The 576716-nt window shown below is 43.5% G+C and overlaps 10 protein-coding genes and 4 long non-coding RNA genes across 39 annotated transcripts; 8 read left to right on the top strand and 6 right to left on the bottom strand.

Annotated features, from left to right (window-relative positions):
* The first annotated feature begins 121841 nt into the window (after positions 1-121841).
* Positions 121842-133348, top strand: ATF3 (activating transcription factor 3). 2 transcript variants are annotated; one of them, XM_038397067.2, is made up of 4 exons: positions 121842-122107; positions 126929-127172; positions 128500-128607; positions 130102-133348. In XM_038397067.2, the coding sequence occupies exons 2-4, from the start codon at positions 126933-126935 to the stop codon at positions 130297-130299; spliced, it is 546 nt and encodes a 181-aa protein (XP_038252995.1). In that variant the 5' UTR covers positions 121842-122107; positions 126929-126932; the 3' UTR covers positions 130300-133348. The 2 variants fall into 2 exon arrangements, with proteins under 2 accessions (XP_038252995.1, XP_038252999.1); XM_038397071.2 differs by lacking the exon at positions 121842-122107 and having other exon boundaries at positions 126927-127172.
* Positions 133349-175591: 42243 nt separating this feature from the next.
* On the bottom strand, positions 175592-182117 carry BATF3 (basic leucine zipper ATF-like transcription factor 3). Of its 2 annotated transcripts, none has more exons than XM_038396321.2 (3): positions 181288-181929; positions 178756-178860; positions 175592-176234 (listed from the first exon to the last, which is right to left on the bottom strand). In XM_038396321.2, exons 1-3 carry the CDS (start codon positions 181357-181359, stop codon positions 176049-176051), a joined length of 363 nt encoding a protein of 120 aa, XP_038252249.1. In that variant the 5' UTR covers positions 181360-181929; the 3' UTR covers positions 175592-176048. The 2 variants fall into 2 exon arrangements, with proteins under 2 accessions (XP_038252249.1, XP_043367711.1); XM_043511776.1 differs by lacking the exon at positions 175592-176234 and adding an exon at positions 176248-176819 and having other exon boundaries at positions 181288-182117.
* Positions 182118-202191: 20074 nt separating this feature from the next.
* Positions 202192-217612, bottom strand: NSL1 (NSL1 component of MIS12 kinetochore complex). Its single transcript, XM_038396329.2, has 6 exons — positions 217376-217612; positions 215773-215857; positions 210146-210276; positions 208532-208586; positions 204558-204625; positions 202192-203850 (listed from the first exon to the last, which is right to left on the bottom strand). Exons 1-6 carry the CDS (start codon positions 217610-217612, stop codon positions 203575-203577), a joined length of 852 nt encoding a protein of 283 aa, XP_038252257.1. The 3' UTR covers positions 202192-203574.
* On the top strand, positions 217596-232287 carry LOC119853356 (putative deoxyribonuclease TATDN3). 3 transcript variants are annotated; one of them, XM_038396331.2, is made up of 10 exons: positions 217596-217796; positions 220203-220235; positions 224023-224096; positions 224982-225066; positions 225722-225784; positions 228120-228229; positions 228628-228683; positions 229984-230096; positions 231592-231669; positions 232059-232287. In XM_038396331.2, the coding sequence occupies exons 1-10, from the start codon at positions 217737-217739 to the stop codon at positions 232200-232202; spliced, it is 816 nt and encodes a 271-aa protein (XP_038252259.1). In that variant the 5' UTR covers positions 217596-217736; the 3' UTR covers positions 232203-232287. The 3 variants fall into 3 exon arrangements, with proteins under 3 accessions (XP_038252259.1, XP_038252258.1, XP_043367710.1); XM_038396330.2 differs by having other exon boundaries at positions 231589-231669; XM_043511775.1 differs by lacking the exon at positions 231592-231669 and having other exon boundaries at positions 217672-217796.
* A 4117-nt stretch (positions 232288-236404) lies between these two features.
* On the bottom strand, positions 236405-238783 carry LOC122459507. Its single transcript, XR_006280250.1, has 3 exons — positions 238636-238783; positions 236821-236929; positions 236405-236651 (listed from the first exon to the last, which is right to left on the bottom strand). It is a non-coding gene; the product is annotated as an uncharacterized LOC122459507 (long non-coding RNA).
* Positions 238784-238790: 7 nt separating this feature from the next.
* Positions 238791-263169, top strand: LOC119853407 (putative deoxyribonuclease tatdn3-A). 8 transcript variants are annotated; one of them, XM_043511771.1, is made up of 11 exons: positions 238857-238987; positions 244019-244051; positions 245500-245573; positions 247596-247677; positions 247765-247827; positions 250660-250722; positions 251284-251393; positions 253732-253787; positions 254994-255013; positions 260322-260402; positions 262818-263169. In XM_043511771.1, exons 1-11 carry the CDS (start codon positions 238928-238930, stop codon positions 262959-262961), a joined length of 786 nt encoding a protein of 261 aa, XP_043367706.1. In that variant the 5' UTR covers positions 238857-238927; the 3' UTR covers positions 262962-263169. The 8 variants fall into 8 exon arrangements, with proteins under 8 accessions (XP_043367703.1, XP_043367704.1, XP_043367707.1 ...); XM_043511774.1 differs by having other exon boundaries at positions 260322-260407; XM_043511767.1 differs by having other exon boundaries at positions 254901-255013.
* Positions 263170-272586: 9417 nt separating this feature from the next.
* On the top strand, positions 272587-292376 carry FLVCR1 (FLVCR heme transporter 1). 3 transcript variants are annotated; one of them, XR_005292050.2, is made up of 11 exons: positions 272587-273375; positions 276313-276457; positions 282019-282159; positions 283153-283220; positions 283472-283575; positions 284587-284697; positions 286194-286299; positions 286547-286658; positions 289517-289584; positions 290569-290653; positions 291052-291189. XR_005292050.2 is itself a non-coding variant. In XM_038396339.2 (10 exons), the coding sequence occupies exons 1-10, from the start codon at positions 272602-272604 to the stop codon at positions 291106-291108; spliced, it is 1686 nt and encodes a 561-aa protein (XP_038252267.2). In that variant the 5' UTR covers positions 272587-272601; the 3' UTR covers positions 291109-292376. The 3 variants fall into 3 exon arrangements, 2 of the variants coding, with proteins under 2 accessions (XP_038252267.2, XP_043367701.1); XM_038396339.2 differs by lacking the exon at positions 290569-290653 and having other exon boundaries at positions 291052-292376; XM_043511766.1 differs by lacking the exons at positions 282019-282159; positions 290569-290653 and having other exon boundaries at positions 291052-292376.
* Positions 292377-327248: 34872 nt separating this feature from the next.
* On the top strand, positions 327249-335072 carry LOC122459443. The gene is made up of 8 exons (XM_043511489.1): positions 327249-327364; positions 328936-329039; positions 330225-330402; positions 330613-330708; positions 331967-332102; positions 332448-332542; positions 332709-332924; positions 334980-335072. Exons 3-8 carry the CDS (start codon positions 330301-330303, stop codon positions 335070-335072), a joined length of 738 nt encoding a protein of 245 aa, XP_043367424.1. The 5' UTR covers positions 327249-327364; positions 328936-329039; positions 330225-330300.
* Positions 335073-336215: 1143 nt separating this feature from the next.
* LOC122459506 lies at positions 336216-339844 on the top strand. Its single transcript, XR_006280249.1, has 3 exons — positions 336216-337458; positions 338898-339028; positions 339182-339844. It is a non-coding gene; the product is annotated as an uncharacterized LOC122459506 (long non-coding RNA).
* Positions 339845-343812: 3968 nt separating this feature from the next.
* On the top strand, positions 343813-411197 carry VASH2 (vasohibin 2). Of its 4 annotated transcripts, none has more exons than XR_006280246.1 (8): positions 343813-343937; positions 344612-345060; positions 360112-360200; positions 363523-363579; positions 380043-380117; positions 395673-396054; positions 397283-397542; positions 400569-400677. XR_006280246.1 is itself a non-coding variant. In XM_038394188.2 (8 exons), the coding sequence occupies exons 2-8, from the start codon at positions 344785-344787 to the stop codon at positions 407748-407750; spliced, it is 1068 nt and encodes a 355-aa protein (XP_038250116.1). In that variant the 5' UTR covers positions 343813-343937; positions 344612-344784; the 3' UTR covers positions 407751-411197. The 4 variants fall into 4 exon arrangements, 3 of the variants coding, with proteins under 3 accessions (XP_038250116.1, XP_038250118.1, XP_043367700.1); XM_038394188.2 differs by lacking the exon at positions 397283-397542 and adding an exon at positions 407678-411197 and having other exon boundaries at positions 400569-400684; XM_038394190.2 differs by lacking the exons at positions 344612-345060; positions 397283-397542 and adding an exon at positions 407678-411197 and having other exon boundaries at positions 400569-400684.
* On the bottom strand, positions 353359-365080 carry LOC122459505. Its single transcript, XR_006280247.1, has 3 exons — positions 364897-365080; positions 364171-364172; positions 353359-353392 (listed from the first exon to the last, which is right to left on the bottom strand). It is a non-coding gene; the product is annotated as an uncharacterized LOC122459505 (long non-coding RNA).
* A 4185-nt stretch (positions 411198-415382) lies between the features above and the next one.
* ANGEL2 (angel homolog 2) lies at positions 415383-445434 on the bottom strand. 5 transcript variants are annotated; one of them, XM_043511763.1, is made up of 12 exons: positions 445202-445427; positions 439849-439878; positions 439328-439441; positions 438721-438948; positions 438434-438669; positions 429986-430239; positions 427892-427961; positions 424796-425217; positions 420995-421121; positions 420365-420425; positions 418142-418305; positions 415383-415860 (listed from the first exon to the last, which is right to left on the bottom strand). In XM_043511763.1, exons 4-12 carry the CDS (start codon positions 438939-438941, stop codon positions 415706-415708), a joined length of 1710 nt encoding a protein of 569 aa, XP_043367698.1. In that variant the 5' UTR covers positions 438942-438948; positions 439328-439441; positions 439849-439878; positions 445202-445427; the 3' UTR covers positions 415383-415705. The 5 variants fall into 5 exon arrangements, with proteins under 5 accessions (XP_043367698.1, XP_043367696.1, XP_043367697.1 ...); XM_043511761.1 differs by having other exon boundaries at positions 438434-438948; positions 445202-445431; XM_043511762.1 differs by lacking the exon at positions 439328-439441 and having other exon boundaries at positions 438434-438948; positions 445202-445431.
* An 11720-nt stretch (positions 445435-457154) lies between these two features.
* RPS6KC1 (ribosomal protein S6 kinase C1) lies at positions 457155-573864 on the top strand. 6 transcript variants are annotated; one of them, XM_038396999.2, is made up of 17 exons: positions 457161-457298; positions 462572-462681; positions 469289-469324; positions 478883-479003; positions 486208-486323; positions 488578-488671; positions 498113-498172; positions 499021-499389; positions 511615-511736; positions 515705-515797; positions 531039-531086; positions 532642-532774; positions 551629-553212; positions 553484-553573; positions 568626-568708; positions 569742-569837; positions 572959-573864. In XM_038396999.2, exons 8-17 carry the CDS (start codon positions 499092-499094, stop codon positions 573067-573069), a joined length of 2658 nt encoding a protein of 885 aa, XP_038252927.1. In that variant the 5' UTR covers positions 457161-457298; positions 462572-462681; positions 469289-469324; positions 478883-479003; positions 486208-486323; positions 488578-488671; positions 498113-498172; positions 499021-499091; the 3' UTR covers positions 573070-573864. The 6 variants fall into 6 exon arrangements, 5 of the variants coding, with proteins under 5 accessions (XP_038252929.1, XP_038252927.1, XP_038252924.1 ...); XM_038396998.2 differs by lacking the exon at positions 457161-457298 and adding an exon at positions 457542-457689; XM_038397001.2 differs by lacking the exon at positions 462572-462681 and having other exon boundaries at positions 457155-457298.
* On the bottom strand, positions 480780-505489 carry LOC122459504. The gene is made up of 3 exons (XR_006280245.1): positions 505211-505489; positions 496841-496846; positions 480780-480790 (listed from the first exon to the last, which is right to left on the bottom strand). It is a non-coding gene; the product is annotated as an uncharacterized LOC122459504 (long non-coding RNA).
* Positions 573865-576716: the final 2852 nt, after the last annotated feature.

Below are 576716 nucleotides of genomic sequence, written 5' to 3'. Positions count from 1 at the left end.
TCTTCAATTTTGCTAGTAAAAAAGGGGGAGGAGAGATGGAAGAAAAGGATGGAAAAGAGGAAGGAAAATGGTTTCAATTTTTTTCATAGAAAGTTTTGGATATTTGTTAAAATTTTGAGGAAAATTAATTTTAATTTTTCCTATACAAAACATACAATTTTGACCAATTCTATCTCTTAGGATATATCTGTGAGGAGCTGGTTTAATTTTTTTCATGTGTATTTGCTGCTGGTTAAAGGTGCCAAATTAACAGCTCTGGAGAACAAAGTCTTTTATTTATCCACAGAACAGGTAGCACCCGTTTCTTCCACACTACACCACAATTCTCACCTGGAGGCCTGGGGGGGAAAAAAAAAAAAAGGTCCAATTCAGATCTGAATTTGATTTAGATCTCATTTACACCACTTTTACACCAATGTGACTCTACTGAATTCAAAAGACATACTTCTGAGCTACACTGATGCAGGCGAGAGAAGAATCAGGCCCAAAGAAATTGGAGCGAGACATCTTGCCAATTCAGTCCTTGGCCTCTCTACCAAAGCGGCCAGCCAGCAGTCCAGTTAATGCCAATGGTGGGGTAATTTTTGTGAAGTAGGAATGTTTCCAGTGGGAAATGGACTAACACCACACAATTAATTTCCTATTTATAGATTGCCACACCGTGATGAAATGGCAACAAGTTTAAGTCACTACCAACCTGAGCTGACTTCAACCAGCAACCTCAAGGTAGAAGGCTCCAATTCCCAAACCAGAACCTGACTTTTATGGGTATTTTTTTTTAAAACAAAAATGTAACTGATGCATTACCAGCAGTTATCATGCATGCCCAGCTGGACAGTGAACATTTATTTAAAGCTGCCACTTGTGGAAACAGGCACCAGTGATTTCAGTTTAAGTTCCCAAATTATATTCAGTTGCTGGCAGCAGATTATTCAGTATTAAACTCTCTAGTTTCAATTTTGCTGACTGCTGGAATCTAGAGGAGAATAGGGCTGATAGGAAATGCTCTCTGGTGAGCTGAAATATAGATAAATACATTTGTTCCCACTGTAGGTCAGTCACTATGGGTCCCTTTGGGAGTTGGTAGTTCCAGGAATGATATCACTGCAGGTCAAGTGGTCTGACAGCTGGTCTTTTCATAGTGGTGACCCATTTATCTTTCTGAGATTCACTTGTTCAGACTGAAAGACAACAGGATCTTCATTTTGCTTTTTTGAAACAACAGAGACATCCAGTGTCTGACTGGTTAAACTGCAGGTTTCTTATGTATAACGAGATATGTTACCATATTTGTGTGTATACCCCACATTCTTATGTATGTACATATGTATACTTTAAGACATCGGTTCTCAACTCTGGGGGTCCACAGGCCCCAGGAGACCATGAACAGGTTTCAACGGGTCCATCAAGCAGGACCAGCATTAGACTCGCTGGGGCCCAGGGTTAAAGCCCTGGAGCCCCGCTGCCTGGAGCCCTGCTGCTACGTTGCCTGGGGCTGAAGCCCCGAACCCTGCCAGTGGGGCTGAAGCCGAAGTCTGAGCAATTGAGCTTTGTGAGGCTCCCTGCAGCATGGGGCCCCAGACAATTGCCCTGCTTGCTACCCCCTAGCACCGGCCCTGGCTTTTATATGCAGAAACATAACTGCTGTGGCACATGTGGGCCGTGGAGTTTTTATAGCATGTTGTTGGGGTGGGGGTGTCTTGGAAAGAAAAAGGTTGAGAACCCCTGCTTTATGACATTAAAGCACCTGGGGAAGGATCATCTACTGGTTGAGGCACAGGATGAGGAGTCAGGAGATCTGAATTCTATTCTCATAGATTTTCTCTGTGACCTACAACAAGCGACATCACCTCTCCATGTCTCAGTTCCTATATCTGTTCCCCCCCACCCCAAGTTTAACTTCATGACCCAGTTTCTCAGCTGGTGTAAAAGGGTATCGTTCTATTAACTTAAATGGAGCTACACCAATTGATATCAGCTGAGGATCTCCTCCTAAATTTCCTGCCTTTCAGATATTTGAAGCTACTCGACTAGAACTTTAGATGTAAAAAGCACAGTTATCTCCATTTTAACCAAGTATTTCTGTCTGGGAATTATATTTATTATACAATCTTTAACGACATAAAATACCACAGAATAAATGTAGTAAATACTGAGATGGGCCCAATGATCTAATCTTTGTGTCAAAGTGAAAAAAAAAAAGGCTTTTAAATCTATCAATGTAAATCAATACCATGTAGAGCTTTTCTTAGAAGATCATTCCACATCCCTATTTGTTGTGCCATATCTAAATTACAGAATGTAAGCTTGTTGGGGCAGAGACTGCAGCTTTCTACATCTACGGAGAAGTGCCTGACATATCTTTGTGTAGTGACGATAATAAATAATAATACATATCTTTCTAATTAAAACATGTATCTGAAAAAAGTATGTTGGTAGAAAGGAGAGCACAAGTGACCTGAAAAGGGCTAATATTCAAAATCGGGACCAGTGTGTGAAGGATTTTTATATGAAATGTGGCACCTGGTACTGTTAAAAACAGTTCTGGCGCCTTTGTAAATTATATATATAGCATGACTGATATAAAGATTATGCACACAACATTGAGTACTAAAGTCAGAAATGAAAGTAAGCTGGTTTGGTCCGGTACGGCATACCGGTAAGAGTCAGTACACAGCCAACCGTACCGGTGGCAGCCAGGAGCCCCGGGGCTCCGGTGGTCATTTAAAGGGCCGGGGCTCCCATCTGCCACTACTGCGCCAGCAGCCGGAGCCCCTGGCCTTTAAATTACTGCCAGAGTCCTGGGGAGCCAGTGGCAGCCGGAAACCTTGGAGGTCCAGTGGCGATTTAAAGGGCCCAGGGCTTCGGCCCTTTAAATCACTGCTGGAGCCCCGGGAAGTGGCAGTGACCAGGAGCTCCGGGGTTCCAGCCCTTTAAATCGCCGCTGGAGCCCCAGGGTAATTCTAGTAGCTGCGGCGACCACGAGTCCCAGGCCCTTTAAATCGCTGCTGGCCGTGCTGAAGGGCTTGCTGGGGGAGTCTGTCCCCAGCCCCGCCCCTTCTGGTTGAGCCCCACCCCCACCTTGCTCAGGACCCCGGCCGCACTGCATAGCAGTAAGTCCCTTAAGTTAACTTTCACCCCTGACTAAAATAATAGTAGGTAGAGAATTAACACCCAATCCTGTACTCCTTGCACAGTTTTGGGGGTAACTAAGGAATGCCAGACCAGGGCCGTATGGGCAGATCTTCAGCTAATGTCTATTGGCACAGCTCTATTGAAATCAGTGGCACTAGGCTGATTTACATCTGCTGAGGACTCAGCCTTTAGTGTAGCGTATCCTTTGTCATGTCATGCAACATTTCTGTAATGACTGATAGAGGACAACTATTCACAGGAATAGAAACTGTAGCTGAGGGCTATAGCAGTCAGGGCTCCTGGATTCTGTTCTTCATTCTGCAATGGATTTTTGTATGTGATCTTGGACAAGTCACTTAGAACAACATTTTCAAACTTCGGTGCCTGAAGCTCCATATTTAGACATGTAAATATGAGGTCTGATTTTTGGAGGTCCTGAGTACTAGAGCGGAAAGATGGTTTTGGGGCTCAGGTACTGAAATAGGGCTCATGAAAGCAGGATTCTATTTCTAGGTATGTCACACTTCCTGTGTAATCTCGGGTAAATCACTTAATGTATCTCTGTCTCAGTTCCCCACCTGAGGATAATAATACTTCCTTTATCTGTCCTGTTTATTTAGATTGTAAGTATAGTATTTCAGGGCAGAGATTGTTTCTTACTCTGTGTGTGTACAGTGCCTAGCACAATGAGACACCAATCTCAGTTGGGGCCTCTAGGTACTACTGTAATGCAATAATAATTTGCAGTTCCCAGTGAAGCCAACTCGAGCAATAAGTGCTCACCACACCGAAAATCAAGTCATTTATTAAGTGCCTAAATATGAGGTTAGGTGTCTAAAACATCTAACTTTAGATACCTATGTTAAAATGTTCACCATAATCTCTCCAAGTATTAGTTTCCTCATCTATAATATGGATTTAATAATATTTATCTATCTCAGAGGAAGGAACATGATAAAGCTTGGTTAGTTAATACTGTAAAGCAATTAGGGCTCTTTGGCTAAAAGGCAGTTATTGAAATATCAAGAATTAATACATCACTTAAAACAAGCAGAATGAGCTGCAGTGAAAAGGAGTCTCTCACATGTCCAAGAAGCATTAAAAGGATATTGGGCCAGATTCTGGCCATGGAGTGCTCTGCACGAGTCAGGAGGGCTTGTGCAAAAGTGGCTTTGAGTATATTTATATTCCCCTGCTCTACACAGGGCCAGTCTCCTTTAGCTTAAACCAGCTCCCAATGGCCCAAAGGAGCCATTACATCAGCTGAGAATCAAAAGTGTATGGATGACCTGACCATACTCCCTTTTCCCCAGTCACAAGCCCTGCAACAGTAACAGGGCAGGGGGTTGATATAGAAACTACTCCGATCACTCTATGCTACCTGAGGATCTCCCTATGCTGGGGGAATCCTGCTGTGGTCAGTTAAATGATTTTACAGCAATTTTATGCTGTATGTTAAAACAGATTTGTGTCATGTCCACAGGAGGATCTGGCCTACTGCATTTGCCACTTAAAAAAAAGAGGAAATATGTTAATAGATATGTAACGTTTTTGGAAACTTAATTAACAAAATAAGTCAATTTAAACAGGCTAAAAACCACTAAAACAAAATGTCTGAATGGGAAAACAGAGGAAGACTACAGGAAAATATATACAGAGGACAAAAAAATTAGACACACTGTTAACACTTTATCAGTAGCAATGAATTTACAAAGAGAAGCTATATCACTTATATGTACAAAATACAGAACGATCATTCCTTTATCAATGGGACTAGACTCATTACAAATCTGGAAAGATTTATAGGGCAGCCACAGAGAGATACTGGTGAAACTGTGGGGATAGAGTTAATTCTTCCATATTTGGTGGGGATGCCACAAAAGAATGGGATCAGTGACTCCTCTTACATCTCAGTAGGAGTACCAGGTGGGGGAGGGGGGAGGATGACCAGACAGCAAATGTGAAAAATCAGGACAGGGGATAATAGGAGCCTATATAAGAAAAAGCCCCAAATATCGGGACTGTCCCTATAAAATCAGGACATCTGGTCACCCAGGGTGGGGGTGGGGTATATACAGAGTCAAAGGAAGTGAGCTGATTTCCCAATTTCTGATTGTTATGCTATGTGCTACAGTAGCATAACGAGGAAAAAAACAAACAAACAATCCGATGTGAAGTCCTGGGTGATAAGATATGAGACATACCATCATGGAAAAATTGACATATCTGAAACTACAGCAGAACCCTGGCTCCTTTCTTACAATAATCAAGCAAGAAAAAATCCATAACATACAAGCCAAAAGGCTTGGGGCCCGATTACAGTGGAATTACTCTTGACATACATTACAACAACACAAGAGGAGAATCAAGCTCTGTGCTCAGTTGTGGATTAGTGCACAGGCCCACAGGGGGCCCCCCCGACAGGAGTGCCAGAACTTCAGTAGAAGTGGGAGGCCAACAAGGCCCTGCCCCGCTTCGTACCCTTACCCCCGGTTCCTCCTCTTTCCCCTGAGGCCTCACCCCCTTGCGAGGCAGGAAGGCAGAGCCAGGCCTTGGTAAGAGCTGCCCAGAGAGCCCGGGCCACTGTGGAATGCCTGAAAGCAGCCCCCAGCCGTGTCCCTGACCCCTGGAGTGTGCCACTTAGGGCAAGTGGAGGATCCAGGGCTCCCCAGAGCAGCCCAGGCTCCTGGGCACTTCTTACAACTGCCTGGCTCCAGCTTCTGGCCTCGCCGGGATCAGGGTCTCAAGGGAAAGAGGAAAAGCAAAGGTGGGGCCACAGAGGGACTGGGCCTTGTGGCAAGAGGGGGGGCTAAGGCTCACCTCAGCCCCTCTACCGCAAAGAGGCTGGCACTGCCGTCAGGCATGGTGCTTCACAACAGGGGAGCTGATCACCTTATCAGCTGGCGCTACTCTATGTCTGCCTGAGGCTTGGAGTTTTGGGGGGCAATGTGTCCCTCTGCCCCAAACTACGCCCATGTTAAAAAATGAACAGGCATGAAATTTTTAAAATGGGATGTGGGGGGCCCAGGCCCGCTGACAGCAATTCAGGGCCCGAGGGCAGAACAGTCAATGGGTCCCCCATGCATGCACAAGCTGTGCCCACGCGGACGCAGTCCACAAGACATTTGGGTGGTGCTGTGCCCGTGCTGGCTGGTGCCCAGCGTGCTGCCGGCTGCGCTGCTGGGCGCGCTCTTCTGGCACGACCAGGGCTTCCACATGCCCGCCCGGTAGGATTGCCAACTGTTTAATCGCGCACACCCAAAGACTCTTGCCCCGCCCCCAGCCCCTTCCCTGAGACTACGTCCATGTCCCGCCCCTTCTCTGAGGCCCTGCTCACTCCATTCCCCGCTCCCTCCGTCGCTTGCTCTCCCCCACCTTCACTCATTTTCACCAGGCTGGGGCAGGGGGTTGGGGTGCAGGGTGCAGGCTCTGGGAGGGAGTTTGGATATGGGAGGGGTCGGGCTCTTGGAGAGGGTGTGGGAGGGGTGCAGAGTCTTGGGAGGAGTTTGTGGGGTGCAGGCTGTAGGCTGCAGCAGGGGGTTGGGGTGCAGGAGAGAGCCAGGGGATCAGTGCTTACCTCGGGTGGCTCCCAAAAGTGACCGGCACATCCCTCTGGGAGCTGCTCCTAGGTGGGGGGCCCAAGGGGTCTCCACGCGCTGGGCACCGCCCCTGCTGCTCCCACTGGCTCCAATGGGAGCTGCGGAGTTGGCGCTCAGGGCGGGGGCAGGTGCATAGAGACACCCCTCCCTCCCAGGAGCCACAGGGACGTGCCAGGAGAGGTGTGGAGCAAGAGTGGACAGGAAGCATGCCTTAGCCCTGCTGCACTGCCAGCGGTGGCAGTGGCCAAGGGCCTCCTGGCTCTTTTAAATCGCCTGGGCCCTTGGGCAATTGCCCCTTTTGTCCCCCCATTGGCATGCCTGGGGGACCCCAAATGTTTTTTGTGGCCAGGGCTCCAGTAAATCTTAATCCACCTCTACCTGTGCCAGAGATGCCGATTTTACAGTGTGCTGGGGGTGCTCGTCCCCCAGCTCTGTCCGAGGCCCCACCCCCACTTCACCCCTCCCCTAAGGCTCCACCCACACCTCGCCTCTTCCCACTCCGTTCCATCCCCTCTCCACCGAGCACACCACATCCTTGCTCTTCCCCCTCCCTAGCAGAGCCTCCTGTGCGCTGTGAAACAGCTGATTACGGCAGACAGGAGGTGCGGGGAGTGATGGGGAGGTGCTGATTGGCGGGGCCTGCCGGCAGACAGGAGGCACTGGGCAGAGGGGGAGGTTCTGATAGGGGGGCTGCTGGTGGGTGCTCAGCACCTACCATTTTTTCCCTATGGGTGCTCCATGGAATCAGCGCCTATGGCCTGTGCTGCTGCCTTCTACTAACAGACATTTCACCCCATGGCACATGAGACCATCCCTTCCAAGCCCTTTATAAATGTATTAACAACTGAAGGGTGTGGGGGGTGGGGAGAGACGGGGACACAGTCTAGTATATTTCTTCAAGTAACCAGGAAGTTTCCACTGTTAATGTTGCTGACTTTATTGATTTAGTTTGAATATTATGATTTATTCTACATTTGGGAAAAAATGTATTGACTATCAAATGCCTGTTGGGTCTGATTCCGATATCTGACATGATTGGAATTACTTCTGATTTATACTAGTGCAAGTCAGAGGATAATCAGGCCCCTGGAATTGGTAAGGTGATTTAAATTTGTTATTTGTTTAGTGATTTAATTAAATATATTACAATATAATAAGGACATCACCAAGTAAGTTTTAATACAGTGTTAAAAAAACAGACCTCTTCCTCATTAGTAAATAACCCCTAAAAAACAATGAGCCAAATTCTGCAATTAAAAAGCTACAGGATATAAACAATTATTTCAATGGAATTACTCTGGGTTTCTATTCATGTGAGAACAGAACTGGAATCAGTGATGTTCCCTAATGATTTGAGCTAAATTTTGATCTCACTTATGCCAATGTACAACCAGAGAAGCTAATATCAGAACCCTGGGGCCTCATCCAAACCCCATTGACAGCAATGGGAATCTTTCTAATTACTTCAGTGGGTTTTGGATTAGCTGCCTGTGACAGTCTGTACTCTTATGTTCACCACTTTTACAAAACTATAATGAATTTTGTACAAAGTACGCTTGTCAGGTATCGTTTGAAAACTCATAATTTGCTGAACATTATTGTCTCAATAAAATGTGTGGAAACATATGTAAAGTTATAAAATTCTACTGAATAAGATATATTCCAAGTTTAGAATAGCAGGCACAAACCAGTTTCTCAGAGACAAAAGTCAAACTGATGCCTCAGTCAGGTGTCAGCAAAATCAAATGGACTATCACCTAGTTAAGTGGCCATTCTTTGGCAGGAAAAATGGTGCGAGCAAAAAATTTACATGTTAGCAAAGAAACTGCTGGAAGTTTCCATCCCACAGACTTGCTGTCACCTGAATCCCAGTTGGAGATGATTCTCAAAGAAGAGGAAAAGGACGGAAGGGAGACCTCAAATCACCTCTCTCTCTCTCTCCTCGTTTCTACTCACAGCACCAACACTACTTGAAAGAAAAAGGAAGCATCATTCAACTAGGGGAGGGGTCCTGGCTGACAGCAATCCAGCCAGTATGCTGTAACATGGTGAGAGAAACCTTTTTGCTTTAAGTTTACTTATCTTGTTAAATTAGGTATTAATCTGCATTTTACCTTTTATTTCTTTGTAACCAATTCTGACTTTTATGTCTCATTACTTATAATCACTTAAAATCTGTCTTTCTGTAGTTAATAAATTTGTTTTATTTTTTTAATCTAAACCAGTGTGTTTGGACTGAGGTGTTTGGGAAATTTCATTTGAGATAACAGGATTTGTGCCTATCATTTTCTATTAATAAAATGACGGACTTTGTATGAGCTTGTATTGTCCAGAAGGAGAGAGCTGGCCAGTGCAAGATGCAGATTTCTGGGGACAAGTTTGGGACTGGGATTTTGCTGTTGTCACTCTGCAATATAATTTAGGAGTGGTTAGCTGTATCACTGTTGCAATATAGCTGGCAGTAATTTACATGCTGGAGGCTGTGAGTGAGCAGGCCAGGAATGGCTGTTCCCACAGCAAAGCAGTGTAAAAGGTACCCCAGGTTGGAGTACTGAGGACAGCTGTTCAACAGTCCAGACTGTACCCTGAGTAATGTCACAGTGCCTAGGCCTTTATTTATTTATTTATTTTCATTTGTCAAAGCATTGCTTTTCTTCTTGTGTTTTGAATGGATGAGCAAGGCAAGGAATATGGAAAATTATTAGACATGCCACAAACCTATTTTATAATCTGAAACCTTTTGAAAAGGCTCCCTGTGAGATATATTTTCAGATATATTTCAACTGGATTTCTCACCGGTGCAAACTGAAACTGTATAGTGAACTGAATTCCTTTTCATCTTCTTTCTCTCTCCCTCTCTCTGTGTGAACATTAGCAAATAGTCCGCAATATGAACAATGAGAGCGCTTCCTGTAAAGATTGCATGTTTAAATTGTTCTGTGCAGTTTATTTACATATTATTTTCACAACAGGAGAGAAAAATATGTATTGTTTACTTTGTCCTATTCCTATAGGCAGCCAAATAGTAATAGCTGGTTGTGAGTCATTTCCTGAACATAACCATTAGGCCACCAAACAAAGCATCTTTTAAATTATTTTTTTCTTTCAAGTATCTTTAATAAAATGAGGTGTAGTTGTAGCCATGTCAGTCCCAAAACATTAGTCAGTCCCAGCTGGTCCAATAAGAGATATTATCTCACCCACCTAGTCTCTTTAATAAAATGAGTCATTATTAATGATTTACACAAGTTATGATGACTTAATAAACTCATCCCAAACACTTCAGCAAAACATTTTTACTGTATCCACATAAAGGATAGAGAACATTTGCAAATAGAGGTTATTCTAAGGCCTTGATCCTGCATTGTGATTGGCATGGATACAGCAGTCCACCAACACAGATCCCAGTGCCGCATTGGGGCATCAGTGCTAAATATTTCAGGCTGAAAAAAGGAGCCTAAGAATGGAGAATCTAGATCTGGTAAGAGCTATTCTCTTTGGGGATCTGAGTGATACAAACAGAGAGGAGAATGCTCCTGTTTGCACAGAGGACCCATATCAGAAATGGGATTCTTCCAACCAGATTGGGCCCTGTTGGACAAGGAACTGTATAAGGATTGTCTTTAAAGATTGTACATTCTTTGGGGCAAGAATTTTGTCTCCAGTGGAAAGCACCTAGCACATTCTGGGTGCTAGCACAATAAACAGTATTATTTTTCTCTTCTATAGGGCTTGCCACCTGAGCTACTCAAAGCACTTTACAACTGTTAATAAATTGACCCTCAGAACACCCTGGTCAGATAAGGTACTATTATTACATTTTTCACATAGGAGACCTGAAGGAGAAGACGAAGTAAGTGACTTAACCATGGTTTCACAGGAACTCTGTGGTAGAGACAGAAAGATGACCCAGATCTCATGACTGCTAGTGGAGAATGGTCTCCCAAGACTGAACTATTCTTCTTTTCACATCTTCAAGGGGCAGAGTGAAAGGACAGCCAAACAAAACCTATAGCCCAAATCCTGAACTGAATCGGTTAGCTCTGTAACATGACCGCTCTTGCTTACAGCTTCTGCCTGCAAAGCTTTGTTACAAACACATTTCCTCTATGGAGAGCTTCTTGCTAAATGCTATTGTTACTATGCAGAACATTTTTGTAGGAAGAGTCTTCTGCATTAATACATAACATACATGAGGAAGAATGTATCTGAAAAGGTTTATTTGTATCTGATGGCAAAGCTGCACAGAAAAGAAGCTTGGTGCCACTAGAGGACAGTGTAATGCAAACAATGAAAGAGACTCTTGTGGCTTATATTGTGGTATACATGGTAGTTGACAGATACACATGGCACTGACTACTGTTTGAAAATCTAATACAAATAAGATGGTTCCATCTAATTGCAGGTCTCAGTGGAGTGAAGGGAAGTGGGCAGGTGGGAAGGAATGGATCAATTCTCTATGTAGAGTTATTGATTTACTGGGACACTCTATAGGGATGTCATTGCATAACCACTAGTGGGATAATGCACGTAGTGAAAAGGCTCAATAGTGCCATACAGGGATCTTACACTACTCTCCTCATCTTGTAATAGAGGAGAGAAACAGTTCACATGGCTTTAACGTTGCTGTCTGGTACAAATCCTAATGCTCTCTCATTTTTTCTGCCCTGACTCAGGCAAACTCTCATTAGCTTCAGCAGAAAAACTGCAAGTCCAAGTAAAGATTGAGTGAACTGAGGAAGGACTTAAGGGTTTGACCCACTGAGAGGCCATTAATGGAGCTAATGGGATCATGCAGAAAAACAGTCTCCCAATGAGATGGGGATGGATCAGGCAGTGGGATGGAACCAGGAGAGCTAGGTTCTTTTCCTGACTGCCACTGACCTGCTGTGTGGCCTTAGGTATGTTGCTTGACCTCCCTGTGCCTGTTTCCCCATCTATAAAATAGGGAAATATTCACTCATCTTTGTGAAGTACTCTGAGAAACATGGGTGGAAAGCCCTAGAGAGTGAAGTCTTATTACTAAGCTTGCAAAGAAAGGACAAAAGGGGAAAATGACACTCTTTATTCAAGAGAACTTTCTCTCTTTACATTTGCATCCACAGAAGGAAATTACAAGATGTGCATCAAAGGGTCAAGTACTGCCTCCACCTGTGGCCACATGAGGGTTCCCTGATGCTATTTTGCTTCCCAAGGAAGTGGCAGAACTTGAAGGATTCACATAGGAGACGCACATCTTCTGCATGGGATGGCATGCTGTAGTAAGGGGCCCTGAAACATAAACCCTTGTATCAGAGAGGCCTAAAGCCTGGTCTGAGGCCTAAAGCCTGAACCAAAGTACTTCCAGGCATTGCTAAGCAAAGCAGGGCTGTGAGCCAGAGGCAGGCCTAACTGCAGAACTTGGCAAGAAAAGGGCTCCTAGAAAGCATGTGCTAATGATATAAGTAGTAATAAGAGGAAGGTGTGCCAAGATGGCACCTGGACATCCCGATAGGAGGATACTTCACAGAGATAACAAGGAACAGTCAAGTGCATCACAAAGACAGGGTCAAAAGGACAGCATGATGGGCAGATCTGTTTGTTTGAACCAACATGATCAAAGGGGGAAACAGCACCCTAATGAGTCAAGGGGCTGTACCTCAATACGTCAGTAGGGATGAGTAATCTGTCCTGCAACTGTATAAAAATAGGTCCCAGAGTGCATAACTTTGTCCAGCCTAGGAGGCAGTTGAGTGTCCCACCACTGACTGAGCTGTGTCCATTGCCAGGGGGCACATATTCGTAGTATGTCCTGTAGAGTCTATAGGAAACTATTACTGTGCTTCGTTTGACAATAAACCTGGCCGGGTGCCTTTGTACCTTATGAGAGTCTGTGGTCTTTGGGGGTTCTCTCGGGGTCTGCTGTGTCAGCTATCTGCGCAGAGCTGGGGCAGCACACAGAGGGAACACGCACGCAGCCGACTGTTATTATCGAACCAGAGCAGAGCACCTCATCTGTAGCTAACGACAACACATGCCATTTTGCCGCAGCTCCTGGCAAGGCCACATTCAGGGGGAGAAGAAAGCGGGAGAGCAGGCAGTTGATGAGCTCAGAGGATCTGCTGTGGAACAGATCCTGCAGCAAAAGCGAATAAGAGGAATATAGGGAAACAACCTTCACAGAGCAGCTCTGCCAATGCTCAAGGCTCACAGACTCAAGAACTTTAAGGTCAGAAGGGACCGTTATGATTGTCTAGTCTGACCTCCTGCGTAACGCAGGCCACAGAATCTCACCCACCCACTCCTGTAACAAACCCCTGACCTATGTCTGAGCTACTGAAGTCCTCAAATCGTGGTTTGAAGACTTCAAGGTGCAGAGAATCCTCCAGCAAGTGACCCGTGCCCCACACTGCAGAGGAAGGCAAAAAAACCCCAGGGCATCTGTCAATCTGCCTTGGAGGAAAATTCCTTCCCGACCCCAAATATGGCAATCAGCTAAACCCTGAGCATGTGGGCAAGACTCACCAGCCAGATACCCAGGAAAGAATTCTCTGTAGGAACTCAGATCCCACCCTATCTAGTGTCCCATCACAGGCCACTGGGCATATTTACCGCTAATAGTCAAAGATCAATTAATCTCATCATACTATCCCCTCCAAAAACTTATCAAGCTTAGTCTTGAAGCCAGCTATGTCTTTTGCCTCCACTGCTCCCCTTGGAAGGCTATTCCAAAAGTTCACTCCTCTGATGGTTAGAAACCTTTCTCTAATTTCAAATCTAAACTTCCTGATGGACAGTTTACATCCATTTGTTCTTGTGTCCACATTGGTACTGAACTTAAACAATTCCTCTCCCTCCCTGGTATTTATCCCTTCGATATATTTATAGAGAGCAAACATATCTCCCCATAGCCATCTAATTAGGTCATGATTAGACCAAAGTTCTCCCCTACAACCATTTCTTCTATGAGGTTCTCACTACTCACCAAAACCAAATCTAAATCTAAAATGGCATCCCCTCTTGTTGGTTCAGCAACTGCTTGGTGAAGGAATCCATCAGCTAGCGCATCCAGGAAAATCTGAGCCCTATTATTATTACTAGCACTTGTCCTCCAGTCTATATCTGGGAAGTTAAAGTCTCCCATGATCACACAATTTCCATTAGTAATTACTTCATTGAAAACATTAAAGAGGTCTCTATCCTTATCCAAATCGGATCCCTGCAGTCAACAGCACATCCCAAGCACTATCCTAGGGGAGGCTCTGGTACCTTTCTTCCCCAATGTGATTTTTGCCCAGACAGACTCTGTCTTATCCGTTCCATCACTTCTTATTTCTTTACCGTCTACCTCATCATAGATATACAATGCTACTCCACCACCTTTGCCTTTATTTTTGTCTTTCCTAAACAGCACATACCCTTCAATACCTGTAGTCCAGTCATGACTACTATTCCACCATGTCTGTTATCCCTATAATATCTAGTTTCACTTCCTGCACGAATACTTTCTCCATTTTCCTACTTCCTCCATTTTGTTACCTAGGCTCCTCGCATTAGTGTACAAACATCTTAATTTTTGCTGTTTGGCTTCTCTCACATTCTTTACCTGATTAGGCACAGACATTCTACCACCAGTATCACCTATTAGACTGATATCTACACTACCCTTCCTCCTTTTGTCCATTCTCCTACCCACGGCTGTATCCTTTCTTACTTTGTTTTCTTCCCTCTCAATGTTAAAATCTGGCAGGGCGATTATCTGGACATCTCCCAACCATCTCCCCCAAATTCCTAGTTTAAAGCTCTCTTAATCAGTTGTGCCAGCCTCCATCCTAGAAGTCTATTTCCCTCTCTACCCAGGTGAAGTCCATCCCGAGAGAACAGTCTTCTGTCCATGAATGCTTCCCAGTGGCCATACATCCCAAAGCCCTCCTTATAGCACCACTGCCTGGGAAGAGAATTCCTCTCCTTGCCCCTTCCTTGTTCACTCAGGCAGCAATGAGGATTTAATTCTAAAACAAATGGTAGAAAAATGAACAGATTCCAGGACTGCCCAATATTGTAAGCAATAGTTATTCCTGGAGAGACATATTAACTATATTGGTTTGGAATTTCTTTTCTGTGTGTGAGATGGCAGGAAACAATTCTAAATGTATCCATTCAACATAACAAGGCCCAGTCATGGATCATGTGAACTGGAAATGAATTTTGAAATGCCATGTGGGTCTAAACTCATATTTTCCATAGATCTTGTTCTCTTTAATGGTTTATGCTTTTCACTAGCAGATTCTATATGTAGGCAAGTCTTGCTCACCAGCACTGTCATATTATTAAATTAAAACGTCAAGGTCAAAGGATAAAATTACATCCATAGTTAACAGAGATGATTCCAATCCAGAACCAGATGCTAATACAAACTTTTCCTTTCATGTTTGGGTTCAGATTCAGCCTACAGTTGAAAAAGGGACCAGCTGCAAAGTTGGGAACTGGATGCAGGAGCAAGCTTCCTAAAGTTCAGGGGTGTTTGGATCTGGGTTTCTACTTTGAGCCCATCTCTAATACTTCCACTGGTGTAATATCATTAAAAACTTAGCTTGTATCAAACTGTAAAGCCCTGATTCTTCTCTTAGTTACTTTTGTGTAAACCAGGAGTAACTTCATTAAAGTCCAATACTTGGCGCAAGTAAAAAAACCCCCAAAGATGCTTTATCTTGCATCCTGCTGCTTCTGCAGCCAGGGGCTGTACCAACAGCTGAGGACTGACCAGAGGTTGTGGCTCCCCAATCACAATCTACCTCAGGGACTGCAAGAGGTTTGGCACAGAGCTAGTTACACTGGCCCCACCCACCTAGCAATCCCCCAGTCTGTGGGAATCCCTAGAAGCCGGCTAAAATGCCTTTAAGGCTGCTTTGCACCACCAAAAAACAGCACTAGACAGTCTTAGTGGGGGCCAGAATCTGGCTGATAGCCACTGTTTATGCACCTTGCATTTTGGCATCATCATAGTGTGTTGGCTAAATATTCAAATTGTACCTACAAGTACATTCCTTTAACCCAGTTGCATCCTGCCCTTGGATGTATTATATATAGCTAAAGTGATTTTACTGAGCACAGGGGGAAGGGAACATACACAGAGGAAGACAGAAACAAGTGCACAAGAGAACAAATGTCCCTTATTTTTTCCCCTGAACAAAGCAGATGCTGATTTCAATGGAGTTGTGGGTGTTTAGCACCTCTTAGGAAGTAATCAACAACTTGAAGGATCCTATGTTGCATTCCTTAATAAAAAGTTGCAAACCTCAGGGTCGAACCTTACAATGTCATGTTTCTTTCCTTTTCCATTTTGGTCAGCTCACACTGCAGATCAATTTTGAAAATCTAGATATAGCCACAGGAAACCCAGAGTCTGCTAGAGAACAGCAACACTGCAAAGCACAGATACAAATTAAGGTAATTCCAAAGACATTCACAGCAAAATATCTGAAACTTGTTCAATCCCATCAACATTTATTCCTAGATTGCCTCTAGAAGAAAAGCAGAAATATATATATAAAAAGATTTTAGCAACACTTAGACAAAAGACCCCGCTGATGGTAATAAGAGAATAGAGTTATGTAGTGTCAGAGTTACACTGAACCCTTCTATTTAATCATGTTCCTGTTTGTTCTGTGCAATATTTATTTTTATTATTGAATATATTCGCTTAGAATTCCAATAATAGGTGCAGTCTGAGAAAAACAAGCTTAAAATACGACATGCACAGTTTGTGATGGAGACTTAGGGCATGATTTTCACACTTGGGGGACTAAATGTAGACACCTAAATCCACTGACCTCAATAGTGAATGCTGTGAATGCTCAGCATCTCCGAGACCCACACCCTTTCTTTAAGGTGCCTGTAAAGAGGCTAGGCCAGGGCTCGACCCTCTCTGGGGCAGCGGGGAGCCATTCCGGCTCACTACACACAATTGACTTTGGGGGAATTTGTCTGGCCACTGGAGTCTCCCTCGGCAGCCCTTGCTGTAACTGGAATGAGCACCGTAGGCCCGGGCCCTGAGTCAGAGTAGGGCACCAAATACTCAGTAGCTCAGGCCCTCAGGCAGGGGCTGAGCAACTAGCCCAATGTTAGCAGGCTAGGCCCTGGGTCAGGGCGGGGCCAGAAATAGTCAATAGCTCAGGTCCTCAGGCAGGGGCTGAGCAACACAGCATATGTGAATTAGCCCAGGCCTCCAAGGACCTAGAAGATGGGGAGACTGCCACCAACGAGCTGGGTGGCACAGGGGATGCAGGCCCACTCACTCCACTGTGTCCCAGCCTGGGGCCCTTGCAGCGGCCAACGACCCGCTGCTGGGTCAGTGGGGATCCTGACCGCAACACACTGACATGAGTTCTGGCAGGGTTACAGCCAGACAAAGGTCGGCTGTCCCCAGGCTACTTCCTAACTCGTCTCCTTCTGGTACCTGGATCGTGGTGGGGTTCTCCGGGGGGGGGGGTCCAGCACCATGGGTTCCTTGGGGCAGTGGACAAGCGGCAGGTCCGGCAACTCCCCTGGAGAGCGGGCGCAAGGCAGGGCAGGGCAGGCCAGTCTTGGCGTGGACCTGGGGCCGTGGGCTTTTACCAGTTGCAGGATAGGCTGGCTACATCTGGCCTCCCCGGCAGCTGGTCCTCTAGTGAGCTCTAAGGGTCCAACTTTATACTTCCGGGTTGCACCTTTCCACTTCCGGGTCGCCGCCTGTCCCTCTAAGGGGCGGGCTCAGAGCTTCCTGGCTCCACCCACTCTGGTGTCTGGAGGGGCTCGACCCTCTCCGGGGCAGTGGGGAGCCACAACGCCTTGCTACACAGATACCTCCCCTCTCAAGTCTGGCTCCCGCTCATCAGGGCCAGACACTTCCATCCCTCCTAGGCAGGACAGGAAGTCTGCGTTCGCATGGTCCTTACCAGCCCTATGCAGGATGGTGAAAGTGTAGGGCTGTAAGGTCAGATACCACCGCAGTAATGGATCGTTATTTTTCATTTTTGTTAACCATTGGAGGGGGGCATGGTCTGTGACCAATGTAAATGGAGCCCTGAGGAGATAATACTGCAGGGCATCACAGGCCCACTTCACGGCAAGTGCTTCCTTCTCAATCACGGCATAGTTCTTCTAGCGAGGGAACAGTTTTCGGCTGAGGTATAGGACTGGGTGGTCGTCTCCATCCATGTCCTTGGACAGGACAGCCCCGAGCCCCACCTCCGAGGCATTGGTGTGGAGGATAAACCCCCGGTCAAAGTCCGGACTGTATAGGATTGGCTCCTGGCAGAGACACGTCTGGAGTGTCCGGAAGGCGTCCTCACAGTCTTGGGACCATTGCACCCTGAGGGGACCATTCTTCGTCAAAAGTCCTGTTAAGGGGACTGTGATGGAAGCAAACTGTGGAATGATCCGCCGATAGTAGCCAGCGAGCCCCAGGAACTGTCGTACTTGGCATTTCGTAGTGGGAGGCAGACAGGCTGCCAGGCTTGCACTTTCCCCACAAGGGGCTTCACTCGTCCTCCCCCTATGGTGTACCCGAGGTACGTGGCCTCCTGCCACCCGATGCAACACTTTTTTAGGTTGGCTGTCAGTTCTGCCTGTTGCAGTGATTTCAGGACTGCTGCTATGCATTCCAGGTGGTCCTTCCAGTGGTGGCTGTATGTCATGACATCATCCAAATAGGCAGCTGCATAGGCTTGATGGGGTTGCAACAGGGGATCCATCAGTCACTGGAACGTCACCGGGGCCCTGTGGAGGCTGAAAGGGATCTGGGTAAACTGGTAGAGTCCCAAGGGGTCGCGAATGCCGTCTTCTCCTTAGAGGTGTAGTCGAACGAGATCTGCCAGTAACTTTTACTGAGGTCGAGGGTGGTAATGAACTGGGCCTCCCCCAGGCGGCCAAGCAGTTCATCTACACAGGGCATAGGGTAGGCATCAAACCGTGAGATGGCGTTCACCCGCTGGAAGTCTATACACAAGCGCCAGGTGCCGTCGGGCTTGGGCACCAAGACCACCGGACTATGCCATTCACTCTGCGACAGCTCAATGACTCTTAAGGCTAGCATGGCCTGTACCTCTTTCTTCACCTCTTGTCGCATTCGGTATGGCAGCGGCCTGGTCGTCTCCCAGATTACCTTCCCCGGCTCGGTCTGGATGGAATGATGGACCAGGGTCATGTAACCGGGTAGGGCCATAAAGGTTCTCCGGAATCCCTGTAGGAGACATTGGGCCTGCTTGCGCTGTTCCTCCATGAGGGTATCGCCAAGCTGGGGGCTGGCAGGGTCCTCGGTCAGGGGTGCGCGAGGACCCAACTCTGGCTCTGGCAGGCAAGGGTTAATCAGCAGACCCTCCCGCTCTCACCACTGTTTCAACAAATTCACATGACACTGTTGGGTCTTCTTGTGCCGGTCGGGCTGGTGGATCTCGTAGGTGACAGGCCCGACCTTCCGAGCCACTTCATAGAGTCCCTGCCAACGGGCCAGCAACTTTGACTCGCTCGATGGCAGGAGGAGCAGGACGCGATCCCCTGGTTCAAAGGCACACACCTGTGCGTCCTGGTTATAGGTTGTTCCTGTGTCTCCTGTGTGGCCTTCAAGTTCTTGTGAGCTAGGGCTCCAGCCTGAGGGAGGTACTCCTGCAGCTGGAGGACATACTTCAGGAGGCCCTGGGTTGGAGAAGGGGACTGCTCCCATGTTTCCCGCATGAGGTCCAATAGGCCCTGTAGCAGCTCAAATGGGGAGAACTTTGTCGACGATTGGGGTACCTCTCGGATGGCTAGCAGCAAGGGAGGGAGCAGCTGGTCCCACCGGCGTAGCTCCTCTGGGGTGGGAGGGGAAACTTTTGCAACATCTCCTTTAGGGTCTGATTGAACCGTTCCACCAACCTGTCCGTCTGCCTGTGATAGACGGAGGTGCGTAATTGTTTCACCCCTAGGAGCTTGCATACCTGCTGCAACAACCGGGAGGTGAAATTGGTGCCTTGGTCCGTTAAGATTTCCCGGGGTAGGCCCGGGTGAGCAAAGACCTTCACGAGTTCACCGGCGATGGTCCGGGCGGTGGTGTTCTGCAATGGCACGGCCTCCAGGAACTGGGTGGCGTAGTCAACGATGACTAAGACATACTGAAACCCTGAAACACTTTTTGGGAGCAGGCCCACCAGGTCCATGGCCACTCGCTTGAATGGCTTCTCCACTATGTGCATGGGAAATAGAGGGTCCCTAGGTATCGCGGGGGAGCGGCTAACTGGCACTCAGGGCAGAAGCTACAATAGTTCCTCACCTCCGGATGAACACCGGGCCAGAAGAACCGTGTCAAAATCCAGGCAAGGATCTTTTCATGGCCTAAGTGTCCGGCAGTGGGGATGTCGTGCGCAAGCGTCATCACAGCCTGTCAGTGACACCACGGTACCAGCAGCTGCGTTCATGGTTCCTTCGTACAGGGGTCGCGGTTGATCCGGTAAAGACGGTCCTGGCATAGCTTGAAGTGGGGCCACTGGATTGCACGCTGGGGGTCGACCATAGCCCCATCAACCGCTGCTAGCTGTTCATAGCCCTGGGTCAGGTTGGGGTTGGCTTTTTGGTCCTGGCAAAAATCAGTATGGAGTTGGGGATCGGCAGAGGGCCCCAGCAGGGGGCCGTCTGTTTCTTCGGTCCCTTCTCCGGGTTCCGGGGTCCCGTCCTCCTCCTCCAGTAGGGCCTCGGGACACTCTCCTTTCAGTGCCGGGGTCGAGTGGAGGATCTCCTTGAAGGCGGGCCAATCCCGCCCCAGGACCACCAGGTATGCAAGTCGAGGGGCCAGGCCGACAACGATTCGTTGGGTGACCCCGGCCACTGTCAATGGGATCCAGGCACTGGGGTAGGGCCGCACATCGCTGAGGATGCTTTGCAGCTGAATTGTTCCCAAGTGGGAGTCCGCCTGGGGTCCCAAAGCCTGGCGAATCAGCGTCTGCCCGCAGCCGGAGTCTATCAGGGCCTGGGTGGGATGGTCCCCGACAACTACTGGAACCATGATCTTGGGAGCCTGTGGTAGCCAGGCCCTGGTTTCCCCGCACAGACATGGCCGAAGCTGCAGTCCATTTCCGTGCAGTCCCGCTGCAAATGTCCATACTTCCCACATTGAAAGCAGGGCCCGAGTTCAGGACAACTGCCCTGGGTGGGGGCTCCCGGCGGGCTCCTGGGTGCACTCCGACTGGTCCCCGGGACTTTTAGCACAGTGATTGCAGACCTTCGTTGAGGGGGGAGCTCGGGCATCTGGCCTGAGGCCCTGAGCGAGCTCTTGCTGCTCAGTTGGGGTGCCCCCTTTTTTTTTTTTTTCGGTGTTAGTGCGCTCTGGCCTGGCGGATTGGCTCGGATGGCGGGCCCCACTGGTGTTTCAGCCACAAGGAAGTCTTCCATCAGCGTGACAGTGGCTGCTAACGTCGCTGGCCAATGGCAGAGCATCCAGGCCCATCCTCGGTTCTAGAATGACTTGTTCCGCGACCCCCTCTGCCGTCCTCCTCTCCGGCTGTAGCCACCGCTTGCATGTTTCCTTCAGGGCTTGGGCCACCAGCTGAGATCTGGTACCTGTGGGGTATGTCTGACTTCGGAACCGCTGCCAAAAGGTGTTGAGCTGACATCCAAGGCATCCAGGATCGCTGCTTTCACCTGGTTATAATCCCTTGCCTCATATGGGGCCAAAAGAATGGCCCATTGGTCAGGGGCCCACCCAGCAACCAGCGTCACCCGTTCAAACGTCACCAAGAAAGCCTCGGGGTCATCGTCAGGCCCCACCTTGGTTAGCCGGACTAGCGCGGTGGTGCGTGATGACCCGGCCGCATCTCCCGGCTGTTACTAACTAATAAATAACTAATAAAGCTGTTACTAACTGCTGCAGCTGGGCTCCTAGCTGCTGAATGAGCTGCTGCTGCTCCTGGAGCTGAGCCGTACGCTGCTGTTGCTGCTCCTGGAGCTGGAGCTGGAGCTGGGCAGCGACCTGCTGCTGCTGCTGGGTCTCTGTCAGGAGCTTAATTAGTCAATCCATCTCCAGGGCCCTGTCGGGGTGGCTTCCCCCTCAGACCCCTTCTCACAGGGGCCGAGGGATCATACCCGTCTTCTCCAACACGTGTAAAGGGGCTAGGCCGGGGCTCGACCCGCTCCGGGGCAGCAGGGAGCCACACCGGCTCGCTACACACAGTTGACTTTGGGGGAATTTGTCCAGCCACTGGAGTCTCCCTCGGCAGCCCTTGCGGTAACTGGATTGAGCACCGTAGGCCCGGACCCTGAGTCAGGGCACGGCACCAAATAGTCAGTAGCTCAGGCCCTCAGGTAGGGGCCGAGCAACACAGCATGTGTGAATTAGCCCAGGCCTCCAAGGACCTGGAAGAGGGGGAGATTGCCACCCACGAGCTGGGTGGCACAGGGGACGCAGCCAACGACCCGCTGCTGGGTCAGTGGGGATCCTGACCGCAACACACTGACATGGGTTCTGGCAGAGTTACAGAAGACTAGGGTCGGCTGTCCCCTGGCTACTTCCTAACTCCCCTCCTTCTGGTACCTGGGTCGTGGCAGTGTTCTCCGGAGGGTCCAGCACCATGGGTTCCTCGGGGCAGCGGACAAGCGGCAGGCCCAGTATAGCCTGGATAGCGGGCGCAGGGCAGGGCAGTCTTGGCGGGGACCTGGGGCTGCAGGGTTTTCCCAGTAGCAGGCTAGGCTGGCTACATCTGGCCTCCCCAGCAGCTGGTCCTCTAGTGAGCTCTGAGGGCCCAACTTTATACTTCCAGGTTGCACCTTTCCACTTCTGGGTCGCCGCCTGTCCCTCTGAGGGGGGGCTCAGAGCTTCCTAGCTCCTCCCACTCTGGTGTCTGGAGGGGCTCGACCCTCTCCGGGGCAGTGGGGAGCTGCACCACTTCGCTAAAGAGCCCAATAGCCCCAGTCCAGCAGAGCACTTAAGTAAGTGCGTATCTTTCAGCATGTGAGTATAGTCCCATTGCCATTAATTAAGCAAGTAGTATTTTGCTGGATGGGGACCTAATTATGAATTTGGCTTTTGAACTATAGACTCCAAGGTTTGAATGTTTTGGCTTTAGTGATCTAGGTGAAATAAAACTGGTTGTTTCAACTAAGATGTAGGCTCTGTAGGAAAACAGGGGTTTGCATCACAACTACTAGCATCATTATGGACATCTTGCACCTGCTCCTGCTCCAACTGAAAGTTGATGGGAGTTCTGCCATTGGCTTTAATGGGAGTGGGATCAGGCCCTTGCTGCTAGTCTCAGCAAAGAGGTCTGGTCTTGAAAAGGCTTGGAGACTAAGGATTAGGTCATGGTGGCCCTGAAGTGCTTTCTCACTCAGTGGGTTGTCCCTCCATATCTGAATTGAGGCATGTTGTCAGGGCATCAAAAGGCAAGCTGTTGTGTGCTGTCACTGTCTATGCTATACCTATCCTAGGGATAAAGAAAATACTTCAGTTTCCAGTGCTGAAAATCTGGCACCTTTTACTCAGCATGCAATTTTCTAAAAAAAAAAATTTTTTTTTAAAAGAGGAAAGAAAAAAGTTTCCCTAATTACTGCATTTTGTTCCCGAAACTGTCAACTGACTCATCACACTGTGCTGAGTCATGTGAGGTTGCCTAAATCCCATCACATTATATAATCTAGCGGCACTGCATGAGGCACTGCATATCTGTCATATTAGCAAAGCGGATGGTGCAGAGGGAGGCATTTTTAAAATGTGTTGGGATTCTGAAAAGTGCAGAACCCATAAAACATTCCTGCTAACTGACTGCTCCCCAGAACATTCCATGGCCAATGAATATAAGTAGACAGCAAAATACAAGGGACTCCTGAACGCATGTATTTGTAGCTAATGTACTGAACATACGTGTCTCCATTCTCCAGTATCAAGGGCCAATCATCTCCCATTGAAGGCAATGGCAAAACAGAAGTAGGATGGACAGTCCCCATCTTCCACCCTGATTTAGGACCTAATCCTATGAGGTGCTGAGAGCCAGTCAGGAAGTTATGAGCACCCTCACCTCTACTGATTTCTATCAGTGATGCTCCGCAACCTGTAGGATTGGGTCCTCATGCAACAAACAATCTCATAAATCCAGGGGGGTTGCACAGATTATAGATCAGGTCAGAATTTAACCAGAGAATTAGAAACTGACCAGATTCTCTGCTGAAGTTAAGGCTATAGAGGCACTTTAATTAGAACATAATTTGCAGAAATATGACATTGGTTCTTTTTGGCCATTTTGGAGTTTTGTGTTTGGAGGGGGTGTTCTCCATTTAAGAAACTGACCAGATGTAATTTTTGTAATCTGATAACTCAAGAAATGGTTTAATTTTTTAAAACTCAGACTTGCCGTGAGTTTAGTCCTCAGTGAGGATAGGGCCTTGATATGTTAGGAGAAATTAGAATTAAATTTTAGAATTAAAGATGATACAGTGGAACCTACACAAGAGACCACTCTTATTAAACCTCCTTTTTAGAGAGCCCCTTCCAAAGTACCCCCACACATAATGGGCCAAATTCATCCCTGGTGTTACTCCTTTGCTTTCAATTAAATAATACCATGGTGAATTTGGCCCACTGAAGATAAATCTGTTCCTTTTTCTTATCATATACAACTTAATAAGTATTAAACTAAGAAGGTTCTATAGTAATTCCTCTATGGAATTTAACAGAAAATGCTAACCTTTCTAGGGTATTTTTGAACCACCCTATTAAATTCTACCATAGGGATATAATTTTCTGCTAAATTCAATAGGTACTTTCCCTAAGACTGTATTAGAACACCACTTACATTAAACAATTGTTCTTCATCCCAAATGGATGCTTAAGTCAGATTTCACTGTGAAATGAGTTGGAAAGGACATAAGGAAAAGCACAATACCAAACCTTTCAGAACCAATGTAAGTACCTACCAGGCTCACACTGCCTGGCATGGGCATGGGCTTTCTTACTTTGATAAATCAATCCTGACTTCTTGCTTGACTTTGCTTCCTCAAAATGTCCATAAAAAAGAATAATTTTTAAAATTGGGAACCAACAAGTTGCGTGCATAATAAAATCACATCACATGATCTATTGCTGTAACCTTTATCCTTTCCATAACTCACACCCATCTTTTTTTTTTTTGGCCATCTCTCACTGTCCTTTGACCAACTAATAAAATCAATGAAGGTATAGCATTTGCCTTTAGCTAATAAAACCAGTGAGAGTAGAGAATGCTTAGATTTTCACTCTGTCAAGCCCTTAGACTCCTCACTGCAGGGATTTGTCTTTTTAAAGGGGTCAGGTATACCACTAGTGCGCTAAGAATTATACAAACCAATCTGGAGATATGCTTGTTAGAGAAAGAAGGGACACATTTTTAAAACGACAAAACACCGAAAAAACAACATCCCTTAAAATACAGGACAGGTGGTCACTTTAGGTGACATAGATGATGGATGCCTACTAGGGTGGTCTTGATCATGCGTACCAACTTCTGCTAGTGCTGGTGGGTGCTCGTGCCCCCCCGTTCCGCCCCATTCCAACCTCTTCCCCAAATCCCCGCCCTGGCTCTGCCTCCTCCCCTGAGCACGCCGCATTCCCGCTTCTCCCCCTTCCCTACCACCCACAGCTTGTTATGCTGCAAAACAGCTGTTTTGCAGCAGCAAGTGCTGGGAGGAGAAGCAGGCACGGCGCACTCAGGGGAGGAGGCAGAGGTGAGCTGGGGCAGGGGGGCAGGGTGTTTGGCTGCTGGTGGGTGCAGAGCACACACCAATTTTTCCCCATGGATGCTCCAGCCCCGGAGCTCTCACGGAGTTGGCACCTATGGTCTTGATACCTCATTTGATAGGGAGATGGAAGTCCATTGAAAGGAATATTATGAGGGAGGGTCTCTTCAGGGTGCAGTATTAGCAGGAATGCTGACTTTTAGGGGACAGGGTGTCAAAATGTTGGTGGACTGGTTTATGATTATTTACATTATGGTAAAAAGAAAAGGAGTACTTGTGGCACCTTAGAGACTAACAAATTTATTAGAGCATAAGCTTTCGTGAGCTACAGCTCACTTCATCGGATGCATTTCACGAAAGCTTATGCTCTAATAAATTTGTTAGTCTCTAAGGTGCCACAAGTACTCCTTTTCTTTTTGCGAATACAGACTAACACGGCTGCTACTCTGAAACCTACATTATGGTAGCATCTGGAAATGCATCAAGAATCAGCTCCCATTGTTCTAGTCACTGTACAGACAAGTAACAATTCCTGCCCCAGAGTATTCACAATCTTAACTTCAAACAGGACACAACAACTAGGTGAAATAAACAAACAGTGTGGTTGCCACAGGGGTTGGGAGTAAGAGGTAACAATAAAGCAGAGTTTAGCCGAAGAGCAGAAGTCATGGCTTCTTGTTTGCCTAACCATTTAATCATAACCTTCACTGCACTTTGACACCACTGCACTAAAGTGGCTGACCTGAAGATGCAGGTCCTTAATGCCAAAATTTCTTGTCAGTCTTAGGAGTCCTTTTATATCTCTCCCTTCATAACACTTCATCTGTTTTTATTGTTGTTAACAGCACAACAGAAATAGGTCAAAAACTGCACTGATGTACCAATTCTGATGCAAATTCTGAAAGACAAGGAACGACTAGCAAACACTTGAATGCTGCAACATGTGGGAAATCTATACCTACAGATGTAACACCGTGAAATACTTTGGTCTACAGTAAACCTTGATCACATGATCCAATACATCTGCACTGAGTCATGTGCTGGGGATTTCCCAGCTGTAGAGTCTCTCTCTCTCAAAACACACCATAGTTAAAAACAATCCAGTCACTATGTAATCAGCAGTCATGTGACAACATTTTTTTTCTCCCAAAAGACTGAAACAATAGAGTCTGGATTCAAAAGAATTGTGGCTCAACAAACTGCAGTTCCTGCTGGCTGCTCCTTCGATATTTATCACATTAACATAGTACAACCAAAAAGTAGGCCCATGGCCTTTAAATTAGAAGAAATGGTTCTTCCTACCTTCTTATTAGGGCAAAATATTTCTTTAGAAAAATGATCAAAACAAGCATTTTAGGGAGCACAAAATGTGTGTGTTAATTAAAGGAAGGATTGTTGTGTTTTAATTCTTTGGCTGTTCCGGTTTTTTATTTGTTTTTGTTGTTAAATGCTCCTCTCCTTCCTCATTTGCAAAGCAGGCTATAATATCACACAGTGGTGAGTGCAGCTTTGTTTCTCTGTTGGCAAACTATTTTTTAAAATCCTGTCATCATTTCTGTGCCCTGGATAACAGTGGGCGCTATGCATTTCCAATTCCCTCTAGGGTCTGTTTACTGTGATCACTCTTTAAACATTCTGTCTAATTAGCAAGCCTAAGTTGTAGACCAAGCTGGATGAGCAAGCATCTCAGAGAGGTGATTAAGAAAAAGCAGAAAGCCTACAGGGAGTGGAAGATGGGAGGAATCAGCAAGGAAAACTATCTTACTGAGATCAGAACATGTAGGGATAAAGTGAAAAAGGCTAAAAGTCAAGTAGAGCTGGACCATGCAAAGGGAATTAAAACCAATAGTAAAGGGTTCTATAGCCATATAAATAAGAAGAAAATGAAGGAAGAAGAAGTGGGACCACTAAACACTGAGGATGGAGTGGAGGTCAAGGATAATCTAGGCATGGCCCAATATCTAAACAAATACTTTGCCTCAATCTTTAATGAGGCTAATGAGGATCTTAGGGATAATGGTAGCATGACAAATGGGAATGAGGATATGGAGGTAGATATTACCATATCTGACGTAGAAGCGAAACTCGAACACCTTAATGGGACTAAATTGGGGGGCCCAGATAATCTTCATCCAAGAATATTAAAGGAATTGGCACACGAAATTGCATGTCCATTAGCAAGAATTTTTAATGAATCTGTAAACTCAGGGGTTGTACAGTATGACTGGAGAATTGCTAACATAGTTCCTGTTTTTAAGAAAGAAAAAAAAAAGTGATCCAGGTAATTACGGGCCTGTTAGTTTGACATCTGTAGTATGCAAGGTCTTGGAAAAATTTTGAAGGAAAAAGTAATTAAGGACATTGAGGTCAATGGTAAATGGGATAAAATACAACATGGTTTTACAAAAGGTAGATCGTGCCAAACCAACCTGATCTCCTTCTTTGAGAAAGTAACAGATTTTTTAGACAAAGGATCTAATTTACCTAGATTTTAGTAAGGCGTTTGATATGGTGGCACATGGGTAATTATTAGTTAAATTCGAAAAGATGGGGATCAATATGAAAATTGAAAGGTGGATAAGGAATTGGTTAAAGGGAGACTACAGCGGGTCATACTGAAATGCGAACTGTCAGGCTGGAGGGAGGTTACCAGTGGAGTTACTCAGGGTCAGTTTTGGGACCAATCTTATTTAATCTTTTTATTACTGACCTCAGCACAAAAAGTGGGAGTGTGCTAATAAAGTCTGCGGATGATACAAAGCTGGGAGGTATTGCCAATTTAGAGAAGGACCGGGATATCATACAGGAGGATCTGAATGACCTTGTAAACTGGACTAATAGTAATAGGATGAAATTTAATAGTGAGAAGTGTAAAGTCATGCATTTAAGAATTAATAATAAGAATTTTAGTAATAAGCTGGGGACGCATCAATTAGAAGTAATGGAAGAGGAGAAGGACCTCGGAGTAACGGTTGACCACAGGATGACTATGAGCTGCCAAAGTGATATGGCTGTGAAAAAAAGCTAATGTGGTCTTGGGATGCATCAGACAAGGTATTTCCAGTAGAGACAAGGAGGTTTTAGTACCGTTATACAAGGCATTGGTGAGACTTCATCTGGAATACTGTGTGCAGTTCTGGTCTCCCATGTTTAAGAAGGATGAATTCAAACTGGAACAGGTACAGAGAAGGGTTACTAGGATGATCCGAGGAATGGGAAACTTTTCTTAGGAAAGGAGACTCAAGGAGCTTGGCTTGTTTAGCTTAACAAAGAAGGCTGAGGGGAGATATGATTGCTCTCTATAAATATATCAGAGGAATAAATACCACAGAGGGAGAGGAATTATTTAAGCTTAGTACCAATATGGACACAAGAACAAATGGATATATACTGTCCATCAGGAGGTTTAGACTTGAAATTAGATGAAGGTTTCTAACCATCAGAGGAGTGACGTTCTGGAACAGCCTTCCAAGGGAAGCAGTGGGGGCAAAAGACCTATCTGGCTTTAAGATTAAACTCCATAAGTTTATAGAGGAGAAGGTATGATGGGATAACATGATTTTGGCAATTAATTGATCTTTAACTATTCATGGTAAATAGGCCCAATCGCCTGTGATGCAATGTTAGATGGGGTGGGATCTGAGTTACTACAGAGTACTACAGATTCCTGGGTATCTGGCTGGTGAATCTTGCCCATATGCTCAGGGTTTAGCTGATCACCATATTTGGATTCGGGAAGGAATTTTCCTCCAGAGCAGATTGGAAGAGGCCCTGGGGGTTTTTCACCTTCCTCTGCAGCATGGGGCATGGGTCACTTGCTGGAGGATTCTCTGCACCTTGAAGTCTTTAAACCATGATTTGAGTACTTCAATAGCTCAGACATAGGTGAGAGGTTTATTGCAGGAGTGGGTGGGTGAGATTCGGTGGCCTGCATGTTGCAGGAGGTCAGACTAGATGATCATAATGGTCCCTTCTGACCTTAATATCTATGAATCTAAGTGACGGAAACAAAACACATTCCAGAGGTACCCTTACAAAATACCTGGAGAACCAAGGAGTACTTGGTTGCAGAGTGGAGTGTTTGAGGTGACAGATCAGGTGACAAGGGATATATCTGGGGGGGAACAAAGAGAAGAACTGCTCCAGTGGCCCTAGCCTCTGAAAGTATTTGATTTAAAGCACTAAAGCAATGTGGTTATTTCTAAAACTACATCTTCTCAGTTTATTTACCCCCAAGCATATAGATGCAGAGCAAAACTGAATGCTCGTTGCAAACACATGCAGTGTGCTCTGCCCCATGAGTGCAATCAGGGCCGTCCCTACCCATATGCAAAGTATGCAGCTGCGTAGGGCATCAAATTTCCTAGTGCCCTACACAGCTGTGTGCTGCTCCAGCCCCTGCTCTGCTTCTTTCCCATGGACTCCACCCCTGCTCCGCCCCAGCCCCAACTCTTCCCACCCCTGCTCTGCCCCTACTCCACTCCTTCCCCAAAGCCTCTGTCCCTGCTCCACCCCACCCCAAAGAGGCCTGGGGACAGCCCCCCAGAGGCCTGGGGCCCCACCTGGGCTGCATAGGGCACCAAAACGGCTAGGGACAGCCCTGAGTGCAATCACTGTCCACTAACAGCTCAGTTTGGTGCCAAGAATTCCTTCAATGTCCCTCATGTCACCCTATGGGATTTTATTATTCCCCATCCTGGAACAAAATGGAGCATAATCTTGAGGAAAAAAAAAAAAAGACAGCAGAGCACTAAAACAGAATGCACAAGAATAAAAAAGGACATGTGGGACTTAACCCCATTATTAATGTGAAACCAGCCTAGGCACAGAGAACAGGCTAGATTTGCTTCTGGTTTTGGCTTTGTACGTTGGGGTGCAGGGCATGGTAGTGAAAAGTCCACAGTACTGGCAACCCAAATATTCAAAAATCATGAGTCAGGCTCACCAAAAATCATGAGTTTTTGGCTTTAAAATCAAAAGATTATGTAAAAATAATCAATTTGCTGTTCTTTTTATTTGTGTTCTGACTTCCTGGCCTTTAGGGTCCACTGGTGTCACATTTCTTCACAGCCATGAGGACTAAAAACTTACTTTTTCTTTAAGAACGAAGGCTGAAACTGTCACATATCCACTTGACTCCAGGAGCTGGGGTTTTAAAGAAAACAATAATTATCATGAGGCTCATGACAAAATCACGAGTTGGCAACACTGATGTCCACCCAGAGGGCATGTGCAGTGATATAAAGTGCTAGAAGCCTCACTTTTCCTGGGCATGGCTTTATGGCCCAGAAGGGTTGACACCACAGTGGCCAAGGAGGGAGTGCAGCCAGGTCAGGTAGCAGATGTGTTGAGTCAGTGCAAAAACACTGGGAAGCCTCCATCAGCAGGACTCTTATGATGCACCACCTGCAACTTAAGTCTTCCCTCCCCAGAAGAACCCCAGATGGTATTGCCAGCCTTCTCTTGTGAAGTGTGGTGCCCCTGCTCATGCAGGGAGTGTATTTTACTCCCCCCATGCACTGAAGTGAAATGACTCCTCTCTATTCATTTTGGCAATACTCTATATCATGTTATGCCAACAGTCACTGAAATTCAAAATTTGCACTTCCTCAGGCTTAGGATCAGGGTGTGGATTTTCATGTGGAAAAAAATGTCCATTCAGAAGTGCTATAAAAGAAGGAGAGGAGGGTTTAAAATGGGACAAAAGGCTTGAGCCTGCTCCCATTGACGTCAACAGGTGCTTTGCATTGACTTCCATCTAGGCAAGATGTGGGCCAAAGTGTGCACTCCAGCATGGAGGGTTTTTTTTATTTTTTAATTTATGATTACTTAACATCTTTGATGATTTCTTCAGCAGCAGCTGCTTGACTCTCAGTGTGGTAACAATGACATCCAGCCTCTCCATAAATAGCCGTGTCATATGCTGCTTCTTCCTTGTTTTATATATTTATAGACATCAAGACCAAATAAAGCCTCACACTAAGTTGCACATATACAGTGGTTTCCTTGTGACATATTTTTAGATCAGCTGCTCTAAAAACAATACTGTCCAAACCCACTGATCTTTTCCTGGATAGAGAGAAAGAGAAGTGCAAAAACTGCATTGTTAACAATATTACAGCCAACACAACGCTTGTCCATCAAATACATTATTATTCCCCTAAAAACAAATGGCTTAATCCTTTCCTAACATTGGTGCATGCACCCACATAAACATTGTCTCCCTTTGCATTACCTCTGAAACAAGACATGCACATATATGACAGTGTATCCTTGTGGTTAAAATGGGGGCTTTGGGGCCTGAGTGCCTGGCTCGGCCATTGACCTACTGTACAGTGTCACTTTGGAATAAGTCATTTAAATTCTGTGCCTCAGTTTATCCATCTCCCCATTAACATGAGGATAACCATTTCACATAGGGTTTGTGAGAATTTAAGATGACTTACAAAGGAAAAAGGCATATGTGCATGCCCCTTCCAAGCTTTCTCTATACATCATAAAGAAGCAAAAAAAAAGTTTAGTGACAAATGTTTTTCCCCTGGACTAAAGGTTATTTTGTCCCCCCCCCCCCCTTTTTTTTTTTTAACTTCAAGAAATATCAGAGGTATGAAGTCTGGCCTTCGGTGGATTTGCCAGAGCAAGGACAGGGAGAGGCCATGCCTTTCCCCTTTCCCCCATCCCCAGATGAATAACACTGGTACAGGGGATTTTTCCTCTTTGTATCTGCCCTCTTTGTATCTGCCCCCTTCCCTCCGAAAGGGTCATGTCAGATGTCTTCTAGAACAAGTAGCGGGAGGAGATGTGGCTGTGCATCCCTACACTCCATGGTTTTCCACTGACATAAGGTTCATGAGGGCTATGGCAGCGGGGGGACAGAAGTCATTTGAGCTTTTAGAGCTGTCCTAACCTGTACCACAGACCAGACTGGCCCCCAGCAACCCCTAAACAGGGGAAGTACAAGCCACCTCCTTCAGTGTGAATCCCCCACAAAGTTTGTTAGGTAGGTTGGAGCAAGTTCATAGACCTTTTTAACAACCTAAGATGGCAATTTTTAACTATCCCCTATGCCATTAAAACCCCTCTGATGGGATTTTGTTTTGCTCACCATGTAGTCAATGCACATCTTGCTGTTCAAAGTACTTGTGTAAAAATGAAAACATGTCCCATTTGGCTGAAGGGGGTCTTTATATCCAAATCTTGTTTTCAAAAGCTGACTAACCACATAACTAGTAATCACATTGAAGAGAAAAACCACTTGAAACATCTGCAGCTTATAATCATCACAATATCTGCACTGAGGACCCATTGTGTCAAAGAATATGTACAGGCATGTCTCACCAGCTCTGAGTGGGGGAAACACACAGCAGCAGTGTCATCACGTCAGATGAAATCATAGCACTAAATAAGAGCTTTACAATGTTAGAAAATAACTTACTTCACTATTTTCTTATCAGAGCCATTTTACATCAATGTGTTTTAACAACTATTTAAGTTGTTTTAGTTTATTAAGCAGCCTCCTAGGCAGCTATACCACCTTTGGCTGCAATTTTAAACTAAACTAATACTCAAACTAATCTGGGTCAGGCATGGTCAGTACGTAGATGGGAGACCTCCAAGGTACTTCTCAGGCACTGCTGGGAGTAGTACTGGTGCTTCAATAGATGGCACTCTTCTATGTGAGTCAGTACTGTACTAGATTAAATCCCCCAGTATGCTGTTAGAAGAGTGCCGTACTGCTGGAGGTTATAGACAGTTATAGTGGCATTTTCAGCAGAGGTAAGGATGGTAGAGATCTGGCTAAAGTCCACTTTGGGTACTAACTTTGGGAGGTATTGCCAATTCGGAGAAGGATCGGGATATTATACAGGAGGATCTGGATGACCTTGTAAACTGGAGTAATAGTAATAGGATGAAATTTAATAGTGAGAAGGGTAAGGTTATGCATTTAGGGATTAAGAACAAGAATTTTAGTTATAAGTTGGGGACGCATCAATTAGAAGTAACGGAAGAGGAGAAGGACCTTGGAGTATTGGTTGATCATAGGATGACTATGAGCTGCCAATGTGATATGGCTGTGAAAAAAGCTAATGCGGTTTTGGGATGCATCAGGAGAGGCATTTCCAGTAGGGATAAGGAGGTTTTAGTACCATTATACAAGGCACTGGTGAGACCTCACCTAGAATACTGTGTGCAGTTCTGGTCTCCCATGTTTAAAAAGGATGAATTCAAACTGGAGCAGGTACAGAAAAGGGCTACTAGGATGATCCGAGGAATGGAAAACTTGTCTTATGAAAGGAGACTTAAGGAGCTTGGCTTGTTTAGCCTAACTAAAGGAAGGTTGAGGGGAGATATGATTGCTCTCTATAAATATATCAGAGGGATAAATACAGGAGATGGAGAGGAATTATTTCAGCTCAGCACCAATGTGGACACAAGAACAAATGGGTATAAACTGGCCACCAGGAAGTTTAGACTTGAAATCAGACGAAGGTTTTTAACCATCAGAGGAGTGAAGTTTTGGAATAGCCTTCCAAGGGAAGCAGTGGGGGCAAAAGATCTATCTGGTTTTAAGATTCTACTTGATAAGTTTATGGAGGAGATGGTATGATGGGATAATGTGATTTTGGTAAATAATTGATATTTAAATATTCAGGGTAAATAGGACTAATCCCCTGAGATGGGATATTAGATGGATGGGATCTGAGTTACCCAGGAAAGAATTTTCTGTAGTATCTGGCTGGTGAATCTTGCCCATATGCTCAGGGTTTAGCTGATTGCCATATTTGGGGTTGGGAAGGAATTTTCCTCCAGGGCAGATTGGAGAGGCCCTGGAGGTTTTTCGCCTTCCTCTGTAGCATGGGGCATGGTTGACTTGAGGGAGGCTTCTCTGCTCCTTGAAGTCTTTAAACCATGATTTAAGGACTTCAATAGCTCAGACATGGGTGAGGTTTTTCATAGGAGTGGGTGGGTGAGATTCTGTGGCCTGCGCTGTGCAGGAGGTCGGACTAGATGATCAGAATGGTCCCTTCTGACCTTAGTATCTATGAATCTAACATTCTGCCAACCTAAAATTCTCCTTGAAGCTCCAACTCACCACACTATTCTTCACTTGCTGGTGGTGAGTACGTTACAGGGCACTGGATGTTTGGAGAATGTAAAGAAACTCCTGCCTGATAGCAAACACATCCCAGAGAATCCAAGCAGCTGGAGACAATGTTTTGAAGAGGTTTTTGGAGTTTTCCAAGAATAGGTTGGACAGACACCTGCCTCGGTGTGGGAGGGGCTGGACTGGATGGCCTCTTGAGATCCCTTCCAGCCCTACACTTCTATGCTTCTATGTAGTATTCCTAATCCTAAATGCTGTTTAAAGGCTAGGATAGAAGTGTAGGTATTTAGTGGTGGGTGAAGAAATTCTCCCCCCCCCCAACCCAGTATAAACACTTTGGAAAAGATTGATGAGCACACTGGGATTCTGGACAAAAGATGCTATAGGAACATGAGTACAATACAGAATAATGTTATGTTTTTCTGCTGGTAGCCAGACATTACTACAGAACCATCCCAATGGCCTGATTCTGCAATGCTTACTTCTACTACTGCAGAATCCCACAGCTGCTGGCTGGACTGGCTATGTGTGCAGCCTGCAGTTGGCACTCAAATGAGGCCCTAATGACCAACAGGCATCAGCTTTGCCAGGTGAACCTATTATTATTAGCATAACACTATAGTTGTGCATGGTTTTTTATACAGAAGTGAAAGAGAAAAATCCCTGCCCCCGAGATGCTTGCTATCTAAATTAGACATAATACAGGAAAGGAAGATAACAAAGGACAAGTGTAAGTGTGGGTTAAGGGAAGGACAAGGGTTACAAAAGGAAGAAGTTGAGATCTTTTTTATGCATACACCTCCTTAGTTTCTTTTTTATAAATTACTAACAGTACAATACAAGGGAACAAATTTGGGGAAGAGATCAGAGCTGGAAATCTAATTGAAAGAGGTGAATTTTGAGGAGGGATTTGAATTGAAAGAAAAGACTGAGGTTGCCTGATGCACAGGATCAGGAATGATTTCCCAACTATATGGGCAGCATGAGAAAAGGCACGGAGACAAGGGAATAATCAATAGGATTTTTGTCATTGACTTCAATGAGAGCACGATAAGGCCTTGAGCTAGCAAAAGGTGTAGGATGTAAAGAGGGGCAGAGTCTGGTGATAAATAGGATGTGGGTGGGATGGAGCTGTGCAGGACCCTGAAGTTGAGTCTATGTTTGAATGTGACGGAAGATAAGAAGTCAATGCAGGAAGCCTCCTCCCTTGGGCCAAGCCAGATTTATGTTAATCTTGACTAAACTGGAAATCACTCTGTGCGCCTTACAAATACCCTCACAATAAGGGTTTTGTGATCCATGTCATATAAATCTGTCATGATATTTTCCTTAGTACCATACACATCCCTAGGCTTCATAGGAGAAAGGCTTATGCTGTAAAGCACCAGCAAGACATTTCTAATTGGGATAACTGCAATCCCCTCAATGCAATAAATAGCTTTTTCCTAGTTCTTATTTATCTTGTTGAGTCTGATGTATCAGATGGAAGATCTGCCCCTCTAGAGCCATAACTAATATAAGGCCTGAGTCTGCTATGCTTACTCCCATTGATTAGCCTGTGTTAATAAGTAGTCATCTGGAAGCCACTGGGACTGCTTGCATTAGTACAGTAACTCCTCACTTAAAGTCGTCCAGGTTAACATTGTTTTGTTGTTATGTTGCTGATCAATTAGAGAACATGCTTGTTTAAAGTTGCGCAATGCTCCCTTATAATGTTGTTTGGGAGCTGTCTGCTTTGTCCACAGCTTGCAGAGAGAGAACAGCACATTGGAACTAGCTGGTGGGGGCTTGGAACCAGGATGGACCAGCAGCCCCCCATCAGCTCCCCTAAGTTCCCTGTGCCTAGCCACCCAGCAGGCTATCAATTGCTGGACAGTTCAGTTGTCCCTCCCCCCACAGCCATGTGCTGCTCCCATAGGCGCTGACTTCGTGGGTGCTCTAGCCCTGGAGCACCCACGGGGAAAAATTAGTGGGTGCTCTGCATCCAACAGCAGCCAAGCTCCCTGCCCCACGCCCCACCTCCTCCTCTTCCCCTGAGCATGCTGCGTCCCCGCTCCTCCGCCTACCTCCCAGTGGTTCCCGCCTTGCCACCGCCAAACAGCTGTTTGGCGGCGTGCTTGGAGGCAGGGGGAGGAGCGGGAACATGGCACGCTCAGGGGAGGAGGTGGGGAAGAGGCAGGGCCAGGGTGGGGATTTGGGGAAGGGGTTGGAATGGAGGTGGGGCAGCGGTGGAGTTGGGGCGGGGCTGGGGGCAGAGAGGGGTGAAGCACCCACCCATGGGGGCAGAAGTCAGAGCCTATGGCTGCTCCTGCCCTTGGAGCTGCTCCCGGGAGCTTCGTGCTTGCTGTGCAAGGGGGAGTGGAGGGAAGAGGGGCGCTAATGTCAGGATGTCCCCTTCCCCCCCCCACTCCTGTACCCTATCTCCAAGAGCAGTGGAGGACATGACAGGGCTCAGGAGGGAGCTTGCTGGCAGCAGCTGCTGTCTTAACTTGCTGATCTATTTCAAAAGGCAATGTACTTAGAGTGGGGGTCAGTACTTAAAGGGGCAACACCCATCTCTCTCTCTCTCTCTCACACACACACACACACACACACACACACACACACACACACACACGGTGTGTTTCTGTCTCTCTCTGCCATGCTGTCTCCCCTCCCTCCATTTGTGCTGCCTTGTAGAGCGTGAGGCTACATTAACAACAATGTGTTAACCCTTGAGGGCTCAGCCAAGTGCTAGTTCATCATTTAGCAGTAAGGTATTCCCTGGGAAATATCTCACCCTCTTCCATCCCCTGACTCCACCACCTCAACTAAGGTTCACAATTATCATTGTTGTGTACAGTATTAAATTGTGTGTTTAAAACTTATAGTGTGTGTGTGTGTGTGTGTGTGTGTATAAAAATAAAATAGTCTTTTGTCTGGCGAAAAAAATTCCCTGGAACCTAACTCCCCCATTTACGTTAATTCTTATGGGGAAATTGGATTCACTTAACATCATTTCACTTAAAGTAGCATATTTCAGGAACATAACTACATGTTAAGCGAGGAGTTACATGATATATTTAGCATGAGTAAAGGTTTAAGAATCAGGCCTACAAAGAAAATATCATTGCCAGTTAAATTATCCCTTCTAGTTTATCGGAGAAAATTATTTGCTGAACCCCAGAGTCACAATTTCTCCACAATTTCCATGTTTCATTCTGCATGGGACTCACTGCTGAGTTTGGGTCCTTGGATTCCAAAGACTCTGCCTTAATCCACCCCTCTGTGCAGTATAGTATGTATGATAGATCTCTAATGTGAGAGAGTGTCATACCTTGTGAAAAATGAACAAGATCGCCTTTATGACAGCACTGAGTGAAAACCACTTACAAAGAGAGCTTCCCAAATCTCATTACAAAGACATAAAGCAATCTGGGGACGGGAACAGTGGGCTTAAAAACACAAAACTTCTTTGAAACTAATTTACTAAGAAAAACAAGTTTGCTGCCAACTAACATTGTAGTCCTTGTCATTTATTATCACATGAACAAAGCTCTCAATGACTGACTCCTAGACCACTGCCAATTATTGTGACAACATACAGTATAATCATATTATATTTACAATATAATACATGTGAGTACCCTATGCAGCTTGGCAGGACTTCAGTCACCGCCTTTATTATGCTTAAAAATCCATTTATCAAAGTGAGATTGGTGTATAACATGCTTCTCTAATTATATGCTATACTGTATATAGAACAAGAACTAATACTGGAAGCGATTTCAAGCAAGACTTTTACCATTTAGAGATTCCAATGAGAACAAGGCAGCTGTGCTCAGAGGCACTGCAGAATTATGTGGTTGTCTATGTGGTTGTCATAAATATAAAGGGAAGGGTAACCACCTTTCTGTATACAGTGCTATAAAATCTCTCCTGGCCAGAGGCAAAACCCTTTCACCTGTAAAGGGTTAAGATCGCTGGCACCTGACCCAAAATGACCAATGAGGGGACAAGATACTTTCAGATCTGGAGGGGGGGAACAAAGGGTTCTGTCTGTCTGTGTGATGCCGGGAACAGATCAGAAATGCAAGCCTTCCAACTCCCGTTAAGTTAGTAAGTAAACTAGCTAGAAAATGTGTTAGATTTTCTTTTGGCTGGTAAAATAAGCTGTGCTGGAGGGAATGTATATTCCTGTTTTTTAGAGTAGCAGCCGTGTTAGTCTGTATTCGCAAAAAGAAAAGGAGTACTTGTGGCACCTTAGAGACTAACAAATTTATTAGAGCATAAGCTTTCGTGAGCTACAGCTCACTTCATCGGATGCATTTGGTGGAAAAAACAGAGGAGAGATTTATATACACACACACACAGAGAACATGAAACAATGGGTTTATCATACACACTGTAAGGAGAGTGATCACTTAAGATAAGCCATCACCCACAGCAGGGGGGGGAAAGGAGGAAAACCTTTCATGGTGACAAGCAGGTAGGCTAATTCCAGCAGTTATCAAGAATATCAAGAAATACCATGGGGAAATAGTTTTACTTTGTGTAATGACTCATCCATTCCCAGTCTCTATTCAAGCCTAAGTTAATTGTATCCAGTTTGCAAATTAATTCCAATTCAGCAGTCTCTCGTTGGAGTCTGTTTTTGAAGCTTTTTTGTTGAAGTATAGCCACTCTTAGGTCTGTGATCGAGTGACCAGAGAGATTGAAGTGTTCTCCAACTGGTTTTTGAATGTTATAATTCTTGACGTCTGATTTGTGTCCATTCATTCTTTTACGTAGAGACTGTCCAGTTTGGCCAATGTACATGGCAGAGGGGCATTGCTGGCACATAATGGCATATATCACATTGGTAGATGCGCAGGTGAACGAGCCTCTGATAGTGTGGCTGATGTGATTAGGCCCTATGATGGTATCCCCTGAATAGATATGTGGACAGAGTTGGCAACGGGCTTTGTTGCAAGGATAGGTTCCTGGGTTAGTGGTTCTGTTGTGTGGTGTGTGGTTGCTGGTGAGTATTTGATTCAGATTGGGGGGCTGTCTGTAAGCAAGGACTGGTCTGTCTCCCAAGATCTGAGAGAGCGATGGCTCGTCCTTCAGGATAGGTTGTAGATCCTTGATGATGCGTTGGAGAGGTTTTAGTTGGGGGCTGAAGGTGATGGCTAGTGGCGTTCTGTTGTTTTCTTTGTTGGGCCTGTCCTGTAGTAGGTGACTTCTGGGTACTCTTCTGGCTCTGTCAATCTGTTTCTTCACTTCAGCAGGTGGGTATTGTAGTTATAGGAATGCATGATAGAGATCTTGTAGGTGTTTATCTCTGTCTGAGGGGTTGGAGCAAATGCGGTTATATCGTAGCGCTTGGCTGTAGACAATGGATCGAGTGGTATGATCTGGATGAAAGCTAGAGGCATGTAGGTAGGAATAGCGGTCAGTAGGTTTCCGATATAGGGTGGTGTTTATGTGACCATCGCTTATTAGCACCGTAGTGTCCAGGAAGTGGATCTCTTGTGTGGACTGGTCCAGGCTGAGGTTGATGGTGGGATGGAAACTGTTGAAATCATGGTGGAATTCCTCAAGAGCTTCTTTTCCATGGGTCCAGATGATGAAGATGTCATCAATGTAGCGCAAGTAGAGAAGGGGCATTAGGGGTCGAGAGCTGAGAAAGCGTTGTTCTAAGTCAGCCATAAAAATGTTGGCATACTGTGGGGCCATGCGTGTACCCATCGCAGTGCCGCTGATTTGAAGGTATACATTGTCACCAAATGTGAAATAGTCATGGGCTGGATTATACAGTCATGGAATGGAGGGTTGACTCCCCATTGGAATTTACCACATTACGGAACTGCAAAGTGTGATCATTTATCATATCTTTCTGCGGGAGGAGTGAACAGAAATGAGCAAAAATGAACGGGACAGAAAATCCTTGATGGAAATAAGCAAAGAAAATTGAGGTTGAATATCAGGAAACATTTCCTAATGGTGATATGTTAGGTGAGGGACAGTCTCACAAGAGAAGTTATGGAAGCTCCATTATTTGGTAATTTAACATGGGGCTAGGCAAGACACTGGGGGGATATACAATAAAAAACAATCCTATATTGGATCCAATAAGTCTTTTACCTCTCTAATTTGCATGATTCTACCATTTGGAGAGTAGAGGAAGGAGAGGAACTGAAAATGCTGATCTTTGGTTTCAATGCATATGAGTGGAAGCTAAAAGAACAGGTTAATGGATTTGGGAATGGGAAAATGGGCATATTCAGCATAGATTAGGTACCATCAGAGGTACTGTGCACATATGTGTGTGCGCGCAGGTGGCATATAGGGCACCTCCAACTGCTTCATGATAAACAAGGAAGGATGTCATTTCGGTGTGTGGTACAGCCTAAAGCAATGCTCATTAAGGGCTGTGCTCCCACTCACAGCCTTAACAAACTGTTCGTTTGCACTTCATTTGTCAGCGAAACACTCAGTCTGAAGCCCAACACTATAATTACTCTCTCTCTCTAATCTAGAGTCCAGCACCCACAGCTCCTAGCACTAGATGAGAAAATACTTCCAAACGGAATGAGTACCAAACAATGGGAAGATACAATATCATCTGCATCATCCACATGAGCCATCTGTGGGTAGTGGGGCAGCTGAAAAGGGACTCTGATGTCTAAGAAGAGATCAAAGCAGCTCTTTCCTGTGATGGAACTTTCCAAACCCCCAGGTTACGTCATTGCTATCAGATAGAAAGGAGAGCTAACAGACTTGTTTTGCCTCAGTATTCAAGTCTGGATCTTATCATCTTAACCTTAGCATTCTAAGATTAAAATCAATGGTTAAACAGAATATTTCCTCTCGGTCAGACAGAGCCCTAAGGCTCAATATCCCCAGCTACCTCTGAAACTGGAGATGGGACTCGAGGTGTAAAGTGTGGATTCCGATTTGGAATTTCTCAAAGTCTCATGCTACTTCTCAAAGTTTGGGGTTTTCACATCTGGGGTTTTGGTTCAGCCCTTTGAATAGAGTCAGCTGAGACATTCAGATCTGGATATGCAAAAGCTTCCTCCAAACTGGGAGGATTTTCAGGCCAGTTTTGGTTCAGGCTTTATTCTGACTACTGGATCAAAACTCCAGACTCACATACTCATCCATGGGGCAGCAGGTTTATTGGTAAATCTGTATATTATCTTGTCCACCCAAGGGGCTCCAGATGGACTGTCCTTGGGGTCACAGCAGTTGTGGTAGTGGAAAGTGGGCTGACTGTGCGAGTTGATTTTGATGCGGATATTGACACACTCCTAGCTGTAACTGTGTGGGAGAATAGGACATCTTCAGTGTGATGATGTTTGTATCATGACATTTACATACCACATTGATAGGTATTTTAGAAATAGCCAAGAGAGATTAGATTACCTCTCCCTGCCATGTCATGACATTGACAAGGGGCCTAATCTATTATACTTCCTGTCAATATAATCTTCACTGAAGTCAACAGGAATTCTCTCTGCATGATGATGCTATGCCATGTCTTTTCCTCTAGGGGCAAAGGTGGAAACACTAGTAATGGGCAAACAGCCAGTTCACTATTTATTATTTATATTATTATAGCTCCAGTTATGGACCGGACCCCACTGTGCTAGGTGCTGTACAAACAATGGTCCCTTTCCCAAAGATCTTCCAATCTAAGTAATTGGCCTGACCATGGATTTTTCCTTCATTCAATATGACAACCAAATTGTTATTTAATTTCCTCCCTATGTTGTGCAGCTTGGTGAATTTATTGGGTTGGTGGGACATTCCACTGGTCTGGAGGAATCCTGCCCCTCTGTTACTACACAGGCGCTAGAGTTTGACAAAGTGGAACTCATGGCAGGCAGAATGCATCTCAGAAGACAAACATGGAGAGAGAACTGGCTCTTTCAAAATAGTCTGAAAACAATCTTGTATTGTTTTTTCATTTTTAAAATCTCATTGGTATTTTGACTATAATAAGCTTGGCACCATTTCAGTAGATCCTAGGGGCTCCATCTTTATTGACCACAGTAGGCTCTAGTGCTAGGATTAGATCCAAAAAAGTCTATGCTCAAGTCAGTCAAGTTCAACAAATGGCATAAAAAACAAATCCAACTTGCACTGCCCCTCCCTTCTTTTTGTATATTTACCCTAATCAGAATATGAATAGTTAAAATACATCAACAGTCAAGTTGTAGATGAAAAGACCCTCATATCTAGCTTTGCTTTGGTTTACTTGCCCTTGTGAGTATGATACGTAGTAATATTTAAGAACCTGTACTCAATAGTCTCTTCATTATCTTTATAGGTAAATAGCAAGAGAGAAAAATTGAGTTTGTGACTTTTTCTGCTTGTGTATGATGTAGAAGGAAGGCCTGAAAGATTTATTTTGCTTGTTCTTTACCTTAGAAATATCAATTTCTGACTTCGCTGTATTTTCTGGAGGACCCCCTGGGGGCCTGGAGATCTAGTGGGATTATGACATTGCTAGAACAAGAGACTGAGACTTGAGTAGTGGAGAAGAGAAGGGAAGAGATTTTTTACACAGACTGCTGAAAACTCTGTGTTTTGAAAAAAACACTTGGGAGAAAAACACTCTCTGCCAAAAATGTCAACATCTCTACCTGTTCACAGCTGAGACTGAGAAAGCTCCCACTTTGGTTCTCTAATCCTCCAGGAAGTCCTCCAGCTAAAACATAGACAAATACATTTTTAAAAAGTAATGGTGTAAGCTGCCTCTCCCCCCCCCAGTCCTCCTCCCCAAAATTACTCAGATCACATCATAAAAATGCAAAAAGGGCACAAACAATTATTTTCCTTTTCTGGTCAATTATAATTTCTAGCAGAATTGTCCATCTCAAGATATTTAAAACATTTATTTCCTACAAAGTAAGGTACTCCTCAATAGGCCTGTCTATGCTCGAGTTTTCAGCTGTTTTAATTTGAATTAATTGATGCCAATTAACAAATTTAAGTGTAAATGTTAATCTAGGTACAACACATACATTTGTTCCTGGTTTGTCCTAAGAACAGACAATTGTGGAGTGTCTAGATTAGCATTTACACTTGTGTTTATAACTTGAAAACCCTATTATTTCATAGAGACCTTTCAGAACAGTAAAGGCTGATTGCAAGAGAATAGGCTAAAAAACACTCCTTTTTGCAGAACTGTGACATTCCCCTCTGATGTTGTCTGAACCAGTGATCTGCTAGGCCACTCCAGTCCCTGACTCTGGGAGCCAGCCTTACCCTGCTCTTCTGTGAGAACTCCCATTCCTGGGCTGTTCATGCACAGCCTCTGGCATGTAAGCTGCTTCCAGCTACTTGCAAGCGAATGACACCAGCCACTATCTCCAGTCCCAGACACAACCCTGGGAACCTCTGTTTTGCAGTGTCCAGTTATGTCTGCTGGATGCTGCAAGCTTATATAAATTCATCAATTTAACAAATAAATTGATATGTACCAGGCTTGTTCTCCCGAGGAGAGTCTCTGACATACTGCAAACCAAATGCACTGCTTCAGGTAGAATAAACAAACAGATTTATTAACTATAAAGGCAGAGTTAAGTGGTTATAAATTGAAGCATAACAAGTCAGATTTGGTCAAATGAAATAAAAGCAAACTGCATTCTAAGCTGATCTTAACACTTTCAGTGTCCTTACAAACTTAGATGCTTCTCACCACAGGCTGGTAGCTCTTCAGCCAGGCTCTCCCCTTTGATCAGCTCTTCAGTCGCTTGCTGGTGGTAGTGTCTGTAGATGTAGGTGGGAGAGAGAGAGCAAGGCAAAATGTCTCTCCCTTTTATCATGTCCTTTCTTTCCTCCTGGCTTTGCCGCCCCCCCGCCTCCCCTTCAGAGTCAAGTGAGCATTACTTCATTGCAGTCTCAAACTGCCCAAAGAAAGGGGGTGACTCCCTCGAGAGTCTAACAGATTCTTTTGTTGCTGCCTAAGCCAGTGTCCATTGTTTTTGTGAGGCTAGACTGGGTTTGTCCCATCCATGCCCTTATGAGGTGTGAACTGCCTCTCTGTTCTTGGGGAGTTTTTGCATGGGCTTGCGTTAAGCCATGAGAATACATTTTCAGCCTCATAACTATATACTGAAATTATAACCTATAATTTTACTATACCATCACTGTAACAATTACTATAACTTCACTATAATAACCATGCTTAGTGCATTATGAGCCTTCCGAAGACACCCAACATGACACACTTGGCATTGGATATCACACAATCATTTTATAAAGATGAACATGGGGGTGCTGGGTGTTCCCTGAGGTACAGAGCGTCACAAGAACACAGCAACATTTGTGTAAATCCCCCAGAACTGCAGAATCCATAATATTACATAGTCCCTGCCACTGATCGGCAGTATTGGGAAAAACAGGCAGATTTAGTTAGGCAGACAGCAAATTTAAATGTGACCGTTACTTTTGTTGTTGAGACAAAGTGGGTGAGGTAATATCTTTAACTGGACCAACTTCTGCTGATGAAAGAAATAAGCTTTTGAGCTGCACAGAGCTCTTCTTGGGGTCTTGTTGTTGGGCTGTGAGTATAAAAAGGGATCCTGTTCAAGCTATTGGGCCAAAATGTAGATTTTTGAAACTCCCTCCATCCCCCATTTACAAAGCTTCTATTTTTTTTGTTTTAAAATGTCCATAGAAGCAGTTTATTTGAAATGACAAAAGTTTCCCTTCAGTGTTTGCAATTCAGCAGTTTTGTGTTAATTCATAAGGACTTGAAAGTGAAGCAGTGGGCCTTGCCTACTCAGGAAAGTTGAACCATTTTAACTTGAACCAGTTTTTACTCCCTGCATGGATGCTCTGGTTTCATTTTGAGAGGTTTATTTTGTTTTATCTTAATCCTAATTTGTTCCAAATAAACTGAAATAAACCTAAACCAAAATAAATCCACACAGGAAGGTTTGCACCAGTTTAATTAAATGCAATTAAAACCACATCTTTAGTTAAATTGGTGTGACTGTCTCACAGTAGACAAGGCCTGACTATAAACAAAAGCGAAACTGGTAAATCTCTTTTCATTGTCAATTTGAGTTTAATTTAAGACAAATGAAGTATAAAAAAGAGCTTTATTTGATAAAGTACATTAGATTGTTGATAACTCTTTCAGTATTAATACTAAACTGTTATTGGTAACATAAATGAACACTTTTTGTATCTGCCCATTCTCCCTTTGTCATCATTTTCTTTGCATGGAATCACTGTTCAAGCCTTAATGAAAAATCAAAGCCTCATAATTTGAATGTTTCAGAGTAGCAGCCGTGTTAGTCTGTATTCGCAAAAAGAAAAGGAGTACTTGTGGCACCTTAGAGACTAACAAATTTATTAGAGCATAAGCTTTCGTGAGCTACAGCTCACTTCATCGGATGCATTTGGTGGAAAAAACAGAGGAGAGATTTATATACACACACACAGAGAACATGAAACAATGGGTTTATCATACACACTGTAAGGAGAGTGATCACTTAAGATAAGCCATCACCAACAGCAGGGGGGGGAAAGGAGGAAAACCTTTCATGGTGACAAGCAGGTAGGCTAATTCCAGCAGTTAACAAGAATATCAGAGGAACAGTGGGGGGTTATCAACTCTGATAGTGTGGCTGATGCAACTACAGTACCCACCTGCTGAAGTGAAGAAACAGATTGACAGAGTCAGAAGAGTACCCAGAAGTCACCTACTACAGGACAGGCCCAACAAAGAAAACAACAGAACGCCACTAGCCATCACCTTCAGCCCCCAACTAAAACCTCTCCAACGCATCATCAAGGATCTACAACCTATCCTGAAGGACGAGCCATCGCTCTCTCAGATCTTGGGAGACAGACCAGTCCTTGCTTACAGACAGCCCCCCAATCTGAAGCAAATACTCACCAGCAACCACACACCACACAACAGAACCACTAACCCAGGAACCTATCCTTGCAACAAAGCCCGTTGCCAACTCTGTCCACATATCTATTCAGGGGATACCATCATAGGGCCTAATCACATCAGCCACACTATCAGAGGCTCGTTCACCTGCGCATCTACCAATGTGATATATGCCATCATGTGCCAGCAATGCCCCTCTGCCATGTACATTGGCCAAACTGGACAGTCTCTACGTAAAAGAATGAATGGACACAAATCAGACGTCAAGAATTATAACATTCAAAAACCAGTTGGAGAACACTTCAATCTCTCTGGTCACTCGATCACAGACCTAAGAGTGGCTATACTTCAACAAAAAAGCTTCAAAAACAGACTCCAACGAGAGACTGCTGAATTGGAATTAATTTGCAAACTGGATACAATTAACTTAGGCTTGAATAGAGACTGGGAATGGATGAGTCATTACACAAAGTAAAACTATTTCCCCATGGTATTTCTCCCTCCCACCCCACCCCCCACTGTTCCTCTGATATTCTTGTTAACTGCTGGAATTAGCCTACCTGCTTGTCACCATGAAAGGTTTTCCTCCTTTCCCCCCCCTGCTGTTGGTGATGGCTTATCTTAAGTGATCACTCTCCTTACAGTGTGTATGATAAACCCATTGTTTCATGTTCTCTGTGTGTGTGTATATAAATCTCTCCTCTGTTTTTTCCACCAAATGCATCCGATGAAGTGAGCTGTAGCTCACGAAAGCTTATGCTCTAATAAATTTGTTAGTCTCTAAGGTGCCACAAGTACTCAATTCCTGTTTTTGTGTCTTTTTGTAACTTAAGGTTTTGCCTAGAGGGATTCTCTATGTTTTGAATCTGATTACCCTGTAAGGTATTTACCATCTTGATTTTACAGAGGTGATTCTTTTAACTTTTCTTTAATTAAAATTCTTTTTAAGAACCTGATTGATTTTTCATTGTTCTTAAGATCCAAGGGTTTGTGTCTGTGTTAACCTGTACCAATTGGTGAGGATTATTATCAAGCCTTCCGCAGGTAAGGGGGTGTAGGGCTTGGGGGAATATTTTGGGGAAAGACGTCTCCAAGTGGTCTCTTTCTCTGTTTTGTTTAAAACGCTTGGTGGTGGCGGCATACTTTTCAAGGACAAGGCAAAGTTTGTATCTTGGGGAAGTTTTTTACCTAAGCTGGTAAGAATAAGCTTAGGGGGTCTTTCATGCAAGTCCCCACATCTGTATTCTAGAGTTCAGAGTGGGGAAGAAATCTTGACAGTGGTACATGCTCTCATTCTAGAGAGCAGGCCCCATCTTTCTCCCTTTTTGAAGTCAATTTCCATAGATTTCAGTGGGAGAAAAATCAAGCGCAATACGATCAGATAACAATAAAAGCCTGATTTATAAAGGTGCTTTAGTCTTGCTTACATTTTGCATCTTCAAATTACTATGGGTATAAATTAGGTCATTTAAACATCTGTCTGATTTGTGGATACCATCAGATAGTGAGGTTTCTAAATGACAATTTATATCTGCAAAATCACATTGTAGAACGTAAGAACGTGGCCCTAAAAGAGGCTCAGATTTTGAGCAAGCTAGTTACGAGGGCCCAGATCTACAAAGGGAATTAGGTGTTGCAATGCTCAGTGTCACAGCACTTCACATTTAAGTCTAGAAAATCACAGGAACAACACTGTGATCCACAAAACCCAAGTTAGGTGCCTAGGCTCCTTACACAATTCATGGAGAGAGACACGCATTTTAGAGTTCCATCCACAAAAGTCAGTACACTAGGTGGGGAGCCACCAAAGCTAGCCAAGGGAGATGCTGGGAACAGGTGTGCATCCTAAGCCCCACCCCCTCACAGAGATAGGCACCTAAGGCCAGGACTGCAAGGAAGTGCCTATCTTTGCTAGTGATCCATAACCAGGAACCCCTCTCCTGGAGTCAGGTCAGGTAGCTTAGGTGCCTAAGATGTTTCTTGTAAGAATGAGTAAGGGCTTGGCTCACTCCACACAAAATGTCTGAAGGAGATGGAGGTGTCAACCTTATAACTTAGATGCCTAAGTACCTTTATGGATCATGGCCTAGTAGATTCCGTTATCAGTTTATTCCTAAAATTGCTTACATTTGGAAATATATGCCCAGACTGGTAATTAACATGCAGCTTAGAACCATTCATCTTAGCCTTATCTAATTTAGAGAGGGACCGAAGGACAGGAAAAGAAGATTCCATTAATTCTCAATATGTTAGCTTTATTCTAAAGGTATGAAAGAAGGGTTTCAAAACCTGAACACATGGGTTAAAATACTGACTCCATTGTAATTAATGGCAAAACTTCCATTGACTTCAATGGAGCCAGGATTTCACCCATTCTTTCTAAGGCTGGGCTGCTGGTACTATAGAGCTCTAGAATATTGCTGGAACACTAGAGATAGAGTGCCTGATTCTGCTCTCCCTTACACCCATTTTACACTGATGTAACTCTACTGACTTCAGTGGGATTAGTTATAATTTGCCCCAGTGCTGATGAGAGCAGAATCTGGCCCAGAAGCTCTAGTATAAGTCAAAATAATATTTTGTATTTATAGAAAGCATTTGATTCATGAATCACAAAATACACTGCAAAGGTTAAAGTATTATCCCCATTTTAGAGATGAGCACAGAGAAAGTTAGAGGACTTCTTATAATATGTAATAGATTAGTTGAGCCTGAGCACTGCTTGTGATGTTTTTTCATTTAAATCTGTAGAAGAGGGAGAATTTGATCCACAAAAGCCAAAGTAAAAAGATGCCATTTCCTACCTCTTTCCTGCCTGAATTCCTAATGTCATGCAAGTGAGCATAAGGTTACCATGGCCACCTTTTGCCATGAGCATCAGAGTGAATGGAGCATATTTGAGTTTTGAGTTCTGTGGTGAAAACTGCTCCATTTATAATAGTTAATCATTTCCTGATGTATGCAGCTAATGGCAGGCATACACATCACAGAGGCCATCTCTATAAGACTTTATTCTTAAAATTGTCCACAAGTGCTACCACTAATGAGAGTGTTTATGTAGACAGACTATTGGTGTTTTAACAACTGTGTTGCCTAGCTCTGCTCTGAGCAGGTTAGATAACACAGGAACTCAAGTGTCAGCACTTCTGGCAGCTGTCTATATGAACACTAGCACAGGGGGAGTTGCACCAGTTGGAAACTTAGAAAAAGACTAGCACAGACACAGCTTGTGTAATACTATACAGCATAATTGGTCTACTTCCTATGAAAAGTGAACTGAACAAACATCACAAATGTAACACAACTGCCTTGCAAAGAGTGGCTGTTTCGTCCTGCTGTTTCTAATTACTTGGTCATCACCCACTATCACCATTATCAGGAGCATCAAGCCGACACTAATGGTACATTGTGACTCTGAAATGGTTTCACTTACTCGTTTGCTCTGAGCCCTACACTTCCAATGTTCAACCCACAGTACACAACTTCCTCCCAGTCCTGCCGTATGTGAGGTTGAGATGTAATCTCAGGGGCAGCAGGTGCTGTAGTTTTGTTCTGGGTTTGTACAGCATCTAGCACAATGTAGGCCTGATCCCTAGCTGGGGCTCTCAGGTGCAACTGCAATATAAATTAATTAATTAATTAATAATAGAAATTTGAAATGATGAGAAAATGTGTCCACTACGCAAGAAGAGAGAACCATCTGATCATACTGTAGACAAGCTGACAGCATTCCCTACTTTGGATATTTCCTATGGTATCTATCATATGTAAATAATTAAAATGTTCCATTGCCAGCATTATATTCTAGCCTCTGTTTTTCCAGGTGTTAAACTTCACATAATTGTCTTCTAGACACGTCCTTCTTCTCCATTTTCTGCAGACAGTGGCAACTCTATAATTTATTTCAATGGGGGTTCTCACAATACAGATAAAAATGTTTATTGCCCTTAAACTTTACAAGAAATTGTATCAGAAATGTAGGCAAGCCAGCAGAAGGAGGAATGACAAAGCTCTGCTTCATCCTGGAAAGCTGCTCTGTGCAATTCTGAGCTCATATTACCAGAACCAGAAATTCTACTGTCATTCTTCAGGCAAGATCAAATGTTTCACTGACAGAAACATAATCTTCTTCACTAACATCACAGATTGTTTATATTCCAGACTGACTGTAAATGTACAGTATTTCTGAAGTCACACACTACAAATAGTAATGTTTAGTACTTACTTGGCATCCTCAAAGTGCTGTGCAATGTTAACCAATTAATCCTCAGAACACCTCTGATAGACAGGTAGTTAGGAGACCTGCAGCCACAGAGCAAGTCAACTGGGATTAGAGCACAGCAGTGCCTGTTTCTCTGGTTTGTTTGTGGTCCATTAAGCTCTGCTGCCTCTCTAAGAAGGTTTCTTAGCAAGTTCAAAGTTATATGCAAAGGGATGCTGCTGACAGATATGTCATAATTCACAGAATAGAAAGTCCTCCCTGCGGTGGGAAAAGGAAACAGAAAAATTCAGACATGAAAGTGGGGAACCCAGACTGACACTACTTTAGAAACTCAGGTAGGCAGGTCAGGATGCAATTTAGAGGCAGAATACAGTTGTGTAGGAAGAGGAAGAAGTCACATTAAACTCTAATCAGAGAAGCATCAGGACATGATATGATTTAAACTAGGATTTGCTTTTCCCATTTCTGGGAAATATACGATGCAACCATCTTGTTTTTAATAAAATCTCTTTTTTGGCTGCAACTACAGGCTGCAGCTGTGCCAACACAGCACTAATGAATTTGTCTCTTTTCCACTATACCCAGGACAGCAAAAGCCTGGACCCTAAGAAATAAATCAGTCTATGGCAACATATTGTTTCTTTACAAGACTGTAAAAGTGGCAAAAGTTCACAATCTATTGGAGATAGTGTGACTGCTTAAGAAACTACTCTATACCCTAGAAGTAGCTGATATGCCAAGGAGGACAAAGGGTTGCCATGGTAAATATATGAGAGAGTTTGAAGGCACGCAAAACTGTGAGGATTTGTTAGCACTAAGGGTCTCCCGATCTTATCATGTATTTGGTCACTTCCATTCCTTTGTAGAACAGGTTAAAATTTTTCAAAAATTCAGAATTTTGACTTTTTTGTGAAAAATTGACACCATTTTTCAACTAGCTCTACTCTTTTGTTTTCATCTATTTGGAAAAATATTCAATTTTTAATGATATGCTGATCCAGGTGAAGAAACCACAAAATGGGCAGGTAACCGAAGCCCCTAAAGCATTAAATACGAACTAGTATTCCTTTAGAACATGTTAAAAATTGCTTTTCCCATTTCTGGGAAATATAGGGTGCAACCATCTTGTTTTTAATAAAATCTCTTTTTTAAATGTTTAGATATGATTTTTCTGAAATATTTTTATTCCTGAGGTGCTACTAGACTTAAGATAGTGTGACAAAGTTCCTGCTCTACCTTGGGGGGTCTTGCACTTATTGGCAGATTTGCTCACCTTGGAGCTTCACGACAGCCCTCAGCTTGGCCGTTTTTCTGAACCCACAGTCCACGTCGACTCCTCCTGTGTCTGACCATGAGTTGGGAGGATTTGGGGGGAACCTGGGCCCGCCCTCTACTCCAGGTTCCAGCCCAGGGCCCTGTGGAATGCAGCTGTCTAGGGTGCTTCCTGGAACAGCTGTGCGACAGCTACAACTTCCTGGGCTACTTCCCCATGGCCTCCTCCCAACACCTTCTTTATCCTCACCATAGGACCTTCCTCCTGGTGTCTGATAATGCTTGTACACCTCAGTCCTCCAACAGTCCATGTTCTCACTTTCAGCTCCTAGTGCTTCTTGCTCCCAGCTCCTCACACACACCACAAACTGAAGTGAGCTCCTTTTTAAAACCCAGATGCCCTGATTAGCCTGCCTTAATTGATTCTAGCAGCGTCTTGACTGGCTGCAGGTGTTTTAATCTGCCTGTCTTAATTGTCTCCAGAAAGTTCCTGATTGTTATGGAACCTTCCCTGTTACCTTACCCAGGGAAAAGGGACCTACTTAGCCTGGGGCTAATATATCTGCCTTCTATTACTCTCCTATAGCCATCTGGCCCGACCCTGTCACAATAGCTTTGCACTGTCCCTAGAGAACAGCAGTACTGTGCACTTATACAATGCAGCACCTTTTATCAGAGTATTTCAAGATGCTTTACCAAAGCTGGAGAAATTTTATCCCCATTTTGCAGTTGGGAAAACTGAGGCACACCAGCCCAAAGACACATAGCTCCAGATTCTGCCACCTTTACTCATGTTTAGCTGTACCTTACGCCACAGGCTGCCCCTTTGAAATGGGTGGCAAAATTTGGTCAGCAGGGACTCAGTGACAGAGTAAGGAAGAGAACCAAGATTCTGTGGCTCCTAGTCCCCTCTCGCTCACCCCTAGACTAACCTGCCTATCATAAGAGATTATAGGAGGATTGACTCCTCCTCCAGGAAGCTCCCAAATCATGTATCCTGCTGCCCTATGTTTGCTTTATGGGACAACTAAAATGAGTGTAATTTAATGTAATTTGTAGACTGCTCTGAGTTAGGTCAGGGCCATTTTGGCCCCGGTTGTCCCAGGATCAGCACAGTAGAAAGATGGCTTAATAACAACTTACCTCCTTGTTTTTCTCAGCTATGCCAAGTTTGAATTGGACATAGCTGAGGATCTGGCCCTTGTCCTCTGCAGGCTAATCAGCCACTACCAGACATTAGGGCACATGCATAAATACCAGACTTTATATACTCCCTATAGTTAGGCAACCTGATCCTCATGCAACAGTAATGGGTTTACAATGGCACCATAGTTCCAGGCCCAAACTGGGTAGGAGCCCATTACGGACACGTCTGGCCCTTCACCCAGCCAGCAGGTCCCGCTCACCTGTAGGGGGCTCACTACCCAGCAGCTGGGTTCCACCATGTGGGCTGGGCAGGGCTGCTGGCTGCAGGGCCAGTGGACATGGCCAGGCTGGAAAGACTCTCGGGAGTTGTGTCCTAGGAATCTGCCCCGCTCCGCAGTGTGGCTCCATCTCTGAATGGTCTCTGCTGCCCACCACCTGTGAGGCCATTCCCACCTCCCCGGGGCCAAGCTACCTGGGACCGGCGCAGAGGCCAGACCAGTCTTGGCCAGTGTGTATGGGGGCAGCGCAGGGGCCTCGGCCAGGCCCCACCAGGCAAGTGGGTCCTGAGGAGCTAGGGTGACCAGATGTCCCGATTTTATAGGGACAGTCCTGATTTTGGGGTCTTTTTCTTATATAGGCTCCTATTACCCCCACCCCCGTCCCGATTTTTCACACTTGCTGTCTGGTCACCCTATGAGAAGCCCAGCCCAGGAAGGCTCCACTCCTGCTCCAGCATCTTGACTGGCTGCCGTGCTGGAACGATCCCTGCCCCGGGACTGGAGCCGGCCATGCTGCTGGCTCAGCCTGGCAGAAACGCTCACCTCCTAGTGTGACCAGTGAGTGCGGCCAGGGCTTGGGGGAGTGGGTCTGTGGGGGGTCCCTGGACAGTAAGGGGTGGGGGAGGTTTGTGTGTTTTGGGGTGCTGGGCATAGGGAGATCGGGGGGGCACTGAGCAGGTCTGTGTAGGGTGTTGTGCAGTTATAGTGGGAGGGTGTAGTGGAGCACTGGGCAGTGGGGGGGGTCTATGGTCAGGGGGGCACTGGGCAGGGGTGGTGGTGTGAAATTGTGGTGGGAGGGTTATGGGGGTGGTCTCAGAGGGATGATGCTGGATTTAGGAGTCTGTGGGGGGGCTCTGAGCAGAAGGGTGCTGGGATTAGGGAGTTGGGGAGGCTCGGGGGGGGGGGGAACGGTGTCGCACATCACATGGTGCAGGCCCACTCCTGTGGGGAAGGGGCATGCTATCAGGGCTGGGTGGGCCAGTATGCATCTGGTGGCTGCCAGTTTGTAAACAGTGGCCTTGCGCTGGGCTGGGCAAAGCAGGGCCACCTTCACCACTTACATGCCCCATTGGCCCTGGCCAGCCCCTCCCTCCAGGGACCAACCCCCACCCCACCCCCAGTGCCATGCTCCATTGCCCCCATGGGGGCCCACAAATATGTTTGGCACTGGGCCCACAATAGGTTAATCCAGTGCTGCATGCACAGGAGATCAAATCCAATACACAGGCTACCTTAATTTGCTCTCTTTCAGAAACTATTGACTCTGAGATGACAAATTTTTTTGCCTCCTTTTCCTGGTTTTCAGAGGGCTAATATTTTTAGTTTTAAATTAAAAAACAACAAACTCGTTACTATTGTCCTCCTGAATTTAAACTGATAATACATTCTGAGATTTGAGTAATGTTTTAAAATGGATACTGTTTCTTTAAAGCTGACACATAATGAGATCTTGGAGGTTTGTCCTGGATTGCAGATCATTTTACTTCTCATAAACATGCTATCATTAGCTACTTTCAGGAGAATGAGTTATACTGATTGATTCAAATCAAACTTGTGACCTGGTGGCAGTATTAGATGTTGGCTATAAAACCTCACCTTTTCATTAATCTTTCATTGGACAGCGTGATCCGAGAAGTCAGCAACAGTCACACCATGCTCCTTCTCTCTGGTGATGCCACTCGAGAGGGCTCACTTATTGGATCAGAGCAATTATTACTACCCTTATAATACAGATCCTGAGAGCTTTATCAAATTTCCTCTTAGGTACCCATGCTTACAAAGAGTCATGTGTTGTTTCTTTGGTGAGGACATCACAGGATTACTATAAAATGCACTAAACTGAGGTCATTTGCAATTAAACACATGACTCCTGATTCCAAGATGATGCATTTTCATTTTCATTTACAGCACACTGTAAATGTCTTACAGAAAGCATAGCTACACGTAAATGATTGTGTTCTAAGAATTCCAAGTTCCAGTTAAATCACAAATAAATGCCAAGATTTATTCAGGGGAGGATTAAGGCAGAATACTTGGTATGTGGATAGCAGGTATCTTGGTATCATAGTTGGAGGGGCCCACATGAACAAGTGCCTCTGTAAACAGCAGGCAATGCAACAAAGAACAGATTGATGGCTACTAGCCAACTGATTGCTGCCAGGACAGGACTTAGGAGGTGCACCACAAACTTTGGGTGGGTCTCCGTCATCTCCTCTACATCACAACATGACATGACCTGGAGAAAAATGAGAGGCAGCAGCTGGAAGCTGTGAGACTCTGACTTGGCCAGCATACACTGCACATATTGCCAGCTGTTCCCACATTCTTTGGGTGCAGGGGGAGGAAAGGCCAAAGTTTTGGTGGATCTGAGTCCAGTATATGCCTAACCCTTTCCTGATTCATTTTTAAACCACAGAAAGCTTTCTCCCTCTTTCAGGCTGGTCTGATGGCTTTGCATAAAGCACCACCTTGTCTTTGAGGAAACCTGGGTTTGAGGTTAAACTTGGGATTGCAATGGGTTGGGATGCTTTGTGGTGGTAACTCCACGGGTCAATGGAAAGGGGCAGGTGCACTTGCTAGTGCATCTCCTAGACCTAGATGGCAGTACAGGTTGAAGTAACAGCTAAAGCAGGGATGGGCAAACTTTTTGGCCCGAGGGCCACATCAGGGTGTGAAACTATATGGAGGGCCGGGTAGGGAAGGCTGTGCCTCCCCAAACAGCCTGGCCCCTGCCTCCATCCGCCCCCTCCCACTTCCCGCCCCCTGACTGCCCCATTCAGAACCCTTGACCCATCCAACTCCCCCTGCTCCTTGTCCTCTGACCACCCCCTCCTGGGACCCCATGCCCCAAACTCTCCAAACCCCATCCCCATCCAACCCCCCCATCCCCTGACTGCCCCCCCAACCCCATCCACACCCCTACCCCCTGACAGCCTCCCCGGGACTCCCACGCCTACCAAACCGCCCCCTGCTGCTCCCTGTCCCCTGACCACCCTCCCCCCTCCCAGAACTTCCACCCCATCCAACTGCCCCCTGCTCCCTATCCCCTAACTGCCCCTCCGGGACCCCTTGCCCCTTATCCAATCCCCCCCGCCCCGCCTCCTTACCATGCAGCTCAGAGCAGCGGGAACTCGCAGCGCTGCCGCCCGGCCGGAGCCAGCCATGCTGCCCACATGGCAGCGTGGCTGTGGGGGAGAGGGAACAGCAAGGGAGGGGCCGAGGGCTAACCCCCCTGGCCAGGAGCTCAAGGGCCGGGCAGAATGGTCCCATGGTCCGGATGTGGCCCACGGGCCGAAGTTTGCCCACTTCTGAGCTAAAGAGAAGACTGCCATTTTGCTTGAATGCAGAGCTTGTGACACACAGTAGTTTAAAATAAGGGCAGGAATTTGTGAGCAGGTAAAATCATGGTCCAGACAAATCATTTTCATACAAGCTAAGCTGCTGATGTTGAAGCCTGATTTCCCACCAAGGCTTCAAGTCAACGAACTTAACACATACTGAAATACAACTTGCCTTGTCTACACTAGGATTTAGAATGTGCTAGCTAGCACATTCTAAGGGCATACTTTTAAATCTTACTTAAGATAAGTCCTTGGAAGACCCAGGCACATGGATCTGGAGCACTCTCAACCCTTAAATGAAGACTGTGTTGAACTTTTAACAAGAGTTTTTCTTCCTACTGTTTATAGGATGTTTGAATCAAATAGCTGCTAACAAAAAAAAATGCTTTAAAAAGTCAGAATTAAAATCACTTGCTTTCTCAATTAATCATATTTCACTTGCTTGGTATCTTTGATGTCATAATCTTCCTAGTTCTGCAGTCTTTCATAGACTCTTCTAGTTACAAGACCTAGGCTCTTCATAGTTTCTAGCAGACTCTTTACCTTTCTCTTCGAAAGGATAACCATATGGCACTCAGTTTATCTTCCTCAGAGAATAAAAGACAGAATTGATTAGAACTTGAATCGGTGACTTCAGGGATCCTATGAATTACATAACTGAGCTGTAGACCACTAAGCCACCCTCTCTGGCCACACACACCTATCATTAAATACAATACCACAATATGATCACTAAAAGAGAGACTGCCATTTAACTTTAGCTGCCATTTAAATAAAAGGCCTGGCAAAGCCCAGAATTCTCTTTCAACCATAAGGGAATTAAAAATTGCTCACCACAAAGTATATTCCTACACTCATCTGGCTTTTAAGGGGTTCCTACTGAACAACCCAGTCTGGATCAGGAACCTAAATTCTGTTGAAAATTAAACATTGCCATAGGGACATTGGGGAAGTGAAACATGGTGTTGACACGAGATAATTGCTCTATTATCTCATAGTGTGAGGTGATGAATGCCTTTCATTGCCCTGGAAATGACTGCTCACAGTAGCATGACCCATGGCAATATCTTGCCATTGGTGCAAAAGCCATCAGTCAGAATAACCAGTTACCACCATGACTGTGACTGGAGGGGTGGCCCAAGTTCACTTCAGCAGCATGAACCTTTTCCACATGGAAAAGGAGTAACATAAGACACTGTCTTTAGCACATGCCATAGAGAAGGCTAGCTCAGGCCTGGTCTACACTATGAGTTTATGTCCAATTTAGCAGCGTTAAATCGAATTAACCCTGCACCCGTCCACACAATGAAGCCATTTTTGTCAAACTAAAGGGCTCTTAAAATCGATTTCTGTACTTCTCCCCGATGAGGGGATTAGCACTGAAATCGACATCGCTGTTTTGAATTAGGGTTAGTGTGGATGCCATTTGACAGTACTGGCCTCCAGAAGTTATCCCACAGTGCTCCATTGTGACCACTCTGGACAGTACTCTGAACTCGGATGCACTGGCCAGGTGTACAGGAAAAGCCCCGGGAACTTCTGAATCTCATTTCCCGTTTGGCCAGGCGAGCTCATCAGCACAGGTGACCATGCAGAGCTCATCAGCACAGGTAACCATGCAGTCCCAGAATCGAAAAAGAGCTCCAGCATGGACCGAACGGGAGGTTCGAGATCTGATCGCTGTATGGGGAGACGAATCTGTGCTATCAGAACTATGTTCCAAAAGACGAAATGCCAAAACATTTCAAAAAATCTCCAATGCGATGATGCACAGAGGCTACAGCAGGGACGCAACACAGTGCCACGTGAAACTTTAAGGAGCTCAGACAAGCGTACCAGAAAACCAAAGAATCAAATGGATGCTCCGGGACAGAGCCCCAGACATGCCGCTTCTACGCTGAGCTGCATGCAATTCTAGGGGGGGCTGTCACCACTACCACACCCTGTCTGTAGACTCCGATGATGGGGTACTCTCTGTCATGCCTGAGGATTTTGCGGACGAGGAAGATGAGGAAGAGGAGGAAAAGCTTGAGGAGAGCCCACCGCACACCGTTCTCCCCGACAGCCAGGATCTTTTTATCACCCTGACTGAAATACCCTCCCAACTAAACCAAGCCGGAGATGGGACCTCTGGTAAGTGTACCTTTTTAAATATAATACGTTTTAAAAGCAAGCATTTTTTAATGATTAATTTGCCCTGAGGACTTGGGACGCAATCGTGGCAAGTACAGCTACTGGAAAAGTCTGTTAACGTGTCTGGGGATGGAGTGGAAATCCTCCAGGGACATCTCTATGAAGCTCTCCTGGAGGTACTCTAAAAGCCTTTGCAGAAGGTTTCTGGGGAGAGCAGCCTTATTCTGTCCTCCATGGTAGGACATTTTACTATGCCATGCTAGTAGCAAGTAATCTGGTATCATTGCATGACAAAGCCTGGCAGCGAATGGTCCCGGTATTTGCTGACATTCAAGCAACATCTGTTCTTTATCTCTCTGTGTTATCCTCAGTAGAGTGATATCGTTCATGGTAACCTGGTTGAAATACGGGAATAAAATTAAGGGGACATTCAGAGGTGGCCATTCCTACTGGGCTGTTTGCCTGTAGCTAAAAAGAAATCCTCCCCAGAGTTAGCCAAGTGGTGGTGGGGGGAGCACTGGCGCTGAGCTGTTCACGTTTGGCTAGCAGGGATCTTCCCTGATACCAGCCATGTAGTGGGAGAAGGGGTAAAGCGATCATCCCAGAGAATTGGATGGGGTGGGGTTAGTTTAGTTTCTGCTGCTGCATGTTAACATGAAAACCGCAGCACTAAATGGCCAACTCAACAGGCTTTGCTTGGTATGGGAAAGGAGGACGCTGCTGTTATGAAATTTGCAGAAGCTGAAAGACTATGGCTTACCATGGCCGCCTGCAAGCCGAATTCTGTTGCCCGGCACTGCATGTGTGATCTCTAACACCAAAGCCACAGGCACTCAATATAAGATGCAAAATGCGACCTTGTACCGAAATCACATATGCTATGTAATGTGAATAGTGTTGTTCACCGTGAAACAGTATAGCCATTGTTCTGTAAAATGTATCTTTTTAAATACTCCACTCCCTTTTTTTTCCTCCCGCAGCTGCAAATGTTTCAAGCCTTTCTCCTCCATCCCAAAGGCTATCTCAGATAAGGCGGTGAAAATGTTCCACACGCGCGATGAAATGTTCTCTGAGCTCATGCAGTTGTCCAGCACGGACAGAGCTCAGCAGAATGTGTGCAGCGACACAGTAGCACAGTACAGGAAAGCGGCCAATGAACATGAGGACAGGAGGGACAATCGAGATGAGAGGTGGCGGCAGGAAGATCAGAGGAGGCAGGATGCAATTCTGGGGCTACTGTGGGATCAAACGGACATGCTCCGGCATCTGGTGGAAGTTCAGAAATGGCAGCAGGATCACAGACTGCCGTGGCGGCCCCTGTTTAACCGCCCTCCTTCCTCCCCAAGTTCCATAGCCTCCTCACCCAGATGCCCAAGAACGCAGGGGGGAGGCTCCAGGCACGCAACTACTCCACCCCAATGGACAACCCAAGAACAGAAGGCTGTCATTCAACAAGTTTTGAAGTGTTCTTTTCCTTCCCTCCTACCCTCCTCCCACATCCTACCAGGGCTACCTTGTGAGTTATCTCCCTATTTTTATAATCAATTAATAAAGAATACATGGTTTTTAAAGATAGTGACTTTATTTCCTTTGCAAGCAAGCTGTAATTGAAGAGGGGAGGGTGGGTGGCTTACAGGGAATTAGAGTCAACCAAGGGGGCGGGTTTTCATCAAGGAGAAACAAACAGAAGTGTCACACGGTACCCTGGTCAGTCATGAAACTGGTTTTCAAAGCTTCTCTGATGTGCAGCACTTCCTGCTGTGCTCTTCTAATTGCCCTGGTGTCTAGTTGCGTGTATTCAGCAGCCAGGTGATTTACCTCAACCTCCCACACCGCCATAAATGTCTCTCCCTTACTCTCACAGAGATTGTGGAGCACACAGCAAGCAGCAATAACAATGGGAATACTGGTTTTGCTGAGATCTGAGCGAGCCAGTAAACAGCGTCAGCGACCCTTTAAACGTCCAAATGCACACTCTACCACCATTCTGCACTTGCTCAGCCTATAGTTGAACAGCTCCTTACTACTGTCCAGGGTGCCTGTGTATGGCTTCATGAGACAGGGCATTAAGGGGTACGCTGCATCCCCAAGGATAACTATAGGCATTTCAACATCCCCAACAGTTATTTTCTGGTCTGGGAAGTAAATCCCTTCCTGCAGCCGTTTAAACAGACCAGAGTTCCTGAAGACGCGAGTGTCATGAACCTTTCCCGGCCATCCCACGTTGATGTTGGTGAAATGTCCCTTGTGATCCACCAGTGCTTGCAGCACCATTGAAAAGTACCCCTTGTAGTTTATGTACTGGCTTCCCTGGTGGTCCGGTACCAAGATAGGGATATGTGGTCTGTCTATAGCCTCACACAGTTAGGGAATCCCATTGTAGCAAAGCCTTGTAGTTTATGTACTGGCTTCCCTGGTGGTCCGGTACCAAGATAGGGATATGTGGTCTGTCTATAGCCTCACACAGTTAGGGAATCCCATTGTAGCAAAGCCATCTACTATGACCTGTACATTTCCCAGAGACACTACCTTTGATAGCAGCAGCTCAATGATTGCATTGGCTACTTGCATCACAGCAACCCACACAGTAGATTTGCCCACTCCAAATTGATTATCGACTGACCGGTAGCTGTCTGGCGTTGCAAGCTTCCACAGGGCTATTGCCACTCGCTTCTCAACTGTGAGGGTTGCTCTCATCTTGGTATTCTGGTGCTTCAGGGCAGGGGAAAGCAAGTCACAAAGTTCCATGAAAGTGCCCTTACACATGCGAAAGTTTCAGAGCCACTGAGAATCATCCCAAACCTGCAACACTATGCGGTCCCATCACTCTGTGCTTGTTTCCCGGGCCAAGAATCGGCGTTCCACGGCATGAGCCTGCCCCATTAACACCATGATCTCCAAATTGCCGGGGACCATGGTTTTAGAGAAATCTGTGTCCATGTCCTCATCACGCTCGTCACCGCGCTACCGTCGCCTCCTCACTTGTTTTTTCAGGTTCTGGTTCTGCATAAACTGCACAATAATGCGCGAGGTGTTTACAATGGTCATAACTGCTGCAGTGAGCTGAACGGGCTCCATACTTGCCATGCTGTGGCATCTGCTCGGGCAATCCAGGGAAAAGGGCGCAAAATGATTGTCTGCTGTTGCTTTCAGAGGGAGGGTTGACTGACAACATTTACTCATAACCACCTGTGACAAATTTTTGGCCCCATCAGGCATTGGGAGCTCAGCCCAGAATTCCAACGGGCAGCGGGGACTGCGGAAACTGTGGGATAGCTACCCACAGTGCATCGCTCGGAATGTCAACTCTTGCCACGATACTGTGGACCCACACCACCAAATTAATGTGCTTAGTGTGGACGCATGCACTCGACTTTATACAATCTGTTCCCAAAAATCGACTTCTGTAAAATCGGAGTAATTTCGTAATGTATACAAGGTCTCAGACAATGCTGTCAAACCTGCAGCTGCAGCGGGTCCTCAGATTACAAATCTCCCCTTCATGGACAAGATTATATGCCAGCATGATGTTCACTGCTTATACTCCAGCAGCACTTGGTGTGGAATCTGAGCTGCTCTATGAGTAACAGAGCTTTGACATAACTTGAGCCTTCCTGAGGAACTGGGGGTCTCCTCATTTATCACAGTTTTGGCTGGGATAAATCACGAGTTCCAGTCTCCTCCTGTTTCATAGGGAAGCCTCTAGCCCAGGGGTTGGAAAACTTTTTGGCCTGAGGGCCACATTGGGGTTCCAAAACTCTATGGAGGGCCAGGTAAAGAAGGCTATGCCTCCCCAAACAGCCTGGCCCTGCCCCCTATCTGCCCCCCTCAGAACTCCCAACCCATCCAACCCCCCCTGCTCCTTGTCCCCTGACTGCCCCAACCCCTATTTACACCTCCACCCTAACAGTCCTCCCAGGACTCCCACGCCTATCCAACTCCTCCATTCCCCGTCCCCTGACCACAACCCCCCCGAACCACCGCCCCATCCAACTGCCCCCTGCTCCCTGTCCCCTGCCTTCCCCCCAGGATCTCCTGCCCCTTATCCAACCCCCCCCCACCGCTCCTTACCATCCGCTCAGAGCAGCAGGACTGGCAGCCATGCAGCCCAGCCAGAGCCAGCCACGCCGCCACGCTGCCTGGCAGGAGCTCGCAGCCACACCGCCCAGAGCACTGGCGGCACAGTGAGCTGAGGCTGCCAGGGAGAGGGGACAGCCTCCCCAGCTGGGAGCTCAAGGGCCAGGCAGGGTGGTCCCGAGGGCCAGATGTGGCCCATGGATCATAGTTTGCCCACCTCTGCTCTAGCCACTATTCCCTCAACTCCCTCCGCCAAAACATGCACCAGATGTGGACACATTACTTCTTCCTCACTCTTCCTAGGTGGATAGCAGAGCAGTTTGGGCCAGGCCAACGAAAGCAGCATACTGAATCTTGGACCTTGTAACCAGCAAAAGGAGGTGGAGTCCCAAATAAATTACTCTGATTTGCTGGAAACAGCATTTCACAGCTAAGTTTTATTAACAACTTTGGAGAGGTCAAACTATACTATCCTAAATTGTATGTTACAATTTATTATGGCCCTTTATACCAAGATAAGAAGAAGTTACTCACCTTGTGCAGTAACGATGGCTCTTTGAGATGTGTGTCCCTGTGGGCGCTCGATTTTAGGTGTCGGTGCATCCTTTTAGATAGCAGTGCTCAGTCAGCGTGTACATGCACAGCAGATGTCTTGCAGTGCCGTTGGCACCTCTTGTAGTGTGTGCACGCCCTGACCCTTTCAGTTCCTTCTCTACCGCAAAGCCTGATAGTAAAAACTCCAAAGTAGAGGGGAGGAGGGAAGATAGTGGAGCATCCACAGGGACACACATCTCGAAGAACCATCATTACTGCACAAGGTGAGTAACTTCTTCTTCTTCGAGTAGTGTCCCTGTGGGTGCTCCACTTTAGGTGTCAGAAGAGCATTGCTCCACTGTGGATGGTAGGTGCTTCTGAGTTACATATGCAGTGGTCGAGAGCATTGTAAGGCCAACTATGGTGTCTGACATAGCGCCTTGTGTACTGCTCGGAGCTCTAGAAGGTTGACGTGAAGTTGAGGTTCCGTCACTGACCACTTGCCCTGTATGATGTGGTGGTCTAAATGAGCGCCCCAACCTATCAGAGATGCATCTGTCGTGATAATGAGTGATGAAGGGTCCTGTTGAAAGGGGATCCCTGTGCAGACATTTTCTGGTTTTGTCCACCAGTGTAGTGACATGATGGCCTTTGGGGGCAATGTGACTCTTTTGGCTAGGCTGTGTTTGCTGGGCGTATACACGGTGCTCAGCCAACCCTGAAGACAACGCATATGGAGTCTTGCGTACCTTACGACAAACATCGTGGCTGCCATATGCCCCAGGAGCTGAAGGCAAGTCCTCACTGAGGTTTGTGGATTGGTGATGATTGTGGAAATGAGTGTGTTCATTGTCATGAACCTGTGGTTTGATAGTATTGCCTTGGCCTGAATGGAGTCGAGGTAGGCCCCGATGAACTCCAGGTGTTGTGTCGGGGTTAGAGTTGATTGCTTTGTATTTATCTGCAACCCTAACTTGTGGAATAGTTCAACGGTTGTTTGAAGTATGTGTGTTGCCTCTTCCCAGGTCGTACCTTTCAGTAGGCAGTCATCTAAGTACGGGAAGATCATTACTCCTCTGTGTCATAAGTGTGCTGCTACTACTGCAAGTGTTTTTGAAAAAACTCGAGGGGCAGTGGAAAGGCCAAAAGATAGTACTCAGTATTGGTAGTGGTTGGATCCTACAATGAATCTCAAGCATCATCTATGAGCCAGATGTATGGTAATATGAAAATATGCGTCTTGAGAGTCCAGAGCAGAAAATCAGTCCCCGCTGTCTAGTGCTGGTATGATTGTGGCCAATGTGACCATTTTAAACCTGTGGTTGTGTACAAATTTGTTGAACTTCTGAAGATCTCAGATGGGTCTCCATCCATCGCTTTTCTTTTTGGTGAGGAAATAGTTTGAGCAGAAACTCTTCCCTTTGTATTGATTTTGAACTCGTTCCATGGCACCCAACTGTAGGAGGTAGTCCATTTCCTGTTGTAGGAGGTGATTGTGAGAAGGGTCCCTGAAGAGGGAAGGGGAAAGAGGGAGGGTGGGCGGGATGGAGAGGAACGGGATGGCATAACCAGATCTTATGATCTCCAGTACCCATTGGTCTGTTGTTATAGCTGTTCAGGCATGGTAAAAAAATGGTAATAAGCGGTGGCCAAAAGTTTGGGAAGGTGTCCAATAGTGCTATAGTCTGGGGGAGGTCGTTCAGACCCTCGACCTAGACTTCAAAATTGAGGCTTGGTTGTTGATGGTTGAGAAGACGAGGCCTGATGTTGCGGGGCTCTATGTCTTTGAGGGCGTTGTTTATTCCGGTTATAGTCAAAATGCTGCTGTTGTTGGCGGTGGAAAGATGTGTCTCTTGTTCTTTGATATGGTGGGTATTGGCATCATTTATTAGGTGGGGACCCGGAGTGTATATGCTTAAGGTACGTAATGTGGCCCGAGAGTCTTTCATTGTATGTAAGACCTCATCTGTTTTAGAGGAAAAGAGTCTTTCGTGGTCAAAAGGAAGGTTCTCCACCTTCATTTGTAGTTCCTTCGGAATTCCCGATGCCTGCAGCCAGGATGGTCGTCACATCACCACTGCTGAGGCTGTTGTTCGTGCAGCTGTGTCTGCCACATCCATGGAGGCCTGTAAAGCCATGTGGGCTATTATCTGTCCCTCGGCCATGATGGCCTTGAGCTGGGGACGTTTCTCTTCAAGAAGATCCTCTAAAAGTTCCTGCAGTTTGCCATAGTTAGAGAAGTCATAATTTGCCAAGAGGGCAGAATAGTTGGCAACCCTGAATTGCAGTGTGGCTGAGGAGTATATTTTATGACCAAAGAGGTCTAGCCTTTTATGTTCCTTGTCTTGTAGTGTCGAGCATAACTGGGGTTGTTTGCTGTGGTGATTGGCAGCTTCCATCACTAGGGAGTTGGGTCATGGGTGGGAGAAAAGACAGTCTATCCCTTTAGCTGGGACGAAGTATTTTCTGTCAGCCCTTTTACTGGTAGGGGGGCTGATGCAAGTATCTGCCATAATGGTCTCTGCTAGCTCCATTATGGCTTAGTTGATGGGGATAGCAATCTTGGCTGAGGTAGATGGTTGAAGGATTTGAAGCAGCTTGTGCTGTTTCTCTTGCACCTCCTCTGGTGTGATCAGTTGGCTGGCCGCCTCTCTCTTAAAGAGTTCTTGAAACTGCTTTCAGTCATCAGATGTCGTTGGAGTTGATGGTATAATGGCCTCACCTGGTGAGGAGGATGAGTTATGGGCAGGTGAAGTGTCTTCCTGCTCAATCTCTGAAATCGCTTCTTCCTCCTCTATTCCCCCCTCGGGAACTTCAGATGTTTTCCTGACTGGTGAAAGAGGAGGTGATCTGATTTCCCGTCTGGCTGGGGTGGAAGATCTGGAGTATTGGGCTCTATATACAGCCCATGAATCCCATGGGCTGTATATACAACCCAATCCCACTGCATTGGGAAGGGTGGTTGTGGGCAAGGCCAGGGTTGCCCATATCATTGCTGCATCTGTCCATAGTGGTGAGGCTTGGTTCTGGCAGCCCCCCATGGAGGTCTCCTCTCTGTCAGTGAGGAGTGTTGAGAGGAGAAACGGCTGCCCTGTGCATCCCCTTCCTCATTGCTATATATGGACTGAGGGGTGGGAGATGCAGGAAGCTGCTCCGTTTTTTGGCCCGGAGATTGTTCGGTGCTGAGTAGGGGAGATTGTGGTATCGAGGAGACTGCTATGTCCCTCTGGAGCAAAAATTGTGTTGGAGCTGCTGTGGCCAGTGCCGTGTTTGTATTGCGGTCAGCTTTTATGGAGGTACTTGGTGCCATTTTAAGTCAGTATGTCGGTGGGATTTGGCAGAGGAACGCAAGGAGATAGTGCCGGAGGGGCCTGGGGTCTTGTAGGTGCTCTCTCTGGATGAGCTCAGCACCGAGGGCAAAGACCTCACTGGGGAACTTCTCTTTCTCTACGTGCCCTGTTTCAGGGAAGTCGCAGCTCATTTCCTTGAAGTTTTGGGAGGCTAAGCATTTCCCTTGTCAGAAATTTTACTTCTCTGTGACTCAGCTGATGTTTTTTCCTGAGATGGCTGGAGGGACTTTTCCACCAAAATCATTTTAAGGTGGAGATCTCTGTCTCGCCATGCCCTCACCTTTATATTGATACAGTGAGACCATTTCTGGGGGATATGAGTTTCCTACAAGCAATGGACACAAGATGTGTGGCCGTCAGAGACCGGCATTGCCTCACGGCAAGAGTTACACCCCTTAAAACAAGGTGAACCCGGCATTGTGTCCATTAATATTTCCCCAACTGGGAAAGGAGATGAAAAGAAAATATATAGAAACTAGTTAAAGGAAACTCTATTTCTACCACTAAGCTAAGAAACTAAAACCAAAATGAAAAAAGAGGGGGTTTTGGGGGGGGGGAGTTATTTCTTAATAACTGGCTAAGTAGAATCTAATTAAACTATCTAAGAGTAATACATAAACTGTTATCTTTTCTAGAGGCAGCAGTGCCACTGAGCTCCATCTGCAGCCAAGGACGATTGAGAAGGAACTGAAAGGGTTGGGTCATGCACGCGCTACAAGAGGTGCCCACGGCACCAGGAGACATCTACTGTGCATGTGCGCCCCAACTGAGCACTACTACCTAAAATCTCTAATCTCCAGCGCAGGGACGCAGCGACACCTATAGTCAAGCACTCACAGGGACACTATTTGAAGAAGAATCATTAAGTTCCTAAAATCTAGCACATATAAGATGAAGTCAAAGGAAGACATGGGTTGACTTGCTATACAGTTCTAGACTTTGCATTTGTAAAATCAAGCTAATCCTAATGTCATTCTCTTAGGATGAAGAAGTCTCTTGGGACTTGGTTCTAATCTGACATATGTGCATATCTTGAGAAATGGATTCTTCAAGCTGCCCAGAGATGGATACAGAATGGAATCCAGCATTAGCAGGGATGTATATTTACCATAGTATCAATTGACCAGCTGAAGTGAACAAAAGTTAATATCCCTATATACACAATAGTGTGAGGGAAAACATTTGACTGGAGAATGCAGTAGGTAGAAACCCAAACAAGGACTGTAGAGACAGAGAAGATGTTATAATTATCACAAACTCCCACTGCTTCATCTCCACACTCTGCTGCTCTCTGGCACCATCAAATTGATTCCCCTTTGATAAGACACCTTTGAAGAAACAGCTATGTCTTACATGACAAACTTGGCAGCATTAATGTGTCATTCATCTGTAGAAGATTAGAAATGAGTGAGAAAGGGAGGGAATGTTTTATCACCTGCAAGGCAATATGAAACGAAACAAGTTACAGTCATATGCTGGCACCCTAACAACATAAGTGTTCATATGTTAATAGACACACTGGAATCCAAAAGTTTATCATTATTTTTAAAAACATGCCTTTGGCAGAGCTTCCTGGTCCATTTATATTACAAAATTAAACAGAATTTAACACTCTGGTGCCAACAGCAGATTACAATAAACACCCCACACACATTGTAAAAATGTAGGCAAAACAGTTACATCCCAGCCTGTCACCTAAGCAATTCTAAACAAAACACCCCTCACAGCTAATCTGCCACAGGCAAAAGCCTGAGCCAACAGATGAATTTCCTCAGCATGGGAGGCATGTCTTGGCAGAATTTGGTGATAATAATACTTGCAGTAATGTTTATTCAATACATAACATAATGAAACTCACACGCATATAGTTACTTTCACCCAAAAACAATTTACTAACAAACTATCCTCAGGGATTACTTCGTCCATCATTGAAATGCAACAACCATGTGGCAAAAGGTAGCAGTTGTATAATAGAGCACACCAACATTACACAACAGTTCAGGACAGGAAGTACACTATCCAAATGAAAGGAATTTAGTTAGCTACCTAAACTAAAAACTGGACACTGAGAGTTAATAGCTGTGCTCTTGTGAAATGGACCTTTAATTAATACACAGAGTAGTGCTTCACTTTTACATCTCATCCATAAGACAGCACCTCCTACAGCAGTGTTACATTACACCATGCTAGAGGGAAAAGTGCCACCTACTTAACTATTAATACCAGTTCCTAGAGCAGAGATGTTCAGAGAATGTCTCTGATCCACATACTAACCCAACCTAATGCCCCTTACCTTGTGATATTTGATAGGATCAAAACACAAGCTGGCATGGAAGTAGTGAGCTAGTTCATTATAAACATAGTGATTGAAATCAGAGCATTTAATAATATTGATTGTGATGTTTGGGTGCCAAATAATATCTGCATGTCTGTGTTGTCACATATTCTTTTAATTCCTGCAGACCTGTCTTACAAGGAATGATTGTGCTGTCAATTTACTCACATTTTCCATCAATACTTTCTATTAGAAACTGATCATATACAACAGTATACAATGTTGTGGCATACAGAAACAGAAAGGAATTATATGATGCCTTGACTGAAACCAGTGATATTTACCATCATTTTATCAGTAAACCGATGCTTGAGATGTGGGTGTTATGGGAAGGGGGAACTATTTTCCTTTTGGAAGAAAGGACTAATATGGTGTTACTTTCCAATTTACACAGCTCCATAATTCCCTAACCAGAGTGTTAGAGGTTATATTCATTTATAACAGTCACAGTCATCATCAGAACAGAACACCACTAGCCATCACCTTCAGCCCCCAACTAAAACCTCTCCAACTCATCATCAAGGATCTACAACCTATCCTGAAGGACGACCCATCACTCTCACAGATCTTGGGAGACAGGCCAGTCCTTGCTTACAGACAGCCCCGCAACCTGAAGCAAATACTCACCAGCAACCACACACCACACAACAGAACCACTAACCCAGGAACCTATCCTTGCAACAAAGCCCGTTGCCAACTCTGTTCACATATCTATTCAGGGGACACCATCATAGAGCCTAATCACATCAGCCACACTATCAGAGGCTCGTTCACCTGCGCATCTACCAATGTGATATATGTCTTCATGTGCCAGCAATGCCCCTCTGCCATGTACATTGGTCAAACTGGACAGTCTCTACGTAAAAGAATAAATGGATACAAATCAAACATCAAGAATTATAACATTAAAAAACCAGTCGGAGAACACTTCAATCTCTCCGGTCACTCGATTACAGACCTAAGAGTGGCTATCCTTCAACAAAAAAACTTCAAAAACATACTCCAGCGAGAGACTGCTGAATTGGAATTAATTTGCAAACTGGATACAATTAACTTAGGCTTGAATAGAGACTGGGAGTGGATGAGTCATTACACAAAGTAAAACTATTTCCCCATGGTATTTCTCCCGCCCACCCCACCCCCCACTGTTCCTCAGACGTTCTTGTTAACTGCTGGAAATGGCCCACCTTGCTTGTCACCATGAAAGGTTTTCCTCCTTCCCCCTCCTCCTGCTGGTGATGGCTCATCTTAAGTGATCACTCTCCTTACAGTGTGTATAATAAAACCCATTGTTTCATGTTCTCTGTGTGTATATAAATCTCCCCACTGTATTTTCCACCAAATGCATCTGATGAAGTGAGCTCACGAAAGCTTATGCTCAAATAAATTTGTTAGTCTCTAAGGTGCCACAAGTACTCCTTTTCTTTTTGCGAATACAGACTAACACGGCTGCTACTCTGAAAACAGTCATCATCGTGATCAAACAGAGCCTGCTCTCTAACAGGCCTAATGGCTCTTCTCTTCACAGCAAATACTTTGGTGGAGTTAACCCTGTTTATGGGAAGAGTGTAAATTAGAACCAAGCTGCATCACGTTACAAAACTGCATTTCTGGAATATTTCCTTGGTTTCGGTTCATGTGAAGCAGCCCACATTGCTCCTCAAAGCTGGAAACAGCTTGCACAACAAGGTCTTTAGGAATCAGACAAACAATGAAACTATAATTAAATATAGTATAATAAAATGGCTGGAAGATTATGATGTGACAAGGTATAACCAGCACAGTTTCTCCAAAGGAAAATTGTCTCTCACTAATGTATTAGAATTCTTTGAATGTGGAAAAGTAGCAGATAAAGGAGAAGCGGTTGACAACTTAGTTGAACTTTCAAAATGGCTTTGATAAGATGTCTCACAAAAGGCTACTAAAGAAATTAAATAGTCCAGAGGTGAGAGCAAAGTCTTCTTATGCATCAAACAGCCTTCAACTACCTGAAGGGTGGTTCCAAAGAGGATGGAGCTCAGCTGTTCTCAGTGGTGGCAGATAACAGAACAAGAAGCAATGGTCTCAAGTTGCAGTGGGGGAGGTCTAGGTTGGATATTAGGAAACACTATTTCACTAGGAGGGTGTGAAGCACTGGAATGGGTTACCTAGGGAGGTGGTTGAATTTCCATCCTTAGAGTTTTTTAAGGCCCGGCTTGACAAAACCCTGGCTGGGATAATTTAGTTGGGGATTGGTCCTGCTTTGAGCAGGGTGTTGGACTAGATGACCTGCTGAGGTCCCTTCCAACCCTAATATTCTATGATTCTATAAACTAGAGGGTTACTACAAACACTTCATTGCTTCTATAGGCCAAGCTCACTGCACACACCAGGGGTTCCTGGCTGGTTGGAAGCCTGCCTTGTTTCCAGCAAAAAAAATTTCAAAAGCAACCTGTTCCCACAGAATGTTTCAATTCAGACAAATCAGCATTTTCTGATAGAAAAATATTGTTGGAAAATTTCCAATGAGCTGTACTCCTAATCCTGTGTGCTCCCCTTTCTGCCCTCCTCAACGCCAATTTGGGCTGTGTTCCCCTACCTCATCCTTCCCTGGCTAGGGCTCTGTGTGTCCCTCATTCCCCCCCCCCCAGCACCCAGAAGCCCCCTAGAGGGATTGAGATATAAGAGGCAAATCTGCCAATCACCTGATTTTAGTGGAAATCAGGCTTTTCCAATTTTTCAACTGTCACCAAAATCAATAGGGTTCTTCCCATTCATACTCAAAACATTCCCTGAAATTTTGGAATTGATTGGATGGAGTTTTCAACAGTTATTGTGTCAGAAACAGGAAATGCTGTTGAGTGTTCATTTCACAGCCAATTAACATTTATTCATAGATTCCAAAGCCAGAAGAGACCATTGTGATCATTTAGTTTGACCTCCTGTATAACACAGAAACATAAAGGCACAAGACCAGTCCAGGGTTTTGAGATTCTCTAGAATTAATAATTATGGCTGATTAAATGCCCTGAGGATGAAATGCATCCAGCAGCCCTGCAGCAGGCCTTGCAAACCATAGAAATCTTGTGGTATTTGTGTGTAAGGGCAGCCAGAGTAGTTGTGCTGGGGCAAACTCCTCACCCCTTTCCTTTGCAAAGGTGACACAGCCAAGTGTCAGATACCACCAATTTGGTCAATTTAATGTACCCTCTCTACCTCTCCCCCCATACATCATTTGAAAGATTATTATGTCTGCTTTAAGATGAGGTATGAGTTGGAGCTGTCAAGTGGTGCCATTACCATAGAAATGGGGATAAACAATGATACCATCAACACATTAAAATGACCACTTTGAAATATTTTCATTTGTTTCTCTAAGTTTAATGACTCTATGTATTATTTCAAGACATAAAATTTGATTTCTTTGTGAGCTCAAAGAATCACAATAAGAATCTAAAGGGTAAAACAAAATCTAATAAGTTTGTACAGGTATTGAAATGTAATAGCACCGGTGACATTTCTGGTCAGCATCATTGTATCATTTTGTTCATCATTATGATCCTGTCGAGAGTGTGTGGGTTATCATAGTTCTTACTGCCTTGACATGTACACAGTTCTGTGTGGGGAAGATTGTCCTAGCTACACATAGAGTTGATTGTTCAGTGACCCTTCCTTGTACAGGCACAAATAAGGTCTTGTAGATGTTCAGATACCATAGAGCCCTTAAAAATATAGGAAGTAGTTCATCATCCATATTTTTCAATCCATATTGCAATGGTGAGCCAATATCTGGTTTATCTATGTGCAAAGACATCCAAATCTTTGTTGCCAAGACGCTATTTTGACATGCTCTTCAAAATTGTCCTCCCATAGTGGGAGTTTGGCCAGGGACTTCTTCTTTTCGATGGCTAGATTGAGGCACAAGCAATGCAGGTCTCTTGGGTCTCCTTTTCTTTCTCATTCTGGTCATTACAGCACTGCAATCAACTTCCTTGTTGCAGAAATTGTGGATTGTCTGTCTCACACTCTCAATTTGGCAAGATCTCTGAAGCAGTAAGCTCCCTTTGTTTTGACAACATTAAGCACAATTTTTTCCCCAATACCAACTAGGGATGACACACAGTTACATCTGTTAATGAGTGCACAGCAGTAAGTATGTTGCAGAAGTCAGGTATGAGTCCATCAAAAATTGCATGCACAGGTATGAAGTGATGCTTGTCAGTTGTGCTGGTAATGGTGCCTGTTTCAATCCACATGTTATTTACTGTTTCAATCCACATGTTATCTACGTGTTCTATTTTTGGAAAGTATTGAACAGCAAGGACCAAATATATGTATCAGATGATCTAATTATTATGGTTCCTTTGACACCAAGAGACCCAAAAGTCATATTGACACATACAGCATGCAAAAACATTTTTGTGTCTGTCTCCTCTTGAATATTGTACATGTCTTGGGCTTCTTCAACACCTTTACTGATGACAGACTTTGCTACTTCATCCTCCAGAAAAGCCTCCAGCTAGAAGAAGTGTTTATGTTGGGTGTGCTCCTATGCTCTTAGGTGCATTTTGAACCATATACTCACAGAAGAATTTTACAAGTGACTGCCATGTTGGATCCCACATCCAGAAACTTTTTCCATGGTGGCACAAGGTGTCCACCAATCACCTAGTATTTCTTGCATCCAACTTTTAGGTGCTGTCCAACACTGTTCTTCTGCAATTTGCACAGTATTGTTGTTACATCTGCCAAAGCCTTCAATTACAGAGGTATCATTAAACTATTACAACTTATTCTTGATGGGGGCCACATCCTTAAATACATCTTTCCCAAAAGCCCTCTTCTGGCCATGATCATGAAATTGACCAAAATGGACCGTGAATTTGGTAGAGCCCTATGCATTATGAAATCCATTGCCCAACAAAACAGTGGAGGGGTCAAGACACAGCCCTGCCTGACACCAGATACTGTTATAAAAGGTGCCAAAATCCAATTTCCAAGATGTACACAGGCAGTGGTTCCACTATGCAGCTTGTTAATCAAGTCCAGCAGAGTGGTTGGAACACCTACGCTCTTTCAGGCCTTCCTTCACGCAACTCTGTCAAGTGAATCAAATGTAGCCTTAAGATTGACATATGCCACAAGCAGGGGCTTCTTGAACTCGCAATGTATCTCCAACAAGAACCAGAGGGCCAAAATGGTGTATCTAATGTAGACCTGTTCCTTGTAAAGCCTGATTGATGGCATGCTTCACTTCATCCAATGTTAGTGCGTTAGTACAAGCGTCTGGGTCCAAAACCACAGTGGCTGACAAATCATCCAGCTCTGAGCAAACGGCAACTGGAGGGTGGTTCAGGGTGCTGTGATAACGTTCCACCCAGAGTGAGAGGATGTCATCATCCAATTTACACAGAAGGCCTTGGCTGTAGTTCAAGATGCCGATCACAGTGACTACCTCTTGACCGCTGAGATTACGGATTGCGCGAAATGCCGGCTTTAAGTCCCCCCTGGCTGAGTTCAACATCATCTGTCACTAGGTTACAATAGATGAGCCTAGGAATTTAAATTAATAATTTTGCTAGACACTAAAAATCATGGTCTTAATAAAGACACTGGATTTATGGCTGATTACAACAATCTGTAAACCCCTAACTTCTCTTTTTTGTCCTATCACTGCAGAGGTGTTAAAGAGCCACTTCACCTTGAATGGTCTCTTAGAATATGTGTTAATTGCTTATGCTATACAATCTGTTCCATCATGAATTTAGGGCATGGCTACACTGGCTATTACACTGGCAACTCCCGCGGCAGTGCTTTGAAGTGCAAGTGTGGTCACGCGGGAGGGCTGGGAGAGAGCTCTCCCAGCGCTCCTGGTATTCCACCTCCACGAGGGGATTAGCTCCCAGCGTTTGGATCCTGTCTACACTAGCGCTTTAAAGCGCTCAGAATTGCTGCACTCAGGGGAGTGATTTTTCACGCCCCTGAGCCAGCAACTTAGAGTGCTATAAAATGTAAGTGTAAACAAGCCCTTAGCTGCAACACGCTGAGTATCTTTCCCAGACCTGAAGAAGAGCTCTGTGTAGCTTGAAAGCTTGTCTCTCACCAAAAGAAGTTGGTCCTATAAAAGATATTATGTCACACACCTCATTTCTCCAATATCCTGGGACCAACATGGCTACAACAACACTGCAAACAACATCAATGTCATTTGGTACTGGAAAGACATCTCAAGGTAGTCGACTTAAAAGATAACAGGAGAGATCTCAGACAATATTTATTTGTAGGTGACAAGAGTTTATTTTCTCAAGTAGTTTTTCAGGGCTACTCAATTCTGGATATCTTATATGTTTTTCAAATGCTGCACAATGCAAAAGAGATTCTGATTGCCCAGGCAGAGTAAGTAAGTTTACTTTCCCATGTTTCAGTGATATTTCTTGTGATGCTGGACTGTTTAAAGACCGTTCTTGAAATTCATAGATTCATAGATACTAAGGTCAGAAGGGACCATTATGATCATCTAGTCCGACCTCCTGCACAACTCAGGCCAAAGAATCTCACCCACCACTCCTGCGAAAAACCTCTCACCTATGTCTGAGCTATTGCAGTCCTCAAATCGTGGTTTAAAGACTTCAAGGAGAAGAGAATCCTCCAGCAAGTGACCCATGCCCCATGCTACAGAGGAAGGCGAAAAACCTCCAGGGCATCTTCCAATCTGCCCTGGCGGAAAATTCCTTCCAAACCCCAAATATGGCGATCAGCTAAACCCTGAGCATATGGGCAAGATTCACCAGCTAGATACCCAGGAAAGAAGAAAGTAGTAACTCAAATCTCACCCCATCTAACATCCCATCACAGGCCATTGGGCCTATTTACCATGAATAGTTAAAGATCAATTAATTACCCAAATCACGTTATCCCATCATACCATCTCCTCCATAAACTTATGGAGTTTAATCTTAAAGCCAGATAGGTCTTTTGCCCCCACTGCTTCCCTTGGAAGGCTGTTCCAGAACGTCACTCCTCTGATGGTTAGAAACCTTCGTCTAATTTCAAGTCTAAACTTCCCAATGATCAGTTTATATCCATTTGTTCTTGTGTCCACATTAGTACTCAGCTTAAATAATTCCTCTCCCTCTCCGGTATTTATCCCTTTGATATATTTATAGAGAGCAATCATATCTCCCCTCAACCTTCTTTTAGTTAGGCTAAACAAGCCAAGCTCCTTGAGTCTCCTTTCCTAAGAAAAGTTTTCCATTCCTCGGATCATCCTAGTAACCCTTCTCTGTACCTGTTCCAGTTTGAATTCATCCCTTCTTAAACATGGGAGACCAGAACTGCACACAGTATTCCAGATGAGATCTCACCAGTGCCTTGTATAACGGTACTAAAACCTCCTTGTCTCTACTGGAAATACCTCGTCCGATGCATCCCAAGACCGCATTAGCTTTTTTCACGGCCTTATCACATTGGCAGCTCATAGTCATCCTATGATCAACCAATACTCAAAGGTCCTTCTCCTCCTCCGTTACTTCTAATTGATGCGTCCCCAGCCTATAACTAAAATTCTTGTTCTTAATCCCTAAATGCATAACCTTACACTTCTCACTATTAAATTTCATCCTATTACTATTACTCCAGTTTACAAGGTCATCCAGATCCTCCTGTATGATATCCTGGTCCTTCTCTAAATTGGCAATACTCCCAGCTTTGTATCATCCGCAGACTTTATTAGCACACTCCCACTTTTTGTGCTGAGGTCAGTAATAAAAAGATTAAATAAGATTGGTCCCAAAACTGATCCCTGAGTAACTCCACTGGTAACCTCCGTCCAGACTGAGAGTTCACCTTTCAGTAGAACCCACTGTAGTCTCCCTGATAACCAATTCCTTATCCACCTTTCAATTTTCATATTGATCCCCATCTTTTCCAGTTTAGCTAATAATTCCCCATGTGGCACGGTATCAAACACCTAACTGAAATCTAGGTAAATTAGATCCACTACGTTTCCTTTGTCTAAAAAATCTGATACTTTCTCAAAGAAGGAGATCAGGTTGGTTTGGCACGATCTACCTTTTGTAAAATCATGTTGTATTTTGTCCCATTAACCATTGACTTCAATGTCCTTAACTACTTTCTCCTTCAAAATTTTTTCCAAGGTCCATTTTTTCCTGACCTTGCATACTACAGCTGTCAAACTAACAGGCCTGTAAGTTACCCGGATTACTTTTTTTTCCTTTCTTAAAAATAGGAACTATGTTAGCAATTCTCCAGTCATACTATACAACCCCTGAGTTTACAGATTCATTAAAAATTCTTACTAATGGGCTTGCAATTTCGTGTGCCAATTCCTTTAATATTCTTGGATGAAGATTATTTGGGCCCCCCAATTTAGTCCCATTAAGGTGTTCGAGTTTCGCTTCTACCTCAGATATGGTAATATCTACCTCCATATCCTCATTCCCATTTGTCATGCTACCATTATCCCTAAGATCCTCTTTAACCTTATTAAAGACTGAGGCAAAATATTTGTTTAGGTATTGGGCCATGCCTAGATTATCCTTGACCTCCACTCCATCCTCAGTGTTTAGCGGTCCCGCTTCTTCTTTCTTTGTTTTCTTCTTATTTATATGGCTATAGAACCTTTTATTATTGGTTTTAATTCCCTTTGCAAGGTCCAACTCTACTTGACTTTTAGCCTTTCTCATTTTATCCCTACATGTTCTGACCGCAATAAGGTAGCTTTCCTTGCTGATCCCTCCCAGCTTCCACTACCTGTATGCTTTCTACTTTTTCTTAATCACCTCTCTGAGATGCTTGCTCATCCAGCTTAGTCTACAACTCCTGCCTATGAATTTTTTCCCCTTTCTTTGGATGCAGGCTTCCGATAGCTTCTGCAGCTTTGATTTAAAGTAATCCCAGGCCTCCTCTGCCTTTAGATCCATAAATTTATTTTTCTGTACAAAGATAAGATAGCACAGTGGGAGGAATTCACTAGCTATGTTGGTGCAAGAGAGCTTCAGAGGGGCCATAAGATTCCTTCCCTCACACCTCCTTTCCAGAAATAAATCTGGAGCAAGAGGTCCTTTGCCTGAGCTGATATATGATATAGGTGTGTACAGGGTGGGTACATTAAACTCCAAAAATATGGACTTTTTAAAAGAATTCCCACATGCCTACCAAGGTAAATAGGCAAAGGCATGAGGGAATGCTGGACATGGATGAGGGGAAAGCCTCATGAATCTATGCTCAGACAGTGACCAGGAACCCTTGCATGAAGGGCATTATGGAACTGTCTTCAGGTTGAGGGGTGGATTTAGTCTCCCCCAGCCTTTACATTTGGCACCCAAATAAAGCTTAATTACTTGGCTTTATGCAGGTTTCTGGAATTCTACCCCCGTAGACCTTGATCCAGCAAATCCTTATGCAGCAGGGATCAACCTCCTTCCACATTTAATTACTTATTCTCAAAAGTTCAAGATAAAAAGGGGCAGGGAAGGGGTAGAGAATGTACCTGTCTGTGGAGATGAGTTTAAGTGCACTTCTCCTCAACCTATTAAGGCACCTAGCTACAAGCACTCTGCTTCTAGCAGCAGCGCCCTCAATAATACAGGATCTGTACTTCCTGTCCTATTTACCACTTTTTATCTTGCATGTACACAAGCAACATTCTGTATAGGTGAAGCGTGGGATCAAGCCCTTAGATTCTGAGCCAGCAAAGCATTTAAGCATGAGTAGTCCCACTGAAATCAGTGAATAAATGTGATATAGCATTTAGTGAAGAAAAAAGACACTGCATGAGAATTCTAATAAATGTTTATACCGCATATTTATAAAGATGGAAAAACTACAGTATTAATAGATGATAAATATATATACATACTGTACACATGAAGATAAATATTAGGATTGTTTATTTTAAAGCATACAGTATAATTTATAGTGATAGGAAATATTCTGAATAAATTTATAAAACTGGCTGTACATTCTATTGCAGAAATACAAATCTCTGCTATGTGAAAACAGCAGATTCACTTCACAAAGGTTTGTGCATATGTTTTTTTGAATGATCAAAAAGGGTTCATAATCCACAATCCCCCAATTTAGGGCTCAAGCAAACTCCATTCCATTTCATGAATTTTGTATAATTTCAACATCAGGGACTATGAACTCAGATTTCTAGACATCCCAAGGGGAGAACAGAGTTTCTGAACACCAAAGAATAAGCAACTGAATCAACTAGTTGTATACAAATGTTATTGTGTGTAAATATATTTCAAGCAAGATCTTTTATGAAAGCTTGTAATGTTCTGAACTTAGGAGATATGTATACAGAAGGGGTTCCCAAACTTGGTTCGCGGCTTGTTCAGGGTAAGGCCCTGGCGGGCCACAAGACGCTTTTTGTTTACCTGAGTGTCCGCAGGTACAGCGGCTCACAGCGGCTGCGATTCGCTATTCCCGGCCAATGGAAGCTGCGAAAAGCGGCATGGGCTGGGACACAGCTTCATGCAGCTCCCACTGGCCAGGAACAGCGAACTGCAGCCACTGAGAGCTGCGAGCCGCTGTACCTGCGGATGTTCAGGTAAACAAAGCATCTCGCGGCCCACCAAGGACTTACCATGAACAAGCCGCGAACCAAGTTTGGGAACCCCAGTATACAGGTTATGGTTATGAATATATGCATGTATAGAATATTGTAATTGTAACTATGGTGCAACTCCAGCGTCACTTCACAGCAGTTAGGGGAAGCAATCAGGCAGGGAGGGGCACCTCCCAGGCTAGTTGTTTACACAAAACTAACTCTAAGTACTTAGCTCTGTACAAACCAGGTAGACACAATGGCAGATAATTAAAGTTAATGGAAAGACTGAAACAAACAAACAAACAAAAAAACCCAGTCTTGGAAAACTTAAGGAAGGAGGAAGTTTCCCCTGCTCTATAGTGTAACCATTGATTACCATAGTCTGAAAGAAAGAAAAAAAAACTCTGCAAGCTCTGTTAAAAGGGAAGAGGGAATGAAGGCTTATCCAGAAACTGAGCACCAACATCTAAGCGGGGTGATCAGAAACACTGGATCGATCCCCTCTATGACAGACGGCTGTCAAGGTTCCTTCCCCACTCTGAACTCTAGGGTACAGATGTGGGGACCTGCATGAAAACCTCCTAAACTTACTTTTATCAGCTTAGGTTAAAACTTCCCCAAGGTACAAACTATTTTACCCTTTGCCCTTGGACTTCCACTGCAACCACCAAACGTTTGACTGGGTTTACTGGGAAAGCATTGTTTGGAAACGTCTTTCCCCCCAAAATCCTCACCAAAACCTTGCACCCCCCTGCCTGGGGAAGGCTTGATAAAAATCCTCACCAATTTGCATAGGTGACCACAGTTCCAAACCCTTGGATCTTAAGAACAATGAAAAAAGCATTCAATTTCTTACAAGAAGAATTTTAATATAAGAAAAGGTAAAAAGAATCACCTCTGTAAAATCAGGATGGTAAATACCTTACAGGGTAATTAGATTCAAAACATAGAGAATCCCTCTAGGTAAAACCGTAAGTTACAAGAAAGACACAAAGACAAGAATATTCATTCTATTCAGCACAGTCTAATTTCTCAGCCATTTAAAGAAATCATAATCTAACGCATATCTAGCTAGATTACTTACTAAATTCTAAGACTCCATTCCTGTTCTGTCCTGGCAAAAGCATCACACAGAAAGACAGGTTTCAGAGTAGCAGCCATGTTAGTCTGTATTCGCAAAAAGAAAAGGAGTACTTGTGGCACCTTAGAGACTAACAAATTTATTTGAGCATAAGTTTTCATGAGCTACAGCTCACTTCATCGGATGCATCCGATGAAGTGAGCTGTAGCTCATGAAAGCTATGCTCAAATAAATCTGTTAGTCTCTAAGGTGCCACAGACAGACACAGACCCTTTGTTTCTCCCTCCCTCCAGCTTTGAAAGTATCTTATCTCCTCATTGGTCATTTTGGTCAGGTGCCAGCGAGGTTATCCTAGCTTCTTAACCTTTCTTTACAGGTGAAAGGATTTTTCCTCTGGCCAGGAGGGATTTTAAAGGTGTTTATCCTTCCCTTTATATTTATGATAAGGGCATAGGAAACTGTTCAGACTAGGAAACTGTTCAGAGACAACAGGAAATTTGTATTAGAAAATGAAATTTAGCTAATATAGATGCGTAAAGCCCGAGTTTGCACCTTTATGTTTATTTTCTGCATAACTTGTATGTGTTTGCTTTTCCTTACTGTTTCATCTCTGAAACTATGATTTTTCTATTAAATAAACTTTTTGTTTATTTTAATCCCAAGAAGGTCTCTATTGCGCAAACTGTGTGGAGCGTGTGGGCCAAAGTGAACTGATAACTGGGGCCAGGTTTCACCCCTTCAGAGGTGACAAACCAGAGAGGAAAAGTCCAAGTGTCTGGTAGTTAAGTACTCGGGGAGACGGATTTGGGGGAATTTGAGAGCAGAATGGGTTGTTGAGATCATCCTGCAAGGAGTAACTAGGCTAGTGGAAGCCAGGTCTGAGACCTCTGAGCTTGTAGGCTGGCTACTGGTGTCAGAGTTCTGAGCCATAACAGAATAGCATCAACATACCCAAAGTTAGAAGGCAGGCAGTGACAGAACCCATTATGGTCTGGGTAATACCCAGAACATCACAGGGATTGTCTCTTGTACATGAATGTACAGTCCCTAACACTAGTCCCCTTCCTGACTGAGGCCTCTAGGAATGACAAATAAAGAAAAATAATTGTAATAAATTTGTAAAAAATAAATTGACTCATGAGCCTCATCTGAGTTTAATGTCTGTAACAAAACTTAAAACCAAGTTTGTTTTGTGTAGTTTTGGGTTTTGCCAAGAACTTCTGACAGAGCACATCTCCCTACTATGCAGTTTTTTCTGGAATGCAAATATATTCTTAATAACTGATTAAATCTGTGGTGTATTGTACTTCATGGAATTTCTCTGCAAGAGAATTTATGCAAGAGATTACTAACCAATTTCATGGCACTATGTAAGCAATTCACACATACCTCCTATGTAATCAACAATGTACTTTCTAACGTTTGTTGAATATACATTCTCTGGGGATTAATAATTACTTACCACAGTGAGTCACACAAAATCCCAATACTTGGGTTTTTTCCAAATAGTCTTACCAGCACACAAGGTTGAAAATTAAAGATTCATAATAAACGCCCTTGTTGTTTTTGTAACATGCTATTCAGCATTCCTAATCAGTTTTAACAAGATGTCAGTTACATATGCCAATTAGGGGCAAATGGCACTAATGGAAAATTTCCAATTAAAAATGTTACCTCACTGTTAAGAAATAACTCATTCCAATTTTATTAATTGTCCTCGATTTTAGATTCAAATGTTTTCATGTATGATTGTCTTTTGATGAAAATGTCATAGAGGTCAAACTGAAGACATTTTATAACAAGAAATAATTTGTTTTGTCAATGTTTAATTATAACCACAAATAATATAAAATAACCAAATACCATCAGTCATTGGCATTCAAAGTATTTATCTTTTAAAGTTGATATTTTGGTGGGGTTTTTTGCATATACATATATACATTTTTAACCACAAAACAGTATGCTAAGTGCTCACATAATTGTATGATATTATATTGTATTCTATCAGAAATTATATGTGATCATGTAATTAAAGATTGTATCGTAATAATTAATACATATGCACATTGAAAATATGGGATTAGAATGGAAACTGCATGTGAATTTAACTACAGACATTGCTGCCACTGCTACTGCAGTACAAAGGGCCTGATCCTGTAGTCACCATGCATGCAGAACTCCCATTGATCTTCCATTTCACATGGAGAGGCCCATAATGAAAATATATAAAGAGTAAAACTATGCTAATCTCACTTTGCTAATCCATAAACCAATTAATTCTCACACAAATTCTTCACTCAACTTCCTGGCAAAGATTTAAGACCAGAGTGTGAGGTCTTACGTCAATCTACACTACATGAATAACTGTGGTTCCATCAAGTTATCTAGAATTGTTCTAACATTTTATTACAGTATGAATGAACAGTATGTTTAAAGAATTGTTTTAAGAAATTGGGTTACATCCTAAATTAATGACACTCAAACAGAATATAATATGTTTCAGAGTAGCAGCCGTGGGCTGTAGCTCACGAAAGCTTATGCTCAAATAAATTTGTTAGTCTCTAAGGTGCCACAAGTACTCCTTTTCTTTTTGAGAACAGAATATGTTACTTTAAATTGGTTCCCCATTAGCCATTCTGTCCACTAGTTAAGGAATTTCCTGAGTAAGTGGTTTGTACTTTTTATAAACCTCAGTCAACTTTTTTTAATCCACTGATAATATTCATTCCAAGGAGGCTCAGACCACATAGCATTTGAGCAATATATATTTCTTTGCTATGATTAAAAAAAAAGGAAGCTATAATATTCTTGCCTATCCTACATGTTGAGAACAGTGAACACGTTTCAGTCTCAACACAAAATTTCCTGGCTTTTTAGATTTAAATCAGGCCCTGAAGATTGTTTCAGCATAGCCCATTTCAATTGTATATTTTGTAATGTCGAAGCTAATATTTATAGCTATCTGACTAAATCCATCTGCATAGAAAAAATCCTGCAATCCAATATATGCAGTGATATGTTACCATTAACTAGTAATTGAAAACTGCCACATTAGTCTCCATTAAGTTATATTTAAAATTATTTTAAAACCATTTTTGCACACTGTTTAGAACTCTTTAAAAGCTTGAACTGAAATTGATTTATGTTTTTTACCTGTAAGACATGTTCACACCCCTGTTAATTACATTTTTCCATACATAAAGAGCAACTATATATTTTTAGTCAGTATGGCTGAATGGCTTTTATTTTATAGATCAAGGGAAAAAATAAAACAAGAATGAAAAGAAATAAAGTTTCCATGGACTACATCTTCACTAGGAAGAAAGGTGTGCTCTTAACTAATTTGAGTTAAAATCCTAGGGAAGACAAGAAAGTTTGTAGTTTTCACAAGTTAGTAGGTCAAGTTAAAGATTATGAGGAGCTTAATCTTTAATTTGACCTACCTATTTATGTCAAAACTATAAACTACCTTGTCTTCACTTCAAGGTTTTACCTTGAGTTAATTAATGGGAGTCAGCTAACTTAAGAACACAACTTTACCTCCTAGTGAAGACAAGGCCCATGAGGGAAAACAGTGTGTGTACTCTATAACATGTTACATCAAGTCTTGCCTCAAAAAATGGCTGCTGTTCCTGCTCACAGGAAGATATCTCAGGGTATGTCTATACTTACCGAGGATCGACATAGTGAAGACCCACTAAATCGACAGCAGATGGCTCTCCCGTCGACTCTGGTACTCCACCGGAATGAGAAGCGTAAGGTAAGTCAACAGCAGAATTTCTCCTGTCGACCCAGCGCAGTATAGGCACCGCAGTAAGTCGATCAAAGCTACATCAACTCCAGCTACGTTATTCATGTAGCTGGAGTTGTGTAACTTAGGTTGACTTAACCCCATAATGTAGACCTGCCCTTAGACATTAACTTTTCATGGAAAACAAGCCTTATATCTTTTAATCCCTCACTCAAATGTGGTGATGCTTTTAACTTGAGTTGGCTGGCCATCACCGGGTATAGACTAACGCCTGAGTTCACACAACATGTCAGCTGCTAATGTAACCAGGGCTTTGGAGTGGAGCCTGGAGCTAAAGCGCAGAGCAGCTCCGGAGCAGTGGAGCTGCAGGTTTTTGCCTGGAGCTGGAGCGGAGCCGGAGCACAGCTCCAAAGCCCTGAATGTAACCACTCTGCAATGTGGATGCAGGCTTGCTCCACTCGAGTGCAGTGCCTTCCCACACTTGCCCCATCTGCCCAGAAAGGTCAGACAAATTCTTCCACAATTCATCAGGAAAGAATTCATAGAGCAGCTCAACTTATTTCATCACAACACACCATAAGATGTGCCCCCAGAAGTGCTGAGTGCAGCACCAGTGTGAATATAGCAGCCCAAGTGTTATTTCACAGTGTGGCTCCTCTCACTTGAACTAGGCCAGCTCAAGAGAAGTAACTCAGGTGTAGATAACTCAAGTTTACACAGACGTCTCCATAGTCCACAGAAAACAAATTCACAACAACCACATAGATCACGATTTGTTATTGTACAGTTGCTCATAATAATTGCAGGGCTGTCGACACCAAGCCAGATTCATGCCTCTCCTGGTGATAGGGCTGGTACAAGGACCTAGGAGATGTGGTTAGCACATTCAGGAGCTGTCAGGGTCCAACGTGATTCCTAGCACAGGTTACAGAAGCTATGAGGACTGCCCTAACTTGTACCCTAGCTGCAATGGTCTCTATGGATCACTGCAGGGGTACAGAACAGCTGGAGCATAAAGCATTCTGGTTACTCTTCCTCTCTTCTCCAGAATGTCTCCTGTGCTGAGGCCTCTTGTGGAGCCTGGGAGTGGGAAGGAAGTATTCAGAGCTAACTATGGCTGTCCTGCAGCTCAGGCAAAGGACCTCTTGTTCCAGATTTATTTCTGGAAAGGAGGTGTGAGGGAAGGAATCTTATGGCCCCTCTGAAGCTCTCTTGCACCAACATAGCTAGTGAATTCCTCCCACTGTGCTGGCTTATCTTTGTACAGAAAAATAAAGCATTCCAAGTATTTGCTTCTAATTCAGAAGATAAGTTAAATTCTAATCCTAACAACCTTACATGCCTCCATCAGTTCATCAGTTGTCTGGCATCTGCCAATAGGACCAGGCAGATAAAAATTGGCCCTAAATCTAAAATTACTAAAAATTTTCTCCATTATGGATATCACATTTTTCTTTGTTCTCATTGGCTGAAAAGAGAACCAGAAGAACAGTACAGATATGTGAAGCATTTACAAGGAACTCTCTCCTTCCTGGAACTTTAAACAATTGCCATTAATGTGTTTAGATTTCAGTGATTAAAACATCCTATATAAACATACCCCTATTAATAGATTCTTAGGAATAAGTAATATGAAACCGTGGACAACAGACATTAAAGGGAAAGCCCCTCTACAATCTATATCTATATATTTCTTCTTCTAGCCCAAGGCAGCATCAGTACTAATTGCTGATAACAGAAAATAATATAACTACCACTGACTGAATCGAATTCTGGCTACCCACAAAAATACCCCCAAATGGATGCACATATATGCTGCAAAAGCAACATTAATCCTATCAGAAATGGCTCGCTGCACAGACATCCTCATGTAGATCATTCTCAATAGAAGCACTAATAATCTTCATCCAGGGTGAGATGAAGTGCACATGGCATTGTCAGGGTAGGGGGGTGCACACTAATGTAGAGAAAATTTCCAAACCTTTCCAACACCCGTCTGTGGAGCTTGTTATGGAAGGCCTGCAAAGCAGCACTGATACAGGTTTCGGGAGACAGAAAATCTTGGAAGAAAGCTTCTGCCTCACCTTACATTGTCAGGCACTGTCTAAATGGACCAGAAAAACAAAATTTGTGCCTACATTTAATATTACTACACAATCATGTGAAATCTACACCAGATTTACATCTGAGAAACTGCATTGCTATTTACTATTTTTTGCTATTCATGTTTCTTAGCAGATTTCAAGAGCTAGTCCTATTGAAAAGTTCAGAACATTTTATTATTCCAGTGTGTTAGGGCATTTCTTGCTAGCCAAGAGGAAGTAGCACAAACAAACAACTGAATGATACTTTTGGAAAAAGCTGAGTCACAGTTCCATTTCACTACACAACATACTTTCCTTTGTGTCCTTCCACCTATGTTTTGCTGCAACCTTCGGCTGCCAACAGGTTGATAGTCATGTTCAAAAAACAAACAAATGATGAGTTAAGCAACTCTTGTAACACAGGTAACATGGATTTGAAAACATGATTTGGGGAAAGTTCCATGCATAGAAAATATTATTTTTCCTGCTCACTTTGTGTTGTAAGAGCTTCTTTGGTATATATTTTTTTTGTAATATTGTGGAGGATTTGGGGTTTCATCCTGAAAATAAATTGACTGCGATATTGTTGGAAGCTGACTAATAGTGTGAATAGTGAGCAATAGTGCTCCTTTATCTTGCATAGGTGGTTGTTATGAACTACAGAGAATTATCAATACACTTCAATTACAATTTAGATTAAACAATGCTTAACAAACTATCATGGGGCTTCATCCAAAGTCATTAGAAAGACTCTCATTGAACTCAGTGAGGTTTAAATCAGACCCACAGTGCAGAAAGCATACTCCCAAAAAGAGACTCAAGACCAACATCTTCAAATGGGATGACTAAAGTTAGTCACCTAAATCCATATTTAGGCTGTGAGTGGTCTGATTTTTCAAGGTGCTGAGCACTCACAGCTCTCATGGACTTCAATGGAAAGTGTAGCAACATTGAAAATCAGTCCATCTGTTAGTAGCCTTCGCAGCCACTGTCAGCTTCATTATTATTATTATTATTACCATTTATTTGTATTACTGTAGCATCTAGAAGCCCCAATCATGACTTTATGTAAAGAGGTTTAATTGACAGTGATGAAAACCCTTGTCAGTATTGGAAAGTCATCTACACTAGAGCTCCCGAAGTTACTAACATTTGTGCAGCTGAACTGTGTAGACAAAGCTTTATAGTATTTAGTTGCTAAATATGGATTTTGATATTTCATTTTAGGTATCAAGGTCTGAAAACATAGGCTCATGTAATTATTAGGCTTTTATGGTCAGACTAGACTCATTATTGGATTTATCTTAAAGGGACCATCAGGTTAAAAATTCTATTTTGCTCCCCTTTCCTCTCCCTAAAAGTCCCTTACCCATTTTAGCAGTAAATTAGACCAAGATTTTCAAAAGGGAGTAGTGATTTTGGGTGTCCAACTTGACCTTAACAGACACCTTAATGGAGCCTGATTTTCAGAAAAGACTTCTCAACATCTTTTGAAAATCAAGCTCCTTTATGGGTCTTCAGTGTGGAGCAACCACAAATCACTGTACCTGTAACCACTTGTCACTCTTCAAAATTTTGGTTTTAAATTATTAATAATTTAAGAATTCTTAGATTTATTTTACTTTTCAACAGTTAAATTGTTTGCCTTTTGCACTATCTTCAGTTTAGACAATTAAAATGAGTGAGTTAATTTCAATTTTGTTGAAAGACAGTTTCACTATGTGGTTCTCATATAGTAACACAATGCTGCAAAGTCTGAAGCCACTGGGAGTTTTGCTATTGATTTGACTGGGAGCAGGATTACCCCCACTTTGGGTCCAATTCTGCAAGATGCCGAAATCATGAAGTTGAGGGCACTCAGCACCTTGCAGAACTGTGCCCCTAGTTTATAGCTAAGCAAACTGAATGAAAGAACAGCAGTCACACACTGAGGAAACTGATATTCCACCCATTTCCACACTATCATTTTGTTCTCATTGCAAGGTACAGTATGTATGGAATATTTTCTTTTAATAAAAATTACATCCTCTCTAGAGGTCCGTAGATACCTTTTCTCCAAAGCATAAAATCAGTTTCCAGAGGGGTTGTGCTGCTGTAGTACTGTAGTATACACACCTGCTACAGCAACAGAAGGGAGTTTTCCATCCCAGTAATTAGAGGCAATAGCCATGTCGAGAGAATAATTCTTCCATTGATGTGGCAATGTCTATACTGGAGTTTAGGTTGGCTTAACTACATCTCGCAGGGGTGTGAATTTTTCATACTCATGCATGACATAGCTAGGTCAACTTAAGTTTTAAGGTGTCCTGCGTATGCCCCAGGTGTAGACCAGGCCTTAGTTGTTTCTTATCTCAGATCATTCGCTAAAGGGCTGTTTGTTGGTACCCTCTCTGATGTTTGATGAGTGTTGAAATTAAGGTTTCTGGGTGCTATAGAACTAAACACTGGAAATTGTTTTATTAAGAATGTGGAGACCCTGTTGTTTTTTAGGTTAGGATGATTTAAAGCTTCTTTTACATACAGGCTCATTCTAGTTTTTAATCTAGAGTTTTATATACAGCACTTAGCACTGTGCAAGATTCTGTTATGTTCTGTAACTGAATAGCAATTTGCTAAATAAAAATATGGCAATGATACCGAGTACTGTATCTATTATAATATACATTTACTCAACATAGACATTAGAAATGATTATTTTAAAACTGGTCAGTTAGTTTTCATAGTTCACCAAATGTATTACAAAAATATATTAACACCTGTTTCATATTTACCTCATTTTATGTTAAATGCACTGTGAATAGATAATCTCATTTTCTGAATAAAAACAGATCTTTGTGGCCAATAGCTACTCTAGCTCCTGCTGAAATCATGGGAACTTTTACTTTAATGGGAGCAGGACAGCCTCCACTAAGAGTGAGATTTTCAAAAGCCCCTACGTCACTTAAGTACTTTTGAAAATCCCACCCTGAATCATTAATTTTCACATAGTAGGGACCTGATCTTATTACCATGGACTTCTATGGGAGCAGGAGCAAGCCCCTGACAGGCTATTTATAAGCAAAACTAGTCCCTTAACAGATGTGAGAAAATAAATTTTTTCACCTCAAAATCTATGAATTGACAGTAGGTATGAAAAATTAGAGTCATAGCCCTCCCAACACTATCTGTATGTTATCACAGATGTGTTCTTGTTTGTAATACATGCAAAGGGCTGCATTTTCTGTTGGTCTGAAATTAGTGTTTGTGTTTTAAATAGAATGACAACAACAAAAGTAACTGAAGACCTTGTCAGGCTAACACGGAATTTCCTAACATTTATAAAGACTTCACAGCAGACAGTGGATACATCAACGTTCCAGCACAACTGACTTGCAAAAGGCAGCAGAGGACTATTTAGTACTTGCAACAAAAATTATTAAGACTAGACTGAGTCAGAGCAGTTATATAGTGAAAACAGTACGACATATGAGTGTTATGTGCAGTCTAACATAAGGTTTAAAATACATCTGTGTATAAAAATTTTAAAACCTATATTTGTTCAAGACTATAGAAATATCTTCTGAAGGAGTGGCACAATTAATATTTCTAAAAATTTACCAAACAACTAACTACTGGTTAAGCAGAGATGAACACAAACAGGTTTTAGCACAGAGATTAGATTCACCGATTTTCCAGGAAAATATTTACTAAAACTCAACCTTTTAAAACTGTTTTATTACAATATAAATAAATCAGAAAACTAAAAGGTTTCTATTTACAAGCACCTTGTACCTAAGATTCAAGAACAAATCAATATCTTTACGGGGAAAAAATCAAACTATACTAATAAATCTCCCAATCCCATCAAGGATTTGAAGTTAAAGAAAAGAATTATCATAGAAGAGCCCCAGAAGACCCTCTACATTCAACAATATAATATAAAAAAAGAAATATACACATTTTAATGTTTAAGTTCATAGAGAAATCACCAGAAAAAAAGGACAATTTGTGTATCAAAAGCTATTAAGAAAAAATAAATCAATTAAATGATTACAAACAAAACAAGAACATTCAAATATAATCTTAAAAAAAGAAGTGATTTCTCACAAGGAGGCAGGCAAAGAAATATATAAGCTTTAAACACTGATATTCACTTTTAAACATGATTTAGAGGCGTGTATTAAACATGTATTTTAGCAGCCAAAGCTCTGGCTTTTGATCACAGATCCATAAATATGAAAAAAAACATCACAAGAGAAAGCTAGCTTTGAACCTGATCTTGAACCAGTGAAGTCAATGTAAGCTTTGCTATTAACTTCAATGGGCACAGGTTCAAACTCTTTATTAGCAAATCAGCTTTTATCATTATTTATGTTACTTTTGGGTGCAGGGAGAAACAGGACACCTTTACAGGATCACATATCCTCCCGCACCTCAACCCTCTGCCCCATCCCGGAGTCCCCTCCCGCAGGCAAACTCCCTCCCAGAGCCACCCCCAACACCCCAATCCCCTCCCCTGTCCCAGCCCCCTCCTACACCCCAAACCCCTCATCCCCAGTCCCAATCCAGAGCCCACACCCCTAGCCGGAGCCCTCACCCCATGTGCCCCAACCCCCTCCCCAACCAGAGCCCACTTCTGCACCCCAAACCCACCACAGAGCCCACATCCCCAGCTGGAGCCCGCACTCCAAACCCCTCAGCCCCAGCCCAGAGCCCTCTGTTGCACCTCAAACCTCTCATCCCCAGCCCCACCCTAGAGCCTGCACACCCAGCCGGAGTCCTCATGGCCCCACATCCCAACCCGCCGCCTCAGCCCAGAGCCCTCTCCTGCATCCTGAACCTCTCATTTCTGGCCCCACCCAGAGTCCGTAGCCCCGTCCCAGAGCCCATACCCCATCACACTCTGAAACCCTCAGGCGCAGCCTGAAGCCCTCTTCCACACCCCAAACTCCTCATCCCCACCCCCACCCAAGAGCCTGCACCTCCAGCCCTCGCCCCCTCCCACACCCCAACCTCTTGCCCCAGCCCAGTGAAAGTGAGTAAGGAAGGGGGCGAGTGAGCGACAGAGGGAGGGGAGATGGAGCAAGCGGGGGTGGGGCCTTGGACAAGGGGTGGGGCAGAGGCAGGGCCTCGGGACTGGGCAGGGAGCAGGGCAGAGATGTTCGGTTTTGCGCGATTAGAAAGTTGGCAACTCTAAGATATTTTACTTCTGTATTTGGCGCTTGTGCGATCACTGCTGAAATACTGTGTCCAGTTCTGGTGTCCACAACTCAAGAAGGATATTAATAAATTGGAGAGGGTTCAGAGAAGAGGCCCAAGAATGATTATAGGATTAGTTTAAATGCTTTATAATGACAGACACAAGAAGTTCAATCGATCTAGTTTGACAAAGAGAAGGTTAAGGGGTGACTTGATTTATCACCTATAAGTACCTACATGAAGAACAGATACTGGATTATGGACTGCAATGAAGCCAAGAAAGGTATAACACTATCCAATGGCTGGGAATTTATGCTAGACAAATTCAGACTGGAAATAAGACATACATTTTTAACAGCAAGGGTAATTAACCATTAGAACAATTTACCAAGGGCCATGGTGGATTCTCCATCACTGGCAATTTTAAAATCAAGAGTGGATGTTTTTCTGAAAGATATGCTCTAGGTATTATTCTGAGAAAGTTCTATGGTCTCTGTTTTACAGATGGTCAGACTAGAGGAGCACAATGATCCCTTCTAGCCTTGGAATCTATGCATCTATTAGTGTATATTTTCAAAGTACCTGTGTTGTGCTTGCTGGGCATTTAATTAAATATGTGATCACCAGATCACAGATTTACTTCAAACTGTGTGCACCTTGAAGTTGTGTTCCAGAATGTGCTGTGCCCTATAGATGGTGTGAAACTAGAGCCCATCATGGCCCAGCTGGAAGGTAGACAGACCTGTTGAGCATCTTCTGCTACCACATTGAATGCTGGGATAAGATTTCAGAGGAGGGCTAGGCTGCCCAGTTGCAGAAGGGTCTGAATCTAAATAACTATACATAATGAGCAGTTAAGGAAAATAACATGGCTTTCACTTGCTGATAACTTTTTTACACATTTCCCCCAAACTTAACAAAGCATATTCCGGATGACACACAATCCGTGCTAAATTTGAAGTTTCTAATCACCACTGTTTAACTTTAGTGCATAAAATCATCTGAAACATTTAATACCTGAAGAAAATAATAAGCCTACATTCAATCAGTCCACTAGCAACATTAGGCCCAAGCAGTACCGGGTTTACAATGGCGTCACAGGTGCCCTAGCACCGGGCCCATACTCAACAGGGGCCTGTCAGCCGGCCGGGCACTGCGTTTCACTTGCGCTGCCAGCCGAGGGGCCACCGCAGGCTGGCTCCTCACCTCTCCAGCCCCTCCCCCATGCTCCTCTTGGCTGTCTGGCCAGCCCAGGTATCCCCGCCCCAACCCGTCCTCTCCACCCACTTGCTCCTCCGCTGGCTGAGCTGGGGGGCTTTTGGGGGTCACGTCCCACAGGGGTCTGCCTGCTCCGTTCCCCAGTGCGGCTCCAGCTCCGAGTGGTCTTGCTCTGCCCGCCACCTCCCGGGGCTGAGCCACCTGGGACCAGTGCAGGGGCCAGGTCATTCTCAGCCAGCATGGCGGGCATTCGTGTGGGCCCCAGGCAAGGCCCCTCCCACTCTGTGATGCTGGCTCAGCCCAGGCAAGACAAATAGGCCCCGCCCAGTGGGCTGGTGAGTGTGGCTGGGGGACAGGCAAGGTGGGGGGAATGGGTCTCTGGGGGCAGTGGGGGTCTGTGTGAGGTACTCCTGGGCTCCAGGGGGAATTAAAACAACCCAGGTCCCCCTTCTGCAGCATTCTTTGCTTCCCTGCAGAAAGTGAAGGAGGAACAGGGGTGTGTGATTGGAATGTTCTTGGCATAGTTTGGGGGCATTTCCCACCCAAATAGACGCGAGGCATTTCCCACCCAAATAGAGGCCACATGGCATGCAAGGTCACATGCCACTCCCCCTCCCCCCCCTTTCTGTGAACACAGAGCTGCTGTGCAGCCCAGCTGAAAAAAGAAGGTGCTGCTCAGCTCCCTGGACTTTGCAGCTGGACATCACCTTCTGGGTCCTAGTGATGGCTGAGCTCTCTTCTGTGTGCTGGGAACCATCCTTCATTTTGTACAACAGTGAGTGCCCGCAGGATAGGGCAGGGCAGGGGGAAAGAGGCAGTGGGGAAAGAAGGGGGTGGGATGGGAAGGAGATGGAGCAGTGGGGAAGGGGCATGGGATGGGGAAGAGAAGAGAATGGGGAAGCAGTGGAAACGGGCAGGGGAGAAGGAAGTGAGTGGGATGGGGAGGAGATGGAGTAGTGGGAAGCGGTATGGGATGGGAAAGAGAAGGGGATAGGAGAAGCGGGGGCCCAGCATGTGGATCCCCTTGGCAGCAGCTGGGGTTCTCTTGTTAAGCAGGCCCATCAAACCCTAACTCTGACAAGCCTCACCTCCCCTGCATCTGTACCACCCCGATGAGCCCCCCTGACACCCTCCCCATTGAGCCCCAACCACCTACACCTAGACCCCCATCCAAATGAATCCAACCTCCCCTGCACCCAGACCTCCCCCTACCCGCTGAGCTCCAACCACTTTTACTTGGTCCCCACTGCAGACTCTTATTGCCCCTGCACCTGGAACCTCCCTGTGCATCCAGATCCCCCACTGAGCTGCCTGCATCCAGACTGCCTCACACAGAACCCTCTTACCCCTCCCCCCCCAGAACTCTCTTACTCCCCACCACAGAACCCTCTTACCCCCATCTGGATCCCCCTACACTAAGTCCATCTGCACTTGGATCCTGCTGCCAGGCTGAGCCTCCCTGCCCACATCTGGTGTGCCTGGCACCAAAGGGACAGGGCCTCAGGGTGTTTCTGTGGCAGGCATGGCCCTTGTGCTGGGTCAGGGTCAGGTTCAGCCTCACTGCCAAGTCCCTGTCCCATTGGGGCGGGGGAGGCTGCAGGCTATTCTCCCACCTCCATGCAGCCAGTGGCCTGTGCTCCCCACTGCCATGGTGGAGCTTCCACATCTATTTACTGTAAAAAAAAAAATTGCAGAATTTTAAAATATTATGCACAGAATTTGACGCAGAATTCTGTCAGCAATATGGGGTGCTCTACAGCTGTGCAGGGGGACTGTGAAGGGGGTACTGGACAGTAGGGGATCTGTGGGTGGGATAGCTGGGCAGGGGGTATGGTGTGCAGGGTGCTGTGCAGTTGTGGTGGGAGGTCATCGGGAGGGGACTCTGGGCAGGGGGTGCTGGGCATAGTGGGTTCAGGAGCATTGGGCATAGGGATCTGTTGGGGAGGTCTCTGGGTGAGGGGGAGCTGGGCATAAGGGCAGGGCACTGGGCAGGCGGGCAGTGTGGAAGGGGCACGTTGGCAGCACAGGGCTGGGCAGGCCAGTGTGCATCTAGCAGTTGTGGGTTTGTAAACAGTGCCCTTGTGCTGGGCTGAGTGGGGCCACTCCCGCTGTCCTGCACCTCATTGCCCCCAACTGGCCCCTTGCTCTGCGGACCCGCCCCCATCACATGCCCTATTTCCGCAGTGGGGGCCCACAAATATGTTTGGTGCAGGGCCCACAAAAAGTTAATCCGGCCCTGGGCCCAAGTAAACATAAACACACCATTTCAGTGCAAACAAAATAAGACCTGCGGATGTGGAGGAAATGACACAGGAAGTTCCAGAACTGACAGAAAAAACAAGATTATCAAAGAGCTAGAGCGGCATCAGAAGGGCTTTTGTGGTTTGAAAGTGTTGGAAACCTGGATTGGGGGGGTGACGGAAGGTTCAAAAGGGAGAATGAAACTATGGGGCTTAATCTTTTTCTGAGCTTTGAAGATCACATTTAATGTAACCCTTCAAGTCATGCACCTGGAAAATAGCAGCGACAACAAAAATAATAATAACAAAAACTTTGCACTTGTATAATTCATTCGATCTCAGGATCTCCAGGTGCTTTACAGATATTAATGATTTAGGCAAGTCACTGAAAGAGCCAGGAAAAGAACCCCATACTCCTCAGTCCTGTACCTCAACACTTAGACCATGGTTCCTTTCCCTTTCTAGAACATTGGAGGAGGAAGATATAACTAGAAGTAATGAGATAATAAAAAAGAACTCATTAGACTGCATACCAGGAAAAATGTTGTGCCAGTGAGATCTCAGAATGTGGAATCATCTTGGAAGAGAAGTAAGGGACATCCCTCACTTAAAACAAGACTAGACAAAGCACTAAAAAGTGTACCATACTGTATAGGTATCAATGCTGGACTGACCCCAGGACAGGGATGGACAGGATGATGTAATAGGTCTTTCCATTTCTAATTTCTATAATATACTAGTTTAAAGCTAATCCCAAAACTATGATTATTAACAATAACCTTTAATTTACAGGCGCCTATGACAAAGTCTGTAAAAGCGAAGCCTTCTGAAATGTGGCTGACATTTAAAAATAAAAGCTTTAAAGGGTTTTCTTTTGACCAATTACATACCTTCAAAATACAATTCTCCATTGCCAGTTAGAGAAACAAGACTGTAAGAATATGCAAATTGAGCAAATTGATTTGTGAAGCTAATGCACTAAAAGCTGATTCTATGAAAAGTCATGTTTTGGTTAATTCCTTATGGCCCTACAATATGGAGATTTTAGTTCTGTAGGAAACAGAAAAAAACATACCACTAGGAGTAAAAGTAAATGAAATACCCAAACTCCTTCTCATCTGACACCCCTTTATCTATTTTAGCTATTTATATGGCTCCCATACCAATAGTAACTGACTACCTCAGAATCTTTCATGTGTTTACCCTCACAACACTTCTGTGCGGTAGGAAAGCACTATCATCTCCCTCTTTATAGATGGGGAACTGAGGCACAGAAAGAATAAATGACTTATCCAAGTAAGTCTGTGGCAGAATAAGAAATTGAACCTAGGTCTCCTAAGTCCCAGGCTTGCACCCTAACCATGACTAGACCATCCTCTCTTCTCTTAGAAGAAATAAAGCCCAAGGGCAGTGCCAATTTTGCTTATAATTGCATAAGGCAGAAGTATCATCACCTTGCCACAACCTATTGAATTAAATAATTGCTTTATCTTTGTCCATGAAGTCATGATGTCTAAGGGCCTTTGGTGATGTACAAAAGATGGAAGGAGACCACTGAAGACCACTTTCCATGAAGAATAAGCCATTGGCTATTGGCTCTTGAGTCTATATTTGAATAAGAAGTGCTCAGGTGTTAGGGTAAACTGTATTCACTAAAGGACATGTAAACCCTACATTATAGTAACTTTCTCATACATTTTTAACATCCAGATAGTCCCTATATTTACAAAAACTGCTATCATGCCTTTCCTTGAGTCTTGTCTCTGCTCATTTGATTCAAGTATAGTGGGATGAAAACTAACTGGTGTTTGTTCTAAGTTTCACCAATGACTGCTGTCCCTCACCTTGCATAACCTAATGATCTAATGGGATAATGGTATTCCAGGTGGTCACATTTTGTCTGGAATGAAAAAGCTGAATTATCAGAACCAGCTTAATGTTCAACTCTAGTTCCTGATATTTGAGCAAGTGGAACTCCTAGTTCTGATCGTGAAAGGGAGAAATAGGAACCAGAAAGAAAAAAATTTCTCTTACTAGAGACAAAGCTTTAATTTATCTTTAAGAAAAGCTCCTATATAAGAGCAGATCAAACAGAAATTAGAAGTGTCACAGACAGAAATCTCTCTCCTGGCCAAGTAGCTGGGGGCAGGAAAGCAGCAATTATAATGTGCCAACAAAATAGCAACTCCTCCAGACTGAACTAATTCAGGAATATTACACTTGGAAACAATAACCACTCCTGTCCCTACCTTCAGCCTTATAATTAAAGGAAACATAGGAAATGAGAAACACAGTTGTCTTTACTTCTTATGCTTGAAAACAAGAGATCCTGTGGAGCCTGAAAACACCTCTCTGTGGGCTGACAGAAAGATTACTCTTCCCAATTTACTCCAGAGACTCCTTCTAGCCTGTGATTTCTAAGCATGACACTGCATTATGCTGTCACTAAACCAACCAAATAAGGTAGAGTAATATAAACAAGGAGGCAATAGTCTAAGGGTTAGAATAGAAAATTGTGAGGCCAGAATTCCTGGATTCAATTACCAGCTTTGCTCCCCGGGGAACCATAGGCAAGTGACTGAACCTCTTACATGCCTCAGTTTTCAAATCCATACATTGGGTAGGCTAATGCTTATCTACTTGACAGAGGTGTTGAGAGAAATAACTCCTTGAGATCCTTTAATTAAAAATCCTATCTATATGAGACAGAAACAAACTAAGCATGATGAAATGAGTGTCACTCTTGGTAAATGATCCCCCAACCAAAAATGGCATGACTTTTTCATTCTACCTTGAATGGCAAATATCCAAGTGTTCATTGCTGCTTTGTCCATAAAGAACCCAGAAACTGTTGCTGAAATAAAAGGAACTCGGTTGTAGGGTTTCTTTTCCTTTTATCATAACAGAATTTCATTCTTTCAAATAAAATCCCACAGAAATTAGGATAAGCAATTTTGTAGACTTCCTTGAAGATGCTGGAAGCCAAATAAAAAGTGATGGCATTTAAAGGAGAAGCCTCCCACTCCTGTGGTAAAATTCTAAATTTAATCAAGTAAAGTTAACGCAGATAACTCATAGACATGACCACAAACAGAATTTAACACCTTCTCAGATTCCCACCAGAAAGAGATTTCCTTTTTAAAAAAAGAAAGAAAACCAATCAAACAAAGAAAAAAAGATTTCAACAATACCATTTTCTACGGTTGGAAGTGAATCTCTGTCCTTTCAAAATGCTTGGAAAATACTATTTTACAGATTCATAACACTTCAGTAAGATCTGTCTAGCCCCAGATTATTATCCCCGCTATAGTTTTTAAGTAGCAAAACAGGTTTGAACATACAGAACTTCTCATTATTTAAAGCTACGTCACTCATTTACCTCCATCCAACAGAAAAACCTGGGGTTGTCTCAGTGTCTATTCATGCTGACATCAGGAATGTGAAATCTTGAGCCTGAACTGATTAAGAAGTCTGTAGAGATTAAAAAGATAACCCCATAGCACTTCAGACCTCCTCAGAAGTTTTGTGTTGTTTCTGCCATTTGGGAGGGTCTTTGTCAAACACTCAAGAGGACTGTGGATCATAATGATTTATGGGTGATGATTTGGGGCTGAGGGAAATCTAGACAAAGCTGTGGATCCAAGTAAACAGAAACAGGCCTTGTCTACACTAGATGTTTTCCTCTCAAATTTCCCAATGTACCACTACTGATCTAGCACTCTCTTAGTAGCAGTGCTGGGCACTCTAGTGTGGTCGGTGGTATGGAGGCTACTGGCGTTTTGCGCATCTGCCATCCAAGCCTGCGATGTCACAGGGACTAAAATCCTAGCACCCAATCTACACTAGCTGTACTTGGACACTGAGGAGCCTGTGTGAATACTCGTCTGGGCCTGGCAGGAGGCCAAGGGGCTATTGTGTTGATGCCCTTGAAATTGGACACCATCTTTGTCAGAGGTCTGGAGTGGGGCAGGCGGTCCTGTACCAGCATCTGCAATGGGGCCCCAAGTCAGTGCCCTTGGGGAGGGGAAGCTCTGAGTCAGTGCTGGTGGGGTGGGTTGGGTCCCACATTGGTGCTTTTGAAGTGGGGAGGATGTTGGAGCTCTAGGGCTGTAGGGGCCCCTGTCAGTGCTCTCGGGAGGGTCCCATATCCATGTTCTTAAGGTAGGGGACCCATGTCCGTATTCCTGGGGTGAGGAGGCCCATGTTGGTGCTCGGGGGGGGGGGGAGGGCAGCAGTGTCAGAGCTCTTGCGGTGAGGGGGCCCGTGTTGGTGCTCAGGGTGGGGAAAATATCGGTGCTCTTGTAGGGTTGCCAATTTTGGCTGGACTTATTCCTGGAGATTTCATCACATGGCATAATCTTTCATTACAAAGTTATCTTTCATTCCTGGACACTCCAGGACAACCCTGGAAGGTTGGCATCTCTATCTCAGGGGGCTGTCGGTGCTCGGGGGGGGGGAGGGGAGGCGTGTCAGAGCTTTCGGGGTGAGGGGATGCCTGTGCTCGGGTGGGGGCTATCGGTGCTCTCGGGATGGGGGCACGGGCCCCTGCCTGCATGGCCGCGTGGAATGCGCTCGGAGTTGGGGGCCTTGGTGTCCTGGGGCGGGGGGGGGGGCCGCGCTGACCCCTCGGGCTGGGGCCCGTGTCGATGCCCGTGCGGCGGGGAGGGCCCGGGACCCTGCTCTTCTTCCCTCCCTACTCCTCCGTGCGTCGCCCTGCGTTGCTAGGTAACCGACAGTCCCTGCTAACAGCTCGAGGCAGCGAGCCGGCGACGCCTCCCGCACAGCCGCCCTCAGCGGCTCCCCGCGTTACGTCAGCCCCCAAGAGACGGCTATAAATAGTTCGGTCTACTGCGCATGTGCACGGGTGTTCGTGGCGGACGGCGAGTTAAGGAGAGCGGTTACCCTTGTGAGTCATCCCCTCCCCCCCCCGCTGCGAAGACTGGAATGGAGCATCCCTCGCCGGCCACCGTCCTCCGGCGTGGCTCGTAGCCGAACGGCCGTGGCCTGGCCTTGTTCCCCCGCCCTTCCCGTGCTATTTTTACTCCTTCGCTTCAGGTCCGCGCTGCTCAGTCAGCCGCCACCAGTTAAGGGCGGAAGGGACGCGATGACGTCATCCGTTTCCAGGAACGATGACATGTCAACTAGAATGTTCACTGGGGGGTTTCGATTCCTTAAAGGGGCAATGACCCGTTTTCTTCCCTCTCCCCTTAGTCAAGCCTTAGTCAAGTGGTGCGGTGGTTAGAGCAGGGGTGACTGGGAGGCACGGGGACGCAGTTTCTAATCTCAGTGCTACAGGGGCAGTTCGCTTTGCCCCTCCGTGCCTCAGTTTCCCCTGTACAATGAGAACCACATTTACTGGCCCTATGTGGGCAGGTTGGCGTGTTATAACCTCTCAGCCATAGCCCTACACTAGAACTTGTGCCAGAAGATGGGGAGGCAGCCAGAGTCAGGGGTGAAACACTGATATAGTTACCCAGTGCTGCGTCTGAGTCCTCGATTTGCCTACAGAGTGGGGGAGAGACAAACCCCCTCCCTCATAGTGGGGTCTTGCTTCCCAAGGGTCCCAGTAACACAGCTCCTCCAACCCCAATGCCTCCCTACTCTAGATAAGGTACTTATTCAGCCACTAACACCATAGTATGTGAGGGCCTCACTGTCTTAATTTATTTATCCTCACAACACCCTATTAGGTAGGGAAGTGCTATTATCTCATTTTACAGATGAGGGACTGAGGAACAAGCAGGCTAAGTGACTTGACTAAGCTCACACTAAGGTCACACAGAAAGTCTGTGGCAGAAGTAGGAAATGAGCCAAGGCATCCCAAGTCCTGGGCTAGTGCCCTAACCATCCCAACTTTCCAAACCCTACACTCTCTTGTTTCCCTCCCAAACAACCCCACATTTTCCCATTCTGTCCCCCTTCATTCCCTAACAGACCCAAGTCTTCCTTCTCTGGAAACATCCCTCTTCTGTTTGCTTCTCCAGCGTCTTCCTGTTCTTCTCCATCTTTTCCAATATCCTTCTGTCTCCCAGATCTCTATGCCCCTCTCAGTCCCACTCTCTGCCATTCAAGGTCACCCATCTCCCTTTCTCTGCCTTTCCTACATCTCTATTCCATCCCTCCAGCTCCCATCTTTTTTCTGCTATTCCCAGATCCCCTCTCCCCAAGTGCCTTCCCAAGTCTCTGCCTCCTCCCCTCAGTTTTCTCTCCAAGTGTCCCCTAAGTATTTGGCTCCCTCTTCTGGGCTCTGTTCTTTCTCACCAAGGCCCCTTTACTTAGTACCTGTTCCCTCATCTGCCCAAGATTCCCCCAGACTCCTCAGCTCTCCCACTTCACAGTCCTCCCCTGTAGCTATCCCAAGGTCCCTCCTCCCCAAGGTCCCTATTTGTACCTGACCTCAAGGTCTCTTCAACCATATTTATCCTCAGCTTCCTCACCTCCGACCCCTCCTGTTTCCAAAGTCCCTCACTGAGATTAGGGTAATGAGAGATAGTGAAACAGCTAGAGACAACAGACTGAGAAATAGACATGCAGACGGAGAGGGACAGACATATAGTGTATGAGGCCTAGCTAGATGAAAAGAAAGGGACAGACAGATGATTGATAGAGAATGACAGACCAATGATAGACAGACACAGGTGACAGCTAGATGGACAGACAAACAGATAACACTATTTTTTGTTCAAATACATAATTCCCCTGTAACATGATATGATTTTATTTATATGTTTAACTGACGGGGGCATCAGGAATTTGTTGTGACCAATTAGATAGTACATGAGATGGGGTCAGAGGCTGAGGGCTAATATGGCTTAATAAAATATGTAGGAACTGTGACTGCATGAAAACTCTTCTGGTGGTTTCAATACAATCCTTTTTATAAAAAACAGTTCTGGGAACACAATAAACATTCAGATAAACAGGAGTTTGGATAACTGTGAGGGGAAAGACAGCAGAAGGTGGAGTTACTGGGTATGTGCTTTGTGCTGGGGGATGTAAATGAGAATTGGTCAAGAGGGAGTTTTGGATTACAGCTGCCTTTTGTGGGCAGTTTGATTTTACGTCTTGCTTTTTTAATGTAGGTCATGCATCCAGGTGCTATGACCATGGACATATGAAAAAATCATTAAAATAGAAAAGTCCAGGGTAAATTAAGTTTTCAATGAATAAACATGGGCCATCTTCATCCCAAATTTCATTCCATGGATGTACTGGGATGATATCAGGGATGTATTTGTCCAGTTTTATTTGTAATCACTCTATTTGGGAGTCTAAACTAGCTAACAGACTGAATTTTATATGAGACTCTCTTCCCCTCTTCCACCTAACTGTGTGTAATGGACAAAAACAAGATGGGTTTAAATGGTTTACTACTAATTACCATTATTATTATTATTACTATTATTAATAATAACCATTTATTTATTAGAGTAGCTCCTAGAAGCCTCAGTCAGGAATCACAGCCCTATTCTGCTATGTGCTGTACAGATAGATTAGAGACAGTCCCAGCCCTAAAAGCTCTCAATCTAGATAGCATCCCTTTATGGATATTTGTGTGTGGGCATCTGTGTACGGACTAATTTAAAATTATAAATAAATAATGAACAAAATATAGATTGTATTTCTTTTGTAAATTAGTCTATTAAAATGTATTTAATGACTGTTCTTTAGTTGAAAAACAAATACCGAATATTACAAAAAAGTTTCCATTGAGGAAATAATAAATTGGTTCTACTGTGTCAAAGGCTGTAATAAATCAAACAAGAATAATTATAACTCAGAGCTCGGCTGGTTTCAAACTACAGGTATTGTCCATAGTAGGCTATCTTTGATTAGGGGATGTGCTGTGAAATAAAGCCCCTCACTCACTTTAAGGTCAAGATGATGCTGTAGCTTCATATTTAGATCATGGCTAGTAGATAAATCTAGGATGCAATTAGTCACCTATGACATGACTTCATAGTTCCATTTAATTTAGTAATGACAGTTGGTTCCAGAGGGGGCAAGTGAGATTTAGTTTATTAACAGAGTTTCTAGGATAAGTGAGCAGAAAGATTTTAAAGAGTTGATCTGAGAAGTTGGGATGTGAAGGGGAAATATTCTGAAAGGGACATAGAGTTTCTTAAGGATTTTAATACAGAGAAATGTAAGTCTTGTCTCATAATTTTCTCAACTAAGGCTGTATACATTAATATACTATATATTTAGTATATATTTACAATCAAACAATCTTATACATAATGTTTCTGTGAATTGCTTTTACTAGTTCTTAAAGTATTTTACTAGTACTGTCATTTCAGCTGTTATCTGTTGTCTAGTTTTTTAGCTCATTAGTTGTTTTATTTTGATTTATTTTAGCATAGTGGGTTCTATTGAAACAATGAAAAGCACCTATGTACTAAGAGTAAAACATGTATTATCTGAAAAAAGTGCATTCATTTATACTCAGATGATAAATTTTGTTCATTATCAGACTGTTAAAGTCTGGTCAATTTGTATAATAATTTATGTTTGAATTTATAAAATCCTGGTTAGACAAATACAAAATAATTAGTAACTGCCTATTGTATGCTACAGAAGAAATTCCACAGTTTAGAGTTGAGATGTCCAGTGTTTCACAAATTTAGAATCCTTTCTTTTTTAATACTGGACCAAGTCCTGTTCTGACACGTATTAATGGTGTTGTAAGTAAGTCAGAACAGAAGTTGGTGCAGTAACTTAACTTTTCAAGGACTTCCTAGGTCCTGATAATTGATGGCCCAAAAAATGAGCTAAAATAGTTTAACAGCTGCAAATTATATTTAAAAGATAAGAAATACCCAAAGAAATAAAATTCATAAGACATTAAAGATGATCAATTTTGAAATTTAATGATTAAAACGTCAAATTATATAAGTCAATCATTGCAGGTTAGCTAAATAAGCAATGGGAAAAGTTGTTTATGTTCAACAGATATCTGCCAAGCTGCCCTCATTACTTTTTATTTTTTCTAATAAAGAAAGATCAGGAGATATTTTTCTCTTAATAGTAACTTTATGTTCCAGTGAATCTGAATTTGATGGTCACTCATTCTCCTTTGTGTGTCATTATCATAACTTCACATGACTTCAGTTAAATGAAAGGATTTTTTCCCCTAAACCTCCTGTCTTACCCCTCCCATGCTGGCAGGAGTAGACAGTATTCAGAAACTGGCACCAAGGTGAGGCTCTGATACAAGGAGTTTGCTGTTTCTCTGTGACTCATTTGACATTAACATAATTATATTACAGAAGTTAAAGTGGTTTTCAAACTATGAGTAATGCACAATACTAGAGAGAGTGTTTACAAGACAGCAAGGCATATCAACTAGCTGAAGTAACCAGCTGCTGATAACTGCTGAAGTAAGTTAGGGAATTAAAAAGTCTTACAGTCAAATTATCCTTCTTTGGAATTCAGAGTCATGTACAGAAATGAGATAGGTAGTGTATTTTGAAGAAGGATACAGAACCGACATTATACTGTAATCAGGATCAGACTGAGACTGTGGATAGTTCACACAAGAATTCTTCCCTACATTTCTTCCCACTTGCATATTTATGGAAAAGTCGTGTTCAAATGATAGCGCTGATCTTTTCAAGAAGTGACTGTGTACACAGAGTTCATTTCAAAATGCAAGTGACAAGCATCCTGTCAGCAAAGACTAGAGAGGATCAAAAACCAAAAAAAAAAAAAAAAAATGAGGTCATCCCACAAATATTTTGAGTCTATAGCGAATGTGAATTGACTCAAAGGATGACAACAGATAACAATAAGATACATTTGTTGTGTTTGTTTGCCCTGATCATATATTTTTAAATAAGTACAAGCTTAGTTCTAGTACAGAAGAGAATCTTTGCTTTGTAATAAAAATATTTAACTGAAAGGTTTATGATGCTGAGCATATTATGAATAAATACTAAAATGGTGTCTGCTAAATAGATTAGATGTAAGGAAAAATTAAAAAATAGTGGTGCCTACTTCATTCAAATGTAATTCTGCTCTGTTTAAAAAGCTACAGACACCTCATAGAAATGTGAGAAAAAATTGTTGAAAAACAATCTTGACGATATTTTTTCCGTTGATTTTTTGTAACTTGGTTTTTATTACAATAGACATTTGAATGAAAGTGGGACACTTGCTGCTTAGAAGTTTATCTATGTTGCCTTGCTATTCCTCACATAGGGCCTGATTCTGTGAGGTGCTGAGCATCCCTTGAGAAGTGCTGAGCACCGTGAACTTCCTCTGACTTCAACAAGAAGTTGAGAGCACTCAGCACCTCCCAGGATTGGCTTATCCAACACAGTTGCTCCTGTGGAGAAGTAAGTTACAGAGAATTGTAATTTGCAGTAATCAGCAAACAGCTTTCTTGTAAAAGTGTCCATAGTAATAAAAAGAGGGAAGGGAGAGCAATACAGAAAATATGTATAGACTAGAAGTTTACCATGAGGCACCAGAGGGTCTCTAAACAATTTTAAAAAATCAGGAACTCCAATCTTCACCTAAGCCACTCCACTATGAAAAAGCTGCTCAGGACCCAACCAGACACTTAATAGGCTGACATTAATCTCCACTGGCCTCTTGCAAAGATGGAGCAGTACCAGAACTGGCAAAAAAGAAGCATATGGGAAGGAATAGTTGCAGAAAAAAACATTGCAATGGTGTCATCTGCTGATGATAATATTAACATGTTTCAGGGGACTGAGAGTCTGGACTCGTGGGTTTGCTGTTTCCTGCTCTGCCATTGATATGCTGTGTGGCGTTGGGCAAATCACTTCACTTCCATCTGCCTCAATTCCCCATCCCAGGTGTATTGTAAGGTTTATTGTATAAAGAGCGCATAGAGATCCTTGAATGACAGAAGTGAAAAGCATTATTATCAACATGCATGTACAGCGTCATTTGGTCGAGGAAAATTAAAACATTTCTTTCCAAAGCACAACCCTGCAGTCAGAAACCAACGCTGCTTTGCAGTAAATATATCCAGCAGATTTATAATTATTGATGCATCAAGTGATTTTCACAATTTCTATACTGTCATTTCATATGCTACACCACTGCACTGAAATATCAAATGAAACTGTCTTTACATTTTATTTCAGTTGATTAGGGCAAAAAACCCCAATGGAATTACATAAGCTCACCTATCAAATTGTTAGGAAATGTGTCCCACCCTTAGAATGGCAGGTTACTCTTCTATAGTTGAGATGATGTACACACTTTCATTATAAAAACTTGTTTAATTCTATATTATTATTATTATAATAGCTCTTCCCAGATCCAACCTTAAGAACAGTGGCTTTTTGAGGCCCAGCTGTCAAGTACTCCTGTGATTAACTCTGAAGAGTTCCTTGCAAGATCCTTCACTTCTAACCCCTGGTTCCTCGTACTGTACTTGATTCCAGTGGAATTTCCTTCCTACTCTAGCTCTCAAGGAAGTTGCACCAGTACTTTGTTTTATTTTTCTAGAGGTGGCTCTGTGCAGCGTCCATCTTGATGGCCTTTCTCTTTCCCATAAAATAATAATACTTAAATCCAAATTCTGCCATGACACATCCTGTGAAAATTCCACATATCTAATTTGTGTTCTTACTTGGGGGCTCTTAAAATTGTAAAGCTGTCCCCAAGTCAGCCTTCAAAATAATTTGGAGTAAAGCAGTGCATGTGTGACCAGGTGTGATTAATAAAACTAAACCATTGCAAATAAAGTCCCACCGCTTTTAAATCTTGTGAACTTTGCTGACTTTTTTCTTCTTTTTGTGTGAACTGAGTTAGTGAGCAAAATAGTCAGAGACAGTTTTTTGGTGTTAAATGTTGTGAGGGTGCTCGAGACCATGGGAGAATGAGTGAACAGATTCACCTGATTTAATTTAATTTTCTGATTGTAACAGTGTGAATTTACAGTTGGAGAATTGTCTACAGAGTGTATAGATCATATATAAGATGTCTCTTTTTAATATGCTAAAGTAAACATAAGACATAATTAGCCCTCCAACTTGCAAAAAGTGACTCAAAAAGTTTCCCTGGGATCCCTGCATCCATGGATCTGTCCTTGACTGAATGGAATGTGGGTGGGAGGGGAATACTGTCTTAGTGTCACCATGCTAGCACCTGGGAACCACATGGAAGCTCCTTCACTATATAGCTCCGTGCAAAAGAAGCTGCACAGGAAGTTGCAAGTATGGTCATTAGGGTCAGACCACAACCAAGGAGGAAGGACAGATGTGTTATGAACCTAATTCATCCCAGGTAACATGCAGGGAATCCTTAGGGAGACCAAAGATAGTTGCCCTCAGAAAAAGCCCTATCTACAAAATTTGTACTGACAAAGGGGTGTGTGATAGCCACAGCAGACACAGGAAGAATTTCTATATGGTGGGATCTGGCCTCCTGGATTCTGAGAGCTAGGCGTAGTGCAGAGGCATCTGTGTGGAGAGATCTGGTCTCTAGCAAATTCACGGATACCCACAGATTCTGGAGCTGAACCCCCAACCTGTTCTGTGGGAGGATGGAAAACTCTACAACAGAATGTCTTAATAGAACTCTGCAAAGGAACCTCAGAGTTTTCCTTCCTTAATCACCCCCATAGGTTTTTCTATGGGGTCAGATGATCTGGCCTAGCTGATGGATCTGAACATATTTTATGATATGTGGTCTACAGTGAGTACTGTATTACCATACTAGAGTTGGTTATACTCTAAGTTTTTTGGGTCATGAACTGTCTCTCACTAAGTGTGTGCACGCTGCTTAGCACAATGAGGCCCAAACTCAGTTACAGGCTGGAGGCACTACCATACTACCAAACCCCCCCCCCCCCCAAAAACAAACCAAACAATAAGAATATCTAATTATGTCCTTGATTTATGCCTTATTGTATGTTTGCTGGAAAATTGAGCCTCCAAGAATACACTATATCCATTTGTATATAAATGTTTAAAACTATAAAAAATAAAGTTTCAAAATATTCTTGGGACAAAGGCTTTATTAGATTCTAATGCATTTTTGTGATTTGTGTTTATACAGAACAATTTCTGTATAAACATTTTTCAAGCTGTTTGGTCAAATCGCTTTTGAATTTTGAAAAATTAGATGTTAAATCGAGTGATATATTCAGGCCTAATTCTGCAAACACTTAGGCATGTGCTTCATTCTGAGCTCATGAATAGTTCCTTTGGAACCACTGAGATTACTCACATGATTAAAGTTAAGCACATGTCTAAGTGTTTGCAGGGTCAGGATGTTAAAGTTTAGAATGCTGTCACCTATGAACAGTAAAAATATTAAAGAAATTCACAAGTTTTATGTGAATCACTATTTATTTTAAAGGACCCACTGTCACATAAAGTATGTGTCTTATCAAATTAAACATAGTGCAATATTCAGATAATGAGATTGCTCAAGTGGCTGAACCTTCTAGTAAAAGAGATATCTCTATGCAACAGGGGAAAACTTCTTGTCATTATTTGGAAGAAGGCTTTTAATAAAATTAATTCTTAATATTTTTTCACTGAAACAAAGTAATTGATCTATGGGCAGGCACCAAGAGCTTGAACCAAAGCCCACTTAACACAGAGGGAGTCTTTCCATTGACTTCAATGGGTGTTTGAACTGACTCTAAAAGGGTACCAGTTGCCTATGTATGGTACATCACCAAAAGTATCGCCCTAGTAATTTCATTTGCAGATAAGGGAGAGGAAGCACTGACCTGGGAGTCATGTCACAAACTTGCTGCAGGACCTTGGGCATGTCACATAATCTCTCTGTGCCTCAGCTTCTCTATCTACAAAGGGCTGAAGTGCTCAAGTGGCTGAACCTTCTAGTAAAAGAGATATCTCTATGCAACAGGGGAAAACTTCTTGTCATTATTTGGAAGAAGGCTTTTAATAAAATTAATTCTTAATATTTTTTCACTGAAACAAAGTAATTGATCTATGGGCAGGCACCAAGAGCTTGAACCAAAGCCCACTTAACACAGAGGGAGTCTTTCCATTGACTTCAATGGGTGTTTGAACTGACTCTAAAAGAGTACCAGTTGCCTATGCATGGTACATCACCAAAAGTATCGCCCTAGTAATTTCATTTGCAGATAAGGGAGAGGAAGCACTGACCTGGGAGTCATGTCACAAACTTGCTGCAGGACCTTGGGCATGTCACATAATCTCTCTGTGCCTCAGCTTCTCTATCTACAAAGGGGTAATACCTTTCTTACAAAGGTGTTGTGAGTCTTAATTCATCAATATTTATAAAGTGCTTTGAGAGCTTTGGATGGTAGGTGCTAAAGAAGTGCAAAAGTGTTATACAAACACAACAAAGTTCAACTCAGATGGAGAATTTTCATCCATCCACATGCCAGAAGGATGGGAAGATGTTTCTCCACAATGAGCTGTTATCAACTAGTAAAGTCCAAGAGAAGATTAACATTATTTGTATTCTTATTGCTTTATGTATGTAATGCTATAAATGTTCATGTTGCTTGACAGATACATAAAAGACAGCTGTCCTGAAAACTTACAATCTAGATCCTAATTCTGTGACACAACCCACAAATGAGACTCCTCATGAGTGTGGGTGTCTGTCCTAGTGGATCACATGGCAGGTGGTTGAAATACAACTTTTTGAGAGATGTTCACACACTCGAGCAGGGTAAGGAAGAGGAAATGTAAAATGGAGATTCTATAGGAATAAGATCATATAGTTGCTTTGATAGGTGGTAGTCTATGTTTCTGAGAGATTCTGGCCTTTTTTTGTTTTTTTTTACATATTAATCTAATTGTTATGCTAATATTAAATCTGATGTTTCCAGAAAGATTGAAAATTAAATTGAATGTTATACTTCAAAAGACCTAAATCCTTTGTTTGATGGGCAGTTACCAAATCATCCTCCTGAGCCATGAGCCAAGAGATTTTGAAAATAACAGTTTCTCTACTCTCCTTTTCTGTTTGCCAGCCTCTTCCCAGGATTCTACATGTTCTCTCTACTCCAAATAGGTCTCTAGAAAGGTCCCTATCCAGAACTGAGAAGAAGGGTCTTTGCAAACATTTCCAGTTAGTAAAAAAAAAAAAAAAATCTGTCAACATTTTCATAAAAGAAAAAAATGTATAAAGGTTAAACTTTGAGGTTCTTTTAGTACTATGTATTAACCCCACACACAGGAGATGTCTATTTTCCTATCAGACTGCAATACAAATTAGGCCCCAATCCTGCAAATATTTACTACCTGGTATGGTATTTACAGTACTATTACTAGTGGTTCCTTGTACTTCAATTAGAATACAATATAACTTTAATTTAATTTGGCCAGAGTACCCTCAAATGCAGTTACTAAAATTCTGGTCTGCCTTTATTAGAAGATTACCTCTGTTAAGCAATATTTTTTAAATTTTTGCTGATCACTTGAGCAGTAGCTTAAGACAGAATTTTACGGTCTGTGATCTGCATACATTATAAGTTCCTAATGGTCAACTGGAGCACTGATAAAACAGTATTATGAACTTATGAGTAAGGATCATAGACAGTTTTTATAAACAGACAAATTGGTTAGAAAACCACCCAGCTCGCTCTACTTCTCAGGAAAGATTTAATAGCTTACTGTTACAGCAAAGTTTCAGGTAACTGAGAATGCCTTATTTTTACAAAACGTACTACCATACATTTGTTGATCTACTGTAAGACCTGAGTCTGCTCCCAGTGAAGACAGTGGCATTAAAAATAATTAATAATATAATTAAAACTGAGCTTGACAAAACAAGCAAAGCCTATTTTATGCGGCAGTTGCCCTAATTAATTTCTTCGTTTTCTTCATTTACTTATTAATTTGCAAAATCCAGTGATAAGCAGTAGCTCTCCCCGTCAACAGAGGAAATTAAAAAAGTTCTTCTGCCATTACTTTTGACTTAAGTCTATTTCTGCTTACCTGGGGGCAATCCTTGTTTGCTGCAAGGGGAGTTACACCCACATAAGTAGCACAGAACTGGGCCATTTATTTTTTATATTTTTATATATTTTATATATTTGTATAGTCCCATAATTTATCATAGTTATAATGACTGACAGGGAGGGAGGGGATTTCTTGTCAGCAGACGATTACACCAGGAAATGCTTTTCTCATCAGTCTTTATTGCTTGTACATAATATATGTTAGGTATCCCTGCTGCTAGAGTGGGAGTCACTACAGAATGCAAAGCTTCCAATAGTACTTCAATCAGCAAACCCTCCATTTTCAGAAATATGTGCATTCATTTGTGCATGCAGTTACTGAGATTGTGTGTGCAAATAGCCAGGTACAGGTCTAACTAGACCTGTGTATACACATTTAATTGCATGTACACACAATTCTAAACAAGTCATTAGAAATTTTGGACGCATGAGAACTGCAAGATCAGGTCCTACGGACAACTTGTCTTAGAATCATAGAATCATAGAACTGTAAGGGACCTCGTGGGGTCTTCTAGTCCAGTCTTCTGCACTCATGGCAGAACTAAGTATTATCTAGGCCATTCCTGATAGGTGTTAGTCTAAACTGCTCTTAAAAATCTCCAATGATGGAGATTCTACAACCTCCGTAGGCTATTTATTTCAGTGCTTAACCACCCTGACAATTAGGAAGCTTTTCCTAACATCCAATTTAAACCGCCCTTGCTGCAATTTAAGCCCATTGCTTCTTGTCCTATCCTAAGAAGTTAAGAACAATTCTCCCTCCTCCTTGTAACAACCTTTTATGTACTTAAAAACAGTTATCATGACCCCTCTTGGGCATCTCTTTTCCAGATGAAACAAACCCAGTTTTTTCAATCTTCCCTCACAGATCATGTTTTCTAGACCTTTAATCATTTTTGTTGCTCTTCTCTTCTCCAATTTGTCCACATCTTTCCAGAAATGTAGCGCCCAGAACTGGACACAATACTCCAGCTGAGGCCTAATCAGCGTGGAGTAGAGCGGAAGAATTCCTTCTCGTGTCTTGCTTACAACACTTCTGCTAATACACCCCAGAATGATCACTTTTTTTGCAACAGTGTTACACTGTTGGCTCATATTTAGCTTGTGATCCACTATGACCTCCAGATCCCTTTCCGCAGTACTCCTTCCTAGGCAGTCATTTCCCATTTTGTATGTGTGCAACTGATTATTCCTTCCTAAGTGGAGTACTTTGCATTTGTCCTTATTAAATTGCATCTTATTTACTTCAGACCATTTCTCCAGTTTGTCCAGATCATTTTGAATTATAATCCTATCCTCCAAAGCACTTGCAACCCCTCCCAGCTTGGTATCCTCGGCAAACTTTGTAAGTGTACTCTCTATGCTATTATCTAAATCATTGATGAAGATATTGAACAGAATCAGACCCAGAACTCACCCCTGAGGGACCCCACTCGTTATGCCCTTCCAACATGACTGTGAACCACTGGTAACTACTCTCTGTGAATGGTTTTCCAACCAGTTTTGCACCCACCTTATAGTAGCTCCATCTATGTTGCATTTCCCTAGTTTGTTTATGAGAAGGTCATGTGAGACAGTATCAAAAGCTTTACTAAAGTCAAGATATACTGCTTCCCCCCATCCATAAGTCTTGTTACTCTCTCAAAGACTGTCAAATGCTATCAGGTTGGTTTGACACGGATTTTTTCTTGACAAAATCATGCTGACTGTTACTTATCACCTTATTATCTTCTAGATGTTTGCAAATTGTTTGCTTAATTATTTGCTCCATTATTCTTCCGGGTACAGAATATATACTTATGTATAATATTTATGTACATAGGATACAATTTCACTTACTTTTGAATAACTAGGTACGTCTCTTGTGTCCACTATTATTACAAAAAGTTTCCAGTGTTTATATAGATGGAAACATGATTTTTTTCTTTATGTCATAGAAAACAACTTTTAGCCTTGTTATTTACTTATTTATTTTAATTGATCAGCATCTGCCTCAAATTCCAGACATTTCACAATTTAAAAAAATATTTATTACAATATTACAAAAATCTGTAACTAACTGATCAGCCCATATGTACAATAAAGATAGACTCTCCAAAAATAATGATCCTGACACAAAATCAATATATCCCACCCCATTAACCACCCCATTCCCAAATGCCTGAGAAAAAAATATATGACCTAAATCACAGTGATAAGAAGACATATTTATAGAGGACTTTTTGAGCTATTTACTAAACAGTAAGACCCCCAATTCAGCAAAGCATTTAAGTGGACTGGGACAACTCATGAGCTGAAAGTCAAGCATGCAATTAAATGTTTTGCTGAATCTGGTCCTATATTAGTTAGTTAAAGTTTTGGGGTGTTACCGATCCTTTTCCAAATTCCATATCAAATGTTTACACATAAGAAAACTAAATCTAAAATAGAGTATAAGAACTTCAGGGACTGTCTCTTCCAGGTAAACTCTTTGGGGGAAGGATTGTCTTTTTGTTAGATCTGAGTACGGTGTGTAGCACGTGGGACCCTGATTCCTGCTTGGGAGCTCTAGATATTACTGCAATACAAATATTGAATAATAATGTGTTTGTGCAGCACCCAGCACAATGAGAGGCCCCCATCTGATTGGGCCTCTGGGTACTAAGTTACTAACACAATTAAAATGATATCTAACAATCAAATATTTAACTACATAACTTTTCATCTGTGGTACTCCAGATGTTTCACAGTGGAAAGTAAGGGTATGTCTATGCAGCAAAGAAAACCCACAGCTGGCCTGTGCCAGCTGACTCAGTCTCATGGGCTCAGGCTGTGGGGCTGTTTCACTGCTGTGTAGATTTCCAGGCTTGGGCTGGAGCCCAGACAGTAGGACCCTGCAGGGTGGCAGGGCCCCTGAGTTCAGGACTCAGCTGAAGCCCAGAAGTCTACACAGCAATGAAACGACCTCACAGCCTGAGCCCTGCGAGCCTGCATCGGCTACCATGGGCCAACCATGGGTTTTTCTTTGCTGCATAGTGTAGACATACCCTGAGTCTCATTATCCCTGTTTCACCATGGCAAAATGGAGGCATAGAGATGGGAAGTGACTTGCCCAAGGCCAAACAGCAGGTCAGTGGCAGGGGTAAGAACAGACCCCAGAAATTCTGACTCTCAGTGTTCAGTGCTGTCTGACTGCTACTACTCGTCAACATTAAAATATTTAGGGCCCATTCCTTGACCTATTGCATAGACCAAGCAACTGGCTATGACATGGGGGCTCTGCAGTGGGCAGTTAGGGTGCAGGGTGGTTGGAATCATCCTCCCACATTGAGGAGCTTTGCAGAGTCATTCCACAACCACTAATGCAACCTCAGAAGTCCCCCCACAGAAGCCCTCACAACAGGGGGGGAGGGATAGCTCAGTGGTTTGAGCATTAGCCTGCTTAACTCAGGGTTCAGAGTAGCAGTCATGTTAGACTATTCGCAAAAAGAAAAGGAGTACTTGTGGCACCTCCGAGACTAACAAATTTATTTGAGTATAAGCTTTCATGAGCTACAGCTCACTTCATCGTGAGTTCAGTCCTTGAGGGGGCCATTTAGGGATCTATCTGGGGCAAAAATTGGGGATTGGTCCTGCTTTGAGCAGGGGGTTGAACTAGATGACCTCATGAGGTCCCTTCCAACCCTGATATTCTATGATTCTATGTGCACTCTTTTCTCCTCCCCTCCCTGGTAAACTCCTGCCCCATCCCTGCCAATGTGTCTATTGTGATGCCCAGGGAGACCCTACAGCATGGCACGTTGAGGATCTGCATTGCCAGTGTGGGCTCCATAAACCCTGCTTCCTCCTGCCTATTCAGTAGACTTGCCCTCATTTTACCACTGTGTCCCCAGCTCCCTATGCCCATGGAGAGGGGTCAGGGTTAGCCCTGTTGTGCAGATGATAGCAGAATGCTTTTGCATTTGTAATTAAGGTCTTCCCATTTAAAAACTGCATCCAGTCATTTTTGTTTCATTTTTCTTATGCCTTGTCCTTTCATGTCTGGACACGTTATGGTACAATTAAAGCCACAAAACAAGTCAGCACTGTCAAGAAACTGAAAGTTAAGACTCACCCATTTGTCCCTGTTGCAGAAACTCTCACCTACTGTGGTGGAAAGGGCACTATTATCATCTGACTGAAAGATAAAATGTCAGCCTTGACTTTGAAATTGCTGGAGATTGTAAATCTGTGTTGGAGATTACTGTTATTTAAGATGAATATCTGTCGAGAAATGAACTTGTTTTAATGCTTAAAATATATATTTGTAATGACCAGAGCAGATTATAAAGTACACATTTACAGACAGGTAGGAATATATCCCATCATGGGTGTGACTGATACCATGATGAGCCATTTGTAATCTACATTGTGTAAAAATACACAAATTCTTTGTGTGTGGGAGAGAGTGCATGGGTGGTGGGTGTATTTTACCTGGTAGATTACAAATGTGTTGGATCCCTTATTATATCAGATCACTACAGCGAAACCTGGATCTCCAACAAGCAATTCCTATCTTAAAATACTCCTTTACAGTAAAGGCCCTAAGACACTTTGGTATGTAGTTAAGAACCATCTCTACTGCATCCAGCTCCCACTGAAGTCAATGGGAATCTTTCCATTTACTTCAATGACAGTTGAATCAGACATTTAGGTAGTTGATTAAATCAGGTTTCACTACTGATATTTTTGTACACATATAATCCCTGGGCCAAACTCAATCTGTGTTTATTACTGCTTCCACCAATTTAAACTATAATGTGGGACCCCATAACGGAAAATCTGCTGGGGATGAGGAGTTGTGACCGTAGCGAGTGAAGATACCTTTCTCTCCCTTGGGGGGAACAATGCTGAAGGGTTGTAACTGAGGACTTGATCCAACGGCAGCAGGTGTAGGCGGTGTAATTTATACTGGCCTGCATAAGCACCGGTGTATCTGGCTTCCTATTTTGCCTATTCAGTGGACACAATGGTTCTTTCGGAACTAGTATAGTTTATTTGGTCACTTTATGAGAAGTGGATCTTTTCCATGCTGGATCCTAGTAATTCCTGAGGAGATCATCAAATTAAATTTTCTTTGCTGATTACTGACTAGATAGACCATATCAGCTCCAAAGGAGTATTCAGAGTCCATTGTGATAATCCAGCTGCTATGCAAGCATGCAAAGTCCATGTGATAAAAACCTCAGGAAGGTTTCAAAGGAAGGAAACAATGAATTGATTCATTCAGCCAAAGAGCATGGCCATCAGCACTGTTTTTTCCCAAACACCCAAAAGCACTCATTCATATAATAATAATGGGCCAAAATCTGGTGTCTTTAAATTGAGTAAAACTCCCACTGAAGTCAATAAGAATTTTGGGCCACAATTTTTGTTTGGTCTACTAGTAATTAAGTCTCCTTGCATCCCTGTGAGGTAGGTAAGTACAGTATTATTATCGCCATCTCACAGATGAGCAAACTGAGGAACACAGGGTAAAATTATTTGTCAATACTCAGGGAGCTTGGAAACTCGAGAGGCAGGACTAAAAGGACCAAGGGAGAAAATAACAGGAAAAAGGGAACAGAAAGAAGAAAGAGGAATGACAGAGAGGTTAGGGGCATAAGTGGGAGAAAAGAGAGAAGTGAAAGGAGGGGAAATAGAGAAGAGATAAGAGGCAAAGAGAAAAGGAGAAGTTTCTATAGTCAGGAAATAGGGAGGAGTGTTATTGCTCAAACATAAGGCAAAACAGAGACCTGGAAAGGAGAGCATATATGAAAAGGAGATAAAATAAGACAGGACGGAGGAAAATGAAGTTGGAGGGAATAAAAAATAGAGATGGAAGTAGAGACAGTGAATAAAGAAACATAAACAGAGGGAGCAGGAGGAAAGCAAGAGAAGATGCCCACAAAACTGATGTGAACTAATCTTGTTTTTAAATATTTTACTGCTAATAATACAAATGGCAATAATCCCTTACTTATTACATGCTAAAGTTCCCCCTAAGGTGTACATACACAAATCCCATTGACTTCAGTAGGACTGTATGTAACACATTGGCAGTGTTTGTGTTGCATGACCCTTTAAGAGATGTCTATACTGCATTGTAAACCCAGGTCTGTGGGACCCAGGTTTGTGGACTTGGTGTTTCCAAGCCTGCACTTGAGCATCCACACTGCATATAAACCTGGGCTTACAATTACTGGACCCAGGTCTCACAGCAATGCTAATATGTTCATACTGCACCAGATACATCTTCTGATTCATGTCTTCAGCTTGAGACATGGTTTGGACCAGAATCACAGAACTCAGGCTTTGACTCATCCCCTTAGCAGGGGTCCTAGTGCTTGGGTCCTGAGTGCTTGCTGACCCAAGTCAGACTTATGTGCAGGGACGGAAGGGGGCTTAGGCTCAAACCTGAATCAGAGCCAGGGCTTAATGTGCAGTGTAGACATACCCTTCTTAATGGTTGCTACTGCTACTATTAGGAGTTATTACTTTCGGCCAAGCAGTAGAGAACTGTGATAGAGAGAAAAATGGACCCAGGTTTATGCTGCTGACAACACATGCATAAGCATCTGAGGTGAGAATTTGATGCCAATACAAATGCAAGAGCAAATATAGGAATCTTGCAATACAGCTTTGGAACAGAAATATACTGTATAGGAAAAATCATAGCAAAGTGATTGCTTGGCATGGAACTCTAGAATAGCTCTGCTGGCACAGTCAAAGAGCCCAGTTCTGTAATGGTTTTACATTGCTGTAAGTAACCCTGCTGAGTTCAACAGAGTTATTCCTCAGCTGCATGTGCAACTGAGAGGAAAATTAGGCCTGTTATGTTTATAGTAATACCAAAATTTAACAGCAGTAAAACCACAAAGGACTCAGGAAACCAAATTTCACCTAAGAAGTCACTAAGCAGGACAGAGACTTAGGAAAGTAAATTGTATATATTTATATTTCATGAAGCCTGTGATATTTACCAGAGCAAATCATAGGTAACCTCACAGCATAATGGAGTTACACCACTAGAAAACAAGTGAGAGATGAGAATTGGTCCCCTAGATTATATAGCTTTTCCCTGGCAGATATCCCACAGCTCCATAAATTTAATAGAAGGGGGAATACAGAAAGTTTTTGCTGCAGGGATTTAAGCCTTATTGCTTAGTTATATTACTGGAGGCCTATTTTTATTTTACAGACATACCCACTGGAAATGAAGAGATGTGGGGATGGAGGAGGCAGGATTTGGCCCAGAAGATGGTGAATGAAAGAATCCTTTTCTCTGTGCCAATTCAGGTTGGAGATTTTCTGAGAGTTCACAATAACAGAGCAGGTTATTATTTAGCCTGATTGTTCTTTGTAGAAATACCCAATGAGTAATACTGTAGGTGCTCTGGTGATCATATACTGCACCTAGATCAAGACATAGCTGTAATAATTAAAACTGACTTCATCTCACTGAAACTATTACTGTTTCAGTCAGATTCCTTCCTGCAGTTTCTGGTAACACTAGAGAGAGGAAATCTAAAAGGACCAGGGAATATTTAGATAGAGAAGGTGGAACATTTTTTTTTTGAAAAGTTGAAAGTAAAACTACCAAGTGTTTAAGCATCTTGTGTATCTATTGTTTACTTTTACTTCCTGACATTCTTGATAGCTATAATCATTTGTATTAAGTTGAATCTGGCCCCAATCCTACGTCCCTTGTTGAGGTCAATGGGAGTTTGACATTGATTGAAATGGGAGCAGGATGGGGCCCTGTATGTTAACAAAACTAAATGTAAAACTCTGGTTTCATTTTTATTATAGTTTCATTTTCTTTCTTACTAAGGAATGTCATGTCATGACATTTTACAGTGGACTAATTTTAAAACATGCACAGTTGCTACCTCCATGTTTATTCTCAGGGGAGGAGCTCTCTCATATCAAGGATTTGGTAAATAACACACCTATTTGACTGTCAACAGCATTTTTCATATTAAACAGTTCCTTGTCAATGATGATACTAGAAGTAATGAAGATACATGAAGCATAAGCATCTATCTGATTGGTATTATATTATATCTGTGAAACACTGTGATCATGAAGTAATTTTTAGTGACACTTAAAACAGGTTAACAATATTTATCTTTGTGAAGTGTTTCTAACCAATCTGAAAGATGAAGTAATGTATTTAACCTTTCTAATTGCCCCTATTTATTTGTGTGACTTTGCTCTATTTAATTAAAAATGCTCCAAATAAATTTCCATGGATAATACAAGTAGTTAAATAACCCTGGATAGTTGCTAAAACTCTCTGTCTGTATTATGGCAAGCACCTGGTTATGACCACTCAAGTTAATGTTGCAAAACAGCTTCCATTAATAACTCCCGTTTTCCAAAGTGCTCAGAACTTTCCACAACATTTACATTTTGGGATGAAATTCTCCATGTTTGCCTCTGCCTTTTTTTGTAAGTCTGAACAAAGTCCTTCCAGCTGTTTTCCGATGTGGCATGAGTGAAGAAAGTACCCCTTTGCTGTGTAAACAATTTAACGACAGGGCTACCCCAGAAAACAGAACTGAAGTTTGTCATAGACAAGTCCCCACAGTCCCCATTAAAGCATAATGTCTTTTTGCTTAGTGTTAGGATAATTGCTTTGGATTTACAAAGATAAAATCCTTTGAAGGGTGTGAGCTGGCTGAGATTTTTTCCCAGTGTCTGTAGGTGTGTACTTAACGAGAGATGACCACTATATGAGTGCACAGCTAGGTAGTGTGCAGCAATCAATGTTTTAGAACTTGCCAGGGGTCTAAAAACTGAACAGGTGTGGAATAAAGAACTTGCCGTTAGAATCTATAAACTGAACACACCACATAAGTGTAGAGCAAGGAACAAAGTGTGCCTACACACTGCAAAGATGATCTTCTAAATTGTGCAAGACAGATTTTCTTTCTCTGTTCCCAACCCTTTCTCCTTAAAAAAGTAGGAAATTAACAAAATGCTGTTGTTAATGAAGTGTTAAGTTTCTGAGATCAAGCATGCAAAAGTCATGACATTTCAAGATTTAAGGCTATTATCAGTCTTAGATTGCCCCCAGTGCACATATATAGCCCCTTATTAAATGAGGACCTTAAAGTAGTACTCTTGCTTATTAATGCATTGTATATATTTATAGATGTATATTATGATATGCATGTATACACTCAGTACACAAAGTGGCTGAGTCAACATGGCTTGAGTGCCTGAGTTTACAAGTGAAAGTTGTGTTCATGCTATTTTTATATGTATTATGTAAGTATTATATTATGTTGTGTATATGTGTGTGTGTGTGTGTGTTTGTGAATACTGAAGCACATTAAACAATCTGTCTCCCAGCTTTGTGTTGTGGCTGTTAGAATTTAATTCTTGTTGTTTAAGAAATTAGCGTGATGTGAAATGAAAAAAAGGAAAACGTTCTCCTCCCTTTAAGTCCTCCTCCTCCCCGAAGCCAGAAGGATATTGTAAGTTGCTTTGTTTAAGGAAAGATATTTTTAAGCTCCCTGCTGTGTCAGCAAAGGGGTCTTTAATATTTACGGGTAAAAATTAAAGTCAGCCCACGCAATTTGTACACTGAACGTTTAGGCGGCATCTGAAATTGGGGGAACTACATTTCAGTGACACGGGATCACATTTTCAGTTCCTTTGAAAACTTCATAGTCCTTCGAACATTATTGTAAATCGGGCTTTGCTTTTATTACTAAAAAGCCCCACTAACCTACGCACCCGATTCCTAGTAAAAGCCTGTAAAGGGACGGAATTCCAAGCGCCAGATCACGCCGAAAATATCTCAGGAAGCACATCTGCGCCGTGCGGGGGAAAGGGAATGGGGAAGTGATTTTTCTCTAGAAATCTTCTCAGTTTCCACCCGCGGATCGGCCAGGTTTCTGAGGGGAGGGATACGTTCCACAGTGAATTCGGTTCTCCGTTAGAAATGCCCCTTTCCCACCCCCACAGGCTACGGGCGGACCCGTCCCCGCCTCTCATCCCCTTCGCTAAATCTCCCGCGGAGACCAACTCTTGGGAGACCCACACCGGGGCGGGCTGGAGCATTTTTGGGTCAAGGCGCGAGCCTCACGCTGTTCCCCTTTGCACAGGGGCAGCCCGGTAAGGCTGACGCGCGTACACACACACAGTATCACACACATGGGGCTAGGGAGTCTCACCCTGTTGCCTCCCAAAAGGGCCGGCCCAGACGCCTGATGCACAATTACACATTCTCCCCCCTACCCAAATACAGGCTGACCTAATGGGGGCGGGGGGGGGGATGATTTTCCAGCCGTTTAAATAGCTACAGAAAAACGACAAAGCCTTTCCTAACAGGTCCCTTCAGCGAACCAGTTCTGCCCCCTCAGTCCACCGCCGCCCCCCGCCCCCCCATCCGTTGCTGCCCATCCCCGCTGCAGCAGGATGCCAGCGATCTGGAGTCATGCCGCTGGCTTGGGCAGCATTGGCTCATGAGGCTGACACGCAGCTGCAGGAGTTCACATCTGGCGGCTCGCCCAGGCGGCTGCAGCCCTGTTATGGAGCGTGTGTGCGGGCGAGCCAGCTCCCTGGCTCCTCCTCCTGGTGGGGCCGGGGGGAGGCCTTGCATCACCGCCCCCCGCTCGCTGCGCCCCCCCCCCCTTCCTTCGCTCGCTCGGCGGGGCTATTAATAGCATGACATCAGCCCGGGACTCGCCGCCAGAGTAAATACCAGCGCTGCTCACTGGGCTATATAAGGAGGGTGATGCAACCTCTCGCCGAGCCAGAGATTCAGGGACACACCGGGAAGCAGCCGCCGCCGCCCTCCTCCAAGCGGCAAACTCGGAACTGCCCGGCAGGGAGCCGCGCCGCTGCTCCCCGGCGCTGCCTCGCTCCTGCTCCTGCTCCCGCTCCGCCTCTCCCAGCCGCGGCCAGGCAGCGTGAGAGGCGGCGGGGGAAAGGTGAGTGAGTTCGGCAAGGGGCGCGGCGGGGGGCCGGGGACTCGGCTCGCCGGGGCTTTGCTAAGGAGCTGGACGGCGGGGCGGGGCGGGTCGGGGCGGCGGGGGGGGGACCTTCCTCCGCGCCCCGCTCGCGGGGCAGGGCAGGGCAGTTCGCGGAGCGCACAATTGAAAGCAAAAGTGCGCTCGGCAGAGCGAAGGTTTTGACTCCGAACTGGGGCCACGCACGAGAAAAAAGCCCCCCCCCCCCCTCCCGCCACCCCCATTTCTCCTGCTCCGGAGTCTCTGACCCGCGCCCGAGACACCCCCTTCCTCCCCCCCCCCATTGACACGGCTCAGCAGCCCGCTGGGACGGGGCAATCGCTGCTCGCCCGAGTCACCGCCGCTGCGGCTTAACCCGGGGCGCTCAGCCGCGCGTCTGACCCGCCGGGCGCTTTCTCACTGGGGCGGGGGGCTGCGCATCTGCCCCCCCACCCCTTCACCCGCGGGACCGGGTTGCTCCCCTCTGAGCGGCCCGGGTCGCTCTTGCTGCCCGATTCGTTGCTTCCTCTGGGGCTGGGGGTGGCGGTGCAGCCCGCAGGGCGGCGCATTGCTCGGCAGCAGGGAGCGCGCCTCTCCCGTGCCGCGGGGCGCCCGGCGCCCGCAAGCGGCTGCCCGAGTTGTGCTGTGATACGGTCGTTTAGACTAGAGAGAAAAGTTAGTAACCCAGCGCTCAGGGCACCTCCTGTTAAGGAGGGTCACCCGGCAATGGCTGTGTCTGGTGAGCCTGGGCCGGGCTACACAGAAGTGTTGTGAGGTTCCCAGATGGTGCTATCCTCCTTTATGTTATTGGGGGGGGGGGGAATGTTGACCTCTTTGCATGATTTGATTAGCGGACACACAGACGAGAAGCAATATCATCCTGCAAGGTGGGGAATAATTAGATGGTGGGGAAAGTCAGTCGCAGATAACAATAGTCCTTCCCCCCACCCCCCATGACTGACATGAACAAGATCAGTTGCTGACCTGTTGCCTAACTGAGCAGGGTTGGGTGACGACACCACAGTAAAACTGTTACACGGAACGAGTTTCCTGTGTGAAATCGATTTTCTTGGTAGTAACAACAGCAGAGAAGTTCGAAGCCAGCAGATAAGGAGGCAGATACGATCAGGGATATCAGAATCCTAAAGGTCAACTTGAGTGCACACAGGTTGTGAACTATAATTGCTCTTAATGCCGTTTCAGATTAACCTGTATGGCTCACAGGGTTTATTGCGTCAGCAGCAGAGGGAAATGAATTCATCTAAGGAAATACAATTCAATCCTTCATCTGCAGTTCAGCTAAAGGAAAGCTAGGGGTGAGGGTGACCTGAAGTGTTCATTTTTAATATTCGCATTAAACTGAAGGACACTTTAAATAACATAAAGGCTGAGTTTGGACATTGGAATGCAGAATGTGCCCTGACACATAAAATGTCAGAATGTGAGAGGTGAAAACTAAAAGTGGTGGGAAAAATATCATTACACAAACTGTGGAATGGGCTCTTCATCAGGAAACGTACTGTTTTTTCTTGATCATAAGCTTCTGATGGAGTAGCTTGCTCTTGCGTCAGGGATGAATTGAGCCCTCTGTGGTGCTATTCTGTGGGGTGTTCAGCACCTCCAATTCCCAATGACTTCAATGGGAGATGAAGGTGTTCAGCACCTCACCAGATTGGGATCCATGTAGTTGTATGGAATTGTAGTTAAACAGAAAGGTTTAGATGTGATTATTTTCTTGAGCTAATTATAGAGCAAACCAAAGTGTGTTAGGTGCTTTACAAACCGAGTAAACCAGGTCCTTGCCCCAAATAACTTACAGCCTAAGATAATGTACAGATGGATGACTGGAAAAAAAGGAGGCAAAACAAGTTTTTAACTCTTATTATACTAGTGTAATATAGGAAGTTGTATGTTTCATCTTGAAGAAAAAAATCTTTTTGAACAGAAGAAAATACCAACATTTCAATTTTATGTTGCTTTATCAAGTATACAAAAAGGTATCTATCTAGCACTCTCCGTACTTCTGTTGTAACTCTGATTTATAATTATTTGTATTATCATAGTGTCTGGAGCCCCAGGCATGGAGCACGACTCCACTGTGCTAGGCACTGTACAAACACAGAACAAAAAGACAGTCCCTGACCCAAAGAGTTTACAAAATTGGTTACAAAAAACAAGTGGAAATTAGCAGCAAACCCCACTAAAGCAAAACTGACCCAAAAAAGTACTCCCACAAACCTACCCACCCACAGACCTCAGCCCCTTCGAACCCTTCTCTTTCCTAAAGCCTGAGTAAGTCACGATTCCTTCCAGCATGTTTTGAAGGTCAACAGACTTGGGTTATTTCAGACCAAGGGGAGCCGCAAGTTCTAAAGTCACGGGTGCCCATAGAGAACACTCCCCCATCACTCTTAAATCAAGGAGACACCAGTAAAAGCAAACAGGGTTATCAAAGGGATTTTAGCAGAGTTTTGTTAGTGCTAGTGGATATCTGAAAATAACTCCTTAAATTACTAATGGAAATCCAGCATGGACAATATTTCTCAAGATATTTTCTGAGAAAGCTCTGAATATTCTTGGTTTCTTTTGGTGGTAATGCTGATTTTAATTAAAAGTTTATCCACATATTGTTTTAAAAAAACAGACCTACCACCAGCACTAAAAATTTATTAGCACAATTAATTATTTGGGGTGGGCTGTAGAAATGGCTTTGTTTAGATCTCTGATTGGAGTGAGTTAAACAAAATTACCCATATAGAATTAAGCTATCACCATGAGCAAAAACAATAGTGACAGCTAATGCACATGGCTAAGGCTTCCTCTATCCACAGACAATGATGGGTTCAATCCCATTGGAAAATAGAAAGAACCTATTTGAATGTGTTGGTGAAATGCTAAATGGTAAATGCTGCTGTTGGTTTGTCAGCTGGAAATTGGAGGGATGTTTCTAACTTGTTGGAGATGAGTATCCTCTAGCTCTCTGAGATTATAGGATTAATGGGTATCAATACTTAAGATGAGACTCATGAGCAGGGGCTTCCTGAAGTGAATAAATTTACATAAATTTCCCAGACATAAAGGTCTGTTGGAATAACAAATAGTTCCAGGGAATTTTCCCTTCTTTAATAAATGACGGTGAAATCCTGGACTCAGTGAAATCAATGGGAATTTTCCATTGACCTCAGTAGGGCCAGGATTTCATGTGGCGAGTTTGGGAACTCCTCAGTTCTTCTAGTTTTATTGAAAACGAGAGTTTTTGGAAAGCCTCCAAACCTGGGATTTGGTGGCCAGGGCAAGGGAATTCTACATATCGGTAGTTCACTAACCTTAGGATTTTATATTTACCCTTTACAAACATTTAGCTCTGGCCCAGATTCTGCTCTCAATTACCCAGTGTAAATCTAGAGTAAATTTCTGGATAACTGAGAGAGGAATCTGGCCTTTTGCTAGAGAACATAATCTTCACCCCCACCCAAAACTGCGAAGCTATAGCACTGACATAAAGGTGAGTGCACAAATCTAGGCTGACTACATAGAGCCTTCACTTATGTACACAGATGCCCTGAGGCAGTTGTCTGCTTACTTGCTAGGGAGTTAATTGCAACTGATTTTACTATAATTACCATAGGAATCAAGAACAGGTAATACTATAGTAACCCCATGACTACAAGACATGCAGTTGACTGCATGCTGTGAGGAAGAAGAAAAAGCAAGATGGTAAAATAATCTGAATTTTATCCAATTTTTTAAAAATAAGGGTCAGATCCTCCACTGGTGTCAACTGGCATAGTTCCATTGAACTTAATACAGCTACTGTACATCAATTTACAGTGATGGAGGATCTGGCCATAAATGTTTAATCATTTAAAAATACCTTAATTTTAAGGGTCTGCAAGGATACTTTCTGATTTCATAAGAGCAAAAGAATAAAATATACTTCACATTTTGCATTATTCCTTCCCTCCAACTCTACCTCTGGCTTGATACATCTGAGCATGTATAGCTCTTTATGCTTGTGCCAACTTTTATTACAAACTGCTTTTCAGGAATTTATCTTTTGATTTGAACAATTGTCGACCAGATTCTAATCTCACTCAGTCACACCCACGTAAATCTAGGCATCCAGTGTAGTTACTTTGGATTTACACAGGTGTAACTGAAGCCAAGATCTGGCCCATTCCTTCCAAGCTCGAATATAGAGGTACAGCTCTTAGTATGAGAGAACCATTAATTTTGTCTTTTTATAATTTTAAAATTTAAAATCTCTTCAATTGCCATTTTCCTTCTATGGGTCCTTCTCCTTTCCTCCCTCACACCCCAATACTATCATCACACACCCTGCCATGCTTGAAGGATTCACAATGCAGAAAGATCCTGAAAATGGACTTGCATAATAAGATAGAATCTAAAAAACATGCATCCATTTAAAAAATGATTAAATATAGATGCATTCACTTAGGACCTGAGCCTACACTGCTTGATTTCAATGGAAGTTTGGATTGCTCAAGGAATACATGATCAGTCCTTATAAAATAGACAGTAACCGTTCTCTTGCAACCATTATGAACTACAGTGTCAACTCACACACCTTTCCATGAGACTCTAAAATAAATCTATAAATGTGTGTGTATACATATCTTACACTATTTATGTGTATAAATTAGTGTGTCACCTCAACCTATGCAAAAAATATGCAGGGATTGGTTCATAGTTATGGAAAATACAGCTCTCTTTTGTCAAATCTGTTTGGCTTTTTAAGATTATTGAAAGACTATTCAATGTTTTTATTTTGTTCCTTTTCAGCAAAATGATGCTCCAAAACCCAAGCCAGGTATCTGCATCAGAAATCAGCGCCTCCGCAATTGTTCCCTGTTTGTCTCCTACAGCATCACTGGGGTTTGAGGATTTCACAAATCTAACCCCACTGGTGAAGGAAGAATTGAGATTTGCCATCCAAAATAAGTGCCTATCCCACAGGATGTCTTCCACATTGGATACAGTGACAGTGTTGGAAAGACCTGTTGAAATGTCTGTTCTGAAAGCAGAGGTATTTTTCCTTCGATGATGATTCCGTTTGATTGATTAGTGTTCTGATTTAGTGGACCACAAAATATACCAAAGACCAAGAATGATATAAACTCACACAGGCAGTCCTTAGGGGACTAAATCTGTCACTGTGTTCAGTGCTCTAGTGTTTCTTTATTTCTGTTTTCTTTAGATGCTACTGTGAAACACGATTTCACTTTTCTTTTCAGTTAGGGCCAGTTTATTTTTAGCCTGAGACAAGTAATAACTTCCCTTATTAATGGAAGGGAGTATCTCTAGAGGCTACTCTGGATCTGGCTTCACTACTGACTTGCTGTAGGGCCTGGAGCAAGTCACTGCAATTTAACCTTGATGTAGTTAGTTGAGGTCATCCGCAGGTGGGAGGTAAAGGGTTGACTTTCCTCAGCTCGCTACAGGGAAGTAAAATCAACCACTAGGATTTTATATCAAGGTCACTATCTCAATATAAAAAGATAGCTTAATTTTGGTCAATAGCCGTGAATTGGTTGTAAACCAGTTTTCTGGTTGTGAACCTACCAGGTGGCCAAAAGGAAAGCGCTAAGTTGTATAATAACACCCTCTTTTGAAGAAACAAGCTGTGCCATTCCTAGCCTTGTGGGGGGCCAGATTGTGAACTCATGCACATTGGTATAAATTTGAGTAACTCCACTGAAATCTATGGAGTTATACCAGTGTAAAATCCAAGTGAGATGAGACTCTGGTCCGTAGGGCCAAAGTTACTTTGGGTTTACACTGGAGTAACTGAGAGCAGAATTGAGTGCAAAGAGTGGAACTTCTTGTGAATTCCATACACAACCATTGATCCCACTCCAAACTCCTATTGGCATCAGAGGGCATTCAATGTGTAAAGATGGCTGGGTTGAGTACAGCTAGTAGATCTTAGACACTGGCATAGTACTGTGCTATCCAACCACCAGACTAGGGGCCTGATTCTACACATCATTATTACTCAGACAAAACTCCTCCTGACTTCAGGGAATTAAACATTAGTCAGTAGAATAAAATCTGAATATATTTTTAATTTAAAAATGTTGGCTTAAATAAATCTTCAGAATGTGACACATGGAGGATATCATTCTGATCTGTTAACACCAGGTTTACAGTGATGACCTCGGAGGAGTTACTCCTGATTTACACTGTTGTGAGATCAGAAGCATACTTCTAGGGTGTCGTCTGCTCTGTCTTGGTCACAAACCTATTACTGCTAACCTTTAGTGCTACCATTATTTTAAAAGTCAGCAATTATCAACATGATGATTCTGCATTTACTGCATCATGCTGAGTATGTGCATCTTGAATCTTGCTAGTTTTCACCCCAAGAAGATGAAAGGAAAAAGAGAAGAAGGGAAAGGAACAAAATTGCAGCTGCAAAATGCCGCAACAAAAAGAAGGAGAAAACAGAATGTTTGCAGAAAGTAAGTTACTGACTTTGACTGTTCTCACCCTATTTCCTCTTTCCATTATTTGAGCAAATAGGACAATGTCTTCGGGCTAAAGGTCAGGACTGGGACACAGGAGATGTGGACTCTGTTCCTGTCTCTGCTACAGGCTTCCTGTGTGATCTTGGACAAGTCATTTACCCTCTTTTCCCCAACTGTAAAATGGAGATATTTAGCCACCTCACTTGAGTGTTGGAAAGCTGAATTCACCAATGGGTTAAATTCATCTTTGTGAAGCAGACTGGCACAAGGCCTATGCAAAATCCTAGGGCACTGGGGTAAATTTCACCCAAATGCCTTTAGATCAAATTTGGTTAACAATGAAAGATAGATGAAAAATAATTGTAGAAGGAGAAGAGAAAATTGCTGCAATTTTAGTGAGTGATAATGTTATTTATGTGGATAATACTAATCTGAAAATGTAAATGGAACACACGAGGAATTGAAATTACATTTCACATAATGTATATTATAGATTCTAATAACTTTTATGCTTACTCCATGCACCAAAACTTGATTTCTCTATGAAATGGCTCTTCAGTTAGAAATGATCACTGATGTAGTAGCTTAACAGATTAAAGCTGCATCTCATTTGGTTTGTAATTTACACTCCTGATTGAACTTTTCAGAGAAGTAACTTTTACAGATCACAAGCTTATGTACTATTACTTATTGATACCATAAGCTTATGCCACTGCAAAACAGTAATGATGTCCTAAGAGTCCTATAGACAAGAGCATTTACACATGGTAGCACAGAGGACACAAGAATAGGCACATAGTATCCCTTACAGTGCTAATGTCTGTCTCCATTAGCAAGTTTGTGATTAGAAGCATTTAATATTTAGTGCATTACGTGTACTAAACAGTCTCTCAAAGGCCCCATATCAGTGACTGTCTCTTCAGAAAAGCGTGGGGAGCCCATTAACATAACTCCTTGTGTTGGTCAGAGGGGCTTATCAGAGAAAAGCAGGGTGCCGCTTCTTATCATCCTACACCAAAATGAACGGACTGCCTCCCCATGTTCTAAGTCCCTGCTGGCCTGGGAACAAGGAACCACGCTAGAATCAAGGATTCAGATCTTGGGGCACAGCTCACTGGAACTTCCACTTGGCCATTGGACTGGCCAAGTGAGTTCATAATGGCTTTGTGTGGGGGGTGGCGTGGCGGCAAGTAAGCTTCCTTTTGGCCAAAGCAATGTTTGGCAGGTAGCTCTATTGAATTTGGCTTTGTGACCACTGTCATATTTCTTTAAAGGGCAAAGAGGGCCATTGTCTGAATCAGTTCTATAGACTATTATATACTGGTCAGGTACAGCTGCATAATTATGACTAATTAAGAAGCAGGTAGTTTCTTTCTAACCCAACCATCATGCTTTGCTACCAATAAAGGGTGGCAACCATCACAATAACATTATGGTTAACTATGTAAAATACTCACTGCAATACTTGTGTCTGTGCTCTGTGGCTAGGAATCAGAAAAGTTGGAAACTATCAACGCAGAACTAAAGGCCCAGATTGAAGAGCTAAAGAATGAGAAGCAACATTTGATATACATGCTCAATCTCCATAGGCCCACTTGCATAGTTCGAGCACAGAATGGGAGGACACCTGAGGATGAAAGAAACCTCTTTATTCAACAGATCAAAGAAGGAACACTGCAGGGTTAAGGCAAACCAAGAGTTCTCATAGTGCATCTTTACACCAAAAAAACAGAAACCATGGAGGATTTGACTCTGTGTATCTGTAGGATCCTATTAGTCTAGAACCATTAGGCAGGGGAGATTGCTTTGTTAAGCAGGAAGGATCATGTTGGCTTAGCTGTGATTCTTCCTCTCCAAAGATTTGGTCCCGATCAAGTCAGTCATCTGCCTCAACTCTAGGTTTTAGTACTTGTCATACTTGCTGTTCCTAGAAGCTACAGACAACAGCTCCAGAAGTTTTAGGTCTCTGCTAGTGTACAGTGCCTGCACTCATGATGTTTTTGTTAGAACACTGACTTCCAATGATGCACATTGTACCGACAGCTGTGCTGGATGGACACTATCTTTCCTTGTTGCTGGTAGGGAAAGCACATTGAGAGTATTTTTAAAGTATTGCAGTTTCCAGAATGATGCTTTCTGGCAGAATGTGTCGCTATGTGATGGGACTGTAGTCTAACCTAATGCTGCAAAGACTTTAGTTTCAAACTAAACATTGTACTTTTTTTTTTTTTTCCACAACACTTGTGTGGATTTTTTTATGACTCAGCGACAGATTCTGAGAAATCTGATAGTTGTGACAAGTGTAAGTTTCTTGCCAAATGTCCATGTAACTAAGTTTGCAATTACTGAACTGGAACGTCCCTCACTGTTCTTCAGGAATTGCAATTTTGCCATGAAAAATAGGAAAGCACCTTGGCCTTTGCGCACCCAAAGTATAATATCTCATATGTGTGGTATTTCAAAGAACTTTATGGAAACAAAATTACACAGTAAAAATAGACTTGAAAAATATAATGATTCCCTGATGTCTTGGGTTTTGAGCATGCAATCTTTATTCAGGCAAAACTCCCATTTATCATTCATTCTGGGTGAAATTCACCCCTGTGCAGAGGGCAGGTGCAAGGGCTATACATCATGTAAGCCCTATTTTTACGCTATAACTGTAATTTAAATAATGCATCCACTTTGTGCTGGCCCTCTGCACATGGGTGAATTGCACTTTTTGGGAAGAGGGAACTAACCAGGAAGGGACTTCAATAACACTTTTGCTTGAGTAAGGTTTGCAGGATTGAACCCCAAGTTTGTGAATCACAGAAAATAGAAATGGAAAAGACTTATTACATTAGATCACATAGGGGCTGATTATGCACACCTTTACTCAAATTAGTAATCCTGTTCACACAAGTAGTCCCACAGGTAGCTCTTACTCATGGGAGCAATGGTTTGAAGTCTCTCACCCTGTCAGGATTATTTCTTATTGTCAGATGATTTATACAGGGGAAAGAATTCTGATTGTAGTAATTTTTCTTTCACATTTGAGTGGTAACTGCAACCAACCAAAATGCTGTTTAGAATCCAAGAATAGCCTAGAATTTGGTGATGTAGTGAGTAACTATTTTTTACTTTTTTAAAAATCTAACCAGAGATGTTTTGAACTATTAGTTGAGCTGCTGGACTAAAGAGCTAGAGTTATGAGTGTTTGTTTAAATTCTGATGTTTCTGTGAAATCCTCAGATTCTTTAATCCTATTAAGTATTATCATTACAGTTTTCTGTAAAAGAAAATATCCTTATTTATCACTAATATTCCTAAGAAGTTGAAATAATAAATATTGCAAACAAGACAAAACTGAAAACACAAGTGTTGTACTGTTTTTTTTATTTTTACTTTTTGGTGTCTAATATTATATATTTCTAAACTTCAACACTTCTATTTGGGACACCACTTTTAAAAAGTATAAGTGCCTGATCCTTGCCTCTCATGAGGTGTTGATCATCTTGCAGGATTGGGTTCAGAGAGTTCATATCTCAATCAGTGGTGTCTAATTGCTTAATGCATTTTAAATGAAGTAAACCATAAGAATGGAGCTTACAGTACATAATATTTTACACCAGTTCTGCAGTGTTAAAAATACAATTTCAATTTAAAGGCTAAACCAATAGATACCTCAACCATCAGCTTCTTACTTTGCAAGCCCCAGATTGGTAAACCAGATATCATACCAGATCCTTTTTTATTTTTATATTCTGCAACAGAACTTCTTAATACACTTTCCTAAGATCTGGATATATTGTAATGTCCTATATCATGTTTCAAATATGTACTTCAAGTACCTGAAAGGTGAATGGATAAAATACAACATATTGGGCCACATGCAGTCCTGGGGACCAAGTCTCTAGTGCAGATTATTTGGAACTTCCAATGACTTCAATGAGAGTTTCTCAGATCCTGTGGCTGGAGAACAGAGCCCCCTCATGCAACTCCACTGGCTTAACTGGAGTTACACAATGGATAAATTTGGCCCATTGTTTGTCTGACACAGGAAATACATAGAATGTTTTTCAATAACCTTGTCAAATGAATTTTCATTAGCATTTGACTTCTGTAATATAGAAGCAGTAGATCTAGGCATAATCCAGATACCATGGCTTTGTCCTTTGTGCATCAAATATCAGCAAAGGCTAAATAAAAAAAAGTTTGTCACTTATGCTGTTATAAGGTATTGGTACAGGGACTGGCTTCATTTACTGTTCAAGATAATCACAAAATTTGTGTCTCTTCTTTAGGAATTTTGTACAGTTGCTCTTAACTGTATTATGGTGACGCAGGCGTCCTGCATTTGCTGCTTGAGTTAAACACAAATGTTATTTACTAGCATGCCAAATGTTAATGTGGTATCACTACTTTTGTCAGAAGATATTCTGTTTTTATTTCTAACTCTTTGGTCATAGCTGCTTTGCACTCTGTGTGTGTGTGTGCGTGTGCGTGCACGCATGCGCATGTACCAGTGTATGTGCAAGTATAATTCATAAGTTATGGTACTAAAGTTAATTTGAATATACCCCAGAAAGCAATGTTTAAAAAAAAAATGTCTAGACATGAGCAATGCATTGCATGGGTTTAGTAAATGTCTACTTTATTCAGGAGAACCTTTAAAACAGCATTAAAAGCAATTTATTTTCTATTCTCAAGGTTATGTTTTGATACTTTAATAAAAAAATAATTAATGTACATTCGCTCATGTGTGACTTCATTCTAAGATTCATTCAAAGTCTGGAAACAATTTCTTTTCTTAGAAGAACATTAAGCTATTTTAAAAAATGTTTTCTAGGTTTACAACAAGTTTTTGGAAGTTGAAACTGGCATGGTTTACTGAACTCTGTATTCCTCCAGGTATAAACACTGTTTTGTTATTGTAGGATTGCCCTGGAATGCTAGACTGCTGGCTTTATACATAGCATAGTAATTGTATCATGGGACTCATAGCCAGAATTTATATGCTGTGAGGTGTTGGGCAAGTCACTTTAGCTCTCCATGGCTCAGTTTACTCATCTGCCAAATGGGGATCATGCATTTGTTAGAGGGCTGCTATAGATCTTCATATTTATAGATTGCTTTAGGATGATAAAATAGAATATGCTATATAAGTGCAAACTGTTAAACTGCAGGTTGGGGATTTGGGGATTTTGTTATTGGTTGTTTGTTTGGGAAAACATTAAGAATCATGGCTAAAATATGCAAGCTTGTATATTCAGAACTGAGCACCTACATCCATACTATAGTTTCTAAATAAGTGTCCTGGCACTTACAGGTGCTGACCAAAAATTTTAGCCTGATTACTTTGCAAATAAGCAAAACCCCCAACACAGTGGAAATTCCAGTAGATTGGAGTTATTTAAATATCAGTAGCCCCAGAATCCAGTAGACTAAGAGATCCATTGCAAAACCTAGTTGGCCATCTGAAACCAGTTTAAAATTTCAACTGGACTTTCTACTAGGAAAGACATTGGATAGATAGGTGGAATTAGTGGCTACCAATTTCAACAGCATCTTTTTTCTTTATAAATGGAACTTCCTTATCAATATATCCCTTTAAAAGACTTGCACCAGCCAACATGTATATATTGAGTCTCACCCATTTTCTTCTATCTGCTGTTATTTGGATTGCAATCATGCTTTAGCTAGTATGGTTTTGACTTCCTGTCTCATTTTATCTTTGGTAAATTTGTAAGCCACTTTCTTGCCTTCTGACTTGCCTTCAACACAAACTATTAATCACAGGTTTGTTTTAAAAAGACTCATCAACAGGGTAGGCATTGCTGATGTTAATTGTATTTGTCATATAATATTTATTTTCAAACATATGATCTGAAAAAATCTAATTGTGTACATCACTAGTGTATGTAACATTCTTATCACTATTACTCTTGTTCTTTCCCTATTCCCTCTGATAGTTTGTTACACCTGCTTGTTTTATTTTGTCTTCAATTAGGACCTGATCATGCAATTATATCCATGCAGATCACATTGCAGAATGGGGGATTTCCAAAAGTTGGATGGGGCTCACCATAACTGAGACCCACTAATGAGTGTATTTTGTTCTGGGTCTTTTCTATCCTCATAATCCATTTTTCCACACTTTGCCCAAGAAAGCAAGTTCAACAACACTGGGATTAATTTAATTAACTCACTGATTATTTAAGGGGAGAAGCTCCCATAAACTGAATAAAAATAACCATTAATTCCATGTTTTAGAACAGATTAATGAGCTATTTTAGACTTTAAGAGTATAGGTTGGCATTTTATAAGTTTTGTAGCTTTACCTATTAAAATCTTAACAAGATCATAGATTGCAGATGTTCTGGTCTTGATGTTTTTGTAGAAGAAAGATCTTATAGATGGTTACAAAACTCTTAGAAAGAAATCACCCACAAATGTAATTAGAGGAGGGAAAACACAATCCAAATTATGTTAAAATGAACAAAAGCAAAAACCAGAATAACTAGTTATGGTTATACTATGCTTTTTAAACGTTACTAATGGAGATCACCTAGTGGTGGTTGGCAGTAACTTCACATTTTCAAATCTTGTGAAATTGTTAAAAGGACTGCACAATTAGGCACCTCTCTGTCCTTTTCTCTCCCCCTTCCCCTCCCTGAATCCTGTAAATATTTATGTATGTGTTTAACTTTATTACTGGGAGTAGTCCCAAAATCAAAGGAATTACTTGTGGAAGTAAAGTTAAGCTAACGTACAAGTGTTTGCAGGACTGGGCCCTGAGATTGTAGTTGACAATGTGGACTGAGATTTGCTGCTACTTTATCTTATTTTATACAGCTGGTGGCAAGAGCTTGCAACTGACATTAACTAATATTGTCAAACACAATTCAGTAGAAAGGACCATATTACTAGCATTGGCCTCAATCCTGCAAATTGCCTAACTTCAGTGAAACTCGCATGTGGATTGGAGTGCAGCTCCCACTGGGACCGTGCTCTCTCTGGCTTGGGTAAACAGTGCTTTCCCATTGCGCCCACTCCTCCTTGGCTGGTGTAGTGGTAGATCTTCATCCTGTTTAAATCTACTTTAACCTAATCAGAACTGAGGCACAGAGAGAGAGTAAGTGACTTGCTCCAGGTCACAAAGAAATCCAGAAAGCCAGTGGTGGATTTAGTAGCAGAACCCTGAAGTCTTAACTCCCAGTCCCAGTATTGCCCCCTCTTGTGATTTTATCACAAGTGTTCTTCTTAAAGCTCCAGATCCTACAGGCATGCAATTAGGTGAGCATCTCAGTGCTCATGGTTGTAGAGAAAAGCTTGACAATGTGACCAGAGTTATCATAAAGGCTTAGAAATGACAAGACAAATAAAATGAACTCAAAATGTATTATATTTTTAAAATGTCATTATTTGTAAGTAAATATCATGATTTTTTGGGCCTTACTCATGATTTTAGAGTGCTTGGGGTTGTCCATGTTGCATTCCCTGCTCTAACAAGCTCTTTCTTGCATGACACATCCTTAGGATGCTGCTGTTAGAAAAATCAGTTATCTGTGGAGATTCTGAAAGAGTCTAAAGACTAGACTTCATAGCTAAGAGTGAGGGGGGGAAAGCTGGGTATTGTAAAAGATTTATACTTGTTGTTAAAGTAACATTCAAACATCATTCTGCTCTCTGCACCAACAGCAGTGAGAAAAGTGATTTCATTGTACATTTATCTTAGTACTTATTTTTATCTTATTTCCCATAGCAGCATTCAATTGCATTCTTGAGCCTCCTGTCTCTTTGTGCACTGACCCTCTGCTTCACTTCACTTTAGAGATTGTTATTTGAATTAACAGAATGTTTCAGTGTTTGCTTATGACCATCCCATCCCATTATGTTTAGAAGCCATTCCACAGGAAGTTTAAACAACATTAAGATTGCATAATTAAGCATTCAAAAGTCAGGAAATGTCAATGATTAATTTGCAAGCAGAAGCTTAACCTTGCCCCCCTCTGTATATCCCAAACAATAATTTTTAGTTACATGATCACTTATTATTTCTCAAATAATACAATAATTACACCATCTATACACATATGCAGTGTCTTGTAGACTTTTGTACTTCTCTATATGCCAGACTAATGAAGCCCATGAAAGTATATATATATACACAAGATGTGAAGCGAATAAGGCAAGGGCTTCTTACAAAAAGCAACTCATTGTCATGATATATGGAATCAAAGACATTCTTAAACGGGAGACATTTCGAAAAGAAAACTACAACTACAGACACAAACAGGCTTCCACATAACCTGTGTTCCAGCTTTGTCTTCCTGGTTTAGCAGGGACCACACCTCGTTGGAAACTGTATAGCACAGAGACATCTCATGGTTGAATAATATAATGCAAGTTAACATATCGTTGTATGTATTGTGGAGGTCATGCATACAATCCCAGGGCGATGGAGGAGAGTAAGGACTGCAGAGGTTAGTGCATTCAGTTCCTGCAAGCTCCTTGTGTGACTCTTAACTGATTCCCCTCCAGCTGAGCCAAAAGCTATGTCAATGTACTCCAGAGGAGACATATCCAGCCCTCCTTGGCCAGGATACCTCACTGTGATAGAGGCTGTTGAATGGGGATTGGAAATAGAAGATAAGGGTGTGAAAAAAGTCCTTCCTAACAATAAACTAAACTAAATATACATATCTCCAGCAAATGAACATTCAATTCCCTTGCAAAAAAAGGAGTTTCTTCTTTTCAGTTCCTCCTTCGCTCTTCCTCTTCTCCCCTCTCCGCACTGCAGCCAAACCCCCACATTCTCCCTACCACTTCCACAGTATCAGAAGGAGCAACTTTAATCATAGGCTACATAAATGGATGTCTATAGCACCAGGTCTAAAGGGGAACTGGATTACCATTGGAATAGTCACAGCCAGACCATCAGCACAGTTCCGAACATCTCTGTCTGTGGAGCTTCTGTGTACCCAGTATCCTCCCTGTCCCCAGAAATGTGTTATCCTTGCCAGGGGTGGCAGGTTTGTAGAAATTTTGGTGGTGCCCAGAACACCCAGAGCCCCCCCCTCCCAAATTCCACCCCCCACCCAAACTCTGTCCCCCACCTGTCTACGGCTCTGGGCGAGGTTTGGGTGGGGGGAGGAGGTCTAGGGTGCAGGCCCTGAGCTGGGGCAGGGGATTGAAGTGCAGGAGGGGTGCAGGTTCTGGAAGGGAGTTTGGGTGCAGAAGCAGTGAGAGGTTGGCTTTGGGAGGGAGTTTGGGTGGGGGAGGGGGTCTGGGGTGCAGGCTCTGGGATGGAGTTTGGGTGCTGGGTGCAGGCTCCGGGCTGGGGCAGGGAGTGGGGGTGCAGGAGAGGGTGAGAGCAGAAGGCGGGGCCGAGGGAGAGACCTGACCTCAAACGGTGCTGGAGCCGGGCCCCAGGCCAGGAATATTCCTGGTGCCCAGGCACCATGGGCCCATAGAACTCGCCGCCTATGATCCTTGCATCCTGTTTACCCATGAGCAGCAGGCTCCTCTGGGTCTCAGGTGAGCCCCAGAATCTGGATGCACTCGTTGCAGTGGTACCACTGCAGTCAATGGAAAGATTCTGGGATGCATTTGGGAATGAAAGGTTCCTGTCGCAGATAACTGGGCAGGAAACAGAGACAAATGTCTTATTGAAAAAATGTCACAGGTGACTGAGTGGGTAGAACAGGGAATGACTGGGATATGAGGTGGTACAATTTCCATCTTTGCCTAGGGACTCAAGGCACCTGCAACCATCCCTGAGCGGCAGAAGCATCAACATGATAAACCAGAGTTTGTCTGAAGCAAAAAGAGGACAGTTTGGCCACTACTATAGCTGGCCCCTTCACTCTGAAAGCTCACTGATGCTGAATGTGAGATAAGATTCTACTCTAGTATATCAGCTGGAAGCCTCTAGTTCTTTTCTTCCATAAGCACAAGCACATGAACAGTGAGCGGGCTGCTGGGAAGACATTCAGTTGAGTCTGGCATTCCTGACATTGCCTCAGATTCCTGCTCCCATGAGTAGCTAGGCAACTTTATGTGTGTCAATGAGAGTGATGTGGCTGTCCTACAGATAGAAAATAGAACCTGTTACTAAAGGAGCTCTCTACTACTACTAAAGGAGTGGGAAAGGCCTGTGTTCTCAGAGATGAACTTCAAAGATCCTAGACCGGAGGTGGACAAACTATGGCCCGCGGGACCGTCCTGCCCTGCCCCTGAGCTCTCAGCCGGGGAGGCTAGCCCCCAGCCCCTTCCACGCTGTTCCCCCTTCCTTGAAGCTACGCCACCACGCAGGCAGCAAGGCTTGCACCCGCTCACCTCCCAGGCTTTCCAATAAGCCTGTCCTGCTGCTCTGAGCAGCATGACAAGGGGGCAGGAGGTCCCCAGGGGCACACAGGGGCAGTCAGATGGGGCGGAGGTTCGAGGAGGGGAGCAGTCAGGATACAGGGAGCAGGGGGGGTGGATGGGGGTTGGGGGGGTCCTGTGGGGGGGGACAGGGAGCAGAGGGGGTTGGATAGGGGGTGAGGTCCTGGGGGGGATGGGAATCCCAGGAGAGGGTGGTCAAGGACAAGAAGTGGGTTGGGGGTCCTGGGGGGCCTGTCAAGGGGCAGGGGTGTGGATAGGGGTCAGGGCACTCAGGGGACAGGGAGCAGGGGGGGTTGGATAGGGGGTGGGGTCACGGGGAGGTGGTTAGAGGTGCAGGGTCCCGGGAGGGGGTGGTCAGGGGACAAGGAGCAGGGTGGGTTGGATGGGTCGGGTGTTCTGAGGGGGGCAGTCAGAGGGCGGGAAGTGGGAGGGGGCCAGGCAGTTTGGAGATGTCAAGAGTAACAAGAAGGGTTTCTTCAGGTATGTTGGCAACAAGAAGAAAGCCAAGGAAAGTGTGGGCCCCTTACTGAATGAGGGAGGCAAGCTAGTGACAGAGGATGTGGAAAAAGCTAATGTACTCAATGCTTTTTTTGCCTCTGTTTTCACTAACAAGGTCAGCTCCCAGACTGCTGTGCTGGGCATCACAAAATGGGGAAGAGATGGCCAGCCCTCTGTAGAGATAGAGGTGGTTAGGGACTATTTAGAAAAGCTGGACGTGCACAAGTCCATGGGGCCGGACGAATTGCATCCGAGAGTGCTGAGGGAATTGGCGGCTGTGATTGCAGAGCCCTTGGCCATTATCTTTGAAAACTCGTGGCGAACGGGGGAAGTCCCGGATGACTGGAAAAAGGCTAATGTAGTGCCCATCTTTAAAAAAGGGAAGAAGGAGGATCCTGGGAACTACAGGCCGGTCAGCCTCACCTCAGTCCCTGGAAAAATCATGGAGCAGGTCCTCAAAGAATCAATCCTGAAGCACTTAGAGGAGAGGAAAGTGATCAGGAACAGTCAGCATGGATTCACCAAGGGAAGGTCATGCCTGACTAATCTAATCGCCTTTTATGATGAGATTACTGGTTCTGTGGATGAAGGGAAAGCAGTGGATGTATTGTTTCTTGACTTTAGCAAAGCTTTTGACACGGTCTCCCACAGCATTCTTGTCAGCAAGTTAAGGAAGTATGGGCTGGATGAATGCACTATAAGGTGGGTAGAAAGCTGGCTAGATTGTCGGGCTCAACGGGTAGTGATCAATGGCTCCATGTCTAGTTGGCAGCCGGTGTCAAGTGGAGTGCCCCAGGGGTCGGTCCTGGGGCCCGTTTTGTTCAATATCTTCATAAATGATCTGGAGGATGGTGTGGATTGCACTCTCAGCAAATTTGCGGATGATACTAAACTGGGAGGAGTGGTAGATACGCTGGAGGGGAGGGATAGGATACAGAAGGACCTAGACAAATTGGAAGATTGGGCCAAAAGAAATCTAATGAGGTTCAATAAGGATAAGTGCAGGGTCCTGCACTTAGGATGGAAGAATCCAATGCACCGCTACAGACTAGGGACCGAATGGCTCAGCAGCAGTTCTGCGGAAAAGGACCTAGGGGTGACAGTGGACGAGAAGCTGGATATGAGTCAGCAGTGTGCCCTTGTTGCCAAGAAGGCCAATGGCATTTTGGGATGTATAAGTAGGGGCATAGCGAGCAGATCGAGGGACGTGATCGTTCCCCTCTATTCGACACTGGTGAGGCCTCATCTGGAGTACTGTGTCCAGTTTTGGGCCCCACACTACAAGAAGGATGTGGATAAATTGGAAAGAGTACAGCGAAGGGCAACAAAGATGATTAGGGGTCTAGAGCACATGACTTATGAGGAGAGGCTGAGGGAGCTGGGATTGTTTAGTCTGCAGAAGAGAAGAATGAGGGGGGATTTGATAGCTGCTTTCAACTACCTGAAAGGGGGTTTCAAAGAGGATGGCTCTAGACTGTTCTCAATGGTAGCAGATGACAGAACGAGGAGTAATGGTCTCAAGTTGCAATGGGGGAGGTTTAGATTGGATATTAGGAAAAACTTTTTCACTAAGAGGGTGGTGAAACACTGGAATGCGTTACCTAGGGAGGTGGTAGAATCTCCTTCCTTAGAGGTTTTTAAGGTCAGGCTTGACAAAGCCCTGGCTAGGATGATTTAACTGGGACTTGGTCCTGCTTTGAGCAGGGGGTTGGACTAGATGACCTTCTGGGGTCCCTTCCAACCCTGATATTCTATGATTCTATGATTCTATGAGAGGCACAGCCTTCCCTACCCAGCCCTCCACACCATTTCGCAACCCCGATGTGGCCCTCAGGCCAAAAAGTTTGCCCACCCCGTTCTAGACTTAGCTCTTTCTGTGGATGATTTATGTAGTCCCACTGGCAAAAATGTCCAGATCAGAGGGTCTAAAGTTAGGCTCCTAAATCCTATCTAGACCCCAATTCACTTAACCACATGCTTATGTCCATCCCTTTTCAGGAAATCACTTAAGCAAGTGTATAGCTTTAAGCATATGCTTAAATCCCATTAACTTCAATGGAATTTGAGCATGTAATTACAGGTAATAATGTGCTTAAGTGCTTTCTTAAATTGGAGCCTTAGGCACTTAAATAAAAGTGGTTTGATTTTCAAAAGTCCTGAGTACCCATGAATCCTAATGAAGACAATGGGAATTGCTGGGACTCTAAATTGTTGAAAATCCAGTCTGCTTTTATTTAAGTGCCACAGATCTCAAAATGTTTTATAAAAGTGGGCAAGTACCAGTATCCCATTTTACAGATGGGGTAACTGAGATACAGCCAGGTGACAAGACTACCCCGTACACTACATGTCTGATGAGCTCTTGAGACCTTCTGTCTGCATCATTACACGTGACATCAACACACTGAATTAAATTAAATTAAATTAAATTAAATTAAATTAAAAGAAAAAATATACATAATGCCACTAAAAATAGCCAGTTGTTGCCATTACTAGTTATTATTCTGGTAAGAATCTGTCCTATCTTTTTTAAAATTCTGAGTTGTACCTGCTATTGCTACTAATGTAACTGTGCCATTGCTTATTCTATTTTAAAGACAGTAAAATAATAATAAAAATGAAGAAACAAATGCTGTGCTCACTTCCTCCAAGGTCATGGAAAGCTGTAATCCAGTGGAATTGTTTCAGTTCGTCTGCACGAATTGAAGGACCAGTCACTAAAAGACCACATTGGTGATTCCACACCCTGTGTGTGCCATGAATATCTACAGACTCCAAAAGCATTGGAACCAGGCTCAGAAGCAGGACCATCAGCATCAAAAGCACAAGCCATTGTGTACATGAGTTCAGAAATTAAGAGACAGTCATAATCTAGTTGTCTGAGTACAGGACCAGACACCAGATGCTTCTTCATTCTAATCCAGTTCTAACATTGGCAGCCTTGGTCAAGTCACTTCTGTGCCTCAGTTTGTCCATCTATAAAATCAGACTACAGGAGGGTTGGCTAGTTAAAGTTTGTGAAGTTTTTTGGAGATGAAAATCTCTAAATAAGTGTTAATTATTGTTAAGAAACAGTATTAAACCGGCATCTGAATGCTAAGTAACAAGAACTGGGAAATTAGAAAGTATTTCTAATTTTAGATAGATGAGTACATGTATTATTAAAGGAACGGAAGGTGAGTATTATGCCCAGACTCCTTTAAAAATTATTTCTGTATAAAAGGACCCAATTAATTTTATTGGGTCACTCGTAACATCACCTAGGTTACCACAGCAGCATCTTTCATGGAAAGACAGATTACCCAAACTTTATGAAAATGTAATTCTCTTTCTCTAAGTCATGGTAATAAATCCACATTCATCGAGTAAAATGGACACTCACCGACTCACTGTGTGCTCTGTAATGTCAGGTTAATTGAACATTCAATATATGTAAATTGAAAAAACATTAAGTGTCATATTTTGATTTATTATCCCCAAGTGACTAACTATTCTGGGCAATTAACACAGAATTATTGCCAGAGATGTGAAATATTAGAATAATAACCCTTTTAAGAGACACACCTGTTAAATGTGCATGAGCTATCATGAATAATGTTAATCATTTAAAAATAACTCCAGGGACTTGTGCAATCAGATTTCAAATTAAAATATTAAAATAAAATTCCAAGTTTGGCGAGTGAGTCTGTGTTGTTTGTGCTGCACTACACTGTGCTAGTGAGCTAGATTCAATCTCTGAAAGTTGTTTCTTATTCTCCCAGCCCCCATGACAACAGTGGAGACAGGGGGCCAAATTCTGAAATGGGGTAAGCATACAAGTCCCCTGGAAGTCTCTGGGCCAAATTAAATGGTGACTAAATGGTGGGGTAAGTTATATGCTGGGCTTGATCCTGATGTCAGACTGGAGTAAATCAGGGGTAATTCCTAGGGTGGTTGGCAACCCTCCAGGATTGGCCTGGAGTCTCCAGGAATGAAAGATTAATCTTTAATTAAAGATTATGTTGTGTGATGACACCTCCAGGAATACGTCCAACCAAAATTGGCAAGCCTAGTAATTCCATTGACTTAAGTGGTCTTACTTGAGTATGAAAGACGGGAATCAGCCTGATGGTTATACATTGCTCATAAACACATGGAAAGGACAGAGTAACCTGCACAAATCTACCATTTGTTGGGGTGCAACATGAATGTAATTTATATGCCATGGGGCAGAAAGTGGAGATATAACAGGCAGTAATCAGGACCGGCTCTAGGCACCAGCAAAGAAAGCACGTGCTTGGGGCGGCACATTTCCAGGGGTGGCATTCAGAAAAATCCACCAATGTACAAAAAAAAAAAAAAATGAAGATCAAAAAAATCTCCAGTAGTGCAATAGGAGCGTGACGTGAAAAATATCGTGTCACGTTGTGACACGGTCACTCTTAATGTGAACATGCGTAAATGTGTAAATGTTAACAGTTATTGATTAATTAAATCAGGAATCACGATTACTTGTGTGTACTGTGTCACCCTATCAGCGCCATTCGCGCCAATTTCCGTGTCGCATCGGTGCCAGTGGTTATAGGGCTAAAATGCTGGGACAAAAACAAAAAATAATTTTTGCTTGGGGGGGCAAAAAACCTAGAGGCAGCCCTGGCAGTAATGGCGGGTGTCAATAAGTGATGTGGCTGCAGGTAGCACGTTGTCCTTATCTTCTTCCAAATACACTGTTCTGCCCTCCCCTGCAGGATGATCATACTTTCAAAGTCAAATCCAGGGACACTGTACCAGGGACATTACAAGGAACCGTTTTGGTGGCAGATGATGGTGAAGAGAAGAGGGGAAGTGGGAGGAGAATGGGGCACCCACCCCTCTGTCTTTCCAAAGGAATAACTGGGACACTTTTCAGTAAAGCAGTGTAGGAGAAAACAGTATTTATCCCTCTGTGACCCTTTACTGTTTGATACTGGTCCCTGCTCTCCCCTTGCGGTGTAGTGGTCTACTATCTCTCCCTGATACATACACCATTCCCCCCTGCACTCAACCCAGAACCTCCCCATTGTCCTCCATCTCAAACCCCATGCACACCATCCTATCCTCCCCACACTGGGGGAAAGAACCTCTAACCATTCCACCCCATCAGCGCTGCACCCTTATCCACATGCTCCATCACAACTTAGAGCACACCCACCACTCTGCAGGCTCAAGAAGCTCATTCCCACCCTCAGCCCTTTTCTCCCCCTGCCTCTACCTTCAGCCCATGGACACCAGGTCTTCACATGGCAGAGAGCCCCTGCAGAGAGGCCTGCATTCCCTCTTGTGTGCCTCCCATTCAGGGACCTGCAGTCAGTCACTATGAGGAGGGCCTGCTGCCCCTGAATGGTAGCCAGGCTGCTAGAGCCCCAACAGGAGTCCCCCTGTGGCAGCAAGTACTACTGCATGCTGCCTTGCTACACGGTGCCTATAGTGTGGCTAGCAGCATTATTGTTGCAGATTAGCCCCATTAGTGGCTAGTAACCAGCCACCTCCGCTTAAAGGAGACTGGCAGTAGAAGAGTCCTCACTAAACACACACTCTGTATATTACACTCCCCCATTAGCTGATGTCCCCTCTTTACCAATTTTCTTCCATTTTAGTATCTGTTAGGCTTGTTTTGCATACCCACTGCATACCAAATCAACTCAAGTTACTGCATTTTATCACATACACTCATTTTAGGACCAATTTCTCCCCATGAGTAACTCACACACTATTTAAGTCACGATTAAATGTGGCCCAACATGCTTAATAACATAATAATAATATAGTAATAAATATTATTATAATTTTCATTATTATCACAATAGCATCTAGAAACCCCAAATGAAATCAAGGCCCTATTGTACTAGACATTATACAAACACACACTGAGAGGCCACTACTCTGAAGAGCTAATAATCTAAGTAGAATAGAGAGACAAACAGTGGAAGAAAGGAATGTTACTATCCCCATTTTACACATGGGAACCACAGAGGGCCTTGTATTACTCTCTAGTGACCCACTGGGTGGGCTTATTGTACAAGAAGTAGTTTTCTTATTTTAGATAGGTGAAATCTGCTTGGAGGACAATTAAAGTATTCAATGAGTGTCATTTCGAAAATAAGTTTGATAACATTTTTTGGTTTTCAAAAATGTTTTGAAAAACAATTAATAAAAAGTCATGAAAATGGGTCTTTTCCATATCCTCTGAACTGAAAATAACTTTAAATATGTTTACTAAACTAGTTTTTAATTTTTTTGACTAGCTGATAGCTACATAATTGTTTTCTCACCAGACAGAGACAAACAAATCACTATGATCAAGGTCCTTGAGGGAGTTGGGACTGTATGTAGGAGAACGAATAAGATTCTGGGGTCTTGGAAACACATTCAATACTCTTCCTACCACCCTTTCTTCACCTCCCTGCTAAGAAAACAAATCAAGACAAAGTAATGCCCCTCAGACTTAAACAGGTTCCGGGTGAGGTTTTTTTAATGTGGAGATTCCAAGGCTTAACTGATCTTCCAGGGGCTTCTGCCATCTTCTCATTAAAATGTTCTAGACACAATCTTCTATAGGTAATGTTTTAGATGGATACATAAACAACAACTAGTGAACAAGAAATGCAGCTTCAAACTAAACACTGAGTCAGAAAACTAGCTTTTCATAAACTTGAGCTAGCCAGTTTCTTTTCACCACCATTATCATGAATCTCTGTTTGATTAATAAAATGAAAAAAGATGCTTTATTGTATCTGGGAAAGACAAGGACAGATTGTTACAAGCATCTCTGTCAGAGAGACCCAGTAACATTTATTAAAAGATTTGGGACCAGGATCTGAGTTTGGGACTGGTTTAGGTACTAATCTCCTGGGCTGGCAGAAATGGGAAGCATTGTAGTGGTAGTATCAAATATTCCTGTGTGAAATTCTTCAGAAGCAAAGGAAGAAATGCCATACAACGTTTTAAGTCAATGGACAGAAATTAATGACATGTCATAATCAGCAAATGACAATACAAACCATAGAAAAATATAAAAATGACATGGGGGAAAATATATCCTTTGGGGCTGGGAAACAAATGAACATTTACAGCCAGGAAGCAGATCATTCAGAAGAGGGGATTTCCCTGGTTTACCCTCACTTCAAATAAATCACTGGGCAATACACTCATCCTGTGGGAGGAGAGAGAGAGAGCATCTTGCATCTAGTGACCTTTCTGGCTGATTCAGGAGTGACATTGATAGACCTGAGAAACTACATGCCATCTTCTTCTATCAGACGGATAGCTATCCTGCATATGGATGAGGGTTGTGGGAATAAAGAAGGGAACACAAGAAATCCTTGGGATTCTGCTGGAGTATTGGAGAATATGTTGGGGAAAACACATTCTTGAATTAGTTCTTCTCATAGCTGGTATTAATGATAAGGGGCCAAATTCTACCCTCACTTACAATGGCTGACTTCGATAGGAGTGAAATTGATAGCAGATTTTTAACAGGCATATAATTGAGGGCAGAATTCGGTTCATGAACCTATGTCTTTTACTCATATTTAGTGGCTAATCTATTTCTGATATATAATTTGATTACTCGAAAATATATACTAATAACTGTGACTCTGAGAGTCTTTAATACACATATGTGCATGGGTCTCCCACTGACTTCAACAAGAGCTGTAAGCATTTATCTGAGAGTAGCATTTCATGAATCATGTAAAGCTGTGGAGATATTTTACCATTCCTACTGCGGTGAATAAGAAACACAGCAGACAACAGCTCAAATGCGGAGTTTCCGTTCAGCATCTCCTTCTATGAAATGTGGTATTTCAACCACACGCTTTTTACCAAACAGTCCTTAGATGAGCTCTTTTGAACTGTTCAAAAGCTGCAACCAGACACTTGCTTGGTGGATGGCAGGCAGCACAGAGCGGAACTGAAACAGAAACTCCCTAATGCACTTTGCTCACAGCAGCCTTCTCCCTTAAAAACTAAGTACTACCCTTCCCCAAACAATAGCACAATTCGTTGGAACAAATTCTTCACTGATTTTACATCCTGTGCATTTCCACTGACATCAACTTCATACAGCAAAGTCCAAGTACTTAATGTGCAGGAAGCAAAGAGGCAAAAATCATGAATGTAATATGCGAGTCATGATCCTTGCATATACAGGCTTCACAATATTGTAAAAATTAACTTTTTGTAACTCAAAAGTGTTTCCAAAAGTTATAAGCCAAATCAAGTAAATTGGAAAAGCATTTAAGAGTTTTCTATTTTTGTCTGACAACAATTTAATAACTTTGTCACCAGTCCTGCACTTTGATTGCCATAGGCTTTCAATGAGACTCTGTGCAGATACAAGGTTCAGACTGATCAGATTGTGGGACTGGGGCCTTTGTGTGTGTGTTTTGCTCTGGTTCGTCAGGAATAGGTACTTAGGTAAAAATAAGATTCTTTTATTGTAATTTCAAAACCCTAGACTTGAATTGAAACACTTTCACTTTTTTGTCAAGCTCAAGCACTTACATAGCAGTTGCCACTAGATGACACTATAACTCAGGATACCTTGTTTTGGGCTGTGCTCCTTGAAGTCACGTTTTTAATCATGATATAATGAGAACAAATGGAATGACACAGAAGTATTTTCCAAAACACAGAGAAGACATTTTTCGTCAACTACGTAATAGTTCTGTAACGTTGACCTTTACAGAGCTAACAGTATTAAGGTTCTAAAGGTTGCAATGAAAGTCATGTGAATTTTTGCTTAATGAAGTTAACAGAGTTGTGTTTAATCTACATAGATATGTCATATGTTTCAAATATGATGTATATGACTCTAGACAGTAATAACTGTAAAGGGACACTTTCATAATAGTTTATATATGAATCAATATGTGAGCTCACATGAAACCAATCTGAAAAATGTATACCACTCCTATAACATAAGTGTATAAACTACATATATTTTTATTACTCATGTAGGTCTGTCAGAATAGAAGAGATCTCTGTGGAACTAGTCATATTCCCTTTCTCCCTTATTCATGGCCATAATGAGGAAACAGGAGCAAGGGAATGAGATAAAAGGTCAAAAAAGGGGGGGGGTAATGTGGATAACATTATTTCCTTCTGCCCTGCTACTTAAAAACCACTCAAAGAGTTCTAAAGACAGGGGTGAAATGGGGAGGTGTTATGTCAGATGGAACATTGGGGCCTGAAGGTTCTGTGGCAGTTGGATGGAGATTTGAAGATTTTCTGGCTGGAATGCTGGGGCCTGAATGTTCCATGGCAGTTGAAGTGACAGCTGTGCAGTTCACCTGGAGTGAGGAAAGACACCTAGAATTCGGCTTTCCTCATCCAGTCAACTGGGGCCCCACTTGCCAGTCAGAAATCCCCATAGGAGAAACTGGGCTGATCTCAGTTCTCATCCTCCAGGGATGACTACTCAGGGGTGAGTAAACCTAATTCTCTGTTATGGCATGACTGGCGGCAATGCTCATTGAAATGCATCTAGTTTTATATGTATGCCACACTTCCACTGGTATAATGTTGGGTACATATGACCAAACCCTCGCCAGTCATGTTTTAAATGTTATTTATAATTCACTCTCTGCAGCTTCATTGTGATTTAGACTTATGGTCCCATTCTCAGTTACACCAATGCAATCACATTGAATTAAGTGGGGTTTTACATGTGTAATTAATGGCAGAACTTGATAGCATGTTTTCTTCTGACCAGGCTACAGAATAAGAGCCAACTTATGCCCTGACCTACAACCCATGAAGCCCTGTCCACATCAATGTGGATGCAAGGGGTGTAAATCAGGGCAGAATTTGGCACTTAGAGTAACTTCCAGTCACAATGAATGATTTGCAGATTTCGAAGACTTGATTAAAGGGATTTCCCCTTATTTCAGCAAGTCCGAGTTTGTAAATGAAAGCTCTTACCAGTGTTAACTAGATGGATAGCCCCTAATGATACTTCAGTGATCACATTTCATGACTAATAGAATATGTTCATTGGGATTTTCTCATGATTTTCAGCTATAACCAAAGATGTTAATGAATTATGACAATAAGATTGCAGGATCATACTGGTTGCAGGGGGACAAAACCTGTATGATCACTGAGTCTGCTCTACTGCAAGGGTAGGAAATAGTCTCATGAGCTATTTGAGTGATACCAAGGACTCTGAACCATAAATGAGCAGTATTGGTGGACCTAAACAGTGAGTGAAAAAGCTTTACAATGTCAGAAAGATACAGACAAGGAAGCTCTTACAGCATTGGTCAATTTAAAAAACATATATTTTAAATAAAAAAGAAAAAGGATAACGAGACAATTTTCAAAAAGTGCATATACAATTTAAGAGCTTAAGTTCCATTTTAAAAAGTGACATAGGCACTTAGGAGTCTAAAGGTATGTCTACACTACAAAATTAGGTTGAATTTATAGAAGTCGGTTTTGTAGAAAGCGTTTTTCTACAGTCGATTGTGTGTGCCCCCACACAAATGCTCTAAGTGCTGTGACAAAGCTCTGTCCTTGCCTCCGTGGATCCCACGTTTCCTGGCAGATTTTGCTAGCCTCAGAGGCTCACTGTGACCCTCCACGTAACCCTTCTTTCTCTAGAGACAAGGGTCACAGTCTACTGAGCCATTTTCATCATAAGCCAGTGAGGGAGGTGAGGAGAAATTATCCTTCCTTGCACAGTCTCTGTTGTCTCCCAGTCTCAGTGATTAAACAGGGGGCAAAGGTATGTGTGGGGGGGGAGCCTGGGCCCACCCTCTACTCCGGGCTCCAGCCCAGGGACCCTAATAGTATCAGCTAGGGTAGCTGACCTTTTAGAAACATGACATGTACAATTCCCTGGGCTACTTCCCCCACAGCAGCCCTCACTTCCTCAAGCTCCACTTCACCCTTACTTCAGGACCTCCTTCCTTGTGCCTGATATGGTGTGTACTACTCAGCCTCTCCAACAGCACAACTTCTTCCCACAGCTCCTGACATGCACCCGCACTTGACTGACTGGTAGGCTTTTAACTAGTTTCAGCCAGCCCCAATTGGTTTCAGGTGTCCCAATCAACATAGCATTCTCCCTGCCTTCTGGAAAGTTCTTAATTAGCCCCAGGTGTCTTAATTGACCTGGAGCAGCTGCCATTTCACTTAACCTGGTACCAGGGATTTGTTTAGCCTGGAGCTAATACATCTATCTCCCATTACTTTTCTATAGCCATCTGGCCTTGCCCTGTCACATATCCCCACCCTCTGCTCAACATCATAGAGTTGGGCAACTTGGGACGCCAGGCAGTATGCTCATGACAGACCATCAGCGTTGCCATGGTGGCATCCAACCCTGTGCCGTATGCGGAACTGGAATGGTTGGAGGGATAAGAACCACCTGGTGACCTTTGCATTCTTTTCCTTATTCCGCTGCATCCACTTGGAGGGGTGCATGGTCCGTCACAAGAGTAAATCGCCAGTCTAAGAGGTAATAACGCAGTGTCTCCATAGCCCATTTGACAGCAAGGCATTCTCTCTCAACTACTGCATATATCTGTTCTCTTGGGAGAAGCTTTCTGCTTAGGTAGAGGATCGGGTGTTCCTCTTCTCCCACCATTTGCGGCAGAACTGCTCCCAACCCCACCTTGGAAGCATCTGTTTGTAAAATAAATTCCCTGTTAAAGTCTGGGGCTATGAGTACGGGGTCATTACAGAGGGCCGTCCGAAGGTCTGTAAATGCCCCCTCTGCTGCGTCGGTCCACTTTACCATGTCTGGACCTCGGGCCTTCACCAGATCTGTTAGGGGACTTGCCCTAGTGGTGAAGTGGGGAATAAACCGTCGGTAGTAGCCTACCACACCTAGGAATGCACGAACCTGCTTCTTTTGGGTCAGCCGGGGCCAGTTTTGAATTGCCTCTAGCTTATTCGTTTGGGGCTTTACTATGCCCCTTCCCACAATATATCCTAGGTACCTAGCCTCTGCTAGCCCTATGGCGCATTTAGCGGGATTAGCAGTGAGGCCAGCCCGCCTTAAGGTGCGCTGTACTGCCTCAACTTTCTTCAAGTGGGTTCCCCAGTCTGGCATATGGATGATGAGATCATCTAGGTATGCAGCTGCATAACTAGTATGGGGGCGCAGCAGCTTATCCATGAGGTGCTGGAATGTGGCTGGGGCCCCATGTAGCCCAAAAGGGAGGACGGTGTACTGGAATAGCCCATCCGGGTGGAGAATGCTGTCTTTTCTTTAGCTTCTTTGGTCAGAGGAATCTGCCAGTACCCTTTCGTGAGATCCAGTGTAGTCAAGAATTGGGCACTACCCAGTTGGTCAACCAGTTCGTCGATGCGTGGTATGGGGTATGCATCAAACTGGGATATTTCATTCATTTAGCGAAAGTCATTACAGAATCTCATGGTATCGTCAGGTTTAGGCACTAGAACAATTGGACTGGACCACTGATTGTAAGATTCTTCAATAACCCTTAATTCTAACATTTTCTTTACTTCAGCCTTAATTTCCTCTCTTTTGGCTGTTGGGATTTGTTAGGGTCTCAATGTTACCTTGGCTCCGGGGATCGTGCGGATATGGTGATAGGTCTCAGTCGTCCACCCTGATTTTGTAATGAACACATCTCTGTTGTGATTAATCATGTTGACTGCCTCGATCTTTTGGATCGGCGTCAAGTCGGATGATATCCTCACTTGCTTGTGTAAATTATCCTCCTGGGGAAGGATCTCCTGCATGACTAAACATGCCTCTCGATTGTGCCAAGGTTTTAGAAGATCGATGTGGTAAATTTGCTCTGATTTCTGGCGACCTGGCTGCCGCAACTTATAGTTCACCTCTCCCACGGCTTCGTTTATTTCGTAGGGTCCCTGCCACTGGGCCAACAGTTTACTTTCTGCTGTGGGCACCAGTATCATCACCAGATCCCCTGGTTGGAACCGTCGAAGCTTCGCTTGGTGGTTATAATGGGTTCGTTGGGTCTCCTGTGCTCTCTCCAAGTGTTCCCGTACAATGGGCGTAACTCGGGCTATCCGATCTCTCATCTGCAGTACATGCTCAACTATGTTCCTTCCGGGATTTGACTCCTCTTCCCAGGCTTCTCTGGCTTTATCCAATATGCCCCGAGGGTGAAGCCCATATAGTAGTTCGAATGGAGAGAAACCCGTAGAGACATGCAGAACCTCCCGGATGGCGAACATGAGGTAAGGCAATAGCGTATCCCAATCTTTCCCATCCCGGCTCACCACTTTCCTGATCGTGGCCTTGAGGGTACTATTGAACCTTTCCACAAGGCCATCTGTTTGCTGGTGGTATACAAAGGTCCATAAGGCTTGTACATGGAGCAATGAACAGAGATCTTTCATCAACTTGGACATGAAAGGTGTCCCTTGATCAGTCAATATCTCCTTGGGTAGCCCAACCCAGGCAGAGATCTGTACTAGCTCCTTAGCTACTGTCTTGGAAGCTGTGTTGAGCAGGGGAACAGCTTCGGGGTACCGGGTTGCATAGTCTAGTACAACAAGCACATGTTGGCGGCCCCGAGCTGTCTTCTCTAGGGGCCCTACCAGATCCATGGCTATCCATTCAAATGGAACCTCTATTATTGGAAGAGGTGTCAAAGGAGCCCGCAGGTGCGGGCAAGGGCTATGTAACTGACACTCCAGACAAGAGGTGCAGGATCGCCGGACATCTTCATGTACTCCTGGCCAGAAGAACCTCCGCAGGATCCGTGCCTGGATTTTCTCTACTCCTAGGTGTCCTCCAAACAGGTGACTGTGGGCAAATCTCAATATGGCTTTTTGATGTTTTCGTGGCACCAGAAGTTGTTGTATCTCTTGCTCCTGCATTTGCAACACGCGGTACAGGAGATCTTTCTTCACTATAAAGTAAGGTCCGGGACTACGGACCTTCCCATCCATGGGTATCCCATCAATCTCGGCCACCTCTTTCCTGGCGTTATCATATCTGGGGTCCTCCCTCTGGTCCCGCCCAAAAGTCTCTCTCCCGGGACTAACCTGCCTAAGCTCCCAGGGGCAAGCTTCTGCTTCTTCCAATGGCTCGCTGCCGTCATGGCTGGGGACAGCTTCTGGCTCACCTTCTGTGGTGGAAGTTTCTCTGTTGGCTGCTCGCGTCCATCTGCCTACTAGGGAGGTCTTCTGGTCCTGGGTCAGGATCCAGGTTCCCAAGGCCTTCGCGGCCTTCCTCTTTTTTTTGTTTTCTGGGTCTTTTGGGGGGCTGAGAACAGATCCTGAGAAATCTCAGCGAACATTGGAGGTTGACATTCTCCCTGTGATGAGTCGCTGTCCTCTGGGTCCCCACTTCCCTCCAGCCTCTCCAGGGGGAGTAAATTATCAAACCCTGGATAGTCCCTCCCAATGACTACAGGATATGGGAGTTTACAGGATATGGGAGCCCAAGGTCACCTCAATGGGGTTTCCCTGAACCTCTATCTCCACTAGGATGGTGGGGTAATGGCTCACGGCCCCATGCACGCATGTCACTGCTACGTGTTTGGCTTGTAGCAGCTGACTATATTTTACCAGCTTACCCAATATGAGGGTGATAGCACTCCCAGTGTCCACAAGCGCTGTAGTCTCTGCTCCATTTATCCTCACTGGCCTGGTGTAATTATGCGAGGCTAATGCGACCCCCGCGAGGTGGATAAGGGAGCATGGGACCTCCCAATCCCCCAAGTTACATTGCATAGGCTCCTCGGTGCTGGGACACTGTGCTGCTATGTGTCCCCACTCCCCACATGCATAACATCTATAATTGCTTTTAATCACTCCCCTATCCTGGGGGTTAGGGGGTTTAGTCCCAGGGTTCCTCCCACTCAGGCCAATCCCTTCCTTCTGGGGTCCCCGCTGGCTTTCGGCCCCCCCCTTCTTCCACCTAGGACTCCCCAAGGGTTTGGCTGCCTAACCTTCCAGGGTTGGGGTCTGGTGCTTGCTTCGAAAGGGCCCTCCTTGGATAGTCGGGTCAGTTCCCTGGCTGTCATCCGTCTTTCTACCAGTGTGATCATCTCGTCATACGTGGACAGATCGTTCTGGCCTACCTATTTGTGGAGATCTGGCGGCAGTCCCCGCATGTAATGGTCTATGACCAGGGTCTCCAAAATCTCCTCCGGTCTGCACACCTCAGGCTGTAATCACTTCCGTGCGAGGTGTAAGAGGTCGAATAGCTGAGACCTCGGGGGTTTGTTCTCCTGGTATTTCCACTCATAGAACCTCTGGGCCCTTACCGCTGCCGTTACCCCTACTCGTGCTAGGATCTCTGCCTTCAGACGGGTATAGTCAGTGGCATCCGAGGCAGGCAAGTCAAAGTAGGCCTTCTGGGCCTCTCCACACAAAAAAGGGGAGAGAATGCTGGCCCACTGCTCCTGGGGCCACGCCTCACGCTGAGCAGTCCTTTCGAATGAGAGGAGATATGCCTCTACGTCATCTCCTGACGTCATCTTTGGCAGACAACCAGTGGCCCTCAGGGTTCGCGTCCTGTCAGACCCCCCGGGCCTGGGTGGTGAGGATCTTCAGCTGGTCCAACACCTCTCTCAAGAGAGCACGATCTTGGGTCGCCTGGCTCATCAATAATTGATTGGTTTCCTTCTGTAGCCGCATAGACTCCTGTTGTGCCATTGCCTGAACCCAGGTGGCCTCCTGCTGGGCTGCCGTGGCTTGTACCAGATCTCTTACCACCTTCTCCATTGTGGTATAAAGCAAACAAACAAAAACCAAAATAAAAAAAATCCAAAGCCCCAGTGCACTTTTTTTTTAAACCTCTTTCTTCCGCCACGCTGTGAACAAAGTTCCACTCCTGACACCAGTTGTGACAAAGCTCTGTCTTTGCCTCCGTGGGTCCCGCGTTTCCTGGCGGATTTCGCTAGCCTCAGAGGCTCACTGTGACCCTCCACGTAACCCTTCTTTCTCTAGAGACAAGGGTCACAGTCTACTGAGCCATTTTCATCATAAGCCAGTGAGGGAGGTGAGGAGAAATTATCCTTCCTTGCACAGTCTCTGTTGTCTCCCAATCTCAGTGATTAAACAGGGGGCAAAGGTGGGGGGAGGAGCCTCTACTCCGGGCTCCAGCCCAGGGACCCTAATAGTATCAGCTAGGGTAGCTGACCTTTTAGAAACATGACATGTACAATTCCCTGGGCTACTTCCCCCACAGCAGCCCTCACTTCCTCAAGCTCCACTTCACCCTTACTTCAGGACCTCCTTCCTTGTGCCTGATATGGTGTGTACTACTCAGCCTCTCCAACAGCACAACTTCTTCCCACAGCTCCTGACATGCACCCGCACTTGACTGACTGGTAGGCTTTTAACTAGTTTCAGCCAGCCCCTGATTGGCTTCAGGTGTCCCAATCAACATAGCATTCTCCCTGCCTTCTGGAAAGTTCTTAATTAGCCCCAGGTGTCTTAATTGACCTGGAGCAGCTGCCATTTCACTTAACCTGGTACCAGGGATTTGTTTAGCCTGGAGCTAATATATCTATCTCCCACTACTTTTCTATAGCCATCTGGCCTTGCCCCCTCACAGTGCATGTAGTCGGCGGAATGTGTCCACAGTACCGAGGCAACCATCGACTTCCGGAGCATTGCACTGTGGATAGCTATCCCACAGTTCCCACAGTCTCCGCCACCCATTTGAATTCTGGGTAGTAATCCCAGTGCCTGGTGGGGCTAAAACATTGTCGGGTGATTCTGGGTACATATCGTCAGGCCCCCCTTCCTTCCTCCTTCCGTGAAAGCAAGGACAGACGTTTTGTGCCTTTTTTCTTGAGTTACCTGTGCAGACACCATACCACGGCAAGCATGGAGCCCGCTCAGCTAACCGTCACCGTATGTCTCCTCGGTGCTGGCAGACGTGGCACTGCATTGCCACACAGCAGCAATTTATTGCCATTTGGCAGCAGACAGTGCAGTATGACTGGTAGCCGTCATTGACGTAGTCCTGGGTGCTCTTTTAAATGACCTTGATGAGGTCAGGAGCGCCTGGGCAAACATGGGAGTGACTCAGCCAGGTCATTTCTCTTTTAAGTTTCATCTCATGGCGATTGAGTCCTACCGGCAGTGCACTGTCTTTTAATCAGCAGCCAGCAGAAGACGATGGCCAGTAGTCATACTGCACCGTCTTCTGCCCAGCACCTAGGAGATGACGATGGCTAGCAGTTGTACTGCACAGTCTGCTGCCAGCAAGATGTATAAAGATAGATGAAGTGGATGAAAACAAGAAATAGACCAGATTTGTTTTGTATTCATTTTCTCCTCCCTCCCTCCGTGAAATCAAAGGCCTGCTAAACCCAGTTTTGAGTTCTGTCCTTGAGGTTTTGAGTTCTATCCTGGAGGGGGCCATTCAGTTTCTCGCAAAGCCACCCCCTTTGTTGATTTTAATTCCCTGTAAGCCATGTCGTCAGTCACCCCTTCCTCCATCAGGGCAACGGCAGACAATTGTTCCGTGCCTTTTTTCTGTGCAGACGCTATACCATGGCAAGCATGGAGCCCGCTCAGAACACTTTGATAATTAGGAGCACATTAAACACCACACGCATTATCCAGCAGTATATGCAGCACCAGAACCTGGCAAAGTGAAACCGGGCAAGTAAGCGACATCAGCGCGGTGACAAGAGTGATGAGGACATGGACACAGACTTCTCTCAAAGCACGAGTCCTGGCAATGTGGACATCATGGTGCTAATGGGGCAGGTTCATGCGGTGGAATGCCGATTCTGGGCCTGGGAAACAAGCACAGACTGGAGGGACTGCATAGTGTTGCAGGTCTGGGATGATTCCCAGTGGCTGCAAAACTTTCGCATGCGTAAGTGCACTTTCATGGAACTTTGTGACTTGCTTTCCCCTGCCCTGAGGTGCAAAAATACCAAGATAAGAGCAGCCCTCACAGTTGAGAAGCAAGTGGCAATAGTCCTGTGGAAGCTTGCAATGCCAGACAGCTACCGGTCAGTTGGGAATTAATTTGAAGTGGGGAAATCTACTGTGGGGGCTGCTGTGATGCAAGTAGCCAACGCAATCAAAGATCTGCTGATATCAAGGGTAGTGACCCTGGGAAATGTGCAGGTCATAGTGGATGGCTTTGCTGCAATGGGATTCCTTAACTGTGGTGGGGCCATAGACGGAACCCATATCCCTATCTTGGCACCGGAGCACCAAGCCGGCAAGTACGTAAACTGCAAGGGGTACTTTTCAATAGTGCTGCAAGCACTGGTGGATCACAAGGGATGTTTCACCAACATCAACGTGGGATGGCCGGGAAAGGTACATGATGCTCGCATCTTCAGGAACTCTGGTCTACCTCAAAAGCTGCAGGAAGGGACTTTATTCCCAGATGAGAAAATAACCACTGGGGATGTTGAAATGCTTATAGTTATCGTTGGGGACCCAGCCTACCCCTTAATGCCATGGTTCATGAGGCCATACACAGGCAGCCTGGACAGTAGTCAGGAGCTGTTCAACTACAGGCTGAGCAAGTGCAGAATGGTAGTAGAATGTGCATTTGGATGTTTAAAAGCGTGCTGGCACAGTTTACTGACTCGGTTAGACCTCAGCGAAACCAATATTCCCACTGTTATTACTGCTTGCTGTGCGCTCCACAATATCTGTGAGAGTAAGGGAAAGACGTTTATGGCGGGGTGGGAGGTTGAGGCAAATCGCCTGGCTGCTGGTTACGCACAGCCAGACACCAGAGCAGTTAGAAGAGCACAAGAGGGCGCGGTATGCATCAGAGAAGATTTGAAAACCAGTTTCATGACTGGCCAGGCTATGGTGTGAAAGTTTTGTTTATTTCTCCTTGATGAAACCCCCCACCCCTTGGTTCCCTCTACTTCCCTGTAAGCTAACCACGTCCCCTCCTCCCTTCAATCACCACTTGCAGAGGCAATAAAGTCATTGTTGCTTCACATTCATGCATTCTTTATTAAGTCATCACACAAATAGGGGGAAAACTAGGAAGGTAGCCCAGGATGGGTGGTGGAGGAAAGAAGCACCAGGAGGGGTGGTGGAGGAGGGAAGGACAAGGCCACACAGCACTTTAAAAGTTTAAATCTTTAAAACTTATTGAATGCCAGCCTTCTGTTACTTGGACAATCCTCTGGGGTGGAGTGGTTGGGTGGCCGGAGGCCCCCCCACCACGTTTTTGGGCATCTGGGTGAGGAGGCTATAGAACTTGGGGAGGAGGGAGTTTGGTTACACAGGGGCTGTAGCGGCGGTCTGTGCTCCTGCTGCCTTTTCTGCAGCTCAGTCATACACTGGAGCATATTACTTTGATCCTCCAGCAGCCTCAGCATTGAGTCCTGCCTCCTCTCATCACGCTGACACCACCTTTCAGCTTCAGCCCTCTCTTCAGTTCGCCACTTACTCTCTTCAGCCCGCCACCTCTCCTCCCGGTCATTTTGTGCTTTTCTGCACTCTGACATTGTCTGCCTCCACGCATTCGTCTGTGCTCTGTCAGTGTGAGAGGACAGCATGAGCTCAGAGAACATTTCATTGCGAGTGCGTTTTTTTCGCCTTCTGATCTTCGCTAGCCTCTGGGAAGAAGAAGATTCTGTGATCCTTGAAACACATGCAGCTAGTGGAGAAAAAAAAAAGGGACAGTGGTATTTAAAAAGACTCATTTTATAGAACAATGAGTACACTCTTTCACGGTAAACCGTGCTGTTAACATTACATACATAGCACATGTGCTTTCGTTCCAAGGTCGCATTTTGCCTCCCCCCAGCGCGTGACTAGCCCCTCCTCCCTCCCCCTCCTTGTGGCTAACAGCAGGGAACATTTCTGTTCAGCCACAGGCAAACAGCCCAGTAGGAACGGGCACCTCTGAATGTCCCCTTAAGAAAAGCACCCTATTTCAACCAGGTGACCATGAATGATATCACTCTCCTGAGGATAACACAGAGAGATAAAGAACAGATGTTGTTTGAAAGCCAGCAAACATACACTGCAATGCTTTGTTCTACAGTGATTCCCGAGTACATGCTACTGGCATGGAGTGGTAATGTGTCCTACCATGGTGGATGGAATAAGGCTGCCCTCCCCAGAAACCTTTTGCAAAGGCTTTGGGAGTACATCCAGGAGAGCCATGAATGCCAGGGCAAATTAATCATTAAACATGCTTGCTTTTAAACCACGTATAGTAATTTAAAAGGTACACTCACCAGAGGTCCCTTCTCCGCTTGGTGCGTCCAGGAGGCAGCTTTGGGGAGGTTCGGGGGGTACTGGCTCCAGGTCCAGGGTGAGAAACAGTTCCTGACTGTCGGGAAAACCGGTTTCTCTGCTTGCTTGCTGTGAGCTATCTACAACCTCCTCCTCATCATAGTCTTCCTCATCCCCAAAACCTGCTTTCGTGTTGCCTCCATCTCCATTGAAGGAGTCAAACAACACAGCTGGGGTAGTGGTGGCTGAACCCCCTAAAATGGCATGCAGCTCATCATAGAAGCAGCATGTTTTGGGCTCTGACTCGGAGTGGCTGTTCGTCTCTCTGGTTTTCTGGTAGGCTTGCCTCAGCTCCTTAAGTTTCACGCGGCACTGCTTCGGGTCCCTGTTATGGCCTCTGTCCTTCATGCCCTGGGAGATTTTCACAAATGTTTTGGCATTTCGAAAACTGGAACGTAGTTCTGATAGCACAGATTGCTCTCCCCATACAGCGATCAGATCCCATACCTCCCATTCAGTCCATGCTGGAGCTCTTTTGCAATTCTGGGACTCCATCATGGTCACCTCTGCTGATGAGCTCTGGATGGTCACCTCTGCTGATGAGCTCTGCATGGTCACCTGCAGCTTGCCACGCTGGCCAAATAGGAAATTGAAATTCGAAAGTTTGCGGGACTTTTGCTGTCTACCTGACCAGTGCATCTGAGTTGAGAGTGCTGTCCAGAGCGATCACAATGGAGCACTGTGGGATAGCTCACGGAGGCCAATACTGTCTAATTGTGTCCACAGTACCCCAAATTCGACCCAGCAAGGCCAGATTTCAGCGCTAATCCCCTTATTGGGGGTGGAGTAAGGAAATCGATTTTAAGAGCCCTTTAAGTCGAAAAAAAGGGCTTTGTTGTGTGGACGGGTGCAGGGTTAAATCTATTTAACGCTGTTAAATTCGACCTCAACTCCTAGTGTGGACCAGGACTTAGTCCTACTGACTTCCAATGAGTCTTAGGCTCCTGAATGCCTAAGTCACTTTTGAAAATGGGACTTAGCCACCTAAGTCATGTAGGCCTGTCAAAGCTGAGAGAAACACCACCTAAATCCCTTTAAAAAGCTGTTCCTTACATTCCTAAGTAACTTTTGCACTTTTAAAAATTTTACCTGAAAATCTTCCTCTCATCATTTGAAATGGCTATTATACTACACAAGATGCATTCTCTTTTTCAAAAAAATGGTTAAGTTCAAGCAATCTCATCCGACAACTTTGAGTATGCCACTCGTACAGGTATTACCACATCTGTAGCTAACACTGGTTGGTTCTCATTTACTGGGGAGCTCCTTAAATCAAGGTACCGAGGCCTAGATCCTCAAAGATATTTAGATGCCTAACTCTCATAAGAGTTTAGGAATCTAAATACCTTTGAGGACCTGGGCCTTCATAGTGAGGCCTATAAACTATGAATTGTATTTATTGTGTCTGCTCTGCATGAGTAATGAGTATTAACTGAACAAATTCCCAAAGTCCTGTCCCAGCACACAGTGGGTTCAGTGAAAATTCTGGAGTGATTCCTGGGCATGGTTTCTCCTTCCAGTGTTCCAAAATCCTGGTCAATAATCTGAAGGACAGGTCCCCAGGACATTAGCATTTGCTTAGATGTACAGCAGGGTTCTTAAGTGCCAGAAGAAAGAAAGATGCAGAATATAGGGGAAATGAAAAGTAAGCAAGGTTCAGGGCCAAGTGTTAAGGGTTCTTTATGGTAGCCTTTCTCTAGCACATGAAGCCCTCTGATGCTGTGAAAGAGGTTCTTTTCCTGCTATTGTGCATAATCCTGCTCTTTTTACAAAAACAGTTTGAAGAAATCACAAGTGTACGTTTGGCTCCAAAATAACCAAGTTTACTAATTTCAGAGTGATAGTCATGTTAGTCTGTATCAAAAAAAACGAGGAGTCCTTGTGGCACCTTTGAGACTAACAAATTTATTTGGGCATAAGCTTTCGTGGGCTAAAACCCACTTCATCAGATGCAAGGAGTAAAAAATACAGTAAACAGTATATATGTTACAGCACATGAAAAGATGGGAGTTTCCTTACCAAGTGGGGGGGTCAGTGCTAACGAGGCCAATTCAATTAAGGTGGAAGTGGCCTATTCTCAACAGTTGATTGCTTTTGTAGTGCTAACGAGGCCAATGCAATCAAGGTGGACGTCGCCCATTTCCAACCGTTGACAAGAAGGTGAGTATCAGCAGAGGGAAAATTACTTTTTGTAATGACCCATCCACTCTCAGTCTTTATTCAGGCCTAATTTGATGGTGTCCAGTTTGGAAATTAATTCCAGTTCTGCAGCTTCTCATTGAAGTCTGTTTTTGAAGTTTTATGGTTGAAGAATTGCCACTTTTAAGACTGTTATTAAGTGTCCAGGGAGATTGAAGTGGTCTCCTACTGGTTTTTGAATGTTACAATTCTTGATGTCTGATTTGTGTCCATTTATTCTTTTGCATAGAGACCGTCTGGTTTGGCCAATGTATATACACAAACCTGCAAAGCCTAATTACATACAGATTGCTGCTCTGACTGGTTTCTAGCAGTTTTTATTTATTTATTAAAGAGATACTGCCCTATTACTATATATTACACCAAGAAATCACCATTAAAACTTCAAACTCTGAGGCTAAAGATTAGGGCTAGGAGGCAGAAATGCAAAATAGTAGTAATATTTAAAGGCTTAAAGAGAAATCCACAAACACAACATAGAAATTTCATTTCATTACAAATTCACACATGATCCTGACAATTTACAATTTGCTTTTTGTTGCTCATATTGTTGGTATGTGCAAAGCTACTGGGAAATTAGAATTGATATATTAAGACTCACTTTTAGGATAAAGAATTAGCAATTTCATATTGATAAAAATCCAATTTTGTTTAAACTCTACACTGAATGATTGATAACTCACAAAATCCTGTCCTGAAATACACTTGGTCTTATGTAAAACCCGAGATGGATTTTTTTCAGGGCTGTCTCTACTTTGGTTGTTCCTAAGCCTTGACCAGAAAGGTAGAAAGGTTTATTCCAAGATACCACATATAAGTCAATAAAGTTCCAGAGAAATTATAAATATTAGTAATGTAGGGCTGAGAAATCATGTTATCATCTTAATCTGTGAAAGTGGTAATTTCAGGAAATCAGTGGTTGTAATTATGCCACCAACATCCAAATGTTTATGACCAGCAGTTCAGCTATTACTAATTGTGGTAACAATCAAATTGGGATATGTATGCAGAAATCATACATACATCTTGTAGTTTAAAAAACATAAATACATGTGTCTTGCTATTTAAAATACACTACAGGTCTCATGTCAAATGTTTATGTAAACATCTCAAAATGTTATTTTTTATGATTAGAGGATAATATGGTCCTTGATTTGTAATCTAAGAAGATCAACTTTCAAATCACATACACACAGATTAAATCAACTGTTATTATTCCTCATGAAAACTGAAGACTAAAAAGAAATCTGCCTGCATTGCACTAAATTGTGAAATGATAACCCAAGAGACTAGCCCATTAGTTGTTAATTGAATGACATGAGAGAGCAGCCCCAAACTTACCATTAATAGCATTCTGCCAGTTTTCTATACTCTGGAGGGTATTGGTAAGAGTTTCATTAAATGAACTGTCATCAATCCTAATACTCTTCTATCTGTATTTTATTACTTGGGCTTAAACTGGGTCTTCTGGAGGGAATGAATTACTGGCACTAGTAAGCAATAATGAGAAAGTAATGCATAGTATAAAAATAAGACAGACAAATTATATATCATATGGGGACCATTTAAAAATATATAGGAAAATATGTCATATTATAAAAGTGTTTGAAAAAGAGCAAATATCACATGGGATGCTATCTGAATTCCCTAAATGAAATCCCCTCATTTCTCAGATCAAGAGGATATCAGTGTAGGACCTTATCTTTTAATGAGCAGCCTGCAGACAGATTGCTGTGCCTGCACAGAGCCACGTTGACATCAATGGAGCTTTGCATGGGCACAGCAGTTTGTTTGAATGCTGCATATTACAGGATCAAACGCTTATTTTCGATACATATGGAAATATTTGTGCGTAAAACATGCTGGTGCAAAGTCTGTCTTTTGACATCAGTGTGGATGACTAGTGCCTCTTGGATTTCAGGGATGTTGCATAGGGTTTGTGAGAACAGAATTTGGTTCTAGAAATATATGGCACTGATATTATTACATTATATTTAAGAAAATATTTCAACAAGAAGAAAATGAAATAATAATGAATTGTTATAACGCACCTCAGGTAACCTAACCACTGTAAAAACAGGGACTGTGTATTGTATGGCACAGTAGGAAAACTAACAGGAACATATTTGATGGGCATGTTAATGATCAGAGAGAGAGAGAGAGATTTCAAAATCGTAACTGAATTATTAGAATCTACCAGTAAAACATATGGCTAACCATTTCAGAACATGGGACTACAGCTTAGGTGTTGTGGTTTTCTTCACAATAGCATAACAAGCATGAATAATGAAAGGGAAATTTGCCAAGAGTGGATCAATGCATGGACAAACCAGGAAAGCACTGCAAGTTAGGAAATCTCCCTGAAATTGCTCCAGCACAGTAGTTATTTGAGGATGCTTTCCTTACTAATACTACAATCAAAAAGTATTTATTTATTATTTGTATTATGGTAGTACCTAGAGACCAACCAAAATTGGGGCCCTGTTGTGTTAGGCACTTTTTTAACACAGAACAGTAGACAGTGCCTGCTCCAAAAAAATCACCAGACAAGACAGATGTAGGGTAAAGGAAAGAGTTATAGATAAAGCTTATACTTCAGGCATAGACACTAAAAAAATAATTAACGGGCTAAGAATTTTAATTGTCCATTTGGTAAGCATTTATTTATAATTAATAACACAAAATAATGTACCTCACAAAGGTGTTGCAAGGATGAGTTAGTACATAGTTCTTCTTAGCGTATGTGCAACATGCCTCAGATGGCATGTGACCAGGATTCATACTGAATTCGGTCCGTTGGTTGGAGCATTTGCTTCCCTGCCGGGCCCGGCCCAGGTACTGATGGGGCATGTGACTTGAACATGAATCCATACCCCCCAGTACATAATTAAACAGCACTTTGTAAACCTCTATACTAAAAATGCTAAGTATTATTATTTGTCATGATGCCAAAATATACAGATATAGGGCAGTGGTTTTCAAACTGTGGTCTGTGGACCGCTGGGGTCCACAGACTATGTCTAAGATTTCCAAAGGGGTCTGTACTTCTATTTGAACATTTTAAAGGGTCCGCAAATTAAAAAGGTTGAAAACCACTGATATAGGGGAAATATAGATGTTGCACATTGATTCAGAATTGACAATTTTTTAAAATATTAATTCAGTAGTTGAATTACAGCCCTAGAGTTTGAAACCCTTTATTTAATGGAACAGGTAAGTGGGCTGTCTAATGAAATTTTTATTAAGAGATCAAAGAAACAGTTTAGTGTTTAATAATAGCACAGTGTCCCTGTTTCTGGTAGCACACTGTACAATACAACAAAGCTACTAAAAGCCTGAATTTAGTGAATGGGTACGGGAGGTGCCATCCCAGTATGATATATTTTGTTAACAAAACAAAATGACAAACACACCATACACCATTTATGTCTAGCCTTAAATAGAAAAAATTAAACTTTTTAAAGTAACAAGATTTCTTCATAAAAATCTCATTTTCATTAACCCTAATAAAAATTACAAACATGAAATTTAAAAAATAATAATCGGTTACATGGAAACTCATCTAGAACTGTACATAGGTCCCTTGGAATTTTATAGTTATTTTCCATTTAAAGTTGGAAAATGGAAAAAAAAATGGAAACAAATAGTGGGATAAAATCAATCAGTGAAGAATATGGAAATTAGTTTAGCTGTAAATTTAGTGAAATATTGAAAACAATTATCAGGCAAAATTCAACAACTGGGGAAAGAATATGAGCTACAGAAAAGAAAAAATTATTGATTATTTAGTTTATTAACATAATGGTAAATATGTATATGACCTGTGTATATGCGTGTGTGTGTGTGTGTGTGTAAATGGCATCTACAAAAATCCATAACAAACTTAAGTAACCATTTTGTAACTATTATTATAATTCTCATGCTCCATTACCTTTATTCATATCCTACTCTTTGAATCATGTCTACAATTAGGTCCTGATCCTTCAAGCTGCTCTATATGGGCTGACCCCTATGCCTGTTCTGAGCCCCATTGATGTCAACAGAGCTCCAGGCAGGAGCAGGGGTCTGCCTGCATGGAGCAGTCTGCAATATCAAGGCCTTAGTATACATGCTCTCTGAGGCAGGTGCTATATATACTTTATTTGTCTGTAAAGCAGAACCTTTCCACATTTTGTGTACTGTAAAAATAATAAAGAGTAATAATGAATACCCTAAAATCACTACTATCACTATCATTACTATAAGAAGCCTTCTCCAAACTTTGTGCACTTTAGCCATTAGCCAAGTTCTCAAACACAGTTAATGGTCAATTCTCCTCTAGATAGGCATGGGTGATGGATAGGGCCCTTCCAAATTCACGGCCATTAAAAGTGCGTCACAGACCATGAAATCTGGTCTCCTCCCATGAAATCTCGTCTTTCGTGTGTTTTTACCCTATACTATACAGATTTCACAGGTGAGACCAGCGTTTCTCAAATTGGGGATCCTGACCAAAAAAAGAGTTGCAAGGGGGTTGGAAGGTTACTTTAGGGGGGTCACAGTATTGCCAACCTTACTTCTGCACTGCCTTCAGAGCTGGGCAGCGGCAGAGCGGCAGGGGTTGGCTGGGCACCCAGCTCTGAAGGCGGTGCCACACCAGCACAGTGCAGAAGTAAGGGTGGCAATACCATACCATGCCATCCTTACCCCTGCGCTGCTGCTAGTGGCGGCTCTGCCTTCAGAGCTGGGATCCCGGCCAGTATCCGCCACTCTCTAGCTGCACATCTCTGAAGGCAGCACTGCCATCAGCAATAGTGCAGAAGTAAGAGTAGCAGTACCGCAAACCCCGCTACAATAATCTTGTGACCTCCCCCTCCCCCCCTCCCCGATGACTCCTTTTTGGGTCAGGATCCCTACAATTACAACACTGTGAAATTTTAGATTGAAATAGCTGAGACCATGAAATTTATGATTTTTTTAAACCCTATGATCATGAAATTGACCAAAGTGGACTGTGAATTTGGAAGGGCCCTAGTGATGAAGCATAACTCCTCTACATATTGACAGAGCAAGTCCTGAGTCCATACTGGAACCTAGTGAATACATGGGATGACCAGAATTCACATGGGGAATTTTTTAGCACTACATAGCATGGTCATTTACAGTAAAAAAGAAAGAAAAAGAATATTCATCTCTAGAGATTCTTTACCCCACAAACCCAGTATTGCACTTGGAAATTACTGTCCCCTAAAACAGTTCTTACAAGTGAAGATGAAACTTTAACAGCTAAAAGGGAACTACTGACTCTTGTTTAGTATCAAATCCTGTTTTAGAGCTTTCTGCTCTTAAAGATACAGCATACTGTTTACATATCTAATCAATGAACTGGACATACGAGAAACTGAGGAAATTGCCTGCAGTCCTCTATAAGACTGTATGTCCCACAAGTGGAATGAAAACAACTGTTCATTTTGACTGTAAGCAACTAAACACAGTTTGAGAAATTCACAAATTCACAAAATTCTTGTGACTTTTTTTGGTTTGTTTGTTTGCTTTTGTTTTGCCTGTGAAACATTTTCTGACCAAGGAACGTAATTTATTCCACCATGGTTCAAATAATAAACATGTTAACAAAAAGAATCCCCACTCTCTTCTGTTTTCTCCTTAGACAGATTAAACTAACCGATTTAATTTAACAAGAGGTACTACCTCTCCCCACTCCTCAGCCCCAATCCTAGTTCCCCCATCAAAATGAGGGGAGTGGACAATGAGGGGAGAATTGTAGTTTGCAGGTCTTTTTTATGTGGTCTTGCTGTTTAAAAAACATTGCTGGTCTATGTCAAATACATTTATGAAAACCTTGCAAAATGTTATTTTTTATTATTAAAAAATCCAGGCACTTTGCTGATCCCAAGAAAGTCTCCTAAGACTGCAGCTTTAGAACTTCTGGACTCTGATGCCCATTTCATGAATCATCTGTTTTGAATATAAAAATTTACAGTGACAAAACTTAGACAACATCAGGTCAATGTGGCATGCAGGTAAATGAGAGAGTTCCCTCACAGTGAGAGACAGCTGAGAGGTTAGTATAGGGAAGATCTAATCCCAATGGAAATATCCTGTATAATATAAGAGGGGCGAGATCAAGAAGTTCTACAGAAATGTAATAAATTTATATAATTTAATAGATAATGAGATCACTTCTATACAATGTTTAAAGCAACCTACATGTATAGATCTCTATAGCAGGGCTGCCATTCTCTATTACACTCTATAGGATAGTTTAAAAATTCTACAGAGAAAAAACTTTTCCTATTAAATTCTGTAAGTCTTTTCCATAAGGAACCATCTGGGAAAGAGCAAATGAGTATCAGGCTCATTCCTGGGTAATCAAAGGGCTAACGTTTACTATGGTTTTTCTATTAAGTAGCACTCACTCCAAGTTAGTTTGTAACTATTCTTGAATTACAGCCTGAAGTTTGTTAGCAGGAGCCCTGAGACACTTCTGAAGCATTCATAGGTCTGATCCCTCTTCCACTGAAGTAAATGTAAACCCCACATTTTTGCACAGGATTAAACCCTAAATTCTCTCTCTCACACATACACACTGCTTAATTTGTGTGTGTGTGAATTCTCAGAGTTTTGTAAAATGTTTCTCCTATGGCTGTATTACAGTAACACAGGGTATACATACAGTAATCTGCTAACCTTCCTTCACGAGAATAACAGTCTGTGTAACAGTAAATCAAACCCACCAGTTCTCCTGCTTATCAGACATGCTTCCTTCCTGTGACGGGAATGATACCACTACACTGATGGGAAGAGGAGAGAAGGGATTTTTTTATGTTTGCTTTATTCATCACTTTCACTGAGGCGCTTAGGAAGAAATTCTAGACTGATTCACAAACGGAAACCCCAAGCGTGGTGCACTAGAGCTGGTGCCTTTGGACAGGAAGCAGTGTGGTTTTATAGGCTAAAGGTTATACCACTTCTAAATATTTCTACACTGAGTGGAGGTGCAAGTTCTCAGACTTCTTCCTTCAACACCCAAGTGACAAGCACCAACTGCACACGTTTACCTGCCATCACAGTGTACAACCTGGATGATAAAACTCTACTTTGTATAACGTCCTTCAGAATAACTGTGTTCCAAAATTACTGACAAAGTAATAGAGTTACAGAGGTATAGGACCAAAAAGTAATTAAGAGATACAAGCAGAGGCAAAAAGATTACATCTGAAATTCAATGGAGAGATACAGGTAGGCTTTCCAGATGACAGCAGCTGCAGAGGAGAACATTCTCACACCAGCAGGTGCTAGAGGAGGAGCAGAGAGTAGACCAGTGCTAGTCTATGAGAGATAGCAAGGAAGGGAGGAGAGAGAGAGAGAGAGAGAGAGAGAGAGAGACAGTCTGTGGGACAGGCTGCTGCAAGTCTATGGAGGGTTTATATAAAGAGGGCAGTTCTGAACTGGATACTGAAATGATTATGCAGCCAGTGGAGAATGAGAGTGATGTGGTTATGACTTTTTGTATATGTGACAGGATGGAGACAGTATTCTGTAAATGCAGAAGGGTGGAGAGGGTGGGGTTTTGGAAGCCATAAGAAGGGAATTGCAATAGTCAAGGCTCGAGAAGATGATGGCATGCATGAGGATTTCAGGACAGGGGGAGTCAAGAGAGTGTGCACAGGCAAAGCTACAGAGATAGAAGAGGCAAATTTGCTGAAAGAGGAGAGGTGAGAGGGGAAGCAAAGTTTGGAATCAAGAATAACACAAAGATTATAAACTCTGAACCCAAATAGAAGGTCTGAGTGAAGGAGGGAGATAGAAGAGGTAGAGATGGATTTAAGGATGCTCTTTTTCCCAAAAGAAGCCCTGCCGTCTTTGAAATATTTGAAAGAAAAGAAGTCGAAATGGAGCTCCAGGGTCAGCCTATCAAGGCAGGAAAGGAATGGACAGGGAGGAGTCATTAAAAGGAGCAACACTAGGATATTGTTATGTACAGTGGAGTATCATCAACAAGGCTCCTGATTCCAAGATTCCACAGCTACAGAATCCACCTTTCCCATCCACTGCAACAGAACTGTGCTTCAGAGTCCAGGTTTTAATTTTCAAAAATATATTCTTAGGGCTCCTGGTTATGAAGGTACCTTTGAAAACATGACGTGAGTGTAAATTGATATAGCCATGTCCCCCTGAGCCTGGAAGGGCCACCTTCTTTTTCTTACTGTTCATGACAGTTTATACTATACTAGACTCAAGTGTTTTATTTTATTTTCACCCAGCGGAGAAGTTCAGGTCAGAGAAATGTCACTGTGGGGAATATGTTATAGCTGCCTTCTGATTTACAAAAAATGTACTCACGAGGACATCAAACATTACAAGCAGTGATACATTTTTCCCACCCCCAACCTCCTCCTTTTCAACTGTGCACAGTGGGAAGTGCTGTCTAGGTGCAATTTTACAAAGCTACAGAGATGACTGAAGGATAGGTCTTTTTGCAGGGGAAGGCAATGCTCCGATACCACAGGGATGGGTGAGTTCAAGAACATAGTTAATTAGTTCACAGGCCACTGATGGTATGTCTACACAGCAATTACACACTTGTGGCTGACCAAGTGAGCTGACTCAGGCTGCCGGGTTGTAAAACTGTGGTGTAGATGTATGGGCTCAGCCTGGAGCCCAGGCTCTGGGACACTCCCCACTCATGGGGTACCAAAGCTCAGGGTCCAGCCTGAGCCCAAATGTCTACACTGCAATTTAGAGAGACAAGGTGAGTGAGGTAATATTTGTTATTGGCCTAACTTCTGCTGGTGAGAGACACAAGCTTTCAAGCCTCACAGAGCTCTTCTTCAGCTGCCCTGAAACCTGAGACCCATGAGCCCAAGTCAGCTGACACAGGCCAGCAGTGGGTGTTTAATGGCTGTGAAAAACTACCCTGATGGTATATTTCTCCTGACCCTTCAGCTTTCCTGTAGAGAGGGAATGCCCCCATTGATTTCAATGGGTTTATAATGATATAACTATGATTTGAATTTGGCCCATGATTTCTAAACGAAACTCCAGAAATTTAGATAAATGCAACAATGCTGGAGTTTGGCCAGAAAACTGGCCTTTGTTGATGTGGTGTGAAGAATGGTCTGCAACTGATATCAGAAACCATGCTCTTATAACTGACCCGATCATGTATGTTCCTGGCTTTGATTTGCCATGCTGCTCATGGGCCCTTCTGAACTGATATTGAATGGGCCAGAGTCAATGTGCAGTCAGCCTTCATGCCAACAAGAGGATCCCACATGTAGCTGTGGCCAAAGACTGACAATGTCACACATCACTGACATAGGGTTGCCAACCCTCCAGGATTGTCTTGGAGTCTCCACTAATTAAATATTAATCTTTAATTAAAGATTATGTCACATGATGAAACCTCCAGAAATATATCCAACCAAAATTGGCAACCCTACATTGACCACTGCCCTCTGACCAGATTTGATGGTGGTCTAAGGGCTCTGCACTTCACTGATGAGGCTGCTGCAAACTGCAAGTTCAGCATCCAATAAGAAGGTGATTGGGGTTCGTAGTACATCTTACACTCAGTGTCACTTTTGGTGATCACATTCCTTGCCTGTCAATATTAAAACAATTAATATATCAAGAACTTGAAAATGGAAATCAAAGAATTTAGTTCATTATGGAATACAGCGTGACTACCACAGCACTTTTCCTTGCTGAATTCTACACAATAAAAACTGATCTATTATATGCCCCCATCACCTTCTGGAGCAGTCAACAAGAAGCTGCGCTGAAATCGCATCTAGAAGGTTGTAAATATTCATATATATATATATATATATATATATATATATATATATATATATATATATATATAGAAGATCAGTGGAAGAAGTCGTTCCCTTTTTTTCCTCTTTAAATGTCTAGCTCAAGGTACAGAGTCAGCATCTATTATAATCAAATTAAAGGTTTCAGAGGGCCTGACTACTATTTTCTGTTGATTTTTCACCTTTTAAGGCTAAAATTGGTTTTCAGAGAGACTTCAGTCATTCTGTACATCACCAAAATTAATAGAAAGACAGCGCCGGATTGGGCCCAATTGGTTAATTGATAGAGTGTTTTTTAATTTTGGTAGACTTGATCATCATGCATTTTGCCTCTTCATTGTGATAAATAGAACATATAAGACTCACGACCATAACAGCCAAATCTGGACAGATGGCAAACTTCACTGTGCATTTGAAAACCACAATCAAACTCACATGGCAACCCTCACATGTATTGTACATCCATATACAACAAGGCTATGACTACATGGTAACCCTCATATATACCATACAATTGAAGACAACACAGCTCCCACTTAATACACATCCCTCACATATACTGTACATCAGAAAACAAAATAGCTCAAATTCACAGAGAACAAATCAAGTATTTTGGAAGTTTTCTAAAGCTAGGACGTGACTAGCTAGGACAGGACATTTTAGCACATACACAGATTTAGAATATATATTGCAATGGTGTGTTAGTCTGCTCCAAAGGGGGAGGTTTGGATTTGATCAAGACATTTTTGTTGCTTAGTTTACAAAGGAACCTTTTCCTTTGCGTTCTTCTTTCTTGTTCTATTGTAACAATATAATTATCCCAGCCTCTAGAATAAATTTCTATTTTTAAATACATTACAAACCTATACCTCCTGAACAATTCATTTGATTTTTGTAATCAGTGTAGCCCCAGTGTCGATCTTTTTATTTATCCCATGTGAGACTTTGCTTTATTAGCTCAGCTCCCTTCTTGCCAGGTGTGGACTCAAATGTCAAATTAACTATAAGCAGACAGCAATGTTGAATTTATTTGTGGAATGTTGCTCATTTTAACTAATTATTTTTAAGATGCCCAAAGGCCTTTGAATATTGGGCACCAAAAAGTTTGGTAAGTTACCACTCTATTATTAAATATGAGGATGATGCATCAATATCAATGTCAACAATATCATACACACTTTGGTGACAGGGCTGGAAAAATAGTCCATGTGGTCTGCCACTTACTGTGCCTTTTGGTCTTTACATAATGAACATAATAGTTCCAAGGAGACTGTAGTATCTCCATCACTGGAGGTTTTTAAGAACAGTTTGGACAAACACCTGTCAGGAACAGTCTAAGTATACTTGGCCGTGCTTCAGCACATGGGGTACTGTGGATGACCTGTTGAGGTCCCTTCCAGCCCTACATTTGTATGAGTCTATTAGTCTATTTCTGGATTCCATAGTAAATAAATGCCAAAGGAAGCCTACAATGTTCAATTATAATGTCCTTTTATAAACATCTCTGCTTTTTGACAGTGTATCAAAGAAAAACAATGAAGCAGCCATTACTACTTCATTGTTATTCAAATTAGCAGAAAAAATTCAATAAATGATGCCTTGAACTATTTTGGTGTGTGTGGCTGAGCAAGATCCATGGCCTGACTTTTTAATTTGGCTTTAAAATTAGAGTTCCTGCTAATTTAATTCTGGATGATTGCTGAACACAAGCCAGTGTTGCTGGGGAGCAAGAGTGGAGGTGGGGGCTTTACCTGGGCATAGGGTTACCATATTTCAAGTTCCCAACTAGAGGACATTGTTGGGGGGTAGGGAGGTAAAGGAGGAGCTGGAGGGGGATTTGGGGTGCTGGATGGAGTGTGTGTGTGTACTGGGAGGGGGTATTTGGAGGTGCTGGAGGGGTGTGTTTACTGGGAGGGGGATTTGGGGATGCTGGAGAGGATATTTGGGAGTGCTGGAGGGGTGTGTGTACTGGGAAGGGGATTTGGGTATGTTGGAGGGGTTTATGTGTACTGGGAGGGGGTACTTGGGGGAGCTGAAGGGGGTATTTTGGAATGCTGGAGGGGTGTGTATACTGGAAGGGGGTATTTGGGGGTGCTGGAGACGTGTATGTGTACTGGGATGGGGTGTGGGAGGGTGCTGGAGACGTGTGTGTACTGGGAGGGGGTATTTGGGGTTGCTGGAGGGGTGTGTGTACTGGTAGGGGGTATTTGGGGGTGCTGAAGGAGTGTGTGTTCTAGGAGGAGGTATTTGTGGGGTGCTGGAAGGGGTATATGGGGAGTGCATGTGTACTGGGAGTGGGTATTTGGGGGTGATAGAGGGGGGAGTGTACTGGGAGGGCTATCTAGGAAGTGTTGGAGGGGGTACCTGAGGCCTCACTGTCGAGGTGGGGGGCAGTGTCGTGCTCCCTCTCACAGTGGCAGGGAGGCTGGCCCAGGCCCGAGAGCAGCGCCAGCCTGTCAGGCAGCGCCTCCTTGTGCGCCTCTCCCCCTCTGTAGGGCAGGGAACCAAAGCCTGGCCCTGTCACCCCGCCCAGACAGGCTCTGCGGCCCCGCGGCGGGGCAGGTGGCCTGGCCGAGAGCCGCTCGGCGGCTCCGCTTACCTGGCAGGCTGGGCTAGGAAGGCAGGATCTGGCATCTGTGGATGCAGGGGAGGGACCAACTGGGGCGCGGAGATGGCTCTCTCTGAGCAGCAACGTCTGCTCCGCAACGAAAAATCCCGGACATTGCCTCTTATTTGAAAACTGTGCCCGGACGGAGGGTGGGCTACCAAAAAAGAGGCCATGCCTGGGAAAACCTGGGCATCAGGCAGCTTCAGCTCTAGGCCTCTGACTCCTCAGCAGCCAACTCCCTCCCAAGCAGTGCCCTGTCCTAGATACCTGTAATTCTGGTCAGACTGTACAAGGGATCCCCTGCTGGAAGGAGGCTCACATTGCAGCCAGCTGGCTGTTCAGCGGCTGAAAAGTCAGGCAGGTCTCCATCCTGTAGCCATGCTTTTATCTACCGACCATACCACCAACTTCCCTGTGGAGACAGGAGGCAGTACAGCAGTGATTTGAACGTAGGTCTCCCACATCCTGGGTGAGTGCTCTAACCACTGGGCTATTGGGCAAAATGGGGACACCACCACCATCTCCTCCGGCATCTTTTGTGCAGGTTTAGGCATGCTATCAGTACACCTATGGGATCAGGCCCCAATGGCAACATAGACAGGAGAATGCCTAGTTGATAAATCATGCTGGGGCTTAGGTGACGTTAAACACCGAGCTGCTGGATGGGGGCAGGATTGAGGCAGCTGTGCACACCTGTTGCCAAAATGTAGGCACCGTGGGGATTTGGTGAATGCTAGTGGCACCTAAGTGTTGGGCTTAGGCAACTAATGTGGCAGTTAGGCACCTAAGAGTCTCCCTGGTGAAACTAGCCCTAGATGTGTAATGGGGAAAAGGGCAACTAGTAAATTACAAAACATACAAACAAATCACAAAACAAAAAAAACCCAAAGGGAATTCCCCCAGTAGAATTCCACTGGCTACAATGGCTTTGCTCTTGGGATGAATCTGGACCCCAAACTGCCTGTTTTACATTTACTCCCTGGAAAATGGGCGCACACGTCATGCAAGAATGGGAATAAAACTCTTTGAGGATTGATGGTTTGAGGACCAGTGATTAGGGAACTGAAGATGATCTACACTCAGTTGTTACACAAGCTTCAGAAGGGAAGCCAATAAAGCTTTTCAAACATTCTGAAGCTGGTGATAAGCAAGTAATAAGGCACACTGAAAGCAGGGAGATTAGCATTAGACTCTGGATTTGACAAATGAGCAAATGTAAAAGTGTTCAAAAGGCATTGGATATCGAAGAAGGTGGGAGACACCATAAAGATAAAAAGAGCACATTGATTTTATTAGCCAAACCCCAGTGTAAACAAAAAATGAGCAGCCAGGATATTATATATATAATAACTATGGATGACAACTCAGAAATAATAGCCGGCATAGTGTGGGGTAAATCATATCCTAGCCTAGACTGCTATTTTTCTCCAGAGTTTCCATCCTGTAAAAGCAGATTGTATCATATTTTGCCATTTATGAACATGAAACAGTGTATTACAGGTTCTAGAAAATAAATTGTAGCTCAGTCTTGTTCTCCCCACACTGACCTTTTTGATATTCAGAGGATTTAGAGATGTAAAGGCCTATTAGATCAAGTCCATCCCTCTGCAAGAGGGAGGATATACCTGCATTGTGGTGAAAAAAAAAAGAAGCTGGATCTTTAAATCTCTCCCATTTACGTACAACAATAACCAGCATTTAAAGGCAATAAGGAGGAGCTCTCATCTTGGCAGGCAACTGGTGAGGGCATCAGGCCTGGGTATGGTCACAAAGTTCATGGAGCAGTGCAATAAAGGGCAGATCTTTTCATGGTCCTTCAACACCTCGCTCAGGTGTTTCATCTCATCTGTTAGTTTCCCAATCTCTCTTTTCAGGGAGGTATTTTCTTGTTCAAGGCACTCATATTCCTGGAATGAAAAAAGGAAGCCCACTGCTAATAAAAACATTCCTTTCGGTGCCTTCACCTGTTTTTAATCAAATGATAGCAGAATAAATTGTTGCTTCTGCTTATTTAATGTTTTGAAATCTAACATAAGAATCAAAATACTGAACTAGCCTAATAAATACAGATGCTTGTAACAATACGACTGTTACTATCCATGTTCTTACTGAGCTACTGTTGTGGGCCCAGATCCTGAGCTGTGGCCACGAAGCATGTAGTCCCACTCAGGAGGGGATTGCGAAGGTAGCATTTAGCCACCTTTGCATTCCCCTGATCCTGGGCTAATCTATTTTGTTCTGGTTCCCCCATCACAAACTGTTGTAGCCTACGGGTGCTCTAGGTTGTGCTTGCTGGCAATGGCCCAAAGGGACCATTCCGGGAACCAGGGATTGCAGGAGTGTGGGCTGTGACCAGAATACCCAGCTTCTTTCCCCAGCCATGCCCTCTGCATTGGTTGAAGAGATGGGTGGTTTAGGAGTTCCACACCATCCAAAGATCCTTCCACACAGGATACATCTTCTGCAGGCTGCAAAAGGCAGTTTTGTATTGCCTAAAAAAATGAAAAGTACCCAAGTTAGACTGGGCAGAGTCTTGGTCTGCTTTGGGAAACATGAGTAGTTGGGCAACTGCCAAAGTGCTAAATCTGTGCCTGGCATTTCTTCCCTTTCAGGTGTACAATGACTTGTGTGGCTGCGAAGCTCAGATTGGCCATGTAATGCCATGAAAGCTATTGAGCCCAAAGTCTGGCCCTGAGAGCAGCTAACTCAGCTCTACATTCTGCATTTATGTTTCAGAACGAAATTAAGCACTACTTTCTTTCTACATTATCTACTATATAAAATAATGATTACAAAATTGGAACACATCTGAGAGCCCCTCATTTTCTGCTATCACCTGCTGCTCTTCTGGGACTTGAGTAACTTGCTAGAGACCTTGTAATATAAACTGAACTGGTATATATGCTGGGGGAGAGGGTATTATTATTAATTTATTATTATTTGTATTAGTGTAGCACCTAGGAGTTCCACTCGTGGACCAGTACCCCCATTATGCTAGGTGCTGTACAGACACAGAACAATAACACAGTCCCTACCCCAAAGAGCTTACAATCTAAATATAAGACAAGAGACAACAGATGGATGCAGACAGATGAGGGAATACAGTGAGATGATAATGATCAGCATGAAAAGGCTGTGGGACCAGTGTTTCAGTGCAACTGCAGTTTTCTCTGGTTTTAACTTTCAACTGAATGTGGGTTAGCAGAGTTAACTTCCACAGAAGTTCATATCTAGATCAACACAGGCTGTCCAACCACCACGACCAGTGTGCTTATATTGCAAGAAAATAATCATTCATCCTATTTTCCTATCTGAAAATGCAAATATCCCACAATCCAGCAAGTGTAACAAACTGTTTCCCTCTGAAGTTATCTTTATTGTTCCCCCTTTAAAATGTGTTTAAATTTAATACTCACAAGAGCACTATGAAGAATTTAATATGCAGGCAGGTTCGGTGTTGGTTTCTAAACACAGCTCTGCCATTGCACCCACATCAATCCTGACCCACGCCCTTGTTATTCCAGTCCTGCTTCTTACCTGAGCAGAGACTGCATATGGGAATGAATTAACTGAACTGAATTATAGAAGAGTTTGGAGGCATTCTGTAGTAGACACCAGGAGAAGAAAAGCTCAGAAATTTGACATTTCATCTCTAGAAGTTGGTATCGTGGAATCCAGGTATGGTGACCCTATTACAAGTATTACCTGCACTTCACAGTGTTTTGCAAGAACAAAAGACATGAAAAATTGTCTTCTGTGGATAAATTTTATTTTCACAATGTAGAAGATAGAAATAATTCTGTGCTGAACTGGGACCTGAAAGTTGCATCACTTACATAAAGGCATTAGTAACATAGTAGTAAATATTTATAGTATGGTGGTGCCCAAAGCCCCAGTCGAGCCGGAAGCTCCATTTTCCTGGCTGCTGTACAAACACTGAAAAGAGACAATGCCTGCCCTGTTAGAGTTACAACTGAACAGACAGTAGGACTACCATATTATATTATTGACGCTTAGGGCTTGTTAATAGGATTTCAAAAAGGATCAGACATTTATATGCACAATGGAAACATCCACAGTTTAAGATAGGATAAAATATATATAAGGTGTCTAAACCCTCATATTTCAGTGACTTATTGGAGTTAGGAGAAGCTTCCCCTAGGGGAAGCTTATTCCTTAATTGTTCAGTATAAAGATCTAGCACCGTTGGCAAGTTCCAGAAGTTTCATTGTAGGCAAAATATTGGACTAGACAGCTCAACAGCATGGTCCACTATGGTAATTCATATGTTTTTACACCAAACCCATACTTCCTCATGCTGGATTATTACAAAAACCACTTCATATCCTGTTTAAGAAATGCATAGTATGGTTAAATTCCGCACACAACGCTCAAAAGACAACAGCAACATGTGAAGTACCCATTCACCTCATGGAGTTTGTCTGCTTTCTGTGTTTGTTTCTTCCGGCTTCTCTGGGCAGCGACTCTGTTTTTTTCTCTCCGTCTTATCTTCCTATCATCCTCTTCAGGACTCTGAAAAACCAACCAAACACACCTTGTTGCTGTTTTTTAAAAAAGTGCACTGAGATTCAAAAAACAAGGAAATAGCTTTTAGTGAAAATAAGCAAACAATCTGGTGTGCTTCATAATAATAATATTTCATTCTTACATAATCTTTTCCATCCACACATCTTAAAGTACTTTGCAAAGGTCAGTAAGTAGCATTATCTCCATTACACAGACAGGGAAACTGAGGGATGGAGAGATTTGTGGCCTGATTTTCAAAAGTGCTGAGCATTTGTAGCTCCTATTGACATCAGTGGGAGCTGGGGTTGTTGAGCAAGTCAGTGGCACAACCAGGACTAAAAAATAGAGAGGCCTGATTCTGCGGTACCCTGTGTCCAAGAGGCTAGAACTAGGGGTGCTGAAGGTGCAGCAGCACCCCCTGGCTTGAAGTAGTAATAACAACCAAATACATTCTTTCCACTTTCAGCACCCCCACTATAAAAATTATTCTAGTACCCCTGCCTGTATCTTGCCCTAACTCTACCAATCAGAATAATAGTGTTTATGTCCATTTAATCCAGTAGACCATGTGGTCTTCCAGAAACAACCTTGTTGATTACATAAATAGCATACAATACACATTCCACAGTATCTTTGAAATTTACACAATCACAGATGTTTTGGTTTTTTAGAAAGGAAAATTTCTTATATAAAATATCTTACTAAGAGATCCTATTTTGGATTAATGTTTTCTTGTATTGTTCACACACAAAATCCACTCACAACCTAGAAAATAACTTTCTGTTTTCATTTTGGAGTCTTGATCATGGTTTGTGGAGGCTTCAGGAGGCTTTCCATTATAAATCCAATGATTAACTCTCCCTTGCATACCTGAAAAATTCTCCATGTGGTCTGAAATTTCATTTGCTTCCTCTCAGGCTAGAGCAGAATTTTATATATATTAAAGGAATCAAGTAAATAAGCTTTCCTGGTAGCTAATAATGCCCAACAACAGTTTTCTGCAGATCTAAGTCACATTCGACTTAGAAGACAATAAGATTTTTATTGTCCAGAGAAAGAACATTCATCACTAAGTTGCAGCAAATTTTGCAGAAGAGTGAGCTGGGATTGGAGAGCAGGGGGAGGAGTTCCCCAAGCATGCTGCAAGCATTTCCCTACAGTTCTGTAATAGGACATGATCAATTGCCTTTCATCTTGGTTTAGAAAGAAGACACAGAGTTCATCCCAGCATGTCAATGACAGCGTTAAGGCTGCTAGCAGTGGTGGCTGCTGTTGCTCCTAGCAATGTTTACTCCAAAGTATGTAAAGTTAACCACTGTTTCCTCTCTTACAAGGAAGATTTATGATAAAGTCTGTGAACTGAACTAATTTCTGCAGTAACACTATGGAGTCACATCAGTGATGAATTCCATCCCATGTGTCAGACATGCTCAGGAGAGACATATGTCTGTGTGTGGTTTCATGAAAGAAAGGGCTACATGGGCAAGAGGCACGCCCGTGGTAATTACAGATCCATGGAAAGAGGGCATCTTGTTCTGTTCTATTCTGCATCTTCCCTAGGGGGTTAGAGATTACAGCACAGGCATGTCCAGGTAGGAGTTAGTGTCCCAAGACAAGCTCAGGACAACCAATACCAGCATCAATGAGATGCTGCTCTTCATCTTGGGAAGCAGGGAAGCTAGCCCTTTCTCTGCGGGTTGCCAACTCGCCAGGATTGTCCTCGAGTCTCCAGGAATTAAAGATTAATTAAATTAAATTAAGATTTAATTAAAGGTTATGTCATGTGATGAAACCTCCAGGAATATGTCCAGCTAAAACTGGCAGCCCTACAGTTCTGATCATCCTGTCTCCTACCTCTACATCCTGATCCTGGCTGCCATCCTGTGAATCTGCCCTGCCAAGAGGAGGAAAAAAGCCTTCTTTGCCTGCACCTCCCACCTGACTATGGTCACTGTGTTATAGGGGACTCAGCCTTATGTATTTGGGACCCAGTTCCAGCTGCGCCATAGATCAGGACATGGTCGTGTCAAAAGTGATCCCCATGCTGGACCCCGGATCTACAGCCTCAGGAACGTGGGGGTGAAGGATGCCACCTATGGTAGTGAGGAAAACATTTCCTCCTGTGATCTGATTTGCAGGGAGTCCATAAGAGAGAGAGAGAGGACCAGAGGCGAGTCGGTGCCAAATTGAAGGAAAGCACTCGGCGCTCACCAGGGGCATCAGCCACCTTTGTACAGGAGAGGGAAATGGGATGAGATGAGGGAAAGGCTGCTGTGAGATCCCGGCCCACGCCCTCCCGTGCTTCCCCACAGCCTGCTCCTGCCCGGCTGGCGTCCCGCCGCAAGCCCCGGCGGCTGTGCCCCTCGGACCCTGACTACCGCTGCCGCTGCCCGGCACCCTTCATCCTCCCCTTCCCCTTCCCCTGCCCGGTACCTGCGGCTGATTCCCATCGGAAGAGGCGCTTCTCTGCAGAACGCTGCCCGAAGCCGGGACACCGTGCGACATCCCGGGAGCTGCTGAGCGGCCGGGGCCGCGGCGGGAGCCCAAAGAGCAGCCACGCTCCCCGCACCCCGGCCCCTGCCAGCGCACTCCTGTCCCCAGCCTCGCTAGGGGGAAACTCCGGCCCGGGGCATCCCGGCAGCCTGCACCTGGCTGCAGCGGCTCGCACGCTCTCTGTGCTTCCCCAGCCCCCGGGGAGGAGCCGCCCCCTCTGCCCGGATCCGGCCGCTGCCGCAGCCTCCGGGAGGCAGAGCCTGGGAGTCCCGCACTCGCGGCGGCGGCGGCAGCAGCTCTCGCTTGTCAATTTCATGGAAGTCACGTGGCGCCCTTTGAAACTCAGGAGGGAACTAGCTGCAAAACCGCAAGGGTGGCTGCGTGGGGAAGCGAGAGGGGCTGCGGAGCACAGCCAGGCGGGGGGGGGGGCAGAGCTCCCTTCCCCCGCACGCCTCGGCGGGCCTCTGACAGCGATAGATACCCTAGCAGCGGCGCGGGGGAGGGGGCAATCTGGGAAAGAAGAACTGAAGGCTACCACCAGCAGCGGAAAGCGATTCCTTGGCGATGGGAGCCAAACTTCCCCACCCACTAACTACCTAGTAAAGAGAGAACATGTCAGAGGGGGCTGGACGGGAGGGTTTAGTTCAGCTCCTTAGAGAGAAAAACTCAGCCCCCGCTCTGAAGGGGGACAGGGATTGGGGGGGTTCAGATCCGGAGTTTGGACTTAGCCCCATTTCTACAATTACGTTTTTTAAGGACTAGGAGGGGGAGTGAAAAGAGGAAGAGGAAACAGGATCACAATCCTTAACACGCTCCCGCCTGCACAGCCATACATTGGATTAGGTTTCAGAGTAGCAGCTGTGTTAGTCTGTATTCGCAAAAAAGAAAAGGAGGACTTGTGGCACCTTAGAGACTAACGAATTTATTTGAGCATAAGCTTTGGTGAGCTACAGCTCACTTCATCGGATGCATTCGGTGGAAAATACAGTGGGGAGATGATTTATATACACAGAGAACATGAAACAATGGGTTTATCATACACACTGTCAGGAGAGTGATCACTTAAGATGAGCTATTACAAGGAGGGGGGAAGGAGGAAAACCTTTTGTGGTGATGATCAAGGTGGGCCATTTCCAGCAGTTAACAAGAACGTCTGAGGAACAGTAGGGGATGGGGTGGGGGGGGAAATAAGATAGGGAAATAGTTTTACTTTATGTAATGAGCCATCCACTCCCAGTCTCTATTCAAGCCTAAGTTAATTGTATCCAGTTTGCAAATGAATTCCAACTCAGCAGTCTCTCGTTGGAGTCTGTTTTTGAAGTTTTTTTGTTGAAGGATAGCCACTCTCAGGTCTGTAATCGTGAGATTGAAGTGTTCTCCGACTGATTTTTGAATGTTATAATTCTTGACGTCTGATTTGTGTCCATTTATTCTTTTACGTAGAGACTGTCCAGTTTGACCACAGTTTGACATTGGATTAGATGGATTCTCTAGGGGGACAGTGAAAACAACCATTTCCTGTATATAAAAAGGGTCTGTCCTGCCACCAGGACAGTGATGAGACCAGTATAAATGCTTAGCAAGAAGGATGAGTTTTAAATTCATAACTTTGCTAACTACTAAAAATCATGGCCTGAATAGACACACTGGATTTATGGCTTATTATAAGAATGTATAAGGCATTAACAACCCTCCCAGCTGCCTGCCTTCTCCCCACATTTCCTTCCCTCCCATGGGAGGGGTGTTAACAGGCCAATTCACTTTGAATGGGCCCTTGCAATGTGTTAACTACGTATGCTAAACAATCTGTCCAACTCTGGTATTTAGCTGTGACACTTTGAGTTAGGCCTTATCTACACTACAAAATTTTGTCCACAAAAGGCAGCTTTTGTCGACAAAACAGTGAGTGCGTACATCCTGCAATGCGACATTTGGTGGCAAAAATGCCATTTTGGCAACAAAATATAACCACCCCAACAAGAGGTTAAGGGTATCTCTATGCTGCCCGCATTACAGTGCGGCCGTGGCAGCGCTGGGACATGGGCAGCATAGACATGCTTTATTGCTGGGGGAAGAGCTCTCCCAGCAATAAAAAGTAACCACCCCAAATGAGGGATAGTAGCTTTATTGCCATGAGCGCGGCTCCCTGTGATAAAGCGCTGTCTATATTGGTGCTTTTCAGCACTAACACTTTTGTCGCTCAGGGGGTGCTTTTTCACACCCCTGAACAATTAAAGTTTTAGTGCTGAAAGTGGCAGTGTAGCCACCACGCTTGATTTTACCACTTTAACTGGCCTCCAGGAGGTGTCCCACAATGCCCATCGTGACCGTTCTGGTCAGCAGTTTGGACTCCGCTGCCCTGCAGCCTGGAAAACAACCATCCACCTCTCCCGCTTAGAAGCGCTGGAAATGTTTGAAATTCCATTTCCTGTTTGCTCGGCCTGGAGAGGTCTCATTGCATCTTCCCATGTGCCCATGGCAGGTTATCACAGCAAACGCTCTCTCGCTTGGACCACTGCAGAGCTGTTGGATCTGCTCAGTATATGGGGAGAGGAGGCTGTGCTGTCCCAGCTGTGCTTGAGCCATAGGAATTTTGATACCTACGGGCAGATTTCTCGAGGTTTGTGTGAAAAGGGCTATGATTAGGATGCACAGCAGTGCAGAGCCAAGATAAAGGAGACAAGGCAAGCGGACCATAAGGTGCGGGAGCCAAACCATCGCTCCAGTGCTGCACCTAAGACCTGCTCGTTCTATAAGTAGGTGGATGGTATCCTCAGTGGCGACCCCACCTCCATTGCCAAGAGCCCCGTGAATACTTCAGTGGGCCTAGACACTGGAAAGACAATCTACTCTGGAGAACGAAGTCATTGATGAAGAAGTGGAGTTCAGGGGCAGCAGGTTTGTATAATTTTTGGTGGTGTCCAGAATGGGTCCAAGTCCCGTCCCCCCTCCCATCTGCCTAAGGCTCTGGGAGGGAGTTTGGGTGCAGGGTGCGGGCTCTGGGCTGGGGCAAGGGGTTGAGGTGCAGGGGGCGGGCTCTGGGAATGAGTTTGAGTGCAGGGTCTGGGCTGGGGCAGGCGGTTGGGATGTGGGATGGGTAGGATGACCCGATACCAAGAGTGAAAAGTTGGGACAGGAGGTGGGGGGTAATTGGCACCTATATAAGACAATGCCACAAATATCAGGACAGTCCCTATAAAATCGGGACCTCTGGTCACCCGAAGGTGGGGTGCATAGGATTGGCTCTGGGAGGGAGTTTGGGTGTGGGGTCTGGGCTGGAGCAGGGGGTTGGGGTGCAGGAGAGGGTGTGGGGTGCGGGCTATGGGAGGGAGTTTAGGGCAGGGGTGCAGGAGAGGGTGAGGGGTGCAGTGCTTACCTCGGCAGCTCCCAAAAGTTACCTGCACCCCCCTCTGGTAGCAGCTCCTAGGCGGGGGGCTGGAGGAGTCTCCATGCACTGCTGCCCACAGGCACCGTCCCCGCAGCTCCCATTGGCTGCAGCTCAGGGCAGGGGCAGCGCGTGGAGACAAGCCCCCCACCCCCAGGAGCTGCAGGGATGTGCCGGCTGCTTCCGGAAGCAAAGCAGGTGGGTGAGCGAGCAGGTGGGCAGGAAGCTGCCTTAGCCCTGTTCCACTGCCAGTGGTGGCGGCAGGGGCCCTGGGCCCTTTTAAATTGCCCAGGGGCGGCAGGTGGGGCCAGCGGGGACGCTCCAGGGGAGGCACACGGGGGCAGCAGGTGGGGCCGGGGGAAGGGACCCAGCTGTGAACTTTGGTGGAGCCAGGGCCCCGTGCTCTCATATTGATGGAGCACAGGCGCCATGGGCCCATACAACTCGCCGCTCCTGGTGGAGTTAGATGATGATGTGGAACTCCCAGGGGGGTCTGCCGGTGAGGCAGGCAGCCAGGAACTGTTCACCACTCCAGAGGCATCTAGCCAGTCTCAGCAGTTGCTCTCCGGCGAGCAAGAAGCAGGAGAAGAGATGCCTGGTAAGTGGCTTGGTTTGTGTAGCGCGAAGGTAGGTTCAGGGTATAGAAATGTGGGAGGCTGGCTGTGGTTCTGTGAGCTGGACATTTCCCTGTGTAGCTAATCACTGCGGCGGAACAGGATTTTGATGAATGCTGAGATCTCATGGGCATCCTCCAGAGAGATCTCCAGGAAAGTTTCCTGAAAGTACTCAATAATCCGCTGCTGAGGGTTCCGTGGCAGAGCTGCTTTGTTCCTTCCCCTATTGTAGGAAACTTTCCCACACCATTTTGCAATCACTTGCGTAGGGACCAAAGCGGCACACAGACAAGCAGCATAGGAACCAGGGCGGAAGGCACAAGCGTTTCCCTGCTTACCCATAGCAGTGAGATATCTGCTATAATGACCCCTGCCTGTGGAAAAGTGTGGGAGAATTTTATAATTTTTTTCCCTAGTTGACTGCATCACAACCCTTGCAGAATGAGTGCTCTTTTCCCCATGTGGCGCACCGCCGCCCCCACTCACCATGCTGTGGGTGTTTGCAGAGATGTGTGCTTGCCAAGGATCAGTGAGAAAGTGAGTGCATGTTGCAAAAGGTGTATTTTACTGTAATGTTTCAATGCTGTGCGTGAATTTAACAATCATGCTTCTGTGCATTGTTCCTTGTGCTTTGGCAGATATGGCCTTCAGGAACAGCACCCACCCACCCACACACCGGCCGAGCATCTCTGCCGCATAAGGAAGTCCCCAAGTCAGAGTGAAGAAGACATGGTCTGGGAGGTCCTGCACTTCTCCTTGCGTTCCCTTTTCTCTGCTTTGGAGTGGTGGGAAGCCAAAAGGCAGGACAGAAAAGAAAATCAGGAGTTTGTTAAGGACGCTAGTGAGCAGATGATTAAAGTCATGGAGAAGCAAACGCAGATGCTGCAGTCCTTAATGCTGCAGCCTGAGCAGATCCGTGCCCGCTCTCCCCTGCCGCACATTCAGAACTCTTTTCCATGCCCTCCACCCCCAACTCCTCCCACACAGTCCTTTCCACTTGCTGGGACTTCTTGGTTTCGCCTTTGCTCCACCCCCTCGGACAATTTTCAGAGCTCTGTGTTGGTCCAACTTTAATTATGAAAGTCTGCCCTTCCCTGGGACCTCCTTTCCCACAAAGCATCTTTGTGTGTGTTGTTTCTTGTGCAATAAAAGCAAAGTTTTTGTAAGTTAACTCATCTTTATTTGTTTTCTACACACTGAGATAGCAGGCTCTACCAATACATACATGGGCAGTTTATTCATGTGCTTGCTTGACTGTAAGGCCCCAAATGTCACCATTGCTTCCTAGGAAAACTACATGTAACGTAACATTGCAGCACCAATCAGAGATATACGTTACTGGTTCTCATTTTCAAAGTGTTACCTCAAAGCCTCCTTTATTGAAATTCCTCCCCCCACCTCCACCCCCTTTGGGGTTCTCTGACAGCCCTGGTATCTGGCTGCTCAAAATCAGCAGCCAAGCAGTCTGCCTCAGCACTCCACCCCTGAGCAAACCTTTCACCCTTATCTTCACAAATATTATGCAATGTACAGCATGTGGCTGTGACTATGGGAACATTATCCTCATTAAGGCCTAACCTGCCACCAGTGCGGCTTTAATCTGGAAAAAGCACATTCCCCTGTCATCTGGCACCTACTCAGCCTGTTGTTGAACCACTCTACTGCTGTCCAGGTTTCCTGTGTAAGCTTTCACAAGTCACAGCTGGGTCTCCCAGGATCTCTATGACATTTCAACATCTCCCAATGTAATCTTCTGGTTTGGAAAGAAACTGCTTTCTATACAGGCTGGTGTTCTGAAGATGCATGTGTCATGCACCTTTCCAGACCACCCCTTGTTGATGTCAGTGAAACTCTCACGGTGATCCACAAGCGCCTGCAACACCATGGAGAAGCACCTCTTCCCATTAATGTACTCCGTCACAAGGTGGTCTGATGCCAAAATTAGAATGTGTGTGCCATCTATTGCCCCTCCACTGTTAGGGAAACCCATTTCTGCAAAGCCATCCACTGTTTCACACACATTTCCCAGAGTCATGGTCCTTTGTAGCAGGATGTGATTAATTGCCCTGCATATTTGCATTAACGCAGCACCAACAGTGGACTTCACCGTTGATTTGCGACCAACCAGTAGCAGTCTGAAGTCATCAGCTTCCACACAGCGATTGCCACACGCTTCTCTACTGAGAGGTTAGCTCTCATTCTTGTGTCCTTGCAATGCAGTGCTGGGGCGAGCTCCACACACAGTTCCAGGAAGGTGGCTTTCCACTGCTCGTCATCCCACACCTGCATGACTATATGATCCCACCATTCAGTGCTTGCTTCCTGAGCCAAAAAGCAATGGTGTACCCTATGCAGCTGTTCTGTGAATGACAAAAGCAATCTAAAGTTGCTCCTATCCACATCACACAGCATGTCAGGCAACTGGGAGTGTTCTTCAGTTAGGAACTTTGTGATTAACTGCAGTGCCATCTACAATGTCTTCATGACAGTTAGCAGGGCATATGCGAGATCCATCCCTTCTCACAAAGATGCTGGGGTGCACAGCAAAGAAGGGTCCTTGAAAAATACTACTAAAGAAAACCAGAAGCCCATGGAGTGCTGAGACAGAAAGCAATGCATCACGGGACATTGAGCTCAGTTCCAAGATGCGCCGCGATCCACTCTGCCTTCCCACACCACCTAGTGATAGAAGGTGTGAAGCTGGACTGTGGGATAGGTATCCAAAATGCATTGCTCACACTGTCAATGATAGTGCCCCAACTGTAGACGTGCTGTGCTGACAGAGGGAGCGAGTGTGAACATGACATTCTGATTTTTATTATGCCGACTTTTGAGTGTCAACGTCACTTTTTTCAACAAAAAGTAGTGTAGACAAGGCCTCAGTTTCCCAGACAAGAAGAAATTGAAAGCTTGTTTCTTGCACCAACAGAAGTTGGTCCAATAAAATATATTACCTCTTGCACCTTGTCTAGCTAGAAAGACAAAGATTATGTAGGGACAATTGATATCTTGCTATGCCTGGAAGCTACCTCTGGCCTCATCATTCATGAGGATTTCCTTTCATCAACACATGCATTGCTGTAGGTCCCTGAATGTTTTTCTTGAAAAATTATTAGTACAAGTCAAAAGTTCAAGAGGTTAAATTTAACATACCTTCATCATGACCTATATGAAACTTGATGATAATATGATACTACTACAGATGCAAAATGTTTCATGCTACTTAAAAGGAAGATATATTGGTTTTACATTCCAAACTCCTTCCTGAACATCTGAGTCAATAGTTTTGCTTCTCTTTTAAAAACAACCAGAAGAAAAATGTTTCTCTGTTTCCCCCAAATTCTTTTCCCCACAAAATACACTGTTCCAAAGCTCAGGATGGGCAATATTAATTTTTGCACTTCTGACAGGTTTGAGATCTGATATTCTGCAATCCCTCAAGGTTACATGGAAGCTTGGTATTACTGAAAGGGAAGATCCCCAGCTTTGCAAAGAGAAACCTACATTTGTTTCTATTTTCAGTAAGTTCAGAAATATATATAGAAAAGCTATTTTAGGGAACTTCTATAGTTTTCCAAAACGTCTGATTAATTTTCTCATTTACCAGAGAACAGTGCAGTTGGTTTCATGGTACCTAAGGCAGACTTGCTTTATGAGTGGAGGAATATGAAACAACTCAAATATTTCTAAAGTAGTTTTTCTAAACATGAGGGGTGGATACTGAAGATATGGTGACGCAATGTGGTATTACCTTTGTATGGACTGCTATTTGGGATAATCTGAATAATTCACTTGTGGCTTCACCCCTCGTGGGTAATACAGCCATTTCAACTTCATCCCAGCTAAACCTCCCACGTTATCACATATTCACTATGGGGGTGGAGAGGATTCCACTGACATCAGTGGACTTTGGATCAGACTCCCTATGCATAGTGGAATAAATTCATCCCTGGTGTAACAATACTGATGTCAGAAGTGGAGTGGACTTCAGTGCAGTTATACCAGAGATAAATGTGGGCCAAATACTATGCAGGTATTGTCTAGGGATCATGAAGTGAGACGTTTGAAAAGTCATTTTTCACATGCACTAGTCGTATTCCTTTATAAGAAGTACTTAGCACATTTTCATTTAGAGACCAATCTAGTCTGATTGCTGAAAACATGCAATCCTTTTGTTTCAAGATTAAAATGCTAATCCATGCTTATTATCCAACTAATATTTTAACAACATTATGGAGCACTAGTCCTTAACACTTAAATTTTTCTTTTCATCTTCAAATTATTTTTCAGACACTAACATATTGATTCTTCCCACATCTCTTTAAACTAGGCAATGGATATTTGTATAGGTTAAAATGTCTATGCACATCCAGTGCATATTTAGATGGAATATCTAAACATCTTACTAGTAGCACACATTATTTTGTTCAGCTATGAAAATCATAGCTTCAAGCCCAAGAAAAAACCCAATAGATGCTGTAGTTGTAAAGCCTCAGCTAATCTATCATAACAATCTAATTGGGTATGTTTACATTTTTAATTGGGTACGTCTACATTTTCTGGTATTTCCAGATTTTTTCATGTGATTCATACAATTTAAATTAATATGAAGTTATACAGCTCACAAATTAATGTAAAATATTAATTCAATTATATGGAATATAAAGCATTATATTCTAATGGTTAAAGGTAGAAGGCTAGAGGCTTGATCCAGGACTCATGGAAGTCAGAAGGAAGGCTGGTCAGTGGTTAGTGCATTAGCTTGGGACCCTAGAAACCCAGACAACTCCTTGCTCTGGGCAAGTCACTTTGATCCCACTTCTGAAGAGTATTTAGACACCTAACTAAATTGATTTTAATGGGAGTTAAATAGACTTTAGGAGAGAGAATTCCTGTGTTCTATTCCCAGCTCTTACTGTATTGCTCAGGCAAGCAGCTTAAACATCCCCTATCTCATTTTACCCAACTGCAAAATGGGTACTGCACCAACACATAGCTGCACCAACACAGAGCATCAAAGAACCTCAGTGGTGTCACAACATTTGAACCTCAGATGACTGATGCTAAAAGTACTGAGCTGCACTATCCAAATGCAAGGTGAACTAGAGCACATATGTCTACTTGAGCTGGGAATTACACAGCCCAGCTGCAGTGCAGACATAACCTTAATTGCGCTGAAGAATTTGGTTTGGTTAAATTTTGGGGGAAACTTTTATATTACACACCTAGTTGACACAAAAACAATTTCATTATTTGTTTCTCCCTGTGCACACACAAGTTCCATTGCCATCCCTGGAAGATACAAGTTCATAAGAGGAGAGTAGATGTATCTATAATTGAGAAATTACACACATTTGAGGCTGTATTTACACTGCAGCTAGGAAGTGTAATTCCCAGCCCAGGTAGACTTCCATGCACTAGCTATAGTTGACCTAGCACCTAAAATTATCAGAGTGGCCACAGTGGCACAAGTGATGGCTTGGGTTAGCCATTCAAGTACAACCCCATCTGTGATTCTAGGTATTTTGGAGGCTAGCAGCTGGAGCCACTCTGGCCACACTGCTACTTTTAACATGCTAACTCATGCAGAACTAGAACACATATGTCTACCTGAGCTGGGAATTACACATCCCAGCTGCAGTGCAGACATACCCTTAATTGCACTGAAGAATTTGATTTGGTTAAATTTGAAGGGAAACTTTTATATTACACATCTAGTACACTGTAAATGCTAGGAGGAGAATTTTTTTTGTTAATGTAGACATAGTCAATCCTCTTTCTTTAGGAGTTCTGGCTAAGCACACAAGAATCCTGCTGCTTCATAAGTCAGTTCAAAACTTTCATTGACTTACCTGAGAGTAGGATTGAGGCCCAAATCATAACAGAAAAGCCCCTGAATTATACAGTGCCCAACTATAATCCAGTTCAAGTATTTTAAATGGGGATTTAAAGCTGATTTTATTTTGTAATATTTCAAAAGCAAAAACTGAGAAATAAAGATCAGACAAGACCTTCAGATTTCACGTAAAATCATGCAACAGGGGAACAAACGAATTGTGGTTCTAAGAAGGAAAATAGAAAATATATTTTAATAATTGTGAAAATCATTGTAGTTCTTCAGAATGACATTTTAAAAGATTGTTCCACAATGGGGTGGGATATTCTGAATGCCAAGGATATGGAACACATTCATTCTCCCCTAGCTCTACTCAAATGGGCAGAGCTGTTCAGATCTTGCTTATGTACACATTGTACAGAGACTGTAGGCCAATAGCATATTTAATGGGCAGGATGGAGCTTTTAAATTTGGCTGATAGACTGAAGCAATGAACCACGTTCTACTGATGGAGACAAACTTTGTAGCAGATGTTTACTTGTTAAAAACGTATCCAGCCCTTTGTAAGCCAACATCAATATAAACACACGGCTAGATTAGCAAATGTAGGAAAAAATCTGAAATGTTGTGGGAAAGAGGTGTGTAATGTTATATGCAGACTGTCATAAAGGCAATTGGCAGCAGGATTGATTTCTCAGCACTGCCAATCTGCTGTTGTTTGCCAAAGATCTTTACAATTGGCCTCCAAAAAAGATGAGCCAGAGAACATTTGTTTGGTGGGCAGCGAAACACCACATGGATGGCGGTTCCTGATTTGACCTCCAGCGACCTGTTATGGAGCCTGACAGCAGTTAAGTTAAGGGGGGTGGTAAAATGGCTTAAACAGAAGTTTGGGGTTTTCTGCAGAAATTATTGGGTGAGGTTCTTTGGCTTGTATGATGCAGGAATTCAGTTTACATGATCATACTGCTCTGTTCTGGGACTTAAAATCCATGAATCTAAGATAATCAATATTGATGCCAACTGTCCTCCTGAGACTTTTGCTCAGCTATCAATATTTTACTATCTTTACTTGAGAATTACCAAACCCACTAGGAAGGCTACTTTATTGCATAAAGAGATGAGAGGGTTGACTTTAAAACAATTCTATTCTCACCATCTGCTCTGCATGGCAACGTTTTTTTCCTTAAAATTTTCAAGGACAACTGCTGCTCATGAAAGCAAGGGACTTGTAGTAGACATGAAACATGCTTGTTTCAAGCTAGTAGTGTTTATGCTTTACATACATAACTGTGTCAATGTACCTTCGCAGACATTGGCTATAATACTGCCAGCGTAGTCCTGGACTCCAACTTTGAGCAGAGAATATCAGTTATGACAGATTGCATGATGATTTTCTGAGCTGCAGGTACAAGAATGAGATCAAACACACTGAAGCATTATTATAGGTGCACTCTTTTTAGTACAGTATTGTCTTAAAACAGAGGACAAACTTATCCCCTCCTGTGAAGAAATCCACATAGGTTATTTGGGCAGAGAACCCTGAGGAGTTTCCAAGGGATTGTCCTGGGTGTGTGTGTGTGTGTAAGTGTAATTGGACTAATATATGTGGGTCTGCAGGGGAAAGTCCCATTTATTGAGGCTGCAGAGACACACTGGACTCCTGCCTCTACGGAGCTTTCCTGCTTCTCCACCAGCACATCTTTTCCAGCAGTTATGCTCTTGTTGATTTTGGTCCTCCCTAGGGGTTAGAGATGTAGTTGCAGCGGGGATCCAGCAAAAGTTAGCACTGCACTATATTAATACCCAATCTGTTATCAGAGACAATAGTGCTGAGGAGTGTGGTGTATTTAAAATTGAGTCAAAATTGCAAACTATCACTTTAAGTGTAAGTGGTTTCCTGATCCTGTCAGCAGCCTAGGGGACTCTGTAAGAAGTGTGCAATCTGCATCACTCTTGTGCAGCCAGTCTGCAGATAAATCAGCCTAGAGTACAGTGGGGTGAGCTGTGCCTCTCTGTTTTTGGGTTCTTATGAGTTAGGGTTCTGAGTTATGAGAAAAAGTAGTGTTATAGTACAAACATTCAGCAAGAGCATTTTGTGTGTTTATCTATCTAACTTCTGTGTATGTATGCTGTGAACAAGGCCATCCCTAGGGCGCTGCTGGAGCCCGGGGTGGAAGTGAAAGATTTGGCCAATTGCACCGGCTTGTGAGGGCCCCCAAAGTGCAGGGCCTGGAGTGGTTGCTCTGATTTGCCCCACCCAAGGGACGGCTCTGGCTGTGAACATAATAGGGAGAGAAGTTAGTCCCCTGCTACAGCCAACCCATACAAAATCTGGCAGACTAACAATCCTTTGGAGCTCTGACAATGGAGAGTTTCCAAGAGGTTCCAGAAGGTCAGACAATACTGCAAGAGACAATCCCCTTGAGAGATCAGGCTGCGTAAGGTCTCCATTCACAACAAAGGAAATGAAGGAGGTCAAAACTTCCTTCGCGGAGCAAGCTCCTGTTTAGTGCTTTAGGACTTGTTAAAAACATCTTTACTACATCTACAAAAATACATAAGGAATTGCTGCTGTGGATTGTTTTAGCAGAAGCCCACGTGCATGAGAAAACTTGTCAAAGAGAAAGGGAATCCAGAAAGCAAAGACTAGTCATTTGGGTTTGCAACACAACATACAAACTTTTATTGTGAAAGTTTAGCAGCAATTTGTTTACAAAGAGTTAACTTGCAAACTATTCACATTATAGTATTCAGAGAGAAACGCTGAAGTATTATAGGCAATACACATTTAATGGCTGATCTGGAGGGAGGCAGAATTAAGTTTGACATAATTCCATATTTTCAGACTTTAAATTTTTTTTTAAAAGTTTATAGTAATTTTAAAACAATTTAAAATTTTCTACCTTATTTCAAACTTCAAAATTCCAGTAAGATTTTTACACTTACATACACACACAATTTCTGCGTCTTAATAACCTTAACTTCACCTTAATGACATATTTGTTTTGCTATTTTTTAAAGAATGTTTTCAATGAAAAATACTGGTATTCCTGCCATATGAAAGTATTGTTAGGGCAGGAGAACACCAGATGGCATTGTTAATGGTCTTATAAATTCTTTTTCTAATGGATTTGTCTATAAAAGATCCATAATGTATTTGACCTAAAAGTACAGAAAGCATGTTACGGGAGAAACGGTTACTTACCGTAACTGTGGGTCTTTGAGATGTGATGCCGACGTGTACTCCACTTAGGGGTATGTGCACTCAGCACAACGAAGCTGGAGAATTTTGCTTACACTTAGGTGACTCACAAGGAATACCTACAGGAGGCGGGGCTCAGAGTCTATCTACACAGGGATGACAGGACTGCCCTCCCAAATTTTGCCTCAGCTCTGGAAGATGCAGTAATGGCATAGTGGGTTGTAAAAGTACATAAAGTACGTGGCAGCCTTGCAAATGTCCAATATTGAGACATCACTGAGGAACGCTATTGACATAGCTTGACCTCTTGTAGAATTAGCTTGCGCCTGCTTAGGTGGTGTGATTGAAGCTATTTTATATGCAGACTTGATACAGGACGTCATCCATTTAGCCATTGTTTGGGAAGAGACCACTTGCCCCTTCATAAGATCCACATATGACACAAACAGAGGAGGTAAAGCACAAAATGGTTTAGTCTTGTCCATATAAAAGGCTAGACAGTGCCTGATATCTAATGCATAAAGAAGCTGCTCCTCTGAAGATGAATGTGGCTTTGGGAAGACCATGAGTAAATATACCATCTGGTTCTAATGAAATTCAGACCACTTTAGATAAAAAATTTTGGGTGTGGCCATAAAGTCTCTTTGTTCTGGGAGAATTGCATATCAGGAGGCTCTGCCATCACAGCCTGCAATTCACAGATCTCCAGTGGATGTTATCGCAACCAGGAAGGCAGTTTTCTGACACAAAAGCAGAAAGGGACAAGATGACAGAGGCTTGAATGGAGGTCCCATTATGCCAACACTGTATTAAGGTCTCACAGAGGAACAGGGTCTCAGACCGAAGGATGGAGATGAAGAAGACTCTTGCTACCCTTTTAAGACTCTTGCTACCATGGCATTGGAAAAGACTGATCTTCCATCAATGGGGAGATGAAATGCTGACGTTTCTGGCAGATGCACCCTCAGTGAGCTAAGTGCAAGGCCCAAAGACTGAAGATGCAACTAGTACTCCAGGATTTGTCCTAAATAGTGGCCAGTGTTGGCTGAATTCCGCAGGCCGCTGACCACACCGAAAACTGCTTCCATTTTGCCAAATAGACAACTCTGGTAGAGAATTTTCTACTGTTGAATAGAACCTGTTGAACGGCCGCCAAACAACACTTTTCCTCCTCATTCAACTACGAAGCAGCCACGCAGCAAGATGCAAGGTGTGATTAGGATTCTGCTTGAGTAGGTCAGGAGGGAGAGGAAGGAACATGGGAGGCTGAATCAACAGTGCAAGAAGATCGGAGAACCAGCACTCCGTCGGCCATGCTGGGGGCAATGAGGATAAGTGTGGCCCGATACACTTTCAACTTGAGGATGACCCATGGAATGATCGGGATTGGAGGAAATGCATATAGAAGAGCCGATTGCCAGCTGAGATGGAAGATGTCAGTGAGGGAGCCCAGACCGAGGGCCCCTTGAGAGCAGAACAGATGGCATTTGTGTTGTCTCTTGCAGCAAACAGACTGATCGTCAGAATGGCCCAAGCTGCAATGACGACCCACAGGATGCTTGTCTTCAGGAACCACTCATGACTCAGGGAAAAATTCCTGCTGAGATAGTCCATGAGATGATTCTGGGCCCCAGGCAAGGGCTCAGCTATTGGAGTGATACTTTTGTCAATGCAGAACTGCCACAACCTGATCGCCTCTTGGCGGAGCACCCTGGTGTGCTCCCCCTTGCCTGTTCACATAATACATCACAGTGCTATTGTCAGTAAGTATGTGAACCACTCAGCCCCTAATAAAAAGGAGTGCTTGTGGCACCTTAGAGATTAACAAATTTATTAGAGCATAAGCTATCGTGAGCTACAGCTCGCTTCATCAGATGCATCCGATGAAGTGAGCTATAGCTCACGAAAGCTTATGCTCAAATAAATTTGTTAGTCTCTAAGGTGCCACAAGTACTCCTTTTCTTTTTGTGAATACAGACTAACAGGGCTGCTACTCTGAAATCAGCCCCTAATGTGGTTCAGAAAAGCATGACAAAAGCATTGTAGATGGCCTGAAGCACTAGCATTTTGATATGCAGTGAGGTTGCCTGCTCCGACCACAGACACTAAACTTTCAGGGACCCCAGATGTGCTCTTCAGCCTATCAGGGACAACAGACCTGGTTGGTAGGGGCAAGACAAAGGGAACACCCTGACATACAGTTTCCAGAAGCATCTACCATTGCAAGGAGTCTAGGAGCAACTGAGGATATGGACCAATCTGTCCACAGAGTGAAGAATTGGAGAATAAATTGTCCTAAGCCACATTTGAAAGGGTCGAAGATGCAACCTTGCAAATGGACCACCTGCGCGCAAGTACACACATGGCCCAAAAGCAGTATCAGATTAGCCACTGGGCCAATGGGGCCCATGCCTTGGAGCTCTGGCCAATTGGGGGCCCCTGGAAAAATGGGCGCCCTGCATCCTGCCCTGCCCGGCACTCCTGCTGGGGAGCGGGGTAGGGGAACGGGGCTTGCCCCTCCCCACCGGCACTCCTGCCAGGGAGCGGGGTTGGGGCATGGGGGCTTGCCCTGCTCCACCCAGCGCTCCTGCTGGGGACCAGAGGAAGCCCCCACACCCCGACCCCACTCCCAGGCAGGAGTGCTGGGCGGGCAAGGGAAGCCCCTGCATCCCACCCAGCTCCCCAGCAGGAGTGCTAGGCCGGGGGGGGCGCAAGCACCATGCCCAGACCCCATTCCCTCCGGCAGGAGTGCAGCGTGGGAGGGACTGCAGGCAGAAGGGGTGGAGAGGGGCCCCCACTTGCTCTAGCCCAGGGCCCCACAAACCCCTAATCTGCCTCTGCCAAAGAGCCTCAGGCATATATGAACTGTCATGGAATGCTGGACTGCATATCCAAGCAAAGGTGGTCAATCGTCTGAAAATGGTAGGTTGGCAAAAATACTCTCAAACCTGTAGAGTCTATTAGGTCCCCAATGAACTTGATTTTCTGAGTGGGAACCAACATTGACTTCCTGGTGTTTAGGATGAGATCCAGACACTCAAGTATGCACAGTGTAGCGCGTACGTGAGAAAGAACGAACTTCCTTTCTGGACCTGTCCCTTAGCAGCAAGTCATCCAGATATGAATACCCTTCTTTCTGAGGTATGTCATCACTACAACCATACACTTGTTAAAAACATGGAGGGGAGGGGGGGGAAGAGGGCAGAAGAGAGGCCAAAAGGAAGCACCGTGTACTGAAAATAGCACTCTGCCATGACAAACTGGAGGAGTTTTCTGTAGTTCAGCAAAATTGCTGCATGAAAATAGGCATTCTGAAAGTCCAGACCAGCATACCAGTCATTCTGAGACAACGTGGGGAATATAGTTGATAGGGTGACCATTCCAAAGTTCATGTACCTGATATAATTTATTGAGTCTGCGAAGGTTGAGAATGGGTCTTATCTTGCCTTTGGATTTGGGGATGAGTAGGTACTGGGAATAGAAGCCCTGGCCCCGGTTTTGCAGAGGAACTTCCTCCACCACTCCCAAAGCCAGTAGAGAATGGACATGCTCAAGGCGTAGTATCGTGTGAGAAAGGTTTCTGCTCAGGGATGGGGAGGAGGAGGAGTGGAGAGGAACTGGATAGCATAGCCTGAACTGACTGTGCTTAGGACTCAGCTGTTGGTTGTAAGGGAGTTCCAAACATCGTAAAAGCAAGCCATCCTGTCCTTGAACAGAGGAGGGGTACAGGGAGGGATGGCTGGGACCATTGCTCTGGACCAAGGAATCAAAATGGGCACTTGGGGGACATTCGGGGAGAGCATGTGGACTGTCTGAACCCTGGACCCATCTTCCTTCTCCTCTGGGCCCTATGCCCCTTTCTGGGGTAGTCCCACTGTCTTGGGAGAGGAAAAAGCTGCCCAAAGATGCATGGCGGACGTCATTGCATCTATTGTTGACCATCATAGTGGTGCCTTTGAAGTAACATACACCCCCATGGAACATAGGATAGCCCTGGAATCCCTGAAGGAGTACAGTCTCGTCAATCTTGTCCAAAAAAAGCACCCAGCCATTGAAGGGCAGATCTTCTACAGTCTGCTGCACATTGGGAGCAATGCCCGAATTCTGCAGCCAGGACTTCCTTTTAATGGTCACCATGGAGGCATAACTCCAGATGAAGTGACTGTGACATCCAGTGTGGATTGCAACAACATCTTTTCCACCAAGCAGCCTTCAGTGATCAACACCCAAAATTCCTCTGTGGAGGTTTCAGGCAGCCTGTCTGCAAACTTAGGCATAGCAGTCCATTTTACAGAGTTGTATTTGGACATGCCTGCTGGTTCACAATCTGTATTTGTGGGGAGGAGGAGGTGTAAATTTTCCTACCCATTAAGTCCATCTTTTACACTCCTTGTCCTTGGGAGTGGACTTTAATCCACCCATTATTCACTGTGGCTACTACCAGGGAATTTGGGACCCGTTGGGAGTAAAAGCTCTCTAATTTCTGCACCAAAACTAAGTAGCATTTCTTCATGTGCTTCACAATAGGTGGTATTGAAGCTGGTATGCTCCAAAGAACCTTTACAGGCTCTAGGAGCACATCATTTATAGGGAGGGCCACTCTCCCAGGAGCAGATGGCTGCAGGATATCTAACAACTTAGGGGTGTTCTGCAGGAACTCTGCCTAAATGCCCAGCACAGTCTTGGAGGTCACTAGGCATAAGGATAAGATATTCGTGGCCAGTAGGTGCTGGGCCAGGGCCCTCCTGTACCAACAGTGAGATGAGTGCCAATCCTGGTACCCATGGTGCTCCATAAACAGCCCCTGCTGAGGGCCAGGCAGTGGAGAACGGGAGGAGGAAGAGCCCAGCCTCAACGCCAAGGAGCTCTGAGTTTCTGGGGATAATGGTGGAGCCAGCCCTGAAGGGGCAAGTAACTGGTCTGACTCATCTGTCCCCCAAAAAGGAGTCCACTAGCACGGAGAGTGAAAATGGTACCGTCAGCACTGCTTACACCTCTGTTGTTCCCAGTTGTTCCCTCTGTTGTTCCCATTGCTGACCCCAAAGTCAGCATCTTCATCAAAATACGTGACGATGCCGAAGTGGAGTGTGGCGAGAGCCACCACAGTAACATCAGTGATGCCTAATGCAATGGTACCGAGGCAGTCCCTTGCACCAAGCCCAGCACCAGCTCTGCTTGCAGACTGTGGAAGGTGAACATTGGGGTGTGGTGCCGACAGACACAAAAGTTCAGCAGCCCAAAAAACAAATGCTGCTATAAACTACGTAGCCTTGGCAAAGTCCTGGACTAAAGGAGAGGTTGGGATGGAAAGGCAAAGGCTGTCTGCTGGTGTAAAAAAAGCCAGTGCCAGCATCACTCTCATGAGTACTGGACTCAATAGATTCCCTACTAACTCCATACAACTAGGAAATACACTAAACAATAGTTCTTAACCTCACAATTTTTCACTACGCAGAACTCCAACTTCAGCCACGAGTGGTAAGAAGGAACTGAGAGGGGATCGGGACAGTGCTGCCTCATATAGCCTGGGGAGGGGATATAGCCACAAGTCAGAAGCACCATCCCTCTATCAGTACTGCTACACAAATTTCTCCAGCTTTGGTACGCACACCTAAGCTGCATCTATTTAAAGAACTTTTAGTGTGCTCTAGCAGGACCCACACAATTAGTAGTATGATGTATATTCACACTCTGGCTTGCCACACACTACCTCGCCATGTAGACCAGCGGTTAGTGTGCAAGCAGTACATAGTCCTTGTAGAAATGTTGTATTGTTAATTTGATGGTATAGTTTTCTTTGGAGGGAAGCTATGGCAATCAGCAAGAGTTTGCTCTCTTTCTTAACCTCTCCAACTAGAGTAAATTCTTGGGGAAGTGTTGCTTCTTAGGAACTGGGTAGAGATTTCTGAAAAGGGAATTTACTTACATGCTCTGTGATCACCTCTGTTCAAGAACCAGTATATAAAATGTAAATAAAACAAATTACAACAAAAATAAACCCAGACTCTGCATCACTGATTTCTCCTCCAATGGGAGTGGATCTGCAGGCCCCCCCCCCTCTACTGCTGTTTGAGAGAGTGGCAACAAAGATATACAACATCTAAAATGAAAAATGTAATGGGTCAAAAATCCAGTTTATAATGGAAATGTGGTTGGAACTTATAACTATCAAGAACAGTCTTTCCTTTATGGAGTAGGTATCTCTTGCAGAATTCAGAGGCTATATTAAGAACTACCAGACGTCTCCTGATGCAATACCACTTTACCCTAAGTTAAAAATAAAAGTTTGACTGTTGTGACATTTCAGTAAATGCACGCTTCAGACACTTGCCTTGCAACACTGTTGATTTCTATGGAAAGTTCACTGAAGGGAAAAAGTATCTTAGAAAGAAAAATGAAGCACTTTGCATATTCAGACCAAGAAAGAAAGAACAAAACACTTGAGGCCATGCACAAGGAACACTGCAAAAGTATATGAAGGGTCACTCTTTGGTTCGCATTAAAAAGCTTTCCATATTTATAAACGGCAACATATTTACCATATAGTTCATTTTACCACAACATCCTCTCCAAAGAGAAGCCTTTCGGAACTTTCTGCCTCTGTCATGTCCTCTGCCTGTAAGTCTGGCCCATGGTTGTCATCGGCTATCCTGAACTTCATAGAGCATCCCTGTTCGGACACAGAGCCTATCCACAAGACTTAAAGTGATAAATTTTTGTTTCTTACCAAGTTTCCCTTTAACCACTTTTTCCCCTACCCCTCAGGTTTGTGTCTTCTTCCATACCACATCCTGTGTTTGGAATGTTCTTCCTGCTGCAGAACACCAAGCATCCATACTCACTTCATTCATGTCCCTCTTGAAATCCCACTTTTCATGGAACCATCAAACATTGTCAATATGATGCCATCTTTAGCTGCGTTTATAAAAGTCGCTCCAAGATGCCTCACTTAGGTTCTATTAAGGTGTTTACCTGATTTTTGATTTTTGGAATTGTTGTTCCTTGGGTCAGGGGTCAAGTCTGTTGATTTATACAAATCAAACACACTGTTGGTGCTTACCTACAACTGTTAAGGAAGAAGAGCCAAAGGCTCCCTGAAACCAACTAGAGACTTTCTTATGCCATTCTATTAACTTAGGAGATGCATAGATACTAGTGATATATGCCAGTACAAAATCCTAAAATAAATAGTACTTACATATCGGTCTTACAAGTAGAAAAGGAAGATTTTTATCTACAGGGTTGAGGGAAAAGGGGCAGAAGGAACGGAAAAGAATACATGTGGATCAATGATTGGGTGAAGGAATGGGGTGGTTGGGGTCTTCTCATCCCCACTAATAAAAAAAAAAGCACACAACTCTGCATAATGCAGGTGGATTGTATTCTTCTTTCCTATCTATATTCTAGATGCTAAAATATCCCAACACTCTTGCAATCCCAGTCCTGGACTTCTCAAATAGATACTTCCATCCACACTGAGTTATGCAGTGGTTTGGAGAGGACAAATAAGAACCAGAATGGGACCACTACCTAGGGTGTTATCAGGACTGTCCTGATGTTAGGGGCTTTGTCTTAGGATCCTATTTTACACCCTGTGCCCTGGTCCAAATTTTTCAGACTTGCTATCTGGTCACCTCCTAGTACCTAAGACAAAATCTGAACATAGCTTTCAAAGGTACTAATACCTTAGCCCACTAGAGTCACTACATATTCCCAGATTAGATAATTACTCTTGAACTGGTAAATAAACTAAATTGAGATTTCATATAGTATTTTTTAAACTACAGTTTTATTTGCTTTGTATAATACCACAAATGTTTATTTACAAATATACATGTCATAAAAACAATATTTATATACAAATGTTCAACATACAAATTCTCACCCTGTAAAGTTTATATGTATTAGTTACAGTATTTTAAACTAAAATTTGTCACACATTTTTTCTTAAAGATTTTCAGTCTCTGAAAGGTTATGTGGGCTTGTCCTTTCCCTCTTATTGAGTCTACTTGATCAGTGAAATTTCTCCAATAAAGAGTAATTAAAGTAATTCAGTATGAGAAAGCACTTTGCATGTTATAGAGATAAGGTTATATTGCAAGTGTAAGCCAGGAAAAAGTTATAATAGCAGCTTTGACTTCTGAAACAAACATCTGAAATATAAATTATTAAGGCATGCTGCTCAATTTAATACTCTACAATCTTCTAGTTATTGTTATAATATGAAGAAACTCAGATGTTGGACAGTTCAGCTTGATATTAATTTAATTTTACTCTACTTTGATTTAAAAAAGTCTAGACAAAAATACTTTACTTACAGATACACACACACACACACTGCTTGGAGATCCTCTAACATGAAGAAGTGTCCTCTAGGGATCCCAAAGTAGTTGCACTTAAACACTTGTAGTTAGGAGGACATGAAAATGCCGATATGTTATAGATTACAAGACCGAAAAGGCCTGGTTTTTGTTCAAAAACTATACCACAGATAAATACATACAAATTTTACTAAAATTCCATGTTTACATAAAAACATGGATTATAAAAAAAAAAATAAGACAAACCCACCCAAATTTAGAATAAAAATAATTGTACTAAAAAAAGACCAGTTTTGCAATTGCACACGAATTTCATAAATGAAAACTATTTCTGCTATACAGAGACTGACGTGTTTTAAAATTACTTTTCCTCAACAATTAAAGAAATCAACAGCTATCTAGCTCACTATATTTAAGGAGCAATACAATAGGTTCATCCTCCAATCCTTTTATACACATGCTTTATGCATGAATAATCCAATTGAACACAATAGGTCTACTCACATGCATAAAGTTATGCACTTGTGCAAGCAACTGAAGGATCAAGACCAGAGTTTATCCCTACAATAAAAGTATATAGAAAGAATTATAGGCTAATCTATAGAGTTTACTATTTTGAAGGACAGAGAAAAATTTGTGGGGATATGAGTGCACTCTGATGAACATCACTGCTAATGTACACATTTTCACATGACTAGGATGTAACAATAAAGAGAGAAAATATAGAAAAACATTAAAGGCTACACAGCCACTAAGAATTCTCTTGTTGAAAAACCTGTAACTATCAGAAAAGAACAGAGTTAAACTATACTGTGGAAATGGGGAGAGTAGATTTTCACGCTTGAAAGTAAGTGTAAGAAAAACTTTCATGTATTCAATGTAATTCTTCGTCGCAGTGGGTAGTATTTCAACTGTGGCGAATCTGTGGTTCTCTTTCTTTTCAGGATAGCATTAGAATTTTTACTGGCTGCAGCCTCTGCTGGTGTGACTTCCATTTGTGTTATAAAGCTTTGGATTTTACTTTCTTCCTTAGCCTCACAGCCAGCAAAGACTTCTTGGCGAAGCTTGCATAGTTCTAAGATGGGCTGCAAAGTTAATGCTTGGGAAAATCCCTCTGCTCTTTCTATCAACGCTGGTAGGGACTACAAAGAAAAAACAACAACAAAGCATCTCCAATCCCAAGTTACATAATTAAACTAACATTATTAATTATGGGTAGAAAAAAACATGTTAACTAGAATTTGACATCCATAAAAACCCCACCTAACACAATCTTTTGGAATTATAGTTGTGAGTTACCAACACTAACTCATAGAGCAATAATAGCAAGAGTCTGCATTAGCAGCTCATGTAAGGAAATTTCAGTGCAAGTTTAAATACTAAAGAGAAGAACATTTGAACAGTTTATCAGAATAAATAAGGTGGAAATACTACAGCTCATTTCAAATTTCTTACCAAAGTGATAAAATGCCATTTTGTAGATAGAGGCAGTACCATTCTTCTAAAATGATGGTTTAATGTTCCAAACACTGCAGTCCCAGAAATCTTTAAATCTTTCCAACACTGTGGATGTTCCAAATTACAAGACTACTTCTACAGGTCTTTCACTGACAGTCTTAAAGGAAACCTAGTCCAAAGCAAGGGTTCTACTGCACTTATGTCTGATAAAGATGTAGAGTCAGTAATTTTACAAATAGAGCTGGCAAATTTTTGAACAAAAGGGATATATTGGCTAGTCAGAATTTCTGCTTCATCAGGCTGCTTTACAGCATTGATGGAAAATGTTAAATGTTAGATGACAAAAATCACAATGAAAGATTTCCTCCCAACAGGCACACAGAAATCTTACCTTCATTGCTTCACTAATCTGCTTGGACGTGACCCCTGTTACCTGCCTAAGATTTGCCATGTGAGAAGCTGCAAAGAAACACAAACATCAAAAAATTGTATATTCCCCCAGAATCATGAAGTGACCCCCCCCCAAAAAAGGGGAGAGCAGGAGAATATCCCCAAGGAGAACTGTAAAAAAACCTCTAAAAATTATTAAATATCTGCTTTGTTGCTTTCTAAGGCATTTTGTGATTCAGTATTTTATATAACAGGGAATTGAAAGAATAAACTGCTTTGTAAATTTAGTGATCCCATTAATAATAGTTTGATAGGTTATTCAGTAGCAGGACAAAAAATAAGCAGCCCTCAGATTTCCCATCACTTAAAGACTGAGGCAATATATCAAGCCAGTACTGCCTCATGTCATATTGTACAACCCATTTTTCTCATTTAGCGTTTAGAGAAGAATATTGTTTCCACATTCAAAGGGCTGCCACAAGCCAGTCACAGCATTATTCACTTAGGAAAAATATACAACAAATGTTTACAAGTAATCTTCCCTCACTGACATCAATCCCAGGAGCTGTTATTTATGTACATTTGCAGATGTTGTAATTGAACTAATTTTGAACTGAACTAAAGATTTTTAAGGGCTATGGTTCTAGGGTCTTCGAATATGAGCCTACAAAATGAGAAATATTTTGCTATTTATTTACTGTTCTTCACTTATTACTTTTATCTGTTCACTTTTTATGTTACCTTATGAGAAATAACCAACATACCCCATGTTCTCAAAGTCTCCTTGACTGAAGCCTCTTAAATATTTTTTAAAAGACCAGAGTAGGCTAAGTAATGGTATGTATCTTAGGATTTCTTGATAAACATGTGTAAGTAAATGTGCTCCATGAAACCACAAGGAAGTCCAGAGGCACTCTCTATTGTTTCTTATCCACCGGTATAGATAGGCTGCTGTTTACCATACATACACCACAATACTTGTAAGCAACTTGTATAAAGTTAGACTTAGTAACTGAAAATATAGTATGGCCTTGCATAAATGTCTTTAAACTCACCTATAGCATAGGTCTTACTCTCTAAAAACCTGGATGTGGATGGTCATTTACCAACTTCCACCCCTAAAATTACGATTCTCTGTGCTAAGTTTCATATGTTGCCATTATTACTTCTACTCATTTATGTTGCCTAAAGGCCTCATCAAGGTGCAGACAGGAAAAGCAAGATACAAGGCTCCTGCCCCAGAGGTCTGCAACCTAATTTAGACACACACAGGAAACAATGACAACACAAGGTTGTGAAGGAAGGAAGACAGTTTCAAGGTTTTAAGATTGCATTATATTAGACAATAAGGTAGGGCAGAAGACAACAAACGTGAAGAGGTCAGTAATGGAAAGTTAGACAAAAGTAGCAGGTTTAAGGAAAGGTCTTGTTGTTGCGATACAACTGGAATTGCTGCCCTCAGAATTCAGAATGACAGTTATCCTTTTCCACTCAGCAAAACTGGAGTGATAAGTGTTACTCCAGAAAAATTAAGAACTCACTGTAAACAAAATGGGAATGTGTTCTATTAGAAAAATTTGGAAAGAAGAGAGAACTTTGGAAGAAATGAAGTTGCACAGTAGATGAAGAATGAAGGAAACATTTTCATTTTACCGTACTGTGGCAATAACAGGATGAGAGTCTCTATGCAAAATTAGTTCTTGTGATCACTCTGACAAGTAGGAAAATAAAAAATTTGGAATAATTTGCAAGCTAGAATAATAGACCTATCAAGCTCCTCATCAAACAGAGAGCAAAAGCAATCCTGGACTCTTGTCTGCTATAGCAGGAAAATGAGCACTCTGTCCTGGGAAGAGCATTACTAGTGGAGACCTAATCTGATTCCCTATCCAGGTGTCAGGCTGCATAATTCAGGAATGGCAAAAGATGTTCAAAAGGCAGGATTATTCACACCTTGGGAGGAAAAGTATTTGCACAGCAACCCTCTAACTAAAGAAAGAGCAGTGGACTATGAATGGACACTCATACAAAAGGCTGGTATATCTGCGATAGGAAATTTTGATGATAGGATACAGCGTGATGGAAGGCTGAACAAAGTAAGGACTCCCCCAAATTGTGAGGGAGAAGACAAAAGCAGTTACTTGAGACCCCTCTAGGTAATCAGGAACACTGGCACATTGAGTTCATTTAACATGTCACTATCGGTTAAAGGTTAGGTTTACATGGAGAGCATTATATTCCTCATTGTTCTAGGCTTTCCAAAACACAGGGAAATGAAAAAAGGATATGAAAGGTATTGAGTAATCTAAACATTTTTGGTTTCTAGCCACTGCACTTACTAAACTGGGATGCATTAACTTCCCAGCGACCATGCAAATACTAAGATTCAGCACAAACTACATGATTTTTATTAATAACTTGCTGTTGCTTTGTTTAAAAAGGGCAACAAAATAAAAACTGCCTATTGTTCAAAAAGTTAATCCATGCTTAAACCTGCAGATGTGGACACTAACCCCACCACTGAAAAAAACCCTCAACTATGAAGTGAAATTCTTTACAGCTCCTGCTGTCATCTTAGCTACAAAAGCTGGCATTTCTGAGAGCAATCTCCTCTCAGTTACAAAAAGGAAACATTGCCTAAAGTAAAGTCAGATCATCAATTTGAGAATTGAAAGCTTCTATCAAAACTTTACCTCAGTTCTAGTTAATGTTTCTATTTGTTTAAATATTTTTATATTGTGTGAATAACATTGTGCCGCCAAAGCACACTGAGGACCTTGTAACTACAGGGTATGATTTACTGCATTCAAAATGCTAGAAATAAACCAACACCCTTTTAAAATAGGGTAGTGAAGATAATCCAGCTTGTAAAAAGACAAGCCTTGAAAGACTCATCCTACTCATAGCCCTTAATGTTTTATTTGTTCTTAACTGTAAGTTCCTTAGGGCAGGGACAGTGTCCTGTTACGAAGTACTGTACCTAGTAAACTTAGGACACTGATTAAATAGTTAATTTCTGCTTTAACAGTTACAATTTATATATCATATGTGTCCCATTGATGTTGTACTTTTAAAAGGTGACTTGAGTGTTATAATTTTTAAGAAGAAAATCAACTCTGTGCCACTCAGTACTGAATAATAAAAGCATGTCCAAAAATGTGTACTTTATGCTTCTTTACCAGGTCAGCCAGTTCTTAGCAATTGCTTGCCTACTGACTGATGTTGAGAACCAAGTCATAGTCTCAAAAGACATGAATAGGAACACAGCAATTGCCATAAATAGATGAAGCCAGTGATTCATTGAGTTTGGTATCTTGTCTACAACAGTGGACAGAGGAAGATGCAAGAAACTCTGCCACGGTTATTAGATAATCTGACCCACAGAAAATATTTGCCAAATCCCCATCATTTGTTAGTGGCTGATTTTTGCTCAAAAGCACCGCTTGTAATAGCATGAAGGTTTAGGACAAGAGAACTAGATGTGTGCTAATAAAGCAATGTAGTAGTATGCTCAGCTACCACAAGCTTCTATGTCTGCACAGTTACATCCAGAATAGAAGTGTATTCAAATAACCAAGTTCTCACTTGTATAACTATTCCAATAGAATGAACTGGTTAAAAATCTTTGTCTGAAAGTCACACTTGAAAGAGAGCAATTTTATTGGTGTTTCTTTAAAAAAAATTGCATTTGGTGATTCCGCTAGGTCAGTGGATCTCAAAATTTTTTACTGGCGACCCCTTTCACACAGCAAGACTCTGAGTGCAACCCCCCTAATAAATTAAGCACACTTTTTAATACATTCAACACCACTATAAATGTTGGAGGCAAGCAGGGTTTGGGGTGGAGGTTGACAGCTCACAACCCCCCATGTAATAACCTCATGACCTTCTGAGGGGTCCCAACCCCCAGTTTGAGAACCCCTGTGCTAGGTAGTGTTATCTCTATACATTTGCATTGTCATGACAAACACTTACCTTGAGAAGGCTCAGATTTTATCTCTTGTTGCTTTACAACAGGCTGATAGAGCTTCTGCATAAACAAAAATAAATTTAGAATATTTTTCTCTCTGAAATATTTCCTTGGTTTAAAGTAGTGTCTTAATCTATGTCTTTCACAGTACCTAGCACAACAAGTTACTACTGTAATAAAAATGATTAGTGGGATTAGTGCTCTACATCCAATACTGAGAACTGCTAGAAACAGTGATCTAATTAGCTCTGTCAATCCATTTCTTATTTAAATGTACACAGTCACCATATTAAGCTTTATTTTGCCAAACTCTAAACTCAGTTGTTAGTGCAGAGGAAAGCAAGATTTTTAGCTGAAATCTAGATATATTGGGAGAAGCATTGCCATCTTCTACATGATTTAGGAAACAGAACTGCAGAGCAACTCTTAGAGAACCCTTCATGGAGCCTGGACAAACTTGGAACAGAGGGAACATTTATACAGAAAGCTATTAATATGGCCAATCAGTGTCGGTTTCCACTGTTCTAGCTTTGCACGTATTTGTGTATGAATAAGAACATTCTCCCTCAAAACTCAGGTTCTTCTGCTATTTGACCCTGCCATGAATCTTGTGATCTGACATCAAGCAGTTGTAGCAGAAATGAATGTAATAGTAGATTCAGCATTAGGATTTTACTTCAGGTTGAGTGATGAGCAAGGAAACAAACTTATTTCAATACCAACATCTTCAACAGTTAGTAAATGTTTTTAGTTTTTATAATACAAGGGAAAGGTGAATAACATTTATATTAAAGTCTGACCCATACAATATTTTCCCCACTACAAGTCACCTCTCAAAACTATGAGCAGACCAGGATAAGAGAGTCACTTCTTTGTGTCATTAGTCACTATTGGAACAAAATTCTTGTGGCTTACACACTTTGTTAACAAGTCTGGAAATACAGAAGGCAACAGTCCCAACTGAAGGAAGTATAAAACTTGCACTGCTCAAGCATTTTTAATGGATTGACTTGAAGAGCCTTAAAGGAGGCAGCATCCCTTTGGCAGATGTAGGAGATTGACACTTGTGCAGAGCAGGTGTAGCTGTTCTTCAGGAGGAGTGTTTTTTGGATAAAAGTGTAAGGAAGCCCTGGATCTCCATTGTTATGGGTTATTATATGAAGCCACTGCCTCGAGACACATATATTGAGACGGCGGTGGTAGTAGGAGTTGTGCTGCCCATGAGGACGCCTTACAGCCAAAGATGAGGAAAATATAAAAAACTATTGCTCAAAAGTGGTTGAAAGTGATGTATAGTGATGCCACATTTTAACAACTTCGTAATTTTTGCTGAAAAATTTAGATAGAACAGAATAATTTAATTAGGATTACTGATGGTCCTTTCAGATTTTGCAGTAACAAAAGTAAGAGGAGAGGTCTCTTTGGGGAAATTACTTTAGGACTACCGTAAATCATAATTAACATTAACTTTGTAACCTGAAAACATTAACTATTGCCAAAAAAACCCCAAAAAACTTAACAGTCTTGCTGCATATCTCAGCAAAGATTTAATAGTAGAGTACGATAAAGTCTTATTACTAAGACTTCATCTTTACAAAGTGCAAAATCGAGATACTTACCAACATTTCTTGCTCTGCTTTCATGGTTTTGATTACATGTACTAATATCTTTCTGGGACACTGCTTACGCTTCGTAGCTGTCTCTACTATAAGTTCATCAAACTGATCTTCGAGGATTTTGATGTCGGAACCTAAATTCACAAGAAAAACAAGGTGACACAGTACACACAGTTATTTTAAGTGTCTTTAAAAAAATACTAAAATTATTACAGGAAACTAAAGAAAAATAAAGCAAAATGTTGCTCAGTCCTTCCCCCTAACAGCAGGCATTGAAATTTCTCATGGCACTTAGTCTCCTTACTGTTATCCCCTGTTTCAGGGTAGCTGGCTCAATAGGTATTATTTGTACTGGAACAATGCTTAGAGAGCCCAATCAGGGATCAGGCCTCACTGCGCTAGGCACTGTACAAATGTAAAATGAAAAGATGAACTCTATCCCAAACTGCTTACAATCTAAGTAAATTTAGTTAGCTACAGAGGGTGGGGTCAGGTTTGTGTTTCATGTTTTTTGAAGAAGTTAGCATCCATCAGTCTAAATCACGTAAAGTGAACCTATATAAGGGATGCCCCATCCCCTCATAAATGTATACAATACAGCGAAGCCATGCTGGCAGTGTAAAGCTGCTAAAGGTACATGTGTTAAGTGCTCAGATTCCACACTGAATATAATATAGAAACTGATTCACAGACAGATATGACGTGGGACTGTCCAAACTTAACTGCTTTCTAGAACTCTAACACTGAAAGTCAGCTTAATATTATAACTGCATATAGACAAGATCTTACACATGATTATAATTTCCTGGATGCCTTGAATCCTTCTGAGAAGCTTCAGATTTATGAGAGCATTGGTTGTTGCTAAGAGATGGGCTACACATCTGGTAGTTTTATACTGTTATAACTATTTCGGTCAGGGGTGGGATTTTATTCCAAAGCAATTATAGCAAGGCAACCCCTAGTTATTCCCTTTTGTGAGTAAGATATACCAGTATAAGCTCCTTTATACCACTATAATTGCATCCACACTAGGGGGATTGTTCTGCTATAACTATACTAGTATAGTTAACGCAGCTCAACTTCTGTGAGTAGACAAGTCCTAAGAGGCTAGTTCTCATGAAAGAAAACAGCTCCCTTCAGCAAAGATAGCATACGTTGGAGCAACTAGCTATTAGAAGTGACTACTGATCCAAAGCCCATTAAACTCAATGGAAAAACTCCCACGGACTTCATTGAATCAGGATCTCAAGCTTGACAAGTATTTTGTCAGATCTACTAAACCCCATTACTTTGATATTTGTGGCAGCCCTTTCAAACATTTATTCAGCCTGAAGACACATGCTAGACTTCAGACAAATTTTGCACTCCTTGAGAATTATTACAAGGTGTGCTGTAAGTATACTGTGACTCAGAACAAAGGCTGGTTATTTTTAAGACAATGCTCTTCTTCCAGCAGTAATGGCAGCTATTCTTCACTACATTTTAAAAAAAATAATTACATTTTCTGAAGAGATGAAGGGTGGTAATCTTGACACTGAGCTATGCAATGAAATATATAAAAATTATATTTTACCTCTGTACTTATACAGACACCACACACTTATGAGTTGATCTTTCTGTAATACATAATTTTTTTTTTCTAAGAGCAAATTCTTAAAAGTATCAGACAAAATATGCAAGGCATTTTTCCTTTGGCTGTAAAGTAAGGAGAGAAGTATTATGTGAGTAGTGTTTGCAGTATTAGTGTCCAAAATAAGTTCTTAGCTTCTCAAATATTGCAATTGACAATTTTTAAAGCTAAATACTATTAGATTTGTCTGAGGTTTCAAACAAACTTTAACCAGCTGCCTATATTATTTAAAGTCATATCTTCTATCATTACAGACTATAAAAACTAGAGTTAGCCTAACCCCATTTCCTTCTGTTTTGTAACAGTTACATTCCTGTATTCTAGAATGCATGTGATCCAAAGGCTGAGTACATTTTAGATTTTAGTGTATTACAGAAAGATGGATATTCAGCACCCTCTACTGGTTAATCTGTGCGGCATCAGTGGATGTGGAAGAAATGTCAATAAGCAAAACAATAGAGTTGGGTGGGAAACTGTTTTCCCATCCCATGAAAATTTATGAGATTTCAAAACATTTCCTGTTCTGCACTGGGACAAAACCAAGTCCTTCCAAACATTTTCACAAAATAACCGACACCCCCCTCTCAGGAGAGTGCTCTGACTACCAGGCTGACGACTATTTGGGGTAGAGGAGGAAATTCCTCTTTCAATCTTTCCTGTTGGAACTGTTCTACTTTGGCTACATAAATCAGTTTGTCTTTGGTCCAATAAATATGTACTTATTTATACAAAGTGGAATAGCTCTAAATCCAACCCTGAAGTTTTGATTTGTTGAGAACAAACAACCAATGTTGTGCTCTAACTTTGTTTTCCCATCAAAATAAGTGGGTTATTTATACACACACACAAAATTCACAAGACTTATAAAATAAGAATTTTTGTAACAGATTTTGCACTACTGTAATGAAAATCAACAGTTTACATGTAAAAATAAATATTTCTCTTACAACTGTATTAACTGCAAACTTAAATGCTGACTTGAGCATTTCTGGCATGTTTCCACTGATATTCCAATAAGAAACTAGCACAGACATTAATTCAAAATGATCCAAAGTGGGTTACGGTGAATCTTCTCTACCTACTAGTAAGAATTTTCAGATTTCTTTTTTTTAAATTTAAACTTTTTTTGTTTGATTTTTTTTTTTAAAAGGGGAAAAAAGTCTTCCATAAAGAAAAATGTATTCCAATAAAAACTGATCCACATTACAATAGAAACAAAAATATCCTTCCATAAAGAAAGTTTCCAAGATGATGCAAACTTGAAAAATACTAGTTTTACAATGGTTTAAGTCAAGACTCTCTAAAACAGAATCCATTTCCTCAGATCCAAACTTTCAGCCAAGAGGAAGTGATTCTGGAACATAGCTTGCTGTTTCCTCAGCCTCGGCCATCAGTTGCAGCATTTATAGAGCTTGCTGACCAAGCAGCAGCTCAGGGAACTCTTCCTCCGCATTCAGGTCCATACCTGTGTTTTCAATTTCACTCAACCATGAAGTTGCATGTGAGGAAGAATACCTGACACTCAGTAACAGGTATATGCAACTGAACCATACTGACCCTGTTTTCTGTGAACACTAGAGGATACTAAGAATCCCCATTATTACAAATTAAAAGATATTAAAAGCAGTAACTGCATCTAATTGAGTGGACTAGGCCCTGAGGCCTCCTACTGGAGGCCTTGTGATCCTGCCACACCCCAACCCAGAAAAGGGCAGCAGAGAGGTCCTCCAAGCTGCCTAGAGTGGCTGTGTGGGAAGCAGCCACTCAGGGCCAAACAGGTCAGTATAAGAAGAACTGCAGAGCCAGAACAAGTTCAGTTCCTTGCTGGAGTTGTAGGAATGTGCATGGGTGGCTGACTGACAGAGCTATAGGACCTCGGATGAGGTAGTGCTGCCAGAAGTCAGGCAGAGTGAGAAGGAGCCCTTAGCTGATTGCGGGGACTCCATCAGAACAAGGTCCTGACGTAAGGGTGAAAACAGCACAGGGCTGTGGTGAAGTGGCTCAAGGAATCAGAGCAGCAGCATGACTTAGGTAGGGCAGGACTACACTACAGCCAGGATCGATGCTCTGAGATTGATCCACCGGTGGTCAATTTAGCGGGTCTAGTGAAGACCTGCCAAATTGACAGTAGATCCAATTGACCCCTGTACTCTACCCATGATGAGAAGAGTAAGGTAAGTCGATGGGAGAGTTGTGGTAACTTAAGGTACATTGACTCCAGCTATGTTATTCATGTAGCTGGAGTTGCGTAGCATAGGCTGATTTACCGCGGTAGTGTAGACATAGCCATAGATAAAGGGACACAGCAGATAGCTATCTACACGATCCCTGGGCTGGGACCTGGAGTAGTGGACAGGCCCGGTCCTCCCCCCACCCTCCCAACAGCCACTGGGGGAAGTGGCCTGGACAGCGAGGCACCCCAAAGGAGGGAACTGAACTATAGTGGCCCAGCTGGAGAGCTGTAGCCAGGAAGCCCCAAGAGGGTGAAGACACTGCCTCCAGGGAAGGAGCTCAGAGGCACTGCTCTTGTCCAGAGCAGGGACAAACTGAGAGACGTCAGAGGGCACTGAGAGAATCCCCTGTTGGACTTGTACCCCAAAAGGGGTTCATGTTGCTTTTATCTCACAGACAGAATATGTATGACTTGGTCGGAGGGCTGAGTCAGCAAAGACCCCACCACAAACGGAGAGAGTGTAGGCACATGCGCTCAGCCAGGGGGCGCTCACAAGAGGTGAGTGCAGCACAGTTACACTGAAAAATAAACATTTTTCCCATTCATCTATTCGTTACACCCACTTTTGTGTCTCGGGATATAATCAACGAGGCCAATCCCTGTGATGTAAACATACTTTTCTCACAAGAACTGGCTTGAGATACCACCAAAAAAACATCAATATAGTATAAGAAATTGCAGTAGTATTCCCTAACATCAATTTTGCTCCCCCAGGATGCACAAGGAATTTAGCTTGTCATTAATCTTTGGCTGGTGGTTTTTCGGGGGGGGGACTTTCATTACTTTGCATCCATTGGAAACTCTCAAACTTTGATACTAGTGACCCCCTTCACACAGCAAACCTCTAAGTGTGACCCCCTTATAAATTAACAATATTTTTTTGTATAATATTATAAATGCTGGAGGCAAAGCAGAGTTTGGGGTGGAGGCTGACAGCTTGCGACCCCCCCCCCATGTAATAACCTCATGACCCCCTGAGGGGTCCCAACCCTCAGTTTCAGAAACCTTGCTCTATTATATGTTAACTGTTACTGTATTTCTCTTACTGTCAGTCTGAGGGAGTTACAACATAGGCTAAGGTGCCATGATTTAAAAAAATTGCAAAGTAAAAAAAAATTGAGGATTTACTAGGAAGAACATTAGTTTCATTTTTTTGTTAAATCTGATTTCACATTAAAGCTTTAAAAATAACATCCCTTTCATTTGTCCTATTCAATTTAGATTCTAAAAATAAGAAGAAACAAGACTAAGTGAATGGGACTGTAACAAGTGATAATGTAAAATGAGGATTATTTTTTCAAACTAAATCTTATTTTGTAAATATTGCATTAGTCCTTTTGTTATGAACCCTTTTGCAGGATAATTACCCTGGACATTGGTTATATAAACTTCTTTACTTTGAAATGTGATTTACCTATTATTGATAAATCACCCATCATCTTGATAACTGAGTATCTAACAAAACTGAAGTGTTCCGAACAAACTGAGTTCTCTCCCCCACCTCATTTGTTTCCAGGTTGCAGGGATACAGAAATTTACATGTTCATGGATTATTTTTTCTCTTTTTATATAGGGAGGTTGTCTTAGGGGAAAGGTTTTATTGAAAAGGCATGTGTAACTCATTAATCTGAACACACAAGCTTGGGTTCAGTCTGATCTTTTCTCTCAGCATCACATATATTAGCAACAACAGGAGGAACAATTGCTTGATTAATATGCTAAGTGCTTAGACTAAAGTGAAGACATTATTAAAAACCAAACACACACCATTCTGAAGCTCAGCATCATCTGAAGTTTCCTGCCATTGGTGTCCATTAATGGTAATATTCTCTTGAACTGCTGTTTCAAAGTTCTGTAAAATTCAGATCAAAATGTTTGAAATATTATGCTTACTAGCCTAACAACGTAATATAACACAGCTAACAACTGAATTTAAAGAACTTGTTCAGCATTTTCATTCAGGCAAGGATTCTGTCCACCTTCCCTTGAGGGTTCCCCCCCCCCTTCTGTGACCCATGTGGTACCTCAACGCAAGTTTAAAACACATGAATGTGGTCTCTTTATTTAGGATGGTCATTTGTTCCACACATCCAGGAAGAGGGGACTGGCAAGAAAAAACTGAAAGAAAGTAGAAATATGAGATCATGCTGTAGCCCATCCCCCTGTCTGGCAAGAGTAGAAACTGCTGCAGAGTAAGGAGAAGCACTGGCCTCCTCTCCCAGACTTGGCACCAGGAGGAGTTAGTGAGGGTAAGGAGGGAAGCCATGCAGCTACCTTTTGTCTATAGGTTAGAAATTCTCAATTCTAAAGAGGATTACTTATCTTGTGGAGGTTGGGTACTGGGCCACTTCTTTGTGGTCTATGATGGTAGTTCTCAACCAGGGTCCATGACCTCCTGGTGGTCCATGAGCCCTTTCAGAAGGGCAGAGGGGCCCCCCACTGAAGCCAGGGTCACACCCCCCCCCACGGTGTTGAAGCTGGGAGCAGTGGGGGGCTGAAACTCGAGCTCCCCTCTCAACCCACCTTAAGTCAGAGCAGCAGGGAGCTGAAATCTCAAGCTCCACCCCCTCCTCTGCTGAGGCTGGGGGCAGCAAGGCTGAAGCCCTGAGCCCCTGGGCAGAGTGGAGGGGGCACAAGGGTGTTGCCCCCTCTCCCTCCAAAACTGTAGTTCCTTATCCAGAGTGGGGCAGTCCTCAGGCCAACTCGCCCCCACCTCCTCCTCTCCCTTAGCCCCCCTCAGGCCCCACCCTCTGGCCAGATCAGTGTTTTAGCCCTGAGAAAAGAAGACTGAAGGAGAACCTGATAAGTTTTCAAATACCTCAAGAGCTGTTCTAAAGAGGACTGAGAACAATTGTTCTCCAGGTCCACACAAGGCAGAGCAAAAAGGAATGGGCTTAATCTGCAGCAAGGAAGATTTAGGTTAAAGGGTAGGAAAAGCTTTTGAATGATAAGGGTAGTTAAACTCTGGAGCAGGCTTCCAAGGGAGGTTGTGGAATCCACTTCGTTGTCCAACATGTTCTGATAAGTCTCCCAACACCTGGCAGGGATGGTCTCGGCTAAGGTATGCCTGGCGCTGCCTCAGCCCAGGGGGCCGGACTGGGTGATCGCTGGAGGTCCCTTCCAGGGCTATAGGTCTATGAGTCTATGGCTGCTCTCACCCACTCCAGCCCCCCAGGCAGGAGGCGGCTCGCATAGAGGTGGACGTTTAAGGGCGGGGCCGTGGCCCGTGGCCCCTCGGGGGCATCTGCTCGCCTCGGGGCTTTGCCCCTGGGGGGGGCTCTAGTCTCTACGCCAGGGGGACGGGGCCCAGCCTCGCCCAGGCGAGCGGGCGCAGCGTGCGGCTCCCGTTCACCCCCGCGGCGACTCTTACCCACAGCGCGTCCCGCAGCGCCCGCTCCCGGCTCTCGGCCCCGAGCTCGCCGGGCTGCCCGTCCGCCAGCGCCCGCACGTAGGGGGCGCAGAGCCCCAGCACCTCGCCCACCCAGCGCTTCGAGCAGCAGCGGACGCGCGTTTCGCGGAGGGCCGGGGAAGGCGGCGGCGGCGGCGGCGGGTCCGGCCCCTTCGCCGCCGTCTCTAGCGCTCCTGGCCGGGCTGGGCTTGCCGCCATTTCCCGCTTTCCAAACCGCCGGAAGCGGAACCCGCCAGCCCGCCCTTCGTGGACCGGCGCCTCAGGTCACCTGTCCGGGCGGAAACCGGGCACCACTCAGCCGATCCGGCCTGGGGCGCTCGGGATGGGGGCTGCGGGGCCGCTGGATTGTCACTGCCACCTCGCGGCGCCGGACTTTGAGCGGGTGCGGAGCAGCCCGGGGGCGGCCATTGCTCACCCCCCTCGGGACCCTGCCCCTTGGTCACCCCCCTCCCGCCCTACGTCACCCCCCTGGGGACCCTGCCCCTTGGTCACCCCCCTCCCGCCCCTAAGACACCCCCCTCGGGACCCTGCCCCTTGGTCACCCCCTCCCCCCAGGTCACCCCCCTCCCGCCCCTACGTCACCCCCCTCGGGACCTGCCCCTTGGTCACCCCCCTCCCGCCCCTAAGACACCCCCCTCGGGACCCTGCCCCTTGGTCACCCCCCTCCCGCCCCTACGTCACCCCCCTGGGGACCCTGCCCCTTGGTCACCCCCTCCCCCCAGGTCACCCCCCTCCCGCCCCTACGTCACCCCCCTGGGGACCCTGCCCCTTGGTCACCCCCTCCCCCCCAGGTCACCCCCCTGGGGACCCTGCCCCTTGGTCACCCCCTCCCCCCCCGGTCACCCCCCTCCCGCCCCTACGTCACCCCCCTCGGGACCTGCCCCTTGGTCACCCCCTCTGTGCCCCACTCGACCCTGCCCCTTGGTCACCTCCCACCCCACTCCACCAGCACCTCCCCACCCCACGTCACCCCCCTCGGGACCCTGCCCCTTGGTCACCCCCCTCCCGCCCCTAAGTCACCCCCCTGGGAACTCTGCCCCTTGGTCACCCCCCCTTCCCCCCAGGTCACCCCCCTCCCGCTCCTACATCACCCCCCCTGGGGACCCTGCCCCTTGGTCACCCCCTCCCCCCCAGGTCACCCCCGTCCCGCTCCTACGTCACCCCCCCTGGGGACCCTGCCCCTTGGTCACCCCCTCTCCCCCAGTCACCCCCCTCCCGCTCCTACGTCACCCCCCTGGGGACCCTGCTCCTTGGTCACCCCCTCCCCCCCGGTCACCCCCCTCCCGCTCCTACGTCACCCCCCTGGGGACCCTGCTCCTTGGTCACCCCCTCCCCCCCGGTCACCCCCCTCCCGCTCCTACGTCACCCCCCTGGGGACCCTGCCCCTTGGTCACCCCCCTCCCGCCCCTAAGACACCACCCTCGGGACCTGCCCCTTGGTCACCCCCGCTGTGCCCCACTCGACCCTGCCCCTTGGTCATCTGCCACCTCACTCCACCAGCACCTCCCCACCCCTACGTCACCCCCCTCGGGACCCTGCCCCTTGGTCACCCCCCTCCCACCCCTAAATCACCCCCCTGGGGCCCCTGCCCCTTGGTCACCCCCCTCCCGCTCCTAGGTCACCGCCCTCGGGACCTGCCCCTTGGTCACCCCCCTCCCGCTCCTAGGTCACCGCCCTCGGGACCCTGCCCCTTGGTCACCCCCCTTCCGCCCCTACGGCACCCCCCTCGGGACCCTGCCCCTTGGTCACCTCCCTCCCCCCCAGGTCACCCCCCTCGGGACCCTGCCCCTTGGTCACCCCCCTCCATGCCCCACTCGACCCTGCCCCTTGGTCACCCCCCACCCCACTCCACCAGCACCTCCCCACCCCTAAGTCACCCCCCTCGGGACCCTGCCCCTTGGTTACCCCCTTCCTGCTCCTAGGTCACCCCTCTGGGGACCCTGCCCCTTAGTCACCCCCCTCCATGCTCCACTGGACCCTGCCCCTTGGTCACCCCCCTCCCGCCCTACGTCACCCCTCTCGGGACCCTGCCCCTTGGTCACTCCCCTCCGTGCCCCATCGTGATCCTGCCCCTTGGTCACCCCCCTCCCCACTCCACCAGCACCCCCCTTCCGCCCCTAGGTCACCCGCCTCCGTGCTCCACTGGACTCTGCCCTTTGGTCACCACCCTCCTGTCTACGTCACCCCCATTGGGACCCTGCCACTTGGTCACCCCCCTCCGTGCCCCATTGGGACCCTGCCTCTTGGTCACCCCCCTCCCCACTCCACCAGCAGCCCCCCCACCCCATCGGGACCCTCCCTCCCGCCACTTGGCACCTTCCCTTTGTACCCTATTGGGACCCTGCCCAATCAGCCCCCCTGTCCTGCCCCTTGATCACCCCCTGCCCCACTGGGACCCCCTTGATCACCCCTCCCCACCCCATCAGGTTCTAATCCCCCCAGCCTATCTACACTCTTAACCCCCCCATTTGGATTTCACCCCCTCCTGCTCCTTGCTCACCCCTTCCACCTTGCTCCCCATCCCCAGTGCTTTGCATCAGGGGCTCTTGTTTTGAGGTGTGAGGGGCTGCTCAGGGATTGCTGGGGCTGCTTTTCCTCCAAGTGGAAGGTTTGCATCTCATAGATGGGTGTTTTCCAGCCCTGTGGTATCATCCATGACTTTTCCACCGTAGCCCTTCAGCTCTCGCTCTATTTACAGAGCCCTTAAAAGAGTAGACACTTGTCATTTTAAAAAATTTGTTGCCCCCTCTGATTCAGGTTTCCAATGAAACATTATAATCTCTTTCAGGATATTGAGGACATATTGGAAGAAGCAAAGAAGGTGGGTAACTATACTGGCATTTTTCCATAGTTGCAAAGTGTTTGCTATTTACTAAACATGGGTCTTGCTCCTGTCAACACTTACACACATGCTTAAGTTTAGGCATATGAGTGGCCTCATTGAGGTCAATAAGGCTACTCACATTTTTAGAGTTATGCATGAGCTTGTGTGTTTGCAGGATCTGGGCCTTATACCAACATTGCACATTTCCTGTTAGCTGAGCACAAAATTTTATACTTTAAAATACGGGATGGCTAGCAACACAACATTTAGTTAAAGGTGGAATTTATAGGAAGCCTAATGAAGTCTGAATATTCAGCACTTCCAGACTATACCAGGGGTTCTCAAACTGGGGGTTGGGACCCCTCAGGGGGTCACGAGATTATTACATGGGGGGTGCGGCACGAGCTGTCAGCCTCCACCCCAAACCCTGCTTTGCATCCAGCATTTATAATGGTGTTAAATATATAAAAAAGTATTTTTAATTTATAAGGGGGGGTCACACTCAGAGGCTTGCTATTTGAAAGGCGTCACCAGTACAAAAGTTTGAGAACCACTGCTCTATAAAAACATGAAGTAATCTTCACAGTATTCATTATTATTCCCATTGTATAGATGGAGGAAACTGAGGTAGAGAAGTAAAGTGAGGGATTCAGCTTCACACTAGGAGTCCATGTCAGAGCTGAGATTAGAATTTGGGAGATCTTGATTTACAGACCTGTGCTTACATCACAGATCTCAAGTCATCTGTGACAGTGACCGCATTCTCCACCAAAACTGTGACAGATTTAAGTTACCAATCTGCCTGGGGTGTCAGGTGATCAGGCTGAGGCCACAGGATTTTTAGGGAGGAGATGACGGAGCACACGACGTAACTGCGTTTTAAAGCTTTATTGATAAAATAACAGCGGAGAGTGCTGGGGAGCGGGAGGAGCGTTCCCCATGTCACTCAGAGGAAGGAAGAAAGTGTTAGTGCCCCAAGCCCTAACCCACTTTAATACTCACACCCGCACTACCCGAGGCTGGCCAGGCCTGGGTGTAACGTAAGAAGAAGAGGGGGAGGGGTGGACGGGAGTTCTGTCCTGTGTGCACAGGTTGTCCAGAGTCCGCTGTGATCTCCAATTTGCTTTAGCTCTCGGGAGGGTTTTAAACCTTAGGGTCCTTTGGGGGCGTCTCGGTCAGGGACTTCTATTTCTGGTGCTTTTTGTGCCAGTTCAAACCGGCTTTTTGTGGTCTTCTCCGCTTTCCCAAAACACAGTGGCTCCAGGGACGCAAAGCTCTGCTCCCTCCCTTGTCGTCTCACCAGTGTTTTCCATTTCTGCAGCTTTGGTTCAGTGTATTTTTTCTTTTTTTATGGCTGGCTGTAGCTGAGTAAAATAATTTTTTGTCTACACTGTGACCTTGGACTGGGGCCAGCATCTTATTGTTGGATTAAGCTTGCTAGCTGCAGTGTTAAGTTAACCCATTTTTTGCCCTCTTTTTTTTTTCCCCTTTAACCTTTTGCAGCCTGCAAAAGAATTTTCCACTCCCCAGTCACACCTTTAGCCCTTCCCAAATTGCCCTGCAATGCTTGCAAAAGCATTAGCAATATACAATGCATATACAATGCCAATCTGCCTCCCTCGGGGGAACCCTGGAGTGTGACAACTGTGTTTATTTCATCTGACAAGAAGGACAAACTAGACAACAGCCTGGCTTAGGGACTATTAGTAATAAAGTAAAAGCCTCCACTGGCTGTGCTTTGTCCAAGAACGTTAGTGACTTGGGGACTGATCCTGCAAACTGCTGTGCACAGCCAGGCCACTGCACCCCCATAGAGCCCCACTGACTTCTCTACCATTCTTTGTGGGCCAACTCATGCCTGAATGGAGCCCTGTAATTGCATGTCTTTACCTCAAGGTTTCCCCCTCATGCCTGGATGATGGGTGGCAGGGATCTTCATTTCTAGCCCCCCAGTGATCACTTTCTTAGCCCCACCAGGGCCTGTCTGGCTGGGTCCTCTCCAGAACACTGAAAAATTCAATCCCCTTTTGGGGTAACAAGAAGTCCAACTAAGTCCAAATACATATTTACACTAATAATTCTTTGTACTTCTTAGGCTACACTGAAGTTCTCTGCCTTTTTGCCCCTATTTCTGGGCCCTACAGAGTTTCTCCTATGTTACATCTCCTTAGCAGGCTTTCCCCCCCACTGCCTTGCCTAGCTAGATACTCTGGCAACACCAGCACATCTCAGGAATCTCCCTGCTCTTTACAGGCCCTATCCAAGGGCCTCCTCTCACCCTCACGGGAGCCTGACCTACTTCCTGTAGGTCTTTTTCAGCTTGATTTCGCTAGAACGGAAACCCCTCTTCCTCCTCTCCAGACTGAGTTCCCAGATCTGTTTAAGGAGTCCTCTCTCTGATTCCCCTCCTTCCTTGCAGCTGGGGTTAGTCATAATTAAGTCTCCATCACACTTAGCTTGAGGATAGTTGTCTGGTTAGAGGCAAAGCTGAGCCCAACTTGCCTTAAAGGACCACCCAGTTTGTACCTGGCCCCAGTGAAGTTAACCGACTCTGGGCAGGTGCAGTGGTTTCTCTATGTGGAGTAGCTTGCAGGATCAAGCTCTAGTCTTTTGCAGACAAATAGTTGGGGTTATATTTTGAGAAAGACAAACCTTGTTGAATGCATTATGTTTTTCTGAAGCCATGACTTTGTATGTAGCATGTGGTTCTTACAGGAACTCTTTATGGTTAAGATGCTTTTGCTACCATTATATGGACAGGAAAATCAGCTGTCATTTCTGTTTCTTCATGGATCCTATAGAAAAATCCTTATTAGGAGGGCAGGGTTTCTAATTCACCTATTTTTTCTTATTTCATTGTCTTACTTATTAGTCAAAATTGAGTGTGTTTCATGTAATAATGGTTTTCTAATATCATTCATACAAATGTTGGTACAGGTTGCTTTAGTGCCAGTGTAGTAAACTGAAATCCTTTATCATAGAAGAGTTATAGTAGGAGCAGCAACCGTGCAAACTTCCCTGTGGTATGATGCTGGCATTTCTCATCCTGACTTTGGAGTTGCCAATTCTAGGAGCAATAGGGTACTTCAGTTTCCATGGCTATTCAGTCCTTGGTGCTGAGATTGCCATAAGGCTGTCACTAAGTAATAAATGTGTTGGTTTACCATTTGGCTATTACCTAGACCACCATGAAAGCCATCAGATAGAATAAACTTTCACTTACTACTGATCTAGCTCTTATTGACATTAACTGGAGTCTTTTCATTGACTTTACGGGCATGCTTTTGCTTCCATCTAGCTATATTTGAGATAGTGGTCTCAAGTTGAAATGTTATATAGTCCATTACCAAAACCCTGAGATGTCATGTTCCCCCCGTTTAACTTACATTAGATGTGCCAAAAAGCACAGGGCTCATTAATTTGTTTTGGACTCTTGAATACCTAACCTACCCTATTCTTTAAAAATACCCTGTTGTCTTTAAAAAATTCTGAATTCATGGACATTTTTGAAAACTATTCTGATGATTGTTTTCAGTACTTGTACAGTAGGTGGCACAGGGCTGATTTCTAGGAACACATGGAATTTAAACCTTCTCTCTCAAATCCCACCCCAGCACTAAGCTTTCTTGAGAAGGGTTCATTTTACATGAAATATCCCCACCTAATTTTTATCAATTAAATGCAGACTATGAGAGAGCCTGGAAGTTCTGTCAAGTGAGGAAGTTAACCTAGGATTTCCATTTGCTCCTCTATGCTACAGCGATTTTATTTCCTATTGTTTCAGGCTAAAGTTTTGGCCCTTGTGGCAGTTGCTGAACACTCAGGAGAATTTGAAAAAATTATCCAGCTTTCAGAAAGGTATTGTTTATTCCAACGACTTTGTCATCTTTGCATGTGATTAAAACAATAGTTATTTTTAAATGACTGCAGAGCAGTTAGATAAGGTCGGTGCTGTGGGATTCAAAACATCAAGGAAAGCATGTTCTATGGAAAGGGAGAAAAAGAAAACACAGTTTGCAACTGTACATGAGCAGTACCCATAGGACAGAGCAGGATTAAGGGCTGTTCATGGGATGTAGCAAGGCCTTATTTAGACTGCAAGTTCCTTGGGGCAGGGACTATCTTCTGCTTCTGTGTTTGAACTGTGCCTAACACAATGGGGTGCAGGTCTGTGACTGAAGCTCCTATATGCTTTTCTGTAGTTCCTTTCAACTGAGGATCTCAAAGTTTTTTATAAACTTTAATTAAACTTCACAACATCCTTGTGAAGGAGCTATTTTCCCACATTTTACAGAGGGGGGGAAATTGACACACACAGATGTTGAGGCTAAAATTTTCAGAGAGAATACTGATTTCAGTTGCTTCAATTTCTTCGTCAAACACTCATGGTCTGATTTTCATAGGTGCTCAGCACCCAAACCTTAGAAAATCGGGCACTATATGTGTCAAATTGGACATCCAAAAATCAGAGAGGACTTTTGAAAGCCTGGCTGTGACCTGCTCAGTGTCAGAGAGCAAGTCCAGTCAGAGGCAAAAACAGAACCCAGGTACTCTGACTTTCATTCTCTGGCACGAGGCATAAGATGTGCTGCTGCTCAAGTGGATTGCTGGTTATTGGAATGACAAGGAATGTACTGTAGCCTTAATTGATTAGTTAATAATTTTTTCTCTAGTTCTTTACAATAGTCATGATGTAGCATGCTTTGTGATCTTTCCCACTGTTAATGTATTTCTCATTTCTAGGTACCCAGGGTTTGTCTTCCCATGTCTGGGAGTTCATCCAGTTCAAGGTATTCCCCCAGAGGAACAATGCAGTGTTACTTTAAAGGTATAAATAAACTCTTAATTGCCACATGTCCAGATTGGGCCGAGCAGCAGGCATTCAGAATTGACTCATTTAACATTTAAAATAAATCCAACCTAAACTGTACATGTTGCTATAATACAGAAAACACTGTGGAGCAAATCCCGAGGTCCTTAGTCGTCTTTGATTCTGTTATTACTCAAGCAAAATGCTACTGAAGTCATTTGGCTCTCTGTTTTGCAGAGGGTTCCAGTGGAGTGGATGATCCGCTTACAATCAACATAATGAACATGCACATTTAGCTGTCCCTCCACTTCCATGGGGGATGGAAGACTAAAGAGAGATGTATACATCTGTGTCCATGCCCTGACCATATTTGGTGACTGTTTGCACTCAGACTAACAGCTGGCATGTTCAGGATATTAATAGATCTTGTCTTGAAGAGATAATTACATGTTCCAGTCATCTAAAAAATAAAGTTTAAGGCACAGTGGCCTTGCAGGATCTTAAAACCTGACAGCCTGTTCCTTCCCCCACCAACCTACTGTAGGAGCACGTTTCAAGGTACACAGCCAACAGATTACGTGGTTCTGTATCACAGTGGAACTGAATTCATCCTTCTCTTGCTTTGCAAGGATAGAGGGTTGTTTCTTTAATTTCTTTGTTTTTCTTCTTGCAGGACCTGGATGCTGCATTGCCACTTATAGAACTCTATAAAGATAGATTGTTGGCAGTTGGAGAGGTAAGTAGAAGTTCTGTGGTTTGTTTAAATCCTCTTTTTTTGCCAGCATAGGTCCTCTGAGTTACAAGCACTTAGCACATCATCAGTTCTATATAAACAAAAAGTAATTCTAATAATCTGAGCAGCTCTGGAGAACCTGACCCATCATTCCAGCATTGAAAATGTTTTCCTTCATATACTTCCCTGATGCAGCTCCCCGCTCCCCCACCTCCCAGCTTCTATTTACTCTGCAGTGCTAATTTTTCATCTGAACGGGAAATTTTTTTGTCTACCTCTGAATCTGCTATTAATGCCCTTCAAATAAATAAATTGGCAAAGGGAATTACCATTCACACAGCAGTAAGGGAACAGCTTGAAAAAAATAGAAGAAAATACAGTAATAGCATTTTTTATCATCGTTCTCCCCTGCCCCCAGTCTTTCCTGTTCCCCCCCCCTTTTTCTCTCAAGATTTTTCAATTGTACTTCTCATTTTTAGAGTTTCCTGACCCATTCTGCTCCTTGCAGCTGCCCTTTCCTACTAAGAATAACTCAAGATTTTGATTTCAACCAATAGGAAAGTGCCAATGGAACTTGACAGTAAAATTTGACTGAAAAGGAGGAGGTTTTAAAAGCTATTAGCTACTTTTTATTTTATATTTAGTTAATAGTGTGGACTTGGTATGAAATATCTTAAATATACATACTACCTTTCACTTGCAGCCCTGCCAACTTGTGTGGTAATCTTGAGAGCAAAGTGTTATCAAGGTGGGTCAGTTCTTGAATGGGAAATCTCCACTGACCATTTAGGGACTATGGAAAGCAGTGTCCGTGGTTCAGTTACTGATATCTTACCTGTGACTCAGTACTGAACTGAGGTATGGTGCAGGGACACTGCTGCTGAAGGTGCTGTTTTTAGGATGAGATATGAAACCAAGGTCCTGACGAACTTGGTTCATTAAAGATCCCATTGCACATTTCATCAGATTACAGGTGTCCACCTCAGTATCCTGGCCAAATTCCCACTGAGGTACTTACATTCTGCTTTCCTAATTTGCCTCAACAGTTTTGTTTGGCTGGGATTCTCCTCTACTTCCTGTCCTAAACTGTGGTGTGGTTTTATATGCTGTTGTGGTTTGAGGCTTGCTTAATTTATGTTAGTAAAGCTGTTATTACTTCCTCTCAGTGAATTCCACAGTGCTTCAAAAATCATATATGTAGGAATGTATTGAAATAAAACTAAAAGTGTCAATTTATTGACTATCAAAACACAGTGTAATAGGTAGGGAATTCATAGTGTTCACTTGAATCGCCACTGAAATTCAGGGTGGAATGCAGCAGAGCAATATTAGAGCACAGGTAATGCTACATGACAATTTATTACAGGACATGAAGGAGAATAGCTGTACAGTGGCTTGTGTGACAGGTGATTGGTCATATCTGAGCCTGCAGGAATTCGGCTCAGACACATGGTCATATCTCAAAACCACCACAACAAATGACAATCTTGCCTGCAGTCTTAGCAGAGAGAATTAAATAAGTATGAAGGATCCTCTTATACCTGGATGACCTTTGGTTTACCCTCTGACACTGTGCAGGGTTGAGTCACACTGACATGTCAGGTTTCAGAGTAGCAGCCGTGTTAGTCTGTATTCGCAAAAGAAAAGGAGTACTTGTGGCACCTTAGAGACTAACAAATTTATTTGAGCATAAGCTTTTGTGAGCTACAGCTCACTTCATCGGATGCATTTGAGCTGTAGCTCACAAAAGCTTATGCTCAAATAAATTTGTTAGTCTCTAAGGTGCCACAAGTACTCCTTTTCTTTTTACTGACATGTCAGTATAGGTAAATTTGTCATGCTGCACCTGTTCTGTAGATAAGTCAAGGACTTTGGCTGGTACAGCTGTGAACCTTTCACAAACTTAAAAATCAACTGCAAATATTTAATTCCAATACTATACAGCTGGCTGACTTCACTAGAAATGGGCTTGAGCTACAGGTTCAGATCTGAATCTGAACATCCCCTGGACTTCAGAGGACTCTGGGTATGGGGCTTTAGTTTGGAAATCATTGTTAAACAATGGTTATAGCTCCACAAAAATCATATATAGGTTAAAATGTTGAATAAAGTTCTTGGGTTTCTTAAACACTTTTAGAGTTGAAAATAAATTGAATATTGAAGCTAAGCTGATAACAGACCATTTGCTATAGAGCTCATTTTAATGGCAATCCCTCCCAAATGTATACATTTAAAATTGACTGGCAGGATTGAAAAACAGTTTCTTTACTGAACTGCAGACCAGTATGTAAAGGAATCAGGTTGGTGAAACTTTCTTATGTCTCCTCTTGTGCTGTAGGTTGGACTAGATTTCACTCCCAGATTTGCCAGCACAGATGAACAGAAGCAAGAACAAAGACAAGTCTTGACCAAACAGATTCAATTAGCGAAAAGACTGGATTTGCCTTTGTAGGTCTTGTTTATATTGACAGGTTATTGTGTTTCAGAGGAGACCTAAAATCAAATTCCTCCATATCTGTAGTTATTAAAGAGCCCACAGCACTTAGAAAAGTAAGGTATTGACTTTATTGTCTTGGCCAAATTACAACATGGTAGTTACATTCTGCCTACTTGGAATACTCCCTGTAGTTTCAATTGCATATAGTAGTCTTCTTCTCTTCTTGTCCGAGACTATTGCTACTGTATTTTCATGATGGCTGAAGTGATTTCTTTATATAAGTTTGTAAAGTTCTTAGGGAATCTTTCTTGGTGAATGGTGCTAAAAAAATTGCTGTCAAATCAGTTAATCTTATTTTAAAAAATACTCTGCTTAATTTCCTCATACTAGCTTTTCTTTTCTTCACTAGAAACGTCCATTCTCGTTCAGCTGGAAGACCAACCATTAACCTCCTAAAAGAACAAGGTACTTTTTTGGATCACTTCATGCTATTAAAAACTCAGGTTTTTTTCAGCAGCCTTTCTTTGGTTTTACCATATCTCCTTATCATGCATGTCAGTTTGCGTACACAAAGCCGGATGGGCACAGTTATGGAGGTCCTTCTCAAAGTACTGTAATTTTGATTTATGGGATTTACTGGTTTCAGAGTAGCAGCCGTGTTAGTCTGTATTTGCAAAAAGAAAAGGAGTACTTGTGGCACCTTAGAGACTAACAAATTTATTAGAGCATAAGCTTTCGTGAGCTACAGCCGATGAAGTGAGCTGTAGCTCACGAAAGCTTATGCTCTAATAAATTTGTTAGTCTCTAAGGTGCCACAAGTACTCCTTTTCTTTATGGGATTTACTGTTTGTTTGAAGAACTGTTCAGATTGCCTTAGCAACTAGCAGTTTGTCAGTTCAAATACACCTTCTGACAGATCCATATCCATGCTCAGCGTCTTCTCAGAACATCAAATTCTCCAGGTTGACATTGAAATTCTACTTTATTTTTAAAACATGGAAATTTTAAATACATCTCAACTAGTGTTACAGGCAGTTAACTGATACGATACTTCTACAGCTTAAGTCTTGGAGCTCATGAAGTGGAATCATGGCATTATTAAAACAGATTGATACAAAAATTAAGGCTCTGGTATCTCTTGTGTTTTGAACTAAGATCAAGTGTTGTATCAGTTTAATATCAGATACTCACACTCCTAGGGGATGGTATCCTGCACTGGGAGGGGAATGGACTAGTGTGATTTAATCATCTCCATTATTGCTCTATTTGCGTTACTTAATGGGGGGAAACCTGTGAAAATAAGAAAGGAAGGAAAGTGAATGTAATTTCTGTTTGCCTCTATTATGTTAGAATGATGATGTCCGCTCCTGACAGAAACACCTTGGTCCAACTGTGCTTTCCTCAGACTGCAATGCTTTCAAGAGAAAGAGATTAGAATTGTTCCCATGGTGCTATCTCCCTCCCTCCCCAGGCTGTCTCTGCTTGCAATCCCAATCATATCTCCCAACATGGCTCCTCTTGTAACTGGCTCTTCTCCACATCCCGCCCCTCCACCTGACCTATTCTATAAACTGTCTGATACCATAAGCACCAACTGTGCTGGCATCACAATTGTGGTGGCATCACAGGAGCAGTTCTGACTCTGCTCCTCTCCAGAGCACTGTAATCCTACAGTACAGTGAGACAATGGGTTCTAGAACTAGGAGGTGACATCATAGTCCTACCATGAATATAGTTACATCCTAATTGGTTTGGCTCTCTGTAGGCGCTGAAAGGGTGTTGCTCCATGCATTTGACGGGAGGCCATCTGTGGCGATGGAAGGAGTGAAGGCTGGATATTTCTTCTCTATTCCTCCTTCCATTATAAGAAGTGAACAGGTAAAGTTTGAAGGAGCTAGTCCTATCCCAGTATTTAGGAATTGCAGCCTGTAACCCTCAGTTTATCATAAAGAAAATATTACTTTCTGTTATGCTGATTTTTTGTTTTGTTTAAAAAAAACCCTATAACAGGAGTCGGCAACCTGTGGCACGCGTGCCAAAGGCGGCATGCGAGCTGATTTTAGTGGCACTCTGCTGCCAGCAAGGGTCCCAGCCGCCGGCCCCGCTCAGCCCGTTGCCAGCCTGGATGGACAGAATCCCAGGCTGGCAGTGAGCTAAGCGGGGCCAGGCGGCCGGAACCTCAGACTGGCAGTGGGCTGAGAGGCTCAACGCGCTGCCGCTCTTGGGTTCTGTCTGCCACCCGCGCTGCCCGACTGGGGTTCTGTCCGCCGGCCCCTGCCAGCCGGGGTCCCGGCCGCCGGCATTGCTCAGCCTGCTGCCAGCCCAGGATTCCGTCGGGGGGGCCCTGTAAATGTAAAATTTATTACTGGCACGCGAAACCTTAAATTAATGAAGACTTGGCACGCCACTTCTCAAAGGTTGCCGACTACTGCCCTATAATATGTAGTTTCACCCATGTTAACTTCTGGTGACCTTTTCTTTGGAAAGCTCTAGTGCTCCCTTGCTGTGGAGTAGGGACTCAGAATTTGGCAGGGGGAGACTTGCGTGCCAGGAATGAGCCTTATGCTGTTCCTGTGAAAATCCACCCTAATTTGGCCAAGTTATATGTCCATGACGAACTGCAGTTTGCACATGCTCAGCAGAGACTTTAGATTTTATTCTTCAGAGATCCCATCCACACTGGGCACACTCAAGCCCCAGCCAAGCAGGACTTTCCCTGCATAGCTGGAGGCTGTGCTGGGTTTGGTCACCTGAAATGAGAGCAGGGAGCCTGTCTCTCCTGTGCTCTAGTAACCCCTTACTGGGCCCAGGCAGTTGGAGGAGGAAGCAGCTGCCTGATTTGAATGCAGAAGGGACAAGAGCCAGACTAGGATGCGGGAATAGATTGGGACAAGAACCCTGGGGATGGGAGGTGGGACAAGATTGAGGGAGAAAAAAATAACATGCAAGCATGTAATTAAATATTGTATTGTAAGACATCTGCACAAGAGGATGAATTAGGGTTGCACAGGCAACTTTGATTCTGGTATCTGAGCTTTTGGGTGCTTTACTTTGCAACCCTAATGTAGGTTTTTTTTTTTTTTTTAAATGTGCAATAATATTACTTGATTTAATAGATAATAATGGGTGGAGTGCTTCAGTAAGGGTGGCATTGTGTATTTTATGGAGACTTTATTATAAAGTAGTTCATATATTCTTGACCATTTTTATTACTTCCTAATTGTGCAATTAGCAAAAATATATTTACAAGGTCCCCACGTGTATTACTGCCATGCCATTAACATGAAACATACTCCCTCTCTCTCTCTCTCTGCTTTTTTTCCTAGTTTGAGTGAATGAGCCATTTAATAGCTTTCTTGTTTCCTTTAAGAAGCAGAAGCTTGTGAAACAGTTGCCCTTAGAATGTATGTGCTTAGAAACCGACTCTCCTGCACTAGGTCCTGAAAAACAGGTAAATTGTTGGTTTTTTTAGATCTGCATTTCCAAAAACTGTAGCTTACTGAGGACAGTAACAGAGAGCAAAAATTAAATAGGCAGAGACAAGGAAGGAAAGACATCGTCAAATGAAATTGGAAAAAAGATAGCAGGTTGATAAGGCAGTGTGATACAAGGAGCCAGTTCCAAAATGCAGGGACTACACAGGAGAAGACTCTTGCCAATTGCAGGAATAGATTGAGAGGAGACTGGTGGAGGATGAACAAATATAACAGAGAAATTACATTTAAGGCCTTAACAATGGTATATTTGAAATTGTTTGCAACAACTGGTTCTGAAGACAAATTTAATCTGACACTGTCATTGCAGATTCTTTAATTTATTCTCTGTTTTTGTACATTGCAGGTGAGAAATGAACCAAAGAATATTCTCATTGCTGCAGAGTATATTGCCAAAATGAAAGGAATCCCAGTGGAAGAAGTTATACAAGTGACGACACAGAATGCACTGAAAGCGTTTCCCAAACTTCAGAAATGTCTCTTGAAATAGACCAAGAAATATTTAAAATTTGCAATTACATTATGTCCCAACAGCTAACATGTGCAATAAAAAAAAATCTGTCTGTCCTGCATAATTTTACTGTCAAATAATTCAGAAAATATACATGTTAATTAAATGAAAGTTATGAGTATGATGGATCTCTCTTGTATCTTCTTACACACTCATCCTTCTGATATCTGGTCCAGATATAGATTCATATTAGTTGACTAAATAAATATGGAAGAAGGGTCTCTCCCATATCGGTGAATTAATACTATGGCTGCCTGACTTAACTAAACACTAAGTAAAATCCTGGCCCTATTGAAGTCAATGGCCAAACTCCCATCAACTTCAACAGGCTCAGGATATCATCCCAATAGTCAGAGATATTATCTTCATAGTACCCTAATTGTTACTCCTAGGGCCCAGCTGAGTAAGGGGGCAGAATGTGGGTCTCTGTGGAGTGACTTTGTTAAAACAGGACAGCGAGAGAGAATCTGTTCTCCTATCCCAGTCAATGGCCTCTCTACACTTCTACACCAGAGCTGGACCTGACCTGAACCAAAACCCTGTATCCGAACGCTCCAAACTCTGGCAAGTTCAAATCTGCATCCCAGCGTTGTGGTCTGGGCCCATGTCTTCCATGTATCAAATGTTTGTATGTGTTTTAAAACCTAAGACTTGTCTACAGGGTGTGTCCGTTTCATAAGAACGGCCATACTGGGTCAGACCAAAGGTCCATCCAGCCCAGTATCCTGTCTGCCGACAATGGCCAATGCCAGGTGCCCCAGAGGGAGTGAACCTAACAGGTAATGATCAAGTGATCTCTCTCCTGCCATCCATCTCCACCCTCTGACAAACAGAGGCTAAGGACACAATTCCTTACCCATCCTGGCTAATAGCCATTAATGGACTTAATCTCCATGAATTTATCTAGTTCTCTTTAAACCTTGTTATAGTCCTAGCCTTCACAACCTCCTCAGGCAAGGAGTTCCACAGGTTGACTGTACGCTATGTGAAGAAAAATTTCCTTTTATTTGTTTTAAACCTGCTGCCCGTTAATTTCATTTGATGGCCCTTAGTTTTTATATTATGGGAACAAGTAAATAACTTTTCCTTATTCACTTTCTCCACACCACTCATGATTTTATATACCTCTATCATATCCCCCCTCAGTCTCCTCTTTTCCAAGCTGAAAAGTCCTAGCCTATTTAATCTCTCCTCATATGGGACCCATTCCAAACCCCTAATCATTTCAGTTGTCCTTCTCTGAACCTTTTCTAATGCCAATATATCTTTTTTTTAGATGAGGAAACCACATCTGTATGCCATTCAAGATGTGGGCGTACCATGGATTTATATAAGGGCAATAAGATATTCTCCATCTTATTACTTATCCCTTTTTTAACTGATTCCTAACATCCTGTTTGCTTTTTTGACTGCCGCTGCACCCTGTGTGGACGCCTTCAGAGAACTATCCACGATGACTCCCAAGATCTTTCTCCTGATTAGTTGTAGCTAAATTAGTCCCCCATCATATTGTATGTATAGTTGGTTATTTTTTCCAATGTGCATTACTTTACATTTATCCTCAAATTTCATTTGCCATTTTGTTGCCCAATCACTTAGTTTTGTGAGATCTTTTTGAAGTTCTTTACAGTCTGCTTTGGTCTTAACTATCCTGAGCAGTTTAGTATCGCCTGCAAATGTTGCCACCTCATTGTTTACCCCTTTCTCCAGATCATTTATGAATAAGTTGAATAGGATTGATCCTAGGATTGACCCTTGGGGAATACCACTAGTTACTCCTCTCCATTCTGAAAATTTACCTTTTATTCCTACCCTTTGTTCCCTGTCTTTTAACCAATTATCAATCCATGAAAGGATCTTCTCTCTTATCCCATGACAACTTAATATATGTAAGAGCCTTTGGTGAGGGACGTTGTCAAAGGCTTTCTGGAAATCTAAGTATACTATGTCCACTGGATCCCCCTTGTCCATGTTTGTTGACCCCCCTCAAAGAACTCTAATAGATTAGTAAGACATGATCTCCCTTTACAGAAACCATGTTGACTTTTTCCCAACAATTTATGTTCTTCTACATGTCTGACCATTTTATTCTTTACAATTGTTTCAACTAATTTGCCCGGTACGGACGTTAGACTTACCAGTCTGTAATTGCCGGGATCACCTCTAGAGCCCTTTTTAAATATTGGCGTTACATTAGCTATCTTCCAGTCAGTGGGTACAGAAACTGATTTAAAGGACAGGTTACAAACCATAGTTAATAGTTCCGCAATTTCACATTTGAGTTCTTTCAGAACTCTTGTGTGAATGCCATCTGGTCCCAGTGACTGGTTACTGTTAAGTTTCTCAATTAATTTGAAAACCTCCTCTAATGACACTTCAATCTGTGACAATGCCTCAGATTTGTCACCTACAAAGGACAGCTCAGGTTTGGGAATCTCCCTAACATCCTTAGCCATGAAGACTGAAGCAAAGAATTCATTTAGTTTCTCCACAATGACTTTATCGTCTTTAAGTGCTCCTTTTGTATCTCAATTGTCCAGTGGCCCCACTGGTTGTTTAGCAGGCTTCCTGCTTCTGATGTACTTACAAAACATTTTGTTATTACCTTTTGAGTTTTTGGCTAGCTGTTCTTCAAACTCCTTTTTGGCTTTTCTTATTACATTTTTACACTTAATTTGGCAGTGTTTATTCTCCTTTCTATTTACCTCACTAGGATTTGACTTCCACTTTTTAAAGGATGCCTTTTTATCTCTTACTGGTTCTTTGACATGGTTGTTAAGCCACGGTGGCTCTTTTTTCGTTCTTTTACTGTGTTTTTTAATTTGGGGTACACATTTAAGTTGGGCCTCTATTATGGTGTCTTTGAAAAGTGTCCATGCAGCTTGCAGGGATTTCACTCCAGTCACTGTACCTTTTTAATTTTTGTTTAACTAACCTCCTCATTTTTGCATAGTTCCCCTTTCTGAAATTAAATGCCACAGTGCTGGGCTGCTGAGGTGTTCTTCCCTCACAGGAATGTTAAATGTTGTTATATTATGGTTACTATTTTCAAGTGGTCCTGTTATAGTTATCTCTTGGACCAGATTCTACACTCCAGTCAGGACTAAATCAAGAATTGCCTCTCCTTCATATGAGACATTAACACTCAGTAGGGGACTTTTTTTAGCATATGCCAGCAGGGTCCACATGGGCCAGTTAACTTGTGACATGCTCATATGTGCATTAGAATTTACACCTAATGTGGACTATAGCATTCTGTAGACAAGTCAAATCTCGTCTCCCTTAATGGATACAGTTTTTTTAACTGCTGCTTTTTTTTTTTTTTTTTTATTCTGGAAGATCTCTTACAAAACACTGTTCTGAACTCCTGTTTGACATCCTTGGCTTTTTGTCAACCACCGGTGGATGTCTGACTGACAAATTGTAGTCAAGGTGCCAACAGAGTAAAGACAGCCTGTTGCCTTTGAAGTCCATAGGAGTTTTGCTGTTTGTTGTTCAATGGGAGAAGGATCGAGCCCTAAGTAAGATAAAATGTAAGCAGCCTATTTCCAGGTCACATGGAAGGTAACTGCTGTCCACCTTAAGTGCTTGTTTTCCCTCACATTTTCATCCCTATGATTATTTTTCTGCATCACCATTGGAGGAGGCTGGCTTTACTAGTTCCTCAGATAGTGGCAGTGTTAAGATAAGTTGCACCTAATTAAGTTAAGAAAATGTCTCAGTCTTTTTCTGTCTTCAGAAAACACCTGAATTTGAATCATTCATATATATATTGCAATGTGTATCATGGTTTTAAAAGACAGGAAATAGACGGAAGCACTGCAAATAGGTAAACATTTGGGTCTAAGTTGGAACCCTGATTAAGTATAATTAATGACAGAGCCACCTGCATGCACAGCTTCCACTGTATCATTATCAGGATTTTCTGGGCATGGATCAAGGGTAGTGTACAGCTCAAGATACATCTAGGGAACTTTGAAATGGGTGCACGCTACCCATCGCTGATCTGTCAACTTCCATTTTTTCTTCTGTTCAGATTATGGACTTAGACCTGCTTAAATGGTTAAGAGTAAACCCTCAACTTAAAAGTCAAGCCTTAGTGTGCAAATGTTTTATCTCCCATTATTACAAGTAATGCCTAAGATTATAACTTGAAAAGATTAGAGACATATTTTTTCCTCTTTTTCCAGTGTGTTTATTTTGTTAGTTGGACAGCATTCTATGGATAATCAATTTCCCTCATCTAGTCAGTTAGACTCCCGATCCCACAAACCAGTTCACACAGGTGCCTCTCCATGGTCTGCATGGAGCATCGTTGGCTTCAGTGGAGTCACATGCAGGTGCTGGGGTCTGCTATGGAGGCTCTTATTGCAGAATCAAGGCATTAGTCAGTTTCTTCTGCTATTTGTATGGGTCTTTCCCCTCTTGCTGAGTGGAAGAACATAGATTATCCTCTTTGTTGATATAGGTGACTGCAAAACCCCAGACTGACACAAGGCCTTGAGGGCAGGGGTTATACCTGCAACTGGTACAAATAAGATTTATTTATTTTTAAGTTGGCTACATTTAAGTTGAGGGTGCCCCATCAGGTACCTACAGACCATTGCCATTGAAACTGACCCTGGGCAATGGTGAGCCTCCTCAACTTCCACTGAACTCCGTGGAGGTCGAGGGCCTAACGATTGGGCCCTTTATTAATGGAGCATCTGAAAACAAGACTTTAGAAGTTATTTATAATTTTTTAACCATCCTTAATGGGATGAAATTTCATTTAACATTTTAAACAAACACATGCGCTGGAGGTAATTGTAAAAACAAACAACAACAACCCCCCCCCCCAGTCTTTGTATGTTTTCCTATAGATATAGCATGTGGGTGACGGTGGAGACCCACCATTTAATTCACCTTCTGTGCAGTGCTGCATGCACTAACACACATGATAAATATCCTAGATTTGATGTCATTACAGTCCAATGTTGCAAACAAATTTCAGTAAGTGAAGGAGTGGGCCCTATGTGTTCTCAGATAGCTAACTTCAGAATTTGTTACACTTACAATGACACAGGCAATATAGAAGAACTGGGAATAGAACATTGACAATAAACTAAAAATACGCTGTAAAGTCTGTTATCAGTGTCTAAGCAGAGAGCAATACAGAAAAACATCTTAGTTAAGGAATGGCAAATTGCATTTTAAAATTCATCCAGGTTGATTAGCTCGTGTTATTTTTAGTCATATAAAAAGGATTTTTAAAAATTTTATAACATTTTGAAGTATTTGCAAACTATAAGTAGTAAGCTGTGTCTACACACACAAGTTGTAATGATACAGTATAGTTAAAGTGATATAACGCCCCCTCAGTGTGCATGCAGCTATACCAGTATAAAAGTGCCTAATGTGTGTGGCAAGGGGAATAAACCATACTGGTAAAATGCACCTTGTATAACTGCAGCCACAATAAGGATTGCACCAATTAAACTATTCTGGTTAAAAAGAAAATTTACTCCAAGGGCCATGATATAAAAACTGTGTACAGCAGGCCTTACTCTAACAAGGAGTTTGAGGGGATGAGATAACTCAGTGGTTTGAGCATTAGCCTGCTAAACCCAGGGTTGTGAGTTCAATCCTTGAGGGGGCCATTTAAGGATGGGGGGGGCAAAAATTGGGGATTGGTCCTGCTTTGAGCAGGGGGTTGGACTAGAAGACCTCAAGGTCCCTTCCAAACCTGATATTCTAAAGAAAGATTTTATTTAAAAAAAAAATAAAAAAGGTAGAGTTAAATATAAACAAAGAATAAAACACTCAACACAATTAATGGTGTCACTGTAGGCAATACTGAAAACATAGCATGACATCAAATTACACATGCTGGGCCCTGATTCTGCAAAGGCTTCAGCATGTCTGTAAATATTCACCAGTGGTCTCACTAATGTCAATGGGCCTCCTCCCATGAGCACAGGTATGCACATGCTTAAGGGTTTGCAGGACTAAGGCTCAGGGGGTAGTCGTGTTAGTCTGTATCCACAAAAACAACAAGGAGTCTGGTGGCACCTTAAAGACTAACAGATTTATTTGGGCATAAGCTTTCGTGGGTAAAACACCACTTCTTCAGGCCTAAGGCTGTAATTATTAGACCCTATGAAACGCAGAAGAAATTGCTAATTCTACAACCGTGGGTATAAAAAAAGCACGTCATCTACTCAAAATCTTCAGCTTCTATCGTTTAACTGAGAAGATGACAACAAGATTCGCTGCTTCTGGACATTCCTGGCCTCATCGAAACTGAGTATTGTAAGAAACGTGATTTCTAAAATGCCAGTGTCCCTGTAGATACATTTTGCTTCAGTAAATGGTAAACGTTTGGAAAGAGACTCCAGGGTTCACTCTCCCCACCCCGGAAACTCAAACGTACCGTTTTTAAATACTCCTGTAGTGCAGAGCTGGGGCTGGAATTCCCTGCCTTGATGCTGCAAAACTGCACGCACGTGTGTGCAGAGGAAGAGCTTACCAGACTCAAGCTCCCTCTGCACCATAGCTAGGCGGCTGTGTGCCCGGGCTAGGCTGGGCTGCTTGTCATAGTGCAAGTGGGAGGGTTGTATTCGGTGCCCTGGGAAGAGCCATAGCCTCTTTCTGCTGCCTGTCAGAGTCGCAAGAGGAGGAGCCCAGGCCTTGCCTGCTCGGTGTGCCTTCAGCAGCCTTTGCATATGGAGAAGTGCTGGTTCATCGATTGCCATTGCCACCTCACAGCCGAGGAGTTCAGGCAGGTAGGACTGAAGACTGCAGGCAGCGGATGCACTCTGTACTCAGGCCCTATGCTGTGGGGCTGATGTTATTGGATTTGCAGCCCTGGGTATGCGAAATATTATTGCAACCACAGCTGTTTCCAGGCTAGTGATGGAATTCCCTCTACCTGCTTGTAGTCACTGAGCCTGGTGTATGCTCTGTAGAAGCTCCTGATCCTATTAGAGTCAGTGGCAGAACCCCCATTTATAGCACGGACGTGGTGGAAACACTTCAGGGAGCTTTTTGGTGGATTAGGAGCAGGGTTACTTTTGCTCTGCTCTGTAATTTACAAACTTGTTTGTGAGACAGGGTGGGTGAGGTAATACTTTTATTGGACTAACTTCCCTTGGTGAGCGAGACAAACTTTCAAGCTACACAGAGCTCTTCCTCAGGTCTTGCTTGTGTCATGACACTGTTGTGATCGCAAGACAATGACACTTTAGGACTCTGAAATAACTTGCAGGATGGTGCAGTTGCTTCTAGGAGGCTGTGTGGCCCTAATTAAATCCAGACAGTTCTGTAGAATGTGGGACATGTCGTGGGATAAACCCAAAAAGAGTCACCAAGGCTGGGGTAAGATAAGAAGGGTAGATATGCCTCTCTAGGTTAACATTAAATACAAACAGCTGCAACCAGACATTTGAAAACTTGTTACACAAGTGCAGTCTCCCAAGGTACATACAGTAGGACCTCAGAGTTACAAACACCTTGCCAATGGAGATTGTTCGTAACTCTGAACAAAACGTTATAGTTGGTCTTTCAAAAGTTTACAACTGAACATTGACTTAATACAGTTTTGAAACTTTACTACGCAGAAGAAAATTGCTGTTTTTAACTATCTTAATTTAAATGAAACAAGCACAGAAAGTTTCCTTACCTTGTCAATTTTTTTTTAAACTTTCCCTTTATATTTGTAGTAGTTTACATTTAACACAGTAGTGTGCAGTACTTGACTTTTTAAAGGCATTTGATCTCTGCTGCTGCCTGATTGCATACGTTTGGTTCCAAATGAGGTGTGTGGTTGACTGGTCTGTTCATAGGTCTGGTGTTCGTAACTCTGAGGTTTTACTCTGTGCCAGTACACAAGGTCTGATAACGAATGTAGCAGATGCAATTAGCTGTGCGTCTGATGAAGAACAAAATAACCTGCCAATCGTAATTCTCCCCAATGACCCGAATATTAAAAACTCTGTGTCATGGCATGAATGACCTGACACCCCCAAGGACAAAGTAAATACAAATGTGATGCATCCATTGTGCAATCTAGGTCCCATTGAAATAGGAGTGTGATTAGGAAGAAATGATTACACCTAGCCTTTTGGTTAATAATCTTTTTGGTCTGGTTCTCATGTCTGCTACGTCCTCTATTGGGGACCACAGTCTGTGCTTGCAGGGGATGAACTTGGTGAGCTAACATGAATGTCCTGTCATTGTGCAATTATATTTAACTCTGAAAAAGCAGTTATGTTAACCTGAAAATTGCTGCTGGCATTAGAGGCAAATGGAAGTGTGTGTGTGTGTGACACCAAGATAGAATGTGCTGTGGTTTGGTATTCACTGCTATGTCCCTGTATTAAAAGGATCACTATCACTGCCTACGTGGCTACATAGTGAACCAAGTAGAGGGAGAATCTGGGCCTCTCCTTCATTTGCTTGTCAGTGACGCTACTAACATCAGGGCTGTTGCTTCAGAAGACTGAAGTCATTGAGGTGGGTGTTCCTTGAAGAAATAATGTTCTTTAAACAAGTCAGGTAAGCAAATCTCATGAAACCATACGCCCACTGTGACGGCATGCAACCTGGAACTGGGGTACCACTGAGCCCTCTGTCTTACCAGCCTGGGCTCCCTCTCACACTGTGACGCTGTGATTAGCTGCAAACCTCTCCAGGTACTGCACTTAACACAGATATCCACAGGCAGGGACAAGCCCAGCTGGGTTACATGAATGCTTTTGCCAGCCGCTCATGAACCAACAATAGAGAGGCTCCAGCCAATTCCCCACAGCTCCCCAGCCTAGGACCCCAGAGCTGTACTGTCTTGCCCTGGTCAGAAGCCTGGCCAGTGTAAGTTTATTACCCAGTCTGCCCCTACCTCAGGGTGGAGAGGACATGCACCAGTTTTTGTTCCTGAGCAGATGCCCCAAGTACTTCAACAAAAACACAGTATTTAGGGAAAGGGTAAAACGGGTTTATTAACTACAGAAAGATAGATTTTAAGTGATTATAAGTAGTAAGTGCACAGATCAAAGTTGGTTATCTAAGAAATAAAAAGTAAAATTGCAATCTGAGCTCTGTAAACTAGACAGGATTTGAATCAAGCAGTGTCTCACCCTGATCGACAGTACAAGTAGGTCTCAGATCTTCCACACACAGGCTGGAAATCCCCTTCAGCCTGGGACCACTTCCCTAGTTCAGTCTTTGTTCTCCAAACATGTTTCTAGGTGTTGAGTTGTGGGGGGAGTGAAGACAAATGATGATGTCACTTCCCCCCCTTTATAGATTCTTCCAGCTTTCTGGAAAGATCTTTTGCTATGGTGAGTCAAGTAGTATCCATTGTTTTTGTGCTCCCTCTGAGAGGTCTTCACTGTATACAGTTCCTGGGGTAGTCCTTGTGAGTGTGTATTCCCCTTCAGGGACCATTATCAGTATCTGGCTGCCCCATTGTTGTACCTGAAAGGCTGGTTGTGCGTATTCCCAACCTTACAACATACTTCAGTAACATGCACGGCAAACTTCATAACTTCACATACAATGACAAGCACACCCAATCCAACTTGATATTGATGTTCAAAAGATCAAGTCTTTTAAAATGATACCTCACAAGGCATACTTTGTACAAAACATATCACAATTATATCACCATGGTAAATATGGGGGTGCTAGAGTGTTGCTTTGGGGTACAGAGTGTCACCCCCCCCACCAATAGTTGATGTTCTCTGTAGCTGAATCTGGGCTGAACTTGGCTCCAGTACCTCCATTTGAATTTCTGCACTCAGTGTTACCCATTGGTGTCTTGGCTGCCTCAGACTCCTTCTCATGTGAGATTAGGATTTGAAATGCCCCCGCATCTGAGCAAGGTAATGCACAAAAGTGTCAAGGGAAGGACCGGGGATCAGGGGCCAGCACAGAAGTAGCTGGGTTCCACGTTTAGCTTTTAAGACGGTTTGGAGAGGAAGGGAGGATGTCTGTGCTGTCAGAAGACCTGGCTTCTCTTCCTGGCTTATGCCACCAAATTCTTGTAAAATAATAATGATGCTACTTTGCACTCATCAAGCACCTTCCACCCCCAGGGCTTGAAAAATATTTTACAATTTAGTTTTACAACTTCCCCCGTCAGTTGGCAAACATTGTCATTTCCATTTTATGTATGGAAAACTGAGTCAATGGCAATATTAAGTGACTTACCCAAAGTGATGCAGAAAGTCTGTGACAGAGCCACTAATGAACCTTGGATGACCTGAGTCCCAGCCTGGTAGCTTAAACACAAGACCATCCTGTGACACGCCCCTCCCCCATTCTTCACAGCAATGTTGTTATGACATGATTATGACATAATGTATTTTATGCAAGATAAGTCATGTGAGGTGTCATTGGAAAAGTTATGATTTACTGAATATGATTATCCTATTTGTCTGCATGTATCATTTTTGTATCTGAAGTTAGGAATATTGACTATGTATCTGTATTACAAATGTGTTTACACTTGGGGAACGCCCACTAGGCAAAAGGCTCTAAGTCTAAATGACTGGCTGGGAAGGGTCCATTCAGTTTAATGACCATTAGGAGAAAACAATAGGCCTTAGAAGAAGCTTATCTCCCATTGGGGAACCTTCTTGAGGACGCTATAGACAGCCTCCAACTCATGGCTGCAGTGACACTACAGCGCCGTGTGACTAGATCACCTGGTGCTGGACTCCATCTTGGGATATCCGTGTTTTTCCAATGACTGGCGTGGGAACCAAGCTTTGAAACAAAGGGTTCCCGCCATATGCAAAGGCAATTTAAGACAGGGGAGTGACCTCATTGAGGTTTTTCACTGACTCCCCACCCAAAGAGACACCTGGAAACACCTGAGGAACAAAGACTGAACTGGGGGAAGTGCTGGACGCAGGCTAAACTCCCTTTAGCCTGGGGGATTAAGAGCTGTAAGCAAGTACAGCTTGCTTCTTAAGAATCTGCAGCCTGCTTGTATCATCATTTAGGGTGAGGATTTGCTATTCATATCTGATCTATATAGTTTATTAAGCTTAGATTGCATTTTTGTTTATTTGCTAGGTGATCTGTTTGCTATGCCTTATAATCACTTAAAATCTATTTTTTGTAGTTGTTAAACTTGGTTTTGCTTTGTGTGGGAGTCATAACTCGGGGCAGAAAGCTCTTGTATATTCCTCTCCACATTAAGGGAGGGGGCAAATTTCATGAGCTTACATTGTACAGTTCCCTGTGCAGTGCAAAATGGTATAATTTTGGGTTTACACCCCAGAGCGGAGTGCGTGCCTGCGTAGCTGGAAAGTTCCTTAGCTAGAGCCTTCCCATGCAGAGCTGATCACAGCGTCTGCATATAACTGCAGCTGGGTGTGTCCCTATCTGTATGTGTGCTGGTGAAAGTGCAGGCTGGCCACAGCAGTACAGTGTAAAGGGAGCCAAGGCTGGTGGGTCAGGGGCAGGGCCGGCTCCAGGCACCAGCATTCCAAGCAGGTGCTTGGGACAGCGGAGTTTCCGCGGCGGCGGCAATTCGGCGGCAGTCAGAAGGGGGCGGCAGAGTTTCTGCAATGGCAATTTGGCGGCAGCTTCTCTCTCCTGCCGTCTGTGGCAGCAATTCAGCGGAAACCGTTTTTTTTCACTGCTTGGGGCGGCAAAAACGCTGGAGCCAGCCCTGGTCAGGGGGCTCAGTGATTCCTCAGTTCCAGGTGGCACCCTGGGGGGGAACCCATTACACATTCCTCGCTTAAATGTAACACAATCAGGTCTCTCAGTGCTTTGCATGATAACTGATCATTTGTGTCTTGCAGGACATAAATGATGTGATTGAAAAATCAAAAAAGGTTAGTGACTTATTTTAAATTATTATTTTTTCCCCACCAGAATTCCTCATTCATTACTCAGGGCATTATTAGGATTTATTTATTATGTATTACAGGAGCACTTTGAAGCTAGATTCTTGCCCCATTGTGCTAGGTTCTATACAAGCATGTATTAAAAGACGGCTCCTGTGCCAAACAGCTTACAGTTGTAGTCCCCGATCCTGCAGTATAGTCAATGGGATTCTACACAGGCACAGAGGGCTCCAGATGTAGCAGGAGCAGGACCCTAAATCAAGACAAGATGTAACTTGTGGGTAAAGCAAACACGCAGGTGATGGCATGAGGACGGGGTAGCACTAACCTGAGCATGTTAGACTATTTGTGGGCACAATTTGTAAGTGGTAGAGGTTTTTTGATCTGTTTATTTGTTAGTGGAGCCAAATGAGCAGATCAGTATGTACTTTACACTTGTGCATATGAAATGCCCACAGAACTTTATTCCATCTTGCCACTCCTCTACTTAATGGGCAGAAAGGGTCATTAGAAGGGCTAGGGAGGACGTTTGAATTGCAGTGTCTTGGCTGACTGTCATTATCTTCAGTAATTGCATCCCATCCAACTGGCCAGTTTGGTTGCCTGACTCAAATTGGACAAGACTGCAGTAATACTGAGTGGTGAAGCAAGTGAAAGGCTTGGGAGGGGTGGTGTGTGTGTATGCATGTGTGTATGTGTGAAGCAACTGGAAGGATTAGCATAGATCATTTGAGCTCCCCAAATTCTGAGCGTAGGAACAGCGATCAAGAGTGCTTTATTCTGTCAGCGTTTGGTAGCGAGGCCTACCGTCAGGGTGTTCTCATTAAGGGGCCCTAGTCTCTGGAGCTTGCTTTCTTCCTTGGTCCAACAGAGCTTTGGGGTTTGTCTTCACTACCGCGTTAAATTGGCCATCACTGCATTGATGCAGCAGGGTCGATTTAGCACATCTGTTGAAGATGTGCTAAGTCAACAGAAGAGACAACCATCGACATAGCGTAGTGTAGACACGGCTTTAAGTCGATGTAAGTTATGTTGCTCGGGGGTGGTTTTTTCACACCCCTAGCAATGTAACTTACATCGACTTAAGCAGTAGTCTAGACAAGCTCTGAATCTGTGGAACATTAGGGCAAATTAAGGATTAGCTCTTCCCTCAGAATTTTGAGATGGGTATGGACTAGGAGGGGCAGAGAGGCAGTGTGGCTAATATATTGTTCAATCCCGCATGGTTGGATAGGTGTGAAGTCATTTATTTTGGTACTACTTTATTTTTTTTCCTCCATGCATTTAATTGAAGTGAGTTTAGTGAATGTGCTCCTAGAGCAGTTCCTAGCTAGGTCCTTTATAAATGGAAACACATACATAAAACAAGAGGGAAGTGTAACTTTCACCAGTAACAAATACAGGGGTTTTTGTTTGTTTGTTTTTCTTCAATCCAGGCTGGAGTTCGAGCCTGTGTTTCCGTTACAGAGCAGCAAAGTGAATTTGAGGAGGTTATTGATCTAGCAGAAAGGTTTGTTATTTCACTGCATGCCTTGTGTCAGTACAAAGACATATTTTAGATCAAAGAAATAACACTCTACTTAACACTTGCCATAGCACTTATCTTATCTAGATCTCCAGATTCTGGACAGAGGTGAATGGGTCTCATTATCCTCACTTTACTGATAGAAAAACTGAAACACAGAGAGATTAATTGAATTGGCCATGATCATGCTGTTGGGCCTGGTTCTCCACTGCCTTGGGCTCTGCATAATCATTTACATCTGTGCATAGTCAGGGTAAATCTACTGTTCTGATCTGGTAGCATTTCACTCCCACTTGGTGCACGTGTAAATGACAACACAGGGAGCTAGGGTAGTGGGGCATCAGGACTAGTGATTCCATCTCAGAGCCAAGGATAAACCCCATGCCCAACTCGCAGCCCTGTGCCCTAGCAACTGGGTTATAGGGATCTCGCCGCATAAGGTCTTGCGAATGGTGTTCTTAGAATCATGTGCAACTTTTGTGCATCTCATTTAAAAAAGGATATCCAAATTACAGAGTGGTACTGGGGAAGGCAATGAGACAGAATCGTGGCCTTGGATGTATGTCTGCTGACAAAAATGTAAACATGGTTAGCCTGAAAAAGAAGAAACAAAGAGGTGATATTGTAATGGTCTTCAGGTGTCTAAAGGTGTATGAGGATGTGGGAGATAATCCCTTCACCCCTCCAAGGTAGCAGCTTGTTTCAAAGTTGTAACATTTGGTCTAGATATTATGAAGGGCTTCATCACATAGAGTTGCTGAAGTGTGGAACGTCAGCCATATGATGAATGAGGTGATGGCATAAAGGAGTTTAAGGCAAAGTTAACTATATACTTGAAATTAAGACTATGCTGTACAGGGCTTTCCATGGGAGCTGAACATATGAATATAAGAGCAGGATTTTGCCTTTAATTGGAGGGGTACATGCTGAATAGCAAGCTGTTTCTGTTGTAAGGCAGGGGAATGGACCATATATCCATCCACAGAGATGAGAACCTAAAATCAAGATACATTTATTCTTCCATGAGGGCTTTGTGGAGAAGGGAAGTAACTTGTCTAAATTCTCTCCTCTTCTAAGGGAGAATGGACTGCAATATGGCCTCTTTAAACAGGGTGATTGCATACAAATGAGCCTGAGGGTTGTTTTTGACTCACCATGGCAAAGAGCTGGAGAACTGGAACAGACTAACAAAGAGTATCTTTTGCTTTTATAAAAATAATGTATGTGCATGTGTATGGGAGAGAGTGATTGTATTTTTCTTCATTTTTTTTAAAAAAAGCAAAATGTAAAACATGAAAATATCAAGAGATCAAGTATTCATTGTTAAACATTATTGATCACCTGCATATGTATGAATTGAGTGAGCAAAGGAGCAGTCCTGGAGACATCTATTTCTCCTAAGAATGGACAAAGCATGGGGGTGGCATTGCAGATGTCCTCTGCCTCACCAAAGTGCCTCAGCCCCACCATGTCTACACACACAAGTTGTACCATTCTGATTATACTGCTAGAGTTAAAGTGGTGCAGCCCCACGAGGGTGGATGTATTTGTGTAGGAATGAAGGAGCTTTATATCACTATAGCCGTTCACATATGTGAAGTGGAATAAGCTCTACTGGTATAAGGCACTTTTATATCCGTGTAGCTGGGACCACATTAGGGGTGGTACTGGCATAGTGGTATCACTAACTAATCACACTCCTAACTCACATAGTTATACCAGTACAAAAATGTGTGTAGACAGGCCTTTGAGAGACCATCCCATCTCTAGTGGTGAAAGGGTATTTCAATCTTCCCAATGTGTTCAGTCCTTGGTGTTTCTGCTAAGAAAGACAACTCAGTGCTGATTGTGATGGGTGTTCCCTGAGTGAGGACACCTCTCTGCTAGAAACTTGGCTATGACCGCTAACTTATTACCTACAGGCCACCAAACAGCCACTGGATGATGTTACTCTTACTGCTGAGCTAGATGTTTTAATCCCATTGACATGTTTTCCCCCTCCTAAAGGTATCCAGAGTCTGTCATGGCATGTTTTGGGATTCATCCGATTCAGAGCAGTGCAAATGGACATCGCAGTGTTACTGTTCAGGTGACTTGCCTAGCTTCCCATGCCTGTATTTTGCTAAATCAAATGAATTTCTTCATATGGGTATTATTTGTAACTCCACTTATGTAGCTCTTCAAGTCTTTGGGGCAGAAATCTGCCATGGTAGCAGTTGTGTCTACAGCTGTCACATGGATGAATATGGACACTTCTCTTCTGTGCCCAACTTTAATTAAGATAATGTAATTATCACCAATGTATTGGGGGGAAAACTGGCTAGTGTATATGTCTAATACTGCTCTCTGTTGGATGGCATCAGATCTGTGCATAGGCCCTACTTAGTTAACAACTGGAGGGAACTCTCCTTTAAGGAGTAAGGGTCTGTGCTTTCAGAAGAGGAAGGTCTGAGTTCCTTTCCTGTGAAGTTCAGAGTGACCTTGCTGTGCAACCTAGTGACAGCTATGAAGTTGTGGCTGGCCTCAGAGTTATTACAGGTTTTTTTGCCTTTTTTGGAGATGAAGCAACAAGTAAGAAAATTAGCAAATATGGTGAGATTTTGGAAATAAGTTAGGTGCAGGACTTGAAGCAGATGATAAAAGCTATCTCAGGAGACTTCAAGCAGGGGTCCATTTATTTTATGATTTTATACTGTTTTTCTTCCTTGATGCACAACTTCAGTATGGCTAAGATTTTGTTATGGAGGTCACGGAAGTCATTGAATCAGTGACTTCCAGAGACCTCCGTGACATTTTCCACTTCAGCAGCAGGGCTGGAGCTGTCAGCCGGCAGGGGCCCTGCAGCTCCCCACAGTTCTCAGCTGCTGCTGGTGGCAGGCCCCACGCTACAGCTCTGAGGCAGCAGGGAGAACCCTGGAGTCCCAGCAGTGATGGGTGCTAGACCCTCCTTTCTACCCATTTTGTCAATTATTTGTAGTAAAATTCAGGGACAGATCACAAGCAATAAACAAAAATCCACAGAAGCCTGTGATCTGCTTGCGACTTTTACTAAAAATAATTGTGACAAAATCTTAGCCTTATGCATAAGCCAACACCACAGCACCTTGTCAATAGACATGAAGGCAGTTCCTTCACTGGCCTCCAGAGGGTGCTGTGTGATCATAATGGTCATAGTTCCCTGTGCAGTGCAGTCTTAGCCCTGTAGGTCCTAGGATATTAGAGAGGCAAGGTGTGGAATACCTTTTACTGGACCAAAAAAACTGAAGTGCACAAAGGTGCTGTAGTGCGCAGTGGGTCCACATGGAAAGTTACTGTGGAGCAGCTAGTGCACTGTAAAGTCCTGGGTAGATTTGATTTAAATCAAATTGATTTAAATCACTAGTCAGGAAGACTTGATTTAATCATAGTTTTCTACATAAAAGTGCAATCTTGTTGATTGTTAGAACCCTAATACATACTCTTCACAACTCAGAGATAAACATAGGTTTCATTTTTAGAAGGTACTCACTATACATTTTTAAACAGTGATTTATTTTGAAAACTTCAGATGAGTTTCACAGCTATATCAGAAAATGAATGGTTGTTTGGTTATTTCATTTACCAAAGGTAATTGAAGCAGATATTTATGAAGTCATTGAACTAGCTCCAATTCAACAGGTTAATCATTAGTATTTGGAGGATTTTCTTGCCACATTGTATTAGGAGGAGAACATCACCAGACAGACATTTAAATTGTTTTATTTAACTAAAACAACAACATTAAGTATTCTGGATTTTTTTCTTCAATAGCAAACATATTTTAACAAAACAAGCATATGTCCCTCGCTTCTCACATTTATCCCCAAACGACTTCTCCTTGTCCAGATCTATTCCGCCCCAACAATCTTCTATTCTTTGAACTTTTGGAAACTTTGCACTTTTAGAGAGAGGTAAGGGATTGACTCTGTGTACGCAAATTTGCAGAGGGACAATAGAGTTGAGGTCTGTTATTTTTCACCTCACTATATTTATTTAAAAACATTTTTGCTGTTAACAAGCATGTTACCTCTGGAGACACAAATCCACAGTTTGAGAACTGCAAAACTACGCATCTCTGGTGGTATATTCTAGACTGAGCACTGAGTCCCATTGGGTAGATAGAAAGATTAACCTAAATAATCTATACAGAAGCCTGTGGAACCTCATAAGATTGGGTCCCTAATCCATGAACTATTGGTACTCATTTACAAAACTTTTTTTAAACATTACATGAATATATTGTCTCATACTATAGAATTAGAATTTATAATCCCTATTCCATGATGATGAAATATCTTTGAGCTATAATGTGTCTTAATTAAAACTATCTTTAGATATGCTTTTTGGGGAAAAAAACCTTTTATCAAAAAATCCAATTTTTTTTAATTAAATCGTTGATTTTATCCACCCTGGTAAATTCAGACCCGAGCTTATGCGCACTAACTTCCATGTAGACAAGCCCTATGGGATAACAGTGATGTCTTTTATTTATATAGCTGCTTTTGCACTTTGCAAACTGTGGCCTTGACTAATCTCTGCTGGCCCATGGGATGCAAATTGCAGCAGGAGAGGTTGCATACTGGGGCATTCATCCTCGGGGGAGGACCCATGCCATTCCCATTGCTGTCCCTGTTGGGGATTCCATCAGTGGAGGGCAGCTTTACACTTCCCCCAGGACTTCCACAGGAGCCCTGCCATCTGAGGCTCTCTTGAAGATATGCTGAATCAACACATCTTCTGGCTATTATGGCCAAGCCTCATCCCAAGCCTGTACTTTCCACAGTAGTGAGGCTGTGTGGCTGGCTCTGGGCAGCCCAGCAGAATGATTGGGCGTTCTTTTAATTTTTAATTATAGTCTCATTTAAAGAATGGGTACTTACAACATTCAGTAGCTGGTAGACAATTCAGTATATAATTTCAATACCTGCCTTATACTGCTGTCCTCACCATGGTCTAATAATGCCTGTTTTTGCAATTTCATTGACATGCCCTGACCTCTTTTACCCCACTGGTATTTTAACGAAGCATGTGAGCTGTAGCTGGTTTATTACAGGACTTGGAACCTGCCCTTCCATTCTTTGAGAAGCACAAAGATAAGCTGGTGGCTATTGGAGAGGTAGAGTGCTTTATTTGATTTAATTAGTATCAGGGTTTTCTTGTCTCAGCCATTGCTCTGGTAGGCCTGTGCAATATATTGCAATCTGTGGTTTATGGTGCTTATGTTTCTTTTTATAGACAGAAATCATATTTGCTGAGATTCAACAAACCCCAAACTCCTCTCTTGGTGTGAGACTAGAATCAGGCCCCAGATGATCATTTTATGAATAACTATTGGAGATGGGCCGCATAGATATGCTAGAATCCTGCAGCTAGGACAGTGGTAGGGAGACTAGATGAGCTGCTATAGATTTTTTTTTTTCCTAGCAAAGCGTTTTTATGTTGTTATCTTATATATAATATAGTCTATTCTGCATCCATGTACTACTGTACCCCCAGGTATAAGATCTTATATAGAGATTGTAGTGCCTTCTAATCTTGTCTTAGTTATAGTGGCTTCTCATAGTAGCCTACAGCATTTGAAGTTTAATGTACTGAAAGCATTAATCTTCCATGCATTTTGAAGTTTACTTAAGATTTCACAAACTTTGTATCATCCCTTAACTGATTCTCATTGCAGATTGGTCTAGACTTCACTCCATGGTTTGTGTCCACATCCCAGCAACGTGAGGAGCAGCAGAAGGTGTTTGCGTTACAGCTGGATATAGCTAAACAACTGGACCTGCCAGTGTGAGTCAGAACACTTCCAAGCAAAGTCTTCCTCATACATCAAATCTTAACTAAGCTCAGCATCTGTTTCCTAAGTCACAGCTCCTGGAGTGCAGGAGGGGTGGTAAAGCATATTGATAATGATGGGTTGTTTGGATTATTTTTAGTCAAAATATTCAATGGTTTAAGGTTAAAAAGAAAAATAACAATAATAAAAGGTGGCTTACATCTGGGAAGCCAGAGCTTGTGTCAAGAGATTAGGGCAGATGAATGTTCCTCTCTAGCTAAGTCATCATTAAAAATGTGGGAGACTTGCTGGCATTTCTTCTGAAAGAATTGTTTTTGAAAGGAGGTGTATTTTCCATCTGTACACTTTTCATCTTTTGGATAAGAACTTGAGCTATGCTTCCCAAATAAAACCTCAATGGGGGTTAGACTTGTATTATTTCAAGGCGTCATTTTATGTCCCACTTCTGCACAAATGAAGCCAGAGGATGACATTCTGGCCCCTTGAAATGAATGGCAAAGCTCCCCTGCAATTCATTAGGGCCAGGATTTCAACCAGAGAGAGATTTGCCACAGACTTCGATGGGAGCAGGATTAGGCACATGCACCCACCACAGCAGAGAGAGACCCTCTTATCTAAACTCCTTGTTGTCCAAATTTTAGGTTTCATGCCTCTATGTATGTCATTTACTCGGAAAACTCGCCCCCTAATCCAGAGCTTTTATTGGAATAACGTCCATGGCTCAGATTCTGATCTCTGTTATGTGGGTATAACTCCAGTGATGTCAGAGGAGTTACACTGGCATAAATGAAATCAGCATCTCTCCCAAAACTCTCTATTCCATGAGATAGGTGGTTTTCCACTATACTTGATAAGTGAACATTTAGGGGGGGAAATAAGAGTATTATAAAAATAAACTGAGATTTTTATATTTAATTTTGATGATATCGAGTTCAGCATCAGGAAACAGGAAGACAAAGACTATAATACTTTATTCTCTTCTCCCTATATGTGTAACTCTCCTAACTATCAATAGGTATTCAACATGCAAACCCCATATCCGAGGAGAAGAGTGGGGATAATTATATGTGTCAAGTACCTCTCCCAAAGTCTTGGGGCACTGTACAGGAGAATACAAACAAATCCAATCAAAACAATTGGTTCTTAAAATTCAGACAGAGGAGGGGAAATGAGGACAGGAAGAAGGAGTTGGAAAGAAACGTGGTCAGCAGTGATAATTTAAAACAAAATATTTCAAAAAGTAAAAGACCATATCCTTTGGTGCAACATGGCCACTTTGGACTGCACTGCCAGCATAATGTGGTCATAAAGCCAGGTTAAATGGCCCAGGGAGGCTCGTCAAGAGCCGGGGAGGGGGGCCCTCGGGTGGTGTAATACCAACTTGTTGTACTTGATCCCCTTGCAGTTGACTTAACAGATAAAAGGGGGCATGGCTGGAGAAAGGAATGGGGAGAGAAGCTAGAATGCCTCTGTGCCATGATTATCCTGGACTACTGTTTTTGGCCCCTTATAGCTTTTCAGCTTAGGGATAATGGCCTGGACAGAGCAGCACCAGCACTGGGGCAGTGCAAAGGAGAACTTTAAACCACCTGTAGCACTCACCTCATTTTGCCCCTAAATGTTAGGAACTTTAAAAAGTGGGGATGGAGAATAAAATCTCTTAGTTTGTAATTCTTTCTTTGTTTCAATTAAAGTAACTTTTGTGTGGCAGGGTGCTGTGTTTGTCTCCCAGTGCTTTCCAGAACAAATGTGTTCAGTTTACCAGTGAAAAGATTTCCCCCCTGCCCCCCAGAACTGCCAGCCCTCAGATTCAACCCCTGACTTGAAAACCAAGCTGGGTTCTTTTCTTCTTTGCATCATCACCAGTAATAAAAGTTCTGCAGGTCACATGAAGCCCTCAGTGACTGTGCAGTGTCATTGTCTTCATTCAGCTTATGTCGGTGAAACTGGTTGGTACTAAGTAAATAGTTCTGATGATGATGCAGTAGGAGTAAAGGAATCCAGCTCGCTCTCCCTTAGCTTTGTTGGCTCTGCATGGCAAACAAGAGTAACACCTTATTTTTGTCACTAAATTCAGCAGATCTGACTCTAAATACACACGAGGCGCAGACCTGGTGAGGAAGAAGGTGCCGTTTTTCTATAGCTGTTTTTTTAGAATAGAACCAAATCTCTTCACTTTGCCAGCAGTGCCAGTTGTAACCCTTGTTTTCCTGAACAGTAACGTTTTCTCCTTAATAGAGAGATCTTATTTTCTAAAAAGAAATCACTTTATATTAAAAAAATCACCCATGTTTCTCTGCTTCTCTAAAGTATGTGTTTTGTAATGACCAGAAACGTGCATTCTCGTTCGGCTGGGAGACAAACTATTGCTTTTCTTAAGGAGCAAGGTAAGTCTCACTATCCATTCTGATCAAACTCTTATAACCAGTACTGATGATTGTTGCAAGAAGAAATCCTTAACTGCTCTCTGGGCCTGTTTCTGTTCTTACACAAGTTATACGCTGGTGTAATTCAATTGATTTATCTCTGTAACTGGGAAGAAAATAGAGTCCTTTACCTCAGTTTACTTGTTTGTAAAATGGAGCTAATAATGCTTCCCTACCTCACATGTGCGTCATAGAACTCCATTCATTAAAGTTTGGAAACTATGAGTGGAAGATGCTGTAGAGCTGCCAAGTTTACATATTATGCTCAAGGAGTGACAGTTTCTGCAGAGTGGAAAATCTCTGATGAAACAGAATTGTTTCTTTTTTTTTTTTATTGTAACTTTTTTTGTGAGTGAGGAGGGAGTGAATGAAGCAAAGCAGCCTTTGTCTCAGCATCAGCTTCCACTACACTCTTTTGAATGGAAGCAAGAAGAGTACGGTGTCCAGATAGCTTTATTTCTCTTTATGATTTGTTTCCAGCAGATCTGTAGATTGAAAATTGGCCTGTGTTGTGAAGAAAGATACAATTAGAATACGGTTTAAAATATTTACTTATCTACATCTCTGTGCATATTACAAACACAATTAATGACAGCAGAACAGAAATAAGCTGCTGAGGGACAGAAAGGCTGCGGAGATAGGTAATTGCCTGTGGAGCCTTTCACCTCTAATTACAGGTTCCAGTTTGGCCCCGGCAGATGCCAACTGAAAATTGTTACCACTGACAGCTCTCTGGTGTTGATATGAAGTGAATTTGGTGGTCTTGGTCCGGTTCCCAGTGGATACATGGGAATCAGAGTCTGCACCTTTGTTGGCAGGCCCAGCAGAGAGGTCACAGGTGATATCAATTTTATGTTCTCACTCGTCAGGGAGGGATCCTACAAAGCCAAGGTTGATGCATATTTTGCCTGTGGATAAATAAAGGACTTCAGGACTGAGAGCCAGCACTAAAGTCTCTTACAATTAAAACAGAAAAAAAAGGTTCATGATACAAATATTTACTGTGGTGCTGTTAAACTCACACAGCCTAGCTTTAGTGTTTTTAGGCTTTTTGGTTTTTTCTATGTGGTGCAGGTATTTGGAACGCACTGCTTCATAACTTTGCTGGCAGGCCCTCTGTTGCCCTGGAAGGAGTACAAGCTGGCTTTTGTTTTTCTTTTCCTCCAGCTGTCACAAGGAATGATCAGGTAAGTCCCTGGAAAGTTCATGGACTCTGTTTCAGCATAGTTTTAATTGGATGAGAAATGACATTCTGCATTGGCTCAGATATTGGGGGATGGTATTTGGGAGGGTAGGGTGAGGCAGAGGGCAAGAATGACCATGGGGACATGCATACAATGACCTGAATTCTCATGCCCACCAAGGCCCCTTTTTGCCTCTCTGGCAGTAAATTGCCTTTGTACATAACATCTGTAAACTACATTTATACCCTCTTTAGGGCACATTTACTCCTTCAGAGCAATGTAGATGCAGGGGTGAAAGTAATATTAAATTCTTACCGGTACAGGGGCTGGCTCTGGCCCCTGAAAGGTGCAGGGTCTCAGGCAGAAGGGGTGGGGCTATGGGTCAGTCTCCCCGCAGCCAGTCCATCCACGCTACCTGGCTCCCACCACCCGGGGCTCTGGTGGTGATTTAAAAGGGCTCAGGGCTCCGGCCGCTGCTTTAATGTCGTTGCCCCTTTTGCCTTCCCCGTTGGTGGCCCTGCCGGTAGGTCCCTACTGGCAGGGCTGCCGACGGGGAAGGGGCAGCGATGTTAAAGCACTACTGCTAAGGAGGGTCCTTTGCTGTGGCAGCGCTTCCCCCTTCCACCCTCCCCCCTTTCCGACAGGGGAGGCAAAAGGGGCAGCAATGTTAAAGCACTGCCGCCACAGCTCTCTAACGTGGGCTGTGTACAGGCTGGCACTGGCTTACCAGTACATCCTACCAGCCTGTACTGGCCCACTGTCACCCCGTGTAGATGGGCCTTAGTGTAAAAGAGAATCGGGCCCAGTGTGTGTAATAGGCACATGTGATACCCATACTTCCTAAGAGACACCTTTATATATATCAGGACAGAATTAAAGACAAATGAAGAATGGCAGGTTTCTGCTCCAGAAAGCTTACAGTCTAAATCACACATAGCTCAGCAAGGGATGGGGGGAGGAACATATGTGGCCTTTTAATTCTTGTTGGGTTTTTTAAAATGAGGATTAATTAACTTAATATATTGCAGCGTGGAGCAATGATGTGGCTATGGCTATCGCAGAACACTTACCTGGGGAACAATGGTTGGAACATGATGATGGAGCTAGAGCTGGCATTCATAACAATCACTTTTGGGGTTAATGGCATTAATGATCTTTACACACTGATGTTTTAAATCCCTAACATTTGGGTTTGGTTAGCTAACTGTTGTGAGTTTGGAAGAAGGGTTAGAATAAGGAGGAAAGCAATGTGGCATGGTGCATGTACAGGATCAGGGATGGAGGATGACAAGAGAAAATGTGCAAAGCTTAAGAAGAAGACAAAGACAATTCCCCTCTTGCTTACATGGATGTAAATCAGGAGCGAGTCCATTGAAACCAGTGAAGGTACATGAGTGTGCAGCCAGTGTAAGGGAGATCAAAATCTGGCCCAAAAGCAGAATCAAAGTGAGCTGAATTGGTAGTGGTGGTGTTTGTGTTGCAGTAATGCTCTTAAGCACCATTTAGAGGCTTTGCTCTGGTAGGTGTAAGGCCGACAGACCCTGGTCGTTGGTGGGCGGGATCGAACCTGGGGCCTCTGCAGTTCAGTGCATGAGCCTCTACCTCATGAGCTAAAAGCCAACTGGCTGTTAGCTAAGGCTGTAGAGCAGATTCACTTTATCTCTCTCTAAAGTGGTCTTGGTGCCACTAGATGGGACAGAACACCACACCTAGAAGGTGTGTGAGTTACATAAGCGCTATACAAATACATATGGGGAGACAGTCCCTGCTGCCAGGAGTTTTACAATCAAAGGCCTGGTCTGTAGCACTTGCTGCTAAGATCAGTTGAGCTCTACCAGTGTTACCAGTCCCAGCAATGCTGTTTTTAACATGGTCATATGACCCTGCTGAGTATCTAGTGGCCCATCTACACTAGGACACACTCAGTGTTGCTAACAGCAGTGGAACTGAACCAGTGTTAACATCAGTGGGAGATTTTCAGAGAATTACTCTGGCATAGATAGGGCCTAAGGCTTAGGCATTGCAACACTCAGCCTCACAATGCCTAATTCTTAGGTGCCTAGGAAATCACAGGAACAACTCTGCGATTCACAAAGTTGAGTTAGGTGCCTAGACTCCCTATACACTGACTGGGGAGAGACAAGTGCCTTAAAATGGGATCCACAAAAGCCAACACCCAAAGTGGGGAGCTGCCTAAGCTAGCCAATGGGGGATGCTAATGAGAGGGATGTGTCCTAAGACCTGCCCCTCTCACAGGGATAGGCACCTAAGTCCAGCCTGCAGGGATGCACCTATCTCTGCTAGCCATCCACAACTGGCAACCTCTCTCCTGGAGTCAGGTGGCTTAGGGCCTGTGAGAGGGTGTAGCAAACTCACACTGGAGCCGAAGAGGTTAATGAGAGCTGATGGATGCCGTCAGCCTTACCTCACTACACCTGCAATGGGTGTCAAGCCTGGAAGGAGGAGTTAAAAGGCCTGAACATGGCACAGTTGGGGGCTGACTAGGAAGGAGAGCAGATCAGCAGGAGAAGTCTGGCCTGCTGGATCCTCTGAGCCTGGGACTAACTGGGGAAAAGGAGCTAGCTGAAGGAGAAGGTGACTGAGGTCCTGCAGTGGGCTTAAGCACAAATCCAGCTCCAAGAAGGAGAGCTGGGGGGACTCCTGTCAGAAGGAGGTAAATGGGAAGGACTGTTTAGCAGTAGCTGGGCTGTATTTCACAGGCTGGGAGCAACTTTGAGGAAGCTCCTTAGTAGCTAGCTGGGAAGAAGCTGTGGGGAGCCACAAATTCATGGCAGTATTCCCAGATCTATGGAAGGCGGTGACAAGTAGGGAAAGGTAGGGGCAACCCAGGGTAGTGGCGAGGGATTGAACGACAAGCCCTTAACCACCTAAACAGGGTCCCTGGGCAGGAAGCCAGAGGAGAGGCTGGGCCTGGATTCCCCCATCTCTCCCACAAGACCGAGAGGGGAAGTACAGGCTTGAAGATTGGAAGAGGCAGGAATGATGAGTCCAACATGGGGGCCGAGGGCCTGGCATAGAGGCCACGAGACTTTGTGCTTTCCTGGCTTGAGGGACTATTGGCTTACTCCAGAAGGGGTGGGAGTCTAGGTGACTCAGCTGGAGGGCTGAGTCGCAAGAAGAAGCAGACTATTGCAAAACCAGACTGGTTGTCAGCTGGGGCTATTGAAGCATGAGAGCCTGATACACCATGTCCTGCCACCAGGTTACCAGCTGGTGACTTAGGTGCTTACAGCCATAGGTGCTAACTCCGTGGGTGCTCCAGCCCTGGAGCACCCATGGAGAAAAATTAGTGGGTGCTCTGTACCGACTGGCGGTCAAGCTCCCCTCCCCACCTCACCTCAACTCCACCTCCTCCCCTGAGTGTGCCGCATCCCCACTTCTTCCCCTAGCTCCCAGCGCTTGCCACCTAAACAAGCTCTGGGAGGGAGCGGGAATGCAGCGTGCTTAGGAAAGGAGGCGGGGAAGAAGTGGGGCTGGGATGGGGATTTGGGGAAGGAATCCAATGGGGCAGGGAGGGGGTGGAGTTGGGGAAGAGACTTTGGGGAAGGAGTTGGAATGGAGGCAGAGCAGGGGTGGAGTTGGGGCGGAGCCGGGGGCAGAGTGGGGGATCAAGCACCCACCGGCGCCAGCCGAAGTGGGCATCTATGCTTACAGCAAGTCATTTCTCGTGAGAATGAGTTAGGTGCCTGGCTCAATCCTTGCAAAACCCAGGGCACCCCCAGGCCCACTTTATAACTTTTAGCCCAGTGGTTAAAGCACCCATTTGGGTTGTGGGACACCTGGGTTGAATTCCCTCCTCTGCTCGAGGGGAGAAAGGATTTGAATAGAGGTCTCCCCACCACTCAGGAGAGTGCTCTAACCCCTGAACTATGGGATAGTTTGATGTGCACCTCCCTGAGTTTAGGTGCCCACAGGGTGTGGTGAAAGTTCTATGGAGCATAAAATTGGGACTGAGGTGCCTACGTCAGGGGGTTAGGTGCATATGTACCTTTCTGGATCTGGGTCTAAGAGCATAGAGACCTGGGGAGGCGGAGCGGGGCAAGACACTGAAGGTCAGGAAGTGGGATCACATTCATACCCTATCTAAAGAATCTCAGACTTTGGAGTCGGGGAGGGTCTTTGCAGACTGTCATCTAGGGGCCTCATTCTGATCTCACTTAAACAGATTCTACAGCAAAGACACTCCAGTGGAGTTACTCTTGGCATGGCTCATTCACACCTTCTTGTCAAGTACATGAGGCAGGGTTTGAGGTTCATTCCCCTCCTCCCCATATACCTAGTACAGCAGCGACAAAGCAGTTAATCTTTCATTTCTGTACAAAGGGGTTTGCAAATCCCTTCCTGTTCATACCCAGGCCTGCTACGTAGTGCCAGCTGAGTTTATCCTTGTCCCTTGCTGCACTGCTGACTTGGGCTCGAAGTGCTGCTGAGACAGCACAACTAACTACTTGGTAAGAGGAGAGTGCCTTGACTTGCTCACAACCATGCTCCTTCTGGTTGATCACCTACCAGAGTTAACTGAATGAGTCATGCCAGTGCATCTCAGCCAGATGATTGGGCCCAAGCATCCATGAGATCCAAGGAATCACAAGGCTGTTAACTTATTGATTCTTATACCAAATGACCAATTCTTTTGCCGAGACACTGAGCCCTCCCACGTCCAAGCTACCATCTGCCCCATTGTTCTTTCTCTGATCTTCTGGTGAAGTGGAATCCCTTTACCTTTCACACCAGCCCTGAGAGGGGCTCAGATACCATGGCAGTGAGCATGCTGTAACTGCCTAGACAAAGAGAGAAAACTACAACCCACCCCATCTATCTGAAGTCATTAGTTTAATGGTTATGAGAACAGGAGTCCACAGGATGTTCTTGATTGTGGGTCTCCTGGACTGCCAGCCCAGCATCCGGCTGGCTGTTGTACTGTCTTTCCCAACCACAGTAACTTGTTGTTCGGTGAGTGGATGTACTTAATAGAATGTTAAAGACAGCTTGCATTTAGAAAAGATAACAAACATTTGAGGGGGGTGAATATTCACGATCCTTGTAGTGTTGTAGAGGCTCTGATGGGCAAGTATAGTCTGCTTAACCTTTGTGTTTGCAGCTCACTGGAGGCATAGGATTATCCTCAGTGGCTCAAACAGCCTATTAAATGCCAGTAAGGCAGACTTGTTACCCATTAATTAATTTTGTGTGTGTAAATGTATAGTGTGATCCTTTCTATATTGATTACTGCGATAAGAACGGACTCTTACGTGTGGTGTTTCTTGTTTTATTCTCCTGTCTTTACAAGCGAGCAAAGTTAATAAGACAAATTCCTCTAGAGAACATTTGCTTGGAGACCGACTCACCCTCTCTTGGCCCAAAGAAAGAGGTACAGTAAGTAAAGTATGTAGCTTACTAGTTTAAATCCTAAACCCTTCCAACCTGTGTTTCAGAAATGAAGTGACTGACTGTTAGGGTTCATGCACTCTAGTGCATTCAGGGTTCATGCTCTCTAATGCCCTGATTACTAGCCATATGCAAGATGCAAAGAGAGGTCCCTTCTCTCACATTAAAAAAGAAAAGTCAAAAGAAGTTGTCAGGAGAGAAAAATATTTCTTGGTGCATATACTATAGCAGTGTTTTTCAAACCATGGGTCACGCATGTAAGGTGCTTGGGTAGCTCTGGTCAGCATCGCTGACCGGGATGTTAAAAGTCCCGTTGACGGTGCTTCCCAGCTAAGGCAGGATAGTGCCTACCTTTTCTGACACTGCGCTGTGCCCCAGAAGCAGCCAGCAGGGGGGCCATGGGGCTCTGCACGCTGCCTCCGCCCCGAGCACTGGCTTTGCACTCCCTTTGGCTGGTTTCTGGGGGAATGAGAGGCAGGGGGCAGTGCCTGTGGGTGAGAGTTGCGCGAAGCCGCTCACACACCTCCGCCTAGGAGCCGGATCTGTTGCTGGATGCTTCTGGGGCGCAGTGCCGTCCATGGTGCTAGGACAGGCGAGAAGCGTGCCTCTGCACCCTGGCTGTGCCACTGACCAGGAGCCACCAGAGGTAAGTCTGCGCCCCAACCCTGTGCTCCAATCCCCAGCCCTGAGCCCCCCAAACCTGGAACCCCTTCTTGAACCCCAAGCCCCTCATCCCTGCCCCACCCCAGAACCTGCACCCCCAGCCTAGAGCCCTGACCCCCTCCTGCACCCCAACCCTCTGCTCCAGCTCTGAGCTCCTCCCACACCCCAAATCCCTCACCCCCAGCTCCATAGGGTCATGGGCATCAACAATTTTCTTCAACTGGGTCCCCAGAAAAAAAGTTTGAAAACTACTGTATTATAGGGTTAATTTTGCTATCTCACTGGGTTTACATTGCTGTCGCTCCATTGACACACACTAACAAATACATAGTTTAACCTAGCTCTCAAACACCACCCTCGGGCGCCTCTGAGCTCAAAGGGGCACTGTCATGTGAAATCGGATCATTAAAATAAATGTTTCCTTCTTTGTATTGTTACTACCACCACAGGTAATTAACACTACAAATTTTAGAAATCTAATTTGTCATCACTAATGCTGTCTGTGTACATTTGGCACTACATTTAGCTTGGAAAACAGACGAGTCAGTTTCTTGTTCTGCCATTTTGTGCTAATGCATGAGAGCCAGTGTTCAGGATACCAAACTGCACAAGAATGTTTACACTCAAACAAAACCCGCATTTTAGTTGGATTTTTTTTTTAAATTTTTGAAATCAACATGAAAATGTGTCTCTAATGGATTAGCGCCCGCAAGGTGCTGAGCAATGCTTGAACCTGTTGTGGGTTGTGAGTCCATGTTGACTTCAGTGGCAGTTGAGATGTTAGGTACTGAGTGGGGCATCTTACCAGAAGCATACGACTCCAGGATCTGCACTGGCTGTCTGTTGGTCTCTGGGTGGAGTTTATGGTTTTCGTTATGACCTATAAAGCCATTAATGGCCTGGGACAGGCCTGCTTGCAGGATTGGCTCTTTCCCTGTGCCATACTGCAATAGCTGTGGTGAGCAGGGGCATTCGAGATGGATCTCCCCTCATTATAAAAGAAAGAGCGTCTGTCTGAGAGCTCCAGGCCTCTGGAACTAACTCCCCTAAATAGTCCAAATTTGGTGACGTTCTGGCCATGCTTCAAAAGACGCCTGTTAAGGTTTTTTGGAGAGGGTTGAGGTTTTGGTTCCCGCAGCAATAAAAGGGTGGAAAGGAGTTTCTGGATTCTGGCTGCCTGAGTTCCTGTGAAATGATTTCTTAATGCTGCTGGGATTTTATTGTAGCATCAGTGATGTCAGAGTGCCTCAAGCCTTGGTTAGGTATCGTTTTTATTACTTTAAATAAATAAGTCGCATGGGTTTTAGTTAAGCACTCGACATCTTGCAGGATCAAGGCTGATATATATAGAACTTCAAAGAACGCAGCTTTCTTCCTGCAGATAACCTCCACAGAGAAGTTTCAGGAACTTCAAACTGTTGCTGAATATTTATTCTTTCTCAGCAACAAAAGAAGTAGAATTTCTTGAGCTGGATCCAGCTGTTGCCTTTAAAATATAACGAAATTGCCATAGAACTATGGTCGTGTCAGATCCAAAACTGCAAAGTATCAGGCTGACTCTTCCATCTAACTTATCATAGAGCCTAGTTGTGATTTAAGATTTGTAAATGCCAGTGGTGACCTTTTTGAAGTAATTAATGGAAGGGAGGGACTCAGTCCTATGGGCCCTGGGTAAGCCAGGCTGATCTCACTTGGTTTCTTGTATAGTGTAACCTTGTTGGCAATTCTCTTTTAGGAGAGAAATGAACCAGAGAAGATCAGGATTGCTTGTCAGTACATTGCTGCAGTGAAAGAAGTATCAGTAGAAACAGTCTGTGAAGTAACAACATGTAATGCCCTGAAGCTGTTCCCCAAAGTTCACCAGCGGTTGAAAGAATGAACACTTGCCAAACAACAATAAAAAGAGGGCATCTGAAACACAGCTCTGCTCTGTAGTTTGTGGTTTGGGGCTTTATTTTATATATATATATATATATAATATAATATTTTTACAGTGTACATATACATATTTCATGCTATGTGGAATTTTTGTATTACCAAAATGACATCTTAAAGAATAAAAGCCCAATAAAGTTTTACCTATTGTAAAATAGCCTACCTGTATAAATACAGCTGATGAAGTGAAAATCAGTTACGATTAATAATCTGAGAGCAGGCTGATGGAAAATAAGAGCGTCACAAGACTGCAGCTTTCCATGCCTTTTATATAGATCAAAAAAAATCCAGTAATGCTTATTTCCATTGGTATTTAAAGAGGAATCTTCTGAACCTGGACTCTCGCATCTTATAATGCTGCACTTTTCTCTGCTATTCGAGCCAAACTTTTGCATCATATTGGCATATTGAGACCACAGCATTCCCCTAGCTGGTGCTTTCCAGAGCCACAGAGGGTTGCTTTCAGAAATCTTTGTTTGCCAATTAGTTGATAAGAAAATGCAATAGGCCTAATTTCTGACCTCCCATTGATTTTGTACCAGGCCACATCTACCCTGCAGCTGTACCACTGTAATGTAGATACTTCCCTTGAGCTGCGGGTGGACCACTGGGTCAATCAGAAGATGGCAGTATTTTTACAATTCATGTCTTTTGGAGGCAGCACGGTCCAGTGGGTCTGGCAGTAGACTGGGAGGAGAGGTGGGTGCTATTCCCAGCTCTGCCACTGACCAGCTGGGTGACCTGGGGCAAGTCTCTTCATGTTTCTGTATCTCCATTTCTCAATTTGTAAAATGGGATAATGATACTTATCTATGGATGACATGTGCTACATACAAACTAAGTTTTAGAGATAACTGGCTGACAACTTTACCCCCCCCCCCACACCCCCACACTGATTACCTCGCTCTACACCTCATGGATCGGACAATTGCGTGGAACCCCCAACACTTGCCCACTCCCCCCATTCAATGATTTATGCTCCAAACACCCCTCCACAGAAAGTGGGAAGTGATATGTGACCGGATAAGTAGTGTGGGGGCTGGGCAATCAACGTCCTGATCAGGGAGGGAGTGGGAGGAAGAGGGAGGGTTACATCAGTCAGCAGTCTGTTCCCCACCCACCCTTAGTCCAGGATTGTAGAAATACTGTGGCTCTTCACTACATTTTTGTCACTTATTTTTTTTTAAAAATAAGCATGTAAGAAAACTGATTTCTTTTTAGCTAATATGAAATTTAAGGGGTTTTGTTTTAAAGCTATTATGTTGCCCAAATTTGTTGTTAAATTTTAAAAAATCACTTAGAAATGGAGGGAACTAGCTGTCCAATGCATTTTTGCTGCTTAGATTTTTCCTATGCTATGTGAGAGCATCCTGTGCTCTGAAAACTGTAACAGGGAGTTCAATTTGGTCTAACATGCTTTGGAAATTAATTTTAAAATTTTAACCTCTAATGACTGAAATGTACAGCTTGAAATACACATAAAATAAACGGGAAATCCTATCTGCATACCATACATAAGTTATAATTTTAATTCAGTTTAGAAATAAACAGTAGGTTTTATGGTCAAAATTGTATAGTACTAGACAGTTCCAGTGAATCAACTTTTGTTAATTTCTGAGGCTTGTCCTGAGGTTCAAGTTTCATGAAGAGAGAAAAGTACATTATGTTGTTTTTAAAATGTACTTTAGAGTGTTTAGTAATGAGTTTAATTGGGAACTGAGCTACTGTTGAAACAGCTTAGCTAGCAGCGTTAGATATCCAAACTCATTTTAAAAGCAGCCCTGTAATATCGAGTTTCTCCTTATTTTGTGAAATGTCCTGAGCTCAGACAAAAAGGCCGCTTTTTAGTGGTGCGTCATCCAAAAATGGCATTATCTGCAGGATAAAAGTAAAGTTTGAAAATACTTATGAAAACCATTTCCTCTTTTAGTCATTTATATTACAGGAGGAGGAGCAGTAGCAGAATGTATAAGGTTGCCATTTCAGTTGCTTTATAACTCTGGCAAACTTGAACTGTTTGGAGTTAAAATTTCAATGTTTGGTCTTTGATTGAGTTGGTTCAGTTGTTGTTTGAGATTTTTTTAAGCTTGAGCAAAAACAGTTCAGCAAAAAATAGGTTGTTTTAAAATGTTAATTTTTTAAATTTTTTTCCAAACGTCTCTAGTACTTGTGGTCTGGAACAGGAACCTGACATTTAGCAGAGGGCTCGTTCTGAGGTTAGAGGTACCTTTTTGCCGTCCCAATGAAAATCCATTGGAATGTGGCCAACTTATAAGCATTAGGGGGGAAAAGGCTGCTTGAACATGTATGCTGGAACTTGTTCAGCTCTTATCCCTTCAAACCCTGAACACTCCAAATGCACTTCACATGCTCCTAACTCCACCTAAGCTTCCTCTCTTGTTCTGAAACAGAGCCCCACACACAGCTGAACCTCCAGATGGGACACAGACAAAAGGAGCAGGAGGATCCATGTTTCCCCACACCCCATCAACATCCACTTTGTCCTTGGAGAAAGTGCCCTAAGAACTAGGAGACCATGAGTTCTAGTCTTACATTGTCTGTAGTTGACTAGTGTTAATAAGAACTGCCTGACTAATGAGCAAGTGAAAGCAGAATGTGTAGTATTAATATAAGTGGTGTTATCATTCCACCTATTGTTCCTGATCTGACAATAGCTGCTGGGAATGATTCAGTAAAGGGTGTTACCAGAACTAAAGTAGACAGGAGGAATGACTAAAAGAATGTGCCTTGTATTCCACAGATTTTCACTATATCATTTATCTGCATGCATTCCAACTGCCATTCACTGTTAGCTGTAGCTGTACTGAATGGCAGAAAGATTAGTTGGAGCAGGTTGCCAGAGCTGTCACTGATATGAGGAGTACCTTGTACCCTTATATACATGCTCGATCCTTCAAGATACATCATTTCAGTGCTGAGTTGTGTAGGTTGTATTAGTAGAAGTGCACAAAATGCCTGCTTGCCATGGAGACTGTCAGCAGTCTGGTGGCATGCATGTCAGCAGTCTCTGGGTCTTAGTGAGGGGTAAGCGAAGGCAATGTCTCAGAAAGAAGCCTTAGGAAAGGGTGAACCAATAGTAACATTTTGCAAGTCTGGGGTCATCTGGGTGGAGTAGACTTAGTATTTGGGTATAGACCAAGTATAGGGAACTCCTGTTTGCTAAACCAGACCTAACTTGAGTTTTGCCTTAACAAAAAGGTGTTAGACTCTGTTTTATAGTGCTCTGTTGTATAGTGCTGTTCCCAAAGCGTTCTTGAGCACCTGTAAGGGTAGAATGCTAGCGTGTGTGTTACTGGTATGTTGGGCATTGCTTGAAGACAGAGGTAAGATTGCAGGTGGGGTTGGTGTGTACCATACCTCTTTATTTCCTGGTTTTCAGAGATTTAAGTATAGGTCCCCTTGATTGTTCTAGAAGAGTATGAGACACTGTCATTCAATCTCAACTCCGTGTTAATGAAATGTACTGGCAGTGAATAACCAATAGGTTTTGTTCTCCTCCATCCCAGAAAAGGAAAATGTTACTTGTGGTGTGATCATTTATGGAACAACACCTATTTCATCCCAAAGAATCTCAAAGCACTTCATAAAGTTACTGTACATAGTGTAGCGTGGCCCCCCGACCCGGGGCTCTGATGCCAACCCCAGGTCCCAGCCCCTCGCCCAGGGTCCCAGCTGCTGGCCCCAGGTCCTCCCCCTCCCTCCCGGAGCTTGAGTGCCACAAATCAGCTGTTTGTGGTGCTCTGGAAGTGTTGGGAGGAAGGAGGAAGAGTTTGTAAGCACGGAGCCGCTGGCACACGAGAGGCACGGGGAGAAGGGGGCAGAGGACGGGAGCTTGGCACCAGTGGATGTGCCGCACCCACTCATTTTCCCCCGTGGGTGCTCCAGCCCCGGAGCACCCACGGAGTCAGTGCCTATGCCGGACCAAGAATGTTGCCAGATCAGGGAGTGCCGGATTAGAGAGGTTCAACCTGTACCAGTGTGGCAGCTGAAGACATTTATCCTGTAACCTCATATTCCAGTGGTCATAGTGGGCCAAATTAATCTATGGTCTAAGTTCACTGAGGTGAATGGAGCTACACCAGGGATGAATTTGGCCCCAGGTGTTTCTTCTCTGTAAGGCATATAACTTACTTCTTTCTGGAAAGTGCCTTCTCTCCTTGTGGTGAAGAGGAGTGAGTGCTGTCCAGAAGCTCCTGCCAGTGTCAAGCTCAGGCTCTTTTTCTTTGTAGTTCTCTAGTGAACTTCGATTACTTTGAGGGAAGTGTCTTCTCTGAGGTCTGAGCCAGGTTGAGTCACTTTTTCCTTCCACCATACACAAGGGGTCCCTTGTCATGTTCAGTTCAATCAAGCGCTTTTTCTCTGCATCACCCATTGTATCTAGGCGGGTGTCTTTCTTATAAGCAGAATTCCTAGTAAAAAAGCAAACAAATCCTCATGTAAACAGAATCTTTGGTTCTGTTTGCTTGCCATGGAAGTGAAATTTAAGATATGTCCACAGTGACAAACAGCCTGATTCTGACTTTGCTTTGCTGGTGGAAATCAGGAGTAAGTCTGAAGTCAGTGGAGTAACAATGGTGAAAAGCCAATCAGAGCAGAATCAGGTCTTGTATTTTCTTCAGCTTTAAAGATTGTGTCTTCGGATGAACATAGGGGACTCCCCAAACTTCAATGAGAACCACACACGCACATTCAAGGGCGGAATTTGGCCATATCAGATTAAAATCTGTGAGAAAATGTTCATGAATTTAAGTGATTTAGGAGTCTATGGTTTGGTCTACGCTTAAAAGTTTTGCTGGCATAGCTATGTCTGTTACTAGTATGGTAAAAAATCATACCCTGACAGACATTGCTATGCCACCAAAAGCCTTACTGTAGATGCAGGTATACCAGTAAAAATGTCCATTTGCCAGTATAGAGTATTTTATTCAGGGAACTGGTATAAGCTGTATTGGCAAAAACACGCTTTTGTCTATATAAGCTATGTCTCCACTAGAAGCATTAGCGGTAATAGCTTGCAAGTGAAGACAAGGCCTAAGGCCTTCTGTCAGTATATGCTGCATCTACACTAGGAGGCTATGTTGGCATAGCTATAATGACATAGGGTCTGTAGTGCAGATATTGCCTATGAGAGCTTTGCTGATGAAGGTATACTAGTATACCAGCAAAGCACTCCCAATGTAGACACAGCTTATACTGGCAAAAGTGTCTTAGATTTGAAAATGGGGCTTACACTCCTAAGTCACTTAGGCACGTTTGAAACATTTACCCTGTATCTGTTTTTTACAGATAAAAATATAAATAAACTATTAAACTACAGATTTTCTTATCCTAGGAACAAACAAAAAAAATCCAAGGTGCCTGATTCCAATCTAATTTACACAGGAATAATTCAAGAAGATCTTCACTGAAGTCAGTGGAGTTAGACCAGTGTAAAACCAGAGTGAGTTTAGAATCAAGCCTTAGAAGTCTAATAACATATTAATTAACAATACTTTAAAATCTTCAGATGGAGTCTCAAATACAAAAAAGTCAATTGAAACTGCAGGGAAAACTTAGGCAGAATATAGTTCCTAGAGCTGGACAAATTATTAGTGTTGAATCATTTATTTAGTTAATTTTGCCTCTTCTGAATTGTTGGTGAGCAGCTTAATCATTGAATAAATTTGAGAAAATCTTAAGATTAAAAAATTCTTGGCTTGTAGCTTATTTACAATTTATATTTTATATTCAAAAAAGTATTTAAGGACTGATTGGACACATAGGTCACATGGTATTTTTTCTGCTCCATGATTGGATGAACATAATCTTTAAAGGTTTCTGATGCATATCTGTTTTCTATGAATTCATAATTCCTTTCCTCTGGATAGTCTCCAATATTCACTAAAAAGCCATACAGTCAGCAAACATCCATGCCAGAACTTGTTTGCTAGAGTATTTTGAAAAAGCAAATGTAGCCAGAGAGTTAACTTTTTTTAATGCAGTATATATTAATAGAATTATTCTAGCTGTAATAATTACCTAAATTTAAATAGTGCCAAAAAACCAAGGCTCAAACCCTTGATCTTGTCAAAACTGCCAGTGCATAAAATGTGAGAACTTAAAGGACATTTGTTGCAAAGAACATAGTTTCTTATCTAAAACAGAATGTTGCTATTAGACACATCTAAATAGCTCATAGGTAGCTTACAGAATATTATTTGATTAAAATGCCTTTTCTCCAAAAAGCTGATCTAAAATTTCTAACAGTACTCAAGCCAAGTTTAAAAAAAATCTATCTTTCCTCTAAACTCCTTGTGGTAGGATCTGTTTTTTAAATCTGTGTTTGTATAGTGCCTTCTCCACTAGGATCCTGGTCCAGGACTGGGGCTCGTAGGTGCTAACACAATACAAATAAATAATAAGAGGGAGGCTGGAAGTGAAAGTCTTTTACAAGAAAAATATTTTAACAATATGAAAACACTACACACCTGAGCCTCGGCAGTGCTGTATTTTCTGGGGAGGGGGATCTATGTGTGTGATGCCCAAGCCAAATTTCAGTGGTAGAGAGAAAAAACAAAGGAATGTTTACCCAAGGACTTTGGAACAAGGGGCAGTTGGTGAAGATCCATATTGCCTAGCAACTGACAATTCAACTGGTCATGGTTCCATCACAACTGATGGCAGCATCAGTGTCCATGCACCTTGCATAATCCAGTGTTGTGCTCCGTGGACGAATGCACAGCATGGAGGGGCAATGGGGTCAGAGGGTCAGTGAGTACAGATCCAAGAACCACACCTGACTGGCACGGGTAGGTGCAGCCAAAAGCATTAGTATAGTACTGAGGATGCAGTGCTGCTTCTGCTGAGGTTATGTGGGGGTTGTAGGCAACATTCCCCAGACTTTTGTTCATCATCCCCATGCACAGCCTACGTAGGCCCTTTAGATCAGGAAAAAAGGAGTGGTTTTTAAAACATTAGCTAACATGTTTGAATTAACACTTTTTTAATCACCACTTAGAATCTAATAGACAGGAATGAACAGCTTTACAAATGTTTAAACACTGGGCGTTCAATATGAGAATTCTCTCTAGAAACTCTCTTTCCTAGGCTAGACATGCCCACAGAGGATTCTCTGAAGACCCAGCAGCAGGGGCTGGAGCAAACGATGTCTCTAGAACAGGGCTGGCCAATCTGTGGCTCTGGAGCCACATGCGGCTCTTCAGACGTTAATATGCAGTTCCTTGTATAGGCACCGACTCTGGGGGCTGGAGATACAGGTGCCAACTTTCCAATGTGCCGGGGGGTGCTCACTGCTCAACCCCTGGCTCTGCCACAGGCCCTGCATGTGCATGTTGTTAAGGTTGTATTTTGAACGTGAAATTATCACATACACTTTGGGGATGGGAAACTTCCTGCTAAAGGCTTTTGAAAAAAATTTTTTTTTTCTGAGGGCTTGTCTACACGGTTCTTTAGTCCGCAGAGCTATAGCCCTGCAAATCCATGGATATCTGCATCTGCGGATGTATTGTTTACCATCTTTGCTGATCACGGATCCAAATGTTTGTATCTGTGCAGGGCTCTACCAGTGAGATTACGAGGTAGGGTGCTGGTGCGGATACATATTAAAAAGTGGAGTGCAGATTGCAGGTCAGATACAAGTTAATGATCTCAAATGTGGATCCAATTTTTTTTTATCTGCGCAGGGCTCTACGCATAGCTGGGAGGGATATAAATTCCAATGCACACGAGCATGTTGTGCACTAACTGATCCATGCGGACCCTGCTGGTACACACTGAAAGTTCTGTGGTGTGCATTAATGTAATCCTGTTTCAAACAGTACTACGATAATATGCAGTAGGGAACTTTCAGTGCATGCCAGTAGGATGCACGTGGGCTAGCACACATTGGAATTTACAACCTAATTAGCATGGCACCATGTAAACGAGCCATGATTCTTGGTTTTTGAATGCTTGGGATTAGCAATACTAATGTGAGGGAATAGGGCTGTCTCCTCCTACAGGGAAGGGTGCTATAAAACAACAGGTGTTGGTTCCTCGCTTTTTTGGACTCTGGCTCTGCTTCTTGGGGAGATTATCTGGCAGAACTATACTACATCTCTCTAGCTGGGCTCTGGCTCACTGCATAGAGGGAATGCCTTCTCTCATCTTTGGGGCTCTAGTTTCCCAAAGGGAGCAATAGGGCAGAGGGGTAGAACCTGAACCTGTCTCCCCTGAGGGGAGAGGATTCCTGTACGGGTAAAAGGGTTGGATCCTCTCCATCACTACATGGGATTGTCCTTGATGGCCCAGGGAGGTTGAGAGAGCTTGTGGACCAGACTTTCTTCACTCCTAGTCAGGCAAGGTATACATTACAGTCAATACTGAAGCACATCTTCCACCTGCTCCTAAGCATGGGCTGTCCTGGATAGTAGCTCTGCCAGCAGGCAAGAGGGGCTGGCACTTTCCTCCATCCCTGTCTGGGCTCTAGCTCCCCCAGTTCGAAGGGTGTTCAGCAGGGAAAGGCCCTTGGCTCCTCTCCCCACATTTTCTGGGCTTTGAACCCCTCTAGAGAAGTGGTCCTTCTATGGGGGGGTGAGATGGGCTGGATCCTTTCCCATCACTTCCAACTTCCCGATGGGGCAGAGACCCTGAGCATGCGGGGAGGGGGCAGGGGCTCCTCTCTTTGGGGAGTCTCGCTGCCAGAGGGCGGCTAGATCCTCAGCCTCATGGGGGAGGGGGCAGGGCCACTGAGAGGGCAGGGGGCTGGATCCTGCTTCTCTGCTGGGCTCCCAGCTTCCCCATCGGAGGAGACCCTCTTCTCAGCCCCGCCCCCCACCCCCGGCCCGCGACCCGGCTCAGGCCAGGGGTAGCGGAGTAAAGTGCTCTCCGTAGTAATGTGCTACTTACGGTGTACTGAGCATGCTCAGGACACCCGCTGAAGCCACTGCCCTTCGCCCTGCCCTTATTAGCCGCAGGATGCTGCGGACCGCTTTTGACAGGGGTCCAGGGAAGGCGCATCTTTTGACAAAAGCTGTTTCTTACAATGCTTCCGTATAAATAACTGCTACGGGGGGGGGGCACATTTCTACACGTAGCAGTTTCACATACACCACAGTGCAAGAAATTGCTACCTGCTGGCCTTTGCTGCGTCCGGTAGCACTTTACTACAATAGCGGTTTATTACAATCCATTACGTATCAAGAAAAGGAGGACTTGTGGCACCTTAGAGACTAACACATTTATTTGAGCATAAGCGTTCCTGAGCTACCGCTCACTTCATCGGCTGCATTACGTATCAGTAACTACGACCAGTTGCACATGTCGACACGGCGCAGTTTAATACACTCACGCCCCTCCTCCCACAACCCGCGGGGGGGGCGAAGGGCCGGGCCAGGGAGGTCACAGGAGGGCGGCCGGGGTGAGCCCTTTAGTACACTACACCGGCCCGGCGCTGCGGCTGGACAGCTCCGGGCGTAGCGCCCGCGGGCGCCGGGGAAAGCGCCCCTGGCCCGCGGGACTGGGGCGCAGGCGCCCGCCCCAGGTAGGATGAAAGGATGGCGTAGCAGCTCCGCCCCTCTCTTGTGATGGGGGGAGCGGGGCGGGGCCGCGCCGCGCGTGCGCGCGCGGCCGAAGCAGGGAGTCTCCACGCCGCGCCTCTGTCGCCTCCTTCCGAGCAAGGCGGCGGCGGCGGCGGCGGGGCTGCGCGAGCGGTGCAGCGGGCGCGAGAAGCTGGCGCGGCCATGGCCGGGGACGGGGCGGAGGAGGAAGATGAGGCGGGGGAAATTCCCCCGCAGCCCAACGGGCTCCTCCCGGGGAAGGAGGCCAAGCGCGGCAGCCCCTTGGCCGGGGCGGATGCTGGGGCGCTCCCGGAGGCGCAGGCCATGCTGCTTTCCCCGGACTCGGGCGTGGCGCGGGCGGCCATTCGGCTCTCCTGGCGCAGGCTGCTCGTGCTGGCCGTGTTCAGCCTCTACTCGCTGGTGAACGCCTTCCAGTGGATCCAGTACAGCATCCTGAGCAGCGTCTTCGTGCACTTCTACGGCGCCTCCTACAACCGCGTGAACTGGCTCTCCATGGTCTACATGGCGGCCTACGTGCCGCTCATCCTGCCGGCCACCTGGCTGCTGGACACCCGCGGCCTGCGCCTCACCGCCCTGCTGGGCGCCGGCCTCAACTGCTTGGGCGCCTGGCTGAAGTGTGCCAGCGTCCGGCCGGACCTCTACCCGCTCACCCTGCTGGGCCAGACCGTGTGCGCGGTGGCCCAGGTCTTCATCCTGGGGCTGCCCTCCCGCATCGCCGCTGTCTGGTTTGGGCCCAAGGAGGTGTCCACTGCCTGCGCCGTGGCCGTGCTGGGCAACCAGGTGAGCGGAGGGGAGCCTGGGAGGACCTGGGGCAAAGGGGAGGGGGAGAGCGAGCAAATGCGGAAAGGGAGCAAAAGATCCGGGGGGGGGGGGGGGATGGGCTGTGTAGGAAGGTGGAAGTCGGGTTTGCGCCCTTCGTTTTAGAAAAGAAATGCCCGGTTGAGTCGTGGGGGGACAGGGGTAGGTCGGTGTTCATCAGTGCAGCAGCCACAAATCCATGGTTTAGAAGGGGAGAAATCGAGGTTAAGGAAGAGGGGAAGGAAAGCCAGACGGAAGGAGGGGAAGAGAAGAATCTGGTTGAAGCTGGGGAAAATCTCAGCTGAAGTTAGAAGGTGCTGATGGCGGGTGGGGGGGACCCTTTGATAATGGTGTATTTCTGCGTGCTCGCTTTTGTAATACAGTATACAGAACTGATGTTGTTTGAATGAGGAAAATTCAGACCCCAAAAGAGATTTGCCATTGATCTGCACACAGGAAAATCCTCTATCACAAGAAGGAGAGAGTTAAAATCCAGTACTTTTTTGTGCATCCTCCCCACAAACCAATGTGGTGTTTTTTTTGTTTTTTTTTCCCCCCCTTGCAAATGAGCGTGGCAGGCCTACATTGGTGAAAATCTAAACTAGTTAGTCATTTCAAAGCGGGCTTTGTATGAGAAACCTGACTGCTCTGATTCAGCATCTTTTCCGAAGTTTTCAAGGGCACATGGATGTTAGAGGCTCATTATAATTAATAGAGGCTTTGGCTGATGTATTTCTTTTAAACTAATGTTATAGAAAGTTAAATTATCTGTCCTTTATAATCCAATATGGCAAGTACTTAAACAAACCACATCAAAGAACAAAACTGGGGTAACATCACCAAGTAACTTAAAGTGCTTGTTTCAAATATGTACAGCATGGTTCCATTTTTAAGAGTGTTTTTCATAAAAACGAATCCAATGAAAGTTAGGGAAAGAATGAAAAAACTAATGGAGAAACAAGCTTTAGTTGAAACTTGTAATGAGGTGAAAGGTCTGTTTAACTTTGTGTTAAATAACTGATTATCATTTTCCCAAACAAAAAGAAGAGAGAATAAATACACTAAAAAATACTACTATAATACTGCAGCATTGGGGGTGGGGGGAAGGAGATCATGGGGGATGAGAGTCATGTGGAGATGTAGGCAGGGCTTGTGGTCTGAGGGTGAGCCTGGGGCAAATTGTCACTCAGTCCTTGCATCAAGGCTCTCTATGATGATGCTGCCTTGGTGTGCTAGGCTACTTAGGTATTAGCTCTGTGGAATCCCTTTAAGAACTGATTACCCCCATTCCCTCCACACATCCATGACTCCACATCTCAGACCCTCATGTGTTGTTTCTATGGGGGATGCCATATGGAGGTGGGATGCTGGGGGTAGGCAAGAGGACCTGCCCCTTTCATGCTCCGAAATTCAGGTAGAAGTCTTCATGCTCACCAACTGTAGTCTGGATCTGATGAACCAGTTCATGACGAACAGACTGGGATTGCCCTTTGGTGAGCATCAATAATCTTGCCAGGACAACTGGATAATTCATGAGAGGAGCTGATGATTTCAGTCTTGTGGAAGTTCAACTGGAAGTCATCCTACCCCACTATAAGAGTGAGTTAGTTCTAAAGCTATGTTTTAGTCATGGGTATTTTTAGGAAAAGTGATGGGCAGTAAACAAAAATTCATGGCCCATGACTTGTACTATATTCCCCTAACTAACACTTGGGACCATGGGTGCTCTCGAGGGGTGGTCGGGGGGGGGGGGCACCACAGGGACTGGGGGGTGGCTAGGTACCCTTGCTGGTGCTGTGTGGGGGGAGGTTTGGCAGGGCTGGCAAGCTCCCTACTCGGCTCCGGATGTTCCTGCAGCTCCTAGGGGGAGGGAAGGCCAGTGGGGCTCCCTGCGTTGCCCTCTCCATGAGCTCTGGCTCCACAGCTCCCATTGGCTGGGAACCACAGTCAATGGGAGTTGTGGTGGTGGTGCCTGCAAGCATGTGCAGCGTACTGAGACCCCTGGCTCCTCTGCTTAGGAGCTGCAGGAACATGCCGGCAGCTTCTATGGAGCCTCCCCGAGGTATGTGCCGCCCCACATCCCAATTCCCTGCCCCAGTCCTGAGCCCCCTCCCACCCAAACTTCCTCAGCAGTGGCCGGTAACAAGAGACACAACCAAGAGAAATTTAAAGAAACTATGCTTATGCCTGCAGAAATTTTCAAATATTTTACATACCAGGAGCCAAATTTTAAGTCATAGCCTTCTATTTTTCTTGAATTAGAGGCTGAATTGAAATTGGCCCAAAACATAAACCTGCTATTTTTGTATTTTATGGCACTTCTTATCAGGCTTAATAGTAACTGAAAATGTGTTTCTACAAAGGCATTCCCTTCCCAGTTGCCCATCTCTTCCTGATTAATCCTGCAGTGAAAATATAATGCTGAACTTCCCTTTTATAACATCAGGCTGTGAAGTCAAATGCAGGATCATGATCAAGAACGAGGGAAGACTGGTTTGTAAGAGAAACGCATGTCCTATCTAGATGTACTATACATTCAGATACAGAATGACAAGCCAAGTAAATGTTTGTGCATAAAGCAGTGTTCTCGTATGAAATTTCCTCCTTAGAGAAGGACTTCCATAATTTTTTTTTGTCTGTGTGTAACATTCCAACTGTGGCATTGCAGTGAAGAGGAGGAAAACTCATTTATGGAAATATTGGCTGTTGGTTGTCAGTACAATTGACAGATCAATAACTACTGCCTTTCAGTACAGTGCAGGAACACTTTTTTCCTTTGTAATTCTTATTAATCACTTTCTGTGCTATAATATAAGATTCGTATTCCACAGGTTAGGACTTTTTTCTTTGTTCTTTTGATTGCTTGTGTTCACAGGAAAGTGTACTTGTTTTTTTTTTTTTTTTTTTGTCTTTTTACAGCTTGGCACGGCAATTGGCTTCTTGTTACCACCAATTCTGGTTCCAAACACAGTTGATGATACTGCTTTAATGGGGCATAATATCAGCATCATGTTCTATGGAACAGCAGCAGTATCCACACTTTTATTCTTAGTAACATTAGTTGGTAAGTGAAACATCTCATATAGTGACTGCGTGAGCAAAGCAAACCAATAGTGACTCTAAATTGCATGAACTGCAGCTTTTAGAACAAATTGCAAATCCCACCTCTTTGACTTAGCTTTCCTTGAAATAAACTTATCAGTGTCTCACCCCAAACATCTGCTTTCTGTCGAGGTACTCTTAGCAAGTGGTGAATTAAATGTGCTTGTTTTTTGTTCTTGGGAGGTGCTGCTTTCTATAATGGTAAGGGCTGTATAAGTATCTAGATAAGTTGAATTCATGAGCAAGTTTTGTTTGGCTAAAATAGTGTTTGCCTGTGTTTAACCATGTTTTGCTGTGTTGTGTGTTGGCCCTGAGCTGTAGAAAAAGACCTGAATAGACTTAGGCCTAGTCTGCACTAAAAAGGGTTTGCAGGAATAGCTAGATCTGCAAACTCTCCTAGTATAGATGCCCCTTGTACCAAAAAGTGCTTTTGTCAGAATAGCGAATACCAGCTCCCTAAATTATGAGCTTTTCCCCACAAAAGCACTTTTTTTTGCCAGTATAACTGCATCTAAGCTAGAGCTTTTGCTGGTATACAATGCTATTTAAAAAGAAAAATCACAACTCTACCTGTTACTACATCAGCAGATGTTTTAAGAGTAGATTTAGCCTCAGTTTTCTGTTTTAACTTTAAACAAGTTGAAATGCAAAAAATTTGAGAGTAAGCTTCTGTAAATTGTACACTGATAATACTTGAGGTGGTTTCTGCATGTTACCTCTTGTGGGATGTGCCCCAAGGTGCTCAAAAAGCAGTGGGTGTTGGGGTTGCACAAGCATCGCCTCAAGGCACTGAATGCTCACAGGTGAGATAAGAGCCTGGCCCCAGTTGCCTCAGTACCTTCCTTTTCTGTGGCTAGCTGCAGGTGTAGCAATGCAAAACTCCCTCAGTTTTGCTTTAGAGAAGAGATCGATGGAAATGCATTTAGAGATGTGTTCTTGTTGGGACTGGAGCAGAGTTCTCCTATTCTGTGGATTTGTATGTACATTGGTGATCAGACAGGACAAAGGCCTGTGTCATTCTGATCCCTCGTGTTTGGGCCAAGTAGTATAGGTATGTGCATCTTCTGGATCTTTCATGGTTGTCTTCAGAATGTCTAGCCCAGGAAGACAACCTTGTTATGCATCCCCAGGCCAAAGTCTCTTTATCTTGCAGCTTGGATTATGAGACATCAGCTTCTGATCTAGTGCATCCGGTAAAGTTGCATTTCATACTACAGTCCATAAAACCTTCCAGTGTTACTAACAGTTTCCATTCCTGGTATCTCTGTTGGCAGCATGTCTCCATGCTCTGCTCCCTCTTAATCTGTTTTTGGACTTTTTGTTATAACTGAAGTCTCTCAATTTTCTGCCATTCCTTCAGTTGACAACTGTAAAATATTCAGCCATCCCAACATCAGGAGATTCCCTAAAGGACTGATGTCAGTTTAAAGAAGTGTTCAGAAACAGGATCTCAGCTTAATGCTGCCAGAGTTAGAGTACTCCTTTTGAACCCTAGGGATAGTGTTCTTCATTCCATTGGTTGCTAAAAACATTATTCTTAGGGCTGGTCTGACCTCAAAGCGCAATAGGGAACTTTGAGTGCACAGCAGCAGCGTCCATGGCACACAGACTGTGTGTAGCATGTTACTGAGCAGTAGATTTACATCCCAGCTTGCCAGGCTCTAACCCATCTAGACAAGCCCAAGGTCAGTTACATCTATGATAAATGAATGAGTTGCAGGCTTTCATAGTTGATACTCCCTTTGCTTTATTCCACGTGGACACGTGTCCATGTTCCTCATGTATAACTTTTACCTGAAGTTCAGCTTGATTTCCTCCTCTTACACCAGATAGTTTATTTCCTGTTTTCTTGATTAAAAACCTCCTTACCTGTCATTGGAAGGAGTTGTGAGGTTTTAGTGGAGTTTTGTTTGCTAAAGCTTCAGGAAGATGGATAGGACATCTGTGGATAGGACAATGTTTATAAAGCTGGTGAGCTGCTCTTATTTTTCCAGTCTTCAATATTGAATTCACATTTCTCATTCACAGTCAATGTGAAAGCTGCTGATCAATACTGCAGATTGGTGATTGAGTGTCTAGTGATTACCAGATATCAGTGTATGAATTTATCTAACCTGAGGATGTCTATAGTTTAAGGAAATGGTAGGGGAAAAATACTAATTGAATAGATCAAAGTAATGAGAACTGAATCCTACTAAGATAAAATGTAAACACATTCAAGTATTGTTAAATAGCAAGTAAGAAAGGATTTGTGTTTAGACTTTATTTCATAAATCTTTATATGCTTTCTGTTTTAGTGGTCCCACCTACAGTGAAAAAAGAAAAAATACTAAATCATCAAATACAGCTGAATGCCACTTGAACAATTTTTGACACTGGTTTTGTATCCACAGCATATTGAACTGGTATGGTGTGAATGTCTTTAGAGATATACACAAAGGTCAGAAAGGTTTTAATGGATTCATTGACTTATTCGTATCCAAAAGATCCCTAAAGAAACTCCAGAGCCAATGGTATATTTACAGAAATCCAACTTTTAATACTATAAATAAAATTAGTTATACTACAGACTGTTAAGGGTCTGATACAAACACACATACCAAAGCATGTAAATTCAGGTACCACTGACAGTCTCTTCTTTCCCTATTCTCTTATGTTTGTATGTTGTAGAACATTTAGTGATTGGGGTGAAATTCATCCTTCTGTAGGGGGTCTGCATGAAGACTGTGTGTACCATTTAAGCCCTTTAAAATGGTGCATAAATGGTATAGAGGTCCTTGGCAGGTCTTCTTCACAAAAATGTTTTTTTCATCTTGTGACCTTTTGTCACAAATGTTATAATACTGAGATCTAATGGAGTTAGCATAGCATTGCATTCGGCCTTATAACTAAATAAGGGAGCTAGATTGACCCTCATTTTGCCACTGTAAGCAGAACATCTCAATACTTAAGACAAGGGCTAGGTGATCTGATTAATGTGATCTTGCTTCATTCCAGAGTGGATTGATTTTAATCATGATATAAATCAGCAAGCAGAAAACCTTGAGTTAAATCATCACTTTTAATCTTTATTTTGCTTTTGTACTTTTTAGTTGTTTTCCTAAATAGCAGCTGATTCTCATTGGTTGGTAACAATTGAAATATGTCGATTTGCTATTAAATGCCCTTATGCTAAGTTTTTGGTACTACTTTTTACTAAACTATATCTATACACATTTATTTTAGCAATTTTATACTTTAACATATTTTCAGATTTTCTTAATTTTTATATTTTTATTGTGTTAGAAAATGAAGAATGACACATTCCTTATTTGATTTTTTTTTTTTTTGGTTTTTAACTTGTGATTTGTGGCAAACTGAATTTGAATGGAAATTGAAATTCAGTTAAATTGCTTTTATTAGACTACTTTGAATATAGTGGTTACAGACAAAAACAAGTAAATTAATCAAAACATGTTTTGCATTAAAAACTGATTTATTAATCAAAGGAAGTAGTGATAGTGAATTGTTTCTTGTCTGCATGTCTTTCAAGATTTTAGGGCTAGTCGATCTCTGACATCTCGTTTTTATTCAGTCATTGGAAGAGGAAAACAAGCTTTCCTGCTTTTTCCGCTCCCAGTCAGTTCCTTACCTTTGAATTGACTAGTCATTGAACTGAACTAGTGGAATAAACTGAAATGAAGAAAATATTCTCTCTGCATCTGCAGAAGAAGCTACTGCTGTCAAAAGCTGGTTTAGCACTTCAACAAACAGCTGGTTCCAGGTACTTAGCCAGTGACTTCCATCAGTTGAATGGTTTAGGCAGCAAATGTACTGATAAAATATAATTTTTTAAAACAATTTTAATAGATTATAGTATGTTTAGGCCTTAATATAGGTTGTGATAGCAATGTTATCCAAAAATATCTCCCATCAAACTAGGATTCAAAGAGGCTTTCAAGGAAAGTCAGCTGACTTCCTCTTTAGTACAAGGACAATAAGTTAGAGCATGAGAAGGAGCAATCAACAGTTTAAACACTCTTCCTTTTTTTTCCAGTCCTCTAATGCACTGGTTATTTAAGCAGTCTGCAAAAGGTTGTTACTATAGAACAGTGGTTTTCTACCTGTGGTCCATGGACTCCTGGGGGTCCACAGACTCTGCCTAAGATTTCCAAAGGGGTCCACATCTCCGTTCAAAAATTTTGGGGGTCCGCAAATGAGAGAAGGTTGAAAATCACACCTTTAATGTAAGGGCAATAGCACAGATCAGATTTTCTCAAGTTTTGTTCTTCAGTTATCTGTGGGGCCAATCAGAAAAGAGAACTGAGTTACTGTAACTTGGCAAGTTTCCAGTGAAACAAAATAGTCTCCCTTGAAGGATATCTAGAGTAAAGGACTCTTAGGGCTTATTTACATGAACATTTAGTTAGCAGGTTTCAGAGTACCAGCCATGTTAGACTGTATTCGCAAAAAGAAAAGGAGTACTTGTGGCACCTTAGAGACTAACAAATTTATTTGAGCATAAGCTTTCAGGAGCTACATGCATCCGATGAAGTGAGCTGTAGCTCACGAAAGCTTATGCTCAAATAAATTTGTTAGTCTCTAGGGTGCCACAAGTACTCCTTTTCATTTAGTTCGCAGCAGCCTGGATTGTGAATATCCTAATCTACTCTGCTGTGGATTAACTGTGCATGTGGACCCTGCTGACACACCGAGTCATTAATGTGCTTTGGTCTAGTCTCATCTCAAAGAAGACTAGATCAAAGAGTACTAATGAATTGTTTATGTGCAGAGCAGAGTCCACATGGGCATTTAGTTCACAGCCGCCTAGTGTAGGATAGATTCAGACCCCAGCTACTGCAAACTAATTAATTATTTGTGTAGACAAGCCCTTAATCTTGGTCCTTTACTCTCAACCAGGAGGAAAATAAGCTCTTTAAAAAGTTATGGTGAAGGCTTACCAATACTAATGCTTCAGTTTCAGGACTTGAACTGTTGCATCTTCTTTCTTAACTGAAGTTAGCTCAAGGTGTATTTAGGGAAGTGCTGATGCACTGGCTTGTTTACTTCTGGGACTCCAACTACAAACTGGACCAGGTCCAAATAGAGTGGAATATGTTGATCCTGGTTTGGGTAAGCTGTTCAGTCATCTTGAAAAGAGAGAGACATAATAATGCTCTGAATAGTGTGCCAATTAATTTATGCCACAGTATGACTTGGGCATTTGCTTAGAGTAATTGTATTCTAAGATGTAAGGGCCCAAACATGTAACAGATGAAAAATGTCTCTAGGGTATGTTTGTCAGTAGCCTTCCAACCAGAGTGAATGAAGGTGGCATGTTCAGTCTGGCTAGCTCTCATCGGAGGATAAAGTCGAATGGAAGACGTTTGTTGTTTATGCTTTCATAAAAATCTACTTTATGATGTTCCTTTAACCGGAACATTTTGTATTCACGTAAAATCCCAAGCCATTACTCAGGGTAAACTGGTAAAGATAAGTAGGGTGAAAAACTCTGTTAATGTTGTTCTTTTGTGTGTGTTCTAGTGTTTGATGAAAAGCCTAAATTTCCTCCAAGCCAGGCTCAAGCAGTTCTCCAGGACATTCCTCCTGAAGATTACTCTTATAAACAATCAATAATTAACCTGTTCAGAAATATTCCTTTTGTGCTTTTGCTGATCAGTTATGGTGAGTGTTGCCTTTTATCTTTAGGCTGGTAATAAAGGCCAGATACATTCCTAGAGTCCATCCAATCTTTGCCATGCCATCACTCATTTAACAGCTTGAGATCAAAAACTGTGGGTGGCCTGTGGTCTTCTCAAAAACATGAGCAGAATTCAGTGCATCATGGTACTTTTGGAGGAAACAGGTAGATGAAAGGCTGTCATTAGCTCTACATCTGACATCCTTCACCCCCTAGTAGAAGGTCTACTTATACTAATTGTACTAGCACTTCTGGCATTAAGATTGGGCCTGGAATGACTGAAGCTTAATTGATGTGAAGCCTTGACAAATCATAGTTTTTATAGCTGCTAAATGATTAAGAGATTAGTTCTGGGGGGACAAAGTCATGTAGCATGGTAAATTTCTCTAGTGTAGACACAGCCTGGGAGAGCAAGACTTGTTGAGGAAAGTAGCTTTATTGCTTTGTTTTTCTCTGATGTATGGAAGACCTAGGGAAACAAACTGTGGGAACAATGAAGCTGACTGTATACAAAATGCTTTTAAATGCACAAAGCAAACCCACTGAGGAAAGCATAAATATATCTTTAATCTCTTTAAGTTATTGTTGTTTTAATTACCATTTTTAAGAATAGGTAAAATACATTCGGACATGTGTGATTTTTAATTTGAGTGGTTCCTTCTAAGGAGTAGCTAACATAGACCCCTAAAATTGTCATTCTAATTCAACTCATTCAGACAAATGATGGCTTGAATGGTAGCCCTTGAGAGTCTGGGCACAGATTATAGCAGGAGGGCAGGGGTGCTTTAGGATAGAGAGAAACCTCCCCCCCCCCCCCCCCCCAAAAAAAAAAAGCAATAAGTAGACATCGAGCTGGTGACTTACTGAGTTTCCTGGTGGGGAATGTTGCTTCTTTTAATGTAAACGTTTAACCATATCGTAAATGTCAATAATAATCAATGATATGGAGGGTACATCATGTTGTTTTGCTATTGCAGGTATGATGACTGGGGCATTTTATTCTGTCTCCACATTATTGAACCAAATGATAGTAACATATTATGTGGTAAGTTTCTCTTGAATCCTTTGCTTTTTCATTTGTATATCTGCAGAGTTGTTTTACCAGGTGTTTTGTGGGCATTTTTGTGTGATCAACGATTCATTCTCCTTTGTAGTCCCTTAAAATTGCATGCTCCATACAGTTATGGAGGTGATAAGTATTAGTGTTTGAATTTATAACTGTCAAGAGGTCTGGGAGCCTGACTCCTTGAGTGGAAGTGAGTTATTAATAAACACCATATAAATATTTGTTGAAAGGGAGAAGAAGTGAATGCTGGGAGGATTGGCTTGACACTGGTGGTAGCAGGAATGGTGGGTTCCATTATTTGTGGTTTGTGGCTGGATTACACCAAAACATACAGGTGAGTGAGTGGAGTTGGGATGGGCAGGGGTAGGGCGGATGTGCAATTGTTAGGGGAGGGAAAAAAGTCTTTTATAAAAATGCAGATTCAAGTGCACCTTTGTGGAAGGGAAATGATTTTAAAAAAAAAAAAAATCAGTATGTTCATGATTTTTCTTTGTCCTTGAGGGAGTGCCATGACTGAGACTGAGGTAGGAGTCTTGGAGTCTGTCTCATTGCTTTCTGGCCAGAATGAGGTTGGGGCAGGGTTGGGCTGAGTCCGCTATGGGGTGATGTGAGAATTTGTAGGAGTTTCTGTCTATCCCTGTAGCTGGAGAATGCATACACGATGTTAGCAAAATAGGAAAGGCATCTTGGGTTCCAGCAGACCCACCTCTCCCCGTTCTATCTTGTTCCAGCTTTGACCCAACAAGTTCCTCCTTTGGTGGAGCATACTGGCTTCACCACATTGTAAATTAGGAGCTTAATTTATTTATTCAAATTTTTGCACCCTCTACTGGGTCTTTAAATAAGCATAACACAGCCTTTAATCCAGCGGATGTCAGTGGAGCAGAACACTGTTACAGGCTCTGTAGTATGCACATGCTGTGGTATTTAGCAAACATGTACAAGGGAAATAGGGGATGTTGATTTTCAAAACAAGAACGGTCTTAGAGTGAAGTTAGTCTCTAAGGTGCCACCGGTACTCCTTTTCTTTTTTCAGTGACTGTTACTTTATTATAAATTATGTACAGTAGCTTTAATAACCCTAGTGGATGGTAATGCAGTAGGATGGTTGCCCTGCTGCATATGATTGCTAATAAAACTAATGTGTGCCTCAGTTGCTCAGACTGCATCCATTAGTACAATTTGTATATATATCTGAGTTGGAATTACCTGAAGCAGATTTTTAAAACTCATATTTCAGTTATAGCAAAGAAAATATGTAATATTCACATGACTTCCATGTTGGACAATATGTATTGTCTTCTCGGGTTTACAGTGGGTATTTTCTCTTGGCTTTTGTTTGCAGACAGACTACTTTAATTGTTTACATTCTCTCATTTGTTGGAATGATCATATTTACTTTCACCCTGGACATTGGACACCTTGTAATAGTGTTTGTGACTGGAGGAGTGCTTGGGTAAGGAATCAAAGCGGAAAAGAAGACATGTTGTAATTCCAGTTTAAAAACTATATTTGAAGGTATCTAATGGCTTTTTTTTTAAACTAAAAGACTATACCTGCAAAACTCCATTTCCATACATACTACCTATATTATATTACAGATACAATGGGGACCAAATTCTGGTCCACTAAGGTCAGTAGATTTACTCTGTTTTCATCGGTGTGAAGAAAACCAGAATTTAGCTTTCTTATATGAGCCTGATCCAAAGCCCATTGAAACAAATGAGTCTTCCCATTGACTTCAGTGGGCATTGGATCAGGCCCCCAAATAAACAAAAATAGTGGGATTGGGCATTTGAGCTCACTAATAATAATTGCTACTAGGTACAATTTATATTTTTCTAGCACCCAAAATATGCTAGGCACATCCCAAATGCAGAGGAAGATGCAGTCCTTGCCCCCAAGAGCATATAATCTAAAAAACCAAAGAGAGGTGGGGAAAGGGATATACAAGTGAAGCGACTGGGGTGATAGGCATTAAGTTTAAGTTATAATTGTAAAAAGTAAGTACACTGAGTTCCCATCTGCCCTCCATTCAGTTCCCCCAATTTCCACAGCAATCCCCAGGTGCAGTTCTAGTGTCTCTACTGATGGTCAATCCCATTCCTCCACAGCGGGATGAGCACACTTTTTGGCCCGAGGGCCACATCTGCATATGGAAATTGTATGGGGAGCCATGAATGCTCACAAAACTGGGGGTTGGGGTGCAGGAGGGGGTGAGGGCTCTGGCTGGGGTTGAGGGTTCTGGGGTGGGGCCAGAAATGAGAAATTCAGGGTGCAGGAAGAGGCTCCTGGTGGGGGGTATGTGGGTGGGTAGGCTCTGACTGGGGGTGCAGGCCCTGGGGTGGGGATGAGGTGGTGGGAGGGCAGGAGAGGGATCGGGGCAGGAGGTTGGGGTGCGGGAGGGGGTCAGGGTGCAGGGTCCGGGCGCGCTTATCTCAAGCAGCTCCCAGAAGCAGTGGCATGTCCCGCCTCAGTCTCCAATGTGAAGGTGCGGCCAGGTGGCTCTGTGTACTGCCCTGTCTGCAGGCACCACCCCTGCAGCTCCCACTGGCTGTGGTTCCCGGCCAATAGGAGCTGCAGGGGTGGTGATTGCGGCAGGGGCAGCGTTCAGAGCCACCTAGCTGCCCCTATGTGTGCCGCTGCTTCCAGGAGCTGGGTGGAGTCACGGCACAGATCACTTATGAATGAGAACCAGACAAACGTGTCAGGACTAGAATGGTGGAAGGACATGAGAATGAAATTGTAAAACAAGGGCAGATAAGTAGGGAGGGCCAGATTAAGCCCTAAATTATATAAATTCTTGAAATCAAGCGCATTACACTGTAACCTGATACTTTTAAAATTACCTTTTTGTTCAGGTTTGTTTTTCATATCCATAGCAATGGAATAGAGCCACACTTAGGATACTCCTTGTTCTCACCCTTTCCCCCCGCCCCCCCTTCCCTGCAGCTTCTTCATGACGGGTTATCTCCCACTTGGCTTTGAGTTTGCTGTGGAAATTACATACCCAGAGTCTGAAGGCACTTCATCAGGACTCCTTAATGCTTCAGCACAGGTTATTGCAGACTTATTCTTGTAAATGAGGGTAACATTTAATAAAGCCTCTCTGCCTGAATTTTTGGGGAAACAGTCCTAGATTTGACTGCTGACATTTTATTGTGCTCCTATAGTGTTTGTTTATTTACCAGTCTCTAGACTGGTAGAATAACTATAATAACTGATCTGAATTTTTATAAGCTAAATTAGAAGAGATTTACTAAGTGAGTCTAATAAAATCTGAAATGTTTTATGATTGATTACAGATATTTGGGATTTTCTTTACGCTGGTTCAAGGAAAGCTCATAACAAATTATGGCCCTCTTGCAGGAAACCTTTTCCTCTGTACTTGGATGTTAATAGGCATTATTTTAACAGGTAACTAAACACATTTGCTATTTATCTTTATTTATGTAGGTATTTTTGTTCTTTCTTGATGAATTAATGTCTCTAACAAAGCAATAGAGTTTAAGCACACAGTTTTCTTATCTATGCCAAAGGATGGAAAATTATTCCTTGATTAAAGAATCGTTATTAATATTTACTGCATGCATACCTCATTCTAAGGACAACACAGTAACTACGTATACAGTCATGTTCTTGGCTGCATCTCTACAGCGTTCATAAATTTAGAACATTTTACTATCTTCAAAGTGTTGCAAAACATCTTAGTAAACGCAAATGAAAGAAACATACATCAGTTTAAATTAGTACATTAAGCTGGATTTATTTTTAAATCCAAAGTATGAAAAAACACACTTAAGAAATAGAGATTTTTGGATAGATTTGGTTAAATGGATTTACAGGGTGAAGTTAGTTTTGCCAGTAATGTGTCTGTTTACAAGCCAGAATGATCGTTTAAATATGTGGGGGTTTTTTTAGATCCAATCAAATACATTGCTCAGCAAATAACTGCAAATTAGGCTGGAAATAAGGAATTCATTGTTAATGAGAGTAATCAACCATTTGAACAGCTTACCAAGGTGATGCTCGATTCTCAATCACCAATAATTTCAAAATCAAGATTGGATATTTTTTCTAAAGGATATATTCTAGGAATTATTTTGGCCTTGTGTTTATGGCCTGTGTTATACTGGAGGTCAGACTAAATGATCACAATGGTCCTTTCTGGCCTATGAAAAACTCCAGGTGTTTTTAATTGATTTTAATGTTTTTGGAGTGAATGACTATCTCTAGTAGTTGCCTGAGGTGATCACTCTTCTAAAATAGAATGATCCAATAGTTGTATAAACAGACAGAATAAAACTTTATTTTGTGAAAAAGAGGTTTCTTTGTATGAACTTGATCTGCCAGTTTGGAGGTGAAACCACAAATGCCTTCCAGCTGCCATAAGAAAAGGGATGGAATTGCCTAGTTACGGTAGCTGCCATCACTGATGGCTAATATCTCATTCTCTGGAGATTTGACTGCTAGAGGGGTATTACTCTCAAAATTATGAGAGTAAGGAGTTGGCTAAAATCTGTAAAACTAGTTGCTAGTGGTAGATTTATAGCGGATTTATGTATTGTTGGGCTTTGCTCAAACCTGATGGCTCAAGAGAGTTCAAAGTTTTATGTGCCTCATCACTACAGTGTTGGATTGCACATATCCACATGTGCAGTATGTGTGTATTGGGGGATGGGGCTCTTGTGCATATTGGTGTTTGAGTGTGATAAGAGATTTTTGCCTGTAGGTTTTACTGACAAGCTTGCAAGGCTGTCTTATAAGATCTCATGTTATCTGAAGCCCTATATATGTGGGGCATAGAGAATTCTACTAGTAATTGTCTTACGAAATACGTATTTTTAAAAAGGTTTTTAACGGTGTGCTATTAATGTGCAAAACATTCGTGTCTTGTAGCTGGTTTTTGAGAACTGATTAGGCATTCACTTTTTAATGACTTGTTACATTTTTGGATGTCATTGGCATTCTTCACATTTATTTTTTTGTCTGTAAGGGCAAAACTGTCCATTATGGAATATAATGAGGAAAAACTAACCTTGTTAGCCAATTAGAAATACCCACCACTGAGAGTGGGCTTAAGATAAGAACCTTTTGATTATGAGGAATGCTGGATGTCAGTTGGCTGATAAGGAAATAATGGCATTTTATTTGTGTGTGTGAAAGTTTACCCTCACTAGCTTGAGTTTGATTCCTTAGCCTGTGGACCTTTTTAAAGGTAAATTATCCAATGAAGAACTAGAAATTTGGTTGTTACTTTAAATAGGCCTATAAAGCTTTATCAGCTCATAAAAGTGAATGATAGCACTGCCTCACTTTTGTAGTAATCCAGAACATTTTTGATACTGTAATAACCCTAATACTTATATAATGTGGTGCAAAGAAACTGAAGTAAATCATGCTTATGATATAGATAGGAGGTTGTTTATGCCTCAGATAAAGTGGCTTGCTCAATGTGCCACAACAAGTCAAATTCATGGTTGGAGTGTGGGATTTTTTGATCTTGGGCCTGTGCTTGGTTCACTAGACCACACTTGTAATTTAATGCATTTGAATGTCAAAGCATGTTCCTTTGAAGAGAGGAACTGACTTGGAGGAATCTTAATCCAGAGTAATTCCTGGAATACTGTGTCCCACTCACATGCTTTCATTCCCCAGTGGGTGGCTTGATAGCATTCTTTTCTGGTGGTCTGATGTTTAGTAAGAAATCCCCTGGACATTGTGCACTCAGAGGGAACATGGGAGAGGTGTTGGGGCGTGGAAGTAGATGCTTTCCCTCTAGAATTAAAACTGTTCTGTTCTTTCATATAAGAGATTCTGTACAAAAGTCTTCTATTCTGAGGGCCGCCTTCTGAGGGGATTTAGAGACATGCAAACAGCCTGACAAGACTTTATTATGGGCAGCTCTAACATTCTCAGACTAGAGAAATTACTGTTTGGTTCACTAATTTATACCTGGGACTTAGGCAGCTGTTTACATGTGTACAGGGAAGTATTTGCCAAAAACATCAACAATCACCATGCCCCTACTGATGTCTTAATGTGGCTAAGAAAATGTCATATGTAAAAACTGTTGTTAAATGACTTCTTTGAGGGGCAAGTTTAAAATTTGTGAAGAATATGGGTAGGTGAAAAAGTCAGAGTGCAAATAAAGAAATCTCTTTTGAACAGCTGATAAAGTAACTGCCACATCTGTGCCATAGTGGTGCAGCCAGTCTCCTGGAATGGTCATGGTATGGGAAAGTTGGGGGTTATAAATGTTTTTTTTGTTTCAGCCTTAATCAAATCAGATTTGCGGAGACAGATTCAAAATTCTGGGATTTTGAACACAGACGTTAAAGCTGTAAGTGATTTAACCTTTTTTATTTTGATTATATTATTGCACTTTAATATTAGACTTGTATTTAACTTCAAAATACAGTATGTGACTACTTCCTAATTCAGCTAGAGCAGCTGATACGCTTTAGGGCCTTCCCTCAGTTATCTGATTATTTCTCTATGTAACTGATATGTGTACATCTCTTAACGGTTCTTTAGAATATAGGACAGTGCCACCTGTGCCTTCAGAGTTTCCTCTCTTCTTAATAGCTGGTATTGGTCTCCATATTGCTTGCTGCAGATTAGCCCTTTAACTGCATCAAAATTTACAGTGCTTACTGCAAAGAGCTTTTTTTAAGTATAGGCTTAGGAGTACATGCAATACATCTGGCATTTCAGTGAAATAATGGTCTTCCCTTTAAGTGAGATCCATGTGTGTATGAAAGAAAGGCATGGTCGAGTTTTGTGCCATGGCAAATTTATTGAGTGCGGTTTAGGTGTATCCCAGGGATCAGCAACCTTTGTCACGCAGCCCGTCAGGAAAATCCACTGGCGGGCCAGGGCTGTTTGTTTACCTGCAGGGTCTGCAGGTTCGGCCGATCGCAGCTCCCACTGGCCACAGTTTACTGTTCCAGGCCAATGGGGGGCTGTGTAAAGCAGCGGCCAGCACATCCCTTGGTCTGTGCCGCTTCCCACAGCCCCTATTGGCCTGGAACGGTGAACCACGGCCAGTGGGGAGCTGCGATCGGCCGAAGCTGTGGACGCTGCAGGTAAACAAACTGTCCTGGCCAACCAGTGGATTTCCCTGACGGGCTGCATGCCAAAGGTTGCTGATCCCTGGTGTATCCCTTCGCTCCTTTTGAAGTGAGGGAAAGTTGAGTAATAAGCATTGCTTTATGTTCTTTAGTAGATCACAGGATGTGTATTCCTAGCTGTTAGCTTTGCAATATATTACGTAGTCACTAGTTGTTTAAATGAGGGTAAACAGTTGAAATTTTCCATCCTGTAGTTTTCTTGACCTTCAAGGAAATGAAGATGCCTTTGTGAAGTCTTACTGTAACAGCATCTATCACACAGTTTTCTGCCTACTTTAGGTAATTCACGTGTACCTATAAATTACAGCAGGATTTCCTTATTTTCAAGATCCTCCTCTACTGTATTTAAATACAGTGGGGATGAACTGAATGTTAATCTCAGTAAGATCCATGTCAACACTCCATCTGTAATATAGATGGGAAAATTATATAATTTATAGATCTAAATTCCATATAATTTTTAATTGTAAATTGAAGGGGGAAGGGAATCTGTTTTTTATGCCTTTCTATTATCTAACTCAAACTAATTATTCACCAAATCTAGTTTCTAAAACAGTAATGTAGTCTAACTGGCTATATGAACTGTAGAATTTAGTGATTAGTCTTGTTCACAGGCAAACTGAAGTCAGGGATAGCTTCATTTGTATAACTACTTAATCTCTTAATTCTTTCTGCAGGTACCAGTTGAGAGTCCTACAGAATGTGAAAAATACCAGTCAGAATCAGCCATGTGAGGCAGAAGGAAAATACTGTAGAAACGCACAAGTTTCATGTAATAGTGAACTGCACTAATTAGCATAATAACTAGATTTGTATGTATGAGTCATAAGAATTTTGTTAGAATATTGGTGAGAGTCATTCACTATTACTAAATGAAGATGCACAATTCATTTTGTCTAAGGCATAAACGGTTTTAACTTTATGTTGAATATTTATCACAGCTGTTTTCAGATTTGATAGTCATATTGGTAAAGGTTTCTTTGAATGCTGTCCACCTCCTGAAAGCAGTGCACGCTCAGAACCTCATGGTAAAGAAACTTGCATCAAAAAAATAAATGTCATAACAAATGGCCAGTCAGTTTTAAATGAAGTCACTACGTTTGATTAATTCATTTGCGCAAAGTCACTCTTTCCTAATGCACAATCTGTTACTGGGGAGAGAGGGACTGAACAGACACACAACTGAAAGGGACTGATATTTTAACAGTATTTTTTAATATAAATGTGTTGCAAATTTTAAACCAGTCCTTCTGTTTGAGGGATTCTGTCTTTTAGCACAATACCTAGAACAAAAAAATAATTGCAGGCATGAATGTGTCAGAGTGAAATCTGAAGCTTTACCTGCCTTGAGGCAAACCACAGTATAAAACTTTTTGGTACCCCAATACAGGCAAGGGGAAACACTTTCTGCATGAATTCATCCTAATACTTACAGGGGAGACTTAATAGTGATCTATTGACTATCAAAACCCTTTCACAAAGGTAAAGTGGTCATAGGCAAGGGAGGGCTACGACTTGCTGTACCTCCATAAAATGCTTTGAATGCTGCTTTGGATCGCTGGTGTGAGAGGAGTCCATGTTTACAAAAAGATTGTGCCTTCACTGCTGAACGTTGTAAACCGGAGGAACTGTGGCTCAGTCGAAGTTATATCTGTGTTGTCTTACACTGCTGGGGAAATTCCGTTGCTCAGGTTTAAACACCTCCTCTCTGTGTGCATTTGCTGACTTAACAGAAAATGTCTTCCATCCTTTCCATGCCTCTGCATCATGAACTGTAATGAGATTCTCGAGTTCAGTGCTTGTGTTTATCATGTAACTTGCAAACAACTTGCTTAGAAGTAAAAAAACACTTGTCCTTCAGTCCATATGGCTTTAAACAAATTGTGAAAGGGAAGTGCTTCACTGCCTCCACGCTCTTTGTACTGTGTGTGATAAAGAAGGTTGTGATTTTGTCACAGTGATCATGGAAATCATGAATTTGAATAAAGTCTGTGAAATCTTGGAAATGGTTGTAAAACATATTTGATTATGCCCCCGGACAGAGTGGCCTTGCAACCTGGTGCACAGGGTCACAGCGCTACTCAGGTTTGACCCATCTGCCTTTCTTTCTCCATTTACAGAGGGGTAGATGGACCATAGCTGATTGATGCTGTGAGCTAAATGCCACTAAGTCATAACAGCTGGAGTGGGGAGCTGCTGCTGTGGGGTGAGCTCACTTTATAACTCCCCCAGGCCTTGCCTTTCAAGCACCCCTCATTATGCTCTTGCATGTGTTGATGTAACAAAAACTACGTTGTTTAACTTTCTGTGACTTACCACTTTTGCCTGCACCTTTTCTGTGAAATTTACTGAATGTTTCCATGCCCAAGTCATAGTATTAATCATAAATATAAAGGGGAATTAGGCATTGCAACCCCTAATTCCCCAACTAATAGGTGCCCTGCTGCCAGTGGAAATAACAGTCCCTGAGTTAATTGCCCAGGCTCCCTATGCATTGCAGTGGGAGAGTTAGATCCCTAAGAAAGGGATTTTTCAGAAGGCAGCAAAGTGAATGGGAACCCATGTAAGCTAGCCAGGAGTGAAATGCAGAAGAAGGGGGTGGTGCTCATGGTCCAGATCCATCTCAGTATTTATGCATCTAACTTCCGTTGATCCTGCTTGCTAGGCACTTATCTCAGGTTGGGATTCTTAGCCATACGTCCTCTCCTGGACTTAGGCCATATCAGCCCATTCTCAGGAAAAACTGGAGAGCGCAAGAGAGGCCATCCCATTATTGCCACTATCCCAGTAGTTATGGCATCCACCTGGGAGACCAGTTTTCAAATCTCTACTCTGCCTGATTTGGAGCTGGGCCTTAGAACCCCCAGGTCTTCCACCAACCTGGTGATTCCTTTACCACTAGGCTATTGGCTATTCTTGGGTGGATCTCTTTCTGTTAGAGCTGTTCCACTTTGTATTAATCATGAAATATTCTTTTAGGATAGAGAGAGGAAAAGTAAGAGTGGCTGTATAGCCTAGTGGTCAGGGCATCCACCTGCGATGTGGGAGATCTGGGTTCAAGTCCCTGCTCCAAATCATGCAGTTGGGGGAGTCAAAGCTCGGTTTCCAGTATCCCAGGTGAGTGCCCTACCCATTGGGTTTTTAGGTATTCTTGGATGCACATATTCCAGCAGGCCCACCCCTACAATTTTGACCTGTTCCCCACCTCCCTGGCTGTTTTCTGTGCAGGTTAGGCATGCTTTATCATCTTGGGTCTTGCAGGTGAGATAGATAAGGGAATGCCACATTTGAGAATCCCTGCTGGGTCTTAGGCATGAGGTAGGGCTCGGAGCAGCTTGTTAGCAGCATCAGGTGTTGGGGGGGCTTTGCCTGTGCCCCCTTGTGGAAACCTGCTTGATTATGGGAATAGACACCTACGGGGATAGGCAGCAGCTGAGCAGTGACTTTGTGAATGTCAGTGGTGCTTAAATATTGGCATTAGGCGCCCAAAGAGTCAGTTAAACACAAAAGTTCCCTTGCGAATCCAACAGTTTGTGCCGTAACCCAACAACATGCAAGGAATGAAAATCTAACAGTAACAAATTTACTTGATGGGTAGGAAGGAGGAAAATGAAGGATCAAAGGAAGAAAGAAGGGCAAAGGGACAAAATAAGGTGGTTTGTACTGTGAAGTTTTCCAAGTGAAATTGCAGTGTTTAGACTACTTCTTTTCCCTTTAAACACAGCACATTCTAGTCTAATGTACAGTATCCATTCTAGCATCTTAAGGGTTCAATTTCTTGTGAAGATTTCAAAGGTTCCGGGTTTGGGATAGGGAGTTAATGCTTCTGTGTAATGTGGGCCCTGTTCTAAAAACTCTCCGTAGTTGTACTTTTAAGTGCCCAAGTTGCGGATGAAAATGGGACTTAAGTACATTTGAAAATGTTGCCTCTGTTCAAACCAAGTAGCAGTAACTGAAGCAGTTGCAAAGCAAAGCACTACATAGATGAATTCTAAGACCCTTTCAGTGCTATGAAAAAAGGCTTACCTTGTATTAGCTGAAACTTCTTGGAAATGTTCCCTTGTATCCTCTCATCGTATAGTGAGAGTCTACAGATTTGATACTGTTGATCATATGGCCTCTAAAAGCTACCCAAGTGGTTATTTCCAGACACAATTTAAATTCTTCCCCTTCGTTCTCTACACAATGTCTGAATAGAGAACCCCGACCTGCACCAAGGGCGATATGCAAATAAGGAGGGGATATCCTGCAACATTACTTCCAGAGAGTGTTAGAGTGAGGGTTGTGCGTTCTAGACTTGCTAAGTGGCGCCAAGTAATCTGCTCTGCCCTTTCTTTACCTAATGCCACCCCAGCTTTCCGGAAGCCCCTCAGCTTTAGGGAGTCAGCTAGCTTGATAAGAAATGCTCTGTCTGTAGTTTTCTGAACAAAATCACAGGCTGAGCTGGGACTAGAGCTGTGCTTTAAAGATGGACAGTGTTTTGAATAAGATCAGCGTGTGTTGAAGCAACCCCCTCTTCCAAAACAGGCCCCCTACTCTTTTCTTTGCCAGTTATGGTGCAGGATGGAAACAGGCTCACACTCCTGCTTTTGGCAAGATGGGGGAAAGCAATTGGTAATTCAGTTGACATATAGATACTTGGGAGAGAATGGGGGCACCATGCTTCCATGTTGCCACTCTCAGCGATTTAATTACTTGTTCCAATGTGAATTGCTCCCATGCTTTTTGATTAAAATACAATCTGGTGATACTAACATTTCCAGCCTGTATGAGCAAGATAAAAAGTTCCAGAAATGTGCTTGTGGAAGCTTCCCTTGTACAAGTCTGCCTGGCTTCTGCCATTCCAGAAATGGTGCAGTTTCACCAGTTCATTCCCCTCCCTTCTCCCCCCCACCCCCATCTAGATATTGTAAAATGCAGGTATCTTGGTCATTGGCTGCAGCTGCTATGTACTTGTGCCATTAAAAACCTTCAGTAATACAACCCCATTCTCCCAGTGATCATCTTATTCCTAGGCTGTGCTCCTGTTTTGTAACCCCTGCCATGGGAGACCCTCGGCAGTACACAACCCATACTAAAGACCTGTCAAGAAAGTTCAAATGATCAAGAACTGATTTTTTTTTTTCACCCTCCCTCCGTTGTAAGTGCCAGCATGTCCTTTTAAGAAGTTAGACTCATTCCTTCTGGCATTCAGTTCATTAACAAAAAATGTTCTAGCCCAGTTTGTTCCCTTTATTTTATCTTCAGCCAAATCGCTTGGCTGCCTTCGGAAAAGGCTGTTTTCAGCATCGAAGAGAGCCAGCTGGACTCCTGAAAAGAGAATATTTCCAGTAATGATGAACTAAACACCCCTCCAAAAAGGAGCATAAAAGTTTATCTGCCAAATATTCCCTTGCAAAGATAAAGCCTATTAAATGTATGGGCCCTGTAACGAAACAAAAAAGAGATTCTATAAAACATCCACTTGCTTTATGCCCTGTCTGTCTAAAGTGTTTGAAATGAGACGGATGAAATGGAGACTCGAGCAGACTGCTGGAATAATTTGGTTTTTTTAATTAGGCAGTTCTACTCAATCTGTTTCAGAGTAGCAGCCGTGTTAGTCTGTATTTGCAAAAAGAAAAGGAGTACTTGTGGCACCTTAGAGACTAACAAATTTATTTGGAGAGGAAGATGATGTCTGTCTGTTTGTTAGTCTCTAAGGTGCCACAAGTACTCCTTTTCTTTTTACTTAATCTGTGTATCAGATTTTATTGGTTTTGTGTAGAGCCCTTTGAGGGACAGTTCTAAAGAGAATCCTTCTCATGCTCATGTTCCCGTTTAATCAAATGGGCCTTGAAACCCCCCTTTATAGCCAGCTCTCTAGCAGGGTGTGTAGCTGCTAACTTTGGCCAAAATAGTCAAACCTAAGGTTAGCCTCTTAAATAAATCTGGCCTGATTTCCCCCTCCCTGCCACCCTACCCCACCCCACCCCACCCCAAGATGGTGAGCACCTGAAGCTTTCAGTGATTTCAGTGGAAGGGGTAAACACTTGGCAATCTGAAAAACAGCCCACTTTTATTTAGGAACTCAAATATGGACATAAGGCTCCCAACTTTCAGATCCCAGTTTGAACAGTTTTAATCCTTAGCTTTCTTAGTAGTATTTAGGGCTGGTCTACACTAGGAACTTGCATTGGTATAGCTATGTGTCTCAGCCCTGGTCTACACTACGAGTTTAGGTCGAATTTAGCAGCGTTAGATCAATTTATCCCTGCACTCGTCTACACGACGAAACCATTTACTTTGACTTAAAGGGCTCTTAAAATCGATTTCTGTACTCCTCCCCTGACGAGGGGATTAGCGCTGAAATCGACCTTGCTGGGTCGAATTTGGGGTAGTGTGGTCACAATTTGATGGTATTGGCTTCCGGGAGCTATCCCAGAGTGCTCAATTGTGACCGCTCTGGATAGAGCTCTTGACTCAGATGCACTGGCCAGGTAGACAGGAAAAGACCCACAAACTTTTGAATCTCATTTCCTGTTTGGCCAGCGTGGCAAGCTGCAGGTGAGTGCAGTTCTCCTCAGCAGAGGTGACCATGATGGAGACCCAGAATCGCAAAAGAGCTCCAGCATGGACCGAACAGGAGGTACGGGATCTGAATGCTGTATGGGGAGACGAATCCGTGCTATCAGAACTCCGTTCCAAAAGACGAAATGCCCAAACATTTGAAAAAATTTCCAAGGGCATGAAGGAGAGAGGCTATAACAGGGACCCGCAGCAGTGCCGCGTGAAACTTAAGGAGCTCAGGCAAGCCTACCAAAAAAACAGAGGGGCAAACGGCTGCATCTTCTATGATGAGCTGCATGCCATTCTAGGGGGTGCAGCCACCACTACCCCACTCCTGTGCTTTGACTCCATCAATGGATTATCACGCAACAGGGATGTGCCTTTTGGGGACAAGAAAGATAGTGCACGGCAAGCAAGCGGAGAAACCGTTTTTCCCGAGAGCCAGGAACTGTTTCTCACCCTGGACCTGGAGCCAGTACCCCCCGAACCCACCCAAGGCGGGCTCCCGGACCTGCCAGGCAGAGAAGGGACCTGTGGTGAGTCTACCTTTTGTAAATATAATACATGGTTTAAAAGCAAGCGTGTTTAATGATTAATTTGCGGCCAGTACAGCTACTGGAAAAATCTGTTAACGTGTCTGGGGATGGAGCAGAAATCCTCCAGGGACATCTCCATAAAGCTCTCCTGGATGTACTCCCAAAGCCTTTGCAAAAGGTTCCTGGGGAGGGCAGCCTTATTCCATCCTCCACAGTAAGACACTTTACCATGCCAGGCCAGTAGCATGTAGTCTGGAGTCACTGCATAACAAAGCATGGCAGCGTACGGTCCCAGTGTTTGCTGGCATTTAAGCAACATCCATTCTTTATCTCTCTGTGTTATTCTCAGGAGAGTGATATAATTCATGGTCACCTGGTTGAAATAAGGTAATTTTATTTAGGGGACATTCAGAGGTGGTTGTTCCTGCTGGGCTGTTTGCCTATGGCTGAACAGAAATCTTCCCTGCTGTTAGCCACTCGGTGGGGGGAGGGGTGAAGCCATCATCCCAGAAAATTGGGTGTGTTGTGGAGGGGTTTAGTTGGGTTTGTGCTGCACGTTAACCCAAAAACTGCAGTCCCTTCTTTTAAATGGTCAACCCAACAGCTATTTGATACGGGAAATGAGGGCGCTGCTGTTTGAAACCATTCCCACATGTTATGAAGGTTAAAGAAATCAAAAGACCAAGCTTACCATGGCTTCCTGCAAGCCAAATTCTGTTGCCCGCCGGCCCTGCGTGTGTGATCTCTCACCCAAACTGGCAGACCCTCAAAAAAGAGGTAAAATTCAACCTTGTACCAAATGCACATGTGCTATGTAATTTTAACAGCAAGATTCACCCTGAAAGAGTCTACCCATTGTCCTCCAAAATGTCTTTTCAATTACTACTCTCCCTTTTTTTTGCTACCATAGCTGCAAATGTTTCAACGCTCACACTATTATTTCCTTCCCAGAGGCTAGCAAAGACTAGAAGGCGAAAAAAATGCACTTGCAATGAAATACTTTCTGAGCTCATGCAGTCCTCCCACACTGAAAGAGCCCAGCAGAATGTGTGGAGGCAGACAATTTTAGAGTCCAGAAAAGCAAAATATGAATGCGAGGACAGGTAGCGGGTTGAAGATAATAAGTGGCGGGTTGAAGATGATAGGTGCTGTCAGCTTGCTGACAGAAGGCAGGAGTCAATGCTGAGGCTACTGGAGGATCAAACTGATATGCTCCGGCATATGGTTGAGGTGCAGGAAAGGCAGCATGAGCACAGACCCCTGCTACAGCCACTGTGTAACCAACTGCCCTCCTCCCAAAGTTCCATAGCCTCCTCACCCATATGCCCAAGAACGCGGTGGGTGGGGGCCTCCGGGCACCACACCCAACCACTCCACCCCAGAGGACTGCCCAAGAAACAGAAAGGTGGCATTTAATAAGTTTTAAAGTGCTCTGTGGCCTTGTCCTTCCCTCCTCCCCCACCCCTCCTGGGCTACCTTGGCAGTTGTCCCTATTTGTGTGATAAATTAATAAAGAAGGCATGAATGTGAAGCAACAATGACTTTATTGCCTCTGCAAGTGGTGATCAAAGGGGGGGAGGGGAAGGTGGTTCGCTTACAGGGAAGTAGAGTGAACCAAGGGGCGGGGGTTTTCATCAAGGAGAAACAAACAACTTTCATACCGTATCCTGGCCAGTCATGAAACTGGTTTTCAAAACTTCTCTGATGTGCACCACGCCCTCCTGTACTCTTCTAACTGCCCTGGTGTCCCTGCGCGTAATCAGTGGCCATGCAATTTGCCTCAACCTCCCACCCCGCCATAAATGTCTCCCCCTTACTCTCACAGATATTGTGGAGCGCACAGCAAGCAGTAATAACAATGGGAATATTGGTTTTGCTGAGGTGTAAGCGAGTCAGTAAACTGCGCCAGCGTGCTTTTAAACATCCAAATGCACATTCTGCCACCGTTCTGCACTTGCTCAGCCTATAGTTGAACAGCTCCTGACTACTGTCCAGGCTGCCTCTGTATGTTTCATAAGCCATGGCATTAAGGGGTAGGCTGGGTCCACAAGGATAACTATAGGCATTCCAACATCCCCAGTGGTTATTTTCTGGTCTGGGAAGAAAGTCCCCTGCTGCAGCTGTTCATACAGACCAGAGTTCCTGAAGATGCGAGTGTCATGTACCTTTCCTAGCCATCCCACATTGATATTGGTGAAACATTCCTTGTGATCCACCAGTGCTTGCAGCACCATTGAAGAGTACCCCTTGTGGTTTATGTACTCGCTGCCTTGGTGCTCCAGTCCCAAGATAGGGATATGCATTCCATCTATTGTCCCACCACAGTTAGGGAATCCTCTTGCAGCAAAGCCATCCACTATGACTACATTTCCCAGTCACTATCCTTGGTAGCAGCAGCTCAGTGATTGCATTGGCTCCTTGGATTACAGCACCCCCCGCAGTAGATTTGCCCACGCCAAATAGATTCCCGACTGACCGGTAGCTGTCTGGCATTGCAAGCTTCCAGAGGGCTATCGCCACTCGCTTGTGAACTGTGAGGGCTGCTCTCATCTTGGTATTCTGGTGCTTCAGGGCAGGGGAAAGCAAGTCACAAAGTTCCATGAAAGTGCCCTTACACATGCGAAAGTTTTCCAGCCATTGGGAATCATCCCAGACCCGCAACGCTCTGCGGTCCCACCAGTCTGTGCTTGTTTCCCAGGCCCAGACTCGGCGTTCCACAGCATGAGCCTGCCCCATTGCCACCATGATGTCCACATTGCTGGGACCCGTACTTTGAGAGAAGTCTATGTCCATGTCCTCATCACTCTCCTCACTGTGCTGCCGTCACCTACTCGCCTGCTTTTGCAGGTTCTGGTTCTGCATATGCTGCTGGATAATGCACTTGGTGTTTAGAACGATCATAACTGCTGGGGTGATCTGAGCGGGCTCCATGCTTGCTGTGGTATGGCGTCTGCAGGAGAGCAGAGTGGCCGCGGAAGCGGCGAGTGAATGACGATGCTGACAGCAATATGGCACCTGCATGGAAAAAGGCGCAAAACGATTGTCGCCCATTGCTTTCACAGAGTGAAGAGCAAGGGGTAGGCTGGCAGCAGATGGTGCATAACAACAGCTAGCTGTTGTCATCTCCTGGGTGCTTGTGGTGCTGCTGGCTGGGAGAGCAGCCTGAGGCAGAATGGCACCCTCAAGGATTGAGCTCACAACCCTGGGTTTAGTAGGCCAATGCTCAAACCACTGAGCTATCCCTCTGCCAATATTCCAGGCAGGACTGAATCTCTATTAGACAAAACTTAAAGAAGAGAATGACCTGAGTCACTCCCATTTATGTCCAGGCATCCCGACAGACCTCACTGAGGTCTGCCAGGAGTATCCATGTCTGCTCAGGCGCCCCGACCAACCTCCCCAAGACCAGCCAAGAGCACCCAGGAGATGATGAGGACAGCTACCAGTCGTAATGCACCATCTGCTGCCACAAGGCAATGAGCTGCTGCTGTGTAGCAATGCAGTCCCGCGTCTGCCAGCACCCAGGAGACGTACGGTGACGGTGAGCTGAGTGGGCTCCATGCTTGCCATGGTATAGCATCTGCATGGGTAACCCAGGAAAAAAAGGCATGAAATGGCTGTCTGCCGTTGCTTTCAGGGAGGGAGGGGGGGCCAGATGACATGTACCCAGAACCACCCACGACAATGTTTTTTGTCCCATCAGGCATTGGGATCTCAACCCAGAATTCCAATGGGTGGCGGAGAGTGCGGGAACTGTGGGATAGCTACCCACAGTGCAACACTCCGGAAGTCGACGCTAGCCTTGGTACTGTGGACGCACTCCGCTGACTTAATGATCTTAAGTGGGGACACACACAATCGACTATATAAAATCGATTTCTAAAAAATCGACTTCTATAAATTCAACCTAATTTTGTAGTGTAGACATAGCCTCAGGGATGTAAAATTTCAAACCCCTGAGAGACGTAGCTATACCAACCTATCCCCCAGTGTAGACAGCACTACAGAATTCTTCTGTCAACTTAGGACTGGTCTACACTACGGGGTTAGGTTGATGTAAGCTGCCGTGGGTCAAAGTAGCTGTGGAAGTGTCTTCACTTAAATTTGGCTCCAGCTGACATAAGTGCCTCTCTATGCCAATTCATTAACACCACCTCCTTGAGTGGTTTGGAGTCATGGTTGATGTAATTAGGACAACGCAGTGTCAGCATAGACACTGTATTGCTTATGTTGACTTTTACTGGCCTCCAGGAGCCATCCCACAATGCCCCACACTGATAATAGAATTAATGCAAGCACTCCTGGTGAGGATGCGCATTGCCAGGTGTGTGCACACACAAGCTATTTAATAACTGCGGTGGCTGTATGCTGATGTAAGTTATATCAACATAATTTTGTAGTATAGACATGGCCTTAGCTACCACCTCTCTGGGAGGTGGATTACCTACACCAAGGGTAGGCAACCTATGGCACGCGAGCTGATTTGCAGTGGCACTCACACTACCCAGGTCCTGGACACCGGTCCGGGGGGCTCTGCATTTTAATTTAATTTTAAATGAAGCTTCTTAACATTTTAAAAACCTTATTTACTTTTTTCAGAGTAGCAGCCGTGTTAGTCTGTATTCGCAAAAAAGAAAAGGAGTACTTGTGGCACCTTAGAGACTAACAAATTTATTTGAACATAAGCTTTCGTGAGCTACAGGTGCATCCGATGAAGTGAGCTGTACCTCACGAAAGCTTATGCTCAAATAAATTTGTTAGTCTCTAAGGTGCCACAAGTACTCCTTTTCTTATTTACTTTACATACAACAATAGTTTAGTTATATATTCTAGACTTATAGAAAGTCTAGACTTCTAAAAACGTTAAAATGTATTACTGGCACGTGAAACCTTAAATTAGAGTGAATAAATGAAGACTCGGCACACCTCTTCTGAAAGGTTGCTGACCCCTGACTTACACCGATGGGAGAGCCCTTCTTGTCGGTGTAGGCAGTGTCTACATTGAAATGCTACAGTGGCGCAGCTGCAGCGTTGTAAGTGTAGGCATATCCTTACTCTCTGGCATCCTTTACTCAGAGTCCGTGAACTTTACAAGCTCTACAAGAACAGGACCTTCTCAAGCTGGATTGCAGCCTTCCCCCAGGGCCGTATCATTTTGTCTTTATTCACCGGAATCTGCATTCCCTTCAACCAGTGTCACTGCTGACATTATCAGAGAAAGCTACAGTTATAGTTACTGAGTATTACACTTAACAGATTGATTATCAAAAGCTTTATTAAGTAGCTGAATTTCACTGCCTCGGTGCCACCTTTTCCATGACTTCATTCAAATATCATCCAATTTCTATGGTTTCCACTACTGCATTTTAAGGCTTGTCTTAACTTTCCTGAGTGTCCCTGTGCAGACAAGTCAACTAAAGCTATGGTCAATGCACTTTAGTTAAAGCTTATTAAACCGCTGTGTGGCCGCTCTCATTCAAAAGTAAAGCTGACTTAGTTCACAGTAGGATTAAGCTACAGCAAACTAAGGCTACTTTACTACCGAATGAGCGCATCCACACTGGTTTAATGCGCTATAAATGATTCGCGTTGACTTCATGCCTTTAGCTGAACTTTCCTGAGTGTCCCCATGTACACAAGGCAGTAGGTTATAAGGCAGTTGGCCTTTATTATAGTACTAGGCTTCATTGCAGTGTGGTACTCACTTCAGCGTATGTTTCAGTCAAATTACCCGGTTTCAGAACCCCCTAATTTTTCCTCTAGGTATTTTTTTTAGAATGATCCATATGAGTGTATTGGTGGAGATGGGCTTTTTGTGTGGCCATCGGTGGTTCTTCATTTGCATTTCCCTTAATTTCTCATGGCCATTTCCCCCTGTGTTGGTTCCCTAAATTTGTCTTTGTATGCTTTTAATGTATTATGTTTTTTAATTGTATTTTATAATGTGTAGTTATAGTATTGAATTTAACACTTAAAATGTAATAACCTGGGTGCAGTGCTGACCCTTCAGGTCCCTAGTACTTAACACACACACCCTTTTCCAGAACTCCACCCAAAAGACGTGATGCTTCACACAGAGCAGAGAAGCATATATACACATACACCCATGCTTTGCCCAGTCTGACATCTTTATGCTCTTCAATTTAATCCTGTTCAGCACAGGAGAGTACAGATTCTAGAAAACAAATGTATGAAAGCACAAATGTCTCCCGCTTTCTATCGCCCTTTCCTTGTGAGTCCTGGGGGGACCATCTGGGTCCAGGAGGGCAGGGTGTCCCCTCTTCATGCTGGCTGTTGCACCCTGGCAGAGCTCTCTCTTATCGAGCCTCTTCCCAGCTTCTGTGACCTTGCTCATTCTTTCCCGCACCATGCTTCCTCTTTCTGGCCCCTCTTCCTGTGTGTTCCTTCATTTAAAACCCTCCTTGTCCACTGATCTCTCATGTTCTCCTGGTAACTTCCATTGGTCCTGCCTTCTCCTCCCCCCACCCCCACTTCCATTTGCTGGGCTAAATAATCTTGGCCTTTGCTTTCTCTCATCAAATACAAGTCCCTCTGAACTGCTAACCATCATCTTTGCCCTTTGATTATATTTTTTTCTAGGAGAGCCGACTACAGCTGGACCTATTATTCCAAGGGAGGGTGAGCCATTGTTCAAGATAATGTTTCAGGTTCTGATGGCTGCTCTTAATTAATTGTGGCAGGGGGGCAGGAAAACCCAGCAAAATAGGAGAGTGCAAAGGCTACCTTTGCAACTCCCTGATCTTCAGCAGCATTGTGTTCAAGGATTTAGCCCACTGTTTTCTGTGATCTGTCCAGATAAATATGCCAAGTGTTAAGAAGTGCTGAGCATCCAAAGCTACTGGTGAGGTCAACCTGTGGAACTCTTTGCCAGAGGATGTTGTAAAGGCCAACATTATACCACGGTTCAAAAAAGAACAAGATCAATTCATGGAGGATAGGTCCATCAATGGCTATTAGCCAGGATGGGCAGGGATGGTGTCCCTAGCCTGTTTTCAAGAAGCTGGGAATGGGCAACAGGAAATGGATCACTAGATCCTAGATTGCCTGTTCTGTTCATTCCCTCTGGGGCACCTAGCATTGGCCACTGTCATAAGACAGGATACTGGGCTAGATGGACCTTTGGTCTGACCCAGTATGGCCGATCTTATGTTCTTATGTCAAGAAGTGAGGTGCTCAAGTACTTCTGAAAAGCAGGCTGCCCATTGAGGGGCCTAACCATGGGTTTAGGTGCTTCACTTTGGGCACCCAAGTTTGAAAATGCTGCCTTGTTTCCCTAAACCAGAGGTCCCCAAACTATGGGGCATGTCCCTGGAAACTTTGAGGGGAGGGGCGGGCCAGCCCCCATGTGGGATGGGGTGGGGTGGGAGCACCATCCAGCCCCTGCATACCCCCCCCAGTTCTGCTCCAGTCCTGCCCAAAGCTGCGTCCCTGGCTCCAGGCCCTGCCCCTGGCCCCATCCCCAGCCTTGGCGCAGCTCACCTCCTGGCTCTGCCCCCAGCCTTGGCTGGGCATGGAGCTGTACGTTGCCGTGGGCCCGGCTGCCAATCCCCACCATAGCCCTGCTGCGACTCCACTCCTGCCCCCGTCTCCAGCCTTGGACCCTGGCCGCGACTCCTGCCCCAGCCCCAGCTGTGGACTCAGCCTTGGCCCCCTTAGCCCTGGCCATGTTACATCCCCCCGCCCTGAGCCGTGGCCCTGCTCCTGGCCCAGTCTGGGGGGACAGTTGTGTGTGGACACGGGTGGGGGGCATGGCCCTCAAAAGTTTGGGGACCACTGCTCTAAGCACTCTAAGGCTGCTGGTAGTGACCTTCTCTGTTCTCAGTAGGGATGGGATTTTAATTCTTAACAGCAAACTGTTTAGCAAACTGAATAAGATGAAAGAATCATAGAATCATAGAATATCAGGGTTGGAAGGGACCCCAGAAGGTCATCTAGTCCAACCCCCTGCTCAAAGCAGGACCAAGTCCCAGTTAAATCATCCCAGCCAGGGCTTTGTCAAGCCTGACCTTAAAAACCTCTAAGGAAGGAGATTCTACCACCTCCCTAGGTAACGCATTCCAGTGTTTCACCACCCTCTTAGTGAAAAAGTTTTTCCTAATATCCAATCTAAACCTCCCCCATTGCAACTTGAGACCATTACTCCTCGTTCTGTCATCTGCTACCATTGAGAACAGTCTAGAGCCATCCTCTTTGAAACCCCCTTTCAGGTAGTTGAAAGCAGCTATCAAATCCCCCCTCATTCTTCTCTTCTGCAGATTAAACAATCCCAGCTCCCTCAGCCTCTCCTCATAAGTCATGTGCTCTAGACCCCTAATCATTTTTGTTGCCCTTCGTTGTACTCTTTCCAATTTATCCACATCCTTCCTGTAGTGTGGGGCCCAAAACTGGACACAGTACTCCAGATGAGGCCTCACCAGTGTCGAATAGAGGGGAACGATCACGTCCCTCGATCTGCTCGCTATGCCCCTACTTATACATCCCAAAATGCCATTGGCCTTCTTGGCAACAAGGGCACACTGCTGACTCATATCCAGCTTCTCGTCCACTGTCACCCCTAGGTCCTTTTCCGCAGAACTGCTGCCGAGCCATTCGGTCCCTAGTCTGTAGCGGTGCATTGGATTCTTCCATCCTAAGTGCAGGACCCTGCACTTATCCTTATTGAACCTCATTAGATTTCTTTTGGCCCAATCCTCCAATTTGTCTAGGTCCTTCTGTATCCTATCCCTCCCCTCCAGCGTATCTACCACTCCTCCCAGTTTAGTATCATCCGCAAATTTGCTGAGAGTGCAATCCACACCATCCTCCAGATCATTTATGAAGATATTGAACAAAACGGGCCCCAGGACCGACCCCTGGGGCACTCCACTTGACACCGGCTGCCAACTAGACATGGAGCCATTGATCACTACCCGTTGAGCCCGACAATCTAGCCAGCTTTCTACCCACCTTATAGTGCATTCATCCAGCCCATACTTCCTTAACTTGCTGACAAGAATGCTGTGGGAGACCGTGTCAAAAGCTTTACTGCTTTTACAGAAAGAGATACTGGTTAGGATCATTTTATTGTTGGTTGGCCAAGCTTGTGAAAGCCTTACACTCCACTGGACAGTATTTCTGTGTATCTGTCAAATACATGATAACCCCTTGTGCCAGAGTGCTAGGTAGGAAACCCTGAGTCAGCCCTCTGTTCACAGCGGCTCCAATCAGGCATAGCATAGCAGATTGGAGCCGCTGAGGCAGACCTGTGCCTAATTTGTGGGTGGGGGAGGGAAGAAAGGCTAATTAAGCCATTAGCCAGAGCTCACAAATAGGCACAAGAAGGAAACAAAAGGGAGGAAAGCAGGTAGTGGGACTCATAAATAAACTGCCCAGGGTGGTGAACCAGCACAAGGGTCTCTGAGTGGTTTGTTGACTGAGATAGAAACAGGACCGAGGAAGCCGGTTACACTGCTGAACACCGCTTCTGAGCAAGTCAAAAATTTCAGGGAATGTTGTAGGCGTCGCTTAATGGAACCCTATTGATTTTGGGGAAAAGTGGAAGGAGAAAAAAAAGGGAGGGGGGAACGGGGAACATATGGAACCCCCATGTGTTTAGCAGACCCACAGCTTCAACCACCTCTGTGATAGACTGTAGATCAAAGAACTGATTGATGGCAGCCATTAATGCCTTCCAGCATAACAAGCCCCCTATCTCATCTCTGCTTATCTTCCCAGCAGAGTTTAACACTGTGTGACACCCTGAATGACTAATCTAGACTGAAAGAGAACAAATCATAATGGTTTGGTGGGGTTGGGGAGAATAGGGAAAGCAGGTGCACACAGAGCCACTGTCATGGGGGAGAAATGGAGGACTCTAGTATGGGGGGGGCATACAGAGCCCCTGGCAAGTGCTAGGGTGGGGGGGGGGGGTTATAGAGAGCTCCTGGCATGGGGGAAGGAGAAAGGGGGAATGTGAATGTCAAGGGAGGGGGAATGGAGGCATGCACACAGCCCCTAAGATGGGCAGGAAGTGGGGGGACCCTGCTGGGGGGAGGGGGTAACAGAGGGCTCATAAAACACTTGGCCAGGGGATTGTAGGACCTTGGTATGGGCGGAGGAGGGATGAAGTACACAGAGCCCCTAGTATGGGGGGGAAGTGGAGAGTGTGGGATTGGAAATGCACACAGCTACAGCCAATCAAAGAGAATGGGGTCCTCGGTATGGGAAGAGAGGAATAAGGGGCACATAGAACCCCTGGCAGAGAGAAGTTGGGGGAGACTGGTATAGGGGAAGGGGATCACAGAGAGCCCCTGGTGGGGGGATACTGTATGATTCTGGCAGACCAGGTGCCAGCTCATGCCAAGGTCCCCATGTCTCTACTGCACCTTGACATATATAGCTGGAACCAGTCTGGCTCACCTGGGTATTAGTATTTTTAAAACAGGTATTAGAATTATAAGAATGTGTTTAGTGATGAGACTTTATGGAATGCTTGTAAATTGCTGCACGCATTAATTTCACTTACATCATCTGTATCCCATATTGTAAGGTAATATTTGAGCATTTGCACTGTAAGCCTCTGTAACTGTGTAAATTACCAGACAGGCGAGAGATACTAACTATCAATGATTTCAGTGTTTCTTTGTACTTCCCCATCTGTATCTCTCTCTTGTCTCATATACTTGGATTGCAAGCTCCTTGGGGCAGGGACCATCTTTTAATTCTGTGTTTGTGCAGAGCCCAGCACAGTGGTGTCCTGGCCCATGACGGGGCTACTAGGTGCTGTAGTAATACAAATAATCATAATAATAAGTGAGGAGGTTAGGGAGGATGAAAGAGGATTTGTGGAAAAACAGAAACCCCAACATGTTTTCTTAATTGAAAATGTCCAGTTACTGGGAGGGGGGAGAAAGGAATTCAGTGGGTGAGACCCACACAGACTCCAATAAAGCTACCTTCCTCACCAAGTATTAACAGGGTTTCCTTAGGAATGTTAGGATCATACAACTGCATTTCATTTGAGTCATCCACCAGCTGAACATCTTCATGCAAAACCTAGACAGAGGGAGCCCTCCACCGTTCATTTCATGCACTTGCACCTGGCAGTCCAAAGGACTGTTTGCAAGCCATTGATAACAGGAATAATGTCCACAAGTGTTCCTACTGCTGCTGTGGCCTTCGTATATGCAAAGTAGAGTAGGGCACTATGGGGTTTGATATATGATAGGACTGAATTTATTAGTATAAATATTCAAATTCATGAACAGATTCTAACTGGAAAGTATAATATTATAAGATATATATCTAATCTATATCTATCTCAACATGGCTACAATACTGCAAACTATTATGATACTTTGACAATTCATAGCATTCCCTTGGGTTTATATGATATCCTGAGAATATGATTCTTTTTGGACAAGATACAAATGTTAATATCATGCTGCTACTGTGGTACTGCAGGTAAGATTTTAAATCTAATCTTTCAAATCTAAACCTTTGGATGGCTTTGTGATTATACAGAAGGCTCTTTTTTGTATCACACCTAAATTAGTTGGGAATTAAAATAATGAAGGTAAAACTCACTTCTATGATTTTATGATCAAATTAGCTGCTGTGGCCAAGAAAACAGCTCTGCAACAATCTCCCTGCATTCAGAATTAGATTGCAGGATAACAATATTATTCATTTTAGCTTTAGAAATGTATCGCTGTACAGAGTGGCATGCATTCATAAGATAGTTAATTACAAAATCAATGAAACCTCTGCTAACAACAAGCCATCCTCCTATTCCCTAATTTTACCAAAGACCAATCAAACGCTTGACCAAATAGTGAGATCAAGACAGCTAACAAGTACTGTTAACACAATGGTGTCTGTTGAAAATCAAACTGGGCAATCAATAGCACATGGGGAGCAGTGCTATATGGTACCCCATACCCTCCATGCTCTGTTAGAGTAAAAAGCCTTATAAAACTGTTGGGGTCACAGACAACAGCAAGAGACAATGTGCAGAAATACTTTAGGGAGGAATAAAGAAATACTTTTGAAAGTGTTTCAACACAGAATCAAAAGCCAGTTTAAAAATGATTACAGCAGTGCAACAGCTCTTAAGATTAGGTGTGCATTTATATACGCTGTTGCTGTGACTGTACATGCACAGTGGGTATTTCTGAATCTAGCTGGCCATTTGCACTTTCAGAAATGTGAATTGCATGCACAACCATAGTAAATGCCATGCAAACGTGCATGCTCAGTGAGTGCCTGAGCTTTTGAAAACCAGACCTGTCTCCCGTTACTCAGCAATGTAGGTGCAACCATGGAGCATGTCCTGTCGATTTTTCTGATTCATCTTCATTTTCTGCTCAGTGCAACTGCAGGACTCATCTGGTCCCGCAACAACCCCAATTTTTAAAATTTGTATCACTGTTCTACCAACACCCTTATACGATACCGCAGTATCCGAGCACCTCATAGATGTTAATGTAAGTATCCTCACATCAGGCAGGGGAATATTTGCATGGCCATTTTATGGATAGGGAACTGAGGCACAGAACAGTTAAATGTTTTGTCTCAGGTCACACAGGCCGTCTGCAACAGAACAAGGAACTGGCCCCTGCTCTCCTGACTCTTGTTCTAATGCCTTAACCACAAGACCACCCTTTTGTTCTGTGCTGACTCCCAGTGGGTTGTGGTCGCTCCTTAGCTGTGTCACGGAGTTACCAGGTGATGCGCTGGAACTACTCCATATGAAGCCAGTCAGGACTCTGGGGGAGCAGGCCTCCTCTCTCTGAGCAGACTGTCTCCAGGGCAAGAAGCTTGCACAACTTCGACCTTCCTGGGCCTGACCTCAGAGTATTCAGCATCCCCTTCCAAACCGTGTGCTTCCCGCAGCGAGTCTGCCTGGGCGAGGCTCCTGGGTAAGCCAGACGTGACTCTCAGCCAGCGTAAAACCAAAGGTTTATTTGTCGACAGGAACACAGCATAGAACAGAACCTTTTAGCACAGAAATCAGTGACTTTCAGCCAAGTCCATCTTGGGGAGTCCTGGGCCAGGCGGCCTGGAGTCCCCCTCTTCCAGTCCCCACAAGCTGACTGCCAGGTTCCAGCGACCCCTATTTCTCTTCCTCCTTGTTTTGTCTCGCTTCCCAAGCAAACAGTCACCTGGTTGTCCCCTGGTTGCATCCCCCTCCTGGGTCTCAGGTTATGAAGGGCACTGGTCATAGCATACATGCAGACAGCTGGAACAGCCTCACCTGCCCCAGAGGTCTCAGCCAAAGTCACACACTCCTATTCCCTGAGGTATTGGTGCAGCACACAGGGAAACTGAGGCACACATTATTCATGCAAAGCAGTGAAACTCACATAGGCTCAACAGTAAGATTCACATACATAAGGGAAAATCCCCACTTCAGCACAAGCTGCATATACATTTGTGAATATAGGGTTCTTTTAAAAGTGCCAGGGACTTCTGCTGTGGATTGACTGTTAACTGGGATGTCTGTTAACATCTTGGTGCCCTTCCTAAATGCTTGCCACTTACGTTGCTCTGGAGCCCCTTAGTGGAATTTACACTGCCCATTAGGGAAATGGGGAGCAGCTGGCTTTGCAAGCATAGATCATCTGAGTGATGAAAGTGTTGCACAGGGAAATTAACAGCTGTGTATGGAGCAAAAAACCTGGGAAGAAAATAAATGTGCATAGTTTGCTTTAGGATTTGTATATCAGGGTGGGGAAGTGCCCTGCGAACACTGACGGAAGAATCACCACCACTGCCTCTGATTTAAAAACTAACCATAAATCATTATGGAAGTGCTAGTGAGATGCTGGTTCCAGGCCAGCGGCACCCAGCTATCTCCGGCCTGTCAGCCCCAGAGTGGTCCGTTAGCTTTGTTCCTCATCTGGGCCTGCTGCTTATTCCCCACTGAAAGCCACAAGCCCATTTGCAAAATCACAATAATTTCTGTGTATGCCATGTAACTGTAGCCATGTTGGTCCCAGGCTATTACCTCACTCCCCTTGTCTCTCTCTAATTCAGTGGTTCTCAAACTATTGTACTGGTGATCCCTTTCACACAGCAAGCCTCTGAGTGCGACCCCACCGTATAAATTAGAAACATTTGTTTATATATTTAACACCATTCTAAATGTTGGAGGCAAAGCGGGGTTTGGGGTGGAGGCTGACAGCTTGCGATCCCCCATATAATAACCTCGCAACCCACCTGAGGAGCCCCGACCCCCAGTTTGAGAACTCCTGCTCTAATAATTTCCATGGCAGCCTATTGTGATGCTAGGCAGAATTATACTGATTTTGCTAGAGGCAAGAGGAGGGATGGCAAGAGGGAGCTGGTGAAAGTACAAGATTTGGAGAGATCTGATGGGCTTTTCCACTGACTTCCCAAGTTTTGAGCAAGTCATTTAATGGTTCTGTGCCTCAGTTTCTTGGTCTGTAAAATGAGGATGATGATAATACTGATCTTCCATTCTAGGGTGTGGTGAGGTTGGGCTTTGAGCATCATTCCCAGAGGGAAGTACAGTCCATGCAAAGGGGATATTTCATTTAGGGTTCAGGACTCATGCATCCAGTAGTTTTTGCCTCCCAGGATTCCCACACAAAGGCTACCTAAAACCTGGCCTGGATTATACAGTCATGGAATGGAGGGTTGACTCCCCATTGGAATTTACCACATTACGGAACTGCAAAGTGTGATCATTTATCATATCTTTCTGCGGGAGGAGTGAACAGAAATGAGCAAAAATGAACGGGACAGAAAATCCTTGATGGAAATAAGCAAAGAAAATTGAGGTTGAATATCAGGAAACATTTCCTAATGGTGATATGTTAGGTGAGGGACAGTCTCACAAGAGAAGTTATGGAAGCTCCATTATTTGGTAATTTAACATGGGGCTAGGCAAGACACTGGGGGGATATACAATAAAAAACAATCCTATATTGGATCCAATAAGTCTTTTACCTCTCTAATTTGCATGATTCTACCATTTGGAGAGTAGAGGAAGGAGAGGAACTGAAAATGCTGATCTTTGGTTTCAATGCATATGAGTGGAAGCTAAAAGAACAGGTTAATGGATTTGGGAATGGGAAAATGGGCATATTCAGCATAGATTAGGTACCATCAGAGGTACTGTGCACATATGTGTGTGTGCAGGTGGCATATAGGGCACCTCCAACTGCTTCATGATAAACAAGGAAGGATGTCATTTCGGTGTGTGGTACAGCCTAAAGCAATGCTCATTAAGGGCTGTGCTCCCACTCACAGCCTTAACAAACTGTTCGTTTGCACTTCATTTGTCAGCGAAACACTCAGTCTGAAGCCCAACACTATAATTACTCTCTCTCTCTAATCTAGAGTCCAGCACCCACAGCTCCTAGCACTAGATGAGAAAATACTTCCAAACGGAATGAGTACCAAACAATGGGAAGATACAATATCATCTGCATCATCCACATGAGCCATCTGTGGGTAGTGGGGCAGCTGAAAAGGGACTCTGATGTCTAAGAAGAGATCAAAGCAGCTCTTTCCTGTGATGGAACTTTCCAAACCCCCAGGTTACGTCATTGCTATCAGATAGAAAGGAGAGCTAACAGACTTGTTTTGCCTCAGTATTCAAGTCTGGATCTTATCATCTTAACCTTAGCATTCTAAGATTAAAATCAATGGTTAAACAGAATATTTCCTCTCGGTCAGACAGAGCCCTAAGGCTCAATATCCCCAGCTACCTCTGAAACTGGAGATGGGACTCGAGGTGTAAAGTGTGGATTCTGATTTGGAATTTCTCAAAGTCTCATGCTACTTCTCAAAGTTTGGGGTTTTCACATCTGGGGTTTTGGTTCAGCCCTTTGAATAGAGTCAGCTGAGACATTCAGATCTGGATATGCAAAAGCTTCCTCCAAACTGGGAGGATTTTCAGGCCAGTTTTGGTTCAGGCTTTATTCTGACTACTGGATCAAAACTCCAGACTCACATACTCATCCATGGGGCAGCAGGTTTATTGGTAAATCTGTATATTATCTTGTCCACCCAAGGGGCTCCAGATGGACTGTCCTTGGGGTCACAGCAATTGTGGTAGTGGAAAGTGGGCTGACTGTGCGAGTTGATTTTGATGCGGATATTGACACACTCCTAGCTGTAACTGTGTGGGAGAATAGGACATCTTCAGTGTGATGATGTTTGTATCATGACATTTAGATACCACATTGATAGGTATTTTAGAAATAGCCAAGAGAGATTAGATTACCTCTCCCTGCCATGTCATGACATTGACAAGGGGCCTAATCTATTATACTTCCTGTCAATATAATCTTCACTGAAGTCAACAGGAATTCTCTCTGCATGATGATGCTATGCCATGTCTTTTCCTCTAGGGGCAAAGGTGGAAACACTAGTAATGGGCAAACAGCCAGTTCACTATTTATTATTTATATTATTATAGCTCCAGTTATGGACCGGACCCCACTGTGCTAGGTGCTGTACAAACAATGGTCCCTTTCCCAAAGATCTTCCAATCTAAGTAATTGGCCTGACCATGGATTTTTCCTTCATTCAATATGACAACCAAATTGTTATTTAATTTCCTCCCTATGTTGTGCAGCTTGGTGAATTTATTGGGTTGGTGGGACATTCCACTGGTCTGGAGGAATCCTGCCCCTCTGTTACTACACAGGCGCTAGAGTTTGACAAAGTGGAACTCATGGCAGGCAGAATGCATCTCAGAAGACAAACATGGAGAGAGAACTGGCTCTTTCAAAATAGTCTGAAAACAATCTTGTATTGTTTTTTCATTTTTAAAATCTCATTGGTATTTTGACTATAATAAGCTTGGCACCATTTCAGTAGATCCTAGGGGCTCCATCTTTATTGACCACAGTAGGCTCTAGTGCTAGGATTAGATCCAAAAAAGTCTATGCTCATGTAAGTCAAGTTCAACAAATGGCATAAAAAACAAATCCAACTTGCACTGCCCCTCCCTTCTTTTTGTATATTTACCCTAATCAGAATATGAATAGTTAAAATACATCAACAGTCAAGTTGTAGATGAAAAGACCCTCATATCTAGCTTTGCTTTGGTTTACTTGCCCTTGTGAGTATGATACGTAGTAATATTTAAGAACCTGTACTCAATAGTCTCTTCATTATCTTTATAGGTAAATAGCAAGAGAGAAAAATTGAGTTTGTGACTTTTTCTGCTTGTGTATGATGTAGAAGGAAGGCCTGAAAGATTTATTTTGCTTGTTCTTTACCTTAGAAATATCAATTTCTGACTTCGCTGTATTTTCTGGAGGACCCCCTGGGGGCCTGGAGATCTAGTGGGATTATGACATTGCTAGAACAAGAGACTGAGACTTGAGTAGTGGAGAAGAGAAGGGAAGAGATTTTTTACACAGACTGCTGAAAACTCTGTGTTTTGAAAAAAACACTTGGGAGAAAAACACTCTCTGCCAAAAATGTCAACATCTCTACCTGTTCACAGCTGAGACTGAGAAAGCTCCCACTTTGGTTCTCTAATCCTCCAGGAAGTCCTCCAGCTAAAACATAGACAAATACATTTTTAAAAAGTAATGGTGTAAGCTGCCTCTCCCCCCCCCAGTCCTCCTCCCCAAAATTACTCAGATCACATCATAAAAATGCAAAAAGGGCACAAACAATTATTTTCCTTTTCTGGTCAATTATAATTTCTAGCAGAATTGTCCATCTCAAGATATTTAAAACATTTATATCCTACAAAGTAAGGTACTCCTCAATGGGCCTGTCTATGCTCGAGTTTTCAGCTGTTTTAATTTGAATTAATTGATGCCAATTAACAAATTTAAGTGTAAATGTTAATCTAGGTACAACACATACATTTGTTCCTGGTTTGTCCTAAGAACAGACAATTGTGGAGTGTCTAGATTAGCATTTACACTTGTGTTTATAACTTGAAAACCCTATTATTTCATAGAGACCTTTCAGAACAGTAAAGGCTGATTGCAAGAGAATAGGCTAAAAAACACTCCTTTTTGCAGAACTGTGACATTCCCCTCTGATGTTGTCTGAACCAGTGATCTGCTAGGCCACTCCAGTCCCTGACTCTGGGAGCCAGCCTTACCCTGCTCTTCTGTGAGAACTCCCATTCCTGGGCTGTTCATGCACAGCCTCTGGCATGTAAGCTGCTTCCAGCTACTTGCAAGCGAATGACACCAGCCACTATCTCCAGTCCCAGACACAACCCTGGGAACCTCTGTTTTGCAGTGTCCAGTTATGTCTGCTGGATGCTGCAAGCTTATATAAATTCATCAATTTAACAAATAAATTGATATGTACCAGGCTTGTTCTCCCGAGGAGAGTCTCTGACATACTGCAAACCAAATGCACTGCTTCAGGTAGAATAAACAAACAGATTTATTAACTATAAAGGCAGAGTTAAGTGGTTATAAATTGAAGCATAACAAGTCAGATTTGGTCAAATGAAATAAAAGCAAACTGCATTCTAAGCTGATCTTAACACTTTCAGTGTCCTTACAAACTTAGATGCTTCTCACCACAGGCTGGTAGCTCTTCAGCCAGGCTCTCCCCTTTGATCAGCTCTTCAGTCGCTTGCTGGTGGTAGTGTCTGTAGATGTAGGTGGAAGAGAGAGAGCAAGGCAAAATGTCTCTCCCTTTTATCATGTCCTTTCTTTCCTCCTGGCTTTGCCGCCCCCCGCCTCCCCTTCAGAGTCAAGTGAGCATTACTTCATTGCAGTCTCAAACTGCCCAAAGAAAGGGGGTGACTCCCTCGAGAGTCTAACAGATTCTTTTGTTGCTGCCTAAGCCAGTGTCCATTGTTTTTGTGAGGCTAGACTGGGTTTGTCCCATCCATGCCCTTATGAGGTGTGAACTGCCTCTCTGTTCTTGGGGAGTTTTTGCATGGGCTTGCGTTAAGCCATGAGAATACATTTTCAGCCTCATAACTATATACTGAAATTATAACCTATAATTTTACTATACCATCACTGTAACAATTACTATAACTTCACTATAATAACCATGCTTAGTGCATTATGAGCCTTCCGAAGACACCCAACATGACACACTTGGCATTGGATATCACACAATCATTTTATAAAGATGAACATGGGGGTGCTGGGTGTTCCCTGAGGTACAGAGCGTCACAAGAACACAGCAACATTTGTGTAAATCCCCCAGAACTGCAGAATCCATAATATTACATAGTCCCTGCCACTGATCGGCAGTATTGGGAAAAACAGGCAGATTTAGTTAGGCAGACAGCAAATTTAAATGTGACCGTTACTTTTGTTGTTGAGACAAAGTGGGTGAGGTAATATCTTTAACTGGACCAACTTCTGCTGATGAAAGAAATAAGCTTTTGAGCTGCACAGAGCTCTTCTTGGGGTCTTGTTGTTGGGCTGTGAGTATAAAAAGGGATCCTGTTCAAGCTATTGGGCCAAAATGTAGATTTTTGAAACTCCCTCCATCCCCCATTTACAAAGCTTCTATTTTTTTTGTTTTAAAATGTCCATAGAAGCAGTTTATTTGAAATGACAAAAGTTTCCCTTCAGTGTTTGCAATTCAGCAGTTTTGTGTTAATTCATAAGGACTTGAAAGTGAAGCAGTGGGCCTTGCCTACTCAGGAAAGTTGAACCATTTTAACTTGAACCAGTTTTTACTCCCTGCATGGATGCTCTGGTTTCATTTTGAGAGGTTTATTTTGTTTTATCTTAATCCTAATTTGTTCCAAATAAACTGAAATAAACCTAAACCAAAATAAATCCACACAGGAAGGTTTGCACCAGTTTAATTAAATGCAATTAAAACCACATCTTTAGTTAAATTGGTGTGACTGTCTCACAGTAGACAAGGCCTGACTATAAACAAAAGCGAAACTGGTAAATCTCTTTTCATTGTCAATTTGAGTTTAATTTAAGACAAATGAAGTATAAAAAAGAGCTTTATTTGATAAAGTACATTAGATTGTTGATAACTCTTTCAGTATTAATACTAAACTGTTATTGGTAACATAAATGAACACTTTTTGTATCTGCCCATTCTCCCTTTGTCATCATTTTCTTTGCATGGAATCACTGTTCAAGCCTTAATGAAAAATCAAAGCCTCATAATTTGAATGTGACTTTTAAGAAGTTGAATATACATACACAGCCTATCGTGCTGACCAGCATAGTCTCTGTGTACTCCCCATCTGTTGTCTCTCTTCTTACACGTAGGGATGTCTATGCTAGAGAGACTCTATTGACCTAGCTACAGTGCTGTAGCTATGCTGGCATAACCCCATAGTGTAGATGCAGCCTACACCAATGGAAGAGTTTTTTCTATTGATGTAGGAATACCACATCTCTGAACTACCCTAGTTACGCTGACAGAAGCATTCTTCCATTAACATAGCTGCAACTATACTGCGTTTAGGTCAGCATAGGTATGTCACTCAGGGGTGTGTGTGTGTGTGTGTGTATATCTTTTTTCTTTTCTTCCACACACCGAAGTGATGTAGCTATGTTCACCTAATTTTTACATGTAGACCAGGCCTAACATTGTAAACTCACTGGGACAGGGAATGTCTTTTTGTTTTGTTTGCAGAGGGGTCCTGATCCACAACTAGGACTCCTAGATGCTAAGGTAATTATAAATACTGTAATAACAGCATAAATGAATCCTTCACCATCAGACTGAGATGCTTTAAATGCTGCTTTAAAATTAATCCCAAATAAGGGATTTTCCACACACATGGGACTGGTGCAATTCTGTTGCACGCAACAGCAAGTTCTGAAACTACACAGATGACTCTGGATATTACACCGTGACCTATTGTAACTTTAGACCAGCAGTTCTCAAACTGTGGGTCAGGACCGCAAAGTGGGTTGTAACCCCATTTTAATGGGGTCACCAGGGCTGAAGCCAAAACCTGAGGGCCTATTTTTGCAAGCAGAGCATTTCGTTATCTTGGGTAAGCCGATCTAATGCTGCAGATGCATATTTTGGGTAGCGAATTATTATCCTATCCAGCAGTGACCATGTGAATTTTTTTCAGAGTAGCAGCCGTGTTAGTCTGTATTCGCAAAAAGAAAAGGAGTACTTGTGGCACCTTAGAGACTAACAAATTTATTAGAGCATAAGCTCTAAAAAAAAACAGCTTTTTTTTCCACCAAATGCATCTGATGAAGTGAGCTGTAGCTCATGCAAGCTTATGCTGTAATAAATTTGTTAGTCTCTAAGGTGCCACAAGTATTCCTTTTCTTCATGTGGATTTTGAATCCTTTTTTATCCTGGCTTCTCCTTAACTCCTTGGAAGGCGACGTTAGAGGATACTTCGTGCAGCAGGCATTCGTTTGCCCTGTGTCATCCTGGCTTTTCTGTTGCTGGATTCGGGAGGAGGGTTGGTGAGAATCCACTCTGCTGCCTATAGAACACTACATTCTAACCAAAAGTATGTTACTTTGGATCCTGATTTCCTTCCGTTCCTGGAAGGTGATGTTTGGAAGTTTTTCATGGAGCATGAAACAAAGTCAGAGTCAGTATTGGTAAATGTCCCCAAAACAGGACTTCGGCCTACCCTGCATCAGCCAGATCCAGCCTCTTAATTTCTTTGGTATTGATTTAAGGTAAAATCAGTGTTACTCACACACCTGCATAGGGTGTGAGTGTGTGAATCCTCCAAGGGCAGAAGTGAGATGGAGTGTACATGAGAACTTATGAGTGATATCGAAGCATTCCACAATGTTGGAAATGATGGCCTTCTGGACAGACAGAAAGCAAAGTGGGGGATTCTTTCTCCTTCTCCCCATGGCAGTACAATGAATATACCCTCTGTTTCATTCCATTGGAAGACACTGACACACCTGCTGGGCCAAGCCTGCTGCCTGGGACTGCAGGTGCTACAAGCAGCCAGCAGCGGGCCAGAAGGAGGAGGACCATGCAGGAGCTTTTGGAGATAGGGCAAGGAGGAACAAGGAGCACCTGGTTTTCAAAAGAGCCAAAGAGGAAAGGGACAGGGTCCATGAAGAGAGACTTCTCCAGGGGTTGCTGTAGGAAGAGCAGGGAGCAAGACCGATTGCTCAGGGAGAAAAAGCTGGATATGGGGGCCAGCAGGGTGGTTCATCCAGCTCATGTCACAGAGCCAGCACCAGTGTATGTGCTAGCTGCAATGTCTGCAGGTGCGCAGGTACATGTAACTATGACAGTGGAATGGTGTTCCTGTTCCTGGCTCACAATGGTTGGAGGATGGAGTTTGTGGCAGGACCAGTGAGCAAAATTACAGATGGGGTTTCTGTTCCCAACTATTGACAGTTGTAAAAAAGAAAAGGAGTACTTGTGGCACCTTAGAGACTAACAAATTTATTTGAGCATAAGCTTTCGTGAGCTTATGCTCAAATAAATGTTAGTCTCTAAGGTGCCACAAGTACTCCTTTTCTTTTTTGCGAATACAGACTAACACAGCTGCTACTCTGAAACCTGTTATTGACAGTTGTGTCAATAGTGACAGAGAAAGATCCTCTAACACCTCTCTCCAAGAGAGGGACCCTTGTCTCCAAAACCAGTGAGGTGGCAGAGCGCATACTAGTTTATGCCATATACTACACATTTTCTGGCCAGCCTTAAACTCTCCAGTTCCCTGATGAATGTTCTTCTGACACTTAATGGCTTTTATATTTTTGCTCTAGTGATTATTCAGATGCTCAGCCCAATCAGCCAGGTCCCGCTTCCACATGGTGCCCCACTTTCCCCCCTCTGAAGTGGGGATAATCCTAACCGACAATTAGACAGTGTTTGATCCTCAGATCTTGCTTCCCAAATTCCTGCCCTCCTTGCCCAACACCAGCCTCTCCCCCATTTCCCAAAACTTCTATGCCTATGTTAGTGCCTGTCTCATCCTCCAACTGCAAGGTTTCAGACACAGCCTCCTTTCAGCAAGCTGAAGCTGCCCCTGGCTCTGGAGTTGGCATCACATGTCCTGAGAGCTTCCCTTGCATGGTGTATTCACTATGGGCATGAGAAAGGACAACATCCATATGCAGGTAGAACAGCAGCCTCCACCTCTGTCCCAGCAGCAGGATGGTCTCTGGTCCCTGCTCCCTTGGACAGCTGGAGCTACTGAGGGGTGGGGTTGGCAGAGCATGACAATAGCCCCTGAGGATAAGAAATGGCAGGGAAAGACTCTTCCCTCCATGGGACATTACATTGTCCCTCCATGGGCAGTCCTTTCTTTCCCCAGGCTGGATTCCTGGATTCTGCCCAGAAGCCCAGCTCCCATCCCTAGCAGCTGGGCTGTTCCCTATCCTGCTGTGCACCAGCCCTCTGCAGAGAGCTGCTCTGGGCAAGGGCTGCAGAGCCAGCTGTCATCCTGGCAGGTGTAGCCCCAGGCTCCATAACCCTGACCCAGGGTCTCCCTCCGCTGGCCGACTCTGAGCAAGGCCTGCCCAGAGAACATGGATGACGAGCTGTAGATCCTGCTGACAGCACTCCCCAGCACAAACAAACTCTAGCACATCTTGGAGGAGAGCCGAAAGGGGATGGACAGCAGGGGTTTTATCTTAGCCCTGGGGACTCCTAGAAAGAAGAGACTGGAAAATCCATGCTTCTGTTGGATCCTTCCGAGTAAGCATTTGTGATATAAACTCACTGGGTGACCTTGGGGTTAACTCACTTCCCCCTTATGGAATCAGTCTTCTCCACTATCGAAGAAGGACATAAGCCCTGACAATCACCTTCACCTGTGGGTGTCTGGCCCTTGGAGCCTAAACAAACTCTGCCCCATCACCTAACCCGGCCCTGTCTTTCCCTCCTAGGGCCATGTCCTAAGCCAGGCGTTATCAAACTGGGGGTTTCAGGGGGTTGCAAGGTTATTATAAGGGGGGTCGCGAGCTGTCAGCCTCCACCTCAAACCCCACTTTGCCTCCAGCATTTATAATGGTGTTAAATATATAAAAAGTGTTTTTAATTTATAAGGAGGGGTCGCACTCAGAGGCTTTCTACGTGAAAGGGGTCACCAGTACAAAAGTTAGAGAATCACTGTACTAAGTGCTCAGCGGGCCCCTTCCCGGCTTGACCCTGACCTCTAAAGGACTCTCCAAGCCCCTCCCATACCTGCTCCCCTTGGGGTCTCTCTCCTGGCTGAGTACAGGCTGCCCTTCATTTCTCAGCAGGCCTGGGTCCTAGTCACATGCTGCTGCTTGTCACGTGACCCCCACCTAGGGTGATCAGATGTCCCGATTTTATAGGGACAGACCTGATTTTGAGTTTTTTTTCTCACATAGGCACCTATTACCCCCCACCTCCTGTCCCGATTTTTGACACTTGCTAACTGGTCAGCCTACCCCCACATTTATTCCCTTCGCTCTAGGGAGCTGCATAACCTGGGCTAGGTGCAGTTGCGCTCCAGCCCCTTTCCTGGCCACCTCACCCTGGGACAAGGTTGAAACTGGAACCTGTGGGATAACAGGAACTGTTTGCTCTCAAAGGTGCTGAAGACACAATGGAAGAGGAAATCCTTTGGCCTGGATTTCAATTATTCCAACTGAAAGTGAATGAGAGAAAATAGGTCCAGAGTTATCTTCCTAGCGGCATAAAATGTATAGATTGATAGATGTTAAAGTCAGAAAGGACCATTATGTGCATCTAGTCGCACCTCCTGTGTAACTCAGGCCTTAGAATGTCACCAAGTGGTTCCTTCAGCCAACCATAACATGGGACTGAGCCAGAGCATGTCTTTTGGAAGGACATCCACACACATTAGATCCAGCTGGCTAACAGAAAATCCTTCTTCTGCAGTGACATGGGGTTAAGGGACATGGAGGAAAAGACATGGAGGCTGTGATTAAAGTTAGAGCAGAAAGGCCAGGATAACCGGGGCTAGGTCCCAAGACTGGCTATCAGAAGACCTGCCATTTTCTATTCCTAGCTTTGGGACCATGAGCGAGTCTCTTCACTGCTGCATGCCTCGGTTTCCCCAACTATCAAATAGAGCTAATCAAGGTTTTGTTTGGTCTCCCCATTTTACAGGGTGGGAAACCGAGACATAGTTGGGACCTGTCTACACTACAGGTCTGTAGTGCATTTGTAAGCTGCTGACCCCCACATGTTGTTCAAAGCCTATGGACAACACAGCTCCTCAAGGTGTGTTTGTTCTGTGCTTATCCCCTATGTACCAGCAGGGCTGGACGGCCTTTTCTCACTGTACTGTGGGTGGCAGATCTTGGGTACTAAGGGTCTGAAGAAGCTAACAAGGACTAATTTTTTAAAATAATTTTTATCAATGAATTGGGAGAAAACGTACAATCACTGCTGATAAGATTGGTGAGTGACAAAATAATGGCAGCGTGGTAATTACAGATGAGGAGAGGGCAGTGATACAGAGCGATCTGGCTCATTCGGCAAGCTGGACCCATTCAAAGAAAACATGTTTGACAAGAGCCAAATGCAAGGTCCTATCCCTAGCAACAAGGCATGCCAGCCACACCTCCAGAATGGGGAAGTGTATCCAGGAAAACAGTGACTATGAAAAGGATTTAGGGGCCATAGTGGAGAAGCCACTCAACACAAACTGCCAGTGTGATGCTGTGGTGAACAGGATTAAAGCCATCCTTAGACATAGGAGCAGAGCCGTGGGTAGGATAGGGAGGTGACACAGCATCAGTGAGACTGATATTGGAATATGGCATCCGGTTTTGGTGGCCTCATTTGAAAAAGATGTTGAGAGATTGGAGCTGGGGCAGCAAAAAGCCACCAAATGTTCTGAGGGCTGGAGAAAAATGCCTTCTAGTGAACTATTGAAAGAGCTCAACCTGTTTAGCTTATCAAAAGAAGATTGAAAGGTGACTTCATTGAAGTGTTGAAATGCCTTAATGGAGAGAAAATCTTGGGTATTAACGGCTTTTTAATCTAGCAGAGAAAGTCATAACAAGACCCAATGGCTGGAAGGTGAAAAGAGACAAATTCATATTAGAAATAAGACACAAATATTCAACAGCGAGGATGATTCACCACAGGAACAAGCTACCAAGGGAAGTGGTGGATTCTCCATCTCTTGATGTCATTTAATGAAGTCTAGATGCCTTTCTGAAATGTGTTTGCCCAAAAAGTAGCTATTGCGGTATACAGGAGGCCTGTGATATGCAGAGGGTCAACTTAGATGCTCTAATGGTCTCTTCTGGCCATAAAATCTACTAATTTCTGAAAAACTGAGTGTAGCATTGGGAGAAGCCTCTGATGTTTTACTGTCTAGCCGGCTTGCTTCCTAGAATGAACACTCATTGAGTGGAGTGATCCACAGGGGTAACTCAAACCTCCAATGGGTCTGGCCAGTGGAAGGACATTAGCAGTGCAGGGGAGGGGTGGTGTGGCAGTGGCATCACAAAGGCCTTTTTCAGGACCTCAGCCTATTGGTCAAAGGTGGTGGGGAGGTGTTGACCTCACAGAGAGATGCGGACACCAGACAGGACGGGGCGTAGGGCCAGGGAAACCTCAGAGACCCCTGTGGCTTTGCTACAGCAAGTCTCCTTTTCGAGGTCTCTCTTTGAGGACTGAAAGAGTATTAGGGTTCACGTACGTGAGGGCGAGGAGGAAGCTCTTTCAAGTTTTCTCCTTTCCTTTTTCTGATTTTACTAGAAAACAGACGTCCCCGTTTACAAGGTAAGAGCCTCCAAGAGGTTTGGAACCTATTCAGTCTGATCCATCTGGTGCCAGCTGAATTCTAGGCATGGAAAACACTGGCTTAAGGTGGCAGAATTTTATTCCCCACCTTTGATTTTGTCCCTTAGAATCACTGGGGACATTGGGGTTTGTCCTTTTTGTTCTACCTTTTCCTCCATCCTGCCATCCTTTCTCTTCATTTCTTACTACTTTTGTTGTTTCCCCTCCCACTACCAGGAAGGGTGTGTATGTGTGTTGGGGGGGTGCTCTGCAGCTCCCATTGTGGGAGGTCCACCCGGGGCTGAAATAGTGCTTGGACAGTGATCCCCACCGGTGACCTGGGCCATCCTCTGGGCTCTCTGGTGAAAACCCGCCTGCCCCTCAGTCTCTACCCTGATTGGCTGAGCAGGGGGGTTATTGACAAGGAGGATACTCAGGTCTTCGTTGTTGTCTTTTAAGACCAAGTAAATAAGTCATAACCAGTCATATGTTTGACGAATTTTGCTGCTTCTCTGCATTAATTGTCTCTGAGCAGTTCATGATTCTCTGTAACATTCCAGTTCTCCTAAAATACTTGCTGAATAATTACTGTGAATTGTTGTTGATCTGGAGCTCATCTGAGAGCACTTTACTGAGGTTATTCAATGTATGAAATTCAAGATCCAACGGTTAGTCTGAAAGTCAGGGCTCTTGGATCCTATTCCCAACTCTGTCACTGACTGGCTTTGTGACCTAAGACAAGTCAATTCTCCTTTATCAGCCTTACTTCCTCCCTCTTTCAAGTAGGGATAACAATCCGCTCCTACCTACCTCACGGTGGGTGGAGGATGGGGATCCATTGGAGAGTGTCACTAGGAACAGTGCATAATTTGAGGTGTCCTATCACATTTCCTCAGATCAGATTATGACATCATAGAATAGCTGAAATATTCTATTTTATTTGTATTATTTTAAAATTAAGAGCAGCAACTTCTTACTTCAGATTGAAGCATTTTATCTAATTTTCAAGATCTAAGTATTTTTTCTTTATGTGTGATGAGATAATTTAACAGTGTGACAAACAGGAGATGCTTTTGTTTTGCAACAAAATATTTTTGCAAAGCATTTTCATCCCACTTGTTATGATTTCAGAAACAAACTGGTTTAGTCTGAATGGGATTTTCTGATAGAAACAAGTTCAGTGTAATTTCCCCACCATCTCGATTCCTGGGCTCTATCCCTGCCTCTGGGGGGGGGGGGGGGGGTTGTTGTCTGTTAGAACAGGAGTCAGGTCTGGTGGCTTCTCTTTCTGGCTCTGCCACCATCTTGCTGTATAGGCCCTTGGGTAGGTCACTTCCCTTCTCTGAACCTCAGGCTCCCCATCTGTCCAATGGGAAAAGGGAAAATTCTCAAACTCTGGGCAGCTGTCATCCTGGTGAGATAAGGGGCGTTAAAGCCCTTTGTGAAGGAGAAAGGGGAGTTTCATGGTGTTGAGCACCAAGGAATTTTAAACTTTGCTAAAATGTCTCATCTGTGGAAACAAGAAATGGTTGGGCCCAAATGTTAACCATTGTCTTTTTTAAAGCCCATTCAGGGATGTGAATCCCACTCTTTTAGGTACCTGGGGTTCTTTGCCAGGAGGAGAGAAGAGGTTCCTGCCTCCATTTTTGTGGTCTTAACAACCAGGTGCTGTGTCCCAGTTCTCTTCTGAGATCCCGGAAAAAGAACATCTTCCCATCCATTAACAAGACAGTACCTATCTTTAAAAGGGAACAAAGAGAACCCTGGGACTTACAGACTAGCCAACCTCACTTCCATCCCTGGAAAGATACTGGAACCCATTATTAAATAATCAGTTTGTCAGCACCTACAGGATAATTTGGTTCTTAAAACTAGTGAGCATGGATTTGTCAAGAACAAATCATTCCAAACCAACCCTATTTCCTTCTTTGATAGGGTTACGGGCCTAGTGGAGGTGGGTAAACAGGAGATGTGATCTATCTTGGTGTTAAGAAGGCTTTTGACACAGTCCCATCGGACATTCTCACAAACAAACTAGGGAAATATGGTCTCGATGCAATTAGTATAATGTGGGTGCACAGCTGGTTGAAAGCCCGTACTCAAGAATCCTTCTCCATGTTTGGCTGTCCAGCTGAGAGGGTGTACCTAGTGGGTCCGGCAGGGATCAGTCCGGGGTCTGATACTATTCAATATTTTCATTAATGATTTGGAAAATGGAGTGGAGAATATGCTTCTAAAATTTGCAGATGACACCAAGCACTTTGGAGCACAGGGTTGGAATTCCAAACACCCTTAACAAATTTGAGAATTGGTTTACTTGAGCCAAACTCCATGGCTGGGCCCCTCGCTAGGGACTGGGCTGAAGTGAAACCCCAGAGCCAAACACTCCTCCTCCTGGGCAGTGCATGCCGACCTTTAATGGTCAGATGCTGCTTAGCACTGTCAGAGCAGCTTTTTTCTCCCAGCATTTTCCAATAGTGAGAAAGTAGGAAATCCCCATTTGACTGCTGGGGACAGAGCCATAGAGTGGGGAGCAACTTGCCCAAAGTCTGCAATCGACTGGCTGTGAAAAGAAGAGTCTGTCTTATTGCCAAGGGACAGAGAAACTCAGCCAGCAGCAGGGGGTGCAGAACACTGCCCTAGTGTGGGGGTGACAGTGCCTCCCAGCTCCTGACATCCTGGCACTTTACACACCTTTCTGGAGCCTCCCAATCCCCTGGTCCAGTCACTACAGTGGAACACATTCCCTCTCAAAGGCAGGGGGACCGGACATGAGGGCCTGGTTGTAATTGCCAGCTGTGGGAGGGAGTGTGCAACGGTGTTAGTGAAGGGGCCTGGAAATAAGGACTGCTGGGTCCCTCCATGGCTCTGACATTTGGTGTGACCCTGAGCCAGTAGCTTCCCCTCCCCAGGCCTGTTTCTCATCAGTAGGGCTGGGGTCGCAGTCTCTACAGCCCAAGGGGGTTGGGAGGCTCCAGGAAGGTGTGTAAAGTGCCGGGATGTCAGGAGCTGGGAGGCACTGTCACCCCCACACTAGGGCAGTGTTCTGCACCCCCTGCTGCTGGCTGAGTTTCTCTGTCCCTTGGCAATAAGACAGACTCTTCTTTTCACAGCCAGTCGATCGCCCAGTGTCATCACCCTGCCTCCTGGGTAGGGAAGCTCCTCAGGTCACCACCCTCTCCACCCTGCCTTGGGCTTGGAGAGCGAGGAGGAGGGCGAGCGACAGCAGGCGACCCTGAACATCCGCCATCCATCGCTCCATCACCTAGAACAAGTGGGTGGCATTAGGGCTCCTCTGTGGTGTCCCCTGTCTCTCTGGGGATAGGTAGAAAGAGGGGGAGAGAATCTCTCCCAAAGGAGATTGGATTTGCAAACCACCCCCAGGAGCCCCTCACTCTCAGACCGGGGAGGGGCTTCTCCAGAGCCGTCTCCGGTGTGTTTGGAAAGGTCCCAGCAATGGGGCTCCCAGCCCTTCCCTTGTGGGAGTCAGGCTGGGCCAGACCCTGTGAGCTGCTGAGCATGGAAATCAATGGGAAATGAGGGGGCCCTGGGCTTGCTATGCCTAAGGACTTTGACGTGGGGAATGGTTTCCCAGGAGAAGTCTGCACTCCTGGGTTCTGTTCCTTCTCTAGCCTGGGGGGGAGTGTGGCCTGGGATGGCAGGAGTGAGCTGCTTGTCCAAAGTGACCGATGGTCTTTGTGACTGACCCCAGTGCTCAAAAAGGAGGAGACTCCCCGGGTGTTGCAGCACCAGGGATGACGAGGGGGAACGTTGGGAGCAGATCATGCAATGAGCTCCTGCCAGTGTGTGGAGATTGCACTCCCTGCACCCCTGTGGGGGGAGGAGGAGCTGCTCTGGCTGGGGCAGGGATGGGGAGGGACCAAAAAGGCTGGTTAGTGAGAGGCTGCCTTGACCCCAGACTCACGCCTGCTCCCTGCTCGGTTCCAGGATGGCCAAGCTCCTGAGGATGTTCAGGAAGAAGGTGGCCCCAGAGCCTGAGGGAAGCAGCTTCCCCAGGAGTAGAGCAGCCCCCCCTCCCCGCTGGCGGGGAAGGAGCTCCCGGCTGGGCGAGGAGGTGGAAGTGCCCAGCTTTCTGGCAGAGGAAACCTGCTCCCGGTGCAGGCGCCAAGATGGGAGAGCCACCGGCCAGGCCGAAATGGAGCTGGCCCAGGGTGTGGCTGGGCAGGCAGGACCCAGCCCAGGAGGGGAGCCAGGCAGGGTGGCTCTGGGGCTTGTTGTGTGGGAAGCACCGGCCCCAGGAGCCCAGCCCTGATTCCCAGCAGGAGGCTTCGCCCTGCCCGCTCACTGAGGACCTTCCAGCCTCCCCAGGGCAGGAGGTGGAGGATCCCTGTCCCATCACCAGCAGCTCGGCCTGCTCCCCGTGGGACAGCAGCAGCGCCTATGACTCGGGCAGCAGCGAGGCCGATGGGCGCCACTCTTTGTTCCAGGTGAGGAGCCAGGCTGGGCTCAGGGAGGGGTAAGGAGGGGGCTGTGAACACCCTGGGCCCAGGCCCTCGACCAGTGCTATGGGGGTGGGTCTCCAGCCCAGGTGTCTGGCCTGAGCCACGTGAACCCCACTGACACTAGATGCTGCCACTTTGGTCCTTGGTGCTCCAGTTGTGTGGGGGAGGAGGCACCTCCCAGGGAGTCCAGAACAGTAGGGGGGTCGCTTTCCTATGGGCTCCTGAAGGAATTGGGGGCTGAAGGCATCACTGAGACAGAGGGGGGCGTGTGGGGCCCGATCTGCCCTAGATCCTGGAGGTGGGGACACATTGCCCCACCATGCCCTGTCCTTTCCCCGAGTGGCAGCAGGCGTGACCCTGTCCCCTTCTCTCCCTGGTACAGGGACCCCCAGGGACTAAGAAGATGAGGAGGAGGAATGTGTGGATGTGGCCACAGAGGAGGCTGCTCTCAAGAACAACCGAGAGCAGCTCCAGAGCCAAGAAAAGGTACAAACGTTCCCCAGCTGTGCTGGAACAGAGATTGTCCTGCCCCTTCCCAGCACCCTGACCCCCTGCAGAGGGTCTTGTCTCTGATGATCCACCAGCCCTAATGGGGACCTTTCTCCTCCATGATCTGGGACCCCCAAGATGGGGGTGTTTGTCACACACCAGCCGGGGTCTTCCCCCCACAGGCACTGCTTGTGCAGGAGTCGTGGGTGATCTGGACAATAGGCGGGTCCCCACTCTCCCCCATTCAGGCCTGAGTCCTGCAGCTGGTGGGGGTGGGGCAGGGAGGTCCCTGGCTAACTGGCTCTCTCTCCCCTAACCCCACTCCTGGTGGGTGCAGGATGAGGCCCAGCAGATCATGTTCCTGCTCGCCATCCACCCTGCGTGTCTCGCTGCACATCAGAGAGGGCAGGACACACTGGAGCCGAACTGCTGCAAGGCAGCTGTGGTGGAGAGGATTGTGGCGAGTGAGACACGGTGCCCAGCAGCTGGAGGGAGGACAGAAACATGGGAGGGCAGGAGTCTCTCCGGCCCAATGGATGGGGGATGGCTGATGCTGGAGGGCATCTGCGGGCAGGGATTGCTGGGGCTGAAGGTTGGGGAGAAGAGATGGGAGACATTCTGAAATTGGGCAGGAATCAGAGGAGCGGGAGGCAGGTGGGGGGATCCTGCTGGCTGTGTGGGGCACTGACTGTGTAATCTCCTCACTGGGAATTGTCAATGAGGCCTGAATCTCACATGCTCCTTTGTCTCCTTTGGGTCTCACAGGAGCTCATTGAGGAGCTGCTCCACCCAGCACCGTCCTCGCTAACTCCCTGATTGCTGTGGGCAACCTCGGTACCGAGACCCTCCCTCCCAGTTCCCCTAACCCTGGTGCTGCTCAGGCCCAGGGCTGGGAGTCACTGCTCCTCCCACTCCCAGGTCACCTCCCTAGTGGCTTCTCTGGCAGAGGTGGTGGGAAGGTCCACTGTCTCCTGGCTGGGCTGTTCTTTTCACTCCAGTAACATTGCAATGGCTTTGGGAAGAGGCTCTGTCCCAGGATCAGATACAGGAGGGGCAGCAGGGTCCAGGGAAGAGGCGCTATTCTTGCATTGCCACTGTCTGTCTGGGAAGCCTTGGCCTTGTCATTCCCTGGCTTGGTGCCTCAGTTTCCATTCTCGCCAGCCTGTGCCTATTTCCCTGCAGTTTCATGTCCGTGTTGGTGCCAGTCCCACCCCCGCACTGCACAGTCTAATACCGGCTCCTCTCTCTTGCCAGCACCATGACACCTGCCCTGGAGCCAGAGCTGGAAACCCACCTCCTTCGAGCTGCCCTGCATGTCATCTTCACCCTGGGCACAGAGAAGGACACCACCCAAGTCCAGGTAGATCATGCTAAAGTCATGGATTGAAGAGCCATCTGTCATCCTGCCATGAATCCTTGCTAATTGCCTGCAGTGGGATGTGAATGAGAGAGGCCAGGATATGTGTTTGGGGGTCTCACCAGTGCTTCCCAGAGATCCCTCTTCCCATCCTGTGGCAGGTGTAGTCCCTCTTTTCCTAACTCTGACCCATGGCTCTCCCTTGCTTTGCAGGATCTGTATAGGGTCTTGCCAGACCTCCTGGATGCCATGCTGGGGAACCTGCTGGCAGAGTCCCCAGACACCAGCAGGCTCCACTACATCTTGGAAGTGAGCCCGATGAGAGGAGTAGGGGCAATTTTACCTTAACTCTTAGATCCATTTTCCAGTCTGTCCTCTTAGCTGGGCTCTCAGTGGGCCGTCCTTGGTCAGGGCAGTCAGTGCAATGCAGTGTCAGGACCTTTCTCCTTGAAGGACAGAGGAAGGAGCTAGGACTTCAAGCCAGAGCTCTGCCTGGTTCTGTTGAGCACTAACCACCGGGCTCCTGGCTGGCTTGGGGAGTGAGAGTCTGAACCTCTCCTGTCAGATCCAGAAGATGGTCCTCAGAGAAGAGTCACAGGCTCCTTCCTAGAGAAACAGGAGGACCCTCAGAGAATCAGCCCTTCTCTCCGACGGGCCCTGAGATTCCTGGTGGGATTGTGCTCACACTCAGTCCCTTCACTCAAGCAAGGACTTGAGAGCTAGGGATGGGTGAGGGGCCTGTCTCCTTCATGGTGAGCTGTTCAGGAATCAGGAGTTCAGGGAGGATGGGACCAGCCCCAAGCCCGAACATTGTTCCAATCTAGAGAGACAATGACAAGTTGTGACCTGCAGGATACAAGCATCGTCCTGGAGGCAACAATCCCCTTCTAAAACTCTGTGATCAATGAATCAGATATTCCACCCTGCGCACAATGTCTCAGCCCCCTGGGGATCGGGGGTGGGTCTCATTTGCACAATACGTGCACCTGCCCATTGGTCCTGAGCTGCCTCCTTTCCCCACAGAACTACTGGATCGTGTCCAGGGTGTTGTAAGCGAGAGCCAGGGCCATTAGGAGCAGCAAGGCCCTGCTCAGATTCATTATCACCCTCCCTGAGTTTGACGTAAGTGACCTCTGACCCCAGGTTCCTGACTCCAGGCGTAGGTGGGCTGGCTCCAATAGGCTGTAGGATCTGCTGCTGCAGGGGCTATGGGTTAGGAGTGTTCCTTTTGGGGAGGCAGAGTTATGATAATGAGCTTGGCTTGAGTCACGTTCTTCTTGTCCTGGTTAAGTGGTGACTCTGGGCTTTTAAGGGGACCAGGCTCCAGGTTCATGCCATCCTGTCATCTTGGAGCATCTGTGGAAACAAGTCCTCATGGAGGGCCATGCCCACATCCCTGTGCTCCAGGCTCCCTTGGGGGCAGAGGAAATTAAGGGTCTAGCTCTAGCTTCTATCCGCTAGCATCTCCTGCAGAGGGGCTGAGGGGAAGGAGAGTCCTGGCCCGGGGGGGACTGAGAGCTGGCAGGAAAATGCTGATGGAGTCCCCTCTCCCTCTCCCTTCCATTAGAACTCAGCAGAATTCCCCAGGATGGGTCACCATTGGCACAGCTGGCTCTGTTCATTCGGTGACCCAGCCAAGGACATCAGCCGTCAGGCCAGGGAGGGGGTTTACCGGCTCTACCAGCTGCTGCTGCACCAGAGGAGTAAGGAACCCAGCTGGGAAATGGCACCCGGTAGAAGAGTGAGACTGGGACCCCAGACAATTTCTCTCAGACTGACCCCAGCTGGAGGATGAGTCTCTCTCAATCTCTTTCTCAGTTCTACACCACCCCTGCAATTCTGTTGGGCCAGGCACACAATGAGGACTCTGCCCACTGTGCAGCCACCAATGGGATTGGAAAGACACAAGCACTGCAATCAGAATGACAAGTGTAAAAAAGAAAAGGAGGACTTGTGGCACCTTAGAGACTAACAAATTTATTTGAGCATAAACTTTCGTGAGCTACAGCTCACTTCATCGGTGACAAGTGTGTGTCCCTGTTTCCCAGGGCTGACCATCCATGAGGCTGAAGACCTGTGGTGTTGGGACTGGCACCAGGACAGCAGGCTCCTGGGCTACAAGAACACAGCCAAGGTAGGGGAGGTAAGGACACTCTGCCAGGGCATGACACAGCTCAGGGAGTGGGGGTGGCTGGGTCCCCTGCACTGGCTGCCTCCTAAGGCCACTAGACGGAAATACCGTTCTAGCCCCAGGATTTGGAGCCTGGTTCTGGGCAGTCTGCTAATGCCTCACGTTCTGTTGGCTTTAGGTCTTCGGAAAGTTCTTCTTGGAGGGGCAGAGAAGATCCTTCCTCCAGACGGCAGTGCTGGCCATCCACGACCCCCTGCTGCGTGTCAGCCAGGCTGGGCTGCTCCTCACTTACTCCCTCCTGGGGGAGGCCCAGCAGCTGATGGGGACAAGGAAAGCAGCTGCATTAGACGCAGGAGATTGGGGCAGGACCCAGGCCTCATTCGCTGGCCTGGCAGTAAGGAGCCTGGTAGGGAATGAGAGGGAGAGCAGGTGCTACTGGGAAGGGAGATGAATCCACCTCCATGAGCAGGAGGGAGCCAGCTTGTCCCTGGAGCAGCTCCAACCCAGCCTTTAGCAAGGCTAATTAATGACAAGCATTACCTCGTCACAGACTATTGTTCTTAGACCCGGTACTATCGCTCTTGGGAAGGGCAGAAGAGTCCCCTAAGTGCCCTCTGCGAGCCTCTCCTGTTCCACAGGGCTGCACCCAGTTCCCAGTGGCCTAGTGCAGTGGTGAGCTGGACCCGGTTTGCTGGAACCAGTTGTTCAATGTAGAAGCCCTTTTAGAACCGGTTGTCCCGCGAGATTTCTAAATTTCTATATTTAACAACCGGCCAAAAGTGACGCCTTAGGCGCCAACCCCGTGGGTGCTCCGGGGCTGGAGCACCCACGGGGAAAATTTGGTGAGTGCAGAGCACCCACCGGCAGCTCCCTGCCCCACGCCCAGCCCCAGCTCACCTCCGCTCCGCCTCCTCCCCTGAATGCGCCGCCCCGCTCTGCTTCTCCGACCCCCTCGGCTTCCCGCAAATCAGCTGTTCGCGCAGGAAGCCAGGGAGGGCTGAGAAGCAGGTGGTGGCTTTGCGCTCAGGCCCAGGGAGGCAGAGGCAGAGCGGAGGTGAGCCAGGGGCTGCGGGTGCAAGGAGGGCTGCCCGTGCCGCAGCAGTTAACCCTGGGGGGGGGAAGGGGCGTGCAGGGGAACCACTCCCCGCCCCAGTTCACCTCTGCCTCCCTGGGCCTGAGTGCGAAGCTGCCACTTGCTTCTCAGCCCCCGCCGACCCAGCTTCCTGCGTGAACAGCTGATTCACGGGAAGCGGGGGTGGGGGGCATGGAGAAGCAGAGCGGGGCAGTGGGTTCAGGGGCGGAGGCGGAGTGGAGGTGAGCTGGGGCCGGGCGCGAGGTGGGGAGCTGCTGGTGGGTGCTCTGCACCCACCAAATTTTCCCCGTGGATGCTCCAGCCCCGGAGCACCCATGGAGTCGGTGTCTAAGGCACCACTTTTGATGTGATCAGCGGGGGTAGCAGCCGCTCTCCCTGCTCCCCCCCAGCTTTGCTCCCCTGCCCCTAGGAGCCAGAGGGACCTGCTGGATGCTTCCTGGGAGCATCACACCTTGCCCCCCGGCAGGTGCCTCTGGCTCTTAGGGGCGGGGTGGGCACCCACTACGGTGGCCCACGAGACCCTCCTACCTGGTTCTGGGGGCAGTCAGGGGACGGGGAAGGGGGTGGATGGGGCAGAGGTTCCGGGGGGGCGTCAAGGAATTCAGGGGGTTGGATGGGGCAGGAGTCCCTGGGGGTGGGGGTGGGCCACAACCCCCTCGTGGGGTGAGGAGGGAACCGGTTGTTAAGATTTTGGCAGCTCATCACTGGCCTAGTGTCTGTGTCACCTGAGCCACCACCCAGAGTTGCTCCCATCACTGGCAGCCTGGAAGGCCAAGGACTAACGGGTGATGTGAACTGACCAGGCAGGGCTGAGGCACATGGGCAGGGGAAGCTTGTCCTGCTGCTGGCAGGGATGGACCCACTCTAGAGAGAACGGGAGGACTCAGTCAGCAGGGGCTGCTGATCCGCCCCATTCACAAGGGCTGCCATCCTGCGGCTTCAGCACTAGTGGCTGGGATGACTTGGGGAAAGGTCCCAACCTCCCCACATCCCACTTCACTGCTGCCAGAATCCCTCCTCCCCCCCTTCCCTGCTAGAGCCCCCTCCCTGCCCAACCTGGGTGGGGGTGGGGGTGGAGGAGAGGGTTCTGAGAACTTGAGCTGTGGATTGGAGGTGGAACAGTTCTCAGGGGCACTGAAGGGGAGGTGGCAGGAGCTCACCCTCCAAGGAGAGGGGGTTGGCACTGGAGGTCACTAGAAGGGACAACAAGCCTCCATTCTGGGGGTCAGCATGGTGAATCCATGCCTCCAAGGTGGGCAGGTGCTGGGTGGGAATGCTGCTGGTTCCAGGTTCCCTTAATCCCCCTGGATTCTTCGGGGGTGTCTGAGTCTCTGACAGGTTCTCATTCCCTTGCAGCAGGAGGATGTCACGGCCAATGTGATGCACCAGCTCCGCAGCATCCGGCACTTGTGCCAGATGCCTGAGGCACTGCAGGGGCTGTGCCTCTGAGGCCACCAGCAAGTCCTGCTCCTGGCTGTAGGTACTGCTCTGGCTCGCTGTAAATGGGGAGCTAGTGGAAGGGGAAATGGAGCCCCCTGGTACTTACAGAAACTCTCTCCCCTCTCTGTGGAGCAGGGTCCTTCCCTCTGCCCCCCAAATTCCTTCATCTGGGGCAGGAGCCTCCTTCCCAGCTGTCTTCCAGGCCCTGGGATCTGGCAAAGCCTCCCAGACAGGCGCAACCTGCAGCTGAGCCACCTTAGGGAGCAGTGGGGACAGGTCACCTCATCCCATCAAACCAAGCAATGCTGGCTCTCAAAGAGGCTTAGATGGAAGACCCCACTCCCTCATGGAGGTAAGAGCCATTTACTCCTTGGGGCATGTGGGTCTCTTGGGGAGAAATGAGATCCCCGATGCACAGCCTGGCTGGGAGCTTCCCCCGTCACTTGCTCCCAGCTCTGGGACAGAGATGTCTCCATCATCATACCACCCTGGTTTTGTTCCTAGGAAGCAGCTCCCCAGAGATGTCCTCGAATCAGGACTCCTGAGAGCATTTTCGGCAGGAGGCTCCAGCCCCTCGGGCATGAAGAGAGCATTAGGTAGTCTCGTTCCCATGGCATCTCCGGTCTCCAGCTCCACTTCCCACAGCAGGGCAAATGAACCCATCAGCTCCCAGAATCCCAACTCCTTGACATCCTTCCGTTCAGCAGTGGGGTTTCTCCAGCCTCCTCACCACACCTGTCAGCCTCTGAATGATGAAGGGCCTGAATGTCAGAATCACCAGAACAAGCAAACTCCAGTTCCAGGCAGTGAGGCCTTCGTGTACTTAGCCCCTTTGAAAACCAGGTCTGAAATGGGGAGCAAGGACTCCAGCGCAGTGACAGTAGGAGTGGGCAGAGCAGGCCTGTAACAGGGTGCTTTCCCCTGGGCTGGGGATTAGCCAAGCTGATTACAGAATGAGCCCTAACTGAGAGGCACCATGTACCTCCCCCTAAAGAGCCAGACTTCAGTGGTGATACAGCCCAGCTGGGGTATCCACAGGAATGAGAACGAGGTAGGAAGTTCAGAGCAGCAAGGAAAGCCTGGAGGAGAACTTGAGAAGAGAGGTAGGAAGTGCCCAGGGAAAACTGCAACAAAGAGAAAGGAGCAGACCTAGTTGTTGGGTACAGGGCCCTGGGCCGCTCCCAAAGTCTGGGTGGGACTGGTTTTCCCTACTGGCCGCAAAGAATGGGGCGTACACGCACCCGGAGAGGGTTACCAAGCCCAGCAAGGGGGCTGCAGGCTGAGCAAGAGCCTCAGTGATGGCAGAAGGACTTCTTTCTGTGGAAAGACCTCTTTGGACTTTTAGTGTGAGACAAGCTGGGCCCCAGAAGGGTGGACTAACGGTGGTGACCTAGCTGGAGGGCTGAGTTACCAGGCAGAGAAACTGCCATGGTGCTGGAGCGACCATTGAGGGGTGACGCTAGCCCAGCGAGAGGGCTGTGATTCCATGTCTGGCCAGCAGCGGGGCATGTAACTCCCAGTAGATTTGTTTCTGATTGGCATAGCCAGGAGGATTGAATTCCCCCTGTGATCCATGAGGGCTGATGGAAGTCTTGGATGCTGAAGGAAGGTCTGTCCTCCCAAGCGGGTGTCTCAAGGGACTGAGCTGGTCACTGGATTTCCCACTTCAGTTCCCGGGACAATTTAAACAGCCAAAGCAAATCTAGGGGTTTCTCCAGCAGCTCCTAGAAAACCAACAGAAGCAGAAGGAAGTATAGGTGGAGCTACAGACGCAGCAGCAGCAATAGTTGTGAGAGATCCTGCAAAGGGAAATCAACCCAGGGTCTGCTATGCCCATGGACAAAAAGAGCAGACACGGAGAGCATGCCTGGGCTGTGCTGAGAAGGTTAGCCCAGGAGATCAGGGCATGAGAAAGTGTAGAAGCGTGGCCTAATGCCAAGATGGGGACAAGACCTTGCAGACCCTCCACCCACAAACTCTGTCAGATGCTGCAGGGAAGTGAAGGACGAAATGGTTGGCACAGAGATGAAGCAGACTGAAGTCGGGTCAAACACAAGGGCGGAACAGTCCATGGTGGGTTCTCAGACCCTGACGGAAAAGGTTTTGGCGTATGCAGCGGCAGTAGCAAAAAGGCTACAGAAGAAGCTAGTGGCTTCAGAACAGACTCTGCAAGCAGCGGTTAATGAGAATGAGTGGTTGCAGGAAGAGCACTGGGGCACTGCGGAAGAGAAGGATGGCCTCTTTATTCTGGGGAGCGAGCGGGCAGTGGAGCTGGAGACACTGTGCGTGCAGGCTGTACAAGCACGTAGCCGGTGACAGCGACGAGATGACGAGGGATGAAGCTTGGACAAGAATAGAACTTGCCCCCCGTGTGGGCCAGGTTCTAAGGAGGAGGGTATATAACAGGGGGGCTTGGCCTGTGGGCTATAAAGCCTGGAGCTAGGCCAGATGGATTACAGAGTGAGCTCCACCTGAGGGGAAAACCAGGGAAAACTGCAGCAAAGCTACAGGAGCAGGCCTAGCTGTTTGATACAGGACCTTGTGGGGCAGAACCTTGAATCCAGGGTAGGACTGATGGTCTCTAAGGAAGGGGATGTACAAGGCCATAGAAAGGGCTACCAAGGCCAGCAAGGGCAGGCTGAACCAAAGTCAGGTTGAGGAAGAGCCCCCAAAGGGATGGAAGACCTTGTTTCTGTAAATGACCTTTTTGGAATTTAGTTTGGGATGAGCACAATCCAGGAAGGAGTGGACTAAAAGACAGTCACCCGGCTGAAGGGCTGAGTTCCCAGCCAAGAACCTGTCAGAGTGCCCTAGCGACTATCAGCTGGGGTGCTAGCCCAGCAAGAAAGCTGTGACACCAGGCCTTGACAGTAAGGGGCACCTATAGGTGAGTGAATTCGCTTACAAGCCTGCTTCCATTATGGAAACAGCCTGGTACTGGAGAGTGGTGCGGATGGCCTATGGGAGAGGATGGCTGGAGGGGTCATACAGGAGGGACAGCAGGGTCCAGTGATGAGAACAGGGAACGGTTTGTACTGCAGTCCTGCCACTGAGCGGTAATGTGATCCTGGCCAGGTCACACTCCTACCTGGTGCCTCACTTTCTCTATCTTTGAAATGGGGATCATCCTGACCCACATTAAGAAATTGTTTGATCCTTTGCTCTTGCTTCTCAAATCCCTGCCCTCCTTGCCCCACACAGGCCTCTGCCCTCTGTTCGCAGTTATGACTGCCGCTGCACATTGAGTGGATGTTTTCAGAGAACTATCCACAGTGACTCCAACATCTCTTTCTTGAGTGGTAACAGCTAATTTAGACCCCATCATTCTAGATGTAGAGTTGGGATTTTATTTTCCAATGTGCATTGCTTTGCATTTATCAACATTGGATTTTGCACACTGAACAATGCCATTTTGTTGCCCAGTCATGCAATTTGGTGAGATCCTTTTGTAGCTCTTGGCAGTCTGTTTGGGACTTCACTAACTTGAGTAGTTTTTTTTTATCATCTGCAAATTTTGCCATCTCACTGTTTACCCCTTTTTCCAGATTATTTATGAATATGTAGAACAGCACTGGTCTCAGCAGACCCCTGGGGGGACACCACTCTTTACCTCTCTCCATTCTGAAAACTGACTATTTATTCCCACCCTTTGTTTCCTATCTTTTAACCAGTTACCAATCCATGAGAGGACCTTAGGACGTACCTGTATGGCATAATAATTCTGCATTGAATCAGTTGATTCAATAGCTTGTTCTTTGGGGTTCAGACCCCCTGTTCTCCCCATGGGGTGACAGAACCCTGATTGTCACATCTGTTATTTAGGCTCTGTCCCAGCCTTTCACACAGATGTATCGTGCAGCCAGCGCAGTTCAGGGAGCAGTGAAGACAGGTGATCTCATCCTGTCAAACCAAGCAACATGAGTCTCATTGAGGCTCAGATGGAAGATCCCATGCACCTCCTGGAGGTAAGAACCATTCACTCTTCCTGCCACTTGGGGCTCTTGTAACAAACAGGGGGCTCCTGCTACATATCCTCATTGGGAGCTTTCCCTATCCCTGGATCCCAGCCCTGGTACAGAGACCTATTTCTCATCATAATATCCTCTTTTTATTCTCAGAGGATGTGTCCAGGATCCTGGATAATGTTTTCTGCAGGAGGAGAGATCAATCCGGATCTGCAGGGTTCATGGGAACAGCCACACTCCAACCCTCCACCTGGAAGCCTGCTGAAAATTGCTTACCTAGGACCCATGAAGTTCAGCCCCAGTTTGAGGCTCCACTCCTGAGGTCCTATTGGAGGAGTCCCAGAGAAGCTAATTGGCCCTCTGGCCCTGTGTAAGGAAGCAGCAGGAACAGGAAGCTGACTGGACACCAGGGCTGCTCCCTGTTCTGGACCGTGTGCTGCTTGTTTCTGCTGCCACTCCCCTGGCTTGATTTTCTGGCATCTGATTTGTGGTTGTGATCACAAATTTGTCTTTTGCTTCTGATCTTCCAGTATCCTGACTCAGATGACTCTTGACTCCTGTCATGTGAGTGTGGTAGGTCTGGCTACCCTTGACCCAGCTGTGACATTGACTTTTGTACAATATCTCCAATGCGCTTTTTTGCTGTCCAGCAAGATACACCAGTACCTTGGCTCCCAAAGTCCTAATTGCCTGCTATTCAAGGGCTGAAGGGTAGTGCTTGTATTGCCCTCCCAGCTTCTTTTCCTATGGGAATCTCCCTAGAGCAGAGGAGAAATCTGCTCTTCTCTTTGGATCAGTCCCAGCAATAATTCCACCCACCCTGGCCTCAGCTCAGTTACTTTGTTTACCTGGGATCAGGAATCACTTTTGAAGCCTTTAGCCTGTGGGTGGAGGTGGGAGCAGAGGCTGAAGCTCCAGCAGTTTCCACCAAAGAACACCAACCTGTCTTTCTATGGGCTGACTAGGGCTCACCATCCATCTTGGAGCTGATAGATTATCCTTGGTGGGCCATGTTCTTGTGTATGATGGAGCTGTGTGCCAGAGAGGGCCAGGAGCAGATGCACCAGGCATGGCCAGGACCAGGACCAGGCTAAACAGCCTGTAATGTTAGGTGAGTCAAACCATGGCCACATATAGACACCTTGGGCATCCATGGGGGCTGAATCGGGGCCCTTCGCTGCCCAGAGCACAATTCACTCCAACTTGAGTCATTATGGTAGTGACCCCTTCCAGCCCCTCGGGGGCGGGGAGGGTCAGTATTATCTCTGTTAGCTGGTACATAGGGATGGAAAGCAACTGGCTGCAAGGTCTCACACAACATCATTGAGAGAGGCAGGAAGGAAGCATGGTACTGATACCAGTCCCGCTCCAACCACTAGACTCCACCCACTTCCAAAGCCAGAGAATCCAGGAGCCCTGACTCTGACAGGTAGGCCTTAAATGACAAGACCAACCTCTCCCCCACTCAGGAAGCCATAGAAGGGATCATCTGCTGAGCTCCCCTTTGCAGTGCCACTGTCAGAGACCTTTGCTAGTGGTTCCCAAGTGACTGAGCAGGGAACTCCTTGAGAGACTCCTAGAGACTCGCAGGTGTCTTCCTATGGCCCTCTGGGAGGCGTGGAAAGAGAGCTGCGCTGAAGAGACTCTCCTGCGCTAATAACGGGTGTCTGTTCTCCTAGATAGTCAGCCAGTGGGGCCAGTTTGCACAATGTGGAAGAGCCATTTGGCGATGGGTTGGCTACAGTGCCTGGGGTCCCCATGAGCCAAGCCTCCACTCCTGACATTCCAAGCTAATCTCCCCCTGCTTTCAGGGGGGCTTTGGCGTTCGCTGCTGGACCTGTGTGCCTAGACAGAGGGCTCAGGTATTTCCATCAGGCTGCTTAATGGCAAATGCAGCCATCCACAGAAGTGAAGAAGAATGGAAGTGAAAGAGCAAAACTGGACCATCCGCTGAGCTGCTGCAATCAAGTGAGCAGAGCTGGGGAGAGAAGAGGGAGAACTCGAAGGTGGCTGGTGGCATTAGGGAGGAAAAGCAGTTTGGGAGCCAGGAGAGTAGAAATAAATAGTTAATGATGAATACTGCGGGCTTTGTCTTGTGTGGTAAAGGGTTAAAAATGGGACTTTTTACTATCACACTAAACTTTAAAATAGCTGTGTATGATGAAACAGCAGATCTATAAAGGTAAGAGGTCAGTCTAGGGGCTTGATGTCCAAGTTTCTGTCGCTATTGCATGCTTCTAGCAGCTGTTCTCAACCCAACCAATCCCTGAGGTGGTAGCTGTAGTGAACTCTTGTCCTCTTTTTCTGGAGTAGAAAAAGGACACGATACATGTGGCCAAGGAAATAGAGAGGCATGGGGGTCACTTGCAGTGCTGCCTGTTAATATGGCTCTTGTGGGGGAGCACGGCAGGTTACTTTGGACTAGGTAGCAGCCACATGTCTCCAAACCTGCACATCCCAAGGCTCCAGAGACCTCTCTCCAGATCCCAGAGCTTCCTCCAAGTCCTAAGGAGCCAGATGGAATCTGGCCTCTCTCCCGCCTCCTCAGCAGTCCAGAAAAAGCTAATTGTAGACATGTTATGTGTCCTCTCCTGCCACATTCCCCTGTTGGTGACTAATGCAGTCACAGAGTCCAGGCTCAGTGTCATGCATTCCTCTGGGCTGTGACAAGCAGGAGGACTTGAGCTGCAATGGATCCTCCTGTGCATGGGCTGAGTGGGCAACCTCTCTATGGCCGTATTTGGTTTCCAGCCCACACGCACTAAGGAGGAGGTGATGCACTTACCCCAAATGTGGGTGTGGGAAAAAGCAGAGTGAAGAGGTGATCAGAGAACCATCCCATGGCATTCCTCCTAGAGTCGCTCCAACAACCACCTGGCTCCTTCCTGCTGTAGGCTGCAGCCCCTAGGTTCCATAGGGAATTTCTGTATTAACCCTCTAGAAAGCTGTCTCTGGCTCTCTACAAGCTCTCTCACAGTCCTGTCACGAGAGGTAAGGAATAAGGTCCTGCCTCCCCCAACAGCTCGGGGGAATCCTCTCAGAGAAGTCAGTGCAGGGCGTTATGCATCTCTACGAACAGATCACTTTGCGTGGTGTTGTCAAGAAGCTGTGCGGCTCTTTTTAGAGCAACATTAACTCCCCCAGGGATTTCTGTTCTAAATGCTCTGGGCCTGAGGGAAGGATTCTGTGGAAAACAGGCCTTTCCCTTGCTCCAATCCAGGCTCTGCTGTTCTGATGCTGCGGAGCTGATAGGGAAGGCTTGAGGGTTCCTGGAGAGCATGCTGCAACGCCAGCAATCCCATTTTGCAACGCCAGCAATCCGATTCTGCAACGCCAGCAATCCCATGCTGCCTCAGCCCTGGGGACACGTTCTCTTTCTCCCTCGGCACCTTCCAATGGAGGGAAGAAAGGGACCAGTGAGGTGGAGTCTCTCCCTGGCTTACACATAACCCATCCTGCAGTAACACAAGTGTGGACTCAGGGGAATGCTGTGGTGCGGTGTAGGTGCTCTGCAAGATATCACTCTTGAAGGGAAGCAACACTGCTCTTGGCACTGGAATCTGGGCAATAAGGAAGAGGAGTTGGAAGTTCTCCCTGGGGAGGGGAAATGGGGAAACCTGGTGGGACGATGCGTATGACTGGAATGTTAGTGTCGCTGGTTACAACACACTGAGGTAGGGGAGAGAGGGTAAAAGTGTTGGGCAGGGTGGCACTTTACATTAGACCAGCGGTTCTCAAAGTCTGGGTCAGGACCCCAAAGTGGGTTGCAACCCCATTTTAATGGGGTCTCCATGGCTGGCTAAGGCTTGCTGCGGCCCGGGGCCAAAGCTAAAGTCCAAGCCCCAGTGCCTGGGGCCAAAGCCAAAGCCCCACTGCCTGAGGCCGAAGCCAAAGCCTGAGGGCTTCAGCCCTGGGCAGTCGGGCTCAGGTTGCAGTTCCCCTGTCTGGGGCTGAAGCCCTTGGGCTTCGATTTTTGTCCAAGGCTTTGGCTTTGCGCCCTCACCTGCACCTGGAGCAGTGGGGCTTGGGGGGGCCTCAGGCTTCAGACCCCCTCCAGAGGTCATGAAGTAATTTTTGCTGTCAGAAGGGATTCAAAGTGTAATGAAGTTTGAGAGCCCCTGCTTGAGACCATGGTTCTGTGACTGGATCTGTATAGATACAAATGTCACCCTATGTGGATCTGATTACAGGACTGAGGTTTTAGAGTGTCAACTGTTTGGGACAGGGATTGCTGCTGTGAAGTGTCTTGCAGCCTGTGAGTACCAGAGAAATAAATAATCTACCCCCATTTAGAATAATCAGCACAGTATGTTAAATAAATGTTCCCACACAGAATACTGTGCAAGAGAATTAATCTTCATCTACGTACAATTGTCCAACATGCAACACCCCGTGTGTGCATATCAATCTCCCCGCTGTTTTTTCCACCAGATGAAGTGAGCTGTAGCTCACGAACGCTTATGCTCTAATAAATTTGTTAGTCTCCAAGGTGCCGCAAGTCCTCCTTTTCTTTTTTGCGAATACAGACTAACACGGCTGCTGCTCGGCAACCCGATGTATGAAGTAAACGCCTCGAACCGCTGGGAGCCGCTGACACCGAGGGCAGCTCCAGCTCCAGCTCAGCTCAGCTCAGCTCCAGCTCCAGCTCCAGCTCCAGCTCCGCCCCCCCCGCCAGAGCACCGCCAAGCACAACTCGGCGAAGCTTCGGCGCCCGCCTTTCCAGCTCCTGGGGCCGCCCCTCTTTGTTGCGGCAGCCAATAGGGGCGCGCGGACCGTCGGCGGCGGCCGGGCGACGTGCTTACGTGTCGGAGAGTAACCGTCATGGAGCGGGGACTAAGGCGAAAGCGGCGGTCGCCGCAGCCCCAGCCTCCCGGGGAGCGCGTGGTGCCATGAGTCCCGCTGCCGCCAGGTGAGGGGGCGGGGGGCGGACTCAGGGCCGGGGTGGGGAATGTCTCCTAAAGAACGGCCGGCCGCGGGGGAAGCCGCCAGGCCCCCGCCCCCCGCCCTCGGGCTCGCTTGCCGTCTGGAGCTGAGCCCGATGTCATGCGGGTAGAGCTGCCGTCTGGGTCTCTGCTGCGGGCGGCGGGCACGGAGTCACCCCCCCTCCCTCCCTCCGAGGAGCGGGTGAGTGTGGAGCGCGGGGTCTCTGGGCGTCAGGTCGAGGAGGATTCTGTTACGTTTCCATGCGGGCTCCGGCGTTGTCTCAGGTTGAACCGGGGTGATGCAGGCAGGAGTCTAGCCCCAGTGACAGCCCTGGGCGCGATATGCCGAGGGATCTAGCTAGGTCCAGGTCACTTGGGGAACCCCAGGGGTAATCTGGGGAGAGGGATCTAGGTAGATGGCTAGTGTCGCCCTTGTGTGACGCCCGCAGGCGTTTTACAGAGAGGTGTCTCTCCAGATTGCTATTTTCCTTTTGTCTGTCGGTCTGAGTTGATAGGGAAAGGGATCTAGCCATGTTGTTCTCCTCTTGTGTGCCAGCCTTAGGTGATGCAGTAAGCTGAATGCTTTGCATAAACTCTGCTCCTCTTCTTCTGCTAACATGCTTTCTCTTTCCTCCTCTTTCTCACCCTCTGCTGGTTTTAGATTCAGCCCACAAGAGAACAAACCCAGCAGCACTCACGCTGGCTAATTTTAGCTAATAACCACTCTGCCTGATTGCTGTGGCAGCAAGTGAGAGATGGATAAGGCTTCCTTGTTGTGGCATTGAACTGTATACGTACGTCCTACTTGGACTACTCTTGCAATTCAAACCCATCATGACAGGCTCTACTTCCAATGCCCACCACGGCCCCCATCCCAAGGGAGCCAAAGGGGGCCGGTCAAGGAGCACTCATGCACGGCCTGTCAGCACAGCCAACAACGGGGGCTCAGAAGAAGAAGACAAAGATGGAGGGGTGCTTTTCCTCGTCAATAAAAGTGGCTTCCCGATCGACGGGCAGACCTGGGAGAGGATGTGGGTGCATGTGGCAAAGGTGCACCCTGCAGGCAGAGAGATGGTGGAGACAATAAGGAATGCTGCATACCTGGCTAAAGTAAGTGGCTCTAGGCCTTGGCAGAACCCTGAGATCTCAAGAAACTTAGTACCGCAGTTGCTTTCCTCTGTCTCGTGAAGTGTATGTGTATGTTATAGCTTGAGTGTAAATAACAGCTATAGTTAAAGTTCCCTTAGTGTTTCCATTCTAAGCACCTGTTTTGCATCATGAATAATTTCTTGGAAACATCACCTGTGGGTTTCTAGGCTTGGTTTCTGCCAATATATGTATATGTTTGGAACTATTTGTTGACAGCTCTAATGCTGCAATGGCAATGCAAGTCTTAAGTGCCGCCAAGTTTTTTTGTTTTTAACAGTGAGATAACTATTGCATGTTATCTCAGTATAAAATCTTAATAGAGATAAAGCACCATATTCTATTATTTGTATTGCTTCAGCACCTAGGAGCCCCAGGCATGGACCCCATTTTGCCAGGTGGGGTACATAAACAGATCAAAAAGATGGTCCCTTCCCCAAAGAGCTAATACTTAGTTTGTAAGAAAAAAGACAACAGATGTACTTCCCCATCAGTTTGTCTGTATCCAAGGAAACAGATGATGTTGGTCAGTATGTTAGGCTGTGGTCTGTGCACATCAGCAGTCTAACTTGTCAAGTTTTTTTGGTAGGCATCACAGCAAAGGCGAGCTTTGAGGAAGGATTTGAAGGTGGATAATGAGGTGGCTTTGCAGATGTGTACAGGGAATGCCTCCCAAGTGTGGGGTTTAAATGGGACCATCTAAGGGTTAACTTGGTGAAAACTCTGCTGGAAGGAACACCAGCTTCTGAAGCCTGTGGGCCTGACGGTATACTTGGGTGGAAATAGGAGAAAGCACAAATTTGAAAATTTAACAAGAGGGCAATGGTGACTGGCATCATGGGCCCGGGTGGAAGTGGGAGGTGACCGTACAATTCTGAATGACGGATAATAGGTGGGGTGGGGATAGGTCGTGAAAGATTTTGAAAGGGAAGACAAATCGCTTATATTTGATGTGATAGACAAGAGGGAGCAAATGGAGGGATGCCAACAGATGGGTAATGTGACCAAAGCGATAGGCTAGGGAAATGATCTTTGCAGCAATGCTCTGAATGGATCTGAGCGGGACAAAATTGCATTTGTGGAGGCTAGGGAAAAGGATGGTGTAGTAATCAAGATGCAAGATAACAAGAGCTTGGATGAGAGTTTTGCTGTGTGAAAAGACAAGAAAGGTCTTATTTTGCTGATGTTCTCCTGAAAGAATCTGCAAGATTTAGACATGGACCTCTGTTTAGGTCCTCACATCCAGACTGAGTTGCACTATAGAGTTTACCGTGAGGTAGCTTGGTAGGCAAGGTTGGTGCTATACCCTCCACCTGTGGTTGACCTTGCAGTGAAACTAAAATGCCTTGTCTCCACTAGGGTTTTAGCTAGATGTACTCTAGTTAATTCATGGTAAAAACACACTTTTTTTTAGCGGTCTAGACCAAACCTAAATTGAAAATTCGCAGGTTAACAGCCCTCACTGAGAAGTGCCTTGGAGTGTTCCGGTGAATATTGGTTTTGATTTGGCAGTTAGGAGAGCATGAAAACCGCCCTTCACGCATGGACAGTGCACTTGGAACACCACTAACCCTTGAAAAGCAACGTTCAGATGGAACAGCAGCTGCACTGTGCACAAATGTACCATTCACTCAGCTGCATAGTGACCATGTTCCAGATTGAATGAGGAAGAGCTCTTAAGGGGTCCTGCCTCAGCCAAAGCTATCTTAAACCTTGACTTTACAACCATGCTGTGGGCTTTTCTGGCCTTCGAGTCCTTTATTTATGTTCTATCCCTGTCTTTTACTCTGTGTCTGTCTTCTCTGTTTAGAATGTAAGCTCATCAGGGCAGGGGCTGCCACGTACTCTATGCAGTGCCTCGTACTGTGGGGCCCCATTCTTGGTTGCTGCCTATGCACTATAGTAATAAACAGGAATAATAATAATTGCACAAGCTTGACATTCTCTTAATAAAGAGGGTGAAATCCTGGCCCCGTTGCATTCAATAGCAAATTTCCCACAGACTTCAGTGGGGCCAGGATTTTACCTAGAATGTGTGTTTGAGACTTTGGCAAAGTTTAGGTCAGGGACTGGACTTCACAGCTGGAACTCGTCTCTTCCCCCCCCCGCCCCTTATATCTCTACTGATTTATGAATGGAAGACTGAAAAACCCTTAGTGAGGAATAGATACTTTGCATGTAGCTTTGCATTAACATGTTAGTTTAATGAAAGACTGAGCTGGAGGTAGGTGGACCTAGGGCATGTAAGCCATGGTGTACAGTTTAATGTTTCTGCTGGCAACATTTCCTACTGAGTCTAGCAGGTTTGTTTTGCTCTTCATCACACTCTGCTTGTCTCTCTGCTGCTGCATTAGTAATCATACTGTATTAAACGATCTGTCTACCCTCAGATTATGGCTTTGATTCTCTTCCCGCATACACTAGTGTAGATCAGGAGTAAAAACTCCTGGGAAAGAAGATTGGGATGGGCAGGGGGGAATGGTTTAATAAATGTAGTATGTGTATGAACTTCAGATGGCTAGTTGTATCCCTGTTCTTTGCCTAGGTTAGTAACTAGGAGCCCTGTGCTTCTCTCTGCTCTGTGACACAGAGGCGGGCAAATTCATGGGAGGAGGAGAAGAGACAAGGCCCAGATCCATAAAGGGACTTGCGCACTGCAATGCCTAACTTTGAGTGATTTTCCAGGTGCCTAAAACAACTTTGGGATCCACAAAGCCTGAGTTCGGTGCCTAGGCTCCATGTAAAAGCCAATATGCTAGGTGGGGAGATGCCTGAGCTAGCCAATGAGACATGCCAAGAAGTGGGGAGGCTAAGCTCCACCATTCTGACGGAGTTCAGCACGTAAGTCTGGGCTGCAGGGAGGTGCCCATCTCTGCTTGTGATTCACAACTGGGAGCTCCTCTCCCAGAGTCAGGTGGCTTAGGTGCCTAAATCGTTTCTTACAAGAATGAGTTGGGCACTTGCCTAGTGCCATACAATGGACCATTGGGATGGGGAGGAGCAGGAGGATGACCATGACTTCTATAATTTTTAGCCCAGTAGTTAGGGTATTCCCCCAGGATGTGGGAGACCCCCGTTCAGTTCTATCTTCTAATTGATAAGAAGGGATTTGGACAAGGGTTTCCCACCTCTCAGGAGAGGGCATCAATCATTGGACTGTGGGATATTGTGATGTGGGACTCTCTCTGTCTCGTCCGTAGAAGTTGAATAATTAATTAGGCCAGAGAAATAGGGATTCTCACTCCTCAGCCGAGTGGTTAGGGCACTCACTTGAGAGGTCTGGGATCGCTAGTCAAATGCCTTATTAGACAAAGAGGGAATTGAACCAGGGTCTCCTATATCCCAGAGATGTTACCTAGCCTTTGGGCTAAAGGGAGGCTGCCTCCTGTCTCCAGGCATTTTGTATGGAGTTAGGTATACTCAGACCATGCCTACTGGATTGGGCCCCACAGGCAAGATAGGAGGAGGAGTGCCTATCTTCCCCCAGTTTGTGGATCGCTCTGGGACTTAGATGCAAGGATGCTTAAAGCAAGGCAGAAGTGCACATGCCCAGAGGCAGAAATACAGGTGCCCAGGGAACTTCTGCAACAAAAATGTAGGCGCTGTGTAAATTTAGGCACCTACAGGGTTAGGCAGCAGCTGAGTGGGATTTTTGTGGATTGCAGTGATGCCTAAATCTGGATTTAAGTTCCTTTGTGTATCTTGGCCTAAGTTTCCAGCTTTTTTCCCCTTTCCTTGAGCTTGCAGGAGCCCCTCTGTCTGAACACCGCCCAGCTGTGGCACTGCATGTGGCAACCAGGAGCAGTCACTCCCCAGGATTCTTCCCCTCAGGCTCAAATACAGGAGTTATTTCTTCCAGAAAGTCAGCAGTCCTGATCACCACATCACCTCCCCTACTTGGAGGGCGTAGAGCTCAGGTGCAGCGTGGAGAACCCATAGCAGCCCATCCCAAAGAATCCGCTCGTCCGGAACATCCCTTCCCTGTGGAGCCTCAGGTTCTCTTGGAGTTTGGAGGCCCACACTCTGCTCTCTTTAAGGCTGTAAAGCCCTGGCCCTGGTAGGAGCATGGAGCAGAAATCCTACAAGACAAACTGGCTGAATCAAGTGGAGTTTTTGAATTCTCTTCCTTACTCCTGGGAGGGCTTTACTGCAAGGGCGTGTGGAGTTGGGCCTGGCAAAGTAACTAATATGGAAGTTGGAAAGATAAGTGCCTGTCACCTGAGAGTCCCTTCCCTGGGGAGGTGTTTCTCAAATGACAGTTAAGATCCACGTGAAGTGGGAAGGTTTGACTTCAGCATGTCATGCTTCCTCTGAAGTGTTAGGTATGTCCTGGGCAGAGGTCAGTGCTACTGCATGTGGGCCATTGGTCTATGCTCTTATGGCAGTTCCTGGGTCCTATAGGAAATAGCTAGGATGAGATGCTGTTAGATGAAGGGTCCATCCGTACCTGGTGAAATGAAGCACTTGTCATTTCTTCATTAATGGCATGGAAATGGATCAAGCTATCTAAACCAATGGCCAAAGGGTTTCCAAAGCAGACTGAGAGGGGATGGTGGGAGGAGCTGACAATCACAATGTGTTGACAATCACAGTCGGCAGCAGTTGGGTTCCTAGTGCAGTTCCTGCTGCTTATTTCTTTGATTTTCCTCTCTCCCGTTAATATAATAGCATGGACCAGGTCTTGTCCTGGAATGTGATTTACTCCTGCTTAGGAGTGCAATATTGTAAACTATGGTACTAATGATAACATCATAGCTGCTTGGCTGCTGACACTTTACTATGCTACTCACAGGCTCATGGAGTTTTTCTTTGCATCATGTTTTGTGGCATCTTTTAGCTCAGCCATAGGCAATTTGTGTTTGGAAGATATTGGATTTGGGATCTTGTGTTAATGCATCAGGTACTGGTGTCTAATCTAGCAGGTTCTGCTCTTTCTGTATCTGGCAACACTTTTCCTGGTGATTAGTCTTTAGATTTAGACTCTGTTGTGGACTCTTTAGCTGACTTGAAACATTTTATTTTTAATCTGGTTTGTGCGGGCAATAGTGGTAGTGGTATATAGACTGTAAGACGCGCACACTTTTTCCGTTCAGAGTGTAGAGGGGTAGACAAGGTGTGTAGGCCTTCCTGTATCTGTAGATTTCCTCTTCAGTGGAAAGGACTGAAAGGTCAGAGTTCCATTGACGACTTCACTGTTGATCAGCATCTTTAGTTGCAATTCAAAGATAGCAAAGCACATACTGGACTTGATTCTCTCCCCTTGCTTTCCAGTCCCAAAGGGTTTGCTGCATCATATGACTTGCGCTTGGAATGTCTGTGATTGATGAAGCAACTGGTGAATGATCTACTTGCAGCAGAAACATTCCAAGTATACCAGCACTCTGAAGGCCACCTGATATAGCTGAACGCTGGGTAGCACTGGTGGTGCTTTCCTGCTTCTCACTGTATTTCAGTATCTTCAGAGTTGAATCCCCATTCCATGTTATAGACATGGGAGCTTGGTAATAGTGTAGAGATAACACTTGATACCTGTCAAACTAGACAGCTGGATAGTTTCATGTGTTCCTTTCCTGAAAGGTGAGGCTACTACTTCCTGATCAATGGGAGAATTACCATCTCCGAGTGCTTCATTCTCCTTCCACCATGGTGCAACAGGAGACCGCCTGGCACTGGGTGACTGGCACTTTTAAGGGGAAATGGGCCCAGTCCCACCTGTGACTAGTTAGCTGCCTCCCAATTGATGCCAGGGAACAAATGATTGCCTGAACGCACCTGGTCCTTATAGAGGCCCACAAATGATCAGTTGGGCTGGTGAACTACAAAGGAGTAGATAATGGAGCCCTGGCTCTTGGATGGGTCCTAGGTAAATGGGCTGGGGAAGAAGAGAATTGTAGGGTATAGAAAGGTTCCTATAGAAATCCCTGGGTCAGAGCACTGGCTGAGAGAGGTGAGAGAAAAGTCCCTGGGACTGTAGCCCGGGTGGGGCAGAAGAACTTCTTTATTTTGATATTTTGCCTAAGTGTCTGGTTAACTTGTGCCTGGAGGCCTGGGCCTGAAATAGTCACTGGTGTAGCTCTGATCTTTCTCAAGCTGGTAAGAGAGTCCACTAACTTACACCTTCCTTCTAAAAAGTGAATCTTAGTCTCTTTTTTATATTTGCAGTAACTAAAAGCTGAACCTGATTTCTATTTGCATAGCTACTTGCCTGAATTTGATGAGTTCAATTTGGATTCTGAATCTTTTTAATTCCCAGTGATGGGTAATGACTTTTTCTCCCTTTCCAGAAAGTTGCATTTGACTGAACTAATCATCTTAGCGTTAGACTCAGAACTTCTTAGTGTGGAGCAGTAAGCAGCTTCTGAGTTTGTCTGTTGGGCTGCTGTTAGTGGGACAGATGTAAATTACAGAAACACAAAGCTGATTTTCTCCCTCTACCTCCCAACACCAGATTCTCTGGAAATGAAGATCTCTCTCTAAAACCCGATTAAGCTGCCAGTTTGGAAATGCCAGCATCTTCAGGATTATCCCCGTTCCCACCCTGCCCCCATCTTCAGTTTATTATCAGTGCCTAGTAAATTGTACTGGTCCTTTAGCTAGTGCCTGCTATAGTGCTTTTGCTATAGTGCCAGCTAGCCTCTGCTCTCAAAGTGCCTTGCAAACACTAATGAATGAAGCCTACCTACAATCTCTCTGATGGCTCCACTCTGCTGAGTAATAATGGGAGTACTTACGGCGGGAGGGCAAAGAATCAGGCCCTGGGGTCAGTAAGTATTACACAGCGGAGAGTGAGGTGCAGAGGCAGTAAGTGATTTGCACAAGGTCATATAGGAAGCCTGTGGCGGGGCTAGCAATAGAATCCATGTTGCTTGAAACCTGGTCCTGTGAAAAGTACTAGCCTCAAGACAATCCCTCTTCTCTGTGTGGGCTTTAGTACAGACTTTGGACCTGACTTTGGTCTCGTCCATATCTTGTACTGGGGTAGCCCCCTTGACTTCAGTGGAATTATTCTTGAATAACATTGGTATGAGATCAGAATCTGCCCCTTTGACAGATTAACAGAGACATACAACACTCACTTTATAATTCATGAATGGCTGGGTTCATGTTTCCTTCCACTCTGTGCTCCTTCAGCTGTTCAGTTATCCCATTACAAACTCTTGCAGATGTCTTGCATCTGTTGGGACATGTGGCTATGACTGGAGTACTCTGTTTTTGATGGCATAGTATTGACACAGAGCCACACTTCTCTTTTAAATGGGAGGCTAAAACTTTGCTGCATTAGCATTTCATGCATTGTTTGTTTGTTTGAAATGAGCAGGTAGAATTGTGGGAGGACTGAACTTGGCACCTTTATCTGGAGTAGTTGCCAACTCTAGGTGTAAATCGAATGGAAAAATGCAAGTTGGAGGCATGGAACTTACCCCTAGTTGCTTAGCCTAGTTGTAAATGTGCTAAAACAGCAGCTCTCAAACTTTAGCAACCCGAGGACCCCCATTTTGATGTAAAAATTTTTTGTGGACCCCCAAGCCCTGCCCCTATGCCACCCCTTCCGCCAAGGCCCCACCCCTGCCCACTTCTTCCTGCCCCTGCTCCACCCCTGCCCCTTCTCTTCCCCACCTCTTTCTGCCCCCTCCCCTGAGTGCATCCCGTCCCTGCTCCTCTCCCTCCCTCCCAACACCTCCGTCAGGCCGAGGAACCAAGAGTACTCCAGGGGGTCCGCTGGCCCCACTGACCAACTCTTTCCCTCCCTCCCAACTCCTCCTGCACATCGCTGAACAGCTGTTCCCCAGTGTGCAGGAGGCACTGGGAGGGAGGGGAAGGAGCTGATCAGTGGGGCTGACGGATCCCCTGGGGTACCCTCGCGGACCCCAGTTTGAGAAATGCTGTGCTAAAAGATGTTAGTTTATAATGATCTTATCCAGCTAGTGTTACTCAAGGTATTAAAAAATAAAAATAAAGCGCATTGAGATTTTTAGCTTTTGGAGTTCTTTTGTTTATAAGACAGTCCTCAGATATAAATTTCAGAAGTTCACTTGGATTCCATGGACCAAATTCATCCCTAGCATAACTGTAGTGATCTGTGGAGTTATTCCAAAGAATAATTTGGCCCTATGTATTTAACTCAAAGTCTCTGTCTCTGAGTAAGTACACAGATGATGTGAACTACGCTATAGAGAACTGTATTATTATTATTTGGAGGGAGGTTTCCACAGGCTATTTCTGCTTGTGATGCACTCCTCTATATGTGGTGATCTGCAGGGAGTAGTGAGTAGCTGTCCACTGACAGTCAGTGCCACTGAAGACAAATGGTATGTGTTCCCTTGGTATTCGAATGAGAGCAGCAAAGGGTGCTTCAGAAAGTAAGGTCCATGTCACTTCGCTTCCTGCATGTGGCAAGGAGAAGAGAGACTGTCAGTGGGGACAGCACAGGAGAAGGAGACTAATGGGTTTCTGAAATGAAAATTTCCTGAGGAGACACAGGACCTTTGGTCTGACAGCTCTGTCAAGATAATGTTAATAGTAAATGGTGCAACAGTACTAACCTGGGGTGACATCCTGGCTCTGTCTATGGTACTTGTATGCCCCCCGCACCCCAATTGCCCTAGCATCTGAGCACTCCACAATCTTTACTGTTTATCCTCACAACGCTCCTGTGAGGTGGGGAAGTGCTGTTGTCCTGTTTTACACATGGGGAATAGAGGCCCAGTGATTTTTCTGTACCCAGGTCTCCCAAGGCCTAGGCTAGTGCCTCAACCACAAGACTGCTCTTCCTCCCTATTCTGCTCTATGGAAATCATGAGCAAAACTTCATCGGAGCTAGGTTTTAACCTCTGGTATTTATTTAAGACACTGGCTTTTATAATTGCTCACATATTGCAAATAGAATAACACCTGCCCCCACAGTGTTGATGATTTTCAGCATTCGAGCTCTCTATCATCATTTAAATTTGCTAAGCAAACTCCTGGCTGTTTGATGCTTATACTAAAAGTTTCACTTAAATATATGTGCTATCTGCTGGCTAGCTTTTAAATCCATTCTTTTCATCAAACACAGAACCTGTTCACCACTTCCTTTCCCCATCCCCCGACTGCTGGAATTAGAACTAACAAGTTATTCAGTACAATTACCTGTACCCCTCTGTAGATATTCAGGTAATCTGATCTACATGGAGAACTTGTCCTTCTAACAACTAGATGTGTCTGGCACAATGTCTTTCCTGATCAGCATCTTGACTCTGTGCTGGATTGTCCAGCTCAGGACTCTGTTACATGGAACTATATCAACCTCAGCAAGTGCCTGATCCTGGGAGGGGCTGAGCACCTGCTGTTTCCATTGACTTCAGTGGTAGTGGGGGTGTGGTCTCTGGGGTGGGGCCGAGGATGAAGGGTTTGGGGTGAAGAAGGGGGCTCAGGAAGCTCTCAGAAGTGGTGACATGTCCCTCTGGCCCCGAGGCACAGAGGTGGCCAGGGGGACTCTGCGTGCTGACCCCGTCTGCAGGCGCTGCCCCCGCAGCTCCCATTGGCTGCGGTTCCCGGCCAATGGGAGCTGCAGAGCTGGTGCTTGGCGCGGGGGCAGCGCACAGAGTCTCGATGGTGGCCCCTGTGCCTAGGAGCCGCAGGGACATGCCGGCTGCTTCCAGGAGCTGCGCAGAGCCAGGGCAGGCAGGAAGCCTGCCTTAGCCTTGCTGCGCCACCGGCTGGAATTTTAATGGCCCAGTCAGCGGTGCTGACCGGAGCCACCAGGGTCGCTTTTCGACTGGGCGTTCCAGTCGAAAACTGGATGCTTGGCAACCCTACCCCTTTTCCCCGCCCCATCCTCCAACATGCCCCTTCCTTCTCTTTCTGCTGGAATAGGAGAGTGACTCATAAAGTTGTTTCTACCACTCTTCTGGTAGTGGAGAAAGTGAATTCTTGGCAGGGTTTGCTCTAAGAGACTGGAGAGGCTGGCCCACAGATTTCTCTTGCGTTATATTGGTTTTTCAGACCTACATGGGAAATATTTGTCTCAGTGTTACCTGTCCAGGGCATCCATGTGTCTCTTGTTTGCTCTAGTTAACAGTCTTTCCCTGGCAGTTTTGCGAGACTGAGAAGAAAGTTGAAGAGTGGCCTGTCTGGAGTTAAGCTATTTAACTTCTACTAATCTGTTTTGCTTCCAGGCTTTATTGTAAGAAGCTTTCAACCTGAGGGGCCTGCTTTGCCTGGTGTATCACATCCAACAAATGTTACCCTTGAATGTGTGAACTGAATTCTGTCACAGCATGAAGGGCCAAATCCAGGTCTGAGCAGCCTAGGTGCATTGGGAGAAAAAGGTTGAGAGGGCTCAGGAAGCTGTAACAGGTGGCTTGTGCTTTGGGAGCAGAAGTGGGGGAGGCCAGCCAGCACTGCCGTCAGCACTAGTAGCTGCAGAGATGTGTGTCTTGGTGAGGAGCCGGTCTTACTGGATAGTGCCTGTGGAGCTATTTGCAAAGAAGCACTTGCTGCCCGATGCCCTGGAGTCATTCCCCGTAGGCATAGTGTCTCCGCAGCCACCTTCCCCTCTCTTCCCCCCCCCCCACCCCCCTGTGATACTGCCTGTAGATTTCCTGTCTGTCTGAGCACACAAGGGTCGGGTTTGAAAGTATTATTGCATTGCTTGAGCTGTAAGCGCTTGGAAATTCAGTGTGGGCTGGAGCATGGAGAGCTCCACAGAAAACAAACTTCTGTTTTCCCCTTGCTGCCCAGCTCTACAGGGTGCTGAGCACTGAAGTCAGGGAAAGTTGAAGGTGCTCAGTGCCTTGCAGGATCAGGTTCTTGGTTGCTACCTTGGGGGGGGAATTGTCTGCTGTATGGTTCTCAGATACAGCGGGGTTCCCTGGCTGGCCTTCCTGGGTTCCAGGCAGACCCATCCTTCATGCTTTAACATAATTAATAGTGGAATGGTTTCAAGCATAACAATCCTGAAAATCTGACCTTTCCTGAGCCATTTAGTGTCTGTCTGTGAGAGCCTGTATGTGCCTCACATGCTTGAAAAAAGATAATTATTTTAAACTGCATTCTCTGAGTTCACATACATATAAAACTTCACTATCTAGTTGTTCCTAATGGGACACTGTGACATTATTCATTATTTATAGCATGGTAGAATCCAAGCGCCCCAATCGGGATTGGGGTCTCCATTAGGTGCTGTACAAACATAAAGGGTTGGAGTGCTTGGTGATGGCCTGAGTCGGCTTCTCTGGAAGTCAATGAGAGTTTTCACATTGGGAGCAGAGTATAGCTAACATGGAGTGCTTTTGAATAGCCCACCCAAAGTGGGGGTGTGTCTGTGTAACATAAAGGGGTGATTTTACTCTTTTATGTTTACAGCAGCATAAATGACTAAACTTGAAATTATTTATCCATGTTATTTTTCACCATTTTTACTGTGTGCAGTTGCTGCAGTTTGGGCACATTCTGGTCTGTGTACGGCAGCCCAGTGTCCCAATGGTTGTGTTGCAAGAAGTAAAGGGGAATATTTTGCAGGCAGACACAACATTTCTTTGTTTAACTATTTATTTATTTAGAGGGTTTTAACAGGTTTACAAATCCTTGCCATGTAAATATCAGAGACAAAATAATGATCATTATAACAGTGAGCTTTTGTTTAGTGAGACCTTATAGATAGCGTTACCATAATAGTGAATGAGTCTCTTTACACTACCCACGTTGATGTTGAAAAATATTTTTCTCCCCATAAAGCTATTTTAAAAAATCCTTAACGTACATGAATTTTCCATACAAGTATTAACAAATCTGATTTTATAACCTGTGTTTGTTACCATTAAAAGACACGTTTGTGTTTGGTCAATGACTTATTGTTTTGGTGGTTTATTTATTTTATATATTTTTTTTTTTTTTTTGGTTCAAACTCCAAAAATGGTAACCATGCATTATAAATGTCTTGATCCTAGGCTGTCGTATTTTCCATTGAAAGGATTTCCCATACTTTATTTCTCCACGTCACTGATGTTGGAGGATCGTGTGTATGTGTGTGTTTTTGTTTTGTTTTTTTTTTCTTTGAAAAAAGGACTGATCGCCCATCTGGCTGCCAGTAGCAATTGTCTAAAATGTATAGTTTGGGTCTAACCTGTCTGAGTCTTCTAAATACTTTGCGAGAAAGGACCTATTGAAACTAGTAGGAGTTTTGCTATTGGCATGAACAGTGTCAAGATTTCACCCACTTTTTCTGAACATTGCTTTCCTGACACCCAACCCATGGATGTGTGAATTGCTCAATCTGTGTGAATACAATTATTAAAAATTCACATTGTCTACTTGAGATTAGGTTTATAATTATTGCAGTTGTTACTTGTTCAGTTCAGCATTCAAACTAGTTTAAAATGATAAATTGGAGTTCAAATGTATTAGGCAATCGGAATTGGGTACAGCTGCAGTATAATAGTTTGCTGAAGGGATTTGCACGAAATATTCAGGAGTTTGGGAAACAATCTGAAACTATTCTACCATCACAAGGTATGGAGAGGTAATTCTTAAGGCCAATTCTGCCTTCAAATATGTGGGGGCTGTTCCCAAAGGGCTCCAATCCATTTACTCCTCCGTTGCTTCTCCCATGGAATTGTATCATGTATCTGATGGTAAAATTAGGCCCTAAGACCTATATATTCAAAACCTGTGGTGATTTTGGGTGCCCACCCTGTGATACTTTAAAGGAATCCTTTTTTTCCCCGGAAGTGTTGGTTGCCCACTCTCTGAAAACCAGGTCCCTTTAAGGTGTCTCAAGCAGGCACCCAAAAATGGAGTCCTCAAAATTGCTAGATGCTTTTGAAAAGTTTGGCCTAGTATTTTAAATAAACAGCTCCTCCTGAACTTGGTTCCCTAGTACACGTGCTTTATGCTTAACAAATTGGAATGCCTGTAATGCAGGGATAGTGGTTTGGCTACTGCCTTCTGCAGTGCTTTGTGAAGTTACAGCTTTTTTTTAAATTTTATTTATTCATTAATCACCTGCACAAAAGGATGAAGAATGCTGGGTAAAATGAGCCCTATAATGCTGGCACAAACAGCTTTAGTAAATATCCTGGGGAAGTTCTAGACTGGCAGTGAGGGGCAGAGACTGAGATGCGTCTCCTCAAGGCAGTGATACAACCTTCTTTGTTTGATTTGGTGAAATTGGCTTTAAACGGGCATGGAGCTAGAACTGACCTTGAAGATGGTCCTGTCCGAAAAGGCTTGAACCGGTGAAGGGCTGAGTCCTTCCTGTGAGCCACTGTATGTCCCAAATTCCCACTGAAAACTAACTGGGTTGAGAACAATGGCACTTCAAAGGTTATTGTAAACTAGTGAGCTCTCTGACCAGCCCGCGGACCAAAGAACGCTCTCCAGCCACAAGGTGCCAGTCCCTTTCTTTGTGGCTTCAGTTATTTCTTCAAAATAAAAACTAGTTAACATAATCTGAACATATCAATTTTGCCTTTTGCCCTTTAATCAATTTTGCCCAACACAGCACTTACAGGATTGCACTGCACAGGCTGTCTGCCTGGGAGTCTCTCATGAACTGGAGGGCAGATTTTTAAAGGTATTTAGGTGCCTAGTGGAATTTACAAAAAGCTCCTAACTCCCATTGACTTCCAAAATCTAGCCAAAAAGAAAAGGAGTACTTGTGGCACCTTAGAGACTAGCAAATTTATTTGAGCATACGCTTTCGTGAGCTACAGCTCACTTCATCGGATGCATTTGGTGGAAAATACAGAGGGGAGATTGACACACACACACACACACACACAGAGAGAACATGAAACAATGGGTTTATCATACACGCTGTAAGGAGAGTGATCACTTAAGATGAGCCATCACCAGCAGCAGGGAGGGGAAAAGGAAGAAAACCTTTCATGGTGACAAGCAAGGTAGGCTATTTCCAGCAGTTAACAACATCTGAGGAACAGTGGGGGCTGGGGTGGGGGAGAGAAATAACAGGGGGAAATAGTTTTACTTTGTGTAATGACTCATCCATTCCCAGTCTCTATTCAAGCCTAAGTTAATTGTATCCAGTTTGCAAATGAATTCCAATTCAGCAGTCTCTCCTTGGAGCCTGTTTTTGAATTTTTGTTGTTGAAGGATAGCCACCCTCAGGTCTGTAATCGAGTGACCGGAGAGATTGAAGTGTTCTCCGACTGGGTTTTTGACAAATGCATCCGATGAAGTGAGCTGTAGCTCACGAAAGCTTATGCTCAAATAAATTTGTTAGTCTTTAAGGTGCCACAAGTACTCCTTTTCTTTTTGCGAATACAGACTAACACGGCTGCTACTCTGAAACCTGTCAAAATCTAGCCCCAACTGATCTTCAAGGTGTCACATGAGCCCTAGCCCCACAGCCTCAGCAAGGAGGCAGCTAATTAGTCATAGGTGAGGGCAGCCCCCTATCCGCCCCCCATGATCATTATAATGTGGCAGGGCAGTATGGCAAAAGCTGAGCCGGGGCTGCCTGATGAATCCTTGAGCTTTGCCCCTGCCAGCGGACTTGGGGTCCAGTGCTGCACTCTGTTAGTGAACCCTGACCACCAGCAGATGGGAAAATGAGTATTGTCAAAGTTGCTCTTTGTCTCCGTTCATTTCTCTCTCTCAAGATGGATAAAACCAGAGATTAAAATTGAAATTAATACTCTGAAGAGTCTGGAACAAATCCAGCACTGGGATTCCATTAATCTGAGCAAAATTGTTTTTTCTAGTTTTAAAACGCAAAGGCTGTTGGTTTCTGTGCCAGGATCTCTCAGTGTAAGATGATATTTAAAGGCTGCCCCTTCCTCATGCCAGTGGTCCCACCAGAGTAGCTGCAGGGTAACTCCAATGAATGTATAGTTAACATTGTTGTAACTGAGATCAGAATTTGCACTATTTACATGGGGCTGATTGCTTTCATATGGGGTTTGCACTATCGGGCCCTTAACTCTAAATTGTATGCCCTGAGAGCCGAATTGTTCTAGCTGCTGTTGTGGAAGCAATAACCTATATAATCTTTTTATCCTTTTTTGTTTTCAGCCTTCAGTGCCACCAGTGCCAAACTACAGGCTCTCCATGTCTGTCCCAGAATGGCTTCAAGCAATACAGAATTACATGAAGATGCTGCAGTATCCTTCTTGAGTAGGGCGGCAGGGTCATACACTCTGCACTGAACCCATGGGGTAACTTACTGAAACATGAGGCTGCCGCAAATGCAGAGGATAATTCAGGAGGGGGAAAAAACTCCCACTCTGCCAGCTTTGTCAGGGACCAAAGCGTAAAGCTCCTCATCCTGGTCTTCAGGGCTACACAACTAGCTCTAAGTGACACTGAGCAGAATTTAACTGAAGTGCCAACTCACTATATGAATAGGAATGTTCAGAAGAACCTCATGAGCCAATTTCAAAACAATCAGCATTCACGGTGTCTGGAGTAATATATTCCAGTCTCTCCTGATAGCTCACTTTTTCAGTTGGCATTGCCAGTGTCCACCCCTTTCCCAACCTAGTTGCAGCCTGTGATTACAGTGGTTTCCCCTTCAGGCTGAATCTGACCCTCACCTTCTCAGCTACAGTTCGTGCTTTTCACTGAGGGAGGGATTTGGCTGCCCCCAGGCCAGGAGGTGAGCTGCACTTGCTCAGCTACCTGGGGGTGGACTCCAGAGGGGCACGCAAGAGGCCTCCTTCTCCCCTCAACTTGAGCCACTGCTCAAGCAAAACACACAGAGGGAGTCCCCTGCTGCATTAGTGCTTGGGAACTTTTGCTGCTGCTCTCCCCACCCAGAAGCAAAGTGCAGGAATGGAAATGGAGATCTGATCCTGACCTCTCCAAACCAGCCCCCCTAATGAGGCCTGCACGTTTGTGAGCGTGTCCTGGAGTAGTGCTTGATGCTTAAGGGAGAGCCACTTCTCAGTTTCTTGCCTTTTGTGGATTTAATCAGAACCTGACATGGATTTCTTCCCCTTCTCTCCCCACCGCTGAACATTGATTGTGTTTCCACGGCACATAGGCAGAGTGATGGAATGAGCAGTCACTGGCCAGAATATTTACTCCTGGGGGAATTCTGTGCCACTTCGCATGCACAGAATTTGTCCCCCGCAGATTTCTTTGCTTCCCCACAGAAAATTAACTTTCTGACAGGGAAGCCACAAGAGCGGTCATGCGACCCTTCCCAGCAGTATGTGTTGGGTGCTCAGGGCAGCCGGAAGAGAGGTAAATCACTGTGGGGCAGGACTGGAGAAGGCTGGTGGCTCCTAACCTGCGCCAGGCTCAGCTGTTGGTCCTGGATAGGCAGGGGAGGACGGCACTCCCTGTTCCCCTGCATGGCATCTGGGGCCATGTCAGACCCATCCCCAGATATCTGCCCCAGCTGTAGGGAGCTCTGCAAACTGCTCCAACCCCTCCGTGCTTCCTGCACTCATCGCTCCTCAGCTGCAAGGGGAAGGGATCCCTGTACAGGGAGCTGCTCACCCATCCGCCCAACCTCCGTGCATCCAGACCCCCTCATACCTAGACCCTCCCGCCAAGCCGCACCCCTCCCACCTAGAACCCCTCCAATGAGCCCCACTCCCCCTGCACTTAGACCACCCCGATGAGCCACCCACACCCAGATCGCCACTCTACCAAGCCCCAACCATCTGCACTTGGATCCCCACCCCAGAGCCTCACTCCCCCAGCATCCGGACCCTCCACACAGAGCCCTTTCAACCCACATCTGGATGCCCTCACACTAAGCCCTCCACACTTGAATCCTGCATTGCTGGGCCTGCCTGCACACACCTGCTGCACCTGGCATGGAGGGGTAGGGCCTTTGGGTGTTTCTGGTGTAGGTCCCGTCCTTGTGCTGTGTTAGGATTGGGTGCAGCCTCACCGCTGAGTCCGTATCCTGCTGGGGTGGGGGGGGGGCTTCACAGTGATCTCCCATCTCTGTGCAGCCAGTGGCCTGTGCTCCCCAATGCCATGCTGGAGCCTCCACATTTATTTGACAAATAAAATGTGCAGAATTTTGCAGAATTTTAATTTTTTGGTGCAGAATGCCCTCAGGAGTCAGTATTGAATTAGCCTCTTTCATCTTGCTCCATTTGCCAGTTATTTCTCTCCTCTTGTAACTTTTTGATCTTTATTTGGCGGAAAGGCAGTGGAGGTAGAAACAAAGGCACATGAGGGACTGGTGAGCATTTGGAGAGAAAACAGGCAGTTGGAAGAGTATCTAAAAATAGCAGGAGGTTTGGTAGGCCAGGCAGAGCAGCCATAAAGGTCAAAGCACCAGCAGAAGTTACAGCAGCAGCTGAACCTGAGAGGGAGAGGCATGGCTAACCTGTTTAGAGAACACATATATTGGGCTAGGTTTGAACATGGAATTTCTTTACTCATTGGTGCATGATTGCTACTCAGACACAGTGAGCTCTGCTTATGTGCATTAAAGGGGGGAACGGCATGATGCAGACACGAGGCTCTGTCACACTATGAAATGCATATGTGGGATTTTTAATTTTAAAAAGTAGACACCACTCTACTTGGTAGGTGCTAGAGATGGCCTAAAGAACTCAAAGTTTGGATCCAGATCTAAACAGGCTTCAAAGTCTGCTGAGTTTCAAATGCAGGGTTTTGGTTTCTCACTGAGGGCTATCATGCCACTCTGTTTCACTCAGAATGCTCTGAGTAAGGGCAACACACCTCAGAGCTCAGGCTCTGTTTTGTCTTTTGGAGCTTGATTTTCATCAGTGCTCAGCATCCACAACTCCAGCTGAAGTCAGTGGGAGCTGCAGGTGCTCAGTTGTTCTGAAAATTCACACCACTGGTGCTGAGAGTCAGGGTACATTCAGTTAAATTGTCCTGACATTTTGTTTTTCCACTAGTGCGATGTGTGCTTGTGGCTCATTCCCCACCGCATATTGTTAACAGATGTTCTCATTGTCTTGTTGTCACAGAGAAGGACTTACATCTGTTTATATGTGGAAATTATCAGCCGCATGTTGCCTATAGGGAAACCTATATGAATAGCATGATTCTTTTTGCATGAAGGGCCATGGTTATGAGCATTCTTAAACAATGAATGAGGTGGACTGTTGATAGATTTATAAACTGTATTTCTCTTTTCCATTGTTGTTCCCATTATGATTCTTTCCTCCCCCCCATACTAACAGGAGAAGGGTCTGAGCTGGCCAGAAAATTAATAATTATCTCTTGAAGCATCTAATATTTGGATCAGATTTAACAACCTCTTTCACTTGCATCTCTTCACAGTTGAGAAAACAGAATTAAGTTTTATTTCACATATACAGGATTTAATTTCTGCCATGAGAGTTGGTGGCTTTTTAGTACCCGCTTTATGCTTCCAGCGGAAATTAAAATTTGAGAGTGAAAAGAGGCTTTCCATCACCTTGGTGAGCTTTGTTTTGTTGTCTGACTCTTTCTTAAAGTTACTTTACTTTAAATGACAAAATCCAGATACAATCACACAGGAACTCAGTTCTTTGAAATTAGGAAAACAAGACCTCTAAGTGGGTAAGTGGCATCTGCCTGCCTGCAGATTGGTTTGGTTCTCTTACATTCCTGAGGCTCTGAGATAGTCTAATTCTTTTTATGGACACGTGTATGCAGATCCTCAGCTGGTGTAAAGTGACAGAGCTCTGTTGAAGTCATCAGCTAAAGATCTGACCCAGGGTTTTTCTCTCCTGTACTTCACTGTGACTAATCATAAATGCCTGGCCTGAGTACAGCTTGCAATTGAGACTGATGTCAGTTCTGGAAATCTGGAATCGATTGAGAAGGTCCAGTACTCATCTCTGTGACTGCTTCCAGTCTGGGTCATTAAGATGGAAGTCTTCCTTGCTTCCTACTTATATCCTACCCCCCTGTTTATTGTCTCAGACAGTATAACCCCCCCCACCTTCCCCATTGTTTGTTTTCCTGTGTGGTGCTGCCCTGTTCACTTCACATTCCTTCCGTATGTTCATATGTAAATGGATGTCCCTTGTGCTAGCTTTCATCTGACGGAGAGACAGGTGAATAAACAATCTGACAGGAAACCCGTTTCTCCACCTCTGCTGCGATACAGAATCTAAAAACATATTTTCAGTATACGTCCCATGTAACTCCTTTTAGTATCTATATACGTACATTTCACAATGGTATTAACAACCAGTGTGACCCTGGTTTTCATTTAAGATCTCACATGACGGTCTTTGTTGAATCAGAATGTACCAGAATCAGGATATTCCTGTAACCCCTGGCAACGAGAGGCTCTAATGTGAGTTATTTCCTTTATTTACCCATTTATCTTTTTTTTTTAATAAAAGCTGGAAGCACTTAGATTTTTCTCATTGTTACCTTCCTGAAAGGGCTTTTCATAAAGTCTGAGAGGAACTTCATTGATGGAGAACAAAATCAACCTGTAGAGAGCTTTGAAGAACACAGCTAAGAGCAGAGGTTCCCTCTCTTTGTGACTGGTGTCAACTTGCTGAGAGCAATGGGCTGCATCTTATTTGCAAATAAATTTACATCACTAATGAGAAGTGTGAACTCAGCCTGTTCCCCACACAAAATTCTCTGTTACTCACACACTCTAGGGGCATCCACCTTTACCCAGGTCCTAGGGCTCAGGGCATAACCCTCTTAATTTAGGCATCCTCTCTTGCCCTTCTGTGAGCACAGGCATAACCTTACACTCTAGAGCACCCACCCTTACTCAATTCCTAGGGCTCGGCATAATTTTCTGCAGATTTGGAGGATCTCTTACTGGTGAAAGAGCCTTACACAGTAAGATCTTTATCTTCTATTTATTAACAGTCACTAAAAACAGAATGCACACGCTACACATACAATGTTCACCACTCCCAATAAGACAGATGAACTTTTTCCTGCTGGCCATTTGGGATCAGGTCCATCTGGGGGACTTCAGTTTCTGCACGGTGTCATTGACAGAGTGTTGAGGTCTGGCAGCTCTGATGGGGCTGTGTCCTGGAGTTAGTTCCCAAAGAACTGCCTTTTGGACCCCAGTTTATACAGTTAAACATGAGCCCTGCTTAGTTATACCTTAACCAATCATTTTACTAACCAATTCTAACAAAATTCTCTAACCAATCATACTCCAGCACCTTCATTAATTTACACCTAGCAAAATTAATTATTTAACAGACCGAAACAATCAAAGAACCAGACAGATCATACAGACAAACAATAGGGAAGTGGGCACCATAATGACAAAACAATAAAGAAATGAGGATTTCACAACCACAACTATTGATAAGTGACAGGTTTCAGAGTAGCAGCCGTGTTAGTCTGTATTCGCAAAAAGAAAAGGAGTACTTGTGGCACCTTAGAGACTAACAAATTTATTAGAGCATAAGCTTTCGTGAGCTACAGCTCACTTCATCGGATGCATTCGGATAAGTGGTTTCTTGCCAGGCAGAATGCTATCAAACTAAGTTTTCTTTACCCATCTTAAGATCTGTTTCTTTATCTGGTGATAGTGGGTGCTATTAGGATGGGATCTCCTTCTTAACGGCCTGATACTACATTGTTTTAATATAATTTAGATGGAATATGAGGATGTGACTTCCTGCTTCTCAGCTAATGGCTGCTGCTCTTTTAACTTGGCTGCAGACAAAGGCCTTAGGCCTTACAATATGGCTACAGGCCTTATCCTCACAAGCTCACTGTAACATTGCTTGTACTGGTCCTTTCTTTGACAGATGAATTGAAGTTGCTTGTTTGAAGGTCACCAGCAATAATAGCCAAGATTTGATCAGCTGTTAGCTGCACTTTAGGGCCTGTGAGGTGCATTTGATCTTCTGGCCTTTTTTGGATACCCTAACTTACTATATATGGGGGGAGGGTAATTCTGACAATTGTCACGCAATTACAATAAGAACTATTGAAGCAGCTAATGGTTCAGATCTTGAGCTACCATAATCACGCTAGTGTTCTGTGATCTCAGTTAATCACTTACACCTGGAGGCACGGGAAGATGTCAGCTTCATTCAGCTTGTTTGCATGTTGTATGAAAATAAAATGCCTTCTCATAAAGGGCTCAGTCCTGTGAGATGCTGAGCACCCACATTTTACTTAATTTACTCTGAAATTCAGGCTGCTCATTAGAGAGCTTGTATATGGATTTAGGGGCTTAACTTTAGACACCAATTTTGAAAACATTGGCCACAGCCACTCTGTGCCTCAGTTTTCCCACATATGAAACAGGAATAATACTGTAAATTGTTTTGAGGTACTCTAATGAACTGTATGATATGAGCCAGCTCCACAGGTGGGGTAAATTGGCATAGCTCCATTAAAGTCAGTGGAGCTACACAGATTTACACCAGCTGAGGATCTGGCCCTTTAAGTATACACATTTTTCCATGGCTATTGCAGTGATTAAATAGGGGCTCTGTCAGAAAGCCATTTCTTGCTCTGCAATTACTTAACTATTGGCTGTAAAATGCCAGCTGGATTTATTTGTTTTGTTTTGTTTTGTTTTTTTTAAACTGGTGGGGGGGAAAGCGGGCAGGGAGAAGAAATCATTGGTCATCACTGTGTCTTTCAGCTGCCCTGTGCAGCTGTTCATGAAACCTGAAGCCAGGTGCATAGGCCCCAATTGAGCAAACCATGTAAGGAGTGCATAAATCCATTCCTGTTCAATAAATGCTGAAGTAGGTGCTTGACTTCCAGCACATGCTTTCTTTCAATCGCTGACTCTTTAAGCTTGTGCTTAATTGCTTTGCTGAATTGGGCCCTTGCTGCAGCTGAAGACACACAGCACTTCGGTGAAGAGGCCTGACCCTGCACGGTGCTGGGCACAAGTTTGTCCTTTGAAATCAAAGGCCACTGGCCAAATAGAAGTTTTCCATTTTGTTGCAAACTCTGCTTGCTCTGATTGATGGATATTTTCAGGGACGCTTCCAGAGGCTTTACTGCTCAGTGCTTACGTAGTGATTCCTGTTGGTTTACACATTGAGTGCCACAAGTGTATTTTGTTCCTGAAATGACAAAGCAGTATTGGGGAAAAGCTTGCTGGGTGAGCTACTTTCATTAGTTATTGCTATCTGTGCTCTTTTTAGCTTTGTACATTTCTTTGGGATTTTCTCTCAGATTTTAATTGTGATCACGTATTGCCCCTTTTCCCCCCTCCATTGTACAGCTGAGTTTTGAGTTTTTGGTCTAGGTCTCAGTTCAGAAGTTTCATGCCAGGATGAATTAAGTTTATTATTTACAAGATTTATTTTGGACACTTTTCTTACGGTAATGCGTAGAGACCCCACCTGAGATCAGAACCACACAGTATACGCATATAGTAAGTCTCAATCCCTGCCTTGAAGAGCGTACAATGCAGAGGTAACATCACTATAGTTATAAGTTGTGTTACAGAGCTGAGTTTTAACAGGTGCTTTAAATCTTTGTTTTGTGAAAGTCTCATTGAAATGGCAAAAACCAAGCCATGGAATTGAAGCTTTGAGCACGATCTGAATTTTTCATGGCAGTTGGATGAAAAACTAACTGATAATAACAAACCTGTAAAAGTCACCCATTTGGGCAGATTTTTCACTGGATTGTCTCCTGTGTCTTGGTACCCCTTTTTCAAGAAATCTAAAACACTCTGGGCCCCCTCCTTTGGCCACGTTGTTGCTCCCCATATGCTGGTTCCTAGAATATCAGTTATGCATCAGGAATGTTTGCCTATAAAACACTGATAACTTTTTTAATAGTAACAACAAGTTTTTGCCACAAAGCAAATCCTCCAGATTGTAGTTTGGTAGCATTCATGCCATAGCCGATCTGTAGTCACTTACTTCTGAGAAAAGCTTAAAAAATGAGTGATGCGCTCTGACTCCCTCACCAAGTACCCCTGAAATGTAGGAGAAAGCTCCCTGAGCTAGGAAACAAGAACGCAGGAATTCAAATCTCCCCTATTCAGATGCTGTATAAATTGCCATGCCATTCCCTACCCTTATGATTACCTAATACTATGAACCCCAACTTAGAAGATGGTTAGGGAAGAGCTGCTGACCACCCCTCCCCCCCCCAGGCTTTAAATAAGTTAGCAGAAACATTTATGCAGGTCACTCACGGCAGCCCCAGAATCCAGGTCAAACTCCGGTCCTAGGCTCTGTACCACACTGGCTTTCAGGGTGATTATACCAGTTTATTTGCTTACCTTCAGCAGTGTTGGGGCAGAATAACTTCTGTTACCAGATTTGCCCGTTACTTTTGGGTACGCTTATTCATTGGGTTTACTCTTCTCGGGGGGGTGGGGGGAGTGTTCTGTAATTCTATCAATGTACTGCTTGTGTCACTTGTGTTCTCATATGGAGCTCTACCCATATGGAGTTCCCTCCCAATGGAGCTATCCTGCAGGACCTAGGTTCCCCAGGCCTGGGTTCTTCCAGCCCCAGAATCGGATGAACACACATTAACAGAGCGCATCTGAGAGGACCGGGTTAATCAGCACTCCCAAGCTGATCCCTTATATGTCCCTGGACTCAGCAGGTGGGTCGAACAGCACCTCCAAGCTATCACCCTAATATGCCATAGGCAGCGCACTGGAATAGAGTATGCCTGAGCAGGCTGGGGTGAGCAGCACTTTCAAGCTGCCACCCTCATATGTCCCAGGTTCAGCACGTCCCTATCCCCACTTTCACATTACAGTTGTTCTGCTAGTAACCCGCTTGATAAGCAAACCCCACAGGATTTTTGGGTGCTGCAGGGATCTTTAGTTTAGGTACGAGGAGCATTGCTGCAGAGCGAATGGGGAAGCCAAAAAACACCCACGAGGAGGAGGGGGAGAGAGAGAGAGAGAGAAAGAGAGAGAAGCAACCAGCCTAACCATGAAAGTTATTTATTGCCAGGTAATTACCATACAAGGAGAGCCAAACAAACAAAACAGTTATAATATTAAATCTAACTTAAATTTGATTATAAAAGTCAGGTTTAGAAAACTTTAACTGATCACACAAGTCAGGGTCAGAAGATGATACCTAGAGAGAGAGAGCGAGACAGAGAGAGAGCTGGTTCTCACAACTCCGTGAAGCTTGAATTGATTGGGGTTTCCAGGTTGTGGTGGTAGCTGAGGGTCCAGAGTACTGGAGACGGGCTGAGATCCCAGCACGATCAGTTAGGAGAAGATGAAGTCCCAATGGCACTGATGCAGATTTTGGATCCAGGCATCAGAACACATACTTGAGCATGGGTAGGAGTTTTTGTAGGGAAAGAACTATGGTTCAGGGGAGAACACTAGATTTGTTTGTAGGTAAACCGATAGCTCAAGGGGATATACCAAAGTTGTTTTGTTCAGGCTAGAAAATAGGAACTGATTATTCCTGGCTATGGGCACTGTTCCTTCAAGAGTGCTCACAGTGCAATTAGGCAGCTTCAGTATTTTGGATACCAATAAAGTATTTATTACTAAAATTGATCTGATAACTTCTGAGCTGGGTGTGTGTGGGCATGGGCTCATTAACATCTGGAGCAGAGACCCCCATCATGCAGCGCTTCCCTGCTTTTCTGGTCCCAGAGTTCTGTGCGGTTCTTGCCTTGGAATCTCTGTTCTCCATTCTGTATGCTAATGGGGATGCCTCCCTGTCCCATCTTTGATACAAATGAGCCTAGGGGAGTTTCCTTAATCCTGTCACCCTTGTCCCAGGGTTCTCCCACAGCCTTTTCATTGCTTTTTCTAAGTCTTTCTTCTGATCGTCTTTGGTTCAAGCAGAGGCTGGAAGGGGGAAGGTCTTTCGTGAGTCAGACAGGCTGGGTACTGCACCCTGATTCCCCAAGAACACAGCTGATAGGTAACACTTCCCAAATGGATGGAATGTGTGCTGGCCAGATGTGCTGGTCTGTTGAAGTAATTGATATAAACGCAGATGAGGTCACTGTTAAGGTATTAGAGTGCAAGTCTGGAGCTGGGGTAGGTATTGCTTTGGGATAACTGTTGGAGATGGAAGTGAAAGCCTCATGGAGTGTGTTACTGAAGCAGTGTTGTAGGCAACTTAAAGGTGGCAAGAAATGGACAAGTATTTTCCGTAAACTTCTTATTTACATGTCTTTAAGGTTTTGGGTGCACGGGGTGTGTCCTGTTGTAACCTTAATGGTCACTAATCCTGGTTTTAGTTTGGCAATTATCTAAACAGACAGGACGGACGAAGGGTGGGGGAAAGGCGTTATTATTCCCATTTTACAGATGGAAAATGGCGGCGCAGGCAGATAAAGTGGTTTGCCCAACATTAAAATGGGAATTTGGAGCAGAGCCAGGAATTGAACCTTGATCTTTTAAGGCCCACTTCAGTGACTACAAGACCATCCTTCTCAAGGGTTACTAGCTGAAGTCTTTTAATAGCTCTTTGCCTCTGAGTTTGGCTTTCTATAAAATCTGCATTTGGTACGTGTCTCCCTCTCAAGATGCTAGTGAAAGGCTCAGTACTTCCATTGTATTGATCATGTGGAAATACAGAAGTCCATCTGGATGAGCAAGCATATATATGGGGCTTGATCCAGCAGCGTGCCCTCAGTTTCCATTGACTCCTTTGGGAGTTATACGTGTTCAGCACTGCCACACTGGGCTCCTCGCTTGTGCTTATGAAGTTGATTTTTTTTTAAAATGATTCTCTATTGTGAAGGCTCTGAGCTAACAAAGGTTCTGTTGCTTCTTCCCCTCAGGAGACCAATGGGTGAGCTCAAATGTGTAAAGAAGCTACATACAAATTGAAGATCAATAAATCCATGTGAAATGTGTCTTGAAATAGCTCTGATATATTGTTAGGGAAGTGGGGACTAGACGCAGGAGGGATTTATTACCAGTATCCGTCTGATCCATGAGAGAATAAAAATTCAGAGTTCCGCGCAGGAAGGAGAGCATGAATTATCTGTTTGAGACACTTAATGTTAAGGGAGACAGTCTTGATAGGATGCAATATTTAAAAATGATGATAAGAATAACTCACTGTTGGCTAACAATTGGCACCCAGCCAGCCAGACCCCTCGGGGTTTATCTAGACTAGAGACATTTTTCAAAAATGCCTAGGTGCCATTTTCAAAAGTGATAGGCCCTTCTATATTAGAAAGGTGTACAGCCTTAAACAAGCTTTTATAACTATAAATACTTTAAATTTGTACAGTTGTTGCCATATGAAAAGGGGAGTAACTGTACTGGTGTGTCACCTTTAAGCCGATAAAACTGTATCCATACTAGAGTTCTTTACTAGTATAACAATTCATATCTCTAAAACTTTTAAGTATAGACCAGGCCTATGTCACTTATGTGCTTATGAACATTTTTCTCTGGCATTTTTGGCTGTATTGTAACTCACATAGTTAACTCGATGGATTGGGAATCAATTAACACAATTGCTAATGCCAGTCTAGAACTTCACAGTCTTTTGTTCTAGGACACAGACATGACCCACAACAAGGAACAAACACTTGCAATTTTGTTGTTGACTCAAGTTAACTGGTAATCAGTTAACTTGAGTTATAACCATACCAAAACCTCACATCTGGACAGGCTCCTTGAGTCAGATTCCAAAGGCTTAGAGAAATTGTAGTACAGAGGCTGATCTGCAGAAAGACCAGAGGTTGAGTAATTCTGTTACTGAGAATATAGCGGATAATTGATTAAAGAAGTGCTTTAAAAAAAAACCCCAAACTGAAGTGTGATAGAAGCAGGCAGGTGGGAACTACTTACCCTAATAACAGAAGAGCAAGCCCTTTGTTAACATACCCTGTTCTCAAGGAACCCCAGTGGGACTGAAGAATTCGGCAATATTGTGTCCAGACAATAGCCTAGAGAGAATATTTGAACATGTGCTTCTAATCTTGCAGATAGAGAGAGGAAAATTTACGGACATACTGGTTTATTCAGATTGAAGCTAAATGCACATTTTCTCATTAAAGCAACCCTGTGTTATTGTCTTGACTCTACCAGTAGCTGCTCCAATTGCTGTAGCTGGATTCTCCACAGAGTACACAGCCCTGGGCGTTATATATGCAAACCAAGTGCCCAGAAAGCTTAATTGGATATGCAGAGGACTGACAGAAATTCCCTTGTAGTGAGGTACTTTGAGAAATCTTGTGAAGTTCACATTTGGCAAAGCTAGTGCTTAGATAGCAAAGTGCCAGGAGCTGTAGAAATACTCACGGTAGAGGGCGAGTTCATGGATGTCAAACGTGCCAGTAACTGGGGAGGAAGTGCATCAGTGAAAAGAATCACATCCATAAACTCCAGCAGAGGGAGTATGTCAAGACCCCTCAGACTCTAAAGTACTTAAGAGGTTGACACTTGGGGCAAGTCTACACTACAAAATTAAGTTTACCTAAGTTATATTGAGTACAGCCACTATGCTCCTTTCCTTGTGCCAATGGTGTGCATTCTCACCAGGATTGCTTGCACTGATTTACCTGTCAGTGTGGGGCACTATGGGACAGCTTCTGAAAGGCAGCAACACTTGATGTAAGCAACAAGTGTCTACACTGACACAGCGTCAAACTAACTACATTGACCAGTGCTTTGTCTCTCGCGGAGGTGGAGTTACTATTAGATTGGTGCGGTAGATGAGTTACATTGGTGGGAGCTACATTTTAGTGTAGACGCTTACAGAGTTGGGTTGCTGTAAGCTGCTTTACATTGACCTAACTGTAGTGTAGACCAGGCCTCAGTGAATTTTACTTTTGCCAGTTAGATGTAACCCTTTATGTGACATGGGTATAGTGCACTGATTTTAAAAAGCAACTGCTGTGGAATTTTTGTAAGCACTCCTGCTTTAATGGAAATCCCAAAATTCCTAAGAGGTGCCATTATCACACTGTTATTTTCTTTTTGTATGTATGGCAAAGGAGTTAATCCCGACGGGCACACCGATAGTTTATGGTCCTGAAGCAATTTATGGTAGAAGGAAATATTGCCCACTGAAACAGTGCGAGGTATACAGCAAAAGGAAAAAGACTCCTGATTAGAACAGCTGAACTGGTTACATTTATTAGGGGTAGGAGTGGCTGTGCTTGCGGGAAAAGAGTGGTTGTGCAAGTTTGGGGGTGATGATCAAATTATACACTCCAGCAGAGAATATTTGTGTGAAGTTTAAGACAATTTAAGTTTAGACTCCTCCTTTGACTGGCTGAGGGCCTGATTCATAGCCCATTGAAATTAGTGGAAAGGTCCATTGGGTCAGGCTTTGCATAACTGCGCTATGCAGTCACAGGAAGGACAAGCGAGGGTCTCACAGGCCACAAGAGGAGATGCTTTTGACTGTGACTTTTGGATACAGTGGAGGATCGTGAGTGGTAAGTCCAATAGGGCAGTGATGAGCTGCCAAAGTCTTAACAACCGGTTTCCTATCAAAAGTTCTGATGTAAGGGATGTGCCCCAGTATGTATTTTTTTGTACCAACAGGATTACCATATGTCTATATTTTCCAGACAGCGATTTAAGAACCAAAAAGCTCGACCTGTCCGGGAAAATACGGATGTATGTTAACCCTGCCTAAAGTTCTTTTTTAAAATGTTGGGCCTGAACTAGAAATGAGCTCTGTTTCACATGTGTGGGTCCCTGCCACTCCCTGGGGGTGTGCTAGGGTGACCAGATGTCCAGATTTTATAAGGACAGTCCTGATTTTGGGGTCTTTTTCTTATATAGGCTCCTATTACCCCCCCCCCACCCCCGTCCTGATTTTTCACACTTGCTGTCTGGTCACCCTAGGGTGTGCACATGTGTGGGTCCCAGCTGCTCCCTGCCCCCCTCATTGAAGCAGGTGTGCAGGGTTACTGCCCTGTGAACTGCAGGGCACCAGTGGACGTGGGGCCAGCAGCAGACAGGGGCATGGGGCAGGGCTAACTGGAGGCAGGGGGTGAGGGCAGGGCAGAGGGTGTGGAGCTGGCTGGAGATGGGAGGGTGCGGGGTTGGCTGGAGGCAAGGCGGTGTAGGGCTGGCTGGAGACAGGGCAGGGGCTGACTGGAGGTAGGGGCTGGCTGCAGGCAGGGAAGTGGGATGCAGGGCTGGCTGGAGATGGGCTGGCTGCGGGCAGGGCAGGAGGTGTGGCAGAGGCTGGCTGCAGGCAGAGGGTATGGGGATGGCTGGAGATGGGCTGGCTGCAGGCAGGGCAGGGGGTGTGGCAGGGGCTGGCTGCAGGCAGGGCAGGGGGTGCGGCAGGGGCTGGCTGCAGGCAGGGGGTGCGGGGGTGCGGCAGGGGCTGGCTGCAGGCAGGGGGTGCGGGGGTGCGGCAGGGGCTGGCTGCAGGCAGGGGGTGCGGGGGTGGCTGGAGGCAGGGGCTGGCTGCAGGCAGGGGTTGCGGGGGTGGCTGCAGGCAGGGGCTGGCTGCAGGCAGGGGTTGCGGGGGTGGCTGCAGGCAGGGGCTGGCTGCAGGCAGGGGTTGCGGGGGTGGCTGCAGGCAGGGGCTGGTGCGGGCAGGGCAGGGGGTGCGGGGCTGGCTGGAGGCAGGGGCTGACCAGAGGCAGGGGCTGGCTGTGGGCAGGGGGTGTGGGGGTGGCTGGAGATGGGCTGGCTGCGGGCAGGGCAGGGGGTGCGGGGGTGGCTGGAGGCAGGGGCTGACCGGAGGCAGGGGCTGGCTGTGGGCAGGGGGTGTGGGGGTGGCTGGAGATGGGCTGGCTGCGGGCAGGGCAGGGGGTGCAGGGGTGGCTGGAGGCAGGGGCTGGCTGTGGGCAGGGTGGTGGGTGCTCATGGGGAGAGCTGCTCGGAGCAGCAGGACGCAGCCCAGGCCCAGCTGAGCAGCCGGGGACCCACCAGGCAGCAGCGGGAGCCCCAGGGCAGGGGTTGGGGGAGCAGCAGGAGCAGGGCTCATGTTCGGGGCCAGGCGGCAGCCCACATGGGTCCCGCAGCACAGCGCCCCTGGCGGCCAGAGGAGGAATTGCATCACTTACTGGCCGGAGCCCATCAAAGCCTTAGCGCCCCTTGCAGGGAAGCAGGTTAACAACCGGATCTAAAACTTCTTCACAATTTAACAACCGGTTCGCCTAAACGGGTGCGAACCGGCTCCAGCTCACCACTGCAATAGGGTGACTTCCAATAACCAAAACAAATGTAGTTTAATGGCCTGATCCAAATGCTGCTAAAGGCAACAAAAGACTGTCCTTGACCTCTGTGGGAACTAGACTGGATCCTATCTTAATACTACCGTGTTCCAGATTAATTTCTAATTCTGAGATTATTTCCCCCCCGGATAAATTACAAATGCAAATTCAAATCAAATATAGCTTTTTTTCCCCAGTATCAACAAGGCCTTTAGGGAAAAAATATAATTCTTTTGCACATCTATGTGACTGACAGTTGTGGAGCTGAAGTCCTTGGGGCCTGGCCCAGGCAGCCCCGGGGAAGCTTCACCACTGTACCAGCTTGTCTCAGCCTGGACCTGGAGGGGCCATCTCTAGTGGAGAGTGGGCAGTTCAGTCTCCCTGCCCAGTCAGTCCTTGGCGTCTGACACTGTAAGCAATGGTGTGCATTATGATGGTTTCCCATGACGTGTCTACTGTGAAATGAACTGTGTAGCCAGCTCATTCCCTGTATGCCCATGAACAGCCATCAGATGATCACTGGTAACTTTTTGTTGGTCACTAGTGTTCTAGCTCAGTTCCAGACTGGTGATCTAATGGTGGAAGGCTCTGAATCCCATTCCAATCCCTATTGTTAGGGACTACTACTGTTCCAGAACACTAATACAAAAAAGAGGAGGGCCGATCCTGCTTCCATTGAATGGGAATTCTGCCACTGACTTGGATGAGAGGCAGACCGCTATAGCATGTGGTGGGTTGTGCACCAATAGATAGTCTGTGTCTGTCTTTATTAAGCTAGCAGAATGCCTCATGTTGAATTTCAATCTTAATGGCCTCTAAATATCTCGGAGAGCTGTGATTCAAGACAAATGAGTTCATGCATTGTAAACAGAACATACATGTAATGTATCTTTGTAACAGTCATAAACAATATGAATGTTGCCATGAAAGATCAATCACCGCTAATTTCGCAACTTGTTTATGCTAGTTGGTTTGCAAAGGCTCCCTGGCAGTGGGGACATTAATATTATACCCACGCTGACTGCTTCTGGAACTGGTGATAATAGTGAACTTATAACAGCAGTCAACTAGGGACCTGATGCCGCAGCCAGTGGAGAGGCTGCCACAAAGGGCTTGGCATACACAGTGTCTAATCTTGTTCGTCTTCTCTGCCATTGGTATCTGGTTTTGTATTGTAAGTGTGCTCAGTGCTGCATGGAGCAGAGGGGAAGACTGTCTCTGTCCAAAGAGAAAAGGAGTACTTGTGGCACCTTAGAGACTAACGAATTTATTTGAGCATAAGCTTTCATGAGCTACAACTCACTTCATCGGATGCATTTGGTGGAAAATACAGTGGGGAGATTGATATACACACACAGAGAACATGAAACAATGGGTTTTATCATACACACTGTAAGGAGAGTGATCACTTAAGATGAGCCATCACCAGCAGCAGGGGGGGAAAGGAGGAAAACCTTTCATGGTGACAAGCAAGGTAGGCTATTTCCAGCAGTTAACAAGAACATCTGAGGAACAGTGGGGGGTGGGGTGGGGGGGAGAAATAACATGGGGAAATAGTTTTACTTTGTGTAATGACTCATCCATTCCTAGTCTCTATTCAAGCCTAAGTTAATTGTATCCAGTTTGCAAATTAATTCCAATTCAGCAGTCTCTCGTTGGAGTCTGTTTTTGAAGTTTTTTTTGTTGAAGGATAGCCACCCTCAGATCTATATTTGAGTGACCGGAGAGATTGAAGTGTTCTCCGACTGGTTTTTGAATGTTATAATTCTTGACGTCTGATTTGTGTCCATTTATTCTTTTACGTAGAGACTGTCCAGTTTGACCAGTGTACATGGCAGAGGGGCATTGCTGGCACATGATGGCATATATCACATTGGTAGATGCGCAGGTGAATGAGCCTACTCTGAAATCTGTCCAAAGGAGAACATTTGGTGTGGCGTGTGCCTGAAATGTCCAGATTTCAAAGCTATCCTGTTTCTCCCTCTAGAAGTCTGTAAAACTCTGACTTAATAGTGCTTTGTGATGTGTTTGGGGCTCGCTGTGCTTGAGGTGAGTTACACGTGTGGCAGCTTCCTCTCTCTGTGTCCTCAGAGTCCTAGGTACTTTCTTTCCTGGCTAAAATGTGATTGTGCTGCTTGTTACTCTGACTTAGCACCAGGAGAGCAACTAGGATTCTGTTCTGCACCAACAGCTGAATCGTTACTGAATTCCAGTGGCAGGGTTTCTGATACTGACGGTGAGGCGACAGGAGCCAGACAAGATCCAGCTTGACTTTCATATTCTGGGTTGTCTCTGCAGATTGAGTTTGCAAATGAGTTTGCTGCAGGCTAGGTTGAGTTTGCAAATGAAAAGATGACAATAAACAGGGAACCCTAATGCTGTCTTTACTGAATTACTGCTCGGAAAACAGGCATGCTTTAAGATGGGTTTCACCATAATAAGTTAGGAGATGGCAAAAATAAGACACTGGGGGTTTGACAGGTGCACCTTTACCAGCTGTTGTCGTTCAGATGTTGATAATATTGAAGATAACGTTTCTGTGGTGCTGGGATCTCTTCTAGGTGGGTTGGAGTGGGAAAGGCTAAGGTTAAAGAAGAATTTCAAAATAATACCTCTCTCCCAACCCTTGAGTTTTTCAGCTACTACTGAATATGATTCTCTTTTATCTCTTGGTCTCTTCCGGTCCTCTAACATGCTTTGTTTCTCTCCATCCTTCGAGGGTGCCCAGAAAAGCAATAACCTATTGATGGCACTGTGCCAATAACCTATTGATGGCACTTTCTCAGCTGCACCAAGACTGGATTGTGTGTGCCAAGCAATGGTGATGTCTCTTTAAAAGGATTGCAGACCTGAACCATCCACTCCAGTTGCCCCAGGCACAAGGGGGCATTTTGAGCATATAACCTCTTTTCTACACAAAGAGCCAGAGCCGTTTTAACGCTATAGGAGGGTACGCTAGAAGCAGCTGCTGTTTGGAAAGAGGGTTTCATGTACCTGCTCCAGGAGCTTGCAGAATTAGTACCCAGTAGCATGGCCTCATTCGGCTGCTGCCAGCGCCCTCAGGGATGTGTTTCCATGCAGTCCTGAGAGGAGAAGCAGAGAAAGGGAGAAAATATTGTATCTTTCCAGCCCATTTACGGCAGGGTTTTCAAAGCCACCAAGGGGATTTGGATTCCCATAGAAATTGGATGTCCGACTCTTAGGCGGCTTTGAAAATATCTCACCCGTTGGGCTTAATTCTGCCCTTGGCGGGGGAACTCCATGCCTGGGATTTCAGTGGGAACTACACAGCTGTGTCATAGGGTGGAATTGAGCTCTGAGTGTTGCAGGGAGTTGTCCTGCTGTGTGGGCTCATTCATGTTAGCAACAACAACAAACGTCAGAAAATGTTTCCAGTGTAGGTGTAATTTGCTGGTACAGAAAGGGGCTTGTTGTACCTCCTCCTCTGGTGTAGAGGGGCCCGGATGTTGTAGAAGCACTGCATGTGGGGTGGAGGAGGATTTGGGGAACCTGCCCAAGGGGTCTTGGAGCCCAGCTCCATGGGGCCCCCTTGCCTGCAGCTGGGGCAGAGGTGCAGACATGGGCGGCCGGTGACCCAGCCGTTGGGGGAGGCTAGCCCCCAGCCCTTCCCCTTGTGCCCAAGGCCCTGTCCCTCTCCTTCTGCCCCCCACCCCCGCAGGAGCTCAGTGCCCAGAGTACCCCCACCGCAGGCCCCGGCCCCAGCGCCAGACAACCAGGAGGTGCTCCAGGAGGCCAGCACCGGGCAGCACACCCCCAGGCACACTGAGTCCCTGCAGGAGGCAGGACAGCCAGCCCGAGCCAGCCAGGGCAGAGAGCTGGGAACCGCAGGAGGGGGCCTGGCCTGGCCTTGGGCTGCAGCATGGGTGGGGCCACACGAGGCTGTTTGGGGAGGCACAGCCTACCCCTGCCTATAATACCCGCCGCCCATGCAGGCAGTGCAGAGGCTGCCACCTCCCCCCCACCAGAAAACTGCATAGCAAACAGCTCAGCTGCTAGGCTCTTGTCCTTGGAGAGGATTTGGGGCTGCTGAGGGTGGTGAGGCTTTAGAGTGTGCATACGCAGTGCACACATGGGGCTATTTGTGCAAGCTCCTGTTGGCATGAGACGTGGCGCATCCACGATAACTTTTTCTTTGAGAATCCTGATCTCTGAAGAGGAGACTTTGTGAACACAGTGAGCTGGAGCCTGCAGTACCCCTTGGGACGGGATTTTAAATCTGTGACTCCACTGGCAGGTAGCTCTCAACTTAGATGACGCTGCAGCAGGAGATACGAATGCTTACTTGAAAACATACCAGCTTTTCCTGGTCAAAGCAGAACTGTTGTCTTTTTTATAATAATAGTTTATCACTGGCATTTATTTTAAATCAAAATGTCATGCACATCTGTGGTAGTCTGAATCAATAACATATTCTGTTAGTGTTGGTAAAATTTGTATAACAGTAGCACCTAGAGTCCCTATGCCCTGTATAAGCATGCAGTGGGAAACAGTCGCTTCTCCATAGAGATTAGTCTAAGGCTCAGATTCTGATGCCCTTAACCAGCTGGGTAAATCCTTTCTCCTCGAGTAGTCTCATTGGTTTCTGCTGGTGCATGGTACTACTGAACGTGGGGGAGGGGCTCAGAATCTGCCCCTAAGTAAGGAAAATAGCAAAAGCCATTACTTGAAGGTGACCCTTCTGAGACATCTGGGTTCTCCAATACATCTGCTGCCACTCAGTCCTGGCTGCCTGTAGGCTGAGGCCTGTTTTTTATCCCCCTCCACTGTAAACTAGTGATTCTATCAGAATCAATGGAGTTACATCCATGTGAATGTGGTTTGAGAGGCGAATTGGGCCCAATAAGACCAGAGGGGTTTGGCCCCTAATAAGGTAAGAGGAACTTTTAATTTTTGTTGACTATTTTGACCAAAAGGACTGAAAGTTTTTTCTATCCTAGGTTAATGGAGACGGCTAGAGAAATGACCAAGGAATCCTTACCTATCAAATGCCTTGAAGCAGTTATCCTGGGGATGTATCCTTTTCTCCATGTGCAGTTTGTTCCAGTGGGGGTAACCACTTAAAAATAATACTAGTTAACGTATCTGCACTTTAGGGATGTGGGATGACAACCCCAGTGGAAGGTGAGTTAAAGGGACTCCATGTGTCTAAGTGATTTTCAGTGATTGATTGAATAAAGGAATCCTCCTTATTAGGAACTCAGCGTGGTACTAGGGCCTGAACTTCTAGTGTCAATCAGCATAATCCTATTAAAGTCAACTCCATTGACTTTGACATCTGTTTACACCATCTAAGGATCTGACCCTAAATGCCTAGAAAAATAGCTGTCGAGTTTAAGAGCTGAACTATTCCATAGCCATGCTGGGCAAATCATTAACAGCCTGTTAACTGAGTTTGAAATTCAGGTCTGTACTATCTAGGTTTCTATAACACATGCCCAACATAGTACTATCTGAGTCTTGATGCCTTTTGTCTCTGATCCCCTGTAATTGTGCTGTGTACAGAACTAAGCATGTGCATGTTGTAATGTAGCCAAACCTTTAAACTACTGTAAAGTAACACTCGGGTTCTTATTCAAACCCAGAAAAGCAAAGGCTGTTCAGCTTTCAGGGTGAGACTCTCTTTCTTGTGAATTAACCTGCTTTGTCCTAAGGTACTGTAGTAGCACAAGACTGGGCTACGTGTGCAGCTGCATACCATGTGTGTTTTGATCCTGCTGCCAGGGAAGTTCAGTGACCAGGCATTGAGGGCCCAAATGCAAAAGGGTAGGGCTGTCAAGCGACTATAAAAAAAAAATTAATTGCGCAATTAAAAAAATTAATCCATAATAGAATACCATTTATTTAAATATTTTTGGCTGTTTTATAAATTTTCAAATATATTGATTTCAGTTACAACACAGAATACAAAATGTACAGTGCTCACTTTATATTTATTTTTGATTACAAATATTTGCACTGTAAAAAAACACAAGCAATAGTGTTTTTCAATTCACTGCATACAAGTACTGTAGTGCAATAACTTTACCATGAAAGTTGAACTTACAAATGTAGAATTATGTACAAAAAATAACTGCCTTCAAAAATAAAACAATGTAAAAGTTTAGAGCCTACAAGTCCACTCAGTCCTATTTCTTGTTCAGCCAATCAAGTTTGTTTACATTTGCAGGAGATAATGCTGCCTGCTTCTTGTTCACAATGTCACCTGATAATGAGAACAGGCATTTGCATGGTACCTTTGCAGCCGGCATCGCAAGATATTTACATGCCAGATGCATAAAAGATTCATATGTCCCTTCATGCTTCATACACCATTCATACATGCGTCCCTGCTGATGACAGGTTCTGCTCAATAACAATCCAAAGCAGCGCAGACCGGTGCATGTTCATTTTCAAAATGTGAGTCAGATGCCACCAGCAGAAGGCTGATTTTGTTTTTTTGGTGATTTGGGTTCTGTAGTTTCTGCATCAGAGTGTTGCTCTTTTAAGACTTTTTTGAAAGCATGCTCCACAGTTCATCCCTCTCAGATTTTGGTAGGCACTTCAGATTCTTAAACCTTGGGTCGAGTATTGTAGCTATCTTTAGAAATCTCACATTGATACCTTCTTTGCATTTTGTCAGATCTGCAGTGAAAGTGTCCTTAAAATGAACAACGTGTGCTGAGTCATCATCTGAGACTACTATAACATGAAATATCTGGCTGAATGCAGGTAAAACAGAGCTGGAGAACTACAATTCTCCCCACAAGGAGTTCAGTCACAAATTAAATTAACACATTTTTTTAACAAGTGTCATCAGCATGGAAGCATGTTCTCTGGAATGATGGCCGAAGCATGAACAAATGTTTATCATATCTGGCATGTAAATACCTTGCAATGCTGGCTACAAAAATCCCTGTTGTCAGCAGAAAGCGAGATTGTAAATAAGAAGTGGGCAGAATTATCTCCCAAAAATGTAAACAAACTTGTTTGTCTTAGCGATTGGCTGAACAAGAAGTAGGACTGAGTGGACGTGTAGGCTCTAAAGTTTTGCATTGTTTTTGAGTGCAGTTATGTAACAAAAAAATTCTACACCGTTAAGTTGCATTTTCACAATAAAGAGATGGAACTACTAGTATTTGTATGAGGTGAATTGAAAAATACTGTTTCTTTTGATTATCATTTTACAATTCAAATATTTGTAATAAAAATAATAATATAAAGTGAGCACTGTACAATTTGTATTCTGTGTAATAGAAATCAATTATATTTGAAAATGTAGAACAACATCCAAAAATATGTATTAAATTTCAGTTGGTATTCTATTTATTGTTTAACAGTGAGATTAAAACTGCGATTAATCATGATTAATTTTTTGGAGTTAATTGCATGAGTTAACTGTGATTAATCAACAGCCCTACAAAAGGGTGAGGTAAGATCTCTTGCTTTCTCCAGGAGAATTGTTTCATGACATCCGAAATGCTGATTCCATCACCTTTCCCTCTCCCATCTACCTTCCCCGCGACAAAAATAGAAGCTTCATCTAGTGTCTTCCATGCAGACTATCTGAGTGAGGGCCAGGATCTGCTCCCAGTCAGACCCAAACAGCCCCATTGAAACTGGGAATAGATTCAGGGCCAGAATCTTTACAACTTGATCTTCATTTGCAAAGATGTCTTTTAAAATACTGGTGGTACAACTGAAAGGAACCACAGTCAACCCTCTCCTTTGGATGGAGCTGACTTTGCCTGGCTAGTGGCTGTTGCGTCAGTGAAGTCCATGAGTGGTCCCTCAAGTCTACAATGCATTTGTGCTTGGTTAAAATGATAGAAAAGGGAAAAGAGACATTGGGTTTAATTCTGATCTCATTCGTGCCTGCTTTACACCCATTTAACTCTGCTGACTTGAATGGTGTTGAATTTATACCTATAGGAAAGTTCAGAATCAGGATGCAGATGTTCGATATCGCTCGCCTGATGGTTTCTACCCTCTTGGACCTGAACAACCTTTCCGACAGGTTTTAAATAGGGGTGGGGAAGTGGCTCATTTGGGTTTTCCTGGAATGTTGTTAAAGCCTCAGGGAGCCATCTGTGGGACGAAAATAACATAATTTCTGATCATCTGATAGTATTTCACTTTCTGGATGGTAGAAGTAGGAGGGAAGATCAGATCTTGTATTATTTTGGGCCCATAAAAGTGGAGAGACAATCCCCACACCTAAAACTTCCACACCCTCCCAATGAAAATCAAAAGGACAGCAGCTAGTACAGTGACTATGCAGGGTCTGGGAATCCTATGCACACTTGTAGTGTCAAGCTGTGAGGGCCAAAGACTGACTCCAGGAACAAAAGAGATGATCTGTGATGCCTATAATCATGGTGTTATGTCCTATGCCATCCTATTACTTATATACACATAAAGATATGGGAATGTACTTGCATACATACAGAATGCTTATAGGCATGTCACCTAAATATGTTGTTGCTAGGCCTGGTAGAAAAGTTTCTGCTGAAACTTGTTTGTCATAAAATTTGGTTTTCAAGGAAATGACCATTTTTGTGGGAATTGTCTGCTTCCCTAGAAAACTTTGTTAATTTTTGGTCAGCAAACTGAGAGCTCCCCAATTGGAAACTTTTAGCAGGTTTTGGATAATTGTTTTGGCAATTTTCAACAGTTTTCAGTTTTGGCTGAAATTTTTTGATTTTTCCTACCAAAAAAGCACAATTTTTCATGGAACATTTGACTAAAAACTGCTTTCCTGTTCGTTTCCCTAGACAACCCCACCCATTTTCCAGCCACCTGGCGTTGCTGCCGGGGAGGGGATGGAACCTCCTGTAGGAGCGCCTTCCTCTTGTAGAACTAGTAGCCAGTCCAGGTGTCGTGGGCATGGCTACATGTTCAGAACTCACCGTCAAAATTTCTTGTGCAAAGTGTGATGCCCCCAGTGCCTGATGGTGAATGCAGTTGCTGGGGGCTGTGTAGGAGGCATGCTGAGCGAGTCGGAAACGTGCCAGGAGGGCTCAGCTCATTTGCCCCCGAGTCTGGGTGGTGAGTGGAAGCTGCCTCCCCAGCCAGGCTCTCTCAGGCAGCTGCCAGCCTGTCACGCTGCAGAATAGCGTCCCAGCGGCCGGAAGGGGCTAGTCCTGCCCTTTCTGCTCCTGGTCCCCCAGCCCCTTTCACTCCCTGGCATCTGGGGATGTCCCCCCTGACATATCGCCCAGCCCTGCCCTTGCTCCACTTCTTCCTGCCCCCTGGTCTTCCCCCTCTCCCCCAGTGCCTCCTGCACACCTCTGAACAGCTGATCCTCAGTGGGAAGGAGGCGCTGGAGGGTGGAGGGGGAGGAGTTGATCAGTGGGAGGTGCTGGGGAAGGGGAAGTAGGGGCCCGCTGTGGATACTGAGCACCCACAATTCTTTTTCCATGGGTGTTTCAGTCCTGGAGCACGCACAGAGTCAGCGCCTATGGCTGGGAATGTATTTCTGTAAAGGGTCTTGGCAAGGATGGTCTGAAGGTCCTTTCGTGACAAGCACCGGGGACCTGATCCAAAGTCCACTGACATCAACGGAAGTCTTTTCATGGACTTCATTGGGCTTTAGATCAGGCCCGTGGTGCATTTTAGCAGTTTTGTCACAACCTATGGATTGCCCCCAAACACTGTCCTCTCTGTGCAGGCAGCAGTGAGCATCTGTGGCTTGGTTTCCAGTTAGGAGACATTTTGTCATTCTCTCCTCCCTCCCACTCCCGAATGTCAAGATGATCTTTTCAAACGTGTCTGAGCCATGCATCCCTGAATTTTGCATTGCCCTCCAGTTCCCTTCTCTGTCTGTGGAAATAAGATACTGGTTATAATAACTTCTGTGTGCTGACAAGCTTCCCCGTTGCTTGGATACCAAAAAGGGCATAGACCAACACAGCAGGCCTCTGTGGGAGTCTTTAAGCTGAGACCTCCTAGTGCAGAGCAGATTAGGGAGATGTCACTTTAATCAGGCTGCTTGCCAGCTTGTGCCATCAGCTTTTACTGAGACTTTTTTTAACCACTTGTGCAATCCTTCTTCATGTCGAATTAGGTTTTACATGACGTCCTTTCGCACTAGACGCATCCCAGAACACTTGGACAGGGGAGGAGTTAGATACTGATACTGGTTACTGCGGTGCCTGCATATGCAGAGAGAGAGCAGCTCTTCTGTGCTTAGCAGAGGCTCTCCCACATCCATGGCTATTTGATTCCTAGCAAATAGAGCTGGGGAGGACTTGTATAGGTCTCCTTGTCTATGCATCGATCTAACCGAACTACCTGCTTAATCGATCCCATCTAACTATCTGCTTCCATGGCCTCACCCCATCATCACAGGCCCAGCTGTGCAGGAATGAGCCCCCTAATGCGTTCTCTGTGCATTGTTCAGTCCAAGTTTAAATCCATCGAACAATGGAACTTCCACCTCATCCACTGCGAGACAGCATTAGAACTAGTTCTGTTCAAGGACGGGAATAATGGCGAAGGAGTCAAAGCTAACCAAAAAGTGCCATGGGAACCTTTTCCACCCCAAATTTGTCTTATTAAAACAGGTGAAGATAAGAAATCATAAGTGGGGGGAGGGCAGGTTACCTAGGAGGGAAATCTTAAGTGCAATACGGAGGATCAGATCCTCAATTGGTATAAATCAGCTTATATAATCATAAGCTTTCGTGAGCTACAGCTCAAATAAATTTGTTAGTCTCTAAGGTGCCACAAGTACTGCTTTTCTTTTTGTGAATACAGACTAACACGGCTGCTACTCTGAAACCTTATATAATCACTGACTTCAAAGGACCTACCTCAATTTATACCAGTTGAGGATCTGGCTGAGAGAGTATATTTAAAGAAGAAGCAAAGCAATTGTATGGGGAAAAGAGACCAGCATATTACTATGCTAAGAAGGTGAGAATTGAGGAAATTTAATGGCCTATTGTACCTGCCATTTATTTGATTAATGGATACCAGTTTCAAAGACACCTGCCACAGCTACCATCCTGGATCCCTGTGTTTCCACCTGTCCTGCAAAGGATTTCCTGGCCTGCAGGGTGAATCCCATTGATTATCACTGAGTTCTGTAAGAAAGATACTCCCTTACTGCAGGAAAACTGGACTGTTGAAAGAGTCCTACTTAATAGCTATAACCACTCGGACAGCTAATAATAAATGCTGTGAAAAGGGAACAAGAGGAATCTCTATCAATGGGCCATCTATGTAACTGAAAATCTCCTGGGAATCTTTAATTCTAGTTGGACACTGAAGGTTGGCACTCTAGGAAGGGCAACATTAGCATGGCAGGTTTGAGAGGAGACACCCACCCATCTTCTCCCCTTCCACTATCTCAAGCCCTGGCTGTATTCCTTGGGAGCCAGAGCTGTCGTACACAGTGGTTCTCATTAGAGAAGGACTGCACCAAAACTCTGGATCCAAATACTTGGAGAAGATCAGGTCCAGATGTGAATAATGAACTAGACCAAATCCCTGGATCTAAACATCCTTGGACTCTGGGGAACTTGGATCTGAATCCACATTACGTTGCTTGGGGCCTCTCTGATTATGTACAGCTGGCCCTGTGAGGCCCTCTGCCTCTCTGATATCGCTAGCAGTTTCATGATGCTTTTGCAAGTAGCTTATCCATTTTTGCTGAAGCCTTAAACCTTCTCTGACAAACGTGTCAAGGGTGGGAGGTTAATTTCCCCCTCTGCCGCCTTATTCCAAGTTAGCATCCTCACTCTTGTCAGCCTAAATAAAGCTGCTTCCCATTTTGTCTGCTCTTACCCCTCAGCTTTTCTAACTAAGGATGAGTGCAGTGCCTTGTGACATCTCCTCCTCCACAGCAGTGAGCACTCCAGGGGCCTTATGTGCTGCTCCACTGGCCTGGGGCACGGGCAAGAAAAGAGGGTATGTGAGAGTCCTGTGTACTCCAAGGCCTGCTGGTCCTAAATTCAGCAGTGACCCTGGAGTCTGGGCGCTGGGGTGTGTCAGGCTGGAGATATGTAAAATGATGGAGGATTTTAGTGAATTAATTGTGAAAATGAATAGCACAATCAGTACAGCAGGGGCTTGCACTGGATCATTCCTTTGGTAGGGTGTGTGTGAGAGACTTAGCTCTCAAAGCCTGCAACTATATAGTGGCCCTTGGCATATCTCTGTGGTCTCCTTGGGGCCCCTCCAGCTCCTAGCAGTTAGCTCCAGAGGAGAATTCCCTGCTGGCTCTGCAGCTGTCCCTGGTTGGAGGGAGGGCTTCACGCTGCAGAAGGGGAAAGTGCTTAAGTTAATACCGATAGAGCCAGTAGATAGTGAGCCCAGCAAGCTGAGGGGAAATAATGCTACAGAGAGCAGTCCTCTCCCACAGCAGTGAATCTCAACCTCTGCAGATGCCTGGTGGAGGAGGGGTATGATTCACTGAAGGCAGCAATCCTGTCTGCCCACCTCTGTTCCTCCCCAGGACTGCCAGGTGTTTGTTCCCTTCTCTCCCAGACTGGCAGAGGGGGCAGTTTGTGCCTCAGTCTTTATTCAGTCCAAGCTCCCATCAAAGTCAACAGGAGTTTGGCCTGGGTACAAACTGGTTAAGGCCTTCAGGCCTTAGCCCAGTCCTACATGCTCTGTATTGTTGGCTCTGTGTAAATTTGCTTTTGGGCAGTAAATTGAGCTCATCTCGCCATGGAAAGCCAGCTGCTGTCACATCGATATTGCCAGCTGCAAGTGTCCATTCCAGAAACTTTATTGTCGATGTACACAGCCCAGAGACAGCTTGACTTTGACACTGGAGTTGAGCCCACGCTGCTGGCACTTAGAAAAATCGTGTTCAGATTAACAAACAGAGGACAGTCGACCTGGAAGTCACTGCTGGAGAATAAATAAGGAATGTCAAGGAGGGTGGTTTAAAGTTTGTCTTCTGACCTGAAACTACTCTTGGTATGTGTCAGGGTAATCGTAGAGCAGCTGTTGGTGGCGGTAGGGAGGGAAAGTACTTTATTCCTGCTAGGATTCTTGTGAACATGGCATTGTGTTCCAATTCTGACTTTTAAAGCTGTTGTTGCATCCATGGTGCATGGGTGCGTTGGTAAAAATTAATGGCTACAATCTCTTTCTACTGCAAATGTGTGAAAACAAGTATGTGACACCGGGCTTTTTAATTCTCAGCTGGCTGAGATCCAGCAGCCTGAGTACTTCCATCTAATTTAAAAGCCATGATCATGCTGTCAGTGAAATATCATGACTATTCCATTGATAATGAAATGGGTTTGGAATGCAACGTCAATGACAAGCTTTCAAATGGACTTAGGGTGACCAGACTTCCTAATATTGTCTTATATACACAACTTTACCCCTCTCCCATCCCCACCCGAGAAAAAGGTGTCCTGATTTTTCACACTTGCTATCTGGTCGCCCTACATGGACTCAAGTGTCAATGCAAGATGTGATCGATCCAACTTAAAGACTAGACCTGATTCTCATCTCACTTACACTGATGTGAGCCAATGTAACTTCATTGACCAATTAAATTGCAACTTCTGAGACTTTATGGTAGAGGCGTGTGTATATGGGCAGGTGGCCATGGAGGCTTTGTGTGGACTTAGTAGAGAGCTACTCAGAGTGAAACAGGGTTAAAACCCTTTTATAATGAAGGGAACAATTGTGGCAGATCAGTGCAACACTTGAAAGTTTAATAGGTGCTAATAAAAGGCATTAGTCTAGTCCAGGGGTCAGCAACTTTTTAGAAGTGGTGTGCTGAGTCTTCATTTATTCACTTTAATTTAAGGTTTTGCGTGCCAGTAATGCATTTTAACATTTTTAGAAGGTCTCTCTCTATAAGTCTATATATTATATAACTAAACTATTGTTGTATGTAAAGTAAACAAGGTTTTCAAAATGTTTAAGAAGCTTCATTTAAAATTAAATTAAAATGCTGATCTTACGCTGCCGGCCCGCTCAGCCCGCTGCCAGCTGGGGTTCTGTTCACCTAGACTGGCAGCAGGCTGAGTGGAGCCTGCGGCTGGGATCCCGGCTGGCAAGGGGCTGGCAGCCAGAACCCCAGACCGGAAGCGGGCTGAGCTGGGCCGGCGGCCGGGACCCCAGACCAGCAGTGGGCTGAGTGGCTCAGCACACTGCCACTCAGCCCACTGCTAGTTTGGGGTTCTGTCTGCCGACTCCTGCCAGCCAGGTTCCTGGCTGCTGGCCCCGCTCAGCCCACTGCTGGTCTGGGATCCCGGCCCTGCCCACACAGAGTGGGTACCTACCTTCTCCCTGGTTCTAGCCCATTGTCTTCCTCCTTCTCTCTCTCTCTCGCTCTCTGCACTGAGCTGAGGGTGGGAGTGCACTGAGCACAGGGCTGGGAGTGAAGGAGCAGGCTGCGGGTTGGGGTGTAGGGCCTGGCCAAGAGCTAGAATGAGGGAGGGGACTCAGGGTTGTGCAGGAGGTTTGGGCCTGGAGTGCTTACCTGAGAAGCTCCCATTTGGTGCGAGAGGTGCAGGTGGGAATGTGGGGTGTGTGTGTGTAGGAGCTCCCATTCGGTGCTCAGGGTTGGGGTGGGAATATGAGGGGGTGCAAGAGTCAGGGTATGGGATGTGGGGGGTCTGGGGGTATGTGAGGAGGGTGCAGAAGTCAGGGCAGAGGCTGGGAGCAGGTATGGGGGGTGTTGGAGTCAGGGCTAGGGTCGTGGGGGGTACTGAAGTCAGGGCTGGAGTTGTGGGAGGGTGCAGGGGTCAGGGCAGGAGGCTGGGTGTGTGTGTGGGAGGGTGCAGGGGTCAGGGCAAGAGGCTGGGGTGTGTGCGGGGTGCAGGGGTCAGGGCAAGAGGCTGGGGTGTGTGCGGGGTGCAGGGGTCAGGGCAGGAGGCTGGGGTGTGTGCGGGGTGCAGGGGTCAGGGCAGGAGGCTGGGTGTGTGTGAGGGGGGTGCAGGGGTCAGGGCAGGAGGCTGGGTGTGTGTGAGGGGGGTGCAGGGGTCAGGGCAGGAGGCTGGGTGTGTATGAGGGGGGTGCAGGGGTCAGGGCAGGAGGCTGGGTGTGTGTGGGGGGGTGCAGGGGTCAAGGCAGAGGGCTGGGGGTGTGGGCTAGGGTCCTGGGGTTGCTCCCAGCCCCTTGACCAGAGTGGCTCATGGCAGGGGGCTGGAGGGGATATGCCCTGATTCTATCCCCCCGTTCCCCAGGGTCCTGTCCCCACTTCTTCTCCACCTCCTCCCAGGAGCCGCGAACGCTGCGACTCTGCTTCTCCCCTGCCCCCTCCCTCTCCCCCTCCCTCGCAAAGGCCATCAGCTGATCGGTGGCAGGGTGAGGAGGAGGGGCAAGAACCCAGCATGCTGGGGGAAGAGGCGGGGGTGGGGGGAGCTTGCCTGCCCTGCAGCAGCAGCCAGCAGGACCAAGCTTCTTCACCCTGACCCCGCGGGGGGAGGCGGAGAAGAGTGGACTGGGACCGGCAGGATTTTTAATGGCACGCTGCTGCCTGCCAGGGTCCCAGCTTGGGTTTGGCAGCGGGCTGAGCAGGGCCAGCGGCCAGGACCCGGCAGGCAGCAGCGTGCCATTAAAAATCGGCTTGCGCGCCGTCTTTGGCACACGTGCCGTAGGTTGCCAACCCCTGGTCTAGTCGGTTACATAGAATAATAAATACAATAGGCCTTTTCATTGGTGTTATTTCTCATTTACACCAATGTGAGAGGAAAATCAGGCAAGACCCAGAGTTCAGATGTCTTCCAATTTTGTGTTCCAATTCAGGTCAGTTACACAGAGAATCCCAGATTATGAAGTTTGGATCTGGATCTGAATTTCCCAAGGATCAGGGTAACAGGTGGGTTTCAGAACAGGATTTGGGGTTTGGGCTCATCTCTAGTGTTTGCTACCATTAAAGCAAAGGAGACGTAAATATGAATAGCTGAAAAGAAAGAAAATGTTTATTTTATACAGGCCATTAACTTCTATTTTTCAGTTTATTAAAATACTTCTCAATGGAGCTATGCCAATTTATACCAGCTGAGAATCTGGCCCATCCTCAAAGACCCTCAAGCTTTGGTCTGATTCTCCTCTCACTAATTTTAGTCTGGTTCATGTCCATTGACTTCAACCACCTACTGTATCTGAGAGATCACAACCAGGCCCTTTAACTAAGCCATGAATGTTCCCCTGGGGAAACTGAGGTTAAATGACTAGTGTAAAGCCACAAACGGAATCTGTATCAGAGCCAGGAGTAGCACTTGGGAATTCCTGCCAGGGGATTGAGGGTGGGGAATGGTGAGTCCACTCATGCTTCATTTTCCATATGTGCTTCAGTGGTGTATAGGGACAATGAAGGAACTGCAAGTGGCCAGGGGAGAATTCCTATGGCATAGGAGTTATGTAGGCTGACAAATACCTTGTGGAATCTCCCACCCCTTCCCATGGCCCGTGGAGTAGGAGATGTGTCAGGCAAAATGAGGCAAGTTGGGAGATTAGCATACCTGAGTGCTATGGAGGATTCTGGGTTGCTGCACAGCCCACAGATAGCCCTGGGGAGACTGCTCAAATTTATAAGCAGAGCTATACTGGCCCCTGCAGTAGCCTGGAATCTGGAGGGGGTAGCCACTTTTGCTGCTTCCACCTCTGGCATGTTGTGCCTTCTGTGCTGTAGCACAGAACTGAATTCCAGATTCCCAGTCCTGCAGTCAGACCCACATCTCTCAAAAATGTGACTATGACAGCAGTATTGGTAGGTCTTGGCTTTCTGTTTGCTGCAGCGCAGCTCTACTTGGTGGGGAGGGGGGAGAATAGAAAGGAGATCGTGACACCCAGCCAGAGGGGAAGTTCTAAGTTGCCTTTCTAACCAAGTTGCTGTGTGTTTTATTTCATCTCTGGTGGAGATTCTGATTGACTTGTCGCTTAGCAGACGCATCATGCACCTAAAGGTTAATTTTCACAGCGGTTGTTTCTGTGATAGCTGATGGTAAGTAAAGCCATTTCCTTCCTCCACTTTTACTCCACTTCCTCCTCCTTTGACTCCTACTTAGAGCTTAATGCAATTAAATTGCGACTTCTGAGACCTTATGGTAGAAGCATGTGCATATGGGCAGGTGGCCATGGAGGCTTTGTGGGACTTAGTAGAGAGCTACTCAGAGTGAAACAGGGTTAAAACCCTTTTATAATGAAGGGAACAATTGTGGCAGATCAGTGCAACACTTGAAAGTTTAATAGGTGCTAACAAAAGGCATTGGTCTAGTTGGTTACATAGAATTAGAAATACAATAGGCCGTTAAAAGAGTATATCCACAGAAGAAAAATGATAGTAACCTGATCTTAGTATATACAGAATATTGCATTGTTACAAGAAGACTGAGGTCACATTTTAAATGAAGCAGTTGTAGGCGTAATTCTCCAACTGGTGTAACTACATTGGGCCTGATTCTGATCTCTCACTGGATTTACACTCATTTAATTCCATTGACTTCAGTGAGGTTACTCCTGATTTTCACTGGTGTAATTGAGCTTACAATCAAGACCACTGAATGCAATGGAGATACTCCTGATTTACACCAGTGTAGCTAAGATCAGAATCTGTGTTTGTTTACTGTAATCTGGAGGTAGCAGATGGATGGAGGGATGCATATACTGCCATGGTTTATCCAGTTGCACCATGTGTTGCCCTTGGATTTCTGGGCTGCTTAAACGATCTACTCTGTGGGCTTGTTCTTTTATTCTGTGTTGCAAGAAATGCATATTGGTTGGTGGGGAGAGTCCATTAATGCACAGAAGATGTAGACCTGCCAGGCTTGCTATGTTTGTCTCTATTTCTTTTAATGTGTTTTCTCTGTATCAAATTCATCAGTTTGTTCCTCGGGAGTTAAATTTTTTTTCTTGCTCAAAAATGTTGTCTTCTTGAATGTGCTGGATTCCTGTTTAATCCTCCACTTCAGTGGAGCGACTCTGGGTTTAATGGCTCCAGGCCTTTACCATGGTTAGGAAGATACGGAACAAGTGAGCTTTTGTCGCGTGTAGAGCCCCTCTCTTCTCACTCTTACCAAAGGGTAATGAGTTCATGTTCTGGTCTCACTGGGTAGAGGGGTGATATAACTTGATGTAAATTGGCATAACTCTGTTAAAGGCAATAGAACTATGCTGACACCAGCAGAGGATCTGGCTGATTGCTGGACAAAGACATCAATGTGTTTTAACCTTTGGAGTATCGACTTTAGACCTCTGGGTCTAGATGATCCTGGAATCCTTTTCTAGTGAGTTTCAGGGATTCCAAGGCATGCTCATGCTGGAAGGACAATAGGAAAAAATGGTGGTGGTCTCACAAAGTGAGACTTGTCCAATGCCAACTGGGTGAAACCACCTGGAGAAAAGATTTTGGAGGATATATGAGGATCACTGGATATTCTTCTTCGCACAGCTTTAGGAACTAGGGGCTGAATTTGAGTTCGTGCTACTCTATATCAGGAGTAACTCCATTGATTTAACAATGGCATTACACTGGCAAAGGTATATAGTGTCAGTTCAAGTGAGATCAGAATCAGGACCCTGATCTTTTATTTTCTGTGTTGGTAAAAAGTTTTTTGTTCTCCAGTTTCTAAGCAGCTGTCAGGCACTCCTGGTATGCAGGAAGGGGGGAGGAAGCAGGCTATAGGCAGGAAGAATTTTCAGACTAATGTCCTATGCCATTTCAACTATATAATGCCCATTGTTGTGTTTGTGTTAAAGAATTTTTTTGTGAGGGGGGGTGCGGGGAGAGGATGCCAAAGACTCCAGGATCAGGAATTGTATATGCAACCTTTTCCTTGTTGAGTCATCCCTTATTTTCTATACTGAGAGAGATTTGTCCAGATCTTGAGCTGCAGTCGGGGCAGTGTGGGTGAGAGTGCATGGGGATAGTCTTAAACCATCTTTGTCCCTCTGGATCCTGGGCTGATCTGTGCTAGGCCTATTCCTCTAATTCTCCCCCACAGTGCAACTTAGAGCATTTCTCTAAGGTCTGAAGCCTCCTCTAACTTCTCCTAGCTGTTCTAGGCCTGTTCCAGCAGTTGGGGTGCAGTCGGGTATAAGGATACCCCAACAACATACCTTTCCCATAGCCATGTCTCCTGCCTCCACTACAGAGAAGAGTTAGCAGCTTTACCTCACCAAAGAAACCCACTGGCAGAGCAACACAAGGCAGCTGAGGATCCAGATTCTGGCCTCTGCTCCTGCCCCTTCATTCTACTGGAGCAGCTGAGGATTCTGGAATAACCAGCTGGCTGTGGTAGGGAGGCGCACAAGGGGGTGCCATGAGTGTGGACAGAGCATGTTTTGCTTCAGTGAGCTCTGGCCATGGTAGTGGCGGAGGGGGAAGGGAGCTTAGAATAGTAGAATTTGAAATAGAGACTACTCTGGGGTTGAACTAGCCCTTAGCAGCCCCTGAGGCTGGGGGAAAGCCCTTCGTCCGGCTGCATTGAGTGGCTCTCACTGATGCAGGTGAAGATCTGGCCCTTTGACTTGAGGGGAGGCTATTTTATTCTGAGGGCAAAGGGCCTGCTTTTCTATTTCACATCGGCTTCACGCTGGTCTGATTCCATTGACCTTAAAGAGTGACTCTTGACTCTCATTGATGTGACTGAGAGCAGGACCAGGCCTAAAGGATCTAATTTTAGTGCTTCCCTTCTAGTCCCTCCCTCTCACCCTTCAGCAAAGATAATTTGATTGGTATGCTGCTGCTGACCATATCTGTGCCCCTTACATCTGTCCAATCTCCTTGCTGGCAAAGGATGGCTGGATTTGGCTCCCACTGGAACCAACCAGCACCAGTCCTGAGTCTGTAGGGAGCCACTCCAGAAATGATCACACTGAGGTGGCACCGGCAGGGGTTGAGGAAATGATAACTACATGTAGCTTCCCTGGGCAGTACTGTATTATGCTGGTATAAGGCAGCTCTCTTCTTGAGACTTCTCAAGGTGTATTTGGAATGGCTGATCACCATAACATTGTCAGGTTAAAAGGTGGCTACTCCTGGTCATCTCTTTGTGCCAGTGTCTGGAGTGAATCCTTTCTTTAATCCAGCTGCTCTTGTTTCATGCATTTAATGGGATATCTGAGGACAAAAACACTCACATGGCACTGGTTGACAGAACAAAGGTGAGTTTATAAACTGGAGGAATAAGCCCCTCTTCAAATGAGACGAATGGAGTGGGATCTTTCCTAGCATCTGAAGGCTCTGGAGATGTGGGAAACTCTGAGCAGCAGCCAGCTCCAAAATGGAACCAGAAGAAGGTTTTTTGGGGTGCAGAACTGAGGAACTCTGCATTGGTATTAGCTGAAGGAACAAATGCTGGGGGCATTCACTAGTTTTTCTACATACTGATCGGGCTTTGCCTTTTTTACAGGCGTGGTCAGGGCACTGGGAGTCAGGCCTCTTCCTGGCTCCGTTACTGACTTGGTGCATGACCTGGGGCAAATGACATAAACTTTCTGTGCCTCATCCACCAGTAAGTAAAATGGGTATTATAACACCTACCTTGCAGGGGCATTGTGGGTGTGAATGTTTTTGTTCTGAGCCCCTAGGGTGGAAGGTGTAAGAAGACTTGTAACAATATTTGCTTTACAACCTTTGTTCAGAGCTGCCTTGACACAATGCATATCAGATACTTAACCAATGGGCAGCCTTCCGTGGAACGATTCCCAATCAGCTTTAAAACCCACTTCTCAGGAAACTATTTTCATCATGTGGTGCTTGGGATTTACTGCAATGGCCGATATGGCTCACTGGGCATGAGCAGAAGATCAGATCTGATGGACAAACCTTTGACCTATCGAACCCTGACTGATCTTGTCTTTGAATTTGAAGATTCCTATAAAAAGTATTTACATTCAGTCAAAAAAGTAAAAATTGGATTATACGTCCCGCACGAGCCACACAGCTTTCAGCCCATTGAGTGGAAGCAGCTGGTCCTCAATGTAGCAAAGATGATGCGGACGGACATAAGGAAGGAGCTGGAGAAATATGCCAGAGATATGAGAATGAAGGTGGGTGCATGATTTCTATAATGCCTTGGGAGTCTGGGTCTGATTTCATTCACACTGGAGTAAATTGGGAGTAATTCTGTTGATGTTAATGGAGTTACACCAGAGTAAAATCAGTGTGAGATTAGAATCAGATCTGGTATCCATCTACTCTGTCCCTTTTGTGTGTTTCTCCTGAACTGTGTGTTGCATGTTCTGTAACTTTTTATTTGTAGGATCTCTCCCTCCTCAGCTGACATTTGTGGCCCAGAACTTCTCCTAGTTATAAAGGGTGAATATCCAGTCTGCTGTTAGCAAATAGCTTGCTGAGTCTTGAGCTTGGAAGAAAATCACTGAGCAGAGCTAGTGACTCTCTGGGGAGTCAGGTGCATGCTCCAGTTGTTGGCTTGGATTATCTGCTGCACCGACTTCCTGCTTGGGACAGCAAAGAGGTGGTCCCAGGCTATCAGGGAACCAGTTATGGTTCCCTGATTCACTGCCCAGCCCTATTGTATGTTACAGCAGCCCCGAGGCTGCTGTAACATGCACCTGCTGAGAATGGTCTCCAAGGGACCATCTGCCAGCTGGGTATAACCAAGGGCAGCATACTCTGGCTGTGCCTCTTCTTCTGCAGTAGAAGTTGTGGGGAGGGAAGTGTAGGAACCAGCTATGCCAGCTCTTCCCCCACTGAGGACTCCTCAGAAGAGGAATGAGGATTATATCCCAACCTTTTTGTGCTGCCAAAGTCATAACTGTCTTCCAGCCTGTTCTCACCTGTCGAGGGAGTGAGCTCTGTTGTGTGTTGGGGGCGGGGTGGGGAATTTCACTGTGGAAGGGACATGGTGAGGGCTTTGTGGCAAGCAGTTCTGTTATTTCCTCTGTGTCGCTGGATTAAAGTATCACCTCATGTGCCTAACTAGGCCAACAGGGTACTAGTTTGCAGTGGCCTCCTGTGGCACAGAAAAGTCTGCCAAGAGGTGCACTGTTTTCTGTATCCAATTAGAAACCTGAAATTAAGTCTGCAGAGGAGTTGTATGTAAAATACTATAGCTGTCTCCAGAATCTCACGAGCATGTGCTGTCTCATGTGAACAAATTCTCCTCTGCAGAGGACTGGAACTGGCTTACCCCTTCATTGCATCTGTTTTGGAAGTTCGGCTAGAGTCCTGACTTTCACTGATAGCAGCAGGATTGGTTCTCTGGTTTAGAATCAGCAACAGATTAATTTTTCTTCGTTATTGTTTAATCCTTAGACTGCTGGCACTTCCCCGTTGGAGAGTCAGATTGAAAAGCTTAGAGGACACTTGCAGACAAAGGTCTGCGGTTGCCAAAGAGTTGAGAATATGACTCCCTTTCTGGTTGGAGTTCCTGAATATGCTTCAGTGGCAGCTGGGCTGAAGAGCAGGTTTCAGTTGCGGTGAAATTGGATTTGATGTCTTTCCAGCCATCTGTCGGCAGTTAGGGTAAAGCAGGTGCACTTATGAAGTGCAGGGCTGCTTCCCTTTTCCGAGAGGTATTTGGCATCATTTGTAAGTTACTTCACACACCACTCCTGACTTTTTGTCTCCCTCCTCTTCCTCCTCCAAAGAATGAATCATTTGTCTGGGTACAGAGTGCTTCTTACATGTGACCTGGTGTTACAGAGCCTGCCTCTACTGTTTCAGTTTGTTCACAGGCACTGGTTAGCACAATGGAAAATGGGTGGTAAATCTGCCTAAACAGAGACTTCCTAGCGCTGCTGCTATAGCTCCCTCTCCTGCCACTGTCAAGGTACACATGTGGAAGATGGGATGTGGGTCTGAAGTAATTATTCTCATCCTGGCTTCTGTCCACGAGCACTTTCCTCACCCAGATCATTCACCTCAAGTCAATGCAGTGAGTTGTGCAGAGCACAGTTATGAATCCAAGAAGGCAGTGGAAGGGGAGGCCCTGCTTCCTGAGTACAAGTCTAATAGCATCTGGCTGGTCTGCAGGTCAGTCAGACAATGGAACCGATTCATGCTGGGGGAGTCTGGCCTATTGTTAGTGTCTGAGATTGTCTGTCTTATTTTGAAACCTTACAGCTTAACTTGTGTTATTGGTCAAAAACTGTGGGAGTTGGCAGTGCAGGCTCAGATAAGCATCTGTGCTGTCCCACAGCAACACTGCCAAGTTCTACATTGGAGCCCAGCCCCATTCTAGCTGATGGGACTGTCAGGGCAGCTTATTTGCATTAGGCCTTTTAAACCTCAGAGGATATTGTAAGATACTGAATGTTGGTTTTTAACAGATAATCAAGGGCCAGAACCTGCTTGCTTTACTTCCACGAGGAGTCCCACTGAAACCAGTGCTGAAACCAGTGCACAATGGAGTCACTGGGGCTCCTTGCAAGAGTAAGGAACAGCAGGATTCATCCCCTAAATGTAAAGTCTTCAGACGTGCCTGCATGACAGAAGGGGAGAAAGCAAGAATTGGAGCAAGACCCGTGTGAGAGAGCACATTCCTTGTTCAGTGTGGAATGTACAGTTTCGTATGTGTGGCTCTCACTCCATGCATGTCTTTGTCTTAATAATAAGCTCTTATATAGCAGTTTTCATTCATAGCTCTGTTTTACAAAGGAGGCAAGCACCATCATCCCCATTTTATAGAGCTCACTGTTGTTCATCCACACTTTCCTATGAAGCTCCTTTATTTAACAAAGGTGTGGGGGGGAAATGTAACAATTAGGCCAAGGCAATGTTTGTGGAATTTTTAACTTGAGTGAATGTAGTGCTTATGCAAGCCAGGGGCTAACAGTGCAGGTATCGGCGATATATAGTATTTGCAGGTGTCACAGAAGTTCACATGTACAGCTTTTGCCAATGGACCCCCTTCCCAACCTGCAGCACCCTGCTCTTCCACCCTCTGGTGGCTTATCCTGTGCACAAATAAATGTCCAAATACACTAGGGAAATGATCTCTTGTTGACAGTGGGTTTTCTCAGACAGCTGAGAACAGTGTAGTTGGGGGCCCCACGGTTTTCCTTCTGGACAGAATGTGGAGTCTAGTGAGCACTAGCAGGTTTCCCTGTGATGGTGGAGAAAAGATTTGTCCCCATCAACTCCAATTAACAGGTATGTTGACAATAGGTCATTTGCCTAGTGTCCATCAGACCCACATGCAGGAAGAAACACCAGATGGATTTCCATGCAGGACCAAAGAACTAGGGAGCCATATTCTTCTCTGTTCCACAGATGTAAATCTGGAGGAACTCACTGACTATTCTGGATCTACACTGATGTAACTGAGAACAGAATTCAGAGTGGTAGCTGTGTTAGTCTGTATCAGCAAAAAGAACGAGTACTCGTGGCACCTTGGAGACTAACAAATTTATTTGGGTATAAGCTTTCGTGGGCTAAAACCCACTTCATCAGATGCATGGAGTGGAAAATACAGTAGGAAGATATATATATATATACACACAGAGAAGGTGAAAAGATGGGAGTTGCCACTGTAATTGATATGTCTTGTTAGAGTTGGTAAGGCAACCCCATCTTTTCATGTTCTCTGTGTATATATCTATATCTATATCTATCTATCTTCCTACTGTATTTTCCAGTCCATGCACCTGATGAAGTGGGTTTTAGCCCACGAAAGCTTATGCCCAAATAAATTTGTTAGTCTCTAAGGTGCCACAAGTACTCCTCATTCTTTTTGAGAACAGAATGTTTCCCAGGGTCTCCAGATGTGGAAAACAAGTGTACGGTGACCCTGCACTTCTATAACACACATTAAATCTTTCTCGTGTTCATGTTCAAATACAGGGTGAGATGAACTTCTGTACTTTGAGTCAGTCCCACTGTGATCATTCACTCTGCCATGGGGCTGAATGGAGCATAATTTGCATTGTTCCATCAAAAAGGAATTACGGGCCAGACACTCAGCTGGTGTAACCTGCCACAGTAGAATCACTATGATTTATGCCAGCTGAGGAACTGGTCCACTATTTTTTGTCTAATCTTTAAAAGATGGCTATTCCTTGTGGTTTTTTTTTTTTTTAGATAGAGAATAATGGATCTTGTACTTCTCCCTATCACACTGGGGTAAATCAGAAGTTACTCCACTGAAGTTGGTAGAAGTGGTATAAAACTGAGCTAAGTGAGACAAAAATCAGGCCCAATGATAGCCTTTGAGACTCAAGTTTCGTATTTGTCCATAGAACAGTTCCATGCTGCTACCACAATGTGCTTTACAGTGAGTTGAAGGCAACCTCCCCTAAGGGGACAGGGTAGTTCCCATGGTCTCTCTGCTGAGACTGCTGACTAGAAGGCCAGTTGTGGTGATGGTTTTTGTGACGTCAGCGTATCTGGAAACTGGATTGAGGCCACCAACTAATTTCATAACGGGGCACTGATAACAGCTTTCAGTCCCTCCCAGCCTGGGCAGGATTCAAATAAACCTCAAGAGACTACAGGCTCTGTGTCCCATTTCTGATCTCCAGTATTATCACAGGGTCTTTCTTTTTCTTAAATGTTGAATAGGCGTCTTTATTCAGTGCCTCTCTTCCCTTCCTCCTTCCAGATTCTGAAACCCTCAAGTGCCCACTCTCCAATCAAAGAGAGATCACGAGGCAAGTCACTGTCCCCTCGCCGAAGGCAAGTCAGCCCTCAGAGACGGGTGTGCAGAAGAGACAAATCGTGAGTATTTCTGCTTTGCTACTGCTCATGTGTTCTTTTTGAGCTGATGCCCCATTCGTTGATGGATCAGAAACTCAGCGTAAGGGCACAGTAAAGCTAAACTATAGATTTGGAGGGATATTGGGATTCATCCACCATAGCAGTTTGCCTATTTGTGTATGCTTCAGATATTCTGGTTAACTCTATGGCTCGAGCTGTCAGTGCTAATAGCATGGTGGTATTGTGCATGCTCTTTACACGGTCTCTTAATAACAAAGCTGCTGGAGGGACAGAATGCACTTTCCCTTCCCATATACTCCTGGAGGGATATTTGTATCAGGGGCTTTCTACTGCTAGAAGCTAGTGGAGATTCTCACAGAGTTCGAGTGGTAAGGGTTTGTGCTTTTGGAGTCAGAGGATGTGAGTTCTAGCCATGTTGCGGTTGGAGTGAAGTTCTGAAAGGCCATGTTGTGCAGCAGAATGACACCTATGAAGTACCCGTGTGGCTACAAATTAGTCACTATTTATGATGAGCACTTTTAAAGTAAGTTTCCAGTGGGACTGTTGGTCTAATTTGTTAGTAGCGAAGAAAGAAGTTAGACTGACTTTCTAACTCTATATTAATGCAGGTAACAGCTGATGATTTAACAGGAGGTTTACATTTTACACGTAAATTCATATTCTATCTGCATCATTATATTTTGGGCCCATCAGCAGGGGCTCCAGTCCTCATTTAGTGTCTGGATAATTATAGTAGTTTTATCCACTCCAGGCACTCTCCCTTCCCATATACTCCTTGAGGGATATTTTCATCTTTGGGTTTCTAACACTACTACCGCAGTTGTTCGAATGGCACAGATGTTCATTCTGGAGAGGAGTGTCAATGTCACTGGCTTTACAAAGAAGCCTCAGGCTTTCTGAGAGCTAACTGCTGAGCAGGCATCAGCTGCACAGCAACCCTGCTCTATTCTTATTGCTTAATTTATTTAATATGAAAGGACAAGTGAAATAAAAGTAGTCTAGCTTTGACCCACTGGAGTCAGGTGGTGACTCCATGGTCTGCAGTGTCTGCATTTCCACGTGAAACACACACACCTGCCCAGGACCCTTCTCTTGCATGGTGTTCTTTGTGCTCCATCTCTAGTGGTATTACATATAGCTATAGTAAAATAAAGCCTTGGACTATATAATGATGACTTATAACTAGACAGCAGATCTGATTAGAGCAGGAGACTGAGAATTGAGATTCCTTGCATGAGATTCTCATTCCTGCTCCGGCCCCTCTACACTAGTGGCATAAAGAAGGGGCTCTGAAGTTCTGCATCCAGCTACAGGGAGGATTCCCCCAGCACCAGAACTGAAAAAGACAGCTGTAAGACTGCCTTCTGAGCCCCTCCCCCCTAGGGGGCATGCAGCAGGAGGCAGTATATTGGGGACTGGGCTGCAGCATGTAGTGCTATAGAGACTCCAGGCAGTGCTGTGGTCCCCCAGGGCAGACCGGACTTAGGGCATGGCTACACTCGAAACTTCAAAGTGCTGTTGTGGGAGTGCTCCCGTGGTAGCGCTTTGGAGTGTGAGTGTGGTCGTCCGCGAGTGCTGGGAGAGAGCTCTCCCAGGGCTCTTGGTAATCCACCTCCACGATGGGATTAGCTCCGAGCGCTGGGAGCATGGCTCCCAGCGCTCGGAACCTGTTTACGCTAGCGCTTTAAAGCGCTCGGACTTGCTGCGCTCAGGGGAGTGATTTTTCATATCCCTGAGCCAGCAAGTTAGAGCGTTATAAAATGTAAGTGTAATTGAGCCCTGAGAGTATGTCTTCACTAGCAACGTTAAAGCACTGATGTGGCAGCGCTTTAACATAGCTGTGTAGTCGTGGCACCAAAAAACCACCTCCACGAGGGGAGTAGCTCCCAGCTCCATGAGAGGAGTAGCTACCAGCGCTGATGCACTGTCTAAATGGGCACTTTACAGTGCTGAAAGTTACAGCGCTCAGTAGGGTGTTTTTTCACACCCCTTAGAAAGAAAGTTGCAGCGCTGTACAGTGCCAGTATAGACAAGGCCTTTGGCCTTTGACAGGTTCCATGGGAGAAAGAGGAGAAGAAACGTCACCAAAGTTGCCAACTGTGATTAGGTTTGGAGTGTCTTTATTTACGTAGTAACTTTGGATGTTTAGCCTATTGACCTGAAGTCTGCCAGTAGCCTGCAGCTGCCATACCAGAAAGGAGGAATGTCAGGACTGCCATTCAGCCTGGAATGTGGATTAACTAGACATACTATATGAGGAAGAACTCAAGAGCTGTATGTGTGCACGTGGTGGCCTTCCTAAATCTGTGTGCAGTCCAACTGGGCCTTTCCACAAGGACCAAGATGCGAGGGTTGCTCACGAACAGAGGCACCTTTCCACCATCAGAGAGAATTTCAAAAATGTTAAACGTGGATGCCTAAATCTGTATTCAAGCACCTAATTAAAAGTCCTTCTTTTCAGAGGTGCACAGTACTCTCTGTGGTTCATTGACTTTTAGGGAGTTGCAGCTGCTCCTTTGGAAAGCAGGCCTTAGTAAAGGTGCCTGGATATGGATGGACATGCCTGGTTTAGGTAAAGGTTGAAGAAGCTAGTGTTAAATGATGCTCCGTCCCATCATTATACAGTCTGTTTACATAGAATGTGGTTCACTGTAGTCACGAGGGGCCAGATTTTCAAAGCTGTTTAGGTGCCTAAAGATGCAGATAGGCACCTAGTGGAATTTTCAAAAGCACCTCCACTGCTATCCTACTGGTGCCTATCTCTGTCTTTAGGCACCTAATACTTTAGTATCTGGCCCATGGAGACTGACTTTTCTCTCATTTACACTGGGGTAAATCAGGAGTAATTAAGCCAGTGGAGTTACATTGGTGTAAAACTGACGTGAGTGAGCAGAATCCAGGCCTTGTTTTAAAACCACACTAATCCCTAGGACACTGACTGACTTACAGTTATGGCAGCCTGGGCACTGGCCACATTCCTCTTTTCAGCCAAGCCATAGTGGAACTGCCCTGAAGATGGTTCTGGTGCTGTAGGTAACCTCTTTGTGGGAGACCATCCCTTCCAATTCCAGGAGCCCCTTGCTTTCTGAGCCTGCTCCCCTCTGTGGCCAAACAACTCTTGGTTCCTGCCTATTGTAACTGGAGCTATCAGACTTGGGACAGGAGGGAAGTGACGGGGCAAAGAGGTGAGTTTAGTGCCACTTAGTAAGTGACTTGGGAGGACTGATGGAGAGTATGCTGGTCCCGTAGAGTTAAGAGGTTTCCAAAGGTTAATTAATGCAGGGAAGGAAATACATAAAGGAAACTTGTGCACTCCCCCCTCTTTTAGCTGGGAAGAATCTAGCTGTTTTGAGATGCCCTCAAATTTATTCCGCTAGCAAAAAGATGTTTAGGCACCTGTGCTCCTAACCAAACAATGAACAGCTTGAGCGTGGATATGGGCATTGTGCATCTTATCTCTTTATGAATCTCTTATTTGCATACTCTAATTATAGCCAATTACAGAGTAGAGAGGCCCTTCATGCCACACAATACCCATGCTAGGCTGAGCTACATTATTAGCTGGCAGAGACTGAATAAGATCCTGGCATTCACTGGAGAGGGTTCACCTGCTGATGGCAAGCTGTTATTACAGACTGCTCTTTGTCAACAATAAAATTATATAGGCCCCTCCTGGGAAGACTCAGCGCACTGAAGCTGAAATGTTTTCACTACAGCATTTTCCTGAGCTCAAGAGCTGATGTGTGAATCCTTCCATATCTAGGTGGATTATATACATCCCAGGGACAATGTAGCCTCACGATTGAATAGATGTGGGGTTGGGGGAAGGGGCGTCGGAGGAGCCAGACCTGTGGGGTTGCTGCCCTCTCTGCAGGGATGGGGATGCTGTGCCCTGCATGTGGCTGGGTGGCTGATCCTGGTCCCGTCTCTCCGAGCTCTGGCTCCACCGCCGCTGGGAGTAGTACCTCAGGCCCCACTCCTACCTCTGGCTCTTGGCCTGCTGGGTTCCTTAGGTCCAATGAAATGAATCCAGTGGCAGCACCAGTGGGATCTGGGTGCTGCTGGGGCAGTCGTGAAACCTGAGTAGTGCTGTGACCCCATGTGCCAGCTCGCAAGATCATTCGCTCAAATTTGGCCCAGCAGCCATTCTGTCGTGACAGAAGAGTGGCTGGGCCAAACCTAAGTGGCCTTTTGCAGTGCACATTCATTAATCCTGATTTTTGTGGGTTAAATTGCACCCATGGGTCCCTGCTAGAGCTGTCCCTTATCTACCCCAATCTTTCACCTGCATGCTAGTGCTAAATAAGCCCATATTGTGTGTGCCATGTTGCGATTGCACCAATGGATGGAGTGTTCTGAAATGTTGGCTCCTATTACATTGTTAGGTTCAGGCCTTTCACGACGGGGTACCTCCAGCCCAGTGTAAACATATCCAATAGAATAGCTTCAGTTCCTTCTATTGCTCATTACAGTTTAATGAGTTTTGTATTTTCCTAAAAGACCAGAATACTAATCCAGGCTTTCAGAAGACAAGCTTGAATTAATTCTGTGCATTCACTATAGTTACAAGTGAAATACAATAGGGATAAATTAATCCATGAACACTTCTAATTAGACAACCCAGCTGGATGGAGCTATGCGGAAGAATCTCCCCCATTACTTAGTTTTGCACTGAAAACCTCTCAAATAAGAGATATTTTAGATTAATTTTTAGTTTTATTTAAATTAGAGCTTAATCCTGCAGATACTTACTACTGGATTTACAGCTACAGTGGATGCTGAGCACCATGCCAGGCACTGTTTGCAGGATCAGGCCTTTGTAGTCAGATTTGCATGTCATTTTCACTGGCGTAAATCTAGAGTGGCTCCACTGAAATCAATGGAGTTCTACCAGTGTAATACTGATATAAGGAGAGAATCAGGCCCATATTCAGTTTAAAGCCACATGGCGGTACATATTATTTAATTATGCATTTAAATAAAAAGCTATATGTTATTTTTATCCTTTTGGAAAGTTTTACAAGGATAAAGCCAAAAAACAAAACAAAAAAAAACCCCCCTCTAAATTGCAGAGTGTTGCCTTAGCACAGAACGGTCCCTTGTTTGGTTCTGTTATTTCTTCTAAACCCAAAGCAGAGGGGCTGGTAATTCTGATTCATCTTTATGAAACTGGAAAGCAATGTTTCATTTTTAATCTGGGGAAGAGTTAGGGCCTGGATGTAATGCAAGAGTCAGCACCAATAGCTGTGCTGCTAAATGTCAGCTAATACTGCATGAAATTTTAATAAATGCATGTTGTGTGAGTGTAATAATGTGCATCTCTAGTGAGACTGACTTTGATTAGACATTGACAGGAAAACTGTAGTAGTTTTAGTGCTGCTGTAGAAGCCTAGAGGTTGATATACTTCATTACGATATACAAGGAGACTTTAAAGCAGTATTTAAAAATACCTGAAGATGTTTCACAATCAGTATGAACTGAGGAGCTGGTTGTGCCTGAGCTGCCATCTAAGTCACAGTTCCAACAGGAAATGCAGCCTGCTGGATATGTTAGGCCAGGAAGATCAGAGCTGCTCATACAGTATTTATATAGTACAGTTATAAGGCCTGACTCTATCCCTATAATCCACATGGAAGGGACCCTTGGTGCCAGTCACTCCACCACCATAGGAAAAGAAAGGAAGATCTGATGCCTCCATGTCAATGTTCCCCTGTCTTTTCCCCCAAGCCTCATGTATGTTGCAGGTACTGGGATTCACAAACAGGAGGGCTGGTGGGAGTAGGCACGTTGGTAAAATATGGGCAGACCCAAGGGAATCATCCCACCCACACTAGACTTGCAGAGGAAAATTAATACAACTTCAGGCCCTACTGAACCAACTGCTGGGATTCCCCCTTTAAGGCTGAAGAAACAGAGCTAGGGTGTTGGCCTTCGTGGACATGGAGCTGATCTCCCAAGGTTGTCTGGTGTCTGCACAGGCTCTGGGAGATGGAGCTATGGCCCTATCCTCTCTGAAGGAATATGTGAAAAACCTCAACAAAAACCTTGCAGAGACCTTCTCAGGTTGAATCCCCTCGCACAGGTGATTGGGCCCATAGTTAAGACACTTTCCTTTGTGCAAAGTGTTTAAAATCTAAATAAGAAATAAGACAGGACACAGGGTAACAATTCAGAAGAAGATGAAACTATTTATAGAGCTAGATGTAGAAACAGATTAGTGAATAAACAGTTTGAGTTCAATTTGTGAATAGTCAAAGGAGCACTAGCTACTCACAGCAAGGTTCCTAAATCTCAAAAGCTATGTGAATTCATAGTAGAAATGTGTTATTTTCTGCCCTCACCTTCAGTGTGCAACTGACTGACTCAAAGAGCAGAAACTATGCATCTCAAACGAACAGCTAATAGTCAAAAGTGAACTGCTCCAGTTACAACTCAATTGGAAAATTTTGTCCAAACTGTGCAGCAGAGATAGTCAGAGGAAAAAGGACAGGTTAGTAAATGATATGCCAATCAAAAAAGCCCCCAAAATTTTTGATCCAATTAATTAGAGCAGGTTAAATAGTATTCACCAGAAAAAAGGAGAAGATGCCTGAAGAGGTTGACTTTTAACTTGAGAGCATCTCTTTCTTTCACTTTTTCTAAATAAATCCTGTATTTTTCTGAGATTATTTTTGCTGTTTAATGTTTATCTATGTAATGTTTAAATCCTTGCAAAGGAGTGGGGAACCCACAGGATTTACCTTTAAAGGATTTACACACTGTTCTCCAAGTCTCTGCATGCAGCTCTGATCTTCCTGCCATCACAATGTCACGATAACATGGCTGCTTTCTGTATAATTAGTTCAAAAAGTTTAGTCCTGTTTTTACATTAGATTAAGTGACAAGAAACTTTGTTCCATTAGTTTCTTTTTTTGAAATGGTGTTTTCAATTGCACAATCTCTGTGTCAAAGAAATGCTGAACGCTGACCACCTCTTCCCTCTTTGATTGCAGGCCTGCAGTGATGGACAAGAAAGTGGGTGATCTCACTACATTGAATGAAGTGGGCTATCAACTACGCATCTAACAAAGCCATAAACCAGATGGAGGGCTTCCATGGTGCTTCACTGCATATTACCCTACGCTCTGTTGGAAGGAAGGGGGGTAAAAAAAAAGAAAAGAAAAGAAACCGGGCCTATTTATTAAGAACTTGTGGATTTTATTTAAAGTTGCACTTAGAAAATAGAAATTCTAGAATAACGATGGCAGTATTATCTGTTTTTAAGTTCATTAAGTGGCATCAATGAAAAACTAAATTATCTTCACCAGGCTTTCTTCCCCCCATCAAATAGGAGGGAACTACTGTGGTGGGTTTTTTTAATTAATTTAAATAATTGTTTCTAATCTATTTAATTGGCTTTGAATGTTGTGCTACATTGGTAGTATTAGGAGTGGTGATGAAATCCTATTTCTCGTTAGTGTTAATGTGCTGGGGGCAGTCAGTTTAAACAGTCAGTATTAATTTTATTCAGCAATAAAAATAGCAGTGCAGAGGTGGATGTGACTTTTTAAAGTGTCTATTACCTCAGTATAGAACAGATATGCAAAACTGACCATTTTAATTTTATAATCAATTTGTAGTTTTCCAGCATTTCTGGGAGTACTATAGAACTGCATTAGATGCACCCCACCACTCTTATCATGTGCATGCCTATGAGAGAGTGTGTAAGGTTTGATTATATGCAAGTGTCTTCTTGAAAGCACTGCTGTCTTATTAGAAATACAGAGAACCGGCTGAGGTTTCTGTTGGGTTTTTTAATAACCAGCCAACAATGAATTTTTAAAATTTCATATTTTTTTTAAACTTTGTCACAAGCTTTTAAACTTTGCAGACTAGACTGTTAAAGCACAAGACCTGGAGATCATTGTTTTGTAGAGACTAGCATTTGCATTGTATTAACAGTCAAACTGTGTGTACAGTCTCAGATTCACAAGGAAATGTCAGAATCAAAAGGCTTCCTTGAGAGTTTACTTTTCTATTCATATTTGTGTGTAATTTTGAATCATTTGTCTTTGAAGGTTAAACAGTATAAGGTGATGATGCCTTTGTGTCTTATATTAAGATCAGACATCACAACTTAGGGAAGGTTCTTGTTTATATGCATTACAGTAACTTACAGTGACCTTTAAAAAGACCTGGCTAAAGAAATTCTTATTAGAATAAGTGTAGCAATAATAGTTGATTTTCAGATATTTTTTTCAAGAACAAGTTTGTCTATCTCCTTCTTCGTTATAGTGTCCTTTTACTGATGGATTTAACTAGCACTATGGATGTATGGCTGGATTTTCAAACCAGCTGAGCTCCCATTTAGGAACCTAAGTAGTCAGATTTCTGAAATGGTCAGATTTTCAAAGTGCTCCACACGCAGGAGTTCTCATTGAACTCTGAGAGTTAGTGGGTGCTGAGTACTTGAAAGTTTAGCCATTTCATTTAGGTGCATAAATGGGAGCTGAGCTGTTCCGAAAAAGCTAGCCTATACACCAGGGGTGGGCAAACTTTTTGGCCTGAGGGCCACAGCGGGGTTCCGAAACTGTACGGAGGGCTGGGTAGAGAAGGCTGTGCCTCCCCAAACAGCCTGGCCCTCGCCCCCTATACACCCCCTCCCACTTCCCGCCCTCCCTCAGAACCCTCCCACCCATCCAATCCCCCCCCACGCCCTGTCCCCAACTGCTTCATCCCCTATCCACACTTCCACCCAGATAGGTCTCCCAGGACTCCTACACCTATCCAACCCACCCTGTTCCCCATCCCGACTGCCCCCACCCCCCAGAATCTCCACCCATCCAACTGCTGCGGCGCTGCCCGGCAGGAGCTTGCAGCCCCTTGTGAGAAGTAGGAGTCCCATATTTTTAATAAATATTTAGCTGTTAAGAGAAGTCAGTCCCCAAAGTTGGAGTCTGATTTTCCATGGCCTTGCAGCTTGCATTTTTACATGCTCACAGTGTAAGTGGGACTACTCACTTTAAAAGGTGTGAATGAGGGTGCAAGGCCAAAGACATTTTGGTGGGGCAGGGAGGGGGGAATGTGGCCATTTTGTTATAAAGTACAGTAAATCAACTGCCTTAGTACTTTTAATGTCAGATGGAAAAGTTTCCCCAAGCGAGCTAGTACATAAACACTGAATAATATATTGATCTGTTGTCTGGCCTTTCTTACGCCTGGAGGAAGTGAACGTGACTTTTTATAAAAAGAGGTGGAATTTTTGCAATATGCAATGGTGAAATAAGCTACAAAATGACTATAGAACAAGTTAAGGCCCCATTCTGGCAATGAGCTGTGGCAGGTCCTGCTGCAATTGAATAGGGCTCCAGTGAAATTGGCTGGGTTTGCTGCAGATGTATTTGGAGCTCATTGCAAGATTGGGGTTATGTATCTATCTCCCCTTCCCCCCCAATAGCAAACAAAAAAACAGCTGGTAATTTCTTTTCCTAATTCACATTTCATTTTGATTTCTCAAAACGATTCCCCTTCTGTCTGAAGAACAGCACCGGTGAGGATGACCTGCATGCATTGGATGAAGTGAGCTGTAGCTCACAAAAGCTTATGCTCAAATAAAATTGTTAGTCTCTAAGGTGCCACAAGTCCTCCTTTTCTTTTTGCGGATACAGACTAACACGGCTGCTACTCTGAAACCTGAATTTAGAGGATTTCCTTTTCCCAAGTTATGGAGAGGGTTCCTTGCAGTGAAACGTAAGGTTTCATTACAGCCCACATCCTTTTTGTTTTGTGTATTTATCAGGTCGTCTTTGCTTTAAGATAGGTTTTGAATAGGATAGGGTTGGGGGGGAGGGAGAGGGGAGAGGTTAGGTGTGGGAGTAAAGAGTGGGGAAAGATCATGATTTGTATTAGTGTCAAATTTTAAACCGTTACGATTATCAATAGAATTTCAATTCTAAAACAAATGTACTGCTCAGTTTTGTGACCCTGTAAGCATAAGCCAACTCCTAGCTTACACAACAGGTTCCTCATTAATGAAGGGATAAGGAAAATAAGGTTTAGTTAAGCAACAGCAGCCTTGATTTTAACTGTACTTTTGTGCCATTAGAATACACTTGATTTTGAAAAATCATTTTTTCTACAGTACCCTGACTGTTTTGCAGTTCTTCCAACTCGATGATGTGGTTTTACCGGCATCCAGAGTATTTTGGGTTATATGTTTTATCTGAACTTCTAACTTACTAAACCGAAGCTTTTCTAAACTATAAAGCTGTGACAAATTATTTTGTACGTTGTTTGTTTTGAAGTACAAGTGAATTTTGTTAATTCTCTTTAAATTTGCTCTTGCATTTTCATTTTTGTCTTACCTTTTAAAACTGTGATTCCAACTGCCTGTTTTTCTAGCTCATTGCAAATTTGTCAAATGATATTCTAGAAGAATACATGTGCATGGTTGCGGGTCTTGCTTTTCTCATCACTTGTATGTTTATGTGCAGCATGGAATTTTAATAAAATGTCTTGGTTTTTTTTTTAATAGCCCATTATGATTTTTGCCATGTGTATTAATGTACAGGTAGTAGTAGTAGTAGTAGTATGAACTAAATTATAGAGTCATTGTGGGGAAAGTGTTTTTAAAACATTCAGTCAGTGTAGGCTAGTAACACCAGAATGGAGGAGGGGTTAATGCAAAATTTCAAAAAATCATAAATCCTTTATTAAATCAGCCCATGACTATTTGGCACAAAGTAACCTAAGCAATAAGCACTTAATCATATGGTGGGTTCTTGTTTCCCCTAGTGATGGCACCTACCAAGAAATTAAAAGGAGACAGTATCATACCCTTGAAATCTCTCTGTGGAACAACAAAACACCACTCACTCATCATCTTTCATCAGTAACAAATGCTACATCTCCCCCCTAACAGCTGTTGCTTTGCCCCGACAGTAAAATCTCTGCTCTATCCCCTAAAGCATTGACCAAAGACAAAGATTGTCTCTTGAAGAGAGAAGGAAGTAATTCGGGTTCTTTGCTAATATGTGCTGATGAAGCAGAAAGGTAGTAGTGGTCTTGTTGGTTTAGATTTGGGTAGGAGGGAAATGGGGAATGTCCTTGAGGCAGGCAGGTGTCTTCCTTCAACACCTTGGTTAATTGGCTGTTAATATATTAAGCCTTCCTTGATACAGCCTGCATGTAAGTATGCTGTAGTTCTAGTGGCACCAAATAGCGATCTATCAGATAAAACTAGGCTAAGCTTTTACTTTCTGAAGTGTCTGGCTTGTTCAATTGGTAAACAATAACATCTTTCAAAACTGTGACTAGATACAGACTAGCACAGTACATAGTTCATTCTATGGCTAGGCTCCCCTATCCTGAAGGGCTAGAAGAAAGTACTCTTTTTACCAAACCAAGATTATGCTTTGCAGGGCAGGGAGGTGGAAACTCAATGTTTCAGCCTGAACATTTCTCAACTATTTTCTGTTTGTTTATCTGGTCTACAATCTCATATATGAACTAGGTTGGTATGGGAGCTGGTGCTGACAAGTATGTGCATTGAGTATACCAAATACCCAGAAATGTTTCTGGGTACAGCTCTTTAAAGCTTTGGCTTGTATCAGCACTACCTGTTACAAAGCCACAAGTGGAGGGTTCAACAAGAACAGGCCCTTGGGAAGAACTAGAAGCCATTCACTGGCAGAAGAAAATGAGATCTCAGCCTGCCCTTCCCCTATGAAGTCAGGAGTTGGGAGAAAGATATTGTATCATACAGAGTCTCAGCTTGTTATGCAGCAGCCTAATATTGTGTGTAGTGATGTGATGGTTTAATTGTGAGTTGTGATGCATTGCTAAAATTGTAAGAAGAGCAGTGTTGCTCTACAAATAGGCTAGGGCTCCCGTCAGTGATAAGGTAGCTCTAGTTTTTCATGCCTGACTCTCGCTTCCAGCCATTAAAATGCAAGAACTCTCTCACTAGTTGAGCCTGAGCAGTGGCTTAGCACAAGTTATACCAGCTCAGTAAGTGTGGGACAGGTGCAAGTTTAACTGTCTCTTAAGATAGGTGGTATATAGCTTAAATGTCAAATTCTGCCCATCTCACCTAGTTGGGGGAATAGGCTGCATTTGCAACCCCATCATCTTGTATGTTTATTAGGAAGTGCATGAGTTTATTGTAACATCCCCATTAAAATAATTACAATTTAAATTGATTTAGCTTTATCATATGAATTGTAGATAAATAAAAGCTGACATACCGACAGACCTCCAGCTTCAGTGGAAATCTTTGGTTCCCTTTCGGCAGCATTCATGTAAAGGATATTCAAGGAGCTGTAAAGTACTTAGCACCACTGTTAAACAGTGTGCAGGTCAGAGTCAGCCATTTGCCAGAAACTCTAGCACTATTACATGAAAAGTAAGAAAAGGGCCAAGCTCTCACCCTTTCCTCACTTCACTTATATAAAGCTGGAGAATTTCCCAGTGTTCTTTAAACACCACAGCTAAACCATTTTAAAATGGAACAAGTAAATTTAATCAAAATTCTACCCATTGCCACTTTCAATAATAAAAATACAGGAAAAACACTCCACCATGAATCAGAGTACAAAGGTGTAGAGTTCAAAGCTCTTGTGTTCCAGGTATTGAAATATACACAAACAGCCTAGTACGTGCTTCTGTGATATTCCATGTACAAGTGGGTATTCACCCACAAAAGCTCATCCTCCAATACATCTGTTAGGCTAAGGTGCCACAGGACTCTCTGCCGCTTTCCCAACCTCTATTACTATCCCCAAGCACTATACATTTTCACTGTTTACTGATCTCCCTTAATCTGTCCTAGCAGCAAAAGAAAAAAAAAAAAATGAGTAACAAGCAAGGTCAGTGAAAGCTTCCTAAAAATCTGACATTGAACACACCAGGTCAGAGACAATGAACCAGACAGAACAACCACTAAGCTTAGTGCTAGGCACTCTTTTCCCATGTAGCACATTAGACCCACTTGGTTAAGCGAGAGGCCTTTTCCTCTACACATATGCAGCAGAATAGCTCTGAATTCTGAAACAAAGTGGGAATTACTGTCAATGGTAATTGATTAATCTAACTCCTCCAATTTAAAAGCTGTAGTGGTTATGGGAAAGGCAATGGCAGAAGGGGCTGAATGCATGCCTTGGAAGACAACATGGGGTGTTTGCAGGAGAAAGCAGGTGCCATCAGGGGTCCCTTTGCTTCTCCAGAGCAGGGGATAGCAGTCCCAGACAGCAGCCATCTCTTTCTCCCACAGTGACAGTGCTTCAACCCTTTCTGCTATCTCCCCTTGCTCCTATACAGATCACCCATATGCTGCACTTGTACAATAGACTCAGAAGATGGCCCTTTCAGATTTATCTGGCATCTTCACAAAAATAGTTAAGTCATGCAGCCATTTGCCTGGCAGCATAGCTGCATTTACTGGTCCCAGATCTTAGAGGCTTTACCCTAACCCACATAAAATGGGGTATGCCAAGAAGTATTTCCTATTTTTAAATAAAGTTTAGTATTAGACAATAGCTACCATTTGTTTTTCAGCATTAACTGAATGGATGGCTATACAGCCAGACAGAGTAGCTCACTGTGCAGATGGATCCTTAAGTCACAATCTAGTTAGCAAAGATCAGAGGAAAACCATTCAAACTGAACCAAAAATCCAATCACCCCAAAACATTAAGCCTGAATTACGAGTTCAATCAACTGAATTGTCATTGGCCCCACATTCCTCTGGTGCATGAAATAATATTTAGCTTAAGTCTCAGAATATAAAGTGACAATCAAGAAGATAGTTATTCTGTAATTAAAATAGTAAAGTTAAAGTTAATACAGAAAATGGGACATGAAAGTGGACTGAACAAAGAAATGTTTCTGAATTCAGCTGCTTATTGGAATATAATGATCAAGTAGAAGTTTCAGTTTTTCTATCAGCACACTAGTGAGAGCAACTTATTTAGAAATTATACTTGTTAAATTATGTATGGATCTGTGTGAGTGATTGAGTTAAGTCACAAGAATTCCTGTTTGTCCTCCCCTCAGCCCAGAAGTTTGTTAATGTAGTAGCACATTAAGGTTTAATTGGTAAATCCTAGGTTTTTTGCAGGGTATGCTGTGTCATGGTGTATTATGAAACTGAACATGAGGGAATCTTTAAGTGCTGAATATTCTGGAGCTGTAGTAATGTTACAATATTTAAAATGATGAATACGTGAAAAACAGCCTCATCTATTCTGTAAACACTTCTGAAACATCTGGGAGTGAGACTTTTTGAGAAGTCTGTTTAAAAAAAAAACAAACAAATCTAAAAAAACCCCAGTGTTCAAACATGAAAGCTCCTTCAGTTTGGCCTGTGTTGTACCGCTTTGTGTTCAGATACCACCACTTGCCTACTTGGTTTCATTTCAGATTCTTTTTAAAGCTTCTGCACATCAGCAAAACATGTTGTACTTTTGTAAGATTAACCATTACGCAATCACTTTTTAGAGTATAACTAATTACCATACCGTAAGAATAGGCCCAATCCTGCTGCCCCAGCACTAGCTAAATTCCTGCTGAGGGACTCCAAGATTGTGCCCAATATTTAGATATTTGGGGAAGGCAACAAAAGCAACTTGAAAGTACACAGAAATCTACTTTGAGCTCATTCTGAAGCTTGCTACAAACACACAATCTTTTGCTTGAAGGATTGAGAGATGTACGCTGTACTTAAGAACTATCACCCATTTTACTATGATTTACAATAAAAACATTATCTTTTTTAAAAATAATGCCATTTTCAGATTATGGCACAGACATTTTCCATTATCAAAAAGAGGAAGCTAATGTAAACTTTTTTTTTTGTCTTAATGACTCCACAAAGTAATTTAAGCAACTTTACAAAGAAATCTCTTTAAAAACTCTATACAACACTAAAAATTGAGCATCCAGGCAAACTTAACTGTAACCAGTCTGACAATCCCTGGATTAAAAAAAAATTACAGGAAGAAGAGAAGGTGAAGGAAAGTGCAGATATAAAAATAATTTGGGAATTATTGTTCAATAAGCCTGAACTGAGCTAGTAAGGACAGGTGATCAGAAGAGTTATGTTCATTGGGAAGACCATTAACTGTCCACAGATCTTGCTCTGTTAAAAGTGATAATCTACCAAGAAGCTTCAGACCTCCATCGAAAGTATCTTCGCCTCCTACATAAAAAGGAAAGAAGAAATGTATGTGCAGAAAACACACCGCTGTGAGTCAAATCATACATACCCACACCCGCCTTATACATGGAAGAAGGACTCCAACCTGGGAGGAGTGACTTGTGAGGTCTTAATACAACGCTTTGATAACAATGATGCTATACACAAATTTGCACAGATCACTTCACAGCTGATTATATCCACTGTGTTGTGTGAGAGTTAAGCTCATTCTGTATGTAACAAACAAGACCTTTGACACAGTAGCTGTTGCTTTGTTCATGAAAAGCTGGACAGCTTCACAGAACTCCTGGTCTTCAACAAGCCAGTAGCTTCTTTTGGTCTCCATGAAACTACTCAGCTGGTTCAGGAACTTTACTCTTCAAGCAGCTTTGCAGAGCTCTAACAAGCCAAGTCACTGTGCAACTGTTCAGTCAGCTCAGGAATATGGCTTCAGCACAGATCCTGAACCAGCGGAACTTTTTGCACACATCCTGGTCTTCAAAGCTACAGTTGCTGTGGCAAAGATCCAGATCTTCATGGATAAAACTATTCAGCTGGTTCAGGAGTGCTCCTGAACTGTCTGAACAGTACTACAGAATTCCTGGGCTACAAAGAACCAAAAGCTGGGTCTCAAACTGAATTTCCCCCAACTAAGCATACAATAAACCAACAGCTATGCAGTAAAACCCATTTTTTGGGGTTAATTAACAAATTGACCTAGCTACAGAGACCCCTCCACACCCAAAACGTACCTGTAGGTTATAAGATAATGATGTCCAAAACATTACCAGACTTAGAACGCAAACTCTTTATTAGGCAATTTTTAAAATTTATTAGCACTTGGAAACTAACTAATCGATTTTCTTGGAACTACTCAGAAAATTCAAGTTTTACTCAGATTATATGATGAAAGTTTGGGGCAGATACACTGTTTTTCATACAAGACAAAGCCTGAATTCCTGTTTTTGGAGCAAAACTGAATACAACCTTAATTAGGGCATGCAATTAGGGCATTCTAGGTGTTTAGGGCTCAGTCTTGCAAGGTGCTGAGCAACCTTAACTCACACTGAAGTCAGGGGCAGTTGAGGACCCATGGCACCTTGCAGAAGTTTTCAGCACATTGCAAAACCAAGTCCTTGATTAATTGGCTAGATTAATTTTCTTGCATTTTTCCTTTTACATTTGGTAGTGTATAGAAAACTGAGGCACAGATGGTTAAGCAATTTGAAAAGGCCACACCGGAAGACTGTGCTTAAGGTAGGAACAGAACCCAGGTCTCACTGTTCTGGGATTTATCCCTAAAATGATTCAGCTGGCCAGGCTGCACTGTATAATGGTTCTGTGAAACTAAAAGGATTTCAAGCAATATAAAAGGCTCATTATCCTGTATGATGATGTAAGATGAAGCAAAGCAGATGGACAATTGTAAAACATGAAAATGTGTCTCAGGGAACCCACAACAAGACCACAAATACGGTAAGTGGTACATTGCTTCATTGGTAACATTTAAAAGCCAAGAACGGGTACCCACTCAGATGAGTTATGTCTTCCTTGCGCCATCTGGTGAATTTTAGCTGCAACAGCAACCACAAAATTGTGGCACAGGTAAACATACACAAATGCGCTGCTCCAGTGTGATTTTTCACCCCATACCAAGAGATCTCAAAACCACATAGGTCATCTCTTGAGACAAACACTAATGCTGCTCCAAGGTAATTTTAAATATGAGCACTCATGCAGAAGTTGTCATATATCATCTCTAATGCATCTGAAATCTCTTATTCTTGAAATGTGAACCAATCATGTCACTGGTCTCGTCACTAAGCTCACATAGGCTACTGAGTGAACCTTGGTGTTTACTTCTTTAATTAATGCTCGTCAGGAGTCTCAACTCCTTGAATCTTCTTATAGTCACAGAGACAATGGACGACCACATAAGCGTCAAAGTATTTGGTAAAAGAAACCATGCAGGCCTCTGCAATGTTCTACAGAGGATGTCCCCTACATACTACAATGATCCCAGCAAGCAACAAGCTAACATCAATCAGTAAGGGAGAAAATAAAGGACAGGAAGAGAAAAGACTGTAACCTTAATCTGTGAGAGAACAGTTCATATGTTCAAAATGTTTGGGCACCTGTAAATCACTGAGGTTAGTATCTTTTGTGTACTTGAGATCTGTGAAATTTACAAATATGCCTCCTTTTAGGCTAGGTTCTGAAGTTTATCATTCAGCAGGGAGATATTCCTTAAGAGAACTTTAGTGCTTGAATTCAGCTTCTTTACCTGGCTGAGCAGCACTATCATCCTTTGCTGCAGAATAGAAAATGTAATCCACAGTGACAGCACTTCTGGAATGACAAGTTGTTACTTCTGGAATCCCACTTTCAGGTAAGTAATGAGAGTAGACCGAAGATAATCTAAAGTGGTGTTGTAATTTTGAAGGAAACCTAAACAGAATTACACGGAAGTATTTTACTTCATTATTGCTACTAAGTAAAAGACTTAGTCATTAATAAAACACACTTATTTAGTTATTATGGCAAAACAAATAAGCTGCATAAACAGAGTCTTTATTTTTAACACCCCCCAAATGCGCCAAGTAACATTCTCATGTTTTGCATCTTGTTAACTTCTTGGAGCAGGGATCTAAGGTACAATTTTCAAAGGAGTCTAAGGCCATGTCTACACTAGTGAACTTACGGTGGGTGGCACAGTTGCATCGCTATAAGATTGCTTGCGTAGCCAGTCTATGCCAACAGGAGAGAGGTCTCCCGCTGACATAGCACTGCGCACACAAGTGCTTTTGCCAGTAAAAAACTTATGTCGAGCAGGGGTCTGTTTTTTCACATAAGTTTGCCGACATAAGTGGTAGTGTAGACATGCCCTAAGTCCAATTTTCAAGTGATTTAACACTTAGGATCCTGTCCCATTGACTTTCAAAGAGATTTAGGGTCAGTCTACACAAGAAATGCCACAGCAGCACAGCTGTATTGCTGTAGTGTAGATGGAAGGGGTTACTCCATTACTGTAGTAAATCCATCTCAGCAAGAGGCAGTAGCTAATTGATGAAAGAATTCCTCCATCAACCATGACTGAGGATGGCTTAATTACATTGCACAGGGAGTGAAATTTTTCACAGCCCTGAATGATGTAGTTAAGTCAACCTAAATTTGTAATGTAGGCCAGACCTTCGGATAAGTACTTCATCTTGATTAGCTCTTCCACCCATGTAATTACTGTATTCTTCCTTCCTCTTGACACCAACCACATGTCCCTCCATGCCAGTCTAAACTGGAAGCCACCCTCTTGATGTTTAAGTAAACTTTTGGGTTTAACTAGGAGTTTTCACGTTAAATCTTTAAATGCTTTTAGGCTTTTCTTTTTAAAACTTAGTTATGAGTCTAAAAAGAGAAAGGAAGTACCTGTCTCCATGCCTGTCCAATATGGAATTCTTGGGGAGAAGAGTTTTTAAAATAATTAAACTTTTTCCTTTTCTATCCAGTTTGATCTCTCTCCTCTTCATTACCATAGTTCTTTGTTTCCCACTAAGGATACTTATTAACATTTATAAACCAGCATCTTCAAAATGGAAGGAAATATGAGAATTTAAGCAGCTGGATACTGCTGCCACGTATAAACAGATTTCTGCAGCTGGCCCCAAATTCTATGGCTTTGCTATATCACTATAAAACAAAAAGAGTGCTGGTTATATCCAAAAGTAAACAGATGTCAAAAGTATTGTTTAATGAGGAGAGATGGATCTTGCCCAGTAGCCAGTCTTGATATTTCCTTAACCTTAGCTCCTTAGTTTGGAATAACATGCATCAGTAGCCCCATATAGAAATGGTCCTTTACAATACATAATTCTAATCCTTTCCCATCTGTGGTTATTTGATCTTTCACTTTTAAATGAAAGATGATTTTTTGCCCTTTGCATAGTTATCCTAATCCAAATTTTTCTGGGTTCTATTCTCCAATTACTACTTTTGAAAACAATAGGCAGCCATGCTTTTGAACTAGTGTAGTTGCTGAAAGTAAGACCACGGTATAAGAATGATGAAACATACAATTTAATTTTAGTTTGTTTTTATTCACATCCTCTAGCTGCTCTGATAATTCAAGGGTGCAGGAACTAACTCACCAGAACACAGTTGTGAAATGTCAGAGGAAACATTACATTATCTCTGAAAACTGCATTGACTCCGTTTCTGAGACATTTAATTGAGAAGATGAGGGCTTAGGTGTGGTGATGTCTACTTTTGAAAACGTCTTTTTTGTTGTGTGTGTGTTTTATTAGATAATGTGCATGTAAATAGAGACATGTAAATACGTACATTTTAACATCCTACATGGGCAGATACAAAACCCAATTAGAAGACCACGTACAGTGTTATCAGTTATCTAATTTGAAATCATATGATATATGCTCAAGGTTTTGGTTTTGCCTTTTTTTTTTTAAAAAAATAGGAGCCAACAAACAGCCTTCTCAGGGTTTCCAAGACTTACTTTTCAGCTGCTATTATGATCTCTTCTGCGTGCTCCAGTTTTGATTCTTTTTTCTCTCCACCTACAAAAAATAAATAGAATTTCTTATCTATGTTTTAAATGAGATCATTAAGACCATTGGAGAAAAACTATAGGAAAAGTAGCCTAGGACAACTCTTCAAATGCTATTTATTTTTCTTTTGATGGGAAAGATTAAATACATAAAAACTGAATTGAATTGCTCAGTTTCATTAGAGCCCCTTCAAACCAATCTGTACCTTTCCAGAAAACTTTACCTAGAAATATACCCTTTCAAATTACAGAGCAATTCAGATGAGCTGAATGTATGTTTAACCTTGAACATAAAGACAAAAAGTAGATTTAGATGAAAGGTTTTAAAAATAGCCCACAACAGTGGTTCTAATATTTCCAGTCACCTACTGCATGTTAATCTCAAAGGAATTTATTTTTCTAAGGCCTACGCCTGAAAATGCCTAGGATGGTGAAAAACTTTATCCCTGAGTAGTCCCACTGAGCTCATGTTTGTAAGACTGGGGCCCATTTTTTAAAATGGAAAAATATCTGGTCTTCAACAGTAAATCTGGGTGATGTTTTCATAGAACCACTAAGTTTACCTGTTCAGAAACTGACCTGTGTTTTCTTCTTGTCGCTGCTGTTGTACCTCATACACACAACTCTGTGAAATGCCTAGACTTGGGGGCCAAATTGGAATAGTTAAGATTCTTTGTCCCCTAGGAAACTGCTCTTGCCCAGACACCTAAAAAGATATATGGTTGTTTCAAACAGAATCTGATTTAGTTCACAAGATACCTGTGCAAAATTTTAGTTTAAAAAACTTTTTTTTTTTTTTTTAAAGTCAGCTGTGATCCAAACAACAAAAAAGACATACTGCTAAAAAGTTCACTTTTCTTATCCATGCTGTGATGTAGTGTATGAACACAGGGTAAACAGTGGGCGGTTAAGCCCAATTAAGCCATAGGGTATAATTGGTGATCAAACTCAACCTGAGAGGAGCTGGATCTTCAGAAAGGAAGGAGCACAGGGCAGTAGAAGGAAGGCAATGGAGGATACCCAGGTGAGACGTAGAGGGTATTTCCTCTCTTGGGCTAAAGGTTGAGAAGTCTGGGAGACCTGAAGCCTAGAGCCAAAACTGGAAGGCCTCAAGCCAGAATGAAGATTGAGAGGCCTGGGGCAGTGAAGCCTAGGGCCAGGGGCAGGTTGTCTTGAGCCAGCAGGAAACCAGAGGCAGTTAAGTCCAAGAGGCTGTGATAAGTAAATCTTAAGGAGCATTTGGACTGGACCTTGAGGGGCTCCAGGGAGAAAGGCAAGAACTCTGCTGTCACACTTGGGGTACTACAAAGTGGGAGATATCTGGAAGACAAGTCTGGAGCAAGCTCCTCTGGCTGACCTCTAGGGGTCAAATAGGGGTACAAACCCGACCTCTAGGGAGACCTTCTGGAAGGTGTTGGCCCTTACAAAAGGCCCAGGAAGGGACTGGAGTAAAAGGCTTGAGGAAAGACTAATGACACAAAGGAGTCCAGAGAAGTAGCGGCAAAGAGTCTGACAGAGCAGACCTTGGCTGCTTGTCCTAGGTTCTCGGGTCTGGAACCCAGCATAAAGAGTGGGTCTGCATTCCCATACCACCCACTGGGAAAGTGGTGTGAAGCACCTCTGAAGTAAGGGGATTAGGGCAATTCAGAGCCTGGAGAGATGCGGGTAAGGGCCAAATGGACCCTGAGTCAGGGGCTAAAGACCTTGGATTGATTTGTTAGACTGTTTGTGGGTCTTTTTTACCATGATAGGAGCATGGAACTAAAATTTGACCTGCCTGGAGGGCCAAAATGTGAGAAGAGGAAGACCACTAAAGGACCAGAATAACCATCAACAGGGGATGCTAGAGAAGGCAAAACTGTTATGCCACACCCAGCTATGAGGGGGCATACTTGCAGTGAGTCCACTCTTCTATACAGGCCTTAAACATGCCTTTTTAAGCAGCTCTTCAAAGCTTTCTTTGCTAAACCACGATATTCTTTATATGCAACTTCTCTGCTTGCTCTTGCTTATCAACATCTTTACAACAACCCTATTTTGTAAAATAGTTCTTGCGAGACTAAGCTGAGAGAATATGAAGACCTCTTGTTAGGGACATTAGAAGCTCTAGTGCAGGGGTTCGGGACTCCTCAGGGGGTCGGGAGGTTATTACATAGGGGGTCACGAGCTGTCAGCCTCCACCCAAACCCTGCTTTGCCTCCAGCATTTATAATGGTGTTAAATATATTTTAAAGTGTTTTTAATCTTTAAGGGGAGGGTCGCACTCAGAGGCTTTCTATGTGAAAGGGATCACCAGTACAAAAGTTTGAGAACCACTACTCTAGTGTAAACACTTCACTGACTGCTGACATTGCTTTTAACAGTGAAGCATTTATTCTTCTGGGAGAAAAACAAAAGGGGGCTGAAAATGGGGTTGGCAGATGATGGGCAGTTAACACCAATAATGGAAAATTCACATTTCCCTAGTGTAGATGCTTTAGTCACTTCAAAATAAATAGCTATTGGTGATATGTCGAATGCTATGTTCAAACTAAACTCACATAAAATATCTTAGAATGTGGTGCCACACTCAAACATGGCTTCTACTTTGGTTACCTAGCAATCATGACTTTGACTTTACACTTAAACGCTCATCAATACAGCCCCGGCTCATCCATATTGTGAGAATAATCCTTTTGAAAAGGTTCAGATGGTCCGTGATTAAATCTCCTCCCACACAAAAACCTGGGACACTTAAATCAAAACTAATAATGGTGTAAGGTGGAACAGTATTTTACTCTGTCAGTAGGACATGTTTTATGGACATTTAAGCTAAGCTAATGAAAAGGGAAGCTTGTCTTATACTGACTAATAACTTAGGCACTACTGTATTGCCAGTTGTAAAAGGAATACCTTAATACTTAAATAGAATTGTTTTTTTTGGGGGGGGGGAGGGAAGTACCCTTTACAAAAGAAAAGGAACACTTGCCAAGTGCTAGACTTGGCATTTAAAGTGTTCCCAGAAAAGTGGGCCAGATCTACACTACACTACTATATCAGTATAACTACGTCACTCAGGGGTGTAAAAAATCCACACCCAAGTGACAGTTTTACTGACCTACCTCTGATGTAGACAGCACTATGTCAATGGGAGAGCTGCTCCCACTGACATAGCTCCCGCTTCTTGGGGAGGTGGATTAACTACGTCAATGGGAGAAGCTCTTCCATTGGCATAGGAGAGTCTTCACTAAAGCACTACAACGGTGGTGTACGTGAAGACAAGACCTAAATTAAGCCAGAGGTAAGGTCCAGATACAAAACTCGTACATATACCACTTTCAAGAAAAATTGTTTATATGTTTGAAAATGTTAGAGATTCATTGAACTGAAAGCTAGGTGCTGGTACCAAAACAAAGGCCTCACAGGCTTGGCAGACAAAGCAGTTACGATTCTAGTCCTATAAAAATCCAAGCACTAGCAGAGGCTGGGTGTGAACAACAGGTCCCTAACGGCTCATACTGCCCACCCCTGCCCGAGTTTAAAACCACCAAATGGGATTTACTAGCACCCAAATAAAGCAGGAATTAAAATTAGCCAACTGGTGAAGCCCAATGGCATAGATGGCTTCCAACACTGGGGATTGGGTACCAGCTTGGCCACTGCACTTCTGAAACAAAACACTGAGTCAGCCTCAGACCCAGCATAGCAATTCTGTCACAGACTTTCCTCTGTTTGTAGATTTTAGAGTGGAGGTCAAAATTGGGCTTCTAATGGCAACTCAATTCCAAACAGAACTGGAAAGGGTTAAGTGGTCAGGTAGGTCTATTAACTCTACAGGTTGCACCTGGAAGGAAAGCCAGGAAGCTTGCAACAGACAGGGGCTGCTGCTGGGAAAAGGGATGAGGGTTTGGAGCGGTTATACCCAAGGCAAGAAGGGGAACCAAGATTTGTAGGAAGCAGTCCAGGGAAGGAACAGTGAGGGCTGGGAGACGAAAGCCCAGAACTGCTGGACATAGGGTCCCTGGAGTAGTGAATGAGGACATGGCAGAGACTGTGGCATAGAACAGGAAGACTGCTTGGGTTATGGTGGTGGTGACAGAGAATTGAAGGACTGTATCCTGAAAGGAGGAATGCTGAGTGACCTAGCCAGAGGGTTGCATCATGAAGACGCTGCGGTTCCTGGGACGAGAGGAGCTGCAGACCCGAGAGAGAGAGAGAGTGTGATGGCATGTGACCACGAGAAGGGGGCATTGATCTCGAGAGCTAATCCCACAACTGATCAGGAGGCGGCACCGGATAAGCAATGAATGGTGCACACCGTGACAGGTGGCCAGTGTCACTCCATAAAATATTTCTTTCCCGCCAGCATTAATTCTTACTTGAGATGAAAAGAACACCTACCTTTCCTATAGGTAGTCCTTCATAATTCAGCTTTCCTTCCTTTATAAAACTGTACAGTGGAGAACCAGGAACAGAGTTGAAGTCACCACAAATGATAATAGGACAGAATCTACCATCTTTCCGATGGGCAACGTTGGCAATCTCTGCCAGTAACATTGCCAGTTGGGTCAGTTTAATGTCCCCTCGCCTTGGATTATACAGCAGATGTGTGTTGGCTATACAGACTGCAGAAGTAGCTTTACAGTGAAATCTGGGCTGCAGAAGCAACACTAGTCCAACATTATCTCTGTCCAAGAGTGGAATATTATGGCGGAAAAATTCCACTGGGTTTGAAGAGATGAGATTAAATTTGGAAATTTTGAAGCAAATAGCACAGCCATCAGGTTTCCTTCCTGTCCTCATTTTATATTCACAATGATAACCTGTACGAAAGAAATGTGAATCACTAACGAAAAAAAACAAAACAAGAACATAGCTCATGCTATTGTTTTTCCATAGTAGTCAATACCTGAGCCTGCTATAGTTAAGGCTGCAAAATGTTTCCACTGTACCCATTTTCAAATGTTCCTAACTTTGAGATCTTCACCTTTTGGGCTGAAATGTGCCATGTTAGGTCTCTGTCTGAAAGCTAATTATAAAAAAAGAATATAAGCAATTGAAAATGGGGGGATTATAATGGAAGCTGTTTTGCATAATTAAATACATATGTAAAGAGAAAATTGTCTTTATAAATGACTTACTAAAAATATGCCTCCCAATACATATTCCTATCAATAAATCCCCTTTTGCTTTAATGGCTGCTGAGAGGAAAAAAATCACTCTCCTAAGTGCACGTTAACATAGGGCCTGAAACTCATTTACCTAAAGGGCTGTTTACACTGCTCTGTACACTGACTGAGCAGTGTAAAGGGATCTTAGTGTAAGTGAGCATCAGGCCCATGATCTTCATCTTTCAGAATAAGAGTTACTTTGCTCTAGCACTGTACTGCCATCCCAAGAGGGCAAACTTTATAGCTCAACAACCCACATTCAAATTTCAGGCTCTGAATAGCGTTTTTATTTTCCGGGAGGGAAAATGTTCACTTTTGCATTCTCTGAAAGAGAAAAGATACATGCCTCCTTTATGGACATGTCTAAGTTCGGTGTGACTTGTTAAAATAAAACCAGATTTCTGAGGCTACACATCATGCACCCAAGGAACTCAGAAAAGAAACACTTGGATGTGAGAAGTTAATCTGAACAATAAATCCAGTTCGGTATCTTCTGTGGTGTATATACTTCTAAACTAAATGATTTAAGATACGCATCATGGCACTTCTCATGTGTCAAAAAAGTCAAGTCAAATATAAAATGACTGATGCTTTCAAGTTTATTCAGGGTGCTACCAGAGCAGCTTAATAATGCTTTACCTGTGAAATATTCCTATAAAGAACAATACTTGACAGATTTCTGCAGGTCAGAAATGATTGTCTGACAGCTTTAAAAACATTACTCTATTACAACATTATTCTTTTAATATAAAAATCACCCAACTTTCTGAAATTTTCTTTACTGTAGTAAGACCTGCATGGTCTCAAAATAAGCTTCTCAATATATTAAGAGTGCTTTGTACCCAACACAGCTTAAAAATAACATCTTTTCTGAAAGTTCTTTTCATATAAAGCAAGACATTTATATTCAACATTACCAATGCATTATTTTGGGATTATAATATTTTCCATTAGCTGTAACTGTCACAAAAGGTAAGTATTTTCTACAATTCTATGTATGACTGAAGCTGTACATCTTCCACCGTAATTAAATACAACTATTTATGAAAGTATACTTTGAGTGTATTAACCACTTTAGGGAACACACAACAGCTTAAATAAATGGTTACACTAAACTCTAAAGCATACATAATATAGGATTTAGAAACCAATCAACAAGACTGGTTTTGATTTGTAGCTTCAGTTAAACCTAGAATTCTAAGATCCAACATCAACATCCCTCTAGAATTTAAGGGACTGACTTGCATGTTTTAAGCATCTCTTGTGAAGTGATGAGTGCCTCCTTTCCCACTGAAGCCAACGAAAGCTGAGGGCACTCAGCAATTTACAGGATCAGGTCTTAAGTAAATTCATTTGAAAGCCGTTCTGGGCCCAGTACTGCACTTCATATGCAGGCAAAATTCAGGCATTAATGAGTATGCCAAAATAAGGAGTGCAAGAGCAGGTCTTAAAGTAACAACTATTTATCTAATTTTTGCCATATCAAAAACGCATCTTTCTTCATTCCACATGGATTATTTCTTATAAGTACCCGATCTATATACCCGATCATAAGCCGGTTCATTTATAAGCTGACCCCCTCCCCAAGATGGATAAGTAAAAATGGAAAAAAATTCATAAGCCGACCCCTACAATTCAGGGGTCGGCAAACTTTGGCTCCTGGGCCATCAGGATAAGCTGCGGGCGGGCTGAGACCGTTTGTTTATCTCGAGCATCCACAGGCACGGAGGTAAGCCTAAGTAAAACAAAGTATCCCGGTATGCCAGCAGCTGATGGGTGGGACAGCAACTGGTGGGGAAATTTTTTTTGGGGGGGGAGGAGAAGGGAAGGAGCTGGGGGTCAGAGGAGTAACCCCTGTGACCACCCCCCCACATGACCCCACCCCTAGCCCGGGACCCCCACGCTCCCCATCCCATCCCTTCCCACCTTAGCTGGGGCGGGCCGGGGAGGATGTCTCTGGCCTGGCTGCAGCCTGCTCTGCTGGGCGGGGCCGGGCGGCGCAGCCGCAGCCTCCTAACTCCTGCTAATCCGAGGAGCTGCAGCTGCTTCGGAGGCCAGGGGAGAGCAGCATAGCCAGAAGCGGAGAGACTCTGGCCCTGCCTCTTCCCTTCTGGCTCTGTTGGCGGTGCTGCCTCTCCTTGCCCCTCTGTGAGGGGAGGGGCTGTGTCCCATCTCTCCCTCTCTATACCCGTTCATAAGCCGACCCCCTTCTCTGATGCTTTCCTTTTTTACTAAATAAAAAAAAATTGGCTTATGAATGAGTATATACGGTACATTAAAAAGGAAAATGTAATGAAATGTGGGACAAAAAGGTGTTCCATCATACCCAAAGATTCCAAACTCGGCTTGATCTCCATTCCAAAATGGTCCTCTTGTACTTCTTGCAAACACAGTACCTAAAAGAGTTTTTCCAATTTGAATTTAATACATTAACAAACATATTAACAAAAGCTTTCACTTCATTAACTAGTGCATCTATTTTTTCCTTGAAGCCTTAGTAACTTTATTTACAGAGGTAAAAAACCATCATGCAAGAGCTTTCTCTATTTAAAAACTGCTTAGTGCAAGTAGTATTTGGTACCCGTTTTATTTATTCAAAATTCTGATCTTTCTAATCATGTAAATTTACCAAATGACTAAGTGACAAAAAATAAAAAAGCTCCCGGTTGACAAGGAGCTAAATTTTCAAGTTTGGGTGCTTGACTGGGATGTCCTAATCCTATACTTGGACACAAATCAGCACTTAAGCCCCACTCTGACAAACATTTATGCACTTGAGTAACTTTACTCATGTGAGAAGCCTTGTGATCAGCTTGCAAAGCTCAAAGTAGTAGCAGAGGCTCGAGATATCTGCCCACAGACTCCCTAAAACAGCACTGCCTAGGTTTATAAATCTCACATTTGGGAGATTAAAAATTAAGTTTCTAGCCTTGATTCCTGATGTCTGTAGTGTGTATTTGTGTTTGGGGGCTCACTTGGTGTGTGCTGAGCTTGTGTTTGTCTGTCTGTTTGAAGGACCGTATGCTGTGGCTGGCAGTTGGAAGTTGTGAGCTTCTAAACAAGGTTTGAAATCTAGAAGCCTATATTAATTGGCTGAACCTTAGTCAGGGGGCAGGGCTAACAAGAAGGCCAGAGATTTATAAAGCAGTGAGCAAGCAACCAGGGAGCAGCAATCACAATTTTTCAGCAGCCTGAGCATTCGCAGGTTACCATTTCATATATACAATACGGAAGGGGAGAGATTTAAAGGAGGATGAGGTAGCAGCTTTCTAGATTTTGACGGAGATCTTTTTCCACTCGCAAGGGGCAGCATAGCAGGAACTGCTTGTTGCAGAGTTGGGCAATCAAGCCTGGAATCACTGGTGAAGGAAAGGTAGGAGTTGACCTTGTGATAAATTAAAAGGTCCGATAGGCAGTGCAGAAGAAGGCTGTGAAGGACTTTGCGAGAGCTGCTGCAAGCAAGATGGTGTTCTTGACAGTAGCATTTTGAATGGAGTTGAGCGATGAGGTTGCCAGCACTGAGAGAAGAAATTACAATAGTTAAAGTGTGAAGCGATCAGGACTTGGATAAGAATTTTGGTAGCATGGGCAGAGAGGAAAGACTGGATCCTAGAGGAGCTGTGCATGAAAAAGTGGGAAGATTTGGACATGGCCTGGATGCATAGGTTCAAAGAGAGGGCTGAGCCAAAGATGAAGTGAAAGTTACAGGCCTGAGTGACAGACTGCTGTCCACTCCAACAGAGAAGCAGGAGAGAAGCTAGTTTCAAGAGAAAATAATGAATTCTGTTTTGGCCATGTTAATTTTTAGTAGACGTCTAGTCATGGATGTCTAGCTATCAAAAAAGACAAGCTTAAATTTTAGTTTAGATGGAGGGGTGAGGTCTAGCATGGAGAGGCAGATCTGCAGGTCATTCGTATAAAGATGGTAGTCAAAACCTCATTTGCAAATGAGATCAACCAGAGATAAGATATTGAGGGAGAAGAAGAGATTGCCAAAGCAGAGCCCTAGAGAGGACCTCCCACTGAAAGGGAGGGAAGGAGGATGATGACCCACTGAATAAGACATCCAAAGGGTAGGAAGAGAATCAGGAAATGACATCATGAAAATGCAGGAATGATGGGATGAGAGACTATGTTTGACCGTAGAAGCATTAAGGACAATTTCAGAAGTGCATGTGTAAATATAGTAATGGGGATTACAGTAACACTACCACTGGCTGCTGCCTGAGGTTTAGATCACTCAGAAAACATTACTTTGGTAAACATGAACCAGCAGTACTAATAAGCATGACGTGGTAACTTAAAGGACAGTTGAATCTATTAGAAATCTTATCTACTAGATCACATACAATCCAAGACTACTCTTGCTACACGTTGACTATGTTGTTCTCAATGAAACCTGTGTTAGTTTTCCACTTACATCTGCATCCAGGTGTTTGATTTCCCGTAGAATGTTGGGAAATCTATAACCCCAGATTAACACTGGCCGTCTGCAGTGATTATACAGGTGGGAGTTATCTTCTAACAAATTCTGTGAAAGAATATTGTAGGACATCACAGTAAAATCAAACTTTCCCTTGTCTTCTGTATTGTTTTGGTCAATTTGCTTATCTTCAAGAATCTTCATTTTTTTACTATGGTGACAGAAATACTCCCAATGTCTTTTGATCATGCCTGTTAAAACATTAAATACCAAAATGAATGATCATGTAATACATTTGCATTACCATACATTGATCTTACAACTTGTTTTGTATGCCACATATTGTACTTAAGGAATTATTATTCCTCTTGAGAGCTCTCTCTGCTTAAACAAATGTATAGGAAAGTTTGTACCTGTCATGATTAGAAATATTTCAGACCTTCCATTTGAGATGGAAGTAATAAACTGTGCTCATATAAACTGCAAAATTGGTAGCCACTGGGTATGCCCCACATTTTAGACTTCTCTGAAGTTGGAGTAACCTGATATATCCTATGAAGCTCATTATGGCCAGTTTCCAGATATGCTACTCATGGTGTTTATAACTCTCCTGTAAAGTTTGGGGATTAGAGAGACTCAAAAGCTTTCATATGGTTCTAAATTTGGAGCCACAAGAACCACTGAAAATGCCATCTTGTCTCTGCATTATCTCCTATACAGTATCAAGAGTAATAAAGGACCAGGAAACAAGTAGCAAAACTGATACTCTTATCTAAGGGCTTGTCTAGACTACAAAATGAAGTCGACTTTATCTTATTCGACCTTGAGCCTCCGAATTAAATCAATTGTGCCTGGTCACTCCATGTTCATTGTCTTGATGGAGTGCGTCCTCACTAGCAGTGCAATCGTGGCTAGCTATCCCAAAGTGCAACTTGCCACAATGTGTTTTGGGAAGTTTATGCAATGCTTCTTGGGACCAAAACTTTGTCACAGGGGAGAATGGGAACACTGCGTTGGCATCCCACAATGCACTGTGCTCAATGGCAAGCCACCACGCATATGCCATAACACCAGAAGCATGGAGTCTGCTCAGTTGTGCACTCTTGCTGCGAGCATCTCAAAACACCTCACAGCTTCTCCTGCAGTATTTCCAGAGCCAAAGTAGGGTCTGCCACGCGGAACATAGCAATGTCCCGCAAGCAGACCTGCTGCAAGCCATTGAAAAACAATTCAGAGTTGCTGCTGGCAGTCGCAGAGCAGCTGCACTCTGAGCGCTGTTTCTGGTCTCGTGAAACAAGCACTGACTGGTGGGACCACTTCATTTTGCAGGTATGAGCAGTGGCTGCAGAACTTTTGAATGCAGAAGGCCACCTTCCAGGAACTTTGTGCAAAGCTTTCCCCTGCCCTGCAGTTCAGCAACACAAAAATGAGAGCTACTCTGACAGTGGAGAAGCAAGTAACAATTGCTAGTTGGAAGCTTGTAAGGCCAGACAGTTACTCGTCAGTGGGGAATCAACCGTGGGAGCTGCTGTGCTCCAAGTGTGCAGGGCTATTCATCAACTTATGCTATGAACAGTAGAGAGTCTGGGAAATGCACAGGACATTGTGGATGGTTTTCCAGCGATGGGGTTTTCTAATTGTGGTGGGCCGATAGATAGCACACATATCCTCATCTTGGCACAAGACCACCTTGCCAAAGAGTTCATAAAGCAAAAAGGATACTTTTCAATGGTGTTGCAAGCGCTGGTGGATCACACCAGGAGTTTCACTGTCATCAACGTAGGATGGTCAGGAAAGGGTTATGACGCGTGCATCTTTAGGAACTCGGGTCTGTTCAAAAAGCTGCAATCTGGGACTTTCTTTCCAGACCACAAAATGAACATTGAGGACGTTAAGATGCCTATAGTTATCTTGGAGGGACCCAGCCTACCCCTTGCTCCCTATGGCTCATGAAGCCATACACCGGCCATCTGGACAGCAGTAAGGAATGGTTCAACCATAAGCTCAGCAAGTGCAGAATGGTGGTTGAATGTGCCTTTGGTCATTTGAAAGGGCACTGGAGACGTTTACTAACAAGGCTGGACCTTAGCAAAGAGAACATCCCTATGGTTATAGCTGCCTACTGTGTCTCCATATCTGTGGAAAAAAAGGGGGGAAATTTTCTGCAGGGCTGGGCAGTTGAGACAGATCGGATGGCAGCCATTTTTGAGCAGCCAGACACCAGGGCAATAAAAGCAGCACAGCAAGGGGCGCTGTGTATCCACAAGGCTTTGAAAGGCCATTTCAACAATGAGTCGCAGTACTGTGAGCTGCTTGTCTGCATTGTGCTTTCCCAAACTTTCACCTGCCTTGTATCACTGTCCCTGTAAAGCCAACCCAGGCCCAAGCCCACTGCTTCTACTCAATAAAGAACATTTATTTCTCGAATCCATTTACTGTATTTAACAAACGTAAGTAAAGAGGGAGAACAGGAAAAAAGGTAACCTTGACGAAATGGAAAAGGAGTACTTGTGACACCTTAGAGACTAACACATTTATTTGAGCATAAGCTTTCGTGAGCTACAGCTCACTTCATTGGATGCATTTGGTGGAAAATACAGTGGGGAGATTGTGTGTGTGTGTGTGTGTGTGTGTGTGTGTGTGTGTGTGTGTGTGTGTGTGTGTGTGTGTGTGTGTGTGTATATATCACACACACAGAACATGAAACAATGGGTTCTCTCATACACACTGTAAGGAGAGTGATCACTTAAGATGAGCCATCACCAGCAGCAGGGGGGGGAAAGGAGGAAAACCTTTCATGGTGACAAGCAAGGTAGGCTATTTCCAGCAGTGAACAAGAATATCTGAGGAACAGTGGGGGGTGGGGTGGGGGGGGAGAAATAGTTTTACTTTGTGTAATGACTCATCCATTCCCAGTCTCTATTCAAGCCTAAGTTAATTGTATCCAGTTTGCAAATTAATTCCAATTCAGCAGTCTCTCATTGGAGTCTATTTTTGAAGCTTTTTTGTTGAAGTATAGCCACTCTTAGGTCTGTGATCGAGTGACCAGAGAGATTGAAGTGTTCTCCAACTGGTTTTTGAATGTTATAATTCTTGACGTCTGATTTGTGTCCATTCATTCTTTTACGTAGAGACTGTCCAGTTTGGCCAATGTACATGGCAGAGGGGCATTGCTGGCACATGATGGCATATATCACATTGGTAGATGCGCAGGTGAACGAGCCTCTGATAGTGTGGCTGATGGGATTAGGCCCTATGATGGTGTCCCCTGAATAGATATGTGGACACAGTTGGCAATAGGCTTTGTTGCAAGGATAGCTTCCTGGGTTAGTGGTTCTGTTGTGTGGTTGCTCGTGAGTATTTGCTTCAGGTTGGGGGGCTGTCTGTAAGCAAGGACTGACCTGTCTCCCAAGATCTGTGAGAGTGATGGGTCGTCCTTCAGGATAGGTTGTAGATCCTTGATGATGTGTTGGAGAGGTTTTAGTTGGGGGCTGAAGGTGATGGCTAGTGGCGTTCTGTTGTTTTCTTTGTTGGGCCTGTCCTGTAGTAGGTGACTTCTAGGTACTCTTCTGGCTCTGTCAATCTGTTTCTTCACTTCAGCAGGTGGGTATTGTAGTTGTAGGAATGCATGACAGAGATCTTGTAGGTGTTTGTCTCTGTCTGAGGGGTTGGAGCAAATGCGGTTATATCGTAGAGCTTGGCTGTAGACAATGGATCGTGTGGTATGATCTGGATGAAAGCTAGAGGCATGTAGGTAGGAATAGCGGTCAGTAGGTTTCCGATATAGGGTGGTGTTTATGTGACCATCGCATATTAGCACTGTAGTGTCCAGGAAGTGGATCTCTTGTGTGGACTGGTCCAGGCTGAGGTTGATGGTGGGGTGGAAATTGTTGAAGTCATGGTGGAATTCCTCCAGGGGTCCAGATAATGATGTCATCAATGTAGCGCAAGTAGAGTAGGGACATTAGGGGACGAGAGCTGAGGAAGCTCTATCATGCATTCTTACAACTACAATACCCACCTTCTCCTTCTAATCAGCAAAAGTATGCTTTCAGGTTTTGATGACACGCCGAAGGACACATTTCCAGGGGTCAGTCATGGGAAAAAATAAAGGAGCCATTGTACATGAATAAAATGTTTCCATAACAAGGTTGTTTTCATAACTAAAACCCTTTTTACACTAGGTGCAAGTCAGAACATAATCAGAATCCGTAACCATTCACTGTGCCGTTTTGCTACTCCAGCCATGGTGAATAGGTCATCCTGGGTCATGGGTGACCGCACTTTTAATGAAGTTTATGGCAGGCTCATGTCGGGAACAGAGGTAGCTAGTCAAACAATGGCTCTTCCCCATAGCACCACAGGAAGCTGTTTACGAACTGGGTGGGGGAGAGGGAGGGGAATATTTTCACTCCCAAATTGCGGAATCTCTCATGTGGGGCCCCAGTCCCTTTTCAGCCACTTTAAACTACTTGCCAGTGCATTAGCAGCTGCGTGGTTTGGCAATCCAGAGTGTGTGTGTGTGTGGAGGGGGGGTGCCTATGCGCCCTTTTTTTCTTAAGAGCACTTTTAATGAGAACTTTCCCCACATTTCCCCTAGGTGACCTGATGTGATATCAGTCTCCTGAGGGTAACATAGGTGGAAAGGAAGGAGATGTGGCAAGCGCCTGGGCATAGACCTGTCCTCATGCTGCAATGCTGTGTACTGCAATGATGCCAGCAGAACTAATTCAGGAGTTGGGTGAGAAAGTGTCCTACCATGGTGGAAGAAATAAGACTGCCCTGCCCAGAAACCTGCAAAGGATTGTAGAGTACCTCAATGAAAAAAAGTTTCCTAGAGATATCCTTGAAGGATTCCTGGGCTATTCCAGTCCACATAAACAGTATTTTCCAGAGGCCACCCTCTGCGTAGCTGGAGTGGCCTCTTGTAAGCAGAGAGCCACAGCACCTTGCTTTTTTCTTCACAGTAAACATGCAATACCATTGAATGTGTGTGTTTACTAAAGTTTAACTGGACTTTGATTGTAACTGTATACACACCAGAGGTGCTTCTCTGGCATCACGGTCGGCTACCGTGATGCCCTGCAACCCACAGGGCTCCAGGGTTAAAAATATTTCCTGGTTCTCGGGGAGAATGGATCCACCACTCACCTGTCTCCCATTCTCCTCCTCTTTCTCATCCATCATATTGTCCTCATTGTTGTCCCTAGACTCACACCTGTGAGGTGTCCACATTGCTTGTGAGGGTGCTAGTAGGGTCACCCCCAAGAATCACATAAAGCTTGTTGTAGAATACAGCAGCAGAACAACTGTTCACTTCCCTTGCCTTCTGGTACGCTTGGCGAAGTTCTTTTATTTTCACACGGCACTGCTGGGTCTCATATAGCCCTTATCCCCCATTCCACGAGCGATCTTTGCACAGATATCAGTGTTTCTTCTGCTGGATCGGCACTCTGCCTGCACAGACTTCTCTTTCCACACAGTGATAAGATCCACCACCTCCTGTGCAGACCAGGCTGGAGCACATTTGTGGCGTGTAGTCTCCATGATCAGCTGTGCTCAAGCTGGCATGCTCCCAATGCTGATCAAACAGGAAATGGGAAATCAAAAATTCCCAGGGCGTTAGCAGTGAAGGGGCTGTTTCCTGTATACCTGGCTGCCGTGCAGCAGAGTTGAGAATGAGCTCCAGAGCGGTCACAGATGAGCATTGTGGGACACCACCTGGAGGCCAATTAAGTCAAATTACACAATGCTGCGTCTGCACTATCTTGTGAATTAAGTGCTATGCCTCTTGCAGAAGTGGATTACAGAAGTCGACATTAGAGATGACTTAGATCGGAGTAAAGGACCCAGTAGTGTAGACACATACATTAACAGGTTGACTTAAGGCGGCTTCTTTCGACCTAATTTTTTAGTGTAGACCAGGCCCAAGGGAATCCTGCAGGGATGAGTATACCCCTGGGAAGCATTGACCATTTTTAATGAAAACTATTCAGTTCAACTACTTGAGATACAAGTATATTTTGACCATTTGATGTTAGTTTATACATAACCTGAGGCCAAAAATGTACTGTATGACAATTATGCCTCTTACTCCCTCAAAAGGAAGCTGGAGGACAGATACCTAAATTATGCACCAATGAAATATTTGTGCTGTCCCTTCTCGGCTATTGAACTGTATTTGGGCTAGTCCATTCTAAATCCTAAAGTGGTCTTCTGTGATTAAGCACAGTGACAAAATTCCCCCCCACCCCAACTGCCACTTCCAAACTCAAAGACAGTACAGGGAGGTATCGCCCAGAATCTTCTCAGCAATCTGAAGGACTTTCCCAAGAGAATACACTCCACCACTGGGACTCCCCATCCTCAGAGGAGTGGGAAAGAGTTGCACATGCTAAGGTACTAAAGGAGGGGCTGCCCATTGATCACTCCTCTTTTTGTCTGACAGTCATCTTTCTGAATCCCTCCACCGACTCCTTTTTCCACCCTATTACATTTAAATCTCTGATCCTCACATTTAAGGGCCTTCACAACTGTGTTCCTCCCTAATCAGATGCTCATTTCTTATCACATCTTTTCCTATGCCGTTCTCCACCAATGATGGCCCAGATGATACTCTCCCATGTCTGCTTCTCTGATGCTATTCTTGTGTACAGAATGTCCTCCTTGAGCTGATCTGTGAGACCACTATCCTCTCCTTCAAATCCCATTGCTGAGACTCCTGCAAGAAGTCAGCTAACTCAAGATGTCTAGGTGAAGGGTCAGTTCTGGATAGCCAATACATATCTAAAATTTAACATACATTTGCTTGTTTTGTATAGTAATTTTATCCCTGTTCCCCAGAGCCATTGCAAGTCACTTGCCTTTACAGGCAGTCCTTGACTTTACAACATTTGGCTTATGATGAACAGCACTTACGATGTTTCTGAATTGACATCCTGATTCAATTTACAACCACTGGTTTCAACTTTACGACACTTGGTCCCGCAATAGAGTGGATTGTGGTTCTGAGTTCCGACTTACGATGCAATTATCAGGAACCAATTGTGTTGCAAGTCCGAGGACTGCCTGTATAAGATTTAATTCTTCAAGAAGCTCTATGTAGGCACTCTTACATTTATGAAGAGCCCTACTGAAGTCAATGGTGCTCCAAGCAGGCACAAGGACCTGCTTGTGTTGGGCAGCTTGGAGGACCGGGGCTCTAGGCTAAGTTATTTGGACAAGGACTACGTTTTCCAGACAGGTCTAATATTTTTAGTCTCCAAAAAAAGTCTAGACCCCATACTAAAATTTCTTGCTGAGAACTGGGCAGGTGGGGAGTGTCGCTGAACATATTTTATATACAGCATAATTGTTTATTTTGCTTTATAAAATTAAATATGTATAGTACCAAGCACAATGCAGCCTATGAAGTCTGACTGAAGCCTCTGGGCATTAATAGCTACCACCAATTTCTCTTAGTAGCACCAGATGCTGGTATCCGAAAGGAGTCCATTAGAGAAGAGAACAGACTTGCCTCTTTGGGTGGAGGGAGGTATGAAAAAAAATTCAAGGCATCAGAAGCAGCAACAAAACATAGAAGTTCCTGCTGCTAGGTCAGAGTACAGACACTAAATTGGGCTAAGGGAAATTGGATAAATGAGATGATTTTTCTTTTGTCTTCCTCACCCCTTAAAAAAAAAAAAAAAAAAAAAAAAAAAAAAAAAGGCCATTCACAATGTCAAACAAGTCCCAGAATCAGATTATGTAAAAAAAAAGGCCATTCACAATGTCAAACAAGTCCCAGAATCAGATTATGTAAAAAAAAAAAAAAGCTCTTAAGCAAACAGTTGGGGACAATTTAGGAGGAGTATGTTAAAGTCAAAATATTGAGAAAGAGTAGTTGCTGCGGAAGACCTCACTGTGCTCTTAGCATCAAGCATGTTTACTTTAAATAATTAAGCATTCTGGCTCCCTGTTCATAAATAATTTGATTGCTGATGCAGTGATTCTCACTTAGACCTGATAAGATTTGAATTGTATAGACCACATTGTTTTGAATTGAGAAATTGTGCATTAAGATATGCACAATCTGCATAGGTGCACTTGATTCAGAAAGAAAACTGCAGGAAGGCCTGCTGAAATTATAATTTATCAAAATAAATGGCAAAAATCAAATATGACCACCTGGTGATGCCACTTCAAAAAATAAGAGCCACCCTGACTGTCTCAAGCAGCATGAGCTCAGCTCTGTCTGCCAGATTAGGGTTTTTGGGAACACAAAATCAAAATAGTTTAAAGCTATAAAGTACAGTACTTGACATTTGTAATACCTTTTAAAAACCAACACCCTCTTGGTATAGTCGCCAGCAAAGAGGTGGAATATAGAGGGCGCTAGAAAATGGTACTTAAAGCCTGTTAAATATGTAAAGAAAACACTACAGAAATAGCAAACACCCTTTTTACCTCTTGTGTTTGCAGTATTTTCTTCTTCATTTTTTGGTGGAGTGGAAAGACAGGCTGCTTCATTCTGATTAGAGCTGCTAATTTCTTCATTAGGACTGCAAACATCATTCTGACCACTGTGTCTTCTCCTTTTTGAAGAAGGTTCATCTCCCTCGGATTTCATATTAGGATTAGAGAAATGAAAAGAAGAGTTGTGTGAGAAGTTATCAGGTTGCCAGTTCCAGTACTGAGGCGGTCTCCAAGGCCCAAAAAAGTGAGGCGGTCTCCAAGGCCCAAAAAAGTGAGGCGGTCTCCAAGGCCCAAAAAAGTGAGGCGGTCTCCAAGGCCCAAAAAAGTGAGGCGGTCTCCAATTCACTGTAAAATCCCCAGTGCTGAGATACGGAGACCAAGAATAGCGACCAGCCCACCTTATAGAATTGGAGATACGACTGTTCCAGCAGAATCTTTGAGGGCTATCCCAGTGGGCAACCCAGTCTCTGCCCAGCCTCTGCATGTGACGGGGCAGCATGGGGCGTCTACAACAGAAGAATATATTAGTTAAAACATACTGCTCTTTATTCAACTTGTTTGCTTACAGAACATGAGATGCAGACTTTACTGTCCATGGGTACAATTTTTCCTAAGTTGCTGATTGTGATTTCTTATAGGATATTTCTTCCCCATACCCTGATTTATATAAAGATAGTGTGAAATAACATTTTCCATTTAGAACTCACTGAGAAGCTTAGATGCCCAGAATAAGAATCTGATTATCAGATCCAATCACTTTTTATGAACCTGTCACTTCTTCCTTCAGTTACAATTTAAACAGTTGGCCTATTTAAAAAAAAAATATAGACTAATAAGCCATGTTATAACTTTTTTCAGATTTGATTATGCTTTCTCATTCAGTACCTGTATGAGGAGTGCTAATGAGAAAGCCCAGAAGGTAAGTACAGTATTTTAGTATGCTGGACATCACCTATTCTATATAAGCTCTTATACCACACACTTCAGTGTAGAAGTTTCCTGTAGAAAAGAAAAGCTGTCACTGAACATATTCAGAAGTGGGTTTCCCCTTTACAGCATAGTTGGCTCTTTACCACCACAAAGAGGTTTAATTTTTCTAAATGGTCTGTTGCTCTTTAAAACTAAATTTTTAGCCTGAAGAGGTGACATGCTAATAATAATAATTTAAAAAGGATGGGGTGAAGGGGGGGAGGGGAAGAGAAGAGAGAGATTGAGCTTGTCTCCTTTTTTAATATAAACAAAGATTTGAAAAGATTTTTAATTTTTTTCCCCACTAAATGTTCTCTTGATAAAAGCTCACAACTGCAGGCTAGTGGAATGGGGTTATTATTATTCTCACTTTGAATGATCTTTGAATGACATAATTCACTCATTTTTATTTTTAACTGCCAATTATACTCCGTTACCTTACTGTACCAAGATATGTGGACAGGTGTCTTGAAACAAAACAAAAACTTGAAATCAACTGCAGCTGGGTAAAGAATGATCAGAACAAACATTTTCTTACAATTTATCTATTTTTGAGTGTACAGAACTACAGCATGATAGGATCAATTTTACAAAGTTTCAACAGTTTTTGAGGACATTTTGCATGATTTTTTTTTCCATTATAGAGGGAATTTGCAAGGAATCAGAGATCCACTTACCCTCAATAAGCCACACTTGTGAATTTTGAAAATGTGCTAGAGGCTTACCAAAAGCTACATGGTCTACTGAGTTAAGCACAAGGATAGGAGCTAGACAGTTCTGAGTTCTAGCCCCACCTCTGCTACTGATTTGTATAACTCTTAACACTTATAGCACTTTAAGAACATAAGAATGGCCATACTGGATCAGATTAATGGTCCATCTAGCCTGGTATCTGGTCTTCCAACAGTGGTCAATAGCAGGTGCTTCAGAGGGAAAGGGCAGAACAGGCAATCATCAAGTGATCCATCCCCTGACATCCCGTTCCCAGCTTTTGGCAACCAGAGGCACCTGGTTGCATCCCTGACCACCTTGGCTAAAAGCCATTGATGAACCTATCCTCCAAGCACTTGTCTATTTCTTTTTTGAACCCCACTATAGTTTCAGCCTTTACAACATCCCCTGGCAAGACAGGATGACTGTGTTGTGTTAAGAAGTGCTTCCTTATGTTTGTTTTAAACTTGCTGCCTATTAATTTAATCGGGTGACCCCTGGTTCTTGTGTTACATGAAGGAGAAAACAACACTTCCTTCATCACTTTCTCTGCACTAGTCATGATTTTATAGATCTCCATCATATTCCCTCTTAGTTGCCTCTTTTCCAAGATGAAAAGTCCTTATCTTTTTAATTGCTCCTCAAATGAAAGCTGTTCCATACCCTTAATATTTTTTGTTGCTCTTTGCTGTACCTTCTATAATTCTAATGCATCTTTTTTGAGATGCGGTGACTAGAATTACCCACAGTATTCAAGATGTGGGCGTATCATGGATTTATGTAGTGGCATTATGATATTTTCTATCTTATTATGTATCCCTTTCCTAATTGTTCCTAACATTGTTAGCTTTTTGACTGCTGCTGCATGTTGAGCAGGTGTTTTCAAAGAAGTATCCACAACTCCAAGAGCTCTGTTTTGAGTGATAACAGCTAAATTAGACCCCATCATTTTGTATGTATAGTTCAGATTATGCTTTTGATATGCTACTTTGCATTTATCAAGATTTAATTTCATCTGCCATTTTGTTGCCCAGTCTCACAGTTTTGTGAGATCCCTCTGTAAGTCTTCACAGTATGCTTTGGACTTGGGCTGTTGATTAAGCGCAGTTATCTCATGGGATTAACTCAAAAATTAATTGTGATTAATTTCACTGTTAAATAGAATACCAACTGAAATTAAATATTTTGGATTGTTTTTTACAGTTTTAAATTTTATCGATTTCTATTGCAACACAGAATACAAAGTGTACAATACTCACTTTATATTATTTTTGATTACAAATATTTGCACTGTAAAAATGATGCAATAGTATTTTTCAATTCACCTCATACAAGTACTGTAGTGCAATCTCTATCATGAAAGTTGAAATTACAAATGTAGAATTATGTACAAAAAAAACCCTGTATTCAAAAAATAAAACAAACAATGTAAAACTTTAGAGCCTAGAAGTTAATCTTTTTAATCGCTTGACAGCCCTACTTTGGACATAACTATCTTGAGTAATTTCATATCATCTGCAAAGTTTGCCACCTCACTGTTTATGCCTTTGTCCAGGTCATTTGTGAACGTGTAGAACAACACTGGTCTCAGTACAGATCCTTGAGGGACACCACTATTTACATCTCTCCATTTTGAAAACTGACCATTTATTCCTATCCTTTGTTTTCTGTCTTGTAACCAGTTACTGAACCACAAGAGGACCTTCCCTCTTAACCCATGACTGCTTACAAAAAGTTACTAATGAAACAGTTAACTAGCATTGTCTCGGTTTTCCAGATGAAGAAATTGAAGCTCAAAGAGATTATCCTCTTATAAAATCAATATCTGAATCAGAATTAGAACCCAGATTTCCTTGTTTCCAGTCCAGGCCTAACAAACTAAGCCACAGTGCCACAACACAGGTCAGTTTTTCTAAACCTCAGTTTCTCCACCTGTAAAATGGACACAGGGATACTTAATTATGTCATAATTAAATAAATAGGATTTACAAGTACTAAGGCTAGTAACTGTCAGAAGCAGGGCTTCCTCTTGGTCTAGTGGATAAGAATACTTGTGACTCTCAGTTGATCCAATTTCTCCTCTTCTAGCAGCAGCTTTTTATGAGAAGCCCTCCTGGTCATTTACACAGAGAAACTAATACAAATGGAATAGAATGCTATGCTGCAGTTAGATGTAAGTGATGTTCACACCTCTTTCTGATAGGCATTCTTAGAACGCGTGTTTTATAATCACTCAGATTAGATTTTGTTCATAGTTCAAATTTGAAGCCTCTTACCGCCATACATTTTTTCATGAAATGTTTTTCTATTTGGGAAACCACAGGTGAATTTCAAAGAGAAGTGCAAAACTGTGCTTGACTCAATTTTATGATCTGACAGCCTCCAATCCAAGTTCTAGTTAGTGGGAGCATTCAGCATATAAACATGATTTACAAAAGGTAGATCGTGATTTACAAAAGGTAGATCGTGCCAAACCAACCTAATCTCCTTTTTTGAAAAAGTAACAGATTTTTTAGATAAAGGAAATGCAGTGGATCTAATTTACCTAGATTTCAGTAAGGCATTTGATACCGTGCCACATGGGGAATTATTAGTTAAATTGGAGAAGACGGGGATCAATATGAACATCAAAAGGTGGATAAGGAATTGGTTAAAGGGGAGACAGCAACGGGTCCTACTGAAAGGCGAACTGTCAGGCTGGAGGGAGGTTACCAGTGGAGTTCCTCAAGGATCGGTTTTGGGACCAATCTTTTTATTACTGACCTTGGCACAAAAAGTGGGAGTGTGCTAATAAAGTTTGCAGATGATACAAAGCTGGGAGGTATTGCCAATTCGGAGAAGGATCGGGATATTATACAGGAGGATCTGGATGACCTTGTAAACTGGAGTAATAGCAATAGGATGAAATTTAATAGTGAGAAGTGTAAGGTTATGCATTTAGGGATTAAGAACAAGAATTTTAGTTATAAGTTGGGGACGCATCAATTAGAAGTAATGGAGGAGGAGAAGAACCTTGGAGTATTGGCTGATCATAGGATGACTATGAGCTGCCAATGTGATATGGCTGCGAAAAAAGCTAATGCGGTTTTGGGATGCAGGAGAGGCATTTCCAGTAGGGATAAGGAGGTTTTAGTACCATTATGCAAGGCACTGGTGAGACCTCACCTAGAATACTGTGTGCAGTTCTGGTCTCCCATGTTTAAAAAGGATGAATTCAAACTGGAGCAGGTACAGAGAAGGGCTACTAGGATGATCCGAGGAATGGAAAACTTGTCTTATGAAAGGAGACTTAAGGAGCTTGTCTTGTTTAGCCTAACTAAAAGAAGGTTGAGGGGAGATATGATTGCTCTCTATAAATATATCAGAGGAATAAATACAGGAGAGGGAGAGGAATTATTTCAGCTCAGCACCAATGTGGACACAAGAACAAATGGGTATAAACTGGCCACCAGGAAGTTGAGACTTGAAATCAGACAAAGGTTTCTAACCATCAGAGGAGTGAAGTTTTGGAATAGCCTTCCAAGGGAAGCAGTGGGGGCAAAAGATCTATCTGGTTTTAAGATTCTACTCCACAAGTTTATGGAGGAGATGGTATGATGAGATAATGGGATTTTGGTAAGTAATTGATCTTTAAATATTCAGGGTAAATAGGACTAATCCCCTGAGATGGGATATTAGATGGATGGGATCTGAGTTACCCAGGAAAGAATTTTCTGTAGTGTCTGGCTGGTGAATCTTGCCCATATGCTCAAGGTTTAGCTGATTGCCATATTTGGGGTCGGGAAGGAATTTTCCTCCAGGGCAGATTGGAGAGGCCCTGGAGGTTTTTCGCCTTCCTCTGTAGCATGGGGCATGGGTCACTTGAGGGAGGCTTCTCTGCTCCTTGAAGTCTTTAAACCATGATTTGAGGACTTCAATAGCTCAGACATAGGTGAGGTTTTTCATAGGAATGGGTGGGTGAGATTCTGTGGCCTGCGCTGTGCAGGAGGTCGGACTAGATGATCAGAATGGTCCCTTCTGACCTTAGTATCTATGAATCTATGATCTTCATACACTTTCAAATTTCCCACTGCAGTTTGGTCTTAAGCATTTGCTTGCATTTATGAGCAATCTTCCTTCTTTGAAAAAGCATTAGATATGCAGTATTAAAATTAGGCCAGTTAAAGTTACTGTCAACTTGCTGCACATGAAATTAGAGACACCATTGACTTGAAATCATATTGTCTCTCTAATGTAATGATATTTTCACAACAGGCTGTGTCACTAGAAAAAATACATTAAAAACTTCAGCTGTGTGTTGATTAAGACAACTAAAATATTTTGCTGGGTCCCACTATCAAATAATTTCCTTCAACTGTTTATCACAAGTAGGGAGAGGTCAGAGATGAGATGCATGTGTAGTGAGCTAAAATTATTCTGCCGAACTCATGATTTCTTAAATATATTTATCTTTCTATATAATTTTAAATACAGTTCAACCAAAAATTCAACTGATTTAAAATAAGTTATCTGCCTATTATTTGTTGCTCTCATTCAAAGCCTGCAGCTCTACTTTCATTGGGATACACATTTCTTTCCCCAACAAAACTAGGTGTTGCTATGTGGGATGCAGTTAGGTACTTATATGGAACAGCGCCCCACAGTTTTAATCTTTAATTCTCACTCAATGTATCTGGAAGTAGAAGGAATTATGTACAGAGTTGTAAAGCACACAGACCACAAACTGAAGCATTTAGATACTCAAACCAGAGGTTTCACAGTAGCAGCCGTGTTAGTCTGTATTCGCAAAAAGAAAAGGAGGACTTGTGGCACCTTAGAGACTAACAAATTTATTAGAGCATAAGCTTTCGTGAGCTACAGCTCATTGAGCTGTAGCTCACGAAAGCTTATGCTCTAATAAATTTGTTAGTCTCTAAGGTGCCACAAGTCAAGCAGAGGTTGTTAATGGCAGTTCCCCAAACGCGGGCCATGTGGGAGAGTATCACTGCGTGCCCCCTCTCCCATTGCTCCCCGCTTCCCTGGGCCCCCCTCTCCCGCCGCCTTAGCGACCCTGCCCCTGCGGCCTAGGCCCGTGTTTACCTCCGGGTAGGGCGCCTCACTAGCCGCTCCAGGGAGCTCCCCTGGCCCCTACATCGCTCCCCCTCAGGGGGGTCATCCTAGAGCGCCACCAGCTCCTTCCGCCCGCCCCAGGGCCCGGCCGCCTTCCGCACTGACCGGCCTCGGCCTCGGCCTCCGCAGCCGCACCGGCTGCAGCCCTTCCTCACACAGCGCCACGCTTCCATCGCCGCCCGCCGGCCGGCTCTACACCCGGGCGGCGCGCATTGGGCCATGGGAGTCGTAGTTCTACCGCCTCGCCCCGCTCGGAACCGTTCCCGGAGGCCATGTTTGTTAAGGGAAGCTGGCCTATTCAGAGCGCGAAGATCAGCGGCCATCTTGGTTTAGGGCGCAGGCTCCGTTTCTTGACTGTCGGACGGCCATCTTGGTTAAGGGTAGGCGGCTGGGGGCCATCTTGATTTAGGGCTGAAGCCGGGCAGAGAGGCCATGATAGTTAAGGGCTGAAGCTTAGTAGCCATCTTTGCTCTGGGCACATGGCAAAGCTGAGAGGCCTTTATTTTAATAAAAAGAAAAGGAGGACTTGTGGCACCTTAGAGACTAACAAATTTATTAGAGCATAAGCTTTCGTGAGCTACAGCTCACTTCATCGGATGCATTTTTGTTAGTCTCTAAGATGCCACAACTACTCCTTTTCTTTTTGCGAATACAGACTAACACGGCTGCTACTCTGAAACCTTTATTTTAATGTGCGACTTAGTTGCAACTGTGGAATGGTGACTAGTAACTAAGATTGCCCTGTGCTCCCCAGGGCTCTGTCTGTCTGCTCTCTCTCATGCTACCCTGAGGGCAGAGGGTGCCCCTAAGCCTCATGTTTATCCTCAGTGACTTACCTTGTAAGTCACTGTATCCTTGTAAGAAATGCCTGGGGATTGGGTGACTTTATTCTGCCACCTACTACTGTTCATGGTTTCCACTGGAGCCTTAACAGCTGGCAACACTCACAATGTTATTGTGAGTCACACAGTATTTGATGCTTTTCTTACAGCTCCAGCATGCGGAGTCCTGGGATCAGGTGAGAATCTCAGCTTTCATTTTTAAAACATCTAAATTCCCAGCCCCCAGGATTGCAGAGAAAAGCTTGAAAACATGAACCCTAAATGTTCTGAAACCAGAAGAAAAATAATAAGAATCACAAATGTATTATTGTTAAAAAAAATCTCATGATTCTAAGGGGGTTGTCTCACAATTTTTAAACACTTACGGTTTTACAGTACAATTTTCAGATACGTTCTGCACTTTGGTGTACAGCTTTAGAACTTATTCCAGTAGGATAATCTCCTTTGATGCAATGCTGTGATATTATGTTCCAATACCACGGCATATGTTATACATCATAGCACCATTGTCTGAGATGTATGCATTAGATCATCTAGTCCAGGGGTTGGCAACCTTCCGCACGCGGCCCATCAGGGTAATCTGCTGGCAGGCCGTGAGACATTGTGTTTACTTTGACCTGCAGCCACGGCCCCCCCGCAGCTCCCAGTGGCCGCAATTCACTGTTCCCGCAGCTCCCATTGGCCAAGAGCTGCAGGAACTGAGCCACTGGCAGCTGTGGGGGGCCATATCTGTGGACAGTCAATGTAAATAACATGTCTCGCGGCCCGCCAGCGGATTACCCTGATGGGCCATATGCCAAAGGTTGCCGACCCCTGATCTAGTCCCTACTCTTGCCATTGCAGAATAGCTCCACCAATTTTCTCATGCTGGTTTCAGAGGCAACGCATAAGAGGCATGCTGGGTCGCGTGGCCATTTGCTGTTTGGTTTGTACTAAGTATGGGCACGCAGACTAAGCATGCTAAGTAACCCTGCTGAAGCTGGCTGCCCTCACTGTCCCCCCCACTGTCAGCTTGCATGGATTATCTCTGGCTAGTTTTATAGACCGCTAGTACAGCGGTTCTTAGACTCTGAATTGGGACCCCAAAGTGGGTCTCGAATACGTTTTAATGGGGTTTCCAGGGCTGGTGTTTGACTTGCTGGGACCCAGGACCGAAACCTGAGCCCCACCAGCCTGGGCCAAAGCTGAAGCTCTTGGGTGGGTGGGGCTCAAACTTTGGTCCCCCTCCTGGGGTCATGTAGTAATTTTTGTTGTCAGAAGGGGGGCGTGGTGCAATGAAGAAGACGAGGAATAGAGTTTGGGTATGAGGAAGAGAGAAGGGGTCAGAGCTTGCTGCCAATATCTTCCTGATGAGGAAGTAAAGTGTCTTGAGGAGGAGGGACAGATTATTAGACACTTCATTTATATTCTCGTACAGCAGCAAGCTGCATTTTCAGTGACAGGCACTACTTAAATTATGTACATAAAAATAAGCCTTTTCTATTCACTGTAGCTTATGAGTGACTCACTTTAAAGTGCTTTCTGAGGTACTACAGAACATGACCCTCATCCTGCAAACTGCTCTGTGTAGGCAGGCCCCTGAGTCCACTGCAGAGTCCCTTTAAGACAATGGGGCTCTATTTATTTAATGTAATGTCATTACACAAAGAAAAACTATTTCCCCATGTTATTTCTCCCCCCCCCCCCCCCACTGTTCCTCAGACATTCTTGTTAACTGCTGGAAATGGCCCACCTTGCTTGTCACCATGAAAGGTTTTCCTCCTCCCCCCCCCCCCCGCTGCTGGTGATGGCTCATCTTAAGTGATCACTCTCCTTATAGTGTGTATGATAAAACCCATTGTTTCATGTTCTCTGTGTGTGTATATAAATCTCTCCACTGTATTTTCCACCAAATGCATCCGATGAAGTGAGCTGTAGCTCACGAAAGCTTATGCTCAAATAAATTTGTTAGTCTCTAAGGTGCCACAAGTACTCCTTTTCTTTTTGCGAATACAGACTAACATGGCTGCTACTCTGAAACCTGTCACTCTTATTAATGCAAGTACTCTGGTGAACTAACTCACGAAAACAAAATGGGCAAGCATTTGAAAACGGCATACTTCATCAGGTCATGGAAACAACATTAGGATAACAGCAGCTGCAGCTCCACTGGTAAGAGTTTTTTAGCTCTTATAAACTAAATGTAGGATTAAATCAAAGAGGGTTGGAAAAAAATGGAAAACTGGAATATTCCTTCAGTTTCCCAATATACACTCCATTATAGCTGAGAAGGCACTTTAATTTTAAACCTCTGATTTCAGTGACATATTTTTCCTCCAAAATGAGCTTGTGGGCAAACTGTGCCATGCTTGTCTCCACGTAGCTCTGAAACTATTGTATGGCAGAAAATGTGGGGTTTAGATGTCCTGTTGCAAAGCAATAATCTAAACAGTTTGGTTTCATAACTTTAGATCTAGCATGTGATAGTCTTTGGTGAGTGAGAAATATGTATATTGTTATGTTTTAGGGAATAACTGAAAAACAATAATGAACTAGTTAAACTTGATAGTAAACTCATACTAAGTATTTGCCTTAACAAGTTACTTCATTATTGGCTTTTTATATCTGGATGTCTGCAAACACATAATCTCCTCAGACTCCTTCCATCACTGGTCTCTGGGTTCCCCTCTGTCTTAAAGTCATAGCAAATCTGATGGCTTCCCTTGAATCACATTGGCATGTGCAGTTTCAAAGTTTGTACATATTAGCGTATAAATGCATGCTGTGATGTGTTGATCAAAGCCCCGCATGAGTTGAAATGGCTTGATTATGTGGAGGCAAGTAAATGCACTTTACTTTTTTCTCTTCTAAATATTTTTCCCTTTCCCTTGTGCTATCCCTTGTTAATTTGTTGCAGAGAACAATGAAATTCATGCAAGCAAACTGTTAATTGAACTTTAGGTTTGAAAGTTGCAGAAACTTACCAAAACTCTAAGTTCTGGTTCCCACAATGACTTTAATCTAGCTACACTGAGCATATATAATAAATAATTAGACTATGAAATAGACTGTAAAATGAAATATTACTCATGTGCAAGTATGCTAGAGTTGTGGCTGCTGTGAGGTTAAAATCTTTAAATTTCTGCACTTTTGTGCATTTACTGTCTCAACCATAATGTTCCATTAAGGTTACTTTTCTTATACAACAACATGAGCTGAGACCAGCAAACTGGACAGAGAACATCACTTGGAAAAACAAGATCTCAAATTTTGTCAAACTGCCACTTTCAAATATGTAAACATGTATCCAACTCATCCAATTTAACCCTTATAAAAGTCAACTCATTATCTCTGGATCATTTTCTTAAATTCCCAGAAAATACACGTGATAAAGGACAAATGACATTGATGAATCTGAAACCCAGAAAAAATGTTCATAATACAAAACAGAGGGATGTCTATTGAGGAATATTTGTCACCAATACAATGCTCCATATCTAATTTACCCACTACAGTTTTTTTTGTATAGTTGAGGCTGGTTGAGAGATTCCCAGTTTTGTGCTTTAACAAAAAGGTTATCCCTCTTTTTGGGAACTGGCATCTTTCTGACAATCTTGGAAAGGCCAAGGATTTAATGGGAGGTTGAATTAATAACCCTCACCGCTTCACAGGAGGGTTTAGGCCAATAGGCAGAGCAGTAAGGGAAAACTTCTATGGCTAACAGTCTGCAATATTTCACCTTTTGCTAGCAGTAAATTACCAAATTTAATATCTAGGTAAGAACCCAGGTAGTTACTGCAAAAGGAAAAACAAGTATCTACATATAGACAACAGTCTCTACTAGGATCACACAGAGGAAACATCTCTAAGATAGCAAAGAGAAAATATAACTCATATACACCAACAGAAGCACTTGGGTATTGTACCTTGCAGCCATGATATCACTCAAATCTGCTTCTTACAGTAACTGAACTTTCAAATTCCCTTTTGCCACATGCAGATTTTTTTGAGACCGTATAATGGAAAGTTTCATTGGGGTTACCGAGGCAGTGTTAGATGCCATTCCTGGAACTATGGACCTGCTTCTGTTCTGTAGTTATAAGTTTCCAAAGGACCAGCTGTGACCCAGGAATCTCTTAGTGCCAACTGGGAAGTGGCACGGAATCTCCTGCGTCTGGTATGTACATTCTAATTCACCAAACAGTGTCATGTAAAGACTCAAATAAAAGCTGGTGTCTGTGGTCATCAATATCACTGTAAAATGGATGTTGTGTAAGGAGTTATTTATAGGGCCCTCCCAAATTCAGGGTCCATTTTGGTCAATTTCACAGTCAGGATTTTAAAAATAGTAAATTTCAGATTTCAGCTATTTGAATCTGAAATTTCATGGTGTTGTAGCTGTAGGGATCCTGACCCAAAAAGGAGTTGTGGGGTAGTCACAAGGTTATTGTAGGAGGTGTTACAGTACTGCTACTCTTACTTCTGTACTGCTGCAGGTGGCGGTGCTGCCTTCAGAATGGGAGGCTGGAGAGCAGTGGATGCTGGCCGGGATCCCACCTCTGAAGGCACAGCCGCTGCCTAAGGATGGCATGGTGTGGCACTGTCACCCTTACTTCTGCGCTGCTGCCTGCAGAGCTGGGCCCTCAGTCAGCAGCTGCCACTCTCCTGCAACCCAGCTCTGAAGGCAGCGGCGCAGAAGTAAGGGTGGCATGGTATGGTATTGCCACCCTTAGTTTTGCACTGCTGCTGGTGGGGTACTGCCTTCAGAGCTGGGCAGCCGGAGAGCGGCAGCTGTTGGCCAAGTGCCCAGTTCTAAAGGCAGTACAGAAGGACAGGTGGCAATACCATACCCCCCCCAAATAATCTTGTGACCCCCCCAGCCCCCTGCAACTCCCTTTTGGGTCAGGAACCCCAGTTTGAGAAATGCTAGTCTCACCTGTGAAATCTATATAGGATAGGGTAAAAGCACACACAAAAGACCAGATTTCATGGGGGAAGACTGGATTTCACAGTCTGTGACGTGTTTTTCATGGCCATTAATTTCGTAGGGTCCTAATTACGTATATACAGTTAAAATTGTGTTCTTAATGTCTGTGTCTAGGGCCAAGTCACCAGCAAAGGTGAAAAACAGATGAACATTTTTCTGTCAGACAAAAAACCTATCTGTCTCTTTACATGTAAATTTAGTATTTGCTCCTGGAGGAATTCTCTGTCAAAAAATTAAAAATTCTGTGCACAATATTTAAAAATTCTGCATTATATTTTGTTATTTGTCAAAATAACACAATATAATCACACCGTTTTCAATTATTTTGGTAATTTATTTCAAAATACCTGTTAGCAAGTATGTCTCTAACAATATAGACAACAAGAAAGATTCAGGAAATATTTTTTTGACAAATAGATTCCTTACTAGGCATATTAATACAGAGCTTTGAGTAATAATTCATTTAAACTACAATATAGAAATGTATTTCCTGCTCCCTTCCGAAGCAGTGCAAAGGCTTGAGGGGAGTCAGATTTAACAGAGGAGCTGAGGGACAGGGAAATAATTGAGAGGGAAGGAACCTGGGAGTGAACCTGGTGGGTTATTGGATGTGGGTGGGAGAAGTATGAAACAGATTTTTTTGCGGGGAGGGATTGTTAGGTTGTTGGGGAGCCTCCCCTATGCAGACCCTGGCTGACCCATAGCCTCTCCCATTCAGTCAGGCACATCTGCTCCTGCTCCCATGGGTCCCTGCACTCCCTCTTCCCCACCCATCCCCATGTGGCCCTGCACCTCCACTCAGCCACCCCCCCACCACGTCGCCATGTGGCCCTGCCCCCCACTTATCCACCCTCTGTCCCCATATGTCACTGCATCCCCACTCCCATTTGACCCCTGCCTCAGTCTGTCTCCCACACTAGCCCTTCTGAACCTGAGTCTGGGACCCCCCACAGCAGTCCTGTCTGCCCCACTCTGTCTGTTTCCCCCCCCCCCGCCCCCGCCAACATATCCCATGACTCCTCACTGGCCCCACAGGCAGGGTGCTGTGAGGAATGCAGCCTTTCCTCCTAGCCGGCTGCTCTCCGTTCTGGTGTCACAGAAGCCCTTGGAGGGTAAAAGGCATAACTGCAGTGCCTCTCCAGCAGAATGCATTTTCTGCAGAGAAAAAAAATCTGCAGGGGGACATGAATTCTGCATGTGCACAGTGGCACAGAATTCCCCCAGGAGTAAGTACTGTATGGTTCACAATGCGTCTTCTCTTACCAGTCTGAACCAAATGCTAATGAATGGTTGTGAAAACTTCAAAGAGAGAAAAGTAACAGGAAGAAATAAACTGGGTTTGGGAGAAGAACCCTATCTTGAGATGAACATCAAAGGTTTGCTCTAGTACATTTGGGAACAGAGAGGACATCCTGTCATCCTTCACCTAAGAAATAAATGGACAATGAGTTTGCTTCATGAAAAGGGTTTCAACCAGATTTGGTTGAAAACACTGGAGAGAATTTTGGGTGAGATTTTATTTCTATTATTCTTACTCACTATCCCTTGAATCTTTGTTCTTCGAGTAATAAACTTATGCTTGTTTTCACTATGAATATATCTAAGTGCTGTGGGGTTATATAAAGAGATGGTCCTGAGTTGAATCTTACCAGCTGGTGTATACTGTTCCTTAAGGAACAGCAGGCCTGGTAATGGTGTGAGTGTCCAGTGGACAAGGAGCTGTCCAGGAACGGTCAGAGGACTTGGGGGTTGGTGTATGTCTTTGTCTGTACAAGTTAACCACAGTGACTCCTGCAAAGGCCTGGAAAGTAGCATTTGTATTGCCATAGGCTGGTGGTTTCTGATCCACAGCAAGCACAGCCAAGGCTTCTTGCTAAGGGCTGGTGGTGAGGTGCCTCACAACCCTGGGTACCCCCAGGGAGCATCACACCAGCTCCTCCTTCTTTTTATAGATAGGATTAATTTCTTTTGAACTGGAATACTGACCAATTAGGATGAGAGAATAATGTCTGTAAAAGTTCAAATACAGTCTGCCAGTTTCTCCTTTTCAAGAAGTCTCTTCAAGAAGTAGCGGTCAAAGAGTGTCACTTTCTGAGACTTTCCCATGACTTAGTAATGGAGAAACTGGAGATGCTGGTGCATTTCCAGAGGATTACAAGAATTACCACCTCCTGCCACCACAAAGCACTATTATGTACAGTGTTCTGACTTAATAACTGAAGGGACAAAATATCATCTGTTGCAGTGTACCCACATTTTAAAAAAGAGAGGCACTCTTGGTACACAACTGGGCTGACTATTTGGATTTAAATAAGCTCCACTCCATGGATTAATCTGCACGGGCTGTAGTTCCAATGGCTTGTGTATGTGCCCTTTCTCAGGTGATTTTACAAGGTTAAAAACTACTACTTCTTGATGGAGTTATGCCATAAATGTTTGTCTACTCACTTCTCAGGTTCTGGGTTAGAATAGCTGCCGGATGGAAAGGACATTTGCAGACCATAGTCCATCATGTTAGAAAATTTAGGTTTCTTGTTTAAAAGGCTTTATTTTCATCTGCAACCATGTTTTCGCTTTCTGAATGTCTCTACAAATGTAATCTGGCTAGCTTCCTGGGGGCAAAACAGGAGAAAGATAGGGAAGAGAATTTTTCTGGGTTCAATTTTTTTTTCCTTCCAAACCTGTAAGATTCCTACCTGGCTAGTTTGTTTATTTTTTTTCCTTAGACCTTCTTCGTTAAGAGGACCCCAAGATGAGGGTCTGTTGCTGGGAGGCATCCTTTGTGCAGACTCTAGTTGCATAACTATCTATATAGAAAAGCAAACTTTATCCCAGGACTCCATGGGATGAACTCTAGTCTTTTTGACTGGGAGCACGTTTATCACTTCCCCAGAACAAGAACAAATGATCTCTGAGGAGTTCTCTTTGCTTGCTTGCTTGCTTGCCTGAAGTGAATGATTTGCCATCAGAGCCTTGTGAAAATTTATAGTGGACAAGATCTCCCTCACTGAAAAATATGAAAATTTTTCAGTAGAGCAAACAAGTCTCATGGAAATGCACTCCTCCAGAGATCAGCATATCTAATTTTAAAAAATGCTAAAAAGACCACTTCTACTGCAGTGAGAAGAAAAGTTTTCCCTCTCCTTAAGAACCAGACTTTCCCACCCTCATTCACATTGAGTAGCACCTTACTCCCTGAAGGCCCATTAACTATACATAGAGTAAGGTACCACTCAGCACGTGTAAGGGTGGCAGAGTCTGACTGTAAGCTGTCCTTTTGTCATAAGGAAATGCTCACAATGTGGTCAGCCTGGATACGCAGAGCAGTTCTGACTTTTTGACTATAAAGTACAAAAGTCAAAGAATCTCTGAAGTAAATTACGAGCTGTGTAACAGATGAAAATGTTAAGGCCATCTAAAAACAATGATCAGAAATGGGAAAGGGAGAAAAGAAATATTCAAATCTAAAGTACTGGTAATAGATATTATGATTGAAGTGTCTTATTCCAGTGCTCAAACAGCAAATCACAGGTGAATGTGATAAGCATTTGAAAATAAGCAGAACTACACTTAAAAATTCGGAAACAAATCTGACCAATATAGTCATGGAAAAATAACTTAAATATTGTAGTACAGAACTTTCATTAAAATATTTAAACTGTCAGATGATTGAGAAGGTTGTAAGATTCAAGATGCAGTGCAATTTTCCTTGAAGAAAAGACTTGCCTGTTGTGAGCTTCAGAAGAAGAGAGCCTCTTTTTTCTTTTAAAAGGAATCTCACTTGGTATTTTTTTGTTTATGGAAGTCTCTGATCTCATGTAGATCTTCTGCATAACTTGCTAATAAGAGACTGTTTAAAAATCGAATGAATCTGCTACTGCATGATTTTAATTATAAAAAGAACAGATTCTTACTGTTCATCTAAAGTATGAAATGAACTAAGTTTATTTATGACTCGAATTAGTTGGTAGCACTGAAGATATGTACATCCTCATAATCCCATCATCCAAGTGTATATCTTCATAGAATAAAAGTGTGCTCCTTTGTAAATCCAAATAGTGTACCTCATTATTTGTATAATTGTACTGTATCTTGCCACATGTTAGCTTGGTGCTTTACAGACATGCATGAATACAAGAACCATGCCTCAGAGATTTCTAAACAAAGCACATGCTGAGGATGGTAGAAAGAGGAGCAGGGATGCAATATAAAAGCAACATTATTGAACAACAGGTAGGCTCTTGTTAATTTCACCCTTTAAAAATTGTGGTGTACTTTTGTAATACAGAATAAACAAAGTAAACTATGTCCACTTAGGGTAGGACAAGAAATAATTGGCTTAATCTGCAACAAGGGAGATTTAGATTAGATATTAGGAAAAAATTTCTAACTATAAGGATAGAAATTGCACCAGAATAGGCTTCCAAGGGAGGTTATGGAATCCACATCATTGGGGGTTTTTAAGAACAAGTTTTTAGACAAACACCTGTCCGGGATAGTCTAGGTAGGAGGTACATCTAGCTCCCTGCCCTAAGCAGGACTAAACTAGATGACCTCTTGAGGTTCCTTCCATTCCTACACTTTTATGACTCTCTGTGAAAGAGAATGTCAGTGGTACCGATTGCTTTTTGAAGATTTTACTTACATGAAGATAGTCTCTTCAATATATACAAGTACCTAAATGTAAAATGTATTAGGATACCGTGATGCAAATTTTGTTTCTGACCAAAACCGGGCAACCTATTGGTACAGTATCAATAACTATCAGCAAATCCTAAACATTTCAGTTAACACTTAACCTTTGCTTGCTTATCTCAGTACATAATTGTATTCCCTCCAAAAACCTATGCAAAAGTATTTGTTTTGTTAGCTTTCTTTAAAAGATTACAAGATTATATGGAAATCTGAGAAACTAATGCAATATGGATTTCAAGTCTGTGTGACCAAAGTCTTCCTGGGAAGACTTTTTACTATATGCAAGGGAAAATGGGCATTTAAATTAATCTGGAATCCATTCCCTGAATCCCAGGAGAAAAAAGACTGCATAATATATGCCAAGTCAATCTGTATAATACATCCAAATTTGTATCCCTTGCCTTTGTACTATTTGCACCAGTAGTATACTCCAAGCTATGAGACTCCACTCCCCCCTGCCTCTGCCTGCAGTTCAGAGGTTACTTTTGTCTGTACTCCTTTTCCTCCCCAGTAGGGTAGACAATGTTCCAAGCATGCAAGTTTAACCCCAAAGTTAACCATGGCCAGCTAATATGTTCTTAAACATGAGACACACCTTGTCCACAATAAGAGCAAAACATGGTGCATTGTAGATGCTAAAGCTTGAGTGCTGGTAACACTACCATTCTGCAACGTCGGCACAGGGTGATGAGGTAGGGGTGGTTTTAAAACATACCTTAACATGTTTACATGTTCTAATTAACACGTTTTTAAACATCACTTAGCACCTATCGTAGTCAAAGACGGTCATGTCTAAAGCATGTTAGATGGGTATGGTTAACCTTCAACTCTCCTCCCTCCATCCCCAGGATTAACAAAGTCAGTCAGCAGAGCTTTGTTATACATCAGAAGGTGTACCTATATTAGGAAAACGGGTTTGTGTTTTAAGACACATTCAAAAACGAGACCAGTCTTAGTCCAGACAGGACCTAGTTGTTAAGGTGTTAACTCACATTTCATTAGAATGTGTCTGAACATTTAAATCATGCCTGCACTATATTTGTTTTTAAAGCTCGGGTTCACTGCTAATTAACTAAAGATAAACCGACCTCTAATGAAGACAAATCCTAAAATGCCACCGGCTTTCCCGTGGTGGAAACAAACTGTCTCCCTTTGCCCACCTGTAAAATGCTTATCTCCCATCCGCCCTCCAGGACATTTAACTAGCCGATACTTGTAACGTGCGGTGCTTTGGATGCAAGATGCTATGGAAACAAGGTACTAAAACCATTGCATGCATCCGACGAAGTGGGTATTCACCCAGGGAAGCTTATGCTCCAATACGTCTCTTAGTCTATAAGGTGCCCCAGGACTCTTTGCCCACTAAAACCATTGTTCACCGACCCAGTAGCTACAAGCTTCAGCGCCGCCGCAGCTGCTCTGTGGCGCCCAGGCCCTGGGAACGCGCCTCGCTCTCGGAGCGGGCGATCCGCGGCCCGGCGCCGCAGCAGCTGCACAAAGGCGAAGCCACGTTTGTGGTTTTAAAGCTGTCTAAGCAGCGGGGCTGCTGCCGCTGTCTCTGCCGGTGGGTTGAAGGCCGCTGGCTCGGGACTCCCTCCACAGCAATGCTAGGGGCAGTGCGGGCGGCTCGCTGAAATGGGGCAACACGCTCTGTCCCCACAGGTCACGGATCCTGCCTTCGGCTGGGTGCGCGGCTCCGGATTGGGGATCGGGGGTGGGTGCGTGGGCCGCGCCTGGTCTCCGGCCGCCGCGCCCGGGAGAAGGGAGGGGAGTTTCTCGGAGCTGCTTCCGCCTCCAGCGGAGGCGTGACCCGGGAGTGGATCGCAGCGGCTCTGAGCGGCGGGGCCAGCATGAGCTGCCCCCGGGAGCTAGCGGGGGAGCTGGCCCGGTTCTACACGGTCACCGAGCCCCAGCGCCACCCCCGGGGATACACCGTCTATAAGGTCACCGCTCGGGTGAGTCCGGGGCGGCAGGGACCTGGACAGCTCCGCTCTTAGCGGCTCGCTCCCAAAGGGCCGGGAGCAGGGCGGGCTTAGAGCAACCCCTTCCCCCCCTCCCCCCCCCAGCCCCGACCTGCCTTTGTGAATGGGGGTGGGGGGCAGAGAGCATCCCTCCCCCCCCCAGCCCCGACCTGCCTCTGTGAATGGGGGCGGGGGCAGAGAGCATCCCTCCCCCCCAGCCCCGACCTGCCTTTGTGAATGGGGGTGGGGGGCAGAGAGCATCCCTCCCCCCCCCAGCCCCGACCTGCCTCTGTGAATGGGGGTGGGGGGCAGAGAGCATCCCTCCCCCCCCCAGCCCCGACCTGCCTCTGTGAATGGGGGTGGGGGGCAGAGAGCATCCCCCCCCCAGCCCCGACCTGCCTCTGTGAATGGGGGTGGGGGGCAGAGAGCATCCCTCCCCCCCCAGCCCCGACCTGCCTCTGTGAATGGGGGCGGGGGGCAGAGAGCATCCCTCCCCCCCCCCAGCCCCGACCTGCCTCTGTGAATGGGGGTGGGGGGCAGAGAGCATCCCCCCCCCCAGCCCCGACCTGCTCCTGTGAATGGGGGCGGGGGGCAGAGAGCATCCCTCCCTCCCCCCGCCCCCCCCAATCCCGGACATGCCTCTTTGAATGGGGGTGGGGGGCAGAGAGCATCCCTCCCACCCCCAATCCCCGACCTGCTCCTGTGAATGCGGGTGCAGGGGCAGAGAGCATCCCTCCCTGCCACCCCCACCTGCCCCTATGAATAGGGGCAGGCAGAGAGCATCCCTCCCAACCTGCCCCTGTGAATGGGGGGGCCGGGGATAGAGAGCATCCATCCCTTTCTCCCACCCCCAATCCTCGACCTGCCTGTGAATAGGGGCAGGCAGAGAACATCCCTCCCTCCTCCTGCCCCCCCCCCCAATCCCTGACCTGCCCCTGTGAATGGCAGCAGGCATAGAGCAGCCTTCCCCCCCAATCTTCCCCTTCCTGTGAAGGAGGGGGGGATGAGGATACCTCATCGCCAATGAGCAAACCTCCCTCCCCCCCCAGTCTTGGACATGCCACTGAATGGGGGGGAGGGCAGAGAGCATCCATCACTCCCTGCCAATCCCGGACCTGCCTCTGGGAATGTGGCCCCAGGCAGAAAGTATCCACCCCATCACAGAGCTTCTCCCAACAGAGGGCCCAGTTGAAGCTTCTCAGACCTGCCCTCGTGCATGGAAGGGTGTGGGTGGCTAGAGCAGAGATTATCCCTATTCCTTATCCTAGACTTGCATCTATGGGGGGCTTATCAACGAGCATACCCACCTCACCACCTCCTGGCTCCCACCTGTTCCCAAATGAGAGGAGGATGAGAAAGAGAACATCTTCTCTTCACCTCACCCATCTACCCCAAATGTGGGACAGGTTCTGAGCAGCCCCAACACACCTGCTTCATTCAGATCTGCCGCAAGTCTCACATGTGATGGGGATAGATGGGTGCGGAGGGGAGATGGGAGGAAGGAAGGAATGAGACTTCTTTATAAGGGAGTCTGCTTTACAGTATCTCTTTGTCCGTCAGGGGATTGGGAGAAGATAATTTTGTTATGTCAGTGAGACATTTAAAATTAGATGCTTGCTGTAACTCGGCCTGTACTGCCTCCACTTTGCTCTATACTCGTTTTAATTTTTTCATAAGTATTAACTCAAGGAGTTGAGTCCACTTCAGTAATATTCCACCCATGCAGATTATCCCAACAGTTTAAAGAGCAATCGTAACCCTGACACTAGGGAATCCCCTATCCAGCCTAAAGCACATTGCCTCATGCTCTTCTGGTTTTACCAGGCCACTAGATACCCAGACCTGCTGTGTCTCAAGCTCTGGTACATTGAATAAAGGTGGTTTTTATTTTATTTAAAAAAAAAAAAAAGCTTGGCCCACTGAGGATCAGACTTCAGCAGATGTCGTCAAAATGAGTCTTCAAATGAGGGCCCCTGCCACTTCCAAATGAATGAGAGACTGCAGGTCTGCTTCACGTTTCCTCAGTGGCACTTGAAGCTGATTGATTTAGTTTGAATTTCTCTATCCTTTAATTATTTAAAAAGAATAAAGCTAGAGGGAAGACTGTGTTTGGATAAAGGTCTCTGAAGTGCATGTTATACAAGACCAGTGCTTAATTTATAATGAAAGAGGTGCTGGGACTGAAGCAATTTTATTTTACTTTAATAACTGAACTGCAAAGCCCAGAGGTGCTGGGGCTATGAACTGCCTAGCTCAGAGGTGCTAAGCCCTGGCACAAATTAAGCACAGCACAAGACCAAATGTGCTGGTGTTGTGAAAAGCCTTAAATACCTTCATAAGTGTTCCTTGGACTTGCCCTAACCTGACAGACTGGTAACCTGAACGTTTGGACTCTAGTGTATACGCAATAATTCTTGATTTTGTGTGTTTCTTAGTTGTGTGTCATCTGTCAAAAGCTATGAGACAGTGTTGGTTTCTATTGTTGAGTTTCTGACTGACACAGGTGTTCTGATAGCATCTTATGTCTGGTAATGTAATGCTGCTTAGTGACAGAAAATAGTTGTTCTGTCTGATGGAACTGTTAACGCTGTCCTAGAAATTGTTAGCTGCTTTAAAACTGCAATAGTGGACCAGTCCAGAAGTCCAGCTAACACAGGATCCTGTATCTCACAGTGGCCAGAATCACAGTTCTGAGGAAGATGCAAGAAGCTCTGTAATGGACAGATACGGGGGTAAGAGTGAGATCCACAAAGGGTCTTAGGCGTTGCAACATGAGTGGCATGGCACCTAACTTTTAGGTGCCTAGAAAATCACAGGAACAACACTATGACCCACAAAGCCTCAGTTAGGCATCTAGGCTCCTGTACACTGGAGAGAGAGAGGGATCCAGAAAGCCAGCGTGCTCGGCGGTGAGCTGCCTAAACTAGCCAGTGGGAGATGCCAATGAGAGGGGTATGTCCCAATCCCTGTCCCCTCCCAGGGATAGGCACCTAAGTCCAGGCTACAGGGAAGTGCTTCTCACGGCATAGTGCTCCATGAATGGAAACCCCTCTCTGGGAGTCAGATGACTTAGGCAATAAGGCATTTCTTGTCAGAATGAGTTAGACTCCTGTCTTGCTCTACACAAAATGGCTAGAGGAGGCGGTGCCCACCTTGTAACTTAGCCCAGTTCAAGCATTCACCTGGGATGGGGAAGACACAGGCTCAATTCCGTCCTCTCTGACAAAGAGGGAGACAGGATTTGAACAGCCGTCTCCGACTTCTCAGGACACTGTTCTAATCACTTAGCTATGACATATTCTGATGTGGGGCTCCTTCAATCTCTCCTGTTGAAGCTAATCCACTGTGGATAAATAATGAAGAGTGGAGCAGGGGGACTGGACCCTGCGTCTTCCATCTCCCGGGTGAATGTCCTAAACGCTGGACTACATAGTCATTTTCTCTCTCTCTTTGTGGCCAATAACTGTTTAGTCACTGAGGAGTATAAGTGGAACTAATTACAGAGCAAGGTATTACTCAATCTGAGTAAGGCAGCAGAATCTGGCCCTAGTAGGAGGGGAGGATGGCCTTGCATTGGAAGCAAAAGACTGGAAATTAGGAGACCTGGTTTCTGTTCCTAGTTTTGCCAAAGGTTTCTTGGGTTCCCTTGGGCAAGCCTCTTACCTTCTTTGTACCTCCACCTTCTTTTTTCACAAATGGAAATAATGCTGCATAGCCGTGGGTGGGAGGGACTTGTGAGTTCAGTTCATTAATTTTGAAATCCTCGGATAGGAAGTTGCATTTATAGAAATGCAAACTTTTATTGAAGTGACGTGTCCTTTCGCAATCACTGTTGCTGTAAATTTTCTGCCTGTGCGAGTGTCCATATTTGCACATACCCTATCTTTATATAAAGAAGATCTAGAAAGTTATCTGTGTAGAATGTAGATATATAAATAAACATAGCTCTCAGGCTGTTTATCTCCATGTCAGTTTTCTGCATTAACTGTAAGACCATAGATGACTTGAATAATATTTTGTTCTAGATATGATATATTATTCCATCATAGGGTAATGTGAGATGTTCAAACACTAATTAAAATGCCATAAAAACATGGTGTTTTTTTATTGAGTTAGTGAGAAAAATATTTTTTCCCCTGTAGGTTCAATGCTAGAGAAGCTTGTCATGGGACAGAGGCAAGGAAGATAGGGCATTTAGTTTTTCCACATCTCATCCTGATGAACTCAGTTCACAGGTTTAGTTCAAGAGGTCAATACAGTGGCTTAATTTCATTGGTGGAACTGAAAGCAATGCCCCTTTAGTTAAGACAGTAGAACACAGTCTTGTATTTATCTTAATTCTAATTCTTCACTAATTTTTGTATTCTGCTTGACTTATATTAATTTGAAATACAGCATCACACAGCTGTAGTACATGTGCTGAATTCTCCAAATCAGAATGAAAGTTGTATATAAGTCAGGGGGAATGTCAACATTTTATTAGGTCTCTGAAGTTGCAGGTTCTCAGCTTCTACTCCAAGTGACACATGGCAGTTCACACAAATTGCTGGTGGACAGAGTAATTCAGATTTTTCTTAATTTAAAACCCCAAAATATTAATTCTTTAAAGAATTTTAACCTTATAGCCCAGAGGTGATAAAATATTATTCATTGTGCCCAAACGTGCTTGGGATTTCACAAACACAGAAATGTTCAGAGCTCTTGCCTCTAAAAGGCTTATACTCTAATCAGACATGTAATAATAACTGGGCTGGGGGTAAAAACTTGAGACAGTGGAGAATATTAAAAGAAGCTGTTCAAAACTATGTAACAATATTTTGTTTAAGGCAGTTGTCTGACCCCACCACTTTTTGTTTTCTCCCTCCCATCCCTGCAGTTGGCTGGCTCCATGGTTGATATGACATCACTACCACAGTGCTTGCTGGGGCTGTGTCACTCATACCGTGAACTGGTGATCTGCAGCTTTGGGTGACTGCCTGGAAAAAAGTAAGGTTGACCTGCCCAGTGTACTGAATACCCCTCTTATGCTAGCTATTTCGGGTATTCAGCACATTCTACTAGAGCTCTCTGACTTCTTTTGATTCTGTACTTGTGGATCATCTGTAAAACTGGTTTAATAGGTTAAGAGAACTTTACTGTCAAATATAAAATATCACTTTAATATTTGTGCGTAGGAGAGTTGCATGTTGAAAGTGTCCTGAACGTCTAAACCAAATGCACAGGTCTCATTGGAGACTTTTCTGAATGCTAAGCTGAACTAACTTTGGGAAATTTTTCTTAAGGTCTGTTCTTAGGAGATGATTTTAAAAGAGAGCCAGCTTTAACAGTGTGGAAGCCCTGAAAAAATTCCTTTTATATTTTAGCAAGGCTGGCACAATGTGGAAACTGTATGTAACATGTGAATTCTACATAATATATTTAAACTTTTGCACTGTGAAAGACATTACATACATCTGCGAAGTTAGGCCTGGTCTACATTGGGGGAGGGCAGGGGGATCAATCTAAGTTACGCAACTTCAGCTACATGAATAATGTAGCTGAAGTCGACGTACTTAGATCTACTTACCGCGGTGTCTTCACTGCAGTAAGTCAACGGTTGACGCTCCCCGTCAACTCCGCCTGCGCCTCTCGCTCCGGTGGAGTACCGGAGTCTATGGGAGAGTGCTTGGCAGTTGATTTATCGCATCTAGACTAGACTCGATAAATCGGACTCCCCCTCCTCCCCCGGATTGATTGCTGCCCGCCAATCCAGTGGGTAGTGTAGGCAAGCCCTTAGAGAAGCATTACAGTTCCTGTATTCATTTCCAACAGTCGAATTCAAGAAAAGATATGAAAAGATTAAAAAAAAAAAAAAAAGAGGCACCACAAGAGTATAGTATCCAGTGTAGAATTAGGAGAGAGTTTAAAAATTAGTTTCTTATTAAAAACGTCTGCTATTTATTAACGCTCAATGTTTACAGAGCAGACAAAAACATAGAATACTCTGACCATCTTGTTAAGTAACAAAGGAGATTCCTATGGTCCTGTTTTATGATTGTTGTTTCCAGAATGTACAGTATTAGTTATGTATTCATCAGTTTGTATATGCAGGTGTGCCATCTATTGATATCCTATTGATTATTGTGGATGAAAGCTGCTTTCATTAAGGATTTACAAACGATACTGGTTGCATCATTCAGTGCAACAGAATGATTTTTCTGAGCAACTTTTTATCTTCCTCTAGCTTGAGATTTATGGGGTTGTTAACGCATGTTCCCTCATGCCAACTCTCTGAATTGATGATAGGATTGGTAAAAGTGAAAGAACTCTGTGGAGGTCTCTGGCCTGTGTTGACTTTTATGAAAAGGCTATGGAGAACAAATTAGTCCAGCATATAAATAAATAATTACTGTACGGTGACTTGCTGATGGAATTGGGCAATAGATATGGAAGACGGCATAATCTGTAGAAGAAGGGACTGTGAAACATATGGGTCCTATTCCTGACTCTCTCACTAGCTTGTTGTATAATCACTCATTGCACTAGATCCCCTTTACCCATTTGAGTAACTTATCTACTGTAACCTCACAAAACTGTTGTAGGGCTTTACTGAAAGGTGAACTGCAAAACAAAAAAGCTTATGCCATTTACTGCTCCTTTTGTGATGTGTAAAGATTGTTTAAGTTGCCACCATGCACCCCTCCACATGGTTTACCTATGAAATGTTCTAAAAGTCTCACCAGGGAGAGAGTAGAAACTCTTTACTGAACTAGCTATGTGGACTCTGCTATAGACAGAAACAAAGATGAAAGTAGAGTGAAAGGAAAAGAACAGCTGAAACATAACTGCGGTAAAGAGGCAAATAGGCCTTCAGACTAATCACAGCAAGGGAAAAGGTGTGTAAGGTTTTGTCAATTGTAGGCTAAACTGGCACAGGAGAGTTTTAAGGTGCAATTTGAAAGAACAGGTTTCAGAGTAGCAGCCATGTTAGTCTGTATTCACAAAAAGAAAAGGAGTATTTGTGGCATCTTAGAGACTAACAAATTTATTTGAGCATAAGCTTTCGTGAGCTACAGCTCACTTCATCGCATGCATTCAGTGGAAAATACAATGGGGAGATTTATATACATACACACTGTAACGAGAGTGATCACTTAAGGTGAGCTATTACCAGCGGGGTGGAGGGGGGGTGGGGACCTTTTGTAATGATAATCAAGGTGGGCCATTTCCAGCAGTTGACAAGAAGGTCTGAGGAACAGTGGGGGGTGGGGGAGGGGGAATAAACATGGGGAAATAGTTTTACTTTGTGTAATGACCCATCCACTCCCAGTCTCTATTCAAGCCTAAATTAATTGTATCCAGTTTGCAAAACAATTCCAATTCTGCAGTCTCTCGTTGGAGTCTGTTTTTTGAAGTTTTTTTGTTGAAGAATTGCCACTTTTAGGTCTGTAATCAAGTGACCGGAGAGATTGAAATTTTCTCTGACAGGTTTTTGAATGTTATAATTCTTGACGTCTGATTTGTGTCCATTTGTTCTTTTACATAGAGACTGTCCAGTTTGACCAATGTACATGGCAGAGGGGCATTGCTGGCACATGATGGCATATATCACATTGGTAGATGTGCAGGTGAACGAGCCTCTGATAGTGTGGCTAATGGGATTAAACCCTATGATGATGTCCCCTGAATAGATATGTGGACAGATTTAGCAAAGGGCTTTTTTGCAAGGATAGGTTCCTGGGTTAGTGGTTCTGTTGTGTGGTGTGTGGTTGCTGGTGAGTATTTGCTTCAGGTTGGGGTGCTGTCTGTAAGCAAGGACTGGCCTGTCTCCCAAGATCTGTGAGAGTGATGGGTCGTCCTTCAGGTTAGGTTGTAGATCCATGATGATGTGTTGGAGAGGTTTTAGTTGGGGGCTGAAGGTGATGGCTAGTGGCGTCTGTTGTTTTCTTTGTTGGGCCTGTCCTGTAGTAGGTGACTTCTGGGTACTCTTCTGGCTCTGTCAATCTGTTTCTTCGCTTCAGCATGTGGGTATTATAATTGTAAGAATGCTTGATAGAGATCTTGTAGGTGTTTGTCTCTGTCTGAGGGGTTGGAGCAAATGCGCTTATATCGTAGAGCTTGGCTGTAGACAATGGATCGTGTGGTGTGGTCTGGATGAAAGCTGGAGGCATGTAGGTAGGCATAGCGGTCAGTAGGTTTCCGATATAGGGTGGTGTTTATGTGACCATCACTTATTAGCACCGTAGTGTCCAGGAAGTGGATCTCTTGTGTGGACTGGTCCAGGCTGAGGTTGATGGTGGGATGGAAATTGTTGAAATCCTGGTGGAATTCCTCAAGGGCTTCTTTTCCATGGGTCCAGATGATGAAGATGTCATCAATGTAGCGCAAGTAGAGTAGGGGCATTAGGGGACAAGAGCTGAGGAAGTGTTGTTCTAAGTCGGCCATAAAAATGTTGGCATACCATGGGGCCGTGCGGGTACCCATAGCAGTGCCGCTGATTTGAAGGTATACATTGTCCCCAAATGTGAAATAGTTATGGGTGAGGACAAAGTCACAAAGTTCAACTACCAGGTTTGCCGTGATATTATCGGGGATACTGTTCCTGATAGCTTGTCCTCCATCTTTGTGTGGAATGTCGGTGTAGAGGGCTTCTACATCCATAGGTGGCCAGGATGGTGTTTTCAGGAAGATCACCGATGGATTGTAGTTTCCTCAGGAAGTCAGTGGTGTCTCGAAGATAGCTGGGAGTGCTGGTAGCGTAGGACCTGAGGAGGGAGTCTACATAGCCAGACAATCCTGCTGTCAGGATGCCAATGCCTGAGATGATGGGGCGTCCAGGATTTCCAGGTTTATAGATCTTGGGTAGCAGATAGAATACCCCTGGTCGGGGTTCCAGGGGTGTGATTGTGCGGATTTGTTCTTGTGATTTTTCAGGGAGTTTCTTCAGCAAATAGTGTCGTTTCTTTTGGTAACCCTCAGTGGGTTCGAGGGTAATGGCTTATATAAAGTGGTGTTGGAGAGCTGCCTAGCAGCCTCTTGTTCATATTCTGACCTATTCATGATAACTACAGCACCTCCTTTGTCAGCCTTTACAAGCTCTACGATACAACTGTATTTGCTCCAACCTTTCAGTCAGAGACAAACACCTACAAGATCTCTATCAAGCATTCTTACAACTACAGTACCCACCTGCTGAAGTGAAGAAACAGATTGACAGAACCAGAAGAGTACGCAGAAGTCACCTACTACAGGACAGGCCCAACAAAGAAAATAACAGAACGCCACTAGCCATCACCTTCAGCCCCCAACTAAAACCTCTCCAACGCATCATCAAGGATCTACAACCTATCCTGAAGGACGACCCATCACTCTCACAGATCTTGGGAGACAGGCCAGTCCTTGCTTACAGACAGCCCCGCAGCCAGAAGCAAATACTCACCAGCAACCACACACCACACAACAGAACCACTAACCCAGGAACCTATCCTTGCAACAAAGCCTGTTGGCAACTGTGTTCACATATCTATTCAAGGGACACCATCATAGGGCCTAATCACATCAGCCACACTCTCAGAGGCTTGTTCACCTGCGCATTTACCAATGTGATATATGCCATCATGTGCCAGCAATGCCCTTCTGCCACGTACATTGGTCAAACTGGACAGTCTCTACGTAAAAGAACAAATGGACACAAATCAGACATCAAGAATTATAACATTCAAAAACCAGTCGGAGAACACTTCAATCTCTCTGGTCACACGATTACAGACCTAAAAGTTGCAATTCTTCAACAAAAAACTTCAAAAACAGACTCCAATGAGAGACTGCAGAATTGGAATTTGTTTTGCAAACTGGATACAATTAACTTAGGCTTGAATAGAGACTGGGAGTGGATGGGTCATTACACAAAGTAAAACTATTTCCCCATGTTTATTCCCCCTCCCCCACCCCCACCCCCCACTGTTCCTCAGACGTTCTTGTCAACTGCTGGAAATGACCCACCTTGATTAACACTACAAAAGATTCTCCCCCCTCCCCCGGCTCTCCTGCTGGTAGTAGCTCACCTTAAGTGATCACTCTCGTTACAGTGTGTATGGTAATACCCATTGTTTCCTGTTCTCTGTGTGTGTATATAAATCTCCCTACTGTATTTTCCAGTGAATGCATGTGATGAAGTGAGCTGTAGCTCACGAAAGCTTATGCTCAAATAAATTTGTTAGTCTCTAAGATGCCACAAATACTCCTTTTCTTAATTTGAAAGAAGTGACTCAATGTTTGGGAAGAAGAGAGTTTCAGGTTGATGGGGTAGAACAATGGAAAAATATCCCGTTCTACTCAGTCTAGTCCCCTCCAAAAATCACATGGAGGATGAATGAGAACACTACAGTGAGGTTGGGCAGTAGGCTGAAGTTAGGGAAGCATGGAGGAATTAGTCACAGAGATTCTTGAAACCATAAGGAAGATTTAGAAGAGTAAATCTAATAAACTGGGGGATGGAGGGCTGGGAGATTAGAACAGTCAGGCTGCAGCGCCGTGGACCCTCCATATAGTTTAGAGGAGCAGTTTTCAGCTGGCCTATGGTCTGGAGCTCTCCTGGGTAGTGTACTTACTGCTGAGACAAAAACAACACTGTAATTCAGGGCTTGTCTTACACACAAGCAAACCAACGAAGGCTGCTTTTAATTCACACCTTTAATATCTTAGTGCATGTCAGTGTATGGACGCTGTTATTTCGAATGTAATTGTCCATACGCTGACTTAGCTGACTTAGTTTGGTTTGCATGTGTGTAGACAAGCCTTCATTCAGTCTTTGAGCAATGGACTTTATTGCTATTTGTAAATCCAATGCAGAACTCAGGCATTCTAGAGGCTCTCTTGACCAATATAATATATATTTCTTTTTTTAAAAACACCAACATCATCTTTGCCCTGTGCTGCCATAGCTGTCAGTCTTTGTCGGGTATTTCTTGGGGTAAAGGTCAGTGAGATCAAATGTGCAGAAAACACCAACATGTGACAGGTAGCAAATGCGCACGAGGACAAAATCAAAATGAAAAATGATCTGTAGAGAACTGTGGGTAGCATGGGTAGCTGTGGGTAGCATGGAGAGATTTTGTCCTAAAAGATACAAAACCCACCCAGGCTGAGTTTGTGTGCAATCTGGATTTCAAAAATGGGTAGCTGTAACTAAGCCATATCTATTACATTGTTGTTATTTTCCTCTCCTGTTTCTAATAACAATTCCTTCAGGAAAGAATTGGAAGAATGGATGGGAAGATGGTCCATATGTGCCCCAGTTCTAAGTGGTCCCTAATCAGAAACTTGCTTGGGGATGTAGCCCTTAGAAGAAAGCATAAGATATCTATTTTGTAATTTATTTGCTAGTTTCTAACATACCAATTAGCTTTGTTTACTAAATACTTCGTCTTTTGTTCTATTCTTATTTTGATAGGTTGAACTTCACTTAACTAACTTAAATCTGCTGAATGCAATTGAAAAAGATATGCACCTTCTGTGTGGTTTCTTTTTATCAGCAACAGATCACAGTATATTCCTCTTTTAACTCTGCAGACTGAAATTCAGACATTGATCAGGTTTTTGTTTTGTTTTACAGATTGTTTCAAGAAGAAATCCAGAGGAAGTCCAGGAGGTAACACATTTACATTTGTGAAAATGCTTCAGTCATGTTCTCATTACTAACTTTTGAAGTATCTTTTACTTAATTTAGTATTTCCTGTGTGTTTTGTCAAAGAAATGAAGCAAACCTTTTTTGTGTCCATCTGTGTTTTTGTCTTAATAATTCAAAACCGAATAGCTAAGGTAGTGTATTGCAACTTTGCCGTCAATGATGAGTGGGGGAAAATTATGAATCATGACTTCAACAAAATTTTTGAGGAGTAAGTGTCTTTTATGACCAAAAAATTCTTTGATAACTTTGGCTGAAATTGGAAATTGAGCTTTACTTTAACCCTTACTGGTAAAATTAGATAAGTTCACCATCAGAATCTAGGTGTCAGCTGTAAGTGTTCTTTTTCCCTCTTTACTTAATACGTCACTGAAAAACCTACATAGTTCTGTCTGTTAGGTGAACAGGATAAATGAAGAGGATGAGCATGAGAGAGAGTGAGAGAGAGAGAGGGTAGATTTTAATTCTTTCTTACTGTAGGATGCTCTCAGGCTTCTTAAGAAGTAGCCTGTTATACAATAATAAAAACTAGGGCTGTCAAGCGATTAAAAAATTGATTGTGCAATTAATTGCGCTGTTAAACAACCAATAACATGCCATTTATTTAAATATTTTTGATGTTTTCTATATTTTAAAGTACATTGATTTCAATTACAACACAGAATACAACGTGTACAATGCTACTTTATATTTATTATATTTGCACTGTAAAAAACAAAATAAATAGTATTTTTCAATTCATCTCATACAAATACTGTAGTGCAATCTCTTTATCATGAAAGTTTGAACTTACAATGTAGAATTATGTACAAAAGGTAACTGCATTCAAAAATAAACAATGTAAAACTTTTAGAGCCTACCATGTTCACTACTTCAGCCAATCACTCGGACAAACAAGTTTGGTTACAATTTGCAGGAGATAAAGCTGCCCTGCTTCTTGCTGACAATGTCACCTGAAAGTGAGAACAGGCATTCATTCGCATGGCACTGTTGTAGCCGGCATTGCAAGATATTTACGTGCCAGATGCACTAAAGATGCATGTGTCCCTTCATGCTTCAACCACCATTCCAGGAGATATGCATCCCATGCTGATGACAGGTTCTGCACGATAACAATCCAAATCAGTGAGAACCGACGCATGTTCATTTTCATCTAAGTCAGATGCCACCTGCAGAAGGTTGATTTTCTTTTTTGGTGGTTCGGGTTCTGTAGTTTCTGCACCAGATTGTTGCTCTTTTAAGACTTCTGAAAGCATATTCCACACCTCATCCCTCTCAGATTTTGGACGGCACTTCAGATTCTTAAACCTTGGGTCGAGTGCTGTACCTATCTTTAGAAATCTCACATTGGTATCTTCTTTGCCTTTTATCAAATCTGTAGCAAAAGTGTTCTTAAAATTAACAACATGTGCTGAGTCATCATCTGAGACTACTATAACATGAAATATATGGCAAAATGTGGGTAAAACAGAGCTGGAGACCTACAGTTCTCCCCCCAAGAACTTCAGTCACAAATTTAATTAACACATTATTTTTTTTAACGAGCATCATCATCATGGAAGCATGTCCTCTGGAACGGTGGCCAAAGCTTGAAGGAACATACGAATGTTTAGCATATCTGGCACGTAAATACCTTGCAATGTTGGCTACAAAAGTCCCATGCGAATGCCTGTTCTCACTTTATGGTGACATTGTAAATAAGGTGTGGGCAACTTTATCTCCCATAAATGTAAACAAACTTATTTGTGTTAGCAGTTGGCTGAACATGAAGTAGGACTGAGTGGACTTGTAGGCTCTAAAGTTTTACAATGTTTTGTTTTTGAGTGCAGTTATCTAACAGAAAAAAGTAAGTTGCATTTTCACAATAAAGAGTACAGTACTTGTATGAGGTGAATTGAAAAATACTATTTCGTTTATCATTTTTACAGTGCAAATATTTGTAATAAAAATAATATAAAGTGAGCACTGTACACTTTGTATTCCGTGTTGTAATTGAAATCAATATATTTGAAAAGGTAGAAAAACATCCAAAAATATTTAATACATTTCAATTTGTATTCTGTTGTTTAACACTGCGATTAAAAACGCAATTAATCGCAATTAATTTTTTTTTGAGTTAATCGCATGAGTTAACTGCGATAATTGACAGCCTAGTTTACATTCCTGCTTTTTGTGAAAAGCCAGTTGCCAATTGTGTGGAACTTCATACAGTGTAAGTTCTTATGCCACTCTCTGGATTTTGTGTGTAGTTTTTACTTGGTTTCTCTCCTATATTTTTAATAGGAAGTCTTCTTGAATTTGAGCTTCTGGCTGAAGTTTTTCTTCAGGAGTCCTACTTTTGTGTTGACTATCTTAAAATAGTCTATCCAAAATTTAATAATAGGTGGCTCCTGAGTAGATCTTAGTTTTCAGATGCTCGAGTTAGGATCACTTTTAGCTATTATTCATGTTATAACTGAAAATTTAAGCACAGTGCACACAAGCCTGTCTAATGGCCAGGTATGCACCCAACCTCCATCAGGAGCTTTTCCAGCAGATTTTTTATCCCACAACAGAGAAAGATTATGTACAGTCACTGAAGGACTATCAGCAGCTGCTCTTCTATCCACTTCCCCCTAATAGGGTCTATACTTATCACCATTAATCATTTTAAAAACCTAGAAAATAAATACACCTACTTTGTGTGAAGCAGTTAGGCATGTTGCACATGTAGTACCCCTGACACAAACAAACCCAGGAAAAGCTGAGTCACTTTACAATACATATTTCCTCCACTCACAACATTAATGTTGCTACAACTACTGCTATTCGTGGGCCATCCACCGCTGCCGTCCGTCTGCTTCCCTCGCCTTGCAGCCTTCCATCTCCCCTTTTAAGAGCCCTTCTGGACATAACCCCTGTACCAAATTACCATCTCCATCACACCAACTTCTACATCAAGCACCCCCAACTACTACTGTGGGGAGAGGAAAGGGAGATAATCAGGTAAGCCGTTGTGTTGCAGAAAGAGTAAAGGGGTAATGATAACTGTGTGTGTCCAGCCCAGGGTAGAGAAACCGTTGTTTATGTGGAAAGGACGGTGTGAAAAACAGTTACTAAGGCTGTTGTCATGGTTAGAATAATGGGAGCACATCACATCAGAACAGTGTAGCCTTCGCAGAATTGGATTAATTTTTTATGCAATTTCAATAGATAATATCACTACTTAAGCATTTTTTCTATTTTTAAAATTGCAGAAATTAGGGGGAGTGTCACAGTTATTTAAGGACAGTAGACATAGAGACATAGACAAAATTTAAAGCTTTATAAACCATTTAAACACAAGTAATCAACATCACATGTCCGAATATACAAAGTAAATATCCTTAAATCAAATCATACCTGTTTTTGCTGTTCATTTTAGTCCATTTTTAACCAGCCTAATTCAGAACGTCTAGATCACTGGATTTTGACTCTACATTTTCAACAGGCATTTTTTCTTACTTTTCCTCCTCTGTAAATTTTGATTATTATTGGTTGAAATATTTTTTCATCTGTTGTGTGTGGATGGTGAAATTGTTTACTGACATTTACCTTTAAAAATTGAATTCTTCCAAGCCTAACTATAACAACTAACAATATATTCACACTCTCACCAGACAAATACCCTTTACTGCACTTCTTTAGTCCTCAGATTGCAGTTTGTCATCCTCCCTCCCAACCAGATTCCACTCCATGATCATGGACTTTTCATTCTCTTGAGCAGTTTTATGTGGTGGTTCTGGGATTATATATAAAACAGTGCTCATCAATCACCCGATCAAAATTTGACTTCTTTGTGGTAGCTTGGATTGGGCACTCAAAAACTTGAGGCATCCCTAATTATTAGTCCTTTCTGAAAACTTAGGCCAGGGAATCCTCTCCCTCGGGAAGTCCTGTATTTCTTGTTTTGTTCTCCTGAGCCTGACAACTACAAAGAGTGTGCCTGCACTACTAACTTTTACCAGCACAAGTTCGTTGGCATAAAGACACTGCAGTTAGTATATCGCTTGTGCACATGCATACTTGGCTTCTTGCGTTGGCACTGCGTGCACTCACCAGGGGTGCTTGTGACAATGCATGGTGCAGTGCACCATAGGTAGGTTTCCCAGTGTGCAACTCGTCACTGTCAAGTGCGCTGTCTTTTGGGAAGTGTTGGCAATGTATGGTGGGGCAGAAACAAGTCACACGGGGGTGGCTGGGAGTAAGGAGTCAACTTCCCAGCACGTAACTCTCCATCCCGCAATTTGAGAGACAAGGTGGGTGAGGTAATATCTTTTACTGGGTCAACTTCTCACTCATCTTGTCTCTCTCATGACCAGGGACCCACATGGCTACAACTACACTGCATCCATCCCATAATGTCATCTGTGTCTCATAATTGTTGTACCTTTTTTAAAAAAAAATCCCACAAACCCATTTGGCCCTCCTTGCTGTCTGACATCTCTGACAGAAGCATGGAGCCTGCTCAGCTCTGTACTGTTGTCCTAAGTGTAGCAGGCACAGGACACAAAATCCTCTGGTATTTGCAGAGCTGTAAGAAAAACTGAATCAGCGTGTGACATGACGATTTCCTGGAGGACATTGCTGTGGGGATGCAAGGCTGATGGTGGTGTTCGCAGAGCATCTGCAGATGGTGGAGCGTAATTTCTGGGTCCAGGAAATGAGCACTGACTGGTGGGATTGTGTCGTAATACAGGTTTGGGATGATGAGCAGTAGCTGCAGAACTTTTAGATACACAGGGCCACAATCCTGGATCTGTGTGGTGAGCTTGCCCCAGCCCTCCAGCTCAGAGACACCAAAAGGAGAGCCACGTTGACAGTGGAGAAGTGAGTGGCAATCACACTGTGGATTGCTATTGGTCAGTTGGAAATAATTTTGGAGTTGGAAAATCTACTTCGGGGGCAGTTGTCATGCAAGTGTGCAGGGCCACAAATTGTGTCCTGCCACGCAGGACTGTGGACTCTGGCAACGGGCAGGACCCTATAGAGGATGGATTTGCAGCAACTGGATTCCCCAAACTGCAGGGAGTGATAGATGGCACATACGTCCTTACTGTGGCACCAGACCACCTTGCCACAGAGTACATCAACAGAAAGGACTACCTTTCTGTGGTTATTGCAAGCATTATGGATCACCAGGAATGTCTCACCAACATCAGTGTTGGCTGGCCATGGAAGGTGCATGACACTCCCATCTGTAAGAAGGACAGGACTGTTCAGAAGCTACCAGTAGGGGCTTTCTTTACTGACTGGCACGTTACCGTTGGCAACATTGAAATGCCAGTAGTGATTCTGGGGGACCCAGCCTACCCCTTTCTCCCCTGGCTCTTGAATCGGGTACACCAGTCACCTTGACAGCACCAAGGAAAGATTCAACTACCAACTCAGCAGGTGGAGAACGACAGCTGAATGTGCTGCTTTAGACAGTTGAAGGGATGATGGTTTTGTTTACTCACAAGATTGGATCTCATTGGAAAAAAAATCCCAAAGGTTATAGCTGCTTGTTGTGTCCTGCATAATATCTGAGAAGCAAAGCGAGGAATGTTTGCCACCAGAATGGAAAGTGGAGGTATATCATCTGTCTGCTGAGTCTGAAAAGCCAGAAACGAGGGCTATTAGAAGAGCTCAACACAGAACTGTACGGCTCAGAGAAGCTTTGAAAGACTGTTTTACTAGTGAGCCACAGTAATGAATGTGGTGTCCGTGCTCTACCTGGCCCCTGCTGTTTTGGGCATGTTGGGAATTGTGGGGTGCTTGCTGTACGTTTATGTGGTGCTAAGCAATTATTCAGCATATATTGGGAACTAATAACGAAGAAATTATTTTCCAAACAATAGAATTTTATTGATAACGAAAACACTGCAAAAATATTCTGTGCAAGTTAAAAAGCAAATACATTAAAAACTTAATAAATCTATAGAACAGAGCTTAAGATGGGGACCGAACATTCATGCCATTTTAGCTATGCATACCGCAACTGTGGCTCTCATAGGTCAGTGTACATGATCTGTGGTTGTCCTTAATGGGGTGGAGTTGTAGGCATAGGGATGCAATCCCTGATGCCATGTGAGGGGAGGTGTGGGGAGGTGCTATAATGGAGTTCTCCATGGACTGCAAAGGGATAGTGAGCCTGAGACTTTTGAACCTGTAGGTCTATACGTTTGCAGCATCTGTGTTTGCTGCCAGAGAAGTCCCATTATGTTGTGGTACATCTCCCTCTGCTTTTTCTGCACCTGCCACTGTAGTAGGAAATAAATTTTCACCCTTATCTGAGGTTCTTTCCCTTCATCAGGTTTGCCTGTGCTCGTCTACTGGGCCAGCTGACGTGCAGTGGACTCTCAAACGGGTCCTGGTTTGTGGCATAGGTGGACCTCTCTGTGTCACATGTCCCATCCTCCTCCTCCTCCTCTTCCTTGTGCTTGTGCTAATGGCAGGGGTCTGTGACATCTGAGATATCCATGGTAGTATGTGGGGTGATGGTGGATAGAGCCCTGCACGGGTACAAAATTTATATCTGCAGCTGCAAAGCGGATATCTGAGGAGCTGCAGGGCTTAGTGGGAACCGCAGCAGCGAAAGCAGCAGCATGTTGGGCCCAATGCTTGTAGGTGCCAGTGCCCCACGTGGCCAGTTCCTTTGGCATGGCTCTACTGCCCCTAGCCCTGCCCACTGGAGTGGGCACCAGGCTCAAGGGCAGCTGTCCTTGGTCAAGCTAGTGTTGTGGAAGTGGCTCTCACGCTCTTGGACAGGAGTCCCTTCCACTCAGTGGTCTGTGTCTCCTGTAGAGCCCTGCAGCTCCTTGGATATCTGCAGATATCCACAAACATGGATATAAATACTGTATCCGTGCAGTGCTCTAGTGGTGGGTCTCCATCTAGTGTAGCTTGCAGCTCTTTGTAAAGTGGCAGGTCTTCAGCTCAGCCACCGGATGGACTGTTGGCCTCCCTGGTCTTTCTCATATGCTTGCCGCAGTTCCTGGCCCTGTTGTACCCCTTCTCCTGCATCCCTGAGCAATCTGCTTGTAGATGTCAACATTTCTACAGCTGGTCTGTAGCTGTGCTTGCACAGCCTCTTCTCACAGGTCCAGGAGATCCAATATATCTTGTCTAATCCAGGCTGGAGAGGGTCTGGAGTGTGTACCTGGCATCTTCAGCTGGGCAGTTGCATGCACCAGTGGAGAGCTGCTAAGAGTGCTCATTAAGCTGAAAAAACCAGGAAAAGGCATTTTAAAATTCAAGGGGTTTTTAAGTGTGTGGGTGGCTTCGGTCATTGTGACTCTGGGCCCATGGAGTTTGTGATTGCAACCAGAGAGGTAGGATGTCTGGCATTGTGGGACAGCTTGCTGGAGGACTGTTAGTTTTGACGTAGGTAACACAGATCTGTACTCCCACTGTGTTGGCCTCAGTATATCGACCATGGCTCAATGTTTGTCGGGAGGTGGTGTTACTGCGTTGCTATAAAGGAGCACTTTCGTTGGTGGGACAGACATTAAGACATTTTTAGATACTCACAACAAGGTTGACATAAGCCACTTTGCATCAATCTATCTTTGTAGTGGAGACCAGGCCGAAGTATAGTAGAGTTTGCGGCATAACTGCATCAGGAGAGCTAGTTACAACATGGTTAAAATTTGTAGAGTGGCTAGGATGTATCTAGATTAAAGCTTTGGACAGTCCATTATTATGGCCTACTGGTGAAGAAATGGTTAGGTCTGTCCACACCACTGAAGCTTTAACCATGTTGTAGCAAGCTCCCCTTAATGTTCATATTTTTAGTGTGGGTTGGGATTTATGCATATTCTCATTACCAATGAGTTTAAGAATGCCCTCTGGCCACAGCAAAATATGGATTTTTTTTTTCTACCAAATTGGGTCATATTGAGGGAAAACCACAACAACCTTTTGACTAGATCTGATTCTAGATATCTCAATACACTTCTGGTTTGGTTTATATGAACAAAATTTGGTCCTTAATTTTGATACTTTTGGATTTCTACCTGGAGAGTAAACTGTTTAAAATCAGTTAAAGGAATATTTAACTTGGAATCTGTCTCATGGTGTTTTACTACATAAAACTTGAGAGATGAATTTGACTGATGAAATAATTGGATATGCTGTTGCATATACTTCACGTGTTTTGTCACTGTTGTTACACCTTAACATTTAATGTGGATTAGGACAGGGCAAAGGGCCCGAATGAACTCAGAGCTGGCACATAAAATGCCTTCATCTCTTTCATAAACCAAAGCTTATTAGGTCTGTTAGATTCAGATTTAATTGCTGAATTCTTTGCCTGCCCTAATTTCCCCCCTCTTACAGTTCAAGCTATTGTAGGGTGAAACACAAATAATTGGGAAGAAACAGTGGAAACTGTATTAATAGCTGACTTTTGTACTTTTCAGCAATTGGGTAGAACTATGGAGTGGAGCTAAATTTTGTTGAATATAGTAATGTAGAAATCCTTAACCTGCCAATGTTATAATGTACCATGTATAACAATGTATAATTGTTCTGTCTCTGATTCCCTGTCCCATGAACATTCTCTATTTTTATTTCTTTCGTCTCTCTCCCCTCCGTGGTTTTTTTTCACCTGCTGATGCTCAACATATTGTTGTGTATGGTGGAGGTAGAATAACTCCCCATCCTTCTTTTTCTTCCTCCCTCCCCTTTTGGTTCCCTGTGCAGCATTGAGTCACTGTGTGACTGAAGGCAGCATCATTCTTCCCCTCTTCATCACTTCCTTTAGGCTTTTCCCGTCAGTTCATCTGTACATTGAGGTTCTGTTGGTCAAAATGGGCCAGTGGAACAGGGTGTGTACATATGTAAAGATTGCCTGTGGCTGTCTTATATAATTACATATGTAGCTGTTCGGATTAGATATAAGAGAAGGAAAGATTCTGAGCTAAAAGACACTTGCCATGGGTAATCTTCATATTTCCTTAGACAATGCATTTGAGGCCAGATGCAGGGGCTATGCAGTATATCCTGTCTATTGCCCAAAAAGCATGTTATGCATGCCTGAGTAATCGCTGACTCTTAGAATATAGAGGTAAGGAAAACAGGCCATATAGCCCTTTGTGCAAGTATTGGAGAAAACCATTTTGGTTGATGTGCCATGGTGTGTGTCAGATCAAGGAACTGTGCATCTCACAAAACGAACTTTTAACGTAGGAGTAATACAACTTTATTAAGACAGAACTTATGTAGTGAGCACTCAAAAGTAAAGTAGAACAATTTACAAACGAGATCATAGAGGTCTTATTGCCTAATTTTTTCCCCTATGGAGAAACTTGTTAAGCTAGCTGTTAAAAGAAACCACTAACAGTACTAATTAGAACCTGTTTAGCATCTTGATTTTCGTAAAGACTTTGTTGGCAACTCTTTTTGGATGACATAGTGCAATTATGATAAACTGCTCTTGCTTTCAGCCACGCTTAGCAACAATTACCCCACTGTGAGCTATTAAACTCATTAATGCTTTTTTTTCCCCCCTTTCTGTTTCAGATTGTCGTTTGGAAGAGATACAGTGACTTTAAGAAACTGCACAAAGATCTCTGGCAAATTCATAAAAACGTATACAGGCATACAGAATTGTTTCCGCCTTTTGCCAAAGCAATAGTATTTGGTAAGCATGCTTTCTTTTTGAATTTCTAAAACTGTTCAATATTAGCTAATGAGTCATAAATACATCTCATTCTGGAGCTGCCAGCTGCACCTTTGTACATGCTACTGCAAAAACTTACTTGGTTTTAATAGTCAACTCTTTGTCTTATTATGAGGATCTTAATGAGATATGGGTGGATCACAGTTCTGTGGTTGTAAAGTTATTGACGTGTACTGTTTTGCTTTCAGTTAAAGAACTATATGCTTTGAATGTTTATGGATGCATGTTGCACTTTACAGGCATAAAAACATGAGGTCCCTGTTCTGAGGAGTTTGCAATCTGTAACAAATATTAGCTATGTGACTAACACTTGTATACTGTCAACTACAAAACAAAATAATTACACTGGTTCTTACATCAAAAAGATGATTGTAATTTTTAATAATCTTTTTAAATTAAATTATTAAACTATTTAGTGAAGGAAAGGATTTTGTCTCTTAGGAAATTAATCTACATTTGATGTTCATTCCTAGTTTTATCTAATAATGTTTTTGACAACACCGTTTATCTAGAGCAACCGGTTATTGCATCAGAGGATTATAACTTCAGGTGAGGAATAAATAGCAAGAACTAACTAGCTCTTAGGAACGCGGATCTTTATATTATTGTCCTTAGTATATAAAATGAGAAGAGAAGAGCTTCAGAAAATGTGAGTTATTTAATAGAAACTGTTTATAAATGTGTTTCCTTGAAGAATTATTTTTTAAGAAGTATTTGAGAATTAACTTTTGCGTAGTTGATCAAGCTTTAAAGTGAAATCAAATGGACGTTTAATAAAGTGGAATAACTCCAGGTATTGGAAGTTGTATTGGAACAAACTGTATAATTATAATAAATCCAAAAAAGTTGAAAACTGTTACCTCCAACAAGAAATGTAATGTTAGTTTTTATGTGGATTAATGTGCTCCATTTTAAGAAGAAATGGGTTTGTCCTGGGTGTCTTCCTCAGTGTAGAATTGCTTGTGTTTTTTGTCATAACCTTAAGCTTACTATAGGTTTTTTCATAGCGGGTTCTAAAACAACACTTTTCAATAAGTGCATACAACTCCAATTACCTTTAAAACATCAAAGGGAGAATAGGCTCTGTAGCTTGAACCTCAAGACACATAATTAAAAATAAACCTCTTCTTCCCATATGTATTATTTATTACATAGTTGACTCTGAACCTAATTGCAGTAGGAACCTCCCTTCCTCAAATCCTTTAGAAACATTCCCGGTTTTTGAGCATTATGCCACAATAATCATCGTGCAAAATTTTGTTACTTACACATTATGTGGAAATCCAAAGCTGTTCAGGTCTATTTTTGTAATTAGAGTATTCTTATTTCAGAGAGCTTTGTGCTCAGCAAGACAAAATGGGACTATGGCCTCTTATTCCACTAATTCTCTTTCTAAGAGATATTATGCATGTAATATCTAGGAATGGTTGAGGATATTGTCAATACTAGGGCAGGATATTGCCAGTACTAGGCAGTTTATTTATCCCTATATGGAGTACCTAGCAAACACTTGTATGTATATGTGTCTATAATTTTTAAAATGGAATTATTTTGACCATTTTTAATTTTGTTTTTTTAAATTAAAAGTGATTAAACCATTCTTGCCAAATTCAAATGGCAAGCTAACAATGTGTTCACCACTGAAACTTCTAAATTTAAGGATTTCCCCCCTCAAAATAACTATAATTCAATGGCAATACTATCATCTCTTCACCATACCTGTGTTTATAGCACCCTATAATACTTAACTTCTCAGTTAAGAACAGTCTAAAGCTGGACATTTTAAAATGTACATAGTTAGACTGAAAGTAAAAATCTCACTATTATTAATGTTTTGAATCATTGAATTCATCAGGATACTAATTCAATGCTAACAAATACTTCAAGGGACCTGATTATTGTAGTAGTTTTAGGAGCTTTCTGGTGGTTTCTCCAAAGTGAGTAAGCATGAGTCAGACCCTGCTCTGTGCTCAAAAATCCTGAAAACTTCAAGGAAAGGTCTGCACTCACAATGACTGCAGAATTGGGCTTTATTCCTTAACAGTATCTCTTGGTAGAACTACCATGTACATTAGTTTTTTGTCTTTTCAAGATACATTGTGCATTTTCTCTATCCTCTACTTACTGTTGCACATAAAAACCTATGTTAAAAGAACGCTAAGGTTGCAAAGTCAAGCACTTAAAAGTCTGGAAATGCCAGAATTAAGATTGCCTGTTCAATCTTAATTTGGCCCTTTTGTGCATGTATGTTGTATATATTTTGAGGCAGATGCCCAGCTTAGAAAAGTTCAGCCTGAATCGTTAAAGTTGCAGTCTTTTATAAGCAACTGAAATCAGGGTCTTATAATGAAGTGTGTAAGGTAACCTTAATTATAGGTAAAAAGAACAGGAGTACTTATGGTACTTTAGAGACTAACAAATTTATTAGAGCATAAGCTTTCGTGGGCTACAGCTCACTTAATAGAATGGAACATATAGTTAGAATAAATACACACACACAGAAGGTGGAAGTTGCCATACAAACTGTATGAGGCTAATTACTTAAGATGAGCTATTATCAGCAGGAGAAAAAAACTTTTGTAGTGATAATCAAGATGGCCCATTTAGACAGTTGACAAGAAAGTGTGAGGATACTATGGGAAAATAGATTCAATATGTGAAATGACCCAGCCACTCCCAGTCTCTATTCAAACCCACGTTAATGGTATCTAGTTTGCATATTAATTCAAGCTCAGCAGTTTCTCGTTGGAGTCTGTTTTTGAAGCTTTTCTGTTGCAGAATTGCCACCCTTAAGTCTTTTACTGAGTGGCCAGAGAGTTTGACATGTTCTCCTTTCGGTTTTTGAATGTGATGATTCCTGATGTCAGATTTGTGTCCATTATTCTTTGAGTAGAGACTGCCCGGTTTGGCCAATGTACGTGGCAGAGGGGCATTGCTGGCACATGATGGAGATACAGACTAACACGGCTGCTACTCTGAAACCTTAATTATAGGTGTCACTACATGTTACCTGATCCTGTTGCATTTAACACAAAATGATGTTTCCTTCTGATAACTAATAGTGGATGTGAAACATGTAAGTGATTTGCAGGAAAATTGAGTTGTGATATGGATTTTATGGATGCCTGCGTAGAGTCTCCTGAACTACACAGAGTGCTTTGGCTCTCTTCCAAAGCTGAGACTGAATTGCATTCAATATTGTTTTTATTTTGCTTATCTGTGAAATTGGATCTGAGGTGAATATCAGTTCCATGTCAGCCTTTGCACGCTGCATAGTTAAGTGGAGAATATATTATCAATATAATCTCAAGTTGATTTTATATCTAATTTACAGAGTAGCATGATCATTGTCCAAGATGCTTTCAATGCTGATATTTGCTGTCCAAGATTTAAATTGAAAACAAAGATATGCTCTAGGAGTGGAGAGGAGAATAGATCCTTATATAAAGCAGTATAGGGTAAGATACCCAAAAAAGAAATTAAGAGTTCTTGAGAGAGATTTTAAAAGTCATTAAAATGGATGGAAATCTTTAAATCTGAGGCTAGCCAGTCTTGCTCAAGCACTGTGAGCTGGAGTAGAATTGTGGGTGAAATCTCTTCTGAAAGACACCCTTATTCTATTGTTTTATACACACACAAATGGCTACAGTATAGAATATAAGGGGAGAAAATCTATAAAAGTATTCAATGTAGTTCTTTTTCATTTCTTGTACAAAGAACCTTTCTTTTAAAAAAAAAATCACATTTGAAATAAGAGCAACAGAAAAGCCCAGAAAAAGAGGTAATGTATAACAAGTTAAAATGATAACTTATTGGAAAGCTAAAAAGGAATAAAAATAGATGAAGCTGCCTTTTATTCCAGTTGAGGCATTTTTTAAAATTATTCAGGGCATCTTTCTTCAGAAGATCAGTTATGGTTGCTTGTTTAGTGGAGGACAAAGTGAAATGTTGGTATATTTTGAGTTTTTGCATATAGGCATTTTATTTTTATGAGGTAGTGTTTTATTTTGTACTGCAAGATCAGTCCCATTTTGTATATTAATTCCTTTTCCTCTAACTCTACATTAGCAATTAGTGTTTTTCTGTATTCTTCCTTCTATCATGTGATTTTTGTCTCCTTTGTGGTAGCCTTTAAACTGGTTTTGTTAGCACTGTCATAGCTGCTGACTTCTGAAAATGTGTATATTTTTAAAAACTTTATCATTTTAGTACAAAGAATAGCAGATGATGCAGTTTACAAATGAGCTTTATCAGTTGTTATAGCTGCTCTTATTTTCTGTACAGAAAATATTAAACTTGTACAGAGTCCCAGGTTGTAGCACTTAAAGAGTTGAAGAGAACACTCTGAGGCATCAAGGACTGTGTGGAAATGGAAGAGCTGTGATACACTTCCACCTTTAGTGGAATAAATAGTTGAGAGGTCTGCAGAACTGGAATGTTTATATTTTGTGCTTTAGTTCCACAACTTTTGAAAATGAAAAGCCGTAGTGTGTGTTTTTTTTTTTTTCTGGTGTAATAGTACTGGTTATATCACAGGATGAAACCCCTTGGGGAAAATTCATATTGCTTTCCTGTACTTCACCTGGACTTTTTCCACCCTCCTCACAGGAAAAAACACATTGGCATGGATCATGGGAATTTAAAGTGCTGATAACAGAGCCAGCTGTTAAAACTTCTTTGAATTGTCATGTGGCTGTTACCATTAAAGTATCCTAGTATCTGTTTCTAGGAAATGACCATTCTCAGTTTGGCTGCAGAGATTCATTTTGATTCCCGCACAACCATGAAACATGAAGGGAACATAATCTGAGGTACTAGTTTTTGACCCATTGTAATCTCTATGCACAGCTGTTCACATATTTGCAAAACAAGAGTATTACTCTTGTTTATATAGCATCATGGATGTGCACAGTACTTGAGAGTAAAGAGAAAACAGAAAACATGGTGGTCACCCTGAAGAGTCTGAAACTGTATTTTAGTTTGGCCAAGAGATGCAGGGAAGTGAAGATGACAGTGATGATTTTAGCACAGCATATGGCTGCATATATTTGTTGACTAATAACTAGAAGTAAAGGGTCAATACTAGCTACATTATTAGAGAGAGCGGGTTTGGTGATTTCCTCCAATGCTCCCCACTCCCATTCTCCATCCATTGTGTTGTAGTTTAAATAAATTACCAAAATAATTAAAATTAGCTGGATTATATTGCATTATTTTAATAAAAAATATGCAGAATTTTACAGAATTTTAAAATATTGCACACAGAATTTAAATTTTTTTTGGTGCAAATTCCCCTCAGGATTTATGTGAGAAGTTAGAGACAGATCCATCCAAATATAGAAGCAGTTAACAAGATTGTCAACTTGAGAATATGAGGGGGAGTTGGGCAGGAGTGTAGGAAATGGGAGCCATCACTGTGATCAGTTTTTCTGACTGCTGTCAGTGACATGGCTTTACTCAAGTGGGTGCACTTATAGTGCACAGACAAGCCAATGTGATCTGATATTTCTGCCTCTGACCTCCGAGTATAATAGTTGATAGTGGCATCAACTACAGAAACGGCATGAGTTAAAGAACTAAAAAGCATTGCAATTGCTAAACTTTTAATGGGACAGTTCAAATGTGCAGTGTGCTTTTTGTCGATGTTATAGGTTCCAACTTAGCTGGCTGTTTGACGTCTTTTTCAGCAGGATTTCTATTATTTAAGTCAGTATGTTTGTTGTATTTAGAGTTTAGATTTGTAAGACTGTGCTATTTCAGTAACTGCAGTTTACTGAGGTAAGATTTTTTTTTCCTCCATATTCTGTCCTTGTTAGTTTAGGAAACAAACCACTCCATACCCCCAAACACTGCTTGTGAACTTAGACTTTGATCCTGGTTGGCGGTGGGACGGGGGAGAGGGGCTTTTTCTTTTCCCCACTACCATGTGGAAACTGTTCATTTGAGGGACTGCTGAAAAAAATCCTACTTTGACATTGTCTGTCTGGATTATTATTATTATTTTTGCATGCCCTTAGTGTAAATGAGGTTTGCTTTTTTTGTTCTATGTGGTTTTCTACAGTCATCTTCAAAGTTAGCTTTCAGTGTTGTCAGGCAGCCTTATTTTATGCCATGCTGCAGTGGAGATGCTTTTTCTTGAATTTGTCTCCCAGTCTCTTGTTCCTCTATGCAGAAGTGCTTGCCATCTATTTTGTTCTCTCTGGTCTGTTCCCCTTATGTCCCTTTGTCTTTTGTTTTAAACTTGTAACTGTCTATTTTGCATGATAAAGTAGCTGTGACACAATTGGTATGAAAGCCTATAGGAAGAGAGGTTCAATTGCATAGTGTGTGCATATAATTAATAGGCCAGATTATTCCTTCACTGCTTCCCTCAGTCGTGGGAAGGGAAGGGAAGGGCGGGACTCTAAAGTGAGCCTTAATAATTTCTCCTTCGGTGGGCGGGACTTGGGGCATGGCATGGGGAAGCAGTAAGGGAAGCAGTATGAATTTTGAGGGCTGTGCTGCCTCGCAGCTCTGCAATCCTCTTTTATCCCTGAGGAAAGGAACACCCTCCTGCTTGGAGCCAGGAGCTATCCTGGAGGAAAGACAAGTGCTTTGTTACCATCCTTGGTGACTGGCAGCATGGCTCCAACATGGCTGGGTGTCCCTGACACTGCTTATCATCTCCGTAAGGGACCTCCAAGGCAATAGAGAGAGAATATTATGGAGATCTATCTTCTGGATTTTAGTACCACTCCCTCTACTCTTTCCCTGCATGCTTTTTGGAGAGTGAGTGGCGAGTGCTCAGCTCCTTCCAGGATTGGGGCCATAATTAAGATTGACACTGACGAGTGTATTGTCAAATAGAGCGTGTATCAGTTACTTTTAGATCTCAGTGGACATACGTTAGTGTCTTTTGGCTAATCAAGAGTGTTGCCTCACATATTCTTAGAATGAGAGAGCCAAGGATTCCTGTCATGGCTGCCAGCTTTCATCACTTAAGTGGATTGCAGAAGACAAGACTCTAGGGACAGTTGAGACTCCGAAGTGTGAAGATTGCACAGTCTCTCCTGAAGCATTTGAGTGACTCTCATAGATGCAGGGCATTCTCTTCTGAGGGTTTCTTGTAAAGTAAATGTTCACTTTAGTTATTTCTAAAAAATGTTAATTCATATTTCTGTTCTAGGGCGGTTTGATGAATCTGTGATTAAAGAAAGAAGGCAATGTGCTGAAGATCTGCTGCAGTTTTCTGCCAACATCCCTGCTCTATATAAGAGCAAACAGTTTGAAGACTTTTTTAAGGTTTGTTAATATTTCTATGGTAATCCAGATGTGCTTCGTCTAAATAGCGATACAAATACAGTTTTAATGCTGCTGCTCCTTTACTCCATAAATTGTGAAGTGACTTTAGGCCTGATCAGATGCCCTCTTTAAGGTAAATGTGAGTCTTTCCATTGACTTGGCTGGGAGCTGGAAGTGGCACCTTTAGAGGGTAAGTACAGTGTCCTTACTCGTTAAGTTGCCAATATTCTGTAGGGCGCTCAGGGAAAGGGCTTTGATTTTTTTTCATTGACTTATTAAACATACTGGAGGTCTGGAAAGCAATACCAATGCTATTTGATCCAAGATGCTCTGGAGGGAAATAATAAAGAACAACTATTTTTGTATTTTTATGCCGCTATTAATGTACTTTGAACCAAAGGAAAACTAGTTAAACTTTTCAGTATTAACTGTCATTAGGGATTGTAATACAGTTCTGTAACAAAACAAATGTTGTATGTAGGAAGCCATTTGCAAACCACTACAGCTTTTGCAGCTCATAACTGTTTATGGTAACCAAACTCCAGGATGTGGTTTAGGACAGTAATTAACTTGTTTGGGATTTTTATGTTAAAATCTCAGCATATAGTTCTTTCCATATTGAAAGCACCATATGCAGAGTAACATTTTAAAATGTTTGATGGACAGAAGATAAATCTAAAAGCTTCTTACAATGTATGTTTTATTATTAGTCCCCAATCCTGCAAACACACATATACATAATTAACTTTACATACATATCAGAGGGGTAGCCGTGTTAGTCTGGATCTGTAAAAGCAGCAAAGAGTCCTGTATAAATAAATATAAATATATATACCTGCCACTACATGCATCTGAAATTTCCACTACATGCATCTGATGAAGTGGGTATTTACCTATGAAAGCTTATGGTCCAATACGTCTGTTAGTCTATAAGATGCCTCGGGATTCTTTGCCGCTTTTACATATATAAATAGTCCAATTGAAATCAATGAGATTGCATAGATGTCTGAAGTTCAGAGCCTATGTGTTTATAGTGATATAAAGATAAAAATCATACTTAATATAGGTGAGTATTTTTATCTTTAATACAGTATGAAAAAATGAATTTTAAAATGCTTATTTTAATTCACATCCAGCTTTGGTATTGACACTGCTAATAGGCTGGACTGTTTCACTTTTTTGTCTTGTACTGCAACAACTGCATTTTGCCCTTGAGTTATTTTTTGAAAATATTTCTATTTTTATTAGGTTTGTTGTGGTTTAAAAACACACAATAAAAACCCCTTTCTTGCTTAAGAAAAATAAATTTATGACCTAAAGTACTTTAGTGTCCATCTTTAATTAGAAAAAGCATCTGTACCTAGGGTTGCCAACTTTGTAACATTTAAAAACCGGACACTACAGCAGGAATGCCGGAACCTCTTCTGCTCCTTCCCCTGAGGCCCTGCGCCCATTTGCTCCTCTTTCCCCCTCCCTCCATCACTTGCTGCTTTTCCCCTTTCTCCCCCTTCCCTGCATGGGTCGGGAGGGACTCGCCACCTGATGCAGGTAGGAGGTGGCCCTGCCTGAGTAGAGGCTGGTTCGGGTGATGAGTCAGTGCCTCCCTGCCGCCCCCACCTGCAGTGACCAGACTTTGGGTGTCTGATCAGTAGACTTTTTTTTTTTTTATTTTAAGTTGGATTTTAAAAAAATTATATACAGTAGTTTTTTAAAATAAACCTATGCTAAGGCATAAACTTACTATAATATATTAAAAGAATTTAAATTAAATACAAAAATAATATTAAACAGTACAGTAGAACCTCAGAGTTATGAATACCAAAGTTACAAACTGACCAGTTAACCACACATCTTATTTTGAACCAGAAGTATGTAATCGGGCAGCAGCAAAGACACCTCCCCCCTCGTAACTCTGAGGTTCTACTATACATGTTTGCTGCTACGTTTTTAAGAAGTCAGACCTCTGAACTGGTGGAATTCACTGGCTAAGCATCTGGAACCAGAGTTTGTTGCAATGCAGAACCAGCTTTTGACAACAGTAACCTCTACAGCAAATACAGGGAGAATATTTTCTTCATTTCAGCTTATTCAATTAGTTTAGTTCAATGACTAGTTGATTTAAAGTTAAACGAATTGGAAGCTGAATAGATCTCTCAAACCCAATTGACCACATCCACCTTCTTTGCTGTTGTATGATAATGAGACTGTACCTGGTACATAACAGTTAAATGCATATTTTTCCTCCTTTTTTCAGGGTGGTGAGGTGCATGATGGATCTGAATTGATTGGTCCTGTTGAGCCTTTATCTGATTCCCTGATTGACAGCTTATCTGACTGCAGTTCTGAAGGTTGGTTTTCTTCTGTGATGTAATCTGAGCTCTTGGGTTTTTTATAAGCTATTTAAAAAAAACAAACAACCCCCCCCCAAAAAAGCTTTCAGTGCTAGAAGGCTACAGGTTATGTGGCCTTTCTTAGAATCTCTTAATGTTTAAGTCTCACAATTACTTGTATAGTATATTCTATGTATGTGTTGATTTAAGTTTCTAAAAACTTACAGAAGCTAATATAATAATGACTGACTATTTTGCTTGTACAAACAAGGGAACAAACTGTTGAGCTGTTTAGCCCCTGAAGGTAGCTATCATATCTAAAGGTAATGACTTTTAAAAGGGCAATGTTTGATTATTTTTTCTAAAACCCAGATTCCAATGTGGAATGATGGAAGCAGGGCTGGGGAATTTTGAGGGGAGACTGGATGAGGAAAGTGGTCAGTGGAAACATGTGACTCAAAGAACCAGGCAGAGAAAAAGACAGGCTAGTGCAGGAGAAATAGAGCTTAGGAACAGGTTTGCAGAGTTGGAAAATGAAGAAGGGGCTCAGCAGGTAGTCGCTGGAGGTGGAAGGGTAAGGAAGAAGAGAAGAGAGGCTAGCCCTATAGAAAAAGGGGAAGAGTCAAGGGAGACTACACCAAATATGAGCCCCAGGAGGATACAGGATGGGTTGAAGAGAATTGTAAGGGAAGATAGGAATGGAAAGAACTTGCAGCCAGAGGGAACAGGGGAGAGACTGGAGAATAGCACTGTCACCAGGAAAAGGCAGGTCTATGTGATCGGGGACTCTTTATTGAGAAGAATAGACAGGCCTGTAACTAGAGCTGATCCTGAGAATAGAAGGGTGTGCTGTCTTCCGGGTGCTAAGATACGGGATGTAGACCTGAGGTTGAAAAGGATCCTAAAGGGAGCGGGAAAGAATCCCCTAATTATCCTTCATGTGGGAACAAATGATACAGCCAGATTCTCGCTGGAAAGTATCAAGGGAGACTATGCTAGGCTGGGGAAGACGCTTAAGGAAATTGAGGCTCAGGTGATCTTTAGCGGGATCCTTCCTGTTCCTAGAAAAGGGCAACAAAGATGTGACAAGATTATGACTGTCAACAGATGGCTTAGGCAGTGGTGCTATAAGGAGGGCTTTGGGATGTATGGCCACTGGGAGGCATTCACGGACAGAGGTCAGTTCTCTCTGGATGGACTTCATCTGAGTAGGGAAGGAAATAGACTTCTAGGATCGAGGCTGGCACAACTGATAAAGAGAGCTTTAAACTAGGAATTGGGGGGAGATGTCCAGAAAATCTCCACGCCAGATTTTAGCATTGAGAGGGAAGAAGATGAAGTAAGAAAGGATACAGCCATGGGTAGGAGAATGTGTATATAAGGAGCGAGGGCAGTGTGGATACTAGTCTAATAGGTTATACTGGCTGTAGAATGACTGGGCCTAATAGGGTACAAAATGTGAGCGAGGCCAAACAGCAAAAATTAAGATGTTTGTACACCAATGCGAGGAGTCTAGGTAACAAAATGGAGGAACTAGAGCTACTGGTGCAGGAAGTGAAACCAGATATTATAGGGATAACAGAAACATGGTGGAATAGTAGTCATGACTGGACTACAGGTATTGAAGGGTATGTGCTGTTTAGGAAAGACAGAAACAAAGGTAAAGGGGGTGGAGTAGCATTGTATATCAACGATGAGTTAGAATGTAAAGAAATAAGAAGCGATGCAATGGATAAGACAGAGTCCGTCTGGGCAAAAATTACATTGGGGAAGAAAACTAGTAAAGCCTCTCCTACGATAGTGCTTGGGGTGTGCTATAGACCTCCGGGATCTAATTTGGATATGGATAGAGCCCTTTTTAATGTCTTTAATAAAGTAAATACTAATGGAAACTGCGTGATCATGGGAGACTTTAACTTCCCAGATATAGACTGGAGGACCAGTGCTAGTAATAATAATAGGGCTCAGATTTTCCTAGATGCGATAGCTGATGGATTCCTTCATCAAGTAGTTGCTGAACCGACTAGAGGGGATGCCATTTTAGATTTAATTTTGGTGATTAGCGAGGACCTCATAGAAGAAATGGTTGTAGGGGACAATCTTGGCTCAAGTGATCATGAGCTAATTCAGTTCAAACTAAATGGAAGGATTAACAAAAATAAATCTGCAACTAGGGTTTTTGATTTCGAAAGGGCTGACTTTCAAAAATTAAGGCAATTAGTTAGGGAAGTGGATTGGACTGAAGAACTTATGGATCTAAAGGTAGTTGAGGCCTGGGATTACTTTAAATCAAAACTGCAGAAGCTATCGGAAGCCTGTATCCCAAGAAAGGGGAAAAAATTCATAGGAAGGAGTTGTAGACCAAGCTGGATGAGCAAGCATCTTAGAGAGGTGATTATGAAGAAGCAGAAAGCATACAGGGAGTGGAAGATGGGAGGGATCAGCAAGGAAAGCTACCTAATTGAGGTCAGAAGATGTAGGGATAAAGTCAGAGAGGCTAAAAGTCAAGTAGAGTTGGACCTTGCAAAGGGAATTAAAACCAATAGTAAAAGGTTCTATAGCCATATAAATAAGAAGAAAACTAAGAAGGAAGAAGTGGGGCCGCTTAACACTGAGGATGGAGCGGAGGTTAAAGATAATCTAGGCATGGCCCAATATCTAAACAAATACTTTGCCTCAGTCTTTAATAAGGCTAAAGAGGATCTTGGGGATAATGGTAGCATGACAAATGGGAAGGAGGATATAGAGGTAGATATTACCATATCAGAGGTAGAAGCGAAACTGAAACAGCTTAATGGGACTAAATCGGGGGGCCCAGATAATCTTCATCCAAGAATATTAAAGGAATTGGCACTTGAAATTGCAAGCCCATTAGCAAGAATTTTTAATGAATCTGTAAACTCAGGAATAGTACCGAATGATTGGAGAATTGCTAATATAGTTCCTATTTTTAAGAAAGGAAAAAAAAGTGATCCGGGTAACTACAGGCCAGTTAGTTTGACATCTGTAGTATGCAAGGTCCTGGAAAAAATTTTGAAGGAGAAATTAGTTAAGGACATTGAAGTCAATGGTAAATGGGACAAAATACAACATGGTTTTACAAAAGGTAGATTGTGCCAAACCAACCTAATCTCCTTTTTTGAAAAAGTAACAGATTTTTTAGATAAAGGAAATGCAGTGGATCTAATTTACCTAGATTTCAGTAAGGCATTTGATACCATGCCACATGGGGAATTATTAGTTAAATTGGAGAAGATGGGGATCAATATGAACATCAAAAGGTGGATAAGGAATTGGTTAAAGGGGAGACTGCAACGGGTCCTACTGAAAGGCGAACTGTCAGGTTGGAGGGAGGTTACCAGTGGAGTTCCTCAGGGATCGGTTTTGGGACCAATCTTATTTAATCTTTTTGTTACTGACCTTGGCACAAAAAGTGGGAGTGTGCTAATAAAGTTTGCAGATGATACAAAGCTGGGAGGTATTGCCAATTCGGAGAAGGATTGGGATATTATACAGGAGGATCTGGATGACCTTGTAAACTGGAGTAATAGTAATAGGATGAAATTTAATAGTGAGAAGTGTAAGGTTATGCATTTAGGGATTAATAACAAGAATTTTAGTTATAAGTTGGGGATGCATCAATTAGAAGTAACGGAAGAGGAGAAGGACCTTGGAGTATTGGTTGATCATAGGATGACTATGAGCTGCCAATGTGATATGGCTGTGAAAAAACTAATGCGGTTTTGGGATGCATCAGGAGAGGCATTTCCAGTAGGGATAAGGAGGTTTTAGTACCGTTATACAAGGCACTGGTGAGACCTCACCTAGAATACTGTGTGCAGTTCTGGTCTCCCATGTTTAAAAGGATGAATTCAAACTGGAGCAGGTACAGAGAAGGGCTACTAGGATGATCCGAGGAATGGAAAACTTGTCTTATGAAAGGAGACTTAAGGAGCTTGGCTTGTTTAGCCTAACTAAAAGAAGGTTGAGGGGAGATATGATTGCTCTCTATAAATATATCAGAGGGATAAATATAGGAGAGGGAGAGGAATTATTTAAGCTCAGCACCAATGTGGACACAAGAACAAATGGGTATAAACTGGCCACCAGGAAGTTTAGACTTGAAATCAGACAAAGGTTTTTAACCATCAGAGGAGTGAAGTTTTGGAATAACCTTCCAAGGGAAGCAGTGGGGGCAAAAGATCTATCTGGCTTTAAGATTCTACTCGATAAGTTTATGGAGGAGATGGTATGATGGGATAATGGGATTTTGGTAAGTAATTGATCTTTAAATATTCAGGGTAAATAGGCCAAATCCCCTGAGATGGGATATTAGATGGATGGGATCTGATTTACTATAGAAAACTCTTTCCTGGGTATCTGGCTGGTGAATCTTGCCCATGTGCTCAGGGTTTGGCTGATTGCCATGTTTGGGGTCGGGAGGGAGTTTTCCTCCAGGGCAGATTGGAGAGGCCCTGGAGGTTTTTTTGCCTTCCTCTGTAGCATGGGGCATGGTTGACTGGAGGGAGGCTTCTCTGCTCCTTGAAGTTTTGAACCATGATTTGAGGACTTCAATAGCTCAGACATGGGTGAGGTTTTTCATAGGAGTGGTGGGTGACATTCTGTGGCCTGCGCTGTGCAGGAGGTCGGACTAGATGATCAGAGTGGTCCCTTCTGACCTTAGTATCTATGGTTTCAGAGTAGCAGCCGTGTTAGTCTGTATTCGCAAAAAGAAAAGGAGTACCGGTGGCATCTTAGAGACTAACAAATTTATTAGAGCATAAGCTTTCGTGAGCTACAGCTCACTTCATCCGATGATGAATGCATCCGATGAAGTGAGCTGTAGCTCACAAAAGCTTACGCTCTAATAAATTTGTTAGTCTCTAAGGTGCCACCGGTACTCCTTTTCTTAGTATCTATGAATCTATGATTATTTTTTCTAAAACCCAGTTTCCAATGTGCAACCTTCACTCAGTGTGTCCTTTTTAAAAATTCCTTTGTAAAATGTTTACAAGGATCTCTCTGCTACTATATTTTAGGTATTTATGTGGCCTCCATCATAGTAGTTGAGTGACTCACAATGTTTAGTCTAGCTATCTTCACAACACCCCTGTGAGGTAGGGAAGTGCTGATACGATCCTCATGTTATAGATGAGGAACTGAGACAGAGAAAAGGCTAAGTGACTGACTTGCCTAAGATCACATAGAAAGTCTGTGGCAGAGTAAGAAATTGAGCCCATGTTTCCCAAGTGCTAGGCTAGTGCCCTGACCCCTGGACCATTCTCCTTCTCCATGTGAAATTTACAAGGGCTCTTTTTAGGAAGGGAGAAACACATTGATTATTAAGGAAAAACTGTAAAACTGATTAGACACTATGTTCTGTTGAAAGCAGAAAGTGAACAAACTTGAAAAAATACAGAAGTATATTTTCTTATTCCAATATAGTAATTTTCAACAGTGTTTGCAACTACAGGATATACATTGTCAGGCATAAATGTAGTTTCCAGGTTGCTGTCCTTTCTTAAAGCCTATAATCTAACCAGATTACTGGGACAGAACAATTAATTCAAAACCAACACTGAAAACGAGAAATAATTATATTCAAATCCTCCAGATGGCAGTACTAGTACTCAACTGTGACTCCCCCCTCCCCCTCCCGATTTATGCAAATGTCTAGATTTGTATTCCTGTTCCAGGCATGTTTAACGTTGTTAAAAGCAAGTGCTTCCAAGTCCTATTCTGCCACCCCCGCCCACATACACATTCTAGAGCCTTGGGATGACTGCGGGTCCTTTAAATCATCTTAGGACTCCCTTTTTAGAAAGGGAACTGATGAGGGGATTTGCTTATGAAGGATCTGTAGCATTCTCTCACTCTTGACTCTTTTTAGTTCCCAGGGGCTATAAATGCGGACTCTGTAGCAGTCCTGCAAACCCGGCTTTGGAAGATGAACTTGGGTTTCCTGCTTGGTATTGTCAATGACCTCTCCTAGATCAACGAACGGGCTCTCGGTTGCCTTTTTAAACTGCATGGTGCACTAGTTAAGGGCCAAATTTTATTTAAAAAAAAAAAGCCATGTGTATGTGTATGTGTGGAGAGTGCCTAACGTTAGGCTCCTAAAATCAGAGGCCTTAGTTTTCAGGAGGGCGGAGTAGCCACAGCTCCCTGTGGTATTAAATACACTGCTTTGGATGCTCAGCCCTTCTGAAAAGTCAGGTCGCTGATTTCAACAGCCTAATTTTAAGCACCCTCCTTTTAAAATCTTGGTTATGATTCTTTAGACATTTGGGCACTATAGTGAAGGGGACTAGTACTTAAATTCATTTCATTATTTTGGCTTCTGTTAACTTCAGTGTTTCAAAACCTGGGTGTAAAGATGGAGTCTTCATTTCCAGAAGTAAAAAGTATTTTAACAACAAATAGAGACTGAACAACCTAACGAAAAGCATTTCTAAAGTTCAGAGAGTAGTAAAATCGACATTTATTTTATACAGTTTTTTTCTGAAACAGACTACCTTGGAGAGAGAGATTTTTTTCTTTCAATATGGTTTATGTATAAAGATTTCTTAATTAGATGGAGTTCTGTGTATAAAAATGAAGAAATCTTTCAATATGGTTGAGTCAGCATCTGAAACTCCATTCCAAGCAGAAAACTACATGTGAATAGAGGAGTGCCTACACCAGAAAAGCCAATGGTTCATCTAATTTGGAATCTTGCATTTAGTAGTGGTCCATAATCTTATGAGGAGTGCAAATTTCCTCAGCTAGACCCGGACAATTGTTTGCAACTTTATTTATCACTTCATAGTAGCTGATGCTTGAAGGATGAGGGTTAATGGCCTTCATAATCCTTATTCATACTAGTATGAGGATAGATGTTAACAATATACTCCAGATACAATGCCATATTAATTCTGAAACCTCACTCTGTAGCAAAATATTAGACTGGACCAAATACAGCATTATAAGCAATGTGCAATCCCACTGAACCCAATGGGATTGCATGGGGTGTACACAAGTATGATAATTTGTCCCGTCAATTTTTTTTAACCTTGAGTACTCATCCCCTGTTAACTGCATCATAGTACAAATGTGTAATGTTCCTTTTTCTCCAAACAAGCAGTGGCCCCTCTTTTACCTTGCAAGCATGTACATATACACATCGTACCAACCTCTCCCCTCCACCCCAGTTATTCGCCCCCTACATCAATTGCCAAATCCTCTAGACAAGTGACCTAGGGAGTCTTTCTTTCTATGTGCATTATCATGGCCACCTTCTCTTCCCCAAAAATGAATCCATTCATGGCCTCGCCCCACCCACAGAACAGTTTCAATGTATCATCCAGCTGGACATTGGGAAATATTCTAAGGACTAGTTCAGAAGTGACCTTGTTACTTATTTTTGTGAACTTTCTTAATATCTTAACCATTATTTCCTCTTTTGTGATGTTCTTGTTTATTTTTAAACAGGCAAGTATAGCTAAGCCATCCACTTCTAAGGACACTAATAGGAAAAGATGTGATGATGGGTAGGTCTACACTGCCAAAAAAAAAACGCGTGGCAGCAAGTCTCAGAGCCTGGGTCAACTGACTTGGGCTTGCAGAGTTTGTGGTGTGGGACTAAAAATAGCAGTGTAGACATTCTGGTTCTGGCTGGAGCACAGGATCCGAAATCCACCCCCTCACGAGGTTATAAAGTTTGGACTCCAGCACAAGTGGGAATGTCTACACTGCTAGTTTTAGCCCCGCAGTATTGGCCCAAGTCAGTTGACCTGAGCTTTAAGATTTGTTGCTCCGGGTCTGTTTTTGCATTGTTGACATACCCTTTATTTACAATGGGGGAAAAACTAAGTCTGCTAGTCTGGAGGGCCTGTATACCCCTCATCTAAAACCACACCTATTTAACATATATTGCCACATCTACATAACTTCACCCATAAATCAATGCTGCTTCAACCCACACTCCTAGCTAATCACTGTTTCCCATAAACAAAATCAACTGACCACCCCAGTTAATAAATTCTGGGCCCTCAGCAACCTAAATTATGGGTTCGCCTGTAAATGCACAAATTATAGATTCTCCATGTGCACTCTCCCTTATTAGTGAATTGTCTGCTCTCCCCTTGCCCACCCAGTAGGGAGTTCAGGCCCTTTCCCTTTTGCAGAGCTCTAGGACCCACAGGAGACTCTCTGCTTCCCAGCAATCTCTGTTCCTCCTCCTGCTTCTCTTATGCCTTGTCTACACTTCCACTTTACAATGCTGCAACTTTCTCGCTCGGGTGTGAATAAACACACCCCGGAGCGCTGCAAGTTTCAGCGCTGTAAAGTGGCAGTGTAGGCTCCCAGTGCTGGTAGGTACTCCCCTCGTGGAGGTGATCTTTTGTTTTACAGGGCTGGGAGAGCTCTCTCCCAGCGCTGGTGCCACAATTACACAGCCATGATGCCACGGCAGCGCTTTAATGTTGCTAGTGAAGAAGTGCCCTTAGAATGGAAGTGGTGCCTGTGCCACTCTCCTTGCCTTCTGCAAAAAAAACAGTGGTGCCCTGCACTCTCTCTGCCTTCCCCCAGGCTTTTTCCTGAAAGAGCAAATGGGAGTGGCTCTACTTCCTGCCTCCTCTTCCCCCACTCCCCTTAAAGGAACTAGTGTCTCCAAAGACCACTTTTCTAGGCAAAAATTCTGCTCATCCTTCATGAGAAGGTGAGTGGGGTTTTCTCCCCAAACTCTGTCTCTAGAGCTTTGGAGAAAGTCTAAAGGAGTTTGTTTTTGATTATGAGAACTACCTGAGTCATGAAACATTACCTGGTGTTGTGGAGAATCTCTTGCCTGCAACGGTAATGCACAAGACTGCAGACTTCAGGGTTTATCTGGGAATTTTCTTTTGCCCATTCATTTAGTGCTTCAATGGGTATGTGTGGGAAGATGATAAAACAAACTCCTATTTGCGGTCCAACTGGCAGTGCCAAATTCATGGCTTGTTCCAGACATCTGGTGAAGAATGTTATTCTGGAATAATGTTTTCCAAATTGAAAGCTTGTGCGTCTTCTTAAAGCGTATGCATGTTTGCAAGTCCCTCAAATCTTAAATTTCCGTAAGAATTGTGGAGGAGCAGAATAGTCTATATTGGGATTAAATGCCATCATCACAGTTGAATTTGGATACAGTAATGTGGTACTGAGGCTTCATGTAGTTCCCCTAAATAGGCACCTTTGGTGTTTAATCTTTTTAAACCTTTAAGGCCTCAAGGAATTGAAAGAATTAAAATCACAGTTATGATGATGTCGCTGTTTTGGCAATCCAAAATGAATACATTTGAAAGCAGGTTTGAGTGCAGTTGCTACGAATACACTTCTCTATCTGCGATAAGACTGCACCTTTTCTTCCCTTTGCTTGATATTAAATTAACTTATATTCTGTGATATAAAACTATATCTTATGCCTTTCCCCTCTATCTTTTTTAGTTCAAAAGGATTTAAGTGGACTCGATGATGTGACGTTTACCAGCCAATCAGAATGTGGAGGTGAGATCTAGAAATAGCTTTGTTTATATATCTGCCATAAAGTCAAATACCAAAAATAATATTTTTCGAGTTGAAACTTGATGCCTTTTATTCATGATAATATATACAGAGAGAAAAATGATAACCTATATACAAAATTTATTTGAAAATAATGAGTCACAAATATCTAACTGGTAATTTAACAACTTGGGCCACTTAGTCTTACTAACTTAAAGCAACAAGTGAAGTTTTTTTTTGTTTTTGTTTTTTTTTAAACAGTAAGCATGTGCAGCCTGAATTCATTTTGTAGCATCATCCACTCAAGTAGGGTTAGCTGTGTAATTTCCAGGAGCCCAAATGAGAGTGGGCTCTGAAGGTATAGATTGGCTGCTAGTTGCTTAGTCTCCTTGCATTCTCATTGTTATAATGAGGAATTTGGGCTGAGAGTTACTTTTGGAAGCCCTTTGCCAACTTGGAGAAAATTGAGTTTCTTCCACAGGAACTCAAAAATCTTGAGGTCCCAAGAGAGTGCTGGTATATAATGCTAGTTCTATACTTGAAGTCTTGTGGTGATATACATCAAAAAAAACAGGTGAGGTAAAGGGTCTGTAGGTTTGAAATTCAAAATGGAAGAGAAATGGCAAGTCTTGTGATAGAGAATTCCAAAGGGCACTTATGGTAGAGGAGGAAATCAGATCATCAGTAATCCTTCTGACCTACACCAGAGATGCTACAAAAGTTATGGAGGCTTAACTTGAGTATACATGGTGGGTAACGAAATAAATTGTTGTTTTTTCTCAGAGTATTAGTAGAAATACTAATACTAGTTGCTTTCATTTCTTTGTACACACTTGCGATCATATTTCCAGGTTTCTCCAGTGATAGTGACCTCATCTCTTTGACAGTCGATGTAGACTCTCTTGCTGAATTAGATGATGGAATGGCATCCAACCAAAATTCTCCCAGTAGAGCTTTTGGTCTCAGCCTTGCTTCAGAATCCTTAGGACAAGGTGCTGTTGCTTATGATTGTGAGTGGAGCAAACCTGAAGGCGAGAGGGAGAGCGAGAGCCGTAGTCTGTTTACTGGGAGCTTAAGACACAAGCTTGGCAAACATGATTACTTGGAGAAAGCAGGGGAGCTGATGAAGCTGGCCCTGAAGAAGGAGGAAGAAGAAGATTATGAAGCTGCCTTTAGCTTTTATCGGAGAGGGGTTGATCTGCTCCTGGAAGGTGTTCAAGGTATGGATCTTCCCACTGCATTGGATGACTTCTTTGATATGTTAGTCTTCTATTAATAACAACAATTTAGTAAGTGCTAAAGAGGTTCTGTTAAATGGCAAATGATGTATAGCTGAGAATTGAAATGTGTTTTCTTATCTGAGACTGTTTTCGAACAGTAATGCTGAGTGTCATATACCTGTTCTCTTTTCAAACCTGAAGCACAACCACAATCTAAATGCTGAGTTGCAGTTTGTCTTCTCTGTCTAGTATACTCCTGTAAATATTCCTTTTATTACATATGAATTATTCTTTATGTACCATTGGGAATGATTATCTATAATACTCAGAATTTGCAGAACTGTTGTAACATAACTTCACTTACATGGTTAATTGCGGGTTAATTATCCCCTTTTGACACATGGAGAAACAGACTCAGGTTAACTTTCCAAACACATCAGGGAGTAGAAGTGTTTCTGCCTCCCAGCCTTCTTCCTAGTTCACTAGACCCTTTTGCCTTCTCTAGCTATAAGACGCATATACATATAAATGGTTTTCCAAATTCTGTATTATAGAACTATATTCATTGCTAGAGGAGCACAGAATTGTATTCACATATGATCTCACCCCTGTAAAATGTCAGTTTGGAAATGCTGAAGTTAAACAGAACATCCTGCTCGCCACTCAAGGAAGGGTTTTCTCTCTTCCATCTCTGACCCCTAAACGCCCCAAATTACAGCAGCCTTTCAAGCCAATGAAAACTAAAATATATTAATTTAACTTCTGGTCTGGCTGCAGGAATTGTAGCAGAGCAGTTGCATGTGACTTTGTACAGGAGTGAATTCAGAGCCTGTGCAGTGCTCCCATCCCATGCTAACCTGCTGAGAACAGAAGACTGGAATCTAGGTCCAGGTCTCCTTTGACAGTGCAGAGCCCTAACCACAGATCTACTGGGTAGATTCAGAAATTAACTCCAGTAGTTCCAGACAGACTGGCTTTCGGATTTGTATTGTATTTCATAAGGACACACAGCATCGATCCTCTGGAGGGGCCTCTGTATGGTTCTGTGAATGGATGTTGCATATTTTGCCGCTTTTTACACTGGCAGGGAGAACATAATAGGAATACTATTTGTGAAAATGTAGGTGATGGACAAGAGTACGTGCTTATCTTCTGCTAGAGATGAGCCTACTCGCTGTTTGTAAATCTACCTCTTTCCTTCTCTCTGGGAGTCATGTCGTTAGGATGACTGCATGTCATAGCTTTTCAATGGCATCTTATCCCTACTTATCCATATTATCAACATGCTTTTCATTCCGGATGTTGAATGTGTTGGGAATCCATCTGTTGGTAGCAACCCTGCTGTTCATTCTTTATTAATACACTTTCTTTTAGGATGATGTGCCTTTCACTACTGCTTTTCTGAGGGACATTCCATTTTGTCATAACCACTTCTGCTTTTTAACCACAATGCAAGGGCCTTTCAAACCGGCATTTGCAGCTTCAGCATAAAAAGGCCTTTCTGACAAATCTACCTTTAAATTCTTAGTTTGTTACAATCGCTAGAGTTTTCTCTAAGAACTTGAGATTTCTTGCTTTCTCCTACTCTCTCACATATTTGCTATCTCTTTGTAGAGCTACCTAGCAACAGTCCTAATTCCCAATCTTATTCTCTAATCCATTGATATCCAGGATTTTCAGCCTGATGGCCAAACATTATTTCAAAAAAGTCAAAGGGTCCCAGAAAGAGTGGTGAAAGTGAATAAGGAAGCATTATTTACCCCTTTACATAACACAAGAATCAGGGGTCACCCAATGAAATTAACAGGCAGCAGGTTTAAAACAAACATAAGGAAGTTCTTCTTCATACAGCACGCTGTGGGACTGGTTGCCAGGAGATGCCGTGAAGGCCAAAAGTGTAACAAGGTTCAAAAAGAATTAGGTAAGTTCATCGAGGATAGGTTCATCAATGGCTATTAGCCAGAATGGTCATGGATGCAACTCCATGCTTCAGGTGTCCCTAAACCTCTGATTGCTAGAAACTGGGGCTGGAGGATGTGGGGATGGATCACTTGGTAATTCCATTATTCTGTTCATTCCCTCTAAAGCACTGGACACTAACCACTGTTGAAGTCAGGATGTTGGGCTCGATGACCATTGCTCTGACTCAGTATGGTCATTCTTATCTTCTTAATGGTTTTCGGCAGATTTTCTGCCCTTTTTTGCTTCCTTTCTACCACTTGGGCAGCACAAAGGGAGTAGTAACCAGCTGCAACTCCATGCTGGGGATACTGCCCCAACATGGGGGATTTCTGTGTGGGTGCAGAATTAGCATAGCTGGCACCTATACCTTACTCTTTCCATATGACAGGCTCTCTGTGCCAGGGATTGGGGATCAGGGACGGAAAGTGGTTGGAGTGTGTATCATTCTGTCCATCTCCAGCTGGTATGTAATTCCTTGGAGACCATAGCCAGCTAATTCAGGTTAGAGCAGCCCCTAAATTGCTTTAAACTAGGATGGGGCAGAGAACCTGGGAGCTGTAACTGGTTGCTGGTTCTGAGCTTGTCATCTCCTATGTGAGGGTGGGGATGAAAGAGAGAAGTCATCCTTTGCTAGACACTCCCCCTAGGCTCAGGTAGAGCCAGTTGAATTCGTATCCAGCTCTTGCTGGCGCTCCCACAGCCTGGCAGAGAAGTCCCCAGCCTCTTTGCCATAGTGACACAGCTAATTCAAATATTTCTGTTTCAAAATTACAGGGTGTGGTTCAGAGAACATATTTTCCATTCTTAATAAACTACATATTTTCTTATTACAGTCTCCTTTGAGGGACACAGATGGCCCCCAACCCACAGATTATATGACTGTGCTGTAACTCTCTAATCTCTCTGAAGGGTTTGAATTCATCATATTTTTAACTAACCCTGGAGACACTTATGTCAGTATATCTTCACTTAAAATATGCTGTTACTATTAATATTGACAAGTGAATATTCACTGTACATTGCAATAATAATCTTAATTCTGACTCATAAAACATGTTTATTATCTTTTCCAACATATATCTCATGCGGTCAAAAACATGCATGTATTAGTGATATGCATGTTAAAATCCTTTGTAAATGTCTTGGGTGTCAATAGTTTATGGTTTACTTATAGAATATCTTCATTTTGTGTCTCTTTCCAGGCCAGCCAAAACAGTTATCCGATCTTAGGGTGGGGTGGTTTTTGTTGGGTTTTTTCACATGCCGTCACTACATAGTGTGTGGCCTGTCGTCTCAGAGTTGACACTATTAAATTGAAGGTTTCAGAGTAGCAGCCGTGTTAGTCTGTATTTGCAAAAAGAAAAGGAGTACTTGTGGCACCTTAGAGACTAACAAATTTATTAGAGCATAAGCTTTTGTGAGCTACAGCTCACTTCATCGGATGCATTTGGTGGAAAAACTATTAAATTGAAGGTGTCCTTTCCATATAAAGTGACAATTCATAATGCTGCCACTTGGTGGCACCAAGAAAATAGAAATTGATGATTAAAAACCAGAATCACAAAATGCAATCTATATAGCAAACAGTCAGTCCCTTTTGTTTGGAACTTCCCTCTGACTGCTTTTCACATCGTAGTTTAGTAACTTGGTATCACAGACCTGGAATTTTCAATTTCTTTTTATCCTGTTGTTAACCACTCCTATTGATTTGGTATAAGGTATACTCACTCTTGCTTCTGACTTGTCCCAATGGTATTGCCCACATTCCTAACTGTAAATATCCTTGAAGTTATAACATGTATTACTTTTAATCTTGCAGACTTGCAATTCCTTAGCCGATGATAAATAGCTAGAATTTGTCTGCTCTTCCATAAAGGCTGTCTCTGTAAGTGGAAAATCTGACATACCTGATGACTCTTCAGCCCTTTGACTTTATGGCACTAATCCCAGAGGTGAAAAATACTGCATGTGCTGAAGCCAAGGAGATAAGGATGTTGACTTGGTTTTCAGTTTCCTTTGTGTATACAGTGGAAAGCATGGTTCTGTTAACTACATTGTTAGCAACACACTTGTATCTTCCCCTGTTACTCTTCTGTGACATTTTAGCATGAAATCTTTAGTGTTCGGTTTACTGTCCTGGCAAGAAAACTGATTGGGGTGCCATTCAGGGAATAAAGGGGGTTGTATGACAGTGTTAAATTCTGAGAACTACCTGTACTATTTTTGCTCTGGGCATCAATACAATAAACATCTTAGGCCAAATTTTGTTCATGCACAGCCCATGTGCATAAAGAGATGAAATTCTATAACCTGTGCCCAGGCTCGAAATGGCACCAGAGCCCATGGGCTGCAGTAGTATCACCTGTACTCTAAGTACACCTCCATACTGAAATGGATAGAGTACTGATTGCAGCACAGTTCCATGGCGTACAGCGGGGAGCAATGGCTGTTTGCATCCCTCTCCCCCTCTCATGAAGTGGAATCCCACTGGCTGCTTCAGAGCTAGTTTGGCTGACAAATATGGCTATTTCTTTATTTTGTTAGCATGGTGAACAGTCTGTATTGCTTCAGGCCTGTTGATGATGAATTACATGAAGGAAAAAAAAAATCAGCAACAGCAAGCCTCGTGCTTCCCAGCTGTCCCTCATTTTGAGGACTTTGGTCATTTTAGTCCCAGAGTTAACTATGAAGTTGGTGTCCCTTCATTCTTCTTGCTGGACATAATTTATGTTAGTAAGAAACTAACTGGGAGGCTGAGGTAACACAAAATGCTATTTGTACTAGAGAAATTAATCCCATCTCTTCAGTTCTTTCCTTATTGTGTGACCATCCCAAATTATACCCCCAATTGGGTGTCGGCAAGTAGAGATGTATGGCAAGCAGATAGTTAAATATGATTACTTTATTTTAACCTAAAAAAGCCGACAGTGCCTAAGATGGTGAGACAAGAAAGATACAGAGATGTAGGGGAACCAGATACATGAGTAAGGGTGACAGAATCTGTCCGATAAGATTGAAAAAGTAAGGAATAATAGCTACAGGTCTCCAAGTTATACATGAAAATCTGGAGGAAGATTGTATACCTAATCTATGGTAGATCTGGAATGCTTGTTCCACTTTGGGACTGTTCTTACATTCTTCACTTACATGTGTATATATCTGAATGATGAACAGTCTTGGTTGTGTGGAGTGAACATTTGTACAGAGTAATTCTCAAGGCTGAGCATCTGATTAAATAAACCATGATGCATACAATTTGTGTGGTGTCCTTGTAGATCATAAATAGATCTTAAGATAATTAATTAGTTCTATGTGCCAGGTCTTGGACTCTAGTTTTCATTGGCTATCCACAAACTATGGATAAGCTTCTGCTGTCAGGGAAAACATTTTGATTAGGGCTGTCAAGCGATTAAAAATTAATTGCACTGTTAAATCATAATAGAATACCATTTATATAAATATTTTTGGATGTTTTCCACATTTTCAAATATATTGATTTCAGTTACAGCACACAATACAAAGTGTACAGTGCTCTTTTGTAGAATGAAATACAAAGTGTATAGTTTATTTTTTACAGTATATTTTAATAAAATATTTGCACTGTAAAAATAAAAGAAATAGTATTTTTTAATTTACTTAATTTTTCAATTCACTATAGTGCAATCTCTTTATCATGAAAGCTGGACTTACAAATGTAGTTATGTACAAAAAATAACTGCATTCAAAAACAAAACAATATAAAACTTTAGAGCATACAAGTCCACTCAGTCCTACTTCTTGTTCAACCAGTTGCTCAGAGAAACAAGTTTGTGTACATTTGCAGGAGATAATGCTGCCCGCTTCTTGTTTACAATGTCACCTGAAAGTATTAATTACAATAGTTAACATGTCTGCAGTCCCTTGAAGATGTAAAGCATTAAGGATACCAAACAGCAGAGAAGAAGCCCTAAAGGTGTTTTTCTTCTTGTGAGGTAAATGAAGGTACAGCCAAACTCCTGCATGTACGAAGGCATGATGTGCTTGCTTCAGAAAGAACTGATCTATAATATATTACTTATGAGACAGGTGGAGGCTTGGAGGTTGTTAGACATCCCCTCGATGGGAAGAGAGCTAAGAGTGCCTTGGTGAGAGAAGGAAATGAGAGAAAGAGCATTTCTAACCTTATGTTATACTTGTTGGTTGCTGGCACCCTTCTTTTGATTACTGTGCCTTTTTCAAAGCTTGTTGGCTGCATCTTTCTTTAGGGGGGATAAGCCATTTGTTGACCATATGATGCTGTACATCTAACTTTAAACGTCTTGCAGACCTTTTCAGTGATTTCTTTTTTCTTCCTCTTTCTGTTAGTACCTGCTACTTACCTATCTACCTGGGCAATCTGAATCTTCCATCTTAGTTCATGCTGTCCAGTATCCTTGGGGAAATGCAGCATGTCACTCAAATGTCTAATGATGCAAGTTGCAGGGCACTTCTTGCAAGTATTTGAAGCACATTTTGAGGTTACCAAAAGGACTTTTTGAGCAAGGTACATGTTTACCTATAGGCCTTTTCTGATCTGTAAACTTTAAATACAAATTTGTTATAAAGTCACTTTCAATAGCTCATTGCCAACACCTCAACATAATTCCTTTTTATATCTAAGAGGATCTACTGACTAAACAAGTAAACAACTGGGGTTTGAGTAGCCAGCACATCAACATCCAGCAGATTGACAATTGAAAGATATATTCACTGCATGTTAGAACCCAAATATTCTTCATAATATTCCTAGTATCCCATGTGTTACCTCTTGTAATTATTCTGTGAAAATGCTTTTTGCGCCTATATATCTCATTTTTCATCAGTTGACCACAGGGTGACTAAGGAGGGGCATGGTATCCAATATTCATGTTCTTTGTCTATGTCAGACCCTCCAGATTATTTGAATATTGTTGAGAATTTCTTTTTTTGGTGAGTGTCTGAGTTAAATAATTCTTAAAAATCTAAACAGCTAGCTGCTGGCTTATTATCCTGTATTTACAGAGTACCACTAATTGGTCAGAGGTGTCCTGGCCAGCTGATCTAACACCAAGTTTGATTTTAAGAAATGTGTTTTATTACTTGGAAATATACAAAGCTGTTGGGAAATGAGGGAGCAGACTGCTTCTGCTTGTTTAGATGGAGGCTTATGTGCAGCGAAGTAGCTGTGGAGTTTTTATATTCTGTTTGCAGTAACAGTAAACAGAGCATCTAAAATAACCACTTGCACATTGCAACAAACACATCATCATTTGCTTAAAAAGAGTTCTAATTACAGTTGACGAAGCATGGACACCATAAAAATGCATTAGTTTGGCTTGACACATTAATTACCTGTTTTTGCAGATGTTTTTATATATTGTTGTGTGAAGAGTTTACAAAATAATTACAGGAAAGTCATATGGAAAATAAACTAATTGGGTGGTTTCTCGCCTTAATATTTTCATTCATGTGAATCTGTGTGAGGCACAGCTGCTCTGTAGCAAATGCAGAGAGAAAGAGCGAAAAAGAGGAGGAATCTCGAAGGGCTTTTATTCAAAGGTCTCTGTCATCATCATTACCACACTTTTTTGTATCTTGCTTCAGCAGCATAGTTTTTAAACATTTAAAATGACACGGCTGATTTAATCCCAGTGAATGGGGTGGGATGTGGCTAGAGCTTTGATACTGATCAGATGAAACACAAATCTTTAAAAAAACAAAACGAGGAGGACTTGTGGCACCTTAGAGACTAACAAATTTATTTGGGCATAAGCTTCCGTTGGCTGAAACCCGCTTCATCGGATGCATGCAGTGGAAAATACAATAGGAAGATGTGAATATATAATATATATACACACACACACAAAGAACATGAAACATGGGTGTTTCAGTATGGGTGTTGCCATACTGACTGTAACGAGACCAGTCAATTAAGATGGGCTATTATCAGCAGGAGGGAAAAAAAACTTTTGTAGTGATAATCAGGATGGCCCATTTCAAACAGTTAACAAGAAGATGTGAGTAACAGTAGGGGAAAAAAATTAGCATGGGGAAATAGTTTTTACTTTGTGTAATGACCCATCCACTCCCAGTCTTTATTCAAGCCTAAGTTAATGGTGTCCAGTTTGCAAATTAATTCCAATTCTGCAGTTTCTCATTGGAGTCTGTTTTTGAAGTTTTTTTGTTGGAGAATTGTGACTTTTAGGTCTGAAATTGAGTGACCAGGGAGGTTGAAGCATTCTCCGACTGGTTTTTGAATGTTATAATTCTTGATGTCTGATTTGTGTCCATTTATTCTTTTGTGTAGAGATTGTCCGGTTTGGCCAATGTACATGGCAGAGGGGCATTATTGGTAGATGTGCATGTGAAAAGCCTCTTATGGTGTGACTGATGTGATTAGGTCCTATGATGGTGTCCCTTGAATAGATATGTGGACAGAATTAGCAATGGGCTTTGTTGCAAGGATAGGTTCCTGGGTTAGTGTTTCTGTTGTGTGGTGTGTGGTTGCTGGTGAGCATTTGCTTCAGGTTGGGGGGCTGTCTGTAAGTGAGGACTGGCCTGTCTCCCAAGACCTGTGAGAGTGAGGGATCCTCCTTCAGGATACGTTGTAGATCCTTGATGATGCCCTGGAGAGGCTTTAGTTGTGGGCTGAAGGTGACGGCTAATGGCGTTCTGTTACTTTCTTTGTTGGGCCTGTCCTAGAGTAGGTGACTTCTGGGTATTCTTCTGGCTCTGTCAATCTTTTTCTTCACTTCAGCAAGTGGGTATTATAGTTGTAAGAATGCTTGATAGAGATCTTGTAGGTATTTGTCTCTGTCTGAGGGGTTGGAGCAAATGTGGTTGTATCATAGAGCTTGGCTGTAGACAGTGGATTGTGTGGTGTGGTCTGGATGAAAGCTGGAGTCATGTAGGTAGGAATAGTAGTCAGTAGGTTTCCGGTATAGGGTGGTGGTTCTGTGGCCATCGCTTATTAGCGCTGTAGTGTCCAGGAAGTGGATTTCTTGTGTGGACTGGTCCAGGCTGAGGTTGATGGTGGGATGGAAATTGTTGAAATCATGGTGGAATTCCTCAAGGGCTTCTTTTCCATGGGTCCAGATGAAGATGTCATCAATGTAGCGCAAGTAGAGTAGGGGAGTTAGGGGATTAGAGCTAAGGAAGCGTTGTTCTAAGTCAGCCATAAAAATGTTGGCATACTGTGGGGCCATGCAGGTACCCATAGCAGTGCTGCTGACTTGAAGGTATATATTGTCCCCAAATGTGAAATAGTTGTGGGTGAGGACAAAGTCACAAAGTTCTGCCACCAGGTTTGCCATGACATTATCGGGGATACTGTTCCTGATGGCTTGTAGTCCATCTTTGTGTGGAAGGTTGGTGTTGAGGGCTTCTACATCTATAGTAGCCAGGATGGTGTTTTCTGGAAGATCACCAATGGACTATAGTTTCCTTAGGAAGTCAGTGGTGTCTCGAAGATAGCTGGGAGTGCTGGTATCGTAGGGCCTGAGGAGAGAGTCTACGTAACCAGACAATCCTGCTGTCAGGGTGCCAGTGCCTGAGATGACGGGGTGTCCAGGATTTCCAGGTTTATGGATCTTGGGTAGCAGATAGAATACCTGTGGTCGTGGTTCTAGGGTGTGTCTGTGCAGATTTTGTTCTTGTGCTTTTTCATGGAGTTTCTTGAGCAGATGGTGTAGTTTCTTTTGGTAACCCTCAGTGGGATCAGAGGGTAATGGCCTGTAGAATGAGCTTGTATGATTAGTTGTCAAGGGCTTTAACAATTCCTGTTTGTTACTATTTAAAAAAAATCTTTCTAAGGTGTAAATCTTAATAAAAAATGCTCATATTAATGATTCGGGGCTCCATATTGAAGAGTGACCACATGATCTCTGTTGGAAATATGAATAAAATGTTCCCAATAAACACTTCAATTTTTTCTAATACAAGCTTTTTATTTTACTTTTCCCTCCTAATTTTTTAAAAAGTGTGGCTAGTTTGATCAATAGTTCATTCCTATAAAACATACAACCCCTCCGCATTTTTCTGACATGTGAAGTACGCACGACTGTTGCGAAAGATCTTGAACATAGGAGTTTTGTCTTTCTGTCTGTCATCTTATTGTAATATCTTATTTAAGGGAGGAGCTACAAGAAATGAAAACCTGGGATAAATGCTAGAGTCAGCGTTTAGTTTTGTAGATTGTTCATCATCACAAGAGATTTTTCACAGTTTTTTAAACATTTTATTATTCAAATCTTCTGGGAATTTGGTAGCCTATTTTTCCTTTACATGGTCCACATGTGCTATATATTAGATGTGCCAGAAAATCTTGGTATGTAAAGGAGTGATTGGACTGATAGGCAGCTGGTATTTTTTCATAACCTTTCTTGGCTTTTTAAAAATTAGAGATCAAACTAATGTAAATTAAAAAAATAAAATAAAATAAACCCAGCTCCACAAACTTATTTGATTCTCCTATTCTGGCTCAAAGAGAGACCTTGTGTTAAAGCATTTAAAGCCTGAATTGGTAAGTATTGAGATCAGATTTCCTGTCAGCCACAAGAGAGATGTCAAACCCTTCGAATAGAAACCTTTTTTGCAAATACAGTCCTTACTGGTATGGTTAAGTTTTTAATGAGTGAATAACTCATAAATTTAATATTTTAAAAAATAAATATTACTACACTCTTTCCTATCCTGAGTGACGAAGTGAAATTAATGTTGAAAGAAAATAGGAGAGAACAACGAAAACTCAAAGGGACATGCCATCTTGTGTGTTAGTTGCTCTAAAATAACTGAGGCATTGGAGGAGAAAAATAGGTAAACAGTGATAAACATTCACACTAAAAACACATAATCAGTAATTACAGCAGTAGCTGGACTTTCATGCTAGTCTTAAAATCTTCTGGTGAACTGAAAATGATGGCTGAAGAGAAGCCAAATACTAATAATATAAACAAATTAGCTGTTCCTGAGAAACCAACTCTTGATGGATGTCAAAGAGGTTGATGACTGTCTCTAAGGAAGTTGCAGACATCTGTACAAGATCAAGTTTCCTTCTGCAGACAGCAACAGGACTGAAAGCAAGTTTTGAGAATTTAAAAAGTATATTGTTTGCATTTTTACATACATAGGCAGCGCATGAGCCCCCCCTTTGGGACGGCTAGTCATGAGGCCCCATCTCTTCTCCCGAGGCCCCACCCCTCCCAATCCCCCATCTGCCAGAGCCCCAAGCATCCCCTCCTGCGGCTAGAGGTGCCCCTGCTGAACTGCTCCAGATCCCCCACCAGCCTCAGCATTGGCCCCAATGCCAGGCCTCTGATCTCCATCTGGAGCTGAGCTCCTGCTGCCTTGGGGGAGAGGGTGGAGTATGGGTGGGGCTGCTAGAGTCTGGTTTAGGGGAGATTTAGCCTCCCCTGGCCTGTTATACCCGCCTATGTTTACAGACAATATATACCAGTGCTCTTATCAGTAGCCTACGTTTGTTTAAACAAGAAACATTCAATTTATTCTTTCCTAAGTGGAAGACAACAGTGATAGTTTGGAAAAAATTTCCAGAACCTTATTAACCAGTGGTTGAGATGAAAGATGATGAAGCTGCTTGTAAGATTCAGGCACAATGCCTATTTAGAAGCCCCGCTCTGACTCACAGCTGCTGGGAGGGGGCTTGAATTCTCATCAGGCTGCTACTGTTGTATCTTGCCTGCGGGCAGAGTGGTTTCATCTTGTCATCCTGGCTGGTGACCATCAGAAACTTATTAGCATCTTAGCCAAAAAGGACGGGGTCAGCCAGCAGCTGACATCTGTGTGAGTTCTCTATTTCACCTGGCTATTAGTGGCATTTCTGACCCCATTTTCATAGAAGTATAGGTCAGAAGGATGGAAATAAGCAAGTTTTGCCTCTTCTGTTTTTTTTAAAGTAGTAATTTATAACCTTTACCGTATATGCACTAATCTGATTTCCATGGATACAGAGTCCATTTCACTGCTGCCTCCAGTTCTTAATTTCGTTTCTATGGAAACTGACACCAAATTGGCAAAAATAATGTAAGAGTTTTCATTTACTTGAGTATGTAATGAGGCTTAAACTGTATCTTTGCCAGAATACCCAAATCCGAGAACATGGAATTGAATATTATTGTAGGTTTGGCTATTAGAATCCATGAATAAGGCTGGATCCAAAGACAGCAAAATCAAGTCAATCTTTCTACAAGTATTTGGAAACACTTTAAAAAAACAAAAAACTTCACCATTTTCTGTTACTCTATGTAGGTGAGTCAAGTCCAACTCGTCGAGAAGCAGTGAAGAAGAAGACCGCAGAATATCTAATGCGTGCTGAAAAAATTTCCAGTCTATACCAGAAATCCTTCTCTGAAGATGGATCAGTTTCTGGGGTAGGCTTTAGTTTCATTTTTCTGAAATTGAATCTGTAAGATTGTCTGTCTGTCTGTCAGTATTTCTTGGCTTTTAGTTGTCTCAAAATGGTTTTTCAAATTAGATAACCTTCTGTATGTACCCAAAACAAGTAGTTCTTTCTGGTAACTTTGTATAGGGTTTTTGTTTTTTTTAAAAAAAAAATTCTTTGGTGCTTTTTGATTTAGTTTACTTTTTGTAATGTTATGCAAGGTACCTGGTTCTAAAAAGTGCTGTCAGTGGGTTTTAAGTATTTTTACTTCATACTCTGCAGTTTATAAAGTAAACTGAGTTGGAGGATTCAGCAGCTTCTGCCAGCATTAAATTGCTTTTTGACGTAGCTTCCACCTTTTTAAGCAGATATCCTTAGCTGAGCTTACTTGTGCAAAAAAAAAAAAAATCCTTTTTCAAGACATTCTTAATAGATCTCTACTTTGCTCTTCCCAATCCAGTTCCCCGGGATTCATCTGTTCTTAGTTTGTATTTTTGCTGCAGTCACACTAAATTGTGTGTGATTGTCAATGACTGCTCGCAGGTATCAGAGTAGCAGCCGTGTTAGTCTGTATTCGCAAAAAGAAAAGGAGTACTTGTGGCACCTTAGAGACTAACAAATTTATTAGAGCATAAGCTTTCGTGAGCTACAGCTCACTTCATCGGATGCATTTGGTGGAAAAAGCAGAGGAGAGATTTATATACACACACACACAGAGAACATGAAACAATGGGTTTATCATACACACTGTAAGGAGAGTGATCACTTAAGATAAGCCATCACCAGCAGCAGGGGGAAGGGAAAGGAGGAAAACCTTTCATGGTGACAAGCAAGGTAGGCTAATTCCAGCAGTTAACAAGAATATCAGAGGAACAGTGGGGGGTGGGGTGGGAGGGAGAAATACCATGGGGAAATAGTTTTACTTTGTGTAATGACTCATCCATTCCCAGTCTCTATTCAAGCCTAAGTTAATTGTATCCAGTTTGCAAATTAATTCCAATTCTCACAGGTAGTAAACATAAAAATATCAAACTTCCTGTCTGTCTACGTTTGGGGGCAGAAAATTCTTTTGTCTTACTTTTCACAGCCCTAAGAGCAATTTAAGGAGATTGTTGCAGTTAAAAAGCAAAGCCTTAGAAAATTCAGATAAAATTAAGCCCCCTAATCCAAAGTAAATCTTAACCTTCACCCACCCCCACCCTTCTCCTCCCCAATCTTGTTTTGAAGGGGAACTGTTTCTGTAATAAGAGACCACAGATACGTTTATGGGGACATTCTAAATGAGAAACATTTTGTGAGAGTTGATGTCTTACTACTTATATCAGTTGTACTTGAGAGAATTTTAATACTGTGGTCTGTTATCTGCATCTACATAGCAATGAACCACCCTCTTCCAAGAGGTATCAAAACTAAACAGAGATGTTATATGAACTACCTGCTGGTTGCCTTTCCTTGGGCCAAATGCTCTTGGAAGTGAGGCAAATCTTGACTGAATGCAAACCCAGTATTTTTGGAATCTGAGCAGGGAAACAAGTTGAGGAACCCATTACAGTTTGTATAGTAAAAATTCACTATGGCTGGGTAACAGGAAGAAAGAGGTATTACTGTACAAGGACCCCCAAGGGCAATGGAACCACCCTCTATCATTTAGTACTGAATTGGACAAATGCCTCCTTTGCAGATCTTAAAGGAATACATCCAGAGAAAAAGGGGAGGAAAGAGAGAAACCTGCATCTCTCCTTGATAACATTCAAAGCTGACTAGCTAGGAGAAGCTTGACTTTAGCTGAGCAAAATTTTGCTCTTGACTTAATCTCCATTGTAGCACAAGCTTTGTCCATCGAGTGGCACTATTGTGCTAGTATCTAAGCATTTATTTTATTTTACTTATTCATTCTTGATTTTTGTTTCTTTTCTCCTCTTGTGCCAAATAAAGTTTTTTTTGCTTTTATTTGAGATCATGGGAATTAATTTACATAGATTGTTACATTGGGAACAACCACTGTCCAATGGCCCACAGAGATGGAAACTGAGTTCTGATCAGAAGTGGGAATGTGGTGACAACTGAGACACATAAAAGAGCATGTTAAGTGCTGTGAAGAAGGAAGCGGGCATCATTGTGGGCAAAAAGAGAACCAGGCGAATAAACCTGAAACCTTGATTTGTCACTGTCAAGAATTAGGTAACATGGCTGATCTTCTTGTCTACAGCAATCGTAAGAAAACATATGGTGAGAATAGTGACATGTGCCCTCAACTGTTGACATACATAGTGTTTCACATGAAGTTTGTCTAGATGAGAATGAAGAGGGTGGCTTTTTTTGGACAGTGGTTACTTGCCAGGCTCAGAGGCTCACTCATTTTCAGGAGTGTTTGTCTTGTTATTCTGGATCACAGTTTACCTCAGATTTCCCTTCACTCCTCCTTGCTGTTAGCTCTTTATTTCCATCTGGCAGGGTGGGTTCATCTGGAGTTAGTTTTCCTCAACGGTAGCTGCTGAAGGTGATAGGTTTGGAACTTTCCTTTCCTCCTTGTTCAGGAAACTAGACTTCTCCACAGGGAAAAAAATAAACTTTACAAAAGAGCTTTGCTTCAGTTTAATTATTTTAATCTATAAAGCCGCTGGAAGCTGTCTTATTTGTAGGTAGCGGGTTAGGGTCTGTGGCTCTGTGCGGAAGCTGCATACTTGATTTTTTGGTGGGAAGGATCTGATTATTCTTTGTTAGGGCAGGTAAGTGACTAGACCCTTTTGAAAATATGACTTGTTCAAGTGCCATAGGTGTGCATGGTGATTGGTGGAGCAAATAAACCAATACAAGTCCCTGTCCCGAATTGCTTACACTTGAACCGAACCTCCCCTCCTGCCACAACTGCTGGATAGGCAAATGGAAGAGAGCCATCACCTGGCAATCTAACATAGGCAAGCAGGTTAGTGCAGAAAGGAGTGTGTTCTCTGTGGCCTGGATTCCTTTCTCAGTGACACAATAGAAGCCATTTTGTGGCTTCTAAAGGGATGGAGCAAGGGATGTTTCTGGCAGGTCTCAGCTGGGTTTCTCCCACCCCAGACCCCTGGGATCCCACAGCACAACACTGCAGGTAGCCTGTCTTCTTTAGTTGAGGTCATGCTACAAATTGCAGAATGTATTCCCTTTTCACCATAAGTGCTGTCGGGAGTAAAGTCCAAACTTTAGTTTTCAGGTGAAATTCTGTTACTCCAGGTATGGAAGGAAGATGGAGAGAATAGCAGGGCTTGTATTCTGCATGTGTGTGTATACAGCGGTGAACACACATGCCTGACACATAAACTGTGTAAGTTACATACTTATAGGTCACAAAACACAGTGGGGACAATAATATGTGTTAACTACTTGAATAGTTAACATGTGCACTCATCTGTTTCAGTGTGACTTATTTCTGGATGGGTAATGCATAGCTACCTTTGGCTAAGGCTGTTTTGGGGATCACTGTGTTGTGTACCTTATTACATCAGGGTTTATGACTGACATGAGTAGAGAGCACTTGCCATCAAACAAAAAGAGCACTGTTAAGAATTCTATATTTTATGTTCTTGTAATTTATAAAGCTTCTAATTTCCTTTTTCCTGTCCCTTAATACCTGAACTATTGTGAATCCAGAATAACTATAAGACTATGATTGATTATTGTTGCCAGGTGGGAGCTCAGCTATTTGTTACGAAGTTTCATTACCTCTGCAAACCATTGGAAACTATATAAACTCATTTCTTTTTCTATTTTAAAATTTTGTTTTCAATGTTATCTTGATTTATTTACTTGCAACTTTTCTTACATTTAAGGACAAACAGAAAAGTTCTCCTTTCATCTCCACTCTCTCTGATTTATGATAAATTTCGTTTCCTTCGGCCTGGCATTTGCTACAGCAGGCAGTCTTCCTTCAAGTACCGCCCTGATTGATGTGTAATCTTTGATATCTTCCATTAGCCTCCAGGATCACTAAGTTCAAGGCCCTCTTGGAACCTAAGGAGCCCTGCCGAGGAACTAAAGGCCTTCAGAGTCCTTGGGGTGATTGACAAGGTAATTCTTCAGTGTCTCTTCAAGAGTTCAGTCATAAATCGACTGCATGCTGACGTTTTGTCTTTGAAGCTGTGGATCTTAAGGATATGAAACAAAAGGGGAAAATGACTCACATGCATCTGTACTTTAAAATAACAAAAGTAGAAGAAAAAAGGGTTTTATCTAAGCAATTCATGTAAGGTCATGCAAAATATATTTGAGCTAAAGGATAAAGTACATGTTTGGTGGCATTCATTAGGATGGGGCCTGCTTTTTGAAAATAATGTCACTGTTACAATACCGGGATAAGGACATGTCGATACATTTTCAGTTTATTAAACTGATGGCTATTTGAAATACAGAAGGGTAAAAATTAATGCACTTTTTCACAGTCAGTGCAAGATGGAAACTTGAGGAAGGGGGAACCCCTGTGAAAAAGAGATTTGCTTTCTCTCCTCTTAGAACCTGGAATTCAAATCCCTAGCCAAGGTGGAGATCTAGAAGAAGTCAAACTAATTTTTGACTCATTCAGATAAAATCTCCCAAAATCCCAGGGTAATATCCGTCTAACGTGTAAATTGTAATGGACCATACAGATCTTTTGCAAGCCTAATTAAGTGACTGAAAGAATAACAGCTCATAAAGTAGCTGCACTGTTTTGATATCACTGATTAGTTATCCCCTTACCAAGTACATTTAAGATGTATTATTGAGTAATGACACAATGACTAATTCAACTTGTAATGACTCATTTCCTTGTTGCCACTCCATTCCCCTGATGCCTTTTGATTGTTCCTTGAATGATCCCTGGCTTGTGTGCTTTGTATTTCAGGTCACATGACACATTTGTACCTTGTATTATTAAAAATTGCTGCTATTCTCTTAGTTCTGAATTTGTTCCTCTTTTGTTAGATTGAACATAGCAATTGGGATTTTTTTTGCCTATACTGTTTTAATTACATGCATAACTACTATGTTTTCTCCTCTGGGCTATATACACACAGATTTTAACCTTCTTTTCACAACATGCAAGGATCTTTTAGCTATAATATCGCATACATTGTATCTCCTTTTATCTGATGGCAAGTGTCTAATCTATTCAGTGTTTCTCTATCTGTATATTTATTAAGGAGCAATTGAAAGACCAATTTGATAAGCTGATTATAGCTGTTAGCTGTGTGCATTGTATAAATCTTTAAGACTATGGGGGATTCCAGGAACTACCTAACCTCATAATCCCCCATAAGGAGAGATGGAGCAGGCAGCCTAGAGCCTTAGGAATTGTCCATACCTGGGCATACAAGGCTATGATATTATTGTAAAGAGGTGGAGTAAGATCTCTTCAAATGTCTTTAAGTTTTAAAGACCACAAAATACTGGAAATGATTAGTAACTTGGAGGTGATGCTCAACACCTTGTAGGGCCAAACTCCTTTATTCCATGGGCTAACTGAATCTCCCAGCAAAAACAATGAGGAGTTCTTGTGGCACCTTAGAGACTAACAAATTTATTTGGGCATATACTATTGTGGGCTAAAACCCACTTCATCAGATGCATTTGATGAATAAATAAATACATTTATTAGTCTCTAAGGTGCTAAAAGGACTCCTCGTTGTTTTTGCTGATACAGACTAACATGGCTACCTCTCTGAAACCTGAATCTCCCAGGTATCACTAGATTCCTATTTAGCAAGCTTTAGATATATAGCTTTGGATATATCCAGATCCTGGAATCCGAACTTATTCTGCAAAGAGACAAGGTTACTGTGGTGACAAAAAATAAGCGATTTAATATTGGAGACATCAGCATGACATGCATTCTAAAAATGTTTTGTTGTATAGCCAGGCTGCTAGTATGCCATAGGGGGCAGAGTTAAGTTTGAATTATTGTTCAGAGATGGAGCAAGAGGTTTTCAGATGTCTGTCTACTTGTATACCTGCTCCCAGGCTCTCAACTCTTCTTCTAAGTTTTAATCTTATTCTGAGATATAGTTTGTTTTTATCATTTGATTATAGTGTCATAAGTGTACCTAGTGTTTTAGAGCAAGTATAAAGTCAATTCCTGCCCCAAAGGAACTTAATCATACAGTATGTTGTGTGAATATAAAATATGTGTGTGTATATAAAACATAAGTGTTTATTACGTATGTAGTAGAGGGACAGTGTTTTTACCCTCACTATATTCATTGTGTACAGTTATGTCCCATTTCTTCATGCACCCCCAATACGCTCACTCTAAAGCTCCAATTTTGGGAGAGCTTAAACATGTGCGTAAACTACTTATGTAACTAGTGACATTGAAAGCAAGCATAGTCCAGGGAATACAAGTGTGTATGTACTACAGACATCAGGTCACAAGTAAATCTATAAATATTAGATTGTCCAGAGGATTCCGTAATACTTTGAAATTTCACTCATCACAGAAAAGCAGATACTACTGGGCTAGAATACATAAATAGGTATTCAGCCAGTGCATGGCTCAACTATCAGTTTTGGTCAAGGATATGGAGGCAAACCTCTGCTCCTTCTATGGGATCTTTAATATCTCTGCAGAGCAGACAGTCTCATCTCTCACTGCAAAGGCATGGCACAGGGTATAAGGCCTTGTCTACATTACAGGGGAAATTCGATCTAAGCTATGCAATTTGAGTTACGTGAATAGCGTAACTCAAATCGACGTAGTTTAGACCTACTTACCACAGGGTCCACACTATGCGATGTTGATGGGAGACACTCTCCCATCGACTCCCCCTATCCTTCTCAATCTGGTGGAGTACAGGAGTAGACAGGAGAGCAATCTGCAGTCGATTTTAGTGGGTCTTCACTAGACCCACTAAATCGACCACTGATGCATTGATCCCCCGGTAAGTGTAGACAAGTCCTAAGAGTGCCCATTGCTGCTTCCCTTGTAAAACCACTGCTAAAGCAAGATATGGGAGAACATCCATATGCAGGAAACACCCTTTATGTGTGGTGTGTACCTCTCCAAACCATTGCTACGCTCCTGATCCATTTCAGCAGCTAGTGTGGTCTATATCTGTAACTTGTCAGCCTGTTCCTGGCTGCAAAACAAAATATCCCATGTTAACAGGTCTCCCTCATATGAACTCTTTAAATAGTTTTTGCTCTTCCCTGAACAGGCTTGTGATGTGCTGTTAGCATCTACAGGACGTAGTGTCTTCTTAAAAATGAAACAAATGGCATCTCAAAAGCAGGGTTTTCTGAGAAGTAGGTATTTTAACACACACTATACTGTGTGTTTTAGTGCTTGAGTACAAATCAGCAGGCACTTTGGTCTTGTCTCAATTGCAGCCATGTGGGAGCATCCATTTGCAACATTTAGCCCAAACCATATTATAATGTGTTTTTGTCTGTGAAGAAGGGGCAAAATCATGTGACAGCCTGATCTTTCAGAACTGTAGCACAGTTGCCTTAAAGTAGTTTATAATGGTTTGACACACAACATGGGGTAAGAGTAGCAGCCGTGTTAGTCTGTATTCGCAAAAAGAAAAGGAGTACCCGTGGCACCTTAGAGACTAATAAATTTGTTAGTCTCTAAGGTGCCACGGGTACTCCTTTTCTTTTAACATGGGGTAACTAGGTCTGCATCACACAGAGCTTTTTCTGACAAATTCCTAGTCTTTGTTCTAGTCATGATACAACTTCTTTGGTATTAATAACAATGAGTGTGCTAATGGAGATGGACTAATGGAAATTTTACCACTGTGGTGTCTAACTTTGCTCAAACAAATCTAGATGATGATACAGTAAAAATGCTGGTGACCAGTCTATATCCTAGTGCTCCCACTGTTGCTAGATGTCATGGAGTTGCAACAGTGGTATACCAATGATGTTGCAGAAAAAACAGCTTCTCTGGAATTTTGCTCAAACACTGTGAGAGTCCCAGGTTGGGTATGCTGCCAAGATTGTAAAAAGGAAATGGGGTGACTTTTTTGTGTGTGTGTGCGCCAATTGAGATGCCCGGAAAGGGCCTGATTTTCAGAAAATGGGGTGCTCATCATTTTCTGAAACGCTGGCTCCTTCAAGCTGGGCACCCAAAACTAATAGTCAATTCTGGAAAATTCTGGCCATGGCTTTATCTTATCTTTTTTCATTTGGGCTGTTTGCTTCAAAAGTAAACGGTGTGCTGCTTTACTTGGCACAGGCTTTTTAAAAGGGGAAGGGCCCCCTTGTGAGTAGGTGTAGTTTTTTTTTTTTTTTTTTGAAAATGGTATTTTAATCTAATGAAAAATGAGGTTCTTGTCTTTTGAATGTTCAGGACTCGAATCTATTGTGAATATGTGAGTGTAACTCCTGAGAGCATGAATGTACCATGCCAAAGAGCGGGCTTGTGTGTGTGTCTCGCTATAGATACCCTATGACCAAATGTAATCAGTTACATGAGCACAATAAAGCATCTTAAACTTGCAGATTTCTTTTTGAAGTAGAAAACTTTTTTCTTTCAAAACTTATTTAGTTAAAAATATTTTTGTGTTGCAGAATCTATGCTGAGTTTCTGCCCCCCAAGCAACTCTTTACTTTGAAACTATAATCAGCCCCTGAAGAAACTGATTTGCTATGGTACTGCAGACACCTTAACAATGCTGTTTCAAGCCCAATGTCTTATTCTTTAGTGGGCAACACTCTGTTATTTAGATTCATTCTGTTTAAAGATTCATCTTGTATCCCTTAAAAGCAGAGTTCGTTAAGCAAAGACTATGCTGCTATAAGCAATGTCTCATCACTTTTTTCCCCAAACAGCCAAATTTGATGTAGTCGGTATTGGTGTAAATCTGGAGTAACACAATTGGCTTCAGTGAACTTTTATCTGGATTTTCCCTGATGATTCTGATATCAGTAACAGGCTCAATCTGCCAAGACTTGTGTGAATTAGGTTTATTTTTCAATAGATTCGTGGTTAAAATGTATATAACATAATCTGAAACACTAAGAATTAGAACACTATCATCAGTGGTCCTGCTAAAATTAATTGGGAAGTCGTTGAACAGGGATCTCACATGGATGTAAATTTCTCTCTGTAATTTTTCTGAAGAACTGAAAAAAATCTCATTGCACTATATAACTTTGCTTCATTACAAATATTTGGTTTTCTGTTCAGTGTTATTCTGTATGTGAGAAATCACACCCCCAGTGTTAAATTATTAGGCTCTATTTCTAGGGACAAATCACCATGACACCCAAATCAGTATTACTAATTATTTAAAAAGTTTATTACTTGATTATTACTTATATCAGCCTCAAAAGCAGAAATACCAAAAAAAAAAAAAAAAGGCACAATGTAAAGAATCCATGCGGTACTTGCTTGCATAATGCATTTTTTAAAATATGCTGCAGCACCATAGTTAGTTGAATTCAACAGGTTATGGTTAGTTTAATTGAGTTTAATTAACGGGTAGGAAAAATGGGCTTGTGTTATGACAGTTCCTCTGTTGTACATGAATGTTTAATATTGCAGTAGTTATATCTTAGTCCATGTTTACTAATTCCCATTAGAAGAGTAAGTATTTTAATCCTCAGTTTTACTTTGAGTAGAATTTAAACAGTACTGCAGTTGCACAATTTTTATTGACATCAGCTCATATTTTGACATATGGCAGTCAGATAAACATTCTGCTAAATTTTGATGATCCTCCTCTCCCCTAACATTAGTTATGGGTTTGTACAGTAACTGTGAGCATAAAAGACTTAGAGAAAATGTAGCTGCAACAATCGCATAACTATTTGAATTCACATATTACCTCTGTTGTGGCATTATTATGATGGTAAGAACCAGAAAGAGAAACAAGTCTGAAACTAATTTTTGTTTACAGTTAAACTGACTAGTCGTATTTTCATTGCCCAACACATAACACAGTGGAAACAAATAAATGTCATAGTTGTTAAAAAGCAGATTAAATATTTACAATTTGATTAATCTAGTTATTATTAGTAACTTAAATAAGAAAACTTGTTTTAAGAGTATTTTTTTGTAATCTGAGTGTTTTAAATGACTCTTGTTTTATAGCAATTTCAAATCTACGATAATAATCATAGACATTAAAGAAGGAAACGTTGTATTTGGAACACTCAATCCATTTCGCTGTCATTACAGAATTGTTTCCTAAAATACATTTTAATATCTAGTCTAGTTTTAGGTCCCAAGACCTGAGGCTTCCACCACTTTCCTAAGGAAACTGTTTTATAACCTAACATATCTCACAGTTAAGAAGAGTCTCATCTCTTCTGCTATTCAGCCTTTTGTTTTCCATAGTTTCATTCTATTATTCCTAACTCTATCCAGTTTATTAAATTTAAGAAAATAATCTCACTCCGTGGAGTTTACACACTTGACATATTTTATATGTTTTCGCTTAGCCAAACTATCTACACACACAAGTTTTTGAAATCTTTAATCATCTTCAGTCCCTTATAGCTCTCTGATCACTTTTGTTGCTCTTCTCTGAACTCCCTCAGATTTGTCAATAACTTTCAGGTAATATGGTGCCCGGAATTGACTGCAGGTGCAGTTATACAACAGTTGTACAGACAGAGATTATTACCTCCCTGCTCTGACATATTGCCTTGGGGTAGGCAGTGTTGAATCACCCAGGCTTGCCTTTATAATCCCATCAGACAGCAAACTAATGTTGTATTTGCTCTGTTAACCCTCCAGTAGGTCTCACTACTGGTTCCCAGACGTTCCCTCCCACTGAGTATGTGTTTAAGATTATTTCTCCCCTTTATGTACTGGACTGCATGTTTCCATCAGACTCTTTTTTTTTTAACTTGCATTTCTAGACTCTCTAAGTCCCTCTGTATTTCAGCACTTGCTGCAAATATTTGTTGTACTATTAATTTGATTTCATGTAATTAATAAAGAAGCTAAATAAGAACAGTCTAAAGAACAGTTTCTCCTAACTCAGAAGAATAACATAAATTTAACCCCTTATCTCCACTCCCCACCCCGCCCCACAAATCAAGAAACTAACAATGCATGTTTAATTTCTCTGGTTCATTATAGGCTATCTGCCAGCTTCCATGTAGAAGTAGTTTGTTCTTTGGGAAAAGGACCTTGTCTTACTAAATGCTAATAAGTTGCTTAGGACAGTTGATGCTTTATATTTAATAACTATCTGATCATGTATGATACCCTGTATTATAATCCACTGGATACCCCCTCCAGCTTGATATTTTGCCACATATAATTTTTGGCTGATTTCCAGTCTATTTCAAGGGAGTAAGCTTTCACCTTTTACAGCACAACTAAAAGTCTAAAAACATAAGTGAGTTTTGATATTTGCTGCTCTCTGGCACTTTCAGTAATTAAACCAATAGAGTTTTTCTTTTGTTAACTATAATATTGCTCATCAAGAGACTCCACAAATCATAAATTAATTATGGATAATCACTAAAAAAGGGGGGATAACTGATGGCATCACACTGACTCCACAGATAGTGCTGAGCACTAATCTGTTTTTTTTCACAAGTATCAGCCAAGTGCTTTACTAAAGTTGCCTTCTTGGCTCTCTAATCTTTGAGTGCGTGCATGTGTGTGCAAGTATAAAACAATATAAATAAAGATGGAGGGTAGAGCTGCTCTGAAGACTGACTATAGTTAGCGGCAAAGTAAATTTCTATTAAATAGACCATTTACTCCGATTAGCCTTTCACAGCCAACACAGCTGAGGGAGAGTAAGGTGAATTTTATTCCTACTTCTGAAGCATCAACAAAATTATGTAGGAAATTCTGGTCAGTTAGCCCTGTGCAGTCTTTTGGATGGCAATGGAATTTCACAGGTATCACTGAGGTTATTACTTGAGATTTTAGTCCTGGAAGTCCTGGATAAGCAAACAAGAAAAAAAAATCCAGCTTGGTCATCAGATCCCAGCTTGAGTTTGCAGGATTTGTGGTTCAAAAAACGGTGTCATAAATGGAGCATATTTGGTCTGGAGTTACACAATAACCATAGAACCCAATGATGATGTTATTGCACATTTTTTTTTCAGAGTAGAACTGCAATTCAGTAATAGAGGATAAATCCAGCTTTTAAAAGTATACCCTTGGGTAACCTTATCTCCAAAATCCTTAAATGACCAGGATATGTAGTTAAACTTGGTAATGCATTTTCATTTGATTATACAGGAGGTATTTGTAGCCCACATCAGCACACTTTAACCCACTTTTTTAGGAAGCCATTTTTTAATTTATTTTAATAAATGCTGGTCAAGTAAATAGAACAAACTCACTCGTTTAACTATGTTAGGTTTCAGAGTAGCAGCCGTGTTAGTCTGTATTTGCAAAAAGAAAAGGAGTACTTGTGGCACCTTAGAGACTAACAAATTTATTTGAGCATAAGCTTTCGTGAGCTACAGCTCACTTCATCAGATCCGATGAAGTGAGCTGTAGCTCACGAAAGCTTATGCTCAAATAAATTTGTTAGTCTCTAAGGTGCCACAAGTATTCCTTTTCTTTTTGTAACTTTGTTGTGTTCTGTTCTGAAAATGTGTAGGATTGAAGCAGCAACAGCAGTAGATTAAAACAAGGCAGAACCTAATTGCAGTTGGTAAGGCGACTGCATTTCTGTTAAAAACCACCCGAGAGAGAGCAGTGCATTTATAGCAGCTGTTAGTTGATCCAGTAGTGTCCCTTGTGACCTTGGTTGGGTGTTTTATAGGTTGACTAATGGCTCACCATGTTCTCTTTTTCTGGTGACTTGCCTATTGCCTGCCTCTGGGTTTGTGATTCCCCTTATGCTGACTTCTGCAATATTCCTTCAGTCTCTTATCTCAAGGCTTTGATCATATGTTCTGAAGGTGGCCACCGTGACTTTGGGTGGCAGCAGATGGTAAACCTTCAGGCTGCCACCGGCTATACTGGTGTTAAGTTGGAAACTTAGCGTTTGATGAAGAATCAGTAGTGCATATGAAAGAGCTTTTACTGCAGAAATATCTTTTAATTAAAAAAATTAGCATACTGAAACACTTGCTAATTTCTATGCATGAAAAGAATCCTAAAATTAACTGTTTTCTTAAAGCTAAACTATGGTTATTTACAAGTTAGATTTTATTATTTCTCAAATTTTTTGTATATAATGTATTTAAATAGTTGTTTTTGTTTGTTTGTAAACTGAGCTGTTGGACACACATACATCAATTATCAGAAGGTCTTTGAAGTGCAATTATTTTTAAAAGTAATTTCACATAACATCAGAATTAACTTCCAGTTTTAAAAATGAAATGGGAAATCTTGCTTACAAACCCACAAAGAACTGGTGCATTATTATCTTAGGTATTACTGATTCCCCCTTTGTTGTAGTAGTGAGGTGGCAATAATTCCTTGTTTATATGCATTTTGGGACACTGCGTGGCTGTCTGGGAGAGCTAAGATACTGTACAAAACACATTAGAGTGTGCTGATGAAAGTATTTATTTGGCCTATTTGCAATGCTCTTTTGCTGTCGACTTTCTGTGTCTTTTTGAATTGGCTCTTGTAGCAATGCCTACCTATGCTTTTTTTTTTTTTTTTTGGTAGTAACATGCTATATTGGAGGATTTTAAAGCCTAAAACAATAGCACATTAGTATGACAAATAGGGTTTGCATAGTCTCCTTTTGTGTCACAGTCCCACTTGCCATGAATGGCAAATGTCTGGCGTAGCACTAGGTTGCCTCCCTTTTTTGAGGATGGATGTGGATGACGGTTAATTGTTATAAGGTATTAGACCTCACAATTCACGCTACAGTCATCCTTACACAACAGCTTCCATCAGCATCCGAAATCCAGGAACAGATTTGCTTCCTAACATAACATAAGAGAAGTGCCTGTACACAATCTGCTGTTGCTGATACTCCTGATGCCATCACTTTGGATAGAGTATTGGGACAAGGAACATGCTGTGGAACTTCATGTTCTCAAGTCACGCTTGTTTATGGGGGAGCTCACTGACCCTGGTTGTTCTGTGTTCTGAAGGGAAATCCTACCAAAAATCCCTAAGGAACATATACCTGCACTCTCCTCTGCAGTGGGAGAGGAATGTGGAGGAATGCCAGTATAAATAACTCCTACTGTGACAATACCAGTAAACAATGTTTGGCCCCAAAGTCTGAGGAGCGAAGCCTCTGATGTTGAGAGCAAGTCGGTGCTTAATCCACTGGATATATGTTTCATCTTTGCAAAAGTACGTTACAGCAGTAGTCCTGCAAGGTAGTCCAGAGGAGGTTGTTTTTTTCTGCTGTGTAAATATAATGCTTTGTAGAGTAGATGTACTGGAGTCTAAATGAAGTGGTTGTGCCACTTTCTTTCTCTGGCTCATCCCCTTTTGGATTTGTATGCTATTTGCATGTTATGGTAATGATAATTACCCATTTTTGTAACTTGTGCAGATAGGCCAGTTATGTTTTGATACATTGCATGAGCATACCTGCTTCAGTACAATGTTAGGGCCCTACTCTGCAGTTATTTCAAAGTAAGTTATATATATCCTAGATCTACCCAGTCAACTTTGGCTAAATGGATGACACTAGGAGTTTCTCTAAACTTCCGTCATGACAAAATAATCACTTACTCCAAGATATAGAGGTACTTAATAAATAGTAATTCTCTATCAAACAAAATGGAGCCGTGGATTATTTTCAAATCTGTGGAAACTGATTTCAGCTTTGAGTTAAACAGAGAAAACAAGACCAAACAGGAGTGAGTATAATGCTTGATTGGGGAGAAAAAGCAAAGGAATGGTGGCTGGTTGGAGCGACTGGTGAATCAGTCTAGCTAGTGAACCTCAGCAACACGGAACTATTATCTGTTAAAATCTGTTCTGTTACGGATGTAAAAGAGTAGCTGCTAGTCTTTGATGTTGTAATATAACAGCTGAAGCTAGCCCTTAAGGGACAGGTTGTCTGCTTTATTCCAGTTAGTGGCAGTCATTCTATATGTTACTATAGGGCTTAGAGTTGGAAGTCTGCTCTGTTACACCATATGTTAATACAGTTCTGATAAGCAAGTGTGAAACATGAAAGGGAGGAATACATTAATTGTATTTGTGCAATAAGGTATGCCATCAAAGGTAATTATTTCATGACTGTTTTAGTTATAGCACTTGTTTTATCATGAAATAAAATATGGCTTTAGGAGCCTTTTATTGGAAAGACAATTGTATCAAATTAGTACCAAATTAGATTTTTGCCTTTACAAAGGTGAGCAAACCCATGAGCAGTTTTTAAATTGGTGTGTTGTATTCTACAAATGAACAAATCCTGTCTGAGGGTTAAAGAAGCGATTATTTTGTCCTTTATGCTGACAGCTTCATTACTGATTGGCCTACTGTTGGTATTAAAAAAAAAAAAAAAGTTTGGCTCCTTATGATCTTTGTGCATGCAACTATAATATTAATATGGAGCCATAGAACTGTGAATTAAGAAGTGACTTTAAATGAGGTTGATGCATGAGATACAGATGTTAAATGCAGACATTCCTTTTCGTATACAGCCGTATGGCTAATAATTTCCAAGTGGCTAAAGCTCTTGTTAGCAAGAGTGCTGGTGTGTTAAGAATGGCCCTATAAATAACTTTAAGAGCTGAAGTTGAAGGTGCTTTTTTTTTTTAAAGACTATTGTTAACTAAACATTATTGCCAAACAGATGGAAACCATTCACCAGCCTGATGTTTTTAGGTCTAATTATATTATCACCAGTCCTGTACGGCTCAGTTGAAGAGGTGTATCCAGAGGCCAATTTATAATCATTTAGCCAACACCTGTTTGGGAGAAATTGACAGTCAAAGGGCACATTTAAAAAAAATCACATATGTTCTTGTATTTATTGCCTCAATGTGAACAGTACCTACCTACAAATAAACTTGGTAAAAGAAGACAAAGTGACTGTAAACAAAATATCCCTTCCTAACAATTTTTATTTGTCTTAATTTGGCATATCTTGTAAATTTTATTTTAAGACTGGTGGCTAAGCAAGGATAGTAAAACCAATGTTACTGCTATCATTTATTCCACTGGCTTCTTTTGTTACTGAGAGCCCTATAGAGCAGGCTTACAAAATCATCATGAAAATTCACCTGGCTAGGCACATTATCTACTCACCAGTCTTCCCATTATGATGAAAATGACATTCAACACATCCCTCAAAAAAAATTAATCCATTGAGTGGGCAAATATAATTTTTAGAGGCTGCTATAAAATATTTTATATCTTAGATTGCATAAACCCTTGTTTTAAAACCTCTTAAAACAGCTTCATCTTAAAACAATCAAGTATTTTTGTACACGGTACAATGAATGAGTATTACAGGAGGCGCTGGTAGTGACCTCTGTACTTAGGCTTCCATTAGAAAGGATTATTGCAACCTTTCCTTAAGAAGATCCAACACATCCACTGTTTGCAGCAGGCCTTTAAAATTAGACAGAGAAAATTCTTGGGCTGGGGCAGTGCCTTGTCTTCATCGCATGAAATTCTGTTCAGGTTTAGCAGAGTTATAATTAATGATTTAAAAATCAAAATTTCCCTTCTCATGCTTGTATTACTCTGGAATATGTTGGCAGTCTGCCCAGATAATTGAGTATGAACATTCTAAAGAGCTAGGCCCACACTGCTGTTACTTCACTGGGAATACCTGTGAGCTGCTGTCCGGGCACCATTATTCTTGGACCCAGCATGTGGCTCCAGCATTCTATTCCACCCCCTTTCTGGGTACTGTGTGGGGCAGGATCTTCCCCCAGCTCCCAGAGAGGAGGGAGAGCTGAGTGGGTTTCCCAGAACCCCCAAACCAACACACAATCCCATCAGATAATCCCTCTTTCGGTGGTGCCAGCTGGGGCAGGAGTCCTCCTCTTTCCAGAAGTGCGGAGGGGTGGGAAGAAAGCTGGGCTGGCCTGCTCCTGCCACCCACTGGCCCCAGAACATGGTGCCACTGGCCCATCACCCGCTGGAAGTCTTCTGCTACTGTCAGCTAATGTGGTTAGTCCTATAGCTCAAGTTATAGCAGTCTATGCTGCAATGCTGCAGGTTGTATGGATAACTGTAAATCTGGCATTTCCTGTGGTTTTTTTGTTTGTTTAAATGCTTCACTTTGCAGCTTAAATATGTTGTAATGTATTTTTTCTTTTTTTTAAATGTAATTGTATTTACATTGGAAGCATAACAGTTTGGAGAAATTTAAAGAGTGAATATTCTTGTTATGAAAATCAAATATGACTCAGACTGCACATGCTGTACTTCAGGGGTGGGCAAACTTTTTGGCCTGAGGGCCACATCTGGGAATAGAAATTGTATGGTTGGCCATGAATGCTCAAAAAATTGGAATTGGGGTACGGGAGGGGGTGCGGGCTCTGGGGTGGGGCCAGAAATGAGGAATCATGGGTGCAGGAGGGGATTCTGGGCTGGGGCAGGGTGGTGGGGTGTGCGTGGGGGGGATGTGAGGGCTCCAGCTGGGGGTGTGGGCTATGGAGTGGGGCTGGGGATGAGGAGTTTGGGGTGTAGGAGGGTGCTCCAGGTTGGGACCAAGGAGTTCGGAGTGTGGGAGGAGGATCATGGCTGGGGAAGGGGGTTGGGGCACGGGGGGTGAGGGCTCTGGCTGGAGGTGCATGCTCTGGGATGGGGCGGGGGTGAGGGGTTTGGAGTGCAGGAGGGTATTCCAGGCTTGGATTGAGCAGTTTGGAGGACTGGAAGGGGATCGGGGTTGGGGCGTGGGGGGAGGCTCAGGGTGCAGGCTCCCGGAAGCAGCAGCATGTCCCTTCTCCAGCTCCTAGGCCGAGGCGTGACCAGGTGGTTCTGCACACTTCCGTGTCCACAGGCACCGCCCCTGCAGCTCCCATTGGCTGAGGTCCCGGCAGTGCTTGGGGCAGGGGAAGCATGCAGAGCGAGCCCCCTGGCTGCCCCTATGCGTAGGAGCCTAAAGAGGGCTATGCTTCTGCTTCCGGGAGCCGCGTGGAGCGGCCCTCAACCCTGCTCCCCGGCTGGAGCACCAGAGGGAGGCAAGCCCCAGACTTTGCTTCTCAGTGGTAGCTTGTGGGCCAGATTAAAACGGTTGGCAGGCTGAATCCGGCCCATGGGCCGTAGTTTGCCCACCCCTGCTCTACATGTTTGATCTTGGAGTATTGGTCTTGTACACGTACCATTTTAGGTTATTGTACTGAAATGGAACTCTTCAGATATGCCTGGGCATCTATAGTCTTCGAATTCCAGGGTAACATGCTCAAGAGTCTGGGGGTTTGCAAAGAGATTTGGAGAACTCCAGTTCCCTAAAACTGGAATTTCTGAGGGTTGTCTTTCAAACAAGTGTCAATACTAAATTAACTAATTAGATTCCTTCTCCTACAAAGTAACAAAACATTGTGTAGCACCCATGGTGGTGTCACTAAGTTATAAATGAAGTTGTCTATGATGTGTCTGCAGCAGAGCCAGTACACTGTAATGAAGACTGTCTTTTGCAGCTATATCCACTTTCTGCAAAGAATCCATTCTCTTTTCCTAAATAAATATTCTTTTTCCATCTTACTGTAATATTGCAGTCCTAACAGCTGGATTTCCCTGCAACAATTTGTGTTGCCAGTTATAAATGCACCAAAACTGTAAGGTTGTGGAGGAATTCAACAGCAGTGATAGTAGAGTTGATTAAGGCATTAAAAATTTTAGGTGTTGCCGCAACCAGTATGAGCTAGAACAAGCCATGTTGTCGTCATAATACACGATTTTGGTTTGTTTCTTCCAACACAAACAGTCTTCAGTTGGACTTCCTGGGACTTCCATCAGCCTCACTCTAAAAAACAAAACACCCCCTGCCCTCCCCCAAGAAAACAGGGAGCCTCTGGGGAAGGGACAAAATTTGGGTATAAGAAACCTGGCGGTGTGAAAAGAAGTCTTATTGGGAGAAGGGAGTATTGGACTAAACTGAGGTGTAACAGCTTTTTGTGCAGTTATCCTAACTTGAGTTCTGCTGAATTATACCCTCACTCATAAAACACCAATTGGTGTTTTGGATTTTTTTTTGTTTAAGTCAAGTTTAAAATTTTAGGCAGCTGATTGGTAATCAGATGAAGTTTCTGCAGTATTCAGGAGACATCGCTCATGTCCTCAAGCATAAAAAAAAATCAGTAAAGGTCTTACTAATATGTTATCAGAATTTTTTTTAATAACATGCAGCTATTGTCCTATAGAAATGTTCAATAGTTGATTTTGAGTTGCCTACTTTTTAAATAGCTATATACTAATGAGAAACTTAAAATAGTTTTTTCTTTAAATTATGTGTTTTTTTAGGTTTTACTTGTAATGGATACTAGAACACAGCAGACGTTTATACTGAAAGTAAGTAAAGTCTTTATTCTACTTTCCTAAACAACTTGGCCTGCTAATTTACTCCACGCAAAGAAAATATTTCCTGTTTTTATGGTTGCCATCTATGTGAATTTTATTGGCACATTAACATTTTTATCTTCTAAATGTATTTGAAATATATTTTCACTTCCATCTCCTTTCCTTTCCTTTTTCTCTTCGGTTGTTGTATACATAGCATTACCACTGATCATGATAATGGTGTGATCATTGAGGCCAATATCCTAGCAGGCTTCAGTAAAGGATCATAGTTCTGTTAGAGCATAGGGGACATAAACCCTCATGCTTCAGTGCATACGTTAGGAAGAAATTTCTCCTATACACAAGCTACTCCATAACTGTTTGTTACAGGGCTTGTTCCCCTGAGGCATCTGATACTGGCCACTGTGAGAGACAGAATATTTGTTGAGGTGGACCACTGCTCTGATCCAGTATGGCAGTTCCTATGTTCTTAAAACTGTAGGCTACTATGCTGTGAAAGGTCCGTTTAATGCCAGTAAACTACTGAATTAACAATAAGGATCTCCCTGCATGGGAATTAAATCCTTCAGGTTTGCCTCCTGTGATTCATGTAGATCAAGTAAAAATTCTTTTGAGAACCCAGTGAATCCATCACGTTGGGAATTGGTTTAGTCTGAGGGCTTGATGCAGGCCTTACTCACACAAGGAATTACATTGATTTGAATTAGGCTCCCGAAATGAGCAATGGCTGCAGAACTGAGGCCCAAAGACTATGCTGTAGGTAACTGCTGAAACTTTATTTACACCTCAGCTTCAGGTACACTGTGTACACATGCTATAAACTGTTCTAATTCTATTTATCTTGCGTTAGAAATCCTAACAGATATTGTGCACAGAAAATCATTCCATTTATAATTCACAAATGGCTATTTGTAGACATTATATAGTTCAGATATTAAACCCTAGGTAAGCATGCTCATTGTATCTACAGGCAGAATAGATGAACTTTATACTTTTCCATTTTACTCCTTACATCCTGTTTATCAATATAATAGTAGGTCATACTTACCTCTCTCCCCCTCCTTTCCAATAACTTCATCTGTGTGCCACCTTCCAAAATCATTACCTCTTCAGGAACTGAATCTTTTCCTATTTTTTTAAGTATGGTGGTAATATAAAGATAACACATGAATCCAGGGTATTCTTTTGTCTCTAGAACATAGACTGATTTAAACAATGTCTTTTGCTTAAAAAAATAAATTTTTAAAAAAAGGTCATAGGGAAATAACTGTGTGTCATCCTGATGACTTAGTTTGAGAGAGATTCTAATAAAAACATTGACCCATGTAATTGATTTTAATGGCAGCTTTGTGCCATCTTCTGTTCTCTGGAAATGCGCCAGATGCCATCAGCAGAGCCTCGGGGGACTGAGGGGCATAGAGCAGCAGATGAGTGGTTTCTCTGAAGCCCAGAGTAACTCAGATAGATTAGCTTGGTTGATAAACACAGAGCACAGCAGGCTCCAAAGGCAACTGAGGGTACAACTGACCTTTTTGTTCTCTGTCAGGGTCTAAGGAAAAGTAGTGAGTACAGCAGGAACAGAAAGACCATCATTCCCCGCTGTGTGCCCAACATGGTGTGTCTGCACAAGTACATCATCTCTGAGGAGTCTGTATTTCTTGTGCTGCAGCATGCAGAAGGTTTGTCTGTGGTTTAAGTACATTGAAAAAAAATCAAGCTTTCAATTAATGATAAATTTAAATATCAAATTACTTTCTTATGTATTTTTCTAAACAAAATATTTTCAATCTTAATAACAAAACTATATAAATAATGGATTTTTTCCCTTATTCCTATTATGAATCTCATTCCTGTTTTGAATTTCCCCAAAAGCTTTAGTAATATTGTACATTTCTAACCATTTATTTTCTACAGGACAAAAAATGGTTTGGTTGAAACTGCAATCTATAGTATGTACAAGTCAACTCTAGGAGATAAAATCTTTTTGCCACTTTTGTAATCTTTGGCAAGTAAATCTTTTTAATGTTATGTAGCTAAAATGGGAAGTATTCCCATAAGAATTTAATAATTGCCTTCTAAAAAAAAGAATGTTTGCCTATTACTTAACATTACATCGTTATTCTGATCTGGGTTTTTAAGAAAATAGCCAGTGGTGTCAAATAGGAGTTCAAAGCAGAACCACAGAGTTGTGCCTTCAAACTATTTATAAAATTCCTGTTATATGTACAGGGAACAGGTGGCAAAAAATAATTACATTTTGATTTTTTTTCCCTCTGGATTTAAATATTCCCTAATTTTAATTACTCCTTTTTTGTGTAGAATGAGTTCAGAATATAAATTTCAGTTCTGCTAATATATTTCTTCCTTTTTAAGGGATGCTGCTAATTCAACCAGAATGGGGAAATGCAAGGCACAGAACTAGTTTATAGAGAAGATAAGTTTAGAGGAAATATTATTCCTTTTGTTTTAACTATTTGGGATTTATCTAGGCACATGTCACTTTGTCACAGAAGGGATCACAGACCAACAAAAGTTGACTCTGTAACATGAAGAAGTCTCTGTTTCTGTAGTATGTTTTATTTTTTTATTTTAAACTTGACTGTACAATGCTGCATGAAGGAAGACCTTACGTTATTAGGCTACAATATAACTGTATGTGAATCCTCTACCCCCCAAGAGACCATCCTGGGAATCTGAAAGCTATCAATTGACCTCTGACCTGAATGTATATTGGTAGTTTTTGGATCTTTGGAGAATCTTTGGAGAAACTTAGAAAATTTGTTGGGAATTCATTGATGCCAATGGACTTCTGCTCCCTGGAGTCTGCAGGGGCAAGGGATAGGAAGAAAAAATATTGGTGGGGTGGGGGTGGAGAGAGAAATCAGTTGATTATTATAACTTCAGGTCCCTAGGATTTTTAATTCTCTTGAGGAAAAGCTTCCTTTGGTAGCACAGGATGAAGATGGGATGAGAAAAGGAAAAGGTATTTCAGGGAAAATTATTAGGGTGGCCAATAATGAAACATCCCAAAAAGAACTTTAAAGTACACAGGAAACTGCCACAGTCCAGGGCAACCTTCTGGAAATGGTTACTACTTCCCAGTAAGGAATATCTTCCTTTGGCTCTGGTAAATGAAGAGGGGAAGGGAAGCAGAGATGTTTCATACCCCAGAGCTCTTTTATATAGAAGAGCAAAGAGGTGAGCTGAATGGATTGGACCGTCACTCGTTTTAAAAGGAAAACTTTACATCTTGGCGGGTCAGGAGAGAATAACAAATCCAGTGAAAAGTTACTGCCCTGGCCTGCTCATTCTTGCAGAAACCAACCATAACAAGCATTGAGTTCCGTAGGTAAAATTAATTTGTTTCAACTGCTGCTAAATTCCTACTTTGTATAAATTGTATAGGGCAAAGTGTTTTCTCTCAAATCCCTTTGGATATTAGGAATAATAGAGCAACATATTGTCTAGAAGTGGGCACATGATTGTCATAAATATAAAGGGAAGGGTAAACACCTTTAAAATCCCTCCTGGCCAGAGGAAAAACCTTTTCACCTGTAAAGGGTTAAGAAGCTAGGATAACCTCGCTGGCACCTGACCACAATGACCCAATGAGGAGACAAGATACTTTCAAAGCTGGAGGGGGGGAAAAACAAGGGTCTGGGTCTGTCTGGGTGAGGCTTTTGCTGGGGACAGAACAGGAATGGAGTCTTAGAACTTAGTAAGTAATCTAGCTAGATATGCATTAGATTATGATTTCTTTAAATGTCTGAGAAAATAAGCTGTGCTGAATAGAATGGATATTCCTGTTTTTGTGTCTTTTTGTAACTTAAGGTTTTGCCTAGAGGGATTCTCTATGTTTTGAATCTAATTACCCTGTAAGGTATTTACCATCCTGATTTTACAGAGGTGATTCTTTTTACTTTTTCTTCTATTAAAATTCTTCTTTTAAGAAACTGAATGCTTTCTCATTGTTCTTAAGATCCAAGGGTTTGGGTCTGTGGTCACCTATGCAAATGGGTGATTTTTTTTTTTACCAAACCTTCCCCAGGAAGGGGGGTGCAAGGTTTTGGTGAGTATTTTGGGGGGAAAGACGTTTCCAAATGGCTCTTTCCTAATAAAAAACCCGGTTAGACGTTTGGCGGTGGCAGCGAAAATCCAAGGGCAAAAGGTAAAATAGTTTGTACCTTGGGAAAGTTTTAATCTAAGCTGGTAAAAGTAAGCTTAGGAGGTTTTCATGCAGGTCCCCACATCTGTACCCTAGAGTTCAAAGTGGGGAAGGAACCTTGACATGGTGGCAGAGCGGTGGGATTAACTTGAAATCATTTTGAGATCAGCTTGAGATTTTTTTGAACCAGAAGCACAGATTTGAAAAGGAATTTTTTTTTCCCTTTGGGCTGCTGAAAAGCAGGGTTTTGGCTGAAAGCAGTTAGTTTTTTCTCTACTTTGGGGCCAGAGCAGAGACAAAAGGGAATTGTCTTTTGTGAGCTGGAGTTTTCTCTACCTAAAGGCAGGGTAGTTAACTTCCTGCAGGGAAATTCACCAGTCTCCACAGACCTGAAGAAGATTTTTTTTTTTTTTTTTAACCTAAGAGCAACTAGGGAGTTTTCTGCCTATTTGCCTGGAGACAAAGGTGTTAGGGTTGTGGGTTTTTTGAATTTTTTTGTTGTTGTTGTTGGTTTGTTGTTTTTTTTTTTTTAATTTTTCTGTAGGCTGGCAATCACTGTCAGAGAATATAGGTATCATATTACAGCATAGCAAAATTTTACAAGCCAAGTTTGTTTTTTTTGTTTGTTTTATTTCTAACTCTCGGGTGTAAAGTTAGTTAAAAACAGAGAGGTAAAGATGACAGAAACCAAGACACAACACAAATTGGAGTTAGCCAGACTGGAGGCAGTGAAAGAGGCAGAAAAAGCCCTAGAAGCTGCCCACAGGAGAGAATGGAGGCAAAGGACAAAGAAATGCAGGCAGCGAAAGAGGCAGAACAACCGAGAGGCTGCTCACAGGAGAGCTATGGAGGCAGAAAAAACCCAAGAGGTTGCTCATAGGAGAGCTATGGAGGCAAAGGAAAAAGAAATGGAGGCAAGGGCCAAAGAACTGGAGGAGAAGGAAAAAGAGAGGAAGCATGTGGAGGAGGAGAAGGAAAAAGAGAGGAAGCATGCACTGGAGATCGAGAAGGCAAAGGCTCAGCAGAATATACCAACAAACCCTAGCAATCCTTCTCCAGGTACCACTTCCCATCCCAGAAAGTTCCCCACCTACAAGGCAGGTGATGATACTGAGGCCTTCTTAGAAAACTTCGAAAGGGCCTGCCTTGGGTACAGCATTTCTACAGACCAATACATGGTAGAGCTGAGGCCGCAGCTCAGTGGACCCTTAGCTGAGGTAGCGGCTGAAATGCCTAAGGAACACATGAACCAGTATGAACAGTTTAAAACCAAGGCGAGAGTCAGAATGGGGCTAACCCCCAAGCATTCCCGTCAGCAATTCAAAGCCCTAAGGTGGAAACCAGACATGTCATTTACCCGACATGCCTATCACATTGTGAAACATTGGGATGCCTGGATATCAGGAGCAAGTGTTAAATCTCCAGCAGATTTGCCCTTCCTAATGCATATGGAACAGTTCTTAGAAGGTGTTCCTGAGGACATAGAAAGATACATCCTAGACGGGAAGCCCAAAACTATAATTGAGGCGGGGAAGATTGGAGGTGGCAGAAATGAAAAAATGGGTGGAGGTGGCAGAAAAGAAAAAAACTGGTTGCAGTTGGAGCGGATACCAGGAGGGACAACCTCAGATCACCCCCTATTACTGGGGGGCCACCCAAGGCCCCAACTATCCCCCAAGAACCCTCCATCCACCTTATCGTCCCGCCACACCGTTCTCCAGCAACCCACCTCGCCCCAGTGACCCGTCAGCTGGACGATGTTTTAAATGTAACGAGCCGGGGCATGTGAAGGCCAGCTTACCCAAGAACCCCAACAGATTACAGTTCATTGTACCGGAATCACACCAGAGGTCCTCAGGTCCAGATACCTCCCAGATACCCTTGGAGCGGACGGAAACTGTGAGTGTGGATGGGAAAAAGGTCACCGCGTGGAGGGAGACCGGAGCACAAGTGTCAGCTATCCATGCTTCCTTAGTGGACCCCAGTTTAATCAACACAGAGATCCAAGTGATGATTCAACCCTTCATGTCCAACTCTTTCAATTTGCCTACAGCCAAGTTGCCTGTCCAGTACAAGGGCTGGTCAGGAACGTGGACTTTTGCAGTCTATGATGATTATCCCATTCCCATGCTGTTGGGGGAAGACTTAGCCAATCATGTGAAGCGAGCCAAGAGGGTGGGAATGGTCACCCGCAGCCAGGCTAAACAAGCCATCACGCCCAGCTCTGTTCCGAAACTTCTACCAGGACCCGGTCAGAGGTGATGGACCCGGACACCAGGTCAATGTCTTCAACAGCAATAGTGGATCTAGTCTCAGAAACCCAGACGGAGCCAGTACCAGAACCGGAACCGGCAGAACAACCAGCACCAGACCCATTGCCAGCACTGAATCCAGTACTTGCAACCCCAACCCCAGAGGGCCCCACCAAACCTGAACCGGCAGCAGTCGATAACCCTACAAAAGAGGCTCAGCCGGAGCCTGAACCCCAACATAGTGCACCAGCGGAGAGGGGTTCACAGTCAACGGAAACAGCCCCATCCCCTACATCGCTTCCAGAGGGACCAAGCATAGGTCCACAATCCAGTGAGGAACTCATGTCTCCAGCATCACGGGAACAGTTCCAGACTGAACAGGAAGCAGATGAAAGCCTTCAGAGAGCTTGGACGGCGGCATGGAGCAACCCACCGCCTCTCAGCTCTTCTAATCGATCCAGGTTTGTTGTAGAAAGAGGACTTTTATACCAGGAAACTCTTTCTGGTGGACACCAGGAAGACTGGCATCCTCAGAGACAGTTGGTAGTTCCAACTAAGTACCGGGTCAAGCTCTTGAGCTTAGCCCATGATCATCCTAGTGGTCATGCTGGGGTGAACAGGACCAAAGACCAGTTGGGGAGATCATTCCAATGGAAGGGAATGGGCAAGGATGTTTCTACCTATGTCCGGTCTTGTGAAGTATGCCAAAAAATGGGAAAACCCCAAGACTAGGTCAAAGCCCCTCTCCAGCCACTCCCCATCATTGAAGTTCCATTTCAGCGAGTAGCTGTGGATATTCTGGGTCCTTTTCTGAAAAAGACACCCAGAGGAAAGCAGTACATACTGACTTTCATGAATTTTGCCACCCGATGGCCGGAAGCAGTAGCTCTAAGCAACACCAGGGCTAAAAGCGTGTGCCAGGCACTAGCAGACATTTTTGCCATGGTAGGTTGGCCCTCCGACATCCTCACAGATGCAAGAACTAATTTCCTGGCAGGAACTATGGAAAACCTTTGGGAAGCTCATGGGGTAAATCACTTGGTTGCCACTCCTTACCACCATCAAACAAATGGCATGGTGGAGAAGTTTAATGGAACTTTGGGGGCCATGATACATAAATTCATAAATGAGCACTCCAATGATTGGGACCTAGTGTTGCAGCAGTTGCTCTTTGCCTACAAAGCTGTACCACATCCTAGTTTAGGGTTTTCACCATTTGAACTTGTATATAGCCGCGAGGTTAAGGGGCCATTACAGTTGGTGAAGCAGCAATGGGAGGCATTTACACCTTCTCCAGGAACTAACATTCTGGACTTTGTAACCAACCTACAAAACACCCTCCGAACTTCTCTAGCCCTTGATAAAGAAAACCTACAAGATGCTCAAAAAGAGCAAAAAGCCTGGTATGATAAACATGCCAGAGAGCGTTCCTTCAAAGTAGAAGACCAGTTCATGGTCTTAAAGGCGCTCCAGGCCCATAAAATGGAAGCGTCGTGGGAAGGGCCATTCACGGTCTAGGAGCGCCTGGGAGCTGTTAATTATCTCGTAGCATTCCCCACCTCCAACCGAAAGCCTAAGGTATACCGTATTAATTCTCTAAAGCCCTTTTATTCCAGAGAATTAAAGGTTTGTCAGTTTACATCCCAGGGAGGAGATGACGCTGAGTGGCCTGAAGGTGTCTACTACAAAGGGAAAAGTGCTGGTGTCGTGGAAGAAGTGAACCTCTCCATGACCCTTTGGCATATGCAGCGACAGCAGATCAAGGAGCTGTGCACTAGCTTTGCGCCAACGTTCTCAGCCACCCCAGGACTGACTGAACGGGCATACCACAGGTAATTGACACAGGTAGTACTCACCCAATTAAAGTCCAACATTACCGGGTGTCTCCTCAAGCTAAAACTGCTATAGAACGGGAGATCCAGGATATGTTACAGAAGAGCATAATCCGCCCCTCTGGCAGTGCATGGGCATCTCCAGTGGTTCTAGTTCCCAAACCAGATGGGGAGATACCTTTTTGCGTGGACTACCGTAAGCTAAATGCTGTAACTCGCCCAGACAACTATCCAAATGCCATGCACAGATGAACTGTTAGAGAAACTGGGACGGCCCCAGTTCATCTCTACCTTAGACTTAACCAAGGGATACTGGCAGGTACCGCTAGATGAATCCGCCAAGGAAAGGTCAACCTTCACCACACGTTGGGCTGTATGAATTTAATGTACTCCCTTTCGGGCTGCGGAATGCACCCACCACCTTCCAAAGATTTGTAGATGGTCTCCTAGTGGGATTAGGGGAATATGCAGTCGCCTACCTTGACGATGTGGCCATATTTTCGGATTCCTGGGCAGAACACCTGGAACTCTACAAAAAGTCTTTGAATGCATAAGGGAGGCAGGACTAACTGTTAAGGCTAAGAAGTGTCAAATAGGCCTAAACAGAGTGACTTACCTTGGATACCAGGTGCATCAAGGAACTATCAACTCCCTACAGGCCAAAGTGGATGCTATCCAAAAGTGGCCTGTCCTAAAGTCAAAGAAACAGGTTCAATCCTTCTTAGGCTTGGCCAGTTATTACAGGCGATTTGTACCGCAATACAGCCAAATCGCTGTCCCACTGACAGACCTAACCAAAAAGAAACAGCCAAATGCCGTTCAGTGGACCAAAGACTGTCAGAAGGCCTTTAACCATCTTAAAGCGACACTCATGTCTGACCCTGTATTAAGGGCCCCAGACTTTGACAAACCGTTCCTAGTAACCACCGATGCTTCCGAGCGTGGTGTGGGAGCAGTTTTAATGCAGGAAGGACCGGATCAAGAATTCCATCCTGTCGTGTTTCTCAGCATGAAGCTGTCTGAGAGGGAAAGCAACTGGTCAGTGAGTGAAAAAGAATGTTACGCCATTGTCTACGCTTTGGAAAAGCTATGCCCATATGTTTGGGGATGGCGTTTCCACCTGCAAACCAACCATGCTGCGCTACAGTGGCTTCATACCGCCACGGGAAATGACAAAAAACTTATTTGGTGGAGTTTAGCTCTCCAAGATTTTGATTTCTACATCCAACACATCTCAGGAGCTTCTAACAAAGTGGCTGAGGCACTTTCCCATGAAAGTTTCCCAGAATCAAATGGTTAAAATCGTCCTTGAGATGTGGAAAATATTGTTAGTCCTTATATACTTGGTAGTATATTTAGAGGTGCATGTGTCTTATTAACTCTGTTTTTTCCTAGAGCTCCAGGAAGAAATCCCAGCCAGTGTTTCACCCTATCTGTGATTTGGGGCGGTGTGTCATAAATATAAATGGAAGGGTAAACACCTTTAAAATCCCTCCTGGCCAGAGGAAAAACCCTTTCACCTGTAAAGGGTTAAGAAGCTAGGATAACCTCGCTGGCACCTGACCACAATGACCCAATGAGGAGACAAGATACTTTCAAAGCTGGAGGGGGGGAAAAACAAGGGTCTGGGTCTGTCTGGGTGAGGCTTTTGCTGGGGACAGAACAGGAATGGAGTCTTAGAACTTAGTAAGTAATCTAGCTAGATATGCGTTAGATTATGATTTCTTTAAATGTCTGAGAAAATAAGCTGTGCTGAATAGAATGGATATTCCTGGTTTTGTGTCTTTTTGTAACTTAAGGTTTTGCCTAGAGGGATTCTCTATGTTTTGAATCTAATTACCCTGTAAGGTATTTACCATCCTGATTTTACAGAGGTGATTCTTTTTACTTTTTCTTCTATTAAAGTTCTTCTTTTAAGAAACTGAATGCTTTTTCATTGTTCTTAAGATCCAAGGGTTTGGGTCTGTGGTCACCTATGCAAATGGGTGATTTTTTTTTTTTTACCAAACCTTCCCCAGGAAGGGGGGTGCAAGGTTTTGGTGAGTATTTTGGGGGGAAAGACGTTTCCAAAGGGCTCTTTCCTAATAAAAAACCCGGTTAGACGTTTGGCGGTGGCAGCGAAAATCCAAGGGCAAAAGGTAAAATAGTTTGTACCTTGGGGAAGTTTTAACCTAAGCTGGTAAAAGTAAGCTTAGGAGGTTTTCATGCAGGTCCCCACATCTGTACCCTAGAGTTCAGAGTGCAGAAGGAACGTTGACAATAATAAGCTCAGTCACTGTTCAGTTAATGATTCCTTATAAAAACTACTAATTTTGAGAGAGAAGCTTATTTCGGTGAACCAAACATAAAGGAAAAACAATTGCATTTTAAAATAATATGCCCTCCTTAATAGAAGACATATTTGTGTATGCGGAAAAAACATGCAAAAGAATGTATTGTAAATAAGCACTTATTCGTTCTTATCTAAATCTCAACTATACAAAGTAGCACAAACACTCTCACAGCCTGAAATCATCCTAAACACCTCCTTCAGTGTGTCCTGTCTATCCTTCAGTGATGTACTCAAGTGATACCGGAGACGAATTGTGCTACCCCAGATTCTAATTCACCTTCCTTTGAGGCATAGCAAGGTGGTCAAAGTTCTTGGATGGCTATGCTTCCATCATCCAAACTCCAGATGACCCTGACTTACTATTGTGGTTGTTGATTTATTTATATGCTGATTAGTGCCTAGATGCCTCAACTGAGGTCTGAGGTTCTTTGTACTAGATGCTGTCCATACACATTATAAGGAAAAGTCCTTGACCCTGAACGCTTATAGTATAAATAGACAAGTCAAAGGGTGATAGAAAGGAAGTGGTGTTCCCATTTAAAGAGGGGGAACTGAGGTACAGAGGGATACGGTGACTTGCCCAAGACTATGCACAGGAAATGTCATAGATCCAGGATATGAACACAGATCTTCAGAGTACCTGTCCAGTTTCTTATTTAGAAACCATCCTTCTTCCCTCACCTTTGTCAGTCAATAAAGTAAAAAAAAAAATAAAAATTGCCCTTGTGTTTCTAGTATCCATGGTGATTCTCTGACATCAGCCCTTGAGGTTCCCCAGCTCATCTGAATTCCCACACCAAAGATCACTTCCCATCTCTGTCTTAGTAAAGCATAGCTAGAAGACCGTGAGCACGAGATTAGTTGGAATCCTGACAGTCCTGATACCCAGACTGAGAGGCTTTTTTGATTTTTGCCAAGAAAAATAATTGGAAGGTGATTGACACTCAGGATGGGGATTTTGATACGGGCTGGTGCAATGGACAGTGGCTGACTCAGTAAGATCTTTTAAATTGTTGGACATTGTAGAAGTAGAAATCCTGACTGTAAAATGGGGTAAAGTTACACTGTATTTGTATGGGGAGGTTAGACTTTGTCACCAAGAACACCATGCTGTGTTGATGAGAGGAGAAACCTGTTAGTTAATAGCAGTCAGATTGCCAGAATCTTGTAAATTTCTAGGGTAGATAATCTTATCAAAATCCCTACAGAGGAGGTTTTTGTAAATTATGGCTACCTCACACTCATTCCTCTAAAAGCCATCTCTTTCTCTGCTTTTCGATTCCCCTGATCAGTCAAAAGCCAAAACTTTTTAATGATCCAGAGCTCCAAGGTCTAATGGTAGAGCTAAAAAGGCTGCTTAGTCACTTAGAGGTACTAGCATTACTGCTTCCAGTTAAAAACAAAAAACGATAAACAGGCAGAGTATGCTTTGCAGTCATCTTTGGGAATGGATAAAAACTTCAGGGTCAGTGCCTGTTTTGGTTTAAATGCCTAAAACTGTATGTCACTCCTGTATTTATCCTTTACATCCAAACTTCAAAAAGTTCTGTTTTATTAGAAAGGAGCATTGAGCGAATAGAACATTTGGTTTATATATTGCTCCATGGTGGCTTATCATGCTTAGAGTACCATGCTTAGGTACTAGTTGTACCATTCGGAAGTTCAAGGATAAAAATGTTAATTTTAACTGGAAAACAGTTTGGATTAAGGCCTGTTCAGAAGAGGTTGTAAAGTTGCATATGAAGGTAGCTTGCTTATTTGCGAAGGGCTTTGCTGTTGATTTTATACCTACTCCCTTTACTGCACAACTTATATCCACTGTCAGGTTTAAAACTATTGAGTTTTAAGCTGGACTCGGAAAACTTGACCCCAAACATTCTTTGATTAAGAAGAAAACATTCTTGTTTTACCCAGAAGTGGTGATGCTGTCATTCCTCCAAATACAGTTAGTGGGGCTGGTGGATTCCCTTATAAGCTCTTCCCATGGTCACAAAACATTAGAGGGCTTTAGGGAGGTGCGTTAGAGGCAAGGAAGTCCACAAAGTTATCTGGTAGCTTTGTCAGAAAGCATTTGGCAAGATGTACTGTGGTGGAGAGCTGGTGTGATGTTAACAAGGCCTTAGTTTTTGTTGGCACTACCAATACCAGAAATTTTAGAAACAGATGCTTCAAAAATAGGCTGGGGGGCTTCCTTGGTACATCAGAGTTTAAGTGGCTGTTGGAAACTGTCAAATCTCTTTAAGCATAAACAAGCTGGAGCTTCTATCAGTCTGGAGAGCACTCAAGAAACTTCAAATTGAAGAGGCTTTCAGGGTATGGGAACTAATGGACAACAATTCAGTGGTGGCCTGTCTTGCCAAACTAGGGACTCGCTGGTCAGAATGGATTACATTACTAACCATAAAGATTTTATTGCCAGTCCTGAGAAAGTAGTAGTGGCTGTTTTGTCCTTGTCCAAAAGTTGGTTTGAAACGACAGCTCTCTCTCAATTTTTGTCAGATGGTGGGCACACAGGCTTCTTCTATGCTAGCAAACTTTGTAACAGTTATTCACCACCAGGGTTAGCAATGCTGAAGGCAGTAATATATGTAGGACTCTGTTTTTAACTATTGTACTGTCATGTTAGAGATTCTGGTGATAAACTCCTGTGTCCTATGTACACTACAGCATCCACGGCTGATACCAATGCTGATGCATTGGTGGAGTTATTGCTTATGTTATGGTAGTGCCCAGAAGTGAGGTCACAGTTATGTTGGGCACTGCTCATATATAAGTATATTTGTTTTAATAATCATTTTATATATTATGAAGTTGACTAGTGGCTGCATCTCTTCTTTACAAGATCTGGATTTAATTTTTTCTGCCAGCAGTGCCGCTCACAAAACATGAGACACTTTGTGGGTTGTGATCAAAGGAGCAGTAGGGCGAGATGTATTTTCAATAGGGTGGAATATTACGATTTCCATAAATCAAGACTGTTTTTTTTTTTTTAAAGATATACTACACCTCTACCCCGATATAATGCTGTCTTCGGGAGCCAAAATTTCTTACTGCGTTATATCGAACTTGCTTTGATCCACCGGAGCACGCGGCCCGGCCTCCCCCCCTCGCCCCGAGCGCTGCTTTACCGCATTATATCCGAATTCGTGTTATATTGAGTCCTGTTATATTGGGGTAGAGGTGTATAGTTCAAAATGAATTATTTGGAGGAAGTTCTATGTCCTGTGTTATACAGGAGGTCAGACTAGATTATCACAATGGTCCCTTCTGGCCTTTGGATTTATGAATCTTGAAACCATTTCTCCCTTTTTCCACTAAGGTACAGAATTTGGGAAAGTTTTGAAGGATGAATTGAGTAGATGTATCTCAACACTCCTCTTCTCTCTCCCCTGTGTGGTCATGGTTATTTGGGAACCCAGATTGTTGTCTTTAACTGTATTTAGCAAAGCCCAAATCCAGTATATCCACAATTTTTCAGCTATAATCATGTTTTGCAGGCACCGGAATACATAGCCCTGCATTGCAGACTCCTGGGCCAACTTACCAAAAGCTAAATGATTGTTTTTGCGATACATCTGCTTAGTTTTTCAGGATGTGAACTTGCAATGTAATGTGTCTGCAGACAGGATGAGTCAAAATTCAACAGGACATTAATTCCTCTTGTAAACGGAAACTAAAGCATGGCTAGGAAACTGAATTTACTGTCAGGTTTTATTTCATCCTAATGATACTTATCCAAAAGTCTTTGTAGCCTCTTGTCTTTGTCACTACTTCAAAATAGCATACACCCACACCCTCCCTACAGAAAACGTTTAAAAGAAAATCTAAAAATTGTGGAACTAACATGACTCCTGTTCAGCATCACTGCCCACCCACTTCGCTTTTGATTGCATTCAAATTTCCTATCACTTTTCTGTACACTGACTTTTATGATTCATCTCTTTGGGGGCGGAGATCTAATCTTCTGTCTGTAACGTGCCTATGCTGTCTGAGTGACTAATATGCTCTGTGCTATATATGCATTTTTTGCATTTTTCTGCATACAAGTTCACTTTTAAAAATAAGTTTCCATTCTAGCTAGCTACAGGACTGGGTGTTAGGAAAGCCAAGTCTATTCCTGGCTCTTTCACTGCCCTATGGTGTGTCATTGAGCAAGTCACTTCACCTGTTCCTCAGTTTCCACATTTGTACAACAGATGCACATAATCCTTATGTGTAAGATGTTTTGAGATTGTAAGGGAATTCGTCCAGGGCTCGTCCCTCGGCAGGGTAGTGGAGTACTACAATGCCTCACTACACTCTCTGCTGGGTTAGGGAATACCCAGTCTATGGCCCAGACCTTCAGGCTGGGCCCTGCAAGCAGTTCAGTATAAACCCAGGCCCTGGGTCAGGGCGGGGCAGCAAACAGACAGTCCAGGGCTCAGGCCCTCTGAAAGGGACTGAGCAAATAGTTCACAGCAAACCCCAAGCTCCTAGCTTTAGCAACCAGGGGGAGGGGGAGATTGCCTCCTGTGAGGTGGGTGGCAGGAGGGACGCAGGCCCACCCACTCCACTGCGTTCCAGCCCAGGGCCCTAGCAGTGGCCAAAGATCCGCTTCTGTGTCAGTGGAGATCCTGGCTGCATCACACTGACATTGGCTCTAGCAATGCTGCAGCCAGACTAGGGTCAGCTGCCCCCAAGCTACTTCCGGACTCCCCCTCTTAGGGTACCTGGGTCAGGGTGGTGTCCTTGGAGGGTTCCACTGCCATGGGTTCCTCTGGGTCGCCGGCGAGGGGTAGCTCCTTTGGGTAGCTGGTGAGGGGTAGGCTTGGCAGCTCCTCCGTGCATCGGTCAGGGTCAGACATTGGCTGGTCCAGCCAGTCCTCGAGTTGGCTGCGGCTTGCCGGAGTCTCCCAAACTGGAGCCAGGCCACAGGTGTCTGGCCTCTCCAGCTGCTGCCACCCAACTGAGCTCCGGAGTTGGGCTTTTCTACTTCCTGTCCTGCGCCTTGACCTCTGGGGGGAGGGCACGGGATCCACTGGCTCTGCCCACTTTGGTGTCTGGGGAGGTTCTTCCCTTGGCGGGGTGGTGGGGTACCACACCACCTCACTACAGAGATATGTGGAGGAAATGTGCTACTTTTTGTATAAATAATTGAAAACTAATTGGAGCAAGGGCTAAAACGTGGGTATCCCACCTCCCTAACCATTGGGCTATAGAGTGATTCTCTCTCCCTCTGTATCAATAAATATTTACCTACTTATCCAAAGCATAACACTTTCAACAGATGAAATTTGAGAAAGAGACCCATCAAAGTAACCTGTAGCCCAGTAATCAGGGCATTCATCTTTTGACATTTCTAGGGGAAAAAAAAAATTCCGGAGTGAAACAATTTGCCAACATTGACACGAATTCATGAAATGTTTTGGTTGACCAGATCTGCATTTTCTGGGAGAAAAAAGTTTCAGCTGAAAAATGTCTCTTAGCTCAATATAAGAGTCAAATATTATTTTTTTGCCGTGACACTAGTACTTGATTAAAGTAAAATTTACTTGGAATGCACTTTATTTCAGTTAATACTGTAGTGGTTCCTGGTAGCAACTAATATGGCTGGGTTTTCACTTGCATGCTGATATCCCACTTTTCAGGTGCACTTAACTTTCTTAAATTCCTTCTGGAATGCTCATCCATTTGTGTAATCCAAAAGGTGGATTTTTGTATTAGGTAAGCATTAAAAAAAATAGTAAAAATGAACTTCTCCTATCCTGATTGAAGTAATTTGGCTTTATGTAATTTAAAAAAAAAAAAAAAGACCAGCGTTTGCTAGAAATGTCAAAAGTCAAATTACTTAACTTTTTTTTTTTTTAAACGAACTAGATTTCAAGTAGAATCATAGAATCATAGAATATCAGGGTTGGAAGGGACCCCAGAAGGTCATCTAGTCCAACCCCCTGCTCAAAGCAGGACCAAGTCCCAGTTAAATCATCCTAGCCAGGGCTTTGTCAAGCCTGACCTTAAAAACCTCTAAGGAAGGAGATTCTACCACCTCCCTAGGTAACGCATTCCAGTGTTTCACCACCCTCTTAGTGAAAAAGTTTTTCCTAATATCCAATCTAAACCTCCCCCATTGCAACTTGAGACCATTACTCCTCGTTCTGTCATCTGCTACCATTGAGAACAGTCTAGAGCCATCCTCTTTGAAACCCCCTTTCAGGTAGTTGAAAGCAGCTATCAAATCCCCCCTCATTCTTCTCTTCTGCAGACTAAACAATCCCAGCTCCCTCAGCCTCTCCTCATAAGTCTTGTGCTCTAGACCCCTAATCATTTTTGTTGCCCTTCGCTGTACTCTTTCCAATTTATCCACATCCTTCTTGTAGTGTGGGGCCCAAAACTGGACACAGTACTCCAGATGAGGCCTCACCAGTGTCGAATAGAGGGGAACGATCACGTCCCTCGATCTGCTCGCTATGCCCCTACTTATACATCCCAAAATGCCATTGGCCTTCTTGGCAACAAGGGCACACTGCTGACTCATATCCAGCTTCTCGTCCACTGTCACCCCTAGGTCCTTTTCCGCAGAACTGCTGCCGAGCCATTCGGTCCCTAGTCTGTAGCGGTGCATTGGATTCTTCCATCCTAAGTGCAGGACCCTGCACTTATCCTTATTGAACCTCATTAGATTTCTTTTGGCCCAATCTTCCAATTTGTCTAGGTCCTTCTGTATCCTATCCCTCCCCTCCAGCGTATCTACCACTCCTCCCAGTTTAGTATCATCCGCAAATTTGCTGAGAGTGCAATCCACACCATCCTCCAGATCATTTATGAAGATATTGAACAAAACGGGCCCCAGGACCGACCCCTGGGGCACTCCACTTGACACCGGCTGCCAACTAGACATGGAGCCATTGATCACTACCCGTTGAGCCCTACAATCTAGCCAGCTTTCTACCCACCTTATAGTGCATTCATCCAGCCCATACTTCCTTAACTTGCTTAACTTAAGTAGGTGTCACTCGGAAGATTTCTGCAGCAATATTAACTCTTCCACATTGCACATAGGAAACACTTCATATCTTCCTTGGTACAAATATGTTTTAGTACATTAGTGTTGATGTATCTATACTATAAAATGTATAGAATGACTGGCAACCTTGTGGTAGAAAGATTAGATTAGATTAGATTAGAAAGGAAATTTGGTGGCATTGATGCTAGTTTCCTGTGATTCTATTAAAGATGAATAAAGTTCAGTTTTGCAGTGATACTTTTTACCATTATTTAGTATGTTAGACAATATTTGACAAAATGACTGAAGCCCACTTGCATGGACTGACTTCTGTAATTTTAGTTTTTATAGATTCCTGATACAATATTAGCATAGCTTACTAATGGGTTTTCTTGATTTTACCCAACACATGGTGGGGGGGGGATTATTTGTGTGTCGCTCATAAAAACATAATTATATACCCAGAAACAAATATTGCTCTTGTTTGACCCTGGAGTGGGCATTTTCATAAGGGAATAAAATTGTTGTTTTTCAGTATTGAACAAAATTATTGAACAGCATTTATTTACATATTTCCACTTGACCAGGAGGCCACTCTTGAAATACTTATACATAAACAGCTATATATATGAATTTGGACATTAATCAAATGGTTTTTCATTTAGTTGCACTTAACTGTAAATCAGAAAGCAATAAGCAACAGTTTTTCATCATTTCCTACTACAAGTAATTATTGAATCATAAACTTTTTTCTCTTAAGCTTTTAAAAAGAGGAAGGTTTATACTGGGAATAATTATTGAAAGGTAGGCAGTATGGCCATTAAATTGTTTTCACTAGTGTCAGAATAATAGTGTAAATTTGATTATTTTCATTGATCTTAAATATAATAATTGGAAGCTGACCTACTGACTATCTTTAGATGCCTACTAGAACTAAGGGAATTGGATTCTCTGTTAAAAAGTATCAGAAATAAAAACCTTTAAAACCGGCATGTGCTATTCTCTTTTTAAACCGTTACATAGTGACTTGAGTGTCTTTTTTGACATTGATAGGATCAAATGTATGTGAAACAAAGAAACAATAATGCCCTGGGTCACCCTACTAGCAGAAATACCTAGGGAGGAGGATGTGGGGATAAAAAACTCCTTGAGAGTTCCCTTATCCCACTGTTGATTTTCCTTGATATATTTCCGAAGGGGAATTGGGAAGTCATGAGAATGGGGACTGGCTTGGCACTTGTGGATTCTGTAGCCAGAGGAGTCACAAGTGGGCAAAATGCTGCATGTGGATTCCCAGGGTTCCCATGCCACCTCTGGTTCCCTGATAGTACAGCTCCTATGCCCCAACGACATCTCTTAGACGGGATTTCTTCCGACCTCAATGGTGTATAAAAGCTAAGCCCGCATTCTGCCACCTCTTAAGTGTCAGTGGACTGCTGCTCTCATATGGGAGCTCCATGACAGTCCACTCATGTGTAAGAAGTTCCAGGGTCTATATTTATGGATGGGTTAGGGGAGTGTTGTCAAGTGAAATTTTATTAATTTGTACAGGCAAACCTTTAATATTTCCATTATATGTAAGTGAACGAGCTGGTCAAAATTATTTTGCCAAATTTTTAACATTTAAAAAACATGATTTCAACAAAACTTAACAAAAAATAAATGATTTTTGAAATTTTCATTCAGAATTGTGGAATAAAAATTCCACTTTCACTTTTGCTCTGTCTTTTTTTCCAGTTGTGGAGAAAAAAGTGTGAGGGGACAGGTAAAGAGGGGAGAGTGGTCCCCCAACCCCACTTTCCTCTGCTTCTGCTAAAGTGAGAGAGAGAGAGAGATGGTGGCAGTGGGGAACTCAGAACTGAAAATTTGAAACTATATGTTTTAACAAATTGTTTAAACAAAGCCCTGGCTGGGATGATTTAGATGGGATTGGTCTTGCGTTAAGCAGGGGGTTGGACTAGATGACCTCCTGAGGTCTCTTCCAACGCTAATCTTCTATTGTTCTACTATCTTCTAATTTCATTTTGTGCAACCTCCTGCTTTGTACCCATGATCTGTAACTGTTTATAACAAGCATTAATAGAATTTTCAAGATTTTGAAGAGTAACCATCCAATTTTATTATTTCCAAAGTTTAACTGCAGCCAATACAGTGGTTACATTTAGTGCTGTAACTTTCTTGAACTTTTCAGAGATGAGAGAACTGGGCTTGGGTTGGGACAGAGACAGATGCTCTGTCTTATTCCTTCCTCTTTAGCCATAGATTCTGATATCTGTTACTGAAGTGTATTGATTAAAATCCTCCCCTCAGCCCCCAGCAAAAAAAATTGCATAATATAGCAAGGTATCAGGAAAGAAATCTTAATTTGGGAGGAGAGGGGGAGAAACAATCCTGATTTAATAGACTAATAAGATACCTTCAAAAAGCAAGAAAAGAAATATCTGTATCTGTATCCTATTAATAGGGAGCAGAGGGGCACTAATACCCACAAAATTGAAGAGGGAAAAACCTAGAACTTGGTAATAATTCCTCCTTTATTCCATCCCTCCTTTTTTCCTTCCCCTGATGTCACATAGAAGATTGGAGCTGTGATTCAGAAGCATCTCAGGAAATGCAGAATGGTTGCAGGGAACCTTATTTTCTCTGATTCTTGATATGTCCTGAAATGGGGGAGCAGTTGTAATCCTGGAACAACTTGGTTAGAGACCATTCTGTAGGATTTTAAACATTCTTTCTATTTTAATATCTAAGATGCTGCTACTAACATGAATGTATTAATAAATTTGTTTGAACTATGAGTTAAGTTGACAGGGTCCCTCTAGCTATTCTCTATTGAAATAGCAGTTCTAACCTCCTCTAATTGGCATAAGGAAGTAATTTGCCCTGATGACTTGTGTATTTTATATCTCATAATGAAACAGTTCTTTAGTTCTGAGTTAAATTGTGATTTTTCTTTTTCTTCCTTCGTAGGAGGTAGACTGTGGTCTTACATCAGTAAATTCTTAAACAGAAGCCCTGAAGAAAGCTTTGAAATCCATGAACTCAAAAGTTCTACTAAAATTCACCTGCAGCTGCCAACCCCTAGCCCTACAGAAATCAGCAGTAGTGTTGACTCCAGAGGAAGCAATGGGGGGAATATGCTGAAAGTTATACCTCTGAAGAGCAGTCTTACACCAAGTTCTCAAGATGAGAGTAGTAACCAGGAAGATGGCCAAGAAGGTTCTCCCAAATGGACAGATTCTGGGTCAAGTTCAGAAGAAGAATGCACTACTAGTTATTTAACATTATGCAATGAATATGGGCAAGAAAAAATTGATCCTGGCTCTTTAAATGAAGAACCTGTGCCAAAACCAGAGGGAGAAGATCTTAAAACCAAAGAGTTAGGATGCTTACAGGCTCATACTTTAGTTGGCAATGATAGCCTCAGTTCTCAGATCACCTCTCGGGAGCTAAAGTTTTTCACTGACGATGCTGACCCAGAAGTACTTAGTCCTACTACGATATCAGACTTAAGTAAATCCAAGCACAGCTCTATGGAATTCTTCAGAATAGACAGTAAAGACAGCACCAGTGAACTTCTGGGGCTTGATTTTGGAGATAAATTGTATAGCTTAAAATCAGAATCTTTAAAGCCATTTTTTTCTACACCCAATCATGACAGGAGCCTTGAAACAATGGAAAGAAAGGTGGGCTTTAGAGCCCAGGACACAATAAGCCGGGGTTCCAATGACTCTGTGCCGGTAATTTCTTTTAAGGATGCTGCTTTTGATGATGTAAGTAGTGCTGATGAAGGAAGGCCCGATCTTCTGATAAATTTACCTGGTGTATCTGAGAAACTGGAAGAAGCGCCGGTGGTTAGGCCAAAAAAGTTTACAAAGACTGATGTAAACATCTTGGAAAGCAAACTGTTAGAAACCCCTGATGTCTTACAATTAAATAATAGTACAGAGCAATGCAAAGCACTTGATCAAAAGTTAAATCATGTGGTGCCAGAATTGGGCCATCCTTCTAACAAGGAATCAGAAGGACAATATGATGTCACTCAGGAAATTGTCAGGACGCTATTTACATCTGACATTGACCTGGCTAGTTCAGAAGATGTGGCTCATTTTCAAGGACTCGGAGCAATTTCTTCCTCATCATTAAATGCAACAAGCACAGAAGAAAATTTCTTATTTATTTCTAACCCATTTTCAGGTGCTAAAGACTATAGTTTAGATGGAGGCATTGTAAGAAATCAAGCAGTGTTGCTATTTTCTGATCAAACGGAAGACTTTGCTAAAGAGAAAACAAACCCTGCTGTCTTACCAAAAGCTGAAAGCAAAGAGTCAGCAGTGGAGGGCAAGAGTGAAATAGTATTAGAAGGAGAGAAAGAGATGCATCAAATTTTTCAGGACCTCGACAAAAGACTAGCACTAACATCCAGATTTTACGTCCCAGAGGGTTGCATTCAAAGATGGGCAGCTGAAATGGTTGTAGCCCTTGATGCTTTACATAGAGAAGGAATTGTGTGCCGCGATTTGAACCCAAACAACATCTTATTGAATGATAGAGGTCAGGAACTTTTGCAAATGCATTTCTTTTTATTCGCTGTTGCTTCCAATTAACTGGGTAGGCGTTTTATCTTGTAATTAGTATCTTCATTTCCTGTCTAGAGCTTCATTATCAGTGCAGCAAATTCACCCCCAGTAATAGCTTCTAGTACTTAATGATGCCATTATTCTTAATGATACTGTTTTTAGCTACAAAAGGAGTAATTACAGTTCACTTCTGTAGAAAATGGAAGGGAAAAATGTTTTGATTTCTCCTGTCGTTTTGTTTTTAGGACACATTCAGCTAACGTATTTTAGCAGGTGGAGTGAGGTCGAAGATTCCTGTGACAATGATGCCATGGAGAGAATGTACTGTGCCCCAGGTTAGAGCAATCACCTAAAATGTTTCACTTGGAAAACAGATGAGCAGTTTTCATTTTCTCATGGAGCCTATATAACATACTTCTCTTTGGGTCCTCAAGTTCATGCAATATCTGATTAGGATTTTTTCCGACTATCGTAGAATCTGAGAGAGCTGGTAACTATACCACTGTTCAACTGACCTGTCATTTGATATGTTATGTAGCTTCTCTATAAAAGGTTACTGCACTGAACTTCTTGTTTTTTAGGAAACATTTTGTTTTCCTTAGGATATTTCCAGTTTCAGTGAGGGCATGCCTGATCCCTGAAAAGAGCAATTAAAGAAAAAAGAGCAGTTCAGACTGAAGATGCCACAAAAAGATTTTAAAAATACAAACTTAACAAATGTACAATAATAAGAGAAACATAAATCTTACAACAGCTTTAAATATAAAACTGTAATAAACATACAAATATGTGAGGCACCTATGATGAGCAAACTTGGAAATAATTTAGAGATAGGTATGTTTTCTTAGAACCATTTCTATTAAACCCAATGGGATAAAATGTGCATCTTAGTTTTTCTGGTAAATGCTGTGCTTCAACCTGAAAACTGCTAATTTTATGTAGTGGTCAAGTGGTAATGCCTGGCAAAAATGAGATGGCTAAATAGTTTCACTTATGAAATTTGGAAAACAAGAGGGTATAAACTAGCTTAGAAACATACAACAAAAACTTCAAATTACTTTAGTGGCTGAGATTTTTTTCACTTGTGAGTTCTGTCCATAGATGAACTGTTTGGGAAGTTTGAGCAAAATCTATTAAACTGTTTGACTCTTTGTGAAGGGGAAAACTTCCTTGCTTTCAAATTTAGAATGCCCTGTACGCTTCCTGCTGAATTCACACACAGGTTGAACTTTGAAACTTGGCATGCAGGTGGTCCATAACTAAGGCATAGTCAGTGACCACGCTTGATAAAGATTGGTTGAATAATAAGGTTATAAACAATTTAAAAGATGGCTTCAGAACTTAGCATTGAGCAGCACTTCATTCTGTGAGTTAGTCCCCTTAAAATCAAATGGAGTCAGAGGCTACACAATGTGAATAGACAGTAGAATATGGTCCATTGGCAGCTGCTAAAACTTGAATTTGGACCCTCCACTGTGACATTGCACTTTGTCTCTGCCCAACCTGACTTGCACTGAAGGTTTACAGGAGGAAGATTATGAATGTCTCTGAATCACAGCCAGATACTTCTTTATATTTTCAGACAACACAAAACACTTCACTACCTTAACCTCACGAACAGGAAAATCTCCAGATCTCTGGTGCCAATTGGGGACACTGTGGGAGGGGGCAAATGCCTCCTCCTAAGGTTTTTGCACTTGGTCAAAGTTCCATAGGCCACGGAGCTGGGGCGGGGGGGGGCTTTCCTGAGCACTTTTAAGCACTGGTCTCATGCTAAATCAGTCTGGCTACTGCCAGAGTAGCCTGGAACATTGGTTTGGCTACATGGTTCCAATGCTGCTGAAATTTGACCCGGCCAGAAGAAGGATAGACTGAGTGATGGCTGGGCCAAATTTCAGTGAATGGCATTGCAACTGGGTGCACAGAGTCCAATTGCTACTCAAATTTTGCCTGGCTGCTCCTCCATCCAGATGGAGGGGCAGTCAGGCCAGATGGTGTTGTGAGAGGGCACATAAGGAGCCTGTTCCTGTGGGGCAGAGTGCAGGCGAGTCAGCCGAGAACTCAGCTCTTGGCGGCACTGGCTCGTGCACTGTATGGCTAAGAGAGAAGGGAGACTCTGAGTATGTCTATGCTGCAATTAAACACCCGCAGCTGGCCCGTGTCTGCTGACTCTGGCTCACAGGGCTTGGGCCGTGGGGCTGTAAAATTGCAGTGTAAATATTTGGGTTTGGGCTGGGGCTTGAGCTCTGGGACCACAAGTAGGGGAAGGATCCCAGAGCTCCCACCTGAACCCAAATATCTGCACCACAATTTTACAGCCCTGCGGCCTAAGCCCGGCAAGCTCAAGTCAGCTGACATGGGTTAGCCACAGGCATTTAACATACCTTCTGAAGACATACCCTCTCTGGCTGAAGGAGACCTGGGATCTGTGCAGGGAAAGGACAAGTGAGGTCCCTGCTGGGGGGAGCAGGAGTGGAATTTGTCCCAGCAAGAAATATCTGAACTGGTGCCACTGCTACAGATCCCCTCATTTTAGAGTTCAAGCAATTTCTGTCACTTTTTAAAGGTGAAAAAAACCCCTATCTTTCTGTTGCCAAGGTGCATCCATCACAGTGCAAACAATGTGCAGCTGCCTTGGTAGCCCAGTCTTGCAGGAAGCATTCTTAAACAGAACAGGTAATGGTAGCAAAGATGGAAACTCATCCTTTCCCACGATACTGCCTTAATAAGGTGTGAACTTCAAAGTGTAACTGTATCAATTTTAATGACTACACTATGGTCAGTCCCAGATCAGGTGGAGATCTCCGCCCCTGTAAGCTCTAAACAACCAACCCCACCCTGCAGTAATGCAGTGTTGACCAAGCAGTTGGAATAACATTTAAAAATCACAAAATGCAAGAGTTAAGGCTTACTGCACCATCATTAACTCTGCTTCAGTGCACGTTGGTAGTACTGATCTGGAGTTTTTTTGGCTAAGCCTCCAGTCCTGCAATTTGGATCAGTGTGGACAGACCTTTGCATTCGTGGAGCCTCACTGGAACACTGCATGGGTGCAAGTATGTGTCTGCACATATCTCTCCAGTTAAAGGATAGAGGTCTTTATGTGTAAATATTATATATGTGCAAGTTGACTGAGTTAATGTTCCTGTAGGATTCTTAGCTTCCACACTTCCTGAATATTAATATTTTCTGTGCAAAATGTAACAATACATTAATGTATTGTTTTGGAAATTAATACTGCATATATTGTAAATGTTTTCAGTAACTTAACAAGAGAGTGTTGCTTTGAGTGGAGGAACATTTTATTTTGAATAGCAATCTCATAGTTGTACCTAGAAATAACCAATGTCACGCAGTTCAGACTTGGTCCTAGAGCTCCCACTTTTTAATCATGCTCCAAACCACTTGCTCATCATTAGACAGCTAATTTCAGTCTACATCCTTCAGGTCCAGGAACACTCCAAGATTATGGGGAGATAGATGGTGCTTGAGCGATCATCATTCTATTGAGGACCCACGTCTCCGCTCTATCAGGACAGCATATTCCCCCCTTCTTAGGATAGTCTATTTTAAAATACTACTTGTACTCCACTACATTATGAGAAACTGTTCTTTTAAGTTACTTGCTTCAGTTACACATTGCAATCTACGGAGAGATCTTATATCAAAACATTGCCATCAAGATTCTGTTATTATAGATACTATACAAGTTACTTATTCTTGAGATGCAATTCTTTATTTGTATTAATTTTGGACATGGTTTCATCAACAGAAATGGCAGAAAATTGATATGAAAGTTTAACATGTAGCAGGATATCAACAACTTAAAATCAGACTGCTATGTAAAAAGTCTAAAAAAAATTTCAGCTCCTGTGGTTACAAGTAACACTGGAGATTGCTAGAACTGAAAGAGATGAGAGAGAGAATCTCTGTTGATTCAGTAGGTTTACTTTGATTATTTCCACATTTATAGTCAGCCAATTTCCCTGATTGTGTAGGTCTTTCATAATAGTCATAGAATCATAGAAGTGTAGGACTGGAAGGGACCTCAAGAGGTCTTCTAGTTCAGTCCCCTTCACTCATGGAAGAACTAAGTATTATCTAGACCATCCCTGACAGGTGTTTTTCTAACTTGCTCTTAAAAATCTCTAATGACGGAGATTCTACAACCTCCCTAGTCAATTTATTCCAGTGCTCAATTACCCTGACAGTTAGGAAATTTTTCCTAATGTTCAACCTAAATCGCCCTTGCTGCAATTTAAGCCCATTGTTTCTTGTTCTATCTTCAGAGGTTAAAGAGAACAACTTTTCTCTTTCCTCCTAGTAACAACCTTTTATGTATTTGAAAACTGTTATCATGTCCCCCCTCAGTCTTCTCTTCTCTAGACTAAACAAACCCAATTTTTTCAATTTTCCCTCATAGGTCATATTTTCTAGACCTTTAATCATTTTTGTTGCTCTTCTCTTGATTTTCTCCAATTTGTCCACACCTTTCCTGAAATGTGATGCTCAGAACGGGACACAATACTCCAGTTGAGGCCTAATCAGCATGGAGTAGAGCAGAATTACTTCTTGTGTCTTGCTTACAACACTCCTGCTAATACATACCAAAATGATGTTTGCTTTTTTTGCAATGGTGTTACACTGTTGACTCATATTTAGCTTGTGATCCATTAGGACCTCCAGATTCCTTTCCGCAGTACTCCTTCCTAGGCAGTCATTTCCCATTTTTTATGTGTGCAACTGATTGTTCCTTCCTAAGTGGAATGCTTTGTATTTGTCCTTATTGAATTTCATCCTATTTCCTTCAGACCATTTCTCCAGTTTGTTCTGATCATTGTAAATTTTAATCCTATTTGCCAAAGCACTCCTGGCTTGGTATCATCCACAAACTTTATAAGTATTCTCTCTATGCCATTATCTAAATCATTGATGAAGATATTGAACAGAACCTGACCCAGAACTGATCGCTCTGGGACCCCACTCGATATGCCCTTCCAGCTTGACTGTGAACCACTGATAACTACTTTCTAGGAATGGTTTTCCAACTAGTTATGCACCCATTTTATAGTAGCTCCATCTAGGTTGTATTTCCTTAGTTTGTTTGAGATGGTCATGCGAGACAGTAACAAAAGCTTTACTGAAGTTAAAATGTACCACATCTACCGCTCTCTCCCTCCCTGCATTCACAAGACTCGTTACCCTGTCAAAGAAATCTACTAGCTTGGTTTGACAGGATTTGTTCTTGACAAATCCATGCTGACTGTTACTTATCACCTGATTATCTTCTAGGTGTTTGTAAATTGATTGCTTAATTATTTACTCCATTATCTTTCCGGGTACTGAAGTTAAGCTGACTGGTCTGAAATTCCCCGGGTTGTCGTTATTCCCCTTTTTATAGATTGGTACTATATTTCCCATTTTCTAGTCCTCCATAATTTCTCCCGTCTTCCCTGACTTTTCGAAGATAATTGCTAATGGCTCAGATATAAGCTCAGTCAGCTTGAGTATTCTAGGATGTATTTCATCAGGCCCTGGTGACTTAAAGACCTCTAACTTTTCTGAGTAATTTTTAACTTGTTCTTTCCCTGTTTTAGCCTCGGATCCTACCTCATTTTCACCGGCATTCACTATGTTAAACGCCCATTCGCTACTAACCTTTTTGGTGAAAACTGAAACAAAAAAGTCATTTAGCACTTCTGCCATTTTCCCATTTTCTATTATTGTTTTTTCCCCCCTCATTGAGTAATGGGCCTATCTGGACCCTGATTTTCTTCCTCAATGGCGTGGGAGTGAGAGGGGAGGAGAGGAAGGAGAGTAATATTTAAAAAGAAGACATAGCAAATTGGATTGTATAGTAATGCAAAGGGAAACTAGGACAGCTTGGGAGAAAGCTAAAAAGATTTTTAATTAGCTTGATTTCAAAGCATGGTCTCTTTTTAAGCTTAACTTTTTATGTAGTGTCCAGTGTATCCATCACTGTAGCATCTGAAGGAAGAATTAGATTGTAAGAAGCTCTTTGTTTACCAATGTACTAGCATACTAGAATCTACTCACTGAAATGGCTTAAGAAAATGGCATTTTAGTATTAAAGTCTCTCTTCAATAGGGCTCATTCTAGAGGCAGAAGTCCTTCCATGTGGAGGTCATTGCAGGATCAAGGCCTAAGAAATCACTCTTAAAAACTGGGTATTGACTACCAGAGTATAGAACAGTATCTATTTTTTTAATAAAATAACCAACACTATTGTAGAAACAGCCATCACAGCCTTTAGACTATGAAAAACAAGCGATTGTCAGCTCTCACTAAAACCCATCAAGAGCTGAGATGAAATGTGACTGTGTATGTATAAAATATATTGTTTTCCTGCCATTTTTTATATATATATAAAAGGAAAGAGCTCCTTACTAATGGTAAAGCAGCGAGAAAATGGAAAAAAACAAAGATTTAAAAAGTTCCCCAGGATATCCTTGTGACAACATAGTCAACTTTCTGTAAAATAGCAATATAATTTTATATCTTGCATACATTTAAAGCCTCTTTGAGAGGAGAGAAATCTTTTGCAAGAAGGTACATTTCTTACAGTTGACCAGCAGGTGGCATTGTACCATTAATGGATTTATGCTGTTGACTTGCTGGCACCCTCCTTTGGCTTACTTTAGATAAGATCTACAGAGTGGAGAAGAGCTTTGTTGTAATTATTTGCATAACAAGAACTGTACTTTCAAGCTTTGTGAGTTGTAGAGCATTCTAGCATGGTATATATGGTTAAAAGCAGAAAGTCCCTTAGCTCCTTGGGTAGATCTACTTTAATAAAGTTCTGAAATATTTCAGGCTGAAATAAATAACGCAATAACAAAGCTATCTGCAAATACTTAAAAGTAGTGCCTATATTATACTTTGATTAATAGCCAACCCAAATCTTTGCTGTCCACCCATGATAAGTCAGTTTTTCTTTCTTTGAACTATAAGGGAAATGACGATGACTTATAATTCCTTCCTCCTAAACTCAGCACCATTAAGAGTAAAAAACGTGGATTTTTTTTTGGCCAAGATTAATGAACTATAAATAACAAATGTGATTAACTAACAAATTATAAGCCCACAGATGAGAATTTTCACTGCATTAACTCTGAAGTGCATAATGTTTTCTTACAATCCCCTTTTTTACATTATTTTTTGTTTTCTAAATAGTCTTAAAATGTGCTAAGCTGCTGACGTTTGAATAAAATGTAAAGTTGTCACCAGATCATGATGACAATGATTCACTTCTGTTTAAACAGTCCTTTGCTCTCAGTGCCCCCTGAGAACTCTTATCGCATATTTGTTTAAAAAACAACAACAACCCCCCCAACACACAACCTATTATCCACCCCCCTCCCCATGCTTTATAATATCAGCAGAGTAACTTCTTTATCTCTTAATGTGCCTTGGTATTTTGAGGGGGAAAAATTCCAGTAACAGATTCAATTTACAAGGACAGAAACTTGAGCAAATGCCAAGCTAGCAGGGGGGACCATTATTCTGCTCTATAAATACGTTTGAAAAAGAAACACACACACACACACACACACACACACCTGTAAATCAACATATTTTGGTCAAAGTGAGGGGAAAGCAAGATAGATAATTTTTTGAAATGCAGATGATGCAAATGTTATTTAAGTACAGTTTTTGCCAACTTTGTGATCTTAGATTTGCCTAAGAGTCATTACCATTTAAATAATGCGGTAATCATATTACACTCTTAGTAGGACAAAGATAATAACAAGTTTGTAAAACTAAAACTGGAACTTTTAAAAGACCCTAGCCATTGTTTGTTTATATCTGTGAAAAAGGCAAAACATGAATGGCTGCAGCTGCAGCCATATCAAGAGCATCTGGAGCAGACCTGATCAAGATTAGGTCTTGTTGATAAAGCAAAAACAAGTCGTTTTGGTATATTTTGTATCTCTAATTCTAAAGCAAAGTGCAGCAGAAAAAAATCTACTGCTTTAACATGTGAATGTGCATCTTGTGCCCCACCCCCGCATACTGCAGGGTATATTGATTTATTTTAAATCAAGGGGATTTAAAATCATGATTTAAATCACCAAGTGGGAAGCCTTGATTTAAATAATCTATTTTAATCAACTTTTCCATTTGAACTTCACTTATTTTCTAAAGAAAGGTTCATTCTTACTGGTTGACATAACCATGTAAAAAGTTAATTTACAATTAAATCGAGTCTTTACAGTAGATTTGGCACACCTTTTTGCTACCAAGTGATGTCATACATGATGGTGTTTCCTGGAGTCAGAGGCCAGGCCCCAATGCCTGTGATGACTTTGCCAGTCAGGGTCTTGCACCAGTAGCTCAGCCCCTAGGGCCCTCCACAGGATCAAACCCTTAATACAGTATATGATCTATTGTGCTATATTTATAAAGCTTGACCTCAAAAGTTAAGATTTTTTCCCCCTTGTTTGATTCTTTCTTTATAAACTGTAATTCAAAGTTTTTGATAGTCTCCTGGATTCAGAATATTTATCTTTTTATTTTAATGTTTTCAGAGATATAGGCCTGACCATATTTTACAATGATTTCAGGTTTTATTTGAATCAGGTTTATTTTTTAAAAATAAAAGCTTATTATAATTTAAAGTACAAAATAAAAAAAATCTGATTTAAATAAAAAATAAATAATTGATTTTTTTTTCTTTTATCTACCTTGCCATACTGTACATGTCAAACATCCAAATCCCCCAGCTAGTTAGAAGGGAAAAGTCCTATCTACTTAGGGTGACCAGAAAGCAAATGTGAAAAATTGGGGCAGGGGGTGGAGGGTTATAGGAGCCTATATAAGAAAAAGACCCAAAAATTGGGACTGTCCCTATAAAATCGGGACATCTGGTCACCCTATATCTAGTCCAGAGGTCTAGATTTTACAACTGAAACATTGTAGATGAAATGTGATGGGCTTTTCTGAACAAATAAGAAAATCCAATACCACTTTTTAGCAATAGGATTGCAGTATGTAAACTTACGATTCACCTCCGGTATCACCCCACCATCCAAGGATGGCATTTTTTTCATTGGTATATCACAGCTGTGAAATCTAGCCCTCTGATAATGCAATAGTAATGAGAGAACAGATGAGTTATGAAGTCCCATTTCTCCCAGCTGCTCTTTTTTTCTCTAACAGTGAATCTTGAACAAGCTGAATGTGTAGAAAGACAGATACATAGTTGAGATTTTCAAGACAGCAAGGAGATCTAACTACATAATTCCCATCAATTTTTCTTGTAGGATATGTGGAGGAAATACAGTCCTAGTCACATACCCTCATGTTTTGATGACTTCACAAGACACTTGATGTGATCAGGATTCCATTTGCATGCTATATTCTCTGTATATGAATGCACACAAGTATGTCAGTATATTTGGTTTGATCTAAACCAGTATTTACTGTATACTATACAAAGCCTACACAAATCAAAGATTTGTAGGTACAAATTTTAGTCCAAAAAAAGCCCAAATTGCTTCATACTACAAGTTGATATCCATGCTCCCAGATGTGAAATGACAGCTTCACTTCTGCTCTTAGACAATTTTCTATAAAGAAGAAACATGTGGCTGATGGTTGGAAGCACACAATATTAAAAAAAGTCAAAAATATCAGCAACATTGGTCTTTATGGCATGATGTTTATTTGCTGGACAAATATATCCCACCCCACGTTACCAATTACTTGAAGCCTTGTGTATCTGTATATTTAACTTTCAGTGTGAGGTTGCTGATATTAAGTACTACTGTTCTGTAGTCTAGCCATTTCATTTGGAGATTGTTTAAGAAAGTAGATAAAATATAATTGACCCCTAGAAATCATAAGGGAGGGTTGGTCTAATGGTTATAGTGAGAGACTAAACTCCATGGGTTCTGTTTCTGGCTTTGCCATTCACTTGCTCTGTGAACTTTTATATACTGGTGTGATCCTAAATGCAAAGGAGAAAGTAGAAATGGAGGATAAAGAAATTTTGAGCAATGAAGAGTAACTTGAATGTAAGAAACACTGAATTTAGGAAACAAGATTGGTGAAGAATAACTTTAAGATAATTTAGACCAACTGAATACAGAGGTAGGATCTGGAACTTCAAAGAAAATATTGATTTATTGTGAAGTGGGAAATAAAATACTGTTCTTAAGGACACCAGAGTTCCAGAAAGAAAACAGTTTAACTCCACAATCACAAAATCCCATGCACACAGGAGAGAGGAATTGTTGAAAGGAATGGGTTTGCAGAGATGATTAAACATTTTCCAGAAATAATTTATGTAGCTTGTTCTTAAGGCATATTTTAAAGTAGCTCTCCTCAGTCAACATATGTTCTTGCACTGCACTCTTTCAGGACACAATAACTTAAGCGGTGAGACATTTAGAATGCTGTTTGACTTGTAAAAATCAGTCATTTGCTTTACAATTCTTTTAATTTGCCTGGAACAAAATCCAGTTAATAGTTCCAGGAGAAATGTAATTCCCAAAGGAGACATTTGTATTAGGTTGGGCATAAGACTTGAAATTAATAAAAAAGATTGCTTTATAATGTAAGTGGAAGTAGCTGAAGGGTTAAAGATCATGTTGGGTGTGAGGTTTACCTTCTTTTGATAATACAGTGGTAAAAAGTCTTGGTCTCCTATGTCACCTGACTTTTAGAGGAAGTTTTAATTCCATTTTGGGTTGCTAACAGGAAGAAAAAACATAATCCCCTCTATTACAATTAACCTTTTTCTTTAAGTGACATGAGGAAGTTCCTTCTAAAGAGGAACACAGATACCTGTACACTTTTAAATATCTAAATATGTAGGTTCCTATTTTTATTCCCAAATTAATCTTATCAGATGTTCATTTTACTTGCCTTGCTATTTTAATGTTTAAAGACCATGATATACCTTTGATATGTGACTATCAAAGGTCTGTGTTTTATAAATTGTGAAGACTTTAGCAGAGCGTTATGACCAAATCACTTATGTGATGTGGTATTTAGTTACTGTATCTTATGAGATCTTGGCTGACCGAATCTGTGTGGAGTAAATTGGCTTTGGTTCATTTTATCTGGTTCTTTGCAAATGCTCCTTTACATTTATAATACTAAACTAAAATGCAAAGCTTTTAAATTAGGACTATAATGCAAATAGATTTTCTGATCTCTAATGGCTCTACATGGCAGCAGAAAATGGTAAACGCCACGTCTGTCATTTTCAGGGGGTTGTGCTTGTTCCTCCCCGTTCCTCCCACCTCCTATCAGTCCTCCTTAATGGATTTGGCTGGGTACCACAGTGGCACCTGTTGGTAATTCAGACTGGAGTTTTGGGTTCTGAGTTTTGGTTTCTAGCCAATGGAAAAACTATGCTAGGTGTTACAATATTTCCACTAGAAATGCAGTATAGATGAAAAGGACTCCTCAGAACGTGAAATAATTATTATGATCAATCAACCAGAAGTCAAATGGTATCTTTTTTTCTTTTTAAGCTTAGGAGAAACCTCTCAGTACAAAACTCTAGAGCTTCTAAATATTAGGTTAAGCAATACCTCTACTTACTTTCAGAAATCAACTTATTTTCATGTGTACTAACTTCAGGACTTGTGCCTGAACTAATTCAAATGTCATCTTTTGGGAATTAGTTTCTCCTGGAAAACTTGACTGAATTTTGTTCCAGGTAATTGAAAGACAAGGAGACCTGGCCTAAACTGCATCATGTCTGCAAGTCCACTAGACTGCCTCTGAACCCAGTCTCTTTTGTTCCAAAATCTAGCACTGCACTGCTCAACAGATTTTATGGTCAGTCCCAGATCAGGTGCATTTGGGAGAAAAAATTTTCCTGTGCCTTTTTTTATAAAACTTTTTGAGATCTTTTAGCATAAAGAGTGGTATTTCAATGTAAGGTATTTTACCATTATTGTATGCATTTTATAAAGGACAACAGGCAAAGTGCATCTTGGTTACGATATTAATACCTGTGTTAAGGATTTGGTTCCAAAATAGATTAGTTTGGGCTCCCCTTTCTACTCTAGAACTGGCTTGCATGTTTGCAAAATAAATTGAAAATAAACAAACAACTCTATCAGCTGCATATCAGGAAGGAAGGTACCACTATGTATAATATAAATGTTCAGATAAATACTGGGGGAAGGTAGGAAGGAAAGAAGGCCTTTCAGTCAAGACCAGCCACTATATCAGAAGAAGAGCACTGAGCCTCTTCACAGAAGCTGTTTATCTACACCATCTGTCTCTGAGTGAAAGTGATTAGCATTTCACAAAGCTTGTCTTAGCAATAGGTGTTGCAGGTAAAGTATTTCTGTGCAGGAATTTAGCACTTTTGTGCTGCATTACCTGATTCTGGCTGTCCTGTGGATATGGTTTATGTGGAAAAGAAAGCAGCTCTTTCCCTTTAGTCAAGTTACATTAGGTTGGATGAACTACTGATTTGTTCACCCTATCATCTTTTCCAGTTGAAAGGATCTTGTGATCTTGTATAATGTTAATCCTAGGAAACACTAGCACCTGTGTCCATGTCCGAATGTGAATAGGGTCCTCAATTTAAAGGTTGATAAAGGACTGGCACAAATATGCCGAAGTTATTCACTTAGGCTTATAGGCACTACCATTTATTGTCTAAATTACTTTGCTGATGGATAGAGATGAAAATGTTTTCTTAGTGAGGGCAGATATTGTGGTTCACATTTATTGCAATATTAAAGCTTTGAAAAGCATATGCACTGTGTGGTATTACATTAGCTGGCTTCTGTGTATGACTTGAAAGCTCTTCATAATATTTTTTCTAAATTTTCCCATGTGTAGTCGAGATAAAAATGCAGTAATATTGACATGACATTCTGAACTTATTACTATCCATGTATTGCATCAAAAGTAATGTGACCTGCTCAAAGTAACGGAATGTAAACAGCATTTGTTTATATGTAGCATTTTCAATGACTTTTTAAGGAAAACATCTTAGTTTTTGATTTTGAAAGTGAAAACAGTGGGGGGGTGGGAAGGCAAAGCAGCACCTAAGGAGGTATGGATGGTGGTGGAATGGGAAGAAAGTAAAGCTAATTTCAATGTTGATTAGTACCTATGAATGCTTTACCTTGGTGGCTTTTACACTTAACGTTTTGGTTTTGATTTTGGTGACTAATCATTTAGACACTCTAAACCACGTGAACAATCTTGCCAGAACCCTCAGTGCAAGTTGAACCTTGTACTTTGTGCTGTTTCTATTTATCCTAATTATATCATTTTAATGGTGTTTGGGGATCAAAGTGACAGGAGGATTTGGTGTCTGAATGTTGTGGCTCACATAGGTAAGAGACTGGAAATGATACAACTCTCCATTTATAATTTGACGGTTTTCTAATGGTTAGACTTCAGGCCTTGGAGTCGGAAGAACTGGGTTCTTGTCCCCACTTTGCCACTTAATCAATCTCTGTTTCAGCTTGACCTTCTGCAAAATGAGTGAATTAATACGTAACCACCTCTTGTAAATAGCTTTGAGGTTCTCTGGTAGAGCTTGATTCTGGGCTTGATTCTGCAAATAACCCATCAGAGTCTGTTACTACCAAGGATTGTATTGCTTTAACTATCCTAGTAAATTTTCTAGTGTAGATAGTGTGTTAGTTAAAGAAATACTGCCCCATGTGTGTGGTACTAGAGAATGTAAAAGGGGAGCTGTATTAAGGGATAGTCCTTCAAGGGCTGAGCATCTTCAAGTTGCATTGCAGCTAATGGGAGTGGGAGCGCTCGTCACTCCACATCTTGCAGGATTGGGCTCTCAGTGTTTCTTTGTGTCAGGTGGAGAGCTGTAGTCACTGTTCTGCTCTCCCCTGCTACAGGAACCTGATGCATTTGTAGTTCTTCTGCCATCTTCATTTTAATCTGCATAAAAGAATACACAGTAGTTTTTTTTTTCTAAACTGGCATAGTGTGTTTCATAGCAACTGCCATGTGACTGTATACTGATCAACACTCTATGCTTGGAATCTGGGGTGGATTTTGACACTGAAGCAATTTTAGTGCAGCTATTGCATTTTTGACAGTTAAAATTAAGATTTTCTCTTTCCTGCAGTCTGTTATGCCCCCTGTTTTAAAGCAGACAGCTTGGTTGGTTTTTTTGTATGTTTGTTTGTTTTTTTTAACATGACTTTGAGTCAAGGCCAGGTGCTTTCTTTTTCCTATGACCATGGGTGTGCAACTGTGTATGATGTGAGTGTACACAGGCCACACTGCTCTCTGGTGTCTGCTGTCTCCTGAGCATAGAGAATAACGAAATAGTCTGGATGGCTGGTGGGTATTAGGCATGGGAGCTTTTACCATGTAGGTAGGTAGTTGATTTGAATCCAGTCCAGTTGGTAGCAACTTTCAGTTACTAAATTCTGATGGCTGTTGAATAACCTCTGTGAAATCCTCCATGAGCACAGTGGGCTGGACTAGATGACCTCTTGAGGTTCCTTCCAGCCCTACATTTCTATGATTCCATGAAATGAGTTTATGGTCTCAGTCCAGTTTCCAGTGGACTCGTGTCCTCCTCTTAAAGTGACATCCTCCTTGGCAAACTCCAAGATCACGGATTGGTCATGAGATAACTGAACTATCCTTTCACCTTCTAGAACAGAACTGAGATATTGCAGTGGTACTGTCATGCCTGGACTGCAGGGCTGGCCCTAGACCAAATGGCACCCCAGGCGAGGAGCATCTTTGGTGCCCACCCCTCCATTTGTTAAACTTTTGAATACCTTATTTTTTATTGAATTTGTGGCTCATTTCATGACTTCGATGCATGATTTGCATGCATGATTTATCCCTGTCATGTAAGATGATAAATTTGCATGCTAGGATCTGTAAATCTGTATTTATTCATGCCATATATAAGCAAATAAAGACAAATTCAATGCCCCCGCCACCCTCCCCCCCCCAAGCCCAGCATCTAAGGCAGTTGCCTGGGTCACCTGCCCCTAAATCCAGCCCTGTACCTAATTTATGGAGAAATGGATTTCAGTCTTAAGAATGTTTAATCCGTCCTCTTTCACCAGCCCTAAATTCACTAAACAAATTTTGTTGTACAAGGAAACATTGCAGTCCAGTGGAGAGGAATCCTTGCCCATGTGCCTACTGGTACTGAAACTGTCCGTGCTGTGCAAGTCATGAGGAAATAATAAATTGACTATATTGTACAGCTGCATCGAAAAATGCAGTCTGCGGTAGGTGGCTAAAGGGCTCAATAGCATGCAGGCATAACGAAAGCTCTGTAGTATTTAGTGTATGCACAATCAGCATTAAATAGTCACCTTATAAATCAATATTAATTTTGAAGGTGAAACTGACTTTTCAGTCTTAATCTAAATGTTTTGTGTTCAGAGGTTGGAGCTATTCTAGAAGAGACAGAAGCTTGTGATTGGTGGAGTCTAGGTGCCATCCTCTTCGAACTCCTCACTGGAAAGGTAGGCACTGGTTCAGGTATTCAATCAAATAAACATGGAGGCACCATCCTTCCAGAAGCAATTGTGCCTGAGCATGCTTTTATTACTATCTCCCCCTCGTCTGTGTTCTTCAGACCTGAGCTGCATAGACTTGCTTGGCTTGCACAGGATCAGAAGAACAGTGCAGGTTTTTCAGGGATTCAAACTTGTTCAAGCTTCAGCACAAAAACTTGGTAAAGTTGTATTTACCATATTTCAATTTTGAGGTTAATAATAATAATAATAATTAATAAAAAGCCACGATTATTCTTTAATAATCCTTCCCTATTTTTTTCAATGCATATGTCCAGCATTTGTACACTAATACAAATGTTAATGCTGAAGCTATTGGATATCAGTCCAGGGAACAGTATAGACCTACATATGTGGTACTGACATGAATTCAGGTTTGAGCTGGGTCTGTAGTGAAATGTCGATATTTAATCAATTTCTATATAGATTGACCACCCTGTCAGTAAAATGGATTTCACTTCCTCCTCTCTTATTGCTTGTTCTCATATGGCCCAATTTGTCATCTCTCCTGCATATGTTCTAATGCATGCATAGACTAAGACCAATAATTTTAAAATAGAATGTATGAGGTTAATGTGCTTAAGTGATGATATGTAGTTAGCCCACACAGAAGCAGGTGGTAGAGACAGACATTACTGCTTATTGGGGAAAACTAGTCAGTATTCTAAAAAATGAGTATCTGACCAAATCAGATTTGTTGGGGGACTTGGACAGTCGTAGCAGTTTCATTTTGAACAAAATTCAAGAATCCAATTGACCAAAAGCAGGAGAAAGATGAAGTCTGGGGGGAGAAGAAGAGGTTTAAAGTATAAATTGTATAAAAACATAGTTCCAGGAGAACTTCAAGTACCTTCATATACTCCTCTGAGGTTTGCTTTTTATTCGTCAGAGGATTGCTCTAAGTACAGTGTTTGCATCAGTGTGCACCTATACTATCTTTGTATTATGTTGGTTAAGAAGTGTTCCTGATTGATTGTTTCAGACTCTGGCTGAGTGTCATCCAGCAGGAATAAACACTCACGCTTCTTTGAACATGCCAGATCACGTATCCAAAGAGGCCAGATCACTCATTCAGCAGGTAATTTAACAGGGAATGTATTTTACATACGTAAGCATACATATATATATACAAACGTTTCTAACTGCTAGAAATAGCAGTGAAATAACCTAACTATAAAAAGCTGACTGCAGGGTTGTAGGCAGCCCTCTTGTCATTGCTTATGAATTTTGCATGAATATATTGTTACATCTGGAAATTCTGACTTCTGATGCCAGACTCTAAGTAGAGGACTAAGAGTTTAACATTGACTTCAAAGGGAGAAAAGTTAAGCCAATGCTGAGTGCTTTTGAAAATTGTCTTGTGGTATACGACCATTTTAGGAGTTTGTCCTAAATCCATCCAAAGTGTTTCCATGAACATTTTAATTCAATCAAAAAATACCAATGCCAATATAGCAAGCTACCTTCAGACACTAAATAATCCATAACTTACTGTTATGTTAACCATACCTATGACATTGCTATAGTTGAAAATGTGTTGACTACTCTCCATGAAGGAAGAGAACTTCAAGGCATCCCTTAAGAATGGAAGACAAGTGTAATTTAAAGTGTGAATAATCTGGCTGTTGCAACAGAAAGATAATTTTTAATACATCATCCATTAGAGGATTGAAGCAAAGGGATGCTGGCTTGAAAGAAAATACACAACCTTCCAGGTTGATGTGTCTTGTATTAAAGTTTTTTAAACATTGAGGGAAAGGACAAGACTTGCTGTTTTCTAGCTCTCCATGTTAGGTGATCATGACTGATAACACAAGATGCTGATATAAGCTTATGCATGAACAGCATAGAATTGTAATGAATCCACTTCTCCTTTCTCTCCTTCTTACGTGTTCATTAATTTCAAACATAACATAGGAACCCTACCATAGGTATGACTGACTGACTCCATTTGCACAGGGTAAATTATATATGGTGGTTTTGTGGTTTGGATTTTGGATGAAGAGCATCTGGCTTAGAGGTTACATATCACTTAGGAACTCAGTCTTGATTTGAACACAGTTAAAACCCAAGGAAAGAGACTTAAAACTTGACCATCTAAAGGAACCAGTGGCAGACTGACTTCTGTATCTTTCTCCTAAGCCACTGATTTATGGTCAGTCAGTCATATTGTAATACGGCGCCAATTCCAGTGCCAGTCTTGCACCCACAGGTGTCATATTACTAAAGTGTGTGAGAAATAGATGAACAATGCACAGTGAAGGAAATATCTCATGTATGCTTGTAGAGCTGGAGACTTACTAGGTGCTGTAGTCCACTTCTCTCTGACCGTGTAAGGATTGGTCTCTGTTGTAAATTTACTTGTGTTTTTGTCTGGTCTACTTGTAAATCTACCAAGCAGCGGAGTGTCTACCATTTACAGTTTGAAGTGACACACGGATATATAGTATAGCCTTCACTTTCAGGCAACTTCAAACTGATAACAAGATCATATCTGTTGGGGTCGTAGCTCAGGTTAAGTCCTCATGTGCAGTCTGGTGACTTATAGGATGGAGGTTCAGCTCCATAGGCTAGTAAATCAAACCTCTGTTGTGTGACTATCCAAGGAAACTACCATTCATTGTTGAGGAAGCCTTGTCAGGAAAAGGAAGGGTCTCTTGGCATGGTTAGCAATTTGTCATTGTGGCTTTCCTCTTCCACCCCCAAACAGGTTACGCAGGTCAGGACATCACAAAATAGCTTTCAGGGATCAGTATGCAGCTACATGGAAAACCATACCAAGTTTTGTCTCATGGCATATAGCTTCCAGTGTTGATAACTTCACTGCCTTCTTCATCTAGCCAACACCATGTCCTTCACTTAGGAGAAAACAGATTTTTTTTTCTATTTTTTTGTTTTGTTTTGTTAAACAAATAAGCTAAGGTTCTTAGTTTATGTTTAATTGGTATTTTGTCCTCAATATTTTTCTTTAGATACTTCCAAGTTTCACTGGCCAATAACATTTGCACAAATTTTTTAAGAAAAAAAGATATCTGGTATAACTTTATGATGAATTTATTTTCCAAGAGTAAAGTTTTTGTCCTGGAATACAGAACTTCAGAACAAAAAATTTGTTGTGCTTACTTTCCCATCTGTTGTCGCTTGTTACGTTTCAAGGGAAGGCAGCATGACAGTGACTGCATCTGCTTGTCTGCTGGCTTGTGTAAATTCTCATAGTAATGCAGTTTGCTCCCCAAGTTATGTTTCGGGAATGAAGTTAGATTATTTTAAATGGCAGAATCAACTTAAAATGTACAAATTAATATTCTTATGGGTTTATGCTTTTTTTGATTCTCAGGTGTAGGCATTTGAATTCCTTGAGATTAGAATTCACAGTACCCCTTCATGACAAGTCTGAGAAGAAACTATGTCATTGATTTATATTCTGAAGAAAGGCAAAAACTAAATTTATGCCCTGGAACTGTATATTTTTAATATAAAAACAATCTCCAAGTCTACAAACTATTTTCATGGCTCTTTATCAGACTATTTGAAGTTCTGCCTTAACATTCCCTTTAAAGTTACTGTTCTGCATTAAACTCAGTAGAGATAAATATTATGCATTCCTTTCCACATGGATACAGCCTGTTTTCAATATGCTGTCTTGTTTGGAGATTGTAACTCAAGCAAAGAAGCTGTTTAGTTTTAGCAGTTTTCCATTAAACTATTGCACCAGTTTTCTCCAACATATCAATTTTAAATTTGTATTTAATGACAACACTTTAGACTCCCTTATTCGTTATAATCATTTTGTGGAAATATTCTTTTCAGGTGATAAAAAACATTTGTAACAGTACTGTGTTCTAGGGCAGTAGAGACAGAATCATGGAACTTAAAGAAACCTCTATTTTGCCATCATCTGTGGCATTACGTTAATGCCAAGGTGTCTAAAGAGTGACCATAGGCCAAATATAACCAACAGAGTTCTACAATGCAGTCTGTGGCTGCCATTCTCTTAGCGTGTAATGTTCCAAAGCATTGCATGCTGGGATCTTTAGTCTCAGCAGGCTGTATCTCCATGTCCAGTAAGGGGGTCTTCAATGTGCTGAGCTTTATATATGTTTGGTGTTAAAGGCTGTACCTTACTCTTAGATCTTGCTGTGACTCTTTAAGAAGCAGTACTCACTTTTACTAACTGAATTGTATGGTGTGTTTTTAAGCTTTTGCAGTTTAACCCTTTGGAGCGTCTTGGTGCTGGAGTTGCAGGTGTTGAAGACATCAAATCTCATCCATTTTTTGCCCCTGTAGATTGGGCAGATCTTTTGAGATGAAAGGAACTATGGCTCTGTGAACATGCTCAGGTCTTCTGATGGACGAATTTCTCTGGAACAGAAGCACCTCTGACTTGTCATCGTATAAGGTGTATTGAATCGCTTGGACAATATGAATAAAGGAGATGGGAGTAATCATGCAAAAAGCGAATATATTTAACACAAATCACTGACTGGACAGGGTGCTAGTTTATTTTTATTGTGAGTGGCTGCTATATGTAAACCTTCTCACCAAAGTGTGCTCTGTGTTGAAACTGTGGGGTAAACATGTCTAGCACTGCCAGCTTATGAATTAAGTAGATATAGGACCTCACTACAGGTGCTTCATCAGGTGACAGAAGTGCATAACTCTCTAGTCCATGACAGCAGAAAGTAGGCCTTTTATAGTGTCAAAAGACTATTTCCCTGTGCTAGATGCAACTGTGGGGGAAAGGATCAAATAATTTATTAATGGTATATGCAGAACAAAATACTAAAAGTGCTTTATGCAAAACTTGGCCTATAAAACAAAAATATGTATCCATGGAAAAAAATAAGAAAGCTGTTGCATCGTACTCTGGAATGTATCTTGAAAGCGGCTGCATATCCTTTCAGATAGTGGAAAGAGCTCTCCGCATTGTGCTTTCTCGGTTAGCAATGTCTGTGCAGAACTCTCTCTCCATAACGTTGGATGAGTTTCATGTTTAAGTCACTGCAAAAAGGGAAGTCGTTTTTCCTCGGCCAGGTAAATACTACTTTACTAACTGAATAAGGACCAAGGAAACATGATGCTAAATAAATGTATGGATATAAAAATGAGACTCTTCTCTCTTAATTGGAGTTACCGCAGTTTCAGTTAATGAACTCTTCCTTGGCGTGTTCTCCTCTTAACCTCTCCCTCTTCAAGACCCCATTGCCCACACTCTTCTTCCTGATTAATCCTCTGGAGTCTTATTTCTTAATGAACCGAACAATATGAGTGGCTTGGCCCACTCTCATGATCTGTTTCCAGGTGCTAGATGCAGAAGAACCAGGGGACTTGTCGGTCCCAATTGAGCGAGCAGCAACTAAGCAAACTCTGGGTGGGAATTGGATTGAGACAACTGGCTGAACTGTTTGGTGAGTAGTGGGATCTGAGGGAGGGAATGGGGAGAAGGGAGCTAAGAAATGAAGAGTATTTATTTCCTTAGTTTTGCTTTTTTTTTATTGCAGCTCCCCAACTATGCCAATCCATGTTCCTGATGTGTACATAAATACAGTATAGACAGATTCTTTTACAGATAATGTATTTTTATTTGTTTTTAAATGTCCCTTTACCCTAGTTTTATCCAGAGAACAAAGGGCAAATCCCTTTGCAAAGGAGAGGCTTTGACAATCATTACTGTATTTAAAAAAAAATTTTTTTTTTTGCTCCTATTTGTATTTTAGCAACATATTTTATGGGCACTCCCAAAAGTGCATCTGCACAGTCTCCATCTGTTAGACACGAGGTCTGGGTATTAAAATAAAGTGGAAAAGGAAAATACTTCACTTAAACAAAGGAAATCTGGAAACTTTTTTTCCTTTTAAAATTATTCCACTCCCCTTTTTTTTTTTTTTTTTTTTTTTTTTCCCTTCTTGTGATCAGAACTCCAGCAGAGGGGCTGCAACAACAGGGCAGGTTGTAACCAGGTCACCAGTATCATTGCCTATGGAGTGCTGTCCAAGATGACATCACTCTCAGAAATTACATTTCAACCTACCACCCTCTGGCTTCATAACAGGAACTCCCTCAGGTGAGCCACAGGAACAACTTCCTGTGCCGAGCTGGTAGGAAATCTCTAATGCTCAGACCAAGCTGTTGCAGAGCTTCCTTCCAGCAGTGCCCTAGCTGTGACTTTGGAAGGAGATCTCTTTGCTCAAGTGAATCCTCCCTTCCCTCAGCCACCTGACTCAATCCCTGGGGCTCTCTATACGGTAACACTATCAGATAAATATGGTCTGTTGGCTTATTCCATTGTGATAGTTTGCCAGCAACTTTTTAAAAACACTTTTCTTGTTGTCTTGGTAATTTAAAGATATCAGTCTAGCCTAGTTCTAACCACTCAGCTTGTGTCTTTGTGCAGTTTGCCGTCAAGGGCAAGGCAAAATGATATGTAAACACAGCCTGAAATCCAAAAATCAAGAAGAAAGAAAACACCATTCCAGAAGGGACCAAATAACCATTTATATTTTCAGTGGAAAGCCTGTGGTTTAGTTAATGACATCCAAATATATCTTGAACTTTTTTATTTGAATGCTGTCAATAGTTTCTCCTTCAGCGGGGGGTGGGGGTTGAATCTGTGTCATAGACAATATAAGGAAGCTGTCACTTGAGAATACAACTTGCCCTAAATAGTTCTTTGATGTCCTATGTTTTTAATAACCATGTCACTAAATAGACTATTTGTATCCCCTAAAGCAAACACAATTTCCGAGCTGATGCATGAAAAGGTGGTTTCTGCCATTGCTCCTATTGCTGGATGTCACACAATTTTGGTGTTAAATATATTGGTTTCACAAACCTGTGGGGCCAAATTCAGCCTGCTGTTAGTGGATTTCAAATTCAGCCCTGGAAGGCCAATGGAGTTTTGGCCATTTCTGCCGGCTCATAATATGGCCCTGGTATCTAAATATATATTTTTGTCTGTTAAGTCCTCAGCATGTATGACCAGCTGTTGGAGGTTGTGCTGATTTTTCCTCCTTAATCCCTTTCACAATGGGGCCCTGCACTGAAGACATTTATTTTTGGCTGTAGCAGACTGATTGACCCAGTCACTACAGTATCTTATGGTCCCTGGTCTTTTAGTGATCTAAAGCCCATCCTACCTCACTCCTGTTACAGCCCTAACTGCTTATAACTGTTATAGAAAAACAAATCAGTGCTGTCTTGTAGTAATTATTGAGAAGTATATTTAGTACAGTGGAATGAGCCCTTAGATTTCCCTGCTATCCTAATTTAGGGTCTAGGTAAAGCAGTGATCTTGGGACACTTCAACATATTCCTCACTGGCCAGTTGCCCCTGTTAGAACTATCATGTAAAAGTTTTTGCTTCCTATTAAGGGAAAAGTTTTGGACTGGTATAAGGGTGCTGAAGTTCTCCATTGAGGGCATTGTGGTGGGGAGAGTTTGGACACCTATCCCTCCCTATACAATGTTCCTCCCTTTTGTAAGAACTTGAATCTAATAAAAAAAATCTAAGAAGGGACACTGTCTGATTCTAAGAAACTGTGCTTGTAGCACAGTTCCTCTTTCTTCTTTGCGAATGGCCTCTTGCGGAGCTCTGGTTGTATCAGCATTGCCATGCAGCCCCTTTCTGCACCTCCAAAATAGGTGATCGTAGCACTTCAGATCCAGCATTTTGCATCTCCTCAACTCATATGTTCATTTCTAAACCTTCGAAAGATGGTATAATAAACCCCATGCCAAAAGGCTTCAGAATGAAGAAGGCTGGGGATGTCCGCCCTTTGTAAATAATGTACTAGACGACTAGTGGTTCTCAAACTTTTTTTTTCGCAGACCACTTGAAAATTGCTGAGGGTCTTGGTGGACCACTTAATGATCTTTCCAAATGTTGTTTGTACCGTTAGCCAACTCTTGCAAAGTGCTTTGGATAAAAGCGCTATATTAAAGAAAAAAACTTAATAAT

Source organism: Dermochelys coriacea, chromosome 3 (genome assembly GCF_009764565.3).
Source record: "Dermochelys coriacea isolate rDerCor1 chromosome 3, rDerCor1.pri.v4, whole genome shotgun sequence".
NCBI lineage: Eukaryota > Metazoa > Chordata > Testudines > Dermochelyidae > Dermochelys > Dermochelys coriacea.
Note: the sequence above shows the minus strand (reverse complement) of the source record. Positions and strands in the feature narration are given on the sequence as shown.

Bases quoted from the DNA above. Each gene is read 5' to 3' on its own strand.
- LOC119853407 (XM_043511767.1), top strand. From the start codon at position 238,928: ATGGAGAAGTGCTGGTTCATCGATTGCCATTGCCACCTCACAGCCGAG. The intron at 244,052-245,499 runs GTTAGTGACTTA...TCTTCAATCCAG, and splicing joins TGATTGAAAAATCAAAAAAG to GCTGGAGTTCGAGCCTGTGT. The intron at 260,403-262,817 runs GTACAGTAAGTA...ATTCTCTTTTAG, and splicing joins CTCTTGGCCCAAAGAAAGAG to GAGAGAAATGAACCAGAGAA.
- RPS6KC1 (XM_038396996.2), top strand. From the start codon at position 457,585: ATGAGCTGCCCCCGGGAGCTAGCGGGGGAGCTGGCCCGGTTCTACACG. The intron at 469,325-478,882 runs GTAACACATTTA...TTTCTGTTTCAG, and splicing joins ATCCAGAGGAAGTCCAGGAG to ATTGTCGTTTGGAAGAGATA. The intron at 553,574-568,625 runs GTTAGAGCAATC...TTTTGTGTTCAG, and splicing joins GAGAATGTACTGTGCCCCAG to AGGTTGGAGCTATTCTAGAA.
- BATF3 (XM_043511776.1), bottom strand. From the start codon at position 181,359: ATGTCGCACGGTGTCCCGGCTTCGGGCAGCGTTCTGCAGAGAAGCGCC. The intron at 178,861-181,287 runs GTACCGGGCAGG...TTGGTTTTTCAG, and splicing joins CCGATGGGAATCAGCCGCAG to AGTCCTGAAGAGGATGATAG. The intron at 176,820-178,755 runs GTGAATGGGTAC...TCATTTTTTTAG, and splicing joins AAGCAGACAAACTCCATGAG to GCAATACAAAACTGCCTTTT.
- LOC122459443 (XM_043511489.1), top strand. From the start codon at position 330,301: ATGACACCTGCCCTGGAGCCAGAGCTGGAAACCCACCTCCTTCGAGCT. The intron at 330,403-330,612 runs GTAGATCATGCT...CTTGCTTTGCAG, and splicing joins AGGACACCACCCAAGTCCAG to GATCTGTATAGGGTCTTGCC. The intron at 330,709-331,966 runs GTGAGCCCGATG...CCCTTCCATTAG, and splicing joins GGCTCCACTACATCTTGGAA to AACTCAGCAGAATTCCCCAG.
- LOC119853356 (XM_038396330.2), top strand. From the start codon at position 217,737: ATGGGGGCTGCGGGGCCGCTGGATTGTCACTGCCACCTCGCGGCGCCG. The intron at 228,230-228,627 runs GTAGGTCTTGTT...TTTCTTCACTAG, and splicing joins AAAAGACTGGATTTGCCTTT to AAACGTCCATTCTCGTTCAG. The intron at 231,670-232,058 runs GTAAATTGTTGG...TGTACATTGCAG, and splicing joins CACTAGGTCCTGAAAAACAG to GTGAGAAATGAACCAAAGAA.
- ATF3 (XM_038397067.2), top strand. From the start codon at position 126,933: ATGATGCTCCAAAACCCAAGCCAGGTATCTGCATCAGAAATCAGCGCC. The intron at 127,173-128,499 runs GTATTTTTCCTT...GAATCTTGCTAG, and splicing joins TGTCTGTTCTGAAAGCAGAG to TTTTCACCCCAAGAAGATGA. The intron at 128,608-130,101 runs GTAAGTTACTGA...CTCTGTGGCTAG, and splicing joins AAACAGAATGTTTGCAGAAA to GAATCAGAAAAGTTGGAAAC.
- VASH2 (XM_038394188.2), top strand. From the start codon at position 344,785: ATGACAGGCTCTACTTCCAATGCCCACCACGGCCCCCATCCCAAGGGA. The intron at 363,580-380,042 runs GTAAGTGGCATC...TTTCTATCCTAG, and splicing joins AAAACAAGACCTCTAAGTGG to GTTAATGGAGACGGCTAGAG. The intron at 396,055-400,568 runs GTGGGTGCATGA...TCCTCCTTCCAG, and splicing joins CCAGAGATATGAGAATGAAG to ATTCTGAAACCCTCAAGTGC.
- FLVCR1 (XM_038396339.2), top strand. From the start codon at position 272,602: ATGGGGGGAGCGGGGCGGGGCCGCGCCGCGCGTGCGCGCGCGGCCGAA. The intron at 282,160-283,152 runs GTGAGTGTTGCC...TTGCTATTGCAG, and splicing joins GCTTTTGCTGATCAGTTATG to GTATGATGACTGGGGCATTT. The intron at 286,659-289,516 runs GTAACTAAACAC...TTTTTGTTTCAG, and splicing joins AATAGGCATTATTTTAACAG to CCTTAATCAAATCAGATTTG.
- ANGEL2 (XM_038394186.2), bottom strand. From the start codon at position 438,941: ATGCTGCCCCGTCACATGCAGAGGCTGGGCAGAGACTGGGTTGCCCAC. The intron at 425,218-427,891 runs GTATGATGGAAC...TCTTTCGTACAG, and splicing joins GCCGAGTTTGGAATCTTTGG to GTTATCATTGTGAATATAAA. The intron at 421,122-424,795 runs GTAGGTGTTCTT...ATATCTTTTTAG, and splicing joins AAGGACTACCTATAGGAAAG to GTGTCTGGGCAAGAGCAGTT.
- NSL1 (XM_038396329.2), bottom strand. From the start codon at position 217,612: ATGGCGGCAAGCCCAGCCCGGCCAGGAGCGCTAGAGACGGCGGCGAAG. The intron at 204,626-208,531 runs GTAAGTGTTTGT...GTTTCTTTGCAG, and splicing joins AAAATCTGAGCCTTCTCAAG to CTTCTCACATGGCAAATCTT. The intron at 203,851-204,557 runs GTAAGATTTCTG...TTTTCTTTGTAG, and splicing joins AGATTAGTGAAGCAATGAAG to TCCCTACCAGCGTTGATAGA.